General features: G+C 40.3%; 24 protein-coding genes, 2 long non-coding RNA genes and 4 other non-coding genes across 49 annotated transcripts in view; 13 read left to right on the forward strand and 17 right to left on the reverse strand.

Annotated features, from left to right (window-relative positions):
- Positions 1 to 26,739: 26,739 nt before the first annotated feature.
- On the reverse strand, positions 26,740 to 102,248 carry plekhg5b (pleckstrin homology domain containing, family G (with RhoGef domain) member 5b). Of its 6 annotated transcripts, none has more exons than XM_056385184.1 (21): positions 101,539 to 102,248; positions 81,139 to 81,215; positions 55,093 to 55,234; positions 53,478 to 53,577; positions 53,191 to 53,251; positions 52,672 to 52,763; positions 52,434 to 52,570; positions 49,657 to 49,823; positions 37,073 to 37,264; positions 35,557 to 35,727; positions 33,842 to 33,937; positions 33,330 to 33,530; positions 32,171 to 32,281; positions 31,882 to 32,031; positions 31,648 to 31,785; positions 31,421 to 31,540; positions 31,100 to 31,232; positions 30,686 to 30,801; positions 30,366 to 30,523; positions 28,864 to 29,946; positions 26,740 to 28,270 (listed from the first exon to the last, which is right to left on the reverse strand). In XM_056385184.1, exons 1-21 carry the CDS (start codon positions 101,618 to 101,620, stop codon positions 28,261 to 28,263), a joined length of 3,537 nt encoding a protein of 1,178 aa, XP_056241159.1. In that variant the 5' UTR covers positions 101,621 to 102,248; the 3' UTR covers positions 26,740 to 28,260. The 6 variants fall into 6 exon arrangements, with proteins under 6 accessions (XP_056241159.1, XP_056241158.1, XP_056241162.1 ...); XM_056385183.1 differs by lacking the exon at positions 101,539 to 102,248 and adding an exon at positions 91,192 to 91,424; XM_056385187.1 differs by lacking the exons at positions 81,139 to 81,215; positions 101,539 to 102,248 and adding an exon at positions 67,754 to 68,971.
- LOC130174939 (uncharacterized) lies at positions 29,883 to 30,760 on the forward strand. The gene is made up of 3 exons (XR_008828662.1): positions 29,883 to 30,019; positions 30,395 to 30,548; positions 30,641 to 30,760. It is a non-coding gene; the product is annotated as an uncharacterized LOC130174939 (long non-coding RNA).
- A 3,411-nt stretch (positions 102,249 to 105,659) lies between the features above and the next one.
- Positions 105,660 to 114,717, reverse strand: nol9 (nucleolar protein 9). Its single transcript, XM_056384385.1, has 13 exons — positions 114,566 to 114,717; positions 112,292 to 112,815; positions 111,969 to 112,179; positions 111,660 to 111,790; positions 111,404 to 111,539; positions 110,219 to 110,315; positions 109,612 to 109,709; positions 108,703 to 108,870; positions 108,365 to 108,617; positions 108,166 to 108,280; positions 107,508 to 107,682; positions 106,301 to 106,434; positions 105,660 to 106,194 (listed from the first exon to the last, which is right to left on the reverse strand). Exons 2-13 carry the CDS (start codon positions 112,757 to 112,759, stop codon positions 106,078 to 106,080), a joined length of 2,103 nt encoding a protein of 700 aa, XP_056240360.1. The 5' UTR covers positions 112,760 to 112,815; positions 114,566 to 114,717; the 3' UTR covers positions 105,660 to 106,077.
- A 126-nt stretch (positions 114,718 to 114,843) lies between these two features.
- Positions 114,844 to 123,153, forward strand: zbtb48 (zinc finger and BTB domain containing 48). 2 transcript variants are annotated; one of them, XM_056384383.1, is made up of 11 exons: positions 114,844 to 115,138; positions 116,420 to 117,147; positions 117,276 to 117,583; positions 117,658 to 117,763; positions 117,871 to 117,963; positions 118,069 to 118,155; positions 118,290 to 118,444; positions 118,536 to 118,672; positions 119,472 to 119,636; positions 119,745 to 119,833; positions 121,278 to 123,153. In XM_056384383.1, exons 1-11 carry the CDS (start codon positions 115,126 to 115,128, stop codon positions 121,713 to 121,715), a joined length of 2,319 nt encoding a protein of 772 aa, XP_056240358.1. In that variant the 5' UTR covers positions 114,844 to 115,125; the 3' UTR covers positions 121,716 to 123,153. The 2 variants fall into 2 exon arrangements, with proteins under 2 accessions (XP_056240358.1, XP_056240359.1); XM_056384384.1 differs by having other exon boundaries at positions 116,423 to 117,147.
- trnam-cau (transfer RNA methionine (anticodon CAU)) lies at positions 120,233 to 120,304 on the reverse strand. The gene has a single exon. It is a non-coding gene; the product is annotated as a tRNA-Met (tRNA).
- On the reverse strand, positions 120,311 to 120,383 carry trnar-ccu (transfer RNA arginine (anticodon CCU)). The gene has a single exon. It is a non-coding gene; the product is annotated as a tRNA-Arg (tRNA).
- Positions 120,853 to 120,924, reverse strand: trnam-cau (transfer RNA methionine (anticodon CAU)). Its single transcript has one exon. It is a non-coding gene; the product is annotated as a tRNA-Met (tRNA).
- Positions 120,931 to 121,003, reverse strand: trnar-ccu (transfer RNA arginine (anticodon CCU)). The gene has a single exon. It is a non-coding gene; the product is annotated as a tRNA-Arg (tRNA).
- A 48-nt stretch (positions 123,154 to 123,201) lies between the features above and the next one.
- Positions 123,202 to 135,814, reverse strand: klhl21 (kelch-like family member 21). Of its 2 annotated transcripts, none has more exons than XM_056384386.1 (5): positions 135,656 to 135,814; positions 128,213 to 129,294; positions 126,645 to 127,050; positions 126,177 to 126,249; positions 123,202 to 125,454 (listed from the first exon to the last, which is right to left on the reverse strand). In XM_056384386.1, the coding sequence occupies exons 2-5, from the start codon at positions 129,237 to 129,239 to the stop codon at positions 125,119 to 125,121; spliced, it is 1,842 nt and encodes a 613-aa protein (XP_056240361.1). In that variant the 5' UTR covers positions 129,240 to 129,294; positions 135,656 to 135,814; the 3' UTR covers positions 123,202 to 125,118. The 2 variants fall into 2 exon arrangements, with proteins under 2 accessions (XP_056240361.1, XP_056240362.1); XM_056384387.1 differs by lacking the exon at positions 135,656 to 135,814 and adding an exon at positions 129,969 to 130,127.
- Positions 135,815 to 202,633: 66,819 nt separating this feature from the next.
- syt6a (synaptotagmin VIa) lies at positions 202,634 to 220,662 on the forward strand. Its single transcript, XM_056385481.1, has 7 exons — positions 202,634 to 202,757; positions 203,602 to 203,992; positions 204,979 to 205,540; positions 212,584 to 212,704; positions 213,737 to 213,908; positions 214,932 to 215,082; positions 216,244 to 220,662. Exons 1-7 carry the CDS (start codon positions 202,634 to 202,636, stop codon positions 216,313 to 216,315), a joined length of 1,593 nt encoding a protein of 530 aa, XP_056241456.1. The 3' UTR covers positions 216,316 to 220,662.
- On the reverse strand, positions 220,453 to 228,301 carry olfml3a (olfactomedin-like 3a). The gene is made up of 3 exons (XM_056385296.1): positions 227,924 to 228,301; positions 225,517 to 225,829; positions 220,453 to 222,521 (listed from the first exon to the last, which is right to left on the reverse strand). Exons 1-3 carry the CDS (start codon positions 228,032 to 228,034, stop codon positions 221,737 to 221,739), a joined length of 1,209 nt encoding a protein of 402 aa, XP_056241271.1. The 5' UTR covers positions 228,035 to 228,301; the 3' UTR covers positions 220,453 to 221,736.
- Positions 228,302 to 252,598: 24,297 nt separating this feature from the next.
- Positions 252,599 to 271,183, reverse strand: c1qtnf12 (C1q and TNF related 12). Its single transcript, XM_056384997.1, has 8 exons — positions 269,358 to 271,183; positions 259,316 to 259,420; positions 259,095 to 259,206; positions 258,664 to 258,848; positions 257,548 to 257,656; positions 256,303 to 256,396; positions 254,664 to 254,742; positions 252,599 to 254,577 (listed from the first exon to the last, which is right to left on the reverse strand). Exons 1-8 carry the CDS (start codon positions 269,535 to 269,537, stop codon positions 254,479 to 254,481), a joined length of 963 nt encoding a protein of 320 aa, XP_056240972.1. The 5' UTR covers positions 269,538 to 271,183; the 3' UTR covers positions 252,599 to 254,478.
- A 1,169-nt stretch (positions 271,184 to 272,352) lies between these two features.
- sdf4 (stromal cell derived factor 4) lies at positions 272,353 to 278,241 on the forward strand. 2 transcript variants are annotated; one of them, XM_056384995.1, is made up of 7 exons: positions 272,353 to 272,573; positions 273,346 to 273,662; positions 274,685 to 274,821; positions 275,003 to 275,116; positions 275,248 to 275,406; positions 275,645 to 275,820; positions 276,642 to 278,241. In XM_056384995.1, the coding sequence occupies exons 2-7, from the start codon at positions 273,352 to 273,354 to the stop codon at positions 276,816 to 276,818; spliced, it is 1,074 nt and encodes a 357-aa protein (XP_056240970.1). In that variant the 5' UTR covers positions 272,353 to 272,573; positions 273,346 to 273,351; the 3' UTR covers positions 276,819 to 278,241. The 2 variants fall into 2 exon arrangements, with proteins under 2 accessions (XP_056240970.1, XP_056240971.1); XM_056384996.1 differs by having other exon boundaries at positions 272,568 to 272,691.
- A 3,198-nt stretch (positions 278,242 to 281,439) lies between these two features.
- Positions 281,440 to 297,935, reverse strand: hipk1a (homeodomain interacting protein kinase 1a). 4 transcript variants are annotated; one of them, XM_056385166.1, is made up of 17 exons: positions 297,575 to 297,935; positions 295,204 to 295,934; positions 294,216 to 294,589; positions 293,989 to 294,112; positions 291,860 to 291,979; positions 291,664 to 291,750; positions 291,149 to 291,330; positions 290,820 to 290,970; positions 289,604 to 289,808; positions 289,190 to 289,308; positions 287,556 to 287,693; positions 285,370 to 285,521; positions 285,106 to 285,258; positions 284,861 to 285,025; positions 284,552 to 284,745; positions 284,298 to 284,428; positions 281,440 to 283,433 (listed from the first exon to the last, which is right to left on the reverse strand). In XM_056385166.1, the coding sequence occupies exons 1-17, from the start codon at positions 297,612 to 297,614 to the stop codon at positions 282,948 to 282,950; spliced, it is 3,552 nt and encodes a 1,183-aa protein (XP_056241141.1). In that variant the 5' UTR covers positions 297,615 to 297,935; the 3' UTR covers positions 281,440 to 282,947. The 4 variants fall into 4 exon arrangements, with proteins under 4 accessions (XP_056241141.1, XP_056241143.1, XP_056241142.1 ...); XM_056385169.1 differs by having other exon boundaries at positions 283,230 to 283,393; XM_056385168.1 differs by lacking the exon at positions 287,556 to 287,693 and having other exon boundaries at positions 285,370 to 285,518; positions 297,575 to 297,934.
- Positions 297,936 to 299,560: 1,625 nt separating this feature from the next.
- Positions 299,561 to 373,229, reverse strand: LOC130174694 (arf-GAP with coiled-coil, ANK repeat and PH domain-containing protein 3-like). Of its 5 annotated transcripts, none has more exons than XM_056384796.1 (25): positions 372,934 to 373,227; positions 342,479 to 342,536; positions 338,057 to 338,176; positions 337,252 to 337,305; positions 328,395 to 328,453; positions 327,844 to 328,027; positions 326,637 to 326,681; positions 326,409 to 326,504; positions 325,707 to 325,781; positions 323,225 to 323,236; positions 315,892 to 316,004; positions 314,744 to 314,795; positions 314,399 to 314,499; positions 313,740 to 313,851; positions 313,007 to 313,215; positions 310,425 to 310,494; positions 310,036 to 310,130; positions 309,715 to 309,932; positions 308,643 to 308,732; positions 308,299 to 308,391; positions 307,892 to 308,118; positions 307,607 to 307,716; positions 306,115 to 306,225; positions 305,964 to 306,025; positions 299,561 to 300,595 (listed from the first exon to the last, which is right to left on the reverse strand). In XM_056384796.1, the coding sequence occupies exons 1-25, from the start codon at positions 372,978 to 372,980 to the stop codon at positions 300,489 to 300,491; spliced, it is 2,520 nt and encodes an 839-aa protein (XP_056240771.1). In that variant the 5' UTR covers positions 372,981 to 373,227; the 3' UTR covers positions 299,561 to 300,488. The 5 variants fall into 5 exon arrangements, with proteins under 5 accessions (XP_056240771.1, XP_056240769.1, XP_056240768.1 ...); XM_056384794.1 differs by having other exon boundaries at positions 299,561 to 300,598; positions 372,934 to 373,225; XM_056384793.1 differs by having other exon boundaries at positions 308,299 to 308,398; positions 308,641 to 308,732; positions 372,934 to 373,221.
- Positions 373,230 to 377,452: 4,223 nt separating this feature from the next.
- Positions 377,453 to 386,191, reverse strand: LOC130175543 (PHD and RING finger domain-containing protein 1-like). 4 transcript variants are annotated; one of them, XM_056386092.1, is made up of 9 exons: positions 385,609 to 386,191; positions 385,039 to 385,122; positions 384,815 to 384,942; positions 384,467 to 384,558; positions 384,113 to 384,312; positions 381,843 to 381,939; positions 381,661 to 381,749; positions 379,647 to 379,699; positions 377,453 to 379,542 (listed from the first exon to the last, which is right to left on the reverse strand). In XM_056386092.1, exons 1-7 carry the CDS (start codon positions 385,741 to 385,743, stop codon positions 381,718 to 381,720), a joined length of 768 nt encoding a protein of 255 aa, XP_056242067.1. In that variant the 5' UTR covers positions 385,744 to 386,191; the 3' UTR covers positions 377,453 to 379,542; positions 379,647 to 379,699; positions 381,661 to 381,717. The 4 variants fall into 4 exon arrangements, with proteins under 4 accessions (XP_056242067.1, XP_056242068.1, XP_056242064.1 ...); XM_056386093.1 differs by having other exon boundaries at positions 379,647 to 379,702; XM_056386089.1 differs by having other exon boundaries at positions 379,647 to 379,743; positions 385,609 to 386,190.
- A 458-nt stretch (positions 386,192 to 386,649) lies between these two features.
- LOC130175530 (lysophosphatidic acid receptor 6) lies at positions 386,650 to 388,454 on the forward strand. The gene is made up of 2 exons (XM_056386074.1): positions 386,650 to 386,863; positions 387,383 to 388,454. The coding sequence occupies exon 2, from the start codon at positions 387,486 to 387,488 to the stop codon at positions 388,452 to 388,454; it is 969 nt and encodes a 322-aa protein (XP_056242049.1). The 5' UTR covers positions 386,650 to 386,863; positions 387,383 to 387,485.
- A 45-nt stretch (positions 388,455 to 388,499) lies between these two features.
- ints11 (integrator complex subunit 11) lies at positions 388,500 to 396,431 on the reverse strand. The gene is made up of 17 exons (XM_056386073.1): positions 396,221 to 396,431; positions 395,866 to 395,963; positions 394,751 to 394,824; positions 394,424 to 394,652; positions 394,218 to 394,316; positions 394,097 to 394,131; positions 393,878 to 394,016; positions 393,699 to 393,763; positions 393,086 to 393,275; positions 392,900 to 392,983; positions 392,731 to 392,820; positions 392,096 to 392,258; positions 391,842 to 391,952; positions 391,336 to 391,397; positions 391,008 to 391,150; positions 390,532 to 390,661; positions 388,500 to 388,914 (listed from the first exon to the last, which is right to left on the reverse strand). Exons 1-17 carry the CDS (start codon positions 396,246 to 396,248, stop codon positions 388,849 to 388,851), a joined length of 1,806 nt encoding a protein of 601 aa, XP_056242048.1. The 5' UTR covers positions 396,249 to 396,431; the 3' UTR covers positions 388,500 to 388,848.
- Positions 396,432 to 397,214: 783 nt separating this feature from the next.
- On the forward strand, positions 397,215 to 399,947 carry cptp (ceramide-1-phosphate transfer protein). The gene is made up of 2 exons (XM_056385015.1): positions 397,215 to 397,560; positions 398,163 to 399,947. Exons 1-2 carry the CDS (start codon positions 397,427 to 397,429, stop codon positions 398,683 to 398,685), a joined length of 657 nt encoding a protein of 218 aa, XP_056240990.1. The 5' UTR covers positions 397,215 to 397,426; the 3' UTR covers positions 398,686 to 399,947.
- A 732-nt stretch (positions 399,948 to 400,679) lies between these two features.
- ubxn10 (UBX domain protein 10) lies at positions 400,680 to 403,139 on the forward strand. Its single transcript, XM_056386086.1, has 2 exons — positions 400,680 to 400,780; positions 400,896 to 403,139. Exon 2 carries the CDS (start codon positions 400,983 to 400,985, stop codon positions 401,697 to 401,699), a length of 717 nt encoding a protein of 238 aa, XP_056242061.1. The 5' UTR covers positions 400,680 to 400,780; positions 400,896 to 400,982; the 3' UTR covers positions 401,700 to 403,139.
- Positions 403,140 to 408,772, reverse strand: ddx19a (DEAD-box helicase 19a). Its single transcript, XM_056386085.1, has 11 exons — positions 408,598 to 408,772; positions 408,333 to 408,396; positions 408,011 to 408,203; positions 406,620 to 406,712; positions 405,935 to 406,037; positions 405,738 to 405,852; positions 405,443 to 405,620; positions 405,086 to 405,323; positions 404,140 to 404,302; positions 403,846 to 404,037; positions 403,140 to 403,760 (listed from the first exon to the last, which is right to left on the reverse strand). Exons 1-11 carry the CDS (start codon positions 408,658 to 408,660, stop codon positions 403,699 to 403,701), a joined length of 1,464 nt encoding a protein of 487 aa, XP_056242060.1. The 5' UTR covers positions 408,661 to 408,772; the 3' UTR covers positions 403,140 to 403,698.
- A 2,505-nt stretch (positions 408,773 to 411,277) lies between these two features.
- On the forward strand, positions 411,278 to 438,625 carry vwa5b1 (von Willebrand factor A domain containing 5B1). Of its 2 annotated transcripts, none has more exons than XM_056386103.1 (22): positions 411,278 to 411,593; positions 413,410 to 413,566; positions 413,761 to 413,934; positions 415,811 to 416,030; positions 416,279 to 416,433; positions 417,348 to 417,479; positions 419,151 to 419,275; positions 421,130 to 421,306; positions 422,442 to 422,552; positions 423,324 to 423,526; positions 424,808 to 424,922; positions 425,131 to 425,316; positions 425,602 to 425,803; positions 426,463 to 426,659; positions 427,838 to 428,084; positions 430,019 to 430,312; positions 430,953 to 431,090; positions 431,742 to 431,876; positions 432,462 to 432,533; positions 432,950 to 433,019; positions 434,486 to 434,609; positions 435,188 to 438,625. In XM_056386103.1, exons 2-22 carry the CDS (start codon positions 413,428 to 413,430, stop codon positions 435,845 to 435,847), a joined length of 3,876 nt encoding a protein of 1,291 aa, XP_056242078.1. In that variant the 5' UTR covers positions 411,278 to 411,593; positions 413,410 to 413,427; the 3' UTR covers positions 435,848 to 438,625. The 2 variants fall into 2 exon arrangements, with proteins under 2 accessions (XP_056242078.1, XP_056242080.1); XM_056386105.1 differs by having other exon boundaries at positions 413,761 to 413,922.
- Positions 438,626 to 446,706: 8,081 nt separating this feature from the next.
- mul1b (mitochondrial E3 ubiquitin protein ligase 1b) lies at positions 446,707 to 451,660 on the reverse strand. Its single transcript, XM_056385927.1, has 5 exons — positions 451,571 to 451,660; positions 450,661 to 450,788; positions 450,478 to 450,565; positions 450,189 to 450,309; positions 446,707 to 449,246 (listed from the first exon to the last, which is right to left on the reverse strand). Exons 2-5 carry the CDS (start codon positions 450,778 to 450,780, stop codon positions 448,517 to 448,519), a joined length of 1,059 nt encoding a protein of 352 aa, XP_056241902.1. The 5' UTR covers positions 450,781 to 450,788; positions 451,571 to 451,660; the 3' UTR covers positions 446,707 to 448,516.
- A 10,816-nt stretch (positions 451,661 to 462,476) lies between these two features.
- On the forward strand, positions 462,477 to 464,876 carry fam43b (family with sequence similarity 43 member B). Its single transcript, XM_056383993.1, has one exon. It carries the CDS (start codon positions 462,687 to 462,689, stop codon positions 463,695 to 463,697), a length of 1,011 nt encoding a protein of 336 aa, XP_056239968.1. The 5' UTR covers positions 462,477 to 462,686; the 3' UTR covers positions 463,698 to 464,876.
- Positions 464,877 to 510,094: 45,218 nt separating this feature from the next.
- On the reverse strand, positions 510,095 to 516,530 carry zmp:0000001088 (trypsin). Its single transcript, XM_056385250.1, has 5 exons — positions 516,403 to 516,530; positions 514,313 to 514,472; positions 512,819 to 512,960; positions 512,434 to 512,700; positions 510,095 to 511,868 (listed from the first exon to the last, which is right to left on the reverse strand). The coding sequence occupies exons 1-5, from the start codon at positions 516,455 to 516,457 to the stop codon at positions 511,698 to 511,700; spliced, it is 795 nt and encodes a 264-aa protein (XP_056241225.1). The 5' UTR covers positions 516,458 to 516,530; the 3' UTR covers positions 510,095 to 511,697.
- Positions 516,531 to 521,611: 5,081 nt separating this feature from the next.
- LOC130175005 (trypsin) lies at positions 521,612 to 524,575 on the forward strand. Its single transcript, XM_056385266.1, has 5 exons — positions 521,612 to 522,084; positions 522,322 to 522,475; positions 522,677 to 522,815; positions 522,947 to 523,201; positions 523,651 to 524,575. Exons 1-5 carry the CDS (start codon positions 521,979 to 521,981, stop codon positions 523,804 to 523,806), a joined length of 810 nt encoding a protein of 269 aa, XP_056241241.1. The 5' UTR covers positions 521,612 to 521,978; the 3' UTR covers positions 523,807 to 524,575.
- An 889-nt stretch (positions 524,576 to 525,464) lies between these two features.
- Positions 525,465 to 531,522, forward strand: pink1 (PTEN induced kinase 1). The gene is made up of 8 exons (XM_056384111.1): positions 525,465 to 525,922; positions 526,814 to 527,089; positions 527,206 to 527,309; positions 527,415 to 527,597; positions 528,134 to 528,297; positions 528,414 to 528,541; positions 528,955 to 529,185; positions 530,032 to 531,522. Exons 1-8 carry the CDS (start codon positions 525,566 to 525,568, stop codon positions 530,314 to 530,316), a joined length of 1,728 nt encoding a protein of 575 aa, XP_056240086.1. The 5' UTR covers positions 525,465 to 525,565; the 3' UTR covers positions 530,317 to 531,522.
- Positions 531,523 to 531,936: 414 nt separating this feature from the next.
- On the reverse strand, positions 531,937 to 534,848 carry LOC130174374 (tubulin alpha-1B chain). Its single transcript, XM_056384112.1, has 4 exons — positions 534,689 to 534,848; positions 533,436 to 533,658; positions 533,196 to 533,344; positions 531,937 to 533,080 (listed from the first exon to the last, which is right to left on the reverse strand). The coding sequence occupies exons 1-4, from the start codon at positions 534,689 to 534,691 to the stop codon at positions 532,100 to 532,102; spliced, it is 1,356 nt and encodes a 451-aa protein (XP_056240087.1). The 5' UTR covers positions 534,692 to 534,848; the 3' UTR covers positions 531,937 to 532,099.
- Positions 534,849 to 537,448: 2,600 nt separating this feature from the next.
- On the forward strand, positions 537,449 to 541,739 carry agmat (agmatine ureohydrolase (agmatinase)). The gene is made up of 7 exons (XM_056384113.1): positions 537,449 to 538,037; positions 538,666 to 538,868; positions 539,062 to 539,110; positions 539,521 to 539,716; positions 540,744 to 540,923; positions 541,123 to 541,207; positions 541,293 to 541,739. The coding sequence occupies exons 1-7, from the start codon at positions 537,733 to 537,735 to the stop codon at positions 541,364 to 541,366; spliced, it is 1,092 nt and encodes a 363-aa protein (XP_056240088.1). The 5' UTR covers positions 537,449 to 537,732; the 3' UTR covers positions 541,367 to 541,739.
- A 13,017-nt stretch (positions 541,740 to 554,756) lies between these two features.
- Positions 554,757 to 562,550, forward strand: part of LOC130174208 (uncharacterized) — a 9,247-nt gene continuing 1,453 nt past the window's right edge. Inside the window, exons 1-2 of the long non-coding RNA XR_008828555.1 lie at positions 554,757 to 556,212; positions 559,077 to 562,550. The exon at positions 559,077 to 562,550 is cut by the window's right edge and continues 1,453 nt beyond it. This is a non-coding gene — a long non-coding RNA (uncharacterized LOC130174208). The remainder of the gene's footprint in view (positions 556,213 to 559,076) is intronic.

Here is a 562,550-nt window from a genome sequence, read left to right on the forward strand (position 1 = left end):
GAGCAGCTGGCAATACATTTATCACCTTGCTACTGCTGTTTGGGGAGGGTTGTATAGAAGGAAAAAAAAAAAAAAAGAGGGAGAAGATTAGACATGATTAATTTTGTCGAGGCATTCAAAAAGACCAGAGTTGGAAGAAGTATTCAGATCTTTTACCTAAATCAAAGAACCAATATGAAAATGTAAAAATACTCCAGTCCTGCAAACATAAAAAAATTATCTAATGTATTACAAGTAAAGGTATGTGTTCTGCAGAAAAATGGCACCTGTGATCAATATATTATCATATCTGATATTATTTGATTGTTTATACTGATGCATTGGCTTGTAAGCAGCATTTTACTACTGCAGCTGGTACAGGTGCAGATAGTTCTATCTAGTATCTATTTTATATACAATTATGTAGTTTAGTCCATTGGTTCTCAACATAAGGGTCAGGCTTCTAAAGGGTCATAAGGTAAATATGAGATGATTGATGTAGCAGAAAAGAACAAAAACAAAGTTCTGCAACACAAAACTATTTGTTTCTCTAATGTTTGCTGTTAATTGTGCCTATTTGCGCCTTATTTAAAATCAAACTAAGACATTTACAGGGGAAATCACTTTTAATGTTGCTGTTAATAACTCATAGATACCTGAAATGGGACAAGTGGCCACAACTAGACACTGATTTGATTTTTTGATTTTTTTTTGTAAGGGTTACAAATCAAACAACTAGTTGTTACACCTATCAAATAAATGTGGTTGGGAAGAAAAAGGTTGAACAAAAAGGAAATGTTCAAGTAAAATACATGAACCTCAAAACTACTTAGGTGCAGTATCTGAGTAAAAGTACTTAGTAACATTCCATCAGCAAGAGATATAGCAATAGTGCAGTAACCTGAGGTGATGTTTTTAACTATTAAACCTTAAGTTTTCATTTCACTATGCTAGGAGAGCTAGACCAGTATATTGGCCAGGGTGAAATTAGCTTATCAGAGATATATTGAATTGCTGTATGTGTTGGGCTTGGGCTACAGCAGCGCAATGTGTCAAACTTTGAGGCAGTTTAGAAAGTGTCTCTGTTACACAGTTTGTCCACAGGAGAGTTGAGTTTTACACTGTAAAATATCCCGCTCAGTACATAACTCGCTACAAAATTATTATCGGTTAATATTTAGTTTTTTTTCTTCAAACCACCAAATACCAATATTATTATTAGCCTTAACAATCCTGTATCAGTTGAGTTGTATGAATCAACATTTTTTTATATCGATATTCCAAATAAAAAGATTTTCACATATTTTCTTTTAAATGTTTAGTTAAAAGTGAAAGTCTGAAGAACTGTGCTTTTATTTTTAATCATAAGAATTTGTAACATCAATCAAACAAATATATTTTGAACTTGGTGGGATCTGTTCCCTACAGTGAACCTGTCTTTAACATCATCAGTGTGTGTGCAAGGAGTAGGCCCATGAATATGAAGAGTTTTACAAATCACACACGGACTTTGCTGTCACTACTTGTCTGCTTAATACTATTTTCAGGGAAAAGGGCCAGATGTTCAGAAAGGGGCCAGATGATCCGTTCCTGTGCACCATGTGAAGGTCACAGCGACCGGTCTTATGGTAACGCAAGGTACTGATCGAGGGCAGATGTTCACAGGGTTATCCATTCCATATGGCCATCACTCGTCCGTGGGCCTTTTCACAGCACAGCGCTTGTAAACACGCTTTAGTTTGCTGTTCTCTTTTTTTCTGCCCCTGTGAAACATGTCCTAAATCCAATCACCTAGTCTTTCTAAAGGGGATGATGTTGATGAATGGGAATGTGTAGTGGTAGTAGTGACCTATAAGCCCCTACTGAAATTACAGGCAGGCAACCAGCCAGCCAACAGGACATCCAGCCAGCCAGGCCTGGCCAGGGCACCAGGAAACAGCTAGAGCTTAAAGAGGGGATTGTTTAGATAGACAATGGTGTCTACCTGGTTTTAATCCCTGCTCAGAAAGAGTACAGGGATTGGCAGAGTTTAATAAATGAAAGTGCTCCTATAATCAGGATTTGCCAAAGTGCCCCTTTGTGTTAATCGGACATTTTTTACAGCATGGTTTTTGACATCTGCCACAGCAAGTGGTGTTAACCCCTCAGCTGCCCCAGTTGCATCCACCGGTACATTTGCACCAGATCACTGGTGGAGAAGTCGCTGAGGACACATGACATAAATGCAGAGTGTGAACATTTTGCACACCAGTCAAGTGTCTGTTTCTAAACAGTGAAAATCATTAGAAAATTTTAAAATGAGGATTCATAAATTGGAAAGAGATTTAGTTAATTGCACTTGAGAAGTAGCTGCTTATTTTTGCCTTATCATGATATCTTTCTATGCGTCTTCACGTACCTGAAAATATTGTGCAGGATGCAGCCGACCTGCAGCCGTGATGGGGCTCCAGCTGACTGTGGCACGGCCTCATTACTTACTTAGCAGAGGCTAATAGAACAAGGATGTGTAATTACTTCATTGCTAAAATAGAAAGCTGCATTTTAATAATTAAAGTCCAGTGTATCAGCGGTAAAGCATGATAAAATTGTTTTAAAATCAAGGATTACAACAGTAAATCCTGACAGGCCAGATGTGAGAACGGGAGGGGCCGCTGCATTCTGGGACCAGATTAAACAGAAAATCCCACAGGACTGCACTGTCTTTTCTCTACAGCTTAGGGGCTTGTGTGGACTCAACATGCTGTAATCCACCGATTAGCTGATATAATCACCTGTAAATACACCTTATTCATGATGTTACTCTGGGCCATCAGGCCCTGCGTTGCCCTGCTCTCATGTCCCACATGTGTGTTGGACACAAGGGCATAGATTTGGACTCAACATTGGAAAGGACGCAACAAACCTGCCACAACTCCAATCAAAGAGTTTGACTTTTTAATGCTGTCAACCGAATGGTTTATTAATTATGAGATCTCAATTTAGAAATGCTTATACACAAATGAAATATATGTACGTGTATTACATTTCCACATATTAAAAAATAAATGAATAAAATTGCATAGCATGACAAGGCATCAAACAGCAGAGTACAGTATGGCATAAAAGGTCAAAAAAACATAATTGTATATTAAGGCATAAAATGTCATAAAATCGTCATAGATGAAACGACACAGTTTAGTTAGGCATAAAAATGTCAAATGTCATAGTATAGTATGGCATAAAAGGTCAAAAAAGGTCATTGTATATTAAGCAAGGAATGAAACGACACGGTATCGTTTGGCATAAAACGTCAAAAAAACATCATTGTATATTAAGGCATAAAATGTCATAAAAACGTCATAGTATGGTAAGGAATGAAACGACACAGTATAGTATGGTATAAAAATTTCAAAAAATGTCATAGTATAATATGGCATAAAAATGCCAAAAAACATCATAGTATAGTATGGCATAAAAGGTCAAAAAAACATTATGATATATTAAGGCATAAAAGGTCATAAGAACGTCATAGTATGGTAAGGAATGTAACGACACAGTATAGTATGGTATAAAAATGTCATAGTATAATATGGCATAAAAATGCCAAAAAACATCATAGTATAGTATGGCATAAAAGGTCAAAAAAACATAATTGTTTATTAAGGCATAAAATGTCATAAAATCGTCATAGTATGGTAAGTAATGAAACGACACAGTAGAGTTAGGCATAAAAATGTCAAAAAATGTCAAATGTCATAGTATAGTATGGCATAAAACGTCAAAAAATGTCATAGTATGGTATAAAAATGTCAAGAAATGTCATAGTATAGTATGGCATAAAACGTCAAAAAAACATCATTGTGTATTAAGGCATAAAATGTCATAAAAACGTAATAGTATGGTAAGGAATGAATCGACACAGTAGAGTTAGGCATAAAAATGTCAAAAAATGTCATAGTATAGTATGGCATAAAACGTCAATAAAACATTATGATATATTAAGGCATAAAAGGTCATAAGAACGTCATAGTATGGTAAGGAATGTAACGACACAGTATAGTATGGTATAAAAATGTCAACAAATGTCATAGTATATGGCATAAAAATGCCAAAAAATGTCATAGTATAGTATGGCATAAAAGGTCAAAAAAACATCATAGTATAGTAAGGCATAAAAGGTCAAAAAAACATCATAGTATATTAAGGCATAAAATGTCATAAGAACGTGTTGGTATGGTAAAGAATGGAATGACAGAGTATAGTTAAGCATAAAAATGTCATAGTATATGGCATAAAAATGTCAAAAAATGTCATAGTATGGTAAGGAATGAATCGACATAGTATAGTTAGGCATAAAAATGTCAAAAAATGTCATAGTATAGTATGGTATAAAAATGTCAAGAAATGTCATAGTATAGTATGGCATAAAACGTCAAAAAAACATCATTGTGTATTAAGGCATAAAATGTCATAAAAACGTCATAGTATGGTAAGGAATGAATCGACATAGTATAGTATGGCATACAAATGTCAAAAAATATCATAGTATAATATGGCATAAAAATGCTAAAAAATGTCCTAGTATAGTTTTGCATAAAAGGTAAAAAAAAACATCATTGTATATTAAGACATAAAAGGTCATAAGAACGTCATAGTATGGTAAGGAATGAAATGACACAGTATAGTTAAGTATAAAAATGTCAAAAAATGTCATAGTATAGTATGGCATAAAAGGTCAAAAAACATCATTGTATATTAAGGCATAAAATGTCATAAAAACGTGTTAGTATGGTAAAGAATGAAATGACACAGTATAGTTAAGCATAAAGATTTCAAAAAATGTCATAGTATAGTATGGCATAAAAATGCCAAAAAACACTATAATATATTAAGGCATAAAAGGTCATAAGAATGTCATAGTATGGTAAGGAATGAATCGACATAGTATAGTGTGGTATAAAAATATCAAAAAATGTCATGGTATAATGTGGCATAAAAATGTCAAAAAACATCATAGTATATATGGCATAAAAGGTCAAAAAAACATAATTGTATATTAAGGCATAAAAGGTCATAAAAACCTCATAGTATGGTAAGGAATGAATCGACATAGTATAGTATGGTATAAAAATGTCATAAAATGTCATAGTATAATATGGCATAAAAATGCCAAAAAACATCATAGTATAGTATGGCATAAAAGGTCAAAAAAACATAATTGTATATTAAGGCATAAAAGGTCATAAAAACCTCATAGTATGGTAAGGAATGAATCGACTTAGTATAGTATGGTATAAAAATGTCAAAAAATGTCATAGTATAATATGGCATAAAAATGGCAAAAAACATCATAGTATAGTATGGCATAAAACGTCAAAAAAACATCATTGTATATTAAGGCATAAAAGGTCATAAGAACGTCATAGTATGGTAAGGAATGAATCGACATAGTATAGTATGGTATAAAAATGTCAAAAAATGTCATAGTATAGTATGGTATAAAAATGTCAACAAATGTCATAGTATAGTATGGCATAAAACGTCAAAAAAACATCATTGTGTATTAAGGCATAAAATGTCATAAAAACGTCATAGTATGGTAAGGAATGAATCGACATAGTATAGTATGGTATAAAAATGTCATAGTATAGTATGGCATAAAAATGCCAAAAAACATCATAGTATAGTATGGCATAAAAGGTCAAAAAAACATAATTGTATATTAAGGCATAAAATGTCATAAAAACGTCATAGTAATGTAAGGAATGAATCGACATAGTATAGTATGGCATAAAAATGTCAAAAAATGTCATAGTGTAATATGACATAAAAATGCCAAAAAAAACATTTTATATTAAGGCATAAAATGTACTATGAACGTCATAGTATGGTAAGGAATGAAATAACACAATATAGTTAGGCATAAAAATGTCAAAAAATGTCATAGTATAGTATGGCATAAAAATGTCAAAAAATGTCATAGTATAGTATGGCATAAAACGTCAAAAAAACATTATGATATATTAAGGCATAAAATGTCATAAGAACGTCATAGTATGGTAAGGAATGTAACGACACAGTATAGTATGGTATAAAAATGTCAAAAAATGTCATAGTATAATATGGCATAAAAATGCCAAAAAACATCATAGTATAGTATGGCATAAAAGGTCAAAAAAACATCATTGTATATTAAGGCATAAAATGTCATAAAAACATCATAGTATGGTAAGGAATGAATCGACATAGTATAGTATGGTATAAAAATGTCAAAAAATGTCATATTATAATATGGCATAAAAATGCCAAAAAACATCATAGTATAGTATGGCATAAAAGGTCAAAAAAACATAATTGTATATTAAGGCATAAAAGGTCATAAAAACCTCATAGTATGGTAAGGAATGAATCGACATAGTATAGTATGGTATAAAAATGTCAAAAAATGTCATAGTATAATATGGCATAAAAATGGCAAAAAACATCATAGTATAGTATGGCATAAAACGTCAAAAAAACATCATTGTATATTAAGGCATAAAAATGTCATAGTATGGCATAAAAATGTCATAAGAACGTCGTAGTATGGTAAAGAATGGAATGACACAGTATAGTTGAGCATAAAAATGTCAACAAATGTCATAGTATAGTATGGCATAAAAGGTCAAAAAAACATCATTTTATATTAAGGCATAAAATGTCATAAGAACGTCATAGTATGGTAAGGAATGAAATGACATAGTATAATATGGCATAAAAATGACAAAAAACATTATAGTATAGTATGGCATAAAAGGTCAAAAAAACATCATTGTATATTAAGGCATAAAATGTCATAAGAACGTCATAGTATGGTAAAGAATGGAATGACACAGTATAGTTAAGCATAAAAATGTCAAAAAATGTCATAGTATAGTATGGCATAAAAATGTCAAAAAATGTCATAGTATAGTATGGCATAAAAGGTAAAAAAAAACATCATTGTATATTAAGGCATAAAAATGTCATAAAAACATCATAGTATGGTAAGGAATGAATCAACATAGTATAGTATGGTACAAAAATGTCAAAAAATGTCATAATATAATATGGCATAAAAATGCCAAAAAACATCATAGTATAGTATGGCATAAAAGGTCAAAAAAACATAATTGTTTATTAAGGCATAAAATGTCATAAGAACGTCATAGTATGGTAAAGAATGAATCGACATAGTATAGTATGGTATAAAAATGTCAAAAAATGTCATAGTATAATATGGCATAAAAATGGCAAAAAACATCATAGTATAGTATGGCATAAAAGGTCAAAAAAACATAATTGTTTATTAAGGCATAAAATGTCATAAGAACGTCATAGTATGGTAAAGAATGAATCGACATAGTATAGTATGGCATAAAAATGTCAAAAAATGTCATAGTATAGTATGGCATAAAAGGTAAAAAAAAACATCATTGTATATTAAAGCATAAAATGTCATAAAAACATCATAGTATGGTAAGGAATGAATCAACATAGTATAGTATGGTACAAAAATGTCAAAAAATGTCATAATATAATATGGCATAAAAATGCCAAAAAACATCATAGTATAGTATGGCATAAAACGTCAAAAAAACATCATTGTATATTAAGGCATAAAATGTCATAAGAACGTCATAGTATGGTAAAGAATGGAATGACACAGTATAGTTAAGCATAAAAATGTCAAAAAATGTCATAGTATAATATGGCATAAAAATGCCAAAAAACATCATAGTATAGTATGGCATAAAACGTCAAAAAAACATCATTGTATATTAAGGCATAAAATGTCATAAGAACGTCATAGTATGGTAAAGAATGGAATGACACAGTATAGTTAAGCATAAAAATGTCAAAAAATGTCATAGTATAGTATGGCATAAAAATGTCAAAAAAACCTCATAGTATGGTAAGGAATGTAACGACACAGTATAGTATGGCATAAAAATGTCAACAAATGTCATAGTATAGTAAGGCATAAAACGTCAAAAAAACATTATGATATATTAAGGCATAAAAGGTCATAAGAACGTCATAGTATGGTAAGGAATGTAACGACACAGTATAGTATGGTATAAAAATGTCATAGTATAATATGGCATAAAAATGCCAAAAAACATCATAGTATAGTATGGCATAAAAGGTCAAAAAAACATAATTGTTTATTAAGGCATAAAATGTCATAAAAACGTCATAGTATGGTAAGGAATGAATCGACATAGTATAGTTAAGCATAAAAATGCCAAAAAACATCATAGTATAGTATGGCATAAAAGGTCAAAAAAACATCATTGTATATTAAGGCATAAAAACATCATAGTATGGTAAGGAATGAATCGACATAGTATAGTATGGTATAAAAATGTCAAAAAATGTCATAGTATAATACGGCATAAAAATGCCAAAAAACATAATAGTATAGTATGGCATAAAAGGTCAAAAAAACATCATTGTATATTAAGGCATAAAATGTCATAAAAACATCATAGTATGGTAAGGAATGAATCGACATAGTATAGTATGGTATAAAAATGTCAAAAAATGTCATAGTATAGTATGGTATAAAAATGTCAAGAAATGTCATAGTATAGTATGGCATAAAATGTCATAAAAACATCATAGTACAGTAAGGAATGAATCAACATAGTATAGTATGGCATAAAAATGTCAACAAATGTCATAGTATAATATGGCATAAAAATGCCAAAAAACATCATAGTATAGTATGGCATAAAACGTCAAAAAAAAATTATGATATATTAAGGCATAAAAGGTCATAAGAACGTCATAGTATGGTAAAGAATGGAATGACACAGTATAGTTAAGCATAAAAATGTCAAAAAATGTCATAGTATAGTATGGCATAAAAGGTAAAAAAAAACATCAATGTATATTAAGGCATAAAATGTCATAAAAACATCATAGTATGGTAAGGAATGAATCAACATAGTATAGTATGGTACAAAAATGTCAAAAAATGTCATAATATAATATGGCATAAAAATGCCAAAAAACATCATAGTATAGTATGGCATAAAACGTCAAAAAAACATCATTGTATATTAAGGCATAAAATGTCATAAGAACGTCATAGTATGGTAAAGAATGGAATGACACAGTATAGTTAAGCATAAAAATGCCAAAAAACATCATAGTATAGTATGGCATAAAAGGTCAAAAAAACATCATTGTATATTAAGGCATAAAAGGTCATAAAAACCTCATAGTATGGTAAGGAATGAATCGACATAGTATAGTATGGTATAAAAATGTCAAAAAATGTCATAGTATAATATGGCATAAAAATGCCAAATAATCATAGTATAGTATGGCATAAAAGGTCAAAAAAACATAATTGTTTATTAAGGCATAAAATGTCATAAAAACGTCATAGTATGGTAAGGAATGAATCGACATAGTATAGTATGGTATAAAAATGTCAAAAAATGTCATAGTATAATATGGCATAAAAATGGCAAAAAACATCATAGTATAGTATGGCATAAAACGTCAAAAAAACATCATTGTATATTAAGGCATAAAAGGTCATAAGAACGTCATAGTATGGTAAGGAATGTAACGACACAGTATAGTATGGTATAAAAATGTCAAAAAATGTCATAGTATAGTATGGCATAAAACGTCAAAAAAACATTATGATATATTAAGGCATAAAAGGTCATAAGAACGTCACAGTATGGTAAGGAATGGAATGACACAGTATAGTTGAGCATAAAAATGTCAACAAATGTCATAGTATAGTATGGCATAAAAGGTCAAAAAAACATCATTGTATATTAAGGCATAAAATGTCATAAGAACGTCATAGTATGGTAAAGAATGGAATGACACAGTATAGTTAAGCATAAAAATGTCAAAAAATGTCATAGTATAGTATGGCATAAAAATGTCAAAAAATGTCATAGTATAGTATGGCATAAAAGGTAAAAAAAACATCATTGTATATTAAGGCATAAAATGTCATAAAAACATCATAGTATAGTATGGCATAAAAGGTCAAAAAAACATCATTGTATATTAAGGCATAAAAGGTCATAAAAACGTCATAGTATGGTAAGGAATGAATCGACATAGTATAGTATGGTATAAAAATGTCAAAAAATGTCATAGTATAATATGGCATAAAAATGCCAAAAAATCATAGTATAGTATGGCATAAAAGGTCAAAAAAACATAATTGTTTATTAAGGCATAAAATGTCATAAAAACGTCATAGTATGGTAAGGAATGAATCGACATAGTATAGTATGGTATAAAAATGTCAAAAAATGTCATAGTATAATATGGCATAAAAATGGCAAAAAACATCATAGTATAGTATGGCATAAAACGTCAAAAAAACATCATTGTATATTAAGGCATAAAAGGTCATAAGAACGTCATAGTATGGTAAGGAATGTAACGACACAGTATAGTATGGTATAAAAATGTCAAAAAATGTCATAGTATAGTATGGCATAAAACGTCAAAAAAACATTATGATATATTAAGGCATAAAAGGTCATAAGAACGTCACAGTATGGTAAGGAATGGAATGACACAGTATAGTTGAGCATAAAAATGTCAACAAATGTCATAGTATAGTATGGCATAAAAGGTCAAAAAAACATCATTGTATATTAAGGCATAAAATGTCATAAGAACGTCATAGTATGGTAAAGAATGGAATGACACAGTATAGTTAAGCATAAAAATGTCAAAAAATGTCATAGTATAGTATGGCATAAAAATGTCAAAAAATGTCATAGTATAGTATGGCATAAAAGGTAAAAAAAACATCATTGTATATTAAGGCATAAAATGTCATAAAAACATCATAGTATGGTAAGGAATGAATCAACATAGTATAGTATGGTACAAAAATGTCAAAAAATGTCATAATATAATATGGCATAAAAATGCCAAAAAACATCATAGTATAGTATGGCATAAAACGTCAAAAAAACATCATTGTATATTAAGGCATAAAATGTCATAAGAACGTCATAGTATGGTAAAGAATGGAATGACACAGTATAGTTAAGCATAAAAATGACAAAAAATGTCATAGTATAGTATGGCATAAAAATGCCAAAAAACATCATAGTATAGTATGGCATAAAAGGTCAAAAAAACATCATTGTATATTAAGGCATAAAATGTCATAAGAACGTCATAGTATGGTAAAGAATGGAATGACACAGTATAGTTAAGCATAAAAATGTCAAAAAATGTCATAGTATAGTATGGCATAAAAATGTCAAAAAATGTCATAGTATAGTATGGCATAAAAGGTAAAAAAAAAACATCATTGTATATTAAGGCATAAAAATGTCATAAAAACATCATAGTATGGTAAGGAATGAATCAACATAGTATAGTATGGTACAAAAATGTCAAAAAATGTCATAGTATAGTATGGCATAAAAATGTCAAAAAATGTCATAGTATATATGGCATAAAAGGTCAAAAAAACATCATTTTATATTAAGGCATAAAATGTCATAAGAACGTCATAGTATGGTAAAGAATGAATCGACATAGTATAGTATGGTATAAAAATGTCAAAAAATGTCATAGTATAATATGGCATAAAAATGGCAAAAAACATCATAGTATAGTATGGCATAAAAGGTCAAAAAAACATAATTGTTTATTAAGGCATAAAATGTCATAAGAACGTCATAGTATGGTAAAGAATGAATCGACATAGTATAGTATGGCATAAAAATGTCAAAAAATGTCATAGTATAGTATGGCATAAAAGGTAAAAAAAAACATTGTATATTAAAGCATAAAATGTCATAAAAACATCATAGTATGGTAAGGAATGAATCAACATAGTATAGTATGGTACAAAAATGTCAAAAAATGTCATAATATAATATGGCATAAAAATGCCAAAAAACATCACAGTATAGTATGGCATAAAACGTCAAAAAAACATCATTGTATATTAAGGCATAAAATGTCATAAGAACGTCATAGTATGGTAAAGAATGGAATGACACAGTATAGTTAAGCATAAAAATGACAAAAAATGTCATAGTATAGTATGGCATAAAAATGCCAAAAAACATCATAGTATAGTATGGCATAAAAGGTCAAAAAAACATCATTGTTTATTAAGGCATAAAATGTCATAAGAACGTCATAGTATGGTAAAGAATGGAATGACACAGTATAGTTAAGCATAAAAATGTCAAAAAATGTCATAGTATAGTATGGCATAAAAATGTCAAAAAAACCTCATAGTATGGTAAGGAATGTAACGACACAGTATAGTATGGCATAAAAATGTCAACAAATGTCATAGTATAGTATGGCATAAAACGTCAAAAAAACATTATGATATATTAAGGCATAAAAGGTCATAAGAACGTCATAGTATGGTAAGGAATGTAACGACACAGTATAGTATGGTATAAAAATGTCATAGTATAATGTGGCATAAAAATGCCAAAAAACATCATAGTATAGTATGGCATAAAAGGTCAAAAAAACATAATTGTTTATTAAGGCATAAAATGTCATAAAAACGTCATAGTATGGTAAGGAATGAATCGACATAGTATAGTATGGTATAAAAATGTCAAAAAATGTCATAATATAATATGGCATAAAAATGGCAAAAAACATCATAGTATAGTATGGCATAAAAGGTCAAAAAAACATAATTGTATATTAAGGCATAAAAGTTCATAAAAACCTCATAGTATGGTAAGGAATGAATCGACATAGTATAGTATGGTATAAAAATGTCATAAAATGTCATAGTATAATATGGCATAAAAATGCCAAAAAACATCATAGTATAGTATGGCATAAAAGGTCAAAAAAACATAATTGTATATTAAGGCATAAAAGGTCATAAAAACCTCATAGTATGGTAAGGAATGAATCGACTTAGTATAGTATGGTATAAAAATGTCAAAAAATGTCATAGTATAATATGGCATAAAAATGGCAAAAAACATCATAGTATGGCATAAAACGTCAAAAAAACATCATTGTATATTAAGGCATAAAAGGTCATAAGAACGTCATAGTATGGTAAGGAATGAATCGACATAGTATAGTATGGTATAAAAATGTCAAAAAATGTCATAGTATAGTATGGTATAAAAATGTCAACAAATGTCATAGTATAGTATGGCATAAAAGGTCAAAAAAACATCATTGTGTATTAAGGCATAAAATGTCATAAAAACGTCATAGTATGGTAAGGAATGAATCGACATAGTATAGTATGGCATAAAAATGTCAAAAAATGTCATAGTGTAATATGACATAAAACGCCAAAAAAACATTTTATATTAAGGCATAAAATGTACTATGAACGTCATAGTATGGTAAGGAATGAAATAACACAGTATAGTTAGGCATAAAAATGTCAAAAAATGTCATAGTATAGTATGGCATAAAAATGTCAAAAAATGTCATAGTATAGTATGGCATAAAACGTCAAAAAAACATTATGATATATTAAGGCATAAAATGTCATAAGAACGTCATAGTATGGTAAGGAATGTAACGACACAGTATAGTATGGTATAAAAATGTCAAAAAATGTCATAGTATAATATGGCATAAAAATGCCAAAAAACATCATAGTATAGTATGGCATAAAAGGTCAAAAAAACATCATTGTATATTAAGGCATAAAATGTCATAAAAACATCATAGTATGGTAAGGAATGAATCGACATAGTATAGTATGGTATAAAAATGTCAAAAAATGTCATAGTATAATATGGCATAAAAATGCCAAAAAACATCATAGTATAGTATGGCATAAAAGGTCAAAAAAACATAATTGTATATTAAGGCATAAAAGGTCATAAAAACCTCATAGTATGGTAAGGAATGAATCGACATAGTATAGTATGGTATAAAAATGTCAAAAAATGTCATAGTATAATATGGCATAAAAATGGCAAAAAACATCATAGTATAGTATGGCATAAAACGTCAAAAAAACATCATTGTATATTAAGGCATGAAATGTCATAAGAACGTCGTAGTATGGTAAAGAATGGAATGACACAGTATAGTTGAGCATAAAAATGTCAACAAATGTCATAGTATAGTATGGCATAAAACGTCAAAAAAACATCATTTTATATTAAGGCATAAAATGTCATAAGAACGTCATAGTATGGTAAGGAATGAAATGACATAGTATAATATGGCATAAAAATGACAAAAAACATTATAGTATAGTATGGCATAAAAGGTCAAAAAAACATCATTGTATATTAAGGCATAAAATGTCATAAGAACGTCATAGTATGGTAAAGAATGGAATGACACAGTATAGTTAAGCATAAAAATGTCAAAAAATGTCATAGTATAGTATGGCATAAAAATGTCAAAAAATGTCATAGTATAGTATGGCATAAAACGTCAAAAAGACATCATTGTATATTAAGTCATAAAATGTCATAAGAACGTCGTACTATGGTAAAGAATGGAATGACACAGTATAGTTAAGCATAAAAATGTCAAAAAATGTCATAGTATAGTATGGCATAAAAATGTCAACAAATGTCATAGTATAGTATGGCATAAAACGTCAAAAAAACATTATGATATATTAAGGCATAAAAGGTCATAAGAACGTCATAGTATGGTAAGGAATGTAATGACACAGTATAGTATGGTATAAAAATGTCATAGTATAATATGGCATAAAACATCAAAAAAACATCATTATTTATTAAGGCATAAAATGTCATAAAAACATCATAGTAAAGTAAGGAATGAATCGACATAGTATAGTATGGTACAAAAATGTCAGAAAATGTCATAGTATAACATGACATAAAAATGCCAAAAAAACATCATTTTATATTGAGGCATAAAATGTCATAAGAACGTCATAGTATGGTAAAGAATGGAATGACACAGTATAGTTGAGCATAAAAATGTCAACAAATGTCATAGTATAGTATGGCATAAAAGGTCAAAAAAACATCATTGTATATTAAGACATAAAATGTCATAAGAACGTCATAGTATGGTAAAGAATGGAATGACACAGTATAGTTAAGCATAAAAATGTCAAAAAATGTCATAGTATAGTATGGCATAAAAATGTCAAAAAATGTCATAGTATAGAATGGCATAAAAGGTAAAAAAAAACATCAATGTATATTAAGGCATAAAATGTCATAAAAACATCATAGTATGGTAAAGAATGGAATGACACAGTATAGTTAAGCATAAAAATGCCAAAAAACATCATAGTATAGTATGGCATAAAACGTCAAAAAAACATCATTGTATATTAAGGCATAAAAACATCATAGTATGGTAAGGAATGAATCGACATAGTATAGTATGGTATAAAAATGTCAAAAAATGTCATAGTATAATACGGCATAAAAATGCCAAAAAACATCATAGTATAGTATGGCATAAAAGGTCAAAAAAAACATCATTGTATATTAAGGCATAAAAGGTCATAAGAACGTCATAGTATGGTAAGGAATGTAATGACACAGTATAGTATGGTATAAAAATGTCATAGTATAATATGGCATAAAACATCAAAAAAACATCATTATTTATTAAGGCATAAAATGTCATAAAAACATCATAGTAAAGTAAGGAATGAATCGACATAGTATAGTATGGTACAAAAATGTCAAAAAATGTCATAGTATAATATGGCATAAAAATGCCAAAAAACATCATTGTATATTAAGGCATAAAATGTCATAAGAACGTCATAGTATGGTAAAGAATGGAATGACACAGTATAGTTAAGCATAAAAATGTCAAAAAATGTCATAGTATAGTATGGCATAAAAGGTCAAAAAAACATCATTGTATATTAAGGCATAAAATGTCATAAGAACGTCATAGTATGGTAAAGAATGGAATGACACAGTATAGTTAAGCATAAAAATGTCAAAAAATGTCATAGTATAGTATGGCATAAAAATGTCAAAAAATGTCATAGTATAGAATGGCATAAAAGGTAAAAAAAAACATCAATGTATATTAAGGCATAAAATGTCATAAAAACATCATAGTATGGTAAAGAATGGAATGACACAGTATAGTTAAGCATAAAAATGCCAAAAAACATCATAGTATAGTATGGCATAAAACGTCAAAAAAACATCATTGTATATTAAGGCATAAAAACATCATAGTATGGTAAGGAATGAATCGACATAGTATAGTATGGTATAAAAATGTCAAAAAATGTCATAGTATAATACGGCATAAAAATGCCAAAAAACATCATAGTATAGTATGGCATAAAAGGTCAAAAAAAACATCATTGTATATTAAGGCATAAAATGTCATAAAAACATCATAGTATGGTAAGGAATGAATCGACATAGTATAGTATGGTATAAAAATGTCAAAAAATGTCATAGTATAGTATGGTATAAAAATGTCAAGAAATGTCATAGTATAGTATGGCATAAAATGTCATAAAAACATCATAGTACAGTAAGGAATGAATCAACATAGTATAGTATGGCATAAAAATGTCAACAAATGTCATAGTATAATATGGCATAAAAATGCCAAAAAACATCATAGTATAGTATGGCATAAAACGTCAAAAAAACATTATGATATATTAAGGCATAAAAGGTCATAAGAACGTCATAGTATGGTAAAGAATGGAATGACACAGTATAGTTGAGCATAAAAATGTCAACAAATGTCATAGTATAGTATGGCATAAAAGGTCAAAAAAACATCATTGTATATTAAGGCATAAAATGTCATAAGAACGTCATAGTATGGTAAAGAATGGAATGACACAGTATAGTTAAGCATAAAAATGTGAAAAAATGTCATAGTATAGTATGGCATAAAAGGTAAAAAAAACATCAATGTATATTAAGGCATAAAATGTCATAAAAACATCATAGTATGGTAAGGAATGAATCAACATAGTATAGTATGGTACAAAAATGTCAAAAAATGTCATAATATAATATGGCATAAAAATGCCAAAAAACATCATAGTATAGTATGGCATAAAACGTCAAAAAAACATCATTGTATATTAAGGCATAAAATGTCATAAGAACGTCATAGTATGGTAAAGAATGGAATGACACAGTATAGTTAAGCATAAAAATGCCAAAAAACATCATAGTATAGTATGGCATAAAACGTCAAAAAAACATCATTGTATATTAAGCATAAAAATGCCAAAAAACATCATAGTATGGTAAGGAATGAATCGACATAGTATAGTATGGTATGAAAATGTCAAAAAATGTCATAGTATAATACGGCATAAAAATGCCAAAAAACATCATAGTATAGTATGGCATAAAAGGTCAAAAAAACATCATTGTATATTAAGGCATAAAATGTCATAAAAACATCATAGTATGGTAAGGAATGAATCGACATAGTATAGTATGGTATAAAAATGTCAAAAAATGTCATAGTATAGTATGGTATAAAAATGTCAAGAAATGTCATAGTATAGTATGGCATAAAATGTCATAAAAACATCATAGTACAGTAAGGAATGAATCAACATAGTATAGTATGGCATAAAATGTCAACAAATGTCATAGTATAATATGGCATAAAAATGCCAAAAAACATCATAGTATAGTATGGCATAAAACGTCAAAAAAACATTATGATATATTAAGGCATAAAAGGTCATAAGAACGTCATAGTATGGTAAAGAATGGAATGACACAGTATAGTTGAGCATAAAAATGTCAACAAATGTCATAGTATAGTATGGCATAAAAGGTCAAAAAAACATCATTGTATATTAAGGCATAAAAATGTCATAAGAACGTCATAGTATGGTAAAGAATGGAATGACACAGTATAGTTAAGCATAAAAATGTCAAAAAATGTCATAGTATAGTATGGCATAAAAGGTAAAAAAAACATCAATGTATATTAAGGCATAAAAATGTCATAAAAACATCATAGTATGGTAAGGAATGAATCAACATAGTATAGTATGGTACAAAAATGTCAAAAAATGTCATAATATAATATGGCATAAAAATGCCAAAAAACATCATAGTATAGTATGGCATAAAACGTCAAAAAAACATCATTGTATATTAAGGCATAAAAATGTCATAAGAACGTCATAGTATGGTAAAGAATGGAATGACACAGTATAGTTAAGCATAAAAATGCCAAAAAACATCATAGTATAGTATGGCATAAAAGGTCAAAAAAACATCATTGTATATTAAGGCATAAAAGGTCATAAAAACCTCATAGTATGGTAAGGAATGAATCGACATAGTATAGTATGGTATAAAAATGTCAAAAAATGTCATAGTATAATATGGCATAAAAATGCCAAATAATCATAGTATAGTATGGCATAAAACGTCAAAAAAACATCATTGTATATTAAGGCATAAAAGGTCATAAGAACGTCATAGTATGGTAAGGAATGTAACGACACAGTATAGTATGGTATAAAAATGTCAAAAAAATGTCATAGTATAGTATGGCATAAAACGTCAAAAAAACATTATGATATATTAAGGCATAAAAGGTCATAAGAACGTCACAGTATGGTAAGGAATGAATGACACAGTATAGTTGAGCATAAAAATGTCAACAAATGTCATAGTATAGTATGGCATAAAAGGTCAAAAAAACATCATTGTATATTAAGGCATAAAATGTCATAAGAACGTCATAGTATGGTAAAGAATGGAATGACACAGTATAGTTAAGCATAAAAATGTCAAAAAATGTCATAGTATAGTATGGCATAAAAATGTCAAAAAATGTCATAGTATAGTATGGCATAAAAGGTAAAAAAAAACATCATTGTATATTAAGGCATAAAATGTCATAAAAACATCATAGTATGGTAAGGAATGAATCAACATAGTATAGTATGGTACAAAAATGTCAAAAAATGTCATAATATAATATGGCATAAAAATGCCAAAAAACATCATAGTATAGTATGGCATAAAACGTCAAAAAAACATCATTGTATATTAAGGCATAAAATGTCATAAGAACGTCATAGTATGGTAAAGAATGGAATGACACAGTAAAGCATAAAAATGTCAAAAAATGTCATAGTATAGTATGGCATAAAAATGTCAAAAAATGTCATAGTATAGTATGGCATAAAAGGTAAAAAAAAACATCATTGTATATTAAAGCATAAAATGTCATAAAAACATCATAGTATGGTAAGGAATGAATCAACATAGTATAGTATGGTACAAAAATGTCAAAAAATGTCATAATATAATATGGCATAAAAATGCCAAAAAACATCATAGTATAGTATGGCATAAAACGTCAAAAAAACATAATTGTTTATTAAGGCATAAAATGTCATAAGAACGTCATAGTATGGTAAAGAATGAATCGACATAGTATAGTATGGTATAAAAATGTCAAAAAATGTCATAGTATAATATGGCATAAAAATGTCAAAAAACATCATAGTATAGTATGGCATAAAAGGTCAAAAAAACATAATTGTATATTAAGGCATAAAATGTCATAAGAACGTCATAGTAATGTAAGGAATGAATCGACATAGTATAGTATGGCATAAAAATGTCAAAAAATGTCATAGTATAGTATGGCATAAAAGGTAAAAAAAAACATCATTGTATATTAAAGCATAAAATGTCATAAAAACATCATAGTATGGTAAGGAATGAATCAACATAGTATAGTATGGTACAAAAATGTCAAAAAATGTCATAATATAATATGGCATAAAAATGCCAAAAAACATCATAGTATAGTATGGCATAAAACGTCAAAAAAACATCATTGTATATTAAGGCATAAAATGTCATAAGAACGTCATAGTATGGTAAAGAATGGAATGACACAGTATAGTTAAGCATAAAAATGACAAAAAATGTCATAGTATAGTATGGCATAAAAATGCCAAAAAACATCATAGTATAGTATGGCATAAAACGTCAAAAAAACATCATTGTATATTAAGGCATAAAATGTCATAAGAACGTCATAGTATGGTAAAGAATGGAATGACACAGTATAGTTAAGCATAAAAATGTCAAAAAATGTCATAGTATAGTATGGCATAAAAATGTCAAAAAATGTCATAGTATAGTATGGCATAAAAGGTAAAAAAAACATCATTGTATATTAAGGCATAAAATGTCATAAAAACCTCATAGTATGGTAAGGAATGAATCGACATAGTATAGTATGGTATAAAAATGTCATAAAATGTCATCGTATAATATGGCATAAAAATGCCAAAAAACATCATAGTATAGTATGGCATAAAAGGTCATAAAAACCTCATAGTATGGTAAGGAATGTAACGACACAGTATAGTATGGCATAAAAATGTCAGCAAATGTCATAGTATAGTATGGCATAAAATGTCATAAAAACGTCAAAAAAACATTATGATATATTAAGGCATAAAAGGTCATAAGAACGTCATAGTATGGTAAGGAATGTAACGACACAGTATAGTATGGTATAAAAATGTCATAGTATAATATGGCATAAAAATGCCAAAAAACATCATAGTATAGTATGGCATAAAAGGTCAAAAAAACATAATTGTTTATTAAGGCATAAAATGTCATAAAAACGTCATAGTATGGTAAGGAATGAATCGACATAGTATAGTATGGTATAAAAATGTCAAAAAATGTCATAATATAATATGGCATAAAAATGGCAAAAAACATCATAGTATAGTATGGCATAAAAGGTAAAAAAAACATAATTGTATATTAAGGCATAAAAGGTCATAAAAACCTCATAGTATGGTAAGGAATGAATCGACATAGTATAGTATGGTATAAAAATGTCATAAAATGTCATAGTATAATATGGCATAAAAATGCCAAAAAACATCATAGTATAGTATGGCATAAAAGGTCAAAAAAACATAATTGTATATTAAGGCATAAAAGGTCATAAAAACCTCATAGTATGGTAAAGAATGAATCGACTTAGTATAGTATGGTATAAAAATGTCAAAAAATGTCATAGTATAATATGGCATAAAAATGGCAAAAAACATCATAGTATAGTATGGCATAAAACGTCAAAAAAACATCATTGTATATTAAGGCATAAAAGGTCATAAGAACGTCATAGTATGGTAAGGAATGAATCGACATAGTATAGTATGGTATAAAAATGTCAAAAAATGTCATAGTATAGTATGGTATAAAAATGTCAACAAATGTCATAGTATAGTATGGCATAAAACGTCAAAAAAACATCATTGTGTATTAAGGCATAAAATGTCATAAAAACGTCATAGTATGGTAAGGAATGAATCGACATAGTATAGTATGGTATAAAAATGTCATAGTATAATATGGCATAAAAATGCCAAAAAACATCATAGTATAGTATGGCATAAAAGGTCAAAAAAACATAATTGTTTATTAAGGCATAAAATGTCATAAAAACGTCATAGTATGGTAAGGAATGAATCGACATAGTATAGTATGGTATAAAAATGTCAAAAAATGTCATAGTATAATATGGCATAAAAATGGCAAAAAACATCATAGTATAGTATGGCATAAAAGGTCAAAAAAACATAATTGTATATTAAGGCATAAAAGGTCATAAAAACCTCATAGTATGGTAAGGAATGAATCGACTTAGTATAGTATGGTATAAAAATGTCAAAAAATGTCATGGTATAATGTGGCATAAAAATGCCAAAAAACATCATAGTATAGTATGGCATAAAAGGTCAAAAAAACATAATTGTTTATTAAGGCATAAAATGTCATAAAAACGTCATAGTATGGTAAGGAATGAATCGACATAGTATAGTATGGTATAAAAATGTCATAGTATAATATGGCATAAAAATGCCAAAAAACATCATAGTATAGTATGGCATAAAAGGTCAAAAAAAACATAATTGTTTATTAAGGCATAAAATGTCAAAAAAACATCATAGTATGGTAAGGAATGAATCGACATAGTATAGTATGGTATAAAAATGTCAAAAAATGTCATAGTATAATATGGCATAAAAATGGCAAAAAACATCATAGTATAGTATGGCATAAAAGGTCAAAAAAACATAATTGTATATTAAGGCATAAAAGGTCATAAAAACCTCATAGTATGGTAAGGAATGAATCGACATAGTATAATATGGTATAAAAATGTCATAAAATGTCATAGTATAATATGGCATAAAAATGCCAAAAAACATCATAGTATAGTATGGCATAAAAGGTCAAAAAAACATCATTGTATATTAAGGCATAAAAGGTCATAAGAACGTCATAGTATGGTAAGGAATGAATCGACATAGTATAGTATGGTATAAAAATGTCAAAAAATGTCATAGTATAATATGGCATAAAAATGGCAAAAAATGTCATAGTATAGTATGGCATAAAACGTCAAAAAAACATCATTGTATATTAAGGCATAAAAGGTCATAAGAACGTCATAGTATGGTAAGGAATGTAACGACACAGTATAGTATGGTATAAAAATGTCAAAAAATGTCATAGTATAGTATGGCATAAAACGTCAAAAAAACATTATGATATATTAAGGCATAAAAGGTCATAAGAACGTCACAGTATGGTAAGGAATGGAATGACACAGTATAGTTAAGCATAAAAATGTCAAAAAATGTCATAGTATAGTATGGCATAAAAATGTCAAAAAATGTCATAGTATAGTATGGCATAAAAGGTAAAAAAAACATCATTGTATATTAAGGCATAAAATGTCATAAAAACATCATAGTATGGTAAGGAATGAATCGACATAGTATAGTATGGTACAAAAATGTCAAAAAATGTCATAATATAATATGGCATAAAAATGCCAAAAAACATCATAGTATAGTATGGCATAAAACGTCAAAAAAACATCATTGTATATTAAGGCATAAAAATGTCATAAGAACGTCATAGTATGGTAAAGAATGGAATGACACAGTAAAGCATAAAAATGTCAAAAAATGTCATAGTATAGTATGGCATAAAAGGTCAAAAAAACATCATTGTATATTAAGGCATAAAAATGTCATAAGAACGTCATAGTATGGTAAAGAATGGAATGACACAGTATAGTTAAGCATAAAAATGTCAAAAAATGTCATAGTATAGTATGGCATAAAAATGTCAAAAAATGTCATAGTATAGTATGGCATAAAAGGTAAAAAAAACATCATTGTATATTAAGGCATAAAATGTCATAAAAACATCATAGTATGGTAAGGAATGAATCGACATAGTATAGTATGGTACAAAAATGTCAAAAAATGTCATAATATAATATGGCATAAAAATGCCAAAAAACATCATAGTATAGTATGGCATAAAAGGTCAAAAAAACATCATTGTATATTAAGGCATAAAATGTCATAAGAACGTCATAGTATGGTAAAGAATGGAATGACACAGTAAAGCATAAAAATGTCAAAAAATGTCATAGTATAGTATGGCATAAAAATGTCATAAAAACGTCAAAAAAACATCATAGTATAGTATGGCATAAAAGGTAAAAAAAAACATCATTGTATATTAAGGCATAAAAATGTCATAAAAACATCATAGTATGGTAAGGAATGAATCAACATAGTATAGTATGGTACAAAAATGTCAAAAAATGTCATAATATAATATGGCATAAAAATGCCAAAAAACATCATAGTATAGTATGGCATAAAACGTCAAAAAAACATCATTGTATATTAAGGCATAAAAATGTCATAAGAACGTCATAGTATGGTAAAGAATGGAATGACACAGTATAGTTAAGCATAAAAATGACAAAAAATGTCATAGTATAGTATGGCATAAAAATGCCAAAAAATATCATAGTATAGTATGGCATAAAACGTCAAAAAAACATCATTGTATATTAAGGCATAAAATGTCATAAGAACGTCATAGTGTGGTAAAGAATGGAATGACACAGTATAGTTAAGCATAAAAATGTCAAAAAATGTCATAGTATAGTATGGCATAAAAATGTCAAAAAATGTCATCGTATAGTATGGCATAAAAGGTAAAAAAAACATCATTGTATATTAAGGCATAAAATGTCATAAAAACATCATAGTATGGTAAGGAATGAATCAACATAGTATAGTATGGTACAAAAATGTCAAAAAATGTCATAATATAATATGGCATAAAAATGCCAAAAAACATCATAGTATAGTATGGCATAAAAGGTCAAAAAAACATAATTGTTTATTAAGGCATAAAATGTCATAAGAACGTCATAGTATGGTAAAGAATGAATCGACATAGTATAGTATGGTATAAAAATGTCAAAAAATGTCATAGTATAATATGGCATAAAAATGGCAAAAAACATCATAGTATAGTATGGCATAAAAGGTCAAAAAAAACATCATTGTATATTAAGGCATAAAAGGTCATAAGAACGTCATAGTATGGTAAGGAATGAATCGACATAGTATAGTATGGTATAAAAATGTCATAAAAACGTCATAGTATAGTATGGCATAAAAATGCCAAAAAACATCATAGTATAGTATGGCATAAAAGGTCAAAAAAACATAATTGTATATTAAGGCATAAAAGGTCATAAAAACCTCATAGTATGGTAAGGAATGAATCGACTTAGTATAGTATGGTATAAAAATGTCAAAAAATGTCATAGTATAATATGGCATAAAAATGGCAAAAAACATCATAGTATAGTATGGCATAAAAGGTCAAAAAAACATAATTGTTTATTAAGGCATAAAATGTCATAAAAACGTCATAGTATGGTAAGGAATGAATCGACATCGTATAGTATGGTATAAAAATGTCAAAAATGTCATAGTATAATATGGCATAAAAATGCCAAAAAACATCATAGTCTAGTATGGCATAAAACGTCAAAAAAACATCATTGTATATTAAGGCATAAAAGGTCATAAGAACGTCATAGTATGGTAAAGAATGAATCGACATAGTATAGTATGGTAAGGAATGTAACGACACAGTATAGTATGGTATAAAAATGTCAAAAAATGTCATAGTATAGTATGGCATAAAACGTCAAAAAAACATTATGATATATTAAGGCATAAAAGGTCATAAGAACGTCATAGTATGGTAAAGAATGGAATGACACAGTATAGTTGAGCATAAAAATGTCAAAAAATGTCATAGTATAGTATGGCATAAAAGGTCAAAAAAACATCAATGTATATTAAGGCATAAAATGTCATAAAAACATCATAGTATGGTAAAGAATGGAATGACACAGTATAGTTAGGCATAAAAATGTCAAAAAATGTCATAGTATAGTATGGTATAAAAATGTCAAGAAATGTCAGTGTAGTATGGCATAAAAATGCTAAAAAATATCATAGTATGGTAAGGAATGAAACCACATAGTATATTAAGCCATCAAAATACCAATTAACGTCATAGTATAGTACGGTATAAAAATGTCAAAATGTCACAGTATGGCATAAAACGTCAAAAAAACATTATAGTATCTCAAGGCATAAAAGGTCATAAAAACGTCATTATGGTAAGGCATCAATAGAAATAGTATTGTAAGGCATAAAAATGTCAAAAAAACTGAGTGTAGTATGGCATAAAACATAGCATAGTAAGGCATAAAAATGTGATAGCATAGTGTGGCATAAAATTGTCATAGTATTTGTAGAGGCTACAGTCCTTGCTGCAGTTGGCCCCGGTTCGAATCCCGCATTGGACGGCCTTTCGCTGCATGTCATTCCCCCTCTCTCCGCCTCCCCGTTTCCTGTCTCTCTCCACTATACTGTCAAATAAAGGCATAAAAAGCCCCAAAAAATATACTTTAAAAAATGTCATAGTATAATATGGCATAAAACATCTTAGTATATCGATGCATAAAAGGTCATAAAAACGTCATATTATGGTAAGGCATCAATAGAAGTAGTATTGTTAGGCATAAAAATGTCAAAAAACTGAGTGTACTATGGCATAAAACATAGTACAGTAAGGCATAAAAATGTGATAGCATAGTGTGGCATAAAATTGTCATAGTATAGTAAGGCACAAAAAAACATCTAAAAAGCACATAGTATAGTATGGCATGAATATGTCAAAAAAACATCAAAAAAGTCATAGTATAGCATGACACAAAACTTTATAGTACTTTAAGGCTTAAAATTGTCAAAAAATTTGATAGTATAGTATGGCATAAAAATGTCAAAGTACAGTAAGGCATAAAATTGCCAAAAAATCTCATTGTAAAGCATAAAAACACCCCAAATAGCTCAAAGTACAGCATAAAATGTCAAAAAACTTAATGGTATAGTAAGGCATTAAAATCTCAAAAACATCACTGTGTAGTATGGCAAGAAGCATCATAGTATTTTATAGCATAAAACCTAAAAAACTACTACATTCAAATAATGTGTACCTTCATTTACAATACATAAAAAATACTTGCTGCTCTACGTTGTTGTGTTATTGCCACACCACTACTTTTCTCCAGTGCAGGCTTTTGTGATAAACTAGTCCACTGCTTTGCTGAAATGACCCAATGCAACAAGTTAAGCTTAACATCATGACATAGAAAGAGAATGATGCAATGAATTACTGGTACACGCACTCATGACCTTTTTGGTGTAATTCTTCTTCACCTCCCTAAACATTTTTCGCCACCTGCTGTCTGTCTGTTAAAAACACGACAGACGAGAGTGGCATGACCTTTTCATGTTGTTTTAATGCGATGCCATCCAGATTCAGCCTTTCTCCTGAAATCACTCCATTACAATGGATTAAACCATTAACACAGGGATTGTAAAGTATTTTAGCATTTTTATTTTTGTAAGACACTTTAAAGTCATTCCTGAAAGAGGAAACACATGATTTTGGTTCATAGCACATTCATGCCTGGCAAGAAAAAAAAGATTAAGACTACATCAACAAAAAAAATACAAACAAGGAAGCAAACAATATAAACAATATCTTATATATAAAACATAGCAGGCATAATAAATATTACACAAACAAAAAAACTAAAAGTAAACAGAGTTAACCTATTTGGTTTTGGACAAAGTTTGGAATAAGGTTATAAATCACCGATCTGTGAATGTTAAGTTTCTGTGTTGTTTTTTTAATCTCCTGGAAAATGTCTTAAACAAAAGCCAGCTCTGCAGATTCACTCATTACATAATATCCAACCCAAACCATGTCAATCTCTTTTCAATGTTACCACTGTAAAACACAAGAAATGAAATGTCTGTGTGGAAGGTGCTCCAACACAGGCATTACTCATGTGTAGACTTCTTTCTTTGTGTGTTTGTTTTTCCTATGACCGAGTTCTTGTTTGTGCACTTGTATGTGGTTTTAATACACCCAAGCCATAATATATATAGTGCAGGAAACTCCTCAAAACAGCTTTAGTCACCCATATTCAGTCATTGTTTTATAGGAAGTCAACTCATCGTCTCATTAGTTCAACATACCAGATGACATTAGTTCAATCAAAAAATTAACAGGAAATAAGGAAGTCCGTCTCTATGGTAACATAGCTGTTTTCTGATTGGCTGTATTGGACTGCTTTTGTCTTTGGGTGTGTTAGCGTATTCACAGGAGATGGGAATCAGTTTTGGTTCAGTCAGGAATCGAGGACCATGAATCATTCAAACAGACATTCACTCATTCATTCACACACATATCTGTACACAAGCAGACAAAAACAGCAAACAATAAACTCACTTATTGCGTGACTGTGTATGTAATTTCACTCCATAGTGATTTTTCTACTTAACAAAGATAACTGTGCAATTTTTTTTTTTTCAAACCAGGAGTAGTACAAATATTAGGAGGACATCCTAGGTGCCATGTTTTTTTTGCCACGTGTAGAGAGTATATTCAAGACTTGGTGTTGCTCTCTTTGACAGGGAAGGTGCAGGATTCAACCCCACCTATTCTCCATTACAGAGTGCAGGGATAAAGTTTGAAGACTTCTGTCTGTATGACTCCTCCAAGCCCCTGCACACTCCCCTCCAGTCCACCTTAAGGTCCCAGCCCCCCGTAATGCTACTTCCGTTGCAAAGTGCAAACAGTTAATGTCTCTCTGCCTCTCCTTTCCGTTTGAGAAAATTAGAAACCGATGCAACAGCAAAGGAAAAAAGGATTATTGGTATTGTTCAAATGTAAAAATGGTAGAGTCACTGTCCAATAAAGCAACAGGAAGGGAGAGGGCAGCAAGAGAGAGTGCATTTGTGTCTCAAGAAATTCAGTCCATCCACGCAAAACAAGTGTTGTTCCTCATCATGTCTGCATGCCACTGGTCAGCGGTTTGGAAGAGTGGTTATACCTCCCTGGAAAAAAACAAAAACAAAACAAATGTATTAATTATTACATTTACAACCAAACTTAATGTAATTTGTTTAAAATTAAAGGAATACTTCAGTGTTATGTCAGGGGATTGATACCACTCATGCTGCAACCAGCAGCCGGTTAGCTTATTTTAGCTCTGCTCAAATGTGTCAAAATACAGCTCCAAGTACCTCTAAAGCTCAGCAAGCTAATTGAAATGTTATATCTCGTTTGTTTAATCTGGACAAGTGTAAAATCAACAAGTTGTGATTTTACAGAGGATCATTTACTGGATTATTTCTTGGTCGGGTACATTTACTTCCTGGTTTCCTTGGATTAATGAAATGAGATATAACATGTTAATTATTGAGCTTTAAAGGCACTGTGAGGTGGATATTGTTGAATGTGAGCAGAGCCAGACTAGTTGTTACTAAACTAACCTCTTTGCCACTCTATCTTGTACATATGAAATTGGTATTAATCTTAATTAATTCATCTAATTCTCAACAACCCAAAAGTGTATTCTCAGAATGTCAAACTGTTCCTTTAAATGTAGAAAAACCCAGAAGCAGGTATTTCAGGAGAAAATACTTACGATGCAGTGAGTGTGGAGTTGAGGACGAGAGTGGTGCGTATCTTGTACAGCTGAGCCAGTGTCAGCTTTTTGTGCTGCTGGGCTGGAGATTTCCTCTTCTTGGGCGACACCTCCCCTGAATCACCCGTGGCTGTTGACTCATTTTTCTGTTCTACGCAGGCAGAAGGAGCCGTTTCCCCGTCCGAGCTGTTGCTTTGGGACTCGTTACCCTCGCATTGTCCTGCAGGCGCCTTGTGGCTGTGCCCGGCCTCCAACCTCCTCAGACTGGCACAGAGTTTGTCAGCCGGCATGCTCATGCTCAAGCAGTCGTCAGACTGGTCGAGGGCACTGGAAAGAGGCTCCATGCAGTTTTGGCCCAGCTCTGATAGACTCTTACTGTGTGCCAGCGATGATGTGTCCATGTCCCTACACTGTGATTGGTCCTGCTCCTCCTCGCTGAGCAAGTGTTTGTGGGATACAGGGGTTTTGTGGATGCCGTGGAAACGCTGCAGGAGATTGTCCTCAGAGCGGGATAAGGCCAGAGTGGACAGCCTCTGGAGGCAGTGGACACGTGACTGAACATGAGGCCGACGGCGTGGTTTGGAGGACTGGACTACTGACAGCTGGGACCCCAGCGAGGCAGCATCCCCCTCCTCCTCCTCTTCTTCCGCCTGCTCTCCCTCTACCTCCTCTATTCCTCCTTCTATCCGCTCCACCTCCTGGCCGTCCTGATCTCCCTCCTCCTCCTCGGTCTCCTCTCCTTCACTTTGGCCAGGCTGTGGCTGAAGTTCTCTCAGGAGGGATTCAGGGGAGAGCGTGCCGTAGGCGCTGTCCATGGAGAGAGAGCGACACTGGGGGTCCAGCTCCTCGCTGTCAGGCCTCACCTCCTGATCGTGCTCAGAATAAATACTGGAGTGGACTCTGTTGGCGTTTGTAGACTGAGACTGCTGGACCTCAGACCTTTCAGACGGTGGGGCCACATCTGCATCTGGGTCTGTCTTAGTGGTTCCCTTGAGGTTCATGTTGGGGGCAGGAGGCTCTTGGTGTTCACCTGGTTCGTCAACGTCCATCACTGACAGGGTCTCAGTGGAGCCATCTGATTGACTGAAATGAGAGGTTGCATTGGTTCATTTGATGGTTCAGCAGCAACAACAACTTGGAGCTCATGTGAAAGAAAGTAAGGAGTACAATAGCTCAACTGTAGCTACATTCATACATCATTTTAAAAGAATACAGTTATTTGCTTTTTTTGCAGAGAATTAGATATATATATAATATCTTATCTGTCCATTCAACATAAAGACTGGAAACAGTTAGCCTGGCTCTGTCCAAAGGTAACAAAACACACGTGCCTGCACTACTAAAGCTCACTGGTCAGTTCTAAACTTGATTTTGGTGTGGATGAAACAAACATGATATTAGGTGTTAATTATTAAGGTTTAGAGGTGCTTGTTGGCAGATTGTGTCATATATTATAACTGATGAAATTACAGATTTATCTACAGTTTTGAACACTGTTATACCTTGAGTTCTGCTGGTCTTTGTGCCTCAGGCATGGGGAGCTCGTGGTGGAGTTGCTGCTTTCATCTTCCTCCTCCTCCTCCTCTTCTTCACCCATACATCTCTTTCGACTGTTCTGCTGTCGGAGGACCTCCTCGGTGCGAAGCCTCTGGAGCTGGTTCTGCAGCATAACGAAAAAAATCACAGTAAGTACATAAACCATAGCTGCTGATTTTTAATTTAAATACATATAAAGTTATGAAACAGAATGATGCCCTCTTGAAATCTTATCTCCCAGCTGCTTCTGTTTAAGATCTAATGAGATATAAAGTGGCTCTCCAACCTGGACATTGCAGATTGCATCGATCCAGCTTCGCCCCTGGGTGGCGCTGTTGGCTTGGAAAGTGTAGGCTGCCACTGCACTCTTGAACTCATTGAGGTAGATGAGGATGAATGAGCCTACAGAGACAAAAAATTGAATATAAAATGTGAGCAAACATTACTTTAGCTCATTTTAATAGCTCTAAATTTGTGCTGAAATAATCAAATTTCATAGATCTCGTATCTCAGATTTCATAGAGTTAGTTGTAGCTTGTCAAATGTGGCAATTTCCTGCTTTACTGTTTCACATCAAGACATGAAATTTATTAAAATGTTTAATGTTTTATCGACTAGATGATTCATCTAAAAATTGCTCAATAAAGCATCAACGACAGTATTGATTAGCTATATCCATGCTCCAGATTTAAGTCCTCACCAGTGTCTTTCAGCTCCTTACAGACGACATTGTGCATGAGGAGAGGCTGGCGGATGATTTTGACTTTCTCCACTCTTTTGACTGGCTTGGTGATTAGCAGCAGGTCAGTGAACAGGAAACAGTAGACATCCATCTGTAGGGTGGGAAATAAAACTCATCTTAGTACTGACAGCAACACATGTGGTGTTTCATAGGTCATCCGTTTTCACTCTGTGAAATATGAGACGGCTGTAAAGTAAAATGTGAGATACCAGTTGTGAGCTGAGTGTAAAGATAAGAGCTCATCATGTGTTTCCGAGCCGTCATGTGAGTCAGACTCACCCTACTGTCTTTGCCCTCTTTCATCCTCAGCGCCCCCTCAAGATGCAGCTGTCGAGTCTCCTCTGGTGATATTCCTCTCATGGGAGCCATAAGGTCGAAGCGGTTGTACTCCTTGAGGATCTGAGAGGGGAAAAGACAAAAACATGAAGCCGGATCTTGAATTGAAAGTTTAACGTCTTGCTGTCCTTTTTTGAAGACTTGGGAAGTCCCATAAATCCTTTTCTTACTTTCTCCACCTCCTCACTGCTGCCCTCTACAGCCTCGTAGGAGTCTATACGGGCAGAGATGGTGGCCAGCTTCTGTTGTTCCTGACGCTGTCGCATCTGGGAGTCCACGCTGTTGATGAAGCCCTCTACTGTGGCCACCTTGAGGCGGAAAAACACAGGAATACATTCATGTTCAGACTGTAGACAACAGGCTTTGAAAGACAGTATATTTCATCAATTTTTCAACACCCTTACCATGTTATTGACAATGTCGCGGGCTGACGGATCATCCGTCTTCTTGAGGACACTCTTCAGCAGTAGTGGATATTTAGTCAGCCTCTGGTGAGGCTTTGCCAACATGTCGGCCAGCTTCAGACGGTTACACTGCTTGTGTGTCTCTGCCCACTGAAATAAGCCAAACAAAGACAGGAAATCAAACATTTTAATGAGCCAGAAATATGAGAAGAAAACTAACAAGTGCAACAGGAGAGGGTGTGTGCTTTAGGTGCTGGCTACGAGGTGAGGGGAGCAGAGAGAAACTGACCGTGACGTAGGTCCTGAACAGCTCATTGTCCCTGAGAAGTGTGCGCATGTACTCCATGCAGCCCTCCTCCTCCATGCAGTACCGGATGTAGGGCTGGAACCTGGAGCCAAACTGAATACACAGACATGTGTCAGAGATATTACTACGTCAACATGAGGGAAAAACATGTTTACTTCTACCTCAGTCTGTAGGCAGTGTATTAAAGGCAATTTTATGGAGTTAGTTCAAAAGAAATACAGGTGTCCTCTATTGGCTCTTATGAAGGTACAGACAAACTGTTAATCTGACTTTTTATGTGCACACAGATGTAAAACCAGCAATGATTTACTGTTATACACGCTCTGTATACAGTATATGGTGTTAAGGTTGTGTAGCTTAAAAATGTTTTAATGTTAAAGTTCTGCCAAAACACAAAGCTGAATCAATAAAATAATACAGTTGGTTTAATAATTAAAAATGGTATAAAGATATGAAGCTTTAAGTTTTAACCTATAGTCAGTTGGTAAGAAGAGAGATCCGCTAATTCATTCAATTCAGCTCATTTTGTCCCAGCACATGTGTGACCATGTCTGTGTGTGTATGCAGACATACACCTAAATAAAATAAGTCTTTTTCATAAAGGACCACAATCTCTGCCCCCACCCCAATGTTGAAGAACCTTTAAACTGTTTTTAATCTGTTTATTTTATCATATCTTGTAAAGCACTTTGAAAGGTGCTATATAAATAAAGCTTATTATTATTATATACAGTAACGTACACAACTGTATGTCTGCACGTAGATGCAGAAAGATGATTAAATGTGTAACACCAAATAAATAAAAAAAAAACAGTAAATGAAACTGTTACTTTAAGTACAAAGCTTTATATTTCTTTTTCAATGATTAAACCAACTGCATTATTTAGTGATGTATTCAGTTATATTTTTGACTTCACTGCCTTCTCAGCATTTTATCCATAATATCCAACACACAGCTTACAAACCATATTGTACTCAAAGTTTCAGTGTTTTACTGAGACCTATAGTAGAGCAATTAATGACTTAATAAAGTAGCTTGGATAGCTGGCTAACAGCATCATGGCTTTTTGATAACCCTTTTTTGTGGTACCTATGGACTCTGAATATTCTGTTTATTATTTACCATGCAACATTGACTCACCGTCCTGAAGCCGTGGTGCAGGTCAGTGGGGTCGAGCAGAGCCCGGGCCTGTCTGGCCTTCTCCAGGACAGGCTGCATGACCTGGTTCCACAGGGATGTGTGGAGGCGGACGATCTCCTGGATGTTACTGAACAGCTTGGGGGGCTCCACCTCCGTCAGCAGTCCGCTCTCCTGCAGGTTCAGCAGCCCGCTCAGGAACAACTGCAGAGGATGATACAAAAAATGTTTATCCTCACAAGAATAAGACACTAAGCTGACATGGAGCCTTAAAAGCCAAAGGTTATCAGCCTTCCTGTTAAAACACAATTCACTTTCTCATCATACAGCTCACTAGAGTTGTGATAAAGATAAAAAAATAAAAAAAAGCTGGGTATTTTTACACCTCAACAACAGGTTCATTGTGTGCCTATCTGTCACAGCCAGTTCACCTTATGTAACAGTCGGACCTGTATCAGTATGTGATCTTTATGTGTGAGTCAGCAGCTAACTACAGTAGCCGTCTCTGCACTTACATCAGTAATGACTCTGAGTTTCTTTATGTAGGTAGCCTCCGTGTGCAGCAGCTCCCATATTGCCTCCTGCTGGTGGAACTGTCGCCTCGTCAATGTCTGCGCACACACAGATTATATTAATAAATATAACAAACATCAAATGGGCTTCACTAAGCTCTCCTGCAAGACAATAATGATTTGTTGTCATGTAAAAGTGTTGATTATTGACATTTTGACATGTTCAGCATGTCAGAAATATAATAACAAGGAATAAACACACACTGAAAATAAAAAAAACAAGAAAGCAAACAAAAGAAAAAAGGAAAGGGGCTTTACATGAAATTAAAAAGCTTGAGGGTTCTGATAGATTTCACTAACTTGGAGCTGAATAATGTCAATCTTTTTTTCATTAACATTTTGACTACTAAAGACAAAAAAAGAGACCAATACTTCACAAATACAAAACATAAGGATTGTATGCCAGAGGTTGCAGACATACAACAAATTAAATATTGTACCAATAATTTTTTCTATAATAATGTTTGTTTTGAAAAGTGTTAATTATTGTTATTATTGAAATAAATGAGCAGGGGCCGTGTTATTTTACGCAATTGTAATACCAGCCAGACGACAGCCTTGTCATATGTCGTCAAAACATATGCTCATAAAAACCTGAATACCTTTCTGGCAATGTTCTGATACGCTCCAGTAATTTACATCACCAGCCTGATTACAGGACAGCATTGGGAAATAACCACCATTCCAGTCAGTAATATGACTTATGTAACCAACCATCAGGGATGAACGTACGGTATGTAGTGCTGTATAACAGCTGAGCAGTGATACCGCTCTGTATATAGCCCCTGATTAGTCATGTACACATTAACAGGTGGAAGCCAGCGACAATGTTCAGTGGGTGTTATCATGCACAGTATGGTTCATGACAGCTGTGTAATAATTAAGTGATTTGTAAGCTTCATTCTGGGAAAACAGGCATCAGAGAAAGTATGGCACAGATAAATGATAAGGAAGTGAAAGTCTGGAAGCAGGATGCAAGTATGCATGAAGGTAATACGATGCCACTGACTGTAAGGGACTTTTATTTTCAAATTATTAGAATGGGAGGGTGGTCAGAAAAGGGGGAAAGTTGATGTATTTTTTCTTTTTGCTGAATCCTAATCTCAGAGCAGGGGAGCGTCTTCAATGTTTTTGTATTTAATTTTTTTTTTTTTCTTGCAAATTAATTGTAGAAAAAGGACCAAATGCTGAAAAATGTAAAAAAAAAAAAAATATTATTTCATTAACATAGTATGGTTAAATGTTAATTTTAGGGTTCGGGAATACTATCTTCCATCCTTGGCATTCTTTACTTCCATCTGTTTTAGTTATAAATGGTGAATCGAGATTATAGTAGAGAGTATAAATCCTTAATTTGCTCATTTGTACGTTGTGTCTGCCAAATGAATTAAAAAAATAAATTTAAAATGTACATGTAGCACTGTTATTTTAATATATATTAATATAATAACACTGTGGTCTTGATTTTTTTTAAAAGTTAAACATAAGGTTCAACCTCCCTCCAAACATCAATGATTTTCATACAGTCCCTAAGTATTTTAGTCTTGTTTTGACCAAATTTTTCTTGTAATTTTAGCTTAATTTTTTATTTAATTTTACAGTCTGGGTATACAATATAAAATGAGTATGTATGTTTGTGTGGCCTGTGTGTGCTATACCTCTGAGTTGTCCAGTAGTGACTGCCAGCTGTCCTCCAGGGCCAGGTTGGTCTCCTCCTCCTCCTCTTCCCAGGAGTCCTGGTGGAAGGAGAGCTGCCGCGGCACCTTGGGCAGCCCGAACAACGTGTAGGAGTGGAGCTTGCTTTGGAGCTGCTCCAGTCGGTCCACCTCCTGTTACAAGACAGGAACAAAACACAAGCCTAATTAGTTTGAACAAGGTTAACAGCATGGCAGTGAGGGGAGACGCGAAAGTGAGTGTCCATTTCTGTCCTTTCTGTGACAGTGTGTTGGTACATTCAAACTGTAAAAAAAAAAAAAAAAGATGAGTCCATGTATTAGCATATAAACCCTGTCCTGACTGGCGCCTTAACTGTTAAATCCAACAGTAGCTGCTATTCAGGTCTTTGTTCAAGCTGGCAGCCCTGATGCAGTTATGAAAATGAGCTCTGTGTATTGAGACCATTTTAACAATAGAAGACGGGGGGGAGTGGGGGCAGGAGCTACAGCAGGGAGAAGGAAGATGGGCCATTGATTTACAGCTCTTGAAACCTTTCAGAAAGTACTGATACACGTTCATTAAAACTGTGCAGCAGATTCAGGAGAAAAATGATCAGAAATTAGCCTTAGTCTTTTCAAAGCTTTGTGACAGGAGGGGCTGGCAGTCATTTAACCCCTGCAAAATGGAGGGTGCCAGAGGTCCAGGTCCCAGCGGAAGATCTCTGGCCCTAAAGGGGTTAAAGGGAACGGACAGGGTGAATAGAGATGAGCCCGACGCTGACAGGTGACTGACAGATACTGTCTCTATGTGACATCTGCTACTGTGCAGCATGTGACCTCGGGGAGGGAGAACACAATGGGAGCGTGTGTGGGTGTGTGTGCGCCTCATTACAATGAAAGTTGATTATTATTGTTGAAACCCTCTGATATAGAAGTAAAAGGAAAGGTTTGACATTTTGGGGTATACGCTTATTCCCTTTTGTGTTAATTAGTGACCTTCGGGGTTGCTGGTGGGCGGTGGTGTTTTGTTGCGTTTGGACAGAGCCGGGCTAGCTGTTTCCATCCCATTTCCAGTCTTTATGCTAAGCTAAGTTAGCCAGCTGCTGGACATGGTATCGATGTTCTCTAACTCTCTGCAAGAAAATGAATATCTACTCCTCTAAGCTTTGAGTTTTTTTTTTTTTTTTAAATAAAAGGAAAATGATGGATACAGCTGAGTGAGCGCGTGAAGCTTTTCTTCCACCTACTCATTTCCAGAACTGCTGGGAGGGAAGTGTGTGAGCCTACAATTCAGGAGACTCTGAAGGGAAATGACCTCACCAGGGCTCGGGGGATCTGGCCCTCTGGCCTCCTCCCACTGCTGCTCGCTACTGTTTTGTTTGTTTTTTTAAAGCTGAGACACGCCTGGGCAACAATCCTGCCCCCAGCTGCTTTTAAAATCTCAGTTTTATGGCCAGGAGAAAGTGCAGCACTTTACTTGCAATCACACACACTTGTATTTAATGTGATCAGCATTTACCTTGCCAAAGGGCCCTGCTCCGGCGTTGGAGCTGAAGAAGCCACTGAAGCGACTGGCGGCGCGGTTCTTCCAGCTGTCAGGCCCGGCCCCGGCGCTGGGCAGGGAGCCACCGATCTGTCCCAGAGCATCCGGGGTTGGAATATTTGTCTCCCCCAGGAACTCTGTCATGTTCTTCCTCCGTCGTGCCTGACCCTGAAAGGATAGATGCAGAGAAAAAAATTTACACAGTGTACAAGGGCACAAAACAGAAAATGAAAGAGCAGATATGAGTGACATGAGCGGTTTTGTCACCTCAACGGGAAATACAAACTTAACAAAACTTAGACAGATGGAAAGAGACAATGAAGGAGAGGGAGAGATATACAAGGACAGGATAAACAGGAAATCAGAGGGGAATTCTGTGCAAGGGATGACATCAGCAGGTCCGTTAAAGCTGTCCTAATGGTCAGAGACAAACAGGAGAGGGAAGGACTGCCACTTCCTCGCAGTGAATGCTCATTACATCACAAGGAGCGGGCGGGCGGGAGGTTGTTCCATAAGAACAGACAGCCTGGGTCTGAGCCATTGTCCCCCCCCCCCCCTCCATTGTTACCCTGTCAGCAGGCCCTGCCGCGCACCCTCACTCATGCAATCTCTGTCCACTTTACGAGCAGCGGCAAAGCAAACAAACAGGGGCCACCTCAGTATCTGAGGAAGCAGTTGTTTTTGCCGTTAAGAGTGTCAGTCCTGAGGAATCTGCTGGTGGGGAGTTGGTGAGGGTCAGGCCGCTGAACACCCCCCCACCCCTTCAAAAACAGCGACAAGGAACTTGCATTCCAGGACACTGACACTGTTGCTGAAACTGAGCAGCCATTCCAACGAAATTCTTTTACTGATCACCCCCCCCCCCACACACACACACACACACACACACACACACACACACACTGCAATCAAAACACTTAAGCACAAAGACTTTGTTACATCACTTGAGCGCATTTATCAGATTTCAGTTCCCTCTGAGGCCACAAGAGCTCACATAATCAGTAGTGCTGCCCAAACAGACTTTGATTTACCTTTAAAAATCACCTTTGTTTTTGTTGATAGAGATCTCAAACTATACTAAACATTGTACCGGTATTTTCAGCTTTACTTTTACTGTCCTGCAGTCCACGACTCAGGCTGCAGGTACAACCTCCACCATCAGAGGGTAAGCTGCTGCGTGGACTCTAAGAAGCGAGAGGCACAGACAGACGGCTAATTACAGAGCTTTGAGTGAGTTAATCAAAGTAAAAGTGTAAAACTGAGCGGGACAAACCCTTGATTTTAAAAAAAGTGCGGGGGACATGTCTCCTCTATCCCCAGCCAGAACTACAGCCTCTAACAGAGATACACTCTGTTGAATCAATGCAGACAAACTGCATGAACAAGCAGACTGCATAAAAACTACTGATAAAGACTTATCATAGTGTATAGTTTGTGGCATGTATATGTAACTGAAAACTAAAACAAAACTGAAATGTAAATATTATGAATAGCTCCTGTTCTGAATTACACAAACACCTCACTGCAAATAGACATGTTAGGATAGAGAAAGGGTAAATGGGACAAATTTAGAGTCACCTCAGTGAAAGGGAAACCAGCCTGGACCCATTTATGGTTTTTTTGTTTTGTTTTGTTTTTTTTTTTTAAAATGGGAATATCTGGTCCAAGAGTTCAAGCACACAGGTGTCAGGAAGCGTTCAGTCTCCATGGACAAACAGGCAAAGTCTGGACCCTGTTCTACTGCCAGCACACTCATGGCCAAAACCAAAACCTGGGCAGTTTAGTTTGTGTGTGCAGTACGTGACAGCACGCGGAAAAGAGTTATGGAAATTTAAAACAGGTGTGCTGAAGGCAGAAAAAAGCTGATACTGGAGCTTTTCTAATGAGGCGTTTCCACATACATGTCTGACAAACCTCACAATAAATATACTGTAGTTACAGATAAAGAAAAGTCACTTTAACAAGAAACTAGTTTCTCAAAGACAAAGACAAGGCCAGGGAGTTGTAATTATAAGCACACAGGGATAGAAGCTACCAACAGTTTCCCACCACATTAACAGTGCTCACCATTGAAGCCAGAGGCATGTCAAAAGTAACAAAAACCATCCTAATCCTTCAATTGGATTCATGGATCGCAGCCCATTCTGGAGCCAGCTGCTGCTCTCTCTCAACTTCTCGCCTCCCCTCTCTCTCTCCACTTCCACCGTGCAGCACACACATCCACGCCGTCCCGACTCAGATAGTCCACAACGACTGTGACACCGCCACGTTATTCCAAGATCGAGAGACTTTGCGTTGAACTTCACTCAGTCTTGAAACGTCCCGTTCCAGCTGACAGGGTCCGGGTTAACCCAACCAGGCGCCGTGTCTGGCTGCCGCCTCCTGCCGTGTCTTGTCTGATCGGCAGCTTCTTCTTTTTTTGAACCGGGACGTATCTGTGTCCTGTCCTGCTGTCCAAACAGTCAGTGGTGAAACCTTCTTTCTTGAGGCACCCAAGTCTGCTTGCATTTCATACAGGCTCTGGACTGAAGTCATAGCAACCAGGAGGATCCTGCCTCATTGTGTTGGGCAGGAAAGCAAAGGCAGGGCCAGGACAAAAAAAAAAAAAAAAAAAAGAGGCTGATCTGAATATTTGGAGGTGGAGTCAGGGTGACAGCTTGTAGGGAGCTCCCTGGTTCAAACACACACATCCTGGAGCTTGTGAAGATGCCAAATGCTCTTTAGGTCAGTCTCAACAGGCTGAAGTAGAAACAAACTAATCACTCACTGCCTGAAGACGCACCATCTTTTTGGTATCTTTTTTGCTCCTTTGATAATCTTTGTGCTTTCATTTCAAGCAATTACCTGAATAAAAGCAGGACAATTACAGTGTGACTGTAAAGGGATGGAACACTTCATTCTTTACTCTTATTTGGAAGTTGGTCCACCATTCTTTACCTTATCTTCAATCACTGTTTTGCCTGGAGACCTTTGAACAATGCCATGCTAGTTGGCCAAAACAAAGAAAGAAATGCCCCGATAATGGCCAAACGGGAAATTCCCTTTGTTTACTTGCTTTTTTCAGCACATTTAATAGGCTGCTTACGGCCAGCAGATAAGCACAAACACACTGCCTCCTCCTGGAGCAGCAAGAAGGTCTGAAAACTTCCTCCATCTGAAAATGAACCTGCAACTATTTTTGTAACCTTTTCAGATGTTTAATATCCAGCTTTTAAAATGTATAAGTATGCTCTTTAATATCTGTATAAACTGAAAATCTCTGTTGGTCACTGGTCATATAAAAAGAGGCAATTTGAATGTCTGTAGGTAAAAACACTTCAGCCCAGGCAAATATACCCTCACAGTTAACACTAAGCCACTAATTATGTTTACAAGGTTTCCCTTGTGCCTCCTGTGTAAACCTGTCAGTCAGGACCGAGGGCAGCGAGATCCTGAGGAGCTCTCTATTGTCTAAAGCCACTCCATCTGGGAACTACGGCTTGCACAGTGGGTCTAAGAGGGGGGCCATTCAGGTTAATGATATCAAGCCCTGTGCCTGCTCAAAGCCTTATCTTATCACAGTGGTTTGTTGCATTAACCTTGGCCTGGAAAGGAGAAAATCTTTAAATGGGAAGGGATTGTATTAAAATAAGTGGTGACAAAGGAAGCAGCATCACCAACCCCCTCATCCCCTTCTCTCTCTTCCCCATTGCTACTGCTTTTATGTTAGTTTACTGATAACAGCTCCCCTTGATCAGGTAGGTTTGATTAACGATAGGAAAACAGCATGACACTGACCTTCCTGAAAGCCTGGACACACACAAACACAGGGGGATACACACACACACACACACACACACGCGCATAACCAGGAAATAGAAACTAAAAGAAACCCCCCAAGTGGTCAACACAAGCTGCATGTTTCAAGGCCACTTCAGTTCCAATAATCAAGGCCCTGACGGAGCAAACAGAAGCTCTCAGCCTGAGGTGAGACATGAGCATTGTCAAAACAATGCTCCTTTTCCCATCATTGTAGCAATGAGTGTAATGAGATCCCAGCCATCATCACACTTCACCCTTCAAACACACACACACACACATTTTAACTCTGATGCTTCTAGGAGGGAAGATGAGATTATTTCAAAACAAAACCAAGTATAATGGTTGAATAGTTTTCAGGATTCATCTGCCGATTATTTCATCAATTAATCACTTCATTGTTTTACTTTAAAAATTTCAGACAATAGTGAAAAATGTCTGTTATAATTCCTCCACAAGCCCAAGATGATGTCTTCACATGTCCCAAAAACCCAAAGACATTCAGTTCCCATTTTAAACCAGTCTGATACAACAGTCCTGCAATAAATCCTGGCTTCATGAAGGTTATACTGTTAGGTTTTTGTTGAAACTGTTTTATTTTACTGTATTTAGTTTCTCCATATTGTTACAATTTTTTGGACAAAATACTAAAAACAGTGTAATTCAACTGCACCACAAACAGCAGCTTCCAAAAATGACCATAAAGTTGAATTAACACCTGCCTTTTTTTACGAGACTGAAAAAGACTAAACAAAGGAAGGTAGAATTCATCTCAGGACTGTTGTTATTAGACTGTGTGGTGTACCTAATAAACGGGCAACTTAGTGTATATTCAGGTTACTATCATGAATGAAAAAGAAAAACATCACATCCTTGCATTTGGGAACTGGAACCAACAAATGTTTGTCATTTCTTGCTTTAAAAAAATATATAAAAAAAACTATTATTATGTGCAATGTAGATCTAAACATATTATTGCCACTGCCAAGAGAAACAGCAAGGAATAGCAACTTATCCCCTACATCTCCAGTCTTGGCGATGCGCACAGTCGCGTCAGCAAACCTCTCACCTGACAGTCAGTTGGTGTTGGTTTCGTGTCAAGAGGAGGCGACTCAGGAATCTCTGAGTCCACATGCAGCAGGTCCCAGCTGCGCCAGGATGACAGACGACCAAAACGAACCATTTTCCGCAGAAACAAAAAGAAAAAAAATCCCCCAAACCAAAAAAATAAATTAAAAAATTAAAAAAAAAAGGCTTTGAGTGATCAGAAGTAAAGCACAGATGTAATTCCAAAAGTCAGGAAGAATCCATTTCCAGGAAATCACAGTCCAGATTGAAGTGCAGAGCAGAGTGAAGCATCGCAGCTACTTCCCCTCTGTGTGACAGCCTGCAGATACTGTAACTGTAGGCCAACGGTCACACACACATAACAATCATAAAGGTGTGTTCAGCCTGCAGTTACCTCCACCTTTAGGCATTATGGGAAGTTCTTTGTTTTTCCAGTACACACACACAAACACACACACACCTCTTGAGTCTGCTCAGCTTGTAGCTCCTCCCACACCATATGGGGAATAAATAATAGTCTTCTAGCACCTGATATAATTAGTTTAATTAGAGAGTTCCTCCAAACATGACTCATTTCAATTCTTAACACACACACACACACACACACACACACACACACACACACACACACACACACACACACACACACACACAGACTGGATGAGCTGGATTGAGCAGTTACATGATTCTAATATTAGATCAAAACAGAAACAGAGGCCGGTCTGAATATTGTTAGTTTCATTTGAAATAAAGGTCAACATGATCCTTAAACTGAATGATTATAATATATATATATACTATATATAAGTATACTATTATTTTCCATTATCAAGTGAACTGTCAAATAATCGATTCAATATCAGATAATCTGTGAAAAAAAATAAATCAGTTTCTGAGAGTCCAAAGTAACGTCTTAAAATGTCTCAATTTGTCTGACAAACAGTCGAAAAAAAAACACCCTAAAGATTCAGTTTACAATAATAAAAAACTAAAAAGCAGCAAATCACAATTAAAATCAGAGAATATTTAGCCATTCGTGCTTGAAAAATGCCCAAAACAATGAATCAATTATTAAAATAGCGGCTGTTTATTGTTACATACAGTAACATTTGCGGGTCTAATTCTAGTTTTACAGTATATCCATTGTGTGTATATGTATGTGCATGATGGATGTGTATTACTGTATCTTATTATTATGAAATTTTAACATTAAATCCAATAAGGTTTTCTCTCCTTTATTTTATAAATGAGCATTGATGTCAGAAGTAAAACTAAAATTGCATGCGCACTTGACAGCAAACTTTACAGTCTAATATTTATGCCAACGATCTTATCAAGTCAATCACTGATACTTCTCACTCTATTAACAAACTATAGCGACTGTTGTGTAGAACACTTCATGTTTCAGTTCAGTTCTTCAGATCAAACGAGGCCCCGTGTGACCGCCACTGATTCAGCCATTGTCATTCAAAGTGGCTCTGTGTTAATTCGACAATTGTGCCCATTGTGAGCTATCACAGAGGTCAGATAGTGAGAGAGGCAGGGATGGCTGCTGGACGTGATACCCAAGCTGGGAAACTCCACACGCTGCCATCCTCCAGTTGTGTAATGCGGGAAGGAAAAATGCATGACCCAGTTTGAAATAGAGGAAATAGATAATGACAATTGTTTCTACTAACATCTGCCACCCTCCTAGACAAAGCATACTGACTGAGTGTATTGTATGAGCTGCATTCAAGCCTCATGAATACAATATCACTCAAGACGGATTTTAATCCGTCTGTGGTGGAGGAAATACATGTGTTACTGTATTTCAGGTTCAGTAATGCAGACAGTAAGAAAACGAGACACATACCACTCCCTCCACTGTCTCACCAGGTGAAATGTGGGCTCTCTGCGTCACCATGTGTTTTCAGCCCTGAAGGCTTTTCTGGGGCATTTGTCAGCTATTTCCCCAGCACTGATTCCTTGTCTATTATGAGACAATACTATCTACCTCTCTCATCTTCTACATAACAAACTCTTCCATCCCGAGGCGATGCCACAAGTCTCTGCTCTCTATGTAGACATGTTAACAAGGACTGAAACTGATGTTTGTTCTCATTATCAACCAATCTGCATTTTATGTTTTGACTTTGGTCTGTAAACGGTGAGAAAACGGTGAAAAATTCACACAACTGATTCATTAGATATTTCAATATTAGTATGGAAACGACACCTGAGTGTCAGTAGAAATACCAGAACAATGAAAAATAATAATGTTCTTTGAGATGAATACTTTTTTTTTTTTCAAATCCCTTTTGTCATTTAACAAAAGAGGCAAAACAGAACTGAATTTTGCTTAATATATGAATAATATAATGAAATATTGATTTAAATCAGATTACATCTAGGGTTGCAAATAAAAATTTTTTTTTTTATTGATTAATCTGCTAATAATTCTTTCGATTAATTGGTTGATTATTTTGGCTATGAAATGTCTATCACAAGTTTTGACTGACCAACAATTCAAAACCCAAAGAAATTCACTTTATGTTTATTTAAATCAAAGAAAAGAAGAATCCTGAGATCTGTTTCAACATTAGTGTGGATATGATACCCGAGTTTCCGTAATGATACGACAGTAAAAATAATTTTAATAACATTTTTTCTCTTAAAACCTGTGTTTTATTTTAAAAAGACAGGCCAGATGTCTCAGATGTTGAACGTTGCCTACACACAAAGTAGTACATTACATTTTCCAGGATAAAAATGGTAAATCTGGAGAAAATCTTGATTTAAAGATGAGTAGATATGAACTCTCTGGTCAGAGAAGTTTAGGGATCTGACCAGAAGGAACCATTCTTAAGAACAGGAAAGTTTTACTCACTTGCACAAGTATAGCGCTTGTTCTGAGAATATTAGGTCTTTGAGAGAGTGCATTATGGGAAATCCCGAGCACTGTTACACATGTGGAGGATCCATTAGCTGACATTAACTCTGTGGGAAAGCTAAAACTATCCAATGCAAACTGTAATGTGACTCTAGTCGCTATGATTTCCAATCTCTGGATCAAATAATCTTACTGTAAATTAACAGACGTTTGTTGTTTTACACAGGTTTTATGTATTTAACTTGACTCAGATACAGTCGGTGGAGCGTGACACAACGGCAGCTCTGGCGCGCCACACAACTGTTGTATTCACTGTGCTATGGCAACTGATGGACGTGTGTTATATAAAGAGGGCTGACTGACAGGGAGCGAGGATCACTGTACTCAAAGTGCTTACTGAAAATCACAAGGTCCTAGACGGATGAGTAATCTTTATCACAGTAGAGATTGTAAACGCTGCTCTCAGTTTCTGTTCTCAGGAAAAGGAAAGACAAGCAAGTGCTTGAACCCTGTGTTTCCCCAAAAGTCACTGTGATTAAGCCACAGGTATGTAAATATTTTTGTGTGGTATTAATGACCTCCAACTTCCCGAGCAGGTAAAATTAGTCTCAGCTACGAGTGTATACGGAAAGGGAAGTCTGAGTGTGCATGTGACACTAACTTTCAGGTTTCTGTTTTAGTTTAGTTAAGTTATGTGAAATTAGCATGATTCCTGGACAGATGCAGTGAGCCTAAGAACAGGTTTTTAAATTTTTCTTCAAAGTCATAAATGTGTTTTTTTCAATCACATGCCAAGTCGTGCAGGTTAAAAGTTCTTTTTAGGTCAGTGTGTATTAAAGGAGATACACTGCTGATACTGTAACGGCGTAAAAGGATGCATATTATTTGTGGATGGTGCAATAAGTGCGAGGCACAGACGGGAAGCGGTGCTTTATGGGAACTATCGTCAGGCCTGGAATGCGTTCTCGACCAATCAGAGATCTTGGCTGAGGCTCCCCTGTCGTAAAATAATCAATCCAGATCATCAAAGCTCACTGCAGCCTATCACAACGCTGCCAGAGACTATAAATTGTAACATGCACGCAACAATAAACTTGAAATACCCCAATCAAACAAAAGAGTAACTTTATACATAAAGGAGCAGAGCTTGGCTGCTTTTCCTCTGAAGTTTGGCACAAGCCACTGTGATGCCAGGCCATGAGTCCGGTCACTGGGCAAATATCAAAACTTTTTTGGAGCAAAGCACTTGATTCCATAAAAACAAGCCACGCATGCATTTAACGGTGAGTGCCAAAGCTGCTGCCATAGAAACTCAAAGAGCGCACTCAGTGCCCACATGTCCAAGCAGAGCTTTGTGCTCCAAACAGCTTTCATAAAATATGGGCCAGCACCCAAAAACGGAGCGCAGGGTTTTTGCTGTGGAGTCTGTTAAAGATTAAAGTATCAGTAGACGTCAATGAGCGATAGTGATTTAGCATTGCACTCTTTTAATACTGTCATAATAATGAACTGTAAAAAAAAAAGGATCGAAATCAATGCAGCAGCACCAGACGTTGTCTTGATTCCACACATTCTTCTTCTTCAAAAACTGGTGCCTACATTACCCACAATGCAACTCCACTGCCCTCAGTTCAGAGATTCGGGCGTAGCATCTGGCCACAAGCAGAGCCCTCTTTCCAACTCCAGATCACTTTCTCTCAGACTTCACACGGCGCCCTCTGGAGCCACAAACGGCTTTATACAACTTCTTTTTCACATATGCAGTAACACGCCACAAAACCTGTAAAGACACTGTGATGTATTAAATCTGCAGTTCCTCAATCAGAGTTCCTTCCTCTAACTTACTTGTTATTTTGCAGATGTAGATTTCCCATACAAAACATAAGCTTATCAGAAATGATGCTGTATTATAGATTAAACAACCAAACAGAATATAAATGAATTAAAACCAAATGCAACATTAATCACATTTCACATTATTTCATCACTAATAATACTATTATATACAGTTTTATGATGTAACACTGCCCTGATCCAGGAGGGCATTTTCTGTCTAATGACTACTTGTACTTTCTAGGTATATCTATTATATTTATATTTATTATATAAGGGTTTTATATTTTTATGTTTGGTGATAATTGGAGGGTCTGAGCACAGAGGGTTTCGTATCTTGATCACATTATAAAACACACTGAGGCAAATTTGTGATTTTGGGCTACATAAATAAAATAGACTTGATTTGAACTAATGCTTCTGTACTTTTACTCCAGTAATATTCTGAAGTCAAGTCAAGTTAGTTTTTTATTTATATAGCACCAAATCACAAAAGAAATTATGTCAAGACACTTTTCAAATAGAGCAGGTCTAGACCATACTCTTTACAGAGACCTATTCCCACTGCGATCAAGCACTTGCACTTGGCGACAGTGAAAAGGGAAAACTTCTTTTTAAGAGGCAGAAACCTGGAGCAGGACCAGATGAGGACATTGCAGGATGTTTTACTTGTGGGTGTGTATTTTTACACTGTGCTGTTACACGTTTTATTCAAGGATCTGAATGCTTCTTCCACTGATGAGTAATGGATTTTCTCATGTCATACAGCTACACTGCATATTGTAACAGTGTAGATGCTTCTCTGTTGTCCTGTCAGATCTCACCAGCTTTCCTCAGAGGATCAGAGGCGACACATTATTGCCCCCCTGAGGACTGCACGGGAGTTCCTATCACTGACATCATCTTTCCACATTCACAGTCAAATGATGCCACGAACAAAATAAAATACAGCAATGCCAAACAGCAACAGGAGGTCAGATACTGCAGGACCATGACTCTGTTTTCCTCAGCAACCTACAGTGTTTATGTCTCCGCTTGATGACTAACCTTAGTGACTTACCGCCACAGATGGCAGTAAAACGCTTTCACCGAGCCTCTACCTGTTTCTTTGCCCAAAGCAACGATGACAATGAGAATAGTCTGTTTACAATGTGTGTGCGTATTACATAATCAAACTCACCTAAGTTGGTCTAGACTTGCCTGGAGGGTGTTTAACAGCCAATTTGAAACTTGTAAAAGGGCTGAAAATGAGAATAAACACTAGAAGGTCCACAGTGACACAACGAAAACTACAGTGCTCGCAGTTCATCCATTAGACACAAAAAAATTTGCACTAATGCTTTAGGTTAAGCGGTTTGATTGCCTCTGTTTTCCCAATCTGTACATGCATCCACTTGTGCAATTCCATCATGGTGATTCAGGTTTGAGCAACCGTGAAACATCTGGCTTCGATACACACCAGTGACTGTTGATGTAAATATTATTGTGATGCACAAAAATCAACGCTCATAATGGAGGGGATGTTGGCTTGCAACCGCTTTGTTCATCTCTTCTTCATTGACAACACCATTATGTAGAGGAAGTTTTTTTTTTTTTTAGTTTGTCATTTTTAAATAACATCCTTTATAAAATATTCAAGTGCTGAATTGTGTTACCATTGTAGTGCAAGAGAAAGCCAGTGAGCCCACAAACCTGTACTGTAAAAAGGCATTTTGACAACAAGTCTCATATCTTAAACAATTGATTATATAATTTATGAAGCAAATATACAAAACATTTGCTGGTTCCAGTTTCTCAAATGAGAGGATTTTCTTTTCTTAGTTTCACATCTGTGTAAATGGAATTATCTTTGGGTTTTATGCTGTTGGTTGCACAAAACAAGCCATTGACTAGCTTGGATGCTGAATATGTGTTACAAGAGAATGAAAATTGAACACATGTAGCGACAGTTACTAAGGGGGGCAGGGCTAAGCGAAAATTTGAATGCTGTTATAATAAAATAAAGTACCAACACACTGAGCATGAGTCTCCATGACTATCATAACAGTAAAATGGGCAGCTGATCCCGGTGCTGTGTGGGCAGAGAGCTGTTCTAATTCAGCACTACTATGTAATTAGAGGTTCATGTTTATTGGACTGCCGTTGAAGAAAGTCTCATTTTCTTCCAGCTTTGTCAGTTCTTCACACTTTATATTATGAAACTGGTCAGTTATTTGCTAAAATGTAGACACAAGATGATCACAAGCAACAGATGCTGCTGAAACACACAAACTCAACAGACTAAATGAATCCATTAATAATTAAAAAACAATAACTGACAATAAATATAATCCTTAGTTGCAGCCCTGGTGCTAAAGCATGTGTCTTCTAGCTCAAACACAAGTTTTACAGTTTTTATTTGCCACTGCATGAACCTCATGACTGTCTGCCCCAGCTCCATGTTTGGCTGCCGAGCTGATCGGGATCCTGCAGGCCTCCGTCAGCCTCTCAGCACCTCTCACCAGTAACAAAACAGCCACTTCCTGTAGCTGCAGGAAGCGCTGGAGTGAACACAGAGTGTTCCCGAGTGAACTCATCGTCATATGAGATCGAAAGGCTCAGTCAGGAGCACCGAGCAGCCTGGCATGTACATACATGAGTGCGCGCGCAAAAAACACACAACGCAGCCGGTGGTAGGCTGGGGCGGAAATCCAGGAATACATTCCCAGGTTTGAGCTGGACAGATAAAGGTAATGGCAGATATGAGGTCATGATGGGATTACCATGAGATACTACACTAGCCCAAGGCATCATGGGACTGGAGGAAGAGGAGATGAAGTTATGGAAAAATAGTGACGGGTGTGGCAAAACAGTAAGACTCACAGGGTGTGCACTGTGTGGTTTATAGGGGTGGTGTATTTTGGTTTGATGAGTCTGAGAGACAGTTTTGTATAAGTGTCACATGAAAAATGACCACACTGCTATCCTGTTCAGCCAGATGTTAACTCACCAGCAGATCTACGCTCTCTTTGCGTCCCAGAGACCCATGCTCCACCCTCTCGCTGCCCGGGGTGAGGATGTAGGGGCTCTGACCTCCAGAGGGCTTCATGTTGGGCAAGCTGAGTGACCTCAAGTCCTTCACGCCCTGCTCCACCTTCAGCTCATCACCTGGCCTTGCTAAAATGGAAAAATACAAAAAAAAAAAGAGAGGTTGAGTTGGGAATCCTTTGAAACTGAAAACTTGCACAGGAGCAGTATTTATTTATTTTTACAGAGGAAGCCACTGTGGTTAAAATGTCCCGAAAAGTTTCCTTTTTTTCAGTTTTGAGTCATGTTGAATTCAGCACCACACCCTAAGTTTTAGACTTTCTGTTTTTTTCATGAACTCAAATACTTCAACAGGCTTTTGCAAAGATGGTAGGAAGGATAATACCAACAATGTATTTTTAAGTCATACCTGCATTGGCTGATTTTATTGGCCACTTGGGGGCAGCAAAAACAAGCTGTAAACTATGACATGTTATCACCTTTTGAAGTTGAAGTTGATGGTTGTCTGTTAGCAAACAGTTGTCTATTTACACATCAAACATATATGGAGCAATTTTATTATTAATTTGAAGTTGTGTGGCTGGCCAGAATCAATGTTTTTCAAGTAATTTTTTAGAGCCATTTCACTAAAAAATATTAAAAATGTTGGACATAAACCCCCCCAAAAAAAACAAAGATGAGTTCATCACCATGAGCAAACCCTTTCACATACAACTAGCCTTTTGATCCATTGTAAATATAAAAAAAATGATGATAGCTGAATAAATATATGTTAAAGCTTGGGGGAAGTAACAGAGATTTGATAGAAAGTGTTTAGCTTATAGAACAAAACAGAGCAGAACAAAATAGATTCTCAGACGTCACATGACTGAACAGCTGTGAATTGTTTGCCCTCGACCTCTGTGGCTCAGACTGTATGTAACTCCAGACTGTGGTCGAGAGGTGCGACAATTTCAAAAGAATACCAATTAGTCATGGCATTGGATCTCTTTTAAGACATGCTTAAATGGGCCTTTGATGCACAAACAAGTGTAACCGCAGAGAAGAGGCACCCTTCCCACTTTCCAATAAGAAAAAAAAAAAAAAGCTAGTAGTGTTATCATGTTTTCCCACTATTAATGTGTTTCTTTGATTCAACACTTTTGTCACAAGATTGAACAAATCAGTAACACATTTTCACGTAGTTCTGATCACGTTTATGGATACAGTCTGCTGCTTTTCAAACAAGGGTGTGTCCTTCATCTGTCCTGCTCAGTCATTGTTAAAGGCTGCGATGTCTAAAATACACCATGACTGCTAAGTACAAGACTGAAAGGCAACTCACTTTCCATCAACAATCTGTGGCTGATTTTATTGGGCTATTGTTCTATTATTTGCCCATGGCCCTTTCACCAATGTCCAACAAATGAAAGATCATTAAAACAGAAATACATATAAGGAAGAAATGCCAACATGACCAATCTGCTACAAGTAGTGTTGTTAGTTATTTACAAGACAAAAACCTGTTTGGCACATAACTTCTATTATCTGTCAATTTTGGATTTATGACTTCAAATTTTTTTTACATTTAGTTGTTTCCTCTTTACCAATTTGAAATGTCATGCCTGACTTTTTTCTTTTGGCAGAATAAAACACAAGGGATTTAACAGAGAAAGACAGTGGGGGACATTTAATAAGATTGCTGCAAATATCCATCAGGGTCTACTTAGTATAGTCGCAGTTCATCTGATTTGCATAAAATGCAGCTAAACAAAACCTGATGCTGGGCTGTTTTAACACATGTTGCACATGTCTGGGAAGCAACGGCCTGTAAAATAAAGTGTAATTGTGTATTTATTCTGCGATAGGAAGGAAACGGTTAAATATCCTCAGCTCAACCAAAAAAAAAATGTTTGAAAGAGCAAATAAAAATCCATGTGGGAGAACAACATTGAAATGAAATTGAAATTATTGCAATAAACAATGAAAATAAAAATAATATATAACAGGCCTATGAAGAAGAAAAATGAAATAAAAATATTTTGCCAATGAAAAGGGCTATTTCTGTATTTTTACACTTATTAAATGTATGTATTTCTACATTCATTCATTTATTTATTTATTTATAATTATGTAATTTCTGGTCTTCCATACAGGCCTACTTAATAAGTACTGACTACTTCAATCACATTTCACTGGAGTTGACCTGCTATAAGTCATTAAAAGGTCAGGAGAAATTTATATTCATGCAGGAGAAAAATTATGATAAGTGTCACATTGCTGCTTTTTTGTCTTGAGTGAAGTATTTTGTAATGAATCTTGTTCCAAGTGTTTATTATATCTGACCTTTAACGGTTTCTATCTGGCTGGATTTTCTGCCTCAGTGTGTGTCCAATCAAACTGTACTACAAATTTTATACCAGCTTTTCCCTGACGTTAGACTTCAGACACTATTTCTTCTGCCGCAGTGCTCAGTCTGCAGTGATAAATCACAGGCTGTTTATATGAATTTCCATTCTAGATCCTTCCATATTTTGTTCCTCCAAACACATTGAAATAAATATTGCATGAGCCCAAACGCAAGGTTTTCTTTTATTTTACCTGCAGTAAATAAAGACAAAAACATTTCCTGTTTAACACCTAGAAAGAGTTGCAAATCCTTGATAGATGAATCCCAATGACTCAGTCAGAGGATAAAGCATTACTGCAAAGTGCGGTTGAGTCTGTGCCGTGTTGATGAGGGTTTTTCTTTATTTTTACCTTTGACTTTGAGGTAGTGTCCTCCAAAACGGTAAGCCTCAAAGTTGAGGGACAGAGGTGTGTTGGACTGATCCAGGAACAAGTCGACCCGGGACAGCTCAATGCCATTCCTCTCAAACACTGGGCCTAGAACCTCTCTGGTAACACATCACAAAGAAAATAAAAGAAGCTGTTAACTTTTGGTTCTCATCAATCTCTTGCGATAGAGTTTATGTGGCCACTCTCCCCCTCCTCTCACCTCAGCGTCTTCTTTTTCATTGCAGGTACAATTTCTGTGTTTATGTCCACGTTGAGATCAAACTTGAGGCTGAAGCACTCCTTACTGGGGTCCTGCAGGGGGAACAGACACACTGTTAGTTTACACAGGTGGGGCTGCAGCTCTGCGGGCCGGGCCCCTGGGCTCGTGCTGTATGTGTGCTCTCAGCGGATCCACAGGGGGGCTCCTTCTCACTGCACTGGCTGCCTCAGACAAAGAGCAGCCTGGGAGATACCATTGTATTATATCATCGTTGCAGAGAATAATGGTGGCTGCTTTCATAACCACACATAACCCTCTGCTAGTCTCATACACCATTTGTGAAAAACAATGCTTCTGCAAATAACTCTTGAGTCACACAACAGGTGACAAATACACCGATTCCCCCCCTGCCAGAAATCTTGTAAAGTCTTTCAAGGAACAGAAATGAGAGTGTGGTTTCATGTGGGGGACTTTTTTCATGTTGCACACTGCAGCCCACATGTCTGTGTGATTACTTACATCAGTGTGTCGTCTCCGTGGCTTCTTTTTCACCAACTTCAGACCCCCTGTTTTACGCTCCCTGCAAAACAGTTGCACACACATTATCATACACCAGCTCTTCAAAAGAACACAGCATATGAGAAACTGTTTAACGTGACCATCGAGGCTTAAAGAGAAGTAATTAAAATCTGCAGACGCACATTTCATGGCTGTAAATTATCCTCCAGTGTGAGAGGACAAGATCTCCTCTGACAGGCAGCAGGAATACATGAACACTAGCAATGATATAATGGATGTTTACTGACCCACGGTCATTGCTCCCCTCATCCTCTTCCTCCAGGTCGGAGGGGGGGCTGGTGCGGGGGGGACAGGAGCGCGTGGACACGTTCCGAGCCAGGATGGAGGCTAAAGGTTAAGAAAACACAACAGTCATTCCTTCTGTTACATCACATCCAGGGCAACCTTTAATATCAAGCTTTAAAAAAGGGTTCGGTTCACTCAAATTTTCTCCAGCCATAGCCGGCCATTCAGAAAGATAGCCTGGCTTTAGCTTGTCCAGGTTTTGGTATATTTGAGATTTCTGGAACAGAGGGGTTGGGATTTTGTTCGTGGTGTTCACATTACATTCAAAATATTCAACAGTATCATCTCTTTCTAGAAACAGCGTCTTTGTTAGTCTGGATCAGAGGTTTATGATTATCATTATCTCCGATGTCTATCATGAATAAAGGTTTATAAATCTATTTAGAAATCATAGAAAAGACATTCCTTATCACTCTAAAACTTGACATTTTTAGGTTTTCTTCAGTATCAGTGAAATCCAGTGATTGTTGCCTGTTCATCCATGGATACATTGCAAGCAGGAACTGCTAAAAGATAATTCGGCATACTTTTAATGGCGTGCTAATAAGCAGAAATGTAGATAACACTGTAGATTAAGATAAACAGAGTTTATATTGTAGCATGTGTCTGACTTTTAAAATCCCTGCACTGGAAAGTTTTCAAACAGACCATTTCGTCGGTAGAAAGTATTTCCAATAAAAAAATGTTCACAGCGAGGTCCACAAAAACACACTGTTTGTGGAGAAACACGTTGCTGTTGAATTGTTTTTGTGCTGTCAGTTTGACAAACTAAACTCAATTTACCTCCAATGTGCTGGAGTGAAGGCAAAAATCTCAGTGATGGATATCTCAAAGCCTGGGCAAAGAGTATAGAACACTGCATCGCTGGTTAGCACTAGCCTGGCTCCAGACTTGCACGATTGAGTGCAGTGACTCGAATAGATCTGGTACTGTGCACATTTGACGGCTGTTTCTGCCAGTCGGAGAAAACAGTCAACCAATCCAAGCTTTGCAGGCAGGATTAAAAAATATAATGTCATCTTCCTGCAGCTACAGCTGTGACGATAACAGAAAAATAGTCACAAAAATGAGGGTAAGTGTGGATGAGATTGTCACAGCTGTACAGGTTGTTGCAAGCTACCACAGCTTCAATGCCACTTGCTCCTCATTGGTCAGAGCAAAAAAACAAACAAAAATCAAACAAAAAACTCACTCATCCAAACAAGCAATCAGCTAACATGAACATATTGTCAAACTAAATAAATTAAGTATGACAAAATAGCAATGAAATCAGATTATATGGCTAAATTAGCACTAAAGGTAAGTGAGATAAACCAACCCTTTAATAACAGTCACAATGACAGTGTTTTCATACATAAACTGAATGATCACACAAATCACAAAAGTCAAACCTTGAATTTCCAAGTCAAACATGTGAGATGAAAGTGTTTGCCTTATTTAGACACAATAGAAACTCAATGTCCTTGATATTTACACAGTGAAATCCTGTAATGAGGCAATGGGTATGACATCACTGTCAGAGGAGGAATACCAAATACAGAAATCATGAAAGTCTACCTTGAGGTTGTAAGTCAAATCGGGGGTGCCGGTCAAAGTGCATGTTGTCTGTGTTCTCTGAATGGTAGCGTGAGTCACATGACTCACACAGGTGAAGGGGGCTTTTGCTATTCAGGTCTTGGCAGTCTGGGTGGTGGCAAACCTAGACACAGAAACAAAACACAAAGGGGGAGAGAGGACAAGAGAAAGTCAGATCAACATAACTCTCAAGTACACAAGGTCCCTACATTAAATACGAAAGCATTTTTAAAGACAGGGCCAAAGTGAAAAGGGTAAAACAGTCACACACATTTAGAATAAACAGCTCCCTGCCTCACTATTGTTTCTGCCACAATTAAATGACCACAGAGGCTGCCATGGGCATTCCTGAGGTTTGGTGACTCCCACCTTCCCACCATCTGTCCCCCTCTGTGGGATGAAAACTAATTGACTTAGAGTCAGTTTTTCACCTTGTGTGCTGATCTGGAAACAGCTTACCGTTACATAATCCAAAATCGCCTCCCAAGAAGTGACAATGAAACTGACCACAGGTCAGCAACTGGAAGACTTCCAGGCCTCAGAGCTCCAAAAGCTACTGGAGCCAAGGCGACAGGCAGCAGAAGGATACAGGATTAAGGATCTCTCTGGCCAGACAGATCCGACCCCCCCCCCCCCCCGCTCTTTCCCTCACCTCAGCAATGGACTGGGCAGCACCAGGGGGATCCTCCACATCTACCTCACCCCCCCCCAAATCACACACACCCAGCTCAGGAAGTGGGGATGTATGGGGAGATACAATGGAGGTCCTGCTAATGTTCTTCCTGTAATTGTTTCCATGTACTTAGGAGGAGCTGTGTGTCTGTGCATGTGTGTGTAAATATGTGTGTATGTGAACAACCAGGGTTTGAGTGCAAGCTAGGGAGTCAAGCTTCCATGTAAACACAACAACTATAGATATGCAAGAAGACTGAGCAGCCCTGCAGACACAACGCCGTTACATAGGCCCTCTTTAATTCATTATATTGTTGTAATACACAAATATTCATTACCACATGGCTCTACCTACACATAACACAGTTAAAGTTCAGTCAAGTGACTCAGAATTTAACACAAATTACCCCTTTTCTCCCCACCCCTGGTACTCTACCGTCATTTTCTGCAGATTGGAGCAGGAGTCTCTGGAAATCGACTCCATATCCATGCCAGCAGACACCCACGACCCCAATAAACATCCAACTCGCCACCTTGTTGGCCTGCTAAACTCGCTCTGCAGTGTGCCCCTGTCAAGCCACACTGACGAGCTGCCTGCTTTATTAATCCACTCCTCTCAATGTCTAGCCAGGTATAATCGCAGATTTTAAGGAGGTCGCAGGGCTGGTGGAGGACAGAAGGGGGTAGAAGGGAGGGAGGGATAAGGTTAAAGGAGGGTGAGGAGTCCCAGTAAAGATATAAACCCAAGGCAGGAAGGAAGAAAAAAAAAAAGTCCATCCAGAAGCTTTTCAGAAGTACAAAGCCCCCCTAATCTTGCACCCTAATTGGTGCCTGTGCTCTGTCAAAACCATCTGACAGTCCTGCAGAGATTAAACAGCCCGCTCTGAGCTCCGCCAGCCAGGGTCTTCTCTTCTTTTTCCTCTCTCTCCCTTTCTTCTCTGTCCTCTGCCACCACCAGCGCCGACTCCTCCCTTCCTCTCACAAACCCAGGGTCACTATACCCAGGCAGAGCCCCAACCAGAGAGAGGTTTTAAATAGAAAGAGACGGAGACAAGAGGAGTCAGTCAGTGAGCTCTGAGGCTAAACAAAATAAGAGGATGGCCTTGTTTACTGTAGTGAATATGACATGCTTTCCTCCAATAAGCACAGTGGGGTTAAAGGATAATTCCAGTTTATTACAACTTGGGCCTTATTTTCATAGTTTTGGATATCATTTCTATCGGTTATGATAACATTGTACTTAGTAAAGTAATTGCTGGGATCTGGGAACATGGTAACACCACTGCAATAAAATGTGACACAATAGAAGAAATATGAGCAGTCAGACCAGTCTGGTGTTATATTAATACTGATAGGGAATATTGGCTAAATCTGCAACAATAAGATTCAAGCTCTAAATAAACCAGAATGATCATTTAAAGCTGCTATGAATCAATACTTTTATAATAACAATGGATCACATGAACACAGAGAATTAACACTCTGTAGTTCCCTTCAGCTCTACAGAGCAATTTAGCATCTTTCTGCTCATAACACACACAATCTACTCATAACCAAACAGCACACAGACACAATGGAGAATTTAGCAGCTAAAGAGCTAGCTAAAAGGAGAGTCAATATCAGACTTACATTATCTCAGGTGAACACAAACACGACTTCAAATTGATGCTAATGTTGGCAACATTCAGCTAACAAGCCCACTGTGTCAACTTTAAACGTTAAATACTTGACAATGTTATGGTTTGCAGCTTCTCTCTCTCTTCTCTCAAGTGGCCAAAAAAATGTTATTGCAGGTTAAAGGAACTTATATAATCACTCTGTTAGCAAAACTAAGCCATGCAATGACAATGCTAACATGCTGAAGGTTAGCAGGCAGAATGCTTGCTGTTTATCTTGTGTTAGCATGCTAACATTTTCTAATTAGCACTGAACAGGAAGAGCAGCTGAGGCAGGTGGGAATACCTGTTTTGCAGATATTTGATCACAAAACACACACAGGAAAGTTAAGGGATCACCAAAGTTACTACAATTCATCCTGAGTGGGACATGAATGTCCAAATTTCATGGCAGCACATCCAGATGTCGGGATATTTCATTCTGGGCCAAAGTGGTAGAAGGATGGACGGATGGACAGATCAAGTAAACAACTGAATGACTGACATCCCCATTCCTAAGCCCGAGCCACGTTGCTACGATAGCTGAAGAGACTGACAGGCAGTTCTTACTCAGTCTTTTTCCTTATTAATTGAGATCCTGTTCAGTCTTGTGCTCACTGAGTGGTGACTATTGTAAAGGAGGACAGTGTGAAAATTCAGTGTAAGATATTTCCCAATCGTTGCAGTTGATGACGTTCGACAGGTTGCAGGTACACATGAGTGTTTCACCTCTGACTGACTCACTGACCTCAACCCACAGGGACCGCTTCATGGCAGTCACAGAAATCTGTTACAACACCACCTACTTATGCTTCTCTGAAGTCAACGTCAACTTCTGCGCAGACATTTTCACGTAGCAGAGTTGAATGTCCCATCGCACACAGGTGGTATGTTCTCTATGAGGTGCGGAGACAGTCAGCCTGGCCAGACAAATACGAGCAAATCAGATGCCATATTTAGACAATAGCCCAGATAGGTAGGCCTCCTTACTATCAAGATGGGGCGTTCACATTCCTGCTGCAACAGAAAATATCTGACGTTTTAGCCAAGACAAACGAGTGCATCATAGGATGAAGAAAAGACCAAAAAGCACCAAACGGGGGGAAAAAAAAACCTTAAAGGAAAACCTAAAAAAGCCTGACAGATACCTGAAGATATACACCTCAGAGATTTTTGCAATACTGAACATTCCTATCAATGAGAGGGATGATTGATACTTGGGTATGAGGACGACCTGACTTTCATTATCTGGCCTTTTCTGGAATCTGAACCCCCAAACACAATATGAGGCAGCGTGTAAGTGAAGCTGAATGTAAGAGACGGTTATGGTGCAGAGGACAGCTGACGGGAAGCCATGCGTGCCTCATACTGCCAGTTTATGAATGTGTTGCGAGACAACATGTGTCATGTGAGTGTGTCGTGTGGATTAGTGGGGAGGTTCGGGGGAGCATGAGGGACTGTAGATGAAACATTTCATGCACACACATGCACACCACGCACGCACGCACACACACACCCCCACACAAAGCCCCACCTTCACCCCCCACCCCCCCCCGCCAAACAGCTGAAAACACACACCAGCCCCACAGCGACCCTCGTCTCGGCTTAGCACATCCAATGCCACGTGGCACCTGCTTATGGACCCTTGTTTCCACACATCCTGCAAACACGCCAATTCACCCACACCCACACACACACACACACACACACACACACACACACACACACACACACATATACATACATGGACTTACAAACACAGGCATGCCCGTTCCAAAGCTGTGTCATCAACCAGCACACCAGTCACTCAGCTATAATAAAGCTGTTCTTGTTTGAAAGAAGATGACTGGAGTCTTCTGAGGTGAATCAGGATTATTACTTTAACACTTAATCCTCCAAACACTGGCACGCAACATATGAAGGGTGTACTCACACACTTTACAGATCAAACACTGAGAGTTTGGTGTTATTTATCTTATAAGAATCACAAGAAAAAGTACTTCACACAGCAGCTGATGCTAAAGACATTAAACTGCAGTGCAGTTGTATTAAGTTAAGATTCAAATGTCTTAAACATGATTTATAATTAACGATGGAACTTGTGGGTTTAGAGCAACAACCTGGCAGCTCAATCTGGCTGCAATTTCCTCACCACCATCACAATATTGGCTCCTGAGGACAGTTTTAAATAAGTTTGGAAGGTTTGTCGAGTCCTCGTGAGCTGGAAAATCTGCGGGTGATCGGTCTTTGTGTATGGAATTATATGACGCATTGAGGGAAAGGCCGCAGATAAATTCAAATCCAGATTACATATCTGACTCAATACGATACGAGGCCCATCCATCACAGGGCTGCCGCTCTCAGATCTGAGTAGCAAGAGAATCTGCTCAGTAATGCTCTTACTGGTTTTGCAAAAGCCAGAACTAAACTGGATAAAACCTCCTGACTGCTTGCGACCTGACAGCATTTCCCTCTCCGACCTCAGTCAGCCTTCCTCCGGAACAGCTTGTCCTGCCAAAGCACACCTAGCGCTTATGTAATCGCATGTATCACAGAGTGCACGTGTGTGTTTGCATCAGGTCAAAGGAGGAGCAGAAGGAGCGTATGTGAGCTGCAGGCTATAGCTTCTCTCACAACTTATCTTCAGAGGTGTAATATGCTCTCACTGCTCTGTTGCGTAAAGGGTTGAAAGGGCTCGAGTAGCATGATAGCATTTTATCAAACCTCTTATTTCTTATTTAATCTAATTAGGTTCAGTTTTCAACATTTGTATGCAACTAAATTCATAAATAACAAATGCTCAAAGATGCAGTTTGGATCTGTAGCTGCCTTTTGCTGGCTGAGAAGCCAGAAACACCAAAGTTTAGTGATTTTAGCTACAACCTGAAAATGAGGTGAGGAGCACAAAACATGAAATACTTAAATGCATGTGATGCATTTCAACAATTATATCCTTAATTTAGTTAATTGATTCAAATCCTGAGGTCTAGATGCAGATATAATAAGGTGATAAGCTTGAAATATTGATATCATGCGATTCTTGTGAAACTGACATGGCACAGTTGCGTAGATCATTGGTTACACCACCGCTCACTCACGGTCGGTGGTGTAACACAGTGGCGTCCCAGCATTCGAGACTGTGTCATCCACTGCGTGGTAGACAATCCCAAATGGTTTCCATAGAAAAAGCTCAGGAAAGTGGGTGTGCCCACTCTTTGGCAGAGGAGGGTCAGTTAACCAGACACACATTTGCCAAACCAGCCAGTTTGGTCTTCATCTTTAAAGTCTTTTCTCTTGTAAAAAACAAAAATACTGTCTGGAAATATCACTTCAGATAAAGTATAAATCTTCCCTTTGTGTTTTTGAACAAGGCGAAGAAGACACCGTACTCAAACACAGACAAGTCACACAAAGAGGGAGATTTGTTCTTTATAGGAAGTGTTTTTTTCCAGACGACATCTTTTTTACTTTTACAAGAGAAAAAGACTTTAAGGATGAGGACTAAGTGGTTGTTTTGGCAGATGCACTGCCTGGTCAACTGCCCCACCTCTGTTAAAGAGCAGCTCACATCCACTGAGCTTTTTCTATGGGAACCATGGACTGAGCCGAGTACAGACAGTCTTGCAGAGAGCACACTATCGAGAAAACATCAGCAAAAACTATCATTCTAGCCATTATGGATTGAACATTAATTAGCTACAGCTGATCTCATCTGCCACTGCTAACGTTTGTCATTTTAACAGCTCGAAGCAACAGCCAGCGAAGACTAAAAATAAGTAGCTTTTTATGTTTTCTACATTGCTCTTTGCTAATAAAAAAAGAGGGAGTGGAGGTGAAAGGTTCGATAAGATATCAGTGTCTGAGTTTGAAGAATCTGGATTCAAAATGGAGCCAGAACTTAATCCTAAAGATGGATAAATTAATGCCAATGACAAGCACAACCAGATGTAAATAATTAAAAGCGAGAATTAACAAGTAGAGCAAGCCAGGAGGAAACACACTCCAGCTAGAGCTTTTAATAAAGCCTTTATTGTGTATGTTTACTGCTAGAGTGTGAGTATATATCAGGCTGCAAGTGTGTGTGTGGGTTAGCTTCAGGAGGTGGAGGTTAATGTACAGTATCTAATAAAAAAACAGCAAAAGAATAATTAAAAAAAAAAAAATGTCTTATCTGTTATTGACATACTGTGAAAACTGGAGTTTTCCCATACATTTATTACACTACTATAACACACACACACACACACACCACTTTTTGTCATAGTGGTGCCCACACCCATAGAGCAAACTCAATACCCTGTCATTGTTCCAAGAGGCCATCATCAACCTCCACACAATCACACACACTATAGAAAACATGAAATCAAAGCCAACCTGAATCAACACAAAACACAACAGCCCAACTAATGCTTCATACGGGAAACAATGGATATATACTGTTTGGTTACGTTGAGCACAAAACATATTGTTTGGGCCAACTATCTGTCCGACACTGAAAGGTCTCACTGAACTTCAGTCTTTGTTGAGACTGCGGGTGACATCCAGGTACACTGTGTTTAATTACACGGGCCAACTGTAATACTTACCATCACTCCACTCCCAGAGAAAAGGGCTGCGTTAAGGTCCTGTCCTGACATGCAAGCCATCACCGATTTGGCAACTGGACTGGACTTCTCCTCAGCAGTAAGTTATGTTAGCATTAACACCACTCCTCATCAGTCATGAGGGGCTACAGGAGTCGGCTCACGGTAGCTTCAAGTCAACCTTTTTTTTTTTCCTTTTTCTTTCCTCTCAAAAACCCACCCCAGCCTTGTTGTTCCTCCCTTGTTCTCCTCGCAAACAAAAAGAAAAAAAGCGCTCTGGTGCATCCCAATAAACACACCTACGCACGCAAATGATTGGTTAGCACCAGACGAGGCAGAATCATGCAGAGTCTTGTTCAAATAGTATGAGTGAAGTCAGTCAAATACTCAGACACGACTTTGGCCAGACCAACTCACGCAGTCTACAGCACAAACTACTCAAAGACAACCCAAAAGTCAGACACACAAACACATCATCAGTGATTCACAGTCTACATGTGAAGGAAAGACAACCACTGTCTCATTTTCACAGTCAAATACACTAATGCACTGACCATTTACCTGCGTACAGACATCGGTACAAGACAGTACAGACTGCAAAGACTACACGAACACAACATGTCTAATGCAAAAATATTTCCTTGTTGATCGTAAACTAATTTTACTGTAATCACTGCAACAACTTCACTTGTAGTTTATCTCTGTAAAAAACAGATCTAATGATTTTCCTCAGATAACTGATTTTGTTCTGCAAAGAAAAAAGTGCAACGTCGACATTAGAGCAGAGCAATGATGATTTTTTTTATTATTCAACTAATAATTTAGTCTATAAAATGTCAGAGGCACAAATGGCATTTGCAAGTTCCAAGATCCCAAGGTATCATCTTCCAATTGTTTATTCAATATATTTTAATCAAAAAACCTAATACCATTTTCATTTGATGAACTAAAATGAACAGCTATTGAAACTCTTTATAATATTCTGTTGATTTACTATTATCATTGTATGACGGCCAGGCTGTTAGAGATTATCTGACTGTCTGTGAAAGAATAAAATGTTATCATATAAATGTATTCCAACCTTTAAGATTTCCCGAGATGGTATTAACATTATATCAGAAAATTCCAGTGTCAAAAATCGACATCCGCACTTCCCAGCATTGAGGTCAGTTGGTAGTAACTTCCTCTCCAGCCACTTGCCATCCTGCATGCAGCTGTCCTATAGGGGACATCGATTACTTTTTAACTGCAACTAAAACAACAATATCAGCTACTGCATTGAGCATAATGGACTGTCAAATAAGAAGTTTGAAGAATTAAATACCTGCAGAGCGCCCATGCTTTTCATCAAGCTGAGCTGACAGAGACTGAGACAGGTCAAACTCTGCTACATGTAACTTTTTCACTACCTTTTTCTTAAGAGACTATCTTTATTGTCCTCTTGGGAGCAGAGCACATGACCCCATAGGGCCTCCCCATGTTTGCTGGAGAGGGCCTGCTTTCCTAAACATTACACAGAGTTGCAATTAGCTTTGGCCCAGCAGGTGGGATTGAAAACAGCGCCCAGTAAGGCTGCAGGAGATCAAAGCGGGAGCCTGGGCAGGCCTGGCCCAGGTCTGATTTATTTTTCAATAAATAAGCGATGCATCTGTTGAGGAGTGGCATGGGAGAGAGCCGCTGCCGCCCGCTCGCTTTCTTCTGCCGCCATCTGTCCTCTGGCCGGGTGAGGAGGCGGAGGAGGAGAGCCAGAGCTTAGCTTTTTTACTGCGGCCCTTATGCAACAACACTGCCTGCCTGTCTGCATGTCTGTTCCCTATTAACCGACTCTCCCTCATTCTGGTACTGTACAGTCCCGACGCCTCGCACACATATGGATTTACTCAAACAGAGGCACTTGCTGTGTTTCATCCTCCCCTGAGAGAAGCGTGAGTGCGACTGTGTGTGTTTTACCCAAACACATGTGAAGTATGTTCATATAATGACCCGCAGCGGTAAGTTCTGTTGAATGGCGATCATTTACTAACAGACAACAAATGTAGGATGAGGAGGGATGATGTCACTTTAAGCATCTGTAAGTGAAAATAAAATTATTAAGACAGCTGTATGTAGTGATCCCTGTAAGAGATAATTCAACCAATGAGCAACTGTAATTTCAACTTATTACAACTTTCCTCTCGCTGCCCCCCTAAAGTTACTGTTGCTATGCTTGTCAAGCTTTCAATGCTAGCAGAGCACATATGCAGTGCTAGGTGGCATATTTCCTCAAAATGAGTGAAAATTTTTGAACACATCTTTGATTTCACAAAGAAGTAGGCTGCTCATTTCAAGCCTGTCTGTTTTGTTGGCTGAAATAACAACTGTCGCAGTAAAAGATAAAAAAGACTTTATCTGCTGTAGCTAACAAGCTATTTAACGCTAGCTAGTGTGTTAGCTAGCTAAAAAAAACTCTTTCTGTAGCTAAGCTTTTAATGTTTCAAATGCAAACCCTGTTTTGATGCTTACTATAGAAAACCATACTTGGATGGGCAACAAAGATATTAGATTTATACTTTATTCCCTAGGTTTTCAAATAGTGGTATATCGAGGTATAGATAATAGAGGTTGGTAAATTTACTGGAGGGTGAGCTAACGTTATGCTAAACTTAGACATAGTAGCATCTTTTCTCTGTGGGATGTACCAGGCCTGACCAAGGCTTTTTCTAACTGTTACTGCTTGGCTGTGGAGGTTATGGTAAGTTACTGATGTACAGTAGGTGGTAAGGCTACTTACTTACATAACATATGAAGTTTTATCCTTTCCTTACACTTTTACTGTTGTGTTTTGGCTTTGGTAAAAAAAAAAAAAAAAAACGACACCCCCCCCTTTAAACTTGAGTATGACTCCATACCTAACACTTTATCATGTAGAGAAAGCCAGCATGCTCTGCCTTGTTACGGTTGCTAAAGCTATATGGACAATTACCTTTCTGAGCAAACTGTCAGTTAGCAAACAAGCAAACAAGCAAACAGTTTAGTCACTAACTGAATGTGCTGCTGAGAATGGTCTGTAAACTGTGAAGGATGTTTAGTGAACACTTTGGGTAATAACTGTACTATTTGTTTTTGTTTGCACTCCCAAATAAGTTTTATATGATCGTCCGACTGCTTATGTATGTTGTCCTCAAGCCTCTTCTCAGCAATGTCACAGCTTCCACAAATCTCTCCCACTAACTTGATGAGTAAGTCATTTTTACCAGCAGCAGTGGTGGCCAAGTCTGAGTTGCGATGAACTGGACTGTTATTATGAGACGGAAATACCCAACAATATAACATCCAGTTTATCAGACACATTTAAAGAGTCCACATCATTTTGTGTGACTCATTTACTTGTTCGATAGTGTTTGGACACCAGATAAGACTGCAGACTGTGTAATTGTTCACAGTATTTCATAATGTCATCCGCCTCTGTACTGTGACACATACTGTGGAAGGTTTTTTTTCCCCAGATTTCACACTATAGACACTTAGGAGAAATTGGCCAGTTTCCCATCACTAACATCAGTTTCATATTCCCACTGTCACATGGCTATGGATGGATTATGAGAAAATGGGTCCTTGAGCACAGACAAGCAAAAGGTCCCCCACACAAAACAGGTACAAATGAGGCATTGTCATAGTCACTTGGTGTGTCCTTATGTTTGTTTTGTGTCCTCATTTGGTAGTTCTGCATCTGTTTTTGGTTGCTTTGTGTTTCGGTTCGGCTAATTTTCATCTCTTTGTAGTCATTTTAACTGTCCGCATTCATTTAGTCTCTTTACGGTAGTTTTGCATGTCTTTATGGTATATTTGTGTTTCTTTGTGGGTCTTTTGTAGGTCTCATTGTGGTTATTCTGCTTCTTTTCCTTATCATTTTGCATCTCTTTGTATCTTTTAATTAATGTCTTTGACTTTCAAACATGAACTATTAACACCTCTGGCCCAGGGACTCCCAACCCAGTCCGACCCAGCCCGTTCTGTAATCTATACATGAACATAGCAGCATTTGCATTTCCTCTTCTGGTAATCACTATGCAATTCACTGTTGTGTTGACTACAGATATTCATTAACTCTCCAGTGAATGTCTGCCCTGATGGTACGTCCATTTATAACCTTTGTCACATCTCTTATCCCTGCCACTACCCCACACAGCAGATCACCACACACACAATCTAAAGGTAAAGTCACAAACTGCCTGAAGATTCATCTGACAGCAAACAGACACTGCAGGTTTGAGCATTTGCCACAGAAAGCAAGAAACTCAAGAACAAACAAGCACACAGGAAATACTGTAACTCCTTTTTTGTGAACTAAACTATGCATTCCAGTCAAAGGTATGTTTCAACATGCACTGTAGTTTGCCCAAGAAAAACATTACCTCCTCATTTTTCACAACTAATTTCCCCATTAGACAACTGGATACAGTTGTTTTTTTTTCAACTAAATCAAAGCACAAATTGAAACTGGCAACATGAAATTATTTTTCTATTCCTTTATAAATTGCATTTGGAAGAACTTTAAAGCAAAAGCTGATGAGATTTAAATGTTATTTAATTGTTTTGAGTTCCACTCAAGCTGAAACACAACTGATCCCAACCCCCCGCAGCACAATCAAATATTTACATGACACCCAAAATGACATACGCCAATGTCACAGTGTCGTCACAGAGAAAAACAGCACATTCAAGCTACACCACTAAATCCTCTTAGACCTGAAGAACCAAACACATCCAGGCTCAACACTATTCATCTCAGGGTGATCAATACGGCTACATGAGAAAAGCACCACTCACCGGCAGCTGGTCTCTCTCCGCTCTAACACAGTCAAGTGTACTGACTGCTGTCTCAGGCAATGTTGCCTGGACTATGACGCAACCAGCCTTCCTAACCATAGCTTCAGGGTAGGAGAAGGAGAGATAGACAGGAGGGCGGTGAACAAGACCAAAAAAGGAGGAAGTGAGAGGAAAAAAATAGAAAAAAAAGAACTAGGTATTCAAAGTCAAATTTGAACTTCCACTGAATGCTGATGTGGGCGCAAGCGCGTCCAAATATGACATGGAAATTGATTATTTGGAAACCACTTCCAATTTGGTACAAGTAATATGGAAAGGAGAGAACGCCGGTGGGTGCCAGGGGGTACCGCTGGTCTGTTGATATAAGAAGCAGATGTGAAATATGCAGACATAGGAGGAAAAACAGAGTTTTAAGTGCTGCTCCTCACAGATGTGGATGTGTGCTACCTTCACAGTCTCACACAGCAAGAGAAAAGTCGAGATAAAAGACAATCAGTGAAGAGGCGCTGCAATGGTATATCAATCAAAAATACCAAACATTTGACAGTTACACCGTCTCAAATCAGAGAATCTGCTGCTTTTCCTTGTTTTACAGTATAAATCACTTCAATATCTTTGGGCTTTGGACTGTTGAACAAAACAAGACATCTGATGATGTCACATTTAGCCCATGGAAATTAAAACAGACACTTTTCACTGTATTATTGACCTGACCATTAATCAAATAATGAAAATACATGTTAATTGCAGCCCTAGTTTACCTCTGCTTTCCTTTACTTTAACAGAGAATGAATGACAACTGCAACAACACAAGCATACCTATGATGTTTATAGAGGGAGACTCCAGCAAATCATTCTCAGAACATCAAATTTTCTTTAATGAAACTGCCTTCAAGCTCACTTGGTCCTTAATTATTTACATACCATAGAAAAACTCCACTTCCCGGGAAAAGCAACCCCTTTGAGTTTCAGTGGAAGAACCAATCAATAGCTCCAAGGTCCAATAGACAGCAGGTGGTAAAAGTTTTAGTCCGCAGCCTGAAATCGAACTTGCTCTGTAGTCCCCCTCAGATGAGCGTGTCAGTGCGTTTCAAGTTCCTAAAATAATCCCGAGCTTCAAGGTGAAAACGCCGGACGGAGTTAATCTGACGGACGGTGGGATCGAATGAACGTGACGGAGGCTGAGAGGCTCCTTGTGTTTACTACAGCTGTCTACTGGGAAGACGCAGAGAAAGAAAATCAGCAACCCCGCCTACCTTCTCAATCACACCCCCACAACCTCACACACATCCTGGCTGACTCATGTGGACTGAAACTGATCTCTTTTTTGAGAACCAGAAAAGTTTTCCATCTGACGAACACTTCTTTGATGTTTCATCTGATCCAGATCCAAGTCGAATCCAGTGAGCAGTCATCAAACTTTCTCTTATACATGTCCGTGTTAAACTGTTCAGCTTGACTTAGTGCTTCATTTGAACTCTGACCCTGCAGGGACAAAAGGCCAAATGAGTTCAGCTAGGTCTCCTTTAAATGTGCTGACCAGTGGAAGAGTGGGAAGTAAATCTGTTCGAACAAAAACAACATTACCAACACACAGTTATAATACCACATTCTTTGTCTACCTCCTGTTTGGTATGGATCAGTTTTGAAATCAAAAATGTACAAATTGAATAAGGAAAAATGAAAGTCAATGACTTTGGTGTGGCATAGTGTTAGTTGATTGACAGAACATTAATAACAATTCTGATAATGTATTAATCAAATCAGTCCTGTCTGTTATGGCTCTCAAAGAACTTTAGGTTCTTTTCCACCAAAAGTTCAAGGAACTTTAATTTTCCAAGAACTCATTTCCTGGAAGTTTGTCAGGGGAGTAAAAGTTCCTCCAGCACATTGAGATTTGCATTTCATCAGCAGGGCCAAAGATCTGTGAGTGATTATGCAAATTAATTCACTGATGTATCAAAACGGTCACTTTTAATATCATTTAAATACACACAAAATGGACAACAAAGCCTGGAATTTGTCATCAATGCATTCGGCGTAAAATCTCTGGCGCTGTCCTAATTGTTGTCAGCCACAACATTCAAGCAAAACGTGTTTGTAGAAAGCGCTGGCATAATTTGACCAATCAGCAACGTTCAGCTCTGCGAGCCCCACCCTGAAATTTCCAAACAGTGGATTTTTTTTTGGCGGAAGAACTATGTCCCTGAAGCTAAAATTAAAGGAGTTCCTCCAATGAAAACACAAATAGGTGAAGTGAGTTCCCTCAAAGGTTATCGTTTTCTGCTTTTCCTGGTTCCAGCTTCTCAAATATGAGGATTTGCTCTGTGCATTTATTATAGACAATAATAAATGACATGTTTCTTGGTTTTGGTCTGTTACTCACTTAGCACTGAGCAATTTAAGGAAATCACTTCGGCCTTCTAGGAAGTTGTGAAAGGGCATTTCTATTTTCAAGAAAATAATCTGCAGATTAATCAATGAAATACTGTATGTGGCAGTTGCAGCCCAACCTGTATTTCAAACTGGAGGTGAGGAAGACAAAGGTTTGGGTGAAGGGACAGTATCCAAGTGCATTGTGGGAAAAGGAGTCAGGAGTCACGATTATCTCAGCCTCTGGCCATTCTTCTTTCTTTTGTTCCAGTCCACCAAATGTAGTGAGTTGCAACACTCCATCTCTGGAGTTCCCCCTTAAAACTATTCTTGTAATTGCTGCATTTCTCTGTAATATATTATTGTAAACTGAATATCTTTGTGTTTGGGGCTACAGGTCAGACAAAACAAGACATCTGAAGATGAACTTATAAGATGATGTTTTATAATCAAGAAAATAATAGGCAAATGAATTGATATTGAAATTCTGGTGCAACTTTTTACTTTAGATGAATCTGTCGATTGTTTTCTCAATTTATCTTTTAGTCATCTGGTCAAATGTAAGAAAATTGTGAAAAATGTCCATCACTGGGTGATGATTAAAGAAAACAGAAATCAGAAAAGCAAAAACTAGAACATTTTGACATTTTGTCTTACAAAAGGAATATCAACAATTCATCGATCATCAATACAGTTGTTGATTAATTTTCTGTGAGTCGACTAATCGTTGCAGCCCTAGTGTGATGCCGTGTGTGTGTGTGTGTGTGTGTGTGTGTGTGTGTGTGTTGGGTGCAGTGTTGTGTGGGAGCACGAATGTTTTATATCCTAAATGTCCTGTCACAGTCTGCTGCGCTGACCACAAACACTCAGCCCAATACTCTCTGTTCTTTTGTCATTCAAGTTAATCCAAGATGAACCGTGTTTAAATCCCTCGTAATTAGTTAGCTCGCAAAAACAATTCAGACCTCCGGGGGCCTTGGGCCACATGTTTGGAATAAGAGGAGGGGGGAGGTCTTAATGCACAAACTCCACCTCTCCTTGTCCTCTGTCTTCAAAACAAGGCAACCTGTTTGAATCCATGTCTGCCCGCCCCCCCACCGTCAGCCTTAATTAGGGGAGGCTATATTTAAAGGAGTGGACAACAGCGACGCAATTACCCTGAGGGATTAGACCCCACTGGCACTGCCACTGTTGGTGGGGTGGGGGAGGGGTGGGGGGTTGAAAATGAGTGACCTCTCTTGATGCCTGACCTTGGCATTAACCCCTCAATAACCATAAGCTCTAAATTCTTTCAAGTCTTCAAGGGAACGGTTAAATAAAGGGGGGAAAACAAAGGGAGGTGTAGGCACGAAGATAACACGGATGAGCAAGTCGCTGTGAGAAAAAGACGTGTGGGAAGCGGGAGAGAGAAAAGGACTAAAGCCCAATATTTCACACGTGATGCTGCTGGAAGTTCCAGTTTTTCGTGGCTGGCTTCAGTTAAGAGCGATTTAGGGAGCGAGCGTTACACACTTCCACAGCCATAATGACAGATTCTGAATTGGAGACTGTTCAAAGCTTATTATCGCCTCTCTAACTAAAGCCGAGCAGACTGTGATTCTCAGAGCGTTTCATTAAGCAGCGGTTGTTTACATTCTCCAAACACTCAAAGCAAACCAACAATTAGTGAGGTTTGCCATGAGAAGACTCTTCGCATGCGAGGGATTTAGGTGTGTGTGTGTGTGTGGGGGGGGGGTGAAGGTTGTTTTCTCAGCCCATCTCCTCACTGGGGGCCTTCTCTTAAGTCTTTGAACCCTGGGTGTACCGGTCGGCCCATACAAGGCCATTTCCATTGGAGCATCAGTCAGGTACCCTCTTCCTGTTATTCCCTTGTCTGCCGTGATGCTGTTTCCTGACTAGGATGCTCCTGGGGGGGTTAAACTGGCGTCACTGCTACCCCACTAGTGTTTGTACTTCCCTGACGAGACATACATTCTATGGAGGGACACTCATAAGTCCAGCTTGTTTGTTATCTTTCCACTAACCATGATGGACAGCCGTCTGCTTTTCCCACATTTCGGTAGTGTTGCATCATTGCTTTGTGTCTGTGATCTTCAATTCTGAGGGGCAAAAAGTACCAGGAAGTTTTTTTTGTTTTGTTTTTTTTTTTTAAACACAGTGCATAACTGATGCACAGACTATACGCCTATCATTTTTGATGAACAACAGCCACTGTGGCCACATTTCTAAATTACAGGATGATGACATTTAAATTACCTTCATTTCCCAAAATCCTTCTCAGTCGGTTTCTCTAATAAATATTTTTATATCAACACTGGATGAACTGACTATGAGTAATAGGAAAGGGGTCACACATGGTGACTCACCCACAGATAATTATCTGTAGATATCCTCAGCTCTATGGAGTTTGAACATAATGTTTTGGATCGCTTAAATCACTCTCATTAGGTTTGTAATTGGGCCAGAGTAAAACAACTATTTTCAGTAAAAATAACAAAAAAAACAAAACACATAATACCACTGTGCGCTACCTGCCCGACACCAAATGACAGCTGGAGCAGACAACACCATCGGAGCATTTAGCAGCTGAAGAGACATATTTCCATCAGGAGTTGGTGTGGAACAAAAACAGAAAGAGAGTGAATTTTGGATCAGGCGGCCACAAACACAACTCCAAATGAAAGATAATATTGCATCATATCTGCTGGATGTATAATTAGGCAACTGCTTGTTAATACAATTACCATATCATCTTCATATGATGATAACATTGTGTCAGTCTTTTGTTTACAGGTTGTTGCGCATAATATCATTAGGTTACATGACTGAGAGTCTACACGCAAGCAGGAAAAGACAAATATGTTCCTTATTGTTTTACTTTTGTGATAAAAAAATCAGTGAAATATTTATCGACGACAGGCTAAAATGCAGCTTAACAGTGGCAACGTGCAGAGGAGTCACCTGACTGCAGCAAACTGACTCAGTAATGTTGCTGTCTAAAGTACGCTAACACTAGCTTACATTAGCCATCTTAAGCTACTGGTTATAAAAGACCAAGTCAAGCTGAGGTGTGTATATGAATTCATGAATTCAGCTTTTCAATTGTAAGAGGGAGATTGTTTTGTTACGCAGTCAGATTGATGTCTGTGTTTTGGTCAAACCCAGTTCATCAGAATCAGTGCATCTTGTTAAAATGCTCCAAGTAAAAATGATGAAATGCATTTTCCAAGTTAAAAAACAAACTAGACGTTCTTTTTATTACTTTCTCTGGAATGAGCCATCTCCTCACACTCACCAATGAGATTTCAGTCTGAGGTAAAATGAGTAACGGTCTCACATAGTCATCAGCTGCTCTTTCTCATAGGACTGGAAAATTACAGCTGGGCAGAAGAGCCGCTGATTGGTTTGCAGCAGATTAAGTCTGTGTGTGTGTCTGCACAAGAGGGAGCTGAGAGCCTGTCGCAGCCTGCTGGGTCGGCTGACATCCACATCACAACAGCCTTGATACACTGGAGAAAAATGTCCACATAAATATGGGGATATCTTGTCTAAGTAACGACTGAACACAGGGAGGATGTTCCTGTCTTTTACAGGATGGTGCGCTGTGTTAGGTGCACTTAATAAGATAAAAGTCTTGGTTATCATCAGTTGACACGTAGACTACAATCACGCCAGCTGGCTCTCAGCACAGAGGCTTATTCTTAAGCAAGACTGACGATGAATTCAGTCTTTCACATAGAGTAAAATTATTTACAAGATGTCTCATTAATGTGTGGTGACACATCAGCCTACTGTAAACACACTGCTCATTGTCACGAGCTGATTACTACATCAAAAACATGAGGTAATGAATTCTTGTTAAACTAACTCCCATACTTACATCAGGTATTTCACAGTTGTAAGTTCTTGTTTCTTAATGCTGTGTTGTTTATGCTTCACAGATATGGTTCGCATAGAACGGTCAATAATAAAGCGAGCTGGATCCAAACAGGGAGATGATTAACAGCGAATCCAGAACCATGTGTTCAAATGCAAGAGAATGCCGGTCGGTCTGATCCAGGCTGCATTTTTCCACCAAATGAAACACTCCAAGGTTCAAGTAGAAGCTGCCTGAGTACACTTCTCCCAGGTGCATCAAAAACAGCAACAGTTTTAATGATTTTTGAATGCATTTAATTCTAAATAAAGCCTGATATAATTGTGTGGCCCCTCAGCCAACTGTGCCACAACATGCTGCTGACTGAGCTGCTGGTTTAAACTGGCATGTTTCCATTTTTGTTTTTTTTAAATCATTCCACAAAGAGACATGTGAGAGTATATATTTATGAAACGTCATAATAACTTCAGTTGTTTTACAATGTAACTGGGCTCTAAAGGCCCAAATATATGTTCATACTGTTTATACAGCACAGGGTGTCTGTCTGTGCATTTGGTGCAGTGTTAATATAAACCAGTGTAAACTAGCTCCACACCTCTGAGTCTATCACAGCTTTTGAGTATTAGATGTTGCACTCCTTTTAGGTCATGAGACTGCAGACCACGCTAACACCATGAGCTTGTACTGATTGAAGTGAAGTGCGCTTGATTATCCTCCCAAAATATTAAGCTGTTGACAACATTAAAACGTACCCTGTGGAGGTAAATAAAGTGTCTGTTTACATTCACCGTTACTCACCTAAACACACTGTCTCTGTCGTTGAGGCACGATAAACGTGTCAAAACATTCCCTTTCTCATAAAACATCAAACCTCATTTTTAATATAATACGTCGAGCATTGTTTACGTTGATGTTTGCTAAGTTGCGGCCTTCACTGCGCTACAGAGTTTGAAAGAGATGTGTATCCCATCACCTGCGTGCTCGCCTGCATATATCTACATGCACTACAAACAGAACAGGGGCTCACTCGTACCAACGCTGCTGCATGGCTGTATTACTGGTCAAAACCCCACAGGGTAACTTTGACCTGACAACCTCTGAAAGTAAGCTGTTTTACTTTATTTAACTGTGATAATTACGTTCATTCTTGTGTTACTCAAGAGTTACCAACACATATGTACAGAAGAAGACTTACGGAACGAATTAGCGAAAATGTACTTGCATTATTAACAACATTTGCAGACTGATTCATAGTAGTCTATCAATTAAACTGCTGCAGTGAATAGCAGAAATAGTATGAATGAAAGTGAACTACACTTTGTCACACAGTACTCAAGTGATTTTTTAACTCTGTTAAAGGGCATTATTTCTCCATAATTAGAGTTTCAGGCATCTTCCTTTAGAACTAAACCCTGTTTAAAGTAGTTTTAGTAAAAAAAAAGAAAAAAAAACAACTACAAAATAATGAACCCCCATTTCTAGTCAGTCCAGCAGCGGAAAGTCTGTCTACTGAGCTTCTGTTGAGTGTGAACGTGTACGTCTGCGAATGCGAAGCATAGAATGAAATGCTGGAAAAGAGCGTGCACGCTCACGCTTCCTTTAATAAACAAATTAACACCCAAGTTTCTCAACAGTCTGCTTCATGCTGAAAAATGATTAGGTAACTTTTCCTCATCTCCCCCCACGTCCAAATGACTCCACAGTCATTAGAGCGTTGCAGACCACCATTTCCATTAGTGGGCTTGCATTACTTCATAAAGTAAACTTTCCAAGAAGTTCATAGTTATAGCTGAGGTCACATCCTTGTACATTTTTTCCCCCAGAAAACCAATTTAAAGACCCTGTAGTCTGCAGTCAGTCAAGTCACTAAAGTACAATAAAAGCTGTGTGAAATACATGTGGGCAGCAATCAAGAAAAACTGATGAACATACTACATTTTCCTTCTGTGAATGAAATCAACTATGACAGCAAAACAGAAACAGGCAAAGAAAGATAACATAGGAAGAAAGAATAAAAGTATATCCATAAATTAAATGACAGTTATGCCTGCCAAGACCTTTTTAAACATGAACTTAATATTCCTTAAAAGAGCCAAGAACACAACAAGGAGGAGAAGGAGAGGCAGGTAACACACAGCTGTTTTAAATAGTCCTACAGTCCATACATGCTGAGTAGCTGACTGCTCCCACCTTGCAGGAGAAGTGAGCACATGCAGGCTGAAGGATGGACCACAATCAGGCGTGTGGGAGGGTGTTATTGTAACTGCATGACACCCAGAACTTAATCCATGTCTACCAGGAAATGCCACCTAATACCTTGTTCCCTTCAGCCTTCAGCCAAATACAGAGAGTGGGCATCCAGCCCAATAAGAGTGTTTACTTAGCGACCTCCTTAGCAGCTCCTTGTCAGTGTCAGTTAGGTGAGATTTTGTTCCCGAGCAGATCAGAGGAACAGTAAGCAAAGGTTAAGTCAGAAGATCCAGTGCATCTATATTTGTAAAAAAAAATAAGTAAACAGCTAAAGGTTAAATGATTCAACGACTCGTAATAAGATGACTCTGTGTGAGATATGTCAAAGGGCTGTGTCTGTGCTCGTCTGACTAATAGTCTAATATGATATTAATTCCCCTTAAACATCGGCAGAGGATTACTCATAATGTGTGACTGAATGGGGACAAAAAAAAAGAGGGAGAAGAGAGAAAGGAAGCCAAACGAAAAAAGAAAAAGAACACAAAAGGGAGAAAGATCAAGGAGTGAGTGACGGCATGATACACAAGCCAGGTTTCATCTCTTCCATGGAAGCCTGAGTGACGAACAACGCACATTATTCTTCAGGTACATCCTGATTTATTTGCTAAGTCTGTTTCCATTGCACTTTGTCACATTTTGTTTTAATCGATACACCAACTATTCCACCATAGCCAATTTTAAAAAAATATATTTTTACCATATTTTGACTTTTCTCTGGCATTAACACTCCATTTTGAAAAAAAAAATGCACAAATCAAAGATGTGCATAAAAGCAGGTGGATTGAAATGTACTTCCAAAGAGAGAGAGAGGGATAGAGAGAGAGAGAGAGAGAGAGAGAGAGAGAGAGAGAGAGAGAGAGAGAGAGAGAGAGAGAGAGAGAGAGAGAGAGAGAGAGAGAGATTCCGAAAGTCGAACCCTGAAACTTCTCCTCATCCTCTCAGTTTCTGTCAAACCCCAACTCTCTCCATATTATCCCTGCGCCTCCAGCTGTTTGGGCTGGGAGAGGCCCGTTGCCAAGGCGACCCACACCTTAAGAGTTGTCTTGTCTGGTCCTGTCTTGTCAAAGGTGGGAGAGGGAGGGAGGTAAATGAAGGAGACAGGGATAGAGGCAAAGAGGAGGAGGGGGTGGGCGATCAGGGATAATAAGCTGTTCTATGTGTAAATCTGGATCCAGGGAAGCAAGCTCAGACTAGCACTGAGCGCTAACCAGCATAATCTGAAAAGAATCCCACCAACTCAGCCAAGAAGTAACTCTGGATTGAACATCGTCTTCCAGTTGGACACCTGCAGGCTGGTCTTAAATCCCACTGATTTCCAGAAACCCACAGCAAAGTATTCAAAATACGCCAGAAAGCCGTCTTGGATACACGTGTCGGGGCCAGCTGAAAGCCTTCGAGTAACCTTTGAGTGCTGTTGTGTAATGTGGTGACAGCGCTGAGCTACGGCAGCACAAGTACAGACGATGACACCTGGTGCGATTTCAGTAAATTATGGTGCAGGTGAACTCATCCAGTTCCAGGCCAGTCATACTGCGACTGGAGGAGATGCAGCCCCGTCAGGAGCTGATATATGGCAGGAGGAGACCAAAGGCAGGCCTGTCTGTCTGGGAATAAAATGGTTTAAATGCAGCGCAGGACCGAGCCTGAGATTCTCTCTCTGTCTGTCTGTCTGTGTTTGCGTCTGCTCTGTGTCCTGCTGCCAAGCCGCCTGGATATCAAAGAAACTATTCGGAGAACTTTCAAAAACTCTTAAAATGAAATATAAAAGTTTAATGTTTTTTTTTTTTCGTTTTCTCAGTAAAAATCTTTTGATGGGTCTAAATCTGTTCAGTGGGTGGAGTGGGTGAAAGTCAGGGGATATATTTATGTTCCTATTCTTCCTAGAAATGCAGAGTGGGCGAGCAGCAGTGCGAGCCCTGCAGGTCAGGGTTGCCATGACATTGCCCCCTGCTGTTTAAAGCTTGTTACAGGCAAAATACTCATAACTATTGAGCAACAGCCATAAGATTGAGCTAAATGACAAATACACTGTCAGAAACGGTTACACAGTATAATAAATTTGACTTTTTTATAGCACGGGAGTGCCAAAACTAACATGACTCAGCGTCTCGATGTTCCCACTTCACACCTCAAAGTACTAAAAGCAGCAGAAATATTAAGAATTGTGACATCTCAGGATATCCCCTCTTTACTAGAGCACAAAGGGTCAATGCGGGGTCAACCCGTATAAAACGAATGAAAAAAAACAAATCACTGATGCATTACGATGCAATAATCTATTATATAATAAAGAAAGTATAGTGTTTATAAAAAGTATCTTTAAGTATTAAATCATGTAGATTTAATGTGACTCAATGTGAAAACAAAGTGAACTAAATTAATTGCAGATACAAAATACTTGTTTGGGGTATAAATACACCTCCATCCTGTTGACACACTAAACTCAGCTGCTGATGTCTGACTCTCAAGTTTGACCTTGAAACTAAGTCACTCTTTCAATTAGTGTGGTAAAGTGTTTAAAGCTGCTATAGTAAATATTTTTTATGTTGACAATGGAACAAATAGATTCATGTATGCAAGTGAAAGCTTTAATGCTTTAATGTTTCGATTCTCTCTCATCAGTGTTGCACCAGAAACTGTAGGTAACAAAAAAAAAAAGTCTGACAAATCGCAGTTGTAGCCTTTTTGTCTGCTAAGTGAAGGATTTTGTTCCAGTTGGAGGATTTGTAAGTCAAGTTGTTTTTCAACAGATAGCTAGTTACTTGGATTTTTTTCAATCTTTGCTATATCGAAGGAATAGCAGATATGATCAATAATACATACATATGCATATTTAATTATGTGATATTGTATTGCAGTCATGTCCATGCCACCTCCACCCTCTACGTTACATGTTGTTATGGGGTTTTTCGGTGTGTTGTTAGTGTTGTATACTATTTATTCTCTGTTTTTTTCTGTAATGTACATCAATGCCAGCAGCAAAAGGCAGACAACGGCTTAGTTGCTTTTTACAATCACATGCTTTTGAAGAGATGTTATACATCGGAACAAATAACCAAATTTATGGAACAATGTGATAGTAGTTGCTGAAAGGATCCAAATCTGTTTACTGCTAATAGGTCAAATGACTGATGCTTTCACTGAGTGATTCTCTGGTCTGTGTATCTGCTGTCAATCTGTCCATCCATCCCAATCCACACTGGCCTACAAGCCTTTCCCTAATCCCCTTACATAATAACATCAACCCTGACCAAGGAGACAGGTGGTGTTAGACCTGCTTTTGTCCCACACCACCTCCCCCTTGTGCCACAGCAGATCATATAAAAACAAATGCATATGGCACGTGAACTCTGCTTCGTCCTCATTCACAACTCTGAAAAAACAAACAGGAGGGACCTTGTGATGCGAGAGGGGCCAGAGAGTCTCAAGTGTTTTTGTTTTTCAGGGAGAAGTGGGGATGGGAGACTCAATAATGTGAGAAGCAGGGGAAGAGGCAGCGAGGATAGCTCAGGTTAAGCTCTTTGGCTCTCTCTTCTTCCCCCACTTTATTATTCTCAGTTGCCATGGAGAATAAACTATATATAACCACCTCTCGCTCTCAGCTTGCTGTTTGAATTCACTATCTTTTCCCTCTGTCCCTTCCACAGAGAAGACAGCAGGGGACAACATCTCGATTCAAAAGGGAAAATCCATCTAATGCCCGGCTCTAGTGGCAGAAGTGAGCCGACAAACCAAAACAACCCGAGAGAGAGCGACCCGCAGACCAGACACTCTGTCGGTTTCCCTTGGTCTGCTGGCCAGACTCCCATTTTCAGAAACCAGTGGCTTCAAAGTAATAATTCATTTCACAGTCTGGTGGCCAGACACAGAGCCCAGACACTCACGCCCCTTTTAACACCTAAAAGAAGAAAAGCAGCGTCGCCACTCTGCTTCACCTTCACTGTGCTGTAATGCAGCACAGGGGACATGCAATAATCTCTGGGTCAAAAGCTCAGGGGGACCAACGGGAGTTATAGGGATACAGTCAAGAGGTGTCTGCATCTTTATTTTTAAAGCTGTTTCATTTTCAGTTCCTGTTTAAGTGGCAGTAAAAAGCATTTTTGGAGGAGTCCTTGTGGGTTAGGAGTTTAAGGCTGTGGCCATGTAATAGCACAGCACAAGTCCTGCAAATTACTACATTCTTTAGAACTGCCTTCACAGTGACAAAGGCATTTTCTGATCTGATGGCCTCTTATCAGCTGGACGACATCATTTCCTCCCAAAACCGTTCCAAATCACTGTTTCAACAGTGAAAGCATTTTGAGGTTGAAGTTTGGTTGGGTTTAGGTACAATAACAACTTGGTCAGGGTTCAGGAAAGATCCTGGTTTGGGTTAAAATAAGTACTTGTTAAAGTTGGGCAAACCTCGTGGTTAAAATGACCACTTTGGTAATGCTGAGGGAGATTCGTCATCATGGGTAAAGAACAGTGACTCAATAGGAAATGGGACACGAAGCGGTCTCCCTTCTCAGTCTTTCTGTTGACCGATCCATCCACGTAGACCTCCTCTATCTGCAGACTTAGTGAGCCTCGTACCGACATCACACTATTTTCTCCAATGGAAAAAATTCCAACAGCTGCTGGAGGGTTTGGTCACTTGAACATAAACAAATGTCATTTTTGGGCATTTGCTAAAACAACTCATTTGTCTTGGGAGGACCAGAGGTGCAGTGGTGCATAGACGCAGGTACAGAGTGAACACCGACCTCCGGGCAAGAGAATTTACTGCATACCTGCCTAAAAATAGCTGCAGATACGTATCGGGGCACATCTTGAAGACTACAGGCAATCACGTTACAGTCTTTCATGTACAATGTGTGGAGTTCACTGAAAACCAGAGACCTCTGTTCCCTGACTGAGGCTTTTTAGGGCTGTGCCTCCCCACAGGCAATGTAAGTACCCTATTAAATCTGTACCAAGCCTGGGGAGAAGTGCTGCCCGAATGACAGCACAGTATACCCATCTACCAAGACAGCACTACACCACTGGAGAGGACAGCCTCTATTCACAACACCCACTGTTCAAGCCCAGGATTATAACGCAGGTCTGGGTTCTATATTAATACGGTGAAAGTATCAAAGTGCTCAGTCCACAAAGAAATGCTCACAGCCTGTATTCAGAAACTGGACTTCAGGACTTGATATCACAACAAAGCAGTCACCGCCCTCAGCAATGCCCCAAGCCCCGCCCACCTGGACCCACAATCCAGCCTTGCAGGATTTGGTTTCTATAAGTGTCTGAAATCTACTTTATTTTTATTCTATCGCTCAAAAAACAGTCAGCCAATCAGAGGAGAAGTTCAGAGCCTGAAAAATTAAAATTAAGCCAACACATAAGTACTAAAAACTGCACTTCTTCAAATGCCCACTTGAGGAAATATAGCAGATTTCAGGTAAACACCCAAAGGCCAAATCCTGTGAGGTTGGATGGTGGGTCCAAGTGGGCGGGGCTTGGGGCATGGCTGAGGGCGGTGACTTCTTTTTTGTGACATCACAAAATTACAGAAGTCCTGATGGCTTGTTTTAAGGTTCAGTTTCTGAATATAGACTGTGTGCATCTCTCTATGGACTGAGCACTTTCCACAGTATTAATATAGAACCTATACCTGCTTTTTAATCAAAAAAGACATGGAAATATCACCTTCTACAATATGGGACCTTTAAATGTATTATTTTGTGTTAAGAAAATAGGATTTAAGACACTAAGACTTGTCCGGCACACAAAGACACTCTTAAGGGAAACCTGCTGGCTGTCCTTTAAAAAGTCTTACCTTAGAGGCCCTGCGACGCTCAGGACACTCAGGGTGCTGGCATACCACCCAGTCCTCCTCTTGGACGGGCTTGTCATCTGAAACAGACACACACAAACACACACAAGTCAATTTGACATCTCTCTTTATCACTAATACACCACATCAGCCACCCAGCCAGCTAGACATCCATTAACACACCTTTCTTGGTAAAGCTGTAAAAACATAACGTAGACACCGAGACTGAAGTCGCTGCCCGTGTTTACACAAGGACGGAGTGAAAAAGAGGGAGGATCACGAGCACAAGAAACACTCTCACACGGTAATAGAGAGCAAGAAGCCATGTCATAAAATGAAAAAAAGAGAAGTTTGCTTAAAGAGATTTCTCTAAGGAAAGGTAAACAGAGGGAAGAGGGTGGGGTGTGTTGTTGGGAGGAGATCAGAGAGAAATGAATAATGACCCAAAGAGACAGGAAGAAATGAGAGGAAGCCCCCCAGGAAAGTGCTCTCATAGTGGGTACGCTCGCTGAACTCCACTCCACAATAACAAATCACCGGTGTCAAATAAACCTCTAAAATCTACTTGACTAGTTGGCCAACGCTGCTTTGAGGGAATGATAAAAGGCAGTGTTTACGTCTATATCTTCTACATGTACACACACGATAAAGATATCATAACAGAGAGCCCGAGCGCACCAATATTTATCCGTCTGTCTAATGAAAAAAACAGAATACACATGTAGGAAGGAGAAGGTAAGAGTATAGGAGAGCAGAGAGAGCTGGAGGGGGTGGGACAGATGGTAGAGGTGCTTTCTGCAGAAAGTCTCCAGTTTCCAGGCACGGCATGGCTTTGTGCTAAACCCTTCCAGAAAGCTCAGATAACATGCATATTGTAATGTCACTTCTCCCTATTTGGCCGAGCTGTTAATGAAATATCATTACTAAGTCATCAGTAATGCAGGCGGGCTGCCGCTAGAGAAATTAAGTCACCTCGTGGCTGAACTAAAGGCCCACTTCAAAGAATGATTAGTCACAATGAAAGAAACGGTAAAACAGCCGAGGCCGGCCCTGAGCTGGCGTACAGAAACAAGTCACCCCGAGTCATCCACTTGGCTACAGCTACACTCGCAGGTCAAGGGTGCTTGTAGAGAAGAGGGGAAAACATGGTAATTGGTGCATGCCACAGAGCCCACAGCTTCCCCACTGGGACAGAAAGGGTCAACCTGTCTACAGTGAATTTGCTGCAGAGGAGTAAAAACAAGAGTCCACAGCCATGATAGTGGAAACTGTAAATAGACACAGCGGTGCTTTGAACTTAGTGCTAATGTCAGCATGCTTGGTTGATCACAATCACAATGCTAACATGCTGATGCTAGGGAAGTAATTAAACACAAAGTACAGGTGAGTCTGACGGAAATGTCATTAGTTTTCCAAGTATTTAAATTTTGAGTGACGATGGTGTTCAAGCAAAAGGAAAGGGATCAGCACAGTTGTTATAATACATGCTGCAGGGACATGAATGGATTGACCAACATTTCACTGAAAGCATTAATTTTAGCCCCGTCATGGTGCTAAAGGAAAAGTGAAAAGATCAACAAAGTCAAGAGGATTCATCTAGTAGATTAAAGCTGCACAATTCATCCAAATATAATCAGAATCGTAATAGGGCCAAGTACAATATCCAAATCTCAGGAGCTGCAATTTCTTTGATAAAGGTAAATTGTGTCACAACATTGCTGTGCATTGTTAGCTCCAAGAGTGTTGTGGTGCTACCGGCGCACAAAAGGTAAGGGGTCTTTAAAAGTTATTAGAATTTATCCTGCAGGGACATGAATGGACGAACCAAAATACATAAAAATCCATCGATTGTCAAGACATTTCACTGAAACCATAAATTTGACCTCCATCGTTGTGCTGGTGGAAAAGTCAAAAGATCATCATGGGAACCATGAATGTCAAAAATTTTGTCAGTCCAGTAGAAGTTGAGATGTTTCTCAGAATAAGTGAAAAGTCTGGCCTGCTGGTGGCACTGAAAACAAACTAATAAAAACCAATAACGTCACCTGATGGTGGCACTACTGGAACAGTCAGGAGATCGCCTCTACAAAACTTCACGCTGATCCATCCAGTAGTTGATGAGATATTTCAGCCTGGACCAACGCAGTGAACCCAGCCAGTCAACATTGCCATCCTGAGGGTCATGCCTCTAGTGTGGCTAAAAAGCCCCTTTGAATACCTTTCGACAATTCCACCGAGACAGAGTGTATTTTGTCAAACTTCCATCACCTTCCGGGAAAAGAGAAAAAAAGGTCTGTCCTGCGTCTCTGCTGCGCTGGGAGCTCTGAATGTGGCCTCTGCCAGCGGGCCCCAGGCTAATGGCTCCCTCAGGGTTTACAAGCGGCAGGTTGCAGAGGGAGCCTCCAGCTTTTATGGAGCGTTTCCCAAAGAGGCAGAACTTTCTTTACCACAGCGAGACTTCACAGCTTTCCAACAGGCACATGTTACTGGGCCTCAGTGGTGTGATCTCAGGTGTCATCGCAGGGAGGTAGCAGGGTGAACTGAACACACACACACACACACACGCTGGTTTATTTAAAGTTTTAAAGGCCAGGTGACGCTTGAAATGCGCTCGTTTGAAAGAAGTGCTTCCCTACTACGTCTAAAGGCAAAAGTGTTTATACCTGTTTCAGATGGACAGCTTATACGTGGAAGGGGTCTCTCCAACTGAACCCACAAACAATCATCACCGCTTAGTCTTGCAACTAGGTGTTAACCCCTCCCCATCTTAGCAATTTTAGTTAGTTCAATTAGTTGGGCTTTATTATTGACTCCCAGATTAATTTCCATGAAAGAAATTGCTCAATTTAAAACTATAGTGAATGTTTGTATTGATTACTCATTCATTTAATTATTATTGGAATTGGATTCATTTACGCTGAACTGTACTTTTGTTTGTTGACACGTTTCACATTTTGCATGTGCATCTCACCTGCTGTCATCTGAATAAAAGTCTCAAGGCTGTGTTAGCTTAGCATTTAGAAATGAGTACAACTAAGTTTAACTGACCAACTGATCACTCTGTATTTTAACGGCAATTAACACCAAATGAAATGGTTCTTTCCAGGGAACTTCTTAAGGTGATTTGGAAATAAACTGGAATTTATGGACATGTAAAATAATGTGTTACCATCATTTTTCAGCCAATTCAGAAAATTGTGATGGGGCACTTTTCACTAAATAATCATGGCTTGCAGCCAAATCCACAAAATTGTGGTAAGGCTGTTTTCTGACTTTGCAATCTGCACGTATGTGTTTTTCATGCAACTGTGTGGGTCAGTGTATAGATTTATATGCGTCTCGATTATAAAAAATTCATTTGTATGTTTGTAGATATTTGTTTTTTTCCTTCTTTTTTTCCTTGCAGATAAAACGCTACCACAACAACACATTTGACAAGTTTGTCATTCAAATGAGGCAGTGAAGGCACCACAAATGAACGTGTTTATATGAGGTTATGTTACTTCTTATTCATTTGAACTAACTGAGCCGTAACCTCAAATCCACTCTATCCCCTTCTGCCCGCAACTCCAGCGTCTCCTTAGCTCCTTAACCTTTTTTTTTTTTTACTACTTGACCATCTTGTTTATTGTAAAATCATTCCCTCATCGGCTGAACCTCCATCTTCTCTCTTACTTGCTCATATCTTGCTGACTCTCTCGCTTTCTCTCTCTCTCTCTCTCTGATGAACTGGAATTCCTGAACTCAGCACTGCTGATTAAGCCAAAAGCAAACACAAGCACACACTATACACGAACACACGTGATAGCAGACAATGAGCTTGCACACTAAAGAGACAGTGGAGCATCCCATCTACGCAGCTCTCTGCGGGCTCGCTCGCCACACAGAGACACTGCCTGGGGGCAAAGACCCATTAGGCACCCATAAATAAGCCACAGCAGCCGGGGCAAGTTCGAAATGATGCACACTTGAACACGCAAGATGTACTAAGTACTCCCCACTTGTCAATCTCCACTTCCTCATTATGTAACCGTAACGTAACTATGAGTGTGGTTTTTAAGTGTCAAAGCTTTGTGTGTGCTTGCTAAAAAGGCAAAGCATTGTGGTGCTGAAATATTGATCACTTTGTTGACAGGAAAAAAAATTAAATCAACTCAGTTAAGCCATTTACCCAACAAGAAAATTCCCAACATTTGGTGCTTCCACCTTCTCAAATGTGAGGATTTGTGATTTACTGTGTTTTATATAATTGTAAATTGAACACCTTTCAATTTTGGGACTGCTTGTCGAACAAAACAAGACATTTGAACACACCACCTCAGGCTCTGGGAACTTATTATACATATTTCATAATTTCCTTAATAATGAAATTAGATGTAAATTGCAGCCTTCAAGCATTCAGTGGATGGGAACAGGCTTTTGCTATTACATAAAGAACACGTTTATGCATCACAACCAGTGCTGCGTTGAATTATAAGTTTGTTGCTATTGTCACTGTAGTCATACTCTTCATCTCCTCTAACACCACCACCTTCCTTCGGAGCATCGGCAGACCTCCATCTTCAGGCAGGGAGAGGCCGCGGCGAGCGCAAGTTCAGCCGTGAGCCTTAAACACGTTTTTACGGGGAATATTAAGAATTCTTCTCTTCTCTTTGGTGAGGTCTCATCGTGGCACCTCCTGAGCTTGTTCTTTTATTTTCTTAGGCTTAGACTCCTCTCTCCATTTTCACATCATGTTTATGAGGGCCTCTACACCCTCCACTCCACTCCGCCCCCCACAACCGCATATGTAATGCAACGTACACCTCCTCGCCAGGAGATAGTTATGAAAAGCCTCCTGGGACACGGACACAGATGGCAGGCGGGCGGATGGCATACGGACAGGGAAAGCTGGCGAAGAGAGAGTCATATCAGCACATGCAGGGAAGCAGAGAGACAGAAAAGTTAGACCGCAGAAAAATGTGGAGCGAGTAAACAAAAATGTAAGGAGGCCACGCAGAACAGAAAAATAGTTAGAGATGTAACGACTATCAGCTCTGGGGAACGGACAGATCTCTCAGCCCGAGCTAGAAAATTTCAAATTCAAAATAAATCGAGGAATTCTCCCTAATTAATTTCACAAATATTAAATATATATAGATACAGCAAGAAGACAAATGTGCTTGAATATTAGTAGTAGTTGTTGACTTCGCCAAATTGTTACTTGTCAAGGTCTAAAGATGGTTTACAGTGATTATTTAACTAAGTAATTAGTTGATTAGTTTTTATTTATTTGTATTAATTTTAACCATTTTATTTTGATTTATTTTTAACTTATTTTAGTTGACTGGAGAAGTTGTGATGATCAGTTTATCCATTTCATTTTTAGTTATTCAAGCAAAAGTGCAAAAGAAATCAGCTGATTCCAGCTTCTCACGTGTGAAGATTTGTGTTATGTGATTGCGAACTGAATATCTTTGGGTTTAAGCCGTCACGTGAATCCTCTGCATATTTTGGAACATATAAGTTGGTACCAGGCCGAGCCACTGTATTATGAGTTAGTAAGCTTCTGTTACTGGGAAAGCAAATTTAAAGGAATATTACCTATTTATTATCTAACATTACATTTCAAACATGATATCACACTTGGTAAGAAGCTGAGCGAATCACGAACTAAACCTTTACAAACTGAAACTCGACAGTCTTCTACAGGTGAGTCGGGACCCGGCGAGCAGACGTTAAAAACACGAGCAGGTTGCAGCTGTTTCTAATGCTGGGGGTTCAGTGGCAGCGGGGGCGGGACACAGCCCTCCTGCTTATAATGTTGTTTTACCCCCACAGCGGTTAAAAAAAAAAAAATCACACACATGTGCATCACACACACACACACACACACACACACACACACACCCCTACCTCCTCCCGTCCATCTTTCCTCCACCACCACATCTGAGCAGACCCCAGGTCTCCGTGTATAAAACAGAAAACCACAGAACAAGTGTAAACTGTTTCCAGAGCGGGGTGGAGGAGCAGTCAACTATTTCTTAATTTACAAGATGGAGAAAAACAAATAATATCTAATTTACTTTGCCTACTCATTGTGGAGTTATTTAATGACAGTTGAGAAGATCTCTCCATGCAAATCTGAGGGCTGCATGACTCCTACTTTAAAGTAAACTCAATACCCTGTCACCATATTTAAGAGGGGTCATGAGGGGATTACTGCATAACTTAAATTTTTTAGGGTATTTAAGTCAGAAAGTACAGTAATTGGTCAAGTACGAGTTATTGTTTTATAATAGTGTGTCCTTTTGTGTCAGGCCATTCTTTTTATGGGCTTTATTGGTGCTAAACTCCAAGTAACAGAGGTATGTTCTGGTGTTACTGGATCCCGTGGCTGAGTACGAGCTGAGGAATGCCAGTGTGCACTTGTACATTGAGGATATTTTCTACTGGTCCAGTGAATCCAGTGAGCAGCAGGGAGGTCGTGAACGAATGACAACCTGAAACTGAGCTGAAATCCAAATTAGAGCTCAACAAACAAACAAAATGTTTATTTAACTTACATTTGATTTTAACTTCAGGGCCTCTCACGCAATGAAGTAAATTTTCAAAAAGCTGAGACAGCCACTATTGCTATTCACTGTGAATGAGAGCTGGCTTTGCAGCCCTGCAGCCACCGCTGAGCCTGACAGATTCAACAAGCTCCCGGTCAGACCACTGCTGAGGACAAAAAGAGGAAAATAAGTTTCACAGTGAAAACAGAGAAGTTGCTTTAGCACTGCGTTGGCTGATTTATTGAGTCTTGTCCCATGTCTCAATTTCACGTACTTCCACATTCATACTTGCTGAGTGTACAAGTGTGCTCACACTGACAAGCATGGAGACATGTAGAGCACTACAAGTACCCGGGTGCTGCACTCAAAACGGTCAAAAAGTAGAGTGTAAAACACTTCTCACTCTAAACGGCCGCCATCTCAACTACAAGGCAGAAGCAGAGGGACAACTGACATATTTTCGACAGCGCCCTTGGCGGCCTTATGTCCATGTCACATGACGCAGGGGGCACACAGGAAAGTTAAATGTTCATTTGCAAGTCAAGACAATTGCGGCCACATGTTATGATCGTAATTTCTGGCGTGTTTGATTAGGGACAACACTACCGTGTCGACATTCTCCCACTACACCAGTGAGTATGCTGTGTTCACAGTGTACTACATGTGAGTTTAATGACTGAAGAATCTGAATTGAGACGCAACACGGCTCTTTGCTTCACAAGGAAATGTACAAATCTGACGTTTTTACCTGCAGCACTGAAGTACTGCGGTTTTATATGGTAAATGTCATTCACCCTTTCACACACATACGCACTAATGGCGGCAGAACTGCCATGGACGACGCAGGCCTGCCCACTGGGAGCAACTTCAGGTTCAGTGTCTTGCTCAAAGACACTCGAACATAAGGACAGGAGGAACCAGGGATCAAACCATCAACCCTACAGTTAGAGGATGATCCGCTCTACCTCCTGAGCTTTAGGACTGCGAAGGTGGAGGGTGAGCAAATGAAAAGTGTTTAGGGGCTGATATATTATAATGAATCAAAGAGAATACTCTCTATTCCCCCTGTATATTGAAGAAAGGGACGATTCTTGAAGCTGAGAAGCTCAAAGGCTGAGTGCTCCAACAGAGATGGGAAATGTTTTCAGTAGAAGCTCGGGGCTTAATTACAGAGATGGTGAAAAGGTAAGGATCAAAGCCTCACTGTTCTCTCTGTGGCATTCCTCTTTTCGGTCTGTGCCAAACAGGTCTGCCTCAGCAGGCACCGTCCTTAAGCTGACCAGAAAGTAGCCGGATTTCCAAGAGGCTGGCTGGCAGAGAGGAGAGGATGAAGAACATTCCTCCGCAGCCCTGTGTTATCACTTCCCCTTCAGTAATGGCATAAATCGGGCAGCGCAGCGGAAAGCAAGTGCCCCTGTGCCACGTCAAAAAAAGCACTGAGAGGAGACAGGGAAGCATTTCACTTCAGCTATGCACTTCTTCAGTGGTAAATATTTCATCTGCGGAGCTCGGTCTCATCCGCTCTTTCCCTCTCTTCTCACTCATGTGAGGTCGTCTTCATGCCAGGTCACTGAGTGCTTTCCGCTGGAGAACAGAGCAATGGAAAAAAAAAAAAAAAAAAAAAACCTTTCCATGATGGGGCTGAAATCCTTAGTGAACCAGATCGTCTGCTTGCAGAAAAGGTACATATAACAATGTGAAGTAATGTCTGATCCATGTTAAATGTTACACAGCATCGCCCATCTCATGTCAAGACAAGTGAGGGCAGCAGCAGGGCTTGAACCGAGCAGAGGATCGCTCTACTCTCCAATCACAGTCAAGCATTCATGGAGACTGTTTTGGTTACGATAAGCAACACCAGCCATGTGGTAAAAATGCACTCAAGCAAACTGATGACTGATGACACAGTTTTGTGTGTCTGTGTATCATGTCAATCAAGATGAGAGCAGTTAGCTATCAATCCAGTGTTCCTCTGTTGACTGGTCATTTATCTGTCATTAAATGCTAAGTATGTTTTTAGTATTTTATATCAAAATGCCCTCACTCTTCCTGTAAAACATGAATCCTGCACCCAGGGCAGTTACATAGATGTATCCAATCAAATGTTTTGATATAAAAACCTCACTTGACCGTCACCGTTAGCTAGCTCGTAGCTAGCAGTATAACAGTAGGAGGTGGGTGTTTGGTTTTCATCTGATAAACTTGAATGTGGTTGAGGTCTAGGGAGGTCATGATACTACAAATTTGGTATAGTCGACACATGTACCAATGAAATTCCACGACAAAAAGACAAAACAACAGAGAATGCTGCACATGTGCCAACACACACACACACACACACACACACACACACACACAACACACACACACACACTCACACACACACAGACCTCCATAAGGTCAGCCTGCAAGAAGTAGTTTAAATTGACGAACAAGGTCACGTGTGAAAATATTCATGTCAAAGTCAGCGTTATATTGAACGGTAATGACTGTAGCCTGCTAACATTATGAGCCCAGCTCACATTATTAGCTGTTGCTATGTTAGCCTAAACAAGCTAACGTTAGCCTGTGTGAAACGTTGTGTAGAACAGATGCCAGGTGTCACAATTCACAAGCAATACAACAATGTTCTTCTCTTGCTGAATGTAGAAGAAATTTAAGATCCCTAGATAAATTCTGAAGGTGCGTTCAGCACCATTGGTGTTTATCTGATGTAACTGAATCGTGAAGGACAGAAGTTAGAATCTAAGCTAATCAAAATGAATCGATTCTGGACTTTCAATCAAAATCTAATGGAAGCGGGTGATTAGCGCCATTATACAGCACAGCCATAATTGCTACATCTCACAGCACTAAAGACACTCTAACTTACATTTTACTATAATTTTAATGAAGAGCCTCCATTCGGGATTCCCGCCTACTTGTTGCTACTAGCCTGTCCCATTTGGAGCTGCCCCGCCCGCATGGAGCTAGCTCCAATCTGCAAAGATATAAACTGATATGTCGTCATGAATTATTGGACAAATTGAAATTTTGTCCTTAGAGGAAAACTCCCCCGATCACCAAAGTCAGTAGTAGTCCGCCTCTGGGGACCATGAATGTCTATAAAAACTGTCATGTTACTTCATCAGGTTATTGTTGAGATATTAAAGAGTACGGTAACCTGCCATCATGGCTCCAGAAAACAATTAAAAACTATTATCGCTCAAGAGAAATGAATCCAACGTCCAATTTCATGCGATACATCCAATGAGAAATAACTGCATATAATAAGTATTTGAAATATAGAAATATAGTATGTCCTTCTCTGAGGAAAAAGTATTTCTTCATAACAGAAAAAAAATGTTGTTTTTTATTCACTTTGTTTGATATTTAATCATCCTTTGAAATGTGGTATCTGAGGCATTGCAAATAATCAAAAATAAAACGAATAGACAAACAATTTCAAAGTGAGGAACCACACACAGACACACAAACACAAATCCACCACTTAGGTGATTCACCTCCTTCCTCTGCTTACCACACAGATCATGGATGACGTCCAGCGATGACGACCAGGAGTAGCGCTCTATTCCCACTTGAGTGTGAGAGGGCGGCAGTGACTCCAGCTCGTAGGCTCCCCGCTTCTTCCAGTACAGGAACATCGTCACTTATTTCAACCAGCTACTGCTGAATAGTAATTAATATAACTTAACTGTTCAAATCATTTCCCTACAAGTGATGCTTGGATCTGACCCATCCCCCAGTGTCACTCGTTCAACCGATGCACCAAACCAGCCCCTGACCCTCCGAGCACTTCTGCAGACAATCAATACACCTCTCTCGTCAACCATCTTTGTAATATAAACCCTGCCAGCCCTGCTCAACTTTAAACTCTGCCAACTGCCAATATGTTTACTCCAAATCTCCACCTGCACAATTACCTCATCCAGCCAAACCACAAAAACCCTTTGAACCTTCTGTCCAAGTCTGATCCTACTTCAAGGCCGGTCCAAGTGAGCCAACAGAATTCCCTCAAGTACAATCCATTGCCCCTCTATTGTTGTTTCTAAACCTGGAACAACGTTTACCGCAGCCATCCAGGTTTTTAACAGGCCAGTCTTAAGCGGGCATCAAGCGATATTATCGACCACACTTCTGTCCACAACACAAACACTAATGCCGACATGCGTCTGAACCTTCCTTCCGATGCCTCTTCCTGTTGCTTCTGCAGAATGTTCAGTCCTCCACTAATCATCCACTGAAAACCACCCGCCGAGAGCTGTCAAGCACCAAATGCTGCCCTCTTCTAATCCATTTAACCGAGCTATTCCTGACTAAATTACAGACATCCAGCTGCTAAAAGGTGTCGCAAACTCATCTCCAAAATATCCTCATGTGCCGCTGCCTTCCCTGAACCTCGACTTTATGCGTGGACAAAGTTTCTCAAACTGTACAAAACTTTTGTGTGTGTGTGTGTGTGTGTGTGTGTGTGTGTGTATGTGTGTGAGGCAAGCTGCTCATGTTAAAGCTCTGTGTAGGATCTCCTGGTGATAGGGGGGCTTTCTGCCCACTCCATCAGACAAGTGTTGTATTCATGCAGAGGTGAGTTGCATGCTGGGACGGGCAATCTGGGCCAATGGCTTTTGGACTGGGTGACACAAAGATCTCTTTTAAACCTCCTCCTACGTCCAGAGGGAACTTTCTTTATGTTTTGCGCAAAACTGTAAAAGGCTGACATTTTTCCGCATTAATTAGTGCCCGCGCCTTTTATGTCTCCTGAAAGATTTATTCCTTTTTATGAATGCACCAGCTCTGTGGTGAATGAGCTCAGTTATTTCTGTGGAGGTACAATGCACACATTGGCCTCTTGGAGATGAGGAAACACCCCAAATAAGCAAAAAGGAGTCCCACTATTAGACGCTTCACTGAGACAAAGCTTTCCACTTCTCTGATATCTTATGAAAAACAGCTGAAGGGTTAAAACAACACGCAGTTAGATATCTCAAGTCAAGGCATAATATTTTCCCCAGTGTTGCTTGAAGGCTGATGCACTGCTATTATGTGTCTAAAATGGGAGAAGAAATACTGTGAGAATGTACTGTGCCGGCTCGGGGAAGGGAGGGACGTTGTCACACACAACGACCCACATGTCCAATTTTGGGATAAGAAATTAGAGGGTAGGATGGGAGCCGGTTTGCTGCTCAGCTCTGGGCTTTGCAGACATATGGTAATAATCTGAAGCAGCTTTGAGCACGCGGCTTCCCTTTTAATGAAGAGAGCAGTCGTGCAGCATGAGAACTGGGCTGCAAATACAAGGGCCAATTTCCACCTACTGCAGAAACAAAGAGGGAAGCAGAGGGGTATTAGACAGCCTCGCTTTCATCATTATCCATCAGATCACCCCCTTTAATAAAAAAAGATGCTTTTTTTATCCATGGCAAGGCCAGAAAGTACCTGCACCATTATGGCACTACTTTTTTCAAATGCATTTTGATCTGATCTCGCACAAAAAATAAACTGAGGTTGTGAAAAAATTGTGTTACATTAATCTAGGAATGGACCCTTAGCAAGGGGCACTGAGTGATGACACAGGGCGCATTTTCTGGCATGGTTTAGATCCAGTCATCCATTTCAGAGCCAAAGTCTAATGACAACCAGGATGTAGGTGAATCTACTTTTTCCACCACAGATACAAAGCCTGTTCCAGGTAGAGTTCTGAATGCTTGTCAGGTTTTTGTGTTTTCTCCTCTTAAAGGACGACTCCAGCTATTCTGCATTGCACTTTCATGAAGTTGGGGGCTTGTAAGAGACAGATTAATTTTTTTTAATTTAAGCAGGAGAGGCTGACATAGTATGATTTTTAGTGTCTAGTATGGGCCAAGCAAAAACCTGGATTCTATAAAGTATTTCCCATAATGCAAATGGGTAGTATCTTTGGTCTAAGCCTTAATGCCTCCTAAACACCCTCATCTCTCAAGCCAAACCTGAGATAATCCTGATGACACCTGAGAGTTCCTCCAGAGCCACAGCCGTGCTGATATACAGAACGTCATCACTCCCTCTCGTGTGATATTGCTTAAATATCAGCCAAAGCTTACCATGACGTGGTGGAGTCTGGAAACCTCACAGTGACAACAATTACTGACAACCAAGAAATAGTTATAGCAGGGACCTCCCTGTTCTTATACCAATAGTTTGCTATAACGTATCATGGTAATTAGTGCGTTTCAGAGTTGCTGATGGGCGGATTTCCTTATCCTTTTCCAGGCTAGCTGTTTCCCCATGTTTACAGTCTTTATGCTAAGCTAAGCTAACCATCTCCTGCCTGTAGCTTCATGCTTTAGGGTCAGACATAACAGCGTTATCAATCTTCTCATCTAACTCTCTGCAAGAAAGTGAATATGTTTTTTTCCCCAAAATGTCACCTACTCCTTTAATTTAGCAATGGTTTGAAGTACAAATGCATTTCCCACACTACAAGCATCGCTACAGCAATAACTAATGTTGACTCAGCTACTTCCATTTAGTTTTAGCGTGAGACAAAAATAGCAGGCAAAACTGTGCAGTGTGCCGAGGCTGAATGAACTGGCTCCTCAATAGAACTACACTCACTAAACTATTAATGGTGTGTTGAGAAATGAGTGCGAGAGCGGCTGCAGTACGACAAGACTGTAAATGAGCTTGTTGGAGTGTGTGCACCATGGGGGGAAAAAAAGTGTGTGAGCCGAAGTGTTGACAGAGGGAGTGCAGTTGAAGGCTTGTGCGTGCCCATGTGGAGGAGGTTCGGGGTTATATTTAGCAAGGTGGCCCATCAAACAGGCCGAGGTTAACCCTTCACCGCCATAATAAGACTTGTTTAAGAACTTCTCTGTGTGAATCCTCTAAAAGGAGAAAGATCCGTTTCCGTTTTGGAGCCTCTTCCAGTCGGACCGTCTGTATCTCTATTCCGGATGAAGAGAATAATGAGGACGGCTTGTGCCTGACCCTTCACTCATCTGCATAACTACCATCCTGCTGCTAACAAGACTAAAAGTCTACAGCATGCTGCAGCTCTGAGAGGCTCAGCAGTGCTTTGAGCTAATCGCTCATGTCAGCATGCCAACATGTTGAAAGTGATTATACTAACATGCAGGTGTTTTGCAGGTATAATGTAGAGCTGAAATATTTATTGATTAAGTCGAGCAACTATTCTAATAACTTATTAATTGCTTGAGTCATTTAAGTAGTGACTTCCAGCGTCTCCAAAAATATCATTGTGAACTGAAAATCTAAGTTCTGCACTATTTGTCAAACAAAACTAGACATTTGAATGGTGACTGTAAAAAAAAAAAAAAAAAATTTTGATTATTCACTATTTTCTGACATTTTACAGACGATTAATTGGTTAATCGAAACATTAATTAACCAGCTTAATGGATTATGAAAATATTCGCTACTTGCTGCCAAAATACTCAGTGTCCCCAATGGGAAAAGGGGCCCCCAATTGCCCCTCGTATTGACACGTTTTGCAATGACAACTGTAAACCTCCTTAAACCTCCCATAAAGACACTAAACAGGGCAAAAAACACCTAGCATCAATGGGTAGCCAAGATCTGCCTACATGTGAGGGATTTAGAGAACATCTGTAAACTGTATTGCCTTTATGGACTTCAATGGTTTTCTTTGCCCACCAGAGTCTGGGATCGCCAAAGGTTGCAGCCAAGTATAATGTTTAATACCGGTTTAATACTTATAATATAAAGTGATGTAGAGGCCGATGGCAATGTCAGAAGTTTGGCAGGTATTTGCTTACAGATGAAAGTATTGGGCTAATTAATTAATTTGACCTGACGATGAAGCTATATCAAAGTAAAGGCATCCCCAAAGTTATTACAACCAATTGTGAGGGTCAGCCTCGTGAGGGCAGATCATCATATCATTAAGATACATCATCTGGAAACCATGAATGTCCAAGATTTCATGGCAATCCATCACATAGGTGATATATTTCAGTCTGGAACAAGCAAATGTGTGAATTGGTATTCAAATTTAAAATACTCCATCAAAAAGGAAGTACATTTAAGTCAAATATTTTCTATTAATGAATGCCTAAGCACTGATATATCAACCATCAGAGCCTTGCTGCAAGAGGAGGGCGTGCAGGAGAAGCCACATGGGGTCTATTACTATGAGACATCGTGTAATTTAACAGTCCATCCTTAAACCAGCGTTTCAGAGGGACAAACAACCACTCTTCAACTTGTTGATATGAACAATCCCATAATTGAAACAATCTGGTTAAAATTGTAGTGGGGGCTGCCTCTGAGAAGCCAATAACAGAGTCAACAGGAATCAAAAACACTTATTCCATAAAAGTACAGTTATTGTCATGTGGAAGGCTGCAATATGCATAAACAGTCATTTAGCCAGGGTGGAGGTTATAGGAGTGGAAGGACACATTCAGAGATAAACACTTGGCGTTATGTTTCTGGAGTTAAAGAAGGTCTACGTGTGTGTGTGTGTGTGTGTGTGTGTGTGTGTGTGTGTGTGTGTGTGTGTGTGTGTGTGTGTGTGTGTGTGTGTGTGTGTGTGTAGCCCCTTTAATTAGCTGCTGCACAGTTTGAAGAGAAGCAGTTCACCGTTGGTCCATTGACAACATGAAGAGTTGTTGATGTGATTCAGGAATTTAAAAACAAGACTTAAGTCCTGAAATTAATATTAAAGGTCGCACATTTTACAATTTTCCAGTGTTTTATATGAAGTGTTGATATCTACAAGAAGATATATATATATATATATATATATATATAGAGGCTCTGGGCCTCTCTTCTGATTGGCTGATGGCCTTCAACTTGGACCAATGAGCAAATACACAAGGATGCACGAGGCATGAGTGATTCTATATGGACATTAAATTCAATGCAATCCCTCTCTCGCTGGTGATGCAAAACAGCAGAGCAGGACAAGGACAGAGAATATCCCTCAGGGTTAAAAGAAGAACACCATCTGAAATATGAACTGAAGAAACGTGCTGTGAAGCAATGCCCCACAAAAACTGAGACTAACTAGCTACACAAAGTGCTGAGAATGGGAGTGAGAACAGCCCAAGAGTTAAGATTAGTAGAACAGTATCCGCTTCTGTTCACTTTCAGCCATATCAGTGTTCTGGGAGTCCTTTGTAAGAGAAGAGGATGATGAGGAAAAGATGCGTGACAGGAAGGGAAAGAAGAAAATGAGCCTCCAGCTATGAGCACGTTTGTGACAATGACTTCATCTGTCACTGTAAACAGCAAAAACCCACTGTAGTGAAGTGTAGAGAGCCACAACACCTGTCATGTAATGCGATATTGACCTCTGCTTAGTGAGCGAGAGCTGCATTAAAGGAATATTTTTTGTTTTTTTAGCCGAGATTAAGATGAGAAGATCGATACCACTCGCATATCTCAATCCATTCAAGCGGCTATAATCAATACTTCACAACGGAACAGATCACGTGACTAATGAGATCAGGTAGATAAACCACGGAGAGTCGTCACCTGCAGTCTTCGGCTTCCCCTCAGCTCCATGGAGCAGTTTTAGTTTCCTTAGCTTATTGTTTTGGTTTTCTGGCCCATAATTTCCAAGCGTTGTGGTTCATTCTCACCACTCTCATGGCATCATCTTCAGCCGCAGCAGGCAGCTGTTTTCAGTCAATAAAATCAGATACAAGGTTTTGATCCAACAATACGATTAAACTGCATTTTGATGAGGACGACGAAACCCATCATTCAATAGTGCTAGTGAATTTAAAAGGAACTGACAGAATTTGGGCCTAAAATTTAAATTTAAAAATGGTGCAATGACAGTGTTCAGATCAGAATGTTCTTAACTTGTTAGTGTTCAACAAGTACTGCTTCCATTTCATCTATATTAAAGGTCCCATATCTCTCTCAGGTTTCTCTCTGGAGCAATACCAACAACAGGTCGGCTCAGAGCCTCTCTTCTGATTGGCTGACTGTTTTCTGAGTGATCAAATAAAAATATTGCAGATTTCAGATAAAACCAATCCTGCAAGGTTGGATGGTGGGTGGAGGTGGGCTCGGCTTGGGGCATGGCTGAGGGCATTTCCCTGTAGACTGAGCGCTTTGATATTTTCACAGTATAAATATAGAACCTAGACCAGCTTTATAATCAAAAAAGACATGGAAATCTCACTTTTTACAATATGGGACCTTTAAAATGACAAAACACAAAATCGTTACTGCCCAGCACTGGATAACTACATATGAACATTATCACATTTCCGTTTTTCATTGAGAGCAATGAATCAAAACCTATATCAGAAATACATTTAGGACTAAAAAGTGGACCAGAAGGTAACTTGGAAATGGCACAGGACTTCGGCTCTGTATTAAAGACGACAAAGAGCAGCATTTTTTAAGGGGAAAAGTTAAAAAAAAGTGTGTTCAAATAACAAGGGCTCTAGATTATTCATTTTTGGTGAAATTGATGGTTGCAAATGAAATGAAAAGGGTTTTTGTTCCACGGGGCCTTTATGAACTCCCTGCTCTGGTGAAATCCACATACAGGAAGTACAGTACAGAAATGATGCGATACGAGGAAGGAAATTAATTCTGTCCGACACGAGAAAGAGGATCAAAGAGTCACTGCCTGAGTGCTTGATTTGTTTTTCATTATAGTCTGCAACACATATCGCATTTAATCAGAGAACAAACAGGCTGCATTATAAGGCTGACCCGTATTTAATGTGGTACAAGAAAAGAAAAACTTGCAGTCTTTCAGCAGTTTTATTTTAAAGACCAACAGTACATTCAAAATTACCACCAGAGGCATGAAAGTTATTATAGAGCCTGACATGTCAGCGCCATCAAATGCAGAGCAGGCCTTCATTACACAAATAAAGGCTGTCGTGCAAAAATATTAGGATGAGTTCCGACACTGCACATGAAGCTGGGATCGTTGTTCTTGAACAGTTGGAGACAAGGGAGAAAAACAAAAAGGAGAGCAAACTGTGACCCGGCGCGACATCAGGAAACGGCAGAAATGCAAAGAGGGGAAAAGAGAAAGGAAATTACTGCCGGGAAAAAAGTGGAACAATGGAAAGACAGTTTGAAGAAGGAAGTTTGAACTGTAACAAGCCACGAGCCAGACCAAAATCACTAACACACACACACACACACACACACACACACACACACACACACACACACACACACACACACACACACCCATCCATATTATACCAGTCTAGTCATACTCATGTGTTCACTCCAAATACTCCCTCAGAGCTCTGCAGCTTTTTCACATTAAAACCCCCTAAAGAAAACCATCTCAACTCAAGGTCCATCCAGAATCTGTTCTGGAGCTTTCAACTATATCACATGACTTTTATCAGCAGATGGACTTTGTCCAAATGTCGTAGAACTGTAGGTGTTCAAATTTCTATTTGCCACGCACTTTCTGCTGATGATCAAAAGCACCTGAGCTCGAACATGAAAGACAATTCTATGCAAACTCCATCCGCTGATGAATATTGTGTGATATGATCAAATGTCCCCAAAACAGTTACTAAATGGACATTGTGGTCAGACTTCCTTTTCTCAATTGCCGTTTCCATAGTCCAGAATAAATTCCTAACTCCTGCTTTTATGCCAACGTGCACAAGAGGTCCTCAAAGTTCACAAAAAATACAAGTTTTAAGCATCTACAGTTCCAACTGGACAAACTCCATGTACTTATGAAGACCATGTGACATGATTGGAAAGCTCCAGAACAGTTGCTAAATGGACCTGCGCTGAGAGTTTCTTTTTTTTTTTGCAAGATCAGAATAAACTTTGAACCTCATCTTTAAAGCCAGCATGGATGAGAAATCCTTAACATGCTGGGACAAATTGAAAATTTCAACACCTACAATCATGTGATTTGGTCAAAAGCTCCAGAACAGCCACTAAATGGACCTTGTGATCAGATTGTTCTGTCAACTGCTGTTTCCAAGGTCAAGTACAAACTTTAAACCTCAGCTTCTAAAGCCATCATGGGCAAGAAATCTTTCAAGTGCAAAGACAAAATGGAAATTTGAACATCTACTGTCTCATGACAACAGGGCAAACGCCATCTGCCGAGGAAGATCACACAATATGATTGAAAGCTCCATAAACGCAATTACATGGGCCTTGTGGTGAGACTTCCGAGGTCTGTATCTTTGAGCCACAGCTTTAAAGCCATCATGGACAAGAAATACTTAAGGTGCTACAGAAAACTGGAAATTTGAGCATCTACAATTCCATCAGCTTCCAACAGCTGCTCAATGGACCGTGGCGTGAGATTTCGGGCTGTGACAATTAGTTGATTCATCATTTAGATTAAATCAGCAACTGCATATTGGTTGATATATCATTTAAAACATCTTAAATTCTGGACTGTTGGTCGGACAAAACAAGACATATGAAGACGTCGCCTTTACTGTGGGAGATTTCAGTATTTTCTGACATTTTTACGACTAAATAATTGATGGATTGCAGAGAAAATAATCTGCACATAATTTGTTGGGGCTCTTGTGAGATTACAGGCCACAGTTATGTAGTTAATTCACATTGTCATTAATCTGCCAAATATTTACAGTCAAACTTATATTTGAACAACAGATGATCCTTGTGATGTTCCAGTAATTCACTGCATCAAATCACCAAAATAACGCTTTGGGCTACGAACTAAGCAAACAAAAAAACACACACATGAAAGCACCGATTTAACACAGAGCATCATGTGTCCCTCTTCACAGATGTCCTCATTTATGATGACTGACACTGTAACACCAGAACAGTGAATCAATGATTAAAGAGCTGACATTTCACATAGTCTGTGTTTTTGTTTTTCAGTGGTGGACAGAGACCAGACAAGACATCTGGTCCCAGATTAGACCAGTGTGTTTAAGACAGGCTTAAGACTCGGGTGGCCTGGAACATTGAGGGGTTCCAGACTCAACCAATTAACCAATTAAGACTGCTAAACTTTTAACTCCATGCTCACTTTGCTTACTGTATGAACTGCCGGCATTATATACATCACTCATGTAAAGCCTGCACAGAGAGAGAGACAGAGAGAGAGAGAGAGAGAGAGAGAGATCTGAATGATTTGAATATTTATTTGCATTAATTTTGACTGATTGATCATTTGCATAATTTTAAAGCTAAAATGCACTGGTTCCAACTTCTCAAATTTGAATATTTGCTTGATTTTCTTATTCATCTGCGATTATAAACTTATTATTTTGGGGGTTTTGGACAAAACTAACTATTCAAATATGTCATATTCTAGGAAACTGCGTTGCAATGTGCATTTTTCACACTTTTCTGACAGCAGATTAGTCAGTTATTGGAAAAAAGAATTGTCAGCTGCAGCCCTAGACAAAACTACACATTAAAATGTTCACTTTGATCTGAATTATGAGCTTGGAAAGAGAGGGGAGGTCTGCGGAAAAGTACAATAAATAGTGATAGCTGGAGATTTACAGGAGGTAATGTCTATCATCTGAGCGCATGAGGAGTTGAGCCTTCATCAAGAGAAGTTCAGATCAGAGTGTACTCTCCTCTCCTGCCTCCAGCTGGGATGATTGCTCAGGTCACTTGCCAAATCCAACCATTAACTTTGATGACGGGGGGAAAAGCATGAAACAAAGACCTGGTGCCTGAGGATCAAAGTCACGAGAGCCCCCCCTCCACCCCACCCCGAGGTCTAACAGAGAAACTCACAAGGTGCACACGGTGATTTTCTTACAGAACAAAGCACTCAGGTGACTTATGCCAAGCTGCTGACTTATTCAACAGCCTCCAGAAATAAACCGATGATGGTGGCATGAATATGGAAAGGGCTGCTCAGTGGCTAACTTCATGAATTTTTACTTACTGAGTCGTAATCTGAGACCAAGCCAGCTCCTTGGTGGCGATTTGTGCAGGACTGAATTCATGGTCCACTTGTTTGGCACCATCTATGCACGCGATCCTTGCTGGAAGAAAAAAAAAACAAAAAAAAATCCCCCTTGCACCAACACCAGCTCCTCGCAGGTCTGTGTGTCTGTCGGTGCTCAATGCTCAATCCCCCAGCACTGTGTGATGAGCAGTCTCATGTTCTCCTTCTCCACTCAACGCGTTCAGGCTGCAGGATCCGGATCAGGTCGGTGGCGAGCACAAAGCTGCAGCAGCAGCGCGGTGAATGCACGGCAGAGAGCGGCCCCAAAAAACAAGCATCCCTCGGTTCTTACAACAAAAAGTTCACACTGCTCCAACAAGCACTGAGGGAAAAGCTGCACGGGAAATGACCTGTTGCTAGTTGCACACAGACGAAAAAGAAATCTCGACGTCCAGCGACAGTGTGTGTTAGTGGAGCTCGGCGGTGCAGGAATGGGGATTACGAGGGGGGGAAAAAAACCTTCTTCGGGGATTTTAAAACAGCGACTCCGTGGACGTGAATTCCTTCTACCAACTTTACACAGCGTGCAGCTGGAGCTGAAAACATATTGTCCGCTGCTTCGTCTCTCCGGTCGACCGTCGGCTCACCTCCATTCATTCACACAACCTGGATCCACAAAGACTCGTGCACTTTCTGTTTTGAGTGGCGCAATGTCGCCGCTAGAGGCGCCATAGACACCGACAACACCGCCATTCATCAGCAGACAAACACAGAGCAGAGCTGCACACAGCTTCTGTATGATTCTGTCCAAAACGCATTCAGCCAGGGGCGGATTGACGAAAGGGCCTATACCGGGCACAGGCCCAGGGGCCCGAGATTTCAGGGGGTGGCTTTCAAACAGGAATCAGTGTTCCCGTCATGGAGCTCAGTTAAGACACAAACAACTACAAAGAGACACAAAACGACTACAAAGAGACACAAAACAGATGCAAAACAACCAGAGGGAGACACCAGACGGCCATAAAAGGATGAAAAATGACCATAGAGAGACAGAAAAAATAATCACAAAACGACCATAAAGAGATGTAAAATGACCACAAGACAAAATGGCAATAAGGAGAATAAAAATGACCATAAAGAGACAAAACAACCACAAGGAGACGCAAAATGGCCATAAAAAGATGAAACATGACCACAAAGAGACACAAGAAACAGACACAAAACAACCATAAAGAGATGGAAAATGACTGTAAAGAGACAAAACGGCCTCAAAGAGATGCAAACGACACGCAAAACAGTCACACGGAGACACAAAACAACTCAACATCATCTGAAGTCATTTTGTGTCTTTTATCTTTATCCAGTTCCAAACAACCATCTTTGTTCGTTCCGTCTTGAAGGGAGGGAGATCAGGAATTAAGCAAGAGATCTCTGTGACTCAACAGAGCAGGCAATTATCCTGGGGCCCAGACCCCAGAGGCCCCACCTGTCAAGCTTTCTGCTATAGCTACACCTATTGACTGTAGCTGTAGTGTAAGCTAATGCTGACACTAGACTAAACCTTTGTGGGCTACAACTTTTGGATGGTTTGGATGCATCCTATAGAAGAACATACTTGGATAAGCAGCAGGTTTGATTTATGCTTCAGTGTTTGCATTTTCAAACAGTATGTTCTACTATGAAAAGAGAAAAAGATCTGAGGATGAGGAATTACCAATGAGTCTGACAAATGTAATGCTTTCTAACGTGAGTTTGGCTGGAGTTGTATCAGTGTAAACATTCCTAAACCAAATAGAGGACAGAGTCACTGTCATTATTCAAAACTCTGACATATTCTTGGCTCGTCGCATGGCCGTGGATGTTCCAGCTCAAAACAGGTATTTCTCAAACATCCCTGAATAATATTCTATAGTAGTACACTAATGGCATTCACCTGGTCTTTGTAAATCATGCTTTACTACCGTAGGCTGTATAGCAGGAGGGGACCTGGGAATAAGCAATAAATCAACAAACATGATAGCTTTCAGATCCTGCTCTATTACCTGATTTTAGGCCCTGTCTTGAAGAGGCCCCTGTAATCATTATTTGAAATGATACTGTAATTACATGGTGCATTTTCCTAGATTAATCTGTGTTACATCAGATGACCACACAAACAAACCGGGGCTCAAACATACACAAAACCTGGCAGAAAAGGGTGGTTAAGAAGGGCCCAGCATCCCCTCACCACACTGATCCACACATGGCAACGTGTTATTTTCACGTTTTTCCAACAAATGAAACCATATCACCAAATAGTCGAGTAAACAGGAGGCTACAAGCTGTTACAACGGCCCTGCCTCTGCATTGTCTCTTCATTCAGCACAATTGTCTTTGCAGATGAACCGTTGGTCAGGGAGGGAAGACATCGCATGAGCGTTGCACAGATCACTCAAGAAAAATCAAGGGTTTATTACAATCACAAGGCTGAGAGGAGTGAGATTTGTGCATGACTTTGCCTGTTGGCAGGTATCCTTGATACTTTTTTTGGGGGGGGGGGGGGGGGGTTTAGTTCAAAGCTTTAACCAGATCAAAAGCCTCACTGATTCTGGCAGCAGCACCAACTAAAGTATACTTGAAATGTTGCCCATATATCCTGTTTGGAGGTGCATCTCACAATTGTTTTCATATTAATCTGACAGTTATTTTCTTAAATAATCAATAATTGTTTGGTCTATATAAAATGTCAAAAATTGATCATCTGGAACACATTTGCTATTTTGGCAACAAAAAAAAAAATTATTTATCAAAATTTTTGTCAATTTTCTGTTTTCTTTCCAACTAGGAAAGTTAAACATATTCTCAGCTTTCATTTGCAGTTTGCACATCCAATGGGTGAATGAACTCCATCTCTTACTCAGAACATCTGTGGTTATAAATGCACTAAATGTAACGCATTGAAACACATTGCACAGATGTGTGTTGTTATTTCTGATCAGTGCGGGACATGCAGACTGTCGAGTGTCTCCCCTACAGTGGGATTTCTCTTTGGTTTGCATGAGGTCTATGGGAAAACATCTGACCTGACAAAGCCAAAACAATGACTCTGCCAAAATGTCACTGCGCTGTGTTTGTATGCACCCACCCTCAATAAAGAGGCGGGGGGGGGAACAGTGAACAAAGAAGAGCGAGGGGGCAGAGAGGGGACGTTAAAACAGCCCACTTAACAAATTAGCAATTCTCCACTGCGAGTGGATGTTTACAACTGAGAGTCTTTCAATTCCTCCAGTCAGATAGTGTAAATGTCGGGGTCCGCATGCAATGACAAGTCACTCAGATGGTGTTAAGTCATTTGATTTGCTTTTAAAACCATTATGAAACATTTACATTCAAGTTCTTCAGTATTATAAGATTGTGTCTTGACAGTTTTTATTGCAGTTTTCTTGGCCTTGAGACTTTTTCTAAGTGAACATCTGCTGCTGTTCAGAGCAAAATCCCAACATATATTTGCTGCCACCTTGTGGCACAATAGGTAGCACCAAAAAAACAAAATTATCCTTTTTTTTAATTTTTTTTTTTTTTTATCTTTTATATCCCACATGAGCCTACATACGAAATTGTAAACATTTACAAAACCCTCTTCAATGACCGTTAAGTGCACTAACACTTTTGTGACCATTTAACACAATAACAAACGTACAACAGTTAAAGCAGAGTTTGTCAGCAATAAAAATAGAGCCATTTCAGTAAAACATTTGACCGTCGTAAAAACACAATACTGACAAAACGGGCTTCTTTAATTTGTAAATCCATCAGATTTACAGATCATTTCAATTGAAAGGTCCCTTTGTAACTCTGCCCTGACGTTGTCTCTACTTGATTGTTGGATGTGACCGTAAACAATGTTAAAAACGTCATCAGAGTGGACATTTTATCCCATAATACAACCGTCAAAAATGAACAAACCACTCTCTGATTTGGGGACTAACGGCATCCTGTGATAGACTGGTTAAATGGCAATCACCTGCCTGGTTGAAACCTACATGGATGTACGACTATATGACTGTAAAACAAATAGCAATTGTAGCAACCACTAGTGACACTGGTCTAAAAAAGCACTTGAAAACAAGAAAAGAAACAAAGGTTATTTATCATTTAATATCTGGCAGGTTTATGTTTTCAGTTTTGGAATGTCACCTACAAAGAAGAGACATCAAACAAGAGCTTTAACTACAAGGTGTGATATTATTGTCCATGTGACAGAAAACCCAGAAACTCCTTCACAGCGCCATCAAATGTATGTACAGTAGCAGGTTGTAAGACATGGTGAGAACACCCGGTGTTTTCAAAAAGCAAGTCCAGTAACAGGAAGGCTGCCGTCTTCTCCTGCAGAGTCCTGGCATCTCTGTCAGACTGAATCTTGACATTTAAAAAAAAAAACTTGTCCCAACTCAACCTCAGTTCTGTACATTCAAAGGCCAGTGCTGACTGGTTTGGCGTTAAGACACCAGTCGAGAATGTAAAGGGCAACAGGTTGATGCTTTGTAGAAAAAGTCATTACATCCCCATTTGACCTGGTCTCATAAGGCCCTTGAAGACTCGCAGCTTTCCTGCACCAGTGAGATCAAAACTGTAGTCTGTGGTGACGTAGGGCATCTCCCCCTCAAACCCAGGCTGAAACACAGACAGAGGTGTCGTAAGTGACGGTAAAATAAAACTTTGGACTGATATCTGTGTTTTACTTCAGAATGTGTTTTAGAGAGCAGAACTGTCATCTGACCTGTGATGTGACGATGGAGGAAGGCAGCGATATGGCCCCCAGTAGCAGACAGTTGACCTTACGAAGGACGGAGGGATCTACAGGTGTCAGCAGAAAGTACAGACCTCGTACCATGTCGATACCTCGAAGCACACCTGGAATTTAGGAAACATCAACAATTGAATGATTTTTGACATTTGATTTCTTTTAGGCCTTTGAACTCTTGGCTTTTTGCTCAGTTTTCAGTTCCTTTATTTACAAAATTCACCAGGTCTCGAGCGCTGGTCATACAGGATTAACATTACATGGGGGACGAGGGGAATAAAATATTCACTGAGGACAGCATTTTAAACCTCAGGAAATTACAAGATAAAGTCTGTAGGAGATAAGGACGTTCTGCAGGACAAAGCCAAAAGATAAAAGGTAAAAGCCTCCCCAGAGGGACGCCAGAGAGCTGAAGGAGTTGTGAGGTGAAAATAAGTCATAACTCAGTCAAATCATTGCACAAAATCATGAAACATCATCATTAATATCATTCATTGTGACTCGCGTATAACACAGATATCAGTGTCTTCCATAACTTCTATAAATCCACTAAAGATGTTTTCAAAACTTGCCTGAGAATCATCTCATTTTAAATTCGTAAGTATCAAAGTAATCCAGAGACATTTGTCTGTGCATCCACGGCTACACTGCAAACAGGAACTGTTCACAGCTAATTCTGCAAACAAACATGTTGTAAGTTTTGGAACTACAATTCCCACTGAAGATGCAAACAAAGTACAACGTTGCCATGGAGATACCTGTGGGCAACACATTGAGCCCTGTTTCTATCTTACAGTATTTACAGCCTAACGTTATTTAAAACAATGCAGAATTAGCTATTAGCAGTTCCTGTTTGCATCGTATCAATGATATACACACTGTTCACTGTATCACTTCATTACTGAAAAAAATGTAAAACTGTGATGAATCTCAGGCAAGTTTATTCATTTCAGAAGGTGTGTTTTTTCCTACGACTTCATAGATTTATCTTCCGTGGACACTTGAGACATTTACAGCCTCAGAAAACAGTGAGTTACACTTGAATCTAAAAATATGTGCATCATGTCTCTTTTGAAATTTTCAGAGTTATGAATAATGAATGTGATTTTCGATACGAAGTTAGGTCAACTAGTGCTGAGGTGCCAAACTGACCATTGACATAAAGCTGAGACAAGGTACGTACCAAAGCCCACACATGGACAGATGGGTGCCTGGGACAGCAGCACTGGACCCCCTCTGCTTGCTATTTTCTCCCCCAAGCAGCAGAGCCCCACCAGACTGGCATTGGCAGCATAAAACATGTGATTGGGCACCACCTCGCAATGGATCACACCTAAAGCCACGGCTGTGTGGGGCACCTGTGGGATCAGAGTTAGTTATAGTTAAATAGTTAGTGCTAATTAAATTGTTAGGTACTAATTAACAAGTTATATCTCACTTGTTTCATTTGTAGACAAACAGAAACGTAAAAATGTCGTTGTTCTTGTGGGGAGTTACTAATGGAAGTATTTCTTGTCAAGGAGCAGTGACTAATAAAATCTACAGGTGCTGGTAGGTGATTTTTCAACTTTGGACAAAGCCACACTTGCTGTTTTCCACTGCGTCCAGTCTTAAAGTTAGGCTAATCACCTGCAGACTTCAGCTTCATATCTAACGCACATATATGACAGGTATCTTCCATCTTGTCATCTAACTCTCAGCAAGAAAGGGAATAAGCATATTTGCTAAAATGACAAACCATTTCTTTAAGACCCATATTGAAGACGATTAACTATTTTCTGAGGTGATGAAAAAAAAACTCCCATCAGGAACACAACTGCTGCATTATCTTCCACATGTACCTGGTATGGGGTGAGGCTATGTAGAGGTCTAACTGGTCCAGGATCAGGGGGCTGCAGCTGACTCAGGTAGGCCAGCAGTGACAGCTCTCTGTGCTCATTACTGCGCTGGTGTTTCCTGTCAAATTCAATGCACACAGACAATAAAGCAAGTGGTTTTGGGATAATGAAAGCTTTCCACCACTGTTAGTGTTGTACTTACGCTGTTCCTTGACTTCCCACTCCTTGAAACTCTGACTGCACAATAAGGTGGGTGTAGCTTCTGGGGGGAGTGTGGCTCTCTGTAAACCCGTCCAGGGCGGTCTGGGCGGGCGGGTGTGTCTGACAGCCGTGTGCCGTCCTAAGAAACTCTGGAGTGAGCGGGGGACAGTGGGTGGTACCACCATGGCCAAGCTGGACGACATGTGAAACTGGAAAGAAGCGGATCATGTCCACTAGCAGCTGGAATCCAAATCCTGTGGGCAGCGAAAGACGAGCACACGTTCAGACACTTTTTACAACTAGTGTATTTAAAGTTCTTCATATTCTGTCACTGCTGACCTCTGACCCAGCCCATGGTGTTGATAATGACAGGGGTCTCTCTGCTCTGGGAGCGTCTGCGCCATAAAGCCTTCAGGGTTTCCAGGTAGCGGTCTAAGTCCGACTCACATGTTGACTGACCGTAGTAGATCATGTGCTCTGGTGTGCACTGATGTGTGAAAGGTGGACCTGGAAAACAACTTAATGTAAGTCTACTAATTCAACCTTATACAAACAGGAATAACATGTGGAATAAACAGTTCAGATACATCTTAAAAGGAACAGTTCATCATTCTGGGATTATTCTCCTATTCACTGTTTTGCCAACAGTAAGATGAGAAGACTGATGTTACCATCACGTCAAGCTTCAGCCAGGAGATGGTCAGCTTAGCTTAGCATAAAGATTGAAAACAGCTAGCCTGGCTCTGTCCAGTGCCTACCAGCACCTCTAAAGCTCACTAACTCCCATGTTTTGTCCACTTTGTTTAATCCTTACAAAAACCAAGTGTAAAAATGACATGTTTCGCTGAACCATTTGTTCTCTGAGACCAGTTGCCAGACTGGACCTGGCCAAGGAGTAGTCTGGCACAGGACCCACCATAAAACAGCTCATTTTGGTTTTTACACTTCAGTTTTCATATTTGACATGAGACTGGTATCAGTCTTCTCACCTAAAAAGAAAGAGAATACAAGTATTTCCCAAAATGTTAAACTTCCTTAAACAATGACAGAACTCTTTAACATATTAAACACAGAAGATCCACAGTGTAAACACTTGTTGTATTAACAGTCCAATACATACACACCATACTCTCAAATTAAAACACAAAACAAACTTACAAAAACCTATGGAATCAATCAGAAGTAGGCATATATACACACTTAGATGTGTAAGAAGTGATGTGAAGAAACAAGAGGATAAATACATACCCAGAAGTGGTTCTCTGACAGTCGACAAAGACAGACAGCCAGCAGGGGTAAATTCTGTTTGACCAAGGTCCCCTTCCAAATAATCCACACTAGTAGTGCTACAGACACATTTAGACAAATATTAGACCAAATGTGCCAAATTTGAAGAAGTTCCTTCAAGGCGTTATGAAGATATTGCATTCACAAGGCCAGAACCACCGTGACCTTGACGTTTGAACTTTGACCTAGAGCCACCAAATTGTAATCACTTTGTCGTTGAGTCTAGATGAACATTTTTACCAAATTTAAATAAAAGAAATTCCCTCAAGGCATTACGGAGATATTGCATTGACATGGCCAAAACCGCGTTTTGTGAGGTCACCGTGACCTATGACCTCCAAAATCCAAAATTTTGAATAAGTTCCATCAAGGTGTTACTGAGATATCTCGTCCACAAGGGGCAGACGGAAGGACAACCCGAAAACAATATGTCGACTAATGCGACTGACTGCCGCTGGCGCTCAGGCATAAAAATCGTAGCATACAAACATAGAATTATTACAAAATATAAGTATATATTTTCTATATACAAATGAAGGTGTGGTATGTTAATGTTATGAGAACTTACTGATTTAGTAAGATGTTGATGAGGGTTCGGATAAATGTTGACTTGCCCACATTCTTGGTGCCACATACAAGGATAACAGCACACCCATCCATGTCCCCTATGAATGACAGAAAGGTCACATAATTTACCGGTGCAGGGTCAAATGTGAGTGCGTTTGTGTACAGCCATTATTGAATATGGATCCATGGATTCATCAGTCTATTACAGTAAAGTGTGTTACACAAATGGCTTTATTCAGACATGATAAGGTTCATATGGAAACAGCTACAAAGCTGCAATATTTGCCACCTGTCGTACAATAGAGAACAGCGGCTGCATCAGTGATGAATTTTAACATTGATTTTGCAGCTGAAGCCTAAGATAATGACCACTGTGACCATTTTATTCAAAGATTGTTCAGTGGAGAGATGACAGGATACAAGAGCGGGAAAGCTCTTCATCCAGACTCAAAATAGGTACATATTAGATATTGATTTCTGCTGCCTTTTTTATAATGTCCAGCAATGTGCAATCACAAAGACTCTTGTGAGGTCTTCTTGAAGCAGTTGAAAACATTTTTATTCAGACAGGCTTCTGGTCATTCTGTCTGAATACTTTTTATTTTATTACTCTTTATGTATTTTATTGCTTTTATTGTCCTATTTCTTGAACTTTTATACTTTTTTTATGATGTAAAGCAGCTTGTGATTTTTTAATCTGTGAAAAGGCGCTATATAAATACATTTCAATTATGTACTTAAAGTGACAAGACATTAAGTTAGGAGTTTCATTCCCATTTGCTTACACTTGTTATTGTTTTGCTAAACTCTTATTCCCCTCACTGTGGGGAAAGCATGATTTTTTATGGGGTGACCTAACATGAAAAGAATCTCTTCGATAACTCACAAGTGGTTCATAAATAGTGTTTCATGGTTCATCAAACTGATTTTCTTTTCTTTCTGTGTAACAGATGATAAAGTGATACGTGTATCACAGTGCTCAGACAGTGTGTTGTGCTGCTGCAGCCTTTGTGTTAATATGACAGATTTAAGTCAGATTTAAGCCACAGAGTGTTGGGAAATCGTAACTAGGTCCTACCAGGAGTAGTTACATATAAGTGACTCAAGTTCTTATTCAGACATCAGACCAACACATAAAATTCTCATCACATTTACGTAAGAAATTTCACATGTGACAGGGGCTTACCTCTGCAAGCACTGACCACCGTGTTAAGAGCATCTCTGTAGCTCTTTGACATTTTCAAGCCCTCGATGGTGCTGCCCAGAGGAACCATCCCCAAACCATTGAGAGGAGTGTCAAGAACAGCTGACATGAGTTCACTCTACAAACAAGCAGTGAGGAGAAGCTTCTGTTAGACATATGAGACTGACTGCTGATTCCAGTTGTGTCCCAAATTAAATGCATTTCAACGTCTTGTGATGCGATCAATCAGTAAACTTACCATCGGGGGGCTGAACAATTCGCTGAGATCTGTGAAGCTTGACAGAAACCGTGTCAGAGGCGTCTCCATGGGCTCCAGTAGGATGATGGATGAGTGTGACATTACCTTTTTTAGCAACTTTTTCTGTGATGCTACAAAAAATAAATTAAAAAAATAGAATCACATTCAAAGAAAAAGATGTATCAAACAACACACTCTCAGCCTAATCTTTTCCTTATGCTACAACTCTTCACTAAATGTGCAAATAGGATTATAAAATAAATACATAATTCTCTAATACAATGGCAGGGGAGCTGCTTCGGCATTCACCTGATGACAGATACTTTCGGAGGATGGATGAAGCCTCTGTTTTGTCATCTCTGGTGTCATCAGAGCTTTCTAGTGCTCTAATGATCAGTGGACAATGTGAGGCTGGGGAGAAGAGTGGATACGATTGCTGGCCCTCTTCAATAGTGAACCCCATCACTTCTACACGACCGTACAGGCAGGTCAAAAAGCACTTCCCACGGAAACACAGGGTCTGCAGGAGAGTGGTTTTATGCTCAGTTATGAAAATGGACTAAAATGGATTAAAATTTGTCTTAATTGTTTCCAAATCTGACGAACTCTACCAAAAATGACCTGAAGCATACCTGATTCTTCTGCATGACAAGCACTGCATGGTTTTTCCGATCATCTCTCTCTGCACAGCAATGGAGAGCCTTTCCTTCCAGTCTACCTGGCTGGACGTCCTCCATGTAAGCAGAGGTCTCCACACCATTCCCATGAATGGTCTGGGAATATTCCTTCCACTCCTGTGAGTCATCGGACACATTGTCCATTGTAAACGCTGAACTTCCATTAGCCTGACTGTAAGATTTCTTCGGTCCAGACTGAGTGCTTTTCTTTGAGTCTGAAACAGACTTTGCCTTATTTTTCAGTCTCTTGACGTTGGGTTTTTTCTTCACAGTTGCATGGTGCTCTATTATCATCCTGGTCATAACAGGAGTAGAGCTGAGCTCAGAGGAACTGATGGGAGGTCTGCATCGTTTGCCCCTAACATCCTTCCACTTCTGAGATTTAGTATGGCCCTTACCCTGTGTGGGTTTGTTCACCTTCATGTTTCTCTAATCAACAATTATTCATGTGGGTGCCGATGAAAAACAAAGGGGGAAGCCTGCAAAGACAGAGGCAGAAAATTAGCCAAACTTGGGAAAAATGCCCTAAAATTTTTCCAGTCTAAAGGTGATGTTTTCAAATGTCACATTTTGTTCGATTAAAGGTAAATATATTAAATATTCAGTGCATGACGATGTAAAACTAAGAAAAACAGAAAATTCTTGTGTTGGAGAAGCAGAGAAAAATCAGATTAATGGCTGGAAAATTTTTCAAATAAAGTAAAAAAGTAAAGTTTCATTATTCTGTAACGGCGCTGAAGTTAGCTTCCAATTTGGCTGTTAAGGGGACAATACCGATTCTCTTCTCATTTTTCAATCCACATATTGTTGTGAAAGGTTGTTAGACATGCAAATCTGTTACCAGACACCTGAATTTGTGAACAAACCTGAAAATAATGTACCCTACCCAAAACAAAATAAAGCTACTGTTCTTCAACCCTTTTGATTAGTCATAACCCCTGATTTCTTTGAAAGGTAACCCTTTAAATTTTACAATCAAAAAGTCAGAATGAGTCTGAATCCTGAACCAAAGGTACAGAGGCACATACATGACAGAAATGTAAGGCTTTTCTTTGTTCCTTGCCTTTTTTCTGGCATAAAAATGATAAGGCCTGTTGGTTGTGAGTGTGGAAAACACTTTGAAGCCACAGCCACATGTCTTTACAATTATGTGTCAACAGGTGTTGCAGTGATATGATCCTTAAATGCTTTGTATAGACAGAATGAGGAGCCTTATGGAGCTTGTATAGCAATGTATAATCTGTCAAGGTTGTGTGAAGACTGAGTCTGGTACAGACTAAAACACACATTAAGTAGTGCTACTAAGGCCAAAGTGTCCATTCAGTAAGACAGTGTATTTCAAAAGGTTAAAACCTTTGAAACGCACTTTAAAAATTGGGTTAGGGTTAATAGAAACCTTTCCTTCATTCATGACAGCAGAGAAAAATATAACATCAATAGCTCTATCTTAAAAACTCTGCATTTATAGTAGACACCAGTAATGGTTGAACAGTTTCAGATTTGTGAAACTTTTATTCTGTTTGTAAAAACGTGTTTCTTAAAAACAATTTCAATAAAGCAAAACGCAATTTCACAGCTTTTTCCCCCAATTTAGACCAAATTAGACCAGACTTGGCAAATCTGGACTTTATTATCAGAGAGAGTTCATACACAGTTTAGAACATAGTTTCAAATTTGAAAAATCTATATTTTTAGTTGTCGAAACATTATATTATAATTATATATTTTTTTTAAAAATTTAATGTGATTTCACTGTTTTTTCCTCATCTAGATCACATCAGACCAGGTATAGACCAAGAACACTCTGAAATCAGCTTTTAATTACATTTTAATGACTAATCTGTCAATTGAGAAAATAATCAGCAGATTAACCGATAATAAAAATAGTTGTTAGTTGCAGTCCTAACCGGTATTTACTTTTAAAAACATGTTAGCCACCACAGCTAGCTTGATTTGGCAGCCAGACAATTCGATAGCAGTTCAAAGCTGAATTAACAATGCTAACACAAAAAAGAGGTTATTTAGCTGTGTTTTTTCTTATACTTCAATTTCTCTACGTGTGAGGTTCAGCAAGTCTATAAACTCACAGTTAAAGAGGAATCAGATGTTAGACAATGAAACGTGCATTTTAAACTTGGCGTGAAGTTTTCAGGGCTAACTATCACAACCTTATCGCACGTTAGCTGCTAGGCTAGCTACTGTCGTTACACTCAGGTAGAGAAAACTTACCCCCCGTTTGTACAACACAATGCAGAACTGTAGAGATGAGCCCCTGTAATGCTACGAAGTGGATAGCGTTTTATAATTCGCCAACGCGAATCCCTGAAGCTGGCCAGTGCTAATGGCTAGCTTACATGTGTGAGCCACAAACAGACGCCGTGTCTGGATGGTCGACTATGGTTTTACCCGGAGTGTTGTTATATATGACAAAGTTATTTTAGGCAATAATTTATCTTTTAGCCTATTATCACAGAGATAGAAAAATATTAAAAAGCTATGTAGCCACTAATTAACATCTTATTTGTAGCAATTTTATTGTTTTTGTTGTGAATGTTGGTGTTTAATAATGGACAACAAACATCTTTTCCGGAGTTCGGTCGCATAAACACCGTCACATCCTCTTCCTTTTGCAGTTTTTAGGGGCCTGCAAGAAACGAAAACAAGGTGCATGTAGCTAGGCTTTGCTATTTTTTCACCCCTATTTACATTATACCCGGAGCGGATGGAGCTTATCAACAAATAAGAGTGAATAGTCAGTTTTAATCGATAATGCAAATGTGAGTGTTGAAATGCAGCTGTCGGGTGAGTACCACGCTAAGGGAGCGTCTTTAAAGATCTGTGGTAGGAAATAAACGTCGAGGTGCGTAGGTAGCCAGGGGATTGCAGTTTATATATATCTATTTTTTTTTTTTAAACTGTAGAGATATTATAATCCCAGGAAAACATAACAGAGGACTTTATTTTAATAATCAACACAGTTAATGTGATAGCTATCATTAATTCAAATGAAATTCATAAAGTTATTAAATGGAAGAAGTGAATATCTATAGGGTATCTGCAGGTCTTGAAAACTATTAAAACGCAATGGATTAAGTTCAAAGGCTTCGTAAGGTATTAAAAAGTCTTAAATTTAATTGAAAAAGGTCCTGAACATTTCCTCTTGCCTGCTGTAGACAGTAACATTAATTACAACTTTTTACGTATGTGGTTGGCGTCTGTCATGAGAAATTATACAAAAATAAACTAGAAGTGAGACTAATGTGACAGTGCATCATTATCATTATTATTATTAGCTATGGCCTATTATTAGCTAATTTTAGCAAGAACTGAAGTTTGTTAATCTACCTATAAATTTTCTGACTTAAAGTTAATGTAGGCATTCTTTGACAGGTATGACTGTGAAAAAGATATTGTATTCTTTGTTACGGAGGTCTGAAAAAGTCTTAATTTGATCAACACTGCTGAAACCCTGTATAGCCCTCTTAAATACTCAACACCTTATTAAAATCTTATTTTCTCAGATATGCTGTGTTTCATCTAATTCATTTCAAATGATCTCTGTGGAGTAGTATCTGCAGCGTCATACAGTAAACTCTGAAGTGATCAGCAGCTTGTCATTCAGTTTTCTGTCAAATAAGATGAATAAAAGCTGCAAATCATCACATTTAAGAAGCTGGAAACAGCGTTTTTTGCCTGTTTTGCTAAAAAAAAAAAACAACACACACACATAACAATTAATCACTTATCAAAATAGTTCTGATTCATTTTCCATTGATCGAGTAATCAATGAATAGACAAATTATTTTAACAACTACCGCAAACCAACAGAGATAAGCAGACATAACATAATGCTGTGTTATGTAGTTATGTAAAAGAAAGTAGGTAATAGATAGATAAACAACAATGGACAACAACACAAAACATCTAGAGCTGAATCCATTAGTTGATGGACAGAAAATGAATCACAAACTATATAATTATTAATTACTTTTTTAGTCTTTTTTTTCCAATCGGTCAATCAATCAGCGATACATTTTAAAAATATTATATAGAAACAGTATGATGTTTATGTGTCTCATGCAGCAGCAGTATCCAGTGAAGCCAGAGGAATGCCTGCAGCAGAGAGCAACCATGCACAGCGTGTCCTCTCCTCCCTGAACCAGCAGAGGGCAGTGGGGAGGTTTTGTGATGCAGTGTTGAATGTGGGAGGTGGGGTGGTCTACCTCGCCCATCGAAACATCCTTGCCTGTTTCAGTGAACTGTTCCAGCAGTCCAACATGCCCACTTCACCGTGCATGGAGTTCTGCCTTCAAGAGTGCCCCAACGATGGCCTGGAGCTGCTCCTTAATTTCGTCTACACCGGAGAGCTCAAGCTGAATCCTGACAACCTGGACAAGGTGCAGCAGGCAGCAGCCAGCCTTTGTGTCCCAGAAGCACTTGCACTCTGTCAGCAGTTCAAGGAAACATCTGTTGATCCGGTGCCTTTCAAGCGTAAAAGAGGCCGACCTAGAAAGTCTGCATCAGATACAACCTCTCAATGTTCAGTCAAAGAAGAGAACTTGCCTACAGTCACAAAAGATGAGTCCAGTGTCGATACTGACACAGCCAGTCTAAGCTCCACTACTACCACCACCCGCTCTGGTCGTGTAGTGAAGGGCCCCAGGCGACTGGTGACCGATGAGAGCTCCAACACTGATTTTACAGCCACTGAAACAGCGAGCAAGAGGGCCCTGAATATTCCTGTGGAGAAGGAAAGTGGTGATGTTGTTGTGGAAAATCAAAACCCAGATCAGCCAGCTGGTGAAACTGAGGTATATTACATGAACATAAGCATTACAGTGATTGGTCATTTGCTACTGAATTTAACTACAAGTGCAAATAATGATGACAAAGATGAACACTGTTGCTATTGTTACACTTGTCCTGTGCTGTTTTGCAGATGACCGACTTACAGATTGACATAAACGACAATGGTGTTAGCAGAGTAACAGAGGAGGCAGAGGAGGATGAAGATGTGGGGGATTTTGAGGGGATCACTGAAGGCTCAGATGAGGAGTATGTGCCCATTGCCGAGGCCACTTCTTCAGCCCCGTCCACATCGACCGCACGGAAACGCAAGGCCCAGAGTAAGACGGAGAAAACTGAGAATGGCGAGGCTGTTGAAGAAGACTCCAAGAAGGACTCTGTGCAGTGTCCCATCTGTGACAAATCCTTCAAGAGCAAGTACTACCTCAAAGTCCACAACAGGTATACGTCTTCTGCAATTTCTTTTACTTGGAATTACTGCTGAAAGATTAGCTACTAATGTGTGTTTTTCACAGGCGGCATACAGGGGAGAGGCCCTTCGGTTGCCTTAAATGTGGAAAGAGGTACTTCAGGAAGGAGAATCTTTTAATACACGAGATCAGAGACTGTGCTCGAGTTCAGGCGAGTAATAAAAAAGTCATTTAGCTCCACCGATGACAAAGCAAAGATTCAAAATGAACTAAGAAAGAAAGTGTAACATCAGCGTTTGTGCTGTGCTGTAACTACAGACGTACACCTGCGTGACGTGCTCCTCAACCTTCAGTGGAAAAGAACAGTTACGTCTGCACGTTGTGTCCCACACGGGAGATATGCCCCACAAGGTGAAGCCTACACCTTCACCTAGCAAACATGGATGGCAATTAATTAATCAAATCTGAAATGAGTTTTTAAAAACATCTTCAGTGACACAGAGTAATTTGTTTCAGTGTTCGTCGTGTCCTGAACAGTTTCTGTACAAGAAGAATTTAACGATTCACATGATGAAGATCCACGGTTATCCAAAACCACATGCAGTAAGTTTTCCCATGAAGTTACGTGTACCTGTAGTAAATATACAAGTTGTTTTGCCTTTGTGTTTTCACCAAAAGTCACTTTTCAATTCAAAGCTTGTTGTTTTCATTCTGTTACAAGAATATTTCATTTGTAGTGTCCCCAGTGCCCCAAAACCTTCTTGACTCGGACAGAGCTGCGTGTGCACGAAGCCGCCAAACATCGCGGTGAAAAGCCGTTTGTGTGTGAGGAGTGTGGCCATCGAGCGTCCAGTCGAAACGGCCTGCAGATGCATATCAAAGCCATTCACAGGTAGTGGAGCATGTTACAGTAAACTGGGTTCCTTTTGAATTTCATAACAACTGTGATGAACTGAGTCTATTCTTTAAAATTTGCATTACAGAAACGAGCGGCCTTTTGTATGTAACTTATGTGGGCATGCGTTCTCCCAGAAGAACAACCTCAACATGCATCTGCGTATACACAGTGGTGAGAAGCCTTACCAATGTCATCTCTGTGGCAAAACCTTCAGGACGCAAGGTAATGGCCATCCTTCCTGGTCTGCTGCTTTTGTCATCACTGTGAGCATAACATGATAAATAAGTTAAATCTGGGCTTTTCAAACTGTGAGGCAGAGGTACTGTGTGAGGTTAGAGGGAAAGGTGTATGCAGGTGTTGAGAAAACAACTGGAAGTCACTGATGTGACAAAATTTCACTGAGGCAGTTCAGGCGCTTAAACCTAATTGTCCCAATTTCAGTAAAGAAAAAAAGAAAATCACACTTATTCATCTCTAAGTCAAATCTGAACACACAAGCATGATGCTCATGTGCTCACGAGGATATCATTATCTCAACTAAACATCTTTAATTCTACTTAGAAATCACAGAAAAGAGGTGCTCCTTGTTACTGCAGAACCTGCCTGAGAAAGTTTTCTTCAGTACAAGAGTAATCCAGTGGTAATTGTCTGTACATCAACAAGTACAATGCGAACATGAATTGCTTTATAGCCAATTGGGCATCACTTGTATTGGTGCCAATTTGCCAAAATGTAAACAGCTAATGTAACTCACTTCATGGCAACATTATACTTACTGATGATAGCCCTGAAGGTACATACATATCTTCTGTTGCTCTCAACATTTTTAATTGACATTTCTAAGGCTTAGAATATTCAAGAAAATATAAGGGCCAGGGTGAACAGTGTCAGACTTTGAAAGCCCCAGAATTAGATTAATTAATGGATGAACTCAAGCACTCTGAGTATCTCTCTGTCAGTGACAGCAGCACACTCCAGCAGATATAGTTAATTGTATTAATCGCTGTCTTTTTAATATCAGCCAGTCTAGACAAACACCATCGGACACACACTGGCGAGCGTCCCTTCAGCTGTGATGTCTGCGAGCAGCGTTTCACAGAGAAGGGCGCCCTGGTCCGCCACAAGGCCAGCAAGCACGAGGAAGGCCGTCCCCACTGTTGTCACATCTGTGGCAAAACCTTCAAAGGTATCATATACCACCGGCCCAGTTTACTTCCATAATCAGTGAACACATCATGTTGTGTTCCTGATGAACATGTGATGTGATTCTCTCTGTGGTTTCTGTCTTCACCAGCGAGGGAGCAACTTCGAGTTCATCTGCGTCGCCACAAAGGCATGAGGAAGTTTGAGTGTATAGACTGCGGCTACAAGTTCACTCGACAGGTAGGTTCACTAGTAGGGCTGCACCAAGCTATTATTTCCGTTGTTTATCAACCTGCTGATTACTTCCTTGTTTTTCGGTCTATAAAACTGAACTGAGCCACATGTTTATGTGCGACAAGGATTTATGAGTTAAAAGCCTCCACAGAATTTATTACATCAGAGAGGATGAGCTGCTTTAATGTTAATGTTTCTCCAAATATGCAACACTGAGATTGGAAACTTCCTACAGAAAAGCTAGAAACAAAATACTTGGGCTGCAGTGAGCAATTATTTTTAAAATCCTTTTTTTATTACCCATTATAGTTTCTCAAAGCTCAAGGTGATGTCCTCAAATATCCTTTGTGTGACTGAACAGTCTGAAACTCAAACACGTTCAGTTGCTTTGTAAAATCACTGATATAGCAGAGGATGGTTTCGATCCATCGACCTCTGGGTTATGGGCCCAGCACGCTTCCGCTGCGCCACTCTGCTGTAAATCACCCCAGATGGGACTCGAACCCACAATCCCTGGCTTAGGAGGCCAGTGCCTTATCCATTAGGCCACTGGGGCTTCACTTTCTGCTCCTGGCACGCCAAAGTCGTTGTGGCTATGGTGGTCAGGGCTGTAAAACCCGGATGTAGGAGAAATTCAAGGAGGCCATGGAGAAGAACTTCTGGCCTCACATAGTCCCTGGTTTAACAGGCCAGTGCTTTATCCATTAGGCCACTGGGGCTCTTGTGAGGACCAGTTCTGTTGATGTGCAATAAGTTCCTCTAGAAAACAACAGCATGAGAAACACAATCAGTCGATTTTTGTTCCGTCCCTCGCCTACAGTCATGAGCTTTGGGTAGTGACTGAAAGATAAAGATACTTTCTGTCAAAAGCAGACCATTGAGGTTGTTGGGGCTCCTTCCATTGGAGGTCTTCCAGACGTCCAACTGGTAGGAGGCCTTGGGGTGGACCCAAAGTAGCTTTGAGTACAGTCTGAGATGGTTTACATGAACCAGTTGTAGTTCAGGTAACCATGCTGTAAAACTGTTAGCAGAGGATGGTTTCGATCCATCGACCTCTGGGTTATGGGCCCAGCACGCTTCCGCTGCGCCACTCTGCTGTAAATCACCCCAGATGGGACTCGAACCCACAATCCCTGGCTTAGGAGGCCAGTGCCTTATCCATTAGGCCACTGGGGCTGTTGCTGATATGAACATGGCAGTGTTCAGGTGCATTCATACAGTACACCTGTTGAAGTCACTTTTCTATGGACAGGGATGGTGGCTTTTGTGTGGAGTTAAATCAGGGAATGTGCCTGAATGTGTTGTTGTTCTTTGTGTCCTACACTGCAGACTAATTGTTTGGTCTATAAAACATCAAAAGTGACACATGCTCACAACTTTGTTCCTGCCTTGTTTTCACTTTTTTTTTTTTAGCTGTAACCATCACATCTCTCCATGTTTTCTCTTCCAGGCACACCTGAGGCGACACATTCAAATCCACAAGCGCACTGAGAACTACAACCCCCGGCAGAGGAAACTGAGGAACGTAGTGGTGCAGGATGTTGAAGGAAGTTCTGGTGAGAACGAAGCAACTAAAACGGGGGGAGCCTCCCTGATGACCGAGCAAACAGATTACACCCCAGACACCGGAAACATCCAGGAACCCACAAACCCAGACACGGACTCCTCGACCGCCCTCGGTCCTAGCTGCATCGTGAGGGTGGTGATCGAGTCGAGCGACCCGGTGATGGAGGAGGTGGTGTCCAATCAGAACCTGGGACCTGTGGAGGCAGCAGAGAGTTTCTCCGTGCCAGAGGTTTTGCAGCAAACACAGCTGGTCACTGAGGCGTACGGGTCCACGATGGATATGGAGGGAATCGTTCAGAATATATCAGAGAGGAAGACCTGAGGACAGAAAGACCAGAGACTGTGAGAAGCCCACTCCGAACTCAGGTGTCTGTGTTGACCACTTCCTAAAGGAGAAGCACTTAACTGTGATTCAGACGGCGAGGCAAAGCCTGAAACATTCGGCCTTACAGATCCAAAGATGAAACTGCAACAAAGTTGGCCACTGTTGAGTTTCTAGACATGCAAGAGAAGAGTAGCAAGTAATAGTTAAAACGCAGCAAGCGAACTGCATGCTTCGAAAAACTGCTTGAACGTGAAATAACATTTTTTTGTTTGTTTTAGTGAACTTCCTTTTATCAGTGTGCCCACTGCAGCTGGATACAGAACACCAGTAATGAATGATCTTCACTGGTGTTCAGATTAATGAAGGTATTAAAGGAATAGTTGGACATTTTGGGAAATGTTTAGGGTGGAGAGTTGGACGAGAAGATCGCTACCACTCTCATATCAGACCATTTAATTTTAGGCTACAGCCAGAAGCTAGTTATTACGGCATAGCTTAGCTTCACAAAAAGACTGAAAACAGGGAAATGGCTAAAACTGCCTCTGTCAAATAGCTATGTAGCTAATCAACATGGTATACATCGTTCATTTATGTGCAATTCATTTATTTTTTGGCTGCAAGTTTTTGTTGATAATTTTTGTTACTGAGACAGGGTACCTTTTTTTCCCCTATTTCCAGTCTGTATGCTAAGCTTACCAGCTACTGGCTGTAGCTTCATATTTAACAAAAAGACGACGTGCTACTGATTTTCTTGTCTTAACTCTTGGCAAAAAAACAAATAAACATTTAACAAAATGTGAAAGCCAGTTAAAGGAACCCTGTGGAGTTTCTGACCAGAAGTAGCGCTGTGGAGCAACGTTTGTATGAGTGAGTCCCCGATTTGTTTGTGATGAGCAGGTAAACGAGGACGTGGGTGACCACGATGACGCTCAAAGAAGTACAGCAATCCTCCCAAGGCAGTGAAGAAGAAGACTGCTAGTAAACAAGCATAGTAGTTGTAAGTGCATGCAGTATGTTCCTTGGACTTTAAGACTACACACAAGGCATTTTAGTGAGAATCACTGAATGTAAAACATCACTTTTAGTTTTATTTTTAACTCCACAGGGTGCCTTTAATGTAAAAAGGTGAAAGGTTATCTCATTTACAATTTCCTCAATCAACATAGGTCATAAAAGATGTACAGTTTTTACAGCTGTCAAAACATCCTCACTTGGAATTCATGTTACAGATTTATAATTTTGTTTTAAAACACCCACTTTAATGATTGGACACATTAGCTTACACTTGCTATTTATAAAAAACTTAATGCGTTAATTGTCTTTTCACACTCTGCTGCAGCTACTGTCGTTTGTTTATAAGAAATGTAAGAACATTTGCATCCTGCTAAAAGCTCATTATGTGTTTTACAACAGAATAAACTCAGATCTGCCCGCAGTCTAATTTATGGTAAATATTCTGTAAACACTACACAAACACAGTACATAGGGTTAAGATTATACTGTATTTACAAAACTGATTCAACATCACAAACTTGTATGAAAACTAAGAAAAACGATGCATTAACAATACCATAGAAACAGTCAAAATTACAATTTCCATTAAAGCAGAAATTATTTTACATGAGAGCAAATTGAGATTTTCTTTTGGATTTCCAGTTGAGACTGCTGACCCTTCACCAGTATTTGCCAAGTGTTACTGTTCTTGTTGCAACTGATAGGCAGGGACATCTTAAGCAACCACAGCACAAATACTTCCATAAATAAACATACAAAACATTCATAAATACAATTTCTAAAGAAAATACTTCATGCACATTCGACTGGTGGTTATAAAGGCGGATCTGGACCAGTTTCAAGGTCAGGAGTGATACAAGGAGATGCTGTGCAGCCTAATTATCACTAGCAATGGAGTATTAACCCAGTACAAGTTAACATCACATGCAACCATCCTGAAATTCTGCCATGATGACAGAGGGTTACTCAGCTCACCTTTGAGTCAAAAGTATTCCCACTGGTAAATTCAACCCATCTGTCAGTTTAGTGCTAAATATGAATTGTGATTGCCGTCGTTTTCGGAATGTAGATTGATTATTGCTGTTTTCTGACCAAATATTTGGCTTATGCTCAAATTGTTAAAAGAATATTCCAACATTTTAGCATTGAACACACAGTGTTTTAAAAAAAGGATCAAAATCGACATAGCAGAACCAGAGATATCGGCCTCTTTATTCCACACATTCTTCTTCTTTCTCAAAACCTGGCGCCTACATTACCCACAATGCTATTACTCGACCGCAGACAAGTTGGAGATTCAGGTGTGTTATGCTAGAAGCTGCTAATGTAGCGTCGAGCCTCAGGAGAGATGAGCAGGTTACAGAGCTCACTTCTTTCCAACTCCACATCCACAGATTTTTGTCATTATCAAACTTCAGGCACCGACTCAAGTGACATCAATTGAGGCACTTTTCACACAGCTCCCTCTGGAGCCACAACACCCTTGTAAACACTTACTTTGATGTGTGCATTTCAAATTTAAATTGAATATGTCTGTAGGAAAATACTTTCCACAGACATCACCTGCTAACACACTGATGTCCATTCACAGAAACACCTGTCTCACCCACCGTGTGGGAGACAGTCGTAGAGAGTTCCCATACAAAAACTCAGAGAAACAGCTGTTTACTTCTCTTTAGCAGAGATGAGGCAGAGGACCAGAAGCTCATTTAGTCCTCATCCTTTAAGTCTCCTCACTGGAAAACCAAAAGCTTAAACAATTCTGATAAAGCATAAATTTCACCTTTTTCACCTTAAGTAAAAGATGATGTCTTCAAATAAATTATTTTGTCCAATTCAATGAAAAGTTCAAATCCCCCCAAATATTTTGTTTACTGTGACATAAAACGCAGAAAAGCAGAAAAACCTCAAAACGGAGAAGCTGGAACCCGTGAAGTAGTTTAAACAATTATCGATTCATTGTCTGTCAAATGCTTCAGCTCTAATTCAAAGTGTTTCCAGACATTATATTTCAGTTTTACAAGAGAAAAGACTTGAGGGAATAAGGACTAAATGTCTGGTTTGGTTAATTTCCCCACCTCCGATAAAGAGCAGCACACAGCCACTTCCATAGGCTTTTCTATGGGAACCATTCAGCACTGTTTCCCAGTCAACAGGGCTAAGAAACACATAGCTTTTGTGTAATTGATCCCGTCAACAGACTTAAGTGATTGTCAGTATGACAACTTGGCAGTCAAGTGGATTACAAGGAGCTCAGACTACTTTGAACATGCTCAGTCTTCTCTTCTACCTTAAACCGCTTCAACATTGTGATGAGGTAAATTCACAGTAAACTAATGATGGCACAATGACAGACTGTGCAAGAGGGATTTCTATAGGTTCAAACTCAGTGCGCTGGGTTCACATCCTGGTTCTGGTTTTGGTTGAGATTGTTGTTCAGATTGTGGAGCTCTTGGTGACGCTGGTGCCGGTGCAGGTGGATGGCGTTTGACTCGGGTATGTCAATAGGTTCGAACGCACTGGACACCATGGGCATGAACTGGCGGAATATGCTGACGCTGCCGTGCCAGAAGGTCGGCTGAGGTAGCCGCCCAGCGAGAGACCACGTGCGGGTGGTCGGGTCGTAGGCTTCCACCACATCTGACAGCTCAAAAGTATTGTCATAACCACCAGACACATAAAGTTTACCACCCAGGGCTGCCACACTCCCTCCAACATGGACCTGGATAAAAGATATTAAATGAAAGAAATGAGCTTTATGTTGTAATGCAGAGTCATGAAACTGATGAAATGTAGTAAAAGATTATCAGATGTCAAAAATATAACTGAATACATCAATAAATAATACTGCTAGTTAAATAATGAAAATGAAGTGTGAAAGTATATAGCTTAATACTGGGATGCACATATCTTATTATCATATAAGCATAAGGAAAATCTGTAATGTTGTTTGGGAAAACAGGGAATAGAGAAATGATTAAATATGTGCCACAACCAAAAACACAGGAAAACTAAGATGCTGAAAAATTTTTTTTTTTTTTTTTTTTTATCACCCATACTGATGGGTGGTAAAAATATTAAAAAACAAAATATATATATATAATATTTTTCTTACCAACTAAAGGTTAAAGGAAGTATAAAGCTTACTTTTTACTCCATTTCAATTTAACTAATAGTATTATTTATGTATTTGGCAATGTTTTTGATGCATCTGCTAAACTTGTATTGCATTAATTTACTGAAGTTATTAAGTTCACAGGTTCAGTTAAATTAAATCACATTTCCACAACAGTCATTCATCCATCATTTTTACTCTATTCACAAAAGAGAAAAATATATATGTTTGTATTTATCATCACCTTTGGATATGCTACAGTGTTGATGACAGCTCTGTTCATGGTGCAAAGCATGCTAGGAGACAAACATCTGATGTGAAATACAAACCTGGGTCATCGGACTAATTTTGTCCCACTCGTTCTTTTGAGGATTATAAACATCCACCTCAGCTGAGTCATCCCTACAAATAGAAACACACCAAAGTCAGGACAATATTCATGCTAACCTCACTGACTATTGAAGCAGTCATGTTTTATCAACAAATGTTTCTTTCTGGCCTTCTAAATAATCAATCATATCCTAAATATTCAGGTATTCTATATACGATGTTACGTTTATCTACCAACAAATTGACAGCATGTAGTGGTATAACCCCCTCCCTCTCAATGCCTTTGTCATAAAGTATTTACCAGTGGTGGAAGAAGTACCAAGATCCTTTAGATAAGTAAAATACCAGATCAATTTTGGGAAATCATGAGGAAAGTTTCCAGGAAATTATCTGGAAACTACAAAACTCAAATTAAATGTTACCTAATTTAGTTAAGGTATGTGACAGATTGTTTTTCTTCTCCTGACCTGACAAAGTAGATGAGGCCACTGAGGGTCACAGTTTTCGGTGTAAAGGACCATGGAGGCAGCTGTCCACATTTAACCATGATCCAGCGGTTGGTGTCTGTATCATAGCTCTGGATGGCCATGGTGTCCTCTCCAGTCAGGCAGCCTATAGCATACAGGCGCCCGTTACATGTGGTGGTGGAGCAGTTGTCCATGGGGTGCAGCATGGCTGGTAAGGCCTCCCAGCAGTCCAGAGCGTGATCGTAGCGTTCGGTGCTGTCCGACGCCACCACGTACAGCTGACCTTTCAGCACACAGGAGCTGTGGTACTCGCGGGCCTTCAGCATGGGCGACACCTCCGTCCACTCATTGACACTGGACTTGTAGCGCCACACACCGTCATAGAGGCGGGAGCCGTCAGAGCCACCTGAAAGAGCCAACAACAAAAATATATGTTACTGTTTAGCATCATTGTGCACAATTAAATATACTATAAAACAAGACAGCAGTGTTGGTTTGTCTGAAGAAATCATGATATTAATGGGGATATTTTTTCTATATTGTTGTATCTCAATATAACAAACATGGAAAATCACATATAACAATAAATCCATCCTTCCGTTTTCTGCCACTTATCCTTAGTTGGGTCAAAGTGACAGCAGGTTAAGTAAGGTAGTACAGACATCCCTTTCCCCAGCATCATTTTCAGTTCTTCCTGGAGGATCCCAAGGTGTTCCCAGGCCAGATGAGATAAATAATCGCTCTCTTGTGTGTTCTGGGTCTGCCCCAGGGTCTCCTACCAGTTGGACATGCCCAGAAAACCAGCAGAAAGGTGTCCAGGATTGGACACCCTGTTCATTCCCTACTTTACAGTATAGTTAGACTCTGCAAATACTAACTATTTGCAGTCCTCTTCCTCAACCAGTCAGCAAAGATTTAATATTTCAAGCTACTTTTTTGCCCTTAAAGATGCAATGTAGCTTCTGAAAGTTTCAAAGACATTTCTATTCAAATTTAAAGTAGCCCTGACACCAAATATATAAATAATTATAACTTTAATGTTCAAAGAAACTGTATCAAAGGTTATAAAAACTTAATCTGCCTGTCAACATTATGCAATTATATGCTGCTGTTATTTCTGTCACAGAGGCAGTGAGCTAAAACTGCTAAATTTATGGCCCACCATCAGTGTCCAGCTATCTCTGAGTGAAGGTCTAGGATGGTTTCTCATGGGAAAACAAAGGCCTTCTTTTCAGGTTAGGGAAGATCACTGTAACGACGATGATGAGAATGATAAGGATGATGAGGATGATGAAAATTACGACAACAGCACTGCTGTCCTGGCAGCACACCATGTCCTGCCTGACTTAGCCTTGTTCACACATAGAGCCACTAGCCAAAGAGTCTGCAGTTTATTTATAAGCTCTGCCTGACGGACATTTCATAAGATGAAGTCGCGGTAGTGGAAATGTACTGACTGGAGCTTTCACGGTACAGTGAATCTAATATACACAGCAACTGTAACCACTGCATACTCTGATACGAAGGAAGTGAGTATAAAGGTGTCTGGATGTTGTTACTTGACTTACCTGTGACATACATATCGTTTCCGAGGGCAGCTATGCTGTAGCCTCCTCCAAGGTGGTCAGGGAATTCAGCCAAGTAGCGCCACTGTCCAGTCTGGGGGTTGTAACAGTCCACTGTGACCAGCTCATCACAGTCCTGGTCGCAGCCTCCGACCACCACTAGGATTTCTGCCAGTCCTGTAGATGGCCGTGGCCGCATGCGGTGACAGGGCCTGTCGTAGCGGTCATACTCACAGGACTGGAAGCTGCGGGCCTCGTTCACCATGCGGAGGCAGGTGGGTGAAAGGTAGACAAGTGGGTCGCTCTCCACGTGGGCCAGCAGGAAGAACCTCCTGACGAAAGGGAGTCGGACCTGCTGGAGGAGCTCGGGCCAGTAGTGCAGTCTCCGCTGGAGATCAGCCTTCACCCAGCGCACTGCAATTTGATAAACTGTCTCCTCCTTGTCCACACAAAGATCATCGTCTGATATGAACTCAAGCAGGCGCTTCCAAGGTAACCGCTCAAAGTCCGTCCCTTTAGCCAGCTCCATTATGTTTTTGAGGACAAAGCGGCGAGCGCTGGCTGCCAGCTCTCTGCAAGCATAGGCCTCTGCAAAGTCCTGGATTTCTAAGCAGTTGGAAACATCCAGCCGCTGCTCCAGAAATGCACAGCAGGCCTCTTTGACTGAGGGAAACTGAAACAGATCAGCCGTCTTCAGAAGGAGGTCCACATTATCCTGAGTGACGGTGACCCTTCCTGTGTAGCAGAAGTCCACCAGCAGACCTAAAAGCTCAGCTGACACCTCGTGTAGAACCACCCGGTCCATAACGCTCTCCCTTAGCGTTCCTGCAAACATAGCCCGGAAGTAGGTGCTGGCAGCGGCCAACACTGTGCGGTGACAGTGGAACTCACGGCCCTCGGCACACAAAGTCACATCGAAAAACTTCCGTTCAGCTCTGAGTTCATGGATTCCCCGCAGCAGATTGAAGGCGTGAGCCGTGTCAAAAAAAGGCAGGGTGGATGGTTGTGTCTGCAAGGCTGGTTTTTCCATTGCTCCTCTCTGGGTAATCGGTTACCGGGGGTTCTGCTCAGAATGACGTTTTCATCTAAAACAGAGAAACACCAGAAACATTCATCAAATTTCAAACCAACATGTTACATAAACTACCAATAATTTTTTATTATCAATTCATCTGCTGATTATTTTCTTAATTAACCAATTGTTTGGTCTATAAAAAGGTTTCACAATTGTGAAAAATACCTTTGACGGTTTCCTAAAGCCCAAACAGAAATCTTGAAATTACTTGTTTCAACTTAGCAGCAGCCCAAAACCCAGAGTCACTCTATCACAAGTCTGTTCACGATCACATCAGACAAAGAAAAGCAGCAAATTCTCACAATTGAGAAGCTGGAACTAGGGACTCACTTGAAAAATTACTAGCTCTTACACCATATATACCACTGTCAAACACAGTTATCTATGATGGTGAGGGAAACGAGAAATAGGATGACGTTTAATATTGAAGAAAGTTTCACAGTTTAGAATAGTCCTAATAAAGATCAAAAACAAAATAAATTTACATTTCTACAACCTCAATGTCAGAGAAAATGTTTAAAAGCAAACACAAGCCAAATTAATTTCCATCAGTTCATTTCACGGGTAAGTAGTGATCATTTAAGAAACAATACAGACAAACATGTGACCAACATTGCAGGCCGCTGGCTCAAATAAATTACTTGATTTCTTTTTTATCAAAAACGCAAACTGTTTTTTCCCTACCTGACGAACTCGTCCAGGCACGTTTCACAAGCAAAGTGACAGCGTACAGCAGTCGAGAATATACGACAACGAAGCTCAGCACAACTCTGAATATGACCAGCTCTTTACCCGCGTTTAAGAAAGAGAGCTCGCTTGTACTCAGGGGCTATAAATACACCAGCAGTGTCCATTTCCAGAGAAGGGGGGAGAGTTTGAGGAGAACACCTCACACGCTGTGGGCTAATGCTGCGGGGAGAGTATAAACCCCCCCCACTGGTATGTATCTGTGGTCAGTCAGTGTGAGTAAGTGGTCTTTGAGAAACAAGCCAGCTGAATCTGGGCCTCATCACCACCATCAGCACAGCAGCAGACCAAAACACAGAGCTTCCTGTCATAATATTCTGCAATGAGTTTACCAAAGCACAAAGGCACCAGCACACACCTACTCTGACCACAGCAGACAAACAGCAACAGGAGCAACTCAGGAGTCAGAAACATACTCATGAAACGACGAAACGATGACCGAATATCTACAAAACAAAAGACATTTTCCATCAGTCTTAGTCTTAAGTGCTAATTAGCAAATGTTAGCATGCTAACACATTAAAATAAGAAAGTGAACACTGGTCAACATTATAACCGCTTCACATCATCAAGTTAGCACTGTCACTGTGAACATGCTAGCAGACTGACATTAGCGTTTTCTTCAAAGCACCACAGTGCATAAGTAAATCCTCACAGAGCTCCAAGCATCGCTGTAGACTCTTAGCAAAAATATCAACATACGACGATTTGAAGCTTCTCAAATCTGAGAATTTGCTGCTTTTCCTTGGCTTACATTATAGTGAACTGAGTAACAGCTCCAAAAATCAGTCATTAGTAAAAGAACTAGCAGTTATTTCTCAACGGTTTGACCATCTATTAATCATTTTAATTATTTTTGAAGCAACAATTTCAACCATCGCTGCTTCCACCTTGTCCAGTGTGAAGAGTTCCTGCTTTTCTCTGTGTTACACTCAATATATTTGGGTTTTGTATTAAGCAAAACATCTGAAGATTCCACCTTGGGCTGTGGGAAACGGTGATGGGCATTTCTCACCATTTTCTGACATTCTGACATCCTAAAATTAATATCTTTGGGTTTTGGCCTGTTGGTTACAAAAAAATAAAAGTTGAGTACCTCACCTTGGGCTACTTTATAGACCAAACAATAAACAAAATATGACAATTAATGATGATGAAAATGATGTTGCAGCCCTGGTCTTCCAAAAGTTTTGCTTTGTGACCCCCAAAATGTGTGTTTTTGTTTTCTGTTGAAATCTGTTTCAACACCAACTAAAAATGTATTAAATATTGACCCTAGTAAAGGTTTTGTGCTTGTAATTCTGAATTACATATGATACATATGATGATGTTAATAATTCATTGCTGCTTACTGAGAAGAATAGCTGATTTGGACATTGCACTGGGGATTAAATTTCAGGTGTTCACTCCTGTAAAATCACCAGGACAAAATGAACATGAATGAAATTTTTATTATTTAAAAAATACCAGTTTCCAATGACTTCATAGGAACCTGCATTAAAGGCCAATCTGAGCTTCTTGTCAATATTTGGAGATGACCATTCCTTCTCAAAATACACAGGTATCTCCTTACAGAGATTTGTTTAAAGGTTGTAATAAAGCCCCTGGTTCTCCGGCCAAAGGACTTAGCACACATTCCACACCAGGGTTCAACAATGCAGCGATCCACATAGCTCTGTGAGGGATCAAACTGTTCTGTGAAGGGCAGACAGGGCCTCACAACCCAGATCTGCACTGAAAAAAACACATCTTCCTAACTTCTGTGCGAGTGATTGTCTTTATGTTAGAAGGGATAATGGCATTTCCTTACATAGAAGTGATGAGTTTTCCTTTAAGTCAGTCAGTCAGTCAGTCAGTCAGTCAGTCAGTCAGTCAGTCAGTCGTGTATTTGATTTTCTTACTCCCACTCTCCTGTGTTACAAATACTAAAAATTTTCTTTCACAATAATGCAGCGATTCAATTCTAACATCTGTTCTTCATATTGTTTTAGCTATTTTATCTTTTACTAAACATTATAACAAACAGGGCAGCTTCAAACTCCAACCATCTGGGAGTATTGAGCAGCTTTAAATCAGTATGTTTACCAACCAGCTCCAAGAATAGCCCACAGAAATTTATACTCTCAAAGGAAAGGGAGAGAGGCAAGGTGAGAGGGAGGGAAACAGGAGAGGTGTGGACACAATCCCACTGCTATGACTGAAGAGCACAGAGAGACCAGTGTAACAGCCAGACAACTACCCCGCCCACCTGCACAGCCTAGCTATATAGGTGAAAGGGTCCCTATGCCCCCTTTTCATCACGTACTGTAACAGTATTAGTCTGTCTGCCCTCAGGGCTGAACTCATGACCTGCAGTTATATTCAGGATAAAAACACTCAGAGAAGTACAACGCTGTTAGTCACAAGACTTAAGTAACACCCTGGCTAAAACTCCAGAGGATGGTAGGCGTAAATTATTTTCTATTCCTTAATGGGCTGATGAGAGGTCTATGTCTGTATTTGGGAACCATCAAAACTACTGTAAATAGAAACTCAGAAGGTACTTTGATTTTAAGGCGCTGACTAAATTAAACTACTGAATCAGAGTTGAAATATCCAAGAACGAGACTAAGAGTCTACAATCACGCCAGCAGCTCAACGAGGCTGTAACATCATGCTATGATGCTCACCATAACAACAATAGAGTTAGGGTTAGTTTAGTGTGTTAGCATGCTAGCACAGAGTACAACTGAGGCGTATTGGGATATCCTTTTACAGGTATTTATATATAATAAGAACTGGCTATCACAGTTTTCTAGAGACCAAGGTGAGGTAGTCAGATTTTATTTCTTTCTGGCCAACAGTCTAAAGGTAGGGGTGTAATGATTCTGAGACCAAAACTGCAATACAAAAGTCCACAATCTTGTGTTGCGATATACCAAAAGACAGAACCACCAAACTTTTGTGGCAATCCATCAAACAATTGCTGAGATATTTCAGGAAAAATACACAGGCAACATACTCAACAGTAGAAGACTGATGGGAAACAAAAGCAAAACATTACACAAACAAAGCATCATCTTGTAAAAGCCATCTTGCTTCATTTGAATCTAAAAAAAATAAAGTTGGCTTGATTCATTCAGTCCAGGGCGTGACTTTGAGTCACAGTTTCATAACACAGTGTGGCTTCCAAGAGTCCCAAGTATTCAGTGAAGGTACAGTATGTTTATCTGGGAGCTGTTCTGTGCATGTGAACAGGGTAAATCAAAAACAGTTTACACGTAGGTACTTACAGTATGTACTGCATCTCTTGGTCTCAAATGCTGGTGTTGCCTCTTGCTGGTGCAAGCTTGCAATTACCAAAGACAATTTCCAGACAGGCTATATCACCATTTTGCATTTTTGTCATCTCAGTTTCAGCAGTAGAATAACTCCACTGTGTACAGAATGAACTTACTGAAACTTGGCTATTCATGTGTTAAGCTTAGGCAACTTTGCATATCAAAACAATGAATATATGACAGAATATGAAGCATATAACCTGGAATTTTTTTTTTTCTGCAATAATAAACCAACATCAAATCAACAACATGTAACCTATTCTGTAACACACCAGTGCTCAGATTCGTGTGGTGTACAGCAGCACCTGTTACACCAACAACCATACAAAGACAGCTGCTCAAGTCTGCTGGGGCCAAGGCAACCATCAGACTGGAGCGACATAAACCCCTGGCTCTACACAGCTGAGCCTGGCCTGGCCATAAAAAGGCAACCATAGACTCCCCACACCATGAACTCATCTCACTCCCCAGGGCCAGCAAGAGACTACACACAACACACAGACAGTATGAGAATGGATATGTTCCTCACATATAAAGGTGGTTTTGATTGTAGTGTTTTTAATGCAATCACATGACGACCAACCGTAGCAAGACACGATCTTAACAATCCATATTCAAGCAGGATTTCAGCAAACACATTTACATTTACTCAAGTGCTGTACTTAAGTACAAACCTGAGCTTCTTGTGTTTACTCGAGTATTTGAATTTTAATACTAGGACTGCAACTAACAACTAACAATTGTTTAATTGATTAGTTTACAATATGTCCAAAAACAGTGAAAAATGCATGTTATTATTTCCCACAGCCCGAGGTAAGGCATTAAAATTACTTATTGTATTCGACCATCAGTCCGAAATCCACTATATTTATTTCACAGCTATAGTTACTTTACAAATTAAGATTCTACATGTAAAATATACAACCAGCTTTTAAAATATGATGCACTGTTATAACTACCAAACAGTTACAGTTGTTAAAAGTAGTTCCCCCTTGACATAATATATATATTATACTACAGTATGATTAATAATTTCCAATATCAGATATGATAAATATAGTCATTTGAATGGCACAATTTTGCATAATGAGTACTTTCGCTTGTGATACCTTCCAGTACATTTGCTGCTAATACTCATACTTTTACTTAAGTAAAATGAGGTAAAAGTGGCCAATGAAGTGTCATTAAGAAAGTCCATGAACCGCTGCTTGTTCAAGTGGAACTTTTCTTGGCTAAACTTTTCTGTCTTACTGTTAAGACTACTAGTCTCCAAGTGGAGCAGCACATGATTCATCAAGTCTTGTACAGGGAATGCCGGGCAGGATACATTTCAATAACACCTAAAAGGCCTGTTTCTGTATTATGACTCAGTTTTTACCACCAGGGATGATTTCAAATACCAAGTAATGTGCTCTATCATCTGCCCCTACATTCCTGTAATTCCTGCTCCTGAAACAAGACTTACAGTCTGAGTTTATCATAAACATCAGTGTGGAGGAGGTATTCCCGATGCTTCACTAATACCACATTAATACTCCATTACGTAAAAGTCCAGCATTGAAAAAGCAGCAAATATTCATATTCCCGAGGCTGGAAATCTTTGGTATTTCTCCATGAATAATTTGTATAGTTACTGCAAGTATACATTGGCATGAGAAGAAAATATTCAAATTAAGTACAAGTACCTCAGATTTGTACTTAGATAAACATAGTTTCATTCCACCACTGATAAACATTTGCATCATTCAGGCCCTGCATCCATACATGTCCAAAATATTGAGCACAGTGAGGCCTCAGTCTTAAATTGCTTTTGAAAAAAGCTCCACATCCAAAGCCATGTTTGGCAAATGATAATATTCAAATGTCGTTGCTCGTGCTGTTTCATAGCTCAGATACAATGCTAGGCCCAAAGCCCCATACACAGATGTCGTGCCAGTAAATGTCTAAGCTTATTTATTATCATTACAACACGACATGATGAAAAATGTTTAGCAACTTCTGTCTCGCTAATTAACTTTCGCCATGATGTAGATACTTACTAAATAATGCCTGTTTATGTGCTGATAAATCCGTTTCATTGCCTTATATGTGTATAATAGCGTATGGTGTACATACCAAACAATATTTTGAAGCAGCAGCTGTAATTTAACGCGTTAAACACCGGCCGTGAACATAAAAGTAGTGTCATGTCCATACGAGGCTCGTACGTTATTTTCCTGTGGGACACAACGTCACTGCTTATGTCAATCTGTCCTCCAACAATCAACAATCAAAACCAGAACAACTCAGTTTTAAACGACTTACCAGTGTTTGTGTCCACCCGCTGTTGATGCTTTCACAGAGTATAACGGATTAACACAGAACCAATCGAGCTGGAATTAAAGTTTGACGCCGCTGATCCGTTTGGCCTCCTCTGCGCCATGATACCTTGCACTGGAACAAATGTTGCCTTCACGGGGTGTCGGAGCTGTTGGAATCAAGTGGAACGCGCAGATAATTCTGCAGTCGACGACCCTGGTAAGGGATAGTAATCACGGCAGATACAAAGAATTTATACTACTACTGCTGCTGCTACTACTACTACTAATACTACTACTACTACTACTACTGATAATAACAACAATAAGAAGAAGAAGAAGAAGAATAAAATAATAAGAATAAGAATAATATCAACCGCAACATGAGCTATAACTACAAGAAGAGGATGAAAACGAAGAATGACATGGCATTATCATTACTATTATTATTATTATTATTAGTAGTAGTAGTAGTAGTAGTAGAATCTTAGACTTGCACACTCAGTATTGTCTTTTAAGTCTGAAAACTCAATTTCATCATAAGGTTTTCTTGTAAACTGGAGTGGAAATTAACTAACCAACCATTACCTGGTCTAAAAATGCAAAAACAGCAAATAAATTATTTAAAAAAGAACAGAATGTAAATAACAGTTATAAAAAAATCTGTTATCATTTCATGTCAGACCACAGGCATGAATTACAATCTGGACGTTTGGAAAGCCGTCGCTTAGAATGAGTACTTGAACGCAGCTTTCAAAACTCATTCCCATTATTTTAGAACATAACTAAAACAGTAATATAGGCAATTAAGTTTCCTGTTACTGCAGTAGTTTACAATATGTAATCTAGAAGAATGTTTTCAAGCATTTTTAACTTTTTTTTAGGTTTTGTTGTGAGCAGTTGGCAGTATCTGAAATGACACAAGGTCGCCATGCGGTCTGTGGGCTGGTTTCAAGACTGGCGTTAAGTACCAGCCACATACTGGGCTGAAGCATCCCTTTGTTAAATGATTTTTTAATGTTGTGATGATTGGTTGACAATTTTCTTTCATTTTCTTCAGGTTCAAATGAGCTGTACAGGTGAAATTGTTGAAAAAAAACTGAAATAAATCCATTTCAATTCAAAGTTTTCACTACAGACCTATGTTTGTTTTTCTATCCTTCTGTAAAACATAATCATGAGGCAACACAATGACTGAATGAATTCAAGATTCACTCAAAGGCTGAGGAAATTAGAGCTGCTAATATGGAGAATCCGGTTTTACTAATAGGGAATACCAGGATTTAGTGAGAAACATTATGGTGATGTGTGTGTTATATAATGTGTTTCAGAGAGATTTTTATTCTATGCATATTTTGTGTTCATCCGAAGTGATAAAAATACAAACAAAATGGAACAACTTCTGATTTCATGGAGACCCCTGGTGGCAGCGGAGGGTAAAACAAGGGGTGGAAACTGGCTGGCTTCATGTGTCACACACTGGTTGTGATGGCAAATACAGTAGCAGACTGGTGTTCTGGATGAGAGGCTGAATTCTGTTAAAGAAAAGAGTGAATCTAAGTTTAATTCTATAAGAATGAAGAAAAATTATGTTATTCTTTATTGTTTTAGTAAAGACTAAAAGGGAACTATTAGTTAGGAATAATCTGTCCTTCCAAATTTTGACCTTATGAATCCTGCTCCATCAGATGTTGTAATAAAATCAGAAAATCATCGACTTGTAAGTGTGGGAAATAGCTACAAGGACAAGCATCTTATTTGTGAACAATTTAATCCAACCAGGTTATATGTATTTATAGTTACATTATAAGGGTCTATCATTAACAGAAGTGACACTTTTCAGGAAGCAACCAGGATGCAGGAAGACTGATAAAGAGTTTCAGGCTGACAACCTCAATAGTGAAAGTTATAGCACACTTTCACTGTATATTTACTTTGACTCTCATAAATATTTATTGCATTGCACCACAACTGCAAAAGATCAGATCAATATTGGAGGCCAACGTTTATCTATCTAACAGTTTAAATGTTGGACGTCAACGTTTATCTATCTAATAGCTTAGTTTTCTTTATGGTCAGGATGCCTCAGTCTCACAGAGCTGCTGTCGTGACCATAAACTCCTGTCGTGATACATCTGGTTACCTTGGGGCTTTGATAAAAAAAACAAAAAAACAAAGTTGTGTCTGAGCCTGAACAAACTAAATTGAATTCAGATGCCAATGTGAATGAATAAATTCACCCATCATGTATCCTCAGTCACTTTGCACTCATTTTAACCAGCAGAACAAAAGGGCAATATCCACTAAGGCCATCCCTATGTTTAATTCAATAAACTGTTTAAAATTCAGTCCACAGAGGACACATGTGCCTCTGTCTTCCCCCTAATGAGGAGGCAAGAAAGAGATAATGGTCTTGAATGTGAAATAAAAACTGAAATACCCTCTGTAGCATAGTTAAGAGTGACCTGCAGTTGAACTTTCTCTGGCCTCATTGTGTCCCTCAGGCGGTGTAGATGTGGAAAACTGCTGACAAGACATCTTCCATAGGGGTCACAATGACAGGGCACAATGCTACCAAATTAGGTCCTCACAGAGGGTTTGCTGCGATGCTGACAATTTATTTCACTTGACTGAGATCTAGTAATTAAACTCTGACGATGACACTTATAAGGGATATATTTAAAGCATTTAGTCCAAACTTATACTTTTGGTTTTAAAGAAATGTTCCGGTTATCTTATCATAGCATAAAGACTGGAAATGCTAATATGGTTCTGTCCAATGGTAACAAAATATGTCTACGAGTTCCTACCTGCTCAGTTATTAACATGTTATATATTGATGGTTTCGTCAGTACATAAATAAAGTGTAAAAATGACAAGTTGTGATTTATGTTTTGTTTTGTTTTTTTTCCTTTGTTTTTTTTGGTTAGTGTGATGAACTTGTTTGCAAATAGCTGCTTATTCACACATCTAGTAGACATAGCAATTTATAAGCATTTATTTGGAGTAATATTTCTGGCCACCTGACGAACGTAAGGTTTTGGTTTCCACTAACTCCAGGGAAATTTCCGGCTCTTTACGCTCCGCTATACTTACTAGCTAGTTGCTAACTTTGCCTGTCATTTGCTACTGATTTGAGAACAGCTGCCAGATGAGAGCGGTGAGACTGAAAACAACTGCTGTGAAGCCAAATCAATGCACTGAAAGACATAATAGAGCCAATACAGCTAAAGTGAATTTTTACATCCTATAATCTGATCAGATCCATCCTCCCTAATTTGACTGGCTGCAAATTTATTAAAAATCCTTGGAGAAATACATCTACTGTCAGCCCAAGATTCTGCTCGCGCTTTTTGTGATCTGTGTTGCTATTATGCTCCAAGAATACTAAAGTGAGAGACACACAAGACATATTAGAAGCAAAAATTAAAATTAATGTTTACACCTGTTCAGTCACTAGATGGAGACATTTTATAGTATTTATATTATAGTCCCACTTTGAGCTACTGACTAGTAGCTTTTCAAGACAAGAATAATATCTCTCTCATGTATTTGTTGTGGAACATGAACTTGGCAGTATAATACTTCTGCCTTGGCTGTAAAGACAACTTTGCCTCTGTGAAATGATCATTTCATTTTTGTTAATTGTTGTGTGTTACTACTGGCAAGGCTATTACACAGCCTACGTGTTTACTTCAGACCAGCTATGACTGTAGACTCATAAACAGCAAATTTCTGTAAACATGCCAACTTAAAATATAAAGTTTACATTTCATACTCCCAAACAAGCTGGTATAAATCTCCCTAATATTACACACAAAACATCTCAACTGTATAGATCTTTCATTCTCTATTGTAGGTCATATATAGATGTAGTCTACAACATTACTAACATAATGTTTTGTAATTTGAGATTGTGTTATTTTTGTGATATTGTCATTTCTAATTTCCATAGTTCATATTATTATTTCACAGATGTGCCAACCCCATTTCATATTGCCTCTTTTCTTCCTTCAATCTGCATTGAAACATTAGCAAGCAATGGTAGTTTTGTCAATTAATGTTAGCTCAGTTAGCTATATGCAACAGTTATACTTGGCAATTAATAGATGTAAATATTGTTTAACTAATATCTATGTAAAAACTAGATTATGTGATTTATGTTTTAATGTATAGACATGTACATTAGTTAGTTACATTATCACTTACATTATAACTAAACTAAGTTTGAATTTATAAAACAGCTGGTGCAACTGGCTAATGTTCTGTTCTTAGATACAGAACACATCTGTAAATGTGACGTAGACTTTAAATTAGGCTTTCAAAAGTGCTTAATACATATTTATTAGTTACATATTACATAATATTAGTTATTAATGAACTATTGTGTAAGTATGTATTGAGCAACATAAGTGTAAAATATTACAGTGTTATGTTACATTGCAATATTACGATAGTCAGTAACTATAATGAGTCTGACTGTAGAAATGTCCCTATTAATCAAACCTGAATAAGCAACGCAGGGCAGAAACATGTTTGTTTGTGTTGTACATAATGGACTGGAATGTAGTTTTATTTTTTTTATTAAGTTGATACTGGAAAATTAACATTGCTGAATTTACATGAGGAAAAAATGACTGATGTTAATAATTCAAATAGAACAATAATTGTTGTCACCTCCAGTCACTGTATGATGTTGATTTGGCACAAAAGCAAATCAGAAACTCTTTTCATGGTGCAATGAAACATAAAATTGACTAGACAGTTGTTGCATTTATAACATTGATGTTTCACAGTATATTTGCTTTTTTATGTTGTTGTGATGCTCTTTTGCATATTTAAGGGCACAGCACAGTCACTGTGTAAATTATTGATATGACAGACTGCAGCTTTGAATGTCAATACATTTCCCTGGAGACGGAAAGAGAAAAAAAAAAAAACCCTATAAAAAAAAAAAGTTTGATCAATAGAAACAGAAGTGTGGATCGAGAGAAGTGAAGGGGGAATAACACAGAAAGCAAGAAGAGGTGGACAAGTTATAAGACATGAAACACACAGAGCTGCTGATAAAGGGAGAAAGTTGCAGAAGTTTGAATCTTTGAGTCTGTTTGAAAACAAAGCTGTGACTTGCATGCGCAGTTTTTTACATGTTGTACCTGGATATTTACATAAGACATGATAATAATAACTACCATCTTATGTTGTGTTACAAAACGAAAGGTCATGGCGTGCTTTGGTAAATTGAATTCCAAATCTATTGTTGCACAGCGGTGCCTCTCCACGGTGTAACAGCTATGAAGGGCTCGATAATAACGCACCCTGGGCTTGTTGAATAAGTAGGTGTGTTATTTGTGAATCTGGGTGTTGCAGGAAAAAGGAAAAACATTGGGTAGCAGCATAAAATATTGAACAAACTCATCTTTATTGTTCTCTTTTCCTTAACTGCATCACACTGAGAGGCAGGATGCTGCTGCTACGGCTTGGTCAGCAAACCCTTCCCTGGATAAATAAAGGGTTGAAAACCTTTTTTTGTACGCATTCTTTTTAAAGTAATTACTACTCATGCATTCAAAACTGTATTATTATTTATTACTTTTACTCGGAGTGTTATTTATGATTGTCTACAATTTGTGCAAAACATACCTGCAGGCAGATTTGTTTTGGCTAAGATAGGGAATATCTGTATTCAGCATGCAGTGGTAAGTCTAAAAGGTTGTGAGACTGGGACCCCACCATCCATTTACTTATCCACCATAATTATATTGTTTCATATGAAGAGGTGTATCCCAGAACCTTTAATTGCTTTCTAAAGAACGAAATGTTCCGAGACTACTCCTTGGACTTTACTGAGCCAAAATCAAAACATAAATTCTTTGTTTAAATGTTGTGTCATGACTCCACAGTGCAACCTCTGACAGGTAGAACTCAGTTCACTGTGTATCATATTACAGTTTTTGTCCAGCGCAGAGTTTGTGTTTACGATTTAATGTCTTCCAGCTGCCATAATGTTTATCATGTAGTGAAGGAGACATGGTAGAACAGTGTAATGGTCTCCCCTGTGCTCAAAGGTGATACACATGAGCCACATTTTATTTGCTGTTCCATGTTGCAAGAGCCCAGCTACACTGTTCATGTGCTGTCAACCATGCCATAAAGAGTATCTTTCAATCAGGCATCACTATGTGTGTGTGTGTGTGTGTGTGTGTGTGTGTGTGTGTGTGTGTGTGAATCCCAACACTGACTGAAAATCCCCTGTCAAACGTTTGGTTGTCACTTGTATTTCCATGACTCACATGTGATACAAGGTTAATGCCAAATTACACATCGAGGCCACCTCTGTTCTTAAAGCACGCTCTCTTTTCATCAAGTCAGTGTTTACATGCCGTGGCGAGATTACGACAAAACGGGAAAATTATAACATCACGTTCATGGCAATTCATCTGTGAGTGTTGATCATTATCGGATGTCGTCTTTCTTGCTGCTGAGCAAGTGAATTGCAGAAGAAAAAATTGCAAAGCATAATCATGAAACCAGGCAGTTGTCAGTGATGAGATTGAAACGCTGATGATTGAAATGTGTTTCTTTTTGTGTCCGGTTGCTATAAAATCCACTGTGTGGCTACGGAACTTATAAACATGCACATTTTCTGCAGCCGGTCATCAGTCTCGCTTGTGCCTATGCTTGCAGTTGGATATTAAAGTTTATCTTAGACGTAAGGCAGTTTTTTTTCCTTTCGGTTGCTGATGCATTCACAGAGAGGAAAAACACTTTAGTGTTGGTTTATTGTGATTAATAATTTCTGAAGGCATGGTTATCTGCTTGCCTGGTGCTCCCAGCCTACATTATAATCTGCAGTCTAATCCAATCCTATGCCACTGATGAGTGGGACACTACTTGTGGATATTACCTCTGCTATAGCACATCTGCATTTGCTGAGTCCACACTTAGAGAAATGTAGTTGGAATTGGCAAAAATATTCCCTATTCTCTCTGCATTTGCAGTAAAATTGCCTGACATCCCCTCTCAGACTTTCAAATTGAATATGACCGTTATAGTTTATGCTGCCATTACGGAGGCCATCAAAGCCTCTAAATGGAAGATTAGAACACATTTATCCTTCTGAAAAATATATTGTTTAGAAATTCCTAGACAGCGTTTTTCTAAGACATCAGCAAAATGTTTCTGTGGTGTCATTTATCATTATACCAGTCTTGTATTTCACATGAGGAATAAACAGTTACTTCTCTCCCACTACCGAGGATTCCTCACATATCCATCTGCTAGGTTAGTTTGCCTCCAAACACAGCACAATTAATCATGCTGTCACACAATGAATGCATGAGAGCTAGATGGCCCAGGGTTACCAGGCACAGAGTGACACAGTCAAACATAACAGCAGAGGATGTTAACTAGTCTCTTTTGTGCAAAAACTGATTTTCATTATCACTGCTGCCATGCAAGATTTTCAGCATGCAAAGTGTTAGGAGTGTGCATTAGTCATCGTGCCTTACATAATTACAGTCCACTTTAATCAGTCAATCAGCTATCCTCAAAGATGTCATGCTCTTTCATTGGGCCAGGCGGGAAAAAAACTTAAACGAATCTCTAAAATGAATAAAAAGAAATGAATTCTTCTTCCCAACAACTCACTCTGACTTTGCTTATTACTTGCAGTTAATGTGGTCTCAAGTATGCATATGATTTATCTAGTTAAAATGAACAAACTGCTGTAAACCAAAAAATTGTGTTAAACAGAAATTCAATAAGTCAAAGTGTTGTAACAGAAGCAGAGCCGCAGATGTGGTGACACTCCAGGACTGACACAGCGACTGAAAGAAATAATTGGATAATTCTATATATGGCTCATTGTTTGCTTTATTCCAGTCCTCAGCCTTATTTCATTCTTCCTGAGCGCATGACTGATCCCTCAGCAGCACCCTCCAAAATATTCTTAAGATATAAGATGCCAGATAAATGAACAGCTAATAACAAAAAAAAGCTAGTTTCCCCCAGTCTCCCTCATTTCTCAGACTGCCACCTCCCTCACTGAGGGTACAGAGGAAGTGACACCAACACAGCAGTGTCCCTGCTGACTGAACTGTTCATTTTGGTGCTGTCTGTGGAAAATAATAAGACATTAAACCCTGGGAGGGCTGGAGAGCCTTATGTTCCTTACAGCCTGTCTTCGAAGAGCAGCTTTGCCTCCTTCTCACCAAAGGCGCTTAGATTTGGGGGGGGGGGGGGGGGGGCTCCTGCCTACTGCCACATCTCTGAGGCAGCTGTGTTATTATGGATGGAGATTACTGAGTGTTGGTGGGCAGAAGACGACCTCAACTGATTATTAGGGAAACAAAGAGCGCTGCCTGCTGAGGGTGGCCTGCTGGATTGCTGCTTGAACACATTCATCTGACGCTCTTGAAAATTCTCACATAAAAAGGTTCAAAAAGGAATCCCACCGTTCCAGCTCCCAAATCAAAGAACCTTTTGCCGCAAAAAGTTTTAAAAATTTGATTTGTACAGAAAATAGAACATTTACTTTCCAGGGTTTCTTTTTATTTGCCGCCACTCGAAAGGGGAGCTGTAGCAGTGTGCCGCCGCAGTCTGTGGCGACCCATTAAAAAGCCAAAAGTGAAACTAGAGGCGTTACTGGATGCAGAGTATGCCAGGTTTGGACTCACGCACTTGGGAGTTAGAACTGGGCACGCTCAACTCAGAAGTCCAAACTCCTGAGGACGGGAGGACGGTTTGCAGTTGGAGCAGCAGCGATCTTGCTGGCATAAACAACTCAACTCGCCTCTGGTAATTATACTTCAACACAACTGAACCTGACTGCAGTGAAAAGATACACCTGTTATTGAATCATAATGTATCTAAAAAAAAACAAAAAACAAAATTTAATATAGACTGCACTGTCTCTGCTCATTTTCATTTCTATACATTTACAGGTTTTCATTGAAATGTGGTTGTAGGAGATGTGTATTTCATTTGTGTGTTATTCCTCCGGGCACTAGGGGGTGTATGATAAAGGCAGAGGATGTCCACAGGAAAATATAAGCCACACACCAGAAAACACAGGTGTTGCTCATTGTAAAGGAGCAGACAGTTTTTGACTGTGCTCAGACAATGTTGTGGCTGTTTTTTGATTATAACTGTATAGAAAATGGAAGTCATGGACATTGCAGATTACGGACGCTAGAAAATAAATGCATCATGATACAAAGCAGTGGTAAGGAGTGGATTCAGTGAGCAGCCAGTAGCAGCTAAAGTGTAAGACTTAAGTAGGTGGTGATATCTGTACATATAAAGGAGCCCAAAGTCCACGGAGGCATCACTGTCGTAGACAAAGCTTCACTTTACCTTCAGACAGACTAATGTACAAACTAATGTTTCCTCTGGGAGGAAAATGTATCTTCTTCAAAAGGAATTATAACACATATCAAATGCTTGCTGAGATAAGACTCTTCTCACTGGAATGATGACAGCATTGTCCAGACAGTCATCAGTGGAGTCAGGCTGCTGGCTGCTGAGATGAGCGGTGCGTCCTCACATCTTAGAAAAAATTTTGCAGATGGTGAGACAGCGCTGATGAAATATTGAGAGGAATTTGATTTGTGCTGGCTTAAATCTTTTACAATTGAAAGGTGCTTATTGAATAGTTCTGGCTCACTGGCACAAAAACAGATAACACTGCTGGTTGGAATGTTTACAATAAAATTTTTCTATAAAATTGAATGTGAGAGGACCTCATTATACATGTAATGAGGCCTCTCACATTTCATTTCTACAGTCTGGCTTCAATTCACCTCCTCACCACCTGTGTCGCCAATTTCCCCGCCTCCAAAATGTTCGTATGCATGAGTTTCTGTGCAGGTGTGATTATTCTCCCATCACGTTTGTTTTGATTCGTTTGATAGAAGTGACGTTCGCCTCCTTCAGGACACATTGTGCGTATGCAACGGTGACAAATGAGGCCCCAGGTCATTTGGACCGCACTTGTTTAGACGTGGACTTGCTGTGACTGATGATGTTTTACAAGACTAAAGAATAGAAAGGTGAATGTTACGAAAATTACTTTAGAATTGGAGGTTATAGTTTTTTCTGTGCTCAGAAAGTAAAAGTTATCTAACTGTGGTAAAATCATGCAGGCTTCAGTTTGTAATCGTGATGTTATGGGTGCTGATTCGTCTTGGAAGGAGAGAAAACTGTATTGAGTTACAGAAGCTCGTAGAACTTGTCTGGACTTGACGTCAGGACTTTGGATCTCTATTTTGACCGCAAGCTGGTAGTACTTGTTTTAATTCAGACATTTTTCTTCTATGAGCGACTCAATATAGTATAAATTGAATTATGCTGTAATGTGTCAGATGCCAGTCATAATAATAACAACAATAATAAACTGAACTTTCTAAAACAAAGTGACAAAGTGCTTTACATTACACATTACAGTGGAACCAGCAATATGATAAAACAATAACAATAAAGATAAGACATGTTGGTAAATGTGTGCTAACTAATAAAAAGCTTTCAGTTTTGAGAAGTGATTTAAAAGATGTCATTGATTCTGTAAGTCTCAGATCTTCAGGTTACAAAGTCCTGTGATATTTAGCAAGAAATTGACAAAACTATAACTATTCATTCAGCGTTAACATCAGTCCGTCAGTGTGACTCAGCTTAGAGCTTGATGCTTTTCTTTGTATTAGTGTGTCTATGCTTGTTTCTTTCATGTTGTGACTGTGAAACTTCATTTAAATACACCAAAACAAAGGAATAACTTTCAGTTTGTGATGTTGGGGCTGTATCAGAACAAAGATCTTTCCCCATACGCTTAAGACTGACAACTAAGATATCCGAGGCAGTTAGGTGAATTACTGCACCTGTTTGCTCCTTGTGTGACTATTTTCTGCCTTGTACACTGAAATTGAAATAGAAAGTGTTCTGCTGAGACAACAGTCAAGGCTGTGTTTATCTGCACAGAAACAAATCTCACGCTAAAGCGCCACAGCCAAACATCCTATCATTCTGCCCAAATGATTTCATGCTCGGGGAAGCTGAGGTTAGGGAGAATATATCAGGTAGGAAAGGACAGTGAGAAATCTGGGGCTGGAGCATCTTCTACGAAGACGCACAATGATTTCCCCACGTTTTAGTACAGGTATATTGTCTTTTTATTGCTCAGAGATCTGTTAGATCTCTAAATTGTCTTCATAGCGCTTTAGTATATAGTTGAAAGGATCCACAAGCTCTCTGATTCGCTCATTTTCACACATTTTGAATAGTCAGAATCACGGACGGATGACTCAGACTCAACTACCGTGGTTACTAGATCACACTTAATCCTGTTAAATGAAAATAAGCTCATGGCTCTGTATTTCTGTACCTGTTTGGTACTAAGTTATAAATGGCTTAAATTAGTAACACACCTATCAGACTATAAATAAGTAGCTGCCGGGCAGTAGATCCTCAGGGTGGGCTTTTCCGTCAGGGTAGTAATCTAACATAAGACAGGTAAAGTGGAGTTCTTTATGCGAAAACTAAGCTAATACCTTAGGGAAAAAGTACAAGACAGTGTAGAGTAAACTAATATTTAGTTAATGAAAAAAGTTACAGTTGCTTGAAGGCAGATTTCTTGTGAAAAAGATGATTTTGTTTTCATTTTTTCAAATGGATTTACTACTGATAATAACATCACCAGCATGCTAATATGCTGACAATGGCAATGCTAACATGCTAATGCATAGCTGGACTAATGTTTACCATGTTTACCATCTTAGTTTAGCATGTTAGTATCAAAGATACTCTATGACAAAGATGACGCATTTAAAGCAGCGCCAATGGTAAGAAATGGTATACACTTCCTGTCTCCTAAGTGGGCGGGGTCATGGTTGCTTGTTCATGTCAAAACATAACAACAATACAATACAGCACTAGATACAGTGTGAATTCACACCAGATATTGCTGCTCGTTTTCATCTACTAGCTTAACATTTGATCAACCCAGTACAAGATCATATTAGTCAAATACTCTCTGTTTTCCCTCCAAAAACAGTTAGATAACGATAAAAATATTGGTATTATTACCTGAAGAAATACAAGATTTATTTCAGTTTTATGGACTCACATATAGGTGGTACCCTCTAAACGTCTTTGGTTGGAAAGCAACGGCAGCACAACTGCAGCAGTGAAACCAGAGCAGAACTGACAGAGAGAAGAGAGATCTGTTGTGAGATCTCGCGAGAGTGTGTTGCTGAGACAGAGACAGGTCTAAAATAGTCGATTTTCTCCTGATCTGTCTGTCTGAAAAATGCCATTTTAATGTCAGAATGTTCAGAAGATCTTTGGCTTGTGAAAAATTGATCCAGTATTTGTTTTGGTGACTATGGGGCGAAAGAATCTGTCATAATCTGCTAGTCTCCTAAAGGGGCAGGGAGGTGGCAAAACCCACTTCACACAGCTACAGGAAATGATTGTAAGTGCACCGTCTCCTTTCTCAATTGTCTCTGTTAGTATGCTAACATCTGCTAATTTGCATAAAACACAAAGTAGAGCAGCTAAAAATGACCTTAACCACATTTCATCCAATACTTTTCCAGAAGTTTCACTCAGAACCACAAATGTGAACCTTACAGTGCACTAATGGAAAGGTCAGGGGATCACCATGATGAAGGTACTATGACTATGATTGCATGGCAATTCATCTAATAGTTTTCAGAACATTTGAGTAAAAAACAAAAATTTCAACCTCATCGTCAACAGTCAAGGAATCATAAACATTAATGGGATTCACGGGACCACAAATGTCTGTATAAAATATGGCATTTCATCCAATAGCTGTTGATCAACAGATCGATACCACCAGGAGCCACGCCATTAAAAGACTAAGAAAATCTTCTATCTGTTCATTCACTTATTCATTCACTTATCCTTCCCACTAAGTCAATAATGAGTCCATTTAAGAGATGAAATAAACCCAAACAAAATCAGTCTGGCCGCTTCTCCATCTGACTCACCACCAGATGGTAAATGGTTGACCAGACACTCACCTGCAAGCAAGAATGATTCACATTGAAGATTCAGTCATTTCTCCATTAATGAGAAGCTTTCGGCTGACTGTGGCTTGTAAACACACTGTGGATGCCAGAACAGCACAGAGCAGAAGCAGTTACAGCATCACGTAAACCTCAGATAAACCTGAACACGAATCACGTACAAGATGATATGACAGAGTTCCATCTAAGCAAATTCTAAATTATTGAAACACACAGTGATGGGAAGTAGCTCAGTACATTTACTCAGGTACTGTACTTAAGTAAAAATTGGAGGTACTTGAACTATACTTGAGTATTTCCATTTTCTGCTTTATACTGCACTACATTTATGTTACAGTTATAGTTACTAGTTACTGGTTATTTAGATAATCAACTAAGAAAATTATTACACACTGTTACAAATCACAATCTCTGTTAGTATATAAAGTAGCAGTAAAGTAGTAAAATTAACATTAAAGTGCTTCTTACACATTCATTCATCAACAAGTCCAGTCTAATAATATAATATATATCAATCAGAAATGGGCCATTCTGCGTAATGAGTCATTTTTACTATTGGTGCTTTAAGTATATTTTCATGCTAATAATTTATTACTTTTACTCAAGTAATATTCTGAATGCAGCAACAGTGTATTATTTCTATTGGGTAGTTCTTTCACCAACAGAAATACAGTAAGACAGCCATTACATTACAACATTACAAGTCATCAGCACGCATCATCTAGGAACCATGGATGTCTTAACTAAACTTTTGTGGCAATCCCTTCAGTAGATGTGGAGATATATCACTCTATAAATGCAAACTTTGATAATGTTCTAGATGAAAAGGGACCACTTAAGTTATGAGGATTCATCCTCTGGGCGTCATGGATATCAGAACCAAATTTAATGGCACTAAATCCAATAAAGACAAATCACTCAGAGCCCAAAATGTCAACCTGATGATAGCTCTGGTGGAAAAGTCAGGGGATCACTGAAGTCGGACGGCTTCATCCTGTGGGGAACATGAATGTCTGTTTCAAGTTTTATGGCAATCTATTCAACAGTTGTGGAGATATTTCAGTACGGACCAAAGTGGTGGACCAACATTGTTGTCCCTAGAGCCACAACGCTTGCATTTCTAAAAAATATAAATTTGCTCTCCAGACAGCACAGCAAAGTGTTTCACAGCCAAACGATTGCACGGTGGGTCCAGTTTTTATTGCCAAGATTTGTATTCTGCAGAGTGGGAAAATAACCACAACACTGTCATTAAGAAATACAGGCAATTAAGTAGCATAGGACTGGATAAGGTGGACTTTGATCTTAAATGCACATTTTTAACCCCATGTTTTGTGCTTCCTGTCTAAAATAAAGTCATTTAAAATGAGAAAATGTTAGTATTTTGTGAGCAATCTCTTTCACAGTATTTCTCAGTAAATGTTACTTTCATGCCTCATCATGGTTCAATTTGTACCGCAAAGTTTTCAACTAAAGTATTTAAATTCTTTGGCTACAGTGTCACTGCAAAGGTCTCATTGTCAATGTCTGTGGGTGTAAAACATTAAGACACTGAAAAGCAAAAAGGATGTTATATGTTTTTGTGAGACACAAATTATTGGTGGGAATGCGTACCTTCAATCCCCCAGCAATGTACATTATTGCTAGTTTGCAATAAGGCTTTCAAGAAATCTTAAGATGGAGCAAATAAATAGTTAATAGGGTCTAAAAAATATTCATGTAACTTGAAGCCCTTAAAAGTGTCACTCAAGATGTACGTATGACAGGAAAGTTATTGTTAGCAGTTTTTAAGATCTGGAAAGGTGATTCTGTATTGTACATTTTAAACAAAAAGGCGGTTCAAGCTGCTTTACATAATTCATATCAACATGAAAAAGGAAATACAGCATAAAACATTAAAATGCTCCTTCAACATGTTACTGTCTTTTAGGTTCCAACTTTCAAAGCAGACCCTTTCTTCTATGTCTCTGCCTCTTTCTAAAACCCAGAGAATAGATCAAAGACATCACTGATCCTCCGCCTTCATTTGCTCTCAGATCTGAAGAGTAGCAGTCTGCTACAATAATCTACTGTACACACTGGAGGAGATGCTTTATTTACTGTACTCAGTGTGTGTTTGTTGGCTTTTAATGTTATAAGGGACCAATCTGACTTTGAGAGTTTGACTAAGTGGTGATATTACCCAACAGGACAGATAAGGAAATAAAATGCTCCTGGGGTTTACTTTCCATAGATAAAACAAGTCGGTATCCGCTACAGCAGCAGATACAATAAACTGAAATCTATGTGATTTTTACAAAGTTAAATAACATTTACTTTGTGAGCTCAGAAAAAAAACTATAGCTCCCATAAACAAAACTACAAGCATGGCAGCGTGGGTATCTACATCATTGTAGCTTGGTTTTATACATATGTATAAAAAAAATAATAATTTGATTAAGGGCTCAACAACAAATTTTTGCTCCAGGGCCCCACATGAGATTAATCTGGCCACGGTAATAATGGGATTAATATTTGAAATTCAGTATTTACAGTACAGCATAATCCCAGTAATGCGCCATTACTTTGACATTTGGTGGTCGGCTTGTTTGCTGTCTTAGAAGGAGTCTGATGGAGGGTTAATATCAGTTTGATCTCTGTGTTTAGTGAATAGATTGGTACGGATGTGTTAGCTTGGCGCAGGGACTTTTCTTCAAAAGTGGACTAATGTTACTCACTGTAATTTCACAGTTGTCTCATTCACATGTTGTGTGTTTTTAGCTGTATGGGTACTCGCATCATCTCTCTTTACGAGACATAATGTTAAGAAAGTTTGTGTTCCAAGGCTGAATTTTTAGTTATTAGCGTAGTTACAAATGTAAGTTGGATTTTGAATGAGGTTTTCTTACTCACTCACAGAACTCAGAAAGTTGTGGTTGTGGTTTCTCTTTGGCTCTCTACTGAGCAACAGCCAAGAGGCAATTAGCCTAGCTCAGCATAAACATAAACAGCTAGCATGGCTCTGGAGACAAACAGAAATAAAAACGACAAGTTGTAGTTTTATGGAGAGTAATGGGCAGTTCAGAGCAATGGCCGCTGTCAGCCATGAAATTGTTCCGACTCATAACTCCCTAAAACCACAACCTGACGTTTTTACATTTCTGTTTGTGTGCGGTTTAAATATACAACATAATGTGTCAACCGGTGAGCTTTAGAGGTGTTGGTGTTGCTGAACTTTTGACAGAGTCAGTCTAGCTTTTTATCCGTCCTTCTAGTCTTTATGCTAAGCTACACTAATCGCCTCTTAGCAGTAGCTCTGTACTTGATGTACAAAGATTCAAGAATGGCATTAAACTTAGTGGAATGCAATCGACCTCAACTTTCTGAACTGTTTCACTGAATTACTGTGTGAACAAAACAAGTTATTCCAGAAGTCACAAGGAAAAATGCTTTCATTGTGTTCCTGGCAGGGATTGTCGGATAGGTTGAGACATTACATTATCTCATTATCCAGCCTCTGAGCAACATGTTCTCATTTCCTGACATTTCAGAGATAGTGCTAAACATTTATATTCTTTGGGTAAAATCTTAGTATAGGTTTTAAAAAGTTTGAAAAATCATTAATTTATAGGTGTAAGTTGTAGTCTAAAGGGAGATATTACACACTTTTCAAATAAAAGTGGGATTGTTTAAACAGTAGATTGTGCTGCAGGAGAATTTTTTGTGGCATTTCGGTCAGCAACATCAAACCTGTAGCAAACACTCACTACTGCAAGCTACAGCTGCTAATAAGCTTGTTGACTCATTACAGGCAAGTGTTCAAGTTTTACTTAAATGAATCAATCGTTTTCAATTGGTTAATCTTTCAATCAATTTTCTGCCGCGTATGTGGGTCCATGTAAATCATTATACCACTGGGAAGCACTGAAAAAATGTGAAATAATAATAAATCATTCTTAGCCACATAACCTCTATTGGTCTTCATGATGTTTTGGTCAGTATGATTGTGAAACGGGTATTAAAAATTATTTAATGTGGTATTAATAGTATCATTATAAGTTATATTAACGCATAACATCACACCAAACAGATCTATTTACCAGAGAGATTGTTGCTTGTTTTTTCATCACATACTGAGTTCACCAGTGCTCTTGATTTCCATGCAAAGTGGGTGGAAACCTATTGTTGAGGGTTTGCATTGTGTTGACCTGTAAAGCAATTATGAGAATATTGAAGAGGAAACATTGATGGCATTTACATGCCTCAGGATTGAAATGCATGACAGCGGCTGCTGAGAATCGACTCTTCCGGACTCTATCACTCTTCTGGGCCATGCTGACAGGAGCTCAATTAAACACCTCATCTCAATGACATTCAGGACATGTTTGGATGAGATACCGCCATGTGCACATCTCACCTGGACGCAGAATGATTATGCTGATCCCTATCCATACCAGAGCTAATGTCATTCTCGTTCATCACCGCGTTGTGTACTCAGCCTTATTGAAAAACAATGTGATATGGCTCATGGATATCCATTAGTATGTTAAGCGCTTTTGAGGGCCTCACAGAAATAGCATGTGTGTTTCATTGTAAATCCTACAGGCTCTTGTGTAATATTCATTGGCAGATCTATTTGTTCTCAGATCATTGCTTCATCTGTTGTACTGTAGATACAGAACATCATCCATCAAATCCTGCATACACAATTTAAGACTGTTACTAATGAGCTTAACTATGAATCAAAATAGAAATATTTTCTTGTGGCCCCACAGCTGAGTAGAGAATCTTTGATTAACACGTCGTGACAATAAAAAACACACACACTAGCACACTCACTATGTACTGTAAAAGTCCTGCCACTGTGGCCCTCAGGAGAAGTTTGGAAGTGCTGATTTTGATTAGCATAGCTTTGAGTGAGCCAACCCTTTGTCATGCATTTGCCACGATGAATCAAGTTCAACATCTGCAGCCACCGGGCTGTCACCACAGAAAGATTTGCCAGAGATGAAGCTGATTTGCATATCAAACCAAGGACCTCATGTGCCACAACCATCTCATTTGCTGTGAAAAATATGCCCACACCTGCTACAAAATTATCAATATGACCATCACAACCCTTGCTCGTTTATTTATATCATATAAGCAGAATCCCGAATGACAGCGGAAAGAGACGTTTTAAATCTCAAGTTTTTCTATTGATAACGAGCTCTCAGCAGTTGTCTTGATTATCACATTAATCCACCACTGGCATACAGGAAGCTTCCATTTGTTTTCTTTAAAGCACTTTTTGTAGATGCAGCAGCTCTAAATTATTTAGGGAGGGAAATGCATTTAAAGGAGAGACACTATTTTGTGTTCTTTCTAACTGTGCCTCATGAATAATTAACAAAGAGGATAAAATGTTCTACGCAGCTAAATCTGAGCCGTTTAATCACTGTTTTATTCTATTTAACTTATAACGGGTGGTCATTTCAGCAGATTAACCATCCGCTGTGCCCTGAATGAAGAAATCAATGAAAATATTTCTTCTTTAATTTGATTCAACTGTGATATTTGCAGCTCCTACTGCCTCTGTTGATATTATTGTCTCTGATGATATTATTGTGCTGAGTTTTATCAGTCTACTACAGTATATATTATATATGTGTTTTCATTTTGACATGAAGTTTGTCTCAAACTTTAGCGTACAGACAGGATTATTATTAATGCGGGGAATAAAGCAGAAGTTGAGTGCTCTTCTTGGTAATGGTGCATTACCTTTTTAATGGCAGGTTATTTCCCAGCTGTCTCGAAATTATGGAATTTAAGTTACGAAGGAAACATTACATAGAGCAGCATTATTTGTCTGACGCACTGGACATCCTTGAACAATACCATTTAAATAATGTAATGGCACGAGGAAGAACTGCTACACCCCAGGTTTATTTTCTTTCACCATTAAAGCTGTTACACTGGCAGTGTTAGTAGCACTGGGGGGAATTATTGAGTCATTCTGATTTGACATCCAAGCTTGCGAACGCAGGTAGCGGCAAACCTGTACGCTTTAACGAGACCGCAGGGCAAATGAAGGAGGCGACTCAGTATCAGCTGCAGCAGGCTCAGGGAAGTAATTGACTCTTTTGAAAACCCGCAGCCAGAAACAATTTGTTATTTGCCTGTTAATCAGGGTTGGCCAAGAAGAGTAGATTCAATCTGCAGTAACAGGAAACACAGTAGACCCCAGATCCAAACTTCGAGGAAGAGTAGGGAGGGTTTCAGATAAGCTCTCAATTATCTAAGTTATCTCAGAACAATGGCCCACCAAAGTAGACAGTGTAGAATTTATGCCCTGGTTTAACTCAGTTAAGGAAGGGAGTCAAGCAAGATCTGGTTAAACTCAATATCACTCTGTAATTAGTTGGGCATGAACTCATTTTCTGATGCCTTCTTCGTCACAGGGTTTATTAAATTACTTAGATTAATGGTTATGTTGGTAAGAACATAATTAAGGGATTAAGTCAAGTAAGTTTATTTAAAGTTCAGTATAATACATCAAAAAAAGTCAAGTCAATTAGATTTTTTGCTTTTCCCCATCTTCATAGCCTTGATATGGTTTGAAAAACCGTATTTGAATGTTTTGTTAAAAAATAAGAAATTAATTTGGATTGAATCCACAGAGGTTTATGGAAAAACAGCACTGGGATCAGCTTACTGGAGATGTATTTGCCTTGTGTTGAGCTTCATTAGCTACAGTTTCCCAACAGATGCATTAGGCCAATTTCACAAACCAGTTCACACTTATCTACACAGTTACACACAGCTGTAAAGTTGGAAATTGTATATAAAACAAACAAATTATACTCAGTTGGCAGTTTATTAGGCACATGTAGATATACGTAATGGAGTCTAATACAACAATAATGTTCACTTTTTAATTTTTTTTTTATAGAGGCATTTCTGTTGTTTAGTCGAGCTCATTGACAACAAGAAATGGAGAGGACAAAATAAGAGAGATATCTCTTAATATAACCCAACAGCAACACAAACTGCTGGCTCCAAACTAAACATAAAGTTTCAACAAAAACAGAGTGTGTTATTAGACTGCATTAATTCTAGTGTAATGTAATAAACTGGCATTTGAGTGTGTATCAGCATGTGTAAGTGACAATTTCTACACATTGCATGTAGCCTCATGTAATTATCTCCCTCATTGTCCTTCCCTGTCCCTCTCTCTGTGTCACACACACACACACACACACACACACACACACACACACACACAGTCACACACAGTCACACACACACATAGTTAAACCCTCGTCATTAGAGGTTGTAAACACTCAGGGATCACGATCAGAGCATTGGGGGATTGTCAGTGGGAGCAGCAAGACCTGGCAATCAGAGGTGGTTCGGCTCGTGGGAAATTTATCACAGGAGATACTCTGACCTGCAGGGACCAGTCATATCAGTCGACCTGAGAAAAACAAGCCCAGTGGTCGTTATGAGGGTTTTTGTGCACACTGAGGGTGGGGTGGTGGCAGCGTTGCAGCCAGATCACGGGATGGGGACGGTGTGGGGGGATGGGAATAGAGGGGGTTGGAAACACGGAAGGTGAAGGGATGTGGGGATCATTGGTCTGCAGCGCTTGTTGGTGTATTGCGTACTGCCCATGATTGTTTTTGTTTCATTTGACTAGCTTCTTTAGCATAGATGTGATGCAATAGATGTGTTCCTATATCACCTGGGGATAAATGTGGTTCATTAAGCCCACAAATGTTGTTGCGTGCAAACATAGACACCCCCACACACACATTCACTCTCTCTCACACATACACACACACACCATAGTACACATACAGCATGTTCATCCACTTACAACAATCCTGCCCTGTTTATACACACACACACAACACACACACACAAAAACAAACATACACTAACACACGCACACACACACACACACACACACACACACACATTCAAGTGTGTTTGTGTGTAAACACACTTGAGAGACTCTGGAAGAAGGAGAAGAATCAGCCGAGGACAGAGACAAGTTGCATTTATCTTCTGCATGCTAGGCTGCCGCGCGTGTGTGTGGGTGTGTTAGTCCCCTTGGATGAGCACACACGGCTGAGGATGCAGCTGAGAGCATGAGTTCTGACCGAGAGGAGTATGACATGGTCTGTCAGAGAGCTGTGACCCTAATTGTTGACCTTTGCCTGCACAACAGCACGTTGTTGGATCAGGATACCTGTCAGGATTTCCTATTCCTGTTGTCCAGCCACAGCTCTAACCACAAAGAACAAGGTAAGTACTATAATTAACTTCTGATCTATATTCGGTGTAAGTCAGTAGCTTTCATGATGTACTCTGTAAGTCTCTATGCTCAGTTCTTTTCCCCAGAAAAAAAAGCTAATTCTTAATCATTTTGTTTATGAATGCCTTTGTGCCATTTAACATGTGGTTTTAAATTTTTTTTTTTTTCCTTTTGTTTACCACATGTACAGTCACAGATGGTTGCTCAGATGTGGCTTTGACTGAGCGTTCTAAGCCATTAATACATCTTTAATTATTTCTTATGACCTCAGGGCTACGGGGAGCAATAGGTGTATAAAACAAACTCACATTGACTCCTCAGTTTGCTTCAGAGAGCAGAGCTTCTATACTGTTAATAGATAAGCCTTAAGGCTGGCTAATGCCAGCTGATGCTGTCCTGACCACTCAGGCTCACAAAGAGAAGAGATGAGAAACAAACAAACCTTTTCAGAAATGTTCCTATGCATGAGTGAATAACAAATGCGAACATGTGAATAGGAATAGTGTGTGTGAAAGCTATAATATTGTATGTTTAATCTGCTCTGCAAAGTTTCAGCATCATGAATTGGATTTGTGACTCATTCATGAGCTGTGATTTACACATCTGTTGCAGCTTTGTGCATCTTTTTGCTTTGGCACTTATTTAAAGGAATAATCCGCCCTATCTTCAAATGCATTGTTAATGAAGCAGCTCTACTACAGCCCCTGGCAGACTGTGTGTTATAATTCTTTGTTGTGTGAATTCTAGTTGTGAGACTGTGCCATTTATTCTGACAAATACTGTTTGATTTGTCTAGAAGGAAACTTGTGAATTTAGTGTTACAATGCAGATAACACTATACAAGACATGACCAGAGGGTGTGTGAATAATTGAGGCTTTATAGATTTAGAAAGACAGATTTCCCTGAGCATTCACCGTGTACCAATTTTTTTGATCGCAGAGCTAAACATTAACATGTTTCTGTGTACGATTTGAATAATGGCACTTTATTTATAACTGGAAAACAGGATTCTGAAAGCAGTAAATATGCCAATTATGTGATCTGTTGCATATTAGATATCCAAAGCTGCAATCTATCATCATTTGCTAATCCATCCTAATTTTATATTTCTTTCTTCCAACAAAAGAGTTTGTTTGTAAGTTGATAAGTTGATGAGAACTGATCTCGGGTTCTATCTTTGATGGAAACGTGGGTCTTTAGCTTGGTCAGCAGGTGCACAGGAGAGAGGAAATATCATTTGTGGCTGCTTTTTCAAGGATGGGTCCCTGTTCACAGAGTGCTTGTCACACCAATCCTGACCAAATCCACTGTCGCCTCACATCATCCTCAGCGGAGGAATTGAACGTACATCACAGTGCCACAGGCATCTACTACTGAGCTGTGGGGACATTAAATGCCATTGCATGTTATGTTGCCATTGATGTAAATTATTTCTGCCAGTTGGAAGCTAAAGACAAGCTGCTTCTAATAATATTGGAGGATGTGTAGGTTGGGGGTTGTATGAAATGTCTCCTTGTATATATTTTCTTTGGTAAAAGACATAGATCCTGCAGAGAGCAGTATGTGGTTATGTTCACCAAACAGGATCTATGATGGAGGGCAGAGATTTAATTGAAATTGAAGCGAAACATTTTCGACTGACAAAGACTGACGCTTATTGTGCCTTTCCTTATTATAACACAAAAGTTATAATATCCTTACCATATTACTGTAATGCCAAATATTTTATATTTGTTAGCTGAAGTCTAACTGAAATTAAAAAATAACTTTGGGTAATAAATCAGTATACATATATCCTTGGTGTTTGTTTTGATTTGTGTACTTACTTTCTCATAATTATAATTACCAAATACAAGAGGTATAATTGTTATTTATTTTTTTACAATGACAGTGCCTCCTACTCTAGTGTTTTGTGCTTTGAATCTTTGGTACTGAATGACAATGAGTGGTGCATTATCTGTGATAGATAGATCGTTTTTGGCACACACACACACACACACACACACACACACACACACACACACACACACACACACACACACACACACACACACACACACACACACACACACACAGACACACACAAATAATTTTTCATGCAAGTTTTAGAGGCAGTGCAATTGCATACAGTCAATGGAAAAACGCAGTTAGATGCCCAGGGGCAGAAAGAACTGACGCAAAGCAACATCCACAGGAGTTTAAATGTTCAAAGGAAAAGGGAGATTGACTGGAGGGGAATAACAAAGAACTGGAGTTACTGGTGAGTTCAGTGACAGTCAAGAGAATGACTGAGACCAGGAACACACACACACTGACGCTCACTCACTCATAGGGCTGTTGTGTGTTACAAAATAATGTTCAGTTGGTTCATTGGTTGTTTAGGACAAACAAACACAAACAGTGCTGGACGAGTTACTTGATAACTGCAATCAATTACTCATTACTCGTTACTCATAATAAAAGTAATTACATTATTTTACTAATCACTGAGCAGCAAAAGTAAAGCTACATAACTTTAAATCCTGCCAACAATTGGACCATCCTGCAGCTAGCTTAGCCTATGTGACTGCACACAGCTATCCCATATCCTGGACCAGTCTGCCCACTGAACACACAAAGATCAAACTCCCAGTAAGACAGTGAACAAGCCTACCCACAAATGTCAATGTAAGGCAGTGTTACCCTGATAAATTACTGTAATGTAGTTACTGAGTTTTAAATTTCAATCCCTTACACTACTTGTTACTGACTAAACTAACCACACTAGTGTAATGAATTTCTAACTGAAGCGTTACTGCCCGACACTGATCACAAACGCTCCAGTGATGAAATTCATGCACACACCTCTACAAGCTTCCACATTTATCTTCTTCAGAAAAATGGGGAAATATGCATAATAGCTGAAGTATCATTTTATTGTCTATCATTATATCATGGCGTAGTGGTTAGCACTGTCGCCTCACAGCAATGGGTTCAAACCTGCCAGCTTGGGCCTTTCTGTGTGGAGTTTAACTTGCAGGTTTAGGTTAATTGGCGCCTCTAAATCGCCTGTAGGTGTGAGTGTGAGTGGTTGTTTGTCTCTATGTGTCGGCCCTGTGATGGACTGGCGCCCTGTCCAGGGTGTACCATGCCCTAACCCAATGTCAGCTGGGATTGGCTCCAGCCCCCCCCCCACAGTTCGTCGTCTCACCACTTCATAAAGTCACCCCACTATGCTTTGTCGACAGTTTTCATAAACCAATATGCATTTCCAGATCTTTTGTTACATGTTGGTAAATGCGCTAAAAATATCAATTCACATCTGTTCCCAAACACACAGAATGCAAACTCTTTAATATATAGATAATGTTCATTTTTCTTTCTACTTCATCTCCACTTTAAGGGATATTAGAGAATATAAAACTCTATTTCTATCATTTGCCCCATTTTCTCCTCACTGACAGTGCAAAAGAGCACATTAGTTTTACGAACATACAGCTGCTGAAAAGTATATCGGCAGCTATCAGGCTCACAGCAGCAGTCGTTTTACCAGAGAAAATTTCCCTCCAAATTCTCTGCTGATGGCGGGTATCTCCTCACTCGTTTCAGATCGATTATGATAAAATAAGAAGGACTAATTAGAAAGCCTGGGACTTTAATTCCCCCATCCTGATGCGGCTGGAAGATAATAACCTATTGTCCTTATTGACCAATTTGTTGAATCTTGAGCCGGCTGATTGTATTCCATTAAAGGCTTGATGTGTCACTGCACCAGACCCCACCTGCTGTTCGTGTGAAAGGCAACACAGGACTTTTCCAGAGAGATAAATGAGAGCTCAGATCAGCAGTTGGCTGAGCGAACATTTCCCACTGATCACCTGCCTGCTTTAGATATTGATATTCACTCCAGAATGTTGATACAGGTTACTAAACATATCCCCTTAAGCCTGTGTGGCTCCTGAATGGCGAGATGTACTTAGAACCCACCTTCCACCCCCTCCCACAAACACACACACACACACACATACACACACGCACGCACAATACTCGCCCTCATTACAAATCCCACTTTCATTATCAGCTATAGCTTCAGGTGTGTGGGCTTGAATTGACAAGGCTTATTTTTGATCACGTTATTTCTCACACGCCCATCTCATCTTGAGGTTTATTAAGCAAGACCTTGGCTGGCAGAGGACATTACAGTCAGTGGATCATTCATTTAGTTCCCACCGGTCTGTTCTTCCCTGTCCGCGGTATTTTCAGCGACGGATGGTGCATTGCAGATTGAATCCAAAAACAGAAAAACAAGAACATCAAATTAACTGCACTGTGGAGATTAGAACCCCCATCTGAACCACTGTGCCTTTCAATAATTCATACCCGCCATCTACTGTCTTGGTATTTTATTGATACAACATTTCACTATAGACCACAAAGGAACACTGAGGACATGGTCTGCTCCTGTTGTGAGAGATAACACTCTGAAAAATGTCTATCTCAGCCGTCACGAAAAGACCAAACGCCAGTCCTCAAACGCTTGGTCCATTATTGCTGGAATCATTAGAATAATAAAACACCTTTTAGTATTTTTTTTGTAAGATACAGCATTAGGGAGGTTTATGTATTCATATGTACTCATCCAGCCTTTAATCCTGTCTTTGCACCTTTACACAAGTGGAAAGGTATAGGATTATCAGATGTAACGGAGTTTTAATGACACCAGGAGTTAAAATCAAACAGATACAGGCAGAGTAAGGCCAGTGAACCGGTTCAGTAGGAGGAGGAAATAATGACTGGCCAAGTGGAACACATTTTTCATTAAAATTAATGCGCTAAAGACATAAGTCGAACAGTGGCTTGAATACCGATCAGCTCTTCTGTAAGCAGTCTGCGAACTGCATTACAAACAGGAACGCCTTCATCACTCTCTCTTGAAGCCCTCTCTGGTATGTCATCCCCCCACATCTTAATTTTGAAGCTCAATGGCAACTGGGACGTCCCCGAAGGTGCTAATTTCTACTGATATAATCTGCTCCTTGTTGAACAGCTGTGGAACTATCATGAATGTGAATCCATCTCTATGAATAAATAATAAAAATCTTTCTTCTGTGATTCAATAGCGCAGACAACACTGCGCTTGTCTTGTACCTTGTGTAAGTGCTTCGCAGGACAGTGCACCCTGTGTGGTTTGTGTCCTGCAAAATGCATCAGCATCATTAATGGCAAAAGTGTTACAGGGATGAGTAATGTAGGAACCTGCTGTGTGTTACCCTAGCCAGCGAACTGGGCAAGGACTCTGCTGAGCTATCGAGCAGTAACATTGGTTTATTGATTAAAGAATCAGGCCCCGAGTGAGCAGAGCGGTGCGAGCCTCACAGGGAGAGGAGGAGACACAACTGAGCATGAGAAAATTCTTTTTTTTTTGCCATCTGCTGCACTGGAGCATAACATTATACTACAAATTGGTACAGATATACAACAGCTGAGTACTAATTGACCCTATGCTAAGCCTCACCATTGTTTGTCAAGCTATCCATTCTTGCATGAAGAGAATTCATCATCGAAGTTCGCAGTCCTTTTTGAAATAATTAGTCCTTGATTTCAGAGGTAGACAAAAGCAGGTTTGTCATTTATAGACAGCAACTGTCAATTTGCCTACTTATTCCACAACCATCGTTAGCACATTGTATTAGCTGTAGCTAACTAACATTAGCTCTATGAGTTGGTTTAAAACGCAGTCTCTGACTGACTTTGTGTTTTAAAAGTAGCTACATCTCAGGTGTGTGTAGAGACCAAAAACAGACCTAAAAGAAAATGGACATTTGTCTAATGTGACCAGAAACACGACTAACACGAATGAATGCTGATGTTGCTCTGCTACCTCTGGATGTGTAAATAAGCAAGTCTCAAAATTAGCAACCAAACAAGTTCACCTTATCAACTCAAAGGCATCAGAGGCAGTGATATGTCCATTGCCCTCAAGTAGCCAAAAAAATCAGTTATTGCAGGTTAAATATTTCAAGCTAACTTGTTTCAAAGCTAGAACTTTATAAATAGGTCTTAATTACACACTCGATGGATAAGTGTGATTTGCATTTGATTATGCTGAAAGACTGAGGCTAGAGCTGCATGTCCTAAGTGAAAAACTCAGCATCCTCACCAGCTGATGAAATATTTAGAAGACATGGAAATAAAGAAACAGAACTATTCTTGTTAGTGCTAGATAAATATGTATGATAAGAAAAAATTTGAGCTCTGTTGTCTTGGACAAGTTGGACTGTGTTTGCTGGAGTTTTAACTTTCCCAAATCCAATAAAAAAGTAATAATTGATCTTGTTTGCATTTCCAGGACTCCTGCCAAAAGTGTTTCAGACTTCTATTTCATAATGGTGGTCTACCAGGAAAATGTTATCTGGGCTACTGAGCATTTTTTCGTTGCAGTACTGCAAGTGGCCACTGGGAAAAAATGGCAACTAGGTTGACTTGCAGCGCAGCAGTCAGCCCGCTCACTACATCCACTACAAATACTACACAGTGCATGTTTAAAATGTTCTTTGGCTGTGGAAGTTTTTTGCTGGGTGGAACAATTGGCTAGTTAGTCAGACGTCGACATTTGCAGCTTAAAGCACGCAAACACTTTTTAAGCCGTTCCTTACACTCTGCCTCTTATTTGGAGACACCACCCTCATAACTCTGTATGCTGGTCTTACTGCTTCCCTATCCACCACTTTGGCATGTACAGAAATTAAAGCTCATGTGCCCAGTTAAGGTTGGTAAGCTATGATTTTAAAAAAAATCGCTGGTCAATTGCAGGTTGCTGTACCGTATTTTGAGATGGTTTAAATTTTGGGGAGAATTTCATAAGGAGCAAATAAAAAAGGCACCTACTTTTTTGCCTCATCTGACTTCCCCTCATCTCTGATGTCAAGCCCTTCTCATTCCCCTCTTGTCTAACGAAGCCCTGTGTACCTCCGCTGTCTCAGAGTTTCACTGGCTGGTTCCATTCATGTAGCTGTTTTGTCATAATGGCTGTTGAGCTGTCTGTCACGGTGAAAAGCTTCGGGCCTCTGGGGCCCACACTCCTGTCAAGCTTTCGGGGTTGATGGTGTAGAATCAGACTTGGGGCCTGTACACGTCATCAAACAAATTAATGTTCAGTCTCAGAGGGTAAAAAATAGAAGAACAATGAAATTACTGTGTTGTTCCAGCAAAGAACAAAACCAGAAATCAGTTCTGTAAAGACATAACCAACTCTGGTTTGGGGCTGCAAACTGGAACGACATTGTTGAGAGAAATTTTTTGTGTAACTTAAAATATACTTCTGTTATGTTGTAGCCAGAGGAGCTTACTGTTTCATTATTAATCCATCTCGTGAATACTTTTAATTTAATTTTTTTTTTTTTTTTATCATTTTATTACAAAATGTCAATACAATAGTGACAAATGCCTATTATAATTTACCTGAGTCAAAAGTGATATATTCACATAACTTAGTTTAAAGTCAAATTTTGCAGATTGGTGTTGATAATATAATAAGTTACTATGGAAGTTTGCACACAATTATCAGACGAAAAGAGATTGATCTCTTTCAGTTCCATTCATGATATTGCTTACTTATTAATCTCCCAACCGGAGATTTACTGTTCAGATGTGACAATATACACAATATTACGTAAACAGCAAAAGAACTTGATGATACTTTACCTGTATGATACTTGATTATTTTATTTGCAACTAAAAATCTCCAGATGAAAAAGTCAATGGTTACACTTTAGTATAACTAGTGTAGAGGCAGTGCAGGATGTGCACATTTTTTCCTGGCTTAAAAGAAGCAAGGGTGGCACCTCATCAGTGCCCTAAACCTTCATTGATTCATGTATTTTTCAAATGGAAAATAAATCTTAAAATGCGCCAGCTATCAGCCCTATCTTTTATTATCGTATAGCTGCAAAAATAACACTGATTTGTTTTGAATACAGGTCTTGATTTAAAGCTGTACTTATTAATATTTTGATATTATTAATGGATCATATGACTATGTGTAAAGTGACAGGTGTTGCAATTAAGAACCCACAGGAGAAGATTTATGAGGTGACTCCAGATTAATGCTGATGTGTAATTAGGCAGTTGTTTGTTAACAGGTGCACCATATCGATTTATGCCAGTGTTGTGTTTACATGTTCTACTACCACTATTGGCCAAAAAAATCAATTAATTCTGCTCAGAGCTTTAATTTTTACCTTTAATAACTGTGCTGTAATTACTCAGTAGAATGTATAAGCCTAGATGGGTATTTGCAAAAAGGTGTATGTATACAAACCAGTCAAAGTTAAATTTGGCCTTTAATTTCTGTGCTATTAAGTGGTCATGTAGTGTTTTAATATTTCCAGAACAAACAATCAAAATCAAAATGGACCATCTGTCCAAGTTGAATCCAGAGCAGTTGTTCCATGTCCGCAACTGTTCATGTGTAAATTGGAAACTGTCTGCTGATGAGTTCCCCGTAACAACTTTACAATGTGTCACTGTTGTTGTGTCACAGCCTGTTGTGCTGCTGCCAAGAGGCAAGAAATCAATTAATGCAGGTTTAAAAAAAGCCGAGATCCGGTAATTATCAGGTAATATTATTACAATAATATTACAAATTTCATCCAATCTGCTGTTATGTAATTTTAAAAAGATCTTTTTACTAGAATTTAAACATAAATAACAGAAAAACAGAAACATTGCTCCGGTACAAACTAACACATGTCAGCATACACACCACACCACAATAAATGAAGCTTACTATATTCAGTTTTTGTTCACACTTTGTCAGAGAGGTGTTAAAATATTTGCCCCCCGACCAAAACAGAAGTTTTCCCTTTCTTGTTTAAATAAAAACTTTTACAAGACTCATGCAAATCTTGATAAATATGACCTTTAAACATCTAACACTGCCTCCTCACTATTCTCAGAGCGAAACACAAAAAATACACCCATATATGAATAATGTTTTTTTTTTTGGTTGAAATTACATCTATTATTCTTAAATAAATCAAAAGAACTAAGCAATGTGAAAAATGAAAGAAATTGCAGACACACATGCTACCGTATCTAGAAAATGTTGACTCACCTATTGGACAATGAACAAAATTGTCCCACGGTTGGACATACTTGCTGAAATAGTCCATCACACATACTATAGGACTACATAGCACATAATAATACAACGCGCAAAGTTATTGCCCAATTTTTGCAATAAAACACAATAGATTAGAAAGACATTTACTAAAAATTCAAAACAGTTATTTTCAGCGAGTCAGTTCCTTATTTCATCATCTTCCAACAACAAAAACTCATCTTTTCTGTTTTTCCCAAACAACCTCTTTCTTTAGATTATCTTACTGTATAAAGGATAATATAAAAAGACATTTCATTATAATGATGAATCATCCATAGCGTCTTATTTCCTGATTCAGCTGTGATAAGACACCACACCTCATTTGGATAATGTGCTCAGATTTGATCAAACTATATGTTCCATATAGTATCTATATGTGTACATACATGCTACTTCGTAAGTGGTGAAGTGACTCAGTGAAACAAGTGTTGTTATTCTCACATGTATTTCAGAGGTCCAGTAAACAGCAGGGTGTGATCTGTTTCATCTGTTGCCTGTGGGTGAAGGATGTGAGATGTTTTCCTTTCTACTAAAACTGGAGCCCTCCACAGGCTACGACAAGATGAGGAGGTGGTCTACTATATTACAACTTATTCACTAATTAGATAGAGACGTTGCATGCATGAAAGGCTAAATTAAATACAAATACCAATCCTTAATGGGCAAACCAAGGGTGTAATATGTATGCAACACTGCATTGTTTTATACTCTGATTCCAACAGTGTACTCTACTCTGCCAGCACGTATCATGACAGTGATTGAAGATGTTTTTCTTTATTTATTTTAGTGTTCAGCCAAAGAGAAAGGGCACCAATTTATATATTAGTTGATAAGACAGTCCATTATACAGTGGTAGAATATCTATTTTAGGTTGCAGACAGCACTTTTTTTGTGTCTGCCTATAAATCCTGTGTTCGTGAGCTGCCAGAAAATGTGTTAGTCATAGTGCACCTAGAACATATGGTGCCTTAGGCCCTCCATCAGTTCAGACTGTATCATTCCCATTTCCTGGAATCTCTGCCTCTTCCTATATTTTGTGTTTTCACTTATACTGCCATTAACAATCCCCTGAGGAAACATGACCCACAAGAAGTACAATCAGGGAGATGGGGGAAGGACAAATTGAATAACAACCTCATGACAAAAGACTAGGAGGCATAGAAAAGTGTGTCTACGTGTATGTGCTCATGTAGATTTGTGAACATGTCAGTATGTGTGTATAAATGTGCGTTTTTCTTTGTGTCTAAGTAGGGTCACGCAGTTGGCAGAACAGGAGGCTTTTGAGCACCAAGGTAAAATCATAAAAAAATCTGATTTTTCTACTCCTTGTTTGCACAGAACGGGGAAACAGAGGTGCAATCTGAGGTCTGTTGTGACATTTCATCCTGTGATTATATTAGCACCCTCTGCAAAGCAGACAAGGCCCAGTCTGAAATGATGTTACCTGAGCTGACAAGAATTGATGGAATGACCTTACAGCTTGTCCACATGCGGGAAATTGCTTAACGGTTTCACTGTGAAACACTGGAGATGTGAAAACAGCTATGTATCCCGGTTGCATTTTTATCACTCATATTACATCAGTGGAGCAAATGCTAGACTGTGGCACAGGAGATCAGAGGAGTTAAGAGTTCTTGGGAAAAAAACACTCTAAAACTTACAGTGAAGTACACCGTATATTGAATTCTTGACATATGGCCAGACAACAAGAAGTTATAATCACATACTCTGGGGGCCATGTTCCATTATTCATCACCAGATGTACCCACTGAATTTGCATATTTCATTTATCTGTAAGATGGAGTAATAAATATCCAGATACATATTGTGTTCTATGACAAATTACTTGAAATTCATTAATTCTGAGGCAGAGGCACAAATTTTGCCCAGAAAACACTGTGACAAGAAGTGCCAGGAAATGCAAACTTTTCTAAAACATATAAATAATTTAAAAGCTTTTAAAAAGTTTCTGCCGGATATAGAGAAAGTTAAACCTAAACAAATATTTAAAAGAAATAAGCTCAATGGCATTTATCAGCAGTTTATTAGGTACACCTAGCTACAGAGAAGTGTTTCTGTTACTTAGCATACCCTCACTTATATAAAAATTACAATAATTAAGGGATGATGAATAAATGCATAGATTGAATTAAGCACTTAATTCATAGAAATACCAACAGAAACCAACAGCTGCTTTTAACCTCAACAAAACTCTTTTTCTCAAAAATCTTCTTTTTTTTATTTTTTTACCTATTATTAGTACAAAATTACACACAGTAATTTCCTAGAAACTTTTAAGAAATAATTTGGAATTCATTAAGGAATAGCAAACCTGTCTTTAATGGTTTCAGAGAGTAGCCGATTTGCATATGTACCACCAGGTAGATTATGAATATAATATTAATCTTTTTCACTTACATGACAGTTAGATAAAGTCTGTTGGTATATCAGTGTTTTAATGTCCGCAGTGAATTGTTAATGTGGCTTTAACATTACAACAGGTGACACGTGTTGGGAGAGGGACAGAAATGAGCCACCATATCTTACAAGCTCTGAGTAACGACCTATGGGGTCACTCATGGAAAGTTACACTGATGGTAATTTCTCCCCTTGTAGATTGTAGCCCCCTCTTTGACGAGCTAATCCCCAGCCAAGCGTGTAATTAAGAACAGAGTCGGGTGTGCTGGTATTGCAGTGCGTGTGTGTGTGACATGACAGTGAAGTGGCGGTCTATGCCATCAGTGTGGTAAATAATCACCTGTCAGTGGCTGTTACTGACAAAACACAGTCACTAATGCATTCGTCGAGCCAGGTTTGGATTAAGACAGAGAAGAGAAGCATTACTAAGTGATGAATGGAGCATCATTATGAAATTTCACCTCTGACAGCAGCATTCTGTCACTTGCAGAGGATTTTCATCTGCATAAGGCTGCAACAAACCACGGATATGTCTTTCAAAATGTTACACCATAAGGCTGGGGGCCAACAGCAGAGGTTTGGAGCTTCAGGGATAAACCTCCCCGTACAGTGTTGGAGCCATATCATATCACTGTATTACTCAACCATAATTACAGCAGAAGTACCTTGCATACCCGAGGGTTTGTTGCTGAGATTCTAGACAGCAGTCCTCCTACTTTCCAACATTATAACAATATGATGACCAGCTTCTAATCTACCTTTCTACTCTGGTTCATAGACGAAATCACAATCACATCATTGTTTCATGATTAGATGTATGATTATAATATACGCTATCGCTACGTAGCCAATGTTGGCATAACTGGCTATTAGAAACGTCAAGTACAGTATCAAAATTCATTCTTGTATTTGACAAGATCTCAGAGGCAGTTCTAGGAAGGAAGGGAGGTTTTTGTATTGTTAATGTGCCTGCACAGTGTGTGGAATTGTATATATGCATTAATACTAGTACTAATACTACTAATAGCCTAAAACATATAGTGGGGTCCAAAAGTCTGAGACCACTTTTCCATGTGGTCTAACAATGACAAATAAAAAGGACCTTTTTCTGAGCTCATTTATGAAAGCTAATGCTATTAAGTAGTCAAATGCTGAGAGCAAATCACCAAACAAAAATGCATAATGCAAACCCTCAGTGCCAACTTCCTCTGAATGACGTCAAAAAGACTAATATTGTACAGTATTTGTATTTATCTCTTATCTGGATTAAACAAGTGCCACGTTCATATCACCAGCAGCTGTAATAATCATAACCCTGAATTTACAGAGTGTGAGGAGAGGACGGGTGCAGACAAGAATCAAAATAAATGGAGAGAGAGGGAGGGAAGACGGGAGAGAGAGAGAGAGAGAGAGAGAGAGAGAGAGAGAGAGAGAGAGAGAGAGAGAGAGAGAGAACGTGTACAGCTCTGGTGACATAAAACAGACTGGGCAAACAGTGCAGCTTTAATCTTTCATGGCTTTAGGGTAGAATTGAACTTTAACTTTCACAAGCATCACTTTCACAAAAATACTAGCTGATGCATTATGTTGCTATATAAGGACAGAATTAGTGGACGGAAAAATTGCTATTAATATAGCTGTGTGATTAACGTCATGACCTCAGGAAGGGAGGGAGAGGGAATTACCTGATTTGATTAGCAGCTAAATAATTACTCATCCTCCTGTTACCAAAATGGAGGACACATTAGGTACATAAAAATTAATTGGTCGTCCTAAAATTCCACAGCACACTTGATCTTGCTTCACAGCACAGGGGTTAAGCACTGGTCTAATAGCTAGCTAACCACTGAGCCTAAGCTAAATAATATTACTACAGAGTCCACATGAGCATGCAAATGAGTGTCACCAGAGCAGCAGAACCACTGTAACCCACTCCTGGGTGAGTACACTAGGTTCTAGGTTCAGAAAGAGCTATTTAAGTGCAATAACAATAAACACAAGTGAATACAGTGAACTGAAACTTTGCTTATGAGCAAAACAATGTGACTTTCATCACATTTACATAAATATGAAAAAATAAAACCTGGGCCCTTTAAACCTGAGAAAACTGTCCTTAAGTGAGATTTCCCAAAGTTCAAGTGACTTCCAAGCTAGTCCAAAATTTAAACAAAGTCTGCAAAGTGCTGATCTGTCAGAGACACAGTGCATTCTTTAAGTATAATGTGTGTTCAAGATGGTACCAATACAGGTGACTGGCACGATCCTACCACAAAGCAGATAGCTCATCCGGCTGTTTCGGTGGCAATGTGAATCCGGGTTCCTGGAAGTCAAGCTGGGAGGCTCGCCATCTTGTTGTTGGATGTTCTTCAGTGGATCTTCTCACTCAATAAAAGGCCTGGCCTGAATTTACAAACAGCTGCCTTATAGTCTCTGTTGTACAACATCATACTAGATCATAACAGCTTTGAAGTAAGTGCAGACTGAATGCAAAAACTGAACATATTGAAAATTGTGTAACTCTCTAGTTGCACTTCCAACCTGTCAATAATATTACAATTATTTTGTTCTCAGAAAATATGCCTAACATATATTGATACAATAAAAACATCATATATGAAATTTGAATGAAACTGTTCCAGCTTTTGCCAAAATATACAGTATGAGTCAATGCGTGTCCAAACTTTTGACTGGTTCGGTACAAACCATATTTATTCAGTGAAAGCAAAATTGTATTCATCTATAGACACACAGCCTGTTTCACTAATTGAGTGAGTATAATAATTTGGCTTTAACTGCTCTCAGCAGAAACAGGGAAATCTGTAGTTCATCATTTCTTATCAAAAATACCGCTTTGCAAATCAATAAATCATCCCTAGCAGCATAGGGGGAAGAGACATTCACAAACCACAAAAAAAAAAAAAAAATGCTAAAATGAGCTTTACATGAAAACAGCTTTGTTGCTAACACACAAACAAAACTAGCAAGAAAGAGCAGAGAAGCTAGCTTACCCAGGCAAGTGCAGCTAATTAAGACGAAAGCGGCACTTCCGGTCGTCTCGAGACTTCTGCAGATAAAACCGTTTCACTGACATCTGATAACTGTTCGACTTCAAGAACTGTTTTTAATTTAGTTCCTACTGTTTTCTCAGCCTTTCTGAAGCTCAGCGTTGTTACACTGATGAGCATTAACTCCTTAGTTTAACTCCCCCTGAACTAGCCCCGCCCCCTCGCAAAACGCACTGCAAAACGTTGTTAAATTTAGTAAGGGGTGGGACTGGGTGAAGGCACTTCCGGTCGTCTCGAGACTTCTGCAGATAAAACCGTTTCACTGACTTCTGATAACTGTTTGACTTCAATAACTGTTTTTAATTTAGTTCCTACTGTTTTTCAGCCTTTCTGAAGCTCAGCGTTGTTACACTGATGAGCATTAACTCCCAGTTTAACTCCCAGTTTAACTCCCCCTGAACTAGCCCCGCCCCCTCGCAAAACGCACTGCAAAACGTTGTTAAATTTAGTAAGGGGTGGGAATGGGTGAAACAAGAGATTTGAGTGAGTTATCACAACTGTAATGAAAATAATAACTTAAAATTTAAAAAGTCAATGGTTAAATTGTTTATAACTAAACTGCACTGTAACTGAAAAGTTGTGCCCCCCCCCCCCCCCCCCCACGGCAAGATGGAAACCAATGATGTGTTGCAAAAATGTTGTGGTGGCATCTGGTGTGGCCAATTAGATTGTAAAGGCACCTTGGCCACCCCTTTAAAACTGCGTATGCAAGCAAGCCATCGCATTACTTTCCGATAGTGAGTCACTCTAGTGTCCAGTCTGTATCCATCGTTTTCCAACCCAGTTCAAATGAAACACCACATACTAACAACATGTGACGAAAGCCTTGACGAAAGATACCTTCAAACCTAAACATAAGATTTTGTGATAATTCATCACTGTAAACAAGTGATTTTATATCACATTTCTTAATTTGACCAATTATTGATATAAAACTTTTGATTAGTGCAGCTTTGAATATTACTTTCTCCACCAACACGTGTCATATTCAGGCTTTTTTAGATTGGCAGTGTTTTTTTTTTTTTAAGTTGTTATACAGCTGACAATGATTGAATCCCCTTTTAAGGATTCCCTTCACGTAAAATTCACTGTGGGCCCACTTCACTCTAAAAATACCCATCATGGTGAGTGGGCTCTGCATACCAACAGGTTCTACATGGTAATCAGTCTGCGTTCAACATCCTATACAGTGCAAAGATGGGATGGTAGTCTTACTGCCACAGCCCCTATGGCATTTGGCCAAGACTGAAAAGAGAAAGTGTCAGTGTTTGAGAGCTGCCCTGCATTCAGAGTAGAGCAGGTCAGTCTGAGAGGAGAAGGAAACACACTCTATTGACTGCGCAAAGCACTGGAAGGAGAAGTCCTGTATTATCTGGCTTCTGCCTTACTTGATTAGGAAATTATATTTCCCTCTGTGGTTCAACAAAATGCTTCTGTGCTTAACTTTTACAAAGAGCAGTGAAAAAATAAATACTAATCACCCTCCATACTTGAGTTTTAAATTGGTACCACTTTCTGACACAGCACCAATTCTAAAGGGTCTGTGCATTGTAAGTAATAGTTAATAGATCCTTTACTAATGCTTTAAAGATCAGTTATAAGCCATCAATAACTACTTTTGGCTTGACAGCTCTTTTTTCCAGCCAGAGATTATTTTGCCACCACAATGTAATTTGGTTTACAATGTAGAAACATAAGACATAAGTGTCATTCTAGGAGACAGGGTTGGATATTGTGCTAAAAGACAGAGGCTAAAGCTAAGTCTCAGGCAAAAAGTCAGCATCATCACCAGCTAATGATCCATGTATAAAACAAAAAATACAGAAGAAGCATTCTTGTATTGCAGCGTAGAGCTACCACACAAAATTAAATATTATAAATGGTATGTTTGGGGCGCACCAGTTGGTCACCTGGTAGAACGTGTAGCATTTCGAGTCTGCTGCACGTCATCCCCTCCCTCTCTCCCTCTGTTACTTGATTCTAACGCAGCACTGTTTGGCTGTTTAGTTTGCATACTTGGACAAGCCAGACAGAGGTTTGAGTTGTGCTTCACTGTTTGTATTTTCAAACAGTATGTTTTCACTGAAGACAATGAGGACTAACTGTTTGGCGAACGTATCGCTATCTCGGGAAATGAATTTGGCTGGAGTGTTTGGAGTGTAAACTTCCCTAGATCCAGTGAGGACTAACGTTTGCAGCTCATGTTAGAACAGATGAACACACAGTTAAATCCTTTCCTCACACTTTTGCTCTTGTATTGGTTTGGTTTTAGAAAAAGGCTAAAGAAAAAAGACGCCACCCCATGTGCAGTGCTTTGGCATATGACAGTTTGACAGGCATGGCGTGGCAATTGCTGTTTAGTGGAGGGGTTCGCAATTAATGAAGATAAGGCTCCTTTTCATTTGCAATTACCATCAAATCTTTTCAGCAGCTAGACACAATGACTAGTTTTAGCAAGCCCAGCTGACATGATCAAACGATACATCATATATAAAAATAGATTTGTGTGAATATACATAAACAAATAAGGTCACGAGCAGCAGCAGCAGTAGCATCACAGTCACTGAATCTGTCAAACTAAATCCCTGTATAGGTGAAAGTAGGATACCCATATGAGATCGAAGATGCCCTCTTTAACAGGTCATCAAACATCCCTGATTTACCTTTACCGCCTTGATACTCACATAACTTTTCCTTTCATTTTATCAGAATTACTTACAAATATTATTTTTGAACTAATTACATGTTGCAAATTGATGGTTCAGTTTCGTTTTTGGCCTCAGAGTCCCCTGTTTTAAAACATGGTTGAATACAATTAGTATGGCTTACATAGCACAAAACGCACAAAAACAATATGATAACAATGCTTTGATCACGTCTGTATTCATCATATGTGCAATTCCAGCTTCTGGCAGAGAGACGTGCAACCTCTTCAATAATTTTCTACACACTGGGCTTAATCATGGTCAGAAGAAAACAAAAAATATATATCTTATTAAAAAAAAAGGTTGAATTTGCAATTACTATTATCGCTTTTACACATACACCAGCTGGATCTGTGGCTGTGATTTATTTTGGGGCCATCATAAGAAAACATCATGTAAAGACATTTAATCATCTGGCTATGTTGTGCAGATCTATATAAAAATTGTTGTATTTTCCGATACCAGAGAGAAAGAGAACAGAGCCTATCTCATCTATTGCTTCATTAAAGCAGCAGAAAATGTCCTCCAGTCCTTGAAAAATGCCCTCATGCCTGCACCTCCTGAGTCCAGTCTTACTTAAGTTTCTCCTTTAACCTTCTTCACATCCTTTCCAAGTTAAATCACAGTTTCAGGTCAGCCATGCTGATGTGCGGAGGTATTTCAGCCAGCTGCATTAAATCTCCTCAGGTGAATACCTGAGTGGATTCTGATTTAGATTTTTTATTCTCGCAGCATCAGTCCCCAGGGAATGCAGCCCTCCAGCCCAAGCTCAGTTCCCTTTGAACTCTACTTAGATTTTCTCACTGGGCCACCAGCCACAAGCAGATCCAATGTGTTGTTGAGGCCTAAGAGGACAGGAGGCTCTTGATGTACGGTTCATTAGAAAGATGAATTGTGCTGAGTGCATACCTGGTGAGGACTGACCCTGCTGGATATGCCAGAGCATTTTTGAGGTGATATATGTATTCAGGCCATTGCTTTATCCACATACACCGGCAGCAAGGGACCATGTCAGCCCAGCTAAATAGAACAGACACAAATTTTTTTGCAAAAAAAAATTAAAGGCTTTAGTTTTGTAGATCAATAACAAGTGGCAAAAAAAAACACACATAAGGCTTCATAAGTACACATGAAGATCGTTTGATCACTTTGTGTTTCAAAGCTACAACTCAGTGGGAGCAGCGATACATTTTAAGTAGGTGAAGCAAGACCAATCAGATCACCCCATTGTCCTTCCCTTTAAAAGCAGAGCACACCGTGCCGTGGCACTATGACATTTTCATGATGAAGAGAAAGATAAGGAGTGGATGAGCCACAAGAGCTTTCCCCCAAGAGAATATTTAGTCTTCTGTATGTCCTTGTGTAAGAGGTGTTAGGAAGTGTGATGAGTGAAAATCTGAAATTAAACCAGCTCTCAGCAGAAAATGGTTTTTCTGTTCCATGAAAACCATTACCTGTGTAAGAAATACACATTCAACTGAAGACAAGCAGGCTGAAAACTGAAATACAAATAAATCAAACCCCTTTTGTGGGCCTGCAACGGAGCCCACTGCTTCACCATTATACACACTACAATAATAGGTCATACTGTTGTGTAAAGCACGTAATGCATTCTTTGTAGCTGAACCAGAGCTCTGGCTTCAAATGACGACAGCTTTCAATAACTAGCAGGAGATCCTGGACCATTTTGTGAGGATGGCTTCAGTAGATTATTTAAAACAAGACAAAATGAAATGATTGTACAGGTGAATTTGTTCTCTTTTGTTTTAAACTGATACAAGCTTACACTGTTAGCTTCTTTTTCAATAAATAGACACAAACTGTGGAAACAAATAGGATGCGCATCACTTTTCAGCGTCCTTGTTGTGTTCTTTGTGACTTGCAAGAACACAACTGTTTGCTGATGATCCCTAGTGACTTCACAGTTTCATTACACACCAAATCATCATTTTTCCACATTATGTCCTCATCAACTAAAATGCCTAAGAAGCACTGAAAACAGATTTGTTTGAGGTGGCCAAATGTACTTTAACTTAGGTTAGAGTATGCAGGTTGTTGTGTTGTAGGCTTGGGGGTGAGTACAGGATTTTTCCAATGTCAAGGAAACACTGGAAACGTCCTGAGAAACATCATGGGAGTAATGATCAAAGACGGGTCAGTGAGCTGCCTTTAAAGTGATGTTCTCATCTGCAGTCAGAAAAAAGTGAAAGGAGCTGTCGGACGAGAAATGCAGTGTTTCCTTCTTCCTTCCTGATTGCTTAAGGCGGTGTTTAATACTGGATAAGATCGACTTACACATGCACAGGTAAAGAGATTTTGGCGCCAAAGACTCAGACTGACCATATCATCAGGGAATCTCTTCACCGTTTTATATGTTATCTCCTTGCATAGTTCATAGTTTCAGCGAGTCAGTTGTGCAGGACGGTATCAAGTACTGCCTCATTTTCTTCAATAGTCTGGGCAGTGGTGGAAGAAGATCCTGAAACAAGCAAAGAAAAGTTTGTTGTCCTAATCTGTTTTCATATTTTTGACTTTATATAATCTTTGTTTTTATGTTGTTTTGTTTTTTAAAATATTGGTTGATTCGACCTGTTCATCCTTCTAACAGATAAATTGATTAAACAATGCGAGAAGCCTAGAAGGGAAATATCTCAGGACTCGAGAATTCGACAGGACTTGTGACAGGACTTGGACTCGGACTCAAACATTGACTTCTCCCGGACTCAGAAGTTGGAGACAAGGACTCACACAGGATATAAACTCCCTTTGAAACGGTGAAGCACACTCTTCATTGGTGACTCAGACTTGGACTCAGACTTGAACGTCGGGGACTTGAGACTCGACTTGAAGTTTAGTGACTTGACCGCAACTGTCTCACACATGTGGGAGGATGAGGGTAAAATCTTAATCTGAAAAATGACTAGTAATTATAGCTGTCAGAAAAATGTAGTGTAGTAAAAAGTGTCCCTGAATTGTTGTGCATGGGGTAGAAGTACAAAGTAGCATCAAATGGTAAATGGTACAAGTACCTCAGGACAATCCTGGAGTCAATGTACTTAGTTACATTCCATTACTCTCGGTCTTCCTGGTTTTTATTGTGTCCTGTACACACAGTGGGCGAAAACAGCTAAATGTTCTCTCCTTACTGTTTGGTCTCTTGGGTAGAAGTCGACCCTGAGCGATCCCTAATCAGTCTTAATCCACTTACATTATTCAGCTACACATGCTCAGGTTGCTGCTCCAGAAGGGATGACTTCATCCATCTATCTAGAGGAAAATGTCCATCTCCTGGTTTCTTACATGTTTAGAAGTGAATTCTATTTTCCATTTTGCTCCTCTGCTAGGCGTCTGCTCCTCGTATCTGTGTGTTTTCATTGGTCTCCCAGTTTCCCCAGGCCTGCAAGCCACCCGGGTGGCATGGCTGACTTTCTATTGTGTTTGTGGTTGCTGCTCTTTTTCAGCTATTTTACCCTGGTGTTATTTACCATGTTAGGTTCCCTTTTGTAGCACAAGCATGTAAAATGGCACATAGCGACCTTTTTCTCTGCAAAACTAGCAAACTAGAGACAAAGGATACATTTTTCTGCTCACCGTGGTTGTGCTTCACTGCTCCTGAGACAGGCCCTTAGTGCCATCCTCAATATCATCACTGTCAGCCAAGAGTATAATTCACTGCCTGCAGCCCTGCAATCAGTTTTGTGAGCTTATTGGTTCACCTCACATGCTTTCTCCAGGTGGACTCCTAAACAAATGCCTGCTGCTGCTCAGTGCCTCGAATCCAGCGAGTGTGTACACATGAATTATTGTGGACCATTCGCACACACCCATGTCATTGCAAGGACCATGCTGAGAGCTTGACTTGGCCCATATAGACTCAGGGCCTGTGAATGCCCTTGTGTCCTTTGCTTCAGAGCCTAGAGTCAGGTCATGCCCCTCATTACTTGGGCCTGCATGGTGAACTCCCTCTCTCATCTCATGTTTGCCTTAAGACAATTTTCTCACACAGTCAGCCGGGGCAGACTCTGTTGTAGTCCTTTGCATTTATGATAAGGAAGCTTGGTGTTATAATAAGGAAGCTTATGTTGATCCTGATCTTGTCCTGCCACCAGTTATATGCACCTCTAAACATCCGCCGTGTTTATATTGCTTTTCAACATCAACATTGCCAGTACAACACAGACAGCTGCTATCCACTATCCACCTTGTACAATCCGGTTATGCAGCTGCAACAGAGCAGGTTGTAGCTCAGAATAAAAAAGGGTTAGCAATATCATATGTTTAATATAGCAAGTTTTGCTAACTAGTATCATCATCTAATATTGACAAATTGACTGCAGCATTATTACATTTTTTGTATGGTTATGTTTAGACACTTTGTCAAGGTTGGAGAAAGATCTTGGTTTAATAAAGAAAAAGTTCACAATGACTTAAGACACAAGATATTTATTTACATTGAAGAAAAACCACAATCTTTCCCTTACCTTAACCAAAGTGCTCTTGTTGCCTGAACCAGAGGATGCAAACTGTGGATGCAAACCCTGGTCTCTGATGTGACAGTCTTTGTGCGCCCGCCATCCACACCGACCACCTCCTGTTACCGTTAATAAATGTAATGCTTCATTCATTCAAAAGAATACATTGTCTCTGAAAATAATCCAGCCGGCACTCACATTTTCTACAAAACATATCTGCTGTCGCACTTTAGTTGTATAGAAGCATAATTTCTAGGAGATGGGGTTAGCAGCTCACCTCAGCTTTTTAACATATTGTTTTAGTTTTTGCACCCTGCACCTTTCCTATTTTGGTTCACTCTCACTTTTACTCATTAACCTTGCTTCTCATGAACAGCAGCAGGCAGCTGTTTGCAGCAAAAAAAAAAAAAAAAAATACTGATAATAAACCCCCTGTGTGCTCCCTGATCAGCACCAAACAGCAGACAGACATAGACTGGCAGGTGAACACAGAGCAGCATTTAGTGATGTAGTTAAAGAACCAGGTATTTCCCTCAGGAGCTGGTGAGGACTGAACCAGAGCTAAAAGACGAGTGAAAATTGGTCTTTCATTTATCAGGTGGCAAAAAACACGACTTTTTTGCTTCCTTGTTTCAGACTTTAAGGTGATGCCCTTCACAGTTTGTTGTATGGCCCTGAAGTGGACAGAAAAGTAAGGTCATGCATGTTTAACTAACCAACAAAAAAATGTATGATTATTGCATTACAGTAATACGACATGGTCAGATATTATACGTATTGTTTATTGTGATGTTTGATGCCAAATAAGTTATGTTTTACAAAAAGGGAAGACACAAACTGTAGTTTCAGCCTATACCTTTTTCAGTTCGAAGGTCTACAGTGTTCCCAGTTTTTAACTACCCCAAAAGTGGCCAAAACAATTAATTAATCATGCTTCATAAGTCTGAGTTTGAAATTTTCACTTTTAATTATAACAATGTAATTACTCAGATTAATGGATTTGCAAGGACATGTGTTCAGCAAGTTTTATATGTATGAACTAGAGTCAACTAAGCCTTTTAGTTTTTGGCTGGACTGAAACTGCAGGGCCAACCCTATAAACTGGTCTGTTTACCAATGGTGTAACTTGATCACTCACTCAGTCAGTCATCAAGTTACACCATTGGTAAACCGAATGCTGCATGACTGAGTGATAAGGTTACACCACTGGTAGGGTGGCAGAGTGTTGCAGTTTCCCCATTGGCCATCCCTCTTTCAAAATGATTTGCACAAACAAGCAGTGTTGCTTGCCAGTATTGTCCCGCCAGCACGATGTCAGGTCAGGTCAGGCTTTCCCTCTGCAGGCACACCTCTCTATGCCTCTCATTCAATTGACTAAAGCTTCTAACTTTCTCTCTCAGCGATTATTTTACAGGTAAATATAGCCGAAATTAAACCAGTCTTTGTTTTTAACTTGTTTGATTTTGCCAGACCACATTGCTGTCATAAAATCAGGATTTTATCAAAATACTGTATATGTGAGCACAGAGAGTAGGAGAGAGGCGAACAGATAAAGGGCTGAAACCATCTGACACTACCAGAGTGCAACTACTACGTGGTCCACCCATTTATTAAGCTTTAACCTTGGTATATCCAGAACACACAGTCAAATACATCACCTGTCCAAGTTTCATCAAAATTAGGCCACTTACATCCCAGTCATGTCGTGTCTGAGTTTAAAATGTTGACAGTTAATTAGATCACGTGTGTGATCCCTCAATAGAAGATAAATGATGTTTGGGAAAGCAGTTTTCTTGGTTCATATCACAGTCCCAGCTCATATTATTTTGCGCTCAGTTAAATACTGACATTTGTTTGACGAACACTCATCAGCAGTCTACCTTTAGCTGAGGCATCACTATCCCTCTGCTTAGACCCATCAATGCCCCATCAAGTGCCTGTCCAGCCGCTGTCAGCCGATTGTCTTGCTGTTCGCTTCATATAAACCAATCTGTCATGCATTGTTACCGTTTAGAGGATATTGTTGTGTATGCTGTTTGCAGCTACAGCACAAGAAACTGAAAGATGTGATTCGACTAGAGGACCACGGGATTATGGGTGTCTTTCATTTTATACATTTTTTTTCTTTGTTCAGCTTACACCGTCTCGATTAGATTTTAATTGCTTAAAGAAATGAAAGGATGAGCTATGAGCTTCTTAGCATACCGTGCTGTGTGTTGAAGCAGACAGAAATACTTTTAAAGGAGTTGACCTTTAACACCATTGAATAATTTCATTAACACCAGTTATTCTTTAATTCTACAGCATGTTAATAAAAAATGTCTGTGTGAACACTGAGGATATGCCTAATACACTGTTTTCTGACCAGACACATTGATTAGCAGGACAAGCATTGTTTGTCTGTGTGTTACAAATCATTTTTGAGCAATAAACCAATTCTGTGGTGTGAAAATGTTATGGTGTAGGTTTGGTTATGTGTAGGCAAAAAAACATCTTGGATAGGTTTTGGGAAATATTGTGGTTTGAAGGTTTGTTGACCTGGTCATCACTAGGTGTGTTCATTCTAGGTGTGTGTTAATGTGTCCATTAACCTGCTTAATGTGCAATTTGAAATTGTAAACTTAAAATCGAGTAATGGAAACAACTGAATTCAGAAAAAACTCTCAAATGTCACAAAAAATTTTTATACGGTCACATGAGGTGGTTTTTCAGACCGTTCAACAAAACAATATTTTGCATTCAAGTTGTGGCACCTGCCATATCATGCCTCAGGGAGTCAGACTGCTGGAAATCTGTCATCTGCCATTTAATTGGAACGATATCGTGAGAAGAGAAAACTCAGCTTTATTTGCATAACATCACTCAGTGGAAACACAGATCGTTCGCAGGTGTCTTTTTTTGGCTTTTCTAAAAAAAAAAATATTATATGTTGCGCAAAAATGGAGACCCGGCTATAGTTGCAATAATAAACAGTGATGAACATACAGAGAAACTGCTATTGTGCTCAGCTTTACGGAGCTTGATAGCAAGTTTCAGCTCATTGTTTATCGGTCTGATCCGTAAATGACCTTTTTACTTCACCCTCAGCGCTCTTGTGCTGTTGTTTTGAGCCACAGCAGGCAACTGCTTTTAGGGGAAAAGGCTCTAAAAACCTACTGTACACTTCGTGGTTGGCACCAAACAGCAGCAGACACAGTTAGCAGGGGAATACTGTGTAACATTTAGCTAACGGAGAGGAAAAGTTGGACTTGCAGTCTTGTATTGGACTTTTTGGGGCACTGACACTGTTGTTCCTCTCGGTAGGATGCTCTAAAAACCTTGGAGTTGTCCTGATTTCTTACAAGATAAGATATAAAGTAATACATAATGCATTATCGTCTGTAACAGTTAGAAGAGAAACCCTCTCCCCGTGTGGATCTGTGCTGCTCGTCTTATCCAGAACACGCTTTCTAGGATCACAATTTTCAACGCTTGCTCACTGCACCATTTCATGCATGTGTGCAGCGCTTCAAATGCAATTAATTTCTCTTTATTTTGCCTTTGTCTCACATCCAATTGATTTCAAGGTTCTCCTGCAGTGGGAGCCTCTGGTCACAGAGGCGTCCTCTGCAGACCACAGGCTGTTGAGGAACTGATGCTAATCTAGATAGAGGGAAGACTGGGGGGTTGCACTTTCTTCCCCCACCCCTTCTTCTTCTCTCTCTCTCCCTTCTCTCTCTCTCTCTCCCCTCTCTCTCTCTCTCTCTCTCTCTCTTTCTCTCTCTCTCTGTTGAAGATTGTACTGATTGTGCTGCAATATGTCGCATGACCATGGTCAGAACTGCAGACTGAGGCGCAATTTCTCCCTTGCTTATTAAATCAATGGTGTATGCCTCTTGAAGCAGTGTGTGGATGTACATGTGTTCATCACAGCAGCTTACCGCAAGCTCTCTTGACACAGAACAAAGCAAAGGCTTGCATGTGTTGCTCATCAAAAAAAAAAAAGACTCCCTTTTGATCCCTCATGACGCATTTGCCTAATCTCATTCTATGTAGAAATAAAACAACTCTTTGAATGTGTTATCTGGACATCTATTCAAAGAACAGCTTTGATATTTATGAGGATACCCTCATCAATATTCATGCTCCTAAACTTATGCATGTTTCCTTTCTTTTTGCTGCATTGCCTGTGTTTTTTAGGGGAGCAAATAAATATTTCCTCACTGGGTTTCTCTCCTGCTTTTTCTCGTTCACTGTGTGTCCAGTCTCAACAATGCTTTCCGCAACAGAAGTTGAAGTGGCTTGCGGGTGTTTTAGCACAACAAGACTGAAGTGAGAGGCTATTGAGCTTGTTTGACTGTTCGCTGGGCTGAGTGAAGGATCTGCCCCTAGACATTTGCACTACAGTATCCTGCTGACTTGCTTGCTTGCTCACACTGCCATAGAAACAGGGTTCCTGAGTGCAGTGGAGGCTCATTCTGTTCAGGAGCAGGCAAGGGAGAGGATCGGGAGGAGAGAGTGAAGGGGGGAAAGAGAAAGAGACACAGAAAGGAAAAAGGAGAAACAGAGGGAGGGAGAAGTGAGAGGGAGAGAGGGAGAGAGTGAGGGATCAAAAGAGGAAAAGTGAGAGACTGTCACTGGTGAGTACATAGCTGTCACAGCAGATTGAACCAGTTGTTCAATTTCTGATGCTTTGAGCCTCTTTTTTTTTTCTTCTTCTTCTTCTTCTTCTTCTTCTTCTTTTTTGTTTGCTTTTGACGATTGATTTCTCCGGCTTGATTTCAGTGGCGCTGAGGGTGTCGTGAAACAGGTTGCAGGTTGCCAGTTTGTTGGGGGATGTGAGAGGGTGATACGCACGGTGCTTCGCTCTCGGATGCAGAGACAGATGCAGAGCAGCAGTGGATCTTTCATTAATCCTGTTGTAACCTCTCAGTTTGTAATCTTTGTCTAACAGTGTGTATTTACTTTTGAATAATACATGCTGATATCAAACTACTTCTTCTTTTTTTGGCTGCCTCTCTGGCTGTATCACACTCTTCTCATTTATGAAGCACCATGTTAATATTTGATTAGAGTGGATGTGCAGCTGCACTTTCCGCCTCTATCTTACACACCTCTGCCCATTATATTTCTGACTGAACCCTGGTGAAACTGGCGGCATATTGATTTGTCCTTTCCACAGCTTTTTTTTTAATCAATTATTGAACAACTGGACTAATGCCTTATGTTCAGAGCTCCACCTGTGTGGCAGAGGTGAGGAGACTCACTCAGCTGCATAGCGTAAAATGTTAAGTCAGGTCACCGCTTCGTGCGTTATGTGCGTGTTTTCTATTTATGTCTCTGTCTGCCTCTGTTTGCACATGCTTGTGTCACTTTTTTTTTCTCCCTCCTCCTCGCTCATGCTGGGTTTGATCAACGTGCATCATGACACTTTGATGAAACGCCAGGGCTGTGGGACTAATAGGGGAGAGATACAGCAGGATACCCTGTGCTTCATGTCAGCCTGACTGTGGTGGAAATTGTGTTACTCTGATCATCGTCTGCCACGTTGTCACTTAGGATTTAAAGTACTTCAGATGTGATAATACGCAAAAATTCCTGCCTTGAATTTATCATAAAAAATTATTGTTGAAAATTTCTTCAGCAAAGATTTGCAACCTGTTATGTTGAGCTCAGTTTTTTAATCCTGTTTATGTTTATCTCTGCGGTTCACTTGGATCCCCTGCCTCCCCTCACCTGTTCCTACAGTGCAGTTGTATTTTTTTCCCTCCCCCTCCAGCAGCAGCAGCAGCTTTGGGAGAAGGCTGAATTTAACAAATTCAGCCAGCCTTATCAGTTTTCTGCCAGCTCTTGCCACGACTGGACCCCGGTGGCCCTTCCTGGCAGGCTGTGCATGTATACGTGTGTGTGTTTTAGATGTGTGTGGTGTGTGGTTCTGCTGTGGATATGTGCAGATGTACATGGTTACAAAGCGCATGTGACCAAGTGCATGCGCGCATGTGTGTGTGTGTGTGTGTGTATTGAGCAGCATTGACATAATTGTGTGTGATCAGGATAGCCACAGGGGCCGTTTGCTTTCCTTTGTGAGCGGATTCAGGGATTCTGGCATTTTGTCTTCCTTCCTTTCTCCTATGAAATGTTTTATGACTTCTTGTTAAAATGTCACTCACTAAAGCTGGACTGTAAAATGTCCCTATGCGGGAGCTTAGCGTGTGAACAATAGTGCACAGTGTTGTGATAAACCTGGTAAAGCACACAGCTGGGAATGCATGGCTGGAGGATGGGATAAGTCAATGCTGAGTTCTCTCACGAACCCTTCCAGGTACAATTTGTTTCAATATAATATAAGATCGGGCTGAATTTTGACAGCCCTGCAGCCCAGATCAATACCTTCACCGTCCGTGAGGAGAAATAATGTTGCTCTTGTAAACAAGAAGACATGCTATAAAGACAATGATTGCACTTGTTTAGTGGACAAGATTAATGTTAAGTAAAGCAAATGAGAGAAGAGGAGAATCCTGTGTTTATCAATCAGCCAAATGCTGCAAAGTTCTACAGGGTAAAGCTGCTGAAAGCTAATGGCTGTAGGTATGGGTGTAGACAGCCGGATCCATTTTCGTAAAAATACCCAGATTCGTCAAGTTCTGCAGCCAAGAAATTGCTTATCGAATTTTTCATTCACAATCTCTCTTTTGCCTTTTTCTGACACACAATCCATCTACAAAGAAAAAAGAACAAAAGTGGTAATGTATACAAACACGTGCTAACTCAGCAACACAGCTGGTAACACACTGACTAAACATGGGGACAACTTTAACTTAAAGGAGCTATTTACAAGTTTGGTACTGCTACAAAGCTAGCGCTAGCGTTAACATTAGCTTCAAGTTCAGCATCAAACTTCATTCCTTTACTCACCAAGAGCTGTCTCCAGAAGTGGAAAGCAACATCAATGTTAACTCTCGTCCTTTTCTACTGAAGTTAGCACACTAACCAGCTAGCCCCTACCATTCTTGTCACTTTCTGATAGTGATTCACTTTTACCTCCAATCTGCCCTGAAGATTCTCAGAGGGTGTATTATGACCTCTTGTTTTATAAAGACAATGATGGCCAAAGTGCTTCTCAAGCAACAATCACCACCACCTGCTCCCGGCAACAAACCACATTTGGCGGCAAAGAAAATGTACAAATAGCACCTTTAAATACACTTGGATACAAGTCACCAAATTCAAAATAACCACTAAATGCAATGTTTGAGCTGATACAATAACAGCTCTAGCTATGAAATCTGACACGCCTTACTTTTCACATCTACTTCAAGGTCTTGTTCAAATACATCACTCTGTTGTCACTGGAACTACAAAAACACTCATCACCCACATCGGGATGGGGGTTCCTCCCTCACAAATGACCTTTGGCTGAGTATACACACAGGCTTGCCAAGAGCAGTTTAAACAGCCAACAAACAAGTTTTATTTTGGCCTGTTATCCAGCTACTCATGGATTTAACTTTAATTAGTGGATATGACCTGCTGGTGCCGCTGTTTGTGATAGCCGGGGGAAGTGATGGTCAAGGCCAGTTAAAATGGTGAAGCTGTAGGTTTTCTATACTGCTCTTTGATAGATGAGGAAGAGAGAGAGTGACGAGTGACGCCGTTTCCCCTCGAAGCAAAAGCAGAAATAGGTCAGGGCAGGTTTAATGAATGTCACCGCAGTGACAAAAACATTTCGCAGAGTAGAATCACTGACAAATGTGACACTTATTTCACAATTAATTATCCAATTATCTATAAAATGTCTAAAAACTTCCTAGAGCCCAAGATTATTGCATTACATCGCTTGTTCTGTCTGACAAATGCTATTAACCAACCATAAAATTTTCACTCCATTATCAGATTCAATAACTTAATAATTTTGACCTTTTTTTCCTTAATCTATCCCATGATCTATCCATAGGTCAGGAATCACTGACCTGTGACAAAGATAAGCAAATCATCAGAATTTAAGATTAGATTTTTTTCTTAATTTCCCACCAAACAAACCTAAAAACATCCAATAAGCAATTCAAAAGGATTCTATAAAGTGCCTTTTAACTTCTATTTGTAAGTAACACTTTAATTTAGCTACTCAAATATTTGATGAAATAGTTCCATAATTACACTTTCTATCTGAACTCGCAAGAAAATAAAGTTAATAAATATCAAGAGCGGCGGTGAGCTTAAAAGCCTTTATGTCATTATGTTCTCAGGTGTTGCAGCTATATAAGTTTTCACACAACCTGCTGATGTTGTTGTTGTTGTTGTTGTTGTTAAATGCTGTGATCTCTTCTTTCCAAACACCACCAGCAGAGATAATACCAAAACACCCTAAAGGCACTTTTTCACTTTCACTGTTTTCATCCAGTGTACAGAACAATATAAATTTAGGTTTCCTTCAAACAGTCGGTGTTTGTCACCATCACACTGTCAATAATCATTCATCAGACTGTTTTTGTGTTGTTGGATAGCTACAGGAAGGAGAAGTGAGTGGATTCAGCTGCTGAACCCTTGCAGGTAGTTGGTAGCCATTTCAGCCTGATAATGCTCTCCTCATGATAAAACGCTTTGTGCTCGCAATATTTCTTGTTATCAGCTGAGCTATAATGCATCATGAGGTGACTGGCTTCTGAGCAATTGGGCCCCAAATGTCAGGCCTTGGTTTATTCAGCAGTAGTCAGTGATGGATGCATCATTTCCTCATGCTGACTCGTTGTTTGGTGCCATCATTCAAAGCCCCAAGGCCAAAGGTCAGGTCAAACCAGGGTCCTGCCTCCCCAAAGAAATCTGATGTGGTGACATTTTTTACTGTATGAGGAGCATAATACAGAGCATAATATGATGTGTCCTTGGAGAGTAAACTCCAAATTTGATAAATGAAATATGAAGCCTGATTAAAGACAAATATCACAAACAGAAACGTTTTCACAATTTGCAGCCAGCAAGTAGTTAGCTTAGCTTAGCTTAAAGACGGGAAACTAAATAAGTTATATCTTGTTTGTTTAAAACAAAACATCTGTGGCACATAAACCCCTGTAAAAGGCAGAATTATTGTTTTGTTCTTTGCATAGATTATTCAAACAAGATATTCTGTTGTTTAGTGAGCTTTAGAGGTGCTTGATTTGTAGGAGGGATATCAATCCTTTCATCCAACTCTCAGCTAGAGAGCAAAGTCTATTTCCCAAAATGTTAATAATAATAAAATAATGATAAACTTTATTTTTATTTGTACGGCACCTTTCATACAAGAAATGCAGTTCAAAGTGCTTTATAACAAATAAATTACATGCACCAAGTGCATCACATGGAAAGACGTAAAATCAAAATAAATAAAAATCATCATATCATATATCAATCAAACATAAAATCAGTATGACATCAATACCTATAACAGCATTTTAAAAAAGTGCTGAGCAGTGCGGCAGAAAGAGCAAAATTTCAGAGCTAGTTAAAGGCTACAGTGAATAGAAAATACTTAGTGTGTTTCATAGCTTTGGACCATTATTGACAAATGCTACATGCATCCCCAATTTTCCTACAGCTGTTGCACCTACAATAAACCAGTAGTAGATGTTCTGAGTGTTCTTGGCGGTATATAGTTAATCAGGGCATTAGCAGAATGAAGCCAAAACAGGAAGTGCCAAAAACTGCACTTCTTTGAATGGCGACTTGAGGCTGGTTACAAAAGAGCGTCAATACCCATAGACTCCCATGTTAAAAGGCCCAACTTTACGGTGGAAATAAACATATTTACAGCCTGGTACAATTTTTTTTTATTAATTTCCCCCTTCATGACAACTGTAGAGGGTTAGGGTTGAATTTTTATACAACTCACCTTTTTGAATTTTATTAAGGTTAAGCTTAATTGAGGGTGTGTTGCTTTGACTAACAACTGATTGAGCATATGCTTGTCACAAACCAGCATGCACCAAAGTCTCCACACGTGCCCCACCTCTTTGATTAGCTGGGAGTTAGCTGGAGTCAGGTGCTGCCAAGATGGCGACAGAGGAGCAGCCCGCTCTGAGCTTCAAAACCGCTCTTTAGAAACCTATGGGTGACATAACAGAGGCTACGTCCATCTGTATGTACAGTCTATGGTCCTTGCCCACCAAGGGTTGTTGAGCTATCTCGAACTCTAATTTCTGTATGGTAAAGATAAAGCTGTAACTGATTAGCAGATTAGCACATTATCATAAAGACTGGAAACTAGCGGAACCAGCAATTATGGCTCTCTTCAATACGTTGAATTATTCCTTTAAAAACGACTTCAACGCCCAACACCAACGATACGTATTAATTTTATGTAATGCACACATATTTATTGCGTCACTCTGTCTTTTAAACCAACTCTATTAAATCTCCATTGCCCTCGTAGCCTCCGGTAAACAATCAAACATTTTAATTGGCTCTTAAGAGTGTGCCAAAAACATTAACGTTTCTATTATGTTTCTCCCACATATTTTTTCCTGAACCTAATCAGAGAGATTAAGAAGCTATAACATCTTCCCACTCCCACATCACTCACACCCTCTCTATACACACGGCAGGGTGGCTGCTTGTCATATTTATTTGTCATGATTAACAATGCAATATTTCAGGGCAATGAAGTATTGTGAGTGGAGCAAAAGCTTTCATCATGCAATACCAGGTGCTTATATTTTCTGTCTGTAATGGATGTAGCACATCCATTTAAAATCCCTGGTGGTGAAAATTACTGAGACTGAAAATGAGCTTAAGCTATTTTCACAAGGCCAGACTGCAGCCTCTCTGTTTTATTGTGATACCCACGGAAATTAAAGCATCCATATAGTGGCACGCAGGAGGTATGGGCCAAATCGATAAAGGTTCTCCACCTTTGTAATGTCGTAAATTATCAGCCTTTATTATTTGATAACATCATGCAGTGCACCTGCTCCGCCAGTCTCTCGAGTTCTTATATTATATAGGTTCTAACTCCAGCTGGTTTACAACATTCTCTTGCTCCAGATATAAAACAAATCATATGACTTCATATTGGATATAATATTTATAGCTCCCTGTACAGTAAAAATTCATTAGTTACAGAATGATAAGGCGAGTCTCAGACAAGGCTGTGGAGGATGATGGATCAGGCAGGATGCAGATGTAGCACAGGTCAGGTGGCTGGGGAATGGCATGTTACCTAACTGACTCGGGCTTCTGAGGAGATCCAGGGCAATGATGAGGTGACTGAAGATCAGGGGCTCATAACACCTGAACTATGGAGAGAGATCTCTGTCTGTCACTGCTGTATAATATCCATGCTGAATTTAACACCTGAAGGAAATTGGATGAAAGGATGAAGCTGAACAGGTTGGTTGAAGCATGAATGAAGCGCTATGTGTTGGTCTCAGCCCAGGAATCATGTCCACATTCAACAATTTTCCACCTCGTATTGTACGTTTAACGCCAATGTTCAGCCAATGCAGGAAGAAGTGCGTCCTTTAGGTAGTGAGGCGGATTGTAAGGCTGGATTCAGATTGGAGCCGTTCGTACTTTGTAATGTGAACGTCATATATCTACAGTTTGAAAGAGAAAGAATAAATAGTTGCTGTTGTGATAACTTCCCGGAGTTGAAAAACTTCTGTTTACTACGTTTTACAAACCGTTGGTGTTTTGGCATCTGATGAGCCTTTAAATGCGAAATCTGTTACTTTTGACTTCCTAGATTGTGTTTTATTATTTCAGAGCTACCTGACAACATGTCTCCCACCACTGCAGCTGCTCTGTTTTAACACAGGGCTGAATCCCTCCTAAGTGTGTGGGGGTTGGGGTGGTGGATGGGCGTGTGGCAGAGGTCTGGAGGGGATCAATTAATTACACTTTTACTAAGAAATTTGCTCAACTAAAGTACAATATCAGCTAAGGCAGACCATGTAGTATAAGGGTATTTTGTTGCCTTGTTATGTACTGGGTTTAATAAAGTGATGTTTAATACCACAATCGGGGCCCAAAAGCAAATGCTTGCCCAGGGTCCTGTAACAGGTTAATCCAGCTGTGGCAGCATGTTCAACTTCCATGCAGCTAACAGGAGTTTGCATCCTGCTACCTGTTACGAATCATTGCGTCATTGTGCGAGTAAGCAAAGTTACATATGATTGACTTTAGCATCATATGTTTGCTACAGAGTGACCAGTATCATCCAATCATATTCATAGAGGTATTTAAGGTGGCCTTTATGAATTGTCTCTATGCTGATTCTCTAATGGCAATAAGGAGACTGTAGAGTATCTCCAGACTTCTCCCTTAACCAACCTTGATAATCTATGTTGCTTTATGCTGTAGTTGAAAGTGATGACTGAGTCTAAATATCTCTGGACTAAAGTTGATTTACTGCTGTTTAGGAGACAGTTCATAAATATGCAGGATTCATTTTTTTTGTACCTCCTGAGGGCAGAGAAGATTTCCCAACAGTCACATAGCTGATGCTTTTTTATTTGAGTAAACAAGACAAATCTTCAGTGTCTCATGGGCAACAGGATCTCGCTCAGCACAGCTTGAAACACTCTGTCAGTACTTTGTATGATTTACACTTCGCAGACTAAATTTACAAGTTGATTTAAAGAGTTTAACTTCTGCGTGAAAGTCTGAATTATAGTCTAACTTGATAATCATGATTTTAAATATAGACCTGTATTTTAATTATATATAAGATTTTTGTTATGGAATTTATAAAACATTAATGTAGTTAGGGTTTAGTTTGTTGGTTTAAATTTTTGCTCTTTCCAAAGCAGATGATGATAAAAAGAAGATAGTGGCCAATTATTTATCTGTAACTGATTAATCAAGTAACTGTTGCAGCTCTGCCTTTTTCTTCTTCAAAGGATTTTTTGATGTGTTGACGATGAAACACACATTTACCACAAAAATGGTTTCAACTCTGTATCTTTTGCATATTTTAAACCACATTTGTCATTCATCAGGTGTTGCAGAAAATGATTGATTATAGTAAATCAATGTTCTTTTGTAATATGCCTCAGGGAGGTCAAAATGCAGTTTAAGTGTTAATGAGTAATGAATTGATTTTTTCAGAAGTCTACACATCGCTCACAGGTCACGTGAAATGCAAATGTGCAAACATCTACAAGTCAAATTCTTTTTATTTTTGAAGGTTTATTTTCTCTTGAACAGGCCTGTGAAGGTCTGCAATCCATTTTCAATATTTGCTCTCTGCAAACAGCCCCCATGAATAAAGGCAACCTGGCATGCTGAAAGCTGTGCAGCAGAGATAGGGGCTCCTGGTCAACAAGCAGGTTAATTATGTGATAGGACCAGATGCTAATACGGGACTGAGCTCGACACGGTCCCGTGGGAGGCTCCCGCGTGGCTTCTCATTGGCTGCAAGAACGTAGCAGTCATATGACATCTGACAAGTTGGAGAGTGTGCTCAGGCCAAAATGCATTGAATTCTGTAATGAGATTAATATTTCAACTTTCCTGGATAGATGACAACAGTTTTTGAATCGTTTGGGGGATGTGAAGATGTGGAGGAGAAGAGAGGCTGCACTTTGATTAACTTCACACTTGTGGAGACGATAACAGCTCTCTGAGAGTCTCTCCTGGGTGGATTATTGAGCACATTGTATGAACCCTCTGAAGTCCATTAGCAAACTCAAGTCATTACATTGTGAGACTGTGGGAACACAAGGAATAGAGTATGTGCCTTTTGGGTGACGGAAAATTAATTTAAAAGGAGTTGATTTTTTTAAAAACGTTATTATAAATCAGGCAGAACGACGATCATCATACATCATTCCAGCTGAAAACTGTAATATGACGGATGCTTGAGGAAGTTCTTAAATAGCACAGCACTGTAAGTCACTTTGTAAATGTCCAGAAATTGGTTGGAAATATTTCATGTATGCAGGGGGTTGAAAAAGAAGCAGAATGGCCTTAAACTGCAGGAATCGCAAAAGAAATGGGTGGAAAACCGTCACTGTCCCCATAAGAATCCTCCCTGTTTTCGCAGACAGCAGAAGCAGGTATTAGCATGTTGTGATCTGGTCACAGCTCTGGATTTTTAATAAGGTGGTGGATAGTTATTAATGCCAATATCTGTGCCTCCCCTGATTCGTGTTAGCTAGCTAGATCCAACACATTGTGGGAGTTTAATATGTCACTGTGAATCCAATGAGATAATTTCAAACTCAAGTTGAAACAAAGGTCATGTAGTCATGAATGATTTGGTGCTTGTCACTGAGTATTATAGTGATTTCATTGTTTTGTGCTGTTTTAGATGTATTTACTAGTTGAGTTTTGTCCATTTGTATAAAGGCCCATGTGACCTTACCTTTAAATGTTTCATTAGTTTCCACAAAGTTTTTTTTCTTCAAAACAGTAAATATGTCCATATATAAGCTATCAAGGCATTGTGCAAAGGAGCTTTCTAACGCCCTAAGACGCACGCACCCACGCACGCACGCACGCACGCACGCACGCACTCGAGATTTTGTAAAGAGAAAACCCATTTATAAGACAGACCTTTAAAGGTATTAAAGGTCTTTAAAGTTTGAGACTTGTGGTTTATTAGTTTTCTGGCAGAGAGTTAGATAAGAAGATTGTTACCACTCTCATGTTAGCTTTAGCTTAGCATAAAGGCTGGAATCAGGGCGAGACAGCTAACCTGTCCAAAAGTATCAAAATCTGTGAAATGAATTCCTTGTTCATTTAAATCGATAGAAAAAGCAAAGTGAAGCATCGCGTTAGTTCAGACAGAGTAAGCAAAGTTACATATGATTGACTTGATGCATCATATGTTTGCTACCAAGTGACCAGTATCATCCAATCATATTCAGAGGTATTTAAGGTGGCCTTTATAAACCATCTCCATGCTGATTGTCTCATGGCAACTTTGATTGCTACAAAACTCCCTCCACCACATGAAATCCTCCTCATGTCACTGAACCTTTAGTATTATCTATAAGCTCATGTTCATGTATATTTCTGCATCTGAGGCTGTATCCTAAATGTTCAGGGGATTAGCTCTCAGCAAGTTCTCATCATTGCTCGGATTCATCGAGAGCTGCCTCAAACAGCAATGCCTTTCCCGCCAAATCTAACTGTAGAAGCGTTTGAATAAATACTTTGAGGTAAAATGTCTGACTGAAATTAAATATTGACAAGTTGCTGTTTTAAGAGCGTTATGTACCAAACTGTATCTTGGCTCTGAGCAGTTGTCAGGCCCATAATCCCCTATAAAACTGAGAATTGGCTTTATTAGTTTGTTTTTTGTACTGAATAAGTAAACGAGACATTACATATCACTTTGTGAGGTGCTGGTAGGCTGATTTTGTTACTGTTGGACAGAGCCAGGCCAGCTGTTTCCCCCTTTCCAGTTTTTTCAGCCCTATATTTAACGGACAGACACAAGAGTGGCATTAATCTTCTCATGTCTCTCCATCAGAAAGAAAATAATAATAATTTCTTTAAAAAAGACAAACACTGATACATTAATCATCTACAACATACCGTACAATCCCCTTCAGCTGTATCAGAGTTTGAACATTTCCACTGTGAAAGTTTCCTGAGTAAAACGTCTGTTGCACATTTTGTTAAAACCGAGACAGACAAAAGAAACCCCACCAGAAAGCTCCAAAATATTTGAACATATTTCCACTTGACAGGATGTCTTAGCCTTGACAAGCAGACTGAAAGATTGAGCCAAAAAACATGGGCAAATGATTTTAAGTGGATATCGCAGAGAAGATGCATCCCTTAAATCTTTTGTCTGTACTGTTACATTTGATGTAGTATCCAATATTCAGCTTTTTCGCTTAAGGCTGCTGCATTCACATAACAGGGGAAAAAAAGTTAAAATCAGTTGTGTCTTTAAAGGGTTTGTCCACTTTTATCTTTATTGCCAACACAGGTGCTTACTCAGGTGCAGTGCAGGTTCGCTCTGTGTTTGTGCACCATTGCTAGAAAGTGATTAATTCAAATTAAAGCAAAGAATAATAGGTTTCTAAATATTCTAATTAAGGATAATTACAAAGACATGTTTTTTTGCTGAGGCTGATTTAGAGAGTTTCCCCATAAACACAACCTCTTTTCCCACCGTGATAAAATGTGAAAGTCTTCTTTTTTTTCTCCACTGCCTCAAATTCCTCCTCACACCTCAGGCTGAGCTGCTGGGGTCTAAACTCCTCTTCACATGTGGTGGGGCTTTAGGATTTGGGGATCTGGGGGATTATGGGATTTTCTGATCGCTCTGAAAAAGACACCATGGGATACAGAAATCCAAAAATGGCTGAGGTACCCACATCAAGATTAGAGCGTATTATTTCCCCCCTTTAGGGAAAGAAGACAGAGAAGGAACTACTGACAGCTTTGAAACAAGTGTGTCCGGGAAACATTTACAATTTAAGGAGATTGTAGTAAACTACAAAGCCTATTCTGTGCTGAAATCAGTTGTGCACTTTTCCAATTTCATAAGATGTCATTGCCAATTGATTAAAGTGAACTTTTCCTGTACCAGTTCCAATTTTGTTGGAAATTGTAACCATGAAAAACAAGTCAACTGTACATGATCCTCTTACACTTAATATTCGGACTGAGGAAGTGAAATCTGTGGGTGCTGGAAGGTGCTACAACACAATTTTGGATAAGAAAGATATTAATATGTCAGAGAAATTGAAGTCAGTTTATAATATAGATGAAATGTAAGGAGAAAAATTTCACTTTTAACTTTCTACCTTGACATGTTTTTAGCAGCTCTTTTTCCTTTTCAGATGTCATACCTGTGTGTTACAGACAGAAAACCTGAGTAATTGTAGATTACAGGGCACAGACAGCACCAACACTCACCACCATCCTTAGACATCTGCCTTTACATGATCACTGAGTAGTTGTAGCAGTAGTAGCAGTACGGAAGCTGCTGAATGCTCGGGCTCCTAACTGTGATGTAATATTGTTGTACGTTGTACATTGACGCCACACTAAGGATAAATAGTGGAACACTAGACAATGACTCCAGTTTGTGCTTCATACATATAGACTGTGGCTGTAGCCTCCATGACGTCACCCATAGGTTTCTGAAGAGCGGTTTTGAAGCTAAGAGTTAGCTGCTCCGCCATCGCCATCTTGGCAGTGCCTGACTCTGTCTAACTCCCGGCTTATCCAAAAATATTGGCAAAGAGGTCGGACGTGTGTGGAGCTGAGACTTTGGTGCATGCCGGTTTGTGGCAAGCATACACTCACTCACCTGTCACTCAAAGTGACCACGCCCTTAATTATGAATAACTTTATAATAACAAATATTCACCCCCTGTACAGTTGACATGAAGGAGGAAATTAGCTATAGAGACCAAAACGTTTTTTTTTTACCAGGCTGTAAACATGTTTATTTCTGACTGTTCTGTGATGTTTGGCATTTTAACATGGGACTCTATGGGGATTGACTCGCTTTTGGAGCCAGACTCTTGTGGCCATTTGAGGAACTGCAGTTTTTGGCGCTTCCTGTGTTGGCTTCATTTTTCAGCCTTGGAGCTGCTTGCTCACACATAGCAAGACAGGCAATCATTAGCTGTGATAAACAACTGGGCTATGGGCACTGACAATCCCACAGAAACACAGACCAGAGAGTCTCTCATAACAGAGCTGCTAAGTCTGCTACAACAGGGTTTCCCGCAAAGGGCCTCGATGTGCTTCTAGTAACTGTCAAAGATCCAACAGACTCCCTGTTTTTCCAGCAGAATCAGTAATCAGAAACAGTAGTTTCTCAGTCAGTCCGTCTCCCCCCGTGTCCTCTGACCCCGAGCATCGCCCACTACATAGCCACAATGTTTACGCCTCAGTCATAGCTCCTTCACTCTTCTGTTGCATTTTTAAAACACTATGCTTGGAGAGATGCCTCAAGCAGAATTCGAGGGTGTAGGTATCCATTAAGAAGCTCGAGTATGCAGATTGCAATCACAACCGCTGGTGGATTTACCATAAAAATTCACAGTAGTGTTTGAAACGATGGATCTTCCCTTTCACACAAAGGTAAATAAAAGCAGCTTCTCATTTCTAGCTGATGGCTATGAATTTAGTTGTCTGATTTTATCAGCTGTACCTAGCTGGTGAAAGCGAATGCAAAAGCTAAAAGACATGAAAATACAGGAGCAGCACTGTGCGTCGTGTTAGTCTATAAGTCCTATCGTTACCCTCAGATGGTCTGAAAGCACAAGATGCACTGGAGTTAGACTAATGCTTTAATGTTTGCATAGTCAGACATGCTTTCCTTTGACAAGAGAACAGGATTTGAGGATGAGGAACAAATGTTGAGTTTGGCAAACATAATGCTATCTAACAAAAGTTTGGCTGGAGACGTTGACAAGTGTCCCCCAAACCAAAAAACATGCAGAATGTAGCTGCTGTTGTGTCTGTACAAACTAACATCTGGACTCCAGCTTTTTGTTTCAGTCCTAAAACAGGTATTTTTCTGAAACTCTACTAAATAAAGTAGTTGGTTTATGACATGCTAAAACACTAGATTACTATAATATTTAAGCTGGAGGCACCATTCTTCAGTGACAGATGATAGAGGAGCAGACTGATGGCTTTGGAGGGAAAATGTGTCACATAGTTAAAAAATAAAATTAAACAGGCGTTTGAATTCCTGATCCTGTGTGGCTGATCAATAATATTGATTGGTAATTGACAGTAATTACACAGGCTTCTAGCAGATCATTTCTAAATAGTTAAAATGTCCACATATAAGCTGTTATGACATTGCTGAAATTTGTACCCCATTGCTGCGCATGTGTCTGATTGTTATGGGTTAATTTTTTTTAACTTGACACATTTAATGTATATTTTGTTGTTGTGAAGGTGGGAAAGACTGCTGGTAGAGATAATGTGTAATCAATAATATACCGTGATCCAGTGTATATCATGCTTTTTCTCAAAACTGATATATTGGCTCCATTAGCTACTGGTCGATTGTGAAAACAGATTTTTGACCCGTGCATATTGCCACACTAAAGCCATTTTTTTTTTAACAACCCTGAAAGCACATTGCAGAAATGTAATATATGATATATATGTCCCTATATCAATACTGATGTCGCCATAAAGGTCACCTATTAGGGCATATATTATTATCACATATACACATCCAATGAAGACCTAAATTTATAACAACGTAAAATTTGTGTATGTACATATATCAAAAATATATTTATTTGTATAGGCTAGACTATAAAATAGGCTAAAATAGTTCCAATTTCTAAAAGGTTTCATATGTTTTCTACATATTTTTTTATTTCATATGTATATGGAATTTTAATATACAGTATGTACATATATTACATTTGTGTATGTGAGGGAAGGCTGCAATAAAATATACATCTGGGGTAACAAACCAAAAACAAAAACAAACAAAAAATATATAAATAAATCAATAAATCAAATCAGACCACTCCCATGAGCACAAAGAATCATTTTCTTACAGTCCCTTATATGATGATATAAAATCTAAAGTTGCTGTGTGTACCAAATCAAACTTCAGACCGCAGCTAGTGTGAGGAAAGTTACTAATCACAAACAGCTCTTTGATGTCTCTGGGATCTGTGTGTATTACTCTCAGTGTGAGTGGACTCTTCCTGCTGAAGATGAGTCAATTCATGACAGCAAACAGAGAGATTGCATATTCTCTCTAATGACCAGGTTACTATGGAAACCAGGTTAGATTTGAAAGCACTTGATGAGGGAGAAGAAAAAGCCCCCAGGGTTCACTTTGCTCTCTGACTCCACTTCAAAACAAACGTTAATTAAATTTGTGCGCCCTCAGAAACACCTGATAATATATAGCCAGGTTCTGTTTTGGTGGGAAGTGGCGTTAAAAAGAAACTCGCCGTTCGGCTTCATGACTGGATCAAACAAACATGGCGCTGAAACATGCAAAGTGGCAGCGAGGAGAGCAGCCAACCGGTTGCTCGATGTGGTTCAGCTCGTGGGAAAGGGTAAGCATGCCACATCGTGTTTTAGAGCGCCGGAGCTGTCACTGCATTCACGCAAGTCACCCAGCTCAGAGGTCAATACCTGGATGTTTCACTTTTCAAAAAATTAAATACCCGTCTTTCACACAGGGGTGCCTCACCTCCATGACCTTTGCACCTGCCCTGAAGCACATCCGATGGAGCTTTACACAGAGATTGAATCAGCCTCTGAAGTATCAATAGTGAAAGAAAAGACCCCAAAAAGACCCTTTTGATTGACTGCAGGATAGTGATAGTCCACTCCTCTGTGGCATGGGTGCGATTATTAAACTAGTGCTAAACCCTGAGGTCAGTCTAGTCTCACGCTGTCAGGAGAGGTTGAGCCCGATGGGAGTAATATGTTCACACAGCTCTGCTCCATTACCCATCTGTCTGGAGAGGAAGAACAATGGCTTTTCTTTCACTCTCTATTTCTTTAATGTTCACGCCCGGCTCTCTGTGTCTGTCTCACTATCGCTGCATCATTAGGTCTCTGCATATACAGTTTATCTCTCAACACTAGAAGGCAGAGACTGGAGGGAATGAGATATTAGCAAAATGTCACCTTCATCACTATTTTTTCAGTCATTATGGTAGAAATAACTTACTGTAGTGTAGGCATCGCAGCGCTGGAGCACACTCATTAACCTTATCACACCAAACCAGACAGGTGACAGTAGCTCGGTTCAGATCCAACTGCTTTGATTACCATAGAAACAACTGTGAATTAAAATCTCAGTTTCTACTTATTTCTATATCAGTTATGGCATCTGTCATAAAGAGTGCAAAAATTCAGAAAGTGACAGTCAGTGGTGCAGCAGTGTAATTTTGAAGCTGCGATGTTAACGAAAGGTCATTGCACAAACACTCCAGCTGGCATGTTTGTCAGTGTGCTCACACACACACTCACACAGTGTTACTAGTGCAGCGGTTTTTACGCTGTGAAGAACAGGTGAATGCTGCTGAGGTTTCTCGTAACAAAGGGAAGTTAGCTTTTGTTGTTCGGCCTGGTGATTTGACCCATTTACCAACACACTCACACACACCTTGAGCTGCAGCAGAGACTGTAGCCGCATTTCCTTCAACCTGCTTAATTCGCATTTTGAAATTGCAAACAAAAAAAAGGAGTAACGGAAGAAACGTTCCAAAAAATGTATACACTCACATTAGGTGGTTTTTCAAACTATTTGACAAAGCAATGTTTTGCAAACGTGAAATGGAAACACTTTTTTTCCGCATTTAAGTCACATGACATCCAAAACATCGCAGACTATTACCTCTCAAAAATCCCAGATACGTGGCCGCTGCCAGATATAAGGGGTTTGGCTTTCCTTTAGTACGGATGCCCTCGTCACCTTCAACTAAATACTACAATAGCTATTGCACGGTGGATGCAATCCAATGCAAAGCAGATGCTGGAAATCCATCACAATGTTTTTATAAAGTTATATTTTGGCCCATTTATGCATTTATTTGATAGAAACAGTAGAAAGTCCCTGGCTTGACTCGCTGCTCAGGGCATGAGCCTAGGTGCACCCTAACCATTCGGCCCCATCTGTCTCCAGGGTGTAAGCTCACCTTCTTTTGCATAACATCACTCAATGGAAACAAAGACCATTCGCAATTGTGTTTTGTCGACTTCTAAACAAATACAATTTGTACCAGAATTTGTACTCTGAGTCATAATTCAGTCAAATCTGAACACATAGACACGATACACATTTATGGATTCAACACTATTTTTCAGAGGATATGATTATCTTGAAAGCAATTGTCCATAAATCCACCTAGAAATAAAAAATACAATCTTCAAACTTGCTTGAGAATCATCAGGTTTTTAAGTTTTGTTCAGTATCAAATTCAGACCGCTAATAGGAACTGCTAATTGCTAATTCTGCATACATTAAAGGGGCTTGCATTGCCAAAATGTCATCTAACATAGGCTAAATAAACAGGGCTCAAGTTGTAGCCTTAACTCACTGTAATGTACCGAATCTATGGCAATATTATACTTCCTGTTTACGCCCATCAAAGCATTAGGAGTTGGGAGTTATGGAAGTTCCAAAAGTTAGAGCATGATTTCAGTATCCATCAAACATAATTAAGGCCACGAATAAAAATCCCTTCACATCAACCATTTAGACAAAACTGAGGCTCAATTTTGTCTAAATGGAGCTCATTCTCTCAGACTGTGAAAACTCCTGCTTCAGTAGTTACCTCACTTTGAACGGTGCTGCTGCTGTGGGAAAAGTAAAACAAGCCAGAGTCACATACTCTACTCAAACACAAATTTCTGACCTGTTAACGCATTTTGTAGCGACAGATTGTCACCACAGTGTGTTTACAGGCACGTTTCAGTGCTCAGCGCAGGGTCGGCTTCAATTTGCCGTGACGGCGGATGAAGAGTCGACCAGCGACAGTCCAGTCAAGATGAAGCTTTGTTGAGAGCTCTGTGAAATTTCAGATGACACGGAGAGGCCAGGGCCGTGGACAGCTGAGAAATCCTCCTCAGGCATAAATCCTCCAGACTTGAAATCCTGTCTACAGCTTGCCTAAGCTGTAAATTCCCCTTCGTGGACACTCCATTTAGTTTGAATTTTGAACATGAAAGCTCTTAATTTGTGCAATATAAGATGGAAAATGTGTTTTTACAGCATTTTGGACATTTAAGGGTATTTTATATGTCAAAGCAGTTGTTTGTCACTCAACCATTCATGTAAGCGAGTAATATTTATATTTTAGGACTATCTGACATCGTAGAGCTGGGGTAGAATTTACTTTACTGCTACTCCTAATAATATAATTTACTTATTTTACACAGAAGACATGAGATGACTTTGATGCACTGCTACAAATCAAAAACCCGAACAGTACAAAAACGAGTCAAAATCAACTCAACTTGGGTCAATCACCATAGTATTGCATTCAAAATACTTCTTACTATGAGCAGATATTATTAGCAAAATGTACATAAACATTACTCTATTGATCATTATCATTTACTGATGCATGAACAAGTAAGCAGCATTTAACAGTTGTGGTTAGTGGAAGTGCAGCTAGTTTAAAAAAACATTACATACTGTTAGTTTAAGTGGTAAGGCAAGGCGAGTCAGACAGATGTTACATTTGTGGTTGGGAATGAAAGTTGTGTTGACCTCAAAACCCAATGTTGGCCTTTAGCAGATGTTGGGTTTTTCCTCACGACCAGAATGTCGGTATTTTATACGTCAAGATGCTGTTGGCATGAGACGTTTGGAAGACGTTGTATTACTTAAAAACACAACTTAAACTTAAATTCACGCCAGCATTAGACGTTGTCCTGATATTGAATTTTGGTACCGGACGTCACAACCTACATCCAACCGAATACCAACGTCTAGCAACATTGGTGGCCAGCTGCAGGAATAAATCTGAAGGGTCAGAAACTATCTGAGAAGTTTACAACAGAACTGTCTCTTTGGTTGAACAGCTACCAACACTTATTTCAAAAAGGCCCAGACCAGGCGCTGCTTTTTTTGTAAGGGGGTCACAAGCCAAATATGTTTGAAAGCACATCTATGAAATAACTAACAACCGGCTTTAAAATATGGTAAATGTATTGGAGTGAAGTTCTCTCTTAAATGTAGACGAGCAGAAGTATAAAGTAAGATTTTGAATGCAGGACTTTATTTGTAATAGAATATTTTCTCACAAGTACTGTACTTTTACGTAACTACTTCCTCGACTACTGTAAAAGACCACAAGTTATCTGACTTCCCAGATAAATGATGAATCACATGTGCTCTCTAAAAACCTAACCCTGAAGAAACACAGCCTCACCTGCAGGATTAAGCGCTTTGGTCCTGTTTTTAAAGGTTGAGCCAAGTAGATATGAGAAAAGAGCTGATTCAATGTGCCTTGAAGCAGCTTCCTGTTATCTCTGGAGTGTTTTGTGGAAACGGGAGTTCAGGGATCCTCTGTGAGGCCAACGAGACGCTCCTCAGTGTGGCTTATTGTAGATAAATCAGAGCAATCAGACTGTGCGGAAAAGAACACTCCAGCAAAATTTAGAGAATTTAATTCAATCCCGGGTGAAACTTGGGAGTGTGGAAAACGCTCCGAGTATCAGCTGGTGCAATATATTTACGTTAAATCAAGAGTGCAGTGACTCCGGTAAGCATCCCAAAGGCAAAAGCCAGAGATACAGCGCTGTATGTTTTCTGTGTTTGTTCTTTTTGTCCCTCAGTCCCCATGAATCCTTGCAGAGTGCTTGTCAGCATTCTTGGTGCGTCTCCAGGTCTTTGTATGCTGCTTGTTCCCCAGGAAGCTTATTCAAAAATATGAGAAAATAAATGAGTTTGACTGTGCCCGGCGCTTTCTTATCTGTTTCATGGTAAAAGTCCCAGAGGAAGCCCTCTGACAACATGGATCTTTTTCCACGAGTCATTTTTTAAATTCAAACAGATTATATTGTTGTTGTTTTTTTTTTTTATCATTTGTTAAACTATAATTACTTTTACAACTATAGTGAGAAAACGGTCTGTGTATATGTGTGTGCATGACTGCAGACCCTCATTTGAATTATGTTTACATTATTATGCTACTATGTTTTTCTTATCCCTTGGCTGAACTGAAGACTAATGGCGGTTCATTTAATATTTATGAAGCACATCTCCCAGAATGCTTGGCTGTCGTCCTCAGTCTTATATAAAAACCACTGATTTAACACAAGACCGTTTGAAAAACCATGTTCTAATAGAATGTCTCCCTCTGTCTTCTCCTCTCTCACCCTTGTAATCACCATCTGTTTGTCCATATTGTGTGATCCTTCGTTTCTGGTCCCCGCGGCTCGCCACCAGACGCTACTTTTGGCCTCCTGCTTGCTGTGTTTGTGGTTTGCGGCCTGGCTCTGCTGGGCCTTCTTACATTCGTCTCCTGGAAGCTGTGCTGGGTGCCTTGGCGGACTAAGGCCCATTTCCCCGGTCCATCCCTCGGCCCTGCCTGTGGCCCAGAGCACCACCAGCTCCAGCCGCCTCCCCTGCTGCCCAGCTCCCAGCAGCCGCCGGTCACCATGGCGACAGAGAAGGTGAAGGACCCCGTGGGCTCAATGGGTTTCCTGGAGGCAGCGGTGAAGATAAGCCATACATCTCCTGACATCCCCACCGATGTGCAGCTCTCCATGAGGGAGCACTTCCTGCGCCGCACGCAACGCATGCAGAGACAAACCACTGAGCCGGCTTCCTCCACTCGGTTAGTCACATACGCTGTATGTGCTGTGTGATGTGGTTATCCATGTGTAAATATGCTTACGGTTACATACAAACATGCAGGCGTGCACACATAAGCAGAATTTAAGACGCGCCATCACGTGGAGTTGGCACCAAATATTCTTAATATATCACTAATGAGGGTAGATATTTTTTATCTGGGCAATTTGGTATCTACAAAGTTAATTATAATAAATACTATAGATGGCGTTGCTCTCTGCCTTGGAGGCATCTCTTCGCAGGTCATTATGGTAAAGCTAATTATATGTGATGGCTTCTTCATGAGAATTAATAGAATACGGTGGGGGAAAAAAATCCTTTGCTCTAGCAACACAGGCAGAGCTGCACGTTTTCAACATGTTAATAAGTGAACATTAGTAGTCCACTCTGCTCATGTATGCAGTTGTCCTCTAAAAGTACATTCCCCTCTCTAATTAAAACAGTAAAAAAGCGGGTTTAGGGTCCTGACACAGCACATCATCGTCTAGTTTTATCTTGACTTTGCCTCAAAAGACCAGACACAAAAGAGCTGCGAAAGAAAAGCAAAGCTCAAAAAGTGACGGATGCAAATCAGACATATTCTTAATCAGTATTCCAAGCATTTTAAAAAAGATTGACAGTGACATGAAAGCAGACAAGCTTTCAAGTGTAATTGTTTTCATGCATTTTTTAAAAAACAGAAAAAACAAAAAAAACAATATGAATACCAGCCCCAGGCCACAAGTTATTTCCTCTCACACAGGAAATAACTAAGATAGCATTGGCTGTCGTCTTTGTCTGATCAATTGCAACCTTAACAGCAGATGTGCGGGGACATGAGGTGACACAATCAGTCACCCCTTTGTCAGCGCTGGTTGTTTGAGGTCAGCTTCCCTGCTCATGTTCACCACAGCTCCTCAACACAAACCACAGCTATATCCCCTCTCACTCTTCACTCTCTCCTTCTCCCTGTCTTTTCTGCCACCACAGGCACAATTCTTTCAAAAGACACCTGCCCAGGCAGATGCAGGTAGGCAGTCTAGACCTGGGAAATGACTACATGGTGGACAAAGAGGAAAAACCCACCAGCATCGGTCGCATCCAGCCAGAGCTGTACCAACAGAAGGCCCTGGAATCAGAGGATTCATCCAAGAACGGCAGCAGCAAAAACTGTGGCAGGATCAACTTCTCTCTCAAATACGACTACGAAAACGAGGCCCTCTTAGTCAACATCCTCAAAGCGGAGGACCTGCCCGCCAAGGACTTATGCGGCACATCCGACCCTTACGTGAAGGTCTACCTGCTGCCGGACCGCAAGAAGTTCCAGACCCGCGTCCACCGGAAAACTCTCAACCCCACGTTCAACGAGAGTTTCCAGTTCCCTGTGCCTTACGATGAGCTGGCGGTCAGGAAGCTCCACATGAGCGTCTTTGACTTTGACCGGTTTTCACGGCATGATATGATCGGGGAGGTGGTGCTGGAGAACCTGTTCGAGACGTCGGACCTCTCCAGGGAGACAAACATATGGAGGGACATCGACTATGCCACCAGTGTAAGAATCTATTGGCTTTTTTTTTTTTTTTTTTCAAAGTTCTGTATTAAATAACAGATTACACAGAAACGCTTATATCCCATGTGACATGTATGAGTTATTCATATCAGTTACATTTTCAGCCAGGGCGATAACTGCCACTGAAGATGCTATAGACATGTCCTCTGTAAAATTTATGGAAGAGGAATTTTAAATGCTACTTATAAAACACATACACTTTATAGGTGGAATCCAGTGTTTTCAGACTAAATGAGCAACAGCGATGCAACAACTATCACCATTCATACTGCTTCAATCAAATAAAGCAGCTCAAAGCGAGTCGTCTGTATTTCAGTGAAAACTGGGTCTTAGACATTGTGCTGAGAACAGATGTCTCAGAACCACGGCGCTCTGCCGCTCCATTGTGCTACAAGAATGACTGGAAATCAGATCTTTATTAGAGCCAAGGTGATTCTTTCTAACATAAAGAGTGAGTGTGTGTGTGTGTGTGTGAGTGTGTGTGTGTGTGTGTGTTTGTGTGTATGTGTATGTGAAAGAAAAACTAATTCAGCCAGCCACATGGAATAGAACATGTACAGAATATGTATTAATGTTTGGCATCTAGGCTTTGACCTTATTGACCTCCACAAGGGAACATGAAGATCAGCTAGGCAGGGAGTGGACACCGACTTCCCCACAAGACTACAGGTGGACGTCGGGGTAAAGGCGCCGACAGCAGCATTGCTTTTCTGGTGTGCGCTACGGCGGCAGCAGATGAATGAGCAGAGCACTGACGCCTTAAACACACTAACTATGAGCAAAAGGGTGTGTTGTACATGTGTGGCAGCGAGAGGAGACTTGAGGTGGGCCGCCGAGCTCGCAGACTTCACTTCATTAACGACTAAAGGAGAGAAAATGAGGGCTTGTTCAGGGCTTACCTCATCAGCTGTCCCTCGAGTGGCCAGACCACGCAGTGTTCGTCTTCTTCCACTTTCTGTTGAAGTTTCGTTGCGTGTAGTCGCTCTAAAAAAAAAAAGAAGGAAAAAAAAGGGGGAAACAAATGTGGAGAAAGTGTCAGCAAAAGACAAGTAGACAAAGAGATGTTGGCTCTCTCTCTGTTGAACAATAGCTCGACAAAGTCAACACCTCAGTGCTGCGATGCATCAGCACTAAACTGACCTGGCTCTGTCCACTTCCAGCCAGCTGAGGTGATAATGTGAGTCTATTAGGATTAAAAACGTCTGTATCCCATGGAGGCGGGCTGGTTCCACGGTCCTGGTGTTGTGCATGCTGCAGGATCTACGGCACTGAGACAGACTGAACTGAGCCATCGTTAACCAAATCACTTTCACCTGTGGATTTCCTGCTATGACGAGTCAACATGTCTGTCCTAAAAATAAAAAAGTCAATGTGATGATTTTATCAAGAGGAGAAAACTTAACACTAATAGTAATAGTAATAATTAAAATAGTAAAAAATTTATTAATTTCAATTTAAAACTTCCTTAACCAGTAGACGCATTTAAATCATCATCACTGTGAATCAATATGGGTGAGTCTTACAGTGTCTGGAAGATGCAGTGCGATGATGCCTGAAATCTTGTTGCATGGATGCGATCATATAAACGATTTTTATTTCTGTTATTTATTCCTCTCATTATTTAATTACAATATGAATAGGATAAGTGTTGACCCCTCTTATATTTGATATTTTCTATGTATTTCTGTGAAATACACTGAAGATATAACATGAGACTCAATAATTGAACGCCAATCCACAGCACAAGCTTTAGAGAATCTCTTTCAAGTGTCTCGTCAAAATTTTGAAGGGGTAATGTGAGGGTGAGTGGTGCCTTCAGGGAATTAAAATCCTACCTACAGCCCTGTGATGTGAAACAAATCACTAGAAATACAGCAACCAGCAAATGCATGATCACAAATTGTCACTTATTAAAATCATAAAGGGAGTAGCACTTCAAACACAAAAGGATATTTCTGCCTCACAGCTTACTGCAATTGTTTCTCTGCTGGCGTTGTTACTTGTCCAGGGGCCAGTTTCGGGAACTCAGTGTGCCTCGTCTCTGGCAGCATGTTAGGCACCTCAGAGCCCTCATCACTTTATCACCTCCCCAGCACTCTTATATCAGACAGCCCCCCCCCCCCCCCCCTCCAGTTGTTGAACTTCATCTTCTTCAAGAATTGTTCAATAATCTCAACGTTATTGCTCAGGAGGCAGAAATGCAGCAGATCTCTCCTTGGCACACAAACTTTATCGAACCACCAAATGATTTTGTGACAAAATCCCTTGCTCGCATTAAATTCAAGATTGGCAACATAAAGAATGCACAGATGGTGGGATATCAGTAGAAACACACACACACACACACACACACACACACACACACCAGAAAACAAAACAAATATCAAGCGGTGAGTAATGAAAGTCTTGGGTAGGATAAAGACACTATTTTAAAAACACTGCACATCTTAATGAGTGAAGAAGGGAGGAGGGAAGAAAGTAAGAGAGCAAGCAGCTTTCCTCAGCTCATAGATCAAGGAGAGAGGGTCATCAATAACACCAACCTAAAAGCGCTGGATAAAAATTCTGAAGGAGACTAGTTTACATATCGACTTCAGGCTATTCCTCGTGTGTGTGTGTGTGTGTGTGTGTGTGTGTGTGTTCAATCTGTGAAGGTTTTTACATGCTGATGAGTGGAATGAATGGAGGAGATTATTTATCAACTGTGGAAGTGAATAGAAACCAAGAGGTAATTATTTTTTCTAATAAGGCATCCATGGTGTTTAATAGATGAAGCAGCGTGAATGCAATCACTGTAAATGACTAATAAATAAATGATGCCAGACTTAACGGTGGGTTTTTTTTAGCAGACTCTGCTTGATGCTGTGACTTCGGTGCAGCGGTCCGTTGAGCTAAATGCTAACATTGACATGCTAATGTTTAGCAGTACACTGTGTGCCATGTTTACCATCGTGGTTTAGCATTTTAGCGTGGTAACATTTGCTGAAGCAAAACATAAAGAACAGCTGAGTTATGCAGGTATTTGGTCACAAATCAAAGTGTTGGACAAGAAGTATTTAAACTGATGCTAATTGGTGCTTACAGCAAGTACAGTGGGAATTCTGAATTAATGGCAGCTCTAAGTGAAAAGTCATTCATCCTGGGAGGGGCAGGGATGTCTGGGCCATACTTCATTGCAATCCATCCAATAGTTACTGAGAGATTTAAGTCAAAACCACAAATGATCACCATGTCAGTTGAGCGTGGAGCTGGTCTAAAGTTCACTGAAGGTAAATCCAAAGACCTGAAAAGCAAATTGGAATTGGCTGAATGCACCCATACTGTGTTCAGCTTAACTAACATGGCTCAGCTTCAGGAAAATTAAACGATGGCCCCTGAGGATAATGTGAAAACACAATCACCTGGTTACGTGTTCACAAGATGCGCAGGTGACGGGAAAGTCACTGTCATGTAAAGATCTTTCAGCAGCTTGGATCATGTACTATTAAGCCGTGGGAAACATTTACACCAAAACATGTTGATAGATTTTTACTAGAACGCCCAGTAGGCAAATGTACTCTCCATCTCCTCGTTGATGGCATAAAAGTTATTTCTAATAATTAATGCAATACACAAATTAAAACATATTAATCATTATCTTATCTTCCACAACCATGAAAAAAAACTCCTTTAATAACTAAAAGCAGGAACACATAAATCAATGACTTGTGCATCAGAGTCATTTTCGGGAAATTATGCTGGATATGAAGAGAGAAAACTATTAGGCAACTCACTTATGTGTATAATCTAATTATTTTTTTATAATAAAAGCCTACTTTCAATCTGATTTCAGACTTTTTTTCAATGTTATTTTAGTCCCAGCAGCTGCAACTGAAAGTGGGAAATGTGCATTAGGTTATGGATCCTGGTTATATTTATTTTATGACATTGAAATGTGATAGTAATTTTTGCAAGCTATCAAGTCATAAACCAAAACAATGAGATAAGGGGTCAAAGTTTTTAGAATTCATCCTCTGGGGACCATAAAAGTATGAATATCAATAGCCAAAAATGTCAACCTCATAGTGGCTCTACAAGTCAGGAGGATTCATCCTTTGGGATCCATGAAATTTTGTGGCAATACAATAGTTGTTCTATTAGATATTTTAGTCTGGACCAAAGTGATGGACTGATTGACAGACCACAGAGCGACGCCACCGACATGGCAAAAACATGGATAATGCAGCACATGTGATACCGACTGGCACCAAAAAACAACCTGTGTTTCCACTAGGACAATCAAAGTGTCACTTCATGCTTTTATAACACTCAACGTTTCTGCTGTGCTCTCACATTATGGCTGAACCTTCACACCCTTCAAATGAAATCCCTCACTTCCACAGGAGAGAAAGCCGAATCGCAGCTGTGCGTGTGAAGAGACATTAAGACTGCTGCACTCAGACAGACGTGTTGGGATTTGCCAATCAGTGGGGCTCTCGCCAGGCTAATTCAGGGTGATTAGGGGTCTGTGTGACCTTAATACTGTTTCTAGGATGGGGCTAGGAACTCACATGGGACAGATAACAGGACTCTCCTCCCCCTTGAGCCTATTATCTCAGAGGGGACTCGTACAGGACTGACTCTACACAAGTGAAAGTTAATATTTTAATTGGTAGGTTTTACTTTGAAAGTTTTTGTTTGAGAGTAATTTAAAGTATAGAAGACATCCTCAGATGATGATCCAAGCCTCTAAAAAACTTTGCCTGAGACATAGTCACCCGTTGATTATGTGTGTAATTGGTTTACATTATGTTAAAGTACTATGCTGCAAATTTGATATGCTCGGTTTTATTGGATGATGATGATCATCTGGGAACTTAAACAGAAATTGTGCTCTTTGTTAATGTAATGAAAACTGCAAGCAATGAGAATAAGGACATTTGCTGTTTGGCAGATGCATTGAGGTGATCAGGGGTAATTTCAGAATTAGACCTTAAACGCCTCAGAGAGATCCTGGCAGCTGGATAACCTCGAGGACTTGAAGTGAAGCCCAGTTTTTCACTTTCCTTTTCTCACTTGATGATTCTCTAATGTCGTTGATGAGACCCACGGCACCTTTGCGTTTGACAGGTGCATGGGAAAAGATCCAATGATGATCAGTATTTTTTCTTACAACTTTACAGCTTCATCACCTCTTCCTGTATGTCTTTGTGTTTTAAGTATTAGGTACTGAGATCAATAAATAGTGTGAGTAAGAATATCAGCATAACTCATGATGTTTTTTTTTCTTTCAGAAAAAGAGAAATAATCCTTAAAGTAGGACTTAGAGTTTTCTTTAAAGGAATAGTTGGACACTTTAAGAAATGCACATATTCCCTTTCTTGCCAAAAGTTAGATGAGAGGACGGATCTTATGTCTGTGCATTCGTTATGGAGCTGGAGGCAGGAGGAAGCAGCCAGACTGACTTTGTTGAAATACCAAACCAGAACCTCTAAAGTTTACTACTAAACACATTATAGCTCATTTGTTTAATCGTATAAAACAATTTGTTTCTACATTTTGATTAGTGTACAAACTAAATAAATGAACAACAACTTCATTAATGAGCTTTTAAAGGTCTGGTCAAAAATGAGGCCTGATCACAATAGCATTTTAAACTGAAAGCTTTTCAAACCCCTACAATGAATATTTCAACTAATGCCAACCATCTTGATACGCACTGCTCTTTCAACTGTCACGGGACCTTGTCAGTACAGACAGCGAGAGTTTGCATTAGCACAGCGTCTAACACTGTGTCAGCGCTGCCAGATACAATCTAACAAGCTAACAAACAACATTAACATATCAACGCTTACCGTCCTGATACCTCTCTCTGATATTTCCTCCGCTAACCATCTTGATACACTCGACTCTTTCCCCTGTCAAATTAGCACAAGCAGCTCAGGATCCAGATTTCTCAATGAAGAAGTAAGCATAGATTTATGTGGGAAAAACATTTTATACAAAATATTAATCATAGCGGAATGTTTTTTACATAATATAAAACATGTCTGGAGAGGAATTTTAAAATAAAATTTGTGTTAAAATCAATTAAATCAAGTGGTATCACTGCCACTAGTTATTTTGCATCCTGGGATGAAATAAATCAGCTCAAATTTTTCTAATCAAATTCATCTTTGTTGAATTTAGACACCCACATTTGCACCATTGACCAATAACAGACAGTCTTGACAGTGCTGACTTTTAACCGAGCAAAGACCCTGAGAACTTAAAAGTGGAGGATGCGGTTGTAGATTATTAGTTGTGCTGCATCCTCCACTTTTATCTAACCTGCTTGTCAAACTCTTCATGCTACGCAAAACTAATCCCCCTGAGGCTCAAGCTCCAAAGTTTATGCCTAGACATGAGAGTGGTTTCAATCCTGTCGTCTCAATCTCTGCAGGAAATTGTATTTTGCAAAATGTCTATTTCCTTAAAACAGTGGAAACTCTTTTTTTATTGCCCCAATGGTACAAAATACACACAGACTAATCTGCACTATGCAACAAGTATCCATTTGTCTTCCGACACAATACAAAACTTTCCTGAATCCCTGCTGCACCTGATCTGATGGCAGTTACCAAAACACAGGCTCACGATGCATTTCTCATACAAGCCAAAAATGCAAATGGGAAAGTTGCATTATTTTGCATCATATTGCCTCTTTAATACACATTTCTGAGTAATCTGTGCTGTAATTAGCTAGTTTACTCACCACAATAGTGAGAATATGACTTTATTGAACAGAAACCATAAAGTTGATGTTTGATGATGGAGGTTTAAGAGGGTAACAGGTAACACCAATGTTCCATTAAAAAAGTTTTCACTGTTTCACTGAATCTCTGCTCTTACCGACAGACCTTAAACAGACCTTGAGAGAGAGAGAGAGAGAGAGAGAGAGAGAGAGAGAGAGACCCTACACTTATCACACATCACTCTGGATCATCTGTGCTGAATATAAATGTGAAACTAAAAGAGATTTTTTTTGCCTGTGTGTGTTCCCACAGGAAAGTGTTGACCTTGGAGAGATCATGTTCTCACTATGTTACCTGCCCACCGCAGGCAGACTCACACTTACTGTCATCAAGTGCAGGAACCTCAAGGCCATGGACATCACTGGATACTCAGGTGTGTGTGTGTGTGTGTGTGTGGACGCACTGTAGCTGTCTGTATGTGGCTGGGCGTGTGTTTGTGTGATTCACTTATAGTCACAATGAATGATTCCCCTCTACCCCCCCACCCACTTTGAAAATCCGATTGTGAGTGTGTCAGATGAAATGAACAAACAGTGGAGAACCCTCTCCACTGCTGACTTCTGTTTATTTCAGCAGTTATTAATATTCAACACTTGCAATATTAAGACATTGTCAGCAAATAGTTGCAGGCGGTCTGTTTATTTTAATAGTCCTCTTTTCCAATTTTCCATGTTTCCCCAAAAATACAGATACCACTTGTAAAACGTGACATTTATTGTGCCTTAAATGTCAGGGTTCAGGTGTAATTCTGAATGAATGTGACGTTTTCCCTCCCCATGTTTAATGACATTTCACGATTTTAATGTGAGTCACAATTTTAATGCCCTGAGTTTTAGGGGGGCAGGGGTTTTAGCTGCAGCCATTATTGCAGCCAGTGCATCGTAAAACCCCGTAGCTTTCAAATTGCGCCTTCAAGCATATTGGGTTGCTAAGCGAGCACTCTTGTTTGTTGTTTATAGATTTAGGGCAGCTTACATCTGACTAAAACACAGCATAATGGAACACACCAGGCGATTTGCCACTAACGGACCAAGATTGAAATCAGCATTCATCAGGAAGCTTTCTCAGTCATGCTTTTTAAGCTATCTGTGGCCTCCCATTCTTTTTGTTTACACAAGGCATCGACTCATCTACATTTATGCACATTACTGACGCCAGGTCCTCCAGGGTTTCACGCTTGAGTAGAAACCAAAACAACACACATACACTGGTTGTTGAAATAGGCCACTGATGGCTCTATCGTCAGGCAAACATGGTGAAAAGCTCTGTTTTTTTAATAATCCCAGAAGCCTCATAGTCTCGCTAATTACTCCTCTGGCAGATTCCTAAGCAAGATGTGTCCGAACATGGTGACAGTCACTTTTTTCTGTTCTTGTTCTTCACTCTTCTCCTCTCAACGCATTAGATCCCTACGTCAAAGTGTCGCTCATATGTGACGGGAGACGTTTGAAAAAGAAGAAGACTAGCATAAAGAAGAACACTCTGAATCCCACCTACAACGAGGCCATCATCTTCGACATTCCACCGGACAGTATGGACCACGTCAGCCTGCACATCTCCGTCATGGATTACGATTTGTACGTACAAACGAGAGCTGACGCTGATAGTCGATTAATCGATTGATAGAAATCTGCAGCCGAAACTAATAGTTTCAGTCATTTTTTTTCAAGCCAAAATAGTGAGAAAAATGAACTAAAAAATAAGAATAATCATTATAATGTGAATATCTCTGGGTTGTAAGCTTCTGATTCAACAAAACAAGACATTTTAAGGCATCACTTGAGACTCTGAGCAGCTGTGATGGTGTTTTCTTCACCATTTTTTGACATTTCATTAACTGATAAGGAAAATAACAGTTAGCTGCAGCCCAGGTACAAACCAAATACAAGTGTAGTAGTACATATTCAATTTAGCATCAGTCTGAAAATGCTAGAAACCACCAGATGAGGACAATAAATAAAATATTAAATCTCCCTTCAACACAAAAATGACGTCACTTGGATGTGAAGTGACTGAATTATGCAATTTTAATCATTTTCAAGAAGGGAATTGAAGGTTTTTTGTGTGGAAAAACACATATTGTGTGCACCACCTTTATGTTACAGTATGTGAAGCTATAATAGGAAAGGGGAAAAGTAGATCCAGGGCAGACGGTTGACAGGAAGAGAATATGTTAAAGGTCAGAGCATGTGTGTGTGTTTGTTTTTTTGTACTGTGTTGCATAAAAGGAGCAGATACTCCCAGGATTAGAAACCTAGTCCCTTGTGTTTTTGTGTTTTTTTTTATGCTGGGTTTAAATGAGGTTGTACTAATAATCTTGGGTTTATGTCAAGAAAAACAAAGCTTTCATTTACACTTCAGAGGTCATTGATAGAGCAACGATCTGCCTTAATGGCCTCCCTGAGATGAGTCAGTTCGAGTGTCACAGAGACAGTCAGCGGCAGACTCACTGTATCAATCAACAGGACATCTGGATACAGATTTGCGTCTCCTTTGATTCCTAAATCCCCTTCGTGCGATCAGAAACAACAATGTGATGTATGAGATGTCATGTCAGGTTAAGTCAGATGTATTTATACAGTACGCGTTTGTCCCCACAGGGTAGGTCATAACGAGATTATCGGTGTGATGCGGGTTGGATGCAGTGCGGAGGGACTTGGCAGGGACCACTGGAACGAAATGCTGGCTTATCCACGCAAGCCCATTGCACACTGGCACCCCCTGCTGGAGTCCAAGAAGTCTGAGAAGGAGGTAGGTGTTGGGCTGTAGTCATTTCTAAAGGATTATTCCATACGTGTTCATCATTTAGGATGAGGAATCAGGGGCTTAGCTGGTAAATCTCAGCTCAGGTTAAGAGTATCGCTATCGCTCTAGGGCAGAGGTTTGAAACTGTGAGGATGAGTTGTGGGGGGGTGGGGTGGGGTGGGGTGGGGTGGGGGGACATGAAGCACCAAAAATAAGAATACTGCATGAGGTTCAAGTGACAGGTGTGCTGAAAACTAGATTTTAGTGTGGTCTGCTGATCTGGCCCACTGCCCAACACTGCCAGGTTGCAGCACAGCACACAGCTCACAGAGGCAATGAAGGTACTTGCATCAACAATCAAACTCCTTCTCTGAGTCATAACTCAGTCCAATCTGAACACACAGAAACAATACACATATTTTTGAAGTTGGCATGACTCACACTTTCTGTGGACGTCATTATCTTCAAAGTCTGAATGAATGAATATCCGTACATCTGTTTAGAAGTCATTGACAATCCTTGCCTGACAATCATCACATTTACACAGTTTACGTCACTATCAAAGTAATCCAGTGCTAGTTGGAAGTACTAATAGCTAATTCAGCATACTTTTAATGGTGCCTCTTTTATATGTAAACAAATAAAGGCTAAAAAGGTAGTAGTCAACAGCTGAGTCTATGGTAACAAACAGCATTGAGTTCCATTATTATTAATCCCCAATAAATATAAGACAAAAAACAATAATAGGAGCGACCAAATCCATTAATATTAACTGTTTAGACATTACTAAAGCACAAAACGTCCCATCAGCATTGGTAACATATTTTTTAAACACATTGTAATTTAATAATGCTTTAATTTAAAAAAAAAAATCAAATAATATTCAATATTGTACAGACCCAAGAGATGTTGATAACATCACTGTGTTTCTGATGACACTGTTATGTGGGTATCCTGTCAGATATTAATTATTAACCAATGTTCCCTGCATGAGTGCATTCAGTCTCTGTTGTGCGATATTCCTGGAGCACAGACACTTTCCTCTGTACAGACATTTGCTCTGTGTTGAAAGTGACCTGAGACTGACAGTGCTGTAAAAAAAAATAAAAAATAAAAAATGCAGAATGTGCCCTATGAATCATTGCCTTGTGTATGTGTGTCCTGCAGTGGAAGGCGAGGACAGCCAGCTTTGACAGCCAAGGCTCCTGCCCCTCACCAAGGCCCCCTGCCAGTCCCTGAGCAGAGCCACCTGTGACCCAGCAGCCCAGAAGGGGGTTTCCTCCCTCCTGTTGATCCACTTCCTGTCTGTCTGATTGAGGAGAAACACAACCCCACTGCCTCCCACCCCCCCTCCCTCTCTCTCTCTCTCTCTCTCTCTCTCTCACCCTCCCTCTCTCTCTGTTCCCCCTTCCTCCTCAAGTCTAGTCCCAGAGCCCTCCCAAGAACTGATCTAGGACCACCATCAGTCAGTTAGTCGTGTCAAGCGCACTGTCTTTTCAGATTAAAGTTTTAGGGTCTCTGATTTGAAATGTGGGTGTTGTGATGAACCAGAGTTGCCCTCAGAGGAGACTGGCTGGATATCCAGTCTGCAGACATTTAACATTGAGCTGTCCAGGGCCGAGGCCAATGAATCTCTGTGTCCTCGCGGGAGACTTTCCAAACAGCTGAAGATTCAGCTCTGCGCTGAATCAGAGACTCTTTGATGGAGAAACTCAGTCGGATTTCGCTCCCTGAGAGCGGCAGAAGTTTCACAGAGGGAAGCTGAGGACACGTTTGGGGTTGAAAAAGGAGACGATCTAAAACAGGATTTGAGGCTATTTCAAAGCTCTGCAGCTCTCTCATGTTGAATTTTACAGTGCTGTATTACCATAAAACAATACTGAACAGTAGCACTTTGGAACTGTTAGATGTTAAAACCCGCTCCATCAGGCATTGTTTATGAATAGCAACACTGAAAAAATCACTTCAAAGCTCCAGCTGAGTTCAAGTTTCACCAATAACGCAAGCAATTATCTGATATCCATCTTCCTGAGGAGAGGCTGAAACTAAAATACTGTCAACTTGAGAATTTGAGGCTATAGTGCGGTTTTCACAAGTAGCCGTGACAACAGTTTTATCTAATGAAGAGGGGAAAAAAGCAGGTTAGCAGGGTTAGTGTTCACACAAAAGCAAACTGGCTGCAGTGTTGCTGCTGATTTCAGTTCTTTTTTGTGTCAAGAGTTACATGCTTAAATAATTTGATAAAGGCACAAATAGCTTATACTATAACTAAAAACCAACCTAGAAAGAAAAAGGTTTCAAAGAGCTTGTTTCTACAGAAAAAAAGCCTTTCGTCAATGGAGCTGCGGAGATGACTGTAAACAGGGAAAAATTGTGAGCACACTTTACACACCTGTACCTCCTCTGTTTGATGTTTGCTTTTGAGCAAATCTCAACCTCTTCTTCCAAGTGAAAACTCAAACACAGACGCTCATGTTTTCCTCCAGACGGCACTTCTTTGTCTTTTTCTGAACAGGTTTTGGTGGATGTGTATTGTTTCATGTTCAGCCGTCTTACAGCCGGTTACTGTATGTATGTTTTTGCTTTTCCAAACAGAAAACCAGAAAAGAAATGATGATAGGTATAAATTAAAAAAAAAACAACAAAAAAAACAACAAAAAACAACAAAAAACTGAAAAAGAAAAATACTGAAATTTTGAATATATGTAGCTTTGTTGGTGGTGATGACTGAGAAGAAGCTAAACTCAGAAACTTAGAAAACATGCAACTTTCTTGATGTTTATCCTGTCATTAATCTTACTGTTGTACAGGGATAGCGTGTACGTGAATTTGCCATCCAGATGCTCGATCTGCAACATGTGGTAAAAGGATTATTTTCGAAGATATCTGATATGATGAGAACAAGACTGTAGTACTGCTGTTACATTAGTTTTCTTTGCATCAGTATGATTCCTTTAAAAAGGATCCCCTTACATTATTTGCTCTATTTACGATAACTTAAATTTTTGTTAAAAAGATGCAAAGATTTTAAGTTCTAATCATTTTGCTTCTGTTTACGTTGTTTTCGTCCTGTTAAACCTCCAGTTGTTTTGCTGTAACATACGGGTTTCCAAGCAACACATTACTGAGAGCTAATATGGAGATGATAATGAAAATTTTACAAATCACAAAAGCAACACGTGGAGAATTTTTAATATGCCATGAGGGAAAAGAAATTATTATCATCTAGTGCTCTGGTCAGATCCCTGGATTTTAATAAGATGGTGGATAGTTTTGATCAGAAATATGTTGATTAAAATACACCTATCTTTTTCAGCTAAGACAGCCCACATTGTTACTGTGTTAATGAATATTTCGACCATTTGTCAGGCTTTGTCATCGAAGCTTAGGTGATCAGTTTGACATGCGTTTAAATTGTCAATGTGGGACTCTGTGACAGCTAATACAGGAGAATTGGCGGATGAATGTCCTTTGAATGGAAAACATATCACATTGTTACGCTTATAATTTGTCAGAGACAAACAATACGAACTATGAATTGCTTGTATACGCTGCATCTATCATGCAGTTTTGCACTAATGCTAACACATCTGGCATATATCTAGTGTGTAGTATACGTTGTTGATAAACAGAAGGATTTTCATACACGCCAACGTTGCTATCACTATCTCACCACTATTATATCACTATTATGTTACTCGATATCACGAGGGAGGTTCTGTGCTTTTACCCTGTGCCGGGTAGGAATTTCGTTAGTGCTAATTAATTTTTTTAAAGCTAACATAACTTAGCAAGAGCTAGCCTCATGTACTGAGTGGCCTTTGTGTCAATTCCACTGGTTTCCATCAGCACAGATTTTCACCAAATTTCTCAAAACAATATGCAAATTGAGCTACGTTTCCATCCATGTAGCTAACAGATCTATCAACATGTGGTGTGTGGTAAAAAAAAGAAATTGGAATTGGTTTGCAAATGTGGGTATGAATGCCACATACAAAGTCACCTGCTCAATATCATTTGAGTGGTTTCCCGCAAGTTGCTGTATTTTTAAATATTGAAATTGTCCATATGCTATCATCACAATGTGACAAAGAGTTTTCTACCCCCCTGCCGCATCCTCCCTTGTGTATAACAGGAAACCCGTCAACAGCTTTAAATCTAAATATTATGTGATTTAGGTTCCATATATCTTTGATTAACATTATTTTCTTCCAGTTTCCATTTTACCCTCCACCCTCCTTCTTTTTGCTGTAATTGGCGAACACAGATAGAATCAGTACATTCAGGCCAGGAAATGTTAAGCTACAGAATCAATAAGATATCAGGCAAGAAAACTGCCAGGAAACATTCACAGATTATATTGGGTCGGACTTGTACAGATAATTTCTTTTTGATATGAGGACCATTTACTGAATAGCATTCGGTTTTGTATTATCTCGGGCAGCAGCCCACAGCAACTTTAATCTGATATGTGACAATGTTTTTGGCCGCAGCTCAGACTTGTCTAGACTGCTGGTGCCTCGTCCAGCAGCAGAGGACAAGTGATACAACAGCTCAAACTGTCCTCAGTCGCAGAATGCAGCGCAATGTGCGAGCTATATATCACAAGAGTTCGTGAAAATGTCACTGGCCAGACATGGAGACGTGAGCAGATGCATTCAGCAGACCCCCGTTCGGATCTGTTTTAGCCATTTCCTTCGTGGGTTAGTTTACCCAGGGCGAGCTGTTTAGTGTCTCGGTGTGGGCGGGAGGCTGAGACGACAGCGCGGGGGCAACTGATGGGTGGACGGGTCAGCATCTACAGAGCACTGGCATTTCCCTAATTGGCACTTGTTATAGCGAGAATGAGTCAGTGCATTATTGTTTGTGCTTGACGTAATCCATCATCGCATCAGCACCCCTCCACAGATGTGTTTGCTCATTCACACTGTTGTTTTGATGGTGAAATTCCTCTCTACATTAATGGCATTATTCATATATTTCTAATACCTTATTTAAATGTAAAATTTGAAACAAGTGGTTGAGTACTAACATAGTTTCTGTTTCACCTTCAGTTTTTTTTCACATGTGCTTTACGATGATCATGTGGTGTGTTTTCATGGTAGAACAAACCTGTTAAATCAGTTGACTCAGTTTATGGACTGTTTCAAGACCTTCTAGCTTTGCCTAATATTGTAACGTTTCTTGATATGATCTTGTATCCCTTCCAATTGTTATGATAGAACTGAATTTCCAATTTTTTATTGAACATTTTGTATTTGTAATAATAGAAATGTTTGAGAAAATGTTCTGGTGACTGACATCAACAGTTGTTAGTTCAGACAAGAGTCTATTATGAGTTCATTTTAGATTCTAGATCATTATCAAGACTCACAATATGAGTGACCCAGTGTTTAATAAAGTAAAACTGAAATAGCATACAGTATTTCTGCCACAAATTGTCATTCTTTTGTTTCAACAAGTCTGAAAATCAAACAGCAGAGAAGAGGTTGTTGTTTTTTGTTTTTTTTCTCCCATGGGGTGTGATGTGTTATCGGTTCTGTGACCTGATTTTTCTTTGCTTTGATTAAAAGACTTATGCAAAAATTGGCTCGCCATTGTTATTTTTCAGACTCACCATATGATAACAGTGCAGCCAGTGGCTTAACAAGCAGGAAGAGGCACAAAGGAAATGAGATTCCTACTGAATCAAATGGACAAATTAAAGGAGAGGAGGACAGGACACACACACACACACACCACAGAGCAGAGTAAGACTCGACAGGCTCTACTGAGTGGCGTTTTTGTGTCTTTTTTTTTTTTTTCGGTATTTTACACAAAAAGAAGAGGATAAATTTAATAAATAATACTTTGAAAAGCTATTTTATTTCTAAATTTGAGTAACAGTATCTGTGAGTGAGTCTACAGGATGTGAGGTAAGTGCAAAGCTACTGAAGATTTTAGTGTCCACCTTATTCCCATAGCCCCATGAATAACGAGTGTGTCATTCCTTTCACTGAACTGGTGTCTGTGAGAGTTAGCAACATGCTTTTTTTTTTTTTTTTAGAGATAACAGTGAATAAATGATGTGGGGACTCACCTTTAAACAGGATAATATGATAATAAGAGGCCTTCTATGGAGGGAGCGCGACTTGACAAAGTGGCCTCAAATAACGTACACTAGCTGCTTTACTGATTCATAATCAAGCAGCAGCAGGAAGAGGTATGATCATATTATCCTGTTTAAAGAAAAACTTCCAGCACAGAGACTGGAAACTAGGGGGAACAGCTGGCCCTACTCTCTCCAAAGGCTAGCTTATCGCACCTGCAGAGCTCACTAGTCAACATGTTGTGTTGTATCTCATTTGTTTAATCCATACATATAAAGTGTACGCTAACAAACTGATGGCGGTGGCAGACATGACAGTGATACGAATCTTTTCATCTGACTTTCGACATGAAAGCGAATTTGCGGTGTAAGTTTGACATGCTGTATCACTTAATTCCCAAAAATCCCTAAGACACGTTGCACATCATTAACAATTTCAGACGTCAGTTCTGTTAAAGTAATAACTGCAAGTCCCGTAACTCATGCAAAGTGTCATGGGATTAGGAATAAGGTGGATACAAGCTCCTATTTTCTATCCTTGCCTTTGAAAAAATGACACCACCTCCCTGCTGTCAAACCAAGAGCTTCCTCTTCATGGTCAGCCTGTAAATTATTTGGTAGCCATCGTCCCAGCCGTAGAGCTGTTTCTCCTCGGGGTTGTATTTCAGACTAGCGTGGGCGCCGTACCTCCTGGGGAAGTAAAGCAGGGGAGCCTCCTCGCTGATCACCATGTCGTTGACGTCAAACACGCACTGAACCCGGGAGCGGCTGGGCAGGCGGGTGTTGTAAACGACGTAGACAGTTCCACAGACAACGAAAGCCGCCTCCGCATTCTCCCTCGGGCACCGGGTGTCCCAGATTTGTTCTATATCGAGCGTGGCAGGGTCCATCTTTGCGAGGTTGATGTTTGGTTCACTGTCACTGGTGGCGTACAGGAGCCAGAGGCCCTCGTCATCCACTGCGAGGTCTGCAACAGTTTCTGAGTTTAGGCTGTAAACAGTAGCGTGACTGTCCACAGGAAACATGGCGATATCTGTCACTGAGCCACTAAGCAGGTCATATTTGACCACCTGCAAGTCTATATCACCCTCCTGTTGTATGTAATACAAGTAGTCGTTATAAACAGCACCACCAGCACCGCTCCAATCAGAGGGCAGCCTGATCTGTCTGCTGCTAGTGACTCCTGGAGAGCGGGAAAAGTCACGTACCGAGTTGAACTGGTAGATAATGTCTCCTGATGTCCCATTAAAGACGTACACCTTGGATGACCTGGGGTCTCTGGTCCACACGCCCTTGGGACCGCCCACTCTCTTCAGGATTTTCACTGATCTGATGCCAGAGATGATTTCCACACAGTCTGCAGAGAGAGACAACACAAAGAGGAGGGTAATGCTTTTGTGCACAGAGCAATAATTATGGAAAAAACATGAGCACAACTGACCATCTGCCGTATTGTTCCTGTGTCCATCAGGCTTCGTGAAGGGAGGAGCTGCTCTTTGTCAATGACAAGTGTTTTTGTCCATTATTTTGGCAGAGCAGACGGGTCGGATGTCATTGCCATGTAGAAAAAGCCAGTCAGAGATGTGAATCAGAGCGACAGCTAATTTAAAATGCTTCAACTTTAGCTACTGAGTTCATCTAAAATCAACCAAGAATCCAAAAGTTAATTGATTTTAGTTGCAGATCGTATTGTTAGTTTTCTCAACACTATCATCCTCAGCTTCCACCCGTTAGCGGCTCACATGACAGGACTTTAAACTACCTCACAGTGTTATGTACACAGGTTTGTACCTTCGACTTTTTATCAAAGAGCAGGGTATTTGCTTATGTAGTTGTTAATCTTTTGTAAAGGCGATTCAACTGGGAGAGTTTTATGCCAATACACATCAAATAACATTGTCTGTCTGCATGAAATTCACATTCGTAAGAAAATGAATGTGAGCTAATCAAGCTACAGCATCAATGTTAGCTTGATTTGATTGAAAACATTGTCTCCGTCTGGCTTTTTCCATCTGATAATGACTGACTGCCTCTGTTCCAGGAAGTCAGAGGGTGGAGCTAAGAGGGTGCACCTGAGTAGTCTTCCCCATTCTCTGTTTGTTATTTGTGTTGCACATCAATCCCACACACACATCACATACACTACTGATCTACTCACAGACGTACTGTATTCGTATTTCATATATTTAATTACAATTTTTTGGTATTATTTAAGAACTATTACTGACAGGAGTTGTCTGGGGTAATTCCAAGAAAAAGTAGGACAGAGCTCCAAACGCTCCCATAAACTCCTATAGCAGCAATAATCGGCCTCCACACAGTTGGGAAATACAACACAGTGGAGGTGCTGGACGTGAGCGGGATTTTGTTATTGTTAATGATGTATTCCTTGGCCTTTGCATGTAACGTTCTGTTCTTAGTGTTGGTAGTAAGTTGGACATGCTAATGATTGCAGCTTATGTTAGAGAAGAAAACCACACAGTTTTATCCATTACTTTCACATATTATGGTCTTGCGTTTTTGGATTTGGAAAGAGACAAAAAGATACACCACTCTCCAAACTTTAAACGCCAAGTACATTGCACATTGCTTCTGAATGTGGAGACGCGCAGTCCAATCCACGTAGGACCCCATCGCTCATATCAAGAGTCTGTGTGAGGAAACTCCTCTGTCCAGCCGATGAACCAGTCATTACAAACTCAAGTTTATTTTAAATACAACTGGCGATCCCCAGATTCTCCAAAGATACCGTTTATATTGGGCTGATGTTTGAGGTCATGTGTAAAGTGACACACAATGATGACAATTGATGTAGTGATGCAGCAGTAAAATCAATGAATACTGGAGAATGTTGCATCCAGATGCTAAATGTACCGAAATTGAAAAGTTGTGACTCTCACAGGTGTGAAGTTTACAAACTATACTGATTGAATTTAGATTCCTATTAGTTCCATTAGCAAGTTTCAGCAAAGAGTCATTCCTCTAGTGAAATGTGTATTTGCAGCCCAACATTTAGGAAACTTTAAGCAGCCCTGCAGCAGTCAATATCTGACTCTCCAAATTAAGGCAAATTCAAACCAGTCAGGGGGAAATTGGACACACAGACTCATAATGAGTGCAGCACACCGACAGCATGGAGATGCTTTCGGTATGAGAAGTAAGACTAAAGCCGCGCTTTCATTAAAATACATGAACAAAGGATTTCCCACTGATGTGTCCCGGAGCGATATAAGCATTATGCTCACAAATTTGAAGTGGTGTCCTCACAATGCAGTAAAGTTCGTTTTGGGTCACTTCACAGACGTTCACAATGGATCACTGTGTGCAGACCTCACTCCTGCGAACATGAGACGGGAGAGTAACGCCGCTGACCTCAGGGCCTGTTTCCTGTCCTTCCTCTCCGCAGAGACACGGCTCCAGATCGCCCAGGAGATCTCACACACAGAGGCTAATGCAGAAGGCTTTTTTATTATGAATTGTACTTTCATCATCTTTGTATTTAGAAGCCTGGAAGCCACAAATCTCCCTTAATTATGCACAGCATGACTACCATTATGATTCTAAGCAGAGGTTTTATGGTATTACCACATAGTGCTTTATTTATGTGTTATTGATTTTCTTATTAAGTCAACAAGAAAAATAAAGACATCAATACTCTTCTCATTTGCTATGTAAGAAAAGTGTGTATAAATGGTACCAAAGGAATTTAATGATCTGCCATCAGGGGTTTGGATTTTGGAACCACTTAGGTGCAAAAATATAGATCTGTTGCTTAATGCACCACACTCAGTGAAATCTAAAGAGAATACAAAGTCGGTTGTGTTTCATGGAATTAAAATCTGATTTTAAAACCTCCCATGTCAGGCTTTAGGGGGGTTATAAATCCCTGTATTACCTAAATAAATGAGTCAGTTCAGTAGCTGTTTTTCAGCATTGTTTGTGGCAGCACACATCTTTGGATCTGGAGATTATAAAGACAAATGCCGGGCTCAGACAGCACCAACGGAGCAGTAGCTCTGCTGAAATAAATTACTTGCATCAAGCCACATTTCTCCTGGAAAACATGACTGCCCACTGGCTGAAAGCACTCCGTTAAATGACTTGTAACAGCACTGTGTTTGTTTCCTATTTTCCAGTGGCATGGTTTTTCCGAGACAGCAGCTCAGCTAAAGGGCTGGTATGGTGCCTGGTGAGATGTGTAATGCTAACTGTAACTCCAGAACATACATCCTATATATTCTACAGGGTCTGACTGTGCCAAGGCTCCGTCATGAATCAAAATGAAAGATCAAACGCAGCCATCCTGCACAGGACATAGGGCTGAAGTGTGTTTGTATTTCCCTGCAGCTCACCAGAGACTCTGGAGTGGAGCTCCTCCCAATCGTCTTCCTCCTCTTCCACTCCTCTGCTCTCCTGCAGTCCCCAGACCCCCTGCTCCACCACCTTGTCTGCCTTATTCGCACAGGCCCGGGGCGAAGTCTGAGTTTCCACGTAGTCCATCTCTCGCTCCACCTGGTCCACTCGGACTGCAGCTCCCTCCAGGTCTTTGAACAGCATGCTGTGCTCATTCCTCAGCCCATCCATGGTCTCCGCAGTTAGCTTTTTGAAGTCCAGCAGCTCTGTGTGGTAGCGACGGGACTGTTCATGCCAAAACTGCATGCGGTCCTATAGGGACATGGGAAGAACAAAACAAGTGCTGTAATGGAAAGATGGATGAGGTTTTGAGTTGGGTTTTTTTTTTTTGCAAAAGCCAGCTAAACAGGAAAAAATAGTTACTATAGTAGTACTTTTTAGCCACACTAGCACCATGGCTTTAGGGACTGCTGTCTGTTGGTCCATTCAATTTTGCGCAGATATTCATAGTCCCCAGAGGATGAAGCCTTTTGTGACCCCTGGCTTTTGCTCTGGCGCCACCATGAGGTTGATATTTCTGGTTTTAGTGAAATGTCTCAACATAGATTAAGATAAGATATTCATGATCCCTTCGGAAATAATTGAAATAACTTTTGATATGAAGGTGACCACAGTGAGAACATAAAAGAAAAAGAAAACCACCTCAAGGTGAAATGAAGTGACCAAGTGATGTCAAGTTTAACAATAGTAAATAAGCAAAATACATACATAAAACACAATCACGTTATATATATATTTATATATATTCATACACATGATGTACCACAGTCTTGCAATTATGAGGCTGCTGTGCATCAAGGGAGCTGGGAACACATAAGTGTGTTCTCTTCACACAAGAGAACAGGTGGAGAATGGTGCAGGTGTGCGAGTGTCTCCATAGCTAACGCTGTCTAGTTTCACTTCACAACGTAGTCGCACCTACAAAACTAATAACATTCCCATCAGCCTGCTAATTACAAACCGATAGCTAAGCTAGCTAATTTAGGTTGTTTACCAGGTTAGCTCTTGAGCTAACCAGCTTTGATAAAAGTATAAACACTCCCAAGTTGGAATAAAGAGATTTTTTTTTCCTTGTTCTTCCCATTCTGCAGATGATGAACGCAGCATTATATGCGCTAAAACATCAACCTGCTAGCATTGTCATCATGAGGTTGTCGGCATGCTAACGTTAGCATTCACCTCAAAGCACCAGCCTCACAAAGCTGCTAGCTGTGTCGCCTAACATAATCAATTTCGGATGGTAAAAATGTGTCTGTCTGTTTCAATCAGCGCGTTATCACCATCACCAAATAGAAAACAGCTCTGTGTTTCTCACTGTGATTGACATAGCCAGAGTGACAGGTGAATTATGTAATAACTGACGGCTCCTGCTCTGTCTCCTCCGCCTCAGTTTCATTTTCTCCTTCTGCTTGCTGTGGTCAAATAGAAATGAAAGTTCAATGAAAACTTGCAGATGAATTGCCATGTTCATATCAATGCAGGAGTTGAGGCAGCATATTGGAAATGAGACTGGGGGGAAGCCGCAGGGGGAGGGGGTGGGGGGGGGTGAAGTGAGCAGGATTTTGCTGTAAATAGATGATTCATTTCATGCGGATAACATTTTTAAGATTGTCATTTTTGCATCACAGACACACGGCTGATGAAAAAGAACATCAAGACTCTGAAAATGCTCTCCAAATGAATACATTCAAGTTCACTGAAACTACTCCCTGAGGAAAGCAAACATGTAATCATCTTGCATTTCATATCACACTCACCTAAAGCCAACAGAAATGTCTTTCCTTATGAAAAGTCTACTTGCTGTCTTTCATGCACGCATCCTGCTTTATAACCCCTTTAAAACATAATAGTAATAGTAAAAGTAATTTCATTTCACCCGAGGCTCTTTGTTGTAATACAGGTTCACTCTACCGTTGCAGAACACATCTTTCTGTTAGGCAGCTGGGATGTTTGAAGGCATGGAAGCAAAGGTTGGCCTTGTACTCATTACCGGTGTGTCATTGTTTTAAATGCTGCAGAAACTGTTATGTTGTCGAACAGAAGCTGCGTGTTGCATGAGAAGGAGAGCCCCGCATGCATCAACTGATATTCTGCCAGAGGCCCCTGCAAAGTTGATGAGCTGGGCAGAGATTGCATTAATTGGACTGCGTTAGTTATGACATTAAGTTCTAATAAAAAGACTGAGGAGGCAAAACATCAAGAACTCAAAAGTATCAACTAGTTTTTCAAATTTTTTTAATGACTTTTACTTCAGAGAGATGTATGCTGCCATTTTATGCATGAAAAAAAACAAACAATATATTGATCAATTATCAGTCAGTTAAAGGGGGGGGGGTTGCCTCTTACCTCAATAGCCAATAACCTGTTCTCCAGATAATCCATCAGCCCCTGGTAGTAATACTGGGCTCCCGTGAATGTCCAGGCTGTGGAAACAAGGAGGACTAACACCGGCTTCATTGTGAGCCGATTAATGGGACAGCTGAGATTCTTTGTCTGTCCAGATTTCAGAGGAATCTCCAGGTTTTCCTCCTTGATGCAGAACTGTCCTTATGAGTTTCACACAGCCTATAAACACCTTTATACAGCTGCTGCAACTACATGTGCGAAGAGGTGAGAAGGATAGAGACAGAGAGAGAGAGCAAGAGGCCGCTCTGAGAGTTTCCAATTCTTTGACCGCTCTCACTTTGCTGGAATGTTTTCACAAACTCTCAGGGAGGAGCCTCGTGCCTCTCACCCCTCGCTGTCCTAAAAGAGAAAAAAAAAATGAATGTACTCCACACGCTCTGTGCATGTGTTTGTTGCACATCTAGATACTGTTACACTATATATGTCATATACTGCGATCATATGGAACAGTGCACAGTAACATTGCTGTAAATGCACCAGAATCAACCAACAGGCTATAAATCCATATGTAGTCCCTGGATAAATGTTATAAAGTCACCATGAAATATAACAGCAATATACTTTTGGGGGATCCAATGTAAAATCCACCTGACGATCATGAAGCACTCCCGTCATATTATCATATATATATAATAGGGAGCATATACTTTTATTCAGAAACAAACTTTACTGTTGTTTGTTGGGCAACATGCAGTAAATGTATGAATAATAATGCTAACAGTTAAACTCGATATATTAAATTGTATTCTCAAGTAAAAGTGACATGTTTTTCTCTGCTGCTATCATGAAATGACATTTTGATTTGATTATTTTCCATCTCAGCGCCATAAAAAATTAGTTCCATTTTGTTTTCTGTTGTCTGCTTTTACCTTGAAATACACAGCACACAGACAAAATGAATGATGCACAAAGGCAGTTGACAGTTCACATATAAAACATCTAAATCAGCCAGTTGATTGTAGCGAGCCTGAGAGATGAGGGGAAAAAAGAGCATTTTATCATCAGCATAAACATTAAGCTTGTAGCAATTCTCTTCAGTGAACTATTTGTTTAGAATTTTATTTGAAAGTATACAGAAGTACATATAATGTTGGAAGTGACATTAATTCATTTGGTGTTTGTATTACCGGACGATGCTTGCTTTTTTTATATTGGATATTTAGTGGTGTCTTGTAATTTCATGTGGTATGGGCCACATGTTTGGCATTACACGGCTAATAACAACTAACTAACTAACAAACTATAGTCTAAGCCTGTTGTTCCCTGTCTCTGCTCTGTAATCATTTAATATGTATTAGGTAATTTAATAATTACTTACCTCACAATAGGTAGAAAATAATCAATGATCATCATACTAATAGAACAACAGTACACAACGAGATAATGATAATGAAATTGTTAAAACAGAGAGAGTGTCAGCAGAATGAATCTTAAAGCACAAACTGTTAAACTTGTACCAAACTGCAGTTATTTTAAAGTTGAGGGAAAAAAACATTTGCAGTGGCTATTGTGTGTTCCAATTAAGCAAGAGTCGAACATTTATGGCTTCACTGGTCCTCACAGTTGACCCCCCCCCACTCCCACATCGACAGCTAGAACTAGTCAATAACACTTAGTTTCTACTTGGACGGAGATTGCGTTGCCCTGATGTGAGCCACTGGCGTCTACTGTACATTGTCTTCTCTGCAGGGGAAACACAGACAGTCACAGTGACTGACAGCGTCTGACTTTTCACCCCAGAGGTGGTTTTAAAAAGTTTCAGGGTGGCAGACTGAGGTACCATTTTAAAGACGGGGGGGGGGGGGGCACATCCTACTGATAAAACAGAGGAGTCATTGTCTGTCTTTCAATTTTCTCAACATTCGATCATCCAATCGACTTCAAACTTCACAGGTTATTGCTTGATGAGCGGTTGTTGAAAAAATTGACAGAGATTCCTCCATTTATTTTAAACTGTAATCTCACCTTGCGGTTACCATGGTAACAATGTTTTCGTTTCAGTATTGTGCTGCAGGGATGGCGTATTTTTTGTAGGCCAACCCGGAAGTTAGTATCACCCTGGTTCCCTCAACACAAAGCGAATTGGATTTTTCCATTGACTTTTTTATGATATATTGATTATAATCTTCACAAATGAACACAACTGATGATTTTTGATGATTAAATTGGCATAATTAAAAGGCTAATGTTAGGCTAGAAACAAACTGCACCACGGTACAATGACTTCAACCTCTAAGTTTCCAACTTATCATTTGGCGTAGCGTGCTTACCTCTTCTACAAAACGCTTTCCTCTTAAAAAGTAATAGTGGAAAAGGAAATGTCTTAAGCTTGCGTTAAACACAGACCTTATTTCAGGCATGTAACGAAAAACACATTCAAAAAACCCATAAGTGTCAGGACAAGGGACCTGGACGTGCTAAAATGCTCATTCATTTCTGGGTTATAGGATTCATTCCTGCAGCATTTTATTGTGAGCCCACCCTTTGATGACATCATCAAAAGTCAAGCTCCAGCTTGATGGACACTATAAACAGAGTAAAAATGTGTTAAAACTCACATGTAAAGCCCTGCTAATAACAAACATTACATTATTAATAGTTACATTGTGTTTTGAGTGTGATAAATGAATACCAAATAAATAATTCTAAATATTCTAATATGAATTAATATCAATAAATAGCTGTGATTAGTAACTCCAAACATTATGAGACAACAGGCACCTGGACACAAACCACTAAAAGGCCCCCCACCACTCATACACAGGAGCAAGACCCCTAGATAGTAGTAGTCGTTTTGCATGTCTTTGTAGTCATTTTATGTCTCTGCTGCAACGTTTGCAGTCAATTTGCATCCCTTTGTAGTTACCTTTGCATCTCTTTGTGGTTGCTTTGTGTCTCTTATTTTGCATCTTTTTAGTTGTCTTGATCTATTGTTGTTTTGGATTTCTTTTGCACCTGTTTGTGGTCATATTGCATCTCCTTTTAGTCATTTTGCACCTCATGTTGCACCACAACTGACCTCAGTCACAACAGATATAACTGTGAGTCATGAAGCCTGTGTACACATCAGAAAACAAACCATGAAGTCAGAAAAGTTCACGTCCCAAGCTTTCAGTTTGTTAGTGCATCATCATAGTTTGATGGAAGCGCGGTGCCGAATACTCTGCAGCCTAATGACAGTGCGTCTAATCATGCTCTTTTTCGACCGGCTCCAGCCCACTATCATCTCAGCAAGTCCTGAACTGAACCACAACCCCTGTCTATTTTTGTGCCTGCAGACAGCAGACCAGACTGTGAGTGTCGTCATGGTAACAAAGTGCTGCTTTTAGAATCGAAAACGGGCAACCTAGAGTTTGATCTAATCTGGAACACATTGCTGTCTGTCTGGAAGCGGCAGGCGAGGGCATTGACGGGCCAGCGGCTGTGTGTGTTCATGTGCCTCTTGTTCAATCATAGTTTCTGACTGATGTGAGTACTTACAGTTTTATCCCCCTTTTTTCCATTTTGCTAAATCGATCTGAAGCATTCATCTCATACTGCCTGCCACTGTGGATTTTTTAATCTATTATTAATTACTGGCTTAATTGCACCATTGAGTTGTGTGATGTGATCAAAGGGCAAAGCATCACTCAGGATTCATTATGTTCTACTAAGCATCATCATATTGCAGTCTTATAACCTTTTAGCTCGGGGCTGATAAACAATGAAAGGGTGTAACTGTTGCTCAGACATTTGTTGAGGGGTGGGTTTCACTGATTCAATTTATTCAGGGGAAAGAAAACAGAAATGTCCTGTGGCAAGATTTATAAAGCCACTGTTGTGCATGGTTCCTTTATAAAGTTATCCACAAGATGGCAGTCTCTGTCTTTATGTGAAGTCAACAGTGATAGAGGAAGTATTCCAATACAACAGTAACCCATTATAAGTATAAATCATGCATTTAAAATACTTCTCAAGTAAAAGCACTCTTTCCAAGATCTACTTACAGTATCCAAAGAAAAAAATTGTTGTTCTGCAGAAAAACTATCCTTGACTGATATATTATTATATATTACATGTTAGATCAGATTCAACAATGTGTAAACAGCATTTTAGTGCTGTTGACAAGGAGTTAGTTTTCACTATTTCATACTCAATACTTATACTTTATACTTGTTAAAACACAATCTGCTAAACAATGGGTCGTAAAATATATATTTAAAACAACAACTAATCATGTAATTCAAGTAACAGTGTGGGTGCCAAAGGTTAACAAGACACTAGAGACTCATTAAAAACCATATGCAGCAGGTCAAATATTCGTTAACATCAAAGACTGTTTATATAAATAGTGGAAGTGGAATATCACAAATGCACACAGATGGTCAATTAGACCCCAGAGTGCTCTCATTTCCTGTCAGACCTCTTATGATCAAATTGTTAAATCTGGGAAGGTTGTAAAAACTACAGTCGACACTAATCATGGATCAAGAACGTGTCAAAATCAGCAAACAGAAGAAAGTCATTTTCTGTATTTGACTTTTGAATATATTCAGATATATGAATAATAAGAAATGTCCTTAAAGTTGGTTTACACTAGATTTTTAATGATCTGTCCTTAGGGATGATTAAAATGACTTCTATGAGGTAACCTTAAGAGTTACCACAGAACAGCTAACATTTTATGTTAACGCCTCCTATTTAGTATTAGGATGTAGCAGCACATTAATAAATGGTTTATAACACACTGTAGTGTAGTTGTAAGCGGATATAAGGACATTTTAAGTGTTTACAAATGTACAGTATTGGTCAACAATTACAATTTTAGGTAGCAGATATTTAATGCTATTACAACTGTGTTTTACTAAACTGTCGCACATCTATTTATACATAAGTCTTCGCTTATGGATGTGTCACAGGTGGTGTTATAGTTGTTGACAAATGAAATGCCTGTGTATCTGTTTATAACTACATAATAGTGTGTTATAAACTATTTGTCAAATTTTCATCTAACTATAAATAAAAAACTATAAAAAACTGTGAAGTTTTTTGAGTCTCGAGACCCAGAAGTCGCTTTTCAACATGTTACTTGACGTGGAGAAAAAGGTTGAAATACGCTATGAGGGCAATGCAGCACGCAAACAACTTACGTGCACACATGCCAGGGCTTTGAGAAACACGTCACTCAACTGTGGCAACACTTTCTACACCGTCACCCAGACACTATCAGAGCAGAGCAGCCAACTCCACCAGTAACAAACTAGGCTGACGGTTTGTCTGTCTGTCCTTTGATTTTCTCGACAACCGTTAATTCGATCGACTTCAAGCTTTGCTGGTGTATTACTAAGGCAGCACAGTGTCAATTGTGAAGTTTTTTTGGATGAGCAGTTCTCTAGAAAGCTTTCAAACATGGCTTTTCTACATGTCAACTGACATTGTAAAGAAAAAATTAACACCAGTGAATGCCAGTGGTTCCCAACCTTTTCCAATTCATGGGCCACTTGAAAATTCAAAAAATGTTGATGGCCCACATCTGACCCCATAACAATCCGAAGGCAGTGACAACATTAAAGTTCCTATCATTGGCTTATCACAATGATGGATTGTAATCAAGAAAAAAAGAACATTGAAATGCGTTTTTCAACATTTTTCAGGTTTTTAAGACAGTTTACAACATTTAAAAACATTATTTATATTTTCATTTGTTATAATTACATGTTTTCACCAAAAATCTTACTGTTTTCCGAATGATTTGTCGACCTACTTGCAATACCCTCACGGCCCACCAGTGGGCCCCAACCCACAGTTTGGGAACCACTGCCATAAGTCATCTGATGTCAGAATGTTGAGATACAATGTTGCTTAGAACACAGATGATAATGATGATGTCACATTAAGTGGGATTCCATCTGTGACATTATAGAATGTTGCTTTGCACACAGACGATGATGTCACTGTCCGTCAGTGAAATAATAGAACGTGGCTTTGAACACAGATGATAATGATGATGTCACTGTCCATCAGTGACATCATAGAATGTTGCTTTGAACACATGCAATGCCATAAATCATAAGTTCATATACACTGTGACACCGTCAGAGACGTCACAGGGTGTTACTTTGTGCGTTGGTGAATCGAACCCATTTTTCCTTCACTAAACTAAACTATCGACAGAAATGGGGAATGCACCGGTAAACACTCAAAGTGGGAGGGCAACAGAACACATCGCAACTTTGGACCCTCGTGTGAAGCCCTATGTTGAAAAATGGGAGATTTCTGTCTGGAACGAACTGATGTCTGCCAAAGTGAAGCTCTCTCAGGTGCACACCCAACGGGAAAGAGTGCACCTGAAATCCAAAATTAAGAACCTGAATGCAGTCCTTGGTCTGCTCCAGGATGGAGGAGCACAAGAGACTCCCAGCAAGAGAAAGTTAAGGAGAAAAATATCTTTTCTCAAGATGGAGCTGCGTGAGACACAAGCAGACCAGCGTAAAACCACTAACAGTCTTTGTGCCCAAAAAAAAATGATCAGAGACTTGAAACTCCAGCTTCATCAAGGTCGTGTGAAGCAGATTCAGACTGCACAAGAAGCAGAGAGGACCATCCAAGATCTCCGTCGACAGCTGAAGGAGGTCCAGGCAATCTCTGCCTCCAGTCTGCAGCTGGATTCTGCAGTCAACATGGATCTCCAATGCAAGCTGGAGGAGACTCATATGCAGCCCCAAAGGCCTCCCAATCAGAGGAGCACAGAGGCTCCCCTTGATCTTTCACAGCTCCATTTGCAACTGAAAAAATCCACACAGGAGCTGGAGAAGCACACTTCCAGCATTCAGTCCAGGAAGCAGCTGGAGCAGCAGTTACAGACAAACAAGGAGACCCATGTCGGTCAGATTTGGGAGGATATTGCCAAGCTCCAGGCTGCTGTGAAGGCGGCCGAGGAGCAACTGAAGGTGACCAAAGAATGGCTTGAGGGGACAAATGAGCAGCTGGAGGCGACCGAGGAGCCTCCGGAGGCGACCGAGGAGCAGCCGGAGGCGACCGAGGAGCATTCGGAGGCGACCGAGGAGCAGCCAAGGGCGACCGAGGAGCATCCGGAGGCGACCGAGGAGCAGCCAAAGGCGACCGAGGAGCATCCGGAGGCGACCGAGGAGCAGCCAAGGGCGACCGAGGAGCAGCCGGAGGCGACAAAGGAGGCGCCAGAGGTCCAACATCAAGAGCCACAAAAAGTCCTGCAATACAACAATGAAGAGTGGATGAAGCAGTTTGACCTGGCGCAGGAAGAATTACAGGTGCGCAACAGGAGGCGGAGAAAGAGGAACTGGTTCATCAGGCCTTGCACATGCAGCTCTGGAAAAACTGTACAAGAGTAAGGGGGATTGTGTATTGGCTCAAATTAGGCTCAATAATGCTGCTTTCACACATATACTGCAACTAGAGGTGAGACGGTTACCGGATTCACGCTATAGTTTCTGTAATAGTTTTCAGCGCATTTTAAAAATACCGTGATAACACTGATAACTTTCTATAATCGTGATTGTACATTTCTATACCGTTTCATGTCTAACTGCAACCCAGAATTCTGTCAGGAGAATTCACAGTGAGCGGGTGGGTGTGTTGATGACATTTCTATTCTGCACCCTGCACGCTCTACCCAGGCGCCACCCCTCGCCTAAACCAAACAGTATTTCCAGTAGGCGAGAACGTGTCTGACACGGACCATCTCCTGTTGTGTGCTACATGTGTGAAAGGACAACTCTGAACAATGTCCATCTTGTTGACCCTAATTTGAGCCCATACTTAAGGTTCTCAACACCCAGCCATCCATGGAGCGGAGGACCTCTCTTTGAATTGCCACTCCCAAGGTTTCTTCCAAAATTTGCCCATCGGGAGTTTTTCCTTGTATTCATAGAGAGCTTGGGCTGGTGGAGAACCGTTGCTGATATCGACCTATAAAACCTGCTCTGTAAATCATTAATAAAACTGACCGCACTAAAATAAAAATTGATTTTCAGTTAATAATTCTGTAAACAATATTTTAGACAATAATATAGCAGCAAACAACTATTTTCTGTGTAAAGATATATTGGTGCAATGGCGTCCTGAGCAGAGAACGGAGTCACACCCCCTCTGCATGTGTTGTAATCTGAGTTTCTCTGTTCTTTCTTTGGTATCCAGCATGATAATGTAAGCCAACTTGCTGTTAAAGATATTATGAATTTGTTTGGCAAATGTTGCTGAGGGGTTGGGCTGTTGCCAAAGGGGGGCTGGCGGTGTGGCTGAGATGCTGGTGGTCTAGTTCGGCATCTAGTGGCAGTGACAGTTGTTTACAAAACCTTTAATGTAGTTGGTCTGGCGACAGTATTTTAAGTACCGCTGTTTGGAATTCAAATGGTTTGTAACACACTATAATGTAGTTATATGCTTATATAATATAATCACTAATCTAAAATCGTTATTGGCAGCCATCTTGGCAACTCCTCTGGGCTGTTAATCCAGGCTAATAAAACCAGGCCCCTGTCTAAATGAAGAGAGCCATAATTTCACTTTCAATGATCAAGAGGACCTAAGACTTCTACACTACTACTAAACCATTAATCAGTCCGTCCAGAAAATAATCTGATCTGAATAATGGATAATGAAACTAAATCTTGGCTGCAGTCCCAATAAAATATGAACCATAACACGATGGAACAAATAAAGATTGTGAGGAACAAATAAAATTTGGTAAATGGAAAGACTTCATTCACAGTGATTTTCTAAAGTGGGTTGGACTTCATTCACATATTAAGTAGACATAAAAAAAACCTATCAGCATGTGATTTAAATTTGTATTTCTTGTACATTTAAACACTAAATAGAAGGTTAAATAAATCTATAATATCATATATCACGGTATGAATTTGATCATGATAACGAATGTGTGCGCATTTGTATGTGTTTCGAGTGTCTGTCTATATGCGTGAGCGCGCATGACAAAGAGCAGAGGATCTCATGTAATCTCATCTGTCTGCCTTCACACCAGGCGTCAGGAGCCGTCCATAAAAACCTCTTTCCTCTGCAACTAAACAAAAAGCTAAACACCCGTAAAGGCAACATTCTTTATTACCCTTTAGTATTGATTGAGAGGGTCAGAAAACACAGCTGCCCGGTGCCAGGACGTATAAAAAGTGCAGGCCAAATGGGTGAAGCAACGTAAATCCTTTAGTCCCTTGTAAATAGCTTTAATACACCCGAGGCGCCAAATCACTTGACCTGCGTTAGCCCTGCCGTTTGGGGGCTTTCTGGCTGACTGAGCAGTGTGGAGCCGGCCCTTCTCCTCCCGTCCTCCGGCTGTCAGTCCAGTTAATAGTCAAGGTCTTATTAGTGACACACGTGCTCTGCCTGGCTCCAAACCTTCATGGCATCGCCTGTATTTAATCAGCCGCTGAGAGTTTTTCTGCATCCTCAGTCTTTGTTTACCAATGTAGGCTACCGCATAATCAAGGGTTTTCTTCTTCTGATTTTCCTTTTGGTGCAAGAACTTGCGGTAAATTTTTCACATTTTTTTTGTTACATCTCATATTCAAGGAAAATTTCTGTGGCTGATAGACAGCACAATTTTATGTATTACCCTATTTCACGATTCATCTATAATAATAATCATTTACAGTCAATAACATAATCAATGAAAAGGACTCTCTTCCCATTGGATTAACAGGCCGAGAGTAAAAGTGTGTCACGTCTTCAAAAAGTATTTTTCTGGGGTCATAACCTGGGAGAGACATTGACAGAAACTATGGAAGCTGATACAAGTATCTGAAGCCTATAAGTGGCTCTTTTCTTCTTTTGAGTTTTTCTGTTTATTTGAAAGAATTTGCTGTGAAAAATGATTCATTTTTCCATAAAGTTTTTGTCTATTTAAGGTCAAAGCAGCGCTGGATCTCAGTGTTTGTGGTGTTGGCCACATAATCTCGGAAAGTTAACGGCTTAGTGTGACTACAAACCAACTTTGGGAACATCCGCATAACATCAGTGAGTCATGTACTGTAACTACCAGGAATTGTGAAATGGTTTTTAGGTGTGGTGTATCCAAGCCAGATTTCAATGAGGTATGCATTATTTACACACATCACATATGCACAGCACACAGGTGTGTCTAGGTTTAATTTGCTGCATACAGGGGCTTCTTGAGAAAAAATATTCTTTCAACATGATATCTAAAGTAGGCTGCGCTCTGTAATGAAAGCTGTCTCTCAACTTGAACGTTCATTTCTTGCTGCCCTGACAGCCGACATGCACTTGCTTGGGCTGCTGAGCAGGAGACTGCCTGAGGGGCTGCAGACAGCTGCTCAGAGGGGAAAAAAACTCTTGACAAAGCTGCATTTATCCATGGTGGGCACTGCATGGGAGCTTGACCGCTGGAAATAAAGACACAGTATGTGAGAGAATATCCAAGGAAATGCCGTCACAGCCAGTTGTCCCTGGACAGGAGCACACAGCTGTTGGCCATACCGCTGCTCGGTCTAGACGCCGCTCTCTGCTGTGCTGCAGCTTGATGTTACACACACAAGCATGGCTTAGCATCCACAAACAGTACAACCTCTCTGTCACTGCCAAGCCAGAGCCTCTGGCCTTGTATTATATCAAGTAGTTTAAAGGTTAAGTTCACATTTTTTTCAAGTCTGTCTTAAAACAATACTCACATGCCCATATATGCATTGAAACACTTTTTGCTTGCTGTAACCACTCCTCTTCGTCATACTGGGCAATACTGTGCAAAAATATATTCAAAAGTTTAGCTTCAAGTGGCTGTAACTAATAACTAATAATTTTCAAATGTCAAATTATAAAACACGAAAAGGGGTCATTTGCAATGATGAAACTACTGAGAATTACTGCACAAATCTGCACCTCTCCTCAGCTTCAGAGTTTCATATTGAGGTTCAGCTTATTGTTTAGCCGTTGGGCCAACAACTGCACTGTTATGGTTCAGTCTCACCACTCTCATAGACTCATTTTTTGCCATAACAGGCAGTGGCAGTGGCAGTACACTCCCTGCTCAGCACCAAACAGCAGACAGACACAGTTAGAGACAAGCTGATGAACAAAGTGGGGGATTTAGCACCTAACAGGTACTTCCTCAGGAGTTGGTAGAGACCAAAACCAGAGCTAAAATTCATCTGAAGGACTCAAATACGACTTCAAATGATCATGTTGCACCGTCAGTAAATAAGCAAGTATTTGCTAACAAGTTCACCGTTTAAAAAGGCGATGATATGTTGGTGCAACTTGTTACCACTGCCCCCAAGTGGCCAAAGAAATCAGTAATTGCAGGTTTAACTTAAAATGAGGCTTTAACAGTCAGAGTTAAACAACATGTGGTAATCTTCCAAAGTTATCTCCCTGGACTATGGGATTCATGCAGGAACTGGTCGTACAGATTTGTTCGGAAGTGTTGATTTGTGGCATTCATCAATTACTTTGTACCTTAAATTTTCTCGTAGCTCAAACTCAACTCAGGAGTGGTGCAGACATGTCGTATATATCATGTACTAATAGTCTGCCTTTCTTCAAGCACTCTGGTTTGACTCCAGAATTAATCTGAATGAATTTGGAATTTAAATATGCTGTTCAAATTGATTTGATGTCCAATCGCGGCAGCGGTGTGTGTGTGTGTGTGTGTGTGTGTCATCATGGCATAATGTAATCTGCATGCTCTTTGTGGGAACGGTAAGGGTCTTGACCCTGTAAAGTGCTGTGAGATAATGTACATTATGATTTGGCACTACAGAATAAAATTGAACTGAATTGTAATCCTACTACCACAGAGATGATTTTGAGGACTTTGACAGTTGTTAAATGTCTGTGGACAGATTTTGTCGAAGCGAGAGCATCACAGCCGTGTAAGATACCTTCACAAAACTTTGCAGGTGCATAGTTGAGATCAAAATGAAAAGTTTGAGTCTAGATGTGCTCCGACCCATGTAATATCATGTAATAACATAGTAATGACTACTGGGTAACCATGGGTTGGAACATCAACATATTTTCGGGCGTCGCAGCAGGGTATTTATGCAGGTCTCTCTTTAGTATCATCATGCGTTGCACCCGACAGTGTAACATCACGTACTGCAGGCCGTAATAATGTCTAATTTAATACCTCAGTGACTTTCGTCCCTTTTACTGTCTCGCATATTAGTCATGGACAGCTTGCTTTAGAAAGACATTATTCATCATCTAACCTCGTGTGGCCGAATGCATTCCCGCTTATTTCTGTCACACTACAGTGCTGCTCTGATGACACATCACTGACAGATGTTTAATGATTAACATTTTCAAACTGTTTTGGGTCCCTAAACGCAACTTCTGAGACTGCTAAATTTGTTATGTTTAGGTTTGCGGCTGTTGTTGGAAGCTCTGCAGTGTGAAATTCTTCTTCTTACTCTTGCGTAACATGTTTGTGACTGAAAGTTTCCCACAAATGAGCAGAACAAGTAGCTCTATATGGCAATTTTAGGCGCGCCGATTATGCTAATAATGAAATCGCACAAACTCCTCATGAACAGGTAGTGTTCATTGGCCTGAAATAAGCAATTTAAGACAGTTTGGTGAGTCTGACGTGAAACACTCTTAAGAACAATCTTCACAGAAAGAAATAGATAATTCTATTTATAATAATAACATTTTAGGACATGAGGCCCGATGTTTCCCTGCTCAGATGCAGCAGAGCAACACAGAGGGAATATGGTACTAAAAAGACTTGGAAGATACTCGATTTGTCTTACTCAGACTGCTGACTATCTCTTTTTGATCATATTCTTCACAGAAAGACTGTGGATTCAATTCTCCCCCATCACTTGGACTGAAAACATGTTAGGAAGCCATCTTTCAATGCCCACTCTGAGCAGGAGGAACGATTACAAGAAGCAAAAACGGTTTGAATGTATGCGAGTACTGTTTCACAGCAGCTAAACAAGTTTTGATTCGGAGTGTCAGAGCTGTCAGGAGTATTATTCAATCACAGCCTCTTACAATCGTGTGCCATGCAGAAATCAGATTATATTGCCTACACACCCCACCAACCACTCCTCAAGCGCTGCATGCGTGTGCGTCCCAAGCTCGTCTACATGACATGTTTCGGCATTGTTCTCGTTGCTGTTTCTGCCTCTGGAGCTGAGTGAGGAAACATAGCAGGAGGCGGGCCTGTGCATACCATTATCTCACAAAGCACTCATTACACGAGTATCTCCCATATCCTCTATACCAGCAAAACATGTCACCTCATGCTCTCCGCCTCACTCTGAACAGCACAGCACTCAAACCCAGCACCTCTCTGGCACACGGCTCTACTCTCACCATGACTCACTTGAGTGAAATGCCTCAAACATTACAGTTGCCAGATTATGAAGTGAACAGAAATGTATGCATGGGGCTCGGCCCCCTCTTCCTGTAAGCAGAGGTTGGGTTGACACAGCCACTCGCAGCCCACCTGCAGGCCCTCTTTTCATCAAAACACAGCGTCGTATTTTGCCACCATACATCACGAGGACATACGTCTCATTCATTACGAACGCCAGAGAAATAAAAATGAGGTAATAGTCTGCAGACGAGAACATTAAATTACAGCTTCTATAATTGCTCAAGTTCATTATGTAGGCCCGGCGCAATGCACTCCAACACTGATTAGTGCATAAACACCAGATCCAAGTACTTATCTTTGTGAAAATCACCACATTATCTGCTCTTACATTTTGCTGAATGATCCCAGTGCATGTAAATGGGGCATACTTCTTTTATAAGGTAATTACATGTTTGGAGGCTCCATGTCTGGATTAGTGAAAGTATGAATGCATCCTACCCTAAGATTTATCCATAGTTGCTCTGTAATTACAGCACGCCTCATACAAAAACCCTGCAATACATTACCATGGCATCCACTGCATCATGTTAAGGTTAAGACCTGTGATCACCCAGATAAGCAAACTACAATTAGCAGCATTGTGGTGCCGCAAGATGGAAACAATTTAGGGAGTTCCTGGACTTCAATTAAATTAAATCAAATGTTGTAGGAAGCCCATTAGGTATTTTGTTTGTATGTCCTGAGAGTACCTTATCTGAAAACCAGTGTCACAATCAGAGCATCGCAGCAGACCAGAGCAGGGCTCTGGAGAAATGGGCTTGTCAGCAGCTGTTTCAGTCCGTTGCTCGGTGTGGAAAAGCTCTGTCATGGCCTACCTAATGGTAATTGTTTGGAGTGGTGAGAGCCCAACGTCTTGTCTGCATGCTGGTATCTCAGGGGTTTGGAGAGAAGGCGACAGCAAAGGTAGCAGAGAGAAGGGGGAGGGGGAGGCTGTCAGAGAGGAGACACTGATATTTCTTGCAGATTTCTCATTTCTTCCACATTTCCTCATCCTATAAAAAGACGTTTATGCGGTGTTAAAAGACATAGGGATGTATGTGAGTTGTATTTTAAAAAGGGGGGGGGGGGGGGCAAGTAAGGGAGTGTATCAAAATTACCAGAAAAATGGGAGATGGTTATGCAAGTTCTCTTTTTGCTGAAGGAAGAGTGGTCTGCATTTTTTGGGAGGGGCGGCCATAGGAGGGTTTTTCTTTGTTTCCTCACCTCAGATTTCTATTTCAGAAAACATCATTCACAATCCTATTGACATTTGTAATAATAATGCAAATAATTACAAATACAACTCTGGAACAACCTCAACACTAAAATGACAAAAACGAGTGTTTCGCTCCATATGCTTAGATACAGATATTAATTGAAAAAAATATTCAGTATTTCATTTTTGATGAACTCCTTGTAGTTCTTTGTTGACAAAGTAATTGTTGTCTAACTTTGTTTGAATCCCTCAGTTTATAACAGCAAATGCTCTAGTGGTCGCCTTTTTCGTCTTCTTTTGTTTTTTTCTTCAATTTTCACTTAGAATATGGAAAGTAAACTCCAGGAACATGTTTCATTTTTTCTGAGAGGTCGATGAAATATAAATAAATAAATAAATGCTGAATGAGAGGTTGCATTGGATTACAGAAGCCAGAGAAACAGAGGCTAGCCTGAATGGGCTGCCAGGACTTTGGGTCTCTCCATGCAGAGAACAGCAGTCCTTTTTCTGCTTGGGAAAAACAGAAGATACTGAATCTTTATGTGTTTAAGTGACGTGTTCCCACCTTCACAGTTCAAGTTCAGTGTGCCTTTGCCCTTTTATGAAATAACAACTTCAACGCTTGTATTTTAACATGTTGGCAGGGTCCAAAGAAAATATTAACAACACTATGGAGGGCCTTGCTTTTCTACAAAAGTGAAACATAATGTCAGCTCCCTTCCCTTCCCCACCCTAATACTTCTTCTACAGTCCCTCCGATTGCTAGAGAGGTGAGGAAAGAGGAAAAAGTGGGAGATAGGGAGAAAGAGAGGGAGGGAGAGTGTCAGGAAGAGAGAGAGAGAGAGAGAGCACGAGAGAGAGAGAGAGAAAGAGAGAGAGAGATGGCGTCTCAGACAGACTGTCTGGCTGCAGCGGGATCTCCAGCACTCAGCGTCATATGATTCTGGGGTCAGAGGTTATCCCCACTGATGAATATCGGGCCGAGCCTCGTCTCCCTCACAAAAGAAAGGGAGTTGTTTTCACTCCCTGGGTCTGGAAAGTTTATTTCAGGAATCCATCCTGCCAGCACGAGACTGTAAACCTGTCTCAAGACAGAAGAGTTACGTCCACAAATATTACTTCTTCTTTTTTTTAAGGTTTTATCAGCTTGCCAAAACTTCTGCTGATTCTCTTTCTCATTCAAATGCATCTATGGGTGTAATCACACAGCAGTGGGAGAAAGAAGGTACATACAGCGAGTCTGTATATTTACTAGGGAAAACATACATCCCTGAGATTTGACAGGATTTGGAAGATTATAGTTTGCAGTCTGTCAACTGTGTGAAAGTACACTGGTGTTTTGTGTTTATCCCTTCATACTGAACACCTCATCCCGCAAACCATCTCATTATATCCCAGCGTATTAAGGTGGTAATACAGCAGCTTTTTAAGGCAGTGTAGACGAGCCACAGTCCCAGGAACAGGCAAAAAAGTAAAAGACACTTTTAAAAAATATTTCCTAGTAAGAACTGCAGTTAGTTATTTTCGTCCTAACAGTTGTTCTGTGTGTCTTCATCTTTACAGACCTTCCCACAGATGTGTAAACTCTATAATGAATACTCACGGGGCATTTCAAATAACACTGTCAGCAGGATTTCTACTAAAAGCTTCTGGGAGATTATAGCTGCTCAGGAGTGACAAGTGTGATATATGAGATCACACATGTGAACAAATGGATGGCAGGAACCTGGGCATTTATGAACCTACTGGATCAGTCTCCGCCAGGATATACACAATCGTTTGACAGACTTGATTTGAGTAATGAAAACCCACACTAGCTCTCCCTGCACAGCGAGTAAGGCTGGCCTGACGCTGGCTGAATGTTTCACAGGGTCAGGCTGCAGAGGGAGGAAGAGGCAGAGGTTTGTGAGGTTCGGTGGATGCCCTTTTCCCTCAAGCCTGCAAGGGCAAAACACTGTCGTCATGTAAGAGTGGATTCACCAAAACTGAAGGTGAATATGTGGCAGTGTGATGGATGTTAACAAAGCAGGGAGTGGCCAGGTTTGAGCTTTACAGTTCATTAACACGCTGACAACAAGATAAGTTAGTGAGCTGACATTTATATTATATATAGGGATATTTATATTTAAATGTATTTATTTTTTACCTTTTTGGCAGATGACCTTAATAAGATGAGTTCCAGATGAACACCAGCTAATATTCCCCAGAAGTATAAATGATCCCAGTTATTTCTAGCCATGCTAACAGCACATGTGCTAACAGTCCATCACTCCATCCATGTTTTGTCTCTTGTCGGTACTTTCTTAAGTTGCAGTGCGTTGAGCTCTCAGGGCCACAGCACATGGGTCATTTATGCAGACAAAAACCATTAAAGCAACTATATTATCATTTTGATGTAAGAAACACATTTCAAGCACCGGTACAACTCCAATCATGTACCGCCTACTTCATCACTCTGGCGCCCCTCAGCTTTCCATGCATTAATCTCATCACTGCAAAGCTTTATCTTATCCACAACATCCACCTCTGACTCACCACACCCTCAGACATGAGCTACCAGCCCACGACCGAATCCGCAGATCTGCTGTTTTTATTCCCAGGAGCCTGAGCTTCAGTCGCCTCACCTGTACCCCCCTCCCTGCTCCATCCTCTGCTATCACTGGAGGAAAAGATAATGAGGGATATTTGCCCTTATTAGTGTCAATAGTGCTATTTAAGGTCTAATCATCTGTCCTATGGAGAGGCACATACACTGGATGTTTGACATGTTTTTCATAACAACTGAGCTCAGTGCTGCTGTTGCATAAGGAAGCCTGAGAACATACTGCAGTAACAGGAGGCTTCAGAAAGTGCAAGATTGAAAGTATTTTTTAAAGGGCTCTAGTATTGGAGGGGTAAACCCTTTGTCCGGCAGCTGATGAATGCCATGATGCACATGGATAAATAAGAGCCGCATGTTTGTACATTATGTTAAAAGAATCCATGTCTAATATTATAGATGTATGTAAGAACTGATGTTCTTTTGTTTGTTGCTGTTGTTTTTTTCTTTTTTTTCTAATCCAACCTCCAGTACTGGGGGAAAAATAATAATAAAAATTTCATCACAAACTTATGCACTTTATCTCATTTGTTTAAGCCACAGTTTCTCACATTGTGAGCTGAAGGGAGGAAGCAGAGTGATCCTCATTGACAAACTTGGCATAAAAATGACACTTCTTTCTGGAGCCATAACTGTCAGTCAAATCTGGGCACACAAAAATTATACACTTATTTTTGGATTCAGTGTCACGTCCACTCCCAGAAGATATCATGATATACTATGTCGATCATGAATAAACGTCTATAAATCTGCCTAGAAACCATATTTTAAAAAAGTCCTTTAAACTCAAGATTTGACCCAGAATCATGACATTTTCTTCAGTATCATTATTCCAGTATTAGTTGTCTCTTTACCTGTAGGCACATTATAAACAGGAAATGCTAATAGCTAATTCTGCATACTTTTAATGGTGCCATTTTGTAAACAAATATATGCCAAAAAGAAAGAAAGACAGAAAACGGAGCTCAAGTTGTATCCCACAGCCTTAGCAACATAATGCTTCTTCTTTACCCCCCACCACCACAAAGCACTGTGGGAACTGTAGTTCCTAACCCCCCCCCCCCTCCCCAAGTGTAAAAACAACAAGTTGGACAGAGATTGGCTAGGTGTTTCCCCCTGTTTCCACTCTTTCCAAACTAAGCTAACTATCTCCTGGCTGTATCTTAATATTAAACACACAGGCATGACAGTAGTAGCAATCTTGTCATCTCAAACAAAGCAAATATATCCATTTCCCAAAAATGTCAAACTATTCCTTTAACACACACAAACACAGAGACACGAGACGCTGTGTAGTAAGGCATGAGAAAAGACAGACAAGACAGATTCCAAATGAGCACAATGGGTCATGGATCTGTGTGTGCAATTGTCCCTAATTATGACAATGATTCAAGGGAGTCCACATTCCAGTGCCTCTTATGGTTTTGCTGCTATGTATCTTGGAGCCTGTGGAGCCATTAACACGATACCAATCTTACCAATGGCTCCAGTTTGGGCCTCCCATGGGCTCCTGAATACAACCTGTCCAGCTCAAGGGGATCTAAACATCCAGCCCCCCCCCTCCCCTCTACACTCACACACCCCCCTTCCCCCTCTCCACCGAGGAGGTGGGCATCAGGACAAACAATCAATGCCAATGACAGATCCACGTCAGACAGAGGATAATTATGGGAACGGCGTTCTGAAAGATACTGTGTCATTAAAACCCACCGTCTCCACTCCAACTACAACAGACTCTTTCCTGCCGCCTGTCCATGCTGTGAAGTGTGTGTTTGTGTGGGTTTGCTGTGTGAATGTCAAGCAGGACCAGTTTTTCTAATGCAGTCCTGTGTCCTCATATAACTTTTTTGTGTAATTGCACCAGAGGTTGCTGAGTGAAACCTGTAGAGGTGCAGAGATGTAGACATGACAGAGACATGAGACACAATTTGAGGGGCGACGCATGACTGAGGGAAACTTCAACCGCACTTGACAGCAGCAATTTGAGAACTAAATTGCTGAAAATACTTATAGTTACTGTCTGATTTTGAAACCGCTCTCGTCCAGACACTGTTAATGCAAAATTATTCAGTGGGATACGTTGCAGAAAAGTGGTCATGAAATTCAATTTGCACAGGTACAATAGGATAATGTCCTCCAGGCACTGTATAAGGACATGATCAGTGTTTAAATTATAGACATTTAGAAAACCAAACTGCAGTGACTGCACTCTAAAACTAACCTTAGCTAAAGCAACTTTACCCCAGGTTTTCTTTGTCTTGTAATCAAAAAATCTGTCAAACACATTTTCAATGAGAGTCTGATCTGCCAAAGTTCTCCTCGGTCTCTGAGACGTGTTATATTCGTGGACAGGATTTCGGTTTTGGAACGTCAGAATCGCATCTCTGCTCTTTGTGGATGGTGTGGTTCTGTTTGGCTTCATCGGGCCATGATCTCCAGAACACAATGGTGTGGTGTGCAGCTGAATGCGAGGCGGCCGGGAGGAGAGCCAGCACCTCCAAGTCTGAAGCCGAAGTTCTCTGCTGGAAAACGGTAGATTGTTCCCTGTGGGTTGGGGGTGACTTTGCTACCTCAGGCAGAGGAGTTTAACTATCTCGGGGCCTTATTCAGAGTGGTGGTAGAGGTTGTACAGGACTGCTGTGGTGTTTTAATTTACCAGTCGATCTGTTTTCCAACACTCACCTATGGTCATGAGCTCTGTGTAGTGACTTTAAGAATGAGATAATGGATACAAGAGCAAGTAATGAGTTCCTTCTGCGGGTTGTCTAAGCTCAGCCTTGGAGATGAAGGTGAGGAGCCGCTGCTCCTTCATGTTGAAAGGTGTCAGTTGATTAAAATGCCTCCTCAGCAACCAAGTCTAACTGGGAGGAGACTCCAGGGTAGACCCAGAACTTGCCTCAGAGTCTCCCAGTCAGAGCTGGGAAACAGTTGTTGAGTAGTAGGACACCTGAAATACCCTGCTAAGCCTGCTGCCACTGCAACGTGATCACAGATAAGCGGGAAGAAAACGGTTTGATGAACGGAGCTTGATGCTCCAACATCTTAGTTATTCAGTCTACACCCCATGAGTAGAAGATAAATCTATTCATAAAAGAAGAAAAGATAACCTCATACGGCCCGCTGGCCCATGCAGGAGCCAATTAGAAGGTTCTGAACTTGTCCTGACCAAGTAAAAGCTTAAACTTTTGTCAATATAGACAGGCTGTACCTCCTTAGATCGGTTAGAATCACTAAAATTCAAATATTCTGTTCACGTTGCGCTAACCATAAGCACATACATGTGGTTAATTAATATCTACAAGCATTGTGTTCCAGCTGAGTGTGGTGACTGCTTACCTTTAGACCTGCAGAACTCCGATTCTCCCTCCGTTCCTCCGTTATTTGTGTTCCTTTAGTCCGTAAGGGTCCACAGGTCACAAAAATCAAAAGGGTCTCTTATAAAAGTATTTCAGGTTAGGGATATCCTCATGAGAAGTCCAAAGCCGAAGACACAGCCGCTGTTCTTGCCTCACCCTTTCTCTCTCAGTCCAGCTCCATCTGCGGCTGCGCTAGCAGTCTGCCATTGTTTGTTAGCTTTCTGGCTACAAAATGGAGGCCTCAATGGAAGGGTTGGGTCAGATTTAGCTTCAGGCGGGCCAGGGGAAGACAATGAGCAAAACCCAGCATAAGACTAATGACACTAATGAGGTGTTGTTTTCAATCATAAAATTCAATTTTTCACAGCTTTTCTGAACGATTCTAGCTTGTAGAGAGACGTTTCCTCCGACCAATCAGAGCAAACCAGGGGGGTGGGCACTTCTGAGCCATGGCCAATAGCTTTTTCCCCACCTCACAGCCAGAGAACCTGCAGGCTGAGCTGTGTGACACAGATGAAGATCAGCTCTGTTTTTTTGGTTCCAAAAGGTTTCTTAGGCATCAAAATGCCACTGTATATTTTTTTTTATTATTTCATATTAATGACTTAAAGCACATTCTCCCAGTTTTCCTTTTAGAGAGGTTTATGGGCACCAGTGAAAAAATGAACTATAAAGCCCTATTAAACCAAACTATTAGGTCTAGAAGCCTTGCAGCTTCACAGAGCAGTTTTTGACAAGATGTAGAAGTACTATGGATCTTTTCATTGTTCTTGTATAAAGTGTGTCTTATTGACAGTTATGAAAAATTGCTTTTGCAGGGGAACACTGAAAAATGCAAAAAAATATCATATATGATATGATGAAGTTTAGGTCGGGTTGTAGTCACATTGTCCATAGATCTATTGAATAGTCCCACCAAGCTAACTAGACTAGCTAGCAGAGGCGCACCAACTGCCATGTTAGCCTGTGACTCTAGTGGAGTTAATGTCATTTGATGCGGTCAATCTACCTTTAAAACACGCATTTAAATAGCGAAGTGGCCTACAAACCTTTTTTTCTCAAATTCACCAATCCACCGTTTTTTACATGCAAATTGAATTTACAGATTAAAAAAGTGGAAATGGTGAAAAACGTATCGCATAAAAAAAACTTAGCTGAGGAGGAAAAGTTGGTGTATAAAAGCTAAATGCAAATGCAAAGTGCTTTGGAAATAGACTTGGTGAATAAATCATGGCACATGATGTTACTTAAACTGAAGCTTCTGCTCCACTGGAGAGATGAGATGAGAAGCTGCAGCTAAATTTGGATGGAAACATGACTACTGTTTGAGCTGTATCTTACAAAGTCTTTCTAATATGCTCAAGCAAATGATTTAAAGGGTGAAACAGCAGCGAAGGCTAAAGGGATAATGACCCCACTTTCTAACAAGAGCTTTTACAAAGGGTTTATACGCCATAATAAACTACATAGACTAAAGCTTATGTTGGCTAAAATGCACTGATAAATGTCTGTGGGTCCTCATGCCCCTTATTCTCTCGGGGTACATCACTATGAGCAAGCCTTTAATGAAAATATTGATTATAGCCAGTTCAAAGAGCTGGCAAAAAGGACAACAAACTTGTTCTCATTAATGTCTTATATTAAGGCCATTAATTAGCACTTACAAACCCTTTGTAAAAGGTGCCTTATTAAAAATTGGTACCAGGATGAGTGATACCCATGATATTAATGTGAAAACCAGCAGGTAATGAGTTCCACTGCACTGACTTTATCTTTCATCTGCTTCTCAGAGGACAGACGGGACGGGGACGGTATCACGGCAACAGGTTTGTTTGGGGCAGCCTCTGTATCAGCGGGACTTGGACGGCTTGGCTCTGTTTGGAGTAACTTAGGCTGCTGTGAAAAAATCCAAGGCATGCTAAAAACATAATATACAGGAGCCTGGCATCTCTAAGAGAGAGTCTCACTGTCTGTTCCTCTCTGCAGGTAGCCATGTTTGGAAGTGCTGACAAACAGAGAAGAAAGATAGAATGCATGGGGTCCCAGCCGGTGGCTGGCTCCTCGCCAAAATGTCCCGTCCTCTTCATATTTGAGCTCCAACTATGGTCACCTTTCATAACCATGCTTGATTGCATATATTTGGAGGGAACTTGACAACTTTAACAACTGCTTTGGATTGATTTCCCTGCTTTGCATGGATTTTTGCAAAGCATTAAGTCTGAAAAAATGTGTGGTGTTGCACATATATGGACACATTCTGTTCCTTTCTCTCTTTGTTTTAAGGATGTCTGTGCAAAGCGGGATTTGCTTAAAGCCATCACCCAATGAGTCAGTCACTAAGGTAGAGGAATCTCATAATTAAGGCCTCATTAAAGCTACACAGCACAACTATGTTGGTTTACAGGCAGACAGAAACCTCACAGATTCACAATGGGGCCATTCATAATACCTCACGTCTCTGAAGGAAAAGAGAAAAAGCAGTTGCTCTTAGCATTTGGGCAGATGTAATTGCAATCACTCAGCTTGTCTGATGCTGATAATGGGGTGATGGGAAATTCCTGTCAGAGTCGTGGCGCAGGGTGGTTTCACAACCACTTTGGCAGGCTCCGTGTTCCACTGCAGGGCAGCGAATGCGTTACGGCATGCTCACATAGCTGTCATTAAACACATTTTGAAAAAAAAGAAAACATAAGACAATCAAAACTCACAAGTGTGTGCCACTCTCTTGCTTCTTGAGCAATGAAAAGGCAAACATTATGTGAAACGTGTCGTCTTTCATCCCTGCACAGTTAAACACGTTGAAAGACTCCAGCTTATGAAAGAAAAAAAAGGAAAGTGAATATGCTTTAGCAATCCCAGTCATCTAATGTACACTATAAATCCTGGCTGGGCTATTTTCAACATCTTTATTTTCATTTGTCATTTTCAAAACATGGCTCTTGACTGGTGGTTTATGTAAAAATTAAGATGTGGGGGGAATAACAGATATTAACTTGTACCTAAAAATGTTGGGCAGCTCATTTAAAAATAAAAATGTAATGTTTGTTTTCCAAATTTTGGGAGTGCTTTTCAGCAAGCAGCCCACTCCTGTCTGAGATGTGTGCTACAGTAGGTGGCTGAAATAGCATGTGGGTGCAACGTTCTTGTGGTTGGTCCTTGGGTACAGTATGTGACACTTGGCATCTCAGCAATGCTTCCATGAGAAGCCTCTATTATAAGGCATTCATGCAATGACGCTAACAAGCTCATTTCACTGACTGGACAAGCATTCATGCCAAAAAGTCTAAGACCTTCTTATTAGAGCCTTGTGAGACCACCCAGGAAACAATATACTAATATTAAAGAGGAGCAATAAAGTCCTGATTTACCTGGAGAGGGTGGACTCATACAAGTCAAACCAATAAAAAAAACTCCTCGTCAGGAAGCAACAGATCAAGGCATTCCTGAGATATCGCTTTCTTTTTTGTGAGATCACAGTGACCTTGAACTTTGATCCTTGGCAACCAAATTGTAAACAGTTCATCCTTGAGTCAAAGTGCATGTTTGTATCAGATGTGACGTTATTCCAACGGGGCATTCCTGATACACCACATTCACAAGAACATGAGGTCACCGCAGCCTTGACCTTTGACAACCAAAATTTGAAGATATCATATTCATGAGAATGTGACGGATGGACCCGAAAACATAATTCCTCCAGCCATACCTGTCACCAGCGTGGAGGCGTAAAAACACATAACAGCCATTAGATTTAGTTCCCCAAACACATAATCCTGAATGACATGCAGACTGTCTAATTACAAAGACCAAGGTGTTTTAGTAATATTTTACAGGTAACTGCGGTCATGAATTTATTCGGCAGTTGGCAATGTTTGCAAAGGTATTTGAGGTATTTTGGGTATTTTACAATTCAAATCATGCCACAGAGGAATGTAAATTGTTGTTGCGCTGCAGAGGATGGTTTCATAAATAAAGATGAAAAAAAAAAAAAAAAAAAATTCCAATCATTGAATTTAAATAGAAATCTGAACTCGTTATTATGATGTGTTTTTGTGAATAAGCATCACTATAATGTGCAGAGACCAAGTGACAATGTTTTTAAAGAGTTTAATTTCAAATTACAGAATATTATGGGTAATAAAAAAATAGTAAAAAGATATAATTTTATTCTTGCAATAATCTGTGGTTTCAACAGTCCACATGAGTGTAAATCAACACACGATTGATACATTTTCTCAAACATAAATATCAAATTTCAATGCTTTCCAATGTTACTGGTGTATCAGTTATGATAAATTACAAACATCTAAATGTCAGGAAAATAATAAAATACAGTAAAAATGAACAGATAATAAATTGGAAACACAAAAAGGACTGTAAAAATAATCTACCCAAAAAAATCGTTCCGTTACAGCTCTCTTACAGTCAAAAGGCGTGTGTGTAGATTTGTCTAACACATTTAAAACAAGACTAAAGGCTTATTCACTTTATCGCAGAAAAACAGCTTCTGCACAAACGTCCATGGTGTGCTCGGCGGAGAGTGGGTGTGCCAGGAGTTCAAATTTGTTGAACTTAAACATGAGCAGCAATGATATTTGCAGCCAATTGCTGTTGAACCTAAAAGATGGACGGACATTTAATTACTTGTGTTTCTGAATTTCCAGAAGTGTATAGCAAAGAACTGACCTCATATCGAGCACAGACAAAAAGATACCTGGCAGGTGCAGCTGCCAGGTTTGTTACAAAAAAACACTGAGTCTCTGCGATATATCTACTGCTACCAACATTAGCATTCCAGCTAAGGTGGCACTGTTTAGTACAGCATTCGCTAACACACAGGCACAACGCATAGCGCAAGACCCCTGTTTTTCCACTGTAATGTGAATATATCATATGAGTCCACAGCTCGGCTAGCAGCTCTACAAGGCTGCACTTAGGCACAATAGTCCTTTGAGCTAAATGCTAACGTCGGCTGCATGTTCAAATGACAGTGATAACATGCTGATGTTTAGCAGGTACAATTTTTACCGTTTATACCATCTTAATTTAGCTTGTTAGCATGTCAACATTGGTTACAATTGAGGGAAACATGAAGTGTGTAGAAAATTTCATGGCAATCCATCCAATGGTTGTTGAGATACTTCACTCAAAACCACAAATATCATGGTGTAATGGCTAAACGTAAAGTCAGAGCATCACCAAAGTCAGTAGGATACATCCTCTAGAAACCATGAATATCTGTACAAAATGTGACTGCAATCTGTGTAATAGTTTTTGAGCTATTTTGGTCTGACTGAAGTCATATAGAGCCACTCTGCTAACATTGCTAGCTATGTTACAAATTGTGTAATTACCCATGTGAGCCATCAGTTTTTCTAAGACCATATTCTGTTGATTGGGCATATTTCCATTGTCCAGTGTACTCACAGAGTCTATGTACCATATAACTTAAGTGTAAGATTTAACCCATGATAAAACTTACTATAGTTCATGAGTGTGTAGATCATGTAGACAAAAAACATCAACATGTCAGTATACATAAAAACACAAATGCACTTTTTCATGTTCCCCTGCTCTTCTGATATTTATCCAGAGAACATAAAAAAATCATTTATATTTGGCTTACCACAAAAGCGTTCGACAACCATGAAAAATATACTGTAAGAGACTTATTCACTGCTGTACATACAGGTTATTTTACTGGTGAAGCAACAGGCAACCAAGTTCCTCTGGGAAGTCGCAGTGCACAGTGAAAAACAAACTCAGTCCTTGAGTTCTTCACATTGTCCTTTCACCATCTGACAAGAGGTCAAGTCACTGTCAGCCTTACATCCTTCCTTCAAACCTCCCCTGTCGTTTGGTACTGTGTGATGGTCCTCATTAGCAGTCCATTGAATTAAACAAAAAAAGAAAAAAAAAAAATGGCAGCAGTGGATGGCTTGAACGATGCCCTGTTCATGTGTGAGGCTATACACCAAGCAGCATGCCCATGAAATCTGAACCATTCTGTATTGTAATGGAAGCACCGGCTGCATTATCCACAAATATGGAGGTGTACTGCCCGGCCTGCGGAGGAAAATATACACCATTGAAGCATAAAGATTGCATAAATCCAGTTATTTTTGTTTGTGTTTTTCTTGCGTGTTGCTCACCTGTAGCTCTAGCAGCCCCTGTACGCTGACGGTGAAAATCTTGCTGTTACTCTCTAACCCAACAATCATCTCCAGTGAGCTGCAGTAATATCAAAAATAACATTTCTCGATAAATATTGTTTTCAACAAAGTCATATCATGTATTTTCATTTGTAATTATCAATCAAATTTCATTGTTTTCAGATGTGCTCTATGAAAACAATGACTTGACTTCTTGTGTTTAGATAAGGACCATTGTTTATGTAATATTGATCTTTTATAGCGGCCTTTCATGAACGCCATTTCCCACAAGCCCTAGACATTCACAGGCTGAACGTCACAGCTCGACAGAAGAGTCGAGTCCAATTCACTGGAGCTGTAGTTTTTTCTGTGTTCACAAAGAAAATTTTTTTATAAATCTTAGTAGTAATAAAAGTAAAATTTTGTTGAAACAATAGAGGTTCTAACAGCGAGTGCTATAGTGGATGCTGATTGGAGTTTGCTTTGAGTTAGCTGTGTGAGAAGCTAGCTGAACGGAGGCCTCTTCGGCTATATAACGTACATAAAGCTTGTTAATTAGTGCTAATTAGCTAGTGGATTTGCAAGAAAGCGAATAAGTGTGTTTTCCAAATGTAAAACTTTTCCTTTATAACAACTCAGTGCCCTCAGAGTCCGTATAAATGGCTGTAACATCGCTGCAGGCTTTAACCACACAGTGAGAGCACTGGCTCCTGTTAAGTGGAAAATGCTACATTTTTATGGCAAATCAATCATGTTTGTCTTCACTCCAACTGCCATCACAATGAGCCTCATTTCACATTCTCTGCATTTTCATGTGTGGGAGAGCGAGACCAGCCGGGGCTTTGGCTCAAAAAAATAAAAAAAAGCCAAGAGCTCTTGGGTTAGGTAACCCATCATAATAATATTATTTATATGCTCCCCTCATTGTACCACACTAGAAGGGAGGCTGTGGAGCTCTGTACAGTCTGGGGGAGACTTTAGGGAGCAATTCATTTCAGCAATTTTCACTGACTTTATGTAAATAGAAATTTTGAAATATCGAGAAGAACTCAGAACCGTTCCCAACTGGATTTGTAAGTTTTCGCCGGTGTATCAGATACTTCATTATCTGCCTCCCACATCCCAAATAAAGGCATTTCACTTATGTGCTGCTGAATATTACAGGCTGCCTTGAAGTGTCAAAGGTGAGTCTATAAAGATTAGTTAGGCGACAGGAACGAGGGCTCTAAGTGAGAGGACATTTCCTTTAAAGACCTGCTTTGCTTTTATACAGGAAATGCCAAACTGGTTCCACACAAACTGTAACAGACAACACCTTTAACAGCTCATAAATTCTGGCGAAAGTGAAGGCAGCATTAAACACCAATAAAATATCACTGTTTTATGTCAAAAGTAAACAACTGTCAAAACAAGAATGTCAAGAATGCAAAGTGTGATAGTTGTAGTCAGATTAATTACTTCCCCACGATACATTTCATTAACTTCTATATTGGTGATAGGTGGGGTATTACTGACCAACATGTGTTATAGCCATAACAAATGCAAAGCACATGGTTACAAAAGGTGCTAGGTAGGGCAGATTTGATTTAGATGTAGGGGGAGTTCTCCAGCACGCTTAACAATAATACTGAATACCTACGTGTATCGGTGGCAGAGTGATTCGATGCAGATCAGCACCCGAACATTGTCCCTGGCCTTGAGCTGACTCTTGCTCCTCTTCACCTCATTGTGGTCTGTAAGGAAGTAAAACGCTCACAATCACATAAAAATACTGGCTTATCCGTAGCTCGCGAAAACTTATATTCCCCTTAAATTAAAACAGTCTTAATATTTTCATGTAATCAGATTTTTTTTTTATACTTTTTATGATTCTTTGGAGTCTTTCGGCAAATGCCATTCATTGTATATACATTCTGTAATTGCCTTCACACAAGAGAGATTTGCAGGAACGATACAGCATATACTGTTTGTAATTAATTTTTATCTCATTGGTATCAACCTCAAAGTTTGCAGTTCTCTCTCTCCTACGTCTCCCAATGTAAACAGAATATTTTCCACTGCTCCAAGTTCACATAAAAAACACTCAGCTGATAAAACATGGAGTGGCTTTTATTGTGAAGCCCAGTCACAGTGAATACAATGTATTTATGACGAATGTTAGAGCTGAAAGTCAATGTTCTGTAGATTGTTGCGTCGAACAGCTTTTGTTGATAGTGAGTCAGTTTTAAATACTGCTGCCAGTAATGGAACAAGAAGAACTGTAAGCTCCACCTCAAACCCCTCAGCAACGTAACCGACTCCTTTTGCCAGCACCTTGCTCAGCATGAAATCAGATGGCAGTTGCTCACTGCTTGATAGAAGGAGGCTGACTACAGACTGACTTCTGTATTAAAATAATGTGAGTTTGCTTGGCTGCGCTGTAAACGGATACACCAGTTGCTCTTGAGTTATATTTTTGACAAAGTCACTGCTCAAGGAGTGTTTGCTGCCTGTAAAATTCTGGGATCTGTAGTATTAAACTTAACTTCCTGTTCCCACCAGTAACCACAGAGGCCGCTACATCAACCAGGTGTGAAATGTTAACGATTATAACTTGACATGTTTAGTCAATAATACACATCATTTACTGGTTTTAATTCTCAACTGCTCTGCACACCCACACGGGTGTTTTTAAATCACTCTGGCTAATTACAAAGCTAGTCAGGTGCAAGCTGGGTGGAGCTAGGCTGGGAATTAAATGTTGTCACCAAACTCTATGTACTAATAAGAATGACGACACAGAAAGTTGTCCCGCAGTTAAGTTCCTGTAGACTACAAGTGTTTAGCAGCTTTAAGGCCTCGGTATGTGTAATATGCCGCATATAGGAAAGTTATTGTGATTTACCAATGTGGACGTTAGCAGAGAACTGGTAGATCCCTGTGATGGGAGCTGTGAATCTCCCAGTAGATTGGTCCATTCCCGACCCTCTGAGAAAGGCTCCTTTAGCAGGTGGCTGAAAGCACAGAAAATCTGCATTAATGTTTACATCTTAGAGCAATAATCCATTGGTCCCTCCTTACACACCTCCTCCCAAATCTCAAACCAAAGGCTCTGCTACAGAACACAGTGTTCAGCGCCTGGCTCAAGGGCATTTCAGCAGAGCTAATCCCAAAGGCCTGGTCACACCTGCATTTAAACCAGCAACATTTTACTAAGAAATCAGTTAGTTTCAATTGGATCACTGCCATCAGTGGATTCACTCATGTGGGTGAAGTAAATCTGCAAGAATGTTTCATATCAAGTTTGGTTTTGGTGAACCTTGTCCCTAAAATTAATTTTTCTAGGTTGAGATGTTTGTAATCCTGTTTACCAACTAGCTTATCAAACCATATATTTTGTTAAGATGTGCAGATGAAACTTTGCTGTCCCATTTTCTGGTGTGACCAGGCTTTAAGGTCCCTCCTCTTCCTCCTCTTTACTCCTGACTCTGCTTAAACATTAAAATATAACTTTCCAAATCTGTAGTAACACGTCTTTGCAAACATAGTGCTTTGTTAGCATGTTAAATAGTTCAGCAAAGCTTGTCAGCCCATCCCAACACAGCATAGTTCTTCCACTACAGCATGCTGTTTCAAACAGTGTCTATTTCTGTCCTCTCCACACTTTATTCCAAGTCAGAGACAGAGTGCCTTTTGTATGCCGCCCAGAGAGTGATGTGTAGAATTGAAAAAGTAGATATTTTTGACCAAAGAGCCAGTCTGAGTCTCGGAGTGGCACTGCATGCTTTGCCAGTGCCAGTTACCAGTGAGGGGATGATCCGCTCATAATTCCCCCACATGCAAAATAAGCAATGATTACCGAACACTCACCCATTCACATACAGTTAAGACAGAGAAGCAAAATGGGTCAGAAACAAACCATGTAACCATGCAGAAGGCCAAAACTTTACTTTTTCAGGCACAGGCAGGGAGCAAAGCCGAACCAGTTCATAAACATTTACTTGGTTTCAAACAAACATACTGTCTGAAAGTTCTGGAGCTCCACCAGAGTCTTCTTATCCACCACCACAGGGCCCTTGAGCTTGCAGTGGAAAGCCTCCTCTATTCGCCGGTACGAGGTCATCCCCTCCAGGGTGAGCAGAGCTGTAGGTAGCTGGCTGGGGCTGATTTGTCTGTCGAGTGCTGCTGCTCTCCTCTCTGTAGCCTCTGACAGAAACAAATCCAGGTCATTACAGTGCAGAGTGAGTTAACACTGTTCCCTCATGATAATGTGGTGAGATACCAAATATGGACATTATATTGTGGAAGTAAAGTTGTGTATAGCCAGATGTGTAACGGTTAAGGTTATCTCATCTCTAATCTTATCTCTAAATTCAATGAAAGAACAACCTTCTAGCCTAAAGATGAGCGGAAATGTGTTGGAAATGGGCTGGAAAAACAATATGTTTCTACCTTTGATCATCTCTTTGAACTCCTGGAGTAGAACTTCCTGGGTCACTTCGGCGCCAGGAGAGCCAGGAGGTCCCTGTGGGCCAGGAGGACCTGGAGGACCAGGTGGGCCCGGCTGGCGGAGTGCAGACGTACAGAACATTTGTCATACATCAGTCTTGATTTGTAAATCATTAGTGTCTTATTTATCAATTATTATTTCACAGTATATATGCTGAGTTTACCAGGGGACGTTTGCGTTTGCGACACTTTCCAGGGAAGTTGCCAACGGGTCTTTTGACAAAGTCCATCCATGATCCCAGTGGGTCGACTCTCTGGTGGTCAGAAATCTACACCACAAAAATAAAGACACAGAAAAAGAAAATTTTCCCCCATTAATTACTAGGCCAACATCAATAGCAACTACTTATGAAATAGAGTATATCAAGGTAAAACACAGCATAATCAATACTGATGTGAACTGATGGCAAATCAGGCAGAATTAAAAAAAAAAAAGGTCCTGCCAGAGAGAAGCAAGGTTCTATAACAAGGAACATTTTTCAACTCAAACTTTTCTCTTAAGTCTCCACACTGTATTCTCAATCAGTGATTACAACAAGCCTATAAAAAGCTGCTATTTCCAAGTTTAATCATATATTTTATTTTGAAATTTTGTTGCCTAATACGCCACAATGCAAAGGACTGTACCTATGAAGTAAAATCCAAAGTGTCCTTAACGTCCTTTAATCCAATACTGGAATATCTTGCCCTAAAATACAATTAAATGGGTGCCAGACACCAAGGAAGGTCAAACAGGGAAACCTCTTTTTCTTTCAGTCGGTCTTTCTGCTATTCCTTCGAAGAGTAATGCGTCTTTTCAATTTGCCATCTAAGTTTAGTCGCCATTCTTCTCTGAAAGGTTCGCTTGATGCCTATTTTTTCATTCCCGATAATCCACTCAGGTGCCACGTCAGTTCTTATTTGCCCAATATGCTCAGATGAATGTAAACAAACCTTGTCAAGTGATTTTTTTTTTTTCAGCACATGAAAATTTCCATGAGCGCTCCAGTGAAAAATGAGTCTGCTTGTGTGATGTAGATTCTGTGGATTGCAGACCTCAGTTACTGTAGTTTGTAACAACATGTCAAAATGGCCAACACTTTCTACTCCACCCAAAGACACACTAGTATTTTCTTTTATTAATATGACTTGTCTGAGTAATGTTATGATGGAAAATGTAATAAACAAGATAACAAAAGTATACACAGTATGTATACCAGGGCGAGTTATGATTTAGGATTGTTTGTCTATTTCCTAACTGTAGGTATGCTCAATCTCCTTATCTGAAATAACTCATTTATGATAAATTACTGTATAAGAGACTGGGATCTGTTAGGGAGATAAACTCCAAGAAGACCTCTGGAAGTAATGCTTTTATGCATAGTACTACAACTGGCATGTTTTTCATTTTGGTCAAAGGTGAGGCTGAATGAATTCCAATTACAGCAAGCTCGAATTTTACCCTAACCCTTCCCCAAATGTCAAGTGCCTTCAGTTGAGATAGAAGAGGAGATAAAGACAAGCCATGGAGGTGAGCTGTCTGAAATGGAATTTGTTTAGGTTTGGCAGTGGGACACGGATCACTTATCTGCAAAACCAACATGCCCCTTTCTTCACTGTTGAAGACTTGCCTCTTGTTCCACCGCAACAAAGTGACTCCTTGTTTGTCTTTTCAATATGCTGGAATAAAAAACAGTTTTTTTTTTTTCCTTTAAAGTATATATTTGCAGCAGTCTCTTTCTCTCTGACAGCAGAAAAAATAAACAACGTAACAGGCGCTGCGCCGGCTGCATGTTGGATCCTCGTCTGTTTTTGTTGTGATTTTGAGGCTTGGAAACAGATAAAAGCAAAACTGATTTGGTCAAGACAAGAATGCTTGTACGCTACTCAGTGCTGTTTCCACAAGGCTGGGAACCTGATGGATAAACTGCTTTTTCCATTGCTGTGTAAATTTTTCATATTCTTTAACATACTATAGTTCAACATTTTGGGAAGTACTTAAACCCACCAACTTGGGGGAAGCGAAGACAAGCTGTTCACACAACAGTGACATATCATCATCTTTTAAAAGTGATATGGAGAACTTGTTAGCGAACAGTTGCTTATTTACACATTCAGCAGTTATGGAGCAACATCATTCATTTGGAGTCATGGTTGTGCCCACCTGGCAAATGTAAGTCCAACATCCACTGTCTTTTAGCTTTGTTTTAGTCTCCACCAGCTCCTGGTGGAAAAGTTTTGTTCTTTGTCTCGTTTCTTTCTAAAAAGCTGTGTTAACGCTTACTCCATTTCTTGCTGAGCACTAGATGAGAACACCAATACCACTCTCAATATGAAGCTACGGCTAGCAGCCTGCTACATTAGCTTAGCACGAGGACTGGAAATAAGGGGAAACATGTAGACTGTTTGCAGGTAACAAAATCTGCCTACCAGCATCTCTAATGATCACTAATTATGAGGTTATACAAAAAATATATAACATATTATATATATATATATATATATATATATATATATATATATATAGTTTTATGGGGGCTTCATGTTATATCAAAGTTATTAGAATTACGAGGGTCCGATTTGTAAACATTATGAAATATCCAAGTCATAATTACAAACAGGAAACTCAGATTTTTCTGAAAGCTCTAATATATCGGCTTGAGGCTTAATAGCATGGGAGTACAGCTTCATTTAGCCAAAGTTCATCGGTCAATGCAATTAAACCCAAGTTTGATGTATACAGTGTTACACTGCATTGTTAATGCACTGCATTTCAAACTCTCACACGACCTGCTCTGAATTCATACAACTGTCTTGAGTTGTCGAATAGTGTGGACGCTCGGAAAAATGGGAATCTCTCCAAACTCTACGATCCTATATGACGGAAAGGAAGCTATAACCACAAAGTGTAGTTTTTTTACACGTCAGTTTTTGTATGGATTAAACAAACGAGATACGACGTGTTAATTGCTGAGTTTTTCAGGTGCGGTCTGGCAGATTTTTTCATTTGTTTCCCCCTGATTCCAGTTGATTTTCCTGCAGACACGTTAGCGGTATCAATCGTCTCAACTAACTCTCGAGAAGAAAGTGAAAAAGCATAATATCCAAAATGTGTCGTTATTCCTTTAACATACAAGCTCGGTAAGCTTGAGCAAATACTATCATGTAGATGAAAGGGGTTTGTGTTGTTCTACTAGTATTCCACGCCTGTGGCAGTTTGAGTATATTTCCACTGGGAATAATAGTAAAACTGTGAATCATCACCTCAGACAGCTCTGTGTGATTTAAAAGACACCCACGCGATCTTGACAGCCAGCGGACACCATTCCAAAAAAAGTAAAACCTTAACATTTGTTCTTGTGTTTATGTCAAAGATCGTCTTAATGTTCCAAAGATATGAAACTGAGCAAGTTGGCCCACACATGTGGCTTATAATTACATATCTTAGCACTGCATAATAATAAAAGAAAAAAAGACAGAATATCATTGCCAGGAAATCAGCCATACTGTGAGCTTGTTATCCTCTTTAACACACAGCATTGTAATTAAACCATTAAAACCTTGCCCTCAAGGATTTTCTGTGCTCAAGGAAGAAAGGCTATGACCAAGGTAATTATTACCTTCATTTCTGAGCTAAAAAATAACAGCAAATCACTGTATAAATAATTTAATCATCAGCTTAAGAAATAACTCAAGTCTTTCCATTAAACAGACTGTGTTCTCTGCATTGCATTTGTCTGCACTGTCAGAGCATAACTGACTGTACATATAGTGACAGCTGGGATGGCTCACACCACTTGCCAAAAAAAAGAAATTGTGATTCATTGTATGCAGGTGAGTCTCTGTCTCGACTGAGAACTTCAAAGACTCCACACATGCAGACATGAAAACCATATTGCTTGATGACACAGAAAAATCTGTCAGAAGCGTTCAATCTCTCACTCACTGCTATTGACTGTGGCGTAAAGTAAACTATGGATCCCCTCGCATAGCTCTGTATCAGCATGTACAAATGGTGAACAAAGTGGGGAGGGAGCGGATCCAGGTATCAGTCTAGAGAGTTGATGAAGAACACTGGGGCTCTCGCTTTGATCAGCGCTGATGTGCGGAGTGCCTCAAAGTGGCCTCGTCTGTCAGCAGGTGTGAGCGCACGCTGTTCCAGCACAGACCGAGAGAATGTGTCAGGTATTCTGTGGAAAGGTGAGAAACTTTAAATCTTCTAGCCAGTGTTTATCCTCACTGACTCCAAATCATGACACGTTACTGAAGCTCAGGGCTCAAGAATGTGATGCATTGTGTCCACCGGTGGAAGAATACGACAATGTTGACATTAGTGAATACGCCTATTTGGTTTTCTTGCAGAGAAGAGATCGATACGATGTTATATCATTTGTTAGCCTGTATAAAAGCCAGCAAACCTATATTCAGGTGCCTGAAACAGTAACTTCCTGAAGAAACGAGTCACCTTTGAACAGAATCAGGCTAGCTGTTTCACCCTGTTTCTAGTCTTTATGCTAAGCTAAGCTAAGCAGTTGTGACTTATATTCAATATACAGACATGTGAGGGGTTATCAGTCTTCTCATCTGACTCAGAAAGAAGGCGAATAAGAGTATTTGATGCATCAATGCTGAAGTAGAATAAAAAGTTCTGCAACACGAAACTGTATTCATTTTTTTGACTTTTCTTTAAACTTTGTTTAACTGCCTCAAGCAGTTATTTATGATGAATGAAACCATCAGAGTGGTTTAGAGGTGGAAATGTGTCAAGGGGCCCCAAGCAGACATTGTTTTTTTGCCACAAAGGTTGGGAACACTTGGTTTAACCTTTAACCATGCACTGTATTTTTACAAGTTTATCTTTTAAGTATGCCTTTTTTGGAAAATCTTAACTTGAAAAGTAATTGACAAATACAAACTTAACATTTAATACAGAGTAAACTGTATTAAAGTAGAAGTATAAAGTAAGATAATATGGAAATACAAAAGCAGAAGTACCTGAAAATTGCATTAAGCACTGTATTTGAGTAAATATACTTTTTCTACCTCTGACTGGTTCTTGTACCCAGTGCAGAGAGTGAAAAGAGAATGTTTTATTAACCCACAGCTGGGGGGTGTGTTCTGAGTGTTTGGATCAATCATGGTTGATCATTCCCAGGAGCATATGAGATTTTATTACCATGAAAAAGAATGACTTGGGTCTGCATGAATAATTCTTTTACGTGCACTGCTTTAAGTGTGTTTGTCATGTAGTTTGGGGAAAATTAGGTTGAATTTATTTGAAGCAATAAAATGGGAAAATATTTCCCTGGGGCGGCGTGCCACCAAAAACACAAACACAACTGTTAAAACATGTCTCTGGGGCTGCAACCAGACACTGAAACTCTACCCGACTGCAGCCAGCTCCTGAATTCTTCCATGTGTACAGTTGAACTTATCTTATTTTCTTGTACGTGTTATCTGTTTTTCTACCTGTTCGTACACACTAGATGACATGAAACGTTTTGCTGCTGATAAAAATGTTGCACAGGCAGGTTTAAGGTTGGACAGGATGATGGAGAGAACTTCTATAATCCCTTGTTTTTATATCCCTGTACTGCTCCCTGTGCAGTCATCCATGCATGGGTGGACGGGCCCAACGCTGGGCCCATCCCACCCCGGGAGGCAGGGATCCCCAGGCTCTGCGGGACGAGGGGGATCCTAGTAACCTGCGTGCATCCCAGTCATCATGCGTCCACCCCCGTGTTCCCCACCGCTGCACTTCACAGACACAGGCCTGCCTTGAGGATTTATCACCGAAGAGCTAAATACAGTTAGGCATGCAATGTTGACTCTGTTCTCTTCTTACTGTGTTATTACTCACTTGCCAAGCACCATGTGCAAAACATAATTACTCTATCACACTATGAGGATGCTGCTATTAGTTGTTATTGTAGCAGGAACACCATTTGGAAGTGTAAATTAATTATAGTTATTATATAATAAGGTCGAGCATGCTTCTTAAAATACGGCCTGATTTATAAGTTGCAGCTTCACTGTTGATTCAACAAAGGTGTGTATATGCTGTTATCATGTGTGAGAGAAAGTGAATAAATTTGTGTTTATGCTAAAGAAATCGCCAGACTGAATCTTGGCTCTCTCTCCCTTGATATAAAAAAGGTGATATAAGCTGATTGCTTTGATCGCTCTGTCACATCTGTTTTGTGTACAAATTATAGCTTTGAAATTGGAGCGAGTGCTCATTTTCCCTGTGGTAGGTAAAATGAGGTGTTGAAAAGTACCAGTGATCCAGTTTCATCTCAGGTACAGGTTTGTCACACGGTCCGAGTTTGGGCACAAAATTTCAGGTAAGAAGTCATTAGATCCTCCTTCTTATATGATTGATTTGTGGTTCTGCATTATGATACATAAGTACATTATGTAATTGATTAAATTTATTTGGCTCATTTTTATTATGCAACAAATTTTCCCTTGTCGTGTTGGGTTATGAGTGGAAACATCTGATGGTGGTGACACAAACAGGGGTATTAACTGTACATTTAAAATACCATTGTTTTTTATTTGCATATAATAGATGCAAAAGACAATGGTATTTATTATAAAAGTAGCAGTAAATATGAAGATGTTTAGCTTAGCTTAGCATTAAGACTGGAAACCAACAAGTCCTCCAACCTGAACAGCCTGAACCCTCTGACACAACACATAGAAGTGTCTCCTGAAATAGCGCCCCTTCTGCCGCAGGTATACCAGACCTTGGTTGTCATGGTTACAATAATAAACACGTGTACTGCACCGAGAGCAGCGTACCTTCCTTCGTCACCATGGTTACTATTATAACAGTCATGGCTTGGTTAGGTTAAGGAAAAGATCGTGATTTGGGTTCAAATAAGTACTACCTACACGTTAGATGATTTGTTTGTTGTCATGGTTACAATAATAACAACGTGGTTAACTTTGTTGAACGGTCATGGATAATAGAAACAACATAAACTGCTACTTTCACATGGGTATCGAACACTCCTCCCCTGTGTCATATTACTGTGATGCTACGTCACTACAGCCGCCAGATGTCGCCTAACGGTAAAACGTAACTAGAGGTCGTAATAACCTGCTGCACAAACAACCTATGGACTATGTTTTATAGGACGACAGTCTCCTGGAGACAGAGGGAACTCCTAGCCTGGCTCTATTGAAAAATAAAACTTTAGTGAGTTTTATAGGTGCTGGTAGGCAGATAATGTTAGCCAGGCTTTATGCTAAGCTAAGCTAACCAGCTGCTGGCTGTATCTTTATACTTCCTGGACAGATATGAGACTAGTATATATTTTGCTATTCCCAGCATGTCAAACTATTGCTTTAATCTGACAATTTCAACACACAGATGTATTATTATTGTGATTGTTTTTAATACAACTACACGCCGCAATGCCCGTCATGTGCATTAGTGGAATAAATCTGAAAAACCATCCTTCAGCATCAATACCAAAATGAAGTGGCCATCTTACGTTGACTAATCTGCTCTATAGTTGTTTTTACTTAAAGCCTCAGTTTACTGTAAAATGTAGCAATAATTCTGAAATTGTGGTTTCAGGAACATGACCAGCACATGATAAGAATCAGGCAAGATTATTAAGGGATTTCTATAAATCTGGCACCAATCTGAGGTTATTATAAATGAAACAAAAATCCAAATAAAACAGTCCCTCTATGTCTGTGGGGTGAAGCACACATAACTGTGCAGTTTATTTTACTTGCATATTTCAGATGTAATGACAAAAGACTGTTTATTTTTCTTTCAGATGACTTCATTAGGTAATTTTACGATGTTAAACAAGCGTAACCTTTACAGGGGTCTGACGTGTTGAAAGTAGAGTTCATTATCATGAAACACAAACTGAAGGTAGTTCACACCGTCAGTAGTGCATGAGAGGTGTGTGCTCTCACAGTGGCCCTGTTTCCTATGGGACTTGCTCTTCTCTCTCATGTGTAGGTTGATCCAAAAGGTCCCACACACTGCTGCATTAATCATCACTGAGGATGAGAGAGAGGAAACAAAAACCCTTGCCTCGGGCTAAACCCAGCCATTACTCAACACGCCAGGCGTGATGTTTGACTTGACTCCCTCAATTACAGCCATCACAGATCCCGCACTGCTCTCAACAATGACAGATTCCTCTCATCTTTAGAGTGGAGAGCAATAAGGCTTACAAATGTGTACCTTTGACATATTGCTCTGAAATTGTACGACGTGACGGTTCAGAGAGATCACAGTTGTTTGAAATGTACTTCAGTTATCGTCTCATTAAAAAAATTCCACTCGCAGCACAACTCCACACCTCACTATTGTGATCACTTTCAAATGGAAAATCTCCCGAGGAATGCAGTGTGCGACTGCATGCTGCCAACACAGCCCACACACGGGATTGGTCAGATAGAAAGCAAATGCCATCATAAGAACTGTTTCAACTGTTTCCACTGGGCACAAGGGAAAAAAATGTAAATGTGGAGTGTAAATGTTTGGCTTGTTTGAGAACACAAATTTCTTGCCAAGACAGCTCCAATGGACGTGTTGTTTTCTCTGGGGCCTAACAGATGTGTAATAGGATAAACTTACAAACTACCCAAGAAAATCAAGTTTACAACTTCTCACAGTGTGTGGTACACTTTCTTTTTCTGCTTCAACAGAAATCCGGGTAGAGTGGCACCAACAAATGCGACCTTGAATACAGGCACTTCCACAGATGTCAATCCTAAAGCTCAGGTTCTCGTCAGAGGTGACAATGTTTGGCAAAGACACTATCTGGCATAACACTGCGTCTTAAGAGTGATTATGTCATTACCCTCTGATTGTGGGAGATGAGATGAAAAGAATGTCAGAGAGAGAGAGGCACTGGGGGCTAATCCTCACCGAGGTGTTCTCTTTCAGGACCCTTTCTATGGGGCTTTGTGAGGGGCTTACACGGCATGCTGCCCCAGTTCTCGGGGCCGCACCGCCCCTATCGGATGTCCCAGACACAGCGGAGTCAGACTAGTCCTGTGAATGACAGAATCAATGGGCTGGGAACAACATCGCCATAGGTCTTTAAATATCTGCCCACCTAACTTTCCCAGGAGTTACATCATGGCAGTGGGCCTATAAGGGACCTCAGGAGGAGGGGTGGGGGGGGCAGTGTTTGTGAAGGCACCATGCTCCCTATGGGATGAGACAGAGGAGTGAAATCCCAATGGGGTGCAATCCTCAGCAGGCTTGAGGGTTGACACAAGGTCATCCTTCATAGCTTGTGCTTTTACAGCGCAAACCAAGTCAAATAAACACCGCCAGGCCACAACCACCTACAATGTGTTCTTAAAGATACAAAGGAGACCTCACTGCTTGGTTTTCAAGGGGGGGGGGGGGGGGGGGGCGGTGGAGGTTACCGTTAGGAATCCAGAGACTGGCTGCTGCTGGTAGAAGCTGAAGCGAAGGCTGGTATATAGGGCAGTGAGAGTTATATGAGAATGCCAACATAATGGGTGGGCTGAAAGCAAAACAAATAGCCTGTTGGAAACCCTCGCAAATATGCAACACCCGCAATAAACCAATAAATAACAAGAGTCAAGGGCCAACTGTTGCTCCTGAAAATGGAATTGTACCATAGTAACACTGGCCTACAGTTACAGATGACTGTTTTTGCACTTAATAATAGTAACAATTCCCTCTAGATAATAGATATAGTTTCAGTTAGTCTTAACTTAATTTCCTGCTGCAGTGATGAGGCATCAATAAATATCCTTCCTTATCTTATCTCTCCGCCTGATGCATTAAACTTACCGCATTCCTGATTTTTTGTTCTCATAGGCTGGAAAATTGGTGGCCGACAACCCGCAGCGCGCACTAATTGATGCATTGATCAGCCTTTAGATGTCCACATTCCTGGCATACCTCCGGAAGTCATCCATTTAGTGTTTCACACATTTTGGTCCGTCTCACTGTCTGAGGCTTGACCTGGGAGGGCACACCTGTCCCATCCTGGCTTTTTACCTTTTCCACACTTTATTTGCCCTGCATGTTGCCTGTGCTGACAGGCACATCTCTCACATATCTGAAGGTTGACTTCAAACTTTAATCTGTACTATTGTTTTTCTGCTGTCGCCGTATGGAGGCAGCAAAACAAATATTGAACAAGTTTAAAATATCAAACACGCTACTTTAACATAGAATTTTGACATTAAGAGTGTTTCAGTCTCTACCTTGATGCTTCCATCGACCTCTTCACTGTTGGAGAGAGTTGCATTGTACGTCTCTGTGTGTTGTGGGGTGGCCTCCTTTGGCTTCTTTCTCTCCTTCTTGGCATCCACCCCATCCAGTAGGACACACTGAGTCCAAAACACTGCAGCCACCACAGCCAGAGGCCCAGCCCCACACCACATCTTCACACTCCTTTGATCAGCACCAGAATGCCTGAAGAAACAACACTGAATCTTCTGTGATGGACCGGTCGTGCGATTGGACGGGAGCTGAGGATGCCCACAAGGCTCACACAAAACACCAAGTCCCAACGGGGAGAAGGAGACCAGAGGAATGCAGCTTCAGGGACTCCCCGTCCAAGAGACTGTCAGACTGACTGCTGCCGCCGTTGCTCCCCTTTTGATGAGCTCTCAGCCAGCACAACGTTGCAGGGGCACTGTTAACTCTAGACAGAAAGCCAGGAGGCTTACTCAACTATGAAATGTGTCAAGCAGAATGGTCCAAGGGAATGACAGATCGGCGCAGATCTGACAGCAAATAAACCCATTAGTGAGATTTTTCACGCTTTCTGCTCTGTTGGGGGGTGAGGTGTAGTGGAGAGAGTGGGGTGGGGGTGGGGGGGGGCACAGGGGGCAAAAGAAGAGACAGAGAGGAGGGGCGTCCAAAGCTGAGGGTGGGCTGCGGGGGTGAGAGATGGATGGCAATATTCTCTTTTTCCCCCCCCTTGCTCTCTCCCGCTGTTTCTCACACTGAGCACTGGATCCAGACTCCAGCACAGTGGTGTGGTAACTGGAAAAGCTGCAAGATCCACAAAAGTTGGGCTTTCATCAAAAGATGCAGTTTAGAAAATCAGTCTGTCAATCCGCACACCATACCCCCACAGGGATGCAGAGTGAGCCCAGCCAAAGAGGAGATGGATGAGGTCCAGTTTCTGATCTTCGCCCAGCCTTCTTCTCTCCTCCTTGAAGTATAAACTGGTTTCACACAAAACAGGAAAACTTTGCAGGTAGCAGTGTGCTCTCCTGCTTCTGGCTGACACAAGTCAAGTGCTGCCTACTGATTGTCCCAACAAGTCATCAAGTCCAAGGCAGTGTGTGCAGAGATTTGCTGTGTGGCAGGTCTCTCTCTTTCTTTTTTTTTTTGCCTGCTCCGTTGCACTCGTCTCAGTTGCTCCTTTGCTCTCTGACTGAGCTTGCAGGAGGGCTCACAGTGGAGTTTTATCATCACCCTTTCTCCCTCCCGCTACTCTTTCTCCCCCTCTCCCACTCCCTCTCTCTCTCTCTTTCCCTGCCTTCCCTCACTCTGTTGGCAACCTTACTAGCTTATTCAGCTCTGTTTTATCTCATAGATGAAATGCTCAAGCTGAAGAGGTTCTCTGGCAGACAAGTTGTATGTGTGTGTGCGATGTGTATAAAGTTGTGTATCTGTCTGAGAGTGTCTGTCATGTTGGCTCAATATTGGCCTACTCTACCAAAGCCCCATGTTTGGATCCAAGCAAGAAATAGAAACAAATTCCTGTACTTTTTTGCGACCTTAAGGTATTATCTCGTGCAATGTTGTTTGGAAAACTGCCAAAGAATCTTGACTGTGCCATACACATATACAGAGTGCATGCCTGTTTGTTTTTATTCTGTGTTACAATTCAGAAAAATGTCTCACTTTTCTTGAAAGCTCTAGTCGAAAGAGTTTAATTAACACTTAAACTTCAAGTAGCATAAATTGCAGGTTTCAGTAAATAACCCATGATTGATGTGAACAAATTGTTGTTCTGTGTATTCCTACAATCAGCTCATTTGTCTAAAAGGAATTCAACCCCCTTATACTCTTATCAGAATAAACAACATGTTAGCCAACTTTACTATTTTTAACTTCACAAATTACATTTTTAGACTGCTACTTGTTCCAGCTGATATTATTAAATTTTAACACAGCGTCACCCAGAGGCAGTAGCCTGAAGTACAAACAACTAACCAGTACCTGTCCAGTAGGACGTGATACTGGTGTCATCTTAGTTCCTGTATCCGCTGACACTCCAGGCTGAAAACGTAGCAGGCAGCAGCAGCCAGGCGGCGTCAAGCTCCACACACGGAGACAGAGCTAAGACGGAAATTGGGTTGTCATCGAGTTGTCATCAAAATAAAAGAGAGAAATTAAATTTACATGAGCTTGAATAAAATAAAGAAAAATATACAAAAATAACTTTTATAGCCTTCTTTTCTTTGTTTTATGCATATTTGCGCCGGATTTTCCTCCTCATCTAATTACTGTTTTAAAACCATTTGCCTTTCATTTTTAGCCATTTTAAGCATCCACTGATTACAATAGCTAACTATTTCAAGCATTTATCTACTACTTTTAGCTGTTTCAACAATCAATCCATTAAATGGTTCAATTTTTTGCTTGGTACTTTTAGTTCTGTTTACTTTTAGCTATCAATACATAATGTTTATTACTCAACCACTTATCCCTGACTTTTAGCCAACTATTTCAACTGTTTCTAGTTGTCAAGCAGTATGTTTAGCCAACTATTTTAACCATTTAGCCATTACCTTCATCTGTGTGACCATCCGTCCATTACTTGTACTTCACTTGTTTACCTATTACTGTTATCTACTTCCATTACTTTATTTATTTTCTATTTATTTTAGCCATTGATATATTACTCTTAACAAGTATATCAACTGCCATTAATATCTATTTTAACCGTTTACCATTACTTTTAGCTAGCTATTTTGACAATGTATCCATTACTTTTAGCTTCAGCAACAATTTTAACTATATCCATTTCTTTTATTTGTCTATTTTGACCATTTATACCTTACCTTTTAGCATTTATCCGTTATTCTTAGCTAGCTGTTTCAAGTTCGTTCACAAGGCCTATTAGGGACACAACGCAACAAATTCCCCGACATTAGCTGCACATTACTCAACAAAGGTTTTACTTTGAAAGTGGTGACCGGATGTTGTACGTAACAACGTGAGTAGCTTAACACAAACTAATCGCACCAAGGCTAGCGGTTAGCTAGCGGTTAGCCGGCCACCAAGCTACACTGACAGCTTGAGTGAATTAGCGCAAACTGGAACATCGGCGCGGACCTGGGTCTCTCTAGTGTTGTTTTCGAAACTGAGCCGTCCCACATTTTGGAGTTAAGTCTTGGGAGGAGCCACGTGTACAGGAACTGGAGCCTGACAGCTTTCACTGACTGTATCCACCGCAGGTCTGTTTAACATTAGCCGCCTGGTACTTACACCGCAGCAGCCAGACATCTCTCATACCCCCCCCAAGTCCGTTTTAACTTCCCCGCTGTGTCGTGTTTCTGTTACGGAGCTTGACAGGTCGGTTGTTCTCTGCGAGCACTTAGCGCTTATTTTTCTAACGTCGGAGGGGCAGTTTAATTATATCAACAACCGCTTGTCAACAATGTTTCACTAGCCTGCCCATGCTAGCCACTTAGCATAATTACGATGCAAAATGATTCAGATGACATGACGAGGCTAAATTAACGAGCTAACCGTTGTTTACTTTAAGGAACCGTCAGCCAACTTAAGAGCGCAGTAATTTTATGCTGACTAAAATATTTAAGTGGATAAAGTGATCATAAGTAAATAAAAAAACCTAGTGTTGTCGCTAAGTTAATATTACAACCTTATGTTGCTCAATAAATACACGTTGTAATACCTTAAAAACATTCACGTCTCTTGCTACAAATTAGTGTTTTGTTTTTTGTTTACTAAAGTTTCTGAAATGAACCAACTGTAGCAGGTTCTGCTCGAGTTTTAAAGTTGACTTCACTGTGTTTCATAGATCCAGCTGTTCAAATTTCACTAAATGTATTAAATCCTTCACATAAATATGTCAGTAATGGTGTTGACACAAACGGGATTTTTACAGTAGGTGTGCTGCAATTCTGTGTTTGACTTTGGTTCCTTTGGTTGTTACTTTCATTTTCGGAGTTACCTAACCACTTTGCTTTTATTATCCTTCCATAGGCAATCATGGCTGTTTGGAGGAAACTGTGGAGCAGAAACCTCATGGCTGCGTCTCTGCTTGTCTGTATCCTGCTCCACACCATGGATGTGCATGCACGGCCAGCCAACATGTCAGCCTCTAAAGACAAGCTTCCAGCCAGCAAGGATGAGAATGAGATTCTTCCTCCAGACCACCTGAACGGGGTGAAGATGGAGATGGACGGCCACCTCAACAAGGACTTCCATCAGGAAGTTTTCCTGGGGAAAGAGATGGAGGAGTTTGACGAGGACTCAGAGCCCAGGAGGAACAGGAAGAAGCTTATTGACATTTTCACCAAGTGAGACATGCTTTTCATTCTTTGGGGATTACACAACACTAAATGCCTGAGCATAGTTGCTAACCAGGTTCTTCAGAATTCATCGGCATGAAGTCAGACAGCATTCACAGAACTTCATATGCCAAACAAAGAGGCGTAGCCCTTAGGAAATGTCCTCCTTTAACTTCTTTTATCACAAGAAGCTGAAAGTGTGAAGTATTTAGACATCCTTGGACCATGTCACTAAAACATGGTATTACAAATAATTCCAAAACATGCACAGAATGAGAAAGTGAATTGTTTTGTAATATTGTGAAACAGCAGTATTATTTACTATAAGTCATTTCCTCTTTGTGAAAGGCTGAATCCAGATAGAGAAAAAAAACTTTCACCTTAGCAGCAAACATGAAGCAGCATCCTTTAAATGTACCTGAGCTCTGAAAGAAAGAATGCTCCTAGGTTATTTCTTTGTATAATATACAGTTACCAGGCAAGGTGCCATTGTCATAGCAGAGAATGATGATACAGAGAAAACTAATAACTAATTATTCTCTCTTCCCTTAATTTTAGAGCTGTAATTTTTTTTTTTTAATGCATCTGCTATTACTTGATTAATTGACTGATTGTTTGGTCTATAAAATGTCACAGGCCCGAGATAACGTCTTCCAATTGCTTGGCTTTGTGCAAACAACAGTCCAAAACCTAAAAATAATCAATTTGTTTTCATGTAACGCAAAGAAAAGCAGCACATCCTCACAAGTGAGAAGCTGGAACTAGGTACCGTTTGTTAAATTGTGCTTAAAAATGTCAGCTAATCAATTAATCAACTAATTGTTTCAGTTGCACTTATTTTTCCTTTAAATGGTAAATAGTGTCTATATTAAAAAGGTATGTCCTTGTCATACTTAAATGAAAGCATCAGACTGTACACAGACGGACGGATATGGGTCAGGACAGCAGATTGTACATAATGGAAGTGCTAATGTTCAACAACCGGAGCCAGATTAGACTCTAATTTCTTTTTTTAAATTCCCCTTTCACAGAGTAGATTTCAACAAGGACAGGAGCGTCAGCGCCAAGGAGATGCAGCGCTGGATCATGGAGAAGACGGAGGAGCACTTTCAGGAGGCCATGAAGGAGAACAAGAACAGTTTCCGCGCTGTTGACCCAGACGGCGACGGTAAGAGAAAAGTCGCATCCACTTTTTTCTTCAAACCGCACTGTCTGTTTTTCAAACCCGGTCATCCTCGTAGGCCACAAGTGTGGGCCATGTTGCAATTCGATGTCCTCAGCAAACAAATATTTTCCGTTTAGTCGAAAACTGAAGAATCTGAGATCCTGAATTCATGCTTTGTCCTCAGGTCATGTGACATGGGATGAATACAGAGTCAAATTTCTGGCCAGCAAAGGTTTCAATGAAAAAGAAATTGCTGAGAAAATAAAGAATAATGAAGATCTGAAACTGGATGAGGAAAGTAAGTATAGAATCATATGGATTATGTCGCAGTATTTTGACTAAATCTGTGAATATGTGCTGCAGACATTCAGTTTAAATCCGTCTGAGTTGCATTGTGTTTTTAATGTTTTTTCATTTTCATCGTTGCAGCTCAGGAGGTTTTGGAAAGTCTGAAGGACCGCTGGTTTCAGGCTGACAACCCTCCAGCTGACCAGCTGCTGAATGAGCAGGAGTTCCTATCTTTCCTCCACCCCGAGCACAGCAGAGGCATGCTCAAATACATGGTCAAGGAGATCGTCCGGGACTTGGGTAAAATATGATTAAAATATCTGAATCATGAGCTTTGTCGTCTTGAACCTGTTTTTAAGTGATTTTGCTTTTGGCCATTTGGGGGCAGCAGAAACAAACAGTTGCTTATTTACACATCAAGCAGATGCAGATGCCCATGAATGAGCTCTGCTATAAACTCCACTGACTCCTGAGGAAAATATCTGCCTGGAAATATCTACAGGGTATAAACCAGCTGTTTACGATGCTTTGCTTGCAGACCAGGATGGCGATAAGAAACTCACCCTGTCCGAGTTCATCTCTTTACCCGTGGGCACCGTGGAGAACCAGCAGGCTCAGGACATCGATGACGACTGGGTTCGAGAGAGGAAGAAGGAGTTTGAGGAAGTCATCGATTCAGACCGTGATGGCATCGTAACTATGGAGGAACTGGAGGTTAGTATATTTATTAATTGTATTTACTTCCTAATACTCAATATTGTTTTTTTTCTGATGTTTCCCAGCTAGTATTTCTGAAGCACTGTGTATCCAATTGACTAAAATGTGTAAACTCGGTCAGCATAACTCAATAACACACCATCAGTTCTTTTTCAACTGTGTCCAGTCCAACCATTTCATAAATGCAGGTGTTTCTTGTTATTTCCCACCTCCATGGCAGATGGTCTGCAGGACTCTGTACACACGTTCTGGTGTCTACATGGTAACTCAAGAATGATCCAGAGTAGAAACTTCATATTTACCCTGGTGGAGTAGATGATCTGATTAGATTTTAGAGCACTTTTCTGCAGATTAATGAGGGAACACCGATTTCCTAGAAGTTGCTGTAACTCCTTAACAATTTAATCCAACAAGTTCAAACTGGCACCAGGTATGTAGCATGCAAAGAGAAACATGTTAGTATAAAAATCTTTAATAAAGAATGAGTTAATTGGAGGAGGCAGATTTTTGTTTGAACACAGTAACTCAAGAATGATAAAAGTAGAAATTTAATACTTACACCACATGTACTGCCCATGTAGTAGAGGATGGGATTAGATTGTGGTGTACCTTGCTGCATAAATTTGCATATTAATGAGGTAAAATAGTAAAATTATTATTTTAATTTGTTTTTTAACTTCTGTTGGTATTGTTGATGATAAACTATAAGTCCTGTGAGCTCATGACTTAAATAATTCGAGTGCCTTTGGTTTTAAATGTGAGCTTGAATTGAAATCCACCCTTTCCCCCTCTGGTACGTCTTCCTGCGCGTTTTACAGGAGTACATGGACCCGATGAACGAGCACAACGCTTTGAACGAGGCCAAGCAGATGATTGCCGTCGCAGACGAGAATCAGAATCATAATTTGGAGCTGGACGAGATTCTCAAGTATAGCGAGTACTTCACAGGCAGCAAGCTCATGGATTACGCCAGAAACGTCCACGAGGAGTTCTGAGGAGAAATCCATCCTCCTCTGTCTGCTCAGAAAGGCAGGGCGGTATCCTACATCTGCTTCAGGGACGAGCCGGTAGAGAGGGGCAACCTAATGATAGGATGTTTCTATTGTGCAATTCTGTGTTTAAAGCCTAGCCTCAACGGCCTCTTTCACTGCTGACTCCAGTGAACACACCCTTCCCTCAACCCTGGACTGTCTGCCAAACATCAGAGGTAACGTGGTCTGCCTTCTGTGTGCCATTGGGACTTTTTGACCTTTTAAATGTTGAGGCATTGCACCAACTCCAAATTTCTTTGTGTTATATTGTGAAATGTGTGTATATGAGGAATTTTAACCCTGAGTAGACTCCCTGGGCCAGTGGTGAGAGAGACTGCGCAGCTAGGCCAGCTATTTGTGCTGCAGGATCATGTTGTTTTTAGCTGGCGTGTCTGTATACAGTGTAAATATTCATCATCGCATACTAATGCAAAAAAAGTTGAAAAAATGAATGTAATGCTGCTGAAAGGAACAACTCTTCTAGAGATATATCATTATATAAATGATGAAACACTAACTATCTGCTAGCACTGCATTGCCCAAATTGTAAAGGTGATTTTTGTCAGTCGTGGTGTACAATTTCACTGGTGGGTATCCGTCCATCTACAGTACTTAAAAACAGGGTATTGGGTGTGTAAAAATAGAAGTAATAGTAATAAATAAAATTAAAAAAACGCCTCAATGACATACAGTAATCCTACTTAGCACAGACATTCATTAACAATTTATTGTCAGAGTAATGAAAAGTTCAAATGGAGGAAAATAGATTAATATATAAGAACAATGCCTGTCTTTTTCACAGCAGATGTTTGGGCTGATTGAAGGAAAAGCATAAGTGCAGCACAGCAACAGTAAGAAGCACAAGATAACGTTAACGATGTCTCCAAAAGGGAAGCTTTAGTTTCACCTGTGTGTGTCAGGTCAGAGTGTCTCCTGTGGTAAAGGCTTGTTGTGTTGTTCTTTGCTAAATACAATCTAATTCAGTTGTTGAGATGTGGATGAAGATGAATTCATGTATTTGACCAGTTTGATCTTTGAACATCTCACAGGTTTGTTTGTTTTTCTTTTTGCTCTGTGTCAGTGCAGACTGGTCATAGTGTCTTTGTTTTGGTTCACTCCTCTCCTTTACCGTTTCGAATGCTCTCAGTTAAACCATACAATTCCACTCGTGCCATGTTTTTAAATGCATGAACAAATAGTGGAATTACATTCTTCGCCTCTGTTGAGATTTTCAATAACCTGTGGAAGCGTTTGGATCCTGCGACAGTCTCCTCAGTCCTGTGTGGATTGTAAAATATGTTTATGATAACAGAATGTGACACAGCTTTATAAAACGTACTGCAGACATACTGATAAACAATAAATATTTCTTATCAAGTAAAGAGCACATGGATTTCTGTGATTATTTTTAGGGCTGCAATGAAGGATTATTAACTATATATATATATGTTCTTCTCAGGTTAAAAAAATTCTTTATCAGATCATATTATTATTTCTACATGCTTCAACATAGAAACTCCATTCAAACATTCAACATTCATTTTTTTCCCCATTAAGCTGAATGCTCAAAATCTCCTAAAGTTTTCATGCATTTTACAACCCCTTTCTTGTTATCTCACCATCCCATAGATAGTGGCAAAGAATATATCCTGACACAGCTGCATTAAACTCAGGGAGGTTTAATCAGTACACATAAGCTGCAACCTTGGATCAATGTAAAGCCAGGTTCCTAATCAAATCAAATCAAATACATGGCTCCTACACACCAGCCCCTAATTGCTCATGGTAAAAGACAAAACAAACTAAATATTTAAAAGGAGCCATAAAACTGCAAACAAACCCAAATCCTTACCAAATAACACTCTTAAACATAAGTATTAATAACTCATGCCACGTTTCTCATTGGATAACCTATCGTCAATACATGATCTACATATTCATCTGTGGCTTAAGACGGATTTTAGTCGGAGCTCTTTCGATTAAACAGAACGTACAAGGCCTTTCTCATCAGGAAAGGTTTTCCGTAGTCTTCCAACCATCCATGATCCACTACAGCAACATCTCCAGGCACCAAACCTCTTCTCTCCCTTTGTACATCTTTGTCGTTCTTGTAACAACGGTTACCAACATCTTTTCCAGAAGAGATCAGCAATATAGTGGATTTGTTTCCATCTTTTCTTTGTATATTGATCTGTTCTTTCAAATAGTCCTGGTGGTAGAATTGGTTTCCCATTCGTTAGAAGCAAGCGGTTCGGGGTCAGTGCCTCGAGGTCATTTGGATCATCAGACATTCTTGCGACCGGGCGATCATTCAGAACGGCTTCGACTTCGCAGAGCACGGCTCGAAACCCTCCATCATCCAAGCTTTGCTGACAAAGCACTGAACTCAAAACCTTTCTGTTCCTCCGTATGATGCGCTCCCAAACACCGCCGTGATGTGATCCAGTAGGTGGGTTAAAACTCCACTTAATTCCATTCTGTGACAAAGATTTTTCAATGTGGTTCTGATGTAAAGAAGCTAAGGCTTCTCTTAGCTCTTGTTCTGCTCCCACAAAGTTGGTACCACTGTCCGATCTCAGGTGAGAAACTTGTCTCCCCCCCCCGACAGATGAAGTACAGGAGTTTGTATCAAGAGAGTAAACTACCTCCAGGTGAAAAGCCCTAATAGCCATGGAAGTGAAGATGAAATAACCAAAGCGGTCCGAATACTTTCTAAATGCACTGTATGTCCTACAACACTTCAAATCTACAATTGTTTGCCCCAGTTTGCATTTTGCATCTTTAAAAATTCACTGAAATTCACTGTCCTTCATCTAGAGTCATAGTAAGGACTACTAACAGGCTTCTAGGCACATTTCAGCATTTTAAGTCTTTGTTTATATTCCTTTTTAAGTATACTAGTAGGAATGTTTGTCAAAGGCCTGTTGCCTGCATTTGATTTGTTCAGCACTATTATCAGCTCAGTAAATATGTATAGAAACAGTCAGTAGGGATTTGAAGTGTTTTTTTATTTATATAAACTCTCATTTGACTTCTGATTTAAAAAAAAAAAAATACTGAAATGTTAAGAGATGCTCTGGCACTGTTTTTGAATTGTTCATTTATATGCAAAATAAATGAGCTTAGTTTTGTATTTGTGTTTATCCGTTTACTGGCTGCCAAACACAAAATGTTCAGTACAGTAAATCCTTAATTGCTAAATAGCCTACACTTAATTACTTTAAACTTTTTGTTACTCAAGGGTTTCATGTTAAAACACACCACAAACATTCTCCTATATTTACTAATCGCATCGGGGTATTGGTGGTTTAAGAAAACAAGACATTTAATTTCCTCATAATGTATATGTGAAGAAGCTTGAAATTCTAGAAGTGTATGCTACTTCCCTTTGATTCAGTAGTAATACTGACTGATTATAAAATCCATACTGAAGCCAAATGCATATAAAATGAGCTGGCCCACAGCTGTACTTAATCCAGTACGGATCTGGCCCAGATCAAATACAGATCTGGGCCAGATCCACTACGGATCCAGTATGGACCAAATACAGATCTGGATAATTTACATAGTCTTTATCACCCATCAAGTCAATAATAGTCAGACAATTTGTTTAATTGCATTTTCCTCTTCCATTATTTACATTAAGTCAGTGGCCAAACCCACTAAAAGTTACTAACGGTTGCAACCAATGCGTTGGATTTACTTTTCACATTAATGTGTACACACAAATTTACAATGGCCATTTTTTTTTATCATTGTATCAGCACCACACATACCCCAAACCTTGGAAGCATCGGTGATCGGACGTCCCGATTTCTGATGCTGATGCTTTCCCTTAATCATCGATTATCTCCGGCGCGTCACACCAGCAGCTCCGGCGCAGCTCCAATCAAGCCAGTAGAAGAGGATCGATGTTTCTTAATAAATTGTCCAACAGTGAACTTTGCTGATTCCCGATGAAGCAACACGTCTTGTCCCGGTGATTCAAAATGAAGTACTTAATAAATACTTGTAAATTGTCCGAGCACAGTCACAAACTGTTTGACTATTTGAAATGAGCAACACCTGTGTGATGCTGCCTGTGGGGTGGGGGGTGGGGGGGGGGGGGGGGGGGGGGGGGGGGGGGGGGTGATGCAAGGCCAGCCTCGGCCTTGCATCACCCCTAGTGCTCGGAGGGGGGATCATACAAATCAAACACATATAGATCCTGCAGGGGTGATGTGTGATAAACTGGTAAGACTCGGTAAAATAATAATAAATAATCTGTAAAATATGGATGCATTAATGAATGAGGATCAGTAATATTGCAGCTGGCCCTTCTATCATCTTTTCTTGTAAGGTTCTGCATGTGCAAGTCATTTATCAACAACAACAGCAAACCTTCTCTGCATGAAGGTTTTCACTTTCATATAATTAAACACTGAATCTTTTCAGGTTTTGGATTGGTGTTCATCACCCTGGACTCTGACAATAGTCTTTAGTTGCAGCACTGCTATTGGATTCTGGATGTAATTTGGATGTACTTATGATCTGTAATCAATTAATTTGAAAAGATTCTTCAGTTTCAATGGAGAATGAGTCACAGTTCTGTTTTGAGAAGATTTTATTGCGTATATACGGGTTAAGGTTCATTGTGTGTCCAATGTAATGTAGCACTTCACAACACAGCAGGATTGTGAGAACAACCATCATTTCACCAAACCAATGATTTTGTTTAGAAGCAGTGAACATACTGAACATCAATTCATATTTCTATAAATCATCTTTGTCGGATTTGATTATTCACAATTCAAACGCATCACTGTGAATTTTACAATTGTCATCTAAATGGCCTTAACTTTTACATGATAAGTGTGATACCCAATCAGATTTTATGTGCACGCTTTTACTTCACAGACATCACTTCACAAGACAAGAGCTTTTTTTTACATTTTCCCCAATATCGTTAATGTGTTTGTCGTACAAATTAAACATAACATTACTAATCCTTCTGTGAGCGACACCCGGTGCAGCTGTAGTTTACAAATCTCTCCTGATTGCTACTCCATGTCCGACACATGCAACCTTAACACTAACTTTAAAACCGTAAAAAACAGGACAGTCCCCCTCTGAACACCACACCCTACTCTACAGTGAAATGTACTGCATTATTCAACATACTAAACATAGAAATATAATTAAGTTAATGGCTGATACTGAAACGGAATTAACGTGGAAAACATTGAAGAACACAGTGACACATCATTATACAGTACAGTACATAGCTTACGCTCTCCATTTGTTTTTGTAGCACAGGTAAACACACACTACATTCATAAAGAAAACACACAACATATTCATCTAACTCATCACAACGTGCTGACAGATTTAAAATAACAACAGAAATTGGCCTAAATAAGTAAGGCGATTGTGTATATGTAAATGCAACTTTTAAACAATTATTTGATGATTGACAATTTATAATAATTATTAATAATAATAATAATAATTACGATAATAACAGAGCAGCATAACAGTTAGTCAAGTTCCAGTTTCTTCTTAACACACATTTTTCAAATAAAATCAACCTTTTTTAGGTTTTACATGTTAACACATACAGTGCAGTCTGTAAGTAGTAACAGGATTTTGTTCCCATTAATTCGGGCACTATGTATAAAAAGGGCAAACAATTCCCAAGAGCTTTATCTCATGTGAGTATAAACCCTCTAACTTCTTCCTCGTTGTTTTCAGTTTCAAATCAGATGTGCTGGAGTACGGCGCCAACACCAACACTGCTCAGGAGCTTCCAGACTGCACTGTTAGTCGCTGTTAACACACCGGTATGCAACACAAACTCCAAAGTAGGAATAGATTTAAAAAAAAAAAAAAATTATCATGATTAAAATATAAATACATTCTGTGATTATTTTATCCAAAATAATCAGAGAAAGTTTTAAAAACAAAGACTGGACAGTGCAGGGAAAGTAAAAAGTTGAGTTGAAAACAAGTCCAGTCACAGCCGCCTGTGATGAGCTTGTGCTCCTCTCTAGTCTCGGTCTTCATTTGGTCTTCGTGCAGAGCTTCTGTCTCAATCAGCCCTCAGTCAGTCAGTCTTTACAGGTAGGGATACTGGGTGAGTTTTCGTTGGTAAGCAGCACTGGAGCGGTGGAAAGGCTGCCCTGCCAGCTGATGTTGCTGCTGCTGCTGCTGCTGCTGCTGCTGCTGCTGCTGCTGCTGCGGCTGCTGCTGCTGCGGCTGTTGTTGTTGTTGTTGTTGTTGTTGGTTGCCGTACTGTCCCGGAGCAGACCCCCCCAGGGCTAAGCTGCCGTTCTTCTGGAGCAGCGCCAGGGAGGAATACGCCCCGCTCGCTCTGCTGTGGCGGGACGAGCCACCTTGCATCTGGTCCACAGCTTGGGACACGGAGGCCAGGGCGGCAGAGGCCGGGTAGGCGTACAGGTTGGGGGTCGAGCTGAAGAGGGCGTTCTCGTGAAGCCGGTAGGATGAGTGGGAGGAGACGGGAGGGGGGTAGGTGGGCTGCCGCCTCAGGGAACTACTGCTTCCTGTTTGGTCATGAGAGGATGACATCACAGACTGCTGTACCTGAAACAACAGAGAGCGATGAGCTCTGCAAACAGAGGGTCCGTCCCAAGACCCACACACGTGGTTCTAGCGAGTCGTCATGTGCCACAGTGTCCTCTGCACCAGCGAGTTCAACTTCAACCTCTTTAAAGTTTATTTGCTGCGTTAATTTGTTCATTTGGTCAGACATTAGGACACTTTGTCTTCAAAAAAGAGCTGATGGATAAAGTTGTTTATCAGCAAATTAAAAGAGCTGTGTGTATATTGTTTGTGTAACGTGGAATGCAACTGTTCCCATTAAGACCACGAGTCTGTGGAGAGTTATCAGAGCTCACTGGGATCCGCCTGATTGTAAGTGATCCAGCGGCCTGCAGAGAATCTCTCAGCATCGATCACCGCACAATACATGCCGGTTCGCTTTTCTGCCCAAACAAAGTGAGTGATAATATCGTGAGATCAGTTCGTTCTGCTGTTTTGGGAGCTACGTGCCGTGGTTGCTTTCAAACGACTGAAAATTCACACCCGATTCCCCTCTGATCTAAGAGCTGATTGGTTTAGATGTTGAATCAACAACGTGACGTTTTATAAAAACTTCTCCTTTCAAAGGCTTCTAGATAATTTAATAGAATTCATCTATTAAGTCCATACTCAGTTGTTAATTATGTGGACATTAAATAAAACCAACAAAGCACCTGAGCCTGAGTGAGTCATAGTGTATATTAGCACCAGTGAGAAGATAACCTCATTCGTCAAGTGTATCCCAGTGTGTTTGGATTAACCTCCACACTCTTGGGCACTGAAGCATTTACTGAAAATACGTCACGCAAGTGACTCTCGGTGGGTTCACCACGGGAACAGACATCAGCTACATTTGACAGCTGTTACCTGACTCAGGTTAAGAGGCTGAGATCTGCTGGATGCGGCCCGTTGGTGGCGATCAGTGTTGGACTCTGCTGGCCGACTTGACTGCTGAGCCGACCCCTTCTTGGACTTTCCAGAGCCACTTGTAGCTTGTTCTACCATTGGGAAAAACAGATAGAATACTGTGAGAATATACAGAGACTAAATTAGAATAACATATATGGCTGTATAGAATATGAATAAATATGGACTGTATGCGGATTTCTGCCCAAGTGGACCTGGAGCTGCTGGAGCTTTATGGGTTGTGCTCTCTCCAGGCTGGCTCTTCACTGAGGGCATGATAATGGCCAGAGACTTGGTGGGCTGTGAGGTGGTCTTGGGGCTGAGGGGGCTGCTGGTGGAGGAATCAGAGTCATGGGAGTCGTGTACTGTCACACAGCTGATCACGTTGGTCCTCTGGCTCGTTCCAGAGCTGCAGGAGAGAATAAGAACAGAGTGAATTAACACATCAGGGAAATAAAACAAAACAAAAACATGAAACCTCTCATTTTTACTCAAATTGTTCTACAGACAGGGGAAGCTCTCACCATGCAGCAGGGAACTTCCTGTCATCCTCATCTTCTGAGTCGCTGTGGATGGTGATGATGCTGACAGCGGGACTGGGTGTGTCAGAGATGACGATGGGCTGAGACTGGTCACCAGCAAAAGTATTGTGGACCACAGTGGCGGCTGATTGCACCGATGACACAGGCCTGAAGGGAAAAAGAGGATCTATCACTGCCTTCATTTCATGGACGACCTGCTCTCTATCAACATGTAGATGATGCGATACCTGGCTCTGCTCTCAGCATGTCGAGCCTTTGACCTCTTGCCCTGTTGGGCTCTTGAGTGAGCGGCCCCTGAGTTGTGGTTCTGGGAGGCAGCGTGACGGCCAACACCAGAGTCCTGCTGGCTGGCGCCATCGTACTGGCTGCCGTGACGACCCCTTTGAAAAAGCATCAACAAATATAACTTGCTTAGTCTGAAAACCGCATCACGTCTGTATGACCGCGTGATCGTTTACCAATCATCCAGAGTCGTGTTTGACTCAACTCACCTCCAGCCAGAAGCTTGTTGACTGTCAGAGACCGGGGCTCCCATAGGTGAGTCAGGCACTACGGTCTGCCCAGGGTTGTGGATGGCCATGCCTGGCATCTGCTGCCATGTGGAAGGGATGAGGATCTGCTGTGTGCCTGCTGGCCAGCCCTGCTGTATGCACACACACATAAACACAAATTTAAAAGCCTACAATGACTAGATGTCACTCGGTCCAGTGTCAGCAGTGATAGTCTGTTAGAAGAGAACAAAGTGCAGTGTGTGAAACATAGTGGGAAAGAAGTCGCAGTTATTTTCTTAGTGAACCATACTGAAAGAAAAGACATGCAGTCTGCAGACAAACACAAAGCTTCCCGTCTCTCCTACACCAAAAACATCCAGCAGATGTCACATTGAAAACTAAGCACTGACAAGCTGAACAAAACGGGAGATGAAGTCACCATCTGCAGACTTATTCCTGCGCAGAGAGAGCTACTTGTGTTACTGCCGAGAAGGAAATGTGCTCAGAGAGACTTCCAAAGCAGTAAATACCGGACGAAGCTCACACAAAGACAGTCTGATGCCAAGCATGCATGCCATACAGCTGCACTGCGACTCAGGAGTCCAGTGGAAACACAGCCAACCTGAAAATCAAAAGGACTGCGTTAGTGTGAGATAGGGAAGGTGTCGACGCTGGTCTCGCTGCTATAGTGACAGCTCCTGGCGTTTTCTCAACAGCATTGTTAACAAAAATAAACGACTTGCACAAGCGTCTCAAGCTTTAAAAACATAGAGGTGTGTACTGCTGTTTGCCACTGCCTCTGTTTTTTTTCCCCCGGATTTCTAAAAATCAACTGTGATAACTTAAACACATTTTTGTAAATTTTTTAACTTGTGGCAATAATGTCAGCATCTTGCAAGGAGGGAAGCTTGCAAAAGAATAACTCAACATTTCGGGAAATAGCTTTCTGGTGGAGTTAGATGACAAGATTGACTCCACTCACATGTGTGTCTATTAAATATACATGTAAAGCTATAGTCAGCAGACAGTTAGTTTAGCCGAGCATAAAGACTGGCAGCGGGAGAAAACAAAAGCCGCCTATCAGCATCTTTAAAGCTCACTAATTAACATGTAATATCTTGTTTCTTTAATACATACAAATTTCAGTAAAAGAATTAACTGTCATCGTTGATTTTGTTTGGATTGAACAAATGAGATATATAAATTATAGATATGTTAATTAGTGAGCTTTAGGAGCTGGTAGGTAGATTTTTGTACAACAGAGCCACACCAGCTGTTTTCCCCATCTTTCCAGTCTTTGTGCTAAGCTACGCTAACCTGCTAGCTAGTGCTCACCTTATATTTAGCTGAGAGCGCTCTCATGTCTGTCCGTCTTCTCCTACAACACTTTGCCAGAAAGCGAATAAGCGTTATTTCCCAAAATGTTGAATGATTCTTTTAAAAGCTTCCTTGCCAGAAACTGACAGCCACAGTATAACAACAAGCAAAAACACATTTTTGTAAAGTGAGTGGATACGTGTATTTCCCCAAAGTGTCAACCTTTTGCTTTAAGCATCCACCTGTTGTAGTGAAAAGGCAACATTGTCTTTCTAACATCAGAAAGATTATTATACCAGCAGAAAAACACTAGAAATAAACATGTGCACATTGAGACGTGTAAATAACAGTGAAAGCTGATTCATACACTCCACAACTCATTAGTTACTAAGCTTTCTTTGTTTTCTCCATTAGTTTTCTCCATAAGATTAATGAGTAGTAAGCATTAATTTGATCTTGCCAAATAGTGAGCCTGCATCAATGTATTCCATGTATATGTTTTAAATTGCATATTTGTGATTTATAAAGTGGAACAACTGAATTAATAACCTAATCATAAACCATTTGTAAAATCCTTTATAAAGGTAGACTTATTGTAAAGTGGTAGCTGGATTTTGGAAACGCTGTGCAACCTCCGGGGTAACATTTTCTAGATATTCTAAATTCTCTGAGAGGCTTCATGAAAAGCTGTCTTTATTTAAACACAGAGAGATAGGAGGAACACCAGCTGCTGCAAGCGAAAGCACAGACCAGACCGGTGAGTTGCACATGCGCCTCATGCTCTGCTGCACACCCCCAACACAAATGTGCTGGGAGGAAGAAAGAAGAGGTTTCAACCGAGGCGGCTGATGTGATGATGGTGTTTTTACCAGCATGGAGGCATTCTGATCCAGAAAGCTGCAGAGGTTTCCACCCCTACAGCCAACTGGCAGCTGGACCGAGCCTAAACGTGGCATTCCCGCCACTGAGCCGTACAGGCTGCCTACCAGCAGGGGGTCGAGGGAGGCCTGAGGGGAGGTGTGAGGGGAGGGTGGAGGGAGGGGAGGCATTAAAGACACCAAAACAGACACAGAGAGGAGATTTGGAACAGACCTGCGTCATATTCCACTGAATCCTAAAGAAGAGGGAGTCTCTGCTTCGGATCACGAGTTTTCAGTTAGTGACAACAGCAGAACAAGAATATTGATATTCACAGTTACTCTAAAAGAATAGGGTTTTTAACATGCAAAAACAAAAAAAAAAAACATACAGTACATGACCAACCACATGTCCACAAACATCAGGGCTGGGTCCTGAAAACTGGCTCAATTTTCGATCTAGCTACCTGTTGATTAAAATCTCTGGTTTGTAGAAGCTTCGCGGCGAACAAACGTGTTATCACACCTTTTATCCCTCTTCAGTCCTTTTCATGATCAACATGCAAAACCTTCTGTTGGCAGCTTTTAATTTTTAGCCCTCACTGACTGTCGATTTCACAGGCTTAAATGAGAAATATCACAGACAGCAGATTGTATCAGGAGCAACTAATGAAGCCAAAGCTATCGGCTAAAATGCCAAAATGAAAACTCGGCTGTTGATAAGGAGTTACTTATAAACAGACTGAAAAGCAGCAACTCAGAAAATTCAAAACGTTGAAGTAAATGTATGTACGTATTATCAGCAATGTATAAGTAAAGTAAACACACTCATTTTGCAGAATAAAATGCATCTATGAGTTATATATTATTATAAATTATATTATACAGTTAAAACTAATGCCTCAATGCATAAGTAGCATTTTACTGTTGTATCTGATTGAGGTGCGGCTGGTTTATTTACTAACATACAGTTAGTCCAGTAGTTTCCGACCGGCCCCCTTCAAAGTGTCAAATGATAAATCTGAGGAGTCGTGAGATGGTTAATGTGGCAGAAAATAAACAAGCCTCTGCTATAAAAAAAATTCTAATAATGTTTTGGACTTTTCTCTAATATTTGCTGTTGTTGTGAAATATTGGATAATTTAACCTCTTTGAGCCTCGAACAGTTGAATAAAAAGAAAGAAATTGAGAAATTTTGAGGGGAAATGTGTCTTTTGGTGGAACTGCTACCAACTAGATGTTTGAAACAGGACAATGGGTCCCAATTAGCTGCAGCTTTTTCTGCTCACAGGCCAAAAATATTAGGTGTCGGTTTAACAATTGATTGGATTTTATAAGTTTTTATACTCCTATGTGTTTTATTTTTGAATCTTAATTTGTAAAGTAGTTAGTAACTCTAGCCGTCAGATAAATTGGGTGAAAAGTTTAACATTTCCCTCTGAAATGACGTGGTGAAGTATAAAGTACAAAATGGAAATACTCAAGTACAAGTACTTCAAAAATGTACAAGTAAAGTAAGTACAAGGCTTACTTACATTCCACCTTTGCTGATGCTGATCAATTCAATAAGTGGACATGATACTTGATTCGTATCCAATAAAATGTCATCGGAGCTTCACCCCGGCTGCTCCTGCTGTGGGTCCTACCTGTGCCAGCATGCCGGGCTGGATGTGAAGAGACTGGGACGACTGGTTCTGAGGGACTAAGGGTACTGAGTTGTCCATCCTCACCGGATAACCAGAGGGCTTATTGGATGTTTGAAGACCTAGAAGATGGAGGCAGATTATATTGTGACAAAAATGCAACACATGCAACATGCACACAAAGAGACACACTAAATGTAGAATATAGGAAACATGTGGATGAAATTAGCTAGTTTCTCTTGATTGAGGAGAAAATGTAAAAATTGACAAATGAAAGATATTTTATTCTGTTTATTGTTGTTATTTCTGCAGTTGCTGGTTGGTCAACTTATTGTAATTTAAATATTTTAAACAGAAACTAATACTTCTTTTCTTTGAAGCAACACAACACGAGAAACAAGAATCATTGATTCTCACCCTGGATGGTCGGAGGGCAAACTATGAGCGTTTGCTGGAAGGGTTCGGTCTGGGTGCAGAGCTGGGTGGGTCTGGTCTGCAGGGGTACGCCCTGCTGGGTCAGGCCCGGGATGTTTATGGTGGCCTGCTGGTAGAGGCCGGGCTGGTAGTTCAGCAACGGGACGTTACTGCTGAGGGACAGGGACTGGCCTCCCGTAGAGGCCATCTGAAGGAAGATGAAGATGAATCGAGTTCAGTAAGAAAGTCCAGGGGCCTCATTTGTCGAGGCAGCAAGTGTGTGAGGGAAGTGTCCGTACGAAAAAGAAAACTGATATGAACAATGATCAGTCCCACCAGCTCTACATTGAGCTGCTCGTACACAGAACTATTTACAGACAAATTTGTTTTCTCACAGAAAACATAGAGCCAGCCGCCACTTTAGTTGGCACAACTATGAAGTCTAATGCAATCCAATACAGCTCAGCTGCAACTCTTCCTTCACAAAGATTATGTAATGTGCTACTGTATAGAGAGGTATTCGTTTGACTTATGTTTCTTATTGAGGTTGTAGTTTTTAGTGATGTTACACTGGACTGCATTATACTGAGAGGGGTTTCTAATGTTTTGCCCACCCCTCCATTTACAAACAGGAGGGAGGAAGAACATTAGAATCCCATTTTAGCATAGTGCACCATCACGAACTGGACCTCAATAATAAACATATGGTTGAGTTAACACTTCTCTAACAGTGTCAGCAAGAACTGAACATAATAATCTTCCTAAATGTAGAAAAGCTGTGGCTGATGTGTTTGTGCTGGGTTGTAATAAATTGTATAGGTGTAAATAAGAAAAGTGGTCAGGGAGTGAATCGATTAAAATGAATGGTATGAAAATAATAAGGCAGATTGATCTAACTGAATGTTACTAACAGATTTTATGTGATGCAATATTAGAGAAACAAGACTTAACAGCCACATTAATTTCACTGTGAATGAAATGATTACCTTCTTTTCTAAAATACACAGTGGAGAACATACAGTCTAAGGCGTAAAAGGAATCTAACAAATCAGAATCTGGGTGTAGAAATAAATGTACGCATGGTTTTTAGCACAAAACTGCTCATACACCCCGAGCCCTCTCTTTACAAAGCCACTAATACAACCGAAAAGTGGATCGACAAGCAAAACGTTGGGCAGAACACAATGACCCCAGGGCAGATTAGAGATAATGCTCTCACCTGATTGTGCTGGTTTAGTTGGCTACTAAAGGTGACAGTGAGATTGGTGGCAGCACTTGGGGTATTGTTGCTGGCAAACATGTTTTTTCCATTCTCAAAGGCGCTGCATCTGCGTTTGCATATATCCATGTTTTGGAAGCAGGACTTCACGCTGTAAAGGAAACAAAACTGTCAAAAAAAGAAGAAGCAAAATGCTAACTGCAATGCTAAATTGCAGCCACCACAATAACTATTAAAAAAAACACCAACAAACTCTATAACTCTACTGGTAATTTACTAAAAAACCTTTACAGTTGAGCATCAGCACGGTCCTGCACTTGCTGACTTACTGTGAGCTGTGAGGGAAGTGCAACAGGTGCGTCATGGTAACAAAGGGGTGGTTCAGAGTCTTCATGGGCGTGATCCGTTTGTCCGCGTCAAGCGTCAGCATCTTCTTCAGCAGGTCTATGAACTCCCGTCTGTCAGCCTTCTCCGCCAAGATGTCCGTCCCCTCCAGGCTCGTCATGTTCACCTGCAGAGGAGACGGGGGAAGTCAAGAGTTTGTCGAACTGTGAGAAACATCCCGGTGCAGCCAACACCTGTCAGGTTAACCAGGGATCTAATGCTGTTAACAGTGACAGTGCAGAGCAGACTCACACACCCATAATCAATATGTATGTATCCCTTAAGGGGGAAAAAATTACAATATTTTTTTTATATTATTGCTGGAAATTAAAAGAGTTACAGCAGTAATTTTACTGTTAACTGTAGAAGTTACTATCCCCTCTCCCTCCCTGAACACCTGAACAATGGCTGACCCCAATCACTCAACCTCAAGGGTCAGTGTTAACAGTTACTTCCTCACCTGCATCATATCGTCAAGACAGTTGAAGATGTATTTTCTTGCCTCCTTTGATTTGATCCCCATCTCTGCCTCATGCTCTGCGGGTGTCTGCAGAAAGATAGCCACATCAAAACCTCAGTATATACGTATATATACTATTCATATGCTTGTGGAGAAATGTTGTCTGTTTGTGACTGGTATCAGCACAGACACCTACCTTCAGTCTCCAGAGGGGGTAGCTCGAGTCCGGGCCTCTGTTGAAAAAGCGACTGGTCTTAGTCCCTGCACTCAGCAGGTACTCTGCTGGAAGGCCCTGTGTCTGGGAAATGTAACGTATCTGAAAGACAAATGAAAAAGAGAGAGAGAGAGAGAAAGAAAAGTCAGCGGCTGGTCTAAGACAAAAATGTAAACTTTATCACCTCTACTTGTGCAGTTTATACAGTTAAAACCACCTGATGCCCGGTCGTGTCAGCGTCGGAGCAGAGTTGTTGTCAGTTTAAACATTAGACTCCCGTGGAAAAACTTAACTTAACTGATCTGTTATTTTACTATGATCTCCCACAAAACATGTTGAGAGATTTTCACATTTGCAATAGGTGAGAAATCAAAACACACTTTCCCCTCATGTCTGACACCCTGATAAAGCTGCTGTATGACTGAACTGGCAACAACAGCATTCACCCTTTTCTCTCACACATTCACCGTCTCAGATAAAGTGCTAAATCCCCTTAAAGGAACAGTTCAGTAGTAGTCCAACTTCCTATTTTCTCGCTAGATTTGCCAACTGTTAAAAAACCCTTCAGCCACTTTTTTTTGGGGTAGACTTTAACTCTCTTCCCATGAGGAGAGCTGCTCATGTTTTTTCAGTGAAAGTGCTTTCATGTGGCTGTAGCTCTTTGGACTGAGTGCGCTCAGATGACCCTGCGCTCGCTCATGTTTGTCAAGGCTCTTCTCTGTTGTGGCTCCACAATGGCGTGATGAGCTCCCGACTGAAGTCAGGACAGCGGCGTCACTGCTGCCTTTTTTTTTTTTTCCACTGCAGGTTAAAAAAAAAAAAAAAAAAAACACACTTACATTTCAACAAGCCTTTGAGCACTTGTTAAAAAAATTATAGGACTGAAGATGATTTTAGTCATTTGAGTTTTGGATGATAGTAGGTTTGAATTAGGGCTGGGCAAAACTATTATTTTTGTAATCGATTAATCTAACGATTCATTTTTTCAATTCGATTCTCGATTATTTTCCCATTATTTGACTTATATAGCAATTTACATATGCTAATTTATGTATCGCAATGAAAAAAACACAAATTTCTTCATTCCAACATATTTTTGTTTTCACCAAAAATTACCAAATTCCAAAATAAAATTCAAGTAATGAAAACAATAGTGCAATCTGACGTCAGAGGTAGCGTTTAACAAAAAAATAAAATAAAATAAAATACTTTCAATAAACAAAACAAGTTCTTGTTGTGCAAGACTCAAGAAAATGTTATCATCTTAAAATCAATAAAAAAAAAAGTGGATATTGTAAAAAGTTGAAAACGTTTGTCATCCACACAAGCTGCGCCTGGTTCCCGCCTCTTGATGTGCTGGTGCGTCGCCGTCGTGCTTTTATGATAAACCATCTCCATTTTACAGCCGACAAACGACAGAACTGCGTCCTTTTACGGAACAATAGTCCGATACCTTTGAACTACGAGTTCGTGTTCTACATTGATCAGAGTCAACTGACTCGCTGGTATCGATACTGCCGCTACTTGCTGCCGCCATTGTTTGTTTTCAAACGACGCATCGACGCACAGTTTTTGCGTCGACGTAATCGATGACGTCGACGCGTCGCCCCAGCCCTAGTTTGAATGCAGTTATTGTAGATAGCTTTGCACCATAAAAGTGTCTGCCAAGTGAATATAATGTATATGTATGTGTTGTATGATATGTCAAGATACACACACACACACACACATACACACACAAAAGGAAATAGCCCCGCATATAACACTCTGAAAAACCACACTTTGTCATTTTTACACTTCAATTTTGTTTGTTACAGATTACACAAACTAAATATAACATGTTAATTCGTGAATTTATGAGGCGCTGGAAGGTGGTTACCTTTTCCCTGTCTTTGTGCTAAACTAAGCTAACAGGCTGCTAGCTGTAGCTTCATATTTAGCAGCAAGAAAGCAAATAAGCAAATTTTGGCAAATAAATGCTGAACATTTCCTTTAAAACAAAGGTGAAATGATTTTAAACAAAATGTGTATTATCACTTACTTCGGTTTAAAATGAACAGAGGATATAAATGTCACTTAAACAGTGTGTATATGAGAGAGCTGCAGCTGACCTGATCGTACTCTGAGGCTCCAGGATAAAGGGGCCATCCCAAAAACAGCTCAGCAATGACACATCCCAAGGACCACATGTCGATGGCCTCACAGAAAGGAAGGCCCAGGATGATCTCTGGAGCTCTGCACGCATGTCAAAATGAGCAAATGACAGAATTGCAGCAGGTAATTTACATATTACAGACACAATGAATTGATCATTCATAGCCCTCACTAACGCGCTCACCTGTAGTATCGTGACTGCAGGTAGGTGGAGCAAACCGCTTTGGACACGTGGCTGGCGGAGCCAAAATCAATGACTTTCACTCTGTACGGCTGCCTCAAAGGATCCACCAGCATAATGTTTTCAGGCTTCAGGTCGGCGTGGATCAGCCCCAGGCTTTTCAGCTTCATCAGCGCTGTGGCGACCTGCTGCAGAATGGGCCGAATGCACTTGAGCAGCAGGGGGCTGAACTTGCTGTGCTTCAGGAAGTCGTAAAGGTTCTGCTCCAGCATCTCAAACACAAGGCACGTGTGGTTCTTGTGCTGGAAACACTCGTACGAGCGGACAAAGTTGAACTCGTCAGCGTTCTCTGTGCTCAGCCTGCTGAGGATGCTCACCTACGAAGAGGAGGGGGAGGAAGAGGAAGATATATTTTGTGTTCATTAATGTATAATAATGGAGGATACATCAACTGCATGACTGCATTTTGTATAGGAAACATTTTGTGCTTGGTTTTCACTCCATTTATTTCCAGGCTTTTAGCAGATTGTCTCACATGTCAGAGCCAGGCAAGTTGTGCAACTCAGAAATGCAACACATATATAGGAATATACGTATATATATATATGGATAAAATACATGTTAGAGTTGCAGGGATATAAGAAGCATGTTCCTCTTAGTCAAAACATGACTAAGAGTCTGCAGCCATGCTTTGGGAGTTGCAGGCAGAAAGTACAATACTGCCGTGGAGTCAGGCAGTTAGCTGTGAACCCTCTGAACCCTGTTTATTTTTTGTTTTTTTTTACCTGTATTTATTTACATTTTGCACAATGTGCACCATGAAAAAAGATGCCGAATTAGCTATTAGCAGTTCATGTTTGCATTGTACTCATGGATGTACAAATACATATCACTGGATTAATTTGATACTGAAGAAAAGATCAAAATGTGATGATTTACTGGAAAGTTCTTGAGTCCTTTTTTACTATGATATTCTTTACATCATACTCACTTCTATTTGACCTTGCCGAGCATAAGAGGGATGGTTCTTCAAGATTTTAATAGCCACTATCTCATTTGTGCCTCGCTTCCAGCATTTTGCCACCTGGCCGAAGGTACCGCGTCCCAGGAACTCGAGCACCTCGTAGCTGTTGGACATGGAGCACAGGATCTCATGCTGGACCAGCTGGTAGTCGCCCTCACTGTGGGAGTTGCTGCTCTTTGTGGTAGATGTGGAATGTGCTATGGACTGAGCTGTGGTGGTCCCCCCTCCACCACCAGTGCGGTTTGAGACCACGGGGGCCGAGAGCTCCTCCAGTATCTGGACGCTGTCGCTGCTGTCCACCTCCTCGCTTTTCCGCTTCAAGCTGTACTGCTTGTGGTAGAGGTCACACGGCTGGGAGGAGGACTCCGCATCCTTGACGCGACGGCTAGAGGAGGAGGACGAGGAGGAGGAGGGAGGTCCGCGAAGGCTACCTGTGCTGTCTGCCGCCCGCACCACTGTCTGCTCCCGGGAGCCTGCAGTCGGCGGATGCACCTGGTTGGGGTTGTACACTGGATTGAAGTTAGAGCCAGAAGTGGAGGGTACAGCTCCCTGGGTGGGGCTCTGTTGGTAGTAACCATTGTCTCCCAGCTGGTTGGACACATCCCAGGCAGGGTTCTCCACTTTGAGCCTCTTTGAACGAGAGTAGGCACTGGAGGACACAGAGGGAGAGGAGAACACCTGGAGCTGCGACGCCATGTCTGTGGACGAGATTACAGCCATCAATAGGACGACTAAAACCCCCCAGAGGCAAGAACCTGAAACAGGTGGAATTAAGAGTTTGTCATCTACTGATGATCAAACAGCTGTTATCAAACAAGCCTTTACTGTTGCACATTTAATCCCTACACACGTCAGTTTAATTTCATCGAACTGGACTTTACATTGTACGCTGCTTTCCACCTCCACTGTTACACAAATTAATTATTGCTTGCACACGTCACTACTAATTTTCACCTTCATGGAGTTCATGCATCTCTTCTTTCTGCAAAACAGTCAATATTTAAAATTTTTATATCCCATTTCACAACTATTATCAGTTTGTAAATAAATATTTATAATTATTTTTGTCTTATTTCATTAATCATTATTATTATCTTACTTTTGATCTATTCTTTTTTTTTCTTATTCTTCTATGTTGCATTTGTGGAGAAAACACAGAGACACATTCTTTGTGTGTTTGCATTCTTGGCTGATAAACAGATTCTCATTCTGATGTGAAACAGATCTGAAGAGTGCAGCTCACTTTGAATGCATGACTGGAAATCAACTCGGCACTAGATCACAGCTACAGTGATTGGTTGATTAACCGATTAGTAGATCGACAGAAATTAGTCACCAAAAATGAAAGGAACACAGCTTTTTCTCCCATCCAGACCACATCAGACCAGATCAAGCTCAAAATACACTACACCTAAACTTCCCCCCAAAAAACATACTTGTGGCAGTTAAATAATATATGAGCTCCTTTTAAGTGTTATTATTGCAGAAATATTATTTGCAAATGTTTGTGGAGAGTTGCAAAACTGTATCTTAATCTGTCTGCGTGGACTCAGATATGTGGATATAGTAGGAAATTTGTAAGTGTGTGAAAGAATCTGCAAATATATGCACAAAAAAAAAAACAGAATGTCAATGCCCTTTTATTATGAATGACAACTGTTAATATCTAGTTTTATGTAACTATACAAACAACTTACATACATATATAAATGAGCTACAGACACATCGCACACATTTACACATTTCAGGAGAAAGCAGGGGTGAAGCTAAGAAATTCAACTGAGAGGCAAAATTAATTATCAGCTTTTCAGCTCTTGAAGCTGAAGTTTCAGTTTCATTAATAATGGGGCATTTATATTCAGTTTATTGATTTCATATATTTGCAGATTTGGATTGGATGCAGATTTTTTTTTTTAACACATGTACAAATATTTATCACATTTACATATTTGTGTACACTCTTGAACATCTCTGCACACATTTATAATCTGTGTACACATTTACCTGACCTATGTAAACAGATACAGATTTGTGTCATATCACATTTGCTTTTTTCTTCAGACATTCACAAATCGATCTACACATTTACAGATCTTTGCACACATTCAGATTGAGATACAGGTTCACAACATTCCACACAAATTTGAAAATAATATCACTACAATAATACCCACAAACTTGTCTATCACAGTGCTCCTGTCTATGCCCCCACCTGCATCACACACATGACGGTCAGAGTTTTTGTTGTTCGCCCCTGTCCGTGGGATAAAGCTAACCGCTGCCTGACAGTCAGTAAAACCACAGCACCTGGGCTTCAGCTCCTCTTAAATGACAATACCTGTATTTGATGCCTGAACACACCGTCGCCGATCTGACATTAGGGCCTCGTCATGTTGTCTCCGGGCTCGGCGCGGTGCTGCAGCTGATCAGCTGAGCTGCTAGCTGGAGCTGGAGCTCTGACCGTAGCAGGTAGCAGGGAGGATGCGGGGCTGACTAAGCTAACAGCTAGCTAGCTAGCTACAAGCATCCCGAGTCATACCTGACCCGATACCGCAGTCACATCGCGTGTCAGGCGAGCAAACATGTGCATGATGCCGCTCACACAGATCACATATCATCATAATGAGCGCTGTCGTCTCAACAGCCCGAGCTCCATCATCACGGACCGTCTGGTCGCCGTAACGTACTTCCTACCGAGCCGACGTAAATAACGGCGAGACGTGACAGACGTCAAAGATCGTCTATGTGTCAGCATGTGTCACTATTTACAGAAACACTGCGCCACAGTTTTAAGTAAGTTTTAGCAATGTCAATGTGAAAAATACGCCATTATAAATACATTTCCTGCATTGAAAAGCTTACGTGAGTAAAACTGTACTTAACGTATCAAAGTAAAAGTACTCATTATGCAAAATAAGCGAATTCTAACATGTTGTATTTACTTATTATATCACAGGGTTATTATTACTGATGCATTTATGTGTTTAAATGTTGTTGTTGTTGTTGTTGTTGGTCGATACAGAACAAATTTTAACTACTCTATGTACTGTTGGGCAATTTAATCTTCCTAAGTACAAGTACCTCAAAGTTGTACAATACTGTGTGTTACTTTTTACGTACAATATGAATAAAGTTTGAAGTTAAAGATGAATCCAATGATTCCCTACCTCTTTGGCTCTTTTGACCCCTTGCAAGAAGCAGTGTCTGGTTTGGGGCCCTAATCATGTTCCAGGTGTCTGTGCATTATTAACAATTCACTTAAGACACATTTCCACTTTAAATATCTCAGATGGTTCATTTAAACAATGGCTTGAGGCTGAAAGCAGTAAAATTATCCAACAATTCACAAAAACAACACATTTTAACGTCATTCACATCAACATGTGAATACAAATTTGTGTAGCAGAACTTTGTGTCTGGTTTTCTCTCCCATTAATAATCCCATGATAATCTTGTGACCCTTTGGAAGGGCTTGGCCCATAGTTTAAGAACGACTGGACCAAAGTTCCTGACAGTTTATGAAGTAAATAAACCAGCTCTTCCCGGACCAGCTACAACAGTAAAATGCTGTTTATACATTGATGCATCAGTGTTAACCTATTAATGTCATACATAATAATACATCATTCACAAGGGCCATTTGTCTGTGGAATGAGTGTGTGTGTGTGTGTGTGTGTGTGTCATCTTGTTGAGTAACATTTGGGATTTTTAGCTTGTAATGACATATATTTACATTCTTGTATTTGTACTTTTACTTAAGTTAAGAATCTGAATACTACCTCCACCACTACACATAAGATAAATATAACACTGTCAGACACACACACACACACACACACACACACACACACTCACAATTCAAATACCAAAACATAACACATACAAACATCAGGATTTAACAGTTGTTGTCATTAAGATGTTGTGTACTGCAGTGTCAGTAGTACTACATACTGGAAATATACAACACTATTTTTTACAGGATAAATTAATGATATCACAATTAGTTATTAAGGCAAATTACCTCAACACATACTGTAATTTGAATTGTGTTATTATATATGTTGATATTAAATATTTGATTTGGAATGAGTTAATGCTTTTTATTTGGCTTCTTCTGTGTGTGAGCACATCCTCAACTCAAACATCATCCCTGACAGAAACCTGTGTTATTCATCAGTTTGTATAGTGATAAGTAACATGATAAGGACTTAAATCTGGATCTCATAACCATTCTGAAAATCAACTAGTGTGATGTTTCATGCGCATGATGCCAAACTCACTATCACATTTCAACACAAGAGGGCGTTAGTGTCCCTGCTACAGACAGAGACACAGATCTCTTGCTGCTTTTATGTAAACACAGACAACGTTTATTTCAGTCCACCTTTTTATCAGTTCTCCTGTTCATTCAGATATATTAGCATTTTTGCTTCTACAGCATGTACACAGTAACACAAGCACTGCATTTCATAGTGGTACTGCAAAGTACATTTAAACAAAAAAAATATTATGAAGACTACACCAGCATAGTCGATGCAAAACAACACATTCATATCAAAATAAACTGCTTATCAGGAGAAAATAACACTGCGACTTCAAGATGTTGGATTGGTGATGATAACTAATGATGATATGACTTATCCATACAACATAACAGAATTCAAGTTTAAGTAATGAAATATAATGGGAGTAAATGCATGCATTACACATACAGGAAAACTCATTTATGTAAAGTATTGATGGAATTCCTTCAATGATCAGACACTGACAGAATGAGACAGAGCAAACGCATAATGATTTATACAATAAAAAAAAAAAGAAACAAAACAAGTGCTTGGTATTTTATCCAAAGTTAAATCTAACACTGTACAAAAGCGATGCTATATTTATACAAGAGGAAAAGACCAGCAAATCCTCATAGAACAAAATCCTATCAAAATAAAAGTCTGATCTGAGAACAGCCTCTTGCAGATATAATGCAGTTATTTTCAACACTTAATGATAACGAACAACAGCATCACAAAATTGTCATGATTTCTTCACTTTGATGCAGGTGGCTGGGTGGTGTATCACAATAGTGGAATTTGAGCCTTTTAAAATGCATTAACAGTATTATTCATGTTATCAGGTTTCTCCGCAGGATCACGTGTGATGTTGAACACGCAACCCCAGCTGTGTGACCATAGTAACTGGAAAGTGGCTGTTGCACTTTTCAAGTATATGATATGATGCCTCTCCTGGCGCGTGGCGGACTACCTGAAGGAGTGCCGGAAGTGCACACTCCTTCGTTTCAGCTTCTCTGGGTTGTGGGATGCCATGTGGGAAAATTCTCGGAAGATGTCAAGGTACGTGGCGTCTCCTGCTGAAGAAAGCAACAGAAAATAATGATGAAAATGATGGTACATCATTAGGCACTGATCCATTCTACCAAGAGCAAAATGTCTTGCAGCAAAATTTACTTTCCATTACAGCAATTTTCTTTTTATTTCATCCCTATTTATACATTTATACATTATAAGTATATTAGACTGGCGTTAACAGCCCATGTTCAATAATGCTGGGGATTTAGATTCCACACTATTATTCCTTCTATGATCATAATTGTGATCAGCTGTGTGGTTTCTTAAGAGTAGGATTGCAAAATATTATTTTCATTATCAATTAATCTGCAGATTATTTCAATGATTATTTCCTCACATTTGAGAGGCTGGAGTAAATGTTTTTTTCTTAAAAAATGATTAAAATGATTAATCGATTATCAAAATAATTTTTCTGTCAATCAGTCAGTCAGTCAATACAATCAGTCAGACTAATCGTTGCAGTAAGTCACTTGATAAATGAGTCTCATTGCTCACACACACAGATTTTTACCCTGTGTGGTACTTAAAGTTGGTACTTTAGAGGCTTCTTGATGCGTGATAAATAAGGACCCTGACAGAAAAGTCTGGCACTCGTCTGTGAACAGTCAAAACATCTTTTATATGAAAGTTAAGAATACACGCGATGAGGAAAACAGACAGCAGAGCAGCTCTGGGTGAGAAAGGCCTGATGAATGGAGAGGCAAAAACAGGCCGAGGCACCATGAAGCTTCCCTCTTTCAACTCTCCAGATACTGAGCTTTTACTTTTCTTGTGGCCATGGTAACCACTGAATCTACAGGCATAACAAAAGCAGTTGAACTCTTTTGTGTCCCATGAGAGCTCCCAGGCTCGGCTAATTAAAAAGGGGAATGAACATTCCTGGCTTTCCCTCTCTCTCTGTGTGTGTGTGTGTGTGTGTGTGTGTGAGAAAAGCAGGGAGAGATCAGTGAGTTCAAACCTTATACTAGATATTTGGGTTTCTTTCAAACACTTTATTTTTTACCTCCACTGTCTGGGCTTCATAAGCAGTGTATAAACTAAAAAGGAAACTAGTTGATTACTTGATTAATCATTTGAGTTATTTGCTGGTTCCAATTTCTAAAATGTGAGGATTTCCTGCTTTTTCTGTTTTCATCATAAACTGTCTATATTTGTACTATCCTTATTAAATAAAGGCAAAACTGCCAAAAAAAAGTGGTAAAAGTCAGTATTTTAATTTCCTACACTGCAGGAGTTTGAACAGTTAGTGAATGATTTACAATATAATACAAAACAGTTGTATTTATACTTATTGTATTAATTAAAATAATTAACTATTTATAATTATTAGTTTCTGAGGTTAGAAATACTTCACAGTATAAATAAATCACACTTTGCTTATACATGTATACAACTACTTTAGAGTGTTTTTTAAACCGTCTATTAAGTTTGTGTATGCTACTTATAAATACTAAATATGGGGGGTTAACATAAAGGGAAACATTAGGGCTAATTATGTTTCTTCAGATAGTCGGAGAAACTCAAATGTCACACTCTCTCCATGCATATTCAAACATGTTAATCACAGTCTAGTTTACACGATAAATATGTTATAATATTTGAAACCCTTGATCCATAATTAGTGCACCAGCAGCATGAAGTTAGAAGTTTGTTAATTCTGTTAGATGTAGTAAAGGTCTGTCAAAGCAAAGAGAACTTAGAAATGAAGCAAGGAAGCAAAGGGAGAGGTTAGCGTTTAGTCACATCTTCCATTTATTTTCAGTATCATTTTCGAAGACACTGGGAGGAGTTATTAAACAAAAAACAAACATAGGTAGCAGTTAGTGTTAATATGCACAGGTACCGTGTTTTCAGAGACAAACGTTCTCTTACAATATTCGAAGAAATTGTACAGATAACAGTCAGAGAGGAAAAAATACAACAAAGTTAAAAATTGCATGTAAGAAGCAAGCAGTTAAAGTGTTAATAGTTTTTAGTTTATATACACAACAGTCAACATGTTGACATACTGACTCATACGCTGTAGACACATTACTGTACAAGACATAATCATTCAGTGGCTCGATGTAAATGATTGTTTGGTTAGTGTTGACATCATTCATCTAGTAGTCTGCTTCCGGTGAACTTTTGTAACGTACTGCACTAAATAAGAAAAAGGCTGGATTAAGAGAGATTGTGTGTTTCAAAGTGCGTTGACTCTATCTCTGACAAGCAATAAGGGAAAGGAGAACAAGTGAGTTGATCTTTCTGTCGCTGCCACATCCTTTAAAAATCTTTCACTGCTAAAGGACTCCAAACACATGTTGGCAAATACAAGCAAGGGACAATATGGGAATTATCAAGGAGGAAGGTCAACTTTGGTGAACACCAACCAACAACAGAAGGCTGTTTTGACAGTGCTGACCTTTGAGGGGACGTAAAGCCAGAGAGTCCAAAATGAAGGAAGCGTGTAAACTCCTCTAAAAGGGCAATGAGCTGAATAAACTGTATGATCTTATTGTTCCATTAGCAAAGAAGCCAACAAGCTTGCTAAGTTACAGGTAATGCTATTAACTGACCGTTAGCAAGCTTGTTAGCTTGGAGAGCTTTTTTCTTCCTTCAATAAAACTCTTTACTGATTGAAATAATGAGCAATCAAGAAAAATAAAAGGACAGAGGACATAGCAAGAACCTCAGAGAACTATAGTGACAAACATGTTCCCCGCTGGCTAGCATGTTAGCAGTTAGCTCTCCAGCTGCAATAGCTCACCAGCTAGCCTTGCAAGCAAAATATAAAGTTTAACCCCCCCCCCCCCATTCCCCACCAAAATAATTTGTGTACAGTCCCTTAAAGGTATACAAAAAATCATGGCCTGCTTTGAGAAAGAAAATATCACAAATACTTGGTGGCTGTCTGAAAAACCGTCTCTGGTCTTTGGTGTGAACTAAACCCCAACAGTCATTAGTAAAAGAAGGACAATGTTCTTTAGGCTAATTTTGCCTCATAACATGTGAGCAACAACGTGGTCAGTCACAGACGAGGCTGATCGATGCTTTGACCAACAGTCGTCTCCAGCACATTCTGGATCACTGTCATTTACTGTGAACTACGAAGTGGGTCAAATAAAAATAAACATAGTTTTGGGCCACGGCTTAGCTGCCATGTTCATTGTCATCAAGCTTTTCGCAGAAACATTATCCAGCCAATGTAAGACAGCAGGAAAGGGGTGTTCAGTCTATTGATTTCTGTCATGAATGTCATTCCATGCACTTTTGTCATGATTTGGCAGTATATATATATATATATATATATATATGATACGGATAGTAACATTATTCAACAATACTAAATGTCATATATTCAGATACACTGGGTACAGAAGTAAACAAAAGCAACAGGGCTTAGGAACACCTGAGCAGTAGCCACCCATGCACTATAACTGAAGAACAAATCTAATATAGGCCTAATTATATTACATAAACAAACATTTTAACATACAAATACTATACAGTAATACATGTAAGTGTGGTTTATCAAAAATGTCCACCTCCCACTGCAGTTTGTACTGTAAAATTACTCCAAGTGATTATAATATAGTGAGACTGTGGAGTATTGGCTTGCTTTCTCATAATGAGAATATAATACTGGCACTGTGTGTGAGTGCTCAGCAAAATAAAATCTAACAAAATATATCCAGCTTAAAAAAATACCATCTGCATTGTTGTCAAACATAATACAAAAAATACAGATTATCTGTACTGAAATAATCATTGCACTATTGCTCTGGGATTTTTGTTATAAATAAAAAAAAGAAAAAATTCAAACCTATTCTGAGAAAAAGAAAAAAGACGGTACAACGACATAGGCGCAAAAAGAAAATCCAAAATCACTGTTGGTAAGAAAAAAGTGCATAATTTTGCTTTTAATTAAACATAAAAGCTTCACTTGATCAGTCTCTCGATCGATTCAGAGAAATGACTCCATGATCATTTACTCTCAGTCACAGTTATCACAGCCTCACACAGTTACCCCTCAATGACCGTTACAATTTAAAAGAAAGAGCGCTACCTCCACTGATCACATGTGCATGGACAACAGATCCTAAGGTAAGTAAAAAAAAAAAAAAAAGCACAGCCAGATCAGATTTAGTTGAGTGAATTGGCGGCACGACCCTGTCCTCGTCAGTTTGGCATCATTCCCAAACTCATCTGGGCTACAAATACTGTAAAGAGCTGTGAAGTGGGAGGGCTGGTTCCAGAAGTGTTTTACCCCCAATTCTGTAATTCCCATTTAAATTTGTCTTTATACAGAATTACAAGACTCTACAAGACAGGTTCATGTTATGACCATCAGTTTTAATTATTTCTACGTTTCTGAGAAAACATGTCATTTGGATATGGTGAACGGCTCTTAAATACTACAATACCCATGAGCTTAGGCTGCTGTTGCCATGGAGAAGAAGCCAGTTAGAGGTATTAACCAATTCAAAACACACTGTCATTGCAGTTGGGGACAAAAGACGGCACCATGGTTGCTCAATTCACCTTCAACTGGCCCAGACTTGAAACTTCCCTGCTCTGTGATTGGATGGTTCTTGCTGAAATGCACATTGGGAGTTGTAGTTAAATTATTATTATATTATTAAAGTTTTTATGTACATGGACTTTGACTCTTTATCATGGAACCAGATATTTTTCTCATCCAACTGTAACAGTCATGTAACACTGTCTAAGATAAAAATAAATTCCACTGTTACTTCTAGAACCAAGGGCGCCCAAAATATCTCCTCCCACGTAGCACTACAATAACAACACGATGAAATTAAACCTAGAACTGTTGGGACCCTGTACCCTGTAAAACCTCCAGATTAAAGGGCAAAGTCGGTCCCGTATACACTGCTGATGACTTTGTTGGTGGATTACTGATTGCTGCTGTTCCCTGTCAGTGATTTCTCAAGTCTGCAGTGATCGGACTGATCGGACCTCACTACGCCCATCTACACTGATTTGTTTTTGTTTTTTTTGGCAAAAGTCCGTCGCTCTAAATCTGACATCATTTAAAAAGGAGGTTAACACTGAGTTCATGTGTGATCCTGAGAGGGGAGCTGACTGCTGGTGGACTCTGGTTTCTGGTCTAATGTAGATAGACAGTGCTGGGGGGAGGAACACTAGAAATATTCTGGATATATCTGATGTAGAGATGAAGTTAATCTGGTGGTGAAAAGTCTCTCTCAGTCAGTCCAATGTCTCTTGGCACCCCCTGCACTGGTTTTACACTGTTTAAACCTGACTGGGCTTTATTCTAGCACTCTGCTATATTGAGACAGATAAACTCCTGAATGCATTTCTTATACTGTTGCTCAGTGGGACTGCTGATTGGGTATTGACCTGGCTGTCCAAAGGGTCCCTCCGACTCCCGCATCTCCTCGTTCATCCTGGCCAAACGCAGGCTGAAGAACAGAAGGAAAAACAAAGAGAGTGTTAAAAAGTCATCAAATCTGGAGAATTAAAAAAGAGGGAAGTATGTAAATTAACATACAGTGTGACTATATCTGCATTGGCTTGCTGTACAGCTATACTTAAAGGATCCTGGCCATCTTCATCCCCGTCGTTCTGTGTAGCTCCTCTTTTGAGGAATAAACACACCTGCCTGGAAACACAAGGGAAACTGAGATCAATCACAGCATGAACAACATGAACAATCAGATTCTCAATTTCAAATGTGTGTGAGCCGTACGTCCAGCTGAGTGACAAAAAAACCACTCTTACTTTTGTTCGATGAAGTTTGCTCATATAAATGTTTGTAATATTCATCACACTCTCTTAACTGCATGAACTTCTCAACTGCTGGTTCAGACTGTTGAACACCACCTATTTGTGACTGAAGCTCCTAAAAACTGCCCCATCAGGCCCCGCAGATTGTGGTTTAATTCACTAGGATGTTACCAAAGAGTAAAAAAAAAAAGAAGATGTTCACACTGCAGAATTTTGAGTCCTGTTGTCAGAAATCAGCAGAAAAAAAAAGATAACAAATTTAATCAAAGGACCCGGAACAAGTCAAAAATATGAATCACAAAGTTAGATGTTAAAAAATATCTTTCATTCTTTCATGTCTAATGTAAGTGTCAAGTGGACGTGATGGCCACAGAGACATAGTCCACAGAAGGGGATGTTATCCTGTCTACAGAGGGATGCTATAAAGGATGTTTCTCCAGCGACCTGAAGACCCTGAAGCAGCTGTGAGAGAGTTTTCCTACTAAGAACTGTAATGTATGAGCCACAGTGCTGAAATATGTTATATTATAAGTTAAAGTCAAAAACCCCAGTAAATTGGCAGCCACATTGATGATGATGAGGGGATCAGAATATTAATTTTGCATCAAGTTTCTCTATTGTAGTTGATTTAGGGGAGGTTTTATTTGGCCACTTGGGGGCAGGAGAGACAAGTCGTGAACATTGATGTTTCATCATCTTTGTAAGTTGATATAGTGAACTTGTTAGCAAACAGATGTTTATTTACACATCCAGCTGTTACAGAGCGACATTAACACACATTTAGAGTTATGTTTCAGGCCACCGGTCCGATATTGACTCTCCTTTACCTCCTCTTGGTCTTTACCAACCTCTGAGGGAAAATATCCGTCTCTTTAGCTGCTAAATGCTCGGCCTCGTTCACCAGCCAGTTTCTAACCGACGTTGTTCCTGAGCAGGTAGTGTAGTTACATCATGAGAGCTCCGAGAGAGAGACATAACATTGACGCTGTGTGCCAGACGGATAAACAATGAGTTGACACTTGTTGTAAAGCTCCGTAAAAGCAGAGAGTGATGCACTGTCCTTTGATACAATGCTCTTATAAAAATATTGATTACAGCTGCTTTAAGTCAAACAACTGATTTCACACAAACTCTCTTTAATCACTCCTATGAACAAATCTATTCGTACTAGTGGTTTTTATTGAAATGTGTGAGATGGTTACAAATGCTTCATATGCAAGCTGGAGTAAACAGTTTCTCTCTGCCTCACGACTCACCCTGTGTGTCCCAGATATGTGGCGTGATGCAGCGGGCCCCTCCCTCGTGCGTCTCTTTGGTTGACGTCAGCAGCGTTCTGGAGCAGGAACTCGCAGGCGATCAGCGAACCCTGAAGTGAAGTATTTAAAATGAATATTCACTCATTCCTAGCTGCTGACATTTATAACATGAGAAGTGCTCCTCATGTCTGACAATAATGTCGAAATTTGGTCTTTTTGATCTATCGCTAAATGAGATGCACGAATATGACGCATCCTATTTAACTCGTATCTGGTGCCACTCACGCCAATCACTGCCTGTATGAGGGGCGTCTTCCCTTCATCCTCGTCGCTGACCAAACTGACGTCGGCCCCGTGAGCGAGTGCTTCGGCCATGACGGGCAGGTTGCGGGCCTTTGAGGCCTTGTACAGCAGCGCGCCGGGATGAAGGTCCCTTATGTCCTCCGGGTCTGACGTCTCTGGCTCGGCCTCCAGCTCTGCTTCGCCACTCGAGTCCTCGGAGACCTCACACTCTGAGGATGGTGGAAAGGAGACTAATTATTTATGTAACAGCAACATTAACCTACACAATCTATCGAAAATGTGTCCTTGCGGCTGTGGACAAAAAAACGTAGGTCTGTGCCTGCGTTTACAAGCAAATTCATTTCACATTTTATTCCCACAGTGTAGAAGATTCCTCTTCTGGTACTCACCCTCCTCTGTGACGCTGTCCACCACTGAGCCAAACACCAGGATGTCTGTGCTGCCGTCTGTGCTGCCTCCCAACCCGCTGTCACTGCTTAGGCCTGCCGGACCAGGAGACGCCAGAACATGGACAAATTAATTACCGCTGTCTCTTTCAGGCTGATCGGTATTGTTGAAACGCTCACACAAGCTCACGCACTCTTCTACACAAGATTCAGGCATCTTATCCACATGCTGCTGTGTGGCTTTAATCTGGGCAGTAAGGCTTTTAAAAGGTGCGAGTAGCGACATGCAGCGGCCTGTGAAGGGTGAATGTACTGTGTTGCCAGATTAAATAGTGATAGTCGCTTACTTCGAGGCCCAGATCCTGTATCAAAGTAAGAGAAGAGAGAGTCCAGCTCATCAGGACAAAACAGGGAGTCTCGTCTGAACTTAGCAGCAGCTGTGAGACAAACAGAAGTGAAAGTGACAAGTGAGGACGCCAGAAACAAACATTTTTTGGACCATTACCTTGGCCTAGCTCCAGTTTGTGCCTCTCATGTATTAACATTAGATTCAAGTCACAGTGCTAAGCGTCTGATTTTCATAAAAAGTACAAACAGGCAATTCTTGAAAACCGAGACTGAGCCGCTAGAAGGTTGTTTAGCAACACTGAACTTTGTTCTGAAGGTACCGACACAATTCTCCAAGACTCAAAAAATATATTCCGTTCCTTGTGTAATATGTTTATCATGTCTGCGTGTTCAGTTATCACTCTGACAAGGACAATCTTTGACAATGCTTTTGCAATCTGGCGCTAAAGGGGTTTTTAAAGGGGCTCTTTGTAACTTTTCTCTGTCGCTGAACGTGGCTTCTTGCCGGGAGCAGGCGGCAGTGACTGTCCCTTGACAAGAGCTTCAGACGTCGCTGTGTTTACAAGACAAGAGGTTAAAATACGCCCTCTGAGCAGCACGTAGGAAGCTACAAGGAGTCGCTATCGGAAAAGAGTTGAGACAGGCTGGGGCTAGCTGGTTAGCGTGCTAACTTCAGTAGAAGAAAATACGGGATAGATACAAGAGTTTTCCACCGCTGGAGACAGCTCTCAGAGAGTTAAGGAACCAAGTTTGATGATTGACTCACAATGTTTCTTCTAGACTGGTAATAAACATCTGTTAATGTTGTGCTATGTAGCAATAGCAAAACTTACACATAGCTCCATTAAAGTACCTTAATTACCTTCAGTGTGTCACAGCCAGTGCTCAGTTATGATCAATGACCTTCTGTGTTTTTCAAAAACTGCTGACTACATATTTTTAGTAAACTCAGCTGTACTGATAATACATGAGTCGCACAAACAGAGGCTAAAATGAACATCTTAAACTAAAACAAATGAACTACTCCAGTAGACAGGTCTGTTCTGAACAGATAGAGATCAGTTAAACTACCTGAGGAGAGGGTCGAAGGGGAGGTGCTTCCGGGCTCTTGTCGGTATCTTCGCCGTGTTTTGGATACTGTGGTTGCACTGTTGTGTCTCCGACACTTCTTTACACTCCACCGCCGGTCGGGCTTCCTCTCTCCGTTGATGAGTATCTCTGTGGAGCCCAGCTTCTTCAGGAATTTCTTTTCAACATACTTCGCCTTAATCCAAGCCTCTTTCTCCTGCCTGCAAGGGACCAAACCACATATGATAAATATTAGTGCAAAGAAAAATTATAAAAAAAGATAATTTTCATATAGTTCAGCTGTATTTTAGCTGTAATTCCTACCTTGAACTGGAGGGTAATGGTTTCTTCAGACCTTGTTCTTGGTATGAGCCTTCATAGATGTGGTTGATGACACTATTTCCAAGCTCACACATCAACTACAAGGAAAAACAAGAGACATGACATTAATGGTGTCCACACTTCGGCTGACTTCTTGCTGAGAGTTAAATGAGAACGTTTTTACCACTTTCATATGCGTTCACAGAATATACAGCTAGGAGACAATTAGCTTAGCTTAGCATAAACTTCTCAGCTAACTCTTATCGAGAAAGTGAATGTGAGTGTATTTCTGAAAATGTCAAACTATTCCTTTAATGTATTAACAACTCAACAATAATAATAACTCCATCATTCTTAGTCCTATTCCTCAGGACACTGTTGAGACAAACTACCTTTAATAATTCTGGTTCCCATGAGTCCAGTGTGAGTGAGCGAACCTTCGAACAGTGAACCCCAAGACTCCTGCAACAAAAACATATTTCGGGTTTAAAAAAATGGTGTTTATGTTCCATGGTCAAACAATTTGAAGGCAAAAGTAGAAGATTTTGACTTTGTTATGACTATAAGGCAGCAGATGGTTTCCAGCACAAGAATACAAAAGTAGAATATATTGTTCTAATAAGAAAATAGGATTTTTTTTTACAAATGAATCATACACTATGGCCATGGATGGATTAGTGATCTGAGAGGTCATTTCTTGTTTGACAGCCACAGAGCTCAATTAAAAGACAACACAACCACAATGAGATGCAAAGTGATCCCAAGAAAAAATGACTAGAAAGAGACAAAAAATAACCACAAAGAGACATAAAACATGAAGAAACACAAAAAAGAGAATGAATATAAATGAATATAGAGAGAATCAAAATGAACGCACAAAAAAAAAAACACAAAATGACAAAAGAACCAAAACACCTACAAAAAGACAAAAAGAGACATAAAACGACTACAACGAGAGGTAAAAAGTTTACCATCATGCAAAATGACCACAAAACAAAAAACACAAAACGACCACAAACAGACACAATACAACGACAAAGAGACGTGAAATTATCCATAAAAAGAGACAAAATCACTGCAAGGAGACACAACAACCACAAAGAGAGATAAAATGATCATAAAGAGTCATTTGTAGTAGTTTTGTGTCACTTTCATTCTGGGTGTCTTGCTTCTATATAGAAGGGGTGGGGGGCCTTTTACTTGTCTGTGCCCAGGGGCCAATTTTCTTATAATCCATCCATGACCGTGGTGTTGTATGGTGACCTGGTTTGAATGGCCGCAAGAAACTAAAATCACTAGAGTGTTATCCTGGGGGAAATGAGAGAAGCCGCTCCCAATGTCATGCAAATCGCCAAGTTCCACCAATGACGCTGTCTGGCATCCTGGCAACAATGGCACAGTAGAGAAAAAAAAAGCTGATAGTATTTCTCCCCTTCGTTTGCTCTGCATTGTGACGAGAGGTCATGTCTGTTCTCACTGCGAGAAGACGAGGCCAAAGAGGGAACATGAATATTCAACAGGTGGGAGCACACACACACACACACACACACACACACACACACACAGGAATGGGGTTTGTGATTACATAAGCAGTGATAACTGCAATTAAAAATAACACACCACTCCTGAGGGGAATTTTTCCCACTGGGAGCTTGAAAATGAACCTCAGTGACACAAACATGTGATGTAACCCAACAAGAGCGTGGCGCACCGATCTGAGAGTGTGTTTATATCTGCAGCAGGAATCTTCATTCAACAGCATTACATCAGATTCACCAGGAGCCGACAGTGAATTGAACTATTCAAGGACTTCTTCGCTGTGTGTGTCTCAGCTCTGTCTATTCATCTTCTCACTTCCCTCCCCTCAATGAAAGCTCTCAATCAAAGCCAGGCTGATCCAACGCGCAACATACTGCCCTTTAATCCCTTCAGCAGTGTGCGCGGGAACGTGCTCGGTGGCCTCGGCAGCATAAGGTAAGGCGCAGACAGTTGGCACCACTTCCTTTCTTCAGAGCCAGGAACCACACGGCACATGGCAGCGGAGGAGGAACTTTCCAGATCCTTCTCTTAACCATTAAAAATTAAATTGGATTTTTCTCATTGTTACTTCACTTGGATGTTTGACTGTCACTGTGCTCTATGAAGACAGGTTCACCATCCAACCCACCCAGGGTCATAAACGTCTCAAAGCACTTCATAATAATCCAAGAAAGTGCATCTCAGAAAATATAAATAATAATAAAATAATTATATCAACAATACACTGTTTTACACTGGAAGGGGAACTTGAAATGTTGTGCAAAAGCATCTTTAAAATGCATATATAACCTAAAAAGGTCACACAGGAAAATCTCCACACATTGCATTTATACTGGTGATGGTCGACACTATAAAGAGATAACATTAAGCTATATGTTCTGTAAATCTGAAGCATGAAGCTACAAAACGTCTTTATTCTTAGGATGAGGAGCCACTCCTCGATGTGGAGATCTGTAAGGTGCCACAACTTTTAACTAAATTTAAAACTTCCAGTGCATATACACTGAAGATTGACTTATTTTAATAGTTTATGGATTTTTAATGAGGAACAAGGAGAAAGCCAAGTATTTTTATATGTCCTGCAACATGTCTGGAGGGAATCTTTAAAAGTCCCGCTCCACTTAAAAATATGTTTCGCTTCCTGTTGCTTCACTTGGATGTTGTAGCTTCACTGTGCAGAGTGATGCATGTGCAGAGTTTGACACAGGACACACCTACAATCTGAGCTGAAGGCGTGCACCTGCAAGCATGATATGTAACATCATCACTAACTTTGGAGTCTAATCCTGGTCCAACAGGAAACTTACACTGATGTGATGTAGAAAGTTGAAGTCTCGAGTGCATAAACATCGATAATTGACTTACAGTGATGTAGGAGACGTCCACTAGTAAAAATGTTATTACATATTTGCATGGTTTTTTTTCGGGGCTCTACCTGTGGATGCCGGAGCACTCGATACACAGCAGGATGCCCAGGTTGATGGAGGCCCAGCGGGGGTCGGCCTGGCTGCAGTCACAGCACTGCTCGTTCCCCGGCAGACACTGGATCCGCTGCAGGATGGTCTCCCCCCGGGCGCTGCGGTCCCGTGGCTCACTGGCTGAATCAATACTGCTGGTGGACGGGGAGGCAGTTCTGTCCAGATGCTAAATATAAACACATTGGATTGTAAAATACCATACCATGCTCCCCCTGTGTCTGCTTTGTTGTACCAGAATAGCTGGGGTTCATCATGTTAGGATATGTTTGTGTATAGTGTCCAGTAAGTGCTCAATTTAGTCAGATTTAGTCGACTTACATAAACTTAAAACTATCTTGTTAATCAGTTCTTTAAATTTGTCAATTATTTTGTCATTTAATAAACAATAAAAATAAAGAAGTCCAGCTTCTCAAATGTGAGCATTTGCTGCATCTCTTTGTGTCATATGATAATGGTGTGAGAAATGGACATTTAAATTTAAATTAATTAATCAAGAAAATAATCAGCAGATTAATTGATAATGGAAATAACTGTTAGCTGTAGCCCTTGGTCAATTACACACACATGATTGCGCTTATTCGGTACTTGAGTAAATCTACTTAGTGCACCTCTGAAACAATACAATAAAACATCATAAACAAGCTATAAAATGTATTCGTTGGTGGTGTAAGACCAAGAATTGTGACTTACCTCTATATAGTAGGTATCTGGACTCTCTCTGTAGGCTGAAGCGATGCTCGCTTGAACTGCCTGAATCCAGGCTTGTCGTAGCTTCTCTGATTCAGCCTGAAGCATACAGCTCCTGCAAAACAAACAGTCTTGGTATTAACAAATCATAATGTCCCTCCTGACAGATCTACACACTGTAATACAGTGTGACATGCTTAACAGACAATACAAGTTTCATATGTTAGCCTTAGATCTCCTTCAACAATAGAAATTAGTCAAGAATCATATTTGTGTATCTCAACATTTAAAACTTTACTAAAAGTAGAAATAACACATTTTTAAATAATAACAACAATTTTGCAGTTAATGTTAATGTGAACAGTAAATGTTTTGGGTTCTGTGCTGAAATGAGATCTACGAGGTGCAGTAGATTTAGATCTTACATGGATGGGAATGTCATGAGTGAGTTTGCATGTATTTGGGTATAATGGCTCTTTAATGGACAGTTATCCAATGCACCAAATTTCACAGAAGGGATCACCAAAGTCATTTGGATTTATCCTCTGGGAAACATTAATGTCTGCACCACATTTCATGACAATCCATCCAATAGTTGTTGCGATACTTGAGTTTGGAACCGAAGCAAATGATGTTATTACAGCAGTGAGGGTGAGCCTTACTTGGAGGGGGATACGACCTCAAAGCAGAAGCGCCTCTCGATGTCCTCACATGGTTTAACGGAGCACAGCCGGAGGTCTTCCACCACCACCGTCAGAGAATCCTGCAAACACACAATCAACTTCTCATTTCTCCACTTAGCAACAGCACAAATGCAACACAAACTGAAAACAGCTGTTCCTCCCTGATAAGACTTGGCAGTTGGAAACCTCCGGGTAGCTGACCATTAGATATTTACACACACTGATTTCAAGCAGAGAATTGGAAATGACCCCATTACACTTAACCTCTTAGAGCCCACGTTACCCCCGGGGGAAAACGGATAGCTGGAGGATATATGGACTTGCCTTGAGCTTCTTCTGATAGACCAGCTGACTGTTCTGTATGGAGAACCACCGTCTAGAGAGAGAAAGGGGGAGGGGGATTAATAAAACATATTTTAGATGGATATCCTTTCGATGCTTGAGGGTCAGCGTGCAAAGGTTGAACAGCTGTGGACACCAGTGAGCGAGAACAGGTAAAAGCATCACTGAGTGAAGTGGCTTTTGCTCCGAGCGGCACACTATCCTGAACATGTGAAAGAGACATGCTGACAGTGTCCTATACATTTTTATACATAGTATATTACATTACTTTATATTTCTTATACCATGGATATTATATAGTCATGGTATTCTCTTCCACTTGTATTACATATACACTATACTTCATAGAACTGTATTATAACTGCATAGAAACTATGGGTCTCTGCTTGGACAAAATCAAGACAGTCACACCCGTCCTTACTCCCTAATGTTGCCATGGGGTCAGTGAGTTAGCTGTGGGCTACAAGTGGCCCAATTTGTTTTGAAAGCTACATTTGTTTACATTTTGGCACCATTACAAGTTTACCCAATTGGCTATTAGCAGTTCCTGTTTGCAGTGTGTCCACGGATGCATGCACAACTGCCACTAGAATACTGTGATACTGCAGGAAACTGCAGGGGAGTCCAATCTTCTGTGATTCCTGAGCAGATTTATGGACGTTATCAACGTTAATAACATCCAGTATTATTCACATATCATGGCTACCAGAACTGCATTACTGGATTTCTTTTTGCACAAACAGTTGCACAATTCACTTACATTGTTTAAGGTATTATAATGTATATATTACATATATAGCTTTTTTCTTAATGTCATATCTCCCTAATTTCTTACTTTTTTCTTTACTGTGTTTACATTTAAAAATGTATTTCACCGAAATAGCTCTTTGTCTATTTTCTAACTCGTACTACTGTAACATGAATTTTCCCTGGAGATCAATAAAGTCTTATCTTGTTTTTTTCTGCGTATAAATACTCTGCATCATGTGAAAATTAGTACAGTTGCTAATTCTTTGTAACCTCATCCAACGTCTATGGTAATGCTAATGCCACAAACGGTGCAGTTTTACCATCAGTTTACTATGTATACCAATGTTACAGTAAAGAGAGATTTTTGCAGTGTTAGTTACCTGTTCCAGGTCTTAAAGGCGTTGCTGGCCCTCTTGAACAGGTATCCCTCCATCACCACACCATTAGGAGCATCCACGTTGAACTCCACCTTAGAGTCGTCATACGAAAAGTCCTGAAAGAGCGGAGAGAGAGAGACGCGGCACCCGAAAATTAACCCCGACTGTCACAGAAAAACTGAACACACCAGCTGACCGTTGGCGGTGTTGGGACTCAGTCATTCAATAGACCAAATGTTTCTTTGCTCCACTGGACAAAGGAATTCACACCCCACAGTTCCTCACGGTTCACACCTGGGGATGACCCTTCCCCCCCATGGACCCCACTGGCCAGCCAGTGTGGGCCAGCGTGTGACATGTGACCCCCTAAGGTGTCACAAACAAAACCAGTCTTCTAGACCCCTTCTCTCTCTCTTCCCTTCTTGGCTTGCTCTGGAGAGCAGCTCCAGCCCTCTCCTCTCGGTTCTTCAAAGGGCAACAAGGCCCCAGCCCAGGTCAGCTCTGCTACCTGAGAAACCAGCTCTCCCTCGCCGGCCTGCTCACAGCAGCCTGCAACCACTCTTCTCCTCAACAACAGCGACCTGCTTCGGATTAACTGTGAGTGAACCAAATCCTCTTCAGAATCAGCAGCTACGACACAAGGCTAGCTGATTTTCCAAGCAACAGGAGTCGTAGCACAGTTAGCTTGGAACAGCTAACTCTGTGAGGAGAACAAAGGAGATAACGGCAAGCAACACAGCCAGACAGGACTTTATTCCACCAGGAAACCCCCCAAACTCACTGGATTTTACAAACCACTGGAAAGGACCTCTTTGCTTGTTCCAAGGATCGGGTAACGTTAACGGACTGGGCCTTACCTCTCCCAGCACAGCATAGCACCGCATAGCTAATCAGCAGAAGTCTTAACTTGTTAATGTACTTGTTGATTGATGTCTTGTGGTTGTAATGTTTGCTTAGGTTGTGGTCAGTCATACAGTTAATCGAGTACTCGTATGTCACACACATAGCAGTACGTCTCAGTCCTAGAACCTGCATGAAGCTAACCTTCCCCCTCTAACCTGGTACCTTTAGATTACATGAGCTAGGCTAACAAAGAAACTCACACCCTCCCTCTCACACACACTAGGTGGTCTCAGCGGCCATTTTAGTAGTTTCTTTGTTTACCGCCATCTTTGTAGTCTTCTTTGTTCAGGTCATGTGGTCACAGTGACCACTTTGAGTCGGCCATCTTGCCTTTGTCTGTGTCCCCACAGACACACACACACACACACACACACACACACACACACACACCTGTATATGCTAGATTAGACATTGTACTTTACTCTGCTCCATTGTAAATAAATGCCTTTTAAGTATAACTACTGGTGTCTTTAATGTTGCACAAGCGTGAATATTGCCAACCTCTACTCGGTAGAATTCCAATCCTTCAACTGTAACTTACTATTGATTTGGTAATTTGGTAATAGTTAGTAAGCTAATGGTTAATCAGAGTTCCAGATTAATGGTAATAAATTGAGACTAAAACCATATTGGCTATTTTGCCTATTAGTTTAGGCTGGTGCCCCGTGAACTTTAATTCATTTTAAAGATATTATTTAATATTAATATTTTTAATATTAATATTTCCTTAATTTGTGATAGCCAATAAATTGATAAACAACCAAAATCTAACACATTTGGTGTCCAGCTCATGAGGTAGAGTACTGTTAACATAATGGTGCCGCCCGTGTGAGGCCGAGTACTAATGATTTCCAGTTACTAATAGAGCTCAGACCCAACAGCGGGATGTTGTTCTAACCTTTTAATGGTCAAACAGGAAACAAACCACTTCTCCCCTCTCTGTAGTGAAGAGCTTTGCATGTGCGCTGTTCCTGGAATACCAATGCTATTCGATGTGCATTGTACTGTACATACAGTCCCTAAACCAACCAAATCATCAGACATTGTGCGATGATGCAGAAGCGGTCACGTGTGAGTCCTTGTACGCATGTGGAGTGGAGCTGTGGAGTTGCATGCCATCTTCCTGTGTGGCACACAGGGGCATTTCATAACTCAACAGATGTGAGTATGACGCACATTATTACATAAACAGAGTGATTCATATGAAATTACCCTCTAACCTCTTCATGACTTACAGCATGACACCCAACACTTTCATACAAGCCAGCAGAAAGTAGTACACAGGTATTAAGGGCTTAGGCCAGAGTAAATTAAAGGCTTCAGGAAGCAGAAAAATCATCATTCAAACATCAGTGTTTTGATGTTTCATTTGAGGGAAGACAAATATGACACAGTGTGTTCTCAGACTTCGAGTACACAACATCCTACAAGTAATGTAATATGCAGCGGGGACAGAATATTAACTTATCCAAAATTGAATTTCAACCTTGCGTGCATGCGTCTCCGAGAAGAGACCAAACACAGCCCTCCCCAGAATACATGAAAGCGTCTGCTGGAGCGACCCATATAAGAAACAACCTTCTCTGACTCTGTCTGTTTCATAAGAGGGGCTGTGAACCCGCAGCAGCCCTGAACACACCATTATCTACTCACTGCGTGTCTGAATAATAGAACGACTTACTGCTCTCCATATATCACCATTTTTAACTTGTATGCATATGAAACCAGGGTCGAAATCCCGCACACAGACGGCACTGCGTTTACTGGACACATGTTTCTGTCGCAGACAACTGTCAGGCATCAATTTTACAACGGGAAACAACACATCTTCATACTGAGGCCACAGGTTGTAACCAAATCTGAACTAAATCTCAAAGACTTGAGACAATTACTAGCTTACAAAAACCAGTCAAACAACACGTCAGAAACTGAAAGGAGAAAAAACACATTTGTGATTTCTATCTACAAAAGAAGTGGCTCAAAAAAGGAGTAGGGGAGGCAATAACCTGTCCACATTTTATAACTAAACTGGGAATAGCTTTATAACCTTGATAAAAACAAATCATACAGCCATTAATGAAGAAAAGGACAATATAATCAATTACATAATAGTTTTACATGACGCAAAATATTAAGTAAATTGTCATAAGTGTGCAGGATATCAGCCTTTTCTCCACACGTTGCATTTGTTATGGCTGGGATTTGTTTATTAAAATTCTGATTGTAATGAGAGTGCGCTGAGAAAAAGTAATGACAGGGATTAAGAGAGAGCCAGAGATAAAGGGAGCGAGTGAGAGACCTACTCTTGCTTTGCAAAGCTAGAAATCTCTAAAGTCAAGACAAAGAAATCTGAGAGGATCATTTAATGTTACAATAATTACATGTATAATAACTACAGTACAACAGCAACAAACAAGCCAATGTAATGCAAATCAACCCACCAAACTGTGGTCCCACCGGCAAAAGATCTTCATTTTCAGACGTTTACTGTGTTCCAACAACATTGAAAAGCAAAAAAAAAAAAAAGGCAAATAAAAAGCAATAAAAAGGCTCCTAAAAACCGGATCTCTCAGAGCAGGAACATGTCTTCACTCTCTGAGGGCTGCAGCTCTCACAGCGCAGCATGTCGCTGCAGCACGGTGCGTAATTCCAACACTGACATGTGTGCCCTGCGCTACAGCCACCTGCCTGCCGCCCTGTCAGCCTCAGGATTAGGACTAATTACCATACAGCTGCCAATATATCCGCGGCAGGGTGCTGTGTGGAAGAATACACTACACGGCACTGTAGCCGCTCTTGACCCACAGACGATCACACTGCTTTGACGCTCTGCCTCAGTTTTTACAACTCCCTGAACACACCTCCCTTTGCTGAAGAAGGTGGGAGTTTCAGTCCCATGTTGACCCAGAGGGAATCTGTCTGGCAGGCAGCCAAGATCACTAAACAAGTACAACTTTAGGTCACAGTGACCATCTACACTCCACAACAGCTCTCACAACCAAAGTCCCCTGCAGTGCAACTTTCTTAAATCTGTGAGGAATCAAGCCGGCTTCAGCTTACCTTCATCTGTCTGAAGCCTTTGATTTCTGAATACAGCACATGACAAACACAGGAGGCAACACTGAACAAGATGTGCACTGGGTGGTACTCTGCAATCCCTCGAGCCCACAACAAAGATCATCTATTTTTAATGACGCAACGTCACACGGACAGAAACCGAACGTCGGTGAATTATTGAACGAGCGGGGAAACAGAGAAATGTTACAAGCACTACAAGTAAGTTGTGGTGGAGCAGCAGCGCAGACAAACAGGAAACAGACCGGGACACCGCATGATGCAGACAACATGTCCTGATGCTTCATCCACCTGCTGCTGCTGCTGCTGCTGCTCTACGTAGGGCGATGATGCAGAGCTACAACGTCAAATGGTGAGCCCAGTTGGTAGCACTGATTACTCAATCTGCTGTGATGTGTTTGTTTATTGTCTCTAAGGTCGTCCCGTGTCTCATTATTACTACAGTCTGTGCCGTACATCTGCTGGGCCGTCTTAAGCTCATCCTCAACACACCTGCTCGACTTCACTGCAAAGTTACCCAACGCTACAACATCTCTCAAATCTTTTTTTTAATTTAATTTCTTTTTTAAAAATACTATCCAGCCATGAAACACACTCCACAATCTTCTGTTGTGCGAAATGTGAAGGAAATCGCCACAACAACAAAACAAAGAGCCCAAACTGTGGGTGATCAGACGGGGCTCAAGTTAATGCTTTTAATTAAAAAATGAGATTAAAATGAGAGTCATCTGGAGCAAATGTTAACACAGATCAGTGGCTGATCGAATGCCTGACAGCACTATTGTGAGAAGCCCTCCCCCTGGAGACAGTTCTCTCCATGTTCAGCTGGGGGGGGGGGAAAGAAAAAAAGCTTTCTCTGAATCCTTAGGAACTTCACTGACCCCTCTAATGAGCTCTGCTAGAACACAAAAGGGATGTTGAGAGGTTCAAAAAGCCAGAACCCGAGACAAGAAAAAAAAAAAACATGTGACATTTCAGTCTTTGGCGTCTGATGAACTCATCTAATAAAAGGCCCTGGGCTGAAACGTCATGTGTTAATGAATAAATGGAGCTATACTTGTCTACATAGAAACGCCTCTTTCCCTCCTTTAAACAGAGAGGGCTAACTTGTGGGGTAGCTTTTATTTTGAAAATCTTTTTTTTAACAAAGCGGCTACAAAAAATAAAGTAATGTGTAAATACTCATTTGACAAATATTCTTTTTCTGACTATGGAGCTGCAGTCACTTCACAAAAAGAGGCAGAAAGCTGCTGCTGGAGTTCCCACTAAGACCAGTTTCAGATCTTTACACTGGTTTTTCTATTTTTCAAAGAAATGATTTTAAAATACTGTTGTTAGTTTGTAAAGCACTGAATGGTTTCAGGCCGGAATACATTTCTGATCTGCTGCTCTATTATGAACCGTCCCGACCCCTCAGATCGTCCGGGGACCGTTTCTTTTTTCCCCAGAGTCAAAACTAAACACAGAGAAGATGCATTCAGTTTTTAATGCGCCACATATCTGGAACAAACTCCCAGAAAACTCTCAGTTCTTTTAAATCAGTGCTTCAGATTTTTCTGTTTGTCACTGCTTTTAATTTGTCCCATTTTGGATGATTTATTCCTGTCTCCCACCGCACTGTAACCGCACTGTTATTCTCAAGATTATTATACATCTGTTTTATTCTATTGTAGCATGTTTTTTATCTTCTATTCGACTCTTTTGAATCCTATTTAAATGTCTTTTTATAGTGTTTCTTAATATCTTGTAAGATAAAGGCTTATAGTTGTTATATAAAGTTGCTATACAAATAAACTTGCCTAATTGCTTAATTGTTTATGCTTTTGATTATATTATATAACAGTAGCCTGCATGTATTTAGGTTTCTAGAGTTTGTATAATCCATTTACATACAATCTTTATTTATAGCTTAATGGAGAATCGGCAGATTAATTGCTCATGTAAAAAATCTTTAGTTTTAGCCCTAAATTTTATTAAAACATTTTTTTATTTGTTTTTATTTGTTCTTACATTTAGAAGTGATTACAACGATTAGATATGGATTGAAACAACATTGAATCCGAAATTACTTTAGTCAAAAATAATAGAGAGTAGAAAAGAGAATAGAGAATTAGTGGTTTTGGACTTTAGGTCAAACAAAACACGACATTGGAAGAGTCACCTTGTGCTGTATGTTGTTGTGATGGACATTTGTCACAGTTTTCTTTAATGTTTTACTCACTAAGCAATTAATTGATGAATGTAGAAAATAATTGGCAGATTAATCGATATTGACAATGATCATTAGCTGCAGCCCTACTTACATATGTCTACACATTTCTTTTTTGCAGGTGCCATCTATGTCTCCCGGATATTTACATCTGTGATGTTGTGGTTTCATGCTTTGTTGCCTGATGTACAAGCTTGTTGACGATCATAAAAAGCAAAATATGTAATCATTATTTCATTACAACATCTATCTGGAGCATGAGGCAGTAAAAATAAATCCAGCCACACAGTGGCTTGGAGCATGTAGCGCTGAAGCAGTGATGTAAACACAGGGATATAGAATAGCAGGCAGTAGCCGACAGGACTTCTCCATTAAATCTGTGGTTAAAAATGAATGGCGCTGGCATTTAGATGCTTTTGCTGTTCTGTCAGCCAGCAATAGTGACAGTCCACAGGTGGAGCACTTTAACTCCCTTTCTGCTCCCCTGGTTTTTTGTTTTGCTTGTACTGAGTGTACGGGCTGCTCCTTTGTCCTGGGCAAGTTTACACAAGGCTTATTGCACATGCTTGATGTGACAAGGAAGAAAAGAGACAGAGGAAGGAGAAAAGAATAACAACATATAGGCCGGCCATACTGTTCTAAAAGCAGCAGAGTCAAAGAAGGGGAATATAAGACAAGATGCAGTGATATTCTGCAGTTTTTGGCGTGAATACATCTAATATCTGATTTAATATTTTCAGATTCAGAGAGTTTCCACATCACTTATGATGCATTTAGAGTAAAATAACATGAAAAAGCAAAAACAGAAGCTGACTGACCTATTTCTGTGTCAATCTTGGCCAACAATTACACTCTTATCCATTTTAGGACACTGCACTTATGTGGTGATGTAACAGACAGTTTCTATACAGGCCGCTCTAACTAAGTTCAGTGTTTCTAATTGTTCTGTATAAATGATTCAGGACGCGCGTCAGCTCGCCCTCAAGGCTTCTGGAGTGCGACTACAGCTGAGGAAAACTTCAAAGGGGTTTGTTAATGTTCTGCACTGAGGGCTACGCTGCTCCCTCCCACTGCACTAAACCATAGATGTGTTTCAAGTAAAAAAAACGAAAATTCAGATGGGAAAAATAAAAATAGAGGAGTACTCACCTGCATGAGGGTCTGAGAGGAGATGGTGGCGTTGGGAACATGCGGACAAGAAGAAAGGAGAATACAGCATTAGAACCACCAAAAGCAGACTGGGTTAAATGGGGATAATACAGTAATCTTTTAGGTTGAATGCACCTCTCCTTATCCTCTTTACCGGTCCCCCCAGTAATGAAGCTGCCCATCACACTTCAGCAACAAAACACCTTTACCAACCCACTATAACACCACAATATTTTCATGCATATTTCAATGTGGCTTCTTCACCTTTGTGACCTTGTATATTTACTACTACTACACATCCCTCGGTGATGGATGGTGTATGAAGCTTAGTGTCTAAAAGCTCTGGCAAAAACAGATCAATAACTGGCCCCACATGTGACCCGGCCCTTCCCCATGGCTCTATCCACAGCACAGACCGCGGCGCCCGGAGGAAGAGCGCCGACCGGAGCTGTCTGACAGATGGTCACTGATCCTGGGGTACGGAGGAGCCAGACACTGGCCCACTGAAAATAAAGGGGTTTTTTGTTTTAATTATTAAAGAAGGAGATGGCAGACAAGGAGTGCACCCAACATTTATGGATTTTATTATTTGGAACATCAAAGTGTGATCGTTTAAATGTGTAAAAATAGGAGTAAAAAATTCTAGTGTAATATGGTGTGGTTCGATAAAGTAATAAGGGCATTATATTTACCAATTAAATTAAGTGTGATTAAGAGTCGTCAGCTATGATAGTGAGACTGAACCTCTACAGCAATGGTTTGAGCTAAAGGCTAACATCAGCTCGCTGATATACTCACAATGACAATGCTAGCATGTTAATTTTAAGCTAACACTACTACTGTTAGCGAGGTAATCTTACAAATATCTTGACAACTGTTAAATAGATTGCGGTGAAATTTTGTGCAGAGATTCATGGTCCCCACAGGAAGAACACTACCGACTTTGGTAATCTCCCGACTTTTCCTCTAGCGCCACCGAGAGGTTGACGTTTGTGGGTCAGAGTGAAATACTTTGACAACTATTCATTGGATTTCCATGAAATTTACAAAAGATATTCAAGGTCCCCAGAGGATACATTCTAATGATTTCTAATGGTGATCCTTTGAATTTTTATTTAGCGCCAACATGAGGTCAAAATTTTGTTTGTCAAATACTTTTATTCATAGCCAAATAACGACAAAGCTAAAGACATTCCCTTCAGCCTCAGCACTGGCATCGAGGTGCGTCTTCTTCACCATCTGAAATTTCTCAAACCAGAGAATTTGACAGGATCCTTAAATGTGGTTTTTAACATCTGATTAATTGCGTGTTTTATTTTAATAGATATAATGTCACATTTTCAAGAGAGGTTAGATTACTGCAAGTCTGTTTTTGTCATGATTGTAGTTTTCATTCATCTTGACGGGAACCCAATTCCACAGCAATCCAACAAATATTTGAGATGTGTCTCTAAAAACCACACGTGAACTGACTCATCAGAGTCAGTAGGATTCCTCCTCCAGGGAACATGAATGTCTGCACAAAATTTCATATCAATCCATCCAGTAGTTGTTGAGATATTTCAGTCCAAAGTGGTGGAGACATGAGCATGGTGACAAATCCTCAACAAACCATAAGATCAGCACTTTAATGGACTAAGAACACAGTGAGCTCCCGCTTACAGTTTTCAATGTGCTGACAGTTGCCATCTACAGCAGACAACAGTGGGATTAATATCTCCTTAAAAACACTTAATTCCACCTGGTTTAATGCTTAAATCAATGCCTGGACTTTGTCAGAGAGATTAATCAAACACTTCCCAGCTGCCCAGGTCTAATCCCTCCCCAGTCACAACAGATGCACTGGGCCAAGTGGCAGACTGGATCTCGGAGGTGTGATGTGAGCACGTTCACACCCTGTTAGCTTCTTGCTACAGCTCACTGTCAACCTGCCAACCTCGCACACAAAAGGAAGCTTCTTCAGGGACAAACGCATGTATACGATTTCGTGCAAGGAAATATCAAAGATAAACGTCAGAGAGTTTAGTTCTTGAATCCAGGCTTTACAAGTTGTGTGAAGTGCTGAAGATAAACAGTCCACTCTAAGGCTGCACACTGAAAAAAAAAAGAAAAGTAGAAGAGGGTCCTCACATGTAAAAGTTGTACTGATGATGGTCCTATGGATGAAACATTCATTTTTTTGTTACTTTTTGCACATGTACTAAATTCTTTTTGCAGCGCAAGAGCCCCTTGTATTTCTTTGTGGTCAGTGAGCGGCTGTTTTCTGGTATGAGAAAGAAATACTGAAGCCATGTCAGGTTTCTGCAGGGTTGTCCAATTAAAAGTTAAGGCTTTCTAAGAAAACCAAATAATACCTGTTTCATAATCAACCCAAATATGAAGGTTTGATGGAAAACCTGCAGAATCATTTATTTAATTAAATGTTTTACGACTTCTCATCATCTGCAGACACCCTGCATATTTTGGTAAAATAGGAACTCACCCTCTGCTGAATGGTGGCATGTTTATGCTCCATTTCCCTCTTCTCCATGGCTGAATCAATCACCAGCTGATCCAGCTGATGAAAAAAAAAACACAAAAAAATCATAAAGTAAAAAACAAAACAAAAACAGGTTCAGCTTCGCATCAGAGACATTCAGCCAAAGGTGCACCAAGTCAAACTCTTCATTTAGCAGTGAAATAATCCTAACACATACAGCATGACAGTGGGTGAAGGTGATGTCAGAGCTGCAGTGATGCTGACTGTAACACTTTCCACTTGCAAACACAGGCTTAGCCTCCAATGACAGTGTTAGGTCAGTGTGTGGTAATGAGGCATTGATTCAGTTCTCCTGCAGCAGTCAACCTGCTGTGGCAAACAAGTTGGTCCACAGTAACATGTGCTCCAAACAGCTCTAATGGAGCCGTCTTTAGTAAGTCACAAATGAAGTGCATGCAGAGAGGAGGCTTTTTTTTTTAATGAATAAAGTAGACCCAAAATCCAATCATGAAGCTGTTGTATCGCAATGTTTCAATCATCAAGTGGAAATTTAATGGACAAATTATGCAATTGGCATTTGTCGATAGTTCAAATGAGGATCAAACAAATTCTAATTCAGACAATGAGGCTGGGTGGATAATGCAACCCAGCTGGGGGGGGGGGGGGGGCACGAGGCACGAGGCAAGATAAAGATGCTCCTCTCACCTCAGCAGCCAGTTTCTTCATGTACGGGTCGATCTCATCCAGCAGGTTGTAGCCCTGCTGGAACAGCGAGTACTGGGCGTGCATGAATGACAGCATCTGGGTGGGACAGGAGCAGTGGTTTTTCAAACATTATGAAGTTTTATGACACAGTCGGATGACTCTGTATTTATATTATAAAAGATGCAGATGTTAGTTAAGGGAGCAATACAAGTGTCTGAGTCGACTTACTGCATCTAGGATCTCAAATTTCTTCTTCGCCTGGAGGACATTGATCTGCAGGGGAAAAAAAGTGTTTCTAAATGAGCATTAGACGGTCTGGACCTAGTGGCTATTGAGAAAAACTCCCTCTAGTGGACAATATTCTGCTTTGTCTAATTGTGACATTGTTAACCCTTATTTCATTGTGTGGGGAAGAAGCGGAAAGTGGAAAAAAAATAAAAAACCCTGCCTGCCTGACGTGGATGGGTGACCTCTCTCTATGTGACTGCAACACTAAATGCAGACTTGTTTCTTTCATACTTAATGCGACAACAATGACCCCTGCTGTTGAAGCCTTTCGCATTGTATTTCCTATCTGATGCAAACCTAAATGACATTTTGTGCTACATTTAAGAGGTCGCTTATACAAACAGCGCATCTCCCAGCAGCTTTGACCTTTCCCGCCTTGAGACACTTTCAGTTAAGACTCAAAAGGGTCAGATGTCTGAGAGCAGTGAGAGACGGGTGCCAGCAGACAAAAATCAAGAAGGGAAAGAGGGCACGGCCATGGCGGCGATCACACTGAATCAGTGTCTTTGTTCCCGGCGGCAGTCTCGGGTAGGAGGCTTACAACTGGTAGGGCAAAATAAACCCATGCTGCATATGAACAGAGCGGAGAATGTGTCACATAGATCAGAAGGACGGATACAGACGTCGCTGCAGGCTGAAGGGCCACGTCGTGGTCATTCCTCGATTGTACAGACGAGATTAGTCCGGCTAGCAGGAATGTAAACGAATACAAATACAGTATCAGATTGTTCCCTCTTACTTGACTGCAACTATTTGCCACAAAAGGTCACACCACTTCTTCTCGAGAGTTATAACTGATGATGAGTGCAACACGTATCATAAACTCTCTGCTGCAATCAGTGTAATTGAGATACTGTTTCTGAATGACCTCAGACCTACTTTGACATTTCATGTTAGTTTTGTTTTTGCAATTCCAACTTGAACAATTTTTTCTAAAGGTTTTATTATTTGACTAATTTGGGGAAATTGGATAAAATATGTAGCCTGTGAGCAGCTAAGCTAATACATGTACTGTATGTATAAAGAGCGTAAAGAGCAGTTAAAAACATAAATATAAAATAAAGCCATCTCCACAGTTTCTAATAACCATTGCACTACAGGAAGGAGGAGGAAACATCAGTCCATAGATCCGAGTCATTTCTCTGACCTGTAGTACGTAATCCAGGGCGAGGTGTCGGAAGCACTTGCGGGTGATGCTGAGCGTGCTGGTGGCTTCCTCGACCTCGTGAGGCTTGTTCCTCGGCGCCTGGGCGTTCTTCACCTGCGCTATTTCCATATCCTCTCGCACCCTGTCAAAGTGCTTCTTGGTCTCCTTGAACTTCCGAACATCCCTGACGGACACAGAGGAGCAAAAAATTTAAGTACAGCCACTAAATCAAAAGCTACATTCAGGAGACAGGGGAATTACAGAGTCTGAATATTTACAGGAGTCAAACCGCAAAGTCAATGTTTCTGTTAGAAATAATCTGCTTTAGCTACATATTTCATGATATGTCTGTGACAAAATATCTGGGCTGCAAAAGGTTGCACTGTTTAATATTTAAAAACACCAAAAAGGTTTTCAGGGGTTAAAAGGTCTACCTCTGCTCTTTAAAGGTTGTGGACTTTGCCTTTTTCTACCTCTGCTGAATTTTTCATACACGTAAAAGTTCTGCAGGGACGCCTGACTCAAGCATCGTGAATTGTAGGTTTACTCACTCTTTCACAAAGTTGTGCAACTGCTGCTTCACAGACCTCTGAGCTTGATCAAACAGTATCTGAAACAGACGGAAAGAAGAAATTAGTATTTTTGACTTTGTACACCTGGAGTTGAAGGCCATGGGCAAAAACCTTTATATGTTGCTGGTTACCAACTCAAGGCTATTTATCAATATATCAATCATTTAGAGCTAGAACAACAACCATTTTCTGATCTTTTACGGACAAAACTATTAACAGATCGATCAAGACAAACATAAGTAATCGCTGCAGCCTTACTCAGATAAAATGATGATCTTTACAACTGCTGTTTACACAGAATTATGATTGTAAAACTATTAAACTAATGATCAATTATACACCAATTTGTGTCATTATAGATTCAACACAATACTGAGTTAACTTAACGCAGTTCCCACCAGAGGAAAAACCACTAGCCCCCCAATCAAATGTAAGACAATGGTGTTTCTATATTCATATCAGTTTTTATTATTTAGACTAAAAATGGTTGCATAGTAATAATCCACTCAAAAAACTTGGTTACCAGTTGGTAATAATTCAATATCTGTACTGATTATCATTTTGTATTACTAAAACTACATTTATGACAGTTGTTAAACCTTGAGCTTGTTGTTTAACATTAACTATTTCAGTTTGAGTGAATCACCCAGCAGTAATATAAAGTATAACACTAAGAGCCATTGGTACTGGGTTAAGTTTGATGAAAATTAGCTTTAAGTCAACTCTGGTACAAGATGCTTCAAACTTAAGTATTGTATAGGTTTAAAATTACTGATACATTAATATGTACATCACTTTAATGTTGTAACTGGTAAAGGGGGAGCTGGTTTATAATTCTATGTGGCTTGTAAGTCTTATCTTACCTTATATTGGCCTATAACAATACATCATAATTTATATATTATTAATTTTTTTTTGTTGTTTTTAAAAAAAAGTATAAAGGAGGAGAAACAGAAATTGTACCGTTCTATAGTAAATGTGCTCACTACCACTGCAAAAAATATAATGAATAATAACTGAATGAATGTTGTCTGCACAACCTTTTGAAAAGGCAACAAGGTGCTGTCAAACCACCTGCCTGTATTTTAACCAACAGAGGGCGACAAAGCACAACTTTTTTTTTTTTTTTTTTTTTTTTTGCATGGTGCATTCAAATGATGCAAATCAGCCCCTTAATGCCTGTTGGGATGAATGGAAGAAGAATGTCACTCAGACTCGAACACAATAACACTCTGCCTTTAGTTATGTGTTTTACATTCAAGATCCCTCCTCTCTTTCACCCTCTGAGCACATCGTCTGTGATTGCTCCTGCCATCCCGCCGCTGCTGCTGCTGCTAAATAGGTCACTCGGGCAGAGAGGGAGAGAGGAAGTGAGTGGGAGGGAGGAGTTTTTGGTTCAATGTGACACTGCAGAGTCGGCATCCAATGCAGGGCGCAAACCCTCTCAGACAAACTGTCGTTGCCCATGTCCTGTCACCACAGCTGAGCAGCTACATTGGTTGAAGGGTTTGCGTCCTCATCCGGCCTGAATAATTGGATAAACAACTGTGTGTGTGTGGATTAGAAGATTTGAGTTAGCAAGGCCCAATAAAACGAGGCTTATGGGTGTTTTAACTCGGGGATTAGAGGAGCTGATGATGAGTGAGACACTTCACTATTGTTGCCGCTGTAGGCTTTGAACGGAGTCAGCCACTAACCAGCATTAAAAAAAAATAAATATAGATGACTTTAATTTGACCAGATTTAAAAATAAAAATGTGGTTCAGATGGAAGTGGTCGGTTTTTCAAGTATTCCTGCCCCCACCTCTAAAACGGAAGTGTTTGTTTTGATCATGGGTTCAGGCCTCATTTTATTGCTCTATAAACTCGCTGGGTCTTAATATGTGTGAAAGTGGAACAACAAAGAAGCTCTTCCATCCTGTTTGTTGCTTTGTGGTTTCTGTTCTTACATCACAAAACATCTACTTTACTGTATGTGATTAATGAACAAAGGAATTCCTCCGATACTGCACCAGACCAGACTTTTCCAGCTCTCCAACAGGTGAACCGATGTTCCTAGTCGAGTAAATAAACTGCTTTTAATGGCTTCTTGCAAAGTGTCAAGTTCAAGGGACGCCCCCGATTGATTGCAAATCACCAGTGTCCGACTGTGCATGTGTGGTCAATCTGTTTCCCTGGAAACACTTTAACAAGCTCTCAGAAAAGTGCAAGTGAGAACTGGAAGTTTGTGCCATCGAGGGCTCCCACAAAAACGCAGCGACTCAAAACACAAGATCAGCAGGGCAGCGGTGCGCAGGGGCCACAAACACTTGAGTGTAAGATTAGATTGGGAATTGTGCAGACAGGAACTGAGGTGGATGGTGGCTCAATGAAAACCACAGTCTTTACATGTTGTTAAGTCAACAAGTGCACCGCCATGATGTTTGTGAGTGAGTGGTGGCAGCAGAGCCGCTCTGAGACTTCCTGGCTCTGGGGTTAGTGGAGCCCATAGCATTCCTGAGCTGCTTTGTGGCAATTTGACACCCTACTCTCATTGGACCAAGATTTCACAGGTTGTCTCTGCGTGAAAGCGAGGAAGGCGTATACTGCCTACAGATATACAATATGCCTAAAGGGATATTATGGTTTGATCAGGATAATAATGCAGCGTTCTGGGGATGGTGATGTTGGTGTTTGGTCTATCAGTCTGACGGTGTTAAGATTTCTGAAATATCTTTGCAAATACTGGATGGATTGCTATAAAATTTGTTTTTATGATGCCCAGAAGTTGATTCTTAACACTACTACAAATTATGAATGATATAATTTACATTTAACATGAACATATCATCATTATCAAATATTAATCTAAGAACACTATATATACATGAATACATGCATACTACACATAACCACCATTTCATAGAGTAACCTACTGCATTACATGTTAAATATTTATTCCAGCACTGTTTATACTACTCATCTATTTAATCACCTACTTGTATGTACATGTACATGTCAATAAAGATTTATGTTCAACCCTGCTTTTGGACATGTATGTTAAAAAAAAAAAAGGCTTTTGAGTCATAGTCATATGCGTCCAAACAAGCTGCTCCCATTACTCTGCTAGTGACTGTGACCAACAAGCTAACAGGACAGGGTTAGCCAGTCGCCCCAATTTATATTTGATTCAATAAATATCACAAGAATTGAAGTTATATTTTACAGAAACAGAAAAACGAAGGATTTCGTAAGAACTGACTTTAACATTGGCAGATGCTCAAAATTAGCATGCTAGATGCTAGGAACATTAGCTTCACATACTGGTATGCTACAAATTAGCATGTTAACATGCTAACTGTTAGTATGTTGTCATGCTTCTGTTACCAGTAAGATTATTACAGATTCATGAGGCTCCTATAGTGGCAATAGACGTTCAGCACTCTGTTTGGACTTGAAATCTTCTCACCAATTACTTGACTATCATAACAATTAGTCTAATTTTTGACAGACGGATCAACAAACACAACAGAGCGGGAATGTGGTGGAACAAAGACAACGCTGTCAAACATGTTGTAAGTATGAAAGGACTATCTGGCACGTCTTCACTTGCCTGATATCTCAGCTAAAGAATGAGACACCATCACAATGGACTACTGTTGGGACGCAGACTGATCTAATGACATCAATCTCAAACTTAAAGCACCTTTGTTAAAGTGAAGAGAAACTGTCATAGTGTAGCAGGAGAAACTGCTGTTTTTACTTTACGGCCTAATCCAGCCCTCCAACAGAAACGTTTGGTCCCCTGACGAAAGCTGAAGCTACAAAATTCTAACTGATATTTCATAAATCTAGCGTAGATTACAAAATAAATAAAGTCTTATGTAAATCCCAAAAATATATTTTCTATTATATACTACTGCCCCAACATGAAGAGATGGAATTCATTGTACTGAAATGAAGTGTAACTTATGAGATGAGTAACACAACTATTTTTTATAACATAAAATAATATAATTTGGCCCATTTGACAAGAACAGATTTGTGTCAACATCAAGTACTATTGTTTTTCATTTAACCATAAATGAGGCCAATCAGGTACATTTCCAGCCTCATAGTGAAACACATCAATATAATGTTATTATGTTTAAATTAATAATGAGTGTTAACGCAAACTGCTGATACTCCCACACTCACAAACATACTAATTATGACATGTGCCCTCACAGATACAGTCCTAAAACTGTTAAATAATCAATGCAATTAAAGGAAATAAACACACAATACACACAACATAGAGGCATGTGGCCTCCCACTCTTCAAAAACAATGCTGAAAAACTGGCCCATAGTTGAAGCTAATACTGACACCTGCTCTAGGATTTATTACTCTGCTTATTTTACATCTAAATATAGACCTGTGGTTCCCAAACTTTTTCTGTCATGCCCCCCCCCCCCCCCCTCAGAAGCCAAAAAACAGCTCACACGCTAACCTCACAACTTTTTCAAAGACTAAGCTGTAATATATCTAAGGGCAAAAGTCCATGTAACATTAAAATAACATGGAATATATCACGTTAAGCCCCTATTATTTATTCATCTATGGTGAGATGAATGTGTCCTCGTCCAAACAGTGGAGATCCAAATTGCTATTTATATTCATATTGTTAAAGGGCTTTGAGGCTGATCTTACCATAGCACAACTACTGAATGACCAGCTGTCAATATGACGTATACTGATATAGGAGCGTTTAGTTCATTTAGTTAAGTATATTTTTACTTTCTAAACAAACAATGCTGGTGCAGTCTGGAAGGAATGATAAGGACTGCAGTCGTAGACAAAAAAAAAAAAAAAAACCTTCCTATTGTGTCTCTCTTTGTTTTCCCGTTTCCAAATATAACTGAGAGACACTAGCGTTGGCGTCCCACATGGGAATTCACTCACTCATTCAGTATGTAGAGCCGGCTGCACGAGGACATTTATTCTATCTAAAGGCCTTCACATCCAGAAAGTCATACTGTATGTAACTGAAAATGTATTTCAGAATCACATGTAACCTAAATTATTTCCTCCACTCGTTCATATTTTCTCCCCATCTACCTACTGTAACCCCCCCACCCCCGTTCCCCTATGTATAAACCATGCATTAAGACTCGGCAGCTCAGTCTTGGCAGCTCAGATGTTAGTCTCTCTTTGCATCTCTGTGTCAGTCTCCCCTCATTTCTAATGGATGCTCAGAGAGTCAAACATAAGTCAATAATTTATTCAGAGTATTCATATGGAGTTTCATGCTTGAATTAAACAGAGACTGTCAAAATGTTGGCCTGATTCTGCTGATGCTTCCGCCCGTCTGAAAGAAGACTTGATTGCGAAATCTTTTGAAAGGGAAAAGACGCACGGGTCTCGGAGCTCGAGACGAAGGAGCTACACTTGGCTTGCGTTTGCCATTCGTACAAACAGAGCCTGTTTGTTCTGTTGTGTGGTAATAGACTGGCAAGGGAGCCAAGCTATCAGGAAATGGAGGGAAGCAAGGGCCAAGACTCTTTTCTACTTTTCTTGGCTCTGTGCGCTCGGTTGTCTCAGCTCTCGTCCATGTGCTGTAAACGCTCAAACATATGTGCTGTTTGTGTTTATTTTGCAGGGTTTTAAAAGGCATCTGAGCGTACGCTTCGACAAGGGCAGTTGGCACTCAGAGGTCCAGTTTGTACCAGTGCCATTTAATATTCTTGAGCGTCTGCCGCGTAGAACGAACACAGTGGCAGCTGCACGGCAAAACATGCACGCAGAGGGACATCCGTCACAGGAAGCAGATACAACCATCATCATCTCTTATTCATCGGAGCGCTGCTGGAGTCCCTCAGCTGCAGGCGGAGCTGCACAGTTAAATGCACACGGTGTCTTTCCTGATTAAAAGATGAACATGTATATGATGTCAACAGCAAATGTCACAGCTTCAGCAAATGAAACTCTTTAATGTACGCGCATCACGAAGCTCTGCTCACTGTGTTAAGGGCACAGCGTCGCAAATATTATCATTTCTGTGAATCTTACATCTCAGGGGAATCCCTCTTATCGCTTCAGTCTCACAACTCTTACACACACACACACACACACACACACACACACACACACACACACACACACACACACACACACACAGTTCTCCTTTTACATCAAAGCTACAAAGAAAACCTTTGAGAGCCAATCATATTAATGTCCAGTCAGACTCCTGGCTCTAACGGACTGGATGGAGGCAGAGGGGGAAAGAGGAGGCTGAAACCCCAGCTGAGCTTACAGTGGAAGAGGCCAGCTGATCCCAGGCCAAACCACGCTCTGTTGTGGTCTCTAAAGTGTGACACGCTGAACCAGACAAACAGGGACTCAAGTCAGTGTGACACTGACGGAGCGATGAAGTCTGCTTCTGACTGGAGCTGGGAAGGGCTGCAAACAGAGAAGGAGCACGTAATCCTAAAACTACCAAAAGCTCTGAGATGAAAACATTCAGAGAGGTAGAGCAAAACAACAGGAACCAGATTACAGTAAAACAACACCACAATATACAGCCTCAAAAACAACCCTCATATTGAATCAACACCTCACTGACAGCGTAAAGAAAACTCAACAATACAACCGTCACAAACGCAGCATTTTTTGCATATTTATGACATTATATCATAAAGGATTTTTGTCCACTCCCCATATACAGTAAATTTAGGGATCATGAGCTCCCAAATATCATTAGTGTGTTTTAAGGACTGCTGATTCCCCATAATATACATTTTTCCACAGAACGAGCCAGAAAGACTTCTGAGATTAATTTTTGTACCAAGTCGAAGTTGAAAGTAGAATTTTAATTAACTGTTATGGAGAACTTAAAATTCAGTTGCCAGTCGGTAAGCCTAGTTAAAACTAATGCAATCTAATAGAACAACTCTCCAATAAAATGCAATCATAATGTGAAAGTTATAATATTTGATTTTTGTTTGAATTGTTTAAGAGAGACATTGATTCAACTTTATGATCATTTTGGAGGATGTAGATTGTTTAATTACTTTACGTTATACTGAGAGGCGTTTCGAGTATTTATCACTCCTGATCGATCGGCAGTAACTGGGGTCTTAATGGGGTCCTCAGGTTGCTTCCAGGCATGAACAAATAACCCCATAAACACAACAAATTGCTGCTTTTATACTTCAGTAAACATACTCTAACTGGTGAGATTTACAGGTGTTGCTAGGTTGATTTTGTCTCCTGGATATAGCTTCAAATTTCATGGACATCATGAAAGCGGCATCACACACACACACATACATATATATTAGATACTATAAGAGCACACTATTGTATGGTCACATGCTATTGACAGTCACGAACATACATACTGTACACATGACTGGTCATATGTAACACACTCTGTGACATGTCGAGGTTATACAGGGTTATTACTGTCCAGCGGCTAAAGCTAATCCACGTCAGCCTGACCGACCCGAGCTGTTAACCCTCCATTTGTAACGCTAAACTCCCAGTACCAACAGACTGGGAGCGAACGCGGTGGAGGGGTTTGCAATGATGCATCTTTGTTTCAGCTTCAGGAAGGAATGTAATCCACACACAGACACACACACACACACACACTGCACTTTACGGCATCGTCAAGCACGCAACGGGTTCAAGCTGATGGACTTCAAAGGGTCTTGGAGGGGCAGGATGGGGGCAGGATGGGGGCAGGGGGTCAGGAGCCTTGGAGGCGGGGAGGGGAAACAACACAGCAGTGAAGCACAAGCTCAGTCTAATGTCAGGGGGAAGGTGTGGATAATATAAAATACTGTAACTAAGGTGAGTGTAAGGAAAATATAGATAACTGCATTTAAAAACAGAAATGGACTTTACTGCACCACGTTCTAATAGGGCACCCGTTATAAAAGAGTTATAAAGGTGTACTTTTTTGGGGGGGTTTTCAGGTTGTGAACACTGCCTGTAAGTAGCATTCAAAAACATTTAATACATGAATTATAACACATTATAATGTAGTTTCTATTGGACACTGTGTGTGTATACTGTGTATATTATTGTACATGAGCAAACAGGGTATAAGTTTTTCTTTGTATGAAGATTTATATGTTGCATATAAATAATAAACAGGGGGTTAAAGTATTTATAGAGAAGAGCTGCAGACAATCTGGACCAAAACCCATTTATTATCAACTTATTTACTCTTATAACTGCATGTGATCATTAAAACCCCTCTTTTTCTACCTATTAACATCTAAAACTGCAGAATTGATTGGTAAGTGAGAAACCCATGAACATTTATTACTGGGTCGTCAACATTTATAACTGAATTATTATCATGAAGAAAAGCCAATGGGATCTTTCACAACCTGGCAGCTCCAAATTTGTTCTTCTTAATGGCTTTTAACAGATCCATAAAGCATCAATAAATACTAATTAACATACCATTTGTAACAGTTGTCGGTAACATCTGTACTGCACCATGTGAGGAGGAATTCCTCTTGTTTAAATCCATTTTAGGAACACAGCGTTGACCTAGTTGCCATCTTTCCCTCCGTGGTACCGAGCTGTGATAAAGCTCTGATTGACAGGTACAGCACTGACAGTTGCACAGCGACAGACGCAGATGTAATGATGTGTGAAAGAAGTGATCCATGTGGGATCAGTTCAAACACCGCTCAGCCTGACCCTCCGCCTCATACTAAAGGGAATATAGGACCCTAGTGAGGCCTTACATGCCAGTTAATGTTAGCATTTCAAGACTGGATGAAATCATGGTGCTGGTGTGTCTCAATCTATTGTATGTGGAGCATATGGGGACAGTCTGGAGAGAAAGGCTGACTTACCATGTGGTAGTTGATGATCTCCTGGAGGCTTTCCCCGCACTTTTCCAGGCACTCCTGCAAAGAAAATAACACATAACTTTCTTTAACTTCTAGACAATACATAAAGGGATATTCTCATAACTGCAGCTGCATTTGCATTTGAGAAGAAAATAAAAAGCTGTCACAAACTAAAACCAAAATTTATTTGAATTCTAAGTGGGAGAAAATGAAAAGATCTGCAACGCTACAATTAAGTCAAAGCTGGTTAATGTCACTGGGGTGGACTTTTAAGCTCTAGAGGATTTTTCCCCTTGAACTTTGTACGGGAAAAAGAACTGTAATTGCAGGGCTGATTCAGATCTTTTTATTTTTTTTTAATTCTTTATTTTTTATTTTTTACAATGGAAACTACAAATATGAACAAGACTTTAATAAGAAACTCACAATTAGTCATACAGCTGAGGCCAAGAAGGCTTTTAATAGCACTTAATGTCAGCAGCAATGAAAATAGTCCAAGACGCTGGTGCCGTGAGTCGAGCCAGAAGTAAGTTTCCAGACTCGATCTGATCCTCACTTACTAATCTGTTAGTAATCAGGTTTACTCACACACACAAAAACACACACATACAGTACAGAGCTGTAAGGCTAACACCCAAAGGGGAGGAAAGTCCTCGTCCCTGGAGACACTTACTGCAACAGTCCCCTCCACTAAATGACAGAAAAATATGACAAAGACAGACAATAAAGCCACAATAAAGGCGACAATGGATCAAACAGAGGCCAGATGAAATGATCTGGACACATTCCCAGCTCATCAGAAACTCACCGAGATCATCTCATCCTTCTTGCACTGCTGGGACAGATCCCGGATGCCGTTGACGAAGAGTTTGTTGGCGCTCACATACGCCTTCCCCGCTTCAATCATCCCGCTGCATAGCTTCACCAGCTGTGGAGAGAGAGAGAGACACACGTTTGGAGAGGATAAATGAAGGTATGGGAGGGCTTTGCAGGGTGGTAGGTGCCATTAAGGACAATGTCAATCATACCCTGAGCACATTTAGGCCTATGTGGGAACCATTATGATGGAGCATCAGATGGTCAGCTGTAATTTCAGCTACAGCTCTTTTGAGCCCCGTTTATTTGCCTATGCTTCCTATATTAAGGTCTGCTGAGAATTAGCTATTAGCAGTTGCTGTTTGCAATCTAGGTTACTGGATCATTTTGATACTGGAGAAAACATAAAAATATGATGATTCTCAGATGACTCAATATGTGTTTCATGTCTGCGTTTTAAGACTTGACCGAGTTATGACTCATTCTCTCATGGCTTTCTCTTTTGGCTTTGCCCTGTATATTTCAACAGTAAAAATAAAAGAAGAGATATAAAATGTGAAATAATAAATCAGTAGGCTTCATCCTGGCTACAGCCCTGAATGTTGATTGTGATTAAATCGTCTCTTTATATGTAGATTTCTCTATTTCACAGAGGCTTGGTGAAATAGAAATCAGCTCAATAGGAGGCTCCATGTGACTCTCACTGAGGTACAATCAACACTTTAGGGCAGCAGCTTTTAGGGCTCAACATCATACGCTCAGCCACAACACTCAAACTTTTGTCTCAACATCAAAAATCTCCACGTTTTTTTTTTAACCACACATGGACAGGGATGCATGTCACACAGATGCATGTTTGTTGTGTAGAAACCACCTTTGGTAACATGAGCTAGTGGGTGCGTTGTCAGGTGGGGTCCATATGACGCAAGAGCACGAAGAAGCTATTAAATGTCACCCAGGACTGGAGAATTGATAACAGACGCTGATAATTCAGCGTGTATGTTTTGTGTACGACTTGTATCTCGACCACATACTGTAACGTATTAAAGTGAATATGCTTCATTTTCTCTGCAGCTGTCAGCAAAATTTGCCGAAGTCTGCTTTGTTTAGCTTCTACTTTCATGAGAGGAAAATTAATTTCTTCTTATTTTTCACCCTGTGTTCTGTTGCCAGGCTTTCTGTTTTCCCAGCACTGTTTCTTATCCAGCAAAGTCCCACTTCCTCCCATCTGTTAAGCAGACATACTGTAAGACTGAGCTGCTCTGTCCTGTAGTCTAAGGGAAGTCTTTTGACATTTTAGGAAATGCGCTTATTAGTTTTTTTGTTGTCAAGAGTTAGATGAGAATATTGATATGAAGTCAGTTGAATATGAAAGACATAATTAGCTGAGCTAAGCATAGCTTGCCTTGCTACAGAACAGTAATGGGTTTTGGTATTTGTCCATACAACACAGTTAGAAAGCAAAAGCTACTGTAAAAGTGAAGTAGACCATTTGGCTAAATGCTAACATGCTGATGTTTAACAGGTACAGAGTTGACTGTTTTCACAATCTTAGTTCAGTGTGTTAGCATGCTTACGTTTGCTAATTAGCAGTAAGCACAAACTATATTTGGTCATAAAGTAAAGGACAGGATGAATTAAAAAATTTGACCTGATAATAAGAAGAAGTCAAGGGATCCCAACACTCAAAATCATAATTGTGAACCCGGTGGCGGTGCTAGCAGAAAGGTCAGGGGGGGTCAACAAAGTCATTAGGCTTCATCCTCTGGAGGCCATAAATGTCTGTAGAAAAATTGATGGCAATACATTCAAACGTTGTGGAGATTTGCCTTGAGCCACGCTGCTAACACGGCTAAAAATTACCATTTTAAAGCATTCACTATGTAATGTGAGCGCCCTCCTAATTACATGTTACTAATGAGGTTCAAGTAGCAAAGAATAAAGCATTGGAAATCTATATCAGGCAATCAATTGTAACCTGGATCTATATTTTTTTTTCTTCTTCCCCCTTTTAATTTTTTAATTTAAAACTGCGCAACTGGGTTTGATTAGAATCATTCATGCAGAGCACAGACGTTTTTAAATGATCCCAGAACTGCAGAGGTTTTCAATTTCAGATGCTAAAGTGAGTGAGTGAGTAAAAGTGAAATTCTCTCCAGTGTTTTAAAGACACAGTCTCATGAAGGTAGAAAAAGAGAACAGTTTGATTATGAATATTTCATTTTCCAATTAAAAGTGCCCTGGATCCCTTCTGGTTGGGAATATAACTTTAGTGGTTTCCAACACTGATGGCAGCTAAAGAAGAAGTGCCTGCCTGACTAATCCTGGCTCTCCCTGACACATGCTGTAATTCAAAGTCAAAAGGAGCAGATGGACCTGTGACATGAGCTTTACCGGCAAAGCATCTGGCTGCCTCATTACAGGGCAACTGGATGATTTGAAAGCCAACGTGATGCTGTTTAATGTTTTCAGTCAATCCCATCTTACACTGCTGCCACATTAACGAACCTGGGCTGAACTGTTCAACAGGACTGAGCGACACTGCGCTGCCCATTATGTGAAGTGTAGACCGCCAGCAGTCGAGGCTAGCGATGTTAGCTATGTGGGATTAGGCACTGCAGAGTAATATCATGTTGAAAGTGAGCAGCTGAGTGTACTGGGCAAGCTGTGTCTAATGTCTGTTGCAGCGAGATATACTGTGACAGAATGTGGAGAACCACATACCAACATTCCTCCTTTTGACTCATTTTTTTAATTCAGTGCTATCATACGGGCCAAAGATCAGTGTGTGAAAGACCCTGGGGTGGGGGCTGGGGTTCAGACCAGCACTGTCACCAAATATGTCCAGAACTGGCTACTGGTATATGCTTTAATGGCAAAAGCTCAGAGCACCAGGGTGCTGTAAGTGCACATAATGTCTGTGGGAAATAAATAAATAACCATAACGCATGCAGAGGTGAGGTACAAGGACCCTCCATGTTTTTAATTGCTCATCACTCAACCCCCATTTTTGACCTACTTGTTTCTATAGTAAAATAACAACCGACATTTTGCATATCAACTGTTTACATGTATTGGACTTAGATGAGGCTTTTCAAATATGCAGAGGAGCAGAGCAAAGTTTAAATCTATAAATATGCATATTTGCATATCCATAACCAGCAGTGCTTGTATGCCAACAGATGTGGCACTGGGTTATTTTTGTGACCCCGTCAAAAGATTATGGTTCTAAGGTTCCTTGAGGTGGTGTTTATTGGTGTTCGAGACCCCTGAGAACACTTCATTTCACACACTGCCAAATACAAGGGGTCTGGAAAACCCATTACTCAAATCTGATGTTGATGGTGTTTGTCACTGTGTGCGCAAAACAGAAACACCTCTTTACAAAAACAAAAGTCACAGATGTAAATCTACAATACAGATTTCTAACTCCAATCATTACAGAACATAAATCCTTGCTGTGCTGCTTCAGGTGTGTCAAACTTGTGGCCACACCTCAGCGATCAGTGATGTCACTGATGCCTTCAGGTGTACGCTTTAAAAACCAGACTTGCACAGAGCTGCAGCCAATGTGGCAGGATTTATATTCCATATAAATTCTGCACAAAAAAAAGGAGACAGAGCTGACGTCACCTGGACTGATCTCAACTGACGCTTTGTAGAGAAAGAAAACAGGCACGCACCGAGAGCGTGGACAAGATGTTGCACCGTCTCTGCCAAAAAGTTAGACAAAGATGTATTTTATAAGAAAGTTATTCTTTATCCATACAAGACTTTTCAAAATGAAGTTATTAAGTGTTTTACAGGAAGCACCGTCTTGTTCCTACATGCAAACCTCAAGCAGTCGCATATTCACACCTCCACCCAGTGAAAATCGGTGTCACATCTACCGCTTGCTCCACATTTTGTGGCGGTTTTCACTGCGCTTGCCTCGTAGCAACATGTGGTTTACCAGCAAGCACCATCACTAGTCAGGTTTCCATTCAAATGCAGCACAAATCTCAGCAGAATTTCCAAAACATTAGCGGAAGAAGAAGATTTGAATGAATTAATGAACGTTTCCAACAACTAGCACAAACCGAATATGAGGAGTCGGGGCGCATCACAACACACAGCTGGAGAGAGCATCAGTCAACGGTGGAAAACCATGAAGAAAATATGATGTTTGTTTCATGTATTAATTTGTCTCCTCATTGCTCCACATACATGTAGAGCTGATGTTTGCACATGCTTCAGGTATGTCGTGATATATTCGCTAATCAATGCACTTTCAGCAGAACACAAACCTTTCCACCTCGCCGTCAGTGTCATATTTTGACACTTTATTTCTGGAATATAAAAACAATCTGCCTCTGAGAATACTCTTACAGCACCTGACGGCACGACTGGCAGTGACAATAGCAAAACGTCTTACCTTATCTAGTTTCGCCTCGATCTCCACAACCTCCGTCTCCACCTCATCAATGTTTGCCCTGAGAAAAAAAAGCAAAGGGAAGCTGTTAGTTTATGTGCGTTAACGTTGTTGACTGTAAATCCATTGAGATCATTCGTCTCATTGGAAAACAGCCGTTCTGCAATCTGTTCCTGATTTCTCACGTTCTCAGAAAGCACGAGGAGCACACCATAAATCTGTGAATGACAGAAGCCAAAGCCAGACATGTTTGGCTGCTCAGCGACAGGCGGGAGTCTGGACGTACTTTACGTGGGTGAGACGCCGTCCTGGTGGGAGCGGTTGGGCTCTGTCAAAACAAAGCGGCAGACGAGGTCTCCTACTGGCTGTCTGGCTCATCCCACAACCCCCCAATCCACCTACCCACTGTCAACACCGCCGCCACCAACACCAAACCCAACTGCATCTGGAGCCCCGAACCAAGTGGGAGAGGTGTGATTTACAGCCAGAGGCTAACAGCTGGATGATGTAGCTCCTAAAAAAAAAAACCCACGCTCTGTAGCTTCTTCACAAATGACGTCAGGAGGCAGGATGTGGATCGTGAACACTGTCTTGATGAATTAATTTCTATCTACTATTAAATATGTGTAATTTGCTGTTTAGTTGCATATATACAGAATTTCAGGGAAACAGAAAGAGGCGGGGGTTTTTTCCGACGCTATCCCACAAACATTTCTGAAGAGGTATCCTGGCACTTTTCTCTTAAAGCTAGTTTTCCATTTGATATCAAGCAGATAGCATTACAACTGGCAGCTCTACAAACACAGGAGCTCTGTGATGAGAGTATCCGTGGCATATATCAGCCACGCCTGGCAGGATATAAAACTTGTATCTCCGTCTCATCTCTTTCCCTCTGGCCTTGTGTGGATTAGCCCGCTCGGCCGGGCTGCGGCGAGCTCAGGGGGCGAAGGATGGCACGTGCGCGCACCCTCCTCTCCTCCCCCACACGCCTCTTACTCCCACCATCCCCTTTTCATATGGAAGTGAGGGAGCGGAGAGGGAGAAACACTCCAGAGAGGAAATATCTGTCAAAAGCTCCAGCTCACGCAGAATGGAAAACATACATTACCTAAATAATCAATACCATATTATTCCACATGTGGACACGTGTTGTTGTAACCTCAACTGATCTCAGCCAACCACACCCAGGGATAATCTTTGCAGTGAGCAAAGCTGTTTTCATTGCTGATGTCATTTTTGAAACTGCCCTTTTCATGTCATAATGTGGAGCTTAGCGGGCTCTAGTTTTTCCAGGAGGATTGTTCCCTCACGCCTCTCAGCAGGAGCCAGGCTGATCTTGAAACTTTTATTTATTTATTTATTTATTTTCCCCAAATGTCTACAGATGCTCAACATAGTTCATAAATTCTAACTGGCTACAAATAGAGGCTTTCAGAGGCATTGATGAATATATATATATTTATCTGCAGCGCTTTTGATATGAAGTTCCTCTCAAACTACTGTAAAACTTGCAAATTATACTTTTAACATCCATTTTCCAAAGCACACCATCAGTGTTAAGATGTGGGCATCTAAAGCAGCTTTGACATTTATTTCCCGGTGGTATGAATATCAACTTGCAGAGACATCAGATGTGCTTTAAACAGGGATTTAATCACATTAAACACTCTGTTACCTTTTTGTCTAAGTTATATTTTTAAACCTCTCCCTGTTGGTGCCTTAACATGTAACCCACTGCATTACTCACTCAGTATCTGTTCCAACAGCCTTACACTATTGTATTCTTGTTTACAATTTACACAAACTGTTTGACTTGTACTGAAAATAGACACTGGACCTTCTTGTTCATTATTGTTTCTTTAGATATTTATAGAATTATCCATTTTTCCAGCTATTATAGTTTAATGTTTATGTTTACGTGTCTTCGCTCTGCTTTGCCGTCTTTGTTTTTAGCTGCTTGTCTCTCCGTGTCTTCTTGAATTATTTTTGGACAATTCAAATTCCTTGGATTTCTACGAACGCCAATAAAGCTGGTTCTGATTCACACTGTCTTGAAAGGGACTGTGTGAAAATTATTGGGGGTGGAAGTGGGGTCCGAAAAGGGGGGAGAGGTGGGGGGACAAAAACTGAATTCATCCCATGTTGAGGGAGCGAAAAAAGTCTCAAAGAATCTAAATGACAACGAAAAATATTAAACCAGTTACTTGAGTCTCAAATGACGGAAGTCAATAATCAGAGTCTTGCAGTGAAGAGGGATGACGCTGGGTTTCGACCTCGCTTCTCCTGCACAGCGCTGCTCCTAACACACTGAACCAGTGTGGCTCATCATGGTGACAGCCCGGCTAGATGATCCAGATGTGCAGACTGTGGCTCGTGGGGCAGCTGCTCCCGCTGAACCCCCACCCCCAGGCTAGTAACCCCCACTGGCCTGTCTCACTGCACATGCCTCCCATAATGGATGCACACGGTGCCCCGGGCCCGTAGCCACGGCAACCATCTCGTAAGTGGGCCGCAGAGGTCCCCGATGTGCTTGGGATTTGACCCTTATTCACACCACGGGAGGAGGGGGGGGGGGCTAAGTAGATAATAACATGACTCACAACAAGGCTACTGTGACAGGAGACGACCATCGCTGCACCATTAAAACCTCGTCAGGAGATTATTACACAGCAGTAAATCTACTGGTGCTTCACTTTTCAAGTAACTGACTCAAACGAACATGCAGTCGATGGTTGTTCTTAACGGCTGATTGGGACCGGACAGCAACAACACAATAAGTTTAGAACTTGTCTCAGCAGATTGAGTTTGTACTCGCCTGTTAGTGTGCAGGATTAGTCTGGGATCATTTATCTGACATGGAACAGTGCAGTTAAGTAGCGGTGTAAAAACATAATAAACACTGCGATTGTGCTGAGCAAGCTGCAGCTCCGGTGGTTTCTGGCTGCTGACGCGGCGTCCGGAGGAACGGCTGAGGTGCTGTTTACTGGCCCAAAGTGGCAGAACAACTCTGTTTCTCTTCAGTTCATGGGCTGACTCAAGTCTTAACTAGTTTCACATGATGCCGTGCTCAAGTCTTGAAATGGTGTAATGTAAAACAACATTCTGTCCATGCTGGCTTTATTTCGTGGTGAGTGAACTATGACTTTTAGAGGTTCTGCAAGTATCATCTCAAAGAAAACACTTCCATTATTCCAGGAAGCAGAGACAGAAAAAGTATTCAGACTCACTTGCATTGAATTTTTTACGTAATTAGTAAAAGTGCATATTATAAGCAAAACGTACTTAAAGCATGAAAAGTAACAGGGCTTACAATACAGAACAATGGGCCGTATCATAGAAAACTCACATGTGCATTAATGTTTACATTGAATTAAAATTCACTGATTCACTTAATTGATATTCACTGAATGAGGAAATAGAATTAACATTATTTTCTCTGTGTTGTTTTTACATGAGCTTCTGCAGCTGCAGCACAGCCCCCCCCCCCCCCCCCCGCCCCCCGCCCCCCCCCCCCTCTGAGGAGCAAACACCGCTGTCCCTCGCAGCAAAAAGCAGAAATGAGTCAGGACAGGGTTAATAAATGTCACAGAGAGCAGTGATGAAATATGTAGTGAAATCCCCACAACCCTTCAGCACAGCAGAATATTCATTTTGATAGGCAACTTCCATTGTTTCCATTAGTGTCAGCGTCATGTTTGTCTGGTAACTGGTCCCTGAATCACAATAAACAGTGTCGATTCTGTTATTAACGTGATTAGAAGCTAGATTCTTGTGTTACACATCATTGTTGAAATTTTTGATTTTTAGTACCTCAAATTTGCACCTAAGTACAATACTTGAGTACATGTACTTGTTTACTTTCCACCACAGCCAGTAAGTGCGTCTTGGCTGCTGTGTGTGAACCGGAAGGCTGAAAAAGATGCAGCTGGGCTCGGATGCCCCAGAGGGGTGTGTTTTGGAGCGGGGAATCGAGGCGGAGGGGCCTGGTGGTCCGGATAGAGAACGAGCAGGTGGGATGCCGCGGAGAGAGCCAACACTGGGTTCCAGGTAGTGACCCCTAAAACGCAGCCGCGGCTCCTCAACCAAACTCAAAAGCGTCCACCAGCTGGGGCACGGCAACTAAAGCTACAGACAGCGGCCAGCTGGGGAGAGCGAATTAGCCACTGAGTGATGCGGCAGTGTCAGTGCGCTCTGGTCTCTGTGCCAGCATACAAATGAGAACAGCTGTAGAGCAGAATAAGATGCTAGCTTCAAGTGATCCTCAGTAATCAGCAGACTGTTTGATATCAATCTGCTGTTTGCTCTTTCCTACACTCTTCAATATCTCTTCTTAATTCAAAATCTACCACAAAAGGTTTCATCAGTGTGAAGAATTTGGGAGGGTGTAGCTGGGACAGGAGGTGGGGGTGGAGGAGGGGAAGCGAGGAGTTGGAGACAGGACGGCCCAGTCTGTCTGAGGGGCCCCCATTGTAACAAAGCAGCTTTCTGTCTGGAGAAAAGGCGGCATTTTGAAATAATATTGATTGCTTTAGTGTCCTAATTGGGGCTGGACTGCAGGGTTGAATGGCTGATTGGAGGCGGGGGTGGGATCCCCGAGCATATTCCCTTCAGCTTCGTTGAGCAGCAGCTCGGTTTATTCTTAGCTGCATGGCTCCTAATGTCCCCTGCCCTGCCCAGCTCTCCCCATCCTCCTCCTCCTCTTCCTCCAGACCACTATATGAACTAATGCAGGGTCAAGGAGCCACCCCTGGCTATGCAATGCCAAGCACTTAAAAAAATATATCCAGTGCATTTCAGAGCCCTAGCTAGTCACTCAAAAATATCTTACCTCCTCAAACACTTGACTGTACTGCTACTAAACCCCTCCTGTGAGGAGCAATCACCCGGTCATAGCTTATAACCGGTAACTAGGCACGACTGGCCTGTCAAGCTTTGGATTTCTCTACATGCTGGAATGGAATAAATGGGGCTGTAGTAAGAAAGATACTCCATATATAAAGAGTTGGGAGTTGTTTAGACCAGAACAAACTAAAACAACAGAACGAAAACATAAGAAATTCATTAAACTGCATGTTTATCTGTGCTCTGCGTTTTTATACATTATGAAAGTGGTCAGATATTTGCTAAAATATGGGACCAAGGTGATCAGAAGCAGCCAGTGTTAATCTAGACGACCACTTTTGTCCAACTCAAGGACATTTGTCTAAAATATTAATCTCAATGGTAAATCTGCCTCCGTTATCATTGTAAACTGCATAATGCGACGTGCAAGAACAGAAAGCTTGACAGGCATAGCACCACCAACTAAGGCGGTCTCGGTGACCCCTGCCTACCGGGAAAGTAAACAGTCCATGTTGCGAGCCCGAACCTGGACCTTACGACTGCCAAAGAAACATCTGCACTCTACCAGTGCACGTTATAGTCACATCATCAGCCTAATAATTTAAGAATTACAATGCCCCATAATCTGTAGTAACCCAATCCTAATGCATTTAAGGTGCAGAGAGAGTTCAAATGTCTCCACTAATACCCTTCCCAACATGTGTTCAAAGCTCTGACTATTGTTTCATAAGCCCGGGCTTTTTATTTCCACTTGAAAGCTTGGATGTGTCCCTCATAATTAAACAGGTCTGCTTTCTGTTCTGACAGAGGAGAGAGCTTAGCTGCACTATAGACACTGCTCACATTTTTGCACCAGACTTTCCCCGAGCGTGCCGCTGTTCCTGCATCAACCTCAAACCCTCCTCTGCAACACACATCTGCACTTCTGCGCCGCACATGCCTTCACAGAAGTGACACGTCTGGTGCAGCAATAATTACTCATTTACGCTTCGATTGATCCAGCGGTGAATGTGTGTGTATAAAGGCCTGGTCTGATCTTTTACAAGTGGAGATCCCCTCCCCCCCCCCCCCCCCCCTCCCCCAACCCCCACCCCCGACTCCCCACTGTGCCAAATACTTAAGTGCAGCCAAACAGGTGAGTGGCAACCATTCACAGCAAGCCACTTCTCTACGGCAACATTCATCTACCCTCGCAGACAGGCGACCTTCCCGGCCCACCCACCTCATTCAGTGGACTCAATAGCGAGAGACCACCAACACTCCCTCCAAACTATTTCCTCACAGGGGCCTCGTGTGTCTGAACTCTTGCCACGTCTGAAGATACTGTCTGCTGCGGAGTTCACTAAAGGACGGGACCTGCGAAACTCTAGGGGTCACACGCTTTCACTTTAATTGCTGAAACAATTAATCGATAAATTAATATACAGAAAATGAGTCCGTAACATTGCTGAGGAAGCGATTCTTTCGTTGTTTTGAGTCAACATTCATTAGGTCGGTTGGACAAAAGAGAATAAAAAGATTTAAAAATGTAACCTCGGGGGAGGGGGGGGACTCTCAGTGGAATAGTAACCAAATGAACAGTGACTGGCCTAACTGCCACCTGACCGAGCTTGTCCTCATGGAAAAGCCCCCCAAAAAAAAAAAGAAAAAAAAAACTGGGTCTATTTTAGCAGAAGGGCATATGTGCACCGTCTCTCTACACAATGACAGGCCTCGTAAACCACTGACAAGGACAGAAGCTAATTCAGGACAGCTCCGTCTGCATGAAATCACTCCACAGAACCACATTTATACGACAGACAAACCTAATCTGCTGTTACCCAAAAGGGCATAAATAGAATAATCCAGCAGTGAGAAATAAACACTATTAGGCTAATTCTGCACAGTTTCTTTGTTACATGCAAAGTCCTTGAAATGGAAATTACATTAGACGAAGTGTCTCAATATAGATGTGTGTACATGTACATTTAAGTCACTCGCGCCTTTCACTGGTCCCGTCTCCACTGTAGGTTTAGTTTGGAGGAAGCGAACCTCCACTGTGCTCCAATGTGATTGGTCCGCTTTTGGTTTTTGCAAATACGATTCAGTTTTAATGTTTCCCATTTTGGGAAATATTTTCTTTTTAGGCTTGGGTTGGTATCCGAACTGCCCACTCTGCTCCACATGTTCCTGCAGGTGTGTGTGCTGCACGTGCAGAGGGCGAGGTGAGGGAGTCACCAGCTCAATCACATGCCACTTTTCAGCAAATGCAATCATGGAAGAGCTCATTGTGAGAAACCAGCGGCCCCCCCCTCAGCCACCACATTTATCACACTATATCTTGGTGGGCGCGTGAAATCGATGAAGGATGGTCATCGATCATCCTTTCCCTGTCCTGTCCGCCCCTCTGAGTGGACGTTCAGACCTAAATCAGCCCTGTGCTAAAACAATTCGAGGGGCTGCATTTGTGGGGGCATGTTGTTTCGGGTACTGCTGACACAGTGAAACATGATCCAGGAAGTCCAGTTCCAGTAAAAGATTTGTGAATTCGAAGGTTTATCAGATGCCAAAACACAGCACCTACGGTTTATAATGCTATGAGACAGGAACTTACAACTCTGAGAAGCGACATAGCAGCATGGACACGCTAATGTGAGGGCTAGAAAATTGTTTTTGAGTGCCATAAAGAGAGTCCAGTATCTAGTTCTTATAGCACATCTGTAGTTTAGGGCCAATTTTTATAGTGACGGACTGAAGTCAGAAAGGTCAAACTGAAAAGCATGGGTCTGAAATAATGAAAACATGCACCATGTGCTGCTGTGGCTTCACCGTAAGGAATCCCCCAAAGCCTGAACTGGGATAGGATCTCAGAAATGCACAGTATCTGCATGTGGAGCCGGCTGAGCTTATTGTAACAGGCCAGAATCAGAACATCTCTCATCCTCAAAGCTGTCTGGACTGGAAAGATTTGGAGGGAAAAATATGAAATGAGAGTGAAAAAAAGGAGGGGAAAGGTAAAGGAGTCTGTCTGCAGAGGGGGGGGAACTGGAGTCTGGCTGATGTATTCCTCTCTCCTGACTGCAGACAACCTCTCCAAAATCAACACTCCTTATGTTTTTTTTAACTGAAGGAGATATCTAGTCTGGCGACGGGTTGAGCAATCCACCTCAGATGACCCGCCTGCCTGCTGTGGGTGAACTTTTGCCTGTCTGCTCCTTACACCTTCTCTCCCTCCTACCTCCTCCTAACTCCTCCTCCACCTTCCCCGCCACCATGCCTCCATGCTCACGGGCTGGCAGTGCGGTGTTTCTCTGCACGCCGCAGACCACAGCACATAAATCCTGAGGGAATAAAACCCCCAGGGGCTCCAAGAGTCTCCTCAGAAATCAGACCCCAAAAAGACACTGAAAAAACAAAGTCAAAAACATATTTGGTGTTCATGTCAATTACTGAAGACACAAAGAGAAGCAACTTGAAAGGAATATTTCAAGTGTTTAAAATAAAGCTAAAGGCTATTCCTTTGTCAGAAATGGTCTCTTGAAGTCTTTACGATAATTTCACTACTTTGAAATGATGCTTAGATCTTCACTTGACACATTAACTGCCCAGGAAAACCAAGACTAATTAAAAAGTTCACAAAAAAAAAAAAAAAAGAAGGAGAAAATACATTTTATATCTGGTTTAACCGACTGATTTTATACAGCTGTGGTCGAAGAAAACCATCAATCATATCAGAGGAGGACCACATGACCAGACAATATCCTACATTTTATTAACGGCTGATCTAGGTCTGTTATACTGGTAAACAAATATAAACCTGAGTTTCAGATATCAGTTTACTGCAGATATACTGGTGTTTATGTATATGGACAATAACTAACAAGAAATTGCAGTACAGAAATGCAAAACTAGGTAGGGCTGCACAATATGCAAAAAAATAAATACATTTTAAAAAATTCATATTGCGATATGAGTCACAATTTTAGATTGAATGGTAATTTAGAGTTTCACTGAAAAAAAATGTAGAATGATGATGTGATTTTTGTTGGGCCTTGTACCAAATCAGCATGTTCCCTTACGTCTGGAGGATGGGTGAGAATGGTGCTAACAATGCACAACAATGTTGTAAAAGATTTTACCTGATGTAGCGCCTGCGATTTGGATATTGCAGTTGGCCATATTGCGATTTCGATTATATTTAGATACAAATTTGAAGTTGCCAAACCAAGATAACCTTGATCACTGTATGACCAAGGTCATTTTCTCAGACTTTAAAAAGTTCTCTGCAAAGCCTCAGAAGTTTTCACAAGCTGAGTAGAACTTCCTGTGATGAGTAAACTGATCTTCATGGGTAGAACTGGAGGAATGCTCCTTTAAGAAAAGACTGCTTGCATGAAAACGCATTCTAGAGGATGAACACATCAATCTTTTCAAACTCTTCGTCACACATGTTGTTATCTAAGTTTTCTACGGAAAGAAAACCATTCAAATATAATCAAATATTCTCTCTGCTGTAACAAATCTTCCTCCTGTATCAGCCTGTTAGTGTCTTGTTGGACCTTGAACAACATGTGTGCATATTTTCAGACCCTCCCTTGGCGAGAGACATTAGTTCTGGCGCTGTCCAACGACCAACGGTTCCCAGGCAGTAAAGCAGCCAGGCAAGCAGGCAGGCAGTCCCTCAGCACATAACAGGGATAACATTCCCACTTAAGCTCAGCAGATGAATCCCATCTTCTCAATGTGCATATAAAGAGAACAAGAACAGAGAGACATTCTTCTGCAGAAACATTCAAATCAAACAAAACTTCTGCAGCCAAGCTTATTCCTGCAAAAACTCCTGCCAGGGTTGATACGTCCAAGGAAAAAGTCCAAGAACGAAAATCAGGCAGATTTAGGGTTTCAGTTCAACATGACTTCTCGTGCAGCTCATTCCAAAATTAAAGGAATACTTCAACATTGGGAAATATTTGCCTTCTCACATCTGTCCTCTCACTATGAGACTACAGCCAGCAGTCAGTTAACTTACAGGCAGATTTGGTTGCTGTTGAACAGAGCTAGGCTAGCAGTTTCTGACTGTTTTCAGTCTTTAATCTAAGATAAGCTAAGCTAAGCTAAGCTAAGCTAACCTGCTGCTGGCTGTACCTACATAAGATTTGTGCAAACAAGAGAGTGGCATCAATCTTCTCATCTAACTCTTGTCATGAAATAAAATAAGTGTATTTCACAAAATGTCAAACAATTTCGTTAAGGTAATGACACAAAGAAGCAAAATGAAAACAAAATGGACCAACATATTCTTGGGTCGTCGGCCCTAGTCCGGCCCATATACTTCCACATCTGGGCAGATTCCGGCTGTTATCCTCCAGTGTTGGCTGACAGCTGGAAGATTGTCTTTGTGTGCATCAGAAATTGGTCCAGATGTGGAAGTATCATCTGACAATCATGCTGTATAATGCCAGACTTGGGCCGTGCAACTGGGGCGCATAGTGGGCCAGAAGAAACGCAAGCATTAACCAAACCAAAGCATTGGAAGTTTGACCCGATGATGGTGCTATATGGAAAGTCAGGGGGTCATTATTAACAATTCATCCTGAGGAGACCATGAATGTCTGTACAAACTTTCATGACAAATTGTAGCTGTATACACATTTCACTCAAAACCACAAAGGTCAACCTAAAGGCGGCGCTTGAGAAAAATCCAGGCGGTCAGCAAAGTCATTTAGATTTATCTTTTGAGAATTATCAGTCGGCACAAAACTTCATGGCAATTTATCTGTTAGTTGTTGAGAAACTTCCTTCTGGACCAAAGCCGTGGGCCGCCTCAGAAATATTTGAAGACTCAGATTCAAATGATGCAATCAGTCACAAACCACAGCACTTAACTCGTAGCCAAAAGTTAATGTAAGAGCAGCCCTTTCACACCTCGCTGACTCATGCACACATACAGTAGACACTGTCTGCCAAACCCCGACTCCTGACCCTGCAGCAACCCTGTGAGAGTGACCTGACCCCTGGGGAGCGAGCAGCTGCCCTCAGCCCCCGTCTGATCACACTCCAGGCTCAGGCAGCACAGAGCTGCACGCAGGCAACAAGCAAGTTTGGCTGCCAAAAGAAAAAACGGAGCACGTTTCCCCCCGTTTGCTTCACAGCCAGGGAGAGACAGACTGCTGCTGACCAACTGCAGCAGCTGACGAGGCCTTTCCCGCTCTTTTTTTTTTTTTTTTTTTTTTTGAAAGCTAGTCCGTTCAAATTCAAAGCTGAGGAGACTTTTCCCGCTCTTTTTTGAAATCTAGTCCGTTCAAATTCAAAAAGGCAGTCAGCCCAGACAGATCCACCAGGATAACATGGAGACATTTCAGTCTATTGTATGACGAAGACGTCCACATAATCTGGATTAAAGCAAATAAGCGTCTTTGCATGAGTTAAATAAAGTGAGGAGAATAATCAGGAGATGATAAAAGGCCCTTTCAAGTGCAAAATATGCAAATGTGACAAGCACTGCTGCTTTCTTCTCATTGAAGTCATCCACTGAGATTTCTTTATAACACAATAACACTGTTTCCATTTTTAACTCGTCTGGCTCAGGGATTTGTGCAGCAGACAAATGGCAAAACATCTGGATTATCTAATTTTAGCTTCTACTCAAGACTAATTTAAGGGTACATGACCCAAGTGAAGCCACAGTTATTAGCTAAATATTATAAGCAGAATTCTTCTGTCTGCGTCGAGGATACGGACAGACGTGTCAAAGCACATGCCTGAACTCCACAATTATAACCCTTAATTCCCGTAATGTGGCAGAAAGTTTCTCTCCTGCCACACAGGAGCTGGATCTGCGAGGGTTTTCTTTCCTGCGTCAGCCTTTCCACTAATATTTCAAAGCTTTAACTATGGGTCAGCTTTGGAACAGACGTCTGCTGCACAATATCGCCTTTCATTATGTAGTCAGGCAGCTGGAAGGATTTCAGTGCTGAAGACAGTCAAAAAGGAAGATTTAAGTTTATTTAAAAAAAAAAAAAAGCCTCTTTTCAGAGCATCTTAGTCTGTTTGAATAACGTGATGACAGCGCTATTACCCTGTTCATCCATAAGGGATTTGATTATCGGTGACTGACTACAGAGGTTTATCTGGGAATCAGTGGAGGACTCGCGCAGTTAGAGGGACGGTGTCCATACTGTCTCTGACTGAGAGCCTGAGAAGGACTAGAGGCAGGAGGGAAGGTGATAACAAACTATTCCACCACAGAGTTGTAGAGTAGCGTCCTCACTGGCCCACATGATCAGTCGATTAATCAATTAGCCAAAAATTACTTTTCTGATACCTGATCAATTGTTTGTCATTTTTCCAGTTACTCACATATGGAGATTTGCTTGTGTTTAATGTCAATCAATGCCATCCATTCCTGGCCTGATCATTTCCTTAAATAAGGCTGAGACTATAACTAGATCGGTATTGACAGGAAATCAATCAACAATAATTTTGATAATGGCTTAATCCTAAATGATTTATGGATTAAAAATGTCATTTTTTCAGCTTCTAAAAAGGAAGGATTTGCTTGTTTTCTCTGTTTTATATCAATGTAAATTCAGTATCTTTGGGTGTTGGATTGTTGATCAGACTAAACAAGACAGATGAAAACATCATCTTGGGGTCTTTTTCTCTTTTTATGATATTTTATAACAGATGAATGAAGTAAGAGACTCAGCTGTTTAAAATACAATCAGACTTTTAGTGACAGACACTTTTTCAGATGTTTGAAAAGGTGTTTTTCAGGGCTCTCATGGGCATTTTCCAACGTTCGCTATCGACACTGTAACTGACGTCTCACTGCGTCGGCTGTAGACAGGTTATTGAGTCGACCTTAGGTGGTGCAGACGAGGATGCTCTGCCCTAAAACTGCGATTTCAATTTAGTCCTGAAGTTCAGACTTAATGTGGTTTGCTCCTTTAGCAGTTTTCCACACGCCATCATGTTCCTAAAAGCCTCTGAAGCTTTGTGGTTAGAGCTGTATTAGCTACTAATAAATCCCCAGTCTGCACTGAACACTACAACCACAGTGCAGGAGATTATAGGGATCAGTTAGCAACAACTGATGACACTCGGCCCAGACAAAGAGCTAAATCTACTGCGTATAATAAGACAATATAGCCAGAGAGGAGGAGGCGATGAGGCAGAGGTTTCTATAAATGCAAATGTCAATTTCAGCATCCAGTGTTTACAGTGGATGTGGAAGCGGCCGCGTGCCGCTCCCCTCCTGAACTTCCTGCTGACGGCTCCCTTCTTGGAGGCTGAAGAGGAATGCAAGTGCAGAAAAAGACGGACAGACAATGAATGGGAACGTGGCCAGCGAGTCCTGCGTGACCTCGGGGTTGTTGTGGGTCAAGCGCTGAAGACATAAACAACAACTCCCACTCTGATGTCAACACAGGAAGAAACGACGACCCTGCTTTCACTCTCAGCTCCTTTTAATGGATAAAACATCAGCGTGAGCGAAAACCACTGCCGCAGATCGGCCGGAGGGGAGAGCGGAGCGGGCGTGATGCAACAGTCTGTAACTGGACTAAACGTAATATCACATTCACATGATTGTTTTTTAACATACCACAGGATCTTCCTGCTCCTCTTGAGCAATGGAAGGGTAATACCAGAGAGCAAACAGCTAAAACAGACCAAGAGCCCGAAAGCTGCTTCAGGGGAATATAGAAACGTTTAATATTTGATATATTATATAAGCAGTGAAACAATTAGGCTAATCAATTAGTTAATAAACAAAGAATTAATCAATAGATCATTTTGACGGTAAAATCACTGATTTAAGTAATTTCCTGGTTGAAGCTTCTGACTTTGATCACTGGCGAGACAAAATGAGGGTTCACACATTTTATAAATCAAAGGCTTAACTAACTGATCAACAACTAGATCAACAGATTGACTGATAATGGAAATTAGTTTAGCGGTGCAGACGTTGATATTGACAGTTCAAGAAACTAGTTTCTACAATTATCTTGTACTTTTCACGTCACTTTAATTCTCCATCTCACACACCCAGAAGTCATATGAGTTTCAGGCATGAGTTATCTAAAAGTATTTATTTTCAGAAAACTACGAAAGTTGGGTGAATACAAGAAAACAAAAAAATCAAACGGTTAAGAATAACAGAGTGGTGGACTGACTTTGCTTAGCAGCTAGCAGCTAATTAAGAAATACTGATTGAACTTAAACCCCTGGTGTAGGTCTTTCAGAAGTGTGGTAGCTCTTTGACTGGAGGTAAGATCATCTCTCATGTTCAGGAGAAACCAGGACGGAGAAGACCTCGTGTCAAAACATCTCACCACTGCACAATCGCACCATTTGGCACAGAAGGCCTTTAATACTGGCTGCGATTAGGCTTTTTGACAAACCAGCTGGGTGTAGTGGCCGTGCATAATGCAATGTCAGCTCCATCCATCCTTCATCGTGATGGGGGGGGGGGGGGGGCACCACAGCCCATGGGGAAATGGCACTTCTGACATGGAGCCAACAGAGACAAAGTCATGTAGGGGAAATGTGAGACAGATTAACCCTTTAAGCACAACAATGCTCCCCAGCGTTTACACCACTCCTGTCTGACGGACCGAGTGAGTTCTGCTTCCTGTGCATCATCACGAGGGAAACCGACTTGAATGGACAGTGTCTCAAATTGTGTGTTTATTATTATTATATAGGATGCGACGTAACAGGAGGGTTGTAAGAGCGGGTGGGGGAGTGGGACGCTGTTGATCAGTGGGAGTGGGGGGGGGGGGGGGGGGGTGCACGTAAACGGAAGAATGGCTGAAAGGCCAGAGAAAGGTCAGGATATGAGAGGTCTCGGCTGGCGGCGCAGGTTTATATTAACTCAGGGTGGTCCGAGATGACTCCAGCACGCAAAAATGTCAATGAAGATATTCGGGGACGAGGGAAACGAAAGAAAGACAGAACACACACTCGCACAGACACACACAGACACACACACACACACAGACACACACACACACACACACACACACACACACACACAGAGGATTCAGAAGAGGCCTGGGCTGTGAGAACCGGCCTGGACAATGTTCCATTGAAGGGAGGAAGACAATAAAGCCTACAGACGTGGTGCTTCTCGCAGCCTTTTTCTGGGCAGCACACCAGGCTGCCAGGGTAAAAAAAAAAGATCCCACAGTGCAACACCCTGACATTTTGGTGAAATAGCTCAGAGAAAATCCCTACACAGGCGTGATGTGTCCGGGCCGTGGTGGGGTTGAGCTGGGAGTCTTCCCGGCATTTTTGTGGGCTAAACACGCAGCTTGGCTTGCACTAGAAAGGCATACCAGACGTGTGAAGCATTCAGCTCTTTCCTGTCTAGAAGCTTGAGAGATGGAGCTCGTAGAAACAACAGTGCAAAACGACAGGCAGCCTCCATGTGAATTATGTTGACGTCCCTTCCACTGCGAACAGACTCCAAACAACTGCTGTTTTACAGAAGAAGAAATTAAACAATATGAACAAATCTGCAACACGCGGAGCCGGTGACGACCCATCAATCATGTGAGGTGAGTGACACGGTATCAGGTCAGCTGACTAAAAGACAGTCAGAGCGAACAGGAGAGGTGTCGTGTCCTGTCACTTCCTCTGTGGGTTTCCCCCAGGTGTTTCCTCTGGTCTGAAGTCAGCAACGTGCCCCTGACGTCAGTTTCTGGCTCCCCTCCATGACCCCCTGACCTCTTCCCATCAGTTCCATGGACCCTGAATGTTGATGTTACTCCTGTGTCAACCAACCAGAGACCTAACCGGACCCTGACACTAACAGCGAGGAAGCAAAACAAGGAGACAAAGGAGGGAGGATACTGAGAAAACACGGTATTCTTTGCTAATTTCCCTTAATGAACCCAGAAACTGTGTGAAGAGAAATCCATCAACCGCACGACGGCAGAAAAAAATCAACAGTGACGCTCGGTGTGCGAAAATCAACGACGGTTGTGCAGCGAAGCGAAGCGTGGGATAGCTGCAACAATGGTGAAACATGGCACTGAATATGTCTCTCTGGAGAATCGCAGCTACAGTTCTTCTGCCAGACTCACAGCGAGGAGAGAAAGGAGCAGAAATCACACAGTTCTGTGAGAAAAAAAAAAAAAAAAAAGAAGTGGAGTAACGTCTCGTTGGTCTGTTCACCAAACCACACTCTCCAGAGAGCGCCACAGCAAACAGTGAGAAAACAATGAAAAACCAGTGAAGTGGAATGCAAAATATTCTGGCCGATGTGTGTGTTTAGTGAATGCAGGCGAAGCCAAGAGAGCTTGAAATAACATGATCCCAAAAATCTCTTGTTTAGAGAATGGAGAAACAGGTAAGGAAGCGTCACAGGCGGCGGTTTGTGGTACAGGTGACACAAGCGGTTGCCCTGGGCAGCGGTGTGCATGGGACACTTGGTGCGTCTCTTCTTCTCAGGGTCATAACTCGGTCGAATCCCGACAAACAGACCTAGTAAACACACAATCAGCACGAGTTACACTTTACAAGCACGTGGTGCGTTTGATGTTTGACAACAGACGCCGACACCGTACGACGTCGTGTTGCACATTCACCAAAACGTCAAGAAATGTTGGCTAAACAAACAGGACACAAGGTGTAGCTCACTGTCTCCATGGCAACATTACACCCCCCCCTCTTTGCATCTCCTCCCAAAGCATGATGGGAACTGTAATTACAAAACTGTTTCTGTTCATCAAGTAATAATAATAATAACTAACAAGTAATTTTCTCAAGCAAATGTACCAGATATTACCTAGTGCCTCGTCTAGCTTCTCAGTCGTGAGGATTTAATGACTGTTTTGTGTTACTTGATAGTAATTCAATCAGTTTGGGGTTTTAGACTATTGTTTTTAGGTATTGGATTATTACATACAAAGAAAAGATTCCGATAAATTATTTAAAATGAAAATGACTTCAATCTTTTATTTAAAAAAAACACAGTCAGAGCCAAAAGTAGGGCTACTACTATTACTAATGATTATTTTCATTATCAATTCATCTCTATGTTATTCTGGTGATTAATTGATTTATTGCTTGGTCTGTTTTACATTAGAAGACACTAAAAACAAATGCCCTTTACAAGCTCATATAACACAAGGTTGTGTCATCAAATGTCGTCCTCTGCAGGACCAGCGATCCAAAGATTTTCAATTTACTATAACGTGAGGACAGGAAGCTGCAAATTCTCAAATACAATGACCAGGAACCATGAAATACTTTAAAAATAACCCTGTGTAATTAATCTATTGTTAAAATACTTGGAGATTACAAATTCTACTACTACTACTACTACTACTACTACTACTACTACTACTCAAAAGTATTCAATTTACAACCATACAAAACACATAGAAGCTAAAAATCATCACATTTGAGAAGCTGGAACCAGGAACCTAAATTGCTGCCAATAAAAATTCCTATCGATCGTCTACACTTTATTCAACCAACTAAAAACCAGTAAACGCCACGTGTCTTCACTTTTCTGTAAACTGGTGGAGTGAAGAAATGTTCTGAGTAAATAATGAGTCTTCTCCTGTGCAGCGGTGGACTGTCATTTAAGGTTTATTAAAGCTGGAAGTCGTTTAAGGGTGTTTAAGGGATTTATGCTGTGACTCAGGGCTGGCAGTCATAGCGGGGGAGTCAGCAACCTCCTCACACACACCGTCTCCCCGGGGTTTTGCCCTTTACTCTGAACCTGCTTTTAATATTCGAGCAGACTGACGCACTTCCTGACCCGTCCCCAGACCCGGTTCTGGCCCAGCCACGACCAGAAGTCTGCCCCCGCACACAGAGGAAGGCAGGGAGGACGGAAAAGAGGAAAAAGAAGGGGAGAGTATGAGGCAGGGAGTGAGAGGGACGGAACAAATTAAAAACAGATGCTTGTACACATGTGATTCAGCATTTCAAAACCGAGCAGAGACGGAGCGAAGAGCCGGCGATTTCTCCCTTTATCTCCTCCCCACACTTCTAGGATGACGGCGTCGTGTTTGTACTGGACGTACAGTTATTTCATATTCCCCTGGTGACGACATACAGCCGCAGCTGAATGCCTGAAATCCCCACTTCTATCGGTAACTTTATCCCATTTCCTGACCCATAGGGTGATAAACATTTAGCATGGGCTGATGTTGACACACCTGGAAACTACCCAGCCATTTTCCCCCTGGAGACTGCACGATTTCCGAGCAGCCTGGTCATCGGGGGAGAAAAAGTTTCAGAGACATGACATTAAACGGTGAAATCTGTTAGTCATAACTCTCCTTTCTACTCTTACTGCCACGACCCAAGAGCCGAGCGCAGCCACTGTCTCACTGAGAGGACAGTTTCCTCACATGCTGCCTTCGACTGGAGGGCATGCTTTTAAATAAAAACAGTCAAACCGCCTCCAGCAGAGTCTGAAAACACAGCTGAGAGACGGGCCACGAGATCGGAGAGACGTTATGTGCTGAGGAAATTGGGTATTTTCCCATTAGTGCTCTATCTTGACCGTTAAACGCACTGCAACCCCTGATAAGAAAACCTGATACGGATTGATCAGATTTCTCTGTGCGGCGTTTCTGGTTAATGCACTCATGAGAGAAGAAGCATTTTAAACAATCCAGGCTCTCGAAGCAGTTAAAGCAGTAGTTTGGTATTTAGGGGAAATGGGCTTATTCGAAGATTGTCTGTCTGTTAAATATAAAGTTGTGTTTATTTGCCTAGTTTAGCATAAAGACTGGGAAACACCTAATTAACAGGTGATTTCTTATATATTTAATTAATCCAAACACTATGACTTTCTTGTTCACAAAAATGTAATATTGTTTAATGTTAGGTTTTTTTGTAGTGGATTGATAGGTGTTGGTTGTTGTGCGTCGTAGGGCTTGTGTTGTGTATTGTGAGTCTCTTTGTGAGTATGAATGATATGAATGTGTAGTGATGTATCTGTGGCCATTCAAGTATTGTCTATAAATTTATGGGGAGTGTAGCCGCTGGTACAATACGGTGGCTAATGTGAATCTAAATAGATAAATAAATAACTATTTTATTTCTTGAAAACAAGCCAAGACTATAGCAAATCATATAGATAAAATATATCCTGCCATGTAAAATAGCAAATTATTATTTTTATACTTTGGTTTTCTCACAGATTAAACACACGAGATACAAACATGTCAATTTGTGCGTTTTAGAGGAGCTGGTAGGTGGATGTTGTTACCTTTAGACCGAGCAAAGCTAGCTGTTTCCCCCTTGGTTCCAGTCTGAGTGACAAACTAAGTGGCTCAACTTTTACATGTAATGGAATTAAGTGTATTTCCCAAAATGTCAAACTATTCCTTAAACATGACATGAAGCAAAAGTCCAATCACAGTAGAGAAGAGAAGCACTGCTCTGCTGTCTCGTCGTATTATGGTGGTCCATCTGACAGCTCTACTTTACAGTCTGGATAATCCTGCAGGAACATTAGTCAGACTATTTATATTAACTCAGAATTATCGTCCATTTCACAAGCCATAACCGGCAGCCACGCACTGAGTCACGCTGCAGCCGAGGCTTAACTCCTTCCTTGCCGGGTCGGAAAGGGGTTGAAGGTGCACAGATGACACTAATCCAAATATGAGCGATTCCAGCAACCTGTTGTTAGCTACGCTCCGGTACATAAACTCTCTACGTCCCGCTCATGTTTCTAGATGTTTTCTGCCTTCGCCATCCCCGGGGCCAAACACATGATCCAGTCTGTCTCCGGGGGCAAATTGGAGCCCTTCTCCTACATATCAAGTGGGGAAAGTGAATTTCCAAACAGTATGAGACATCTGATATTTACAACCATACAGAATTGAGATCAGATGTTCGGTCTCCATTACCATAATCCAATCTGCTAGGGAAAACAAATGCCGAATTGTGAGCGATTTTGTTCACCCGGATCTCTGGAAGAAAGACCAAAGGCTTAGATTATCAGCGTTAAAAGGCTGGTCAGTGTCTTTTTTCGGTTTGTGTGTGTGTGTGTGTGTGTGTGTGTGTGTGTGTGATGTTGCACTCTCCGGCCCAGCTCTTGTTTTCTAACTCCCCCTGCCTCGCATTAGTCATCGCTGGGTTTATTCACCGTGGGTCGTGATAGGAATACTAATGCCAATTTACTACAATTCATCCATCATTTAGGGGCTCAGGATGTTGCCATAGTGCTGATTCAATGTCTGCGGCACAGCATGCGCAACCTGTGGCAACACCGGATGGCTGGTTTGAAAGAGGGAGAAGAGGAACTGAGCTTTTGACTATTGGATTTCGTCGCACTTAATAAACCGTTCACACTCTCGCCAGTTGTGCGCGCTGACTGCGCTCCGTTTCTTTGTCACCTCGCAGGATGTCCGACAGAGGACAGATTAACATGCAAGCGCCCTGCTTTTTTTTTTTTTTTTTTTTTTCTTCACAGCTCTTTGTGTGTGTGCAAAGTGTCTTGCTATTCATTAAAATGAAATGAGAAGGGACAGCCAGGGCTCATGCGGAGAGTTCCCTCCTTTCAACACAAAGGGCTCAGGGATGACATCATCTCCGCATCCCAAAGCATTTCACCAAGGGATTAATCCACATTTACACAAATCATCAATTAACTTCTGGGATATGAAACGTATAAATAGACACAGTATAATACTTGTATAAAATAATTAAAACTGCTCTGTGAGCTCATGGGTGAGAGCACATGCAGACGCTCGGCCATGTCTACAAGCTGACACAAATAACGTTGCTGTTTTTGACCTTCAAAAAGGGAGAGGGCGCATAATGGAGTGATGCATAATTTGTTGGCTACACTAGACAGTATTTTAACTAAAATGACCTGTACACCTGACACCTGAATCATTTCGTACAGGCCGTGATATAGTCTCAATGACACCGCAAACAGAGGAAACTACCTGCAATCTGAACTAAGACCCCATTCACACTTGAACACCTCATGCCTCTCGGGAAGATCAGACAGCTATCCAACATCAAAAAATAAAAAAAAAGCTGATGTGTAAAAGCGTCCAAGACGTATAATTTGCTGGCTGCACTAGGCAGCAGCTCCGGAGGTGGTTTGAGACGTATTCTAGCCAGATGCTGACAAGATGTAAATGCATCTGTCTCTCTGAGATACATATTGTAATCTTTACTCCTCCCAGGAGTAACTACATCAGTAAGTGAGCCAAAGTTCAGGTTCAGGTTTATTGTCATGTCCACGCATAAGCTAGATATACATACAGGGAGGTGACAAGTTGTTCCTCGTGGACATTTAGCAGACGTACAACACACCAAACAGTCTTAAGAGCAATAGTCAGCATTCTTACACTAGCAGCAACATTTTGGATGTAAACAAAATCCAGTGTAGTTTCTCGACATGTTGGTGGAATTTTTGACAAAACAGTCTTGTCATCACATCACTTGTTCTCTTTTCATCATTAAAGCCATTTCAAAAGATGATACAGAAGGTGCACGGAGCTGTTGCAGTGCTCATCTGATCTCAGATAACCTCACCCACCGAACAGTATGTGTGGGTGAGAGAGTATTGATCTGTGTGTGTGAGGGAGCGGAGTGAGCGAGAGCCTGTGAAGACCGATAAACGTTGGTAGCTAGTTAAAACAAATTAGCATGTAGCACGGTAAAATCAAGAAGGATCGCATACATATAAGTGGCCGTACAAGACACGTGACATGATAAGTGTAAACGGGGATTAATGAGCCACAATGTTTGCAAGAATATTCATTCAAGCTTCGATTGACTTGATAAATACGAGGATTGACAACAATGAAGGAACTTTGAGGGAACTTCCTCCATCAGGACGAAGACGCGATCATCTCTACTTGCCATCACTGGAGGGGTTAAGGTGCTGACAACAAGCATGTGAAAATCCGGAGAGGATAATATTCACTTGCATTCTGCTCTGGAGGGACTTGAGGAATCCCAGACCATCAACTACCACCAGACTATTCTCCTCTGAGCAGCAGAAACTTTGCAGCAGAAGTGTAGTTTCAAAGCTCTGTGTGCTGCAAATACAAAAGCTGTCTTTATCTCTTGATGTTTACCCTGAAGAATTCACTATCTGTTGCACATCGCCTTTTCCTTTGTGAGGACACACACTCCTTCGAACACTCTGATCATCAGCGACCTTTCAACAGCTGCCCTACATGCTTTGGCGCCTGGTGAGCTCTGTGGCTCCAACTGGCAAAAGCCCTTCATCTGGTCTCATTTCAAAAAGATGAAAAGCCTTTCCAGCTAATGGTGCAGCGCCTTCTCGGCAGGAGGACGTCAACACTGTGATTAAGAAATCATATTTCCCAACAGTATGTATCATTAGATCTGTTTGCCATCCCTTGCATCAGGATGACACCGATTGGACGTTAAGCCTCCAGGTGCGACACCTTGCCGTCCAGGGATTGAGCCGACGAATGTGGGCCAATCCCTGATTAAGACACACCACCATCAAACTGCACACTGCTGACTTAATCCCTGTCACTTTCATTACCTGGAGTTGTTAGCGGCGGCGCACAGCGCTCACTGACGCCCTTAACAAGATGGTGAAAATACCCCCGCAGGCCAGCGCCACCGAGCTCTCTCTCTCGGTCATTAAATCAAGCACATGAATGAAAATTAAAATAGCATAATAAACTGGCACGGGTGGGGGAGATGCTAGTAGAGCATGAGTTTAATGCGTCTAATGCGGAAATCACAACCAGGACACAGGCTTTATGAGACCTTAAATATGCAACAGAAACAGATTCAGATCCTTTACTTACAGGAAGGTGGGAAATGTAATTAAGTAAAGGTTTGTAAGTATAATCAGAAAAATGTACTTAAAGGATCAAAAGGTAAAAGTACTTGTGACTATGACTTCAAATTGCATATACTGTCAGTAGTGTACTGTTAGTAGTCTATAACAAAGCATCATATTTTATAAACTCTTCATATATTTTGTATGTATGTGGAGTAAAAAGAACAATGTTCCCCTCTGAAATGGGGTGGCATGAAAAGAAAATACTCAAGTAAAGTACAAGTACCTCAAATCTGCACTGAAGTGCGCAGTAGTTGAGTAAATGTACTTCGTTACAACCCACCAGTTGAAGCTCTTTTAAAAGATGAAGGTATCGGCTGCAGCTGTTGCCGCACAGGGAGGCGGATGTGACGGAGGCCAGCTTGATATCAATCACAACAACGAAGAGTCCCCCTCCACCCTCGACTGGCCGAAGTCACAGTGTTGGCTGAACAGAAGGGCCACTGACACAGATTCAAGATAGGAAGGAGGTCAGTCTGAAATAGAGCAGAAGCAACAAGACCACGCAGTAGAAATCCCTTCCAGCTCCATGCAGCTGGAGATGCAGATTCCCTCCACAAACGCAAGAAAAAAATCCCTCCCAACTCCCGAAGCACAAAGACGATTCAACACAACCGTCAACCGTGAACTGAGATGAACCTGATGCGTGGGATTCGTTGCGACTCTGAGCATTAAGGCCTCACTTTAGTTGTTCTTGGTATCATTATGAACTGAATGAGCAGGAACTGACCCCAATACGAAATCAGGGCGTTCAAAGGTGATGAAGGGCGCCGCTTGGCAATAAGTTCCTCTATGTAAACATGTATTAAATACGAAGTCAGTGAATGAAATCCAACTGAAAACTCCTTCCCCACAGAGAATCGGTAGACAGAGAACATCTTGAAATATATATAAAAAAAAATCCTGGTAGTTTCCAGTTCACTAAACACTGAGCAGTATGGAAGAATGGAGCTCAGAAAACTTGCCCAGTTTGGACAGGGTCTAATACTGAGCGCTGACACATAGATTTGATCTTAGTCAAACAGCAGCTGGATGTAGACTGAAAAAACGTTCGATCTGTCGATTAATCATTGGTCCACAGGAAGTTAACTGGACATTTGATGGCTCCATTGTGAGTGTACAAACTATTTGATGACATCATCTTTGGAAATTGTGAGTATTATTTTTCACTATTGTCTCAAATTTTATAGATGAAACTTTTAAATCAAGAAAAGAAATAGAAATAGTGCAGCCCCAGTTTTATCATCTATTGACTTTCAGTCGAATCCTATCGTGACGACGTTTGGGGTTCTGTCGGCCGGTTCTATATTGGATCCAGTTCCCAGTTGATCTTTTTGCTCTTACAGTCAGTTACGGTTGGTCATTGAACATACCAGATAGATTTGGTTACACTTCCTATATGATGCAGCTCATGTCATTAGGACGCTGTAGCATTTCTGACGTCAAATTGTGATAAGAAATCTTGAATTAGCCTTTAGTTACATTCATATGTTGAAATGTAAACCTAATAAGGTTTGATAAGGGATTCCATACCAAATTCAAATTCAGTGAAATACCATCGAACCCCATTTCTAATCGTGTTAGTGTTTTTCCGAGTGAATCTAACAAGCTTTTTCATAATTCATTGCTTATGGTCTGTTTTTTTTTTTTTGCTTGAAAACGGAGCAAAACAATTTCAGAAATCTGTTGCTGTTGTTTAAATAACTGATTTCTTCTTCTTCATCTTTATTTAAAACAACAAAATGAGTTGTGAAACATTTGTTTTCACCACTTCCTCTTTTTTCCATTCGAAAAGAAATTTCATGCACTGAATATCAATTTGTTCGTTTTCAATGTGATTCTCCATACATTCACCACATTTTGCAATTTCAGCCACATCCCTCAGTCATCCCTCATTCCTCCTGTACATCTGGTATTCACTGAATTCACAACTTACTAAATCTCTTATTATGTACTTAATTTTAACAGGCGTAGTTAATTCACCCCTACAAGGCAAGACATTACACCAGATGCTTGGCATTCCTTCAAACCAGGCATCTCCAGGAATTTGACATACATGCATGCACCCCCCCACCCCCCCACCCCCCCACCCCCCCACCCCAGGCTGTCATCTGACTTTGAGTCACAAATCCATCCATCCAGTCATTCTCTCACAGACACACAAGCAGCTAGCACCACAGGTCATTGGCCTTGGATTCTCCCGCCTGTCGGGGCTCTCTGCTGCGCTCGGCGAGTCAATGACAAGCCCATCACCATGAAGGCAGCCTCGCCTCAGCTCTCCGCCCCAAGCTGTTCACATGGGGGGGGGGGGGGGGGGGGGGGGGGGGGGGGCCTGTCTCCCCACCCTGGACCATTGAAACGCAGAGAAAAGAGTCTGTCTCTCAGCGGAAGCAAGACGCTCTCTGGACAATAGTCATATTCTGCTGGAGGACTGTTAGGACACGGGATAGGACCGTCGGGACGGACACTGTAAATCCCGCCACATGGCAAAAAGGCCATTAAAGAAATATCCTCTCAAGCTCAGCCTTCATACTAGAGCCATTCATAGCGCTTCCTGCAAGTTTACAGCATTTAATAGTGTAAAACAAAACCAAGGGGCTGAGAAATAAAAGTCAGACTGTGGCTTGACCAATACAGTGTTTATAAAGTTATTCCTTTTCACTGGTTCAACCCAAAATTACATTCATACACTACTAAACTGTTTTCTAAATTACATTTTGATGACAGATGTAATCGCTGCCTGGACAGTGTTCAGATTGAACTTGTTTTGTTTTGTTTTTTTTTTGTATGACCTGCTACATTTATTAGTGTCAGCAAATCTCCTGGAGGTGGTTGTGGCCCCAGAGACCAGGGTTCACATCCACAGTCCTGTCTGTGGTTTAGGTTCAGACAACAAAAGCACTTTGGTGAGACTCTAAACATAACCATGAAAACGCTTTAAAAAAAATCTAATAAAAATAATAATAACGCTGTAGTCACTACAAGTGGATATTGTACTGTGAGATCAGATATTCTGCCAGAAAACAAACACAGAAACCCAAAACATAATCAAGTCGCAGTTATGTTGCTTCCAAAAGATGTTTGCTGTTGCAGATTAGTTGTATATAAGTGTAATTTTTTAGGAGACAGGGTTGACTGATTTCCAAAAAAAGGGCTGCAACTAAATTGTTATTTGCATTATCCATTAATCTGCAGGTTGTTTTCCTGATTAACTGATTCATCACTTTGTCCCAAAAGTAGTGAAAAATATCGAGAGAAAGTCGTGGAAAATGTCTTTTATATCATCTTCAGACATCTTCAAATGTCAGTCCAGTCCAAAATCCAAAAATATTACATTTACTTTTATGTACAACACAGAAAAACTTCAGCCAGAACAAGTGGATTTTTGGGAGTTTTGCTTAAGAAAACTAGTAAAATGATTATTTGATTATGAAAACAGTTGTCGATAAATTTTCTGACGATCGACTAAAGACTGCGGCTCCCTCCTCAAATGATTTTGTTTTCATTTTCTTACTTTTCTATCATGGTAAACTGAATATTTGGGGGTTTTGGACTGTTGGTCAGGCTAAACACGACGTTATAAAAGGTCGTCATGGACTCAGGAGAATGACGAGCGGCATTTTATTCACCAACCACTTGATCGCTGAAATGACAGGTACATTAATCACTGATGAAAATGATCGTTTGTTGCAGCCATGATACATTTTGTATTAACTACCATAGATGTCACTGGTTGCCAAAAGCCTTCATATATTATCTTCCAACAGTATGTGAGTGTGAGCTCAAATTAACGCGTCCGTGGGGAGAAAACAGCTCAAACGTCGCGTGTTGCCAGTGTTGTGCCGGAGCAAACACAAACACCAAAGTTCCTGTGGCCTTGTTTCCCTTACAGACCTTTTTCTCAGAACAGATGTGGAGAGCATCACTGGTTGCAATCTTGACATCTGTCCGAGTCGGAGTATCCATAGAGACTAAACAAACAGTTTGCTGGAGGGATCTGGTTATTTGTCATGTCGTTGGGAAGTGCTTAAACAGCAGCTTTGGGAGGGAGAGAAGAACTTCAGCGTCTGCCGTTTTGCTCCCCGTCTTTGACAGCGAACTGAGTGATCGATCATTAAAAGGCCAAAGCTCGAGCTAATAAACAGAGGATCCTGGGATATGTCAGAGGTAATTGCGCAGAACTGATTTCCTGCATGATTTTACATGTGTGGGAAGCGGTGTGTCATGCCAACGCTCACAGTGAAAAGCCTTGATTTTCCTGTATTCCGGGCCTGCTGCTTCCTTCCAGTCATCCACCTCCAGGGTTGTTACATAACACCTCATACTGTAGTTCTGCTTTTAGCTCCACAAAGGAGCCGCTCGAATCTTCTCTGAAAACACCGTTACAGGCTTCAGTGGCAACAAGAACACGTCTCTTTCACTGCGTCTTATAGTCACTGAAACATGGCGGGGCAGCAGATAAAAGACTCATAACTTGAGCAAACAGGAACATCTTTCTCCAGCACAGTTCATGCGGCTGCACAGTCACAGCTCCAGCCAGATAGAGGAGATATTCTCATTCACCCATGTGAGAAAAAACATGAAACAATGAGGCATCTCAGAGCTGTAAATAATGAGGTAGGTGACTCTTTAGCATGCAGCTTGTCTCGCTGCGCTGCTTAGCATATGAAACGAGGAAAAGGGGTGGTTAGTGCAAATACCCTTCACTCAGCGCTTCCTGAGATGTGCCTTTTTCTCCGGCTCCAGATGGCAGTCATTAAGGTGCTGCTGCCAAGTCTGGAAGTCTTTGATTTGGGAGCGGAGATTTTTATCTCCGGGAGCACACAAGTGCAGTGTCGGAGAGGAACCAAGAATATTCACTTAGGTACTCTACTTGAGTATTTCCATTTTATAATACTTTGTAATCCGCTACATTTACTTAACAGCTGCGAACAGAAGTTACCAAAGCTTGAGAAATATTGTGTTGAGTGCGCTGTTAAACATGAAACCAGTGGTTCACGACCTTTTTGGTTTTTTGGGCTGATGCGTTGCAAGAAAGCAGTTTGTAGCTGAAGCAACTCGTCACGTCTCAGGTGTCTATGAGTTGTTAGCAGATCCACCAAAGACTTATTTCCTCTTAGAATTAGAGGCCCGATATTTCACAAAAACAGCAAATATTAAAGAAAACGGTGGAAGGTTAGAGGAGCAAAAAGTTGTGACCGAAAGGCCGGACGAGCAGGATCTGAGTGGTGAAAACTGAAAGAGCAGAACTGGCAGCGCCTCGGTGGCTCACCTGGCCGAGCGTGTACCACACGGGCTCGGTCCTGGCAGCAGCGGCCAACGGTTCGGGTCTTTGCTGCGTGTCATCCCCTCTCTTCCCCGTCTATTTCCCACTTTGCTATCAGAATAAAATAACCTATAACTTATCCAACCCTCACCAACAGCTCTGCGGTGCCCTTGAGCAAAGCCCTTAATCTTCTCATGACCCCTCAGGTTTATCTTGTGACCCTTTGAAGGGGCCCGGCCCCTAAACTGGGAACCACCGAACTAAACTACCAACTCCACCGGCTACAGATGCTGCTAACACACTGGTGCATCAGTTTCAACGGTAACAATGTCATATAATAATACTTTGTCTGTGTTCAGCACCTTTTGCACATGCACGGTGTCCTTTCCTTCAGCGCAAACTCAGCTACAAGTCTGACCTCTCATTCTGTCAGTTCAACAAAGTACAAAGCTGCCAGGAAACCAAACTACAGAGAAAAATGACATGTGCCTATAAAAATGTACAAATCCACAGTGATAATCACTCAAAATATTATTAAAGGAGAAGTTCGAGCTTCTGAAAAATGATCATCATTATTATTTCACCATCTAATACACAGAAATACACTGTAAAAAAATATAAGAAATAAGACTGAAATACAATCTATTAACATTTAAAGTAATTTCATATCCACGTGTTTTTGTGCGAGGACCCTGAAAGGACCTTGGCTCAGACTCCCCTCGCAGCCGGAGAGGCTCTTGGCTGTTTGGGAGCAGAGGACCAGGTTTAGATGTGGGTGTAGAAAATTCCTGCTTTATTTATATAACCTTTGGTGCACGGCGGTCAGAGGCTTTGGCACAGACTGAGTGGAAACCTTCAGTTTCCTCTGATCCAATCATTAGTGACACCGTTTGAACTGAAGCTGAAACAATCGATCCATTCAGCATTAGACAACGGACGGAGTATTAATCAGCAACTATTTTGATTATTGATCAATCACATAAGTCATTATTTTTCTAGGCAAAAATCCCAAACATTCACTGGTTCTAGCTTCTAAATGAAGCTGATGTGCTGCTTTTCTCAGTCTTCTGTGAAAGTGAAGCGGATAGAGTCAGACAATACAAGACATCTGAAAACATCACCTCGGGCTTTAGGAAAATGTGAGAGGACTTTTCCACGTTTTCTCTGACATGTTGTAAACCACATGATTAATTGATACTGAGAATAATCATTAGTTGCAGCCCTGCTTTAAACTGCATCCTTTGGACAGCAGCTCATCTATTGTGGAAGTCTAAATGTTATGAGGAATTTTACCTTTATTTCTTCTGCATTAGGACTTTTTATTTACTACACTGTAAATATACTCCAGTACATGAAAAAGTTCAGCATGGAGAATATTACTGAAGTAAAAGTATGAAAAGTAAAAGCACGTGGCCGATGTGAGTGTTATAGTATTAAATATCAAATCATTACTCATGCAGCATCTTACCGTTCTTGTCAGTTGAGCTGGAGCTCATTCTTAACGACTTCAGTTGGAGGCTGCAAGTATTATTTTCATATTGGATTAAACTCCTGACTTGACTGTAAAACAGTGAGGAATGACATGTTCACATTCACAATACTTTTCTGTACAACCATTGGAATTATTATCAAAATGAAAAGCAGCAAATCTTCACCTCTGAGAAGCAGTAACAATGAAATATTTGGCTTTTTTTTTGCACGAAAGTTGAACTATCAGAATAGCTGCCAATTCATTTTCTGGCAATCAATTTACTTGGGATTAACTGACTAATCATTTCAGCTCTTCTTGTGTTGATTTCTTAATTAGTAAATGATCTAAACCTGTTTAATTGTAGTGCAGGGATGTAGTGGAGTAGAGGTAAACAGTGGCGATGTTCAAGTACCTCAAATCTGAACTGAAGGAAGCTACAGTAAATTAAGTGAATATACTTTAGTTACTTTCCAGCACTGTAGGTGCAACAGTCAGGGATGTCCTGAACAACACGTGGTTCTCAAATGGATGCTGATTGATAAATAAACAAACAAACAAACAAACAAACAAACAAACAAACAAAGTGTGGCAGCATGGGGGTGGAAATCAACGCAGAACAGCTATGACTTTGATTTCTGCTCCCAGTCAGTGAGTGAGTCCATGTGACAACTCAAACGGCTGCATCACCATCATCACCATCATCACCATCATCATCATCATCATCATCGTCATGACTACTGTAGGACATTACTGACCTGGAGTCTGTGAAAACGCCTACACATCTGACAGATGCTCCGAACTGTAATTGTAATCCACCATTTATCGGATCGAGGTATTAATCGCGCTGAGATTTCAGTGCAACGTGTCGCAATTTAGTCAAAGCATGCAGAGAGTACACACACATAGGCGCGCGCGCACACACGCACGCACACACACACGCACGCACACACCTTTTACAGCCACTGACTGGATTCCGTAATGAGTGAATCAACCAGCAAACACCAGGCTGCATGAGAACTGTGGCGTTCACCAGAGACGAGAGAAAGAAAAAAGTGTGATAGTGAGTTTCATGTTCTTACCTGAACCGGGGTGAATCTTTAATGCAGTCTTCAAAATCCACCGTCATTTTGTCGGGCTGGAGTAAAGTTTTTTCGCGCGCTTAAAACGTGGATTTCATCTCCTGTGCAGATTAAAGTAGAGATGTTAGTATCCGACACTGCGATCCTCCCTCGGTCTTCTGCTCCCTCACTCAGCCAGTCCTCCTCTGAGGATCTCGTGCCGCTTCACTCAGTACTGGACCTCGTGTTGCATTCACGTGCTCCTCTTACGGTCGGAGTTTTGAGCTCAACACATTCGACTGCACTACTTCCAGCCTGTAACACTTATCATCTAAATTACGCTACTGTTCAGTTGCTTTACTGGGAAACTGTGCTTTTCTGCAACCGCTATTGCGATGACTCCCATTACCAAAACTCTCATTACCATAACTCCCATTACCAAAACTCTCATTACCATAACTCCCATTACCATAACTCCCATTACCAAAACTCCCATTACCAAAACTCCCATTACCATAACCCTTTTCAAGCTGTTAAACGCCATGATTGTAGTTTTCTAAACCTAGTATTTTGTGTCCTTTCATATTTTTTTTCAATTTTCCTATCTTTTAAATGATTGTTTTTTATCTTTTGTTTTTTTTTTGTTTATTGTGGAAGCCACTTTGAGCTGCATTCATTGCATGAATTAAGCTATATAAAAAATTCATTATTTTGGGAGTATCTTTTCATCCTAAAAGGCCAAGTCAAATTTTATTTATACAGCCCGATACAAATCACAAATTTGCCTCAAGGGGTTTAACAATCTGTACAGCACTGTGAAACCCTCTATCCTTAGACCCTTGAATCGGACAAGGACAAACTGCCCCCACAAATAAAAAAAAAAATTAAAAGGAAAAGGCGGAAGAAACCTCAGTAAGAGGAAGAGAGGGGGATCCCTCTTTCAGGATGGACAGACATGCAATAGATGCTGTGTGCACAGAATAGAGTGATACAGTAGATTTACAGTGTGGACAGTCAGGATGACAACATTATCGTAGCATTCCCGAGGAATATATCTGGGAGGACATAGAACAATAACTTCCAGGTGCGGCCCACAGATAGGACCCGAGCCACATAACCTCCTCTCCACCATGAAGACCTGGAAAGAGGACAAGACTACACAAACATACAAGAGGCAATACCAAGCACATCATTCACACGTCTCAGAGAAGGAAACAAACACTCGATCATCCACATCCAAAGCATCTGGAAGCATCTCTGTGTGTGTGGACAAAATATTAATTTTAGTTCCTCAGCTCAATACACATGTAATTTTGCAATTTCAAACTCTTCTCAGTATCAAATAGTATAGAGCAAGGGGGGGGGTATGGTCCAACAAAGGGGCCCCCTTGGGGGTTAATCCAGCGATGACCATGGGGTTTATTAATTAAGAGATGTGTGATGAAGGTATTTATATACTCTCTGCTTTGTTAACTCAAGCTATGAATAAGCAACCAACCACAATAGCTTCAGTTACTGCTAATGGTTCTTGGTGCTCCCTAAAGTCACATTCAAACCACTCATCTTTTCACACCTTTGATACAGTGTGGTATGTGTGTCGTGTCAGATCATCGTGTTTTACTGCTGTGCAAGCTGCGACATCTATTTAATGTAAAAGCTTGAGTCACTGAAACTAATTCCTTGATTCCCAAACATTTAAAAGACAGCTTGACACATTGTAGGGTTTCTATATCATACTGCTTTACCATGCAGTTGTTAAATGAGGGTATCCTGAGTGCATCAGTTTCCCCAGCAGGGCTATTATTAATTCACAGGAAATAGGAAAGCTTGGAGAAAGAGCGCCTGCTTGGGATTTCACTGCAGGTTTTCATAGAGCGTCATTGTTCCTTCCTATCCGGGCTTTAAAAAGGCTGGAGCTCAGGCCATGAATGGAGATGATCTCATCGACTCTCAGCAGAGAGGTGTCTTGACTAAATGCCACCGTCATTCACTGAAATCTTTGGAGGAAAGATACTGGCTCATGGGAAGGCAGTGTCAGCTGGTGGGTTGGTCCAGTATTTACATATCTATCGAATGAATTGCCATGAAATTTCAGGGAGACATTCAAGGTACCCAGAAGATGAATCACAATAACATGTCCTGCCCTGATTTATCATCTACTGCCACCAGCAACATTTTAACTTATCTAGTGAAAAATCTCAACATTTTACTCGATGGATTGGACATTCGGACATTCATGGTCCCCGGTGACTTTGCTGAGCTCGTTACTTTTCATCTTCATGACTTTGACATTTTTGGTTTTAAGTAAAATATCTGGAAAAGTTTAGGATGACCCTATAGTGCACTTTCATTGCATTACACATGGTATGTCTAAGCAGAGCCTCACAGGGCTGCGAGCATGGCTTCATCATTTACTATGAATTTCAATTTTTTATTTCTATGAGGTCTGGTTTACATTGTTTGACATTAGCCTTGGCATAGTTCTGCGCTCTCTCAGTGACCCTCTAGTATTCCATCTGTTTTCCTTCCCTGAACATCAGATAAATATTATTATTGAATATAGTCTTATTCTAATTCGGCTGGTGGTCAAAAATCTATTCCACCTTAACCTATAAAACCATGCAGGACCATCACCAGATATGGAAGAAGTCTGTACCCCACCAACACAGTGGTGTCGTGTTTGCTTCTTGCATAAATATCCTCCTCTGCTTTGTGGAATAAAACTTCAATTTCCCAGTCTTCTGACTCCCCCCATCATCCTTCATTTCCCTCTCCCTCTTTGCCTCATTCCCAGTTCCTTTTACTAATCTGAGATCAAAGCACTGAGTGCTTCTTTTCAAAGCTGTTGAGTCAGCAGTCGGCTGAATTAAAAGTGTCGACTGCTGGAGAAACTTATGAGAAAGCTATACCGTATAATATGTATACATAAACTGTATAACCTACGCAGTTGTGGATTGTATTACATCAGCAGCTGCACATGATCGTTGAATCTCTGATCTGTTGGCGTATTATCAGTTTTGTAAAGTCTGCTTGATTGGTTGAGCCTGCCTTCTTGACCACAGTTTTTTAATGTCTGCCACTTTAAAGGTTGTCTTTGACTGTCAGCAGAAGTACAGTCATTTTTTTAATATGCCAGTTAGCATACTATAGCACAACAACTAGAAACAGGGAAACAGCAAACCAGGCTCTGTCCTACAGTAACAAACCCGAACCTCTGAAGGTAAGTAATTGCAGAGATTATACAAATCCGATATAGCGTGTTGAGCGTATTAAAAGTGACTCCGAAAGTGAATCAGTCTCATCTGGTTTTAAATCAGCTTTAGACATGCTAGCAGCCTGGCTCTAGAGATCCTAATGTCTTTGCTGAACTCACATACTTTTCCTCTTCCTCTGCCACGAGACTGACATTTTTTTATGTGAAATATCTTAAAATTATAACTGTCCTTGTTTAGCATGACCGGTACTAACTTTGCTGATCCTTTAACTTTTCCTCCAGCATTTGTCCAATACTTTGGTTTATGCCAGTTGGCAAATGTTAGCATGCTAAAACCATAAACTAAGATGGTGAACATTTTAAATATTACACCCACTAAACATCAGCATGTTAGCATTGTCATTTTTGAACATGTTGGCGGACTGATGTTAGCATTTAGTTCAAAGAACAGACAGACAGAGAACAACTGCTAATGTTCTTACAACCAGCTGTTTTCCTCCTGTTTACACCTTTTGTGCTAAGCTAAGCTAACCTGCTGCTGGCTGTAGCATTATTAGACAGATATGAGAAGAGTGGTATCAATGTTACTCCTGGCATGAAAGGAAATAAATGTATTTCCCAAAATTATTAATTTAAGATTTGGGAGGATAGTCAGTGAGGTTTTGGGTCAGATTAGGTGTCATACGATGCTAATGGGTTGTTCAGGATCCATTTCCTGCTGCCTTTGTTTCCAACACTGTGACATCCAGCAGGAGCAGGGATGACGCTTCCCTGCCTCAGTGTAGCAACACACATAGGGAAGGGAGTTGTCGACTCCCATTTTTTCTCCCATCAGCGGCCCTCTCATGGCAGACACAAGCACAACTGCAGCATGGAATCACTGGGAGAGATGTGTGGGTCTCTGGGAGGATGACCTACTTTTGCCCCCCCCCCCCCCCCGCTTTGGTCTGCCAGAGAGAGCTGCGAGTCGCTGTGCTGAGCACACAGCTTGTAATGTTATCCCTTTTGACCGCAGGTGCAATGCTCTACAAGCCACTACCAACGAGGCATGTACACATGCTGGATGAATGTTGTTTATTATGCATACGTCTTCTCAGCACTGACTTAGTCAAAAATTTATTCCCAACTCTATTCTAAATTCATTTTTATCTTCCAATAGGACTTGCTGTGCTCACACTGGTGGTAATGTATGTGTTCTTAAAAGGTGGCTGAAAGTATAGAGACATACTGGCACGATCATGGTATTGTAGTATATGTGCGATATTGTCTGCAGGTTTCTCTATCCAGCTTAAGAGAAAGGTTCAAATTAAATTAGTTAAGGAATAGTTCAACATTTAGGGAAGCATGTATATTTCAATATTTAAACCACACAAAAACACTAAGTGTAAAATCAACAATTTGCAAAGCCAGAGCTCTTCTCAGTGTTTATGCCAAGCTAAGTTCATCAGCTGCTTCATATTACCAAACCAACAAGACAGTGGCATCAATCTTCTCATTTAGCTCAAGGCAAGAGAACAAAGGAGAGTATTTCTTGAGATATCAAACAATTTCATTTCAATTCTAATCTCTGTCATTTATGTTGAATAGAGATGTCTGCAGGGCTCTGTCACTTCGTAATATCAAGTTTTCATTTTGTTTTCTTCTATCAAATGTTCACACCAGGTTCACACACACCGCTGTAGTGATGTGTACCAAGTGAAGTGCAACAGGATTTAATGGGTTTTCTTCTATAATGTGCAACGTTTGACATCAATTCTTCACTAATTGTTTGGAAATTAGAGTTGCCATTACCTAATAAGTGCCATATATAAGTTAAGTAGTGGTTCCTACCTCTGGTCTACACCCTGACAAAGGGCCACAAGAGAAAAGTAAAGGCTCAAGAGATGACTGACCGGATGGGGAAAGCAGAAAAGATATTTCTGCTGCACCAAATGAGAATAACTTTTCAGACCTTCCTCTAATTTTTGCTTTTTTCATGTGACTGGTGAAAACATATTCAAATAAAAAAAGGTTCAGGTTGAAGCTGGTAGATTCATGCAACCAGTGATGATGGGATCACAAGTAGACTGCTTAATCTTAAGGGGTCACAAGCCAAAGAGGCTGGGAATCACTATATTGCATGTTCTGATGATGATACTTATTTTAATAAATTATATTCTCATTCAGCATACTGGGTCACATCCGAAGACCCCTGACACCGTGACCTCTCTGAGTTTGAAACACACATTACCAGAAGCTGTTTGCAATCATGCTAACATCACTGCTGACTTATTTAGCAGCTCTGCCAAGGCACATTAGCTCGTGCTTCTCTGCCCCTGCAGCTCTTAGCATTGCTCCCGGGTGTCGAGGCCTCCCAGCATCAGCTCCCCTGCATCACTGCTGCTGCAGCAAAAATAACTTCGGGGGATTTTTACAATTTTAATTTGACTGTCAGCAGAAGACTGATGCCACTTTCCCTGTCTGTACAATATGAAACTGGAGCCAGGAGATAGGTAGCTTAGCTTAGCATAAAGACTGCAAGCAGGTGGAAAGGGTTGTGTTGGCTCTGGGTGAACAAGACGAGTCCAACAGCAACAACAACAAAAACAAAAAGTAATAAAACAAAAAGTTCAAAATGACCAAATATGTGCACCTAATTACGTTAATCCATCCAACAGATGTCAAACTCATGGCAGCACTAAAGGAAAAGATACAGTATCACCAGGACAGAGAAACTGACAACGCCATCTCTAGAGACACAGTTCCTACATGGGTAAAAAAAAAAATCCACGTACTACAAACTAAAATTTAAACACGACAAATAGTTGCTTCAGGAGGAGTTATGTGCTGGACAATATAATGTTTGTACAGATTAAATAAATGAGATATGGGACATATTAATCAGTGAAACTCATACTGTAGGTGTGGAGTTTTTTCTTCTCTTTTCAGTCTTCCTCCTCCAAGCTATAGCTTCATTCTCAGAATACAGACATACAGAGTGATATTGATATACTAATCTAACTCTCCCTTAGGTGAAGACAATACACTTTACCTTTACATGCGTGGCAGAATTTTTATACAACAGATTGTATTCATGAATGGAAGATACCCTAGAGTCACATCACTGTCACCTCATTGTCATTTAGCATGTCAGTCTTTAGGAACATACTGCACTGATAAACAGACCGGAGCAGCCAGTCATTAGAAGTTTTGACCTTGGCTCCATTGTGTGTTAATCGTGTTAGGGTAAGCCTAATTGCTTAAGGAGTCACAGGCTTTACAGGCACCAAAGCCCTTCAGCTCTGCAGGCCCAGCTCCTTATCCACTGGAGGGCTCTTCAAAAGGCTGCTGTTCCTGTCAGTGATTCCTGTGAGGAAGACAGTGACAGGATCCCATAAAGACTGGAGAGGGTGAGTCCGGGGTCAGAGCTGGAACAGCTGGAACAGAAACAAAGGAAAGTAGTTTTCAGGAAGCCTCTTTCACTGTGTCAGCAAGACTAGTATCAAATATTCAGATAACCAAAAGCAATCTAAATCCTCACCACAAGATATGAGGACGACGGGGACCCGGGTCATGCAGGGTTGCAGTCACTGACTGCTGACAGTGAATATATCATTACAGCAGCGAAGTAGCTCATTCTTCAGAAAAACAATTTGACAAATGCTCAATCAACAAAAGAATGTAGCCTGTTCATCCAAATCTAGCCTGTTTAGCAACAACAACAAACAAAATCCCTTTAAGACAGTTTGACGTTTTGGGAAAATCAACTTTTTTGCTTTTGACCTAGATGCTAATGTCAGCATGCTAATATGCTCAGAATGACAATGCTAACATGCTGATGTTTTGCAGATGTTTATCATGTTCATCATATTTTAGTATAGCGTGTTAGCATGCTAACATATGATAAATTAGCACTGAACACAATGTACAGCTGAGGATGAGGGAATGTCATCAGTTAGTTTTTTTTATTTGGCAAACTGAAATTTGGACCTGATGATGACGCTAGATGTAAAGTCAAGAGATCACCAAAGTGATAGTAGTTCATCCACAAATGAGCCGTGAATGTTTGTACCAAATGTCCTGGTAAACCATCCCATGTGTTGAGATTTTTCACTCAAAACCACAAAATGTCAACGCAAGACGTTCAAGAGAAAAAGTCAAAGGAAGTTAATTGGATTCATCCTCTGAGCACCGTGAATCTCTGCTCTGACGTTGTAATATAATGGTAGGTAGCCAATCACACATTAGGTTTATTCAATACTGAAAATGGCTTTTAAATGGAAAACTGCTAATAAAGAAAACAAAGTGTAGAAAGTAGAAAGTGGGGATTATGAATAATGCAAGTAACTGCTTTCTGTTCCTAAGGTGATTGCCTAAGTAAGAATAAACCAACAAACAAGAAACAGAGTGCTCTGTTGTGTACACTTGGGTTTACACTCCTCACAGTGTCTCAACCAGGACATTTTGTTCAATTCAACACTTCTGCTTAGCAAACATGTCTGGCCAATGAAGGTGAACATTTGTTTTTCTGTGCACGTTGTTTTGGTGGGAAAAGTAGGGCAAGATGAGCTGCAGGCTTGTTACTTCCCCACCCACTGAATCATAACACACACACTAGGATAACTGCGCACACACACACACACACACACACACAAATCAACAGAGACTTTATACATATGAGCTGTAATAACTTACTATAACGTGAGGAATCACTGCGCAGGAGTACGCTGATGTCTGAGCACACGTCATGGTCTCAGTTACATCAATTTAGCAATATCATGGAATGACTTCATGAGTTCAAATTAAGTCGTTTTCTGTTTCAACATAGAGTGCAATGCTTTTGGACATCAGAGGATGGATTCAACATTAGACTATGAGAAACAGCAGATCTGAGTGTGTGTGTGTGACTGAGACAGCCTCCTCTTGTGTTTCAGCTTGCACGACATCCTGAGAAAATCACTGAGGCTGGTGTTGCTAGGCGATGGCCCGGCGCTCCTGAGAGAGGCGGGATGAGGGGATCCTGCAGACGATCAGAGGAGCTGCTTCCTGTTTGAAGTTTGAGTCTTTGATTTGTCTGACACCTCAGTTGCCTTGCATACTTACCTTGGCCAGAGTCCACCTACCTGTAATGTCTACCCACACCCGGTATGTTAGATTAAGGCATAAGATACATAATCGTTCACTTTCTTTGGTCCAGACTAAAATATCTCAACAACTATTTGCCATGAATTGTTGTACTATCATGGTGCCCAGAGGATGAATCCTAATCACTTTCATTCCAGCGACACCAAGCAGGTCAAATATTCTCCACATCTACTGGATGGTTTGTCACAAGATTTTGTACAGACATGCCTCTAATTACCCCATGAGGTTGGCATGTGTGGTTCCACTGTTAGATGGATTGCTATGAAATTTGGTATTAGTATTGGATTTTTTTTTTGCACAGGACAGAAAAAAGTACCTGCAGGTTCAGGTTCCTTCACATGAGGTTTATGCTTGTTCCTAACTACTAACACAATGCTGCCACCTTGTGGTCATTTCTGACTAAGACGTACCAGCAGTGATGACTGTCTTGCAGCATCCTCTCTGCTTGTTGGTGTCAGCAGCTCAAGTCAAACCCTTTTTCTTTTCGGTGCATCTAACTCTGTGAAACACGCAAAACAGATCGTGTTGAATATGAAAGAATGTACAGACTTTTGAAGCTACTGTGAAGTGAAGTGACAGTCAGATAATTTACCAGCTGAAGCGCTGCTGGTTTCACTGTGATGAAGCGCAGTTGCTTCAGCTGTTGTGACTGGAGGCCTTGACGCTTTCAAGAGGTATTTAGGTACATGCTGAAGAACAAGAAGAAAACACAGTCATGATAAATCATGGCACTAAACACAAGCGTTGTTGAAGTTGAAGCATTTTTGTACCGTCATCAATTAATTTTGTCTTTGTATATAGTACATAGTTAAAGCTCACAGACAAATTGACATCATAATGGAAATTACGTGTATAGAATGACACAAACATCATGTCATGAGACACAACAAAAACTAAATCCATCTAAAACATTTCTGAACATACTCTTTTTTTTGACATCCTCCCCTCGTTTCAGAGATACAGGTTACAGACAATTAGGTGCAAGTTTTCATTTGTGATGTGTGATATAAATGCTAGTCATTATTTTAATGAACTGTAAACTGCCTTATCCCAGTTCTTATTGTAGCAGTTTTTCTTTTATTATACAACTGGATTCTGTATAGTATCAGCACTTTTACTGAGCTCAGATCTCTTATTGTTTAATTAGGAGGTCAGAGATTAACGTGGTTCTGCAACTGATCTGTATTTCGTGTAGATCAGCTCTGTAACTGACCAATACTTGAGCTGCTTAAGAAGGCCACTATCAGCCCTGCTACTGATCCAGCATGTCGACGCATCCCTCATTTTTTTATTTCACATTTTGCAAAAAGAAATGTTCAAAACCCCTGGTTTGACTGTGCAGTTGTCATCTGGAAAAAAAAAAAAACCTGTGACTTTTAGTTTGCATGGAAAAAGAATAAAGTGGAATATAATCTGACTGACTGCAAGCCCATCAATGAAACATCAACGTGTGCAGGCTCCGCTGCAGAAATGGAAAACAACAGTTCAAGTCTTTGGTGGAGAGGAAAAACACACACCTGCTACACAGAGATTTTCCTGAGTGAGTAAAATAAAGCCACGTCTACAAAATACCCAGGTTCACCGATACCTCGTCGAGTGAAGAGTATTAGGCACCTCAAGCTTACAAAGAATACTTAGAGCTCTGAACACAGTGATATAAGCCTCTCCAGGGCAATCACAACAACACACTGAGTGCTTTGTGACCCCTTCACCCCTGATTCTAGGCCAGGTACAGTATAAGAGAAATCACAATGACCTAACATTTACACCAGCAGTGGCAGCAGCAGTTACCCGCACAGCATGTAACCACAAACACCAGCAGTTATCCTGCCTCACTCACATGCAACCAAAGATGCTGAGAACCGATCTGCAGAGGGTTGACTGACTCATGGAGAGTTTTTTTTCCTGCACCACAACTAACTGTGCATGTTTCTGAAAAGGCGTTCTGCAGAGCAGGAAGCGTGGTTAAGTGCCACAGCACTGTGATAGGTTTGTCTTGCACACACTATAAAATGAACTGAAACCTCAGATGAGACTCTCTCTCTCTCTCTCTCTCTCCCCCCGATGATTGCTTGAAGAATTTTCCTTTGCTGCACTTACTAGAACAAGTTAGTGGCAGACTCCAGGCTACTTAAATGAGTAATGTTAATATGTTTGTTTTACTTATATTACAGCATACAAATATTACATTCATGTCGCAGAGCAAAGCATCTGTTTTCCTGAAGAATAAATACCTTGATCTTTGAAAAGCCCAGAAAGTCGTAGTTAATAGTTCTTACTGCTGTTCTGAAGGTATTTCCAGAATACTCAAAGACTCCTACAACCATCTGGATGATTTAAAATCATCTTTACAGTTTATGTGTGACAAAAAATAAACACTTTAGTGTATAATGCCTGGCTACCTGGGTAGGAAACAAAGGCACATCCAGATGATTAAATGCATCTTTGAGGACACTGGAAATATCTTCAGAACAACGGTCAGTGTTGTTAAATTTAATAAACTTTCTGGGTTTCTTCAAAGATCCCCTGGTAAATATATTTTTTGGAAAAAAAAAAGATGTTTAGCTCTGTGACTCGAATGTAATGATACTACATGACAGGAACGAACCGGGGTAAGAGGATGCAATATATTGTCAAATACCATCATAATGGCAATAATGTTAAAATATTGTGATGTTTTTGTCATATTGTTGAGCCCTAACTTAAAGGTTTACTTTGCTGTACTACTGACTCCAATAATGTGTATGTACAAACACTGTAAAGCCAAACTGAGCTGCTCACTTCAAATGTAGGGGACCTCTGCATTTTTACCTCATGCTGTCTAGTAAACAAACATGAAACTCTGCGAAATATTAAACTGACCAAAGAGGTTTGCGGGCGAGGAGTAGGATTGCTGCTGGTTCTGCTCCGGACCCTTGCGCTGCGTCGTCCTTCAGCTGAGCGCCTGGGACGACTGATGGTCGAGGGCCGAAGGCGACTGCTGGTAGATGCAGTTTCATCAACTTCGGCTAAGAGGTCTGTTAGTTCTCCATCGCTGATCTCCTCCTCCACCACGGACTCCTCTGTACAGGGACAATTTTGCAAAAATAAAAATAAAATATCTTGCAATAATCAATCATTATCTATTCCTGTGATGTAATGTAAAATATGCATGATTTTATATTTACTTTTTTCACTTCAATAATCAACAAAATATCTATAAAGACACAACTTTACCTGTATGATGAGGACTGGCTGCACACTCAGGACAAATCCAGTCACCTTCAGGGCCTGTGTTTAATGATGGTGTCAAGCAGTCCATATGATACCTGTAAACATACATACATGTTCTGTGATTAAATTTAACACCAGCAAATGTAGATAACATGGCATCAAGTCCAGGTTTTTCCGTCTGTTACAAAACATGAGTGGAAAAGTGTACAAGTCGTTAAAGTATGACTTTACGCTTCTGCTATGACAGAAAATAAAGAGTATAAGCATCTGAGGGTTGAATCATGACAATAGAAAAGCTGCTGAGACAAATCTACACTACATGATGAGTGCGTTGGTACTGTACCGCCGTACCCTGAATCACAGTGTGTGCACATGAGCAGCCGGTGCCTGCGGTCGCTCCGTCCACACTCCTCACAGATAACCGCATTGTTCGCCTCCTCTTCATCGTTAGCATCTTTTTTCTGTGTCCTCACTTCGATCTGCAGCAGCGCAAACAGTTCAGTTACCAGCATAGTTTTCATATACGTAACAAACACTTTTCAGAAAAGGTTCCTTCACACGCCGCAAATAATCACCTTCTTTTGAATGGCGCCTCCAGGACACTGTCTCTGGTGGATGAAGGCAAAACTGATTCGATCCACCGGGCAAGTGTTGGCTGTCTGAGGTTTAGGACAGAGCAGCAAAATGTTTCAGTTTCAACTAAATATTTTCCCTTGATGGTCATGCAGCTTATTTTAGACAAAGGCTGCAAATTTCTAGGTGATTTGTTCCATTTTATTTGTTTTTTTTTCATGTAAACCAGACACTTCTGTCAATATTTTTTCCGTACTTGTCCCTTACAAATAAACCAAATAAATAAAACTAATGATTATCTTCACTACTGACTGATCTGCTGTACAACTGACATGATTAATCTAATCCATTAATGCCCAAATATTCTGATAAATGGTAAATCATGTAAGCAGTCCCATAGGAACTGCTTGAAATTCAGTTGAACATTTTTCACTGTTCCCTGACATTTTAAAGTTGAACGACTCATCCAATCATTTGAAAAAGCGTTCAACAGATGAAATGTGTAGTGAAGAAAAAATATCAATCTAGTGAAAACATTATAAACAGGTGTGACAGGTGAGGTGTGTGTTTACCTGGGACCACTGCAGAATACATTCAAGGCAAAAGACATGCTGGCAGTTCTGCAGAGAGGCCACAGTTTGCTGTTCAAAGTGACTGAGGCAGATGGAACATTTGTCTGCTGTGTTTAACGCTGTGGACTTTTCCATATTGTAGATTGTTGAACAACCACGTGTCTGTTTCTTAAAACACCTTTAGCATCACATTTTTAACAATGATGACAAAATGTACCAAATATAAGTTTTCGTTTTGACACCATTAACGGTGGCATAAAAACACTTTAATAAGCTATATCTAACATAAAGTTTAGGTTTCCTATGAGTTTTAACAACAACAACAACAACAACAACAACAGCAGCTAGGTATCTAGGTAGCCGCTAGCTAACAATATGATGAAGCCTATTCGCCTTTGAAAATGAGTCAGTACAGTCATATAATGCTAATAATTTCTCTCTGGCTTCTAACTATCTATTGTTTAAACATATATTACATTACAGAATTTACAACTCGCATGTTAGCTGAAACAAGAAACTGCTATCACTCTTCAGTCCACTACGTGTTTCCGCGCTACGTGAAAAAACTTCCGGTCTAATTCCTTCAGAATAAAAGCGTCAAAACGGCAAGCTCCGCCAAGATTATAATATTTATTTGTTTATTTATTTATTTGTGTCTAAACCATGCTAAAAATGCCATTAATAAAATGGAAATTGTGGTATTTTGATTTATATTGTTTAATTTAAATGAGATAGATCTGCTTTTGATGACACTGATTTCCATGTGGGAGGGTTTTATTTGTATTTCCTTGAAGATCTGCATCATTATTATTTTTTTCAACAGTCCTGCAATGAAGCCTTCCTCATTAAGCTTATAAAAGTTCAGTTTTTGTTGAAACTATGTTGAGGAGGTGATAATTCAACTGTATGATCATTGTGGAGGCTGCACTTTGTAGTGCTGTTGAACTGTGTTGCATTAGAGAGTTATTTAGCCTGGGAGGACAAAATAATAAAATCACCTGTCAACATAAAACAATACAATTTAAATCATTCATATATTGTGGTGGGTGGTAAAACTATGCGCATAGTTTTGCGTCATGCTCTAGTTTCCTGCTCTTAACTCTACACCTACAGTAGTCTGACAGGAAATTAAGAAGTCACATGGTATAAGCTCACTGTCTCAGAGCAGCTTCACAGAGAGTGCATCAATTCTTTCTAGTGTTTTCAACCAACATTGTAGGTTTCTGCATTGGAGATCGATTCCCTAAGCAACTCAGTAAGTGATTTTTTTTTTTTCACATTACTCTTGTAATTTGTTAATAATCTATTATTTCAGAAAGTGTTTAATCCCTTTAAAATGTGGTGGAAAAAAACAGTGAATAACTTTCAGTGCACAGGACTCAAATCTTTGTGTGGAAAAACCTAGCAATGAGATAATAATTCAATGTCACTAGAACGACAGTGGATGAAGTGTATTTTGCTGGCTTTATTTGTGATCTGTGTTTCTCTGCCTTGTTTCACTTCACTCTTTTTAGATAATCTCTGAGTACAGTAAGTAAAGTGAAAATGTAAAAAAAAAATTAATAAATCTCCACCCTGGTTATTCCCCTTATTTTTAAAAACAAAATAGAATTAATGGAATCAATTTCTAGAGCAGAACTAATGTTAGAAATCAGAATCAAAGAATGACTTTTGGAAAATGTTATTTACCAGATGAGTAAGAGATTAAGTTTTCAAGGTTGTGAAACAGTGAAAGTGGAAAAAAGTGAGTGGAAACATGTTTGTGTTGTTACAGTTACAGGGGACGTGCGATGCAGCAGCGTGTGTGAGATTCAACCTACGCTTTTATTTGACTACATTCACAATAAAAAAAAAAAAAAAAGAAACCTCAATCTGCCATGATGAACGTGACAAATGTCAACTGCAGCAACCCATCTGTAGATTACCAGTACTACTTTTTCCCAGCGGTCTACAGCCTGGCTTTAGTTGTAGGTCTGCCTGGAAATCTGATTGCCCTCTTCATCTTCGCCTTCAAGATCACACCTCGTACAGCCTTCAGCGTGTACATCAGCAACCTGGCTCTGACAGATATCGTCATCCTCTGCACTCTACCCTTCAAGATCCACTACCACATCAACGGAAACAACTGGGTGTTCGGAGACGTCGCCTGCCGCATCACAGGGATTCTGTTCTTCGCCAACATCTACATGAACATCTGTTTCATGACTTGTATCTGCGTGGATCGCTACGCGGCCACTGTGCGCCCACACAGCTACCTGAGGCTGCAGAGCTGCTGGTGCTCTCTGGTCGTGAGCGCGGCGCTCTGGTGTGTCGCTGGAGTGGCTATGGTGGTGTTCGTCCTCATGGGCCCTCTGGAGACCGATGGAGACGGATCTGGAAGCCACAGCTGTTTCGAGAACTTCGCCAAGCAGGAGTGGGCCACGCGTTTGGGGGCGTACAGCGTTCTGTGCCTGATCTTCGGCTCCCTGCTGCCCTCTATGATCATCCTGGTGTGTTACCCACTGGCTGCGAGGCGCATTTCCATGATAAAGACTAAAACAGCCCAAAGAGCCGTGAGGGTCATTTACACCATCCTGGGTATCATGCTGCTCTGCTTCCTGCCCAACCACCTGGTGTACCTGCTGCACCTCCTTCGACGCATGGAAATCATCAAGAGCTGCTCAGCCTCTGACGCCATCTACCACGCCAGACGGGTCACCATGGCCCTCGTCATCCTGAACACATGCCTGGACCCTTTGCTTTACTTCGTCACCACCAGCCACTGCAGTTGGAAGGGCTTAAAGAGCACATGGCTGAGTGGACAAATCAGGAGGAGTAGAGGTGTTTATACCATTGCAACCATCTAAGTTAACCTCTTTGTCACTGTATATGTAACCGAAAAACTGCAAAAATTAGACTTTTCTATAAAAACGTTTATTAAAACTGTCATTATATGTCAAAATAAAGGGACAAATCAGAATACGGGTATGTTATTCTTCTTTACCTTGTGTAGTTTAGTCTATAAATGACAGTATGAAAGAGTCTACCAATCAGGGCAGGATCCTGGGTAAGTTCGTAGGAGGTAAACATTTAAGGATCACAATCCCAACAGGAAAAGGGAGCAAAATCAGCTTTGATGATGTAGATGTTTGCTGTAAAGAATGTGAAACTCCCCGCACCAGGAAGGAGTTTGTAGCCTCCAGAAATCCAGGAGTGTGAGTTTCCTTCAAATGTTTATTGTGTCGGGACAAAAAGATATTTTCAGCACAGTCCAGAGGGAAGGCCCTTTTTCAGCAGAGTCGAAAGGAAACTCCCCAGGTCTTCGTCCTGATGAAGAAAAACAGAACATAAAAGTCAACGATTAGAAGCACTGTAGGAAAAGACAGAGACGCATATATTCACTTTAACACGTTAATATAAACCCTCGTCATGCACTGCACATGTCGGTGATGTAAAACTCTCTGGTATTTCACAAGGGGAAAACTAAAAACAAACATTAAAATGGTTACTTAAGGTCTTATCGAGAACCTGATCATATTGCCAAACATTGATTACGCAACAGATTCTATGTTTTTAGGCAATCTCCCCAACAAAAACTGGGGTATATGTGTAATTTTGGGTTTATGTTCAGGGGCAATAAAAATCTATAAGACCCTTTTGGGGGAACTTTAGTTAAAACAGATACGACAAAGACACAGATTTAAACATCGTATTCTTTTTTTCTTGCCCTTTATTCTTTGCATGGAACAAACAAGGCCACAACAAACTGCCTCCTTCCATTACACAGTGACGGAGCTCTACAGGCAGGTTTCCCCCACCTTTCGTATTCTCACTTTCATAGACCCTACTCTCGCACACTATCCACCCACAGCAGTGTTTTCACTTCTTGGAGCCAATCAGACCTCTACTCGGTACAGACTCGGCGCAACAAACAGTTTAACTGATGGTGTGGTCAGACCCAACAACAGCACTCGTGATGTGACTAACAACAGAACAGGAAATACTAATTATATTGAGCCTCAGCCATCTCCCCCTGCACTCGTCGTAGTCAAGATATAACCTCCGCTCTGTTTTATATTTAAAAAGGTGCAGATATATAAAGAAGATTATGAATAATCAAATAGAATTAATTCATAAATTCTCAATTTGGCTATAAAGCGGAGATTCTTGTGATTTCATGTGTTAAGGTAAATCAGAATAGATTCTCTTCCGTGAGTTTTGTTGCATGCATTAGACTCCTGATGGTTCTTTTAAGCAGCTTTAAATAAAGTTTGGCAACTTAAACAGCATAGACCTGTCCACCTTCAAAGTCTAATCAGTACAAAATGGGAAAAATCCCTGGGCTGGACATTACCAGGAAATTGCTGTGTGATATTTTCTATTATCTTGTTAACTTGGGGCCCAGCATGGGGTCCTTAGAATACGAATGCAGTCAATAATTGTATTTTAATTTGAGGAAGGTAAACAGTCCCCACACTAATCTGATGTTTTTGTCTGCTGCCAGTTTTAGTCTCTTCAGTAGACGAAGCTCGAGCGACAAATAAAGTCACATGCTTCATGACTTATCTGCTTATCAGTCTTTTTCTGCTGCACTCTCACATGTTGATTTTAATCAATACACCGACTTTTCCACCTCAAGTGTAAAAAACTTTGAGATATTTTTAGTTCTAGCATTTCCACTCCCTTTTTAGGATTACAGATTTTTTGTGCAAATTGAAAATGTGCACAAGATTGGGTGGATAGACATTTTATTCAGATTTGAAATGTAAAGTATCATTGTTTTTAATGTGTTTGTTTTTATGCTGCCTTGAAGGAAAAATATTTTCCACTTGTGGGAAAGTAAAGATCTGCCTTAAACTGAACTCTAAACAGTTTTGCATTTAAAAGACAGTACAGCAACAGTAAAACAAACTCAGTGAAGCAAAGACAATGCAAACATTTTACCTGATAACTCCAGGAGAGCAGCAGGACCTTGGTGTTGGTGTCCTCAGCGGAGGAGGAGACTTTGATGACAATAGACTCCACCATGACGGTGCTGTCAGGGAGGTGCTGGATAGTGTAACCTTTTAACACGCTGCAGCAAAGAAATGCAAAAGCCATCAGTTATAATAGATATAATATTACATGTCACAAAATGCAGTAGATATGAAACAATACAGGAGAAAAGCGCAAAAAATCGCAGTTCTCAGGCAACAGAAATGACATGTTGTATATGTTCAAGTATATCACAAATACACTTGAAGAAATGAGAGGAAACAACATATTTCCTGGGTAGATGTGCAAACATGAAAATGCTGGTGTGGTTTACAGGAGGAAGGTAGATAAAGTGAATGATGTAGGTGAAATGCAAAATATTACAGATGAGTTGTAAGATGCAGGAGGCCCAGTGACCCCTCCTCTCCCTGCGGTTATACTCTCACCTTTTAAGGTGTGTGTAGATCCTGTGGAGTGTGTCGGCGTCGCTGTGCGGGTCCTGGAGCTGCACGCGGCAGGTGAAGCGTAACTGGTGTTCATTGAGGCCCAGCTCCTTCAGGGCCTGCTCCGACGACACCAGCTTCAGGCTCTGCGCTCAGGAGAAAGACGACAAGAGGGTAAATCAGCATGTGTCATTCATGACAACTCAAGGAAATCCCACTAGACTATAGGTCATCTATTAAAAGGTCACAGAAGTATTTAAAAAAAAAAAAAGGAGCAACACACTTACTGGACTGATATGTAGTTAAAAGTTTGTGATAACACAGAACTCACGTTTTCTTTCATGATCAGGGTTCCATGCATGGTGCGAGGTTTTTTGGGATCAGGCAAAGGACCTTCAACATGAGAGTGGTTTAATATATAAATAAACAAGCAAATAATTACAGAAAATGATAAACAACATTTGAAGTCTTGCTAAAACAGCTGTATGTGGTGTGCAACTCATAGCTCCAAAGAAAGCGAGGCAGCTTTTCATCACTAATAATTCAACAACTACAACCATAAGACGGTTTTTCTTTATACTCAGCAGCCACTTTAGTCTGGAGTAAGTATAGAAAACCTTTGTTGTACTGTTTGGATAAACGTGACTCCTCATCTTCTCTGGGGTTTAGAGTCTACATTAGTCATTATGACAACCAATCTGGGTCATGATATTCAAGTGACACGGGGGCCGGATCACCAGCTGTGTAAAACCCGCTTCACAATGTCAAGCCAAACAAAAACAATTGTGGAACTGAAACCTTGTGGTTTCTGGTTTCTGAACTATCATAAAAACTTACCTCCGAGAGCCATCTCCCTCTTCAGCAGGTTGAGTGAGATATCCACAGGCACACTGGGGTTTGTTGTCACAGTTGCTGTCTCTCCATTGGCTGGCATGTAACAGTCTATGCCTGCCATTCAAAAATACACACATTAACAAGAATGAAAACTCCCTCTCTTCCTACTGTAAGCATACCGTACCAGTACCAATCTGCTTTTATTGAGCCTAGCGTTTTTGATATGTAGAGCACAAAACAGATGGAGATACACTTACTGAACTCCTGTTCAATCTTGCCCTTGAGGAACTCCATTTTCACAGCCTCCCCGTGTACCAGCAGCATGTTGCGAGGCTCTGCCATCCGAATGAGCTGCATAATGCCTTTAGCATCTGCATGGGCACTGAAGGACATGTACTCCACCTGTAGCTTCACATCCAACTGTAACAATCACAGAAAGAATAAAAGTCAGTTTTGGTTTTTTTTTAACATGGATCACATTGACAATTTCATTTTTATAAAGTACTCTTATTGGCTCTAGATGAGAAAATTGATGTTGGGCAGATTTTGTTGTCTTTGGTTAGAGACAACAAAGAGTTAGGATGTTTACTGTGATGACTTGTTGGACGTATTTTTGTCACAAACCACAATAAGGGCGCGTAACATGATGCTGTATTCGGCTCTGCGTGGCTGTTTTTGATATCTACAAGTACAAACATGTAGGTAGAAATGAAACTCCAAACCCCAGAGTCAAGCAGAAGTAATAGAAGAGAAGTAGAGAGACTTTTGCACTCTCCAACACACACACACACACTTTTTATTTAAGTCATAAAATACAGTGTGAGCCCAAGACTCACATGGATGCAGCGGAAATTAAAAGCTGTATTTACAAATTACAAAAAAACAATCTTACTGTCGCTCTCCCTTCCATCTCCAGTTTCCTCTGCCCATTTAAGATCTTATGACCGATTGTTCCTTGTACACAATACCCAGGCATGATAACCTAAGAAAAAAAGAATTAGCTGTATATTATGAAGTATTGTTATTTTCCAAAAGACCTCACAATTCCTCATGAGACTCACCATGTTCTTCTCGTTGCCGGCCCATTTCTTGAAGATTTGCAAAGACTGACCAGCATGCAGCATACCTGGTGTGGCAAACACCACCTGAAAATGGACATGTTGTTGTTGTAGTGCACTGCAATTACAATTTTTAAATTAAAAAAGTTTTTAAATATTTGCACACTTTGGAGGAAGAGCAAAACTCACCATAGGTCCAGGATTATCCGCGTAGGAGCGATCAAAAGCCTTGATGTGCTTAAATTCAAACATGTTTCTCTGTACAAAGGTTTTTCGAATCTTTTGGTTAGTCCATGTTATGAAAAGCTTGTAATAATGATTAGCTTTCTCTGTCAGCCCGGTGGAGAAGTAGATGGGGGCCTTTAGGTTCATCCTCTCCCTGTGTGATGAGAGGAGGTAATTAGAGTGTCTGTCCAATGAAAAAGTTCACATACCACCATTATTCTAACAAGCTTAACAAAATGAATACGGATATTTTAGGGCAGAGCTATTTTTCATCTTGACAATGTATGACCTTTGTGTATTGTAATCATGTGCAATTACTCCGGATTGAAAGGACTTTTTATTCAATTTAACAATTACGAACCAAAAAAAAAAGGCTTTTATCTGATATCATTCAGGCAGCAAGCAGACTGTGATTATCTCCGCACACATCACTGTCCTTGCTCTCCAATTTCTTTCTTTGACAGAGGCTTGGTCACATTCACAAAACCTATAGTGGATATTTACGAAAGTGTATAAAAAACTTCTGTGAATTTTCTTTGTGGTATTTATTTTAAAATTTAAATAAGAACAACCCTACCAAAATGTTTCCAGCAGGATGCAGAGCTCTTGTGCTCTTCCAAGAGCAAACACAGGGATCAGAACCTGAAAGGACAATAAGAAAATAAGAGCCTTTAATTAGCAAAACCTAAATTTTCTCTCCACAACATTATATAAAAAGAAAAGAAAACGAAAACCATCCAAATATACAGTACTCACCTTTCCTCCTCTTTCTATGCTTTCATGCACTTTCTTCAAAAAGTCCCTCTCTCTGCATCTCTTTGAGTCACGGATGGTGGTGGCATATGTAGACTCTGAGATGAGGATATCTGGACGGCACTTATCGATCCATGCAGCACTACAGGATAAAAAGACTTTAGTATGTCACAGGCTTACACCTAAGCAGATATTCGATACATAAAAGTAAATGTCACTTACCCTAAATGCCTGTCAGGCGTCATGTTATAGTCTCCCTAAGAAATGAAAAGACATTACTCTGAGGTTGTTGTTGTCACATTCACTGACAGGATGCACACAGTGCAGACTTGTTTTCACTCACGGTATAGACCACAGACTCTGATCCCACTTTGATTTGCACCATGGCAGCTCCCAGGACATGGCCTGCATAGTACGCCTTGATCTCCAACTCATCATCCACCTGCCAGCAGCACAACAAAAAAAACAGCTTGATTTCCCATCAAAAGAGACGAGCAGCTGGTGCAGAAATTATTAACAAATACATCTAAAATTATACGAGCGCTGCACCTGGACAGTTTGGTGGAGGTTCAAAGGTATCACTTTTTTCATGCAGTCCTTGATCATCTGCGAGGTGAAGAAGTTGGTTTCTCCCTTTTTGTCGACTGTGATCTTCCGGAAGTCCTCCAGTAAAATGGGGCAGATAGCCTTGGTAGGATGGGTCATGTAGATGGGTCCATCGTAGCCCACCATCTCACTCATGAAGGGCAGAGCGCCACAGTGGTCCAAGTGGAAATGGCTAAGAAAGCAACAGGTGTAGCCATTTTTTTTTTTATATATATAAATATGACTGAAATAGATACGGTACATTATAGTGTAACTATACAGACAACAAACCTGATGATTACACAGTCCAAAAAGTCTGTCAGGCGTCCATTCTGGGTTATGTAAGAAAAGTCTGGGAAACGTCTCTGGAATGACAATACAGATTTTCATTCAGTTCAATTGGGATCATACTGTAAAATATCTTCTACACAAGGTCCAAAACATTTGAAACTCAAATGTTTTCAAAAACAGTAGCAAAATGAAAGTAAAATCATCATTATTTCATCAATCACAATTTCCAAGTCCAAGATAAACCCAAAGATATACTGTATATTTACAATGACATGAAGCAGCACATCCTCACATTAAAAAGCTATAACTGGGGAATGTTTGTACTTTGGCCTAAAAAAAATAACTTGTGATTCAATAATAACAAACTGTAATTTCAATGTGATAATTAGTAAGTCTGACTGAGCGACAACAAGCCTGAATTACTGCAACCACCCTGGTGATGAAATTGCTGGTTTTAAAAAACAGGTGTAAAAACTTTTTATTGAAGGAAATGGAAAAAAAAGATGTGGGTTTTTATACAATTTGATTAATGATTGATATTGTCTGATATGACTAATCAGCATGTCACAACATTCACATCAGTCTGTAATGTCTCAGAGGCACAGCTGTATGATCTGGGGCAGCCAGGAATACAGAAACAAGGATTGTGAATCCATGGACCCAGCCTGTCTTATGTCAACAGTCCAGGATGATGATGGTGGTGGTGTAATTGTGTGGGGAAAGTTTTCTTGGCACACTCTGAGCTCTTTGTTTGAATGCCACAGCCTATCTGAATATTGTTGTTTACTATGTGCATCCCTTTTATTACCACAATTTATCCATCTCCTAATGGTTAAATCCTGGCAACTCATGAAAGTTGGTTTCATGAACATGAGAATGAGTTCAGTGTACTTCAGTGTCCTCCCCAGCCACCAGATCTGAACCCAATAGGACACATTTGGGATGGGATAGAACAGGACATTGGCAGCATGAATGTGCAGCTGACAGATCTGCAGAAAGTTTATAATGCAATCATATCATGATGGCACAAAGAATTTGGGCTGTTTTCAGAGCAAAAACTCTCCATCTTACACAGTTGTCATTCCTCCCTTGTAAAGTAAAGCTACTTTACTTACATCATCGTTGTATCCCATGTGCATCCCACAGTCTAGCATAATGTTTTTGCCTCCAATAGAAACGAGGATACAGCTGCGGCCGACATCCTGTCCAGCACCTTAAAGAGGGAAAGTCAAACTATGAGACACCTTAAAAAATACACACGCATATATAAATCCCCTCATTTAGCCACTGCAGCTCATCAGTAAAGGGTCAAACTTACAAGCTGTTTTAAGGACCGACACAGCAGAAAATACATAACTCAATACTTTGTTAAAAGCGGGGTTATCTAGCGTTTAAGTTATCTAGCTAAAGTAAAAGATGTTGACGGAACTTGCTCAGCAGGTGCTAACTAGCCACTGTAACATTACTCACCGAGTGGCGTTACTTTTATTTCAGGCATGTTTTCTCCTCAGTGCAGCCGCTTCTTGTACATAGCAGGTAAAAACCTAGATAACCCAAGCCTTTATCTTTGTAGAAATGTTTTCGAAGTTGGACACACTTGTATTATACATATGAGGCGTTTGTGGTGTCAAGCAAACCGCTATTGATCGTAATACTTCCGGTTAGCATGTTCCTCTTCTTCTTCTTCTGTTTGATTAATGGCGCACTTAGCGTTTAAGGCGCATTACCGCCACCTAGTGTATTGGAGTGTGAGCCAAGAGTTCCCGACTTACATTTGGTCTGGTTAAAAAAAACAAAACAAAAAAAAACACTAGCTTTTCTTTATTAACCCAGTTTCCCTCCTAAATGCTAAATACATTATTATAATTCAATACTCCCACCCCACAATTCTTAAATTTCTTCTTCTCTATGTGTTTTATATTTGTGGATGTTTCTCCATTAACTGCCTTGTTTTATTTAATCCTGTGTTTTCTAATCTCAGTCTTGATATAATACAATGACTGTATATAAAGACTCTTTACACGCTGTATATAAATGACCTGGTGTTGTGGTACAATAAATGCAAATCCAGTGTTTCCATTCTTAAGCTCATTTGATCATCTGTATATGTTGTAATACATGTTTTAAAAGTTGTTATCAGTCTTTCATTGGCTATATGTACCCAATTTGCTTTTTCTTTATCTCTTTTTATTTTCTCTTGAATACAAAAATCTAAGGATGAAATAATCACGTCGGAGTCACTGGATAAGGCACCATGACCGTGGAACTGTACCTTTCTTTTGCCATTTTACTTTCTGCCCTTCTGAATATATAAATCCCCATGACATTGATAATTTTCTCAACCATCCCAACTGCTTCTTGCATCTGGCTTTAACAGCCAACTTCAGCGCCTTTTATTTTGAAGGGAAAGTGTGCCAATTTCCGGTGATTCCCGGCTGGAGTTTGCGCAGTAGAAGAGGATTAAAACAGTACCGACCTGTCGTTTCTCGTAGACGGAGGGAAATGCAGAGTTTTCCTTTCACTTTTAAGTTTTCTTGCACGTAATGTGTTCGGTCTTTGGTTGTTTACATCTGAACTTACATCCGTAGCGACAGCTGGTTTTGTTGGTGGCCGACACATTCATCTTCTCATTCATCTGTTGTCTGTTTTACGACAGTATTTCCTCATAGAGAAACCATGGCTGATTCTGAGGGATCAGTAGAGCAGAAATTCAGTTTACAGGAGGTGCTCGACACTTTCAAGCTGTGTCTGTCAGAAAATAAAGAAGTCTACCTCCAACACTATGTCGCTGGGTGGCGTGGGCTTGTAAAGTAAGTGATCTTTTGGGATGTGTATTTATGTGTCCTGTGTGATCTCATTGTATTTTATATGCATTGACCACATGACTATACTGTACATGCTACACCCAGCTCATAGCTGGATTAACCTCTCATGGGACTCCGGGGCAAAAACTTGCTATTTGGCCCCCTACTGACCCCCCCAGTGTGCACGAGACTTTAGAAACCAACCTGTACTTTAGAGCTGCATTGAGAAAGTTGAGTAAGATAAGATTTGTGCTGCATACAAAGTACATTGGCCTACAATATGCACACATATATATTATGCACACATGTACATGACATATAAAAAATAAGTTTAAGTGTATAATAAGTGCTTGATTGTGTTCTTACTACAGGCTATTTGGTGCCAGGGCCCTGAGACAGAGGGGGGAGTTATACTTCAGTGGTGCAAATTTCTAATAGATTAGTGATTCATCAAATTATGAAGACAAAAATGGGCTTCTGGTGCCCCTGTGGGTCTGGGGTCCCTCAGCAGTTGCCCCCTGTTGGTAATCCAGCCTTGACTCAACTGTAACAGACTGGTAAATGTTATAGAGGTGTTAACAGACTGTTCTTGTGTATCTCTTTAATAGGTTTCTGAACAGCTTAGGGAGCGTCTTTGGCTTCATTTCTAAAGATGCTGTCAACAAGATCCAGGTCCTGGTCAGCCACTTAAACGGCGAGAACGGGTCTCAGTACGTCACCGTCCAGTCTATGGTAAAATACGAGCTGGACAATGAACTCGTGGACCTGACCAAGAGAGGCGGCCATCCAGAGTCAGGCTGCCGTACTCTGCTCAGGCTCCACCGTGCGCTGAGGTGGCTGGAGCTTTTCCTGGAGCGCCTCCGCACCAGCACAGAGGACAGCAAGACATCTGTCATGTGTGCAGATGCCTACAACGAGTCCCTCGCCCAGCATCACCCTTGGGTGGTCCGTAAGGCTGCGGGCATGGCGTTCTGCATGCTCCCTGGGCGTCAGGCTTTCTTGGAAGTGATGAATGTGGGCCCCCCGGAGCAGGTGGTGGCCATGCTGGGAGAAGCTCTGCCTCTAATCTCTGAGGTGTACCAGATCACAGAGGAACTTTACTCTCAACATAACCTGCTTGATTTACCATAGAGAGCAGGAGGGGCTATTATTTCCCTATCCATACATTACATGATGGAATATCTATGTGTCCCTGATGACAGGCTGTTAAGCTGGCTGCTACTCCTGTTTGGTGATTTATGGGTTGTGTATTATCTGGACAATATTGGGCACAAATAATCAATCATAATTTCACTGACATTAGTCTGTACCTACTGCATTCCCAGTTTTTAATATAAAACTACTGTAAATCATAATATTGCATGTTTGTCTTTACTGTTTATCATGTGCCTCAGAATAATCATTTAGATCCATTTATATTGAATTGATATAGGTGAAGAGAACTACAGTGGGACTCAGAAGTCTTTGCTCACTGCTAACAGCTGCTTGTTTTCATTATTTATCCAAAGAAATGAGACTAAGTTGATACGTCTTATTTCGGGCAGAAGTAATTTTCTCAAGCTGCTTTTCAGGTTCTCAAATGTAAGGAATTTACTGCTATTCTTGGTTTTCCATGGTAGTGAATCGTTTCAGTTTTGAGTTTTTTACCGATTTGATAATCAGCCAATTAGTTAATAATGAAAATGATTGTTAGTTGCAGCCCTATTTAGATCTGATACCAATGCTTGTAAGAAATAATGTAATAATAGGTCCATTCATTCAGGATTCATGGAGTGCATTCTTTCAAATATTTACACACTTATGCTCCTGTTTCACAGGGGAATTGCTCCCATCTAATACTAAATGATATTGGATGATGATGTCAGATATTGAACAATTCACCATGGTCTTGAATTTAAAACACAGAGAAAATTCTATCAGCGAACTGCAACTTAAACAGAAGAGTAACCGTTTGTAAAACAACTTCTCTAATGACAAATATAGTCTAAATGTGCCAATTCCAAAATAGTTTAAACAAAAATGAAGCAAACTCTAACATTATGAAACATAGGTGCTGAAACACAGAACCATTGCTTTTTCTAAATAAACCAAATTATAACAGGAAAAATCGAATCTTGCTTTAGAAACATTTCTGGTAAATTTTGAAACAAAAGTTCTTATCAGTGGACTCAGAGTTGTTCCCACTGTATATGATCTCAGTGCAATTTTTCATTTAAGATAAAATATACTCAGTTTATAGCTAATGTTCAAGGTTTAATTGATTATTATTTTTTTAAGTTAATGGTGTATTGTTTTTTTTTAAGAATGTACTGTACTGTATATTATATATATATATTACTCTGGATTCCAACAGAACTCTTCCACACTTTAGCCTAATAAACATTTTCCACTTGGTTGTTGAATGTTGTGAATTTGTGTTAGATTTGTTTGATTATTGATTATTCATCAACACGTTACCTCCACTGGCCTTTTGCCAGAGAAGAGTTTTGTTACCTGTTGTCTAAAGTAAATGAGGAGAAAAGTTAACCTTGAATGTGTCATGTTTTTATAATTCTATGCTAATGGTGTTGAGTATTGTGGTCCCTGAATCCTACTTTGATTATCAGTCCACAGCACCTAACTTTTGGATATTTTAACCTAGAGACAGATGTATGTACACAAATAATAATTACAAAATCAATATTTTTCCCTCTTTAATATTTGTCCTTTCTTCTGATCTTATTTAAGCCCAAGTGGTACCTAACCCATCCCTTTATTTGCCATTAGCTAAGCTGCACATTTGATTATTTTTTAATATGTAAATGACCATGAAGCACTGTTATCACACCAAATAAGGACATTATTTATGTTGTATTATGTTATATGAGCTAAACATAAACACATACAGAGGGGAGCTACACACCTGCAACACTAAAATGATATACACTTAATGCAACAATACTTATGATAAAGAATATATAATATACAGTACTGTACATAAACCTTAGGCACTGTTTTGTTTGCATTAGTGCAGTTTGAGTTTAACTACAGTTGCGTACTTCCAACACCAGGGGGCTCCCTGCCTTTAAATTCACAAGTCGTCGTCATGGCAACCGGACTTTCATGGCAACCGGTGACGCTGAAGAGAGACTGAAACTGGGAAAGTGGGTGGAAAGCGACGGAAAAGTAATGCGCACAAATGGCATTTTAACGTTTTAACGTGTAGTGAAGCTGCAGTAATATACTCGTAAGTGTTACGACAGTTTCTAAAACTGACTGAACAGCGTCGTCCATGCTTGTTCCCAAGGAAAATGGAGACACATATTAACTCAGATATGACTTTCTTTACTCTTTTCGCGAAGGACTGAAGCCAGGAAACAACTGGAAACCTTCACCGACAGGCCATCGGAAACTCTTATGCAAGACAGACACTAAACAGCTGGTCTTCAATGCATCTAACAAGACCAAAGTCCTCCAAAGGACGAAGCAGGCCTGCTGTCAACAACACAGACAGCATCCAGAGGACACCTGTGTCTCCGGAGTCTCCTGCACACAGCAGGCCGGACAGAAACCTCCGCTCCCAGTCCCAGCCCATCATGTGGCAGACCAGCCATCTGAGCCAGGATGAAGTTCTGCACATGCTGCATCCACCACAGTCCTTGAACAAGTACAAAGTCCTGCCATCCATAGAGAGGAGGCGGTCAGAGGTGAGTCCAGGGAGAAGCCTGGACAAAGACATGTCCAAGCTCACCCTGTCTGATGGTGCTATCCTGCAGCAGGAGCCGGATCTCCCCACAGCACAGACCAGCACCTCTGAAGGGGACACCAGGGCTGATGGGCCATTCAGGACCTGGCCAATGCCACTAGACCCAGGACCAGTAACGACCACAGCAGCTGGTGCCTGTGGCAGTTTGCTGTTGGCCATCAGAGCACCGTGTGGCAGGAGGTTCCAGCAGCACTTTGAGCCTACAGACACTCTGCTGATGGTGAGAGCCAGTGCAGAGGCCAGGTATGGAGCCAGGTACGGAGAGGCCTCCATTGAGACTATGGATGTGCCACGGAGGAGCTTCACAGACATGGATATGACTTTGGCCCAGTGTGGCATCTTGAACAGATCAGTGCTGTGCATTTCTCAGAATGACGGCTGTGTGGTGGAGCACGACTGAAATGAAATCATTTCGAGGTTCTCTTTTGCAGTTGACATTTGCCTCTGTGGTGGAATTTAAAGCCCCCCTCCATTGTTATTTGGATGTTTCTCTGTGCTCACCTTAAATCATAAGTTTAAGATGTTTAAATACAAGCATGATCTGTGGAGCCAATCCTGGTCCAATATGCAATTCACAGAAGTGTGAAGTGTGGAAACTAAGAATTAACTTTTCTTTTGAGCAGCAGGCATCCTGTGTCCAGTGGTTAAACTTTTCTAAACTAAAAATATGGTATTCAGAAATTCAGAATTTTTCAATAAGGGAGTCATTGAAAGTTAATTGAACTTTGTTGTGGAAAAAACATATTTGACTCTGTCCATGTATGTCTGGAGGGGATTTTTAACAATACACAGCTCTAACACAACTATAACTTTTATTGGCTGAAGCAACTTCAGTTTCAATTTCATGAAAATGTATACTGTATGCCTGGATGTAACCACAGCTGGCCTATGAGGACATTTATGTTCTGTTTCCTCACATTATCTTAATCACAATAGCAGGAAAATACCAAATTCATTACTGGGATCTGCTTTCAGGTATCGATGTAGAGAAGAGAACCTGGTCTCACTGTGTGATGGTTGCAGTTGACAGCTGACGACAACAGGGTTTCCTTAAGTTTATTTGCTGCCATTTTCCACATCTGTTTTTCATGGTTGATGTTCTTATATGCCAAATAAAGTCTTTAACTAGGATGCACTAGATTAATATGAGAAATGATCACACTTTACTTTATATTACAACCACAGCCCTGCTTTCAATGTGTGTAAACATGAATACATAAAGTTCTGAACTATACCCTCCTTCTTAACAAACTTCTTCTCTACATGTCGAGTTATTACTCCGGATAAGAGGAATCATGCAGTTCAAAAAGGAAAAGAATGAATCTGTTGCTAGCACCGAATAGAAAAATAGTGTTTTTCACATTCTGAAAGGTCCCAGTGGGAAAAACACAATTAAAACTAATGAATTCAAGACAGAAGACAATGTTAATATTTAACTAGTTTTCCTCTCTATAAAGGAGTCAAAATGGCTGCTGTCAAAAAGGCCAGTTTCAAATGCCTCTCACTCTGAGCAGGTATTTCTTTTTACATTTTTTCCACTGAATGGAGTGACAAAATGATCTGTGTGAAAAACTAATCACATCCTTCATCATAAACTTAACGACTCCTCACTCTGGAAAATGTATTAAAACAATCAAAGTGCACAAAGAATTAGGAAGTTACAGGTTTCTAATCTTTTGAACATATTGTAAATTTTCTGAAGAAATATTTTTTTTTATTGTTTAATAAACTGCTTCTGATTCATTCTTTTAGATACACCCCATGTAATGGTGTTACTTGATAAGGTGCCTGTCCTCTGTCATACAACAGCACTTCAACAGTAATAAACTGTCTGAACAGGTTTAACATGTGACAGTATATTTATTTATTTTCATCCACACAAAACTGATATTACAACCAAATTAAGTTGAAGTAACAACCACTCTACCACTAGACTGAAACAGGCATTTTAAACCTTAAAATGCTTCAAGTCACCCAAGGATATTTTATCTGAACTCAGCCTTGATCAAACCATGCAAAAATCTATAGATGAGACACATTCTTATATCCCAATCTACATTAATAATACACTTCAAATCAAAAAACACAGCACAGCAAACCATCAACGATAGTATTATCTCCACCATTCTTAAACACTGTTTTAACAGCTAGTGGTTAGTTTAAAGTCTCTGGGAGACGCAGCTTAAAGGCTTAAGGTGACTTGTGATCAAAGTCGGACATATCAAAAGAAATCCAAGTGAAAACTTTGGCACACTAGTTTTGCATAATCAACATTAGCATGCATCTCTCTCTCCTGTAAACAATAAAATGCAAACAATAAACCCTTGAAAGAACTCAAGTCACATTTGAGGTAACACGTCTAACTGCCTCAGTGTTGGGTAGTGCACGGAGCAAACCATTCAGCTCATCAGGCTTTCCATTTCTTCAAGATTGCTCGTGTCAAGTTTTGTGATTCTTCTGTCTGTGGGAGAAAAGCAGAGGCAAGAAAGTTAGCACCCTTATATTTGCTGTTTGACATGATCAAGGCGAAAGAAACAGGAACATACTGAAATGCATCTCAATTTGGTTGATAATATCCATGCTGTGTTTGCTGTCGACCATATTGACAGCAAATCCTCTTCTGCCGAAGCGTCCTGTGCGGCCAATACGGTGCAGGTATGTCTCATTGTCGGCATTCCCGTCCATGTCCACTGGGAGGTCAAAGTTGACCACAAGTGACACCTGCTCAACATCAATACCTGTAAAATGGTCACAAATGGGTTTGAGATATTGATACTCATCAACATAAAGATGAAGGTTTCATTTTTTTAATCTGGCTCGTCAGTCTTCATCTCTCTCACCTCTGGAGCACACATTTGTGGTCACAAGCACCTTCTCTTTGCCATTCCTGAAGCGTTCGATGACAGCGGCTCTCTGCTCCACGGTCATTTCTCCACTCAGCAACGCCACCTGGTGGCCCTCTTTGGTCAGGTGTGCAGTCAGCCAAGCAGCCATTTTACGAGTCTGAGGAAAAAAAAAAAAAGCATCAGCTAGACTGAAAAGCTCATACTACATCCAGAATGTACCAAGAGCACAGAGGGATGTATTCGAGAGATCTGACCATGTCCACTATGACTCTTTTCTTGCAAATTGGCTGAAACCCACATGGCCAGGCAACTTCTTATGTGATAAACTTAGGAAGTTACATTTTTATCACAGCATAATAGCAAATCTTTAAGTGACAACGTCTTTCTGGTGTGATTTCTGCTCAGATGTGGTTCTCTGATTGTACAATATGCAGAATGTATCACTGATTAAAACACATCCGTCAATTTACCAAAATTCAAGACCTTGTTTAGACTCTGTATGGAGAAGGAAAAAGACACGTTAATGCCAGGTCAGACCTCCCCAATGTGTAAAAGCAATCTAAATAGCGTGACCTCATCCATAAGAAAAGCAAACTAAACAGCTCTATGAGGCTGTACCTCAGCACAGAGGTGATTTGGGCTAAAAGCTATATGCGGATGTGTTATGCTTTTAATAATAACTGTTTTGGTCAATTTTTAATGCAAAAATGCCAAAAATTCCTGCTTCACAAAATATGGGAATATGCAACTTGTTGATGGTTTATATAATTTTAAACTGATTACTTTTCATTTTGCGTTGGATTGGAGAAAACAAGACATAATTTATTAAATTATAATGGGCACTTAATGTATCCATACACAGACTGCATGTTGAGGTCCAACAGTGAAGGAAAAATTTATTTAGCGTTGTAATGCGCTGAGTTTCTGGAAGGGGACTTACATGGCAGAAGATCATGGCCTGTGCGATGGTAAGGCTTCCGTACAGATTGCAGAGTGCTGTGAACTTGTCTTCCTTCTCCTTGCAGAGAACATAGAACTGCTTGATGGTGTCCAGTGTCTCCTCTTCGCGCTTCAGCCTGATGATGTTCGGGTCGGGAACCACCTGCTCTGCAAACCTCCACACAGAGTCCTCGAAGGTTGCAGAGAAAAGGAGCATCTGACAGTCCTTCGTCAGCTGTCTGCAGTGGTAACAAGAGAATGGGAAAAATATTATGACTAGAGAAGCTTGAACGTGACAGAAAACTCATCTTTTATTAATATCAATCCACACTTGTAGGTTTCTCTACAAGGAGCTCACCTGTGGATACGAATGCTCTGGTCCCGATGACCCTGCGTGGCGATCATCACATCAGCCTCGTCCAACACAAACATAGTGATCTTCTTGGGGTCGATGAGCTTGTACTTGGTGCACCAGTCGAGGACTGTGCCTGGTGTCCCAATGACAATCTGGTCCTGCAACTTGATGCCTCGCTCCACTGAACAGAAATGACAAATTCATGCAGTGATATTAAACCAACACTGGCTACCTAATGACTTGAAATACCATTTTGCCCCTAATTTTTATTCCATTACAACTATGGTCACGTTCTTACTTCTGTTGCCTCGTATGGCGTACGCCAGCTTCACATCTGGACAAAATTTCCCCATTTGCTCGATCACTTGACCAATCTGCAGAGCGAGCTCATATGTTGGTGAGATGCAAAGGCACTGAAAGAAGCAAACAGTTTTTAATGGTTAGTGCATTTTAGGGTCTTCAGCTGGCTGTGGAGATTACATGTTATATGCTTACCTGAGTCCACTTATTGGCTGGGTTTACATGGCTGAGCATGGCCAGAGAAAAAGCAGCAGTTTTGCCCGTGCCAGACTGTGACTGGGCGATCAGATTCTGAGGTCTACAACCACAGAAAACACAGTGATGAATAAATCATAGAAAAACATGATGTGAGGAATGTTAAAAAGATTTTCACAAGTTGTTGGCACCAAATTAAAAGGACAATAGTTGCAGTCCATTTTAGAGCCAGCAGCAACAAGTTGATCAAAATAGTTGTCAATCATTTTTCTGTTGACTGATTAATCGACTAATCATTGCAGCTATAATGAAAATAAGAATGAGCTGGAACCCCAAACTCAGTAAGTGCATTCAGGCCAAAAATGTCTCAAAGAAAATGAATAGTCAAAAATGATTTATCATCATCAATTAATATGTGCAATATTTTTTCAATCAATTGATTTTATAGTAACATAATCATTAATTTACAAAATTTCTGTTAGAGGTGTTTGATGACATAAAAGACAGACGTGCAACAAATCATTAGATTTGAGAAGCTTGAACTAGAAAATAGTATGTGTTTTCCCTGAATGTATAATCTTACTCAACAACCAAAATTATTGACGATTAATCTTCTGTCCGTTGATTCAGAGATGAATTGATTACTTATCTCAGCAGTAATTTAGAGGAGTGGAAATGAACTCACGGTTGCGCCAGCATCATGGGCAAAGCATTCTCCTGGATTCTGGATGGTCTGTTGAAACCCATGTTGTACACACCCTTCAACAGCTCAGGTTTGCTATTGAACATCGAGTCACAACAACAGGAATAGTGGAAAAAAAAAAAAAAAGACATTCAGTTGTATGCAAAGTTTGGGCAAATTACACATTTTGTTGATTTTACAAGTGAAGAGAAGTAAAACCTCTGCAGCAAACAGACAGTGAAAATGAGCCTTTCATGTTAATGAACTGTTACTTTTTTATTTAATTAACTTCAAAAATAGAAAAAAATTTAACCATAATTGACTTTTTTCCAACTGTAATTGTGGCATGTGCAAAAGTTTGGTCACCCTACTAAGTCAGTACAGTTTCCAAACACTTTGTGGTTTAAGAAAACTTAAAATAAACAAGTTCTGAGGCAAATTTTTTTTTAATGATTTCTAAGTGGATTTATGGAAGTGTAATCTCGATGGACATCTGACATGATGTACACGGTAAGTGTAAGTCACACTGAATGACAACAAAATGTGTTTAATATTTGTGTGCCCCTTGCATCACTTTGGGGAGGCTTTTACCATTATCTGGTATTTTCTCTTGGTTTTGTCCTTGTCTAACCTTTGTCTATTACAGACCATATCCTGTAATTTCCTCATGATTAAAATGCGGAACGATGAGTTAAATTGCTAAGGAGCACAGTGAATATCTTATTCCTTACCTCACCCTGGATTGTTAAATCATATCCCCATGGGTTTATCGTACTGTTTATTGCAGGAACTGCATTGTCTTCTTTTCAGTTAAAAAAAAATAAAATAAAATACTTAATTTGCCCAGGGTTGTCCAAACTTTTGGCTACACCTGGAGTTTGGAGTTTATTTGATAGATCTAATTAAAACTAATGCAGTCTAATACAATAGCTCTGCAACAAATCCTACCTTCATGAAGGTTATGCTGTTTGGTTGGTGTTCAATTTAGTTTAGAGAGGTGCTGATTCAGTTTTATGGTCATTTTGGAGGCTGCAGATTGTGGTGCTGTTGAATTGTATTGTATTATATGAACAAGTGTTTGGATTTTTATTGTCCACCTCATTTATATGAGGGTAGGCTCATATACATTAAGAGGGTAGGCTAAACAACATAACACACCTCTCTGTATAATGCAATACAGTTAAACACCACCACACCTACACTTGAATCAACAAGTCTCTAAAAACAATTTCAATAAAATTTAAATATTACAACCTTCATTATTTTATTGCAGGGCCTCTGTAGTATTAGTTTTACCTCGGTGCACCAGATTATCTGTCAACTGAGTGTTAGTGCGCATCTGTTTGAGACCCAGGGTCATTTATCAAAAAAGCTTTTCCCCCCTGCAGACTCACAGTCTCAGCTCCTCGAAGGTCTTCACGGAGTAGAGAGGAGAGGTGGGGTCCCTCTGCAGGACCTCCACCTGGTTCCGGTTCCGCACCAGAGAGCGGCGGATCAGCTTATTCAACAGGGACTGTTCGGCCAGGTCCACTTTGTCCGCGTCTCTTCGCCAGCCTCCATTTTCACTCTTCTCCGGCACAATATTGCCTGCACAGGTGGAGACACCCCCCCCCCACCCCACCCCAACCCCCCCCCCACCCCCACCCGCGTCAAATGCCACCATTAGTCAGCGATAAAAATTAGTTCGAGATTTAAAAACACTATTAACTAAGTTACCGTTTATGTCTCCTCTCATGTTACGCGGACCACGCACTCGATCCACTTTCTTGGAGAAGTCAAACTAGTTAGAGAAAATACAGTTTATCACATTATTAGCTAAAAAAAAAAAAGAAAAAAAGAAAAGAAATTATGCAACAAAGTGCGTGTGTAAGCAAAGTTGCGAGGCAAGCAGATTAAGCTAGCCTGCTACCGACCGATGAGCAGGTTGGTTAGCCGCTGTTTGGTGTTACTTTTGGAGCAGTTGGTCACCTGTAAAACTTACCTGTAGTGATGGAGTTGTAGCCTCTTGAACATCGACAGCCAGCGCCCACGAGTCTTCGGACATTTTCAAACATTAAATGTGTATTTCTTTCGCGACAAACAACACTTTTCATCAAAAAGTTTGATGTCAGCGTGAAAGTGACGTGACGGTGAGCCGCTGTCCCGAGCTGAACCAACCACAACCCGCTGGACCGCACCACTGATGCTGCGTTCAAAGGCGTCGGGAAATATCAACATTCTAAGACCCGAGCCACCAGAGTCAGCCAATCGAAGAGGCCAGTGGAACCTGCTGGTTATTTTACAGCATCAGCTAAAGTTAACCTTAATTCAGTGGACTATCATGAGGTGAAAGTTTTAAGAGGAAGCCAATAAAATCCTCTGTTGACATCTTAGAAGTTACATTTACGTCTAATTTTCGCTCTTTTTTCGATAGTAGTTATAAGATTTTTTTTTTTCATTAATTAATGGTCTTCTTTATACAGCTGAGGCGTAGTTTGCAGTTATATAAAAATAAGACAAAGCTTGAAGGCATCAGACTAAACATTAGAATGAACGTTTACGGAGTTTATGGGGGAAACGTGAAGGCACCGTAGTGTGTTTGTCGAGTGAACCTGCTGACACACCCATCACAGATGATTTGCACTGAACCACTACATGAGACATTTCTTCAGTTAATGACAATTAACTAATCTAATATTGAAGTAAAGCCATAAAAATAACAACATTCCACACGGTGTATTCTATTTATTTATTTATTTTTACAACGGATTCGTCTTGCATTATAAATTTGCTTTGTATTTCATAAATCTTTCTCTATTATGCCGTTTATCTAAAGTAGCATAATGGGTGATTTAATTTCCTCATAACTCTCATTGTTATAATCTTGACGTGCACTAATATCTATGAGCTGAAGTATTTTCAAGTTCAACTACATGGTAAAGTTTACTTGTAGGCCTACATTCACTTTGTCTTGTAAAGTATCTAGAAAACTACTCAGTAAATAAAAAGTATTATTATTTTTTATTATCATTCATTTCAAAATTTTCTGCCTATTATTTCTATAAATGAACAATTATTTTCTTTATATAGTATGGATGTTAATGGACAATTCCACTTAAATTTAGATGTTGATTTTAAGTTGTTGGATATTGGAGTAAAACAAGAGCTACAGCTATTTTCATGATTAATTAATAAAAGTTGATAAATAGAGAAAACTTTTATCATAATATCATATCATACTCCTTATCAAATATTGTCCATCAGCAGTCAAAAACCTTAAGATATTCAATTTACCATTGCCGACAAAGAAATGCAGCAAATTCTCACAAATGCCGAGCTGAAACCAGGTGTTTCTGCTTGTGAAATAACATAAGGACTCAATTTGGAAAAAAATTGTTGTAGATTAATTTCCTGTCTATAATTGACTCAATGTTTCAGCTCCTATACAGTGCAGGTAATATCATTACTTGACATGGTGACAGAAACATTTAGTGCATAAAATGCATGAAACATTCATCAGAACTTCCTGTTCAGAACATGCTTGATTGCCTTGTGTATGATGGTGACACAGACTCATTGTTCAAAGTTGAGCTGAGGCAATCAGTGGACTAATTGATGAGTCAATCACTTATAGACAGTGAGTCATTTTTCAAGCAAAAATCCAAACATCCCCTAGTTCCAGCTTTTCAAATATGAGCATTTGTTACTTTTCTTTGTCTTATGTGATTGTAAAATGAATATGTTTGAGTTTTGGGTTTAAACAGTCAATTGACTTAATGATTAATCCAGGAGAAACAATCTGCATATTAATGAAAATAATTGTTACTTGCACAATGTAAAGTCACTTATGCTACTGCGTTGCTAAAACATAACCTCTAAATGTAAACTGAATTTGCCTTTTACCCTCCCACTCTGTGGTTGTTGTAAGAAAGAGAGAAGTGAGTGAGTGTGTGTTGGTGTGTGACTGTGTTGGAGAGGTAACAGATAAGAGAATGAGAAGCCAGCAAGTGGTGAGGTGGGGGGGGGGGTGTAGAGACCAGGTTTTATTGGCTGCAGGTAAATTCAATTTGGAGGCGGATGCTGAGTTTCAGCCAACCCACCCCCATGCGCACACACACACACACACACACACACACACACACACACACACACACATATATACACACACACATAGACACCATCTACATACACGACTATACCAAAATGACTTTTTAAACACTTATTAATTGTCATGGTAACCCCGCATGGAAAGCAGATGGATCAAACCGAGTGATCACAAAAACAGAGAGACAGCCAAACACCCACATTGGATTTAAAACATGAAGGGCTTTCCAATCACACCAGGGAGAGGAAGAGAGAGAGAGAGAGACATTATAGGTGATATGATGGAAAAACGCATCTCTCCTGGTGTTACACTACATGTCATTTACACTGATCCCTTGCTCTTAAAAAGGATACCTGGATGGATCCTGTTGTCATCGATGTCAGAGAGGGCTGGAGTGAGTGGGTGGTGCTGATGCTTTCAATGCGTAGGGGATGGGAAGGGGAATATTTATTGGAAGGACAGGACCCTATGTCACAGTCCCCCCCTCCTTCTACTCTCTCTCTCTCTCTCTCTCTCTCTCTCTCTCTCTCTCTCTCTCTCTCAAAGCCCTCCAACTCCAGCATCCACAGAGGAGGAGGAGGAGGAAGAGAAGGAGAGGATAAAAACAGTTTCTGTGACCACATGTTGCTGTGCTTGATTGAAGTGCTGCAGCAGCTCCTACCTTTCCCATTCTTTGCATTGTACGTCTAACTAACGATGAGTCCGCTGCATCTGTAGTTTCTGCCACCTGTGGCAGCACTCCTATTCCCTCTACGCCACAGAGAGAGAACAAAAAAGCGGAGCTGAGAGAGGTCGGAGAGGAGGAGGAGGAGGAGGTGGATATCTTTCATGATAAGTGGACTTCTGACAGAGAAAGAGATCCTCGCTGCACATCCAGTTGACACAAATGAAAGGTAAGGTAATGAGGCTGATAGTATGACTGTATCAGATGCATTTTAATGGCGCAGTGTGTCTCTCTGATGATGCATATATTAAACATCCCTGTCATTTGTTTTAAATCAGGAAAAGGTCAGGCCAGTTAGATGATGATTAAAACTGCCAGTGATCCGTCTCAGTTTGTGCTGTAAACAGATATACAGACAGTGTGTTTCAACAGGTGGTTACCACAGCATCAGCGCTCTGTTTTGGCACTAATGAGTGTGGCACTGCTGATAGAAAATGTTAAGAGTTGACGGTTTGCTGGTCTTTTCGCAAAACCCAAAGGGAGGCAGGGTGATTCATGTGACTGAGCCAGCCAGGAGAGGAGCACCCTGGGACTGTCACTTTTAACACTAATTATAAGCTGAAACACCCTAAAGAAAAAGATGCTTAAAAAAAACAAACACCTGCCAGTCTCACCAAATTTAAAGAAACCAACTTATTTCGAATTTGAATCCAAATCTGCTTTTACAAATGAGATAGAGGTTTAATTTCACATTAATTCTTAATTTTTTTTAAAATCACTCACAGCAATATTATATTTTGCAGTCCAGCCATGCATGAATCATTCTTTATTCACGTGTAAAAGGAGATTGTTTCTATATAGGGACAAAGGGATGTATCTCTGTTTGCCTCTAAATCTGTGGTTGACTGGACACACGATGGCACTGTTGAGACAGACAGCAACATAGTCCCTAACTGCATCTGAATGACCTTTTCCTCGCCATAAATAACCATGTGGTGCCTAAAACCCCAGTTTGGCTATTAGATATTGATTCTGAAGGACTTCTTCTGCAGCCAGACTATGAGTGTTAAAGTTGTGTCTGTGGAGACCAGCTTTCATTTTGTGATGTGTGTGTGATTGACAGAGATCGCCCTGTGTTTTAATTGCAATCAGTCACGGTGCCGGAGATAGAGGCACACTTTCGAGACGTTGCTGGTCAGTCAGCAGGCGAGCAGGCCAGCAAGCAGAGCTGTCTCTATGGAAATTGCTTTCGTCATAACACTTCCTATCAAGCCTGTGCTGGGGCTCTGGTCGTGCAGCAGACACAGACCATTGACAGCGCGTAACCAAGATTGCTGGCGGAGGAGACGACATTAACAATGAAGCACAGCCCTGAAGCAACAGATAATTTTATAGTATCACTTACACAGTTACCAATGCCGTATTCCTCCCCAAGCATTTTCAACACATCCAAAGTTTATTTTTCCCCCTCACATGGCACTGAATACAGTTTTTCCCTCTGCTGTTACATTGCTGGTGTGCTGTAGTGATGAAACCACCCTAAATTTGTTTCATTGCCGTGACCTTTATCTCAAATGCCTAAAGTACCTCCGTCACCCGCCCTCAGGCTCCTTGGTTTTACATCATATCGTAGAAGATTATTGAAGTTGAAATACCTATTAAACCACAGGGCTCTGCGTGGGCTCCCCTGCACTGTTCCCTCCTTGTTGGGCCCCGTGGAAATTCGGGAAGAAATTCGCACGAAGAAATCGTGGCGTGCGAACGGACGACTTTATTAAACTCAGCTTTTGAAGTTTTGATCCGTTTTTGTATTTTGTATTACTTGTATTGTATTACACCAATATAAACAAGACACGCAGGTGTGGTGGTGTGCAGACTAGTTTATTATTCTTAACGATTTCACAGTATGAATGAATTGTGGTTAATTTGGTAGTTTTTCCTGGTATGACTAATTTAACTAATTGTTCTGTTTTAATCATTTCTTTCATTATTTCACACATTGTTGGTTCAATTGTCATTATCTTTTCCCCCACGTTACAAACCAGAATCCTAAAACCAGCACCATGCCTGGACTCATTAACAAGGAGAATCGGAGTGCTCTGCCCCTCAGTGTCTCTGACATCACTTCCTGTGTCAGGGGTTATACTCTGGCCCTGACAGCTTCTATGACCTATGAAAATATTGAAGATCATGCAATCGAGGGTAAGTGTGTACTACAGGAGACTAATTTGTTTACTTCAGTCACGGGAACGCTTTCCACTTTCAATCAATTTAAACCCACCTTATGCTCTGAAACACACTGCTGTAAAACTGATTGTTATCGACTGAATATGTGTAATTGCTTGTCTGCTGCATCTGCACATATTCATGTTTTTCCTCTTGTGCTGCTTTTTTAGGAATCTTCATTTATCCACTGGAGGAAAAGTCCATTGTTGTAGGGTTTGAGGCTATGATATCCAGTCAGATCATAACACTGCAAATCAAAGACAAGGCAAAAATTGAGGACTGTTATCTCGATTGCTACAACACATCTAATGGAGCTCTCCAGAGTGGCAGTGGTAAGATTAAAGGTGCTCTAATCAATATTTTTGTATAAGCAAAGGATCAAGTGGCTATGTGTAATGTGAAATGGGGTTGCTCATAGTGATGAACCCACAGAACATAATCACCTGACTCTGCAGTTCCTCTTCAGCTCTACAGAGTGTCTTTCAGCTCATTGTTTTGATGTTGGTCTTCACGGTTTTGGTTCACTCTCACTGCTTGTAGCGACCCGTTTTCCAAAGTTAGAGACCATCTAGTGAACATGGTGAATGTATTGCTACTAAGCCAGGAGACCCTCAGGAGTCAGCGGACACAAACTGAAGGAAAAACCAACATAGAGTGTCTTAGTAAGGTATTGGGCCACCGTGTGCTGCCCTCATGCTCCATGTCACTCAACTCTACTGGAGGGATGCACCCAATTCTTTCAAAAGATATTCCCTCGTTTGGTGTTTTGATGACGGTGGTGAAGAGCGCTGTCTAACACGTCAGTCCAAAATCAAAATGGTTGAGATCTGGTCACTGCGAAGGCCATGGAATCCGATTCACTTCATTTCCATTCTCATCAAACCATTCAGTAAGCCCTCGCATCCTTTGGATGGGGGCATACTCATCCTGCAAGAGGCTGCCGCCATCAGGATAGAAATGTTTCATCGCAGGATAAAGGTGATCACTCAGAACAACTTTTTATTGATTTCCCTTCTCTATAACTGTGCCAGCAAAATGCCCCCCACAGCATGACAGAGCCATCTGATCACCTCACTCCTTCCATCGTCATACAAAATCACAATCAACTGAGCCTGCTCAGCATTATTACAGCTGCTGCAGAGCATGACCAGATGTTAACGGCTTAATTGTACCACCAGTGTGGAAGCATCTGCATTCGTTATGTTTCTCCACTCATTAATTCTGGTTTTTCTTTTAATTTGTCACCGGTGTGTATATTCATAAGGCGGATACAAATGAATGTTAATGTTGCTCCGTGTCTGCTGGATGTGTAAATCAACATCCAGGTAATTGTTTGCTAACATGTAGCACATCAGTTTTAAGAGGTGATAATACACCACTGTTTAGAGCTTGTTGCACTTTCCCTAATTGGTCTACAAAATAATTGAATGCAGGTTTAAAGGGCCACTTCACTAATTTTACATATGGAGATCACTTTAATTGTCTCCTGTGATTTCTTCTGTGGTTCTAATGGGAACTTTCATTAGCACCATTATTTATTTATTTATTTCTTAAATTTGTTTCTCACAAGTGCCAAAACTTTTTGGAAGGGCAATGTTGAATTGATGGAGTACCCCTTTACATTTTCTGTTACATGGGTATGCATATAAAACTCCAACACATTCTCATCAAATGTAGAGTATTTATGGATCTGAACAGGGCTTTGAGTCAGGTAGAATTTTTTTTTATAAGCCAATATAATCAATGGGATGTGAGCTCAAGATAAGATTATAGTTAGTTATTTCACTAGTACAAAGAAATACTGGTGTTACTGTAGAATTAACTCTGAGAGCAATAAGACGTGATAATGTGATAATGTGATAATGCTGTATTGAAGTCTCTCTAAAGATGCACCTGCCCTCTCACCCACGCTTTAATCTTAGGAAAGACTCTTGCTCAAGGTGCCTTGAGTTGTTTGCAGGTTTTTAAGAGGTTAATAAGTTATAGGTTTAACTGACTTTGAAGCCTGACTGTGATTTCTACATAAATCAGCAAAATCTTTCACCAACAAAAAGTCATTCCAACATTCTGTACTAGGAGCGATGTCTGTTTTCAAGATTAAAATGAAGAATCAAGGAAGGAATCAGGCGTCAAAGATAACTCCAGATTGTTTCTGGACAACTTGAGGTTGTGGTCAATTTTAAAAACGTGGTTGTTTGCTAATCTAGTCTGGTGTTACAGGACACATAGTGTTGGATGAGGATTTGGAGACGACAGTGTTAGTGGTTAACCTTGGGATCATCCCTCCTATGGAGACGGTCCATATTCTGGTCAGCACCTCCTCTGAGCTCTCAACCCTGCCCAGCGGGGGCATCAGGGTGTCAACCCCACCGGTGTGTACGCCTCGAGTACAGAGGACCATCAATGAGGAGCAGGGACTGTCCCCCAACTTCTCCAGAACGTAAGAAAAAAAACGGAGGAACTCGTGAAAACAATAATAAAGAAAACAAAGAACAACTGCCATATTGATATTACACCTTGTTACATGTTGTGGTCAGATTTGGTGTATTTCAAAGTACGATTTTTTACTGTAAACTGGATTATTGGGCCCCAAATATACATTTTTATGGATGGAATCTGAATACTAACATTTTATATGTTCATTCGAGATGGCTCCATTTTAATGTAGTTATGCTTTGCCACTTTTAGGCGGGACAGGCATACCAGTGCCTCAAGTCCTCACGATCAAACTCCCAACTCCCCTCAGCTGTGGTTGGCTTCACTGCTGGAGGAGGAGGCCATCAACTCCATGGACTACAAGTTTAACTTCCAGCTAGAGATACGCGCTCCTTATCTCCTCGCAGGTCAGAGAACTAACCATTATTCCAAGAACAAATCCACGACTCCAGTGGACCAGCGTGTATTATCTTATAACAGGCCCGGCCACTTGAGCTATCCTGTAATCAAGCACTGCATTTTAGAGTTTCTTGACAGCTCTCGTGTCTGCAATAAGAAATTGTTATTGTGATGCATGTTGCAGTGAGGTAAGAAAAAACAAAACATGGCTTCAGCTTCATTTGTGTGTACAGCAAATGCTGAATTGAATTGGGTTTTAGTAACAGGAAGGAATGTTTTTTTTTGGAAAACGCGATTATTATTTTCTGGCCAAGGATTAGATGAGAAGATACCGTTCTCATGCTTGTCTACACAGTATGAAGCTACAGCCAGGATACAGTTAGCATAGCTTAACATTAAGACCTGCCTAGTTCTGTTAAAAAAGAAAATCCACCAACACTAACACTTCTTATAAACCCTGATTAAAGATTTCTACTCAGTAACTCAGTAAAGCTAAGCTAAAACAAGATAAGCTAAACTAAGATAAGCCAAAATAAACTAAGCTAAGCTAAAATAACTAAGCTAACGGCGTGCTGGCTGTAGGTTCCTATTTATCCAACACACGTGAGTAACGGTGGTATTGATCTTCTCATCTATCTGTGTATTTTCCAAAATGTTGCACTACTCCTTTACTATAAACTGATTTTTATCATCATAGAATGTTTTACATAATAATAATAATTATTGTCTGTTTATTCTTCATGTTCGATCAAACAAGAGCACCAGCACTTGAAGGCATCAGTTATCTTCCTTATTAGATCTTTTGAAAATTTGAGCTCTTTTTGTGAAATTTCGGGTGATTTCTGTGGGAGCTGCTGGTTTGTTATTGCTGGAGGTGAAGCCAGTGGTTATTTGATCTGCTCTTGGTTTCTGCTCTGTGTAGGTGTAGAGAGCCCCTCTCATGCAATCCGAGCTGATGCGGACCCTCTGGCCCGCTCTGCCACCAGTGTCGTCATTACTCTGGCGGACAAATACACTTACGACTGTCCTGTCAAAATCCTCATTTACCCGAGCGGTAGGTGTACAGCTTCAAAACTCACCCACAGCACGGCCCTGCAATCAGTCTCTCCTCCCCTCTCAAGTAGAATATTTTGAAATTGTTTATTTCGGCTCTGTCGAGCTTCTCTTACAGTGTTTTTTTTTTCTGTTAAGCTCATAATCAGATCAGTGGCGAGGTGATTCACTGCCTCTTGTTATTAATGTATGACATGCCAGCGGAGACAGCCTCCATTGTGTGGGTGTGCAGTGTCAGGTCTTTTTGTTTTATCCCTGTGCTCTCATCTTCCCCTAACTGCTGTCTTGACCTACAGTATGTGTGGGCCCGTTGTCTCCCAGAGGCAGGAATGAGCCCCGGCCTCGCTGATCCAATAGGCCTCTTATGAAAGCTTTTTTTTGTAAACAGACCTGTGACCAGTGCTGGTCAGTTTAATTCAGACTGGTGCAATGACAACATGGATGTTCAGTTCGAGTAGATGGAGATGGAGGAAAGCGAGCTCATTACAAGGCATGCATGTGTGTTGTAACAAACACAACAGAGGGTAGAGGTTTATTTTCGTCATCAGCTTGGTCGATTAATGACCAGAAACATAGGCTGCATCATATAAATACACCACTTAAATACATTTTAATACCACATAATATGCAATTAAATAGTTGCTTCATGGTCACACTGTTCAGAACATGAAATTATTCAATGAAAACCAGAAGGGGTGATAACACCAAGAGTTATTTAGCTGGTACTATGTAGTTAGTACATGAATTTATTGACATTTATATCACATTGTTGTTAGTTAATCCCCAATTATCCTTAACTAATCATTAAACACAGCCTGGATAAGCAGCAGAAAATGGATGGGTCGACTGGTGTATACATTAAGCATTTTAAAAATTACTAATTTATTAATTAGTTAATTAAGGTCCACATGAATTTTACATAAGATCAGAGGTTTGAAACAACAGTGCTGGTGATTTTCGTTTTCAGCTTTTCTGGTTGTGTTTTGGTTTTTATCTAAAATCACATATAAAACATTTTAAAACTAATGTTATTGCTAATGACAGGCTAGAAAACATATTAAGAAACTTTATAAGTAAAATCTTTTACTTTTAAAGTCATTTTATATACTACAAAAGATGCAATTTAATACCTGTTTCATGGCCAAAGTATAAAAGATGTCAGTGAAAACCCATGGGAAAGATAAGGCAGCACATGACCTGGATCTGGATAAGCAGCAGAAGCAGGATGGATGAATTAATGGGCGCATTAACCTATTAAAAAATGACTAATTAATTTAAGGTCCACATGAATTTTACATAAGGACAGAGGTCTAAACCTCTACATTTTATAACTAATGTTTGTAATGTTTGCAAATTAAAGACTTTTTGATCTAATATTTTGACAAAGCTGAAATCAGCTTTTTAAAAACCATCACTTTAAAAAGTACAGATACCTTGTACTTTACGGAACAATTACAGTCCAATTCCTCACGATTCACACAGCTGTGATACAGCATCTTTATTTGCAATCATTTTTTCATCAATATTGGGATAATTCTGCAATTCAGATATAACCACACTCCCCCACCCTGCGCTGCTGCCTGGAGTCAGTTTCAGACATTGTCCTTTGCTTGTCAATCTGCCTGTAATATATTTAGTAATGTCTCCGTCCTGACCAACTGTGCCACTGTAGAGCCTCATCTGCCACATGTGCTCATTGAGAACGGAGACATGACACAGGAGGAGTATGATGAGTATCTTCATGGCCGGAGTGATTTCATCAAGGCCACAAAGAAGGACTCCAGCAATGAGAGGAAAGTGAGTGTGTCATCGACCTCAGCATCGTGTACTTGAACTGATGACTGCAACATCGTACCAATATCATTTTGAGGAGAGTGGTAAAGTCTACAAAACAGGACATTATCACAAACAATTCCCTGCAACAAATACTATTTTTATGAAACCGCAGTGATGTTGTCACATTATTTTGTTATATCTTGCAATATGATGCAAACCAATACTAGACATCATAGTTTCAAAATCACTACAGGGTTGAATCAGCTCCTGTCTGATATAGTCTCAACAAAAAACTGAACATTATGATCTCCGCAAAGGTGGGTAGGTTTCAAGGAATGGGATTGTATCAGATAGCTTTTGCCAATGTTCATGACACTGTGTCTGCCCTTTATGTAAGTCCATAATTTCATGAAATGTGTAGAGCTGCAAATCTGGAAAGAGTAAAGAGTACATTTTGTAGAGCAGAACCAGTAAAGTCCGTGTTGCCAGATGGGGGATTTTCTGCCCGACTGGGCAACTTTGTTACTTAATTAGAGGGCAGGCTGGTTGTGATGATTTGGGTAACTTAATGTACCATTTGGGCAGTTTCCAGTGTCAGAAAGTTAGGCTATATTGGCTTTTACAGGCAAGCAGAGCCACGCAACACTTCACTGTAATTGATGTCTATTTTTAGCTTAAACCGGGCAAACGCTGCTTGCCACTCTTTCTAAATATGTTATATGTTTATGAACGTTTATTTGCAGTAGACATCAGAGATAAAGATATATTAACACAGTGTGAGTTAAACTGAATCTAAAAATATATTATGCTGCCGCTGTGTTAAGATTGAACTGTGTTGTGACGCAAACTGCTGCAATCTGGCACGGAGGCATTTCACTTCCTTTTAAAAGTAGCAAGGTGCTACGTGTAAGTGTTTTGCTACATAGCCAATGTTAGCATTAGCATCAAACTTAAATTCTTTACTAGCCAATCACCGTCTCCACTGGTGGAAATTTAACTCTTATTTTGCTTGCTACTTCTATCACTTCTATTGCTGAAGTTAGCATGCTAACCTGCTAGCATCCCCTTTAGCAATAGTACTTTTGCAATTGTGAGTCATTGTAGTAATTAGTTTTCCCTCAGTTCAGCATGAGAGGATGACGGAGTAGATCAGAGGGTGTATAACCTCTTGCCTTGTAATGATGGCCGCAGCTTATGTCAAGACACCATTATCACCACCAACGCTGCCCGATCGTGACAAGAAACTGCGTTTGGTGGCAGAGAAAACTCATAGCTCCTTTAATTGTCTCCATGAGCTGTGCGTCACTGCTACTGCTGCCCCCCAGGAGAGCCCAACTCCTCTTATGTAGAAACAGCCCTAATGTTTACCTATGTTATTACAACCTGCCCAAATCAATAATTTACCAGCCCACTTAAAGAAAATGTAGCCACACTGATACCAGTTTGGCATTATTTTTTCTCAAAAATGCCAAGTTTAATAGCTTTGTTTTTATTTATTTAGGAGAATCATGTGTTTCCATTCATATCTCAGCTGTGATGAGGTTGTTAAGTGACCAGCAGACCTTAACAGGAGAAGGAGAGAGAGAGAGAGAGAGAGAGAGCACTTAGCCATAAAAATGGGTTTCTATGGAAACACTCCAAAGGCTCGCCACACTCTGCCTGGAATTTCCTGCACATCTACAATAATTGATGTGCTCTGTCTATCTACCTGATCACTTGTATCTCTTTTTTAAATCTTCTTTAATCTTTTTTTTTTTTTTCTTTAAGTGATAAATCAAAGCATTCACAAATTCGTAGAAAATCCAGTTATCTCATGCTGTCAAATGATTGTCCTCTGATTCATGCCTTTCCTTTCTGCTTCCTTTGTCTTTATAGGTTGATATCATTCACAGGCGGCTGCATAAGGACATCCTTCACAACCCTGTGGTTATGTTGAACTTTTGTCCTGACCTCAAGTCTATCAGCTCAGACCTGAGGAAGGTTCACGGCGAATTCATCTTCCTCATTGACCGCAGCGGCAGCATGAGCGGGGTTAACATCAACCGTGTGAAGGTTTTTTATTTTTTATATTTCATTTCTCGTATAGATACAGATCCAGACATATACATATACATTTTAATGTATCACACAACACTACACTACACTAGTTTAAAGATGGGTTTCTCTCGATATGATATCTTCAGATTACAGTGAATTTGCTGCCTCATAGTTGCCATAGTTGACACCAAATGGATCAAAAATATCCAGATTTTTAAGAGATTAAATGGAAAGCTAATGCATCAAAACACACGGTGAACATGATATGCCATCTGGGCCTGTATAATTACCTTATTGGCTCGTAGCTATACTGTATACTCAGTCTGCAGAGATTATAGACGTGTGAAGGACATGTACTCAAGAATATTAATCAGACAAATCACTCAGTATTAACTAAACGTCTCCCAGTTGCTAGGTGTTAGACAGCACGTCTTTGAGGTTTCATCAGACTTAATGTGAGGTTTCTTTACCACCTACATTTAAAAAAAAAAAATGTTTGTAAGTTATTTGGCTGCTTGTGCACTGAGCCTGCCCTGTGATGTGTTGCCAACTGATGTTCATTTGTGGCCCAGACTCAGCCTTTTATTGGATATGTCTAATACCACAGAGTCTAGGCTTAAGGCCAGGGCGAGCCTGGTGGTGATGTACCGACTACTTACCACTGATCTTTCAAAAACTCCTACAAAATACGCTCTGTATATCTTTAAAAACTGGACTATTATATATCCAGGTTTTTCTTTGTTAATGCGCCTGAATAAACATTTTATTATAGATTGTCTGGCTGTGACCATGTGCTCTTCACTTGAATGAAGGTGTAGATAAGTGGTATTCCTCTGGAAACTGCATTTCTGCTGTAGAAGAGGCGATGATTGATGAAATGATACCGCGCACTGCTCCACTTCACTCACTCCTCTCCTGGAGAAAATCTGCTACACAGTGATGACAGCTCATATAGCGCGATACAGTCAGTCAACTAGACATTAGCACATACAGCTGTATTGCAGTGGGAATACTCCAACAGGACATGAAGCACCTAATGAGCCGAAGAGTTTTTGCCTTTTGTTTTCTTTAAGAATTTCAGATTTCACAGCCTTTATGTGGTTCTGTTTTCTGGAGGTGGACTTAATCTGCTCTCGGTCTCTTTTCCCAGGATGCCATGGTGGTGATTCTCAAGAGCCTCGTGCCTGGATGCCTTTTCAACATCATAGGCTTCGGCTCTACATTCAAATCGCTTTTCACAACCAGCCAGAACTATGAGGAGGTAAAGCATCTCTCTGTCATTTAATGGCTGTTAGTTTACTTGTCATGAGTAGGAGAACTCAGGCTTTGAAGAGAGTTGTATTAGTGTCATCTGTGGCTGTGAAAAGCGCTTTTTGAAAAGATAAGTGGAATTATTGGGGGGTTTGATCCATACATACAGTGGTGGAAAATGTATTCAGATCCTTTACTCAAGTAAAAGAAATATAATATAATACAATTATAATTAAAAGTCCTCCATTCAAAATCCTACTCTAGTACTGAAGTACTATCTGCAAAATGTACTTAACGAATCAAAGTAAAAATACTGATAATCTGCTGCAGTGGGTCTAGCTCTTCTTCATATTAGTCCAATTCCTAATCCAGCTGTTGAATCTGTAGTGATATAAAACAGAGAAAAGCAGCAAATCTTCATATTGGTGAAGTAGAACCAGATAATTGTTGGCAGTTTTGGCCACTTGCTGATAAATTTTCCATCAAACGACTAATCGACTAATCAGCAGGTCTATTGGTATTTATATAATGTTGAGGATATTACCTTTTTTTTGCTAATAACCATTTTATTTTGAAATAGGCTACTATAATCAGTGATGAACATATATAATACTGTGCAACTAGATAATACATTGCTTCGTGGCGTATTACCTAATTTGTTTGATGTTTTCATTTTGTGTTACAACAGATCTGTTGTCAACACTGAACTAAAGCAACTGTATGATGCTGTAAAATAAGAAACCTCAGTTTATATATTCTCCTCCTCACCGTGATGATCCAGGAGGCCCTGGCCGTGGCTTGTGAGTATGTCAGGAAGATCAGAGCTGACATGGGGGGCACCAACATCTTGGCACCGCTCAACTGGATCCTGAGGCAGCCGTTGTCCAGCGGACACCCACGCCTGCTCTTCCTGCTCACCGACGGAGCCGTCGGCAACACAGGCAAAGTTATCGAGCTGGTCCGCAGACATGCACGCTACATCAGGCAAGTATGACTGTTACCGCACTCGGGCACGATGCTGAATGTTAGAATGAGGCGTAAAGATCAACATTGACTCAAAATCCATCACAAACTGTCCCATTTGATATTGGATTTGATTCATATCTGCACACACAACTTGTCACACTGACATGAATATGTATCTGAGGTAGCCGTCTGGTTATTAAGAGTAAAGAATGAGTCAAGGCCAAGCTTATTAGAAGCCACTGTAGCAGTAACAGCACTGGCAGAGAAACTACTATATGTTGTGCCAAAGCAAATGATAATAAATTCATCTTTTTGTTTCTGCTCATTATGCAGATAGCAAAAGCAAAGCTCACACATAACATAAAAATGACATCCAGGGATTGACAGGGGCTTAAAAGCAACACCTGGTTATGGAGCTGTAATCCTCTTGAAATGAAATCTGGAAGAACGCATCTTATGTTGTGTCAGTGTCAAACATTATACATCTCTATCAGTACGAGGAATCTGTCAGAATCCCGACATTTGCGCAGGATTGATTTTAGATTAAAATAACACAACACTGTTTTAAAACTGAATGAGGACATAAGAATGCTCCCTGCCGGATGCCAACAGCAGCTGTCAGCTGAGAGTGCCGTACACAGGGAAATCATTTCATTTTGCTGCTTGCATCTCCAGGTCTCACACTGTGAATCCCTCTCCTGAGTCACCCTAGAAATAATTGACTTTTGTCTTCCCCCTCTTAATGGATGACTGCCCCCCCAGACGATTGCATTCGGTACACAGAGCTCGGCCAATCCGTCGACTCTTCCCGGGTCATTATCGCGCCATGCTTACAAATCAGTGCAGCCTTTCAGAGACAAGATCAAACAACAATGAATCTCTGTTTTGCAAAATCCGTGTTAGGTTTTTAACTACGTCAAAGGTGACATTTCCGTTTTTATCCGCACTCTCTGAGCTCATTAAAAATGTAAAAGGGACATTGCTGGTGCAGTGGAATTGGTCAGCTCGTGTCCTCTGTGAGAAATGGAATAAAAATGGTCAAATAAAGCATCTCCCATCCTCCCTGGGGAACTCTGAAAAGCAGTAGGCACATCTCAACTTCCCACCATGAAAGATCATTTCCTGTTTTTCCCCCAAAGCTACTGTATGGTTGACAAATTAGATAGTTTATGTATATCTCCACAGCATCTCTTTAGAATCTCTGCAAAATGTGCGCACATCCTGAGAAGACACCTGTTACCATCCTCGTGTATATCTCGATCTGTCGATGGAGCTGCAGTGTTTAATGTCTTTGTGCAGATGTTTTACGTTCGGCATAGGGCAGAACGCTTGCAGGAGGCTGGTGCAGGGACTGGCGACAGTTTCTAAAGGAACGGCAGAGTTCCTGGCCGAGGGAGAGAGGCTGCAACCCAAGGTACTCATTTCCAGCTTTGTGTGTCACCCATAATGACAGCCAGCTATTCTGAGGGCCACTGAAGAGCCATTATGCAGCGGTTTCAAAGCCCTGAGTGTCTATCGCTGATACCAATTAGGGAATCATATCTCAGAGACGCCATTGGCTTTATGTACTGGTCAGGCAGAAGCTGAAAGTCTATTTTCAAAGGCTTATTTTTGCTCCACAGATGATAAAGTCCCTGAAGAAAACCATGTCTCCGGCGCTCAGTGACATTTCAATTGATTGGCTCTTCCCTGAGACCAAGGAAGTGCTTCTGTCCCCGGTGGGCAACACCTTCCTGTTTCCAGGGGACAGTTTGATTGGCTACAGTGTGGTTTGTGACACCACCCGCTACCACACCAACCCCAAATCTGTAAGTGGAAGACACCTGCTGAAAAGTGATGTAAACGACTGCGTTTTGATTGACTTTATGTGTTCAAATTACACCGTGTGATTTCTTTTTTGATGTTTAGTTTGATCATAGACTTCACTTAAATCACTTATCTGTCGCCTCTGAAATGGGTTTGAAGTAAATCCTGAGGGAAATTATTTTTTAAAAAAGGGCTAAACTCAACTATGCAGAAGCTTTTTAATCTCACTAATGGACCTTCATTTATGCACTTTTCTTGGATGTGTCACCTACTCTGAATCTTAACAGGATAAGAGGAGGCGATACAGCATGATGCGCTCCATTGAGTCGGCCAGCTCTGTGTTTTACCACTCTCAAGAGGAGGACCAGGTGAAGACAAGCGTCGACAGTCAGGGCTCCTACAGGGAAACAGCCTCCGGCCCTCTGTATGACTCCTACCAGGACTCCGTGATAGACGGCAGCCCTGTAACCACAGAGCAAGACACCATGGGTGAGGACGTACTTCCTAGATGAGGGGATCTCCAATTGCTTAGACTACAGTTGTTAAATCTTAATTAGTGTGTTCTTGTTACTAGTTCAACTGGTCCGGCCGTGACGACTGTCATTGTAGGTCACCTGAAACAGATATAATGTAGATGTAAGACCACGATTAAGTCGCCATGTATCTGCTCTAAGTTTGGATGAGCGCAGGATTCAAAGGCAATTTAAAGTAAATCAGGTCACTGTTATAGACTGCACATAAAGATGGACGTATCCTCGGTAATGTCACCCATATATGCCTCAATTATGCATAACTTTAAACCTTGAGTGAGTTATATAAAAATTCACCCCCATGCAGTTGTCATGAAGACCGAAACCTTTCTTTGTACCAGGCTGTAAATGTGTTTATTTCTGCTGTAACATGGGAGTCCAGGGGTTTGATTTGTTTTTGGAGCCAGCCTCAAGTGGCCTTTCGAGGAACTACAGTTGTTGAGACTTCCTGTGTCGGCTTCATCTTTCAGCCCCGGAGGTTGCTGCTTGGTCACGGTTGGAAAATGGCGTCACCTGTCAGGGGGCCCAGTAGATTTATTATGGCTCATAAATCATGGGTTGAAACATCATTTAATATTAGCTCACATTAAGTATTTGTTTCTTTGAACAAAACATCAGGGTTGGGTAATACATCACCAAGAAGGCGGGCGTACAGCACCAACCAGATAATAGACTACAACCCGGCTAAGAGGGTCTACACTCCCAGCGACCCCAGCTCTGTGGTGGCTAAGAATCCACTGAGGAGAGCCAAGGTCCAGGAGCTGGTCGGCCAGATGAGCCCTGAGCATGAGGCGCAGTGGAAGAACGACTACCAGGTGTGCGCCGGCGCTGCCGAGAGAAACATCCACATGATTGCTTTTAAGATGATCTGCTCTCCTCTAGTTTCTGAAAACGGGTCGGCAGTTATTTCTGATTCAGTCTGTAATTTAGCTGTAGATCATCGATCTCACATCCGTGATTCCAAACTGAAAATAATAATCATGCCGGTCGTCAGCTGCTGTACTTGTTTAAGCACAATGTAGTGCAGTTATGAAGGCAGGAGAATCTTATTTTGTATCAGGAAAAATAATATTTGTATTCAGACTGTGTTGACAAATTAACATCTGACCCCGTCTGGACTGGTGTATAATCAAGAACAGACAGAGCTCAGTAGTGAAGGGCAAAATATATGAACGGTAATCAAATTAGAATATTTCTGTGCGCATCATGGTATAACTCAACAGAATTAATTGGGCTGTGAAGAAATTATATCTTCTCTTTGTAAACGCAGCTGAGGCTCCATTGCCCTCATGCCATGCCTAATCAATCGAAATCTAATTATAATGAGTAAATAGTAACTTTGTATTTATTTGTTTATTTTTACACAAATGGGAAGATGAAGACTACACCTCACATTCATCTGATTTATTCTCTACTGCACAAATCAACCTCATCTTAGAAACAAGTAGTTGATTATTTAGAAAATTAACTGGCAACTACTTTAAAACTACTAATTGTTTAAGTAATTTAAAAGGAAATACCATTTATTCCCGAGTTTCAGCTTTTCAGTTGTGAACATTGGCTGCTTTTCTTTGTCTAATGTGATAGTAAACTGAACATCTTTGGGTTTTGGTCTCTTGGTCAGACAACATGAGAAACGTGATGACGTCAGTTTTGGCTTTAGGAAACTGAGACAGACATTTTTCACTATTTTCTGACATTTTATACACCATGCAATAGATGGATTAAAGAGGAAGACGATTGACAGATTAATTGATAATGACAATAATTGTTCGTTTTAGTGCATCTAAAGGTGATTTTCCTATATCTTTTTTTAAAAAAGTCCTTTTGATAATCTGTTGTATGATGTAAGCAGCATGAAATCCAAGCTCGAGTGAAATCATTTAAATGACCAGAATTACAATCAGTAGATGAGGCTACATACCGTATTAAATCCTGTGATTGAACCAGTGTTTTTTAAATTGGAAAAAAAAAAACTTTCTGTTGTTTTCAGCCACAGCTGGCAAGCCTGTGCGCCACATCTTCCAGAGGGCGTCCTGCCAGCTGTCACAAGCCTCTCCTCCAGCAGGAGCCGCTTCTGCAGCAGGAAGCCGATTCAGAGCCTCAGGACAACCCACAGCCCAGCGGTGGCGGCGGCGGCGGCGGCGGCGGCGTGCTGCCAGCAGCTCGCAACACCGCTGGGGAAGACGGATCCAGATCCTCCACCGACAGCCCATCTGTTGGCAGTGTCGGAGATACAGGTGAGACAACAAACGCAACAATTTTAAATCATTATTTTCAATCATTTTCTATTGTTTTTGTTTGCATACCAGAGCATCTACAAGCATACACAAGTGCAGATGTAAAACATCCTGTAGGTATGTTCATCCCTCCCACAACAAGCCCACCACCCAGCTCATCAGCCATCCCCTAAATCTCCACGTGAGTCAGTATAGTCATATTCATTCAAGAGTCCTCAAAGTTGCACGCCTTTATAAAAGCCGACGTAGTCCACACTACAACAAACATGACTTAAAGACAATGTAATGGTGATAACAATGGAAGTTATCTTCCTGGTTGTCCACATTAAGAGAAGGAAGGTTCTCATAGTATTGTAGTAAATGAGTCCGGATCCTCATGAATTGTTGTTTATCCCTTCGACAACCTAATTTTAGGAAATACATAGTGTCTCTGATCCATATTGTGAGTCTAAGTGGAGACTGTTGCTCCCAGCAGAATGAGCCTTCTAGCGATTGAGGAGGTAAATGTTACAACCACTTGAACTTTGCCTTTTTATAGAGCAAGCTTCTGGAATAAACCCACGCACAGGGTTGGGAGAGAGCAAGAAAACTTGTGAATGTCTTCTGCAGGTTGGCCTTTACATTGAGGGCAAGAGGGCTCTACATCAGGACACATTTCTGCCAGTCGCGTCATTAAGGGAAGTCTCCCAATAGTCATTATTTAATTGGTCGCCCACCGCTGCCTAACATCCTAGAGCGAGGGGGTCAAGCTATTACATATCATATTATATATAGCTGATACAGAACCTCTGCTGAGAGGGGAACACTTCTGGACAAAATGCCTGATCTGGAGGTGATCTGAAAAAATTAGCTTTGTGTAAATCAAACGTTTTGACAGAGTGACTACCTGCGTCATTAAAGATCACTAATTAACTCATTAACTCATGGGCGGCTTTGGAGGTAAAGAGGGTTTTCCACTAATCAGAAGGTCGGTGGTTTGATCCCCGGCTCCTCCAGTGCACATGTCCAAGTGTCTTGGGCAAGATACTGAACCCCAAATTGCCCCTGTATCGCGCGCGTGTGTGTGTGTGTGTGTGTGTGTGTGTGTGTGTGTGAATGGGTCAGTGTGATTAGTAGTGTAAAGCGCTTTGAGTGGTTGTTAAGACTAGAAAAAGCACTGTATAAATGCAAGTTAATTTACCAAGCTCATTCATTATATTCCTCGAACAGTGTGTCCTGTACTGTCGCCCTCTGTGTCGCCCTCTGTGTCGCCCTCTGTGTCGCCCTCTGAGGCTTAGGTTTAGGTGTCACAGAGGTTGCTTGTTAGAGTTAAGGATTTAAAGGTGCTGTTTGGACACAGTCTGGCTAGCTGTTTCCCCCTTTTTCTAGTCTTTATGCTAAGCCAAGCTAACTGTAGCCTAATGCCTCTTGTGTCTGTCCATATTTAATGGACAGACACAAGAGTGGTATCGATCTTCGAATCCAACTTCAAATATTGCCCAAAATGTTGAACTATTCCTTTAAAATAATGGAACATGAAATCCTAATCCCAGATTTGGATCAGAATCTAATTTGGAAGTAACAATAAGGAAACTGAGGCAATAACATTTGCAGCCATTGAGTTCACGGCAAGACAAACACAATGGATTTATTCAGTCTGATGTAACAAGTCCCTTAAAGGTTTGATATAAATGACAAACAGGTTGTTAGGAAGGACAGGAAATGATTTTCTATATTTTGTGACAAAACAAAAAATGACCCAGGAGATGAATAGCAGTCAGTTGAGGTCTGTTTAAACAGGATGAACACAGAGCTTTGGAAACATGGCTGATGAATTTAACACGAATCCAGTTGCGAGTGAGCAGTAGCAGGCAAGAGGCCTCAGGGAGATCTGACAACAGTGTGATTGATAAGTGCAAATTTAGGAATCAAATCTTGCTGCTGTGATGTTTCAGATGGTTACGGACACCAGTTATGTCAAGCAGAAACCCCACAGGAGAACCGAATATCAGATCTGGGTGCTGCCAACCAGCACAAAGGTGACTGCAAGGCCGTGGTGTCCGGACTGCTGTGTGGGAAACCGATGAAGTGGGAAGTGCTCTTCGATATCGAGCCGTTCCTGAACGGACGGGAACGTGAGGAAAAGGTTCACGAGGAGCTGTGGAACGAGACCTTCCACCACTTGGCTGGACACTCCATCATACACGACTTTGAGCACATGGTGGATAAAGAGTGTGAGATTGAACACGGTGAGTGTGTCTGGGAAGACGTGGGGATGTTTCATTTTAATATTTAGCTGTTAATATCTCTCATCTGCTTCTTTTACATGGGTGTTGAAATTTTAGAAAAGAAACTTTGAAGAAATGGGTCAACATTTTGGGAAAATACAGTTGTATATTTTTAAGAGTTAGATAAGAACATTGATACCACTCATATTTTTATAATCTCACTATCTAAAACGTTTTTTCTTGTTTAATTAATACAAGAATTAAATTGTAAAAATGGTTTTATGGGAGGTTAGATGCAGCACAAGTGTCATAAACATAATTTTTACACTTTTGCACAGATTAATAACATGTAGAGGTGCTCATGGGTGATTTTGTTCCCAGTCAACTGAGCCAGGCAAGCTGCCCCCCCCCCCCCCCCCTGGCTTTAGCTTCATATCCAATTCATAGATATGAGCGTGGTATTGATCAAGAAAGCAAATGCATTTCCCAAAATGTCTAACTATTCTTTTAAGATGCATATGTCTATAGGTTATGTACTGTATATGTTATGTATGATTCGAATAATGTTATTAAACATTATTTAATACAGTATAGTGTTAAAAAATATTATGTAATCCAGTGTGATGTTACGTAATCATTTTATATTTGTTATAATCCACAGGCTCTGGCAGGAAGTACCAGCTATATGCTATTCACACCAGCAAAGCCTGCAATATACTGAGCAAATACACAGCGTTTGTTCCCATCGACCTGGACACTAATGAGTATTTGCAGACATGTATTGAATACATAAACCCCGGTAAGTCATATGGATTTAATGTGACTAGATCCTTATAGAACTCATTGTTCAGTTCTCTCCTCATGTTTGAAAAATTCAAAAATAACCTGGAGAAACTTCTTGTAGTTGAATTTCTTTTTTTTGTAGTTAAGCGTTAGTATTAGTTATATTAGTTATCATATTAGTTATAAACCAAACAGTGTGGCCTATAAAGTCAACAGTATGTCGTGTCAGTAAAATGACTTTTATTAAAGGCATACTTTGACATTTTGGGAAATATGCTTATTTGCTGTCGTGCAGAGAGTTAGATGAGTAGACTGATACCAATCTGATACCAGTCAGGTGGTTAGCTTAGCTTAGCATAAAGACTGGAAACAAAGGGGAAACAGCTAGCCTAGCTCTGCAGAGCTAAGCTCATGTTTACAGCTGAAACAATTATAAATGAATTCCCAAATAAAAGCTGTTGATAATAAAAGTTGAGCAATAAAAAAAAAAGCTTCTTTAACAGCTTCCTAATGTGCATATTTTTTTACAGGACCTCTGAAGATGCAACTTGCTGCTGAATAATGTTGTGACTTTTCCTATAAGGTTTAGAGGGGGCAGTTAGGGCGTAATTGTGCAACACAGACACACGCCAGCTGCCAACTTAAAAAGTTTGAATTTTGTTTTCAGGTGAGGGTCTGAAGAGGGACTCCCACTCCAGCTCTCGTTCAGGGAGCAGGAAGAACAGAGGTTACTCCATTGGACTGGGTCGCTCTCAGTCTGGTGGCATGTCAGAGGAAGCTGAAGACATCCTGCAGCCCAACAGTAGGCTGCATCTTTTTTAGCTCACACTTTCAATCAATCCCAAATAGACTGAGCTTTCATTTTTAGATTCTCTAACCAATGAGAAATATAGTAGAAAGATATAAGAGCTACAGAGCTCTTTTTAGGGAGAAGGAGGTATGAGATTTTCCAAGATTGATGTTTATATATTTATATTTATTTGAAAAAGAAAATGGTTGCAGTCTTGCAATCGTAAGTACTGGGAGCTGTGAGATATTGAACGCTCATTAACGGGTGTGCTGCTTTACATCAAAAATACTCCAACTTCAGCGAAAGGGCGCAGCATTTTAAATTGGTTTTCAGTGGTGGCATAGCAACAGCAGGCACGAAGACTCACACGCTGCTTGAGCATCTGCTTGGCACTGCCAGTTAAAAGAAGGTGCACAGTGGGCACAGATGCAGACGAGCCGCATCAGTATTGCCTGATAATCTTTTTTTTTAATCAAACAACATCTAGTTAGGCTGTGAGAAAAGAGGGGGAAATGATATTGAAAAAATTAAAATAAAATAAAATAAAATAAAGGAAAGCTAACAGTCATTTCTCTATCTTTGTTGTCATTGTCTCAGGTGGAGAGGACGGTGTCTCTCCATGCAGCACTCCCTCCTCCGCTGGCTGGGAGAGATGTAGCTTCACAGAGGGTAAGTGAAAGACATCAGCAGACATCAACTGTCTGGCAGCCTCTTCTCATTTTCTAGGCAACTATGCTGTAGTGGTCCAAATGTGAAACATGAGATTATTGATATTTTAGTCCCCCCCCCTTCTTGTAAGTGATAACAGAAGTCGGCACAATTTTGTGGCTTGTATTGACAAAAAAAAAAAAACCAACAAAAAAACCAAAAAAACCAATGAGCACACACTCAGAAGTATTTCAGTTGCAGAAGAGAGACAGCTGGTGGAATATATGTTCTCCCTGCTGCAGCTCAGTGGGTGTGTTTTAGCTCTTTGTTACTCGAGACTCATGTCAAGGACAAAATAGAAAAGTGACATAAAATGCCACTGCTGCTTTCTCTCTCTCTCTCCTTCCCTTGTCTGACTCTGCTTCTCTGTCTCCAAGTCTCGCAGAGGAGTCCGTCTGTGACCTCTGACCAATCACAGAAATCAGTGGAGAGCATTTTTTCTGCCAGGTGGGTGATTGTAGAGCGGCTGGGAGCATGAATACGCTGTGGTTGTGGAACCACTGCGTGAGCAAAAACAGGGACTACAGCTTTATAGTTTGAGAATCGCTTCACAATAGCATCTTCGTCTTTTTCCATTTCCGCCAGATGATTTTGAGAAAGCTGTCTTGAGGTTAATGCATCAGAAGAATATCCGACTATTTCATGACCAGAAGATAAGAGAAAAGAACTAGTTCCTACCATGTTCCGTCAAAGACGCAATAATCATTTAAATGTGGAGATAATGACCCACATTTTCAGACAGTGTCTCCTGGAAAGCATTCATAGTGTTGCACTCAGTTGTTCAGTGACAGAAACAGCCGTGTAGTTTAAATGTTACTTACTTTCTCACCTCCACACAGCTGGACTACCATGGCATAAAGTTGGTGTTATTGTTGTCAGTTTGGAAATTGTTAGGACACAGCCATCCCCACGTTGCAAATGTGTTGTTGGAGACGGTTTCTGAAGATGAGGATGTTGCAGTTCGTTCAGGCATGTCTGCAAAAACAGCAGGACAGAGAGGACTGAACACTGTAGAAGTTTTCAGACAGCAGAGATGACAGTTCCAACATTGAAACCAATGATGTAAATACCTTTGTCACTGCAATAATTTGAATGCTTAAAATATTGTTGTTAATTGTTGTTTATCTTTGCTAAAATCATGAAGGTTTCAATTTCTAATTGCCAGTGCTGTAGTAGTTGTCTTAGAATATGGGAAGAAGAGAGAAGAGAAGAAGAAAACAAAGTGCATTGAGTTACTGAAGCTAATGGAACAAAGGCGAGCCCGGACATGAAGGTCCCTTCAGGCATGGCGGAGCTTTGAGCTTAATGCTAACGTCAGCATGCTAACATACTCAAACAGTGACAATGCTAACATACTGATGTCTAGAGGATATAATGTTTACCATGTTCACCGTCTTAGCATTTAGCATGTTAGAATGCAAACATTTGCTAACTAGCACTCAACACAAAGTACAGCTGAGACTGATGGGAAAGTTATTCGTTTTGCCATTTTGTCAAAAACCAGAGTATTAGATGCTCATTAAGGATGCAAGATTAAAAGTTATTAAACTTCACTCTGATAGATATGAATGTCTGTGCAAAATTTCATAGGAAATCTATTTAACAGTTGTTGAGATATTTCACATAAAACCTGATGGTGACACTAGAGGAAAAGTCATAAAATTACCAAATTGATTATTGATCTATTACAACAATGCCATGTTAAGAGCCACACTGCTAGTACGGCTTAAAACTCTCTTGGCTCTGAATGTAGTGGAATTCTATTATGTGTAAATCTTCATATGTACCAAAATAATCAACAGAAACTCTTACCTTCCTATCCTGATAAAAGCAGTAGATTCAAATCGGATGGTGTGTGCTACACACACACTCAGCACTGTGTTTTACATCTGCGTCTCCTGTCCCTCTGTAAGGCTGGCCCTCAGCAGGACTCGTCTGCTGACTCGAGCCGCCAAAGGATTCATGTGTCGATCTCACAGCAAGTCTGGTGATTCAATTGGAGAAAGCGACAACGAGAACAAAGACTACATTCCTCTGGTGGGTAGCCGATCTATACATGTGAATGCTAGGTCGTCCTGCACGTTTTTTGATGGACACTAATTTGAACCGACTGTCTGGGGAGACGAATGTGTCACAATCTGTTGAGCCGGTTTGAATACAGGGGAACAATAAGCAGTAGCACTCCTGAACTGCTTTGAATAGTGGTGAATGGTAAGGTGTGCAGCATGGAAGCATGCCATATCTTATTTACATCATACCCAGGACCTTTACCTGCACATTATTCCTCCTTCTTTGCAAAGTCTTTCAGTCTCTTTGGAAAAAGTACATAAAAATAATACAGAGATGGTAGAAAGAGGGTGTCAGTGGTGGATACTGGCTTTTTGATTGGTTATTTATAGATTACACTAATTCATCTTATAGCTGGCTTGTATATATTGTGTTGGTCTTGGACTTTAAAACACCACAAGATACTCAATATATTTCTCTGTAAACTGACCATGGAAGGAAATGTATAATCTTGGGCAACTAAACTGAAAACCATCATTTCTTCCCTTCAAAATCTGTATTGAAGCAAACCACAAAATCAAAAAAGTAATCTATTTCCTTCTGTACAGCTGTTGTTGCAGTTGGCTAGTGGAGCATTTCCTCTGGACACAGCTCTGTGTGATGCCATCAACGTGCCCATGGACAAGCTAAAGTGGACGTCCCCCTTCACCAGCCACCGCACCAGCTTGGGCCACTTGTCTCACTCCAGCAGCCGCAGAGCTGAAAGTGCCGACGACGGGCACAGATCACTGTGTGAGCCAGAAACATATCAGCAACCTGCAGAGCAAACTGCAGGCATCAACAGTCCTTCTCATCTGTCCAAGAGCGCCTGGACGGATGCGGCTCCTTCCTCATTAGGAAGTCCGTCCACCGCTGCTGAGCCCCCGCTCTCCCCGCACTCCCAGGTGGACAGTGGACGGAGCTCTGGGTCAGGGGGCTTAGAAACAGCATCGCCCGGCGGTGTGCTTAAGAGGATGCTGAATCCAGAGAGCATGGTGTGGGCCACAGCTGTGGCCCTCGCCTGGCTGGAGCATAGCTCTGCCAGTTATTTCATAGAATGGGAACTGGTAGCCGCCAAGGCCAGCATGTGGTTGAGTGCACAGGACATCCCAGAAGGCCGAGATTTAGCCTCCATCAAGGCTGCTGCCAACCAGCTCTTCATCATCCTCAGACACTGGGATGAAAACCTGCAACTGAACATGCTCTGTTACAACCCTAACAGTGTCTAGTCCAAGACTAATACAGACCACTCAGAGTACTGAGTCCCATATGATACTATGCTAACTGAGGCTGTACTATTCTTCATTCAGCAGTATGTCCTCTGGAGTTTGATTTTACTGTGGCAGTTGTGAACAATGTGCATCTTCTTCTGTTTGTGTGCTGTTCCTTCAAACATATCACAGGCTCTTCAGAGGCACTATGTGCAAGCTATTACCTCGCTGGTGCCATATACTGTAGCTGGATCCCTGTTAGCAAGGGATCTAATCAGAGTTATGCCACAGATTTGAGTTTCATGGAGAAGAATGTAAGTGTTAAATTAGTAGCATGCCGGGCCACCGACCATCAACATATGAAAAAAGCTCTTATTGTCATCATATTGATGTTATGGGGAGAATGCTGCAAAACGGTTGGAGAAAATAGTTCCACTGTCTTTACATCTTTACAGCATTTTCTGAATTGATTGTCTTGTGGAAAAAATGTCACATGAAAACATCTGGGTACTTGCTCGCAGTAATGCCAGTCTTTTCTAATGGCTGTTATCATTACAATGTTATTAATATTTGCCATTTTGCAGTTTGATTATAGCAGAGACAGAAAAATATGCAAACAGCTAAAGAAAATAAGAAATACATGTTAAAGATTTGGTTTTAAGAAATATGTGCTTTAGGTGGGAATCGGTGAATGTGTATCCCACTTGCATGTTATTTGTTGTTTATTATTTAATGATACATACAGTTTGTATTTTTTCACTTATCAGATTATATACCTATCTAAGAGAAGAGGTTTGGATCATGCATTAGATTTTAGAATCAGAGAGTAACACAGACCTGGAGTTGGTTGCATCATCTGTTTGCAAGTTCAAAATTAACCTAGATATAAGCTACATGTTTACATTGTAAGTAGGTATTTATGCCTCACTAATTTAAAAGGGGTTACTCTACACAAACTCTTATTATTACTTTGACTATTATTATTACTACTATTATTACGAAATATTAGTTGTTGCTGAGTATTTACACCCTGTAACTGCTGGATGTAAATGTTGTGTAGCTAATTGAGCCAACAAAGCTAATGTTAGCTAGCTAAAATATTACGTGTACAAATTGAAGAAGAGATAGGAATAGGAATATGAGAAATGGACAAAACTTGACCTAAATGCTGTTCAACAATGAAAACTTTTTAATTAAAATATCACAAAAAGTAAAATAATAATACTTAAAATGCAAATGTTATGCTAAAAGCATTAGACTAAATGACCAACTAAAATTAAGTTAGAGTTTGGTTTTTCAAAGTGTGACTGTGGACCCGCCTCCCTTAAATAATGATACGCTAAATGTAAAAATATGTGTACTTAATTGACTTAATTGACTTAATTGACCATTGACTATCTCAATCTACTCCTTCATTGACTGAAAATCTCTGGTTTAGCATAATAAGACATTTCCCAGTCACTCTCTAAAGTGTATTGAATTGTATTATTAACTGATAAGCATACATAATTCTCCATGTATGCAACAAAGTCATATATCATTTCATAAAGACTGGCAGTTCATTTAAATTTATCTCTTGCCTCCTTAAACTTATTTTTAGATGTTAAGTCACAGCTCATGATGTTTTACTGACTTACTGTTTATATATCTAATTGCTTTTGATTGGATATCTCTGACGCTGCTTCCTAGCAACAAATTTATGCATTACAAAAGTTGTAGTGCAAGCTGTAAATTCTCATAAAAATCCTTAAACAATTGGGTGACTTTGCCCCATAATAAGGATTTAAATACTTTTAAAATACAGTATTACTTCTGCTACACATGTACAAGGTTTAGCTTGCGTCAGTATAAGAATTGGCTTGATATGTTTCCCTTCCAGATGTTGTAAAACAGACAGTTGGCTTGTTGGGGCAGGACATGTGTCATACAACCGCCACACAGGCTTTTCTATTCAGGATCTTTCAAGAGGTCTCACTGTTACAACATTTCTGCTAAGACAGTCTTCAAGTTTCCTAAAAATGGTGTATCCCAACTTAGTAAATCACTTAGTCTGAAAGTAGATAATCAGAACTATGGAAAGATGTTATACACAAACTTAGTAATTGATTTACAAACAGCTGATGCAACCTAATCCTAATATGGGCAGCGATCAACAGTCCTGCTCCAGGAATCAGAGGAAAGGGCCCTTATATTTCGGTCATTGTCACAGCTCATTTACCGCAAGTGCCTAACCAAGGTTTAATGTCGGCAGAAAGTGTAAATCTGTTTGCTGCAGTTTAATCAGTGTGGAAAATGACTGATTCTTTTTCTTAAATATAGTATGGGTACCCTTGGTTGGTGGCCTATGTAGGCATCTTTCAGTATTAATTTTTCTCTTTCTTATTTCATCACAGTGTTGTTTTACTCAGGTATTTATTCATTTTTTTCACTCAGGCTAAGTTGCATAAGTACTTCTGCATGGACACAGGTGTTTATGTTATGATGTTCAATGACTGAATTGCCACATTGGAGCCAGTAGTGCAGTATTTTACTCTCTGAAACGGAATGAGAAATACAGTAGATGTCATTTAGTAATATTTTTGTGCTGTAATTGCAGTAGTAAGTGCAGCTGTAATTGTAATAAGTTGTATTTTTTATGTACTGGGTCAGTTGTATAGTGCAGTATCTTTCAACTTGCTGTGCGTGCCTTTATAAATGAATGTTGACTGTTTGAGGCTGTTGAAAGCTTCTGTAATGTCTTTATAACCGTTGATGCTATGACCAGCTCTGCAGGTGCATGTAATAAAATGACTCTGACCATAAGTACGACTCTGTTGCTATTATTGGTCCACTACTAACTTTTTAAACTTTTTTTTAGATTGTTTCGATTGTGTATAAAATGCGAGAATATAGTGAAGAACAACATAGGGACATATTTAAATAGTTTTTTCTATCACCATCAGTTAAAATATTCATATTTGAGAAGCTGGAACAAGTAAATCTTTTGCATTTTTGTTTAAGAAATTACAGTATAATTGTCATTTCAGCTCTAAAGTACTCGTTGGTTTCTGGGTGCATGAGGAAATAATAAAACTGCCATGTACAGTGGAAGTCAGAAGGGGTCCAGTAACAAGATTAATATGGCCAAGCCTATAGAGTGGCCACTAGCACAACACGCTACCTACCTGACTCAGGTTTATACATCTTCTTCGCTATGATCATCCAATTAAAGATGACTAGAGTCCTACCGTCACAAAAGGAAATCTCTAAATTCTTCACTTGTGTGTCACTCAAACCCCTCAAACCTTCAAAAATTGCTTGAAGACCTGCGTTTGCCTGGAGCACCTACTCACCTAACATCTATTTATGAAAAACGTTCAGTTCTTGCACACCTATGTCTTACATCATACACCTTTCAGCCTTATGGCTCTTGTGTCAGGTGGAATTTGAAACTTGTGGCACTTAAATCTTGATGGCTTCCACTCAATCCACTGTGGCTCGGCCTTACGTTATTTCTATGTTGCTGTGTTGCTCTAGTTGTGAACAGTTTTTGCTCCACACTTTATTCATTCTAAATCTGCTTATTGTGATACACAACAAGCATGGTGAAAGACATGCTGTATAATTTCAACTGGCTTATGAGGTGATGTGATGTCAAGGTGACACAGAACCTGCCTCATTAACAACAAAAACCGCCATCATATGGCTCCTTGAAATCAAATAGGGTGCTAGTAATTAGGATGAGAAGACATGGCGGACTTTGAACCGAGTTCTGTTGCTAAGCTACTGACAATAAGGTAAGGAAATATGTCGTTTGAATGAATATAATTTGACTTACAGTGTCTTTTCTACATGTGATGTGTAAAGTAAAGTATGAGATTAATGCAGTTGAGAAGGTGCAGCAGAGTTAAGCTTTTAATGAGGTTCAAATGATGCAAGCAGTATTTGGCTGGACCGCAATATGGACTAGCTACAAACACAAATGTCTGACTGACTGAGAGAGTGATGGAATTACACCACTGGTCAGCTGAATGCCATGTGACTGTGATAAGGTTACACAATTGGTCAGTCGGTTGAGTGTTGGAAAAACCTAGTGACTTACTGGACTGACTGCTTTCTGCAGAAGAGCCTGAGGCCACCTCTCTCTGCTGACCATACAGCAGCTGGCGAGAATGAGCTTCTAACTCTCTCTCTGATTGTCATTTTATAAGTAAATATAGCTGAAATCACAGCATGTGTCTGGTGATCTTGTCAGACAACGTCATGGTTATAAATTCAGAATTTTAGCAGTAGCAGAGCAGCAGCTTGGAAATGGCTTGGCGGTGACTGGTGATTAACATGTAGTTTTAATGGACCGAGTTTCAGTCACCATTTCATACTTTTTCTGTTGTCTGACTACAGAGACAGAAAAAATGTAAATGAGAAAAAGCTTTATTGGGAATTTGGCTGTATTAAAATACTGCACGTGAGCACAGAGAGTAGGAGAGAAGCAAACAGATCAGAGGCTTAAATAGACTGACACCAGGCAGAATACAAATAGTCTACAATGTGGTCCTGCCATATTCTAGGTTTTCTTCCTGTTTAATTTAAATTTATAGCCATTTTAGCTCCACTGACACAACTGTCATTGTGGTTTTTTTTTTTTCACACGGGTCTGTTGACAGTCCATCTTCGGTGACAATTATTCTTTCACATTACAGCTATTTTGACTCCTCTGGCTGCAGAGCGGAGGCTGATGTCTAATTTAATCCAGGCCACTATATCACAGCAGTTTAATGTGCACATAAATAGCACTCAGAATAATAAAGTAATAGCACTGTCTGGCTGAAAGCTAGTCCAGAGGTAAGTCATGGGGTACAATAAATGAATCTTGTCTCAACTTTGGGGAGCAGGAGTTAAGAGGATGGTTAGCAGTTCCCATGGAAACCTTTGATGTTTTTTTTTTCCACAAAGCCCATCTGAGGTGCTGCAAGGAAAACGATCTTAACAATGATATTTATTTTGCTTTGGTCCAAAGTGTCCCGCAACGTGTCTAATTTATTTATCTATTCAGTCATTTACATACTAACTTACTCACCCAGAGACTCACAACCACAAGAGGCACGTTGTTTGTAGTCAGTCGGTGTCTCTTTAAGATGGGAGGGTGTGAAAGGAATAAAGACAGAATATTTAAGTATGTAAGATTGTAACCATTGTAAATAAAATTTTATTGACTTTTTAAACCTTCTAGGACTTTTATTGAGCAAGAGTTTTCAAGACCTGCAGATACTAAGACAAATGACTTCATACTTAATTGCACAAATACTCTTAACTTAATTTGTCTGTATGCTAGACGACTCCTCCCTTCACATGTGTCAGTGTCCTGAGCCCTGCAGCTGTGTGTAAATAGTAAGATAATAACCAGCTCTTCTTCTGTCGTCTATAAATTGACAGTGTAAATTTGACTAAATAAACAGTCTGGGCAAAGTACCTTACCCAATCTCAGAGGCTCAGAGCGGTAATCCTGAAGCTAAAAGGCTGGGACTCAAGAGTTTCACACTTCAGCTGCACAGACTCTCGCTGACACTCCTGGCCTAAATGAGCACCAGCAATAGCCATCATTAATTTCTGATGTGATAAATACCGCAGATAAACCTTATGTTTCGGTGTTTTTGTCTGAAAAGCCCATTGCATTTAATGATTGCATCGCATTGATTGTATGTCACTACAAAGTAACTGCAATCAGGGGTGAAAGAATAAAGGAGTCTAATTAACAACTAAAGAATCCAGACGAAACCTTTTGCCACACTGACTCCCTACAGCTGAGAAATTATTCAGAGAAATAAATCATATTAATTATCAACCATTAGCAAAGCTCACACTTGACATGTATGCAGTAATGGAATGTCACTAAGCACATTGTCTGAAGCACTTGCACTGCACTGTGGTACTTCACACACAGTATTTCCATTTTATGGTACTTCACATTTCAGAGGGAAATATTCTACTTTATATTCAACTGGTAGTTGTTAATTTATAGATTCATATTTAGCATTAAAAACATATGATCCGCTTATACAGAATGATTTAAGACTAAACTAAGACGCAGAATGTAGAATTGTTTAACTTCATCCACAACATTAAAACATTATTAATGCCCCAGTAATAATCCGATAACGTCTGATTATGATAATATAACAATGAAAGAGTTATTTCTGAATATTAAGTTAAAAGTCCCATATTGTATAGACTGAGATTTCCATGTCTTTTTTGATTATAAAGCAGGTCTAAGTTCTATATTAATACTATGAAAGTATCAAAGTGCTCAATCAGTCCAGTGTAGCCCACTTTGTGATGTCACAAATAAGCAGTCACCGCTCTCCACACTGTGCGTACGTTCAAATAATCCTAGCTTCAAAATAAAGTTGTGACAACATGAAATTCTGTCTTATTTTTTTGGCTGTATCCACTTACTCTAGATTGAAGAAGAGCGCAGGGGATAGAGGAGGAGTATGGAGCTTTGATGCAAACTGTTGACACTGCAGATGTGGAGCACTGATGATCATCCATCATGATATTGGAATTAATGTGGAGGCCGACAAAGAATAAATTATGAATTGGTTGGAATACTATGGCCTCATGTGGTCTTTTCATTGTTTATTGTATCAGCTTAGTTCAGTCTTGCTGTTGCATATTGTTATTACTATCTTTAGTAGTTAGTCAAGGCAACATGTTCTTATTCCACAGCTGATTTTTACTGCACGTTTCTCTGAGATATTCAATATAGTATGTAATAGTATATTGTAGCCTGTTATTTAGCTGCCATGTTGTTGTTTTTCAGGCCTGTTGATTGGTCTTTGAAATGAATGTGGTAGGCTAATCAGAGTTTTATGGTGGCATCGTGTCATAATTTTAGTGCTAAAATACACAAATCAATCTCTCTCTCTCTTGCGCATTCGATGAGTAAACCTTTTATATGCAAGTGTGCTTGAGAGAGGAGATGTAAAACTATACTGAGACGGTTTTTGGTTCTTAAAACCACAAATATATCTTCTTGTAGATCGACACCCTTGAAAAATGGTAAAATATGGGACCTTTAACACTAACATACTTTAATTTAAGTAAGATTTTTGGTCAATTAAGTGAATGATTTGAATTCTTATTCAACCACTGCATGACTTCAAGAAAAACCGAAACCTATAGTCTGATGCTAAGAATATGTCACCATCCCATTATGTGTATCCAGGAAATAGCCTGACTGTAACTATATTATTTAGGTAGCATCAGCTTCATCTGTCAAAAGAGGAAGCTTTTATGAACGTGTTGTCATGTTAAGCTTTTGTTGCCAGGTGATTACTGAACACTCTGGCTTTAATTTTAATTTTCAGTGTGGCAAGTGTGGCTTGGAAACAAGCAATGATACCTCAAGATCTCACTTCACATTCATAAAAGGAAGCAGCAATACAAGAACAATAATAGGATGATCACATGAAAACCTTCCTCAATATCTCTGAGACAAAAGCTAATGAAAATTCCTCTCATGTGGAAGTGCAATTAATGAACCCTGTATTTTTTATTCATTGCAGTGTAGCTGTAGCTGAGAACATGGATCGGAGCTGTATTAGTTTATTCAGAGATAATCAAATACCTGGTTTGAACATGATGCTACACGACTGGATAGTTAAACTGAAAGCAAACAGCACTTTTTAGATAAAAGAAGAGATTAACTACAGGGACTCAAAGGTGATTGTAAGTCTTTAATAAGGCAGCCTCTATAGTTAGAGAGTGGTATCAACTCCAGTTATCCGGTGGTATAAAAGAACTTTTAGGAGCTTTGAGTGCAGTTAAAAAGTTAATGAATCAGTGTTAAGACTGATCCATTTAAGCTACACCTGATGCCATTATTATCACAATTAAAACGAACTGCGTAGATTCTTTAAATACACGTTTACAATTATACATTCATTCGAAGCTTTAGCCGCCAGTTTCTATGGTTGTCGGAGCAGATCACACAGTAATCCCATGTGCTGCTCAGATCAGTGTCTCGTTGGAGGTGTTATTTACCTGATTAATCTCACTGTCTCGGTGTCTGACATCATCTTTCTTTGAGGAAAACATCATTTTGAGGGTCACGTCAGACCGCTGTGTGATTTCTGAAGGTTTTAAATCACAGGCAGTTGGTGCATGTGCAGGACAATGTGATCTGTTTTAAATTGCATGTGTTATTCACCCTGGAGTAAATTCTGCACAGTAATCATCTCAGCTCCGCCATGACGCCTGCGTACGGCTCTTATCAAGCCGTTCTTGCACCGTCCTCTTAAGTGGAGAATAAAAGAGGGAATGTCTTTGATGGTTCACTCACTGTCAGTGACAGCTCCTGCTGCTAAAAGCACTGCAGCGCCAGACTGACGGGTTTCCATGGTGTTGGACCAGAGCTGCTGCTTTCATGTTTGTAGCACAATGAGGAAGAGTGGTTTGTTAATGCGTGACTAGTGGCTGCACAAGTGATGTTTTCCCAAGTGAGATCTTGAGATATCATTGCTTGTTTCCAAGCCACACTTTAATTCTTTTTTTGTGTCAGAGTGTAAGGTAAAAAACGTCTGGCAACAAAAGCTGATATGACAACAACAAAAAAAAAGAAAGTTTCTGACACAGTACACAAATATAGGAACCACTTTCCTGATAAGGCACCATTTGAAAAGGATTTATAAGCTGTAATTAATGGATTTAGTAACACTTAATGCATCGTTTACCAATGCTTTATAGATCAGTTAGAAGCCATTAATAAGAAAAACTTCTTGGTTGCCAGGTTTTATAAACTCCTCTTTCATGAGGGAGAGACTTATCTTCTGGAACAGTGCTGCACGACATCTCGACCAAAACCCATTTATAAACTAGTTTTTAACACTTACAGGTGCAGATTTATTATGATATACCCATTAACATATACATAGAGTTTGACAAGCTGTTAATCTGTTCTTGCAAAAAACTTGCAAAAATGTATAATATTATTAGATTTTTAAATAAATAAATTCCCGTTCTGTTCTCTGTTCAGTACTTTTGCGATCTCGTGTTCTAGCTATCAGCCCAGATCAAATAGATGGATAATACTCAGTGTCCTTGAAATCTGCTCAGGTCTTGGTTAAACGTATTATGCCCCCTGGGTTTGGAAAAATTTACAAGATTAACTTCCGTCTGGAAATGCTTCTTTCACATCAGGTATTCAAGCATGACATTCAAAAAGTTTCACCAGGAATGTTATTACTTTAAAAAGACACATTTTATCTCTGTCATGTCTCTCAGTCCCTGTTTTTTGTGTCATGTCATTGTTGTAAATTAATGATCAAACAGCTGCAATAATTAGTTGATCGACAGAATAATAATATATTTTGATAATGGATGAATCATTTTTAAAGTAAAAATGAAAAACGTTCTCCAATTCCTGCTTGTCATTTGTGAGGATTTGCTGCTTTTCTTAGTCTTACATGATAGTAAATTCTATATATTCTAAATTTTGGAGTGTTGGTCAAACAAAACAAGCACTTCACTGCTTTCTGACATTTTGACTCAAATCAATTAATCAATAATGAAAATAATTGATATCTGCAGGTCCATAATGTTGCCTTTTTCTTGTAAAACAGATAACGCATCTCAAAAAAGTTCCCGGTTAACTAAAGGTTAAATAATCTTTTTTAAAAAATGAGAAAGGGGTCACAAAGTTATATTTCATCTGGAGGGAAAAATGGATATCTGTGCCAAATATCCCTGTGCCTATTCATCTAAAAGTTGTCAATATACTTTGGTCTAAACCAAAAATGCCAGCCAGCTGGTGATGCTAGACGAAAAAGTCAAGGGATCACAAGAGTCAATAGGCTTCCATCAACTGGGAGCTACGACTCTCTGCACAAACTGAGGGCGATCAATCCAATAGTTGCTGAGATGTGTCAAGTCTAGACCAAGCCGGCAAAAACATGCCGGCGTAAACAATAACACTGCAAGAAATAATGGGGCAAAGAGCAAGAAAAGAAGCTGTGGGTCGGTTATAGTGTAGGCCTGACGGTAAAGTGGCTTTTAGTGGCTTTTAGCACCGTCGATCCGTCCAGCAGGAAGGAGTGCGCGCTACTATTCCTGCTTGTTTACACTGTATATCTGACATTTAGCTCAGGTTCCTTCGGAGACCAAGCGGCATCAGCTCACTCCTGGAAAACAGATAACTGTGCGCCAGCCACTGAATACTAATGTAATGATAATACCAGGGTCCCAGTATGATGTTAAATAGTACATCTGAGGTTTCATGGCATAATGTGGGAGGAGAAAATGGGATTTTTTTTGAATAATACACAATCATTTAAAAGTACAATGGGCATTAACTGGCTGAAGTCGATATAGATGGATATGCTTGCCTCCCTGCCGGCCTAAAATTGAATCGTGCTAAAGCATTTTCTACTGCCTCCAGTCTCCATGCTCTACTTAAACTGTCTGACTGAAAATGTGCTTTCTGACAAAAATAAAGGGTAAAACAGATTTTAAACTACGACCATTGTATTAAAATAAATAAATGTGTCAGTTTTTTAAATTTTTATGTCACAGAAACAAAGTCAAACTGAGTGTGCCATGCTGGGGTCTAGCACTTAAAAAACTACCCTTGGATTCATGGCATTTTAAGTATATTTGGTTCTTAATATTTCAAAACACAGGCCGTTGGAAATGAAGTGACGAATGCAACAGGAGTTAAAACAACTGCTTGCATTGAAGGAGCATGTGGCTTTGCATTTTTATGTCTATTCATGCTCAGGAGTCCAAATCCTCAATCCTCCAATGCTCCTGAAAGGCAGACATCCCCCTCTCCTGGCAGAAACCTCCCTCTTCTTCTAAAAGCTTTGTTATTTCACACAATGATTTCATCAAAGTAATTCAGATTTTTTTTTTTGGTCTGGATGACATTTGTCTTTAATGAGGTTTCAGTTGCAAAAATAACAGTGGGTTGATTGGTTTTTTTTTTTGGTTTTTTTGCCAAAGTCCAAGGAAAAGCAGCTTTGCAGTCCAACACCGGGTGGCTGTGATGTTTCAGAGGTCGCCCCGGTACAGTGCGCTTTAACAAGTTTTACACATGTTGCCACTTGCTCCGTTCACTGTGGCTGAAAGTCAGAGCCTGAGCACACGTCTTTATTAGCAGGCACCCGGTGGAAAAATAAAGGACAGGGTCAGCTCGCTCGCTCGCTCCCTCCCTCTCTCTGTCTCTGTCCAGAACATGAAACAACCTGACAGAGGCCTGTACAATTATCCCCTCACCACCTCACATCACCCTTCAAACTCTTGCATAGAATTGTTCAGTGTGAGCTGCAGCCTTTCCTCTGCTGCGCCCACACACCGCTGCACAAAACACAAGCCACGAGGCCCACTCCCAATATCAGCCGTTAAAAAAAGAAAGATCTGTTCCTACTTTCAAACCAAATGTAGAGACTAGATACGAGAGAAAAAAGAATCTTACGGTTAAGATGACGGTAAAATCCATCCTTCTTAAGCTTATAATGCGTTTCCCAGAAATCATCATACATTGAGCGCCTCCATTGGTGGAAAGTCACTAAGTACATTAACTCAAACTGTATTTAAGCACATTTTTAATGTGCTTGTAATCTACTTAAGTGCTTCCATTTTATGCTACTTCATACTTCTACTCCACTACATTTCAGAGGCACTACATCTGTCTGAAAGCTGAAGTCAATGGTTCCTCTAGAGATAAAATTTTACATTAAATAAAACACAGGATGAGCTTATAAAAATGCACTGCAATACATTCAATCAGCGGTTTGGTTTGTTTTCTCTTTCAAAAAGGCAGAGCCTATCATATTTCAAAATGTTAGCAGTTCCAAAGCACGATTTCCCCTCTGAACGGGTTTCATTTAAAGAACCGTGAGAGGTCAAATGATGTAAATTAAATGGCGCTGGTTGGATTTGAAAATAAACTTAACACACAAAATTAACTGTCATCGTCTTCCTGTTTTCACCTGATATGTCTCTTCCGGATGAAATGCTCACGCACACACAGTACACGACGTGCACACTCATGAACCGTCAGGTTTAATGTAGTCTTAAGAGGCACTTTTAGATTAGTATTCACACTGAATGATTTCAAGTCTAAAGCAATTCTATTGTGTTTATTACATTTATGGTTTGTCATTTTATGCATTTTTAATTTAATTCTCTGTAAGCCATGGGATAAATATGCCATGTTACTTTAAAGTGTATTCAGAAGCTTTTAACTGCATGTTCGCTCATAAGTGATTTGGGAAACGCATATGACAATTTTGAAGCGCTCAAAGAAACACTCTTAGAAAATGCTTTTAACTTCTAAGATTGATCTTTTTCTGGAAACAGATAATGATCAGTATTCATGTGTGTCTGAGTAAGAAAACATCTCATTGTATCTCAGGATGAAGGATGGGATTTAATTTTCTTTTATCAAGATGAAAGGAGGGATTCCATTTTCACCATCAAGATGAATTACAGATTCCAAATTTGATTTGAACATTTGAGAGGAAACGTAATCGCATCATGTCTCAGCACAGACCAACTTGTTATTTATCGAACAGGATGTGTAAAAAGCAAAAAGAGAAAAGAAAAAAGAAAAAGCACAGACTTCCAGTGGTACCATGACTGTAAAATGCTGAGAAGACTTCAGATGTTATGTAAGCCTTTTCCACACATCTCTATTTGCTACTGGCCACATTAGCTGTTGTAAAGAGGCACCACCCTGTCTATAGTTGCCCTGCAAATGGGGCATTTCTTTGGCTCTGGCAGGGCATCATAGCACTGAGCACAAGCGCACACATGACCGCACTCCAGAAACACACAGGAGCGCTCCCGGCTCAGACAGACAGTACAGCTGGTGGGCGACACGCTGCTTTCCTCTATGTTGAGTTCACGCATACGTTTCTTCTGCTGCTCCTTGAACTCCTCGAGCATGCCCCTCTCCTTCTTACTCTGTCTGCGGTGCACATACTGCTTCCACAGGATGTAGACGAGCATGGAACAGGCGGCGACGCCGAACACGAGAGTCAGAATCCTCCACAGCCTGACGCTGTTCCCCTGCTTCCTCAGGAGAGACTCGTAGTCGAGACGGGTGAGGAAATAACGGAAGCCCTGTTTGGGTGGCTGGAGCTTGATCAGGCTGTTATCCAGCACCAGCTCTCCCACCCCTGTGACGCTGTCTCCCAACCGCAGCATCTCCTCGGTTTCGTGGATGCCCTTAGGTCGCTCCCCGCTAATGAAGTGGCCAATGACATTGGATAGGGACTGGACTGAGGGGTGGAAGTTTTCGTAGGTGGTCTCCAGGTCCAACTCTGCAGCGTCTAGTGGCCGTATAATCCGAACTGTGGCGGCGATAGCTTCGTCGTGAGACCCGAGGGCAAACGGAACCGTGTTGGTGCGCTGGTGGATGATTTTCTCTGTGCTGTTCCTGTTCAGAAAATCCCACTTGTTAATGTTTTGTTTAAAGCTGCAACATACGTTTATTTTCATTATGTATTAATCTGCCAGTTACCTTCTCTATTAATCAGTTAGTTGCTTGGTCTATAAAATGTCAAAGAATTCCCATTAAAGTTTCCCAGACTCCGAGGTAACATCTGGAAATGTCTTGTTTTGTCTGACCAATGCTCTAAAACCTAAAGATATTCACTTTGCGATGTTATTAACTGGAGAAAGACTGAAAATCCTGACATGGAAGGTAGAGGAACAAGCTAGTTTCTTTTGAAAAAAATAACCAATTTTGTCATCTTTTTTTAATTCAATAATAATGTTTCAAGATGTTTTTTTTTTATTATTATTAAAAATGAAGAAGAAAAATGGTTTATTATTTATTCAATATGAAAAATACTGCTTTTCCTCCCATTAGCTGGAGTTGGAGTCTGTGTTAAGAGTACGGACCACAGCAGCATCTCAATGAACAGAAGTGATTTGCTGGTATGATCATATAATGTTCAATGCAGCTGAGCAGCCAATTTACTTTATTCATTATATATTAAAAGGTATAACAAAATGTATAATAAAATGTACAAACTCTGTACAATCCAAGCCACAGTAGATCAAGGAGAAATCTTAAAGAACAAAGCCTTGACATGTTGACATTATTCAACAAGCTGTGGTGCAGGACAAGATGTAACTTCCTGTTTGTAACTTCACATATGAAGGAGACTTTAGAAGGAATAATAATGTGGGTTGTTGTTCAAAGTCTGATAGTTGGTGTTTGCCTCCCACAGAACAGGGACAGTAGTGCTTAAGGCTTTATGCAGTTGCACTTTAACAACGAATAAACAGTTTTATGAGCTTCACTGTGCCTTGTGAGTGTATTTACTACATCCAGTGTACTATTAACTTTATTTTAACCCTCTCACTGACTTACCAGAGGTGAGTGGTGCGATTCCACACCATCTTTTCCTCCTTCAGCGTCAGTCTTTCAATGACGCCTTTGCAGTTTTCAACAAACTGACTGCTCAGAGTTTCCTTCACATTTCTGACGACACCTGGAGCGAATAAAGACATAATGTAGAAGTATTCTCAATGTTATGCAGTTAAATTTTTGTCATGATAAACAAATAGTATAAATTAGAATCTGTCCTGCAAATACTGTAGGAATTGTCTGACTAAAAATGTAATCCACAATACAGTAACTTTATTTAGGGTCAACACACCTTCTATGACAGCATATGGGACACATCTGCCAGGGGTTTCAGACAAGATGTTTCTCAAATCCTGGTCTATGGATACTTTCTTGGCTTCCTGTGGAAACAGACTTTTCAGATTAAGAAAACGGAACATAAAAGGGCGATAGGTTCACACACCTGTGACATTCCCACGTCAGAAATGTGGCTGACCTTTAACCTGGCAACTGTTGTAGCTTTGCTCCTGTAAATGGAGTAGAAGAGTGCGGTCAGCGCTGAGCTGCTGGCTAAAACCACGATCTGTGCAGTCGAGGGTTTCCCACTGGAGTCCATCCTGTGATCTGCAGCAAGGAAAAACAGATGATTGTTGGTGTGCTGTGCTTACAAACAATTTCCCACTGCTCCCTATACACTACATTTTACAGGGAAATACTGTACTTTTTACGCCAATACATTTTTTTTTGACAGCTAGTTTCTTTGCAGATTAAGATTTGACATACAAACCTAATATTCACTTTACAAAATATCATGCACCCATAAACACTAAAGTAAGAAGGTTAGAAAAAAAGAAATGTACTAAATACATAATTTAAAGACACTTTCCATGCCTATGCAAACAGATAATATTGTGAATATATATTGAAAAGCAACTGAACTGACTTGATAATATTTCAGTCGCTGCACCGTCACTAAAACATGACACGTTGCTAGAATATTAATTATTTTGCTAACATCGATTACACAGTGACATTTGATGACTGGAGTCCTTGAAGTGACACAGGCGACTAGCTTAAGTTTCCCCAGGATAACTTGATATAAAGCTTTATTGGTCATTAACGCGATGTAAACGCCACTGAGACGTAGCTACTTACATTTCTGAACTGTCTTCTAACCCCCACACTTTACTGAGCCGCCTGGCTAGTTAGCTAAATTAGCAGTTAGCTGAATTAGCAGTTAGCTGAATTAGCAGTTAGCTAAATTAGCAGTTTGCTAGCTATGCCTCGGCTAACTACGATTAGCATGATTTAACCACCCGTTTATAAAGATACTGTAACAGTCCTGTTACAAAACACTGCGACCACTGATGGCTTGTTAGAACAACTGTTAAAAAGGTTTGTCAAACCTGATTTCACAGTCTTCCCTCCGTCAGCAGAGACTTTATCAGCAGCTGCAGGTCTCCACTGCTCAAAGTAAACACCAGTGAAGCCACGGACATGCAGTTCTCTTCTCTGCCAGAAGATGTCGCTGTAGAATCAATAATGCTGCCAGATTTGTCTCATCAAAACATTTTTAATTTTAATTTAGGAGTGGATTATTTTTTGACCATCTTTATAAATATATGTGATTAAAAAGGCTGGTAAGCCTCAAGGCAGAAGTAGTAACAAGAACACAGACATGCATTTTGACTCTGGATGGGAAATTTATTTGACAGTAAATATGATAAAATTAGAATTAGGGCAATTTTATTTAGACATCGTAAAATTCACAAACAATCAAAATAAGTGTGCTGAAAACTATCAGTGAATTACTTTTATATTGACAACTTAAAAACATGATTATTCTCAGGCAAGGTCTTTTAAAACAACCTCTGAAATATAAAATCTTTTCATAAGTGAAAACTACCCTAATGGTACAAAAAGTAGCCCAAATTATAACATAATAAAAAATTAATTTTTACATATCCAACTCAACAAAAAGTAGGCCAACCAGGCTAAAAACTGCCAAATCCTGCAACACCGGGGCGCTCAAAAGACCCAAGTTTAGTCTATATCACTTTGGTCTACTTTATTAATCTCACATTTGTTAGAAATATGGACCACTGCCTACAATATCAACTATGTCAGGTCCTCCATCTTCTGCCCCCATTATTTTGTTCAATAATTGATTGATTGTTGAGCGTATAACATGTCAGAAAATAATGACATTTTTCACACTGAACATTAGTATTCCTTGAAGCCCAAGTTAACATATTCTAATTTCTTGTTTTGTCCGAGCAGCTTTCAAAAATACAAAGACGTTCAGTTTATTATATAAAAAAAACTGTAGAAATAGCAAATATTCACAAGAGAGACTTGGACAAGTGAATCATTGCCATTTGCCTTTCCTTGTATGATTAATTAATTATCAAAATTGTTGTTAATTTTCTGTCAGTCAGCTAATCATGCCAGCTCTATAGTACTGAATGGTTTCTGGGTGCCTGAGGAAATATGTATTTATAAGGGGGGTCAGTAGGGGCCCAACGACAAATCTTTGCCTGGGGCCCCCAGGAAATTAATCTGGCTATGCCCAATAATTGGACCTTTTCATGGATTACATTCTGACAAGATTAATGATGGTTGAATACTGACCACTCAAAGCCTTTTACATTATAGGTCACTCATTCACTCATTTCACACACACTCACTCGCACACCGACGGCACAGCAACTTGGGACATGTGATTCTGGAGGAGCCAGGGATCATGTGTTATGTCGGACGGGAATCTTTTTTTGTGGCTGACTTTATTTGTGAAGCGCGGGGAAGACATTACAGATTGCAATGTAAGAGGTTTGACTAATATTTCATTGCTGCAGATGTATTTGTTGGTGTCCAATAAATTCACGTGGGCTGGACATATTGTGCATGTTGTGTTTTCACAGCAGAAAAGTCACAGATTTCTGAGTGTGCTGTGGAGTGCACACGGATGTCTCAAAAATGCAATTCACGAAGGAAATGGAGAAACCACTCACAGCTGCAAAAGAGACAAACACATTGGGATTGGTGATTAGACACACTGAATGAAAAAAGGGGGAGTCTCACTTTTTTGGACTATATGTGGAAATTAGTGGATCAGTGTTGTGTAACACTATAAACAATCGTGATTGCACAGCTGTGTTCACACAATTTATAGATACATTTACACACATGATCTAAATATTAGGTTAAAATACTTTGTGGTTTAAAGCCCTCAGTCCTTTCAGCCATTTGGAAATGTAAAAGTATGGATGTGAAATAATTTAACTTGAAGTACCAGACGGTATTTTGAGAGTAATCACTTCATCTCAAGGAGCACAGCTGAAAATGAAATCAGCTATACATGTTATATTTGACTTTGAACCGTTTACTTTGTTTCTCACTCTAAATATACCTGTTTGTATGTAATTGTTTTCATCATTTATTCATTAAGATAAACAGACTTGAGACTTTAATAATGTCAGCAACAAATTTATTGTCAGCAACTGTAATTTCGCCTGGGGGCACCCATAAAGTTGATGTATCAGATAACTGGTGACAACATACTAAAAACATTGTTGTAATAATACGTTCTCATAGGAGAAGTTAGGAAATGTTGTTATACATGTATCTATCATTAAAAAGCAGCTGCTCACATCTGCAGGAACAACACAACGGTGAATTTGACACAAGCTGAAGTCAAATTAGGACGAGATCTCAACCACTGTACATACTGATATAACTACTCATATACCGTATACTCTGTAGGTGGATGTACTCAGTGGATGGATAGTGGCTCATCATGAAGCACAATATTTCCCTTTAAAATGTAGTGGAGTACAGTAGAAGTTAAAAATAGAATTAAATAGAAATACTCAAGTAAAGTGCAGGTGACTGTTTAAAGATATATGTAGACGAATTGCAAAAACAATTTTCTGTATACAACATATTGTATGTACAGGTAGTTGTAGTAGCACAGGTAGAGCTAATAACAACAATGGTTCCATTCAACCCTGCACCTATTATTCATGTTATCACACCCACTTCTTCACTTCTCTGCGCCCAAATAGAAATAGAAAAGAAATAGGAGTGTTTATGATTTAATAGATAAATGCCATTCATAAAGTAATTAAGTAACCGCTAAAATGTTCATCACTTCAGCAGTTACATTTTATTATTGTGTCCGAATGATAAATAAATGTCTCATTAGAAACCAAGAACTCTTAACTCTGTGTAACTGTGTTGGTGTTATGGTGTTTTGCCACTACCTTCCATGCCACATTTAATTTCTCCACTGCAATTTACTGGTTTTTTCTTGTGTCACTGCAGAGGACATAAAGCTGGTGCTGTAGTAAAATTAATACAGAATCCAATCCATAAAAATGTGAGGGAGCACCCGCGGGCCAGATGGAGGTCAGGGAGACTTTCCTTCCCTGAGTTGGCCCTCTGAGCGAGCGGTTTATCCTCGGCAGCATACAATTTTTATTTCTACAATAGTATTATTGGTGGTTTCTAACGTCAACCATGATTTTGGGTCTACTTACACTTTCCCACCAGAGAGAGATCGGCTGTTATCAGGCAACATGAGTCACAGTGTGAGTTAGTAGATTTATAACACTGAGTGCAGCGGACTGGGTAAACCTTTTGTTTAATGGATTGCTGTTGATATCTGACAATAAAACTTCAACTAAATTGAATTTGCCTTTATATTGCTCCTTTGCATATTCTCATTGCATCATGTGTATGGTGTATTTCACGGTTGGGTTCTCAATAGGCAAACGAAGTTCTGAACGTAGATGTTATACTTCAAACTTCATGCACTGTTAAAACTGACTGAATCTGCTAATAATGTCAGGTAAAGAAAAAAATCACAACCTCAGTGTGTTTTACAGATTGTTGGAGTTGGAGTGAATTATAAATCCCTCTATGAAGAAACTACACGCTACTTCAGCGACTTTATTGTTTTTGATAAATTATCAGATTTTTATTAGACTACACAAAAAAACAAGGGACATCCAGATGATGGATTGTGTTGGCTGTGTGTTTCCCAAAATACCCCAAACCATTTCTGAGTCTTTGTTTAGTTGCTCTAGGTTCTTTAGCTGTCAAAGTCGCCGCATTGCAATCCATTAAAACACTGGTGCTGCAACACTGTTGTGAGAGAACTGTGGAGCAGAAAAACAGCAGCCAGTTCCAGTCAGTGATAGCCTGTGTCAGTGCAAGCAGAGCTGCTTTCAGTTTAAAAAGTGTCTCTACTTTATTAAAACTAGTTTGTCCGTGCTTGGGGAAAAGAGAGGTATAGTCCAAATCCTGTCTGGCTAATACTCCTTACCAATCTTCAGTCTGACAGGACCTCCTTAGTAGATATTTGCTGTTGGGGTAGAATGACATTTACTGTATATGACCTAAATAAATCACTAGAGACTATATATTACACTGTTATGATAATACTATAAGCCTATATGTTGTTCTAGCCAGCGTACAGCTAGCATACCTCAAGCTAATGTAATGAACAACATTATGTGTGAAAAGAAAATTGAGGCAAAATCAAACATGTAACACAAAATTAAGGTTCATACCATGTCTATCAATTCATGTATGTATTTTCTATATATAAAATATTCACTGTGCCCCTTTTGATTGAATGATTGTGTTCCAGATGGCATTTGAAAATCATTACTATCAAGAGAGCAGAGGCCTTTAAAAGCTCATAAAAAGGACATGTCAGCTACAGGTAGGTACCAGTATTGTCTCTAGGTTAGTATTGCAGAATGTCCACGTCTATTACAGACCACATCCTGAAAAAAGGAAATTGCAGCTCTTCAAAAACCTCAGACACCCACTTACTTATACAAGGACATCACTCTGGATGGAATTTAAATTACACAAGGACTGAGTTCACTGGGTGAGGGTGAAAAACCTGCCTCGTGTACTCTCTGCTTGGGATAAAATAAAATAAAAATCACTGATAATATCCGCTAGAGGAAAAAAAATCAGTCTGAACGGGGCTTTACACTCACACAGTGTGTGTTGAATTTGGATATTCTGTGCTTTTTTTTTCTTTATTTCTCAAGATGTCCAAAAAGAAAAGCTTCATAAGCTCACACAATACACTTCACAAGCTCCCTAAAATCACAATTACATTTCTGTTCGTTCGGTTGCATGTTGGCTGTTGGTGTGACAACATGGTGGGCGTTTCTCCTCGCCTTTAGCTAAGCTAATCACGTGCTGAGCTCCATTTACACACGAGACTGTTATCAATCTTTTCATCTCATCCGAGGAAGGAATGCAAATAAGAATTTATCCCAAAATAAGATACTCCTTTAATGGAGAACTTTTTGGGATAATTTAGCTCTTTTCTAAACAGATGAATTCCTGGAGGATTTAGAGATTAGTATGCCCGCCATGTGACTGTGACATAATGGTGCGCAGCAGCATGACATGAGTGCTTCATCTACAGCAGAAGAAGGTAATGTTACTGCAAATTAAGATTGTGTCATCAAATAATTGTACGCCTTATTGTCTGTCCTATGATTCTTTGAGCAGTATGACAGAGAAGAAATTTGGTATTTTAAAAGGTCTTGAGAAGTCTTAAATTGAATTTTGTTGACACTGCAGAAGTCCTGCTCTGCATGTAGTTAATTGCATTAAAACTATAATTGTTTTGAACAGGATTTTAGATTAAAATATTTTATTTAGACAAAAATATAACCAGGATTTAAGTTTTACTTCGATATGGCTGCTTAAACTTGAGAAGTTTAATAATGTAACAGGAATAGCTGCCACACAAAACTCCTCAGGCTGCATCAGTCTGACATAATCAACCTGACATGTGAATGATGAGCCTACGAGAAATCACGGCTTGCTTCTAACGGGAAAAGGTGCAACCTCGTTTTCAACCCCAGCAAAAGAACATAAATGTCCTTGGGGCTTCGGTTCAATATTAGTCACCTTGCTTTGCGGCCAGAGTCTACCTTGCAGATCCGGTGGCCCACGTAAACCTCCTACTTCCTTACTTTCTCTGTCTCCGTCACATGACTTTTGCTGAAATGCCAGCCTGACACACATTCGAGTGGATTCAGACAGGCAGAAATAGAGACAGCAGATGAAGGCAACAGCTTTATGGGAGGAGTACAAGAGGCGAGAAGAGCATCATATGTGTCCTTTTGATGCTGTAACGTTGAAAGGATGACAGTTTGAATTTGCTGTGTTTAGATACGCTTGGGACCTTGTCTGCCTGTCAACATCCAGACATCCAATTACACACCCAAACACACAGCGCTTAGATTTGTTGTTATTTTTTGTTGGATTTTCCAGATGTTGAAAATGAAATTCATGTTGATACTTGACAAAATGCTTTTATTAAAATTATTATTATCAGCTATTTTACAGCCTAAGAACTAACTAATGAACTTTTAAAGGAGCTATTTGTAAGTTTTGCTATTGCTACATAGCTAATTTTAGCATCAGCTGTTATACTTACCAGTCTTGAAGAAACAATGTGAGTCAAACATCAAATTTCATTATTTTACTTGTGAAGAGCGCGTCTCCAGTGCTGGAAAGAAACCCTCTTGTTTTGCTTCCATTTCTATCACTTCTTTTCTTCTACTGAAATTAGCATGCTAACCAGCTAACCCCAGGCCTGTTGGACCATCTAGTCACTTTCAGATACCGAATCACTGTGGCATCCAAGCTGCCCTGATTATGGGCCCCTGTCATGTAAACACAACGATGGCTGGCTGAAGCTCAAGCAATGGTAAACCGCTGTTAATGCTAACGCTGGCTATGTAGCAATAGCAAAATCTACAAATAGCTCCTTTAAACTGCCAGATTTGAAGGAGCTGAATAAGTCGGCACTACAACTGTCTCAAAGTTTCAGCACCTCCTTTAACTTTCATTCTGACTTGACAAATACCATTGTTCAGCATATAAACAGGATACACAACAAAGACAAGTCTATTTTAACTTCATTCAGGTGAGCTCAAAATCAAGATGAGACCAAAAGGTTTGGTCATTTGATTAAAACTTCAATAGTAAATTATCTCACGTAAAAACCTATAAGAAATAGTTGGAAGTTTGAGTTTGGAGTTTTCTTTTCTGTTCTCTCACCATATCACACACCTTTCAGCTACACACTGGTATACAATCACCTCATTCTCCCACTGAAAAGCACATTATTTGGAAAAGTCTCAGTTCCTCGAGATATTGAAATCAGCTGGCATTCTGTGTCTGGAGGATTGCCTCTGAGGATCACTCAACAAGAGCTCTGGCTCTATAATGAAGCTATTTGGCACAGACTTAATTGTGGTGCCGCTCATATTCTGTCCTTCAAAACTTCAGAAGTGTAACACATATACCTGCAACGTATGATGAGACACTAAAAATCCAAAATTTGCTTTTAAACAGCAGAGACAGACACTATCAAGCATTAATACAAACAAAAACTATATAATATTCACTTGGCCAAGCACAGCGACTTCTTGTGGAGACTCGAGTCCCTCTAACTGCCATGTTTACATTTCAATTATTGTACAGATTGATGAATGATACATGACGTCTTACTTTGTGATGGGTTTTGTTACCTTTGGGCAGAGCCAAGAGCTGTTTCTGTCTTTATGCTAAGCTAAGCTAATCAGCTTATTGCTGTAGCCCTCATATTTAATGGGCAGACATGAGAGAAGTGTGGATCTTTTTATCGAACTTTTGGCAAGAAAGCAAACAAATGTGTCTGTTTAATTATTCCTTCCTATAAGTTCTTCAAATCTGCACTCTGATTAATGGCAGAAGCTAATAGTCTAATTAACATTAGCATGCACTGAATGGCTGTTATTTCTAATTTCATTTGGGTAATTGGCCTATTTTTTATTTGACCTTACATGCAAACTAATAAATCACTTGCTGTAGCGCAGCATGGTAAAGCTCAGGAGTAAATGAGAGGAAGTTGAACTGCAGGTCTCCTGTGAATGTATCGTCCTCCTGGAAGGAATAAGTCTTGTGTCTCTAATGTCCTGCAACTCTCCCTCCTCATTTCACTATGAGTCACTTGAGTCACTTCATTATGTATTCAGCCAAGCCTATGGGATTCTATAGCACGGGAATTAGATGATATTGATTCCCATCCCCATTTCTTCTTTTTGTAAACAAAGAAATGACCGCAGTGCTCCGAAACGTTCAAGGCATTCCCTTATCATTTTTGGGAGACTTGCCTCTTTTGGGTTTAGGCGTGTTATCTGTGGCAGCAGTCTGATGCATGAAGAGCACAGCAGCCCTTTCTGTCATCATTCCCTCTCTCTCTCGTTCTTTACTGTGTGCCCGACTGCCTCGCTGCCGTCCTCACGTACGACCATAAATCAGCCAACTAAGAGCTGGGCCCCTCTCTGCCAGGCCCCTCTCATTGATTGGGTAAGTGTAGCATGATGAAGAGAGAGCTCAATTCAATTAGGCCGCCTTGCTAGACAGAAATATGTAGCATACGCTGGATAAAGGTCTGTCTTCGAGAGCAATGAAAAGAAAATAAGGATAAGGAAGAAGAATTTGGGAGGTGACAGAGGGGGGGTGTCACTTAGATAAAAGTAATTGGATTGCTGTTCTACTGTTCGGCGCCTTGGGTCGCTTGTGCAAGTCGATAACAGATCTGTATGTTCAAGGAAGAGAGAGGGGGAGATGAAGTCAGAGTTATGGGAAATGAAGACGAATCTTAACTCAGAGCTGAGTTGGCGATGGATTTATAACCATTTCCAAGAAACAGTGAACAAACAGTGTACAGACATTTGTGGCCCCCAGAGAATAAATCCTACTGACTTTGGTGATCCTGACTTTTTCTTTAGTGTCTATGACAATTTCACTTTTCAATCAATCAATCATGCAATCATGGTTTCTAGACAACGTATCTGTATCCAAATCCAAGTCTCCAGGTCCTGACATTCATGGCACCCGAAGGATGAATCTTAATGACTTTGGCGATCCCTTCACTTTCCATCTAATGCCACCAGCGGGTAAAACTCTTTACGTATCTACCCGATGGACTGGTGCCCAATTTTGTTCATTCATGGTTTGCGGAGGATGAACCCTACTGACGCTGGTGATCCTCTGGACTTTTCCTTTGACGCCACATGAGACTGTCATGTGTGGTTAAGAATGAAACTACAGCTAAAGGATGGATCACCATGAAATTTTATCATTTATCAGTTGTGTTCACTGCTAATTAAAACATTTTAGCATGCTAACATGCTAAACTAAGGTGGTGAACATGGCAAACAAAATACCTTCTAAACGTTCCTGCTAGCAAGTCAGTATCATCATTATGAGCATGTTAACATAATGACATTAGCATTCAGTCCAACACATTGTTGTGCTTAAGCACAGCCTCACATATGGCTGTAGACTCTCAGTCTTGTTTCATACTTTCCCCCTTTCACAGATGACTTAATGGTGAAGCACCGATGATTTGCTGAGTAATTTAAATTGACATTAGTTCCAGGGCAAAAGGCAGAAATATTTCATACCAGAGGAACTGCTAATTCTCCAACAAGATTAAGACACTTTATATGTTTATGATATTTTTTTTTAACTCTCTAACATTCACCTTGAACACAGACAGCTTTATTATAATGCACCACACTCTGTCTGTGAGAGCAAATTCACACTAAACCATTTTTTTTTTTGCAACAGTATACGCTTAAATTCAATGCATGCACAGATCATTATATTATATTGCTTTTAACCTCAGTTACAGCGCCCCTTACACAGTAATCGTTGCACAAATTCACACCACTCTAGAGCTAAAACAGGCAGAGAGTAAAAACTGCCAGGCTGGAGATAACGAGACTGGACACGTAACACATGAGAGTGGAGACATTTACCAATTTCATCAAACAACCCTTTTACAGGGTGGTATCTGAGATGGCAGATAAGTCAATACTGAATACACACACCCATTTCTGTAAAGGCCAAACCACGATGGATTTTTTTTCAATTCAGCATATCAGGGTCTGCGTTAATCTCCCTTGGTAAATCGTGAGTTATTTCACATCAGAGGTGATTTATGGCACCACAGCTGTTTGTATAAGGCCTCTAAGTCAATCTTTGGTTACTTAAGAAGATCCTGGATCAGATCGTGGTCCCACTATTTATTCACTAAACATCTAACTAGACTGAGAGCAAAAGCCTCTTTACCATTTCTCCAGGGTACTGTCTCCTTTATGGCGACTGCCCAACCTATTCCCAACCCTACTTTAATCCACATACTCTCTGGCTATGTGTGTGGTTTACAAAGAACCTGCTTTCAGTGTGCATCCAGAGCCACTGAGAACTGTGATTTTAAACAGCAGTTGTTAGATAATAGATAAGAATAATAGATAAGAGTAGTCCTGCAGTCAAATATGCTCTCCCCATTATGTAATCTGAATAAATCTACATATGAGATATTTTTCTCCAAAGTAATTCAGTTTCTTTTTCTAGTCAGGCTTCTTTTTGATTCACAGCACACATCGAGAGTAGAAAAGAGACATTTATTTTCCAGTGTTGCCACAGTAACCTCAGCACAGAACTTCCTCCACCATCTCCACACGGCAGTTCAGTCCATGCTGCCCGCCACAGCTCAGCGGCAGACAAAGATGAGACTTATTTTTGATTCATTTCAGTCCAGAGTCCTTGCCCTGAAAAAGGAGCTACCCTTTATCTGCCAACGTTATTTCGTGTCACACAGGAGTAATATAAGACAGATGTTCACACATGTTCTTTTATTCATGTCCCAAAGCACTTTGCACCTGTTTCTCAAGTAATTATTCTTCTGAATTTCTAATGTAAACAAACCTTTCATAGCATTCAAATATACAGATAGATAGATACAGTGTTAGTCCATGTGTTAAACAACCTCTCCAACAATTTGAGAGTTGTTGTACAAGTACAAGGTCCTAATCATGCTACAAGACCCGTCTACTGACATACTTAATTAAACATCACTCTAAACAAGAGGAATTAATTACACTGTTTGGACTCGACTGACTTTTATACCAGAATTAACAAGAAGTCTCATATGTCTCCTGACAGAGAATGACTAAGCGATGTATCCTCTTCCTCAGCTTTACAAGAAGCATAAATACAGTGATACCTCAGTGCAACGCTGGACGGATAAATAATGCTTTGGTACGGAGCCATTTGGAAGCAAAACAACGAAGCAGGGAGGGGGTTGAGGGTGTCGGAGCGCCGGGCTCAGTCTCCTGCACTGATCAGCGCTGCATGATGCAGACAACAGAGGAGAAAGAGGAGGAGGAGGAGGAGGAGGAGGAGAGGAAGGAGGAGCGAGCGAGGGGAACAGACTGGCTGAGGCTCGCAGCTCTCAGTCTCTCCTCAGTGCTTCGCAAAGCAGCTTCTCTCTGCTTTTCATCTCTCCCTCACACACACACACAAACATACACACACACACACACACACACGTACACACAGGCTTTCCTACTCTTTTTGCCTGAGCTGACAAGAGCAAACGCAGTGGCAGAGGCGCTCACTCGCTCCAACTCCTCCCGCACCATGCTGCCCTGGAGAAGGAATAAGTTTGTTCTGGTGGAGGATGAAGCAAAGAGTAAACCCAAGAGCCTGGGGACCGGGCTGACCTACCACTCCATCCTCTCCTCGCTGCTGCGCTCCTGCCCTGACTTGCTGCCTGACTGTCCCTTCGACTGGGTGGGCAGCATCTTCCACACCAAACGGCAAAAGGTGGAACTGAACAAAGAAGAGCCTGTGTATAATGTGCGCTACCTGGGGAGTGTAGTCACCATCACGGCTAAGGGAGACGGCTGCACCCAGGAGGCGGTTGCCAAGATCTGGGCGAGGAGCAACTACGGGGAGCAGAGTGTCAAGATGAGGTTAACAGTGGGGCCGCAAGGCATCCGGATGAGCGCAGACAAATCTGGGAAAAAGAAACCTATTCATCTTTACTCTCTGAACAGAATCACCTACTGCACCGCTGACCCGTGCCGGCCCAAGATCCTGGCCTGGATCTACAGGCACCAAGTCAAGAACATGGCAGTGGTGCTTCGGTGTCACGCTGTTCTGGTAAACAAGTCGGAGAAGGCTCAGGCCATCGCCCACAGCCTCTACCAGAACGCCACCTCTGCCTTCAGCGAGTTCAAACGGCTCAAGCGTCAGAGTGATTTCCGACACTGCCAGCAGCAGCTGCTGGGCGAGGAAGCCGTGCCCCTGATGCCACTGAGGAGGCTGCTGAACGGGCAGTGCCATTACAGACCGCCTGCCGACAACCCCGGGAGTGCTACCCGCCTCTGCTCCATCACAGAGGAAGAAGAGGAAGAGGAGGAGGAGGAGGAGGAGGAAGACAAAGACGAGAAGCAGGAGGTAGAGGAATCAGAGGAGGATGTAGAGGAGCAGCAGGAGAAACAGAAGGTTTTAACAACAAACACAGACCCAACTCAGTTATTATCAGAGTTGGACATTGGGGATATTGCCAGATTGGAGCAGTGCCAAATCAACTTTGTCAGTGACAGCAACAACAACACGTTTACGTTTATAACCTCTCTGGTTTGACTATAATGTAGTTTAAAAGAACGCGATTCTGCAACACTACAGTAACACATTCCTCTCTCTTTACCCCACTCAGGCTCCCCACCTGCCCCTTCCATGTAATGTGAAGTGTTACCCAGAAAACTTCTCCTCCTGCCAGGCGGTAGATAAAAAGGCAGACGATTGATCTGTGGGAGTAAATTTCTATTCTGGCCAGATGGCTCAGACGTTGCTTTGACTGTAGCTGTTTGAGAAAACTGTTTACAAAGAGCTGGTGATGCACAGACTAACGATAGCACAATGACGAACGAGGACAGTGGTTTTCAGAGAACACGAGCGCGTCAACACTGAGATCACTGACACAAAGGTCACATATTGATCACAGCACCAAGCAGGATGTGTTTGTTAGTCCTCTTATCTCTTATTTTTGTGAGTATAATTGACGCCGTGTTTGCCAGCAGGGACATTTTTCGGATCGACTTGTAATATTTTTTCAGGGAGGCTCTTTGTATATTTGTGTAATTTTTCTAATATGACAATCCTCACTGATGTTGTTCACAGACTGACCTTTCCGAGCGCTCACAATCGCAAGATGAAGTTTATTACGGTTTCACTAATGATCACAGCCGACTAATGAATAAGGCGATAATTTAGGAAGCAAGCCATTGAGTCGACATGTTTATTGCTGCCATTTGTCACAGTCCCTATCATTTATGCATGACATGTCAGCAGTAACCTTTCTGTGCAGAGCTTTTGTCTTCTTTTTCATGTGACATCTTTGATCCTTCGGCTTTTAAAAATGAACACTGTGATAAATGTGCAACCAGGGACAAAACACACAACTGTTCATGCAGTGATGTCTTGCTTGTGTAATGCATTTCTTCTGATTTATATCTATTGCAGTATCACCTGGTTTGCCAAAACAACAACAAAAAAAGAAAGAAAGAAAGAAACAAACATAGATCTCAATTTGCCACCATTTTTAGCCAAGTTTTGCCAGTACAGTTTTTCCAACTGAGCCCTTGCAAAAATGCAGATGGACCCGTACGATTTAACACAAACTGTTTTGAATATGACTTTATCTAATTTCCTGTTGATAATATCTGTGCTACCGTCTAAAGATGCATTGTGATTATTATTATTATTATTATTATGAGATGAAGCTATTTATTTTCCAAACACGATGAATAAAACTTACCCTCACTTGGGTTTCCTTCTTGAATCTCGGCGGGAGGGTTTTTCCTAGACATCATCAAAGACGTTATTCAAATGAATCCAACAATTCTGCATTCCCCCAGTGTGCATTTGCATGTTTGTGATGTGAAAATATGTCTAACCTACACTTCAAAAGACAAAAAAAACCACATATTTACACCAGCGTCATCTGCTTCCTGAGATATAAAACTGCGTTAAAAAAAAAGAAGAAAAAAAGACACAATGTCAGTTTTAAACTGCGAGTCAGTGCCATTAGATGTTAATGTGGTTTGATACATCTCTGCAGGCCTTGTATGGGCTTCCCAGGCCTTTACTCTGAGGAGAGGTGGGGGTTGGGGGGTTGGTGGTTGGGGGGGGGCAATTAATCAGCGAATTGAATTGTTCGGGAACATAAAGCACCTGCCTCTGCAGGACGGCTGTCAGGCCCTGACAGAACCGAGTGATCCAAAACGGGGACCAGGAAGTTGACTCACTCATCAACCATTTTACTGCCAACATCAGCCATTTCAGTGACGACACTGAGACTTTCCACTGTTTTACCGGAACAACACGACGTCCCGAGGGAAGACAACATTTAAAGCTACGGCACGTTTGAGCTGTAGGGTTTTTGCAGTCGGGCAGTTTAAAAACATCAGCGTCTCTTTCTGTGAGCAACAATGAATTCATTTTTATATCCCACATTATATCATCACAATATAGTATTATATTGTAGCGCAATAAATAATTCCCTGTGAAATTATTGATGTCAAACTATTCATAATTTTGCATACGTAACGGCATCAAAAGCTGTTTGATTTGTCATTCCTCATCAAGAACTGTGCTTTTGAGTGGAAAATAGGTGCTGCTCTGTTGACGTATCAGAAAATCATTTTGAGTTGGTCTGAATTACTGAGATGGATTGTTCTGAAGGGATACTTTCGGCTGGAGCCTTTGAGATCAATATTTTTTCTTTTCCTGGAATAAACTTCCTCTGAAAAAGCACAGGACCTAATGTCGGTGGATAGATAATAAAGGATTCCTGTGTCCTTGCCACAGATCCACAGCAAGGATAACTGCAGAGTCTGAATACTAATACAAACCATTTTTATTGCTTCATTATATTTTCCCTGCATTTTAATCTTTGTCGGGCTCCTTTTCTGCATAGATGAGTAATCATGTACACACGCAGTACACAATGTGATAAAGTCACATTGTTTGCTCACTGACATTCATGCAGAGATGCATTGTGTGTGACACTCTGCCAATGTTGTGTTAACATGTAGTGGTTAGCAGAGGAGCCACAGTGCTTTTATGTAAACATAACTCTTGTCAGGCCAGCAGAAGAGAGAGGGAGCAGATGGCAGCAGCAAGGTGCATGCTGGGCTTCATCACACTCATCCTCCAGAATAACAAGGGCTCAAGCCCAGAACCAAAGCTTGTTGTGCTTTGTCACATCGTCAGCCGCAGGAGATGCTCTTAAAGAGCAACAAAATCTGATCAAACATTACAGACACACTGGCCTGTCAAGTATCACATATAACTGTGCTGTACCATTTCACAGCGGGGCTTCTTTGGAGACCCCAAAAAGATGCTTCTGGCTGCACACAGCTGTTCAGTGGCTCTCTCATCCTCATGCAGCGTCTGTGAAGCAAACACAGGCACATGAGTGACAGCACCACAGGCCTGCTTGTCTCCATCGAGACCAGGAAGAGGAACAAAATGTTGTGTCCCAGAGCAGCTGGCAGCAGGTGCCAGTCCATTTTGTTCCAGTGAGAACTGTACAAAAAAAAATGTGTTGAGCAGCTTCTCTGTGAGGATGGCAGAGATAAAGAACAGACCATGCAGAGGAAGGAAGGACACCGTGGATCAATGAGACTCTGCTCTATACAGAAAGAGATGAATGGTGATGAGACCTTGCAAAAAAGTAGTTGTGTGCTTTAGAGTTTAATGCTGCTGACTGCAAAGAAAAAAACAGCAACAAAACGCGTTGTTTGTTTGTGCGTTCTCTAATCATGACGCCCAGCAGGACAGCACCGCTGCCTTCTATAACCAATATGAATCACAAATCAATCTGTTTTATTATCTGACAATGCTATGGTTAAAGGAGCCATTTGTAAGTTTTGTTATTGCTTCAAAGCCAACGTTAGCATAAGCAGCTGTTTACTTACCCGTCTAGAAGAGTTCAGCATCAAACTTTCCTCTCCAAGAGCTGTGACCAAAGCACCCTTCCTTACTTTGCTTCTAATTCTGTCACTTCTTTTCTTTTACTGAACTTAGCATGCTAACAAACTAGCCCTGGCCTGGTCACTTTCCAATACCGAGTCACTGTAGTGTCCAATCTGCCCTGAAGAAGTATTGCTGCTCAGAGGTTGTGTCTTATACTGTCTTGTAAAAGCAGCAATGGCTGAAGCTCTTGCCAGGATTTATGTAAGCAGCTGTTAATGCTAATATTGGCTATGTAGCAAAAGCAAAACTTACAAATAGCTCATTTTAGGTTTCTTAGGTTTAGGCACCAAAGGAAAGATCATAGTTTGGGTTAAAATATGTACTTAGCGTTTTGGGTTAAAATGACTTTAATGAATGACTTTAAAGTTAAGGGACCTCCGCCGTCACGGTTACAATAATAAACGAGTGGTTAAGGTTAAGGAATGATCAATTGGAAAAGTGAAATGTATGTCACTGTTAAAGTCTGATGGTTTTTTGACCTATCCATCCACGCAGACTCTGTCGGCCTATGGCACCTCTACCCTTTCTGGACTGAGACAGACCTGGAGGCTACCGTAAGAGAAGCTCAGGGAAGCAGCTGTGCACTACTTTCTCATGGAGGAGGGGCGGTTCTCCAGATGTACATTTATCAAACCAAACTGTTAGTCTTAGTCCTTAAAGTCCAAATTGTGGTGCGCGTTTTCCCCTAGACAGCCATAAGGGGCAACAATGATGCCATTCCACTTAAAATCGAACTTCGACACAAAGGTAATATTTAGTCTTCATCTTCACCATCAAGTGTTTTGAAATGGTATTTTTCCGGTTTTACAAGAGAAAAGACTTAAAGGATAAAGACTAACTGGTTGGGTGGTTAAACTTCTGCACCTCTGTTACAGTGAAGCACATAGTCGTGTCCCAGAGCTTTTCTATGACCCCTAGTGGGACTGTCTCCTTCACAGTGGATAAAACAGTCTTGAATGAGGCTATATTACAGTCACCTGTCTACCACGTTGCTCCCTTCATAATTACCACAGCCACTAGGCTAGACACTAGTCAGTAGGCGGGGGGGGGGACATTATATGATGCTCCTATCTTTTCACAGTCATAGAAGAAAAAGCTTGAGTTAGATTTACAAGTTCAAATGGTCAGACTATCAAAGCTAACAAGCATCATTTTCCATCTCATGCATATCTAATAGTACCTTCTGAGGAAAGAGTTGCACACCTAGCAATTTGCAAATGAGATGCTCTGTGTTTTGCTGTGCTGCAACACTGTCAAAACCACAGCGAGGCAGAGCGTGCTCTCTCTGTTGATACCATCAACAAAACTGCACTCCAACAATAAGATGCACATTAATGACTTATTTTGGTTTGACTGGAATACTTAGTGTTGGATGTTACGTGACACGAGTGAGAACTCATTAGACTTAGTTGTCAAATAATTTCCTGGGGCCACAACTGTTCCTATTGAGTGTAAGCTGCAACCCAGACTCCTATGGAAAAAAAAGAAAACTTTGAGCGCCAGAAAGCAAAACTACACAGCTAACTAATTCATGAGAATCAGGGATTAGTTACTGCCATGAAACATTAATGGTTTTATCCCATTAAAACATAATAAGCAAAGCCAAAATTGTTGGGGAAGAAGTCAGAGATGAAAAATCGTGCCTCAGGAAAACTGTGCGTGCATTTCGCTTGGTAATGCTGTTCAGAAAAGTGAATAATATGTCGGTTGTGTGCTCTTTCCCCGAAACAGTTCATGTTTTTTGCCGCAAAGCAAAAGCTGCAGATAAATTTATGGTGGTGAAATGACTGAATTCTGCAATCTGGACTAATGTTTCAGTCAGCTTCACTGCTCATCCTTACACTTCTTTTTGCTGCTGACTTTATTGCAAATGAGCCACAGAAGATGTTCCCTTGGCCTTTTCACCGCTGTTACCATTAAACCTGATTAAATTACTCTTTGAAAAATTTGAAAAAGGCTCTTTAAAAGGTTGTTGGTGATTTTATAGGTAATTTTATAAAAGCTACAAGAGGCAATTTAATAACCCAGCCTGTCACACAGCAACCCGATGTCTCTGTACAGCAGGCTACAGAACAGGCCACGGACCTGCAGGCCGGTCACACGTATCCATCTTCCCCTGACGTCACCGGAGAGCCATTACACAGACTAATTATGGAATCAATAACCTTGGAACACACGTTTGTGTTTCCAAATTGTTCTTTTATGGCGCCCAAATTGGAGGTGTATGTCCTTGCGGAGTGTGCTTAGATTGTTTTGTGCTCGTAGTGCTCGTGCGTCAGCTGCTTCACTGGTTGTAATGGTGAAATCTGGTTACAGATGCACGACCAACCTGACACCTGTGATCTGTGCTGACTGTTGTAATTATATACAAACATCAGCAGCGTTTGCAGAAAAAAAAAAACAGATTTAAAGAGTAGAATATTAAGAGGTATGACTATATTTGAATTTAAATGGGAATGGGTTGTAGCCTACAGACATTTTGGGTAAACTTTCTTGCCAAGAGTGAGATGAGAGGATTGATATCACTCTGTCCAGTGCTGCAGTTTTGTCTTGGTAAGTGTGTATGCTATTTAAATATAAAGCAGTTTAAAAAAAAAAAAAGAAGCACATTAAATAGGTTTGGTACGTTGAATAATGTGCCTTATAGTGTTCACTCTATATTTGTAATTGTGTGCGATTAGCAATCTACCAGTGTTTAAACTAGCAAGCGAGCTAGCTTTTTCCTGTTCACAGTAAACACTACAGATTATATGAAGCATGTGATGCTTGTTCTGGAGGATGTGCACTGATGCGTATCCATGTCTTTTTTTTCTCTAATCTGTCTACTCTACCCAGAGGTGAATATATGCTGTTTACCAGCTTATATGCACCACTACACTTCTGCTCATATCTCTCCCTTAAGTATGAATCTGCATCCAGGAGAGGAATAGATTAGCTTAGCATAAAGACTGGAAGCCGGGGAAAACTAGCCTGGCTCTGTCCTAAGGTAAAAAAAAAAAAAAAAAAAAAGCACTGACAAAATGGTCATCGAGAGAATCTTTTCCAGATGAGCCGCTACACAAATTGGGCTGGTGACTCAATGTGGGAAAAAAAAAAAAAAAAAAAACGCAATCAAAGAGAGACAGAGAGAGAGCAAGAGAGATAGATGTGTTTTGGCGTCGAGGCCCACTCTGGTTGTGTGTGTCCGTCATCTCCTTCACATCTGTCTCCCTCTCCAGTTTATTACATTCTGTTTGGTATCATAAACACGTAAACATTTTCCATGTGCAACTGTTTTCTATCTAATATATTGTTCTAGAAATCATCACAGTTAAATTAACCTCTGTGAAGTGGGACATGGGCTGTAATGTGATGGTCTGTCTGCAGACGGGTTTTGGTGGCACTAGCACCTCTTAAATTCACTTTGGTCTAAATTGAACTTGCAAGATACAGTATAATGTGAGATTTAGTGAACTGTAGAGGCGCCTGTGGGAGTTTAACCCAGCTGGTTTGAATAAACCAAACAAACTTCCATTTAGTTTATTTTCCCAACACCACTGATGAGTTACCGTCTTCATAACTTCAAAAGTCACAAAGCATTGCACAACAAGTTTGTCCCAGCTGGGTTCATCATTTTTTTGTGTTCCCTGGAAACACTTCCTTTGTTGCCTGTGCTACTTGCAGCGTTTTTCTGTATTTGATTGTGTTGTAAATATTGGAAGTGCATGTTGTCAAAACATAAATGATTCACAAGTGCAATGTGTGATGGCCCAGTTCTGAGACCATAGCAAATAAGGGAATAAATGCATGGATATAACTAAAACAAAGGAATTTTATTTAACACAAATTAGTTCTTATTTAACTACAATAAATGACAGTTTCAACAAATAAGGCAGGCAGGTGGAACTAGTGCCAGACTAACACAAGAAATATGAAATTAACTGAACAGAAACTCCAACAGAAGACAACGTGGCGCAAAGGAGGAGGGAGCCTCCTGAGCGCCGGGATGGGGGGGTCTTATATAATCTATGTGGAGGACAGTCACCAGCTGCCTCCACTTCCCTGATAGCCTCCAGCTCCGCCCAGCCAGGAACCTGCAGCATGAACACACACAACACACAACACAGCCACAACACACACAAGCCCTGGTAGAGGGTCCTGGGGCCGATACAAATGACATTATTGTTAAATTAGATCACGTCTTTCAAAAGGTGTTGCAGGAGTTTCTCTCGTGCCTTTCCTTTCACCGTCTCACTGACTTGTAACGCAGCTATCTCAGATAAATGACATCCATTGTGTTGCAGTGAAGCTCACGTGCCCTTAGAGACGCTTTCTTTGTCTTGGTTTTAAACCACTGCTGCTTGCTGGAGATGTAGAGAGAAATGACATTATAGTCATGTCATTTGCCTCCGTGCTGAAGGCCCCATATATTTAGCTCTTGCAAAACACCAGGGGGCAACAGGAAAGTAATTGGTTGCAATTATCATCACATTTGCCGCTATTTGCAGTCGCGGCGGAGGTGTACTCGTCATTATACCTGTGGGTCTGATGCAGCACTTTCAGCTCTTTGATGTCTTAGTAAAAGGCATGAGTAATATCATGACCAAACGGATGCACTTTGGAGAAAGTTTTTGGAAGCAGAAGAAAACAAGGCTCCATCAAAAAGTAAAATAAAAAAAATCCCTATTTACCCCTGAAGCATTTTGTTGGACAGCGAAGAGGCAATCAGTCCAGCATCCGCTTGTTTCCAAGTTTCCTATTACTTGGGGAACGGTGAAACAAGGTACTGGAGAGCAATCACTTAGGAACACACACACACACACACACACACACACACACACACAGTCATAAAAGAAACTGGGCCAAGGCGTGCACACACACACACATGGACGCGCAAGGCTTGGGGCATTTGATTTAGGTAGACAGTGTTAGAGGATAAGATAAGGCTTTTTCTTCTCTCTGTGACGAGCTACAGAGAGTGGCAGGTGGATAAAGGGGGCAGTGGAGTGGGTGGACTTGGCAGGCATGTGAGTGGGTTGGCACATGCCACAGAGGACGCCATGTATGGATGCGAGCCACGGCCACAGCACCTGAATAAACAAAGATGCACATAAAACAGACTGGACCTCTGCAGCCTATTAGAGGGGACATTTCCAGCGACGACAGCTTTGTTTTCCACATCACTTTATGCGCTGATGATCAAGGCAGAATCAGATCCTGATGGCTGATTGAAGACTAACTTTCCATAAATCAAATTGTTTGTGTTTATTTATTCATTTACAACAACAAAAACAGAGAGCAAAAAACTTTAAATATATATCATGGTTACACAATTGCAGACTCCACATGTTATATATTTAGAGCCTTCTCAGGCATTTCAGTGTCAGAACATCAGTTGCAGTATAGGCCTTATAGATTCAGGGTGCAAGACTATATTGCAAGGGAATCAATGATCATTTATCATTTATGAATGCATACATTTTTGGTATGCACAATAGAAAGAGGTTAAAATGTCTGTTGCCGCTGAAAAGCATAACGTTAGACTCGACTCCTCCCATTGCTGGAAAGGGAAAACAGATATTATTTTATTTTTTAAGTGATCTACTTAGACTTAACATCAGTTTCTCAATCTGAAGACATGTCATGTCATGATCTCTTTAATCCACTGTATAAGAGAGGGAGGGCAGGCAGCCGTCCACCTCCAGAGGTTTAATTGTCAAGATAATTATTAATGCATGATGGGTTTTTGTTTTGTACAAACATATGAGAGCACTTCAAATATTGAAGTCCAAATTCTGTTTAAAAAGTTGCATGAATGAATGATATTATCACTTTGTAATATAATCATATAAACTTGTATTGTAAATAAAAATCTTAAGGGATCACCAAAATCATTACAAGTGATCTTGAGGAGAAGGTGAATGTCTGCACCAAATTTCATGGCAATCCCTCCAATAGTTGTTGAGACATGATTCAAAACAACAAATGTGAACCTCATGGTGACGTTGGAGGAGAAGTCAGTGAATCACCAAAGTCAGTATGATGCATCATCTGCTCTCATGTTGAGATATTTCACAGATAAGTGAAAAATGTGGCCTGATGGTGCCAGATGAAAATCAGAAGATCAGCACAGCACTTGAGATTCATCCTCTGGGATGAAAAACTGAAAAACAAAAATGTCAACTTCATGGTGGTGCTGTCAAAGCAAGGTCAGGGGATCACCAAAGTAAAACTTCTTGGTTGTCCCTCCTCTGGGGACATTGAATGTACATTTTGAAATGTCTTTTTCAAAATGTACAAATTGAAAAAGACATTTCAGTCTGGAGTCACCGACAGAAAGACACTGCTGTCCCCTATGCTGGCAGCATGTCTGCAAAGTTACATAAAGCTCTCGACATGCATTTTATGAATCCATGCTACCTTTTTTTTCCAGAGCTAAATTAAATTAAACCCTTTACACAGATATTAAATAACACCTACTCATGACAGAATATAGAAATTTCCTATTTTTCTTGGGTTATTTCATCAGTCTAATGTTTCCCGAACCAGAGGTTTTTGCGTTCCACTTGGATTACTCCATTTGGCGATTTACATGCATGACAAATCCCTCTTGCTCTCTCAGACAGTGCCTGTGTTCATTTGGGATCAGCAGGAAGTCATTATAAAACCTGCCAATCTCTGCAGGGTGCAACCTTGAAGCTGGGGTTAAGGCGGACATCATCATCAGAGGCATGCTCCAATAAAGGATAAGATAGATTAAAGATGCAACGCGTTACGTCACATGCGGGTTTATGCCAGGTCGCAAGTGATAGAATATTGGCTTTATTTATTTTTAACAGCAGTGCATGACACATTCATGCGTATGTAAATTCACCGTGTCTGCATTTACCGGCTCTCCGAGCTCACGCACTCATTTATTCACAGCCAAGTTTTCCTCAGTTTTTCAGTTGAGGTGAATGTCCTTGTATCCATTTAGTCAGTCATCTCCCCACAACTATAAAAAACTGTTGACAAGAGCTGGGAGGGAATACTGATGTAGTCCTCAAAAGCACCACACACACACACACACACACACACACACACACACATACACATAATGCTAATTAATTGTAAAACTCATCATCTTCTGTGTCTGAGTTAGGGAAGCAGACAGGCATCACCACGGATCACTCAAAAACCGTTCCCCCGAACATCCTCCGGTCTCCTGCACACGCTGCGCTTGATTTCTTTCATCAAGAGTCATTATTGCCTTTCACAGGTAAAGCTGGTGGCTCCAGCTGTTGGCTTGATAAGTGTCAAACTTAAAGATGAACTGAAATTTGAATTCAGGAAAAATATAAAAGCAGTCTTGTTATATTTTCCCCATTTGTCAGCAAAAGGATAGAAATGTTTGTTGGACATAAGAGTTTCTGTGTGTTCAGACAGAACACAGTCAATGGAAAGAGGTGATAAGATGTGAATTCGCCTGGTGTGGCGAGTTCAAAATGTTTCAACTCTGTGGATGACCCAGGGCTTAATGGATCCATGAGCATATAAAAATGAGAGAAAAAAGGAAAGAGACTGAGGAAAACAGCACTCCCACACACACTGAAGCTAACAGCAGTGGTCCAGTGGTCACATTCATGTGAAGGACACAAGAAGGAAAAACACTTCACTTTCTGTCTGAACAAACAAATTCAAGCCTATTTTTTTGTTTTTACCAGCTCCAATGTTGGTTATGTTCTGCAGTTTAAGTAATCTCATCTATCATAATATTCAACATTTGAGAGGACCCTTTGTACAGCTAAAAAAGCGGTAGTTAGCTCGTTTACGTTACCACTGATCACCAATGGATGGTCATGTTACCCTGAGTGCCGTGTACTGCATCTTGAGTCCGGCTGTGATGACATGGCAAATCACCAGAGTATCAAAACTCACAGCAACGATGAGCGCTGTAACCTCAGCACTCTGTATGTTAGGGATCCAAACGATGACCCGGAGTAATGTATGGAGCTACATGTAGAGCGGAAATCACAGATGGGACTATGCTGATCAATCATATCACAAACTATGTTTTAGAGTTCATACATGTAGATATTACATGACATCAGAACAGACAAAGTTGGTACCAGAAATTCTGACCCCCTACACCAGTGGTTCTCAAACTCTTTCACATCAAGGACCCTTTAACTGACACAAACTCGACTATGGGCCCCCATCTGATAAGATTTTTGCTTGCAGATGTTTTATTACAGAAAGTGTTTGAAATCCATGACCAAAATAGTCATATATTCTGTCATTGTGTTACTTATGGATGCAATTATATTGAAAATAAATGATTTCCCTTTATGCTGGGGACCCCCAGCAACCCCCTTAAGGACCCCCGGACCCCACTTTGAGGACCACTGCCTAGACAACACAAATGTGGGGGATGTTGGAAAATGCAAAATAATAAATTTAAACTGCTCCTTTTAGGTAATTATATTTAATTATAGTAAATATAATGGCATGTTTTTGTGCGAGACATTGTATTGGTAATGCTGCTGTCCTGATATATATATATATATATATATATATATATATATATATATATATATATATATATATATATATATATATATATATATATTTATACACACACACACACACACACACACACACACAATACACAGTGGGTTTGGGGCTTTTTGACACCACTGTATATCCATAGCCAATATGAATTTTAATGTCAGTTCAACTCTAACTTTGTTGTCAAACTCTGCAGAGCGTTGACATCACACAGCATCAGTCTGGTGGAAACACGATCAAAGACAGAGAAAGCTGTAATCCCTGCTGAGGTGGAGTTCCTGAGATGTACAGTATGTATGTATAAATGGAGCTGCCATTGTGTGAGAGGACTTCCTGAGTGAAGCCTCAAAACCCTCAAAATGACCTCTGCAGCAAAGTTTCATCTTCTTCACAAGTAAAGTCGGCTGCATCAGAATAACACCTCCGAACACCAGGCTCGGAGTTTTACTTTGAAAGGTGATGGATGAGGGGAGTGAATATGTTTTCTGCTCCTCACGAAGCTTGGGGTAAAGTTAATATCTCGGTTACTTCACCCTCGTTACTGTTGACTACACTTGTCGGTTTCATCAGCGTGACAGACATAAGATAAATGACTTGGATGTGATCTCAGATATTCAGTTGGGTACATATTATTATTATTATTACAGAATAAAAGAAAGACGCAGATTACTCATTTTAGCAAACATTCATTTGCGTATTTCATAAATCACATTTCTGTTGAATTCAAAGCCCACACAGTCCTCCCCAGACGTACAGTCTGTCCTCAGGCACAGCTTTCTCTCTGACAGACTGGCTCTGGACTTTGTTCTGCAAGTGCCAAGCTACTGTATATGCACACTGTCACATAATGTAGCTCTGCCCGGCTGCATCAGTGCTGCCATTTATCATGGCTGATCAAATCAAAAGAAATAGCCAGGTCACTTGCATAACATTATTTTGTGCTTATTCTGAGTGTTTCAATTATCAGGGCTGCCGATTTTTGAATTCAGCCTGGAGTGAGATTTGTTCCTTTGGTGGAGGTGGAGGTGGGGTGGATGCAAAAATGTAGGTATCCAAACCCCCTTGGGTCACGGAAGAGTCCGTACCGTCGCCCATCTTGAAAATCTACAACACTTTTCCGGGTCTCCAGCGGATATGAAACAATCATTGACATACTGACATATCAACACCACATTGGTCGCTTGATCGTGTGCCAACGTTGACGCCATATTGGACTGGCATTTCGTTTTTGTATTCAAGGGTCATTCAAAAATGAGACAGATACACGGCTAAATTCCTCTCTGTGATTTCATCATTTACTTCAATAATCATACAAAGTGCATAAAGTCAATAATAAAAAAAAAACAGTGCAGTTATGGTTTTGCATTTTCTCTGTATGTCCCATATATTTTCCTCTCTGGATTCTGCTCCTGTCAATCTGCCACAATCCTTTCTGCTTAGCTTCCCAGCAAACACGGATGAAATGCCATCTGTAAATACAAAGCATGCAGGGAAACCCTGGCAGGGCTGTAAGGAAGTTTAGCATGGCCAAGGATCGTCTCTCCATCTAGCCATGAACCAGGCTTTGTCCTTTTAGCTTCCCAGGGTCTATTCAGGACGAGGCGGGTGTTGCTCTGCCCTCAGCAGTCACAGAGCTGTGACCCTTAGCTCCACAACTGAGCTCACATGTCTCACAGCCTGTACCAGAGGAAAACATCATTATCTAATGACAGCAGGACACACCTGCAGTTTCATTTAAAAAGGGAAAGTTTGATTTTTAGAATATAATTTTACACTTGTATCTACTTACCCATGCAGGAAACAAGTCTAAAGCTATGGCAGTGTGTGTGTGTGAGGCTCTACCTAGGCACAATGTTCCTCTGAGCAAAATGCTGACATGCTCACAATGACAATGCTAACATGCTTATGTGTTGCAGGTAATGTTTACCATGTTCACCAGCTTAGGTTTAGCTTAGATTTGCTAATTAGAACTAAACAAAGTGTACAGCTGATGCTGATGGGACTGTCATTTATTTTGCAGGAATTTGGTCATAAAGCGTTGGACAAATTTAAATTTTGCCCCCATGAAATGTCAGTGGATAAAAATGTTTTTAATTCATTCTTTGGGGGACAAGCATGTCTGTAATAAATGTGATGACAACATTTGTTAAGATACTTCAATCAAAACCACAAATGTAAACCTTGTGGTGATGCTAAAAGAAAGGTCAGATGATCATCACGGTCATTAGGATATATCCCCTGGGCACCATGAATGCCTGTACAATCCATCCAATGTTGAGACAGTTCGCTAGAATACAGACATTTCACTCTCATGGTGGCACTACAGGAGAAATCAGGGACGATAGGCTTCGTCCTCTGGGGACCATGATCAAGTTTGGGCAGAAAGTGACCAACTGACTTACTGTTGGACATTCCCATACCTATGGAGCCACACAGCTAGTGTGTCTAAAAATTACAATTGCAAAATTATTCAGACGACTCACTCTTTAAAGGGGCTATTTGTACCTTTTTCTCTGCCACTGAAAATGTTAATGCTAAAACTGGCTATGTAGCGATAGCAAAACTTACAAAAGGCTCCTTTACCTCTTAGCAGAAGTTCCTACTTTTGAAAGGAGGAGCTGCTTGATCCCTATTAAAATTGAAATGTCATGACTGACTGACTCTCAGTACATAGAAAGTAAAATGGGTAAATATTGGCAGCGGGAAAACCACAGGGTTGCAGAGGAAATGTATGACTTATGTGTAATGAGAGAAACAACCCAGTGACCTCAATAGGCAAGTGAAGACAAAAAAAGGTATGTAGTAGCATTTGTTTGTGTCTGGGGACTTGATGCCCAAATTTTACCACATCCACTTTCTAGTGATAACAAGGATGGAAGTCAACCACTCGCACTATACCTTCCCATTCAAATTTCCCCACAATGTATACAGAAAGAAGAAGAAAAATGTGTGATAACAACCCCACTAATTGTTCAGAACAACAAATCTGACAGAGAGAGATAGGCTGAGTCTTGCTGCTGTGTTTTTTCTGGCGGTTTATTGCTTTTCTAGGAATCTTTTAATGATGCATACCGAAGACAATTACCTACAATCATGCTAGGGGAGGGAGAGAGCAGCAGGATGTGCTGCTAACAAGGCATTTAACAGCAGAAAATGAATGCTGCAGTGCACACAGCAAGCCACCCCAAGTCTTCATCACTCATTCATGCACACTGTTTGCTGAAAAGTGGAAGGAATAGTGTGGTACAGTACATTCCTCCATATGATGACCTGAGAACAACATCTCATGTAGCAATAAATTAGAGCACTACTGGGTAAGGTATGCGAGAGTGAGCTATACTCAAGACACTGATATACATAAATTAGCATGTACACATTTTGCCTGTGGTCTTAGACACAATATTTCCTTAAAATATGAATCTAAAAACTGCTGGAATCCAAAGAGCCAAAGCCTCCATCTGTGAAATCATCAAGAGACCAAACTTGGAGCTGTTCCACTAATAATTAATAAGGATTTTGGGGACTCAGACTTTAGCTGAATGTTTTACATCCACATTTACTTTAATTTAATTTTTTTCTGTAGCGCTAGAGGCTTTGAACTCAGAATAAAAACATTGTTATCTCCACCAGGTTTTCATTCACTGTCAGTGAAGCAGCTGCAGGATTTGGGCTCCCTTGTCTCCTGCTTGGAAGAACTTCAAATTCATACCTTCAGGAAGAGTCCAAAATCCACATAAACAAGAATCATATATAACATACTCTCTGTCAATCATGTTGTTGTTATTATTATTATTATTATTTACTATTTCATGACTTTAAATTGGCTTTAAGTTCTTCACCTGTCATCAATATGCTGAGCTCCCTGAGCATATGCTGCGAAATGTTAGGATCTCCTGTAGCTGTAGCTGGTGAGATTAGAGTCTGATCTGAGTTACAGGTTCGGCCTTTGCCATGAGGAAACGACACTGAACTTGACTGGCTGTAAAACATGTAGAGAGAAGGAAAGGGGAGTAGCTCATATCAGGTCAAGACACTGCCTCAGCTTCGTCATTGGTCCCAACACTGATGTCAGTTGAGAGAAAAGAAAGTAGCGTTGTATTTGACCGAAATAGATGTAAAGCTATAATACTGATTGTTGAAAATGGGGATTCATACTTTACAAAAGAGAGAGGCAATTTCATTTTGATTTTTAAAGACATTGACACTTAAATAAAGGTTGGAATTTAAGATATAAACCTTTTAAAATACACTAAAAGGTCTGTGGTGCTTTAGTGAAGATGCAAGAGATTACCTGTCCAGATAATGAACACAAGACCTTAATTCATTTGATTAGCACTACTCCCTGCATGGACAGCCATTGTAATCAGTGGATCAGACCTGTGTGTGTGAATCTGAGACTGGAAGTCCTGGAAAGCTATTAGTTGGTATGAACGCTCTCTGTCAGCCCACTCCAGAATAAATTGGATCCAAGGGATTTACGGCACACCTGATTGCAGTGACTCGGGGGCTATGAGAACCTTTTGAAATGAGATTGCCTTTGGGTGGGGGCATCACCGGAGGGCCCTAGCCTCTGCCCCCATCCCCCATGCAGCTCCAACAGAACTGCAGACATTTTTCAGTCGGCGCCTCTTGCTCCCTCTGTTCAATTGGAATAAGCACACCTGCTTGTCACAGCCCCCACAGAGCCAGACCCAGACCCGACTTCCATTCGGCCTGGACTGCTGTACATCCGGCAGCAGTCATATCAGTGCCTGGCAGTGGCTGTGGTTCAGCTAATCTCCTGAAGCTTTAAACAATGTGCTTGTCAGAGGCAGGACCTGCCAAGCCCCTCAGCTAAGCCGAGTCTCGGAGTGGCAAACGATCCCCAGCAACACTCGTCTCTCTGCTCTGCTGTTCTGGAGCCAGATGTGGAGTGCAGAAATGTGCATCCCAGTGCTTGAAGCAAGTCAGCTACTACAAAGCAACCTCATTCCTTTATCTTTTAGCCATGCTAAATATGTGGCCCTGTGGATGGCAGTGTTGGCCGACCAGTCCACCACTTTGATCCAGAATTAAATATCATAAACAACTATTGGTCGGATTACCTTTAATTTTTCTGCAGACATTGTCTCCAGAGGATCAATCTTGATGACTTTGGTGATTGAGTGAAATGTCTATAACTATTTAACAGATTGCTATTATATTTGGTACAGTTATTCATGCTCCTCACATGATGCATCCTACTGACTTCAGGAATCCTCTGATTTTCATCTAGTGCCAATCATCAGGTCCAATTTCTCACGAATCCAGTGAAATATCCCGACCAAACAAACTGGCAAAATGTTTTGTGCTCCCCAGGGGAATCCTCCTGACTTTGGTATTTCCCTATGTTTACTTTTTATCACCACATGGTTCACATTAGTGGCTTTGACTTGCAGTGTCTACTATTGCATGATTATTCATGAGTGTGATGACTTTGGTGATCCTTTTACTTTCGATCTAGCACCATCATCAGGTGAAAAATGTAATTTCCTCGATGTGGTTTACAGCCAAATACCAGCAAAACTAACATTCCTGTGAACATGTCAGCACACTAATGTTAGCATTTAGCGTATAGCACCACTAGCTTGGCTGTAGACTCATAGTTTCATAGTTGTGTCATTTTTGCATGCGTGTTTAGACCACATTGTAATTCATGTGTTTTCCCTCCTTGAATATGAGCTGTGTTTTTCCCCCTCCCTCTTCCTATATATTATATTAATACAGTGAAGGGCACCAGGGAGGCACACTGCAGATGAGATACCAAAGCCATTAGATAAAGCAGATGGACCGAATCAGTGGAGAGGAAGGGTATGGTGTAAATTTCCCTGCGTGTGAAAGCATCGCCTCCCACACTTGACACAGTTAATCATGAAGTTCTCACTAACGTCCATAAATAGCCCCACATTAGTCAGTTCACACCGCCTCAGTGTTCAATGCGAGATGCGTGGATGACACCACTGTGACTCCGTTACAAAAATTAGGAGTGGTTATGTCCACACATTGGGGTCATATACTGGCAAAGTCTATTTCACTGAAGCTATTAGGTTTGTGCTATTTATGAATGCTGTTGTAGAGGACTACCTCGCATCCAGACTCTCTCTCTCTCTCTCTCTCTCTCTGGGATGAAAGTTAAGCACTGACTGAAGAGTCCTCAGGCTAATTGGTGAGTGAGAATATTTGTGGAGCCAATTTAGATCATGGCAGTATTGCTTCAAAATGTTCTAACTTTAAAAACGCACACAGGATCAAAATGAACTAAATCAAAAATTTCTAGTGGAATGCACAACCAAGGAAATTTACATCAGTACTGTACTTAAGTATAATTTTGAAGTCCTTCAGTTGGATGCTATATTTTGTGCTTCATTAGAGTTCAGAGGGAAATGTTATACTTTTTACCCTACTACATTTTACAATTAGATTTATAGAAAATGATTTATGTCCTATAAAGAATAGAGATCATCAACTTTCCTGTTGCTTCTGCCACTTTCATGTCCGCCACCACAACTCACACTCGCCGGACACGGAAAGTGAGGCCTTACCTAACCTTAAATTATGTAATAATCTCTAATTATATTTTCATTAACACGTTTTCATATTCCACAGATGATCGTTTATGTAGTCTATGTTGTATGATCACAACTGTCAGACAGATACATACCATCAATGGCTGCATGCAAGACCTTCACATTTGGAGAACGTGCTGTATCACTGTTGTTAGTAGTAATATGATACTTGTCAGTGTCCACTGGGCGTTTATGTGGTACAGATTTCAGAGCTGAGGCACAGTAATTGCCTGAGAGGATGAACAGCAGCTCTGCAAATGTCAATTAGATATTGCCTGTCATAACTGAGATTGAAACTTTTCCTCTCTGTCCCTCCTCACAGAGGGGTCCTCGTGGGGCTGTCTAGACTGGAAAATAATAAGTAAGCAAAGTACTAATTGTTTCAAACACAGCCAGGCTTTATGAAACCTTCCTACCTCTGAGTCTCTCAAACCCAAAAGTGTGCTGTTCATTAAACGTCTGCCTCCACAAAAACCATCTTAAACCTCTCTGTGAGTCGAGAACAGACGCACAGCTTCAGCCCAGGCAGGAACGCAATGTTTCTTATCCACCGAGAGCACCAAGGCTTTGAATACTCTGTGGCGGATTGTTTCTTGACTTCATGCATTATAACAAAGCTTTGGACGCTTCTCCACATTAACCTGTTATATCCATCCTCTGCAGTACTTTAATCCTATTTTTCGACTTCCTACTATGAGCCACAGGATACTACATGAACACCAAATGTAGTTGGAACTCTTAGCTATTTCCATTTGGAGATTTCTATATGTACTATTTGTATTTTGTGCCATTTTCAGTGGTTTCAGGTGGGTGGGGCTCAGTTGGAATAAAGTGTCACAGCGTACATTTGACCACCAATCAGGAATTGTAATGTAATCAGAATGTGATGACAGTTGTTTTCGTAGCTGTGTCCAAAAAAAACTCCTTATTTATCACAGTGAACTATATTTATTGAGTGAATTCAAAAAGCAGTATCCATGACATGTACACTACTTTCTGCCAACAAATGCAATGAAAACGACAGTTTTATGGCACGCCGCATGATGCCTCCATAGAGGCAGGTGTAGCGGTGCAGACGGTTTTAAATGTAACTCAGTGGTACACAATAATTCATTTAGTTTGGGAGTGGCAATAATTTGGGGATTGGTGATGGATGGGTAGAATGAGGTTCTATTGAAAAAGAATAGCGCCCTATTTGTTTTCTATTTTGTTTTCATCTGTATGAACTGAACTTTGAACTATTTATTTTTAAGTGTGAACTGGCACAACACTGATCATGCTACATTAAAAAACAACAACATGTCAGTAGTTTTATCACAACATAATGTGAATGTGCCTTAACAGTACAGCACAAGCAAATAAGAGTAGGCTAATAACGTCTAATCTTTGCTAACATTAGCTAACATTAGTCATCAGAAGCTATTGATCAAACCAGATCATGTAAGGCTGTAGCAGCAAAACCCATCAGTGTATTAAACTGAGAAACTTTGTGTTTCATTGTTTAGAAATCCAACTTTTGATTCGTGAAAACATTGTGTGATAAAACACAGCATACATTTACTTTGACAAGCACAGTACGGCTGCCCATTGTTCATAGATTTGTCTTCTCACATCATTTTAATATCTGACACTTATAACATAAAATACAATTAACCACATGGGGCTGAAAATGGAACATAGTGTAGATTTATTCCACTATCATGTGTGACTCATTAGTATTAAAAAGACTCTTCACAGTGAGCGATGAAAGACAGCCTCTTTAAGTTAACGCAGCACAGCTCCCTGTGGAAAACTCAGCTGACTTGACTTCTTTATTAAAATTTCAACCACCAAATATTTATACAACTACCGAGGTGCATGAATCGCAGATGTCTGCAGAGAGGCTCCCCTGATGGAAGAGTGAACAATGAACGAGCAGGGAAGCATTTTGGGATAAGCCTTTCTTCTATATTTTGACTGAATGGGGTCTAAATCTCACTGATGGTATGAAGGAAACAATAATAGCGCTCATATGTGGAATAATAGCAACGGTGAGAAGGACAGGAAGAGACAGACAAAACAAGGGAAGATTTGGAAAAGGGACTTAAACAGCCAACAATGTTACATAAAACTGGGAAATAGGTCGAGAAAAGTGGGATCACTTGTGGGAATCTCTCCTCGGAGCATTCATACAGAAGTATCAAAGAAAAAGATTCCCAAAGCAGAATTATGAATTTATGAATCTCATGGTTGTTTTGACAAAGCAGAACAGAGCGACTGATGCGCACCACATCCACAGCCAATAACTGTAAGCAAGAACACAACCAGAAGCACAGAGCAGACCTTTAATTGCATTAAATATTCAAATGTAGTCGCATCAGTTTTCTTCAGCCAGGCGACGCCAGAAAACAGTTCATATCTCACAGAACCTGCCTTGCTTTTTTCACCAGGCATTGCATGCAAATAAACCCCATTGCCTTTTGTATATGTCCCAGTCTTACAGGTGATGAATACAGGCATCTTGTTGTTACAGAATGCTTTGTCTCCTGAACTCATGTGGATGTGTTCTGAATGTGACATTATACCCTTGAAGTGTATTTGAGAAAGTGCTCCCTGCAAACTGTTGAAGTGCTCTGCCTCAGTAGGAAGAGAAAGAGCAAATTTACATTTCAATTTAGCAGCTGGTAATTAAGCTACACAGCAAAGCTCCTCTGTAAAGTCTGACTCAAGTTAATTGTGGATTACGAATAAAAGCGCTTGCATTAATGGACCTCTGCTCATTTTAGTCCTCACATGCCAAAAGGAAGGGAACGCTGATGCTCCAACATTAATGTCGGCGCTCATTTACTGCTCAGAATACATCATCTTCCTCGTGGTGGTTTTGTTTTGTTAGTTCAATAAGCTGAAACCCTAAAGTGAAGAAATTAGATCAGGTGCAGAGTGAAGGCGAGTTCCGAGCAACTGAATACCAGCACTTTGTTTGAGTAATGAATCCTGCAGACCCCATCATTTCCCTGTGCTTCATGCCGCTTGATGACAGTTTATATATTTATTTCTATGGCTCATAAAGGGGAAGATATGGCTAATTAAACTAATTTTCATAATCATTACTCCTCTAAACACAGTGTGACATATCAGAAAATTGTCTGGTCTGTTACTTTTTGCTGATGCAGCACCAGCATTTTGGCAGCTACCACTTTTAAAACTATCTAATTGTCCTGCAATAGGGCACAATACACAGTATGGATATATAGGCACAAAATTACTTTTATAAACTGTTATGACCCCGACTCAAGTGGCCACAACAAAAAGACGCACCACAGTTGTCATTAATAAGGAATATTTTATTGAACCGAATTAAACCAAATTAGGAAACCAAATGAAATGTTCTAAGCATGAGGTGTGGGGATCAGTATATCAGCAGTGTATGCTGTTCATGAGTGAAATATGTGAGTGCAAGTGTTGCCAGGGGTCGGCACAATACTAATTTGCAAGAAAACAATGCCACCCAATTACATTTCCTATCAACATAATTAATACTGTAAAATTATACATATCAGTAACATCTTTGTGTATTTCAATTATTTTCCTACAATATCCACTCTACAGATACCTGCTTGTAGAAACTAAAGCCTAATAAATGTTTTTTATAGTTATGCTTGTAGTTCACAAAAGCTAGTGGCCTTGAAGTGTCGGTTAAATATTGAAAAGACTTGATTATATATTGAAAAATATTGAACTAATCACTGGTTGTATGCCTCCACCAACCAGTCAAGTTGCAGGAAATGTAGTCACAATCTCTCTTTTTGTTCCTGAGTATCACCGTGGAATAATGGGAAGAAGTGTTTCGCAGAACATTTTGATGTGAAGTGAAGTTGACTTTTGACCTTTGCGATATAAAATGTCATCATTTCCTCATTTTATCCTGTTAGACATTTGTATTAGATTGTGTCCTAATTAGCCATATGAATACTTCAGTTACGGCCGAAAACGTGTTTGTGAGGTCACCGTGACCTTTGACCTTTGACAACCAAAATCTAATAAACTCATCTTTAAGTCCAAGTGAACATTAGTACCAAATTTGAAGAAATTCCCTCAAGGTGTTCCTGACATATTCCACTCATGAGACAGACAAATGAATGGACATCACGCCTATGGTGACACGGAGGTATAGAAATGGACCAACCACCTCCATATGACTCTCTGTATAAATGTAGAACTTCCTGCACTAGAAACAATGCTGCCAGGGAACATAATCCAGGCAGCCATTATGTTTGCCCTCAAATTGTGATTGGCAAGAAGTTAGCAGCCTACACTATAAACCCATTTGTGTGCCCAGTTAAGAACTTGTACCTTACCACTGGCAGTTAAGACAGACAGATATTAAGGCATCTCAGATAATGTCAGGCAGGTGTACCTTGTTCATAAATTATTCACCCATGAATCAAATTACTGGGCCAATAGAAAATTTTGACCTGTTGATGGTGCTATAAATGAAAGTTGTGGGCTCATCAAAGTAAGAATATTTCATCAAGAAGAGGACATGAATCCTTCTAATAGTTATCATTGTGTCCATACAGCCATGCCGCTAGCATGGCTAAGAAATTAAAAAATTAAATTAGTTCACTTTTTAATGGAGGAGATTTACATTTCGGCCAAATGTATAAGAAAATACATTGTTGGTGGATTATCAGTGTCATGTAAACTAAATCTTTTACGTTTTCTCTCAGTTGTTGTTCCTGTCTACTGTCTTGTTAGCCTATACAGGCTAGGCATCATTTGGTGCGGCACACCTCACACTTTGTATGATATAAATATTTTAACACATCAGCAGTGATGAGGCCAAACACACAAGGAGAGTAAAAAAAAAAAAAAAAAAGCACTTTGTATATGTTGCACTCTTTCACTTTCATGATGTATTAGTCCAAGTGCGAAGCAGTGATCCAGTTGTTAAATGACCCTCTGTGGGTCTCCACCAATTGTCCAGTTTCACAGGAAAGACTTCTTATTAAAAAGCAGCAGCTGGAAAATGAGCAATCTGAGTGAGGGAGCCCAAGTGAGACATTAATGTAGAGGGTGGGAAAGAGGAACGGTTTGCAATTTTCTTCTCCTACCTGACACACACACACACACACACACACACACACACACACACGCTTGTACACCTGCAAACATACAGCGAGGTCTTTGTACATAAGCCCATAGAGATGCTACATAACTACAACAACAACAACTATTAAAAATATATTCAGCATCCAGAGGGTCAGGAAAATGCCACTTCAAATTTTCTGAGATGTTTGTTGTATAAGCTGTGTCACTGAATATCATTTGCATACATCAAAACTATTGCCAAGAAAATATCAGAACACGGAGCTGCAGAACAGCTGTATTATTGGCATGCATGAGGTACAATTTCTGTTTGCTAATGCTAACAGAGGAGCTATTAGGGGGTGTGTAGTCTATACATTTTTGGGAGACCAAGAGGGTCTTCCAACTTTTTATCATCCCAGATTATATTTTAAATTTCCCCTTGGCCTAGTCCTCATGCACATGGGTATATATGCAGAACAAATGATCCTGTCTCTGTATCAGTTAGTTTTGAGAGAATAGATGTAATCGTTAGTTATTAGTGACTGAAAACGATTTCTCCAGAGAGCTCATCGTTTTACGACCAACTGCAGCAGCTCCCACCTTCATTTCCTTCTGCATCATAACAGAAAGCAGCACACAGCTTTGTCTCCCTGTCCCCCACACCAGGGAACACTGGATTTTAATTTACCAATAGTTATTAACATGTGGTTTCATATTTAAAAAAGATGCACTCTGTGACACATCTGTCTGGAGGAAACATCCCCAACACATCTGGTGATGCGACTCGGGCATCATACAATTAGACTGATTCTGACAGACATTCAGACATCCGATCTCCTACATATGAGACTACATCATCTTATCTCATCCATATTTATTGTTTGTTATTTCTTCTAAATCTGCTCAAATCCATCAGCTGCCACAGAGCTGGTGTCCGGTTTCTTTTATTCATTGGCAGTAATAATTATTTATTTTAGCAGCATAGAATATACACCATTTTTTATTCATTAGCTATACCTATTTATCCTTCCAGGAGCTAATCCCAGTTGATAAATAAGCAAGAGGTGGGGAACATCCTCTGTTGGTCGCCAGTTAATCACAGAGCTAACATACAGCCAGTCATGATAAAATAACAGACTGCTGCACCGCTGAACAACTGTGCCACCCATTTTGTTATGTTTTCCTTGAATATATTATATTGAGATATTGTTGGCATGGTGCTCAAAGTCAATGGGAGGGTACAGTGAAAATATTAATAACGCTAAGGACAGATTGCATTTTTTTAAAATGAAATATAAGAATCTGTCTCCCTCCCCACCCCAGTGTCGTGTCATTTACAGCTTTGAAAACCATAAACTGTGTCCCAAATCTATCACATACTGTAAGCAGGTTTTGAACAGGAAAAGTAATAAAATATTACTGTATGCCGAAAATCAAATGTACATATAAAAAAAAAATTTTTTTTTTTGAGGTTTCAGTTATTTTTATTGATGTCTAATGGCAAAAGTATTGTGTCATTTTCTGTCAGTATAAAATGGTTAAGTATATTCTTTTTTTGGTACTAACTCCAAAACAGTATAAAAATGATATAATGTATATGGTTAAGATGTTGTATGGAGCTGAGAAACAGCTATAGTATTTATTCTTATGGAGTGTGATGTATTTTTGTTGTTATGTCATCCTGACAATGATGCATGTAAGTTCAGAGTAAGTACACTAGATAATTAAAAAAAAACCTTGAGCTACTGAAACGGACTTTGCCGTGATGATGTATAGTCTCTCTGACCCAAATGATAAAGGATAATTATAATGGAAAATGGGAACATGGCCAGAAAAGACTCTTTTGCAGGGTAATATTTCTGTGGATTTGTCTCAAATGCGAGAAAGGTCTTGCAGACAAAAAGAAACTTTGAAAAGAATTAGAAAACCAGCTGTAGGAGAAAGAGAAAGTTACTTTGAACCATCTTCATTCAGTGTTCACTGTAGGACGTGAACCATTGTTACTGCCAGAAAACATTTATTTGATAAAATGAAACACATCGATCTAGGAGTTTTGGACAACACTCATGCTCATTTTGAGCCGACACAACCGATCTTGTTTAATGAATAAAAAACAGTGTAATTGTCCAGGTATTGTATTATAGAGAACTCTAGGTAGAAAAGTAGTTTCTGTTGAATTTCAGCCACCGAATGAAATCACTGTCCATCTCACTAAAGAAGATATTTTCAGAAAGTGTAAGCACTTTATTTAATTTACTCTGGATCCATACCCATTGTTCTGTTTCAGCACATTTCTACTACAGCAGATTAAAAGAGTACCAAGGCTTTCGAACATATTCACTGGGGACTTTAAGCTGAACCAGCAATATTCCACCAACTATATTTATCAGCACAGTGTGCGGCATTTAAAAAGACTACAGTCGCTCCAGCCTCTCAGACAGCTTTCCAAATTATACAGACTTAGACGAGCATGACTTAGTTTCTTGGGGTTTGGAAAAATGAAGTTGCTTGTGGTCACTCTGGGTGATTCATAGGTTTACAGGCCGTTTGTTTGTAGCAACAGATGCTGTTTCGCTCCCCTGGCTCTTGTGGAGCACTTGGCATTTGAAAGAAAAAAACCTTGGAGTAAACAGAGCATCTTCACAACTAGCACAGAGTATGATGAAAGGATATGATGGATTCGTGGACGCTCCCTGAGGGAGCCACCGTTTTCCACTTAATGATGATATTATAGCAGCTGGTGGTAAAGCCTTGGCATGAATTACAGTATTCACAGATGATAAAACTGAACCAACACTCTACCGCATTCTGAGTCCTACAGTCCAAAGGATGGTTTATAAACTACATGTTAAGGAGAAAGCTCTCTACTAAGACCAGTCATCTTTTTAGCTACTCATTATGATTTGGTGTAAAAAGATTTTGTAGATATGCGAGACTTCGCATAAGGGCCTATATTCAATATTTCTATAATAGCAATGCATCAATTGACAATGAGGAAGAGGTTGCAAATACATATATTATTTTGTACTAGAAAGTGTCAGGTTTAGGGTTTAGGATAGCTGGACCCAAATGCAGACACTCAAAGGCAGGATGGTGCAATTCCAGTGTATTTAAAAAAAAAACAAAATCCAAACAACATCCACAAGAAGATTGAACCAGGGACTAAACATAAGAAATCCAACTCAGGAACAAACTGAAAATCTAAATGCTGAAAACACTAGGGCACCAAGCACAGAACAGAAAAACCTCCAAGGGAACTAAAACAGACAAACTGACAAAGACAGAGACTTAAATACACAAGGGAGGCAAGGGTGAATGAACACAGGTGAAACACATTAGGGCGGGGCAGACAATCACAGTGGAGGGAAACAGGACAAAGAAAGGAAGTAAAACTAACATTAGACTGAACAGTGCCTGTGCTCACAAGAAACTATATAGAATTTATGTGCTAATAGAATTGCATTATATATGTGTGGCGATGCGAGGACTCAGAATGTTATACTACGATTATTAAATTTAGGACAAAGAAACCAACAACGCCACCCTGGGAATTGCACCCAGGGAATTGTAAATAAATATAACTATAAAGGAAGGCACACAGGTAAGTAATACAAGGAAGGGCAGGAGACGTGGTTCACGGTAGCAAAAATAATGAACACGTTTATTGGAAGTTGGTCTCACAAGTTAAAAAGGGTAGTTCACGACCGAACTAATAATTAACACCCTGCTCCAATAGCTGAGGCTCACCAACGGTGAGGGACAATGTGGGGGGAAGGAGTCCAAAACAAGAAAAGGCACCCCACGCTCACGTGACACACACAAAGGTGAAGTGCAAAGCAACCAAATCCAGAATCACAGCACACAAAGAGGAACCACCACCCAGGACACCGCCACCACCGTCGGCTCGCAGCAACTATGGAGGGAAGGGAAAACACAATTAATCAACAAGATACATAAACACAAATCCCTTATAAAAATGTAAACTAACAATTGTCCAAAAAAACAAAACAAAACAATATTACCAGTCTAGGACTGAAACTCAATGAAACAAGAAAACAATAATTAGACCATTAGCTTAATGACAATTTAGCAAACAAACCAAACAAGATACTAAACAAACAAACAAAAAAGAAAGAAATAAAGAAAGTAACCAATGGACACAGTCGTTCAATAAAAATAAACTAATTGATAAATGACCAACCAATTAACTCAAAACAATACATTCAAAGAAAACATAAAAATACCTGGTCCCATCTAACCCCTGCACACGCTCACTCGTCCACACAGCCAGTCAGTGAATATGACCATTCATCCCTTCACAAACAAACAACCGCGCGCACACACACACACACACACACACACACAGTCCTGACGGGGCAGCTCTCGCTAAGCCCGGCGCCCAGAAGGGGGGGCCGGACACCGGCGACCGGGGGGGAGCAGGCACCAGCCTGCAGAAACCGTCACCGTAGCAGCAGTAGCAGCGGCAGCAAGCGAAGCAAGAAGCAAGCGAAGCAGAAAAGATGCACAACCGACAGTCTATTTAACGGGGCAACAGAGCCATCCACAGCACCCAGCCACCACAAACTGCGGGTCGGCGAAGCAGCAGTGTTCCTGGACCTTACTTTATATCCACCGTTAGCCACGGGTCCCGAACAACAGGAACCCTTCCGAGGAGGACAGTGACGAGGAGCCTCGGCACCGCTCCGTACTTCACTGGAGCGTCTGTGGTGCGTGATGCGTTCGGGATCAGCTATAAAAAATGGACAGGTGAGGTGTTTAACACCTTGGCTAACAGCTATGGTTGGAACTAAACATAAATGCCAAGGTGTCCATACCTTGTCCTTTTAATGTCTTTGGCAAACAGGGAGAATCGCCACCATCCCCTTAACCACAATGGACCACTACGCACAAAGTTAAACAGTTCAATGCAGAGGCTAATAAGAGCTAAAAGAAACAACTTGCAAACAATGCAGCCGTGCACCTACCCGTCTCGAGTACAAAGGAGGAAGCGGAAGGCCGGGAAGCGGGAGGGCCTTCGAGCCAGGAAGTGAGAGGACAAGAGAGTGACACGGCCCCCTTTTATTCCCTCGCCCTCTACGTTAATAGGCTACAGCGCCAGGTAAAGTGCAGAGCGGCAGACTTAAATTCAATCAGCCCCAGCAGCATATCATACTGCTACAATCCACCCCCCCCTTTTTCATCGTCGACCCGACGATGCGCTGAAAAGATATAAGGGTCAATGCCAGGGCCTGAAGAAAACAGACACAGCGTTGGACTGGGCGGGTGGAGGCCTCGCCTGAGCCATTTCATTGGCAGGCCTGGGAAGACGATGGGGGTTGGGATGATGGCCAGCCGTGGATCGGGCTGTCCGCCGCATGGCAGTTTCATTAATCCCTGGGGGAGTGACTGCCAGAGGGACAGAATGGGGAGGGGGCACAGGTACGACTGCAGCGGCAGGCAGTGCCAATGCAGGTGCTGTTTGGGTTTCTCTGGCCATCCGGCCAGCGGATGGGGTAGGGGTTTCCCTCACCAAAACCAACAAATCATCATCGGATGATTCGTCTTGCATCACCAGCTGGCCCGGGGGAATAGGAGGAGAATCAGAAGTGCTGCCCGGAGAAGCGACCCCAACCACGGCCTTAAGCAACGTTCGATGCACCCGCTTGACCTTGGTGAGGTCATCTAATGGTGCCACAGTGTACACAGGACCTTCTCCAGGGGGAGCCTTGATCACCCTATGCACAACTGAATTCCACTTATCCTGAATCTTGCAACGACCTCTCCTGCCCAGATCTCTCACCAACACCATCTGGCCCTCCACCAGGGGCTGTGACCGAACAGTCTGATCATGGTTCCTTTTTCGGCGCTCAGCTGCGACCTTTAACCTTTCTCGAACACCTTCAAAAGCCAGGTGCAACCGGGTCTGGTGCTCTTGCACCCAGTCATTTACTGCCCCACCAACAGGATCCTGCACTCTCCCCAACAAGAAGTCAACTGGGAGCCTTGCCTCACGGCCAAACATTAGGAAAAAGGGCGACTCCCCAGTCGATTGGTGGGGGGTGGTGTTATAAGCATACATTACCTGTGGTAGACAAGAATGCCAATTGCTTTTGCGAGAGGCTGGAAGGGTGCGCAACAAGTTGTGAAGCGTGCGGTTGAACCGCTCGCATTGCCCATTCCCTTCAGGATGGTAAGGAGTGGTTCGGGACTTCTCAATCCCGTAAAGTCCACATAGCTGCTGAATAAGGGCACTTTCAAAATTCCGACCCTGATCGGAATGAATTCGCACTGGGACACCAAACTTTGAAAACCACTCATTGACAAGCACCTGGGCCACAGTAGAGGCTCTTTGATCCCGAGTGGGGATAGCAAGAGTGTATTTGCTAAAAACATCAGTCAACACAAGGACATTCTCAAGCCCATTGCCGGTTGGTTCCAGCATGGTATAGTCCATTGCCAAAATTTCATTTGGCTCAGAGGCCAACAAATGCCCCATGAAGCTCCGGGCCGGTGGCCCAGAATCCTTGGCCACCTGGCACCGCTCACAGGTTTGACACCAGTGTCTCACATCAGAGGTCATACCCGGCCAATAGCACCGCTGCCTGAGCAATTCCAAGGTCCTATCCACACCTTGATGGCCATGGTTTTGGTGAACCTCAGTGAGGACCTTTTCTTTCAGAGCAGCCGGCAAAAGAACCTGGAGAACCGCTTCCCCACCATCGGAGCGCAAAACCTGCCTATAAACCACTCCAGCCTGTTCAGTCAGCCGATCCCACTGTTTGAGGAGCACCAAAGCTAGCTGGGATAGCTGCCGGCGCTTCTCACGGTCAGGGTATTGCTTCTGCCGCCAAAGTGCACACACCTCCATGATCACAGAATCCGCCTGCTGAAGTGCAGCAATGTCAGCAGGTGGATGCTGGGGCAAAGCTTGAACAGCAGCCTGACAAGCTTCAGGCCCTTGAGCTTGCAAAGCTTGCTTCAAGGGCGGTGGAATTGCTGTACCAGAGACTATTGTGTCAAAGTCTACTACTACAGGTGGGTGCATACGAGACAGGGCATCTGCATTAGCGTTAGCTTTACCGGGACGGTAGCGAACCTCAAAATCAAAGGCTGCAAGCTGGGCTGCCCAGCGCTGCTCCAAAGCACCAAGTTTAGCTGACGACAGATGGCTAAGAGGATTATTGTCCGTAAAGACAATGCACCTGTGGCCAAGCAAATATTCACAGAACTTTTCCGTCATGGCCCATTTTAATGCCAAAAACTCCAGCTTCATGGAACTATAATTAACTGGATTGCGCTCTGTCGGCCTCAAGCCTCTGCTTGCAAATGCTATGGGCCGGATCTTTCCTTCCTGCTCTTGTGAGAGCACTGCGCCCAAGCCTCCATGACTTGCATCCACCTCTAGGATGAAGGGGAGGGCAAAGTCGGCGTATGCAAGCACGGGAGCATTGGTAAGCTTGGACTTTAAGGCCTCAAAGCTCTGCTGGTGTTCTACTGTCCACTTTTCTGAAACCTGGCGTTCGGACCGCTTGGACTTTGATCCCCCAAGCTCAGCCACCAGGCGATGTAGGGGGGCAGCCAACTTGGCAAAACCTTCCACAAAGCGGCGATAGTAGCTAGCGAACCCGAGAAAGGACCGCAGCTCCAGGATGGAAGTGGGGGGCTGCCAGTTTGCTACCACCTCCACTTTACCTGGATCTGTGGAAACACCGTTGGCAGAAATAACATGCCCTAAGTAGCTCACCTCTTGTTGAAAGAACGAGCACTTTGACATCTTGGCCTTCAGGCCCTCTTTTTGCAACCGCTGCAGCACCACCTCCAGCCGCTCTAGATGTTGCTGGAAGGTGGAGGAAAAAACTACAATATCATCCAGATACAACAGCAAGGACTGACACTGCTGGTCCCCAAAGATCCTCTGCATGAGCCGCTGGAAGGTGCTAGGTGCATTACACAGCCCAAAGGGCATGCGATTCCACTCAAAGAGCCCAAATGGAGTGCAAAAAGCCGTCTTAGGTCGATCGACCTCTGCAACTGGAACCTGATTGTACCCGCTGGCTAGATCCATGGTGGAGAACCAGCGGGCTCCGGTCAGGGCATCCAGCGACTCCTCAATACGTGGCAGGGGGAAGGCGTCCTTCCTGGTCCTGCTGTTAAGGTGTCGGTAGTCTACGCATAAGCGCAGACTGCCATCCTTTTTCTTAACCAGCACAATTGGGGAGGCAAAAGGGCTACTGCTTTCCCTTATAACCTGCGCACCCAACAGCTGGTTAATGTGCTCTTTGACCACCTCATATTCTGATGGCGGAATCCGCCGGTAGCGCTGACGGATAGGAGTGTTATCCAAAAGCGGGATTTCATGGGAAATCAAGTTAGTACAACCCAAGTCACCATCATGTGACGAAAAGACTGAGGCGTGTTTCCGCAGAAGACCTCGCGCCTCTTCCTGCTCTCCAGCTGACAAGACCGACAGGTCGACTGCATCCACCTGGTCTGGAAGCGGGGGGACCACAACCTGGGATGCTAAGGTGGCTATTTGAGATGGAATCTCTTCAACACCAGGGGGCAAACTCACCACACGAACCTCATTCAAGGTTCCCACCACTGTTCGAGGGTAGAGCAGCACATCCGAAGAACCCACGTTCACAATGGGGATGTATGCAGTACCACTCTCGACTCGAACCAGTGCTGGGGAAGCCAGAAGTCCAGCAGGAAGTCCCTGATCTGAGGGTTCAAAGAGCACCGTAGCGCCAGAGCAATGTGCAGAACAGGTAGCTAAAACCACCTGCATGGTGCCACCAGGGATGCGGCAGGCCTTCTTGCCTCGCACCTTAACTTTACCAGCGGCTTCAGAGGGAGGATCCTCGGAAGCCTGGTGGCATCTTTGTAGTGCTTGCACAACAGATTTTGGTGCTTCAGTGACAATGGGGAGACCAAACAGAGCGAGACCATGTTGCCCAAACAGCATCCTGTAACACCTTTGCAAAATATTCATCCCCAACACACCAGGTGCGGGAGGAGATTCATCAGCTGGGGGGTCCTTGACCACCAGTAACCCACACTCCGGCAACGACCTGCCACAAAGCTCGACTTCAAGCTCCAGATAGCCCAGGTAGGGAATGGGCAACCCGTTGGCCGCTCGAAGTCGCAGCCAATGGCAGGACCGAAGCCTCTCTTGGCCCCAAGCCTCAAAGTGCTGCCGGAAGAAGCTCTCCGTAATGGTTGACACCATAGACCCCGTGTCCACCAGACAAGGAACCACTACTCCTCCCATGACCACATCCACATGTGGACAAGCGGCAACTAGCTTAGCTTCTTCCCCAGCCCCTGAAGAAACTTTTGAGCCGGTGGTGGCTCCCCCCGAACTTTGGCTCTGCAGCTCGGCGGGCGCTAGTTTCCCGGATGCTGACCTGAATTATGTTGCATGCCCAGCTGAGATGAAGCGGGCGCTAAAGGTCGCGGACGGGGAAGAGCACGCCCTCCTTCGCACTCTCTGGCAAAATGGCCCGGTTGCTGACACCGTCTGCAAATTACTGGACCACGGTAAGTGGAATAATTACGCTGCTGATTGGTCTGCAGCTGAGCAAGACTATCAGTGAGCCTGTTAAGCTGTTCCTGCTGGCGCATTAACATTTCTTTCACCTCCAGCAGCTCACCAGCCTGAGGTCGATTAGCCACCGGAGGGGCACTCTGAACACCATACTGTAAACCCAGAACTGAGGGAACCGAGTGGCTCCGACCCCGCACACCTCCTGGCAACCCCTCTCGCTCCCACCTGATTGCCTCTGCCCTTGCCTCAAGCAAAGAGACAGCAGGCTGCCTGCGCACAAGTTGCTTCAACTCTCGGCGAAGGGAACCGTCAATAACGCTCTCGACAAATTGATCTCGCAATAAAACCTCTGCATTTAACATGTCACTAGGTGCACTTTGTCTCACAGAAGCCATCAGACTCATCAGCGCAAGGGAGAATTCCTGAAGCGTTTCCCCCTCTTGCTGGCGTCTAGAGAAAAAGGCTTCCTGCAAGGCAACATAAGAGTCTGTACAACCATACAGCTCCCGCAGAACAGCGATAATTCTAGCCGGGTCACTTCTCTCCGCGCTAGAACGATATTTTATTTCTTCCCGCGGCTCTCCCTCCAAGTGGTCGAAAAGAAAAAATGCCTGATCGGACAGGGAAAGGTGGCGAGCTCTCATACAGGCCTGAACCTCTTCTATCCACCCTTCTAGCCCTAGGCCTGTCCTACCCCTAAAGACTGGGCACTTCCTATCTCTGGGGATCAGGACCAGCCTCTCTGTTACAGGAGCGCTAGAGGTGGAAGGTGCTGGAAGAGGCTCGGTGGAGATGGGAGGTGCAGCGCTAGGACCAGGTACGGCCGCAACCTGCTCCCGCTGCAACCTATCATTTTCCGCCCTCAACTGTGCCACCAAATCCCTCATTTCTTGCAGTTCCCCCTCCATTACTTTACTGTTACCACTAATCCCTGGACGCTAATCTTACAACACTTAACAGGAAACCCACTGCTGCTTCGCCTCAAACTCAATGCATCCACTCACACTCAAATCACAATCCAGAAGATGGGCAAATCAGGAACAACAAAAAAAAAAAAAAAACCAAACTACAGAGAACACACGTGTCCGCCTTCACTAAGTAAATCCTGCCGACAACGCCAAGTTGTGGCGATGCGAGGACTCAGAATGTTATACTACGATTATTAAATTTAGGACAAAGAAACCAACAACGCCACCCTGGGAAGTGCACCCAGGGAATTGTAAATAAATATAACTATAAAGGAAGGCACACAGGTAAGTAATACAAGGAAGGGCAGGAGACGTGGTTCACGGTAGCAAAAATAATGAACACGTTTATTGGAAGTTGGTCTCACAAGTTAAAAAGGGTAGTTCACGACCGAACTAATAATTAACACCCTGCTCCAATAGCTGAGGCTCACCAACGGTGAGGGACAATGTGGGGGGAAGGAGTCCAAAACAAGAAAAGGCACCCCACGCTCACGTGACACACACAAAGGTGAAGTGCAAAGCAACCAAATCCAGAATCACAGCACACAAAGAGGAACCACCACCCAGGACACCGCCACCACCGTCGGCTCGCAGCAACTATGGAGGGAAGGGAAAACACAATTAATCAACAAGATACATAAACACAAATCCCTTATAAAAATGTAAACTAACAATTGTCCAAAAAAAACAAAACAAAACAATATTACCAGTCTAGGACTGAAACTCAATGAAACAAGAAAACAATAATTAGACCATTAGCTTAATGACAATTTAGCAAACAAACCAAACAAGATACTAAACAAACAAACAAAAAAGAAAGAAATAAAGAAAGTAACTAATGGACACAGTCGTTCAATAAAAATAAACTAATTGATAAATGACCAACCAATTAACTCAAAACAATACATTCAAAGAAAACATAAAAATACCTGGTCCCATCTAACCCCTGCACACGCTCACTCGTCCACACAGCCAGTCAGTGAATATGACCATTCATCCCTTCACAAACAAACAACCGCGCGCACACACACACACACACACACACACACACAGTCCTGACGGGGCAGCTCTCGCTAAGCCCGGCGCCCAGAAGGGGGGGCCGGACACCGGCGACCGGGGGGGAGCAGGCACCAGCCTGCAGAAACCGTCACCGTAGCAGCAGTAGCAGCGGCAGCAAGCGAAGCAAGAAGCAAGCGAAGCAGAAAAGATGCACAACCGACAGTCTATTTAACGGGGCAACAGAGCCATCCACAGCACCCAGCCACCACAAACTGCGGGTCGGCGAAGCAGCAGTGTTCCTGGACCTTACTTTATATCCACCGTTAGCCACGGGTCCCGAACAACAGGAACCCTTCCGAGGAGGACAGTGACGAGGAGCCTCGGCACCGCTCCGTACTTCACTGGAGCGTCTGTGGTGCGTGATGCGTTCGGGATCAGCTATAAAAAATGGACAGGTGAGGTGTTTAACACCTTGGCTAACAGCTATGGTTGGAACTAAACATAAATGCCAAGGTGTCCATACCTTGTCCTTTTAATGTCTTTGGCAAACAGGGAGAATCGCCACCATCCCCTTAACCACAATGGACCACTACGCACAAAGTTAAACAGTTCAATGCAGAGGCTAATAAGAGCTAAAAGAAACAACTTGCAAACAATGCAGCCGTGCACCTACCCGTCTCGAGTACAAAGGAGGAAGCGGAAGGCCGGGAAGCGGGAGGGCCTTCGAGCCAGGAAGTGAGAGGACAAGAGAGGGACACGGCCCCCTTTTATTCCCTCGCCCTCTACGTTAATAGGCTACAGCGCCAGGTAAAGTGCAGAGCGGCAGACTTAAATTCAATCAGCCCCAGCAGCATATCATACTGCTACAATCGTAATATATAATATATTCATTTAATCTTGAAAAGCTATTTAATGTATTTGTATTCTAATATTCAAAGAAGCTATTTGTAAGTTTTGTTATTGCTACATAGCTAACGTTAGCACGAACAGCTGTTTACTTACCAGTCTAGAAGAAATGTTGTCTACTGGAAAGCAACGTCAATGTTAACTCGTCTCTGTCACGTCTTTTCCTCTAATGAAGTTAGCATGCTAACCAACTAGCCCTGTTGCATCACTTCCCGATAGCGACTCACTGTAGCCTCCAATCTGCCATGAAGACAAAGACAAAGATGGTTAAAGCTCTTATCAAGTGACAATCATCCCCACCAGCTTTCAGCAAGAAACCATGTTCATGGGTAAAGAAAACTTACAAATAGACCTTTTAAAATAAATAGTTTGGCAAGTTACAGCCAGCAGCCAACTGGCTTAGCTTAAGTTAAAAACTATAAGCCTACTAACACCCCTAAAGCTAAACTAACATGTTATATCTCCTCTCCGTGAAGTCATTGCACACGGCCAGTAGATAGTTTGCCACACAACCTCTTGCGTATACTTTACATTCCAGTTTATATAACATGTTAATGTCTGAGTTATAGAGGTGGATTTCTTCACTGCTACCCAGGCTAGTTGTTTCCCCCTGTTTTCAGTCTTTATGCTAAGCTAAGCTAATCAACTGCTGTCTGTAGCTTCATAATGTGGGCATATAGGAACAGCTATCAATCTTCTCATCCAAGTCTCAGTATATAAATTAATGAGCATATTTCCTGTAATGTTCATTTGAACTATGTAAGTAGCCTATATTCAATTTAGCACTATTTAACTTCATCTGCTGTGCTACTTCCTTAACGATCTAACAAAGGAAGTTTAATTTATCGTAATTATCTGAAAAAACAACTGTAAAACTCCCTTGATCCCAGTCACCTTCTATGTAACAGTCCTTATTAAGGCACCATGTGAAGTCCACCTCAATGGCTGAAACACACACTGAAACCTGACATAGATAGAGGTTTAAGTGCAGGGATCTTGTTGTGGCAAAGCCTCGTTAATCCTAATTACTGCCCTTCACTAATGAAGCCATTAGCTCTGTTGTGTAGCTGGAGGCACGATGCCGATCCTGCTGCTGCTGCTACAGATGCACTTGTTTTCTATCTTGTTCTGTTTTACCATCACAAGTGGCCTCTAATAGACAATACATTTCAGTATCACCCTCTTTCATTTGGCAAATAAAGCTTGTTTTTAAACAATTGTTTTGGATTATGAGCGTATTGAGTGACGTTTGAGCCTCATTGCACCACAACATTTCAACATCAAACTCAATTTCACAAACAACTAGTGCAGTTGGTGCCTCCATTTGAAATTGCACACCAAAGCCACACATTGATTCTTGAATTGGGTGATACCTATGAATAGAAACTTCTGTAGCTGCGGTTTGCAAGGACATTTGTTTGTACTTGTGGGGAAGGGCGACAGTTGGCCTGAGGGCTGAATACTTATTAATCTATGGGAACCCAAAATGCTAATGAATAAAAGACTATCTTGGCAGTGAATCTGCCGATACTGCATGCTGCCGGAAAGTCATTGAATGAATTATTTGGTAATCAAGCCTCATCATGAAGTGGCCGCGAGTGCTGCTAAATCAAACAGACAGCAGAGCACAACACAAAGGCAAATAATTCATCAGTAAATTATTAAATGATCTTTATGTAACCCTGTCATTCATGATGTTCCAACTGCTCTTCAATAAAAAAGCCTCTATAATACTTGTGTATGCATCAAAACAAGGATCTCTGTTACCAGTGTCCCCATTACTGCAGGTACACTGGGGAAGAAACTGCTTTTGCGAATACAGGAAACGAAATTCAACAGCACATAAAAACTTTCCAGGGGACACTAAAACTGATGAGCAAAGACAATGAGCAAAACATCAAAACTAAAATAATTTACTTAACTCCACTTACAGGCAGTTGATTTAACTCTATGAGCCCATTTTCCTCCTTCAGCCCTTTAAACCCTCACAGACTTAATCGCCATCACCTGGTAAGTGACTGATTGCTAAAGGCTGCAAGGTGTCAAAACTGTCTAAAGAGGAGTGGGACAGCACTTTGGGATATATCACGTGATTTTTGATGAGGCCAAAACATATTTTGTACAGTTATGGGTTTGGGAATTTTGATTTTACATTTTTTAATTTGCTCCCTTCACTCCCTGTTCGTAAACAATGAAAGCATATTCATCATCATGGAATAAAAATAACTAGACAGTTCTGGCTATGAATCACCAGCAAGCTATATGTTCATATTATGGAAAGCCAGACCAGATTATACTTACGTGTAAACGTCTTTTTTCATGTAATGTTAACATTAGGATTCGTTCGTTTCATGCTTGTTTATTAACCGTTCTTCTTTATGGCAGTGATTTATAATTTTTTTAACACTTCCCCTAGTAACCTGGCAACCCTGTGCTTAACATCACAGCGTTATAAACTGTTGATGATTCTCTAAGGCAGACTCTGCAGAAGTGCAGACTTTTGGAAAGTGTGCATTAAGGGAATAAAATATCTGCTAGAGAGCCCTCATGCACTTGATGATCGTACAGTGGTACGGCCTGGAGCATGAAGCCCTCATGGACTAAGCAGGCATGCGCCTCAAAGTCTGTGAGTCTGTGAGGGGGGACAATGGGATTGGGCCAAGGCAACTGATTCACCTGTTCATCACTTTTTAATGTCCCCTGGAAACTTTTTTTCGTTTAGTTACTGAGTTGCATCTTGTTCTGAAGCATCTTTCAGCCTGTAATGGTGGTTGTGTTTTCTGCATGTTTCAAACCCCTCACTCACTTATTTACTTGTTCAGACCCAGTTTGACAACTCCTCTCAAATATGTTGATGCTCAGCTCTCACCAGGAGCATCAAAACTTCCGTTGCTGTCATGCAGGGAGATTGCTCTCTTCCTGCCCTGGTTCTTGCAGACACTCCATCAAAGTAAGAGCCTGTGCATTGCTCCCTGGGCTCTGCAGCCTTATAACACACCTCTCAGTTTGAAATTGGCCAGGTGTTAACATGGATCTCTTTAGATCAGGCCCGTTTACTCCAATATCCCATCAGCCTCTCTCTCTCCATATTGATTGCCACCCCTCCTTCTCCTGTACGAGTAATCACTGGCTGGCAGCGAAGGGGGAACGACGGCAGTTCTTGCATTCTGCATACGGATGAGATGTAATCTGTCTGCTATCTCCAGCTGGAAGAGTTATCTGGCAGCGGTGGGGCACAGGAACGGAAATGACTCTGTTCTGTTCAATCATTGTTCTCTCTTGAACGGAGCATTTTGGACAGAGCTGAGAGCTAATAGATTTTTGCTTTCACATACACACAAAGAGGGGGCTGTCTCTTTGATGAGCAATGTCCAGTAATGGTATAAGGTGTCAAGGCGACAGTCTGCAGCCGCTGACCTCTTGGTGTCCAACTCTGAACCTGCCTTATTTCTTCAGTGACAGAGATCATTTTGTAAAAGTTTGAAGTTGCTGGATCACCCCTGACATTGCGGTTCTGCTGCGAGTGAGCTCAACATCTCCTCTCTCCGGATTGGTAATCTGCAGAGAGCCGCGTGATGAAAGCGGCTCAGACTCGGATGTGACACCGCGTGTGCTCTCTGACACCGGGATCGAATGTATTTCCCTGTGAGACTTAAGAAGCTTGTTAGGGTAGCTTTTTCTGTGGGGAGATCCATTGAAGTTTCAGACTGTTTGCCAAGTGCATTTAAGATTCTGTCTGAGAGGTTCAGCTTCAAAAAGAAATGCAGAGCCAATCCACAGCACACCCACCAATCAAAGCGTCAAAGCCTCCATCCCTTGCTTCTTTGGAGATCTCTTCTCTGTCTCCCTCCTAGATTTGGATGGAAGTGTGATTAGGGTCTCTTCTGAGTGGCAGCATCAATTTTACAGTGGAGCTTCGCAGCACATGAAGATTAATTGCTTCACTTTGCCCCCTTGCCACCTTCGCTGCAGACAGTTTCTACTTTGTCTAGTTTTATAGATGTCAAAACAAAAGTCTCTTGGCACTGGTAACACAAGGCTTTTCTCTCTTACTCTCCACAACGTTGCCACTGGTTTAATCACTGTTCTGTGATCCAAACATCTCAGCAGTCGTCTGTGCACTTAACTGTAGTGTATTATTCAGTTGCGATGGATGGATGTTATCTTCCTCTGTGCAGTTGTGACATGTACACCAGAGGCAAGCGATGCAGACGCCAAGAGCGAGATGCACAGCGATGAAGGTGTGTCTGTGCTTTGTTGTTACAGAAAACTGCATCTTTTTTTTGCTGGATTCGACAGGAAACAGTGGACGTGTATTATTAAAGAAGAGCGAGTGACAGCTATTCACATCCAAACACAACAAGCCTCGTGGATAGTTTGAAACGTTCTGTCAACGCTGAGGGCATCTGATATTTTGTTTAAACCCCCCCCCCCCCTCGAGTTGCCCCCCATCTGCACCACAAATGTCTTTCCCACCATCTGACAGTGACTCATCATACAGTACAGACGAGATGTAATACAGACAGGGGACAAAACCAACATAATGTGTCTTAGTCTGAGTCCATCCATCCACCCATCCATTTTCTTCTGTTTATCCAAGGTCAGGTTGCCGTGGCAGCAGGTCAAGCAAAGTAGTCAGACCTCCCTCTCTCCAGCAACGTTTTCCAGCTCTTCCTGGGGATCCCGAGGCGTTCCCAAGGCCACTTGAAAGATATAATCTTTCCAGCGTGTTTTGGATCTACCTCGAGGCGTCCTACCAGTTGGATGTGCCTGGAAAACCTCCAATAGAAGGAGCCCAGGAGGTTTCCTAACCAGGTGCCTGAGCCACCTCGGGCCACTGAGGACAGCCACGCTGCGGAGGAAACTCATTTCAGCCGCTTGTATCCAAACTCATGACCATAGGTGAGGTGTCATTCATTCTCAGCAGCCTGTGTCGGGGGTGTGTTTGTCAGCTCTTGTCATCCCTTGGAAATGTTTCTGTATTTGTTTGTGTTTTCTGTATATTCATATGTTTTGTTAAATGTTTGGATGTTGTGTCAGGTTTCTTTAAGCTATACTATACTAAACTGTAAGCTAAACTTTAGGTTAGCTGGCAGATAAAAGTTGTGGAATAAAAATCACAATACTTTAAAATGTATTAAAAAGTGTAACGCTGCATAAAATAAATCTCAGGTTACGTACAAGTACCTGAAAACTGTACTAACTTACAGTACTACACTGAATGTACTTTGTTATTTCCCACAACTGACGGCACTGCCAAAGCAACCATGACAATGAACAAGTTATAATGTTTTCACAAGCGAGTCGATAAAGAGGTGGGGGGAAAAATGTCGGTGGGCTCTGATCCGAGGCTTCAGGGGGGTTATCAGCAATATCTTCTCAACAGAACAAAGCACTGCCTCCCTTTGATGGCAGCCCTAAGTTAGGAAACATGATTAAAGTGCTCTACTTTCTGCTAATCCTCTGAGGGGAAACTTGATAAATCTACTGAGCAGCAAAAAGGACGTGGAAGAGAGCAGAGGCAAAAAAAGAAAAAAAAAAAAAAAAGGTGGGGGGTGCAGCTTTTCAAAATGCATTTTGCGATTCATTTTATTCTTTACATGTTAAAGACCAAAAGCTAAAAGATGCATTTTCCTTTCTGCATTTCATAATTAAGGAACAAACAAATTCAGCGAAATGTTTTCAGCTGAGAATCCAAAGAATGTTCCTGTCAGAGCGTCTCGCTCGACTGTCGAGGGGGATGAAAAGAGAGATGACACACTTCACATCTCTCCCATCCTCTGTGGTTAAATGTCTTTCATGGAAACTGAAGTGCTGTTGTTTGCAATTATCATCCCCATCCTGCTTCTCAATACTAATCACCCTATCTTTTCCTGCGCTTCAGACCATTTCAGGCTGTCACGGTCCAACATTTTACGTTGTACTTAAGCCTTGAAATCCTTTTGTAATTGTTTACCACTTCTATTAAGTGTTGTGTCTTTTGTTAGACAATTTGCCATCATGCCGTCATGTAACTAAGATAATCGTCCACACCTGGGGTGGTAAGCAACTTGATGAGGCACATCTGCAGTGCTGCTCCCGAATCACTGGCTCTGCACTGTAGTGATTTAAAGGTCCAATATTTTACACTGTTACTAGTGTTTTATTTGATGTTTTTTCATATTAATAAGAAGATACATGTGTAGGTTTGAAAACAAAAACCGTCTCAATGTAGTTTTACATCTCCTTTCTCAAGCCTCTCACTGGAGCTCTCTCTGGTCAGTGAGCCAATCAGAAGGCTTTGGGCCTCCCTTCTGATTCGCTGGCTGTTTTCTAAGTGTTCCAATAAAAATATATCAGATTTCAGGTAAACAGTCAGAAAAACCAAATCCTGCCAAGATTGGATGGTGGGTCCAGGTGGGCGGGGCTTGGGGCATGGCCGAGAGTGGTGACTGCTTTGTTGTGACATCACAAAGTTACACAAGTCCTGACGGCTCGTTTTAAGGCTCAGTTTTCTGAAGATGGACTGTGTGCATTTCTCTGTGGACTGAGGCTTTGATAGTTTCACAGTATTAATATAGAACCTAGATCTGCTTTATAATCAAAAAAGACATGGAAATCTTCGCTTTATACAATATGGGACCTTTAAAGGAAGAGTTGAAATCATTTTGAGAAATACACTTGCCAAAAGTTACAGTATTTATATTAGTTACAGTTACACTTTATACAATATGGGAACTTTAAGGCAACACTCACACAACCAGCACAATGGCTCAATTTTGAACACTGCATTTATTTTAAAATAAAGAAAGGGCATTGGCAAGCCCCAGTTATCTGTAAATGTGACCCCGGCTACTGTACAGGATGTTTCCCACTCTTGTCATCCAGCACCATATTCCTGACATAACACTTAAGCTATTCATTTCCATTTAGCCACAAACTCTTCTCAATGGACAGAGGAAACAAATGGCCCCAATTTAAACGCTGGCTGTAAAACCCTGAAAGCGTCGTCCGAATTATGAGATAACTATTAAGTTGAAGATTCTTTCTTCTATAGCTGTAGTCCATAACTTATTTTCTATGTTGGCTAATGGTTCATTTTGTCTCAGGTTTGAAGCTCCGAGAAGCCGAGACAATTGACTTGGAGTTGTTTTGTGGAGTGGAGGTAGTCTGAACTCAAGTGGCTGATTCAGTCACTCAGCCTACTCATTATCCCATCTGTCCTCCCGTCCCAGACGGCATCTATTTTTGGTGAATAATACAGCCGTCAAGAATGCTTTTACTATGAAAAGCAACTTGACTGCACAGTAACAAGGCAACATTAGATAAAGAATCACCGAGGGGCTGTTTCGTGGCTTCGCCTCTGTCCATTTCTGATAAAAAAAAAAAAAATGTGTAGAATGTGGTAATGATTATCCTTTCTAGAACCTAAAAGAAAAAAAAAATCATAATTCAGTCTTTGCCTCTGAGCCAGTCATTCTTCATCTTCTGCATATTTTACACATGCCTGTCGTCCCAGATTCATGAACAAGCCTCCTGGCTTAAGCCATTTCAAAGAATTAAGGAGAGAAATTGTGAAAAAAAAATAAAGTGCATGAATCTCTGCAGGGTCAGACGAGGAAGAGAAAAGAAAAAAGAAGGCTGTTTGTGAAGTTGAATGGCTCTTTGGTTTTTGAGGAGAGGACTGCACAATAATCCGCTCACGTTTTCATCCCAGCTTCTGTCATGCCTCGGAGCTTCCTGGCATCCCACTGAATTCGAACAGTTGTCTGACCTCGGTCATAATAAGTAACAGAGGACCAGGGACCTTTTCTTTCAGCTTTCTGTTTCTCCGTCCTGTTTCCTCCCTCCTCCCCCTTTTCTCTTTTTACCTCTAATGAAGCATCGCCAGCAGAATGAAAACACATTCATGACTGTGCTGCTTTTTTATACATTCATAATCATTTCGGCTTCAGTCTGATACAACGTTCTCATGCGCAGACACAACACTTTAGAGGAAGGGCTCATTATAATCAGAAAGGAGTGGAAGAGGAGGGAGGGCCAGAAGGCCTGCACCTCAGCTGTTGTTTTTCTTCTTCCTCATGCTTTAATGATCAAATGCCCCCTGGTGGTTCAAATAAGTCGTGTGCATTTTCATCTGCTACTTGTTGTTGTGACATCCTTGAAACCCATTCATGTTTTTCTTATGTATTAACAAAGCATTCATCTTCAGAAAGGTTCCCTGAAAAATAAAACATCTGCTGTCTACAACACGCGACTCCGCCCAGAAACGAGTAGACGCCTGAACACAGCAGTGGAAAGTAACTCTCAAGGAAAACTTTGATTTTATTCAAATTTCTACTTCCACTCCAACTACATTTCAGAAGGAAGTGTTGAAAGCAGGTACCCTTACTGGGCGGCCCCCAGGGTCGGGCTGGGGCCCTTTTGCTTGGCCCCCCAGCTTTCTGGTGTGGCCTCACCCCACCATTACACTACCACATTATAATAATAATTATCATGATAATATAATATAATATAATATAATATTATATTATATTATAATCTTGTATTATATTATATTACAGTATTGTGTATATACGTATAGATGTGAATATGTGAATATATAATATTTTGCTTATTATTTCAATATTATTACTACTTCTAATAATAACAATTATTATTATTATTGTATTATATACCGAACTCTCATTAAAACATCCTACCATGCACACACAAGCACACACACACACACACACACACACACACACACACACACTACCCTACATAATCCGATCGTCATCCCTAGATCTTATTTTATATACACCATGTAACTGTCCTATGTTATGTCAACTGTCTATTATGTTTTATGTTTTCCAAGTCACCACATCTTCTATGTCACTTTTTGTTTGGCATAAGAAGAAGAAGAAGAAGAAGAAGAGAAGAAGAAGAAGAAGAAGAAGAAGAAGAAGAAGAAGAAGAAGTGTTGTACATTTTACTATAGTTGCTTTCCATAGTGATTTCCCCTGACCTTCTCAAATGGTTTTAATTTAATGAGGCCAAAAGAGGTTAAATCATCCAGTATCTCACAAAAAGCAAAAACCCAAGAAAAATTGAATCCTAACCTATCCTTTCCTAACCCCTGAATGATCTCACACCCCCTCAGATTTATCTTAGGAACCTCTGGAGTGTCCTGACCCCTATGTTAGGATCCGAACTAGCTCCACCTCGACTAGCTGCAACAGTAAAATGCAGTTTGTAAGTAGCCTGTTTCTGCAGAACCATTACTTTTACATTTGGCTCATGATACTTCTGTACTTTTGCTTAAGCAGGAGTATGTTAGTATTGCTGCATATGTAATTTACTTAAGTAAAGGATCTGAATGTTGTTTGTTTGTTTGTATACACTCCCACCCTGCAAATCGCTGCCTGAGGCATTAAAGGAAACTTTATTCTCTGAATGAATAACACACATTGGAAAATAATGGATGCTGGTGGCCTAGTTTTTGGGGAAAATAAGTCATTATCGCTGTAAAACATATTTTGTCTTCCCAGCTGCCACAAAGCGGAGCCCGCTGGGAGAAGCCTTTCAGGGAACGGTCACAATCTGTGTTTCTCGATCAATACTTTTCCACATGAAACACACAGACCCAGAGAGGCACATTTTCCTTTGAGAGCCAGCGAACATGCATAGGGATCAGATATACTCTAACACTCCCCAGAGAGGTTTTCTCATACCAGAACAAAAGGAATCAGCCTTTATGTAACTAAGCCTTTAAAATCAGAGGCATAAAAGACCCTGAAATCTATCAATCACCCGGGGCACCGACACACCCGTCATCGTAGACAAACAGGGCCGAGCGGTGGAACCGGAGACGCCTCTAAAGTAGGACATCAACTATTCATTCTGTTGTGATACGCCTACACCTATCAGGTGTGATGTGATCTGTACTGATTTCACCTGGCCAGGCCTCTTGTGCGACTTTACAGGAATCACTGCTGGCTGAAGCTTCATGAGCAGAGGAGGAGGAGGAGAGGAGGAGGAGGAAGAGGAGTCAGCCTCAGAGCCAGATTGCTCAGAGTAAAGACTGAGCCACATGCATATTTCATGAGGGTATTCCAGTTTTTGGGATAATTCATCTGCTGTTTTAACAAGGCTGGTGACAAACAACGAAGACTTACACTCTAAACCAAATGGGATCACAGTGACTTTTAAAAATTAATCAGTGGAGTGACTCATTAATTGTCCCCCCTCTAATGGCTTTACTGACTTCTTGTATAAATGACACAGCTTGAAGAGGACTGTGCGAGTTATCTACCCAAACAGTTTGTGTAATCAGTTGTTAAAAGTCTCTGCTCTGAACCAACGAGCAGCAACATCGGCCTTGTAAAGAAGCCAGCCCGGGAGTGGGTGGAACGAAACAAAAGAAAAAACAAGATGTGATGATCAGTCATTTATTAAAGAGTATAAAACAAGAAAACACTCCAATTCATGTCACTGTTTTATAACATGCGCACAATTTCAGTCTCCATTTCTAAACCAATCCCAAGCATTTACTCAACTCTCACACTTTAAGGTGCTTGATGCATAGTGCCAGGTTTACAACAAGACGAGTCCATAAATAAACCACATGAAATTGGCAGTAATTTACCCACTAATTCAACTTTATTCTGAAAACTAACCATGGGCTTATCAAAAAGCAGCTGCTCTGTCTTCCTCCACAACACACACACACACACACACACACACAGAATATAGATTCTTAATTATTGCAACCAAGTGAGTTCATTGACATTCAGATGGACATGAAGTCTCGATGCATTAATGGTCTTTTATTGATTAAATGAGTTTGTAAAGAATAAATCAATCCATTTCTGCATTGTTGCTGCTTGCATTCAAGATTATTGGAGTTGATCAAAAGTATGAACTTTACTATTTGATGTTTGCTTTTGCAATCCAAAACAACTAACCCAAAAACACTAGAGTGAAAAATGTGAAGTTATGCTGCAGCTGAATCAACAATTTTCTGGGCTGCAACAAAAAATTAATTTTCAATTCCAATTTTTGATTGTTTCCAAGTCAATCGAATAATTGTCACATCAGAAAATAGTGAAAAATGCCTATCACAGTTTCCTAGAGCCCAAAATAACTTCTTTAAATTGCTTTTTTTTGCCGAACGTTTTGCGATTTACTTATATTTACTGATTATTAGAATAATTACTGATTCATTTTCTAATAGTTTCAGCTGCAGTCTAACAAAACTAAACACTGTAAGCTTCAGAAAGGTGATTTTTTTTACAGGGTTAATGTATTGGATTGCATGGTATTTCACAGCTGTTGCTGCTGTTGTCTTTGTGTCACGTCTGCACTTTGCATTGGCTGCTCATATGATTGGCAGATGGCCATTTCAAATAGTTCCTCATGAGGCTTGGAAAGCTCTGAATCTGATATGGCACCTCACTGCTGTTGTTGTGGTAATGTATTGTGAATATGTCCTGTCAGAGGGGCGATTTTCCATCACTTGTTTTGTTTCTGAAATGCTTTAAACACATCATATGATAAATAGTCAAGCTTGAAAACTTAAAGGAAATGCACTGATTCCCTTTATTGCTGAGAATGAGATGAGACGATTGATACCACTTTCATGTCTGTCCTTCCAACATGAAGACAGTTCGCTTAGCATCAAGTTTTTATGCTTTAGATTTTGTACATATTAAACAAATAAGATTTAATGTGTTAATAAGAACATCTTAGAGGTGCTGCTAGGTGGATTTTGTTAACTGTTTCCTCCTGCTACCAGTCTTTATGCTAAGCTAAGCTAACCCTGTGCTAGCTACAACTTCATATTTAGTGCACAGAGATGAGAGTGATAAGAAATTGAATGTGTGTTTCCCATACTGTAGGACTATTCCTTTAAGTCATGAACATGTAATCAAATGTGCACAAATGATAAAAAGAACATACATATGAAATGAAAGCAGGCTAAACCAAAATGAAGAACCTCAAGTCTCCAGCAAGTGTGTTGTCTTTATCTCCGTAACGCTGGGTCCTAATCCTTGTCACACCTGCTGTAGTAGCTAAATATGGTGTTGTCGATCCACCTGCGGTACTTGGACACAGCGGTGTAGACTCCAGGAAACTGGGGCTCAGCGCAGCCTCTCCCCCAGGACACCAAGCCATAGACCCGGCCTTCACATACCAGCGGACCCCCAGAGTCTCCCTGAACCAGCGAGAAAGAAACATCAGGGTTGAAATAATATTCTACTAGACTTATGGACCTGGACCTATGTTTTCCTTAATGCCAACAAATCCCATGAAAAGATCGAAATCAACAATGTATTGATTTACTAAGTATTGTCTGTGTATCCAAAGCTTGATATATCTTATTCCTCTATGACATTGACTCCCATTGTTGTCCAACAACTATTCAAAACTCATCAGCTGAAACTAGTCCCTATACAAACACACTTATAGCAGTAGAAGCGAATGCTGAGTGCCAGAGACAGGGTAAGAATTGAGATACGGACTATCACGATATATTAAACTGTATCTAAGAAAACAAATTTTAAAAAAGTTAAATGAATAAAGATTTAGACATTTCTTGCAACGAATTCAGACTGCAAACCACAAAAAGGAAAAACGACGTCTATGACTAACTATATATAGATACAAAAAGTCATAATTTGGTCTATCTTTTCTGGAAAATATCATTTTATAATTTAAAACAGACAACTTTTATAAAACTTTCCACATGGTCCCAGGCTGAATAGAAAAGTTCCTCTTACCTGACAGGCATCCTTTCCACCAGCACTGAAACCAGCACAGAGCATGTTTCCTGTGATGCTGCCGTCAAAGGACTGACTGCTGTTGCAGTTTTGTGTGGAGACGATGGGGAGCTTGACGGTACGGAGGGTCGAGGGGATCTCGCCTCCGTTGGGGCTGACGAATCCCCAGCCTGACACTCGACACATTCGACCCTCCGCTATGGAGGCGTCCTGCCTGGGCAGCAGAGCGATGGAAACGTAGTTGTTCAGATAGACTGGGGCCCTCAACTGGAGAGATGTGGACAATGTGATCAGTAAACAGACCTACTGAGGGTGACTTAAACTGATTGAGTCACAGAGCAACATAAAAGAAACCAGAAGGAAACCAGTAGTATGCATACTGTACTTTTATAAGCATAATGTCATTGTTGTTGGTGGTCTCATTGTATTCAGGGTGCGGCACCAAAAGATGGGGCATGATTTCTTGCTCTGTGCCCTCATAGATGGTGAGAGAGTAGTCTCCTGCCACTATCATCATATTCTTTATCCTGCAGTGATAGAAAAGCAAATTGAAGTCACCATGTTGTAATGCAGACATAATAATGGTTCTCTTTAATATTAAAGGTCCCATACTTTACTTTACACTTTATTTGAAGTTCTGATATCCACCAGAAGATTCGTGGTTTTAAGTACCAGCTCTTGCTCAAGCTCTAGCAAACAACAAGTCAGTGTGCCAATCAGTAGAGAGGTTCAGAGCCTCTGCTCTGATTGGCCGACTGTTTTGTGAGTGATGAATAAAAATATAAGAGATATCAGGTAAACACTCAAATCCTGCAAGGTTGGCTGGTGGGTCCAAGTGGGCGGGGCTTGGGGCACGGCTGAGAACGGTGACTGCTTTGTTGTGACATTAAAAAAGTCCTGACAACTCATTTTAAGACTCAGTTTCTGAATACAGACTGTGTGCTGTGTGCTTTCATACTTTCACAGTATTGATATAGAACCTAGACTTGCTTTATAATAAAAAACAATAAAAAAAAAACCATGTAAATCTCACTTTATACAGTATGGGACCTTTAAAATAATGGTTCAACACATTTTAAGAGGTATACTTATTCAGTTTGGTGCCGAGAGAGGATTGAGATCACTCCCATATCTGTCTACATATGAAGCTGCACCCAGCAGCTGATTGGCTTAGCTATTGGCATGAAAACAAATAAGCGTCAGAGGTTTTCACTTGGTTATGAGGAACCAGGACCAGGATTACATTCTACTGAGATCTCATTTATTCATCCCACTGGAGAATGAAAATGAGGCAAGAGGGAGAACTGTGAACTTTTGCTATTATCAGAATTTGACTTTAAAAAGGTTGGAACATTTTCTTTTGTCAATCTCCCATGTGGCTACAGAAAGTTTTATTGGTGTAGTGTGTAGAAAGACGGCTTTCGAATATATTTTTGTTTGAAGCATATGAATGATTTTTCTATTTCATGTCTATGATTTCACATTCGTTCTTATGACATTTTTATTGTTGTTGATCGAGGCTGAATTCCATTTTGCTGCTTCAGTTTAATGGTCCTGGTATTGTGCATGCTCCCTCCTTATTGCACTGGGACACTTGGAACAGAGCAGAGCTATTGCTAATGTGAGTTATTAGTAACACGTGTTTTTCCTGCTATGACAATTCAAAATGTCATTGTAGGAAAAATCCCATTGAGCCTTACTTTCACTGGCAGACTTTTTCTTACAACAGACGATTAAACTTGTCAAAGCAGGAAAAGCACAGGTGTGAATGATAGCATTAATGATGGCTCTGCTGTGCCAGTGAACCGGCATACACAACACCAAAGCAGCCGTTATTAAGGTAAGTAACTTAGAAAAAAGAGAAATAAAAAAAGCTCACCCAATGTTACAGTGTGCTGCTGTGATTGTCCAGTACTTATTTATCAAGGAACCTCCACAGATGTGCTGACGCTCCGTCGTCTGTATTGACACGATGTACTTGATTGAATGTGGAACTGGTGCGTATCCTCCCACTATACGCTCCTGTGCAACGTCTAGACCTGCAACACACACAGAGGGAAATAACCATTAGCTAAGATTTGATTTAAAGAGAGGAACGTTAGTCCATAAGGTTTTTGTGCAAACCACACCGAACAAACCAGCTGTAATTTTATTATTGGAGTTGCAGCATCAGCAAGAACAATGCAAGTCATAAAAGAAAACAATAGAGGACTTCACAGCACATATGTTTCTGGTTTAAAAGATCAATGAAAAAACAATCTAATCTCTGAGGTACACTGATTGACATTGATTTTATTGATCTCGTGTTAAGACAGGGCAAAGTATTTTCATCACAGCGACTTGATGTTGGATTTCTACTCTTTATGTCGTCGTTTGAATCTTAAATAGCAGTAGTGGAGAGAAACCAAGTAATCATTGACTTAAGGCAGAGCTTTTTATTTTGTTACATGTACTTGATTGACTGGGGCTCGCTGGTTAGCATGCTAGCTTAAGTAGAAGAAAAGACATGATGAGAGTTAACATTGATGTAACTTTCTTCCACTGGAGACTTTTAGTGAGTAAAGGAAATAAGTTTGATGCTGAACTTTTAAGTAAACAGCTGTTAATGCTGACGCTAGCCATGTAGCAATAGCAAAACTTACAAATAGCGCCTTCAAAATTGGGTCAGTGCTAAGCTAACATTAGATGTTTGTTTTGAGGGTGAGGTTGGGCTTCATGACCTCAGTATTTCCTCGTATCAACATTGTGAGCATTTGAAACTTAATGTTCATGAGTGTACATCCCAGTGACTGAAGGGATGAAACAACCCCTTCTCATTGTTGTCAAAGTATCCCAAGCTATAATTAGCAGCAACGGTGCGTGTCAAGAGCAAAACGGTAACTCTATACAGTGAGACAAATACACACTAATATATAAGTACAAGAAAGCATTATGTAAGACCTTGGAATTGAACCTTGAACAATGGGTCTCCTATTGGGTGTCATGTGGGCTGAATTGTATAAAATAAAATATAATAACATGTTCTTTTTTGGTTAGTGCACTCACATTTAATTCCCTATTTACTGGTAATGCAGATGGCCACCATTAATGCAAAAAAATCTACTTTTTAACCTGTGATCTGTCCATATTTTGAAAACAAGCCAAAATACTGAAGGAAAGTAAAAGTTGATGAATTTCCAGCATCGTCACTTGTGCGACTGAGCAGCTCTGTGAAGTCCCAGATCCTAGACCTAGATCCTGTTAACGATGCTTATCAGAGTCCCCTTTCACATTTTATCTTTGTGACATAATTGCCATGCACAAAAGGGGGCGTTAGCCACAATTACTTATTGTTATTTTTATTGTTAGCCTTCATCTTTTGTCCCTACGGTTTCAAATTCTTTTCATGTATAAGGACACTTTTACTTAGCTTTTCATCCCAAAAGTTCTTTATCCCAGAAAGATGTCTTTGTTGTACCAAGTAACAAAGTGCACATAAAAGGAAGTTTAGCATTATTACTCATTATGCTAAACTTTAAAATCAAAATTATGCTATAGAATATCCTCATCTCTTCATTTCACATCATGCTCATATACCTCTTTCCACATTACTCAGCTTGTGTGATTCATGATTTAAAGCAGTAAGACACTCAGTCATGCCCAGATGCAAATGACTCTGAGTCACACTTTATTGCCAAAACAGCCTCTCAAGGGAGCATCAGTACTGAAAGGGCCACAGCTAAGAGGGATGTTTTTAAAAATGAATAGAAGGGTTACTAATCGCATATTAGATACACATTCAGCCTTTGTAATTATTCATTCAGTTTATGAACCCAGAACTGTGAAGATGTTGTTTTTTCAGGATGTTAGACAACAACGTGTGCACCCCAACTTTCCTGTCATTGTAACCCAGAGGCTTAAAGTCACTTAAAGCTCTTTTCATGCATTCATAAATAACCTGTAAATTCAAGATAAAGGAGGTTTACTTACAATTTACAGCCAGGACTTCCAGCAGTATACAAAGCAGTAAAGATGGTAGGTCCATTGTGAGACAATGGGCACAGCAGTCCACACGCAAAGAGAGGCTTCACCTGTCTGCTAATCTTAACGGGAAGTCATCACACCTGCATTCTCGGGTTTCTTATAGTTCTTATTTCCGTTTCCATGGTCACCACCTTGTCCTGGACGGATATATAATTGAAGCTTCCACAGCACGGCCCCTTGTCTCACCTCTACTGTGACCTACTCAAGCTGTCCTATACTGCTCCATTGTTTATGTAATCACCCACTTTATTGTTGGCCCATTTACTGTCACATAAAAGGTGAAGGATATACTGTGTTTATTGTGTTGTCATGAACCTGTACATCAGATCCTCCTGTAAAGTTTTATCACGTTTTTTCCACAGCGGCTCTGATGTTGCAGCCGTGTCAGCCGTGCCCAATATTTGACATCTTTCCGCCTTTTATTGAAGCTCCTAATACGGATCAAATGGGCTGCTGTCGTCTTAAGTGAAAGAGTAGGGGTCCCTGCAGCCCTTCATCACTGTACAGTCTCTCCACATTGATTTCCCAAGGAAGGATTAATGAGGGTTTTGAGTGATTACAAGCAGCAAAAGCTTTTGTATCAGATCAGGTCGGGCCAGCACTGCTGCTCCACATCTATTCTAGGGCCGGGTGTCATTAAAAATGGAGCACGGCTCAGGCAGGTCTCATCACTGCTATCATCCCTCTGTGGAGTTCCTGACCTCGGCTGGCTAATAGCCCTCTCTGTTGCCCTCCCTGCTACTGATAGCTGTAGCCGGGCTCTTGGTACCTCTTTCATCCCCTGAGTGCTGACCACTGCCTTTTTTCCACATGACCTACTCCTCAGTCCAAGTGCCGTCATCATTATTACACATGGCTGCCAGCTCCCCTGTTCTCACATTCATCTGTCTGGCCCTGGAATGAAAAGCCAGCTGTATATCACCAAGTACAATGCTTTAATCCAGAACCATCCTGTCTGTTTTAATACACCCGCTCAACTTATCAGCTCAGTGGAAATAGAGTTTTACTTTTTAATTTTAAGTTACAACGCCTCCAATCCCTCCCATTTACTGTAGCATACATAAAAAGAATATAAACATCTAGTAAACACAATATAATGTAGCTGTAAGCAATGATAACATTTTTTATGTTCATTAATGTATTCTACAACAGTCAATCTATAAGTGGCAATAATGACTGACACTAATGACTAACATAATGATAGATACTAATAAATATTCATTATTTATTTATATATTAATTTTCTTTATTGAATTTATCAATGACATATTAATCTATGAACACTACTTCTCCAGACCATTGACCAATCCCCATACACGGGTGAAACCCATGAAATGTAGCTGAAAGCAAGAAATCAAGTAAGGGGACCTTGAGTTCAGGCTGGCAGCGTTTGACGAGGTTGGAACGCATTTATAAACACTTTTAAACTAGTTTGAGAAATATTTTCTTCATGTGTAATTACATTTTACTCTGTGATTAATCATTCATTATCTGTTTATGCACCAGTTGTGGCTGCCTCATAGGAGGAGTTATAAATGTTGACAAGTACATTTATGAACATAAAAATCATATTATGTCTGCTTACAACTACATTATAGTGTATTAAAAACTATGTGTATAATCTGCTCATACATGCTAAATGTGTTACCATCAGGTGCAAATCCTTTATGAGTTTAAATGTCTTTATCAACAGTATTTGATTATATTCCATCTGTGTGACTTGACAAAGATAATAAAAAAAAAAGCTTGATCGGGGTAGACCCATATCCTGAATGATTTAAATGCACTTGAGGTTTGCAAGTAATCTGTTTGTTTTTAATTACTGACATGAGGAGAATAAACTCAGCTCACTTAAAAAATGATTAATTCATGACTCTGTAACAAAATGTTTCACTGGAGAGGAGCCGTGAAGATCCTGAGATAATCTTGGTTTACAGTCCCTAGAGTGGGGTGACACTGAGGTCTTATCGGTGCCAGCATCACTTCTCCAGCAGCACCAGTGACTCAGCACCGACTTCCTGATCAAACCTTTTGCAGTTCCTCTTTTGAAAAATGTCTTCAGTTACAAACATGTTGAGATACTCAAAGGACATTCAGATTATGTGTTTACAGGTCAGTACATTTTTTTCTTGAAAAGAACAATTGCAACAGAGAAAAAAACGTATGATTGTGATTAAATAATTCCAATTAATTGCTAAAATAGTGTAACCTGAACACAGCAGGTTAGCTGATCGTGCAAAAACGTACAGGAAAGCATAAAATAAAGCCTACTACTTCCAATATTTATGAATGATGAATAATACGTTCTTTTTAACTTAACACAGCTAACTTAGCTAGCTAAACGACAGTCTTATAATTTATTTGCCCTTTAATTAGTACAAATTACATAGTGGTTTCAAGTGGGATATTACAGTGCTCAGTCTCTCCAGGAAAACGTTGGTAGTTTTTGATGGTGTGGTTTGATGGTACAGTGGATTGCACCATTCAGACTGAAAGCAAGTTGAAATATCTTATTGACTTTGTGCTGGGTCGGCCCAGCGTTAGCCGTGAGGTGGGTGTTAACTGCTGATGATGCGTGCAGGCTGTCATGGTTAAGACAGAGCTGCTGCTCATTTGCATTTAAGAGGACCCAGCAGGGGTGATTCAGCAGCTCATCTGGATGCCTCTCGGTCCCTCATGTGTTCATCACCTCCTCGCGGACGTGCAGCTCTGTGAGTGGCGGAGGCAGACACAGAACACGCTGGAAGGATTACATATCCCGCCTGCCATGGGAATGCCTCGGGTTCCCCTGTCTCAGTTACACTGCTGAGCCCAATGCAATATTAAATAAGCAAAGTTCTGATTTAAGTCAAGAAATAAACAGTTAAAGGACAGATAAACAGGCCAAGTCTGATGAAGCATTAATGTTCTTGTCATACTCTGCTATAAAAAACAATTTAGTATTCAGCATTATGATACATGTGACTCATTAAAGACTAGAGAGTTTGAACCAGCGTTAACGGATACTAGGTGAACCATCAGCTCCTCTGTTACCTGTGGCTTCTGCAGTGTTGTGTGTGTGTGTGTGTGTCTGCATCATTGTCTATGTGTAACAGTTAAGTTCAGTATACATGAGGTAATATTGTGATATATATCCTCTGGCTTGCTCTGTGTTCTGGGGTCAGATCTGAAGCTTAATTTATTAGTATCATATTATGGAGAATCAAGACGCTTTATTTTGTAAATTTCAAGAAAGCATTCAGTAATTGATATTTGTATAGATATTGATATTAGTAAAGTACTTTAAAATAGATAAACAGACACTTGAATATGGTAAATGTACAGTATCAGTTTAACAGGACTGAATTTCAAAAGAATATGAACTGAATTTACAGTTCTTAAAAGGAAAAGAAGTTTTATTACCAGGGTAGTATTAGCAGGTGTTGGTTTGAATGTCGAAGCCATAGTCATGCAGTGTGTGTGTTAAATCAGTGAGACACTAGTGTGTATACAAACCAGGGTGTGTAGTGCAGTACAGACATAGTCTGTGTGTAGTTTATAGCCTATTGTAATGGAGAGAACAAATGGCACAGTTAGAGTAACCTGAGAGTAATAATGTGTTTACATCCCCTGGGGGTTTCTACATGCCCTCAGCCAGTATATAATACTTATAGATTAGAGGGAAATCAATAAAGAAATAAGAACTCTTACCTGGTTTTAATCTGTGGTCTTTATAGAAGATATTTGTATTAACACATGCAGCACATGTTGTGTGCGGTGTTACATGCAGACAATGTACTTATCGTAGCCAATAAGATGCATTTATCGAGTGTCACAACTTATTTTTGAATTAAACTTTCAAATTAGGATGTGGTTTGTTGATTTGTAAGTGATTATAAGTGAATATTAACAATACTCTATATTATAAAAAGTATAGAAATATAAGTCAGAACTCAATGTGTGCTGCTGTTGATTTTTCAGGTTTAGTTCAACGATGCAGATCAAATTCAGACATTGAAAATATTTCTATATTTCCCACAATCACGCAAAACAACTTACAAACCACATCAACAAGCCTGTAAATGTGTACTCTATCCGTAACCTGGTGATGATGATGATGATGATGATGATGATGACTGTGTAGAGGTGTTCCCATCCTAAATACCTTCATATCCCAAGGTGCAACAGACACAATACAAGAAAACACCTTAGCTTTGTCATGTAGTAGGTCAGGTTCATTGTTGCAGTGTGAGATCGTCGCAGTAAAGCACAGGACGAAAAGATAATTTAAACAAAAGAATTGAATCAGGATACAGTTACACTATAAAAGGCAAGAGGAGAACATCGGCCCCACCAGTTGGACCTAATCTGAAGGTTGCTGTGTTTGGACTCAACAGGTAAGTAGCAGGTGATTCTGACCGTTTTCTTTCACAGTTAATTATCAGTATACGAGGATCTGTCCGGATTTCAGGGTATGATGATGTTTGAAATAAAAAAAATGTATAGTGAAAATACTTAGTAGCCTATAACTTATGCTAATATCGTATCAAAATAGTCATGTTGAACATGTATTTTCAAAATAAAATCACAGTAACATAGCAGAGTATGATATGTACGGAAGCTAAGAAAGGCCATAGTCTCAAATATCCCATTATCTCGAGATAACCAAGCTTCATTTTCTCAAGATAATGGGATAATTATTCCTGCGATCTGTTATCTCCAGATTGCTATGTCGATATAACAGAATAATTATCCCTGCTATCTCAAGAAAAATAAGCTCCATTATCTCGAGAAAACAGGATATTAGGAATAATTACTTCCTATTATCTCTCTATCTCTATCATCTCAAGAAAACAAAGCTCTGTTTTAGGTAACAGGATAAAAAGATATTTGCGAGTCTGGTCTTTCTTGGTTTACGTAAAAACGGAAGCCCTAAAAACTTGTTTTATTTTTTGCCAGGGTAAAGCTTTTTTTTATTTATCTGTGAAAACAAGCGCTGAGAGGCAAGAGAACATTTTCTAAAAACTATTGAAAACTTAGAAAAATCACATGCACTAAATTCTGTTTAATACACAGAGAAATTAAATCACCTAGAAAGAAACAGGAAGGCCTTCAGTACGATTTGAAATGTATTTTATTTTATTATTTTTAGCAAAACAGATAAAAATCACTTGCTGCTCAGGGGCTGTTTATACAGTCGGAAAAAAAACTCTCCTTTCAGGGCTTCCATAATATGATGATGATTAAGCTAGGCCCTGATACTAATGAATTATAGCTCATTAAGACGTGGTTATCATAGGATTGTAGCCATTTCTGTAACATTTCAGTGGCTAAAACAAGAAGATTGTAAACCTTCTTTCATTAATTAGATGCAAAAAACAAATTTAATATTAAATAATAACAAACAAAAAATAAAAAAAGTTAGGCCATAAACTTGCACATGTATAGCCTATTGAGGAACTCTACCATAATTTTGCATAATGCATTCACTTTTGAGTAATTAAAACGAGCAATTAAATGAATTGTCACATTGTATATTGTGTATGAAAGCTGTTAAACATCATATTTCTCCATTACAGGTTATAAGTAAAAATATGGGTTCACTACGAAGGTGTACTGTGCTGTTGCTTTTGACTTTCTCAGTATCAGGTAAGTTCCTCAGTCTTTAAAATGTTCAGATACTAGATACTCTTAATAGACACTAAGAGGTATATGACATCCAGCGAGGGCCTTTAATCGGAGGAATAAAACTGACACGTTGATTCAATTTTTCTACTTTCCTCTTTAGTACACCACAGAACAGATTTGTAAACCGACACTATTACCATCTAAAAAGACAGTTTAAGTCCAAAAGCCTGACTCACTTCCTGTTCTCACCGTCCACAGAGGTGTATGCAGCGAGGATCATCGGAGGTCAGGAGGTTTGGCCCTACTCCATCAAATATCAGGCATCCTTGCAGTCTGAGGACGGCCAACACTACTGTGGGGGAACGTTGGTGCACCCTCAGTGGGTGGTGTCTGCTGCCCACTGCTGGAAACCGTAAGTACTGACACTAGATTTTATCAGACAGGGGCACACAGGTACATTAACGTAGACTGATGATGTTTGGAGAAGAGTTATGTTATGATAACTGACTGTGTTGTATAATGAAAGCAAAGGTGTGAAATGTGTGTATTTTTTGTGTATTTCGCAGTTAGAGGGTAAATTCTGACGCACCTTATGTCTGCTTGTGGCCCTCAGGAGCAGCCGCATGAGGGTCGTGTTGAGTGAACACAGCCTGACCACAACAGAAGGATTTGAACAGATCTTCAATGTCTCAAAAATATATGTCCACAACTATAACTACAAGACATTCAACAACGACATCATGCTCATTAAGGTGAATTAATAGATACTGTACATGAAGCTCTTGACACATGCACGCCCTCCTGTTGTCAGCTGAGGGGTGATGTCATCGCCTCATCAGCATCTCACACACGTGCTGCCATAACTTTGGTGTTTCTGCTACAGCTGAGCGAGCCGGCACAGCTGAACGCCAACGTCCAGCCAGCTGCTCTGCCTGATGAAAACACCCCTCAGCTCCACGATGACGTCTGCACGGTGAGTGGCTGGGGCGTGACAAAGATTTACAGTTTCTACCTCTCCCCTGTGCTGCGTGCCGTGGACGTGAGAGTGCAGCCTTACTGCAGCTATTACTACTGGGGCAGGATCACCTCAAACATGCTGTGTGCTGGATCTCGACTGGGTGGCAAAGATTCCTGCCAGGTACAGTAAGATTTATGTTGTTTTGCATGTGTTGCATGCTACAATGAATACATAATGATAAGCATAATGCTGTCCTGTACAATGCAAACTACTACTACTACTGCTCTAGATGCTGTGTATTACATACTTCTGTGTTATGTTTTATGAGAGAAAAGGCCATTATAGTAGTAGTTCTTTGAGCATGAATTTACTGTAATGTACTAAATCAACGTTGTAACACTCCAGGAAAAGTCTTGGGGTCACAAAAGTCAGTAGGATTAATTCTCTTAAGATCATTAATGTCTGTACAAAATGTCACATCTAGTAGTTGTTGAGATAAAGTCAGTCTAGACCAAACTGGTGGACCAGCATTGCCATCCCTCGAGCTGTGTCACTAAAAGTGAACTCTGGCGCATTTACAGCAAAGTTTGCACGATCCCTGTCGAGGTCTTTGTGTCTGTGATCTACAGGGCGACTCCGGCGGCCCGCTCATCTGCAATGGCTACTTCGAGGGCATTGTCTCCTGGGGTATCAGCTGTGCAAACCCATACTTCCCTGGGGTTTACACCAAAGTGAGGAACTACGTCCAGTGGATCAAATGGGTAATCGACAATGACACTCCATAAACAGTCGCCACAAGCCCTGATGAGCAGACTGCAGAGATCGACATTGATTCAATTTGAAAACAAACTCACAACCTGATTCACCACATTATTTTCAATGGCTTTCTTCTTTTTTTTTTTTTGTATTACTAATAACATTCTGTGTGAGTTTTCTATAGAACTAAATGTCAACTTAGAGCGAGGGCCATAAGTCATTTCTTGGAAATATGTTAATATGCAAATAATTCTGTGATTTTTATTCATGTATTGCTCTGAAATGAAATACAGAAATAAATATATTATTATTATTATCAGTAGTAGTAGTAGTTGTAATAGTAGCAGGTGCATTAATTAATAGAGATGGGCAACATGGTTAAAATCAATAATAATATTGAATTATCGCCCAGCTCTAGTTATCAATATTTTTTATTTTAACATTGGATCAAAAGACTGTATTTTATGTGAAAGTGGTCACTCAAGGTCACAAACACCTTTCACATCACATTTGGTCATTGAATGCAAATGTAAATATAAAAATATTCTTTGACACAGATTTAATGACATCATACTAAAACACTGGGTCGGCGCATTGACTGGTGAAAGTTTCCTACTGTTCCCACGAGCACTGAAAGACTGAATAAACCATCCACAGTGACGATATTAAGATGATCTGTCTCTCTTATGAGTTGGTTGTCTGTTTCTGCGTTGAGCAATCTCTTGCCTTGCCATTTACAAGAATGAATGAAGCCAATAAAATGCGATTCCCACAAACTGCATCAGTGGCATTTGTCTAAAGAAGTCATGAAGAAGACACCTGGAGCAAAAGTCTTCTTCAAAAATATATGTGTTCATGCATAACATACAGTATATGTATATAAACTTTACAGAGACATTTCTAGTTGATTTTTTGGAAACATTTCAAAGAAAAATGTGAGCTCTGCTGTTAATGTAGCTTCATTGCAATGAACCTAAACTCAGAGGTTTTACTGTCAAGATAAGTGCAGCCCTGATCTCTGTAGGGAACACTGATAACATCTACTTTTAACCAAAGTATTTTACCAGTATGCAAATTTTCCTTTTTTTTTTTAACTACAAGTTATGCTTACTTTTCATTTGGGCAGAGCATTTTAGAGAGGGTGCTATCTGGAGTGTATGGAATCCATGACATTGTTCCACATTTCTTCTCTATGCTATGGTATGAAAATCAATTACCAGACTCACAAATGTGTCAGGCCAACTCACTTAAAAAAAGATCTGACCTCTAAACTTAAGTCACCGTTACCTGTTGTTTTTCAGAATACAGTTTAAAGTTCTCCTCTTGGCTCTCAAAGCACTTCATGGTCTGGCTCCTCAGCACATATCAGACAGGCTGTCGGTGCAGCATCCCAGCAGATCATCAGGTCTCAAGGTGGAAATCCCCTCCATGTGCCTTGAGAGGACTTTTCTAAGTCTGGTCAGTATCTATATGGACCTAAAGAATGGAAATCTTAAGACTTTCACCAAAAATGACACATGTACTTGCGAGGAAGGCATGCATGGATGTTTCTGTTTTTACATTTATTCACTGTTTTATTCGGTTTCAACTTTAATCTGCCTCTGTGAGAGATGGTGCTATACAAATAAGCTTAAATTTGAACAGACATGAGAGAATGTAGGTCGGCTGTCATTCTCGCGCATGCGCAGTATGAGTTGTTTTGTTTATACAGCAGTGCCGCTGCCTGGCAGAGATAGTTCAAGTGTGTCTCTAAAAAACAGCTTAAATTACCTTCTACGGGGGTAAATTATGTCTGTGAAACACGCCATTAGCCGCGGGCTGGAGTTGGGCCGCTCGGTCCTCCAGGTGGGTCTCCTCAAATCTGGAGGCCGAGTCGCAGCGAAGCTCCGAGCGGACCGTTTTCGTGTAGGCCCGTCGGTCCGCACCGTTCAGCCTCGGGCTTTCCTGCCGTCTCGGTACCGCTACTACCGCACCTCTCTGCGGGGTCTGGCAGCTCAGCTCCAGTCCGCCGGCTTCAGGAGGAGGTTCACCGGAGGGTCTCCCAGGAACAGGGCCGTGTTTCTGGCCTTCGGTCTCGGTGTGGGGCTCATCGAACAACAGCTTGAGGATGATAGACAGAGTGCGGCGACATGTCAGGAGATCCAGGTATTTATATATGAATTATTAGTAAAGTCCTGTACTTCAATACAGTTTTGTGGTATTTGTACTTTACTTGAGTAAAGCTCATTTTATGCTAGGCTGCTATATACTTATACTATACTGCACTTTACTATATACTGTACTTTATAGTGTAACTACCATAGTTACTTCATGCTAATTAACATTTTACATACAAAACATATCAGTTTATAACATGATGCATTGTTACAGATTAAATAACCCAACAGTGGTTAAAGGAGTTGAAATGATATCAAAATACAATAATAATAGTCTGATACCTAATATAAAACCTAATATACTAATATATTCTGCTGTTAATTCTTGTTTACTTTTACTTAAGTTAATATTCTAATGCAAGACATTTTCTCATAATCTACTGGTTTTACACTGCATTATAAATACTTTGCTTAAGTGCAGGTGTTGATTACTGTCTCTACCACTGCCAATGGATTATTTTATATCATGAATATTGTGGAGACATATTGTAATTGGCCACCTGCTTTACACAAATCCTGACTGCGTCCTTCTTACTGCTAATAGGATGAGGCCACTTGACAATGTTAAGCTTGCTAAAAAAGAAATTGTATTATGATATCTACAACTTGTTATTAAGTGTTAAGAAATATTTCTGGATTCCAGCTCCTCAAACCAAATAGGACTTAAAAAAAAATATTTGACCTTACTTGGTATTTGGGCTATTTTTTAAAAGCATGTAATTTAATTAAAGAAAATATGCCGAAAAATGTTAAGAGCTTGTGTGTGGATACTCTCTATTTCCTTGGCTGAGTCTGTTATGTTTCCCCTGGCCTAAATGAAGTATGTGATTTGCACGCAGCCACCTTTCTCATCTGCAAGAACATTTTTCCCAATCTGCAGGCTGTATTCAGGAAGAAAAGATTCCAGAGCCCGCTCAAGCCGTTCACCTCTGGATATAAACTGGAGGATTACATTATTGGGAACCAGATTGGAAAAGGCTCCAATGCAGCCGTGTACGAGGCTGCAGCTCAGTTCGCCCCTCCGAAGGAAAGTGATAGGAAGTGCTCCCTGGTGCAGCTGAAAGAAGACGAAGAGGAAGGAGAGAAGGCTCGATCTCTGACATGCTGCTCACTAAGAAACTTCCCTATGGCTATCAAGATGATGTGGAACTTTGGGGTGGGTATTCTACGAGAGATTTCATTGCCATAGATTTCATTTTTAGGTATCATTTATCCGAGGGGAAAACAAGCTATAGGCAGATATCAAGTACTGACTGGTCCATTTGTTTGCAGGCAGGTTCATCGAGTGAGGCTATATTAAAATCTATGTCACAGGAGCTGGTGCCTGCAGGCGCCCTGGCCTTAAAGCAGGAAAAAGAACACATTACTCTGAACGGGTAAGTATTGTCTGTGTTCTTTAATGGTTCTGTAGTAATGAAAACGGTGTATGAAAGATGTTTATGATGTATATGGTTGTGATCTCATCTCTTTAATACATTCAGAGAATTTGGAGTCTTGCCCAAAAGAGTGTCAGCACACCCCAACGTGATCAGAGTGTACCGGGCTTTCACAGCGGACGTCCCACTGCTACCAGGTGCCCAGGAAGAGTATCCAGATGTGCTGCCAGCCAGGCTCAACCCTGCCGGTCTGGGCAACAATCGCACACTTTTCCTGGTCATGAAGAAGTAAGACTTGCCATCAAGTCTCAGACAGGATGAGAATTATAACGCTTTTAAGGGTTACCATGGTTACTGATGACAACAGCAAGAGCGGGGACAGTAAACGGTTCTTGTATTTGAAATCAGGCCAAACAAATTTATGTTGTTTTAATAAAGAAGTGAGTCAATAATTGTCTTTTCCCATCATGTCATGAGCAATTGCAATCTAATTTCATGCTGCGAATGGCTCAAGGTTCTTTACACACAACAGCAGAGCACAGAGAGCAGTCGTGTTCCATTACGCCTTTTAATATTTAAAACTGATCCACTGTCATAAATGGCTACGATGACAGTAGTCTCCTTTTGTAACGCAGACTTTCAGTGCTCAATCCCTGTGAATCCCTTGTGCGTGTGATTTGAATCCTGATCCGGTAGCGACAGCATTTAAATGCATTCAATGAGAAAATGCAGACTATAAATAGTATTTAAAACCGGATCTGATTTCATGACAATAGTTAGGATGATACATGAAATTTAACAGCCCGTCTCTCTCTGTGTCTCAGCTATCCATGCACATTGCGACAGTACCTGGAAGTGTCCACACCGGGCCGCAGGCACGGCTCCCTGATGCTGCTGCAGCTCCTTGAGGGGGTCGACCATTTGTGCAGACAGGGTGTCGCTCACAGAGATCTCAAATCAGACAACGTGCTGCTGGAATTTGACTCAGGTGATATAAATTACAACACTTGTGTTCCATCAGTAAGAGACCACGTGAAACAGCGCAAACCGCATGATTCCATCGGTTTCTGTTAAAATTTCAATTGATTTTTTGCTGTCACGCAGATGGTTGCCCTCGTCTGGTGATTACTGACTTTGGCTGCTGCCTGGCTCAGAGTGACTCCAGTCTACAGCTGCCCTTCAACAGCATGTGGGTCAACAGAGGAGGCAATGCATCACTTATGGCGCCTGAGGTAGATTTAAGTAGCTCCTCACTGTAATTGCGTAAATGTCCAACAGTTGCTGAGCCATCTGTTATTCGCCCCTATAAACACAGACATATAAAATTATTGATCCATATATATATATATATGTTTGTGTTTCCATGTGTTTCAATTGTCAGATATCCTAAGGAATAAATCAAGGGATGTGATTTTGTGATTATGTGATTTTGGGGATGACAGCATCAAATTACCCATAATCGCAGTTTAAACAGCAAAGACACGGTTGATATAACTGCTACTCACCAACACATGTTTATTGGCATGAAAATGTAACAATGCAGTAGCTCAGATTGCAGTTAAAAATGTAAAAAGACTGTGTCTTAAAGGGGTTAATAGAGGTTTTATATTTAACCATAACTAACCATATATTTAAAATAATTTAGGTGGCCACTGCGGTTCCAGGAAGCGGTGTGGTGATTGACTACAGCAAAGCGGATGCCTGGGCTGTGGGTGCCATCTCCTACGAGATTTTCGACCAGCGTAACCCGTTCTATCGAGCAGTGGGACTGGAGAGCCGGAGTTACCAGGAGAAGCAGCTTCCTGCTCTGCCCTCCGCTGTTCCAGCTGATGTGCAGCTAGTGATCCGATTACTCCTCAGGAGGAACCCGAGCAAGGTAGAGCAGGGGTTGAGAGGGTTAGTTCGGACACTGTGTGCTAATATCACATTATCTAAGCATTCATTTGAAATATAATCATGTCAGTGTTTATTTCCCTGGCTTTCTGGTGAGAAGTCGCACAAGTCTTGGTCATGTTCTGTACAATTTAATCACTATTAATGGTTATGAAAATATCTTAAACCTGCATTCACTGAATTTTTTCTTTTTCTTTATTTTGGCTCATGGGTGCAACGTGTTAAACACAACACTGATCTGCAGTAGGATTTCTTTATAAGGTTGATATGGTGGATATGTCACCAAACGGCGTATTTGCACATCCAGCATGTAAACAATAGTATTTATTTGTTAAGATAGGTAATACTCTATTCATTGTTACAACAGCCAAGTCCCACAGAAATCACATGCAGATGTAGTTACTTGATAATTATAACACTTAAAACATGATTTATCAGGAGTTACAAACCTAATTCGGACACAATCATTTGTATGTTTATGTTTTAACAAAAAGGAAGAGCAGAGCAGTGCGTGAACTGAAACAGCAAACTGATAAAAGAGTCTGCGAAGAGGAGAAATTATCAGCTGGTAATTCTGTGTGGGTTTGTGACTGAGTAACTTTTGTTACATTACATATGGTCATTTTTGCTCATTGTTAAAATAAAAATATGGATTAGTGCAGCTTTAAAGAACTCACACTTATAGAAAAAGATACAGGCTAATTTAAATTAAAATCAACAATGTTATTCCTCTATATCTCCCATATATCCCTGTTATAAATGTTAATTATTCTGGAAATATTCATTCTTTGATACAAAAATACTCACTGACGTTTTTGTTATTCTGCAGCGTCCCAGTGCCCGTGTAGCAGCTGATATGCTACATCTCAGCCTGTGGGGACGGAAGGCCCTGGCCAATCAGGACAGTGCCGGCATGAGGAAGCTGGCTGATTGGCTGCTGTGCCAGTCTGCTGTGGTTCTCCTGAAGGGCTGCGATGGACCCAGTGGGAACAGGGTGGAGGCGGAGCTACAGAGGAGTTTCCTCGCTAACCTGGATCTGGAGGACCTGCGCACGGCTGTGGGCTTCCTGCTGTATGGAAGAGAGCAGCGTCAGGCCTGCATACTGTCTGCATAGAAGAGTCCTTCATATGAATAGACAGGGAGGCTGGAGTTAAAATTTGCTTTCATAGTCAGTGAAACATCTGAGTCTTAGTCTAGTCTACATCTAATGGCTACGTAGAGGAGCAAAAACACTGTACTCTTACACTGTTAGACATCTTCTCTGACTGTCAGTGCACTCCAGCATTTATTGTGAATTGTCAAATGGTGTAATTCACCGGTTTGATATTCCCGGTCCACCCTAACCCAGTGCTGTCTACTCCTAGAGTCACTGATCTGCATTTCCCAGAATGAGTTCTCACAAAATCTAAGTTTAACAAAGTGCCTCTAGTTCCCCTAATGCAAAGTGCAACCTGTCTTCTGGCTGCAGTGCATCATGGACAATAGAGGCAATAGAGGCACTAGAGTTGAATATGTAATTAGGCCAGAAATGCAAGGTACCACTGGCTACAGGTAATTCTGTTATAAGAGTGGATATTTTATTTAAAAGCTCTAATGCACTTTTTAAATATTTGCTAGACCCCACACAGTTATTACCTGTGTGTTTGAAGAAACCTGGCCTGTGTGGAAGTTATGCACTGATAAAGGTGAAGGCCAATGCAGATCATTTAAATTAAATTATTAATATACTGAACTTATCAGACTCTACTGTGTAGGGTGACAAGTTTTAACACGCAGCACGTAATTTGCTCGTTTGCCCGTCACACTAATGGTTTCCAGTGGGTGTCTGTGTAAGGTTTTGGGTCAAACAGTCACTATTATTATTATTATTATTACTCCTATTCTGCACAATGTAATGCAGATACCACATAGTAATCACTAATGATGATGATAATGGATAGAGCGGATCATGCATAGTACTGACCGACCTCATGGATGTGTTTTTCGTCTCATGGTTTGCACTTTATGTCCATGTTTGCACATGCTCAGAGCCACTGGTATTGCTTACTGGTGATTGTTTGTTGCTAGCTTATACATGAAATTATATTCCGCTAAATTGATTTGAATAGAGTGAGTTAACCTATCACACTTCACTGTCATCTGTTATCAAAACCAGCCAGTTAAGTCTACAATTTTAACATCTTTAAATATCACATGGTAAGTTAGAGATACAAGATAGAGAGTGTGTATATTGTTTTCATACTAAAGATGGTGGGAAATATTTTGGATATATGTAGATTTTTCTGCCGTGTTTCAGAATAAAGGTAACTCTCTGAAAAGAGCCCTGAATTGATTTTACAAATCATTCCTCTTGTGTATTGATCCTTCTTATCCATAGAATTCTGCAAGTGAATTTAGATTGATTTGTCGACCTAGTTGGTTACGTAAACAGTAAGATGACTGAGCAACACGTCAGCATCTCGATAACGCAAATTAACTTGAAAACACTTCAACATATAAACTACAGGCCTAAACTTAGTAGGTACAGTCTGTATCCTGTAAAACCTGACATGTAATGTCTGATGTTTGAATGTTTGTAATGAATTTTCTCAGACTTACACCTACAGTTTTCTCATCTGATGGCTACATAGGTTTTAGTATTTCAAGATGATGCTGGGGAAATCACCCGCAACTAATGGTTCATTTGTCACCATTCATTAATAAAGAAAAGAAAAATAAACAACACACAAACAACTTCATGTTGCAGGAACTTTATTTAGGACAGAGCCAAACTGGTGTTTTAATTTTACTCTGAACGTGGTTAAACTGGTAATTAAGACAAACATTTCTGTTTGGAATGTATTTAGGAACACACTGGTCAATTGTTTCCTGTTTACGTATCTCCTTACTGTCCCTTTTTAATATTCCTCTCCTTCCTCCTCTCCCTCACCCTCAATAGAGTCGACTCCGACCTCCTCATAATCCTTCTCCAGAGCTGCCATGTCCTCTCTGGCCTCAGAGAACTCTCCCTCCTCCATACCCTCACCCACATACCAGTGAACAAAGGCACGCTTAGCGTACATCAGATCAAACTTGTGGTCAAGGCGAGCCCAGGCCTCTGCAATAGCAGTGGTGTTGCTCAGCATGCAAACAGCCCTCTGGACCTTGGCCAGGTCTCCACCAGGAACCACAGTGGGCGGCTGGTAGTTGATGCCAACCTTGAAACCAGTGGGGCACCAGTCCACAAACTGGATGGAGCGCTTGGTTTTGATGGTGGCAATGGCAGCATTGACATCTTTGGGCACCACGTCACCACGGTACAAAAGGCAGCAAGCCATGTATTTACCGTGGCGAGGGTCACATTTCACCATCTGGTTGGCTGGCTCAAAGCAGGCGTTTGTGATCTCAGCCACTGAGAGCTGCTCATGGTACGCCTTCTCAGCAGAGATGACAGGGGCATATGTGGCCAGAGGGAAGTGGATACGGGGATATGGCACCAAGTTGGTCTGGAACTCGGTCAGATCAACATTGAGGGCACCATCGAAACGAAGGGAAGCAGTGATGGAGGACACGATCTGACTGATCAACCTGTTCAGGTTGGTGTAGGTAGGACGCTCGATATCGAGGTTCCTACGGCAGATATCGTAGATGGCCTCGTTATCTACCATGAAGGCGCAGTCAGAGTGCTCCAGGGTGGTGTGGGTGGTCAGGATGGAGTTGTAGGGCTCCACCACAGCGGTGGACACCTGGGGAGCTGGGTAGATGGAGAACTCCAGCTTGGACTTCTTTCCGTAGTCGACAGACAGACGCTCCATCAGCAGGGAGGTGAAACCAGAGCCGGTGCCACCTCCGAAGCTGTGGAAAACCAGGAAGCCCTGAAGGCCAGTGCACTGGTCGGCCTGAGGACAGAGAGGAGGACACACTGATCAAATATATGAGATACACTATTATGATTTAATTTGATATTTTGAGGCAAAAATAGGAATGAACTCCTCCTGGTGTTAAGTTACCCACCAGTTTGCGGATCCTGTCCAGCACCAGGTCAATGATCTCTTTGCCGATGGTGTAGTGTCCACGGGCGTAGTTGTTGGCAGCATCCTCCTTACCGGTGATCAGCTGCTCAGGGTGGAACAGCTGGCGGTAAGTCCCAGTACGCACTTCATCTGCAGAGACAGATTGAATCACAAATGACTTGAGAGTTTGACTAAATTCAATCAAGAGGCAACCATGATGTCTGTATCTCTGCGGGTTTACCGATGACAGTGGGCTCCAGGTCCACAAACACAGCTCTGGGGACGTGCTTTCCAGCTCCAGTCTCACTGAAGAAGGTGTTGAAGGAATCGTCTCCTCCTCCGATGGCTTTGTCACTGGGCATCTGTCCGTCCGGCTGGATCCCATGTTCCAGGCAGTAAAGCTCCCAGCAGGCATTGCCAATCTGGACACCTGCCTGACCGACGTGGATGGAAATACACTCACGCTGGTGGGGATGAAGAGAAAGAAGATTTGGATTAAGATGCATTTCTGACATAGAGAACGGCATTTACAGAAACAGCATCTTTCATAATTATAATGAAAGAAAGAAACACAATGCACAAACGACACAATAAAACCTTTCAATCGTTCTTTAAACACAGAAGATGCTTTTTAATATGTCATCATTGGGATCATTATTTTGTCCGTCACTGCATCAGCTCATTCTCTCCGCCCTGCAGGAAAAAGCCTCTGCTATTAACACCGTGTATTTTCTCTGAGAACACGTCTACCTGAAGCTGAGTCTTTCATTTCTCTCTCTGGAGCCAGTACATGTTCTGCTGCGACATAAACTGGGTGTACTGCGCATGGGATTACTGTAGGCAGAGAGGATTATCTAGGTCAGACATGTTGCAGTGTGCTGTCTCTTTAAAAGCGCACATTCAGATCACCCACTGAGGTTATGGGCAATTAGATTTTCTGCTTTATTATATATATTTTATGGTAAATAGAAATAATATAGGTGTCTTAGTTGTGTGTAACATAAAGATAGCCACAGGGATTTATCATTTCACATAAAAAATGATCTGTATTACAAGGGGGCAGTGAATTGATGCGATATAAATGTATATGAAAGCTGCATAAAGGGCCAGAAAATCAGATCCACAAACTGGTAGCAGAGTTAGCGTGAAGCCAGTGGTCATGCATTGCTATCTAAGCTGATTTAGATGAGTTATGTGGGAAGAGGATTAGGCGTTTGCAGACCAAGAATGTATCGGACTGCATTGTAAAAAAAAAAAAAAAAACACCACCTGATTTCTAATTGTCTGACGGTAGGAATGTTAACAATGAATTTACAGCCATAACCGGCTAGAGAAAACACCAAGACAATAAAATGTAAGGTTGGAGAAATATAAACGATGTATATCATATAAACGACCCGCTTTCACCTCCACGTCCTTCAAAATACAGGATATACATTTCAAACCACAGGCGAGGAGACAAATGAGAGAAATTAAATGTAATGTCGCACTTACCATGATGGCTTGTCGATATTATGCAATGTAATGAGACAAGTCTGAGGAGCGTTTGCGTCTGAGATGTGCGGCAGCTGAATCTGGTCTGATGACGCACCGCGCTCCCGCCTCTGGAGGAAGACAGGTGAAGTGCACCAAAAAAAAACCCTCCTCCGTCTGCCGCAGTAACTGTTTCACATCCAAAACCTTATTAGGAGGATATGCTGATGAATAATTATTTGATCTGCTGCAAGGTCTTGGATCTGGATCCTTTGTTACACGTTATCTCATTATAGGCTTATAAGGCTCTCAAAGATGTGTTATCGTGCCTTTTTAAATTGAGGTTGTTGCTACATGTAGGCTACCGATAGTATATCTGATAGATAGATAGATAGATAGATAGATAGATACTTTTATTTATCCCCTAGGGGAAATTCATGTGTCCATTAGCTCATTGTTGATAATAATAATAATAATACTAATAAAAACAGTTAATAACAAAAGAACAATAATAATTAGATGAGTCCACTTCCTCTGGCTGAGGTGTGGTACAGCCTGATGGCAGTGGGAACAAAGGATCTCCTGAACCTCTCTGTTCTGCAGTGAGATGAGAGGTTTGCTGCAGCTGCAGCTGCTTCTCTGTCCTGCCAGAATGTTGTGGAGAGGATGGTTGGTATTGTCCAAGATGGCCTCCGTCTTACGTTGCATGCGTCTCTCCACAACAGTAGCACAGACCCAGCTGACATGCTGCTGCCCCAGCAGACAGCAGCATAACAGAGTCCACTGGCCACCACTGACTGATAAATCATGTGCAGCATTTCACTGCAAACGTTAAAGGACCTGAGCTTCCTGAGGAAAAAGAGCCGGCTCTGCCCCTTCTATATATATATATATATATTTGTTGCAGTTTACAGTATAAATATTAATACGTTTTGTTTAACTTTGTTTGATTGAGATTATCCGGGGCTGTCGTGGTCTGAATCTTGTCGGATGTGATCTAGTGGAGGTTTCTCCACCTTATGATCCACAGGTACTTTACACATGTAATTTCTGACCAAAATATAAATATACATATTTTTACAACCACCATTTACACTTTTTTTTTTTAACCAGGAAACACTGCTCTGACTGGTGCCAACCTCCTCTTTGAAATGTTGTGCGTCCTCAAAAAAATGAAATACTACTAATCAGAATAGACTTACAGACAACAGGACAGGTATGTTAACAATCAATACAGCTACCTGAAAACAAAGGAAAGTATGGAGGGCCAATTCTGCAACAATTACAGTATTATGTTTTAATCAATAAAGCACTTGATTACAACCATCAAGGGGATGTTATGCAGTATTGAAGACCAACTGAAACATCTGACAGTAGCAGATATAATTTACATTAACTTGTAAAAGAAATAAATCACAAATCAATTAAATATTTTCACCTTATCTTTCAAGCTACTTTAAAATACAACATTTTTCAAATTATGTTCTATAGATAGTATGATTATGTGCAATATTAATATCTCACTTTACCAACAAATTTATATAAGTTACATTTTAGTTTATTTCTGTTAAATTTCAACTAATGAATGAGCCTAAAAGTAAAATAAAGTTAATCAAATCCTCTTTCCTAAATGTTTCGAATTGCCAAAAGTTACATTACACTTACATTTGTGTAAAATTTGTGGAAATGTACAAAAAGGAATTTCCACAGTTTGTTTTCAAAGTCATTTAATTATAACCAAGGCGGCAATAATTGGTATGAAACTGAAAATTGGTTAACTGAAGCATAGGTTAGTGTATGGACATCATAAATGCTCATGGTAAGTATATTTGTTATGACATGATTTTGACTAAATCTTAATTGTGACTTTGAAACTCAAAATGTTGATTTACAATCTCATAATTTTGATTTACCATGAGTATTTTTGTTTTTATCGAACATAATAGTAAGTTAAAAACAAAACAAAACAAAAAAATTGTTGACTTCTCGCATTATTTTGACTTGGCAAGTCAAAATTCTCACTATTTAAAGGGTTATTTTAATTTTTCTCTGCCACTGAAGCTGGTTTCAGGTCGTGGTGATTGTCTCTTGACAAAGAGCTTATGCCATCATTGCATTTACAAGACAAAAGGTTATAATAATGAAAAATAATAATTAAATTACTAAAGTTTCTGAAGTCAAATTATAAGCCAGCAATTTATGACATTTATGACAATTTATGATTTTAAGGATTCCAACAGGAGGCGTTATTTCTGTTTTTATTTGTTTTAAATCATGGTTTGTTTTCTGTTGGCTTCTATAGACCCTCCCTCCCACAGACCTTCCCTCCCACAGACCTTCCCTCCCACAGACCTTCCCTCCCACAGACCCTCCCTCCCTCAGACCTTCCCTCCCACAGACCCTCCCTCCCTCAGACCTTCCCTCCCACAGACCCTCCCTCCCACAGACCTTCCCTCCCACAGACCCTCCCACAGACCTCCCTCCCACAGACCTTCCCTCCCACAGACCCTCCCACAGACCTTCCTCCCACAGACCCTCCCTCCCTCAGACCTTCCCTCCCACAGACCTTCCCTCCCTCAGACCCTCCCTCCCTCAGACCTTCCCTCCCACAGACCCTCCCTCCCACAGACCTTCCCTCCCACAGACTTTCCCTCCCTCAGACCTTCCCTCCCACAGACCTTCCCTCCCTCAGACCCTCCCTCCCACAGACCCTCCCACAGACCTTCCCTCCCACAGACTTTCCCTCCCACAGACCTTCCCTCCCACCTGCTCTCTCACTGTTTTGGGGACTCATGCTGCCTTCAGGCTCACAACCATGTCGTAACTTTGAAGGCCACACGGACAACACGGACAAGAAACGCTGATATTCTACGGTGTACGGTTTACTGAATTGCCAGACGTGGTGCATTCAACATAACAAGGTTTAACCACTTGGTTAAACCTTCAACAGAACCTTGGTGTTTTCTAACACGACATGGGATGTTACGAGCTTTCAAGCAAACACTTGAAGTAGCAGCGTAAGTCCGTCTCACCACAACTCGCTGTGGCTCTGTAACTCAGCAGGTATGTTTTCCATGTGGAGACACCTGAATGCTTCTCGCACTTTTACCTGTACAGCAGCGGACTTCTTCTCTCTACAGCCGCGACACACGTTGTTCCTCTGCAGCGACGCGCGGGTTTTACGCATAAATCCAAACAGAGACTTCTCAGGGAAACGCTTCAATGTGCCACCGAGCGCAGAGTTTGTTGCTCGGGTGTCAGGGATCCCCACCATGGCCAAGTTACCTTACCAGGAGGCAGCGGACGGGCTCGATGCGGCGTTTGTCGGCGTCCCAATAGACACCGGGACCTCGAACCGACCCGGAGCCAGGTGCTGTTCTGTCTCTACAGCTGTGTGTTAAAGTGTGGGCCTGTTGCTGCTGTCTTAATACAATGTCACCATGAGCATGTGCGTCCTCAGCAAAGCATTAAACTGTCATCATTATTTTGTGGTTACAGTATAAGATCCTGTGAAACAGCTTCGCCAGTATTTAGCTTGTATTTTCAAGTTTGTAAAGATAAACTGAAACTGGAGTTTAGTTGATAAAGACTCTGTACTCGAAAGAGTCAGCTGATCATATGTAAACATTTCATGTTATCAGTGGTGAGAGAAATATTGAATAGCAACATTAAAATCCTCAGTGTTATAATTAGAAATATACTGATGCATTAATGTAAGCAGCATTTTAATGTTGTGAAGGTAAAGCTATTTTTAACAGCTTCCTATAATGCTTGGTTCTTTATAACAATGCTCCATATTTTATACACTGACCATATGTTTTGTGTAAAATCTTAATCTGGAATGTAACTAGTATTTGCAGTTGCTCTGTAAATGTCTTGGAATACAAGTATAAAGTAACATGAAATGGAAATACTCAAGTAAAGACAACTTCCTAAATTCAGATTCAAAAATTGCAGCACTAAAAATGAAACCCCAGATATTTCCTCCACCGCTACAGGTTTGGTCCTCGTCACATCAGAATGGAGTCCGCCCTGTTGAGGGCTTACAACAGCGGCACCAGGGCGGCGCCTTTCGAGTCCCTCATGGTGGCTGATATTGGGGACGTCAATGTGAACGTGTACGACCTGAAGGACACCTGCAAACGCATCAGGGAGGCCTACAGGAAGATCCTGGCTACTGGATGTATCCCTCTGACCATGGGTGAGAGACTAGATGAAAGGGAGTGATTGATTGCTTCAGCTTTTAGACAGATAGTCAGGATATCCCAGTAAATGTTTTATAGGAGTAAAAGCTCTGATGTGCCTGTATAATTATTAGCCATTTAAATAGCCTTGTAAACTGAAGTGCATGTTCGATCAAAGGTCAGATGTTGAGGAAGTTTTGGTGTCTGCAGGTGGCGATCACACAATTGCATATCCAATCCTGCAGGCTGTTGCTGAGAAGTAAGTAGGTTATGTAACATTGCCCTGGTGCTGCATATAATCCATATTATCAGGTTGATTATTTTGCAATCAATATAGTGATTGAAAAGTAGAAACATTTTCTCCACATGTCTTGTTTTGTCCAACCAGCAGACCAAAACTAAAAGATATTCAATCTAAAATGATTTAAAAAAAAGAGCAGAGAATCCTTCAGTTGCTGTGGCCAGTTCATATTTGGCACTTTTAGTTGATAAAACAAACAGCTGAAATTAATTGATTATCAAAATTTGACTAACCAAGTATTTCAGCTCAAATACAGATCTTTATTGTTTCTGTTCCACGATGACTTTTGCATGACTGTAAATTGTTTCTACACTGTATGGCTACACACCACACCACATCCCTCTGTCTGTTCTGTGATATTTCATCAGGCATGGCCCGGTGGGTCTGGTCCACGTGGATGCTCATGCTGACACCAGTGACGTGGTCTTGGGGGAGAAGATTGGACATGGGACTCCGTTCAGACGTTGTGTGGAGGAAGGGCTTCTGGACTGTAGGAGAGTTGTCCAGATCGGCCTGCGGGGTTCAGGCTACTCTCCAGATTCATATGAATGGAGCCGGGCTCAGGTACTGAAATACTGTAGGTCTTAAAAAGGTACAGTAACAGACAAATACCAACTCTCTGGATTTATTGCATAACCAAATTATGAATAAGCAGTTAAAACATTTCATAATGTCCCACTGATATGGTACCAATTAGTATATTAATTATATTATTATTAATAATATCATGTCTGTCACAACCAGGAAAGGACTCAGGACTCAGGTGCAGGGTTCAATAGACAGTTTTTATTGTTTCTTCAGGGCACCTCCAAGTGGAGAAATAAATAGGTTATCAAACCTAATTCTCACTCCACACAGAGGAAACAAAAGGCTATGCAAACTTAAACTATGACACAAAACTAGGAAATAAACTTACAACTCAAAATCTCTCACTTGGAGGAAGAAGAACACAAAACTTTCAGGAACGCTGTGACGAAGAGCTGTGATGAAGAGCTGTGACGAAGAGCTGTGATGAAGAGCTGTGACGAAGAGCTGGTGTGCACGCAGGTGAAACACTGGCACAAGACAAAGGGAGACACAGACTATTTAAACACTGGGCAAGGGAAACAGGTGAAAACACTCAGGGCAATCAGACTGAGACACATGAGGAAGGGCAAGTGACCTGAAACGAGAGGAGAGTTACTTTTCAAAATAAAACAGGAAATGACAGGACAAGACAAAACCAGGACAAGACAACCTCACCACTGTGTGACAGTGTCGATCATGTCTGTGACTGCAGGGCTGCAACAAATGGTTCTTGTCTTCAAAGTCTTCAAATGTTTCGCTTTCACTGACATTTACTAAAATATGACAAGAAAAAAGTAAAATCTTCACACCTGAGACACTGGAATCAGATCATTTTATTTGGCTTTTTGACTTGTTGCGATCACTAGAGAAATGTCAAAAATGAGCACTTGGGCAAACCAGGTAAGTCAATAATAGATATAGTAAGGTCATTTTGTGCCATTGGCCAATCTTGCATATTGTCTCTTATAAGCAACAGAGAATGGATTGTCTTTGAACAAGCTTACCTTGTTTGTCTGTTGTGCAGGGTTTCCGTGTGGTCCAAGCAGAAGAGTGTTGGTTCAAATCTCTTGCACCTCTGATGGCTGAGGTCCGGGCTCAGATCGGCAGCGGTCCGGTTTACCTCAGTTTCGACATCGACGCTCTTGACCCCGGCTTTGCCCCCGGAACAGGCACACCAGAGATAGCAGGGCTCACTCCCATTCAGGTAAACAGGATGTAACAGACAGACAACCTCGTCATATTAAAAACTTTACTCCACTTCCAGGTGTGTACTGTACAGGTACGTGCATGCAAGAGAAAAACAACAGAGGAATTAAGAGTGGTTGTTACTGATGCTGTTCTGCTGTTCTCATTTGCTGCAGTTTACAGTATGAATATTCATTTCTTAATTTTGTTTGATTTAGGGAGTTGAGATTATCCGGGGCTGTCGTGGTCTGAATCTTGTCGGATGTGATCTAGTGGAGGTTTCTCCACCTTATGACACCACAGGTAATTGACACATTCAATTTTTAAACCAAAATATTAATATACATATTTTTACAACCACCATTTACACTTTTTTTTTCCTCACCAGGAAACACTGCTCTGACTGCTGCCAACCTCCTCTTTGAAATGTTGTGCGTCCTCCCAAAAATGAAATACTACTGATCAGAATAGACTTACAGACAACAGGACAGGTTTGTTAACAATCAATACAGTTACCTGAAAACAAAGGAAAGTATGGAGGGCCAATTCTGCAACAATTACATTATGATATTTTAATCAATAAATAACAAATACAAATGTTTGTATGTCACAAATTAAATATCAGTATAAAGGACACCATGGATGTATTTAATAGTCTAAGCAGACATTTATAGTAATTACTGTAAAAGCAATCAAAATATGTTTTCTATGCAGCAGATGTAGTAACAGCCAGTCAGGTGAGGCTCTGTGCATTGTGGGAAAAGGACATGTATAATGGAACATGATTTCAGGAAAACACTTCATTTTTATTGAATAAAAACTTGTGTTGGACTAAGATGCTTTTTTTTTTTTTTATGCTGCAGATGTCTTAAAAAAAACTCTAACTGTTGTTAGCTTTAATTTGAAATTTCCCCTTTTGGTGGGGAAATTCCATGATGGTGTGTTTGCTGGGCTGCTCTTCACTTCACTGCAGCTTCATGACGCCATCTAGTGGACTGATAGTAGAAGTACAGCAGCTGATGGCAGCTTTTATTTTGAAAAGTAATTCTCCTCTCGTTTCAGGTCACTTGTCCTTCCTCATGTGTCTCAGTCTGATTGCCCTGAGTGTTTCCACCTGTCCCCTATTTCCCTCCATGTGTTTAAATAGTCTGTGTTCCCCTTGTCTTGTGCCAGAGTGTCTTCGTCCTCGTCCCGAGCCTTTGTCCATGTCCACAGCCACAGAAGTCGCCATAGTAATCTTTATGTACCTCGAGAAGAGTGATTTTTTGTTTGTAAATTTTGCCCTAGTTAAAGTTCATAGATCTTTGTTTTTCCTCGTTAAGAGTGATTTTCATTTCATATATCTCAGTTGTTTGTTTATTCTAGATCCTCCGCTTATAGCGTGAGTAGTTTATTTTTATATAGTCAGGGTTTTCCTCATTACAGAGCGTTTTGTGTTTATTGGTTTGTTTCTTTGAGTAGTTCCTTTTTCCTCCTCCTGGAGTGTTTTTTGTTCCTTAGATTCAGAGTCCAGTGTCTAGTTATTTCATAGCCATTAGTTTGTCACTCTGCCTGAGGTCGCCAGTGAATTCAATAAAAGCCTTTTGTTTTCTAATATCTCTGCTTTGAGTCTCGGCCTGACACGCTGTTACTGTCACTATTATTAATATTGCTGCCATCTGACCTTTGGACTGTGGAGACACACGTGTCAAAACAACATTTATCACTTCTGAAACGGCTTCTATTCCCTGAGCGCCGTGCTCATTTCTTTTCATCCCTCCCTCCTTCCTTCATCTGCTCTTTTCTCATGGGGATTTTTTTTCTTTTCAGCACATTTCCATCACTTCTTCCCTTTTTTTGTCTTTTCCCTTCCTGATACTCTTCAACTTTGAATTTCCCCGAACTGCCACAACAAACCTCGAAATTCTAATATCAGTGTATTAAATTATGAGAGTAGACTTCTTATTTAAATAAAATTCTGGGAGTTTCATCTGTTCTCATTTCTCTGCACAATCCTCTTCTTCTTTTCCATTTTACCTTTTCTGTTTCCTTCTTTTTGTCATATTGTATTTTCTTTCACTGTCCCTCCTCTCTCCTCCTCTGCTGTGGAAAGATGGATCATGGGGTGATAAATCAGAAGAAGTGGAGCAGTGTTTAGGGTCAGCACCTTGGGAACCCTGTTTTGTATAACTCCCGCTGGGACTTCCAGATTCAATAAACCATCGACGGTACTCTATATTTTTTGTCTTTTCGTCTGTCTCTCTTCATCCTTTGTACAATTTCTCCTTTCTCTCTTTAGCTGCTTTTGGTTTTAACATTTACTGTTATTGGTTTTGTACACAGGTCAACGACACGGCAGCTGCAGATAGAGATCTGTAGGATAAAGGTTTTCATTCAGATTTAATTTATACCAGCAAGAATTTGACAGACAGTGAAGAGCAGAACATAAAGGCATTGTAAAAGTTACTGCAAGCAGCTGTGCATGAGTACAAACAGTAGTCTTGTTCAAGCGTGTAAAGTTTGCATGTTTTCAAATGCTGCACTGATCATCATATAATCCGTCAGTGTCAAAATATTTTTAGGAAACTCGGTCTCTGTTAGCAGCTGCGTACTTTCTTGATATGTTTTTCACAGTTTACAAAGAATCAGGTAGATGAAGTAAAGCCGTGTACTCTGGTATTTCTGGACCTTCAGAAAGATGTGGACCCTGTAAAAAATATGATGCTATGGGAAATGCAAACAAACAAAAACTACTACAAGAAAGGTTTAATTTGCAGGGTAATTATTTGTTTGAACATCAAACTCCTTAAAGCCCAGCATGTTATATATATGATATAGTAAAGAGGAGTGACCAAATCTAATATGGATTTTCTAAATTAGACATCCTGTGATCAAAAAGTGAACTAAGAAATAAATTAAGACATGTAGTTCTACGGTAAATCAACAAGCCAATAAATTCTGCCTATACAACCTTTAATAATTAAATAAATCACAACACAACAAGAATAAAAGTTCATGATAGATGTGTAGAGATTTAAATCAGAGTTGACTGGCACAAAACCACTGGAAACAAAAGAAATATGGAGCAGCAGCAGGTTAACATGTTTAACATAAGTCCTCAGCCTCTTATAAATCAGCTAAACTAATCATTGATTCAGTATTCAGGAGAAAACCCCCTCACCGGTTTCCATACCTTTTATAAATCCCTACAGCCCAATGCACCCAGGGAAGGATTATCATGTTTCTAAAAGTGTGATTAATGTTCAAACATACTCTGCAAATCTTTCCCATTCACCGTCTGACACACCTACAGGCTTGATGCAGCAGTGGGGGCTGCAGGTGGTCTGGGTATTAGTGAGGGAGGGTGTCTGGGCTGTACAGTACAGTTTCTGCCGCTGGGTACAGCAGCTGCTCAGGTATTTTCATTTATGTCTAAAGAAAGGGAAACACATACAGAGTCTGGTTCTTCTGTGCAGGACAGTGATGAAAGATTACGATGAATAGTTTCTCTGTTTTTGTGTGAATTCAGAACCTCAGTAGAATCTACTGGGATTATAAAAAGAGCTGCCTATCCGGCTCCTCTTGAACTCAAATAAACACTAGGGAAGGATTCTGCCCTACTGCAGTGTTGTATATATAAATGCTGGCTAGAGCTTAAATGCAAATACTAGCTGAACTCAGGAAGGCACATACCAGCTTTGAAAATTGTTATTCCAGGCTCTTTGGGACAGAGCATTCAGCCTCTGTGAACACAGCCACAAGCCAGAGGACACGAGAGAAAGAATGTAAAGTGATGAGATGTATAACCTGGAGCTGCTCTGCTGATGCTCAATGGGAGACTGTGGGAAATCCTTTAGGTTCAGTTGGGTTTCTTACTACAGCTGACTGATCTTCAGAGAGTCGTCCTGTCGTCTGTCACCTCCTTCACAGTTGATCTGTTCACTGGATAAATCTCTACATGTGATTTCTGTGTGTAGTGACCCGGGGATTGTAATACAAACTATTGATTAATGCATTAATAAGGCTGAAACTATCATAAGGTTCAGGAAGCAATCATGTTACACTTTTAATGTCATTCACTGAAACCAAAAGATGAGCACTTAAAAGCACAACTCAAGACACAGGCGAGTGTTTTCAGGAGTCAAGGTCTTTGAAAAGTTGGTGCACAGCTGGTCAATTCAAGAAGGCAAACAAATGGAAAAGGAGTAGGCTGAGGTGAGAACAGCTGCACCAGGAAAATAAGGTACGCTTGACACAACAGGACGAAGATGAACTGGCTACAGGGGAGCACACACACTCAACACACTAGAAGAGGACACAATGGGACAAAGGTGGAACACATTAAGGTGGAGCAGACAATCACAGCAGCGAGAAACACACGGGGGCAGGAAGTGATATCAAAATAAAATAGGAAGTCTATAAAAAGACAAGATATAACCAAATGTCACACTCTGGCCTGAGTGAGGGTAGGTTGGCGAAAGGCTGACTGGAAAACTGTACTTTACTCGTAAATGTCGGTGACAGGAAGCACGACAAAGTCAGTTCAGTGCAAAAAAAATTAAAGGTTTTATTGTCCTTTTTTCCCAGACAATCCCAAAACAACATGAAACTGCAGCCCTCAATCAGTCTGCACCGCTGCACAGCCCACCTGTAACTGTCACGGCAGTGTAGACCTCCCTCCATTTTATAGAATAGGCCCCTCCCCCTGGACCATACCATCTTCTGATGGAATTAAATAAATAATCAATTAAGGGCCACAGGCCGTTTCTCATCTCAGAAACCCATACAATAATATATTTACATTTTCAAACCCACATTACAGGCATCTTCACAGAATTCACCCAATATCGCAAACTAGGGACACAGAAACAATCACATCCAACACCCCCATCGACGAGCACGGTGCAGTGGGATGGACTGAGCACGCTCCTAATTCCCTCAGGCACTACAAAAGCCAGCTCGACGCCATGCTCAGGTCCTTTGACACTGCCGGGAACCAGGAAGTGCTGTGGTAAGACTAGAAACAAAATTAATTTTCAACACTGGCCTTCAACCTTTAAACAATAAAAAAAAAATTAACCAAAAATGGTGTGTGTGTGTGTGTGTGTGCGTGCGTGCGTGCAACTCAAAACGTGTGTTTGTATTATAGGAAAAAAAAATGGCAGAGAGAACTTGCTAAGGTGCTAAATGTAGTTTAGTGTGTGCACCCACCAACTAGCAGTAGCAAGCTACCTGGCTAACATGTGGCATGTGAGTTGTATGGTAGTGTGGGGAGCTGGTGTGGTGTGTCAACAGTGGCAGGGGAAACTGTCACACCAAACATGAGAACATGACCTAAGATGCGGAGCTGGACGTGGCAGATACATAAGCAACAATCACTAACGGCTTGTCTATTGTAAACAGTGTCCCATGGATGTGACACTTGGCAGGATGCAATAAAGTATAAATTAATTTTCATTTCAGTTAGGCCATGAATTTGTCATTTCTTAACACTTTTATCTGTGCAGTATTAAAAAAAACCCACAGTGTGTTTTGTTCAGTATATTTAACTTTTACGCTTCTACAAGTGGAAAGAATGACTGATTGAGGAACATGAGGAACTGGCCATGGCTCTGAAATGACCTGCGACCTTGATTTTCTATTGCTCAGCCTATATGTTATAAATAGCCTGATATTGCGGCACGTATGTTGGGAAACAATTACCAAACAAAAATGCAACACTTGGCAACTTTTAAGAGGATAAAATTTGAAAAGGGAAAGAATATTTGTGGCGTCCATAAGCAAAGGAGTTAAATCTGACAAATTTCAGCTTTTCTTCACCTAAAAACTTAGATTGTTGAATTTATATGATGTATAATAAAAAAATGTGTGAATGATTGACTTGGGGGGGGAAAAAAAAGCATTTATGTGTGAAATTCCCCAAACAAGGCATTTAGCTGCTTTGGCAGAGTTTGTATGTTCTCAGCAGTTGCCCTGTCTCTGCGTCGTGTGTGAGGCGCAGTGTTCATCACTCTGCTTTTCTAAGTTCCAGCCATGAGAAACCTCACTGTGACAACAGACTCCCTGCTGAGCACATCAAATCACACAGCTCTGTTCCAACTATGCACTGCATGTGTGTTTTGCTGTGTGTGTGTGTGTGTGTGTATGTGTGTGTGCAAGTCACACACACACTGGTCTGGATCATATTCAATACGCATTCCTGCTGTGATCTGTGTATTGGCTACAGATTCATATAAGAATACAAGATGACAATCAGTTTGGATTATCTGAGACTATGTGATATTCAACCTAAATAACACACAGTGGATCTGTGTGTGTGTGTGTGTGTGTGTGTGTGTGTGTGTGTGTGTGTGTTTGACGGATTGCCTCTTTGGCAGAGAGATTTGTCACTCAGCAGGGAGTTCATGGTTAAAACACACACTGAACAAAGTTTGGTTCAGTTCCGGAGGTGATGAGAGAGAGAGAGAGAGAGAGAGAGAGAGAGAGAGAGAGAGGAATGAGTAGCTGCAGGTTATGGTCGGACCCTCTTTAGGGATGTGTGCATGTATTTCTAACATGCTCTGTGTGAACTGTTGTGAACATTTGTATTTTGCATTTTGTTAAACTTTGTGAGGAAATGTGTGTGTTTGTGTGTGTGTGTGTGTTTGTGTGTGTGTGTGTGTGTGTGTGAGAGAATGCAAACTCAAATAAAGTCATGACTGGTATTAAAATGTCGCTTGCTTGTGTAGGTGGAAAATAAGTATACTACCAACACTGCATATGAATTTCTGTGTGTCTGTGTCTGAGTAGTATTGCACGTGTAGTGATGGTCTGAATGTGGGGATTACCCCCCCCCCCCCCCCCCCCACCGGCCCCAAGGTGAAGACACATCCATCATGGACAAGATGTCTCTGGAAGGTTTATTTCAACCTGTGAATCAACTCTGAATCAATCCAGAGTATAAACACTCTTAAATCATCACATGACCTCATCTGCACATATTGACACACACACACAAACATAAGGAAATACACACAAACATAAGGAAATACACACACCCACAGAGATGTGAAGAGAGAGAGAGAGAGAGATCATCACCCAAGCAGCCCAAAGGAATTCTATAACAGAGGGATCTGGGGGAGAGAGGAGTTAGGGGGTGAGGAGGGTTAGAAAGGAGGGGTACAACAGGAGGAGAGAGTTAAGCTTGGGGGATAAAGGACAGAGGGGGACTGGGAGCCAGTTTGGGGGGAGGAGGATAAATGAAAAACCCAAACCTTTAAGCTGATGTTTCATAATGTGAAGAGGTGCATTATTATCTGAACCAACAGAAGCAAAGCAGCAGCTTTGAATAAACGTGGACAGACACCCCCAGCTCAGAGGCAGACAGCCCTCGACCCCCCAGCTCAGAGGCAGACAGCCCTCGACCCCCCAGCTCAGGAGCATACAGCCCTCGACCCCCCAGCTCAGGAGCAGACAGCCCTCGACCCCCCAGCTCAGGAACATACAGCCCTCGACCCCCCAGCTCAGGAGCAGACAGTATTTTATCTCTACACCTGTGTGACGGACTCAGAGCTGCGACCTGTTGATTGTTTGTTTTCGGTTGTTCTGCCCCCTGGTGGTCAAATCATTTAATACTGCTTCAAATCAAACACTTATATTCTTAAGTATTTCTTCAGTCTTCCCTTTTCCTGTTCTTTTTTCACTTGTTCTTCTTCTTCCCCATCTTCCACTTCATCTTCATCCTCCTCTTTTTGTCTTCATCCTCTTCTTCCTCTGCCTCCTCTCGTTGATCTTGTGTTCATCCTTTTTTCACCTCTTTTCTCCTCCTCCTCCCATTCTTCCTCTCTTCTTCTCTCTCTTATTCATCCTCCCCTTCATCTTCTTCTAGTTGACTTACATGCAGAAAAGTCTTTGCATCAAATAAGCAGATCAAGACTCGGAGGAATTTCTCTATGACATTTTTGTTGCATAGAATTATTGAAAATGAACGCTGCATAAAGACAATGACATGAAGGTCATACAGGGAAAAGCAGACAGGCCCAGATATCAGCAAAACTCATTTGTGTCACAAAAGGCAGACACGTTGGTAATCACTGTTTAATTATTAATGACTGTCTCGAATTTTCTCGAAATCTTTTCTCTACTTATGTAAATGACACCAAGACGAATTCATACATGTGTGCTGCTGGTTGAGAGAAAAAGCAGGAAGGGTTTAGGAGGAGAAAAGAGAGTCGTCAGCTAAGAGGGGCACAGATGAAAACAACGGGGAGAGAAGAGGAGGAGGAGTTGAGTGAGAAAAAAGGAGAAAGAGAAAAGGAGGAGGAGGATAAAGAAAAGTGGAATGCTTTCCTGGAGGCCCCATCTCGTGAGATTCTCATTATTTACCTCCATTGATACCAAGAGTCCTCCCCCTGTGTCTACATTCTCCTTTCTCCTTTTTCTTTTCCTCCTTCACCATTTGTCTCCTGACTTCCTTCTCTCCTTTGCCCGAACCCTCCCTCCACACATTCCCCCTCTTTTTAACCTCTCTCCCTTATTTCACTTTTTCTCCTCTTCTTTGTAACTTTTCTTTTGTTGTGTTTTATTTCCCTCGCTCCTCCATTTTTCTTTCTCTCTCTCTAGATGCTGATACTGTGATTAAAAGTGGATTCCTCCACTCTCATCCTGATGCACGATGGTAAACAGTCATTACAAAGGGTGTAGAAACTCAGAAACCACTATAAGAACTGCATTGGCTTCAAGGTTTTTCTGGTTTCATGGTCAAGAGTTCATAAAATAGTGTTTGAAAATAATATACATTCCAGACATGAACATTTCTAAAAGGTCTACAGTATCCTTGGGGGAGAATCACTGTATTTGTGTTTTGTGATAATGAATTTTTAAGGTGCTGTTTCTCAGCATAAAACTTTAAAGGCTATATATATATATTACTTACATTTTTATTATTTCACTGACGATTAATTTCACTTAGTAAAGTTGTTTTTGTAGTAATTTGGCAGCTTCATGAACACTTTCTGTGGAGAGTTCAACAGGCCACCAAAGAGGTGCAATGTGATGATAATCCTCAAGCAAAATGGACAGATTCTTGTTAGTAAACTCCAACCCACAGGGCGGATTTCTGTTCGTCTTGGTCATTGTCCATTTCTCAAGGCGGAAAAAGATAATCCTTTAAAATTGGAAAGGTATCCCTTTCTTTCTTAAGGAACTAAACCTATAATCCTTTAAAAGTGGAGCGGCTCTTGTTCCTTCGCTCTCTTCATCTTCTCGTTTTAAGACAGAACTGTAATCTGCTTTTAGTTTGGTGCTGGACTTTCACCACAACAAGCATCAGGGGATCTGAAAGGAGGTCTAGATGATGGATTGAGTGCAGAAGTGGATGAATTGAAAGGACTATTGAAAAGAAAAGAAAGTGACAGAGAGAAGGAGAGACCAAGAATGAAACCAACAAGAAGCAAGTGAAACAGAGAGAGATAGACCGGACAATGTTAATCAAACTCTCTCTCTCTCTCTCTCTCTCTCTCTCTCTCTCTCTCTCTCTCTCTCTCTCTCGAACTATGGTGAGAAAGGAATAATGAGAGATACATGACAGTAATGGGAGAAGAGTGAAAGAATGACAAAGTAAATAAAAAGAGACGCTGTTGTATGAAAAAGGGGGAGAAGAAAAGAAGCAAACATCTCTGAACCAACAGACCCAAGCACACAGGATATTGAGTTGGTGGTTGGCAGGAGGAGAGTGATTGTTATGGTGTGGTAAAGTGGCTAAACAAGGCGTACACACACACACACACACACACACACACACACACACACACACCTTAGGAAACCAGATCTCCTGCTAGGAGCCAGTGTGGATTTAACCTTTGACCTTGTGACCTTGTCTTAGTTACAGCGCGGTTAGCTTAGCTGTTGTGAAACCATCAGATACTTGTGGTGAAGCTGTAACCAGGGAGTGATTATACGTTGTTAATCCACCTACAAAGAGCTGTTGTTGAAACTGTTCATACAGTAACGAACACTCTGTGCAAATATGTCACTGTTTCATAACCGATATCAAACAGCAAATATACTAAACTGCTGCTAAGCACATGTACAAGACACTGAACATAACTCAGTTTGCTGTCCATTAAAAGTTCACTGCGCTGTATTTCTGTAGAATGTGGTTGGTATTTAGTAAGAAAACTTTTTATCTAACCCCAAAGAAAGATGTATTTTTGTTTAGCTTTAGCTTTGCCCTAACTAAATATAACTCTAACCCAAACTGTAACTAAATCTAACTAAATCCAACTCTAACTAACTCTAACTCAAACTATAATTCTAGTCTTTTTCTCACTTTCCCAACCCTTGATACAACTGTAGGAAACACATGGGGAAACACTGTATGTTTTGAGTGTGTCTTATAATTCTCTTGTACTTCCCTGTGTCCTGAACTCCTTTTCTAGTGTGGACACAGTTCTGGCAGATAGGACAGGACTTGAGACTGACATTCTTACAGTGGACCTGACCCCCCCCCCCCTGGTAACATGTGGAGCATATCATTAGTTCAGGTGATCAGAAGAGACAAAGAAACCAGAGATAAAGAAAAGAAAAAGTAAATGTGACAGAAATGTCAACACAAGTCGAAGATATTATTTTCATATACAGGTATATTATAAATACTGAGCAGTATTCTTATGTATATGACAGTTTAAAAGTAACACTAGGAGTGTGACAACCATCTAACAGGCCCCTCCCTGCAGGAGCCTGATGGATTGTCAGGAGGATTCAGCTCACCTGGTCACCTGGTCACCTGGTCACCTGGTCTGGCCGATGTATATCAGCTGGTTACAATCAGACAGTCTCTCTCTCTCCTCTGATTTCCACCCTGTTTGGTTTTGTTGTGTTTTGTTTGTCTTTAGATTTATTTCCTTTTTAATTGCATACAATGAATTTATTTTTAGTTATAACTCATATGTGGTCTTCCCACCTTTTTCCATCCTTGAGCCGGTTGTAACAAAGAGGAAAAAGAGAAGAAACATTCTAGAAAGAAACTAGTGAAATGAACAGAACCAAATAAGAGTAGAAAAAGAAACGGGAAGGCAATACTGAAGACACCAGGGAGACCTGACAGTGATGAAAAGAGGGAAGCAGGAGATGAATGGGGTCAGAAAGAAAGAAAGAAAGAAAGAAAGAAAGAAAGAAAGAAAGAAATTTTACTTTAGAAAATGAAAAGGACACAAGAGATAAAAAAAAGAAAAGAAAATTGATCCCCAAAACAACAAATTACACAATGACTGAAATTAAAAGCAGAGAGAGAGTCAGAAGAGTGCAACATGTAATATCTGTAAAAATAAAATAATAAAACATAGACCAGCGATCTGATCTGTCAGCTGTTTTTGTCACAGAGGTTTAACAGTTCCTGTCTGCAGACACAGACTGATGTCCATGGGTTGTCAATCAATTAGCTCATACATCTGAACAATACTGTATAATGTCAGAGTGATGTCGAGCTTCACTCAGTAAAAATCTGTTGCATTATTTGGTTAAAATTCACTAAATTCAACGAAGTATAAATTGAGTTTTATGTTGTGGGGATCAGCCGTAGCGACGTCATGGAGGTTGCAGCAAACCTCAGGTGTGTCACGGTTCAGTGACCTGGTCAGTGAGTGCATGGCTGACCGGTTTCAGTTTATTTATTCTAATTCATTGCTTTCTACTGTTTCTTTCTACTGGCTCATAATGTGTACATGAAACTGTCTTGGCTCCGTGTCAGTGAATGTGTTTGACATGTTGTGGTTGGAGCTGCCAACCTCCTGGAGCCATGAAAGTAAAATTATACTGAATATACAGTGTGAGGTCGATGACCTGTGTCCTGGTACGTCTCAATACAAGTTCAACAGATGTTGTTATTGAGGGTTAGGGTTATTGGAACAAATCACATCATTGTATTAATGGAAGTAGCATGCTACAAGTACGCTAACATGCTGAAGTTCCTTCAGCTGAAAGTACAACTGAGCCAAAGGAAAGCTTAGACAGACCTAAACCACCGCTGAATACAGGTCTACAGGTGAATGTACCTACCTGACCGAGTCACAGGTGTGTGGGTTAGTTTTAGTGTCAGAGGTTAGTGGTTAGTTTTAATGGTTTGTGTTAGTGGTTATTCACTTGGAAAATTAAACAAGGTATAAATTGTGTTTAATAGGGTTAGGGTTTGTGGTTAGTATTGTTAGCGTGAGTGTTAGCGTTAGCGTTAGTTAGGGTTGCCACTCGTCCTGTAAAATATGGAATTGTCCCATTTTTTACACTTAAATATTGCGTCCTGTTTCTTTCTTCTTTCATCTGTTGAAAGCTATCTATATAGCTTATTTCTAAAAACATTGTTAATAAAGCCCTTCAAACTTTAAGTATGAATCTTAATACTTTACTGAAACAATTTTTTAAGTTATGATTTACCACAACTAGTGCCCCACACCACCCTCGGGCCAGTGGCGATTGAGCCCCTGTGGAGTTGTGCACCCACTGGGGGGACGTCCTTTATTTTTCTGCATGGAAGGTAGCAACGCTGGTGTTAGTGGTAGTGGTAGTTTTATTGTTTGTGGGTCTGTCAGGTTCAGAGAGTCCATGTTAGCTGAGGCTGCTGCCAGGAAAGTACAGAGTTTCACTTTGAAAGTAAACCAGAGGTAAATGTTCCACTTTGGCCTGTGTTGAACTGAGCCTTGTCTGATCCATCAGTGTCAAATAAGAGCATGAACACACTGCTGCCATCAGACTGTGCTGCCTCTTTCTAGGCAGAAATCTGTCAGACTTTCCCTGGAGAACAGTGCCAGCTGTGGGTGAGGGTCACACCAGGTTTCACCACTGATTTATGAAGAGATTTTTTATATTAAGGAACATTTAGTTGTTTGAGTAATTATATGTTATAAATATGTCTTTGATCAGGGTGCTGTGGCTGTGACCAGTGCTTGGTCACGTAATGTTGGCTAAAGATGAGCTGACTCTGCCATCATTGTAAATCCCTGGGACTAGTGACCAGAGCCAGAACACCAAAAAAAACTTGGCTGGAAACTTAGAAGTGACGACTTTGAGCTCAAATACAATGAGTGGGGCTTTAGAAACTGCTCTCCTTTTTAGCGAAACTGTGTCCTGCTAGGCAGAAACCATTGGGGGCTGTAATCGGGCTCCAGCAGGCATGCTCCATAGCATCCGCCAACACTGTCTGTCGACAAGGAGAGGTGGTGTCAGCTTTTAGGGGGAAAGGAAAGAAAACGGTGCTCGACTGAGCATCAGCGAAGCAGAAAGACTTTTATATAAGAGTCACAGGAGGGTGAGAAAGTGAAACCTGAGGGATTGGAATTTTATTTCTTCATGAGATCACCGTCACTAACCACTGAACCTCATGGCTCCAAAATGAAAGTGTCCAAGCCACTCGGACTTTCACTGCTGTTTAATGCTCTGTCTTTTCTACCACTGAACACACATCCATCACCTCGTCTTATAGACCACATGAAAAGACAGTCATGGTTTTATCTAGAGTTATAGGTCGATAAATTTTATAGGCTCTGGAATAGTGTTTGTCACACCCACATTTGTCTTTGTTTCGAAAATGTCTACTTGATGTACCTTTGTTTTATTATTACCACCACCTGCAGTGAAGCAGGCAGTTTCATTCTGAATTCAACATGTAACCCTGTTAAGAATCCTTACTCATAAAATAAACAATGAATAATTTATGGGTTAAAAAGGTTCATATTTGGTTAAAACTGTTATTAAAAGTGTATTAAAAATGTGAAATGAATAATTCATAAAGTTTAAAATAGTTTGATAGAAGAGTAAGATGTAATAAATAAGATTAAAATGATACAAATGTACTTTGTTAAATATTTCATTTTATTTTGAAGTAATTCATGGCGACATCGGAAGTACAGATTGAGAAGAACTGTGATCTAAGGTCATTGGTTTGGTTAAGGTGTGATTGACAGGTTGAGACCGGAAGTGTGAGCATGTGTTTTTGGGGAAAACTTGACAGGGAAAAAAAGCGGGACGACGACAAGAAAAAAGCACAGCGGACACGCATGGCCGCGAGTGTGAAAGTCTACAGAGATAACAGTTAAGTGTAGTTTTCAGTGTCCAAGAGATTGTCTGCTCGACTCTCGGAACCCGGATATAGAAGCTACTGCTGTTTAGTGTACAGCTTGAGAAGTTTCAGCTCGGAACTTCTATCGAAGCTGCACTGTTGTTAGCTTAGCCCAGCTACTGAGCTAACTCGTAGTGTGTTGTTAGCATTCGCTATCAAAGCGAACGGACTTAGCCGTGAGGAGCTAAACCAGCTTCTGCTATCGGCTGTGCCTGTGGTCTCAGCGCGGGAGCACGAGGGTTCGGATCGGCCGCTGCCAGTGCGTGTGACGCGTCATCGTTGGAGGCTGCCTGTGCGTGTGACGCGTCATCGTTGGAGGCTGCCAGTGCGTGTGACGCGTCATCGTTGGAGGCTGCTTGTGCGTGTGACGCGTCATCGTTGGAGGCTGCCTGTGCGTGTGACGCGTCATCGTTGGAGGCTGCCAGTGCGTGTGACGCGTCATCGTTGGAGGCTGCCAGTGCGTGTGACGCGTCATCGGTGGGGGCTGCCAGTGCGTGTGACGCGTCATCGGTGGAGGCTGCCAGTGCGTGTGACGCGTCAACGTTGGAGGCTGCCTGTGCGTGTGACGCGTCATCGGTGGAGGCTGCCAGTGCGTGTGACGCGTCATCGGTGGAGGCTGCCTGTGCGTGTGACGCGTCATCGTTGGAGGCTGCCAGTGTGTGTGTGACGCGTCATCGGTGGAGGCTGCCTGTGCGTGTGACGCGTCATCGTTGGAGGCTGCCAGTGTGTGTGTGACGCGTCATCGTTGGAGGCTGCCTGTGCGTGTGACGCGTCATCGTTGGAAGCTGCCTGTGCGTGTGACGCGTCATCGTTGGAAGCTGCCTGTGCGTGTGACGCGTCATCGTTGGAGGCTGCCAGTGTGTGTGTGACGCGTCATCGTTGGAGGCTGCCTGAGCGTGTGACGCGTCATCGTTGGAAGCTGCCTGTGCGTGTGACGCGTCATCGTTGGAGGCTGCCTGTGCGTGTGACGCGTCATCGTTGGAGGCTGCCAGTGTGTGTGTGACGCGTCATCGTTGGAGGCTGCCTGAGCGTGTGACGCGTCATCGTTGGAAGCTGCCTGAGCGTGTGACGCGTCATCGTTGGAGGCTGCCTGTGCGTGTGACGCGTCATCGTTGGAGGCTGCCTGTGCGTGTGACTCGTCGTCGGTGGGCGTCGTGCCGGGCTGCCAGGGACGCTCCATCACCTGCACAGCGGCCTGTCTTCAATCCACCTGCAGTGTCGCCTTCAGGACTCGGACCAGGTAAACTGCTGTTCTCTGGATTGGAGGTAACACTTTTCCTTTACTGTTCCTGGATCGTTGGGAATAAAGTTGGATTTCCTCGCACTCAAAAGTCACCGTATCAGGCCTGCAACGGGGTTATTTTTTGTTTTGCCGGCTGTGTGTATGTGTGTGTGTGTGAGTGTGTGTGTGTGTGTGTGTGTGTGTGTGTGTGTGTGTGTGTGGGCCCACTGAGTTGTGTTTGAGTTTACTACTGAAAGTAACTAAAATCTAAATATTTGGGATTTGAATGTAATTTGAGTAACGTGAAAGTAACTTTGCATCTTAAAAGGTCTTTTTGAAACTTAAAGAGTAGTGTTGTTGAAACTTAAAGGAGTAGGTTATACATTTATTTTTTCATTTCATGATCTAGCCTAGGTGTTGTGATTAAAAAAAAAAGAAGACAACAAAGAATTTACTATAACCATATTCTTAGTTAAAATGTTGGTGGTTTGTTTAATGCATTTAAAAATTGAAGTAAATCATTGATTTGTTTATTTTTCTAAAAGAGTCTTGTGATATTTCCTTCGCTAGAGTTAAAATTGAGCATAGTGACTGCTTAAGGTGAGTTATCATTTAACTATTGTTATTTGGAGAGTGTGAAGCAACACAAAATAATTCAAAGTTATTATATTTCATGTTTTAAGAGACAGACAGGTAAAAAAAACACTTTATTCAGAGTTCTAAGATTAAAAGGGTGAATTCATCTAGGTGTATCAGTTGATTGTGTATTAAAAAACGAAATCCAAATTACTTCAGAGAAATTACTTACTAAAATACAATAAATGAACCCAGAAGCCTGCCCTTAGTAAAAGGTCTATTGAGGGGAGTGCTACACACATACAAGTGATTTACAGTGCATCCGGAAAGTATTCACACCCCTTCACTTTCCCCACATTTTGTTATGTTACAGACTTATTGCAAAATGGATTAAATTCCTTTTTTTTCTCTCATAAATCTACACAATACCCCATAATGACAAAGCAAAGAAGGTTTTTTAATGCGACGGTAACAGCGCTAATGATGCTCATAACCTGTTATTTCTTCTATTCATTAAAATCCAGTTTCTATCTGCTGTCACCTGCTGCAGAAACATCCCATTTCCTTCCAGAGAATATTAAAGTTTCATCTTATTTAAAAAGTAGCTTCTTTTCCAAAATCTGTCTGGACTGATATAAATGTATAAATATAAATGTATTTGTGTGGAGGAATGAAAGAGACGGATTAGGGAACAAAAAGCTTGTAGCAACATATGCTATCTACACACACACACACACACACACACACACACACACACACACACACACACACACACACACACACACACACACTTCTTTGTCGCGCCTGATCTGAAACACCAGTCAAATTTTTTTTTACAGGCTTGGTGATTATTTTGATAAGTCTTAATGATGATGGATTGACTGGGATTTAATGGAAAGAAATTTAATGTCTCATGAATTTTGAGGTGGCACCTTGTTTTTCCTTGTTTCAGAGGGTTTGAAAACCATTATGCAGTGAGGGTTACACAGTACATTAAACAGGCCACCTTTAAAGGAACAGGGCTGCTGTTTATCATCACCATATGAAAAGAAATGTTAGAAATTTTCAAGATGCTCAGTGTTTGATTTGAAGTGTGTGTGAAACCAGTGGCAAGTTAAGCTTTGAAAAATGTGATACGCAACCTGGAAAAATATTATTTCAGTCAATCCACTTCAGTTGTTAGTTTTGGAAATGTGGCTTCCAAAGGACTAAAGGTTAGCAGGTGACATCAGTGCTCATTAATTAACAACACAGCCAGTGCTGGTAGCAGACTGTATAACAGAGGAATGAATTAACTTTATTTATACAGCACCTTTCATGCACACACACAACACAGCTCCAAGTGAAGATTTAAATTCATACATTTGTGCATGTATATAATATAATTTATTGATGGAGAAATGAATGTTTCTGCTCTGATGGTGATATATGTATTAATATATGTAATGGAAATGTATTGAGAATTATCATTGTTAAAGAACAAATGCCCCCAGAAGTAAAAATTAAAAACAGCCACAAAGGGTTAAACAACAGAAAGGTTTGAAACTGATTCCTGTTGGATATTGATCTATTGATCTAGAAAAAGTGTCTTGAAACATTTGCACTGTGTGTTTAACCACTGGAGGAGTGATACCAGAGTCTGACTCTCACCTGAACCTAAAAACTATTCTAACTTTAACGTTCTAGAAATACAAGAGCACATGCACACACCACGACCACCCATGTCCTCTCCTAAAATTTATTAGAGCTAAACATTAACACACAACGCGTCAGTCAGCACCCACGAGGCTGCAGTCACGCCCCCACACACACACACACACACACACACACACACACACACACACACACACACACACAGTCTCCTGCTCCACTTCGACAGTGATGATGGATGGAGGGAATCAACAAATAAACATCTGGCACCGTGATCTGTGGGTCAAGAGGTCACACACCATGGCCAATGACTGTGTGTGTGTGTGTGTGTGTGTGTGTGTGTGCGTGCGGGTGTGTCTGTGTGTGCGTGTGTGTGTGTGTGTGTGTCTGTGTGTGTGTATGTGTGTATGTGTGTGTGTGTGTGTGTGTGTGTGTGTATGTGTGTGTGTGACTGTGTGTGTGTGTGTATGTGTGTGTGTGTGTCTGTGTGTGCGTGTGTGTGTGTCTGTGTATGTGTGTGCGGGTGTGTGTGTGTGTGTGTGTGTGTGTGTGTGTGTGCGTGCGTGTGTGTGTGTATGTATGTGTGTGTGTGTGTGGGTGTTAATGAGACCATCATACTGATCAGCCACATTAAGGGGTCGTAACCTCTGTTGCAGGGTTGTGACCTTGACGTGCTGCAGGAACCAGACAACAATCATCAGTGTGTCCTCCCAGAGCCGACGTACACGACCAGGCTGTTTGTTTTAATGATCTGTTCTGGTAAGCATTGATGAGTGACAGGGACGAGCCACTAGGAGGAGAGTGTGAGGCAAGTAGAGAAAACTATACAACGATGTATTTTATGCTTGATGCTGTAGATTTATCTGAAGAATAAGTGAGATGTGGATGATTTAAAGGAGGGAGAGGAGGGGGAAGACAGGATTTAACTCAGGATAAAGCTCTGTGTGTGTGTGTGTGTGTGTGTGTGTGTGTGTGTGTGTGTGTGTGTGTGTGTGTGTGTGTTGTGTGGGTAGGTGTGTGGCAGTAAATCAATAAAGAAGATCTCCCACCACAGACACAGCCCAGGTGGTTTCTGGGAAAAAATAATGGAGTAAATTATAACTTAAATATTACCTCTGAGAACAAAGGGAGAGGCGGTCAACACAGTTTTGCATTGTGGGTAGACACTTATAGCAGCGGTGCACAATAATACCAATAGAATAAAATATAATAATAATCATAAATTAGGTAATATTAAGGTTAACCCCAGCCCTGACTAACCCTAACCCTGACTAACCCCAGCCCTGACTAACCCTAGCCCTCCTGCTGCAGACACATCCAGTCTTTTATGACTTCCTCATTTCAGTGTCCTGGAGTCAGCTGTGTTTCATCCTGGTCTGGGAGTGTTTAGTGTCCAGTGGTCAGAGGCCAAGTCACAGCTTAATCAGCACAAACAGGAGTCCTGTGTGTGTGTGTGTGTGTGTGTGTGTGTGTGTGTGTGTGTGTGTGTGTGTGTGTGTGTGTGTGTGTGTGTGTGTGTGTGTGTGTGTGTGTGTGTGTGTGTGTGTGTGTGTGTGTGTGTGTGTGTGTGTGTTCACTGCTAAGGTCAGGCTCTAATCAGTTAAAATTGAGAGTCGGGCGCATAAAAGTCCTTTAGGAGGCTGCATGGTGTGTGTGTGTGTGTGTGTGTGTGTGTGTGTGTACCTGTATGCACCCCAGGTACACCCCTACCCCCACCCCACCACACACACACTCCCTCCTCTCCTTCTTTCCTTCCCTCGGTCATTGTCTCCTTCTCTCTCCACTTGTTCATCCTCTGTCTTTCACCTTGTTCTTTCCCTTTTCAATCAATTATTCTTTCTCTTTCTTTTCCCCCCTTTACCTCCTTTCTCCTTTGTCTTTCTCTTTTCCTTTTAATTCACTTTCCTCATCCTTTCTTCCTCCTTATCCTTTATCTCCTTTTTATCTCTCCCTCTTTGTCTCACCTGTCTTCTGTTCTTTGCCCTCTCCATTCCTCTCTCTCCTGTTTTACTTCCTCTCTGTTGTTTCGTTCCGTTTTTCTCCCCCCATCTTTCCTCTGCTTAAATAATCATCCAGCTGAAGACAGTTCATGTTGCACAGCAAAGGAATATTTTCTCTGGGGAAATGAATCTTTTCTCCTTTCTCTTCCTTCCTATGAATCTCCATTTATCATGTGTTTTAAATTCACCTCTGTCATTACATCGTGTTTTTATTATTTTAGATGCCAAATTCCAACTCTGCAATTCTCAATAAAGACAGTGTGGTAGCATAATGTTTGCATCAAACAGGAAGTACCGGAGGGAATGGAGTGTCATTAGTTCTGCTGGTGTTTGGTCATAAACCAAAACAATAAACTCAGATTTTGACTGACTGATGATGCTGGAGAAAAGTCATGTCATTATTATCATTATTATTGCTGCATATGAAGCATTTAGACAAAATCAAGCTCTCACCTGCTCCTGGAACGGAGTTACAATTTCTTCTCTGATTTCCTCAACTTGGAAAATATAGGAAAGAATTATGACCAGTGTGTTTGTATTGGGATTTCTTACATTTTATGACCCATCCCTCACAGCATATAAAGTTCTTGAAAAGCCCAATAATCCATGGAGGAAAGAGATGGAGGCCATTGAACCTACACATATGAACATTAGGAGAATAAACTGGTAGAATGAAGAATCACTGTTGGCTTGTTAGAGTTCCTGCTCCATCTGTTATGGTCCCAGGGTTTTTTAGTTTTTTGGACTTTTTTGGACTTTCTTGATGATTTAGTTTTCTGTGTTTTGGGTTTCTATTCTGGGTTTAGAGTATTTTTGGTTTGAGTATTTCTGGTTTGGGTATTTCTAGTGTCTAGTTTAGTCTTCCCTGTCTTGTGCTCTGTTTCCCCGTGCACTTCCTGTTTTATTTTGTAATTTGTTTCCTTGTGTGTCTCAGTGTTTTGCTTCCTGTCTTGGTCTTGTTTCTGTGTGGTGATTGTCTGCCCCGCCCTAATGTTTCACCTGTGTTCAATCACCCTTGTCGGTTCGTCTGTTGATCTCTGGGTTTGTCATCATGGCTTTCTTGGAGGCGCCTCGGTCCTCTCGGCCAGCACCCTCGTCGGTCTGCAGGCCCCTTTGCACGCTGGCTGACCCCCTCTCTGACTCTGACGAGTCCCCTTTCAAGGGAACTCGTCTGGCTATTTTCAGGGGATTTCGTGGAGGCCACGGAAGGCGAGGTAATCATGGCTCCCGTCGCCATGGAGAAGCTCGGCCTTGGCCCCAGCCCCAGGTTCCTCGCTTCCAGCCAAAGCCCCAGCTACCCCAATTCCTGGATCCCTCCCTGGCTCCTGAATTGGGTGGGCTGGACAAAGTCAATCCTGCTCCTCGTGTCCTGTCGGCGGCCCAGCTGACTCCTGCCTCTGGTACCCAGTCGGCTCCTGCTCGCCCTCCAGAGGGGCGACGCCATCCTCCGGCTCGACCTCCGGAGAGACCCCGTCTTCGCCGCCGGTCTCCAGAACGGCTCCGTCCGTTTGCCCGGCCTCCAGGTCGCCCCACTGAACTGCCCAGCCTGTACATAAAGCCTCCGAGCCGTCCACCTGAGTTGCCCTGTTTTGTCCCTTGTCCCGCCCTGGGGTCGTCTGGAAGCCGTCCCTTAAGGGGGGGGGGGTACTGTCATGGTCTCAGCCTGGAGGCTCCAGGGTTTTGGTAGTTCTAATTATGCAAAGCTCATTCAAGCTTTTTGAAAAACATTGGACTGAAACCTGAAGGAGAACCAAACAGTTGTTTTTTATGATTATAAAGATCTAATCTTCATTCGTGTGTTTTACTCGGAGATAGTCCAGAACAGAGTCATGATTCATATTAATGTCAAATCAAAGCTTTTCCTGCCATAACAAGTCAAACTGTTTATTGTTTGAAAGGATTTATTACAGTAACTGGCTCAAGACTGTATGTAGGGGAATTCAATTTCCTATAATTACTATTGGCTGCTGTTCACTTCAAGTGATGTAGCCTCGCTTTAAGTTGTAATTTGAGAGTTATTCGTGGTAACCATGGTAACCAATGAGGGCCAGTAAAAGTCCAGTACACCACTGTTCTCGAGTCACTTTGTCCTTTACTGTGTCTCTACTCATGTCAGCTCCATCATCTGGG

Source organism: Seriola aureovittata, chromosome 9 (genome assembly GCF_021018895.1).
Source record: "Seriola aureovittata isolate HTS-2021-v1 ecotype China chromosome 9, ASM2101889v1, whole genome shotgun sequence".
NCBI lineage: Eukaryota > Metazoa > Chordata > Actinopteri > Carangiformes > Carangidae > Seriola > Seriola aureovittata.

Bases quoted from the DNA above. Each gene is read 5' to 3' on its own strand.
- plekhg5b (XM_056385183.1), bottom strand. From the start codon at position 91,315: ATGTTCCTGTACTGGAAGAAGCGGGGAGCCTACGAGCTGGAGTCACTG. The intron at 33,531-33,841 runs GTAAGTGCAGAG...CATCCTCTGCAG, and splicing joins AACTCAGAGTCATTACTGAT to TTGTTCCTGAGCGGGCTGCT. The intron at 31,786-31,881 runs GTAAGGGTGTTG...TTCCGCCTCAAG, and splicing joins GCGACATTGTCAATAACATG to GTGGCCACAGTAGAGGGCTT.
- nol9 (XM_056384385.1), bottom strand. From the start codon at position 112,759: ATGAAGGTGAACAAACCCACACAGGGTAAGGGCCATACTAAATCTCAG. The intron at 111,791-111,968 runs GTGAATGCCGAA...TATTTTTTGTAG, and splicing joins CCGAAAGTATCTGTCATCAG to CATCACAGAAAAAGTTGCTA. The intron at 108,871-109,611 runs GTATGTATTTAT...GTTGTTTTCCAG, and splicing joins TGTCAGAGAACCACTTCTGG to GTCCACCTTTCACACATCAG.
- zbtb48 (XM_056384383.1), top strand. The intron at 117,148-117,275 runs GTATATTACATG...GCTGTTTTGCAG, and splicing joins AGCCAGCTGGTGAAACTGAG to ATGACCGACTTACAGATTGA. The intron at 118,673-119,471 runs GTAATGGCCATC...TTTTAATATCAG, and splicing joins CAAAACCTTCAGGACGCAAG to CCAGTCTAGACAAACACCAT.
- klhl21 (XM_056384386.1), bottom strand. From the start codon at position 129,239: ATGGAAAAACCAGCCTTGCAGACACAACCATCCACCCTGCCTTTTTTT. The intron at 127,051-128,212 runs GTAAGTCAAGTA...TGGCTCTTTCAG, and splicing joins AAACGATATGTATGTCACAG to GTGGCTCTGACGGCTCCCGC. The intron at 126,250-126,644 runs GTCAGGAGAAGA...TTCTATTTGTAG, and splicing joins GGCCTCATCTACTTTGTCAG to GGATGACTCAGCTGAGGTGG.
- syt6a (XM_056385481.1), top strand. From the start codon at position 202,634: ATGAGAAAAGAGCTGATTCAATGTGCCTTGAAGCAGCTTCCTGTTATC. The intron at 205,541-212,583 runs GTAAGAATCTAT...GTGTTCCCACAG, and splicing joins ACATCGACTATGCCACCAGT to GAAAGTGTTGACCTTGGAGA. The intron at 213,909-214,931 runs GTACGTACAAAC...TTGTCCCCACAG, and splicing joins TCCGTCATGGATTACGATTT to GGTAGGTCATAACGAGATTA.
- olfml3a (XM_056385296.1), bottom strand. From the start codon at position 228,034: ATGAAGCCGGTGTTAGTCCTCCTTGTTTCCACAGCCTGGACATTCACG. The intron at 225,830-227,923 runs GTAAGAGGCAAC...ATGTCCCTATAG, and splicing joins ACAGGTTATTGGCTATTGAG to GACCGCATGCAGTTTTGGCA. The intron at 222,522-225,516 runs GTGAGCTGCAGG...CTCTCTCTGCAG, and splicing joins GCTCCACTCCAGAGTCTCTG to ACTGTGTGGAAATCATCTCT.
- c1qtnf12 (XM_056384997.1), bottom strand. From the start codon at position 269,537: ATGTGGTGTGGGGCTGGGCCTCTGGCTGTGGTGGCTGCAGTGTTTTGG. The intron at 259,421-269,357 runs GTAGAGACTGAA...TTTGTGGTGTAG, and splicing joins AGGTCGATGGAAGCATCAAG to ATTTCTGACCACCAGAGAGT. The intron at 254,743-256,302 runs GTAGGTATTCAG...ATATTACTGCAG, and splicing joins TCACTCTGCCACCGATACAC to CTCACTGGAGATGATTGTTG.
- sdf4 (XM_056384995.1), top strand. From the start codon at position 273,352: ATGGCTGTTTGGAGGAAACTGTGGAGCAGAAACCTCATGGCTGCGTCT. The intron at 274,822-275,002 runs GTAAGAGAAAAG...CTTTGTCCTCAG, and splicing joins TGTTGACCCAGACGGCGACG to GTCATGTGACATGGGATGAA. The intron at 275,117-275,247 runs GTAAGTATAGAA...TCATCGTTGCAG, and splicing joins TCTGAAACTGGATGAGGAAA to CTCAGGAGGTTTTGGAAAGT.
- hipk1a (XM_056385166.1), bottom strand. From the start codon at position 297,614: ATGTCAGATCGGCGACGGTGTGTTCAGGCATCAAATACAG. The intron at 295,935-297,574 runs GTATTGTCATTT...TCTCGTCCACAG, and splicing joins TGTTCAGGCATCAAATACAG to ACATGGCGTCGCAGCTCCAG. The intron at 287,694-289,189 runs GTAGGACCCACA...ACCTCCCCTCAG, and splicing joins AGCCCGGCATGCTGGCACAG to GCCTCCCTCGACCCCCTGCT.
- LOC130174694 (XM_056384792.1), bottom strand. From the start codon at position 372,980: ATGACGGTGGATTTTGAAGACTGCATTAAAGATTCACCCCGGTTCAG. The intron at 338,177-342,478 runs GTAAGACGTTTT...CTCTCTCCACAG, and splicing joins TCGAGGCGAAACTAGATAAG to CTGGTGAAGCTATGCAGCGG. The intron at 313,852-314,398 runs GTAAGGCTCACC...TTTGTTTTGCAG, and splicing joins GAGGTCGTATCCCCCTCCAA to GAGCTGTATGCTTCAGGCTG.
- LOC130175543 (XM_056386092.1), bottom strand. From the start codon at position 385,743: ATGGAAAAGTCCACAGCGTTAAACACAGCAGACAAATGTTCCATCTGC. The intron at 385,123-385,608 runs GTAAACACACAC...CCTAAACCTCAG, and splicing joins GTATTCTGCAGTGGTCCCAG to ACAGCCAACACTTGCCCGGT. The intron at 384,313-384,466 runs GTAAAGTTGTGT...GTCCCTGTACAG, and splicing joins AGCCAGTCCTCATCATACAG to AGGAGTCCGTGGTGGAGGAG.
- LOC130175530 (XM_056386074.1), top strand. From the start codon at position 387,486: ATGATGAACGTGACAAATGTCAACTGCAGCAACCCATCTGTAGATTAC.
- ints11 (XM_056386073.1), bottom strand. From the start codon at position 396,248: ATGCCTGAAATAAAAGTAACGCCACTCG. The intron at 393,764-393,877 runs GTGAGTACTGTA...TTGTCCTTTCAG, and splicing joins GCATAGAAAGAGGAGGAAAG to GTTCTGATCCCTGTGTTTGC. The intron at 392,259-392,730 runs GTAAGATTGTTT...TGATTGTTACAG, and splicing joins AGATGGAAGGGAGAGCGACA to TTGGATGTGAAGCTACAGGT.
- cptp (XM_056385015.1), top strand. From the start codon at position 397,427: ATGGCTGATTCTGAGGGATCAGTAGAGCAGAAATTCAGTTTACAGGAG. The intron at 397,561-398,162 runs GTAAGTGATCTT...TCTCTTTAATAG, and splicing joins GGGTGGCGTGGGCTTGTAAA to GTTTCTGAACAGCTTAGGGA.
- ubxn10 (XM_056386086.1), top strand. From the start codon at position 400,983: ATGCATCTAACAAGACCAAAGTCCTCCAAAGGACGAAGCAGGCCTGCT.
- ddx19a (XM_056386085.1), bottom strand. From the start codon at position 408,660: ATGTCCGAAGACTCGTGGGCGCTGGCTGTCGATGTTCAAGAGGCTACA. The intron at 406,713-408,010 runs GTGAGTCTGCAG...GATGTTCAATAG, and splicing joins ACCTTCGAGGAGCTGAGACT to CAAACCTGAGCTGTTGAAGG. The intron at 405,853-405,934 runs GTAAGCATATAA...TGCTTCTTTCAG, and splicing joins CAGCCAATAAGTGGACTCAG to TGCCTTTGCATCTCACCAAC.
- vwa5b1 (XM_056386103.1), top strand. From the start codon at position 413,428: ATGCCTGGACTCATTAACAAGGAGAATCGGAGTGCTCTGCCCCTCAGT. The intron at 421,307-422,441 runs GTTTTTTATTTT...CTCTTTTCCCAG, and splicing joins TTAACATCAACCGTGTGAAG to GATGCCATGGTGGTGATTCT. The intron at 424,923-425,130 runs GTACTCATTTCC...TTTGCTCCACAG, and splicing joins GAGAGAGGCTGCAACCCAAG to ATGATAAAGTCCCTGAAGAA.
- mul1b (XM_056385927.1), bottom strand. From the start codon at position 450,780: ATGGACTCCAGTGGGAAACCCTCGACTGCACAGATCGTGGTTTTAGCC. The intron at 450,566-450,660 runs GTCAGCCACATT...CTGTTTCCACAG, and splicing joins CAACAGTTGCCAGGTTAAAG to GAAGCCAAGAAAGTATCCAT. The intron at 450,310-450,477 runs GTGTGTTGACCC...TATTCGCTCCAG, and splicing joins CCCATATGCTGTCATAGAAG to GTGTCGTCAGAAATGTGAAG.
- fam43b (XM_056383993.1), top strand. From the start codon at position 462,687: ATGCTGCCCTGGAGAAGGAATAAGTTTGTTCTGGTGGAGGATGAAGCA.
- zmp:0000001088 (XM_056385250.1), bottom strand. From the start codon at position 516,457: ATGGACCTACCATCTTTACTGCTTTGTATACTGCTGGAAGTCCTGGCT. The intron at 514,473-516,402 runs GTAAGTAAACCT...TGTGTGTTGCAG, and splicing joins GGAAGTCCTGGCTGTAAATT to GTCTAGACGTTGCACAGGAG. The intron at 512,701-512,818 runs GTACAGTATGCA...ACATCTCTCCAG, and splicing joins ATGACATTATGCTTATAAAA to TTGAGGGCCCCAGTCTATCT.
- LOC130175005 (XM_056385266.1), top strand. From the start codon at position 521,979: ATGAAAGCTGTTAAACATCATATTTCTCCATTACAGGTTATAAGTAAA. The intron at 522,085-522,321 runs GTAAGTTCCTCA...CACCGTCCACAG, and splicing joins TTTGACTTTCTCAGTATCAG to AGGTGTATGCAGCGAGGATC. The intron at 523,202-523,650 runs GTACAGTAAGAT...TGTGATCTACAG, and splicing joins GTGGCAAAGATTCCTGCCAG to GGCGACTCCGGCGGCCCGCT.
- pink1 (XM_056384111.1), top strand. From the start codon at position 525,566: ATGTCTGTGAAACACGCCATTAGCCGCGGGCTGGAGTTGGGCCGCTCG. The intron at 527,090-527,205 runs GTGGGTATTCTA...ATTTGTTTGCAG, and splicing joins AGATGATGTGGAACTTTGGG to GCAGGTTCATCGAGTGAGGC. The intron at 528,298-528,413 runs GTGATATAAATT...GCTGTCACGCAG, and splicing joins GCTGCTGGAATTTGACTCAG to ATGGTTGCCCTCGTCTGGTG.
- LOC130174374 (XM_056384112.1), bottom strand. The intron at 533,345-533,435 runs GTAAACCCGCAG...CTGTCTCTGCAG, and splicing joins CCTGGAGCCCACTGTCATCG to ATGAAGTGCGTACTGGGACT. The intron at 533,081-533,195 runs GTGGGTAACTTA...CTCTGTCCTCAG, and splicing joins TGGACAGGATCCGCAAACTG to GCCGACCAGTGCACTGGCCT.
- agmat (XM_056384113.1), top strand. From the start codon at position 537,733: ATGTTTTCCATGTGGAGACACCTGAATGCTTCTCGCACTTTTACCTGT. The intron at 538,038-538,665 runs GTGCTGTTCTGT...CCACCGCTACAG, and splicing joins TCGAACCGACCCGGAGCCAG to GTTTGGTCCTCGTCACATCA. The intron at 538,869-539,061 runs GTGAGAGACTAG...TGGTGTCTGCAG, and splicing joins ATGTATCCCTCTGACCATGG to GTGGCGATCACACAATTGCA.